This window comes from Diabrotica undecimpunctata, chromosome 9 (assembly GCF_040954645.1).
Source record: "Diabrotica undecimpunctata isolate CICGRU chromosome 9, icDiaUnde3, whole genome shotgun sequence".
Classification (NCBI taxonomy): Eukaryota; Metazoa; Arthropoda; class Insecta; order Coleoptera; family Chrysomelidae; genus Diabrotica; species Diabrotica undecimpunctata.
The window spans coordinates 20,601,195-21,177,910 of record NC_092811.1 but is presented as its reverse complement, the minus strand read 5'-3'; the positions used below and the strand labels follow the sequence as shown (position 1 = coordinate 21,177,910).

Sequence of the window (576,716 nt, the reverse complement as noted above, 5' to 3'; positions counted from 1 at the left end):
AGTGGCTCAAATCAGAGTTAACCCGTACCATTGCCCAAGGAGCAAAAGTTTGTGAAGACTATAGGACCATAAGCCTAATGAACGATCTGCTGAAGCTGTTTTTATCATCCACAAAAGAATTTACCGGAAATGTGAGGAGCAAATTGCGTCCAATCAGTTTGGATTTGGACATATAATGAGAAATCAAGCCAGCTCTGAGCTACTCTAATGCATTTTGCAAGGTAACATTGAAGGAAAAAGGGTCCCAGGACGAAGAAAAATATCCTGGCTTGCTAACCTGAGGGCAAGGTATAGAAAGACCTCAACACAGCTATTTCGTGTAGCAACCAACAAAGTCATCATAGCCAGAATGATCGCCAACATTCGGAACGGACAGGCACACCTTAAGAAGAAGAAATTAATTTATTACCACGGATACGTACTGAAAATAAAGTTTTATCAATAAGAAAACCAACATACCAGGCGATCCGTGGGTGTTTTACGGAATGGACATAATAATAATGACGTCACAGGTGGTGGTCAAAAGTAGCAAAAAAGAAAATAAATATGAAACATAATCTTCTCCAGATCCTCTATTCTTGGTACTAACAAAATGTTTATGATATCATTGAAATTTCAAATTTGTTTTATCATTTTCTTTTCAACGGATAACATTAACAATGCTTTGTATCTGTTTTATATTTCTTAAAAATGTTTTTAGACGTTTTAAAATTATCTTTCACTTTAAAAAACATGTTTCACTTTATGCAATTGTCATTAGAATTGTTACTTCGATAGTATACAATAGAATTTGATTTTAAGTTCATTTTCCTTTAAAAAATTTAACAAGCACTCTCCTAAGACACATGCCGTTCTGATACAAAATAACGAGTAGCTGTATCCCTATTTTCCTGCAGTGGCTCACCAGTTTCTCCACTTCAGTGATCGGTGTCGCTCCAGATCGTCCGAAGGAAGATAAGCCGAGTACAGAATAATGTCTCTCGGCCAACTTCCCTCCCCAATCTTTACTCTTACTGCCGTCAGGTAGCTGGAACATAAATTTATTAACGGCAGCATCTCTATCCCGTTTCTGGCAATAACCGGGTCAATGGATCTACCCTCTAACTCTAACCGACCTCAGTGGATCTACTGTAGATCAGTTCTTCATTTGTACTCCCAAACTTTTAGTTTACCCAAGGCTCTTGTACAAGGTCAATATCAAACGTCCCCCTAAGGGCTACAAGGACTGCTAAGATTACCTTGCTCTGTTGTTAGTTAATCTGAACTACCTTTAACCCTATGTTTCTTAAGTTAAGTCAAATTTCTTGACGTAAGTCTCTGAAGGTTACCCTATTAAGCCCATAGTAAGTTTTGTAGTTCTTCTCCTTCATATTTCTACAGGACTCTTCATCTATAGAGAAAGCCACGAGCTGACCCACCTTCTCTATTTTCTTGCTCAGCAATAACCAGTTCTGTGTCCTCAGCATCGGATTCGGATGCTGAGGTGCGTCCTGATCACTTGTTCATCTATGGACTCTGACTGAGCGACAAAGACCAGGATCCTGTCCTAACCCTACATTAACTCCTGCGTTAAATGAGGATCTTTCAAATTGAGGAATACTATTTTGCTTTGAACCAAGTTTGCCTGTTCTGGGCTCAATATGGAATCGGGATGGAATCTTTCCGAGTTTGAATCGGGATCAATAGAGTGTTATAACGGTTATTTCAGCTTCCCTGCCTCGTCAGACAACTCGGGCTGGTACAAATTCAAACTCGGAAGGTCCAACTAATGTCTCGCAAAAATATTCTCACTTTACTTAAATCGCCATCGATGACAAGTCTTTTGACTTAATATTTTTATGGTTGGTGGTGTCTAACTTGAGATTGTAGCGATAAAAAATATAAACAAGGTGTTCAGATGAAGAAATACGTAGAAATAATGTTTAAACTCAGAGTTTTAGTAAATAATTTTTTAGAAGACCAAAATAGAATATTTTTAATGAGTTGCACGTTTTAATCGTTATAAAAGTAGTTATAAAAATACGCTCAAACTTGTCTTCTCCCTATTTTTACTTGATTAGTCTGATTTTCCTTACTAAGTTTTGTGACTGCTGTAAACTCTAATTTCACTATTTGGGAGAGTGAGTCATCGTTTGAAGGCGTAGAAGTGGGGAAAGACGTATGAAAATCCAGTGGCGTACACTCACTTTTATTTCAACGTTAATTATATTAGGGGAAGGTGAGGTAAAATGGGATACTTGGGTAAAACGGGATAGTGCCTCTAGCGGCCTACCAATGACGTCAGCCACGGTGAAAAATACTTAAAACATTCGTCTAATGCGCCTTGGCTTGTAGTTCGAACGCGCCGTAGTTCAAACACCCGACCTCGTGCTCAGACCAAAATATGTGTTTTGACAGGTGCCTGATGTAACTTTCAGGTCCCACGTTTTAAGCTGTAACTTTTGTTTTAAACAAGTTTTTGAAATAATTTTTGAACTCAGATAATGTGTAGTGCCCTGCGCATAATGTGAGTAAGTTTTTTGAGTGAACCAACTCATATTGAGCATACAAGGTAAGTTTTTTTTTTAACAGCATGTGGGGTAAAACGGGAAATAACCGGGTGGGGTAAAATGGGATATCCCGTTTTACCCCTTATGTGAAAATTCTATAGTTAAAACACTTTTAAAAGCAAAAATATTCTAGTTTGTTTAGGGTAATATAAGAGTAAACTTAGAAAAATTGTTTTTGTTTCAGATGCCTAGAAATTACCAACGAAAGACTGAGCGTCAAAAATGGTCTGAAAAATCTATGGCCAACGCTCTGAAAGCATTAGAAAAAGGAACTTGTAGATTTCTAAAAGCATCCAAAAAATATGGAGTTCCAAAATCAAGATTGGAAAGAAGGTTAAAAGGAAGAAATAAATCCGCAACAGGTCATTATAAATTACTTGCGAGCCGACTGCCTACATTTTCTCTAGAGTTGGAGCAGCAATTGGTAACATATGCAAAGAATATGGAAACTATGATGTTCGGTCTTACAACTCGTTCCATCCATAGCTTGCCATATCAGATGGCAGAGAAAAACAACCTCAAACATCATTTCAACAAAAACACCAAGTTGGCTGGATGGGAATGGCTTCGCGCTTTTTTGAAACGTAATAAACTTTCGCTCCGTTTGCCTGAAGCAACATCAGCTGCACGTGCTCGTGGCTTTAACAAGGAAGCAGTTTCATCATTTTTTGACATTTTTTAGCCTCTTCAAGAAGAAATGAACTTTCCACCCTTCCGTATTTTTAACGTTGACGAAAACGGGATTACAACAGTTCAAGGTCGTCCATCAAAAGTGATTGCTATCAAGGGTAGAAAACAGGTCGGCACCCTAACATCTGCAGAATGAGGGGAGCTTTCTACTGCTGTAATCTGCATGAGTGTAGTGGAATATTTGTTCCTCCTATGATCAATATTCCCAGAGTTCGTATGAAGCCGCAGTTCTCAGTGGGTGCACCGCCAGGAACCTTAGTCGTTACTGATAAATCTGGTTGGATGCAGCTTAACTTGTTTAAACAATGGTTTCATCATTTTCTTTATCACACTCAATCATCAAAAGAAAACCCATCTCTCTTAATTTGGGTGGTCATAAAACCCATACACAAAATATTGCTATTGTTGATAAAGCACGTGAAAATGGAGTGACAATAATTTGCCTACCTCCTCATACCAGCCATAGGATGCAGCCATTGGATGTTTCCTTAATGTATCCGTTAAGTACTTTTATACGCAAGAAATAGAAGTGTGGCTGAGACATCCAGGGCGATGTGTAACTATCTCGGAGGTACCTCACCTATTTGGAAAAGCTTACCTACGAGCATCTACTCCATTAAATGTCATTAATGGTTTCCAAAAAACAGGAATTTTCCCACTGAATCGTACTGCTTTTACCGAAGAGATGTTCGCTGCAGCTTTGCCTACTGATCATGAGCCAAATATTGAAGAAAACATATCCATCTCCGAAAAAAATAAATCCAAAAATGACCAGCCTGTCGAAGAACAAGTTACTTCAGAAAGACAAAATAATCAATCTTCTAAAGATTTGCTTATGGACATGCCCTCAACAAGCATTGCTTTAGGTCTAATTTCTCCGGAACAAGTTGTTCCCTATCCAAAAGCACCACAAAAACAAATTAAGCAACAGAGTAAAAATAAAGGTAAAACTGTCATATTAACAAGCACCCCTTATAAAGAAGAATTGGAGACATCTCTAGCTACCAGAAAACTAAAAGTTAATGTTAAAAATGTTAACTCAAAGACCAAGATTAAGTCACTAAAGCAGAAAACCGTAAAAAAAGAAAATACTTCCAAGAAGATTAAAAACAGTGACAGTAGTGCAGATAAGGAATGCTTCTATTGCAACAATATATATTCTTCAGACAAAAAAGGAGAAGGCTGGATACAATGCTGCAATTGTAAAAAATGGGGACATGAGGCTTGTGCAGGAGCTGACAGCGATGATGATGTATTTATTTGCGAATATTGCAGATATGATTAAGTTGAGAAAAATGTTCGGCAATATTATTCCTATTAATATTCAAGCAAAATGATCGGTATTATTATTCCTATTAATATTTAAGCAAAATGTTCGGTAATATTATTTCTATTAATATTTAAGGAAAATGTTCTGTAGTATTATTCCTATTAATATTGTGTTTTTAAAATAAAAAAAATTAGACTTAAAAAAAAAAAGAGAAAATTAATTTAAATAACATAGAAAAATCCTATCCCATTTTACCCCCACGGTATATCCCGTTTTACCCACACAGTAGGGGTAAAATGGGAAATTGTATTGGTGTCAAATTTTTGCATATAACTTTTTATACATTTATAAAAAAAATCTTTTTTTGTGCTTTTGATACAAAAATAATGAGTTTTCACTGTGCCAAAATATGAGTAGCCTCCAATACATAGCTTCGGTGTTATACAGCCTCAAACGTTAAGTATCCCATTTTACCTCACCTTCCCCTATATTGTTTAAATATTATTGTTCAAAATAGGCCACAATATATTTATCTGCAGGTTTTTACTGAAGTTTCCATCTCTATATCCAAAGACCGTTTTCAAAGATATAAATTATAGTTATATTTATTTTATTTGTTTATTATTATATATTTATATATTCTTATATTTTTTTCTTTTTTTTTTCTTACCTTTAAAAACGGTCTCTGTAATAGAGATCGAAACGTCAGTAAAATAAACATGTAAATAGATGTATTGTGGCTTATTTCCAACATTCTGCCTAAAAATACGGAATGCCACAAGCAAAAAGCCACAGAAAAATAAATATTGCTATCATTTGTATATTTAAAAACGATCTCTTTATAAAGAGATCGAAACGTTAGTAAATTAAACATTTCAATTAAATATATTGTTACTTATTCCCAACATTATTTCTAAATATACAGAACGGCAAGCAAAAAGCCATAGAAAAATAAATATTACTATCACTTGTATATTTGAAAACGATGTCTTTATATAGAGATCGAAAAATCAGTAAATTAAACCTATAAATAAATATTTTGTGGCTTATTCCATAAGTCTCCTAAAAATACAGAATGCCACAAACAAAAAGCTATAAAAAATAAGTAATTTTGCAGAAAGCTTACTGATGCTACCAGGCTGTCGCGGAAGTTACGCTAAAACGTCTTTTGACGTGACCCGTCCTTAAAGAGTTACACAATGAAATTTTTTTAAAACAAATTTTAAGACAGTTTCCACACCACCCGAGAGGTATGTCTTGTGGCGCGTCACTTTTTTTTAAATGGGTGTTCGCCAAGAGCCATATTGTCCCATTAAATAAAATAAACAAAACACTTAAACAGTATAAAACAAAACAAAATAAAATCCTATAAAACAAAATAAAATTCTATAAAAACAAAATAAAAATAATTTTGGATGTAACAAAACATTGTACTATTCTATTTAAACACAAACACTATACACACTTACTATGTTCTTCTCGTTTTTTTTTTGTTTTTGGTTTTTTTATGCTGATGTTCCTACTAAACTATTAGAAAATATTATTCGCTGTCTAAATCTGAAGATGCAGTGCTGCTATCGCTGTCATTATCTTCACCTGGTGTAATTATAATTGGCTCTAGTAAAACTTTGACATGAGTGTCAAGTTCCCACATACGATATTCTTCTTTAATTATGTGGCCTATACATTTAGCCCATTTCTCTGGAGTTACATATAGGATTGCTTGAATCAAAAGTTCCTTAACTTCGTTTAATTTGAGCGTTTTGTTATTGCGTGCTACTTTTCTCTTGCGTGCTACTAATCTCTTGCAGTTTCATCCACAACATATTTAACTGTAGACCAGCCTTCTATAAATGCTTCGCGTTTACTTTTGACATTTAAATCTTGCCAAACTTTTCCAACTGTATGACCTTCGTTAATCCAGGTTTCATCCAAATAATATATTTTGCGTCCAGTGCTGCGAATTTTTCATATTTCTTCTAAATATTTTCTTCTCCACAGAATAATTTCATTTTTTTCTAATAGCATACTTTTTCTGTGGCGTTTTACATATCGAAAGTTCATTTCGCGCATCGTTCTAATTAAGACCCTACGAGATATCTTGGGTAAAGATATTTTTTTCAGTGTTGGAATTTCACTCCGAAAATAAAATGAATGAATTTTTCGACGTATAATATTCCTTGTCTCGTCATCGAAAACAATGCTTTTCCTACCTCTAGTTTTACCTTTTTCTTGCTTTTTATTTTCCGATGTATTTTTAAGTACACGATAAATACAGCTAACGGATACTTTTGTTAAACTGCTACAAATGTCAACCGCTTGGCTAACATTTAATGCCATTTTTCTGCCGACAATTCCTTCATAAACAATTCGTATCATTACCTTCTCTTCGGACGTTAACATTTTCCGTCTCTTTTGCGGCTTTTCATTTTTGGAATCAACATCAGAATTTTGCTGTCTTCTCTTGGAACAATTCGGCTTTTCGTCCATTGTATTTCAATAATCTGTGTATATACTGTATATACAATAATTTCAACAATTCTGTATAAGAATATAACTAAAAATTTACTATAAAACGACAAACTATAACACTCTTATTATCAATAACACGTTTTATCAATACTACAATACAGTATTGTTAAAACAGTATTGACAACAATAAGTTTACAAACTTATCACATAAAATATACTTACAAAATGCACTACCCATAGAAACGCCAATGTAGATAAACCATTTCTTCGGCGAAAAAAAAATATAAAAACTAGTTTTACGGCATGTCTGGGTCCGAATTGTAAAACGGAATTTCCTCGCTAATTCCATCATTGCCAAACGATTGAAAAATAATGTTTTAAAATATCGATTTTTATTTTATAAATATAAATACGTAACGAAACAGAACATATAAATAAAATTTATTTCATTACAATTTTGTGCTTAATTTTTACTATTGAAAAAATCATGTTTTTTTGTATTTTTATGACGGTAATAATCGCTGCGTGGAAGAATACAGGTTTTGTATGACCATAATTACTACTTGTGAACAAGAATTGCCTACACTGTACGACAACTTCTGGTCAAGTCTACTATAGAGAAGCACAAATAAATATACTACTTTATATATTCTGTAATTTCTTATGAGGAAAAGCAAATTGCAATCAAGAAAACGGGCAGTTTTCGAGAGCCGCTGTGTACATTTAAATTTGAGGATATTCGGCGTTTAAACTATGAAATCACTCTTCTAAATTGAGGGTTTCTACTATAAGTATATATTTTATTCAGTAATTTATTCCATATATCTAGTCTTCTTGTTGGTTTGTCTTGGTTTTAGTTTTATCACAGTTCATGTGGCAAACATGTTCCTGTTTTTATCGATTTATTATCTAAATCTTCAATAAGTTGTTCCTTATTGATTTGTATTTTTACAATCAACTTTTACAGGAATCTTAAGAAATTAGTTGTGTGCTTAAACGTGGGAGACTGGATTAACTATCTTTTAAAATTTTATTTTGACGGTATTATATCAAGAATAAATAATTTATGAAATTTTAAGTTTATTTTTAAACATTTTTACGTTGTTTTTATATTGTTATTTTTATTCGTAGTTTAATAATTGAAAATTCTCTTTTTTACGATTATTTATTTTGAAAACAAAACAAAAGTACCTAATACAGTAAAGTAAGTTTCTAAGGTAAAAGTATTAGCGCGCTTGCTTGCTCAGACATTCTTCGCAAGCACGGTTGCCTTTTCTTTAGTAGAAATGTAAAATTTATAATCTAACGACATTCCACCTCACCAAACATTGTTATGACGTCATATAACCATTTTGTTTTAGGTCTGGATTCTAAACAAACTGAATTAGTTATACTGTTTTCACTGCGGCTCAGTCAAACTCTAAAATCATGTTAGACTAGTTACTAGCTTATGTCTACTCTCTTTGATAAATAGTTAAAAATTAGAGCTAACCTCTACATACATTTTACAACTATAATGTTCTTCACAGATACTTTATTTTTATTCGAAAAATTTGTTCTGTTTAAATTTTTGCTTTTGGAAAGAGACCCTTTATTTCTACAAAAGAGTTTAATGTAAACCTTAGAGTAGGGAATTCTACTCGTCAAGTACGAGTAGAATTCCCTACTCTAAGATGTAAACTATTAAGGGGATGACATGGTCAATATGGCACAATTAAATGTGTATTGTTATAATATCCCTATGACAGTTTGGCTGAAACCTTTTTGGAATATTTTATTTCAATTACTTGTCAACACTTTTTAGAAAGATGTAAATAAGTGTAGAGAAAAGAATATAAATTATGTGCTATTGATAGAAATCTCTGGCAATTTAGTTATTTTAGAATCAAGAAATGTACCAATCTTGAAACAGTAATTGCGTCTTGATGTCAGAATAATGTGATAAATTGTATGGGAAAAAATAAAGATTTTATGTGTTTTTATTGTGAAGTTTTATTTATTATTTACCTTAATATGCAACTGTTATAAATCTATAGCAACAAAGCAACATTAGTGAACCAGGTCCTTCTGGTTTGCAGAAGTTTGTAAGTCCATTTGAAATATCCCCAGTGCCGTCGATCAGGAAAAAATCTACAAATCGTGGTAGAAAATCATCGAAATCAACGGTAATAACTTCTTCATCTTACAAGGAAGCATTAGACCAGCAAAACAGCAAAAATAAATTAAATGTATAAGCATTAAAACGACACATTACGGCTGAGTCCACAAGGGAGGTGACTAAGAAAAAAATTAAAAACAAGTCAGAGAGGAGGTATAAAAAGGAAATCGAAAGTTCTGACAACGATAGTGAACAGGAATTTTAACCAGCTGATGAAGATATGGATTTGGAAGAGATTCCTGGTGTAACGGATCCGGAAAATACGGATGTAAATTGTATTTTCTGTGACAAAAAATTTTGTGAGGATTATCGAGATGAAAAATGGATTCAGTGCCTTGTGTGCAACTTGTGGGCACATACAGATTGTTCTGGTACAGAAAGAGACGAATATGTGTGTGAATATTGTACATTAAAAATAAAAATAAAAATATTTTTACTAGTAGCCCATATTTATATCACCTTTCCGTTTTTTACTTAAATGACACCGTGAGTGTTTTTATGACATTACAGAAAAAAAAATATCTTACTAGGCAGAAAAACGGACTAACACAAAAGAGCAAAACAATTCTACATGCCAATTATGTAATTTGAACTTTTTCGATCAAAAAATAGTAAAGATATCAATAACAGGGACATTTCTGAATCGGCTCCCCAACTGTAAGAACTTACAGTTCTTAATATATTTAATTCTTTCTCGGCTTTTTTTGATATTCTTTCTATGTGCTCTTTCCAGACTAATTTTCTATCAATTGTTACTCCTAGGTATGTTACATGAGAAATAACGGGAAAACTATGCTCTTGTAAAACAATCTGATTGGGAATAGTTCGTTTCCGGGTGAATATACATGATTTCGATTTCGTTAGTGATATCTTTAAACTTTTCTCGTGACACCATACAAAGAACTGTAACCAGATTCAACACCGAGTCTGTGTTTCCGTTTAAAATATGGCGATCGCGTATTGACACACTTAAAAGGCCGCATTTGAGAGTGGGCATTCTGATTGTTTTTTATTCTGTGCCCTGGTAATGTTCGATTGAAAATTCTTTTGAAGAAAATCGGCATCGCCGCGCTAAAAACTCACATAAGGATGACATTGCCGTATGTTCGTGCACTGTAAAGTCAAGGAGGGACATATTATAGACACAAAATGATGTTGAAATTTTGTAATGACTATATCATAGTCTTTTGATTCTGCATCAGATAGTTTCAATGAGTTAAAAATAGCTTTAACCTGTACAGAGCCCATCAAAACAGAAAGTTTATTTGATCTTTTTAAGGCTTATTGTCAAATTCAGAGGCGAATTTAAATCTCCAAAATCTAAGATGCCACTGTTCCCAATCAATTTGCCGGCTTGGCATTTGACATAAAGGTGTAATTGCAACACGTGGTTTATTTATATAATTAAACCTTTTAGCTGCCACCATGTACCATTTAATTAGTATAAAACTAAATAACGTGCCACTAATAATTTATTTATTATTTTCTTTTTGAGATGACATCTTAGACAACTGGCAGTGTGCAACGACAATCTATCCTGCGAACCGCATTTTCATGGAACTCCTTAGAGGAGAAAGTACAAATATGGGCTACCATTTTGTTTATTGCTAATATGAATTTTTGTTTTTTGTTTATTGCTGAAGAAGAATTCATTCACAAGAACTTAGATGCACCCTACCAGATATCACCTCCTATAGAAAATATCAAAATTAACGAAATTAAAGAGTTAGTTAAACATCTTAATACTAAAAAAGCTCCAGGGTATGATTTAATATCGTTAAAAATCTGCAAAAATTTACCCGAAGAAGGATTTCGGCTGGTTATGTACATATTTAACGCTATACTAAAGTTAGGCTATTTTCCTTTTCAATGGAAAATTGCACAACTTATTCTAATACCGAAACCAAATAAAGATCCACACGAACTATCATCCTATCGTCCAATCACTTTGCTTATCTTATTATCTGATCTTATTTATTATACAGGTCATTTATTAGATCAATTCTGGATTACGGATGCTTTCTATACTCTCAAGCAGCCTCCAGTAACCTAAAAAAGTTAGATAATTTAGCGAATAAATGTCTAAGATTGTCCCTTGGAGCCTTTAAAAGTACACAAATTTCAAATCTTCAAGTAGAATGTTGTGAAATGCCTTTAGAGCTAAGAAGAAAATATTTCTGTAATAAATTTTTGTGCAAAATTCTATCTAAAAATAGTAGTCTAGTTAGTAAAGTTCATAACCTATTTATAATGGATTTAACTAATAAGTACTGGAAGAAAAAAGAATCACTGGTTTTATGTAAATCATATCAAGACTGCTTACAATATAAAGACAGTATGTATAAAAACGAACTGTTACTGACATACCAAACAAACTTAACTGATGTGCCTGAGATATAAATACGCTTTCTAAGAGACTATTCTAATTACCTCAAGTCGTTGAGAAATGTGATGTTTAATTCAGACCTAGAAAATGATTTTAAAAATTATCATATCATATTTACAGATGCATCAAAAAAGACGAAAAAACGTCCTGTGCACTTTGGGACCCTACACAAAACCATTTCGAGGCTAAAAAACTTCCGAGTGAATTTTCAAGTTATTTAGCTGAACAACTCGCTATATTATAAGCATTAAAAAATATTAAAACTAATTTATTTAATAATAAAAAAATTTTAATAATATCAGATTGTAAAAGTATTATAGATAAACTTTCAAATATATCTACTAATATTAATATTAATTGTATCTTACACAATATATTAACCAATTTTAAATACTTGTATGAGGAAGGAAAAATAGTTAAGTTTGTTTGGGTTAAAGCTCATTGTGGGATCATCCACAATGAAAAAGTAGACATACTGGCCAAGGAAGCACTAGATTCCGATACTTTTGTAAATTATCCATTAGTTCCTGAAGACCTTTATATTATTTCAAAAAATATAATTAGGCAGGAATGGATGAATAAATATGATCATTTCACCAAGGGACTTTTTTATAAAGGCATTCAGCCAAAAATTCCTACCAAACCATGGTTCTGTAATTTTATAACAAAAAAAAAACGGGTGTGGCAGTCCAGTGGGACTGCCGGTAGAAGTTACACTTCTATACACGCATTCGCCGTTACAAATTTATTTGGGAGTCAATCTGCACAATCATTACATATGTAATGCTATAGGTAAGACATAGCAGAAAGAGAAACAGAATTAATAACAACTTAGATTAGATTATCTAAGCAGTGAACACTTATTTTACTGTTGTGAGTAATATGGAAAGTGAAAGCAGTAAAAGTAAACGACGTCCAAATTTTTCGATGGGAGAAAAAACTATTATATTCAATGTGTATTGTGGACTCCGTGAAAGGAATAAAAGTATGTCGGTCAACGATGTAGTTACCCTGTGTAGTGTAGTGATTTGACTAAAGTTTCGACGAGAAGTGTATACAGAATTGTAAACAATTTTAAACAAAGTGAAGGCAAATTGAATGATGAACCTGTTGAAACCATTGAAACCAGAGGTAGAAAACGCATTCAGCTTGAAGATCATACCAAATATGCTATTCGGAGGAAATTCCATGCTTTCTTTTTTCGGAACGAAATCCCAACCTTAAAGAAAGTTGAAGTTGAAATAAATTCCGATAATTCAATACCCAAAATATCACGACGTGTTTTATTGCGAACATTAGAACAAATGAACATTAAATATATAAAAAGAAGCAGGAATAGTGTTCTTTTAGAAAAAGATGAAATTGTTTTGTGGCGGAGAAATTACTTACAAAAAATCCGAGAGTATCGTCGTGAAGGACGAAAAGTATACTATTTAGATGAAACTTGGCTAAATCAAGGTCATACTGTCTCAAAGGTGTGGCAAGATTTGGAAATTAAAAGTAGTCGACAAACCTTCATTAAAGAGCTTTCATTAGGATTAAAAACACCAGTGGGTAAAGGACGGATGCTCATAATAACACATATAGGCAGCGATTCGGGTTTTTTGGACAACGGCTTGTTACTATTCGAATCCAAAAAAGCCAACGATTACCATGAGGAAATGAACGCTTAAAGATTCGAAGGTTGGTTTTCAAATATTCTACCAAGCCTTAAAGCAAATTCTGTCGTTGTTATGGACAATGCGTCATACCACAGTCGACGGTTGGAGCCATCACCAACGACTGCCTGGCGAAAAGGTGAAATAATCAACTGGCTCTCTCAAAAAAATATACCATTCAATGACAACATGTTGAAAGTACAATTATTAAACCTCGCGAGGATACATATACCCGTTTTCAAGAAATATGCAGTCGATGAAATGGCTCGTGCAAACAACATAATTGTACATCGCCTCCCTCCTTATCATTGTGAGCTGAACCCTATCGAGCTTATATGGGCTCAAATAAAAAACCAAGTGGCAAGGGAAAACTTGAGTTTTAAAATGGAGGAGGTGAAGTGCTTGTTAGCTACTGCCATACAAAATGCCACACCTGAGTCTTGGAAAAATTGTATAAGACACACTATAAAAGAAGAAGATAGAATGTGGGACTTAGACACAAGAGTGGACATTTCGGTATCAATGTAAATAATAGTGATCGCGATAGCTCTTCATCAGCCGACGAGTCGTCTTCATACGATGATTAATATTTTAACTTCCTGTGGAGGTCGAACCATTTTATTAAGATTACTTTCGTATGTAAGTAAGTTTGTTTTGTTAACCTAGTTTTCAAACTAAAATACATTTTGTACCAATATACTTTGCTCTTAAAAAAAATGAATACTTCTTATATATATTAGGTACATTCGATTCGATTTATTTTATTTAATTATAATATATATGTGTGAGTGTTTATATGTTCACTAAAAGTAAAAGTTCACTTCATGTAATCGGCAAGTTCAGAATTGGATTTTCATAATTATGTAAATTAGTATGTATATTTAAAATATAAGTAATTCCAATAAAAAGAAACCTTTTATTCAAATAACAGCAGGGTAAATCTCTCTACCTGCCTTTTTGATAATTAATTTTTGTAACAAACAAAAAATGTCATTAAAAAAAATTATAGTTTGTTATTAAATGTCATAGAAAGTTTCTTTGTCTTGTATGTTTTGTACAGAATTATGGAATTTGAAAGTAAGTGTTTTTTGTGATAAGAAGTATACACCTCAAAGTTAAATATAAGTCTCATATCATATTATATTAAGAATAATTTTTAAAAGTCACTGCAACAGTGTGAACGATACGCTACTGAATGCTAAGCTAGAAAGTCAATGAGCAATTTATCTCTCTCTATATTATGACAACGTTGATCTACTATTCCTGTCTACCGGTCCTAGAATGCGATGTTGTCATGTATGACTTTTACAAAGAATATTATCGTACTTTAGATGTTTTCTATATATAAGTATTGTATATAAATATAATATTATACATAAATATTGTTGTTACTAAATACATTTTATTATATAGGTACCTTAACAAATACAAAACGATCATTAATATGATAATTTTGCTGCATGTCAATGATTAAATGATAAATTGCTAGAATATCTATCATTACAAACTGGCAACGATGTTGTTGGTGTATCGCATTCACAGTTCGGAGAATTTACTGCCTACAAATTTGATTCTCAAGTATAGTTACCCTCACTTTAGCCTGCAGATCAATGCAGTTGCCCGGGGTGGCACGTGGAGCCATAAGTAAGAGTTGGGTGTTTTATGAGAACCAGTTATCAAGAAACATATCGGTCGTTCTTATAAAAGGTGCTACCTCTATAACCGATAACACAACCCTACCCCCCTGTAAGTTTCTTAAAAAGGATTTAAATTTTCCATTGACATACAATTTGTCATTATCAATTATTTCAGTTAGTGGAGGAGCTATAAGATCTTTAAAAAAGGATGAGTCCATAAATATTCAATGTGCATTACAAGGTGCAATGCGATTGTTATATTAATTGATTTTAAAGATACAGTAATACCCCGAACTTACGCGATAGGTGGGACCAAGCGATAACCGCGAAGTCGAATTCGCGTAAAACGGAGTATAATTTTGTATATGTATATAAATTATTTTCAATTTGAACCGGAAGCTAGAAAATAGAAATTTACACAAAAAATGTTTATTAACAGTTAAGGATATACAAATATAAAATCGCCTATCGAAGTTATTTTGTTGTAGAAGGCTTTATAAAATCTATCAAAATGGTTTAACGATTCAATTTTTTTTCTCCCGCAAAATATCCTTATAGTAGGTGCTGTAGTCTATATTTTCTTAAATTTTTAATCCCTTTTCAATTAAACTAAGACATTCAGTCAAGTTTCCAACCGTGATTTGATCCTCAGTTTGAACAAGATCCAAATGATCAAGCTCTGCATTTCTATGAGTTCATTAATTGTCAGCTCCTGATTGTGAAAATCCAACAGTTCTAAACGTAATCCACGTCTATATTTATTTACATGGCGATATTAACAATTTCTTTAGTCGCATTACTAATTTCATCAGGCTCTGGCGTCAAGTCCACCTTAGTGTCAGTGATGCAAAAAAAGAAAAGTTTTTTTTTGACTCCATTTAACGTTTTTGTAAAATTTCATTCCAAGATTCTTACATGCTACAGAGACCTCGTTGTTTTCCTTATAACTTTATACAGGTGTGCAAATGATGGTCTGCTTTAATAAGCTTTGAATGATTTAATGATTCCCTGATCCATCGATTGAAGTAAGCTGGTTGTATTAGCAGGTAAAAATTTAACTATCATACGTGGGTCAAAACTAGTTAATGTTGCAGTAGGATGACCTGATGCGTTGTTGAGAATTAGCATTACTTTAAATGGAATTTGTTCAGATTGACAATAACGCTTGACTTCAGGGGCCGACCAAACCAATCCCCAAATAGGGAATCTGTCACCCACGCTTTACGAATATACTTCCAAATCACAGGTAAGTCAGATTTAGCTCATCTATATTGAATAAGATTTGGTTGGTGTTGCCACATTCATTTATTATAACTTTTAATTTCCCTGCACAACTATGCCAATTACAGCGACTTCTGAATCGGCTGAACCAACCCTTACTAGCTTTAAACTTTTCTTCTTTAGCGATCTCTCCAGGTTGCTTTTTCAATGTCTCAAAAATCAGTTCATTTTGGGAGCACACTGTGTTCTATTCGTTAGGACTATTTTTCACATTTACCTGATTATCACACCATAATTTTAGCATCTATGTTTCTAATAATGTTTCCATCTCGGTAATAATAGCGTAATCTCTTTATAATGCTTTTGGGTATGGAATCATACATGCCCATTAACTCGGCCCACGGAGCACAGAGTCATCTTCTCTGTCGCTCACGTGGGTAACTCCAACCTGGCGCGTCCAAGCCGCGGGGGTGGGCATCAATCACTTCAGTAGGCCGGAGTGAATAGATGGCTAAGTTGAAGTTGGGACCCAGTTCTGTGGGGTATAACACGGACCCCTGCCTAGGGATACAGGTGAAGACCACAACGGTAGGCACGGCGGAGAAGAAGATCTTCGGTACGGCGTGGATGGCGGAAGTGGCATCCCTGGATTTTAGGGATTGTATAAAATCAATACTCTATTCTAAGACCACAACGGCGATGAAGGCGGATGAGAACAAAATCGAAACGGCGAAGTCGGCGGAAGTGGCAGGAATAAAAAACAAGAAGGAAAGATCGATCTCTAAAGTCCCGAAAGACAGTCGATCTAGAGGAAGAAAATCTTGAGGAAAAATTACCTGGTCCTCCAGGTTGGGGGTTTAGGCGTCAGGCCAGTTCCCTGTCACTTGTAAAAACTGGAAATTACTAAAAAGCCTAATGCTTGCCTCGGAATTTCGGACGGATTATATGGAAAAAGACACAAGCTACGGAAACGGATATTGAATATTGGTACATGGAATGTCCAGGGAATAAGAGTAAAAATGGAAGAAGTTATTCATGAACTGAAAAACGCCAACATGGATATAGTAGTCTTGACGGAGACTAAGAAAAAAGGAACTGGCACAGAAACTGTAAATAACTATACACACATATTCAGTGGCATCCCAAAACACCAAAGAGCAAAGAGAGGAGTCTCTGTAATGATACACAAAAAATTCAAACACAAAATAACTGATTTTGAGACAATCGACGAAAACATCATACGTAATATCAACATAAATCAAACGCCAGTGACAATTCTTGGAGTCTACGCCATCTCAGATGACGAATCAATTGCTACTAAGGACGAGTTTTTCGAAAAATTGAACGACATAATCACCAATATAGGAAAGTCACGAGAACTGATAGTACTAGGAGATCTGAATAGCCGGGTGGGTCAAAGAATAAACAGTGAGGTGATCGGTCCATACGGTGAAATAAACCTGAATGACAATGGAGAAAGGCTGATCCAAGTGTGTCAGAGTCATACTCTGAGAATAATGAACGGCTTCTATAAACACAAGGATATTCACAAATACACATGGGTACAACATACAAGGAATCTAAAATCGATCATTGACTATGCAATAGTCAAACAAAGCACTACCTTAAAAGTGAATGATGTAAGAGTACTTAGAGGACCGACGTGTGGTTCCGACCACTATATAGTTAGGATAAAAATGGTATTTCCTTTTAAATCTAACAAGGACAATAACGTTAATGAGGAACCTCAACAAACAGAAGTGATAACGAACAAACGATATAACTTAAACAGCCTTATCAACGAAAGCACAAGAAACCTATACCAGCACAGATTAGACGAAAAGTTGCTACATAATATAGAAGACCAGTCAGTAGAACAAATTTACGAAAACATAACGAGTAGCATCAAAGAAGCAGCAGAGGAGGCCATTGGACTAAAAACTAATTCCGCTAGTAAAAAACTTTGGTGGAATCAAGAAATTGAAGAACTAGTACTTCGGAAGAAAAAAGCATACCACAAATGGCTAAACACAAAACAGGAGTTGGATAGAGAAGAATACAAAGATATTAAAAGAAGAACACGACAACTAGTAAACACAGCTAAACGAGAAAGGTAGGACAAAAAATGCAAAGAGATAGACACATATATGGAAGGTAGAAAATGCTCAGAGACGTGGAAATTCCTGACCAAATGAAAAAAGAGAAACAAACATACAATTAATAACAACAGAGAACTGGATCCGACATTACAAAAATCTATTAACAGAAAACAGAGAGGAATATAGAGAAATGTCTCCAACTGAAATACACATACAGGGAGAAACGATAAACATCGATGAGAGGACTGTCATAAAAACGATACAACTACTAAAAAATGATCGAGCTGCAGGTCCGGAGGGAATTCCAGCAGAACTAATCAAATGCGGCACTAACAAACTGTTTGAACGATTAACCTGGTATATAAACCAATATCTAAACGATGCACCAGTCCCGCATGAGTGGAAAGTATCCTTCATATCATCTATACATAAGAAGGGAAGTAAACTGGACTGCTCAAACTATCGAGGTATATCAGTAACCAGTACCTTAAGTCACCTATATGGAAGGATACTTCGAGACATTATTGAACAAGAATATTAGGAACAAGAAGAAGAGGAACAATCTGGCTTTAGAGCGGGAAGGAGCTGCACCGATAATGTGTTTGTTTTGAAACAAATAATAGAAAAAAGATCAAGTACCAACCAAGAAACCCACCTTATGTTTATAGACCTTCAGAAAGCCTATGATACTGTACCCGCTAAAAAGCTATGGAAAGTTTTGCAGGAAACAAACATTAACCACACAGTAATTAACGCCCTTAAACAGCTTTATGAAGGATCAACGTGGGAATAAAAATTGGAAATAGAGTTTCAAAAAAATTTCCTGTAAACAAGGGACTCCGACAGGGGTATTGCATATCCCCCACATTGTTTAAAATCTACGTGGCGAAAGCACTGTATCAGTGGAAGAGAAAGTACAGAGGAATGGGCATTGACCTGGGAGAAACTTGCCTATATACCCTACAGTTTGCAGACGATCAAGTCCTTATAGCCAACGATAAAGAAGACCTGACATATATGGCCAGAAAACTACAGGAAGAATACAAAAAGTGGGGTTTAGAACTCAATACACAAAAAACAAAATATCTCCCAATAGGCGCAGAACTATCCAACATTCAGATGGACTCAACCGAAATTGCATTCTGCACTGAATATACCTACCTAGGAATTGATTTCGACACCACAGGCACAAACAATAGGGAAATTAGAAAACGAATAACCCAGGCCCGTAGAACAATTGGATGCTTTAACGGAGTTCTTTGGAGCTCAGAAATTGGTAAAAGACGAAAATACAATATATATGAATCTCTCATAAAAACCAGCTTAACCTATGGTACAGAGACATGGAAACTAACAGAAAGCAATAAAAGAAAACTCGAAGCAACAGAAATGGATGTATTTAGACGATCACTTCGAATATCTAGGGCAGACAGAATTAGAAACGATGAAATAAGGAATCGGATGGGGGTAGATGGATCACTGGCAACAGACATAGAAAGGAAACAACTTATATGGTATGGCCATGTTCAAAGAATGCCAAAAACAAGACTACCAAAAATCGCCATGAAATGGATACCACCAAATCGTAAGAAACGAGGAAGACCAAAAAGAACATGGAAGGAGGGAATAACAAAGGCAATGAGCTCCCGAGACTTGACCGAAGAACAATGGGCTGATAGAAATTCGTGGAAATTAGGCATCGGACAACGACGCAAGACGCTTTGAAACCGATATATATATATATATATATATATATATATATATATATATATATATATATATATATATATATATATATATATATATATATATATATATATATATATGTAAAAGTAAACCTATGTTTATTTTAAGTGAAACAGCAGGGCTTAGTTATTTTTAGTTATTTAAAGTTTTAGGTTGTATGACTGTTTAAGTTTTATTGACATTGACATATTGTAAATTGTATGGTACAATTGTCAAATTACTTAATGGCGTAAGAAATAGCATTGTTCTTGATTCTCTTTTTAGGTTTGTATATTTGTTAAGTTATTTTAGTTATGTTATTATTGTTAATAATTTATATTGTAGAATTTTAACGATAATAAACTCTTTTTAGACGAATTCAAACTGCTATCTCTTCACATGAATAAGGGTATGATATTACACTTATAAATCAAGAACTTAAGCTGATAAAAAAAATATAGTGATAACTATAAATTTCCAAGCCGTTATTTGGATAAAACGATATTTAAGAATAAATTTTACATCAATGAGAATTTGCATGGCTATAGAAGCAAACAGTAGTGATAGTAAGAAAAATGTATATAAATTTAAGTGGCTGCAGCCAACAGGGTCCCGTTTTTATTATGAAATCCCCTTTGAAAAACAACTTCAAATTGATCATTCTGAACTATTTCATCTGAAAAAAGTGAAGAATATATTAGCATCTATGAAAACAAGAGGATCCTTTAGAACATGTACTATAGCATTAGAAGACAATTTGAAGGAGATTTATTTTGATTCAGATGGTGATGTGGTTTATCAAAGTGAGTACTTACAACAGACCTTATTACCAGTGTATGAGAAGATAGAAACAGCTGAACAATTTCCATCATTTGCTGAGTTGCTCCAGAAATTTAATGACACAAATTTACCTAAAGTTGAAAAGAAAAATTTAAAAAAAATAAAAGATGATTTTGTACTTCGAAATTTTGATGGAAATAATGTTCCAATGAATTCATGGCTCAAGACCTTCGAATCAGAATGTTTGCGATGTGAGGTGGTTGCTGATGAAGACAAGATTTTGATTCTACGTTTGTTTCTTGATGGAATAGCAAAAGAATGGTTTGAATCAAAAATAATAACATTAGGCTTAGATAACAGTTTTGAGGTATGGAAAATTAATTTTTTAGATAGTTTTTGTGAAACAGGTTGGCATAATCATAGGCAAGCTTATTCTTTTAGGTATATAGGTGGTAGTATTGTTGATTATGCGTTTCGTAAAGAAAATTTATTGCTAAATATAAAGAATGATTTTCCCATTGATATACTAATTGATTTAATTGTAACAAATTTGCCAATTTATATACAAGATAATATTAATAGAGCTGACGTTACAACAATGGAAAAATTGGTAGGTGAATTACGAAAATTGGAAAGTTTAGTTATAAAAAAGAAGAATAAATTGGAGACAAAACCAAATTTTTATCAAAAATCTACTATAATACCAGAAGAACAGAAAACTACTTGTCAATATTGTGATAGAAAAGGATTCCCTGGGAGGTTTCATCCAGAGGCAATATGCCGTTTAAAGCAAAAAGATAAAAAGGTAACAAAAGAAAACAAATCAAATGATATTAAATATATTAATAATATTGCTATACAGGAGACATTAAATGAAACAGTAACTGAACAAAAAAACTAGATTTGCTGCCATTGATCAAATTAAAAGTATTCCTAAATAATAAAGAATTATGTGGAGTTTATGACCCAGGCTCAAATGTTACTCTTCTGAATTCGAAGGTGGCAAGAAAGTTAGGATTAGATATTCAAGAAGATAGGAATATGTTTAAAACGATAAATGGCAGAACAAATTTTACAGGAAAACTAATTGCAAAACTGAAAATTAATAAAATTGAGAAAAATATTAATCTTTTTGTAATTAATGATGAATATTTTGAGTACGATATTCTACTCGGATTAGATTCTATTTTAAATTTTCAAATGAAACAAGATTTTGATTTAGAGATTTATCAAAGATTATATGGAAAAATTGAAGAAAAAATCGAAAAATTTAATTATAATATTAATATTACAGAATACTCCATAAACTTTAATGAGGGAATTCCCACAGAACTTTTTGAAGCAAAATTACAACATTTATTGCCATATCAGAAAAATAAAATAGAAATATTACTAAATAAATATGACAATATTTTTGCAAAACATAAATTTGACATTGGGCAGGTTCAAAATAATGAAGCTCAAATTAAACTTTTAGAACATAAATTTGTTGCAAAAAGACCCTATAGATGCTCGATAGAAGACCAAAAAGAGATAGAATTTCAAATAGGACAATTATTAAAAGCAAATTTAATAGAAGAATCATCTTCACCTTTTGCAGCACCTGTTACATTGGCTTTTAAAAAAGATGAAGGATCTAAAACAAGATTGTGCATTGACTTTCGTGAGTTAAACAAATTAATTATTCCTGAACCCCAACCTTTTCCTTTAATTGACGAGATTTTGACCAAAACAAGGAATGCTAGGTTCTTTACTACTTTAGATATAAATTCTGCTTTTTGGTGTATTCCAGTTCGGATAAAAGATAAATACAAGACAGCCTTCGTTACCCAAAGTGGTCATTGGCAATGGAAATGCTTACCTTTTGGGCTTAAAACATCTCCCGCAATATTTCAAAGAATTTTAAGTAATATTATCAGGAAGCATAATTTAAATTCATTTTGTATAAACTACATAGATGACATTTTAATATTCTCATTATCATTTGAAGAACACTTAGACCATATAGAAAGACTTATGAAAGCAATTATTGAAGAGGGATTTAGGCTCAAACTTCTAAAATGTAATTTTGCAAGAGAAGAGGTTAAATATTTGGGACACATTGTGGGACACAATTCAGTTCGTCCGTTACATGATAATTTAATATCGATCAGAGATTTTCCAGCACCAGACACGAGAAAAAAAGTACGACAGTTTTTGGGAAAAGTAAATTTTTACCACAAATATATAAAAGATTCAGCTAGGTTATTAGAGCCACTACATAATTTACTTAGAAAAGATATCAAATTCCACTGGTCTTTAAGCTGCCAAACAGCTTTTGATAGGGCAAAGAATATCCTCTGTTCTGAACCTATACTAGCCATTTTTAACCCAAATGCTCCTACAACTATATATACAGATGCTAGTGTTCTAGGAATTGGTGCGGTTCTGAAACAAAAACAAAGAGATGGAGAAATGAAACCCGTAGCATACTTTTCAAAAAAATTGAACAAATATCAAAAAAATAAAAAGGCTATTTTTTTTAGAATGCCTGGCAATTAAAGAAGCAATAAAATTTTGGCAATACTGGCTAATGGGAAGAAAATTTCTCGTTATTACTGATCATAAACCCCTTGAGGGAAGAGAACTTCGTACAAGACCAGATGAAGAATTAGGAGATATGACACATTTTCTTTCACAATTTGACTTCGACATTAAATATGAACCTGGAAAAGAAAATGTAGAAGCGGACTGCCTTTCTAGAAACCCAGTGTTGGAAAATATGAAAAATGCAGAAACATTCATAAGAACAGTAAACCTAGTCACATTAACTGAGATAAAACAAGACCAAAATAATAATCGACAAGTTATAGATACAATGAGAGGAACAATTTTGAACCAAGATATATTTTATAAATTAAGGAAGAATGAAAAAAGAATAATTTTATCCAAAGATTTTGGAAAAGAGTTAATAACAAAAGTTCACAAATTTTATGGTCATATTTGTGCTGGTAAAGTAACAAACAAAATTAGAAATTTTTACTACATTAAGAATATAGATTCACTAGCAAAGGATATCTGTCAAAAATGCGAGATCTGCTGTAAAAATAAAACAAGAATCGGTCCCAAATATGGTCTTCTGTCACAATTGGGTCCAGCAAAAGAACCTTTTCAGATAATGTCCTTAGATACAATAGGAGGATTTGGTGGCAATCGTTCGACAAAAAAATACCTCCACTTACTTGTAGATCACTTCACCAGATATGCGTTTGCAGTTACTTCTAAAAATCAGACCACAGATGATTTCATAAAATTAATCGCCAAAATTCAAGATAAACACCCCATAAAAACATTATTAACAGATCAGTATCCAGGAATTAATTCCAAAATATTTAGAAATCATATGAAACATTTAAATATTCAATTAATTTTTACAGCAGTAGACTGTCCATTCTCGAATGGATTAAATGAAAGACTTAATCAGACATTAGTTAACAGAATAAGATGCAAACAAAATGAAACTAGAATTCGAGCATGGACAAAAATAGCTGAAGAATGTATAGAGGAATACAATAAAACAGATCATTCCGTAACCGGATATAGCCCAGAATATTTGCTTTTTGGAAAAGCAGATCCGATTGTTCCCGAGGAACTGTGTGAGACAACAAATGTATCAAAAGATAAAGAAATAGCCTATAAAAATTCGGTACGACATCATGAATATAATAAAAAACTGTATGACAAAAATAGAAAATCCTATGAATTCAAAGAGGGAGATTGGGCATATGTAGAAAATAAATCAAAACTAAATAGAAAAAAACTTGACGAAGTAAGAGTAGGTCCATTTCAAATAAAAAAACAAATTTCAAATACATTATATGAAGTAGATATTGGATACAAAAAGAATGATATGAATTATTTCCATATTTCAAAATTGATGCCTTGTGATAAACCATATACTTAGATGGTTTATCATACCTTTTTGGTAGGGGGATGTAAAAGTAAACCTATGTTTATTTTAAGTGAAACAGCAGGGCTTAGTTATTTTTAGTTATTTAAAGTTTTAGGTTGTATGACTGTTTAAGTTTTATTGACATTGACATATTGTAAATTGTATGGTACAATTGTCAAATTACTTAATGGCGTAAGAAATAGCATTGTTCTTGATTCTCTTTTTAGGTTTGTATATTTGTTAAGTTATTTTAGTTATGTTATTATTGTTAATAATTTATATTGTAGAATTTTAACGATAATAAACTCTTTTTAGACGAATTCAAACTGCTATCTCTTCACATGAATAAGGGTATGATATTACACTTATATATATATATATATATATATATATATATATATATATATATATATATATATATATATATATATATATCTTTATAATTTCTCTGGCCGTCGATTCAAAATTTCTTTGCTAATTTATAAAATTTCATTATTGTATCAAAAGTTTAAATCGACAAGATTTGAAAATCGCATAACTTCGGGTTCGCGTAAGTTGGGGTAGCGTTAGTCGAGGTATTACTGTATATACAATTTGATTCCATTTAAAAAACCTTGCGCAGAATACATACAAAATTACTTACACATCATTACAGCAAGACACTTCAAATTTATCTAATATGAGTACGAGTACCGAAAATTCATTAAGTAAATATAACTTGACATATATAACGTTACAAACGTTTTTATCTGATAAAATATAAAAAATTTTGTTAATATGCAATCATTGGCAAACAAAATTCATAGATTTATAGATAACACAAAATATATATTTAGTGATTTATTGTATGATTTAGTATCATACATATAATGACATAATTTTTTAGTGTATGTATGGACAGAGTTTCATTCTTTTTACTACAAAGTTCACCAATAAATCGTAAAAATTTTAATCAAAACGAGCTAGAAGGGTTGAAACATTGGCTGGTTGAGGAAACTGTAGTCGAATTAATGAGGTCATTAAAGAGGTGCTTTCATTATCATAAGGACATTCAAAAAATGTATGGTTTTGATCTGACAACGTCTTATTATCACAAGAACAGTTAGGTGAGTCTATAATTTTTATTTTATATACATGAGCGGGAAAACGGTTAAGATTCAGTTTTAATCTTGTAATAATGGATTACAAGATCAAATCATCCTTTAGAACTGTCAATTAGCATTTGACAATGCTGTTGTATGTTAAAAATAAAATCATCTTTATTTCATGCTCAACCACAAAATTTTCTAAATTGGTAAACGACTGCAAGTCTTTGTTTTTTCATCATTATTTTATTTTCACTATTTCACTTATTCACTATTTTTCATCATATAACATTTCTTGATCAAATCACTGATTTTGTCGTTTACAGAAAATTGATTATATGATTTACCTTGTAAGCATAAGTTTAGGTCATTTAATCGATTAAATATGTCTGTTAAGGCCTTTCCTCGCGATTCTGGGCATAGCTAAATTCCAATGAAAAAGTTTATATCAAATAATGCAAAAACTATGGCAGATATTGAGATGATTCTTTTTTTTTTATATGAAATGTCTTAAAAAGTTCTAGTGCACTATTTGGTTGTAAATTAATAAATTGTTTAAACAATTTTTTTTTAAATATTGTTGGTTAAAATAAACGTAAAAATTTTTGAAGTTATACTTCTATACGCGCGCTCAACGTTGGAAATTTGTATGGGAGTGAATCTGTGAAATCATTACATATGTAAGATAATGAGTAAGAGAGAGACATAAGATATATTTTCTCTCTCTTCCTCTCTCGAATATAAAATTGTTCCTTTTGTATATATAATTTAATAGGTATTATATATATTATATAAAGATATATATACATATAATATTATATATATAATAAAATATTTATTAATATTATTATTTATGTGATATGTTTTGTATTATTTATTAAATGTTCATAATTATATTAGTCTTTTGTATTTCAAAATAATAATCTCAATAAATCACTGTATGATCCAGAACTGACAATTTTGAAATACGTTTGTGTCATATCCTCGGTAGTATAGTAGTCAGTATCCCCGCCTGTCACGCAGGAGACCGGGGTTCGATTCCTAGTCGGGAGGACTTTTTTATTAATATTATTACATGGTAAATTAAACATATATGCGTAAGTAGAAAAGTTATGTATATTATTGTCATTTTTAAATACTAAGAATATTGCGTTTTAATTTGTATTGTATTATTATATTGAATTATGTTGCGCTGTATTATAGTGTATTTTTTTATGTATATTATTGTCATTTTTAAATACTTATGAATATTACATTTTAATTTGTATTGTATTATTATATTAATAACAAAATAAACAATGAATTTTACTGCAGAGTATGTGTAAAAAAATTTTTGCATTCAACTCTTTTCATACATATATGAAAATAAAAATATACATTTTTATCAAAATATTGATTCAATCCTTCAATTACTATACTCCTATTACAGGTCAAAAGTTGTTTATTAATTGTTAGTAAGTTGTTAATAATTCTGTTTCTCTTTCTGTTATGTCTTACCTATAGCATTACATATGTAATGATTGTGCAGATTGACTTTCAAATAAATTTGTAACGGCGAATGCGTGTATAGAAGTGTAACTTCCACCGGCAGTCCCACTGGACTGCCACACCCGTTTTTTTAAATAGGTCACTACAGAATTTGATCCACTTTCCGAATCTGTTTTTATTTTTAACATAAAGTGTAGCACAAAGCAGGTATTTGGTATAAACTTTTTAAAAAATCTCTGCTAAAAAAGTTCTGCTAAATGTAACTCTCTGTCGGTCAGCACAGGCTGTCCTTGTCGATAACTTCTGGATTCTCGCCGACAGGTAGGTAAGAAGTATACACTCTCTCGGGGGAGGGTTATAAATAATAATGTTGAATAACATTATTAGGGCTTATTCCGACTTTTGACAAACCAGTGTGTTTATTGTTTTTAAAATGGGTAGTTCACGAAGACGTTTATGTTCCAGATGAAAAAGTCGACGACGATTGAGGAAATTTTATATAAATAAGCAGTAAATACCTATAATTTGATTAAATTTTTATATGAATAGAAATATTTTCTGTTGATTTGTGACATTTTCTTTCTAAATGTTTATACTGTTTTTATAATAATACTATTGTTTCAGTATTTGCTTATATAATAATAATTTATTATGTAGAAACAGCGTAGAATTTTGGTCAATCAGCCAGTACATTTTTTTGTATTTCAATCAGAATTATTATTTTCTTTTCTTCTTTACATGAGCTCAGAGTAATACCCAAATATTTTGCAGTATTTGAATATGGAATTTGATTATTTATATTTATTGAAATATTTATTTTGAACGTTTTTGTTAGTAAAGTTTACATAAAATATGAAGTTTGTTTCGTCATTTGCTTGTCCAGTCATATTAGTACAGGGTAATAAGGATTTTCTCGTGACACTCAATAATCCAGGTAGCTGACAACTTTTTTAGTTATTGTGGTCCTATAAGAAGAAAACCTACCTGTTTCCTGCCTAAAGTTCGGAGCCGTTTTTTAACGATTAACAATTTAATGCAAAAAACGCGATTTTTTCGATTTTTTGCACTCCATTAGAAAGCTAAATACTTGACATAAAATTACAAAATTTTATTTTTTAGAATATTGACAAAAGCTTTAAAATGCCGATTTTTGAAAGTTAAAAAGTCAATTTGTTGCTTCGCAAACTTCAAAATAAGTGACAATTGATATTTGTTAAAAACTTTTAGTAAACTTACACTTTAAACTTTAGAGTTCCACCCAAAGTTGGGTATTGGGGTACTTAACAAACCCTCAAAATTTGGGACCGATATATTAATTAGTTTAAAAGTTATTGTATTTGTTTATCCCAGAGACCTTTTTTTTACAATAACAAAAGACAGCAAATAATAAAGATAAATAATGCTGAATGAAAGCAAAAGACTTATACTATCAATATGTATTAAAAAAAAGATAAAAAAAATTATTTATCATAGTCAAAAATCCTGATGCCAAATTTTTGAAATTATGTAGTTTATAAACATTTAGAATAACTTTAAAAACATTGTCCTTAGAAAAAATCTTTTTTTACATTTAAAAAGCTAGTATTTTCACCCGAATTTTCAAATAAAAAAATTTGGCCTAGGTTAATTTGGGCCAAAGTTAGCCATGTTTTTTTGTTAATTCACAGCTAATTTGATTATAATAATTAAGGAACCTCATCGACGCCATGTTATCATCATCATGGCTTATTCACTAATGGCGGAGTGTTTGCCGCCCTTTTGGGCTCTCTGACTCATTTATTGCGGAGAATCAGTCCGCTGTTGTTTTTTTCTATTATTATAGCAGCGTGTGTGACTTGGCCCTGTCTACAATTTTCTTCAATTCTTTCCGGTTCTTACAGCGCTCCTTCCAATTGTAGATTCTCAGCTTCTTTATGTCTCCTAAGACTTGATCTCTTTATCTTGTTTTGGGTCTCCCCTTTGGTCTCTTTTTTGTTGGTCTCCATCCAGTTTTTCGCTTTAGTGTAGAGTCTGGGTTAGCCCTTTCTGTGTGTCCCAGCCACCTGAGCTTTTGCGTCTTCACGAACTTGATTATGTATTCACCCTCGATGACTTCTTTAATTTCTTCATTGGTTAATCTTCTAAATTCGCCTACACTTATCCTCACCGGTCCCATTGTTCGTCGAATTATCTTTCTCTCTAAGATTTCCAACCTCATTTCATCTTTTTGTGTTAGGCACATCGTCTCTACACCATAGGTGACCACTGGCCTGATTGCAGTCTTGTAAATTTTTAACTTGGTTTTCTTACTAATGTGCTTTTCTTTCAGAAATTTTTGGTAGTTCCAGTAGGTTTTATTACCCAGTAAGATGCGTTCATTTATTTAATCCGTTCTATCATTTCTGTCATTCACCATCACTCCCAGGTATTTGAAATGGTGTACTCTTTTAAATGTATTTGCACCAAGCTTAATTTCTTTCTCTATGTTCGTATTCTCTCTTGAACACTTGAGGTATTTCGTTTTGCTTTGGTTTATTACTAGCCCTCTCTTCTTTGCTTCTTTATCTAGTATTAATTTTTTGTTCTGCATGGTTTTTAAATCTCTAGTAACCAGTGCAATATCGTCTGCATACGCTATCAGTTGGGCTGAAGATTCGATAATCGTTCCCATAATTTTGGCTGCTCTTACTGCCCCCTCTATGGTAATGTTAAATAATGTTGTTGACAGGGAGACGCCATGTTAAAGAATGGGATTTGTATTTTTGGTAAAAAATTTGCACAAATATTGTACCCACTAAAGGTGTTAAAGGACCCACTACGAATTTTCAAAGATATAGTTCAAATGGTGACTAGGAAGAACCTACAATTCCATGGAGTTTTAATACCGAACAAACAATTTCAAAATAAAATTTTCTATATCTCCGTATCTACTCAATGGATTTTGATTATTCTTTTTTAATTTGTATGTAATTTCTACGTACATTACAAATATGTAATTTGTGTATATATTAATTAATTAATAAATAGTCTAGTTTGTTCAAACAATTCGTGAAAAAATAATTTTCTTCCAAAAATCTATTTTTTTTAATACTAGATAATAATCATAGAAAAAATCGCGTTTTTTGCATTAACTTGTTAATAATTAAAAAACGGCTCCAAATTTAAGGCAGGAAACAAGTGGGTTTCCTTCCTATAGGTCTACAATAACTAAAAAAGTTGTCAGCGACCTGGATTATTGAGTGTCACGAACATGGTCTATTTTTTGCTTATTTCCCTGAAGTATATATTTGATTAACATCTGTGAAATTTCTCTGTCGCTTCCTCGCTGGTTTTGCATATTGCTATGATAGCAGTATTATCGGTAAATGTTGTAATTGTATTATTTTCTAGCACAATAAGATAACACGTATACAAAAGGTAAAGACACTTCTTTGTGGCAGCTCTGCTGTAATTTCTTTCAGTTCCGTGTATGTATCTTCCTGTTTAATTCTGAAATATCTTTCCAAGATGCAGGATTCAATTATTCAAGAGTATCATTTTGGTAAATATAGTCTTAGTTTATAGTTATGACGTCTTTGCCATACTTTATCATATACCTAAGTCACATCCTAAATTGTTCATCATATTATCCTTCATGGTCCATGTTTCATATCCATATTTCTATACATTAAATTTCTATATATTTTTTAATTGTTGTTGCAGTTTCGCAAAATAACTTCGTCTCTAATTGTTCACATTTCATTAAATACCATATTAAGGTGACATCACGTCGTCACTTTTTATGAGTTTAGGTGTTGATTTAAAACAAGAATTGACTAAGCCAAATGTAGCTTATTTGAATACATACCTGCCAAACAGGATCAAGCTCGATATAATACGGTGTGCCCATATAGTTTTTCTTAGGTAAAAAGTCGATTTCTTCGTGTAATTCGTTGGATATATTGGTAATATTCACATACCACTTCGAACCAAATATATTTATGGATTTGGAAAATATATCATTGTAAACAAAGCCGGTGTAGAAGGAGAAGATACCCATCAGCAAAATGATGTATCTTCCTCCGAAAAATATCACAAATATTTCACTTTTATTTTTCATTGCGTTGATCTTCTTTTCCGATAATACCAAGTACAAACCGAACAGGAACATAATTACGGCATGGCCGCAATCTCCAAACAGCACGGCGAATAAGAAGGGGAACGTGATAATCGTGTACAAGGCTGAAACAAAAATATAAGATATTATTGGAGGAATTCGACAAACACTTGCACTACTTTTAACTAATTGCTTTATTTATCGGTTCGTTTCCAGACAAAATCAAGTTTTTGATGAATAATCCAAAGATAAATAGACTAGATATTGCAGTTTCCGACTTTAATTCCGGAAAGCCATTAGTCAAGTTTATTTTTTTATCCTATTCGTTCTATTACTTCCTTAAATGCCTCCAATTGTTTTAATACATAAAATATATAGTATAGCTATTTTTTTTCTACAGGAGGAATGATGAAAATAATAAAAGTGTAGTAAGTAGTAGTGTAAGTTCTTAAAAACTCAATTCAACAGCATTTTCTTATACTTGTAGGTTTTTATTTATATCCCTATCACTTTAATATTAGCATTAGATCTTACCTAGATTGATTTCTCTGTAGGAGGCGACACCATAGGAATCTATCAAGTTTTGGAAGCCTCTGGTGAATTTGTTAGTTCTGTTGAAAGTTGGGGGTGCTTCCTGAGTGTTGATGAATTTAAAGAACGAAGGGATTGAGCATCCGCAGACACTCTAGAAAACAAATTATTGTTTTAGTTGTGGCACTGGCGTCTTAAGTTCTATATACACTCAGATGCAAAAAAAACGCAACGAAAAAAATTTTGGCCAAATTCAAAGTATTTCAGTTTTTTTATTTTTAGCCCTATTTTGATGACTTTGTTAGCACACTGTGTAAAAGATTATAAATTTTAATTTAGTTTAGTGAGTTTTTTATTAAAATTTTGTATTTGACTTATTATACGGGGTTAATCGAAAGATGGTTGTTTATCCTAACTTTGAAACATTCTGTGGAATAATTCCGTTAGCGGATTTTGTTTGGTAAAACCTGTCTAGAACCTGGATAGAAGTATAACTTCTACATAATTTACAATAAATAGGTGTTTCCATTAAACATTTTGAAGAAAAACAAATTTTAATTTTTTCTATTCGAAAGTACCCTCTACCTATGACAATTAAAACCCACACTCTTTCTAATGACACTAATTTCGTTAAAATCGGTTGATCCAAACCAAAGTAATAGGTATTTATCCACAGATACATTTGAAAAAAAAAAAAAAAGTACTTGAACAACTTTGTGCAGAATTTAGGCCTCTTTCTAGTTTACTTATTTAACACTTGGTATAATTGGGCATATTTCACAAAAAACTTGTTTTCAAATTTTTCTTCACAGGTTACGCCCCCTAGCGGTTAACCCAGAAATTTGAAAGTTATTTACAGCGATTTCTCTTGGCCTTTTTTACCAAGGAATTTTTTCTCCTAAAGTTATAACATGAATAGTTTCTGATATATAGCCGAGAGATCGGCTTATTGGACCACCCGGTACATGAAAAAATAAAAATAGAAGAAGCATCTAATGCCAGTTCAATAACTGTTTTATTGTCCTTTATCGAATAAAAATCATAATTGTTGAAAACTTTTTGACACAGTGTTGACTTACCATATTTTTATATAATTGTTCCGAGCTAAGTGTTTCTTTCTGATATTTATAATGATATCCGTTGAAAACCTCGGAAGTTTCTTTTTGTTATTAGTGCTATATAAAAGTTGCTTCTTCATATTATAATAATTATTAATCTTGTTGTTTAATAATACTGTTAATTTCCAAAGTGGTTTCTTATTAATACAAATTGTTTTATAAGAGCGTGAACTTAATTTTCATTCCCAATATAATTTTGACTGGTCTATTAAAATGTTTTTATTGGTAGATTATTTCGAATGTGTTAGTATACCTTGAAAGCTTCACATAAATATCAAATACAAATTTTTTACTATTTATTCTTAAGTATTTTTTTTTTGTTGCAGGATGACAACTGAACATGCTTAAGAAAAGATCATGGTCAAAGTTGGTAGTTTTTCTACTGGGATTTGTGATAGTGTTGTTATTATGGCACGAATTGTCAACCCCACGTTATATAGTAGTTCCAGCGTCCACTACAATATCTACACCATACACAGTTTTGACGGAGGATGACACCGGTTTTCCTGAAAAAGTTCTACATGTACCAGAGAACGATTACAACCAGCTGATTGATCTCAACTTTAATTTTTCTATGATTAACTTCATTTGTAACGAAACCATTCCTCTATTACTTCTAGTATTAGTGCACTCAGCGCCAGTAAACTTTGATAAAAGACAGACTATACGAGAAACGTGGGGAGAAAAGGAAGAAAACGTGAAAGTATTATTTATGGTTGGCAGTGTTCATTCCGAGCACACACAGAAGATGATCGAAGCGGAAAATGTGTTGCACAATGACGTTATTCAAGGCAGTTTCGCAGATACATACAGAAATCTTACTTATAAGCATGTGATGACTTTGAAATATTTCGTTTACCATTGCCCTCAAGCCAAATATATCTTGAAGACTGATGATGATGTATTTGTCAACATACCAACTATGAAAAATTTTCTGATCTACGATTTATCCCCTCATGGTGCTAGGAAAGGTTTATTTTGTACACCTAGATATAATAGTTTAGTCTTAAGAACCTATAGATCAAAATGGAGGGTGTCTTTTTCGGAATATCCGGAACGGGTTTACCCGACGTATTGCCCAGGGTGGGTGCTGCTCTACACGCCAGATGTGATATTTGCTATTTACAAGGAAGCTCAGAAGTCGCATTTCTTTTGGATAGACGACGTCCACATTACCGGTACTCTTTTTAAGAAACTTAATTTTACTCATACCGATATTGAACCGTTGGTTTTATCTGAATCTAACTTATACAATATCGTTTATAGATCTTATAACGTATCTCAGCCGTTCCTTTTTGGGTCGGCTAATACGCTAGAAACAGAAATAAGGAAGCTATGGAATTTTGTTAAAAAGCGCGAAGCGCATAAGTTTATATTTAGTGATATTACAGTATAACTTAAAAGATTTATACAACATATTTTAATTGAAAACAATTTCAGATAGTCCAAGGATCATGAAAGACTTAAAGAAAGAATATATTTGGTATATTTATAGACCACTATTACTAGGTCAGATTTTTTCAGAATTTTTCAAGCAAATTTTTTTTTTTTTTTTTTCGAAAAAACATATTTTTTACGAAGGGGGCTAAAAATTTGGTTAAATAGAATTCTAAATATGTCTTTCAAGTGCCCAAACCCAAATAAAAATCCAGCTGGGTGCAGATTTTACTATATAAATACACCAAAAATTTCGATTAAAAATACTTTAAATCGACGTTTTGGTTTCCACTTTGAAAATCGTTGGTCCTTCTTACTGGAACTATAGATGAATGTCACATTCAAGTAATTATAGGCTTATTTTCCCATGGATTATTTACATATCTAAGATCAGTCAAATTCCCTATTTTGATTTAATATTAATGTTCACTTTAATGGTCTTAATGTTTCGCTTAAATAAAAAATTATTTAATACCTTCATTATAGCTGCTGATACATTTGGTATTGTTCTATCATTCTCTAATGTGATTTTGATTATTGTGAAATTTTTATTTAATAGCACATTTCTAAATAGACTTAGAATAAACAAATTGTTAGACGTTGATTATAAATCAACTAATATTTTAGTAATTTTAATAGAATTAGTCCATTTACAAATGTGCCATTAAAGGAAAGTTGAAAACTAGAACTACGGTACTAGTTAAACGCGCAAAAAACAATAAAAAAATTGATATGGTTATTTATGATCGTTTATATTGGACCCAATTACAAATCTGACTATTTAATTACATCCTTATTAGAAGTTTGAAGCATTCACATGCCTGCTCGGTTAGCTTAAATGAAAAATGTCTTGACTTGCTTTTAATGACTTTTTGAAAAGAATTCAGGCATTGATTCCACTAAATTTTAAAAAATTATAAAACGCCGAGAACTACCTAGTCCTTATAGCCGACCGGTTTACCCCTATAAACAGAGTACAAACCGACTATATTTTTCAGTTTAAATGTATTTTTTTAGACAAAGGACTTAAAATTTTGACACTATTCTGATCTAAACTATATGACCCTCAAAATAAGTTTAAAAAAATGTCATGAATCCATAATTAAACTATAGATGCATCTAATGAGAAATTACAATCATCGAAACCAACATTACCTAAAAGCAAATTGGCAAATTTTAGAAAGGATTCAAGCAAAAAACAATATTATTTCATCTCTTGATCCATTAACGCATGGAAAATAATTGTCTCGATTTTAAATATTTTGAAGGCGAAACTTGTTAAGACGTTACAAAAATATTTCTGTTCATGTCGCGAAAAACGTTCCACGAAAAATTCTTATTGTATTTCCAATATAGGATGCTGTACAGTCGACTCTCGTTAATTCCAAACTCGGGGAACTCTTAAAATATTACGAATTACTGAGTGTTTGAAATATCAAAGGGTTCGAAATTTCCGAGAGAAAATAAATAAAACTTCGAATTATTAAGTGTTGATCAATTATTATTTATTAACTGCCATTCTATAACGATGACAAAAGTTTAGAGGTACATTCGTGTACATACATGTATGTATTCATATTGTGAATTAATCAAACTTTCGAAATAACTGTAATAAACTAGTTTGCTTCAAAGCACATTGCTGCTGCTCAGACTGCTCACATTTTTTTTAAGACAAAAAATGCCTGAAATGCTTTTTCATCACTTTTTGTAGACAGAAGGTTTGTAAGGTATCGAATGATGATCTTGCTTTCTTAACTGACACCTCTGCCAAAGATTCTGATGTATCGTACTCATCTTTATCGTTACTTGTTTCATTCTTGTCTGCCGAAGATAAAATTTCAGCTGTAAGCCCTCCACTTGCCGCAAAGTTTTTGATGCTTAGAGTAGACGCGAACTCTGTTGCTTTTCCCTTCAACAAGTTTTCGCTAATAGCCACTTTTTGTCCTCTACTTTGTCTTGTCTGAAAGTCTGGCCAAATGACCAGACTTTTTTCCAGACAAGGAAATTCACCTTTAGTAGTTCTTTAGTAGTACTCCAGCATTGATGATTTTTTTCGTTCGAATTACCAAGTGCATAAAAATGTATTGATTTAGTTCGAAATATAAAGAGATTTTGTAGGGAACTTGTGATAACTTGGAATTAAAGAGAGGTTCGAATTATCGCAGGTTTGGATTAACGCGAGTCGACTGTATGTGCGTGTACACCAGAGAATTGTAAAAATTTTAAAGACGATGTTAAAATTGTAAAAAGACGAAATATTAAAGACAATAAAATCAGCTCTTTAGATGGAAATCCTGCTGCTGCCGACGAAAAATTTTAAATTATTGACAATAACAACGAAGTATAAGTAATATTATATTTTTATTTTATTATATTTTCCATGAAAAGTAAACTATATATTGATTTTAATGTTTCACTGTGATAAAACATTCAATAATAGGCACCACATATATTAAAAGAAAATTGACACTATTGTGGCATTGCAAAAAATGAATTTCAATTGTTTTACTTATAATACGTCTTTCTAAAAATAATTAGAAATATCTCTTTTTCTAAATAAACAGTAGGTAATATTATTTGTATTAAATTAATGTTTCAAATTTAAACAAAGATGTAGGAATCCGCGCGCCTGTATTTCTGCAACCACTGGCTGTACACACCTAACGGTAGATAGCTCGAAAGGCATATTCGAAATATTTGGGCCCATGTTTTCAGCGAGATAGAAACAATTTATCCTTGTGCAAATATTCATACTTGTACCTACTTGAAGGTTTAAATATTATAAAGTTTTTTATAGAATTACAATTCATTTAGTAGGTAGTTAAAAAAAAGTCTATTCCAAAAATCACTAATTAACGGATTTAAAAAAAATTGCAAATAACTCTAAACAGAAGCTTTTTTGAAAAACTACTAAGAGAGGAAAGAGGAAAAGTGTTTATTTCGATGAGATACGCCTAAAAAAATTGATTCCGAATCTATTCGGTGAAATTGTCTTTTTTATATAAGTTATTTGTTAATAACAATTGTCCGCCTACTTGGAAAAGATACATTTGAACTTAGAAAAATACATAGAATCGAATAAAAAAGGTTTGGTGTATTAGAAATAATGCAAAAAAAAAAATTAGTCGGTATATTACGTTTCTAAGTGGCCTTTTAGGGATAAACTGTTCGCCTGTTCGGTATATTTTAATTATCTAGACATCTGGTTAAACGTCATCACCGTATTTATTTGAATTAGAGCATTTAACGTTTCCGATTTTTTTCTTTAGCTCTGATTCTATATCAATATTTTTATGCGTTGCGCAAAAGTATTATTTTAAGAAGTTTTGTGTTTTGCTCCATTCTCTTCCCGATTAACAAAAATTGAAACAAAATATATTTTTTCTTCTGAAATTGTTTTTCTAATTTATTAAATTTTTTTTGTCATTAATAGTTTTAGGGTTATTGTATTAAAAAGTTATTTATTTATAATTGAGTTAAGTATAACGTTCACATTTTCTCATGATGCTTTCAAGATATTTTGGAAGTTGTTAAGCTAATTATGTTTTTATAAATATATTTTTTACACCTGAACACGTTCTCCAACATAAATAGAAAAATCTAAATTTTCTATCTACAACATCTTAAGAATTGCCTATAAAAATATAAAGTGCAAGTAGGAAATAAAACTATCAGTTTGATTAGATGTAAAGGGGCAGCACGTTTTCTAACTCAAAATCGGTCATTTTCCCATGTAAATCTCCATAAGAAAATCTAAGTCATTTTTGGTCAGAATATCCATTTTGGTCATTTTTGGCTCATTTCGTTGTGGAGGAGCGAGCGCGACGTGACGTGTGAGGTATCGTCGGAAAGGGGAGGGGGTAACGAATACGTTAACATAAAAAACAAAGATGGCGGCATTGCCAAAAGGACACTAAGCTTGTAACGTCTAAACGGCTCAACGTTCAACAATGTGCAAGGTATCGATGGAAAGGGGAGGTGGTAATGAATATGTTAGGACAAAAAACAAACGCAAAGACAATGCCAAAACGGCACTATATCGTTTCTCTGCTGTTATTAGTCAGATTACTTCGTGTAACACGTTAAATGAAAGAGGAGGGGATATCCAATACGTTAACACAAAAAACAGACGGAAAGACATTGCCAAAACGGCACTATACCGTATCTCCGTTTCTATTGGTCCGATCTTTGCGAATGAGGGCTCGTTGGAAAGAGGACGAGATATCGAATATGTTATCACAAAAAACAAAGTTGGCAGCATTGTCAAACCAGCACTATATCTATCGGATCTTCGTTGTTATTTATCCGATTTTGACGTACGAGACGTTAAATGAAAGGAGAGTAGTCACAGGCTAACAGAGAAACAAGCAAACATGACAAAATCGCTAAAACGGCGCTATATCATATATTTGTTGAGCCTACCTACCTCTACAACGAAATGAGCCAAAAATGACCAGAACGGACCTTAGATTTTCTTATATAGATTTACATGGGAAAATGACCGATTTTGAGCTAGAACCCGTGCTGTCCCTTTACTGAAAACCACAACCAAAAATATTAAATAATACCATCGGTACAAAAACTATTCACAAGAAATACTTTACGATTAATTAACAAATAAATGACATGATAATGTTGTTACTAGCCTATGAGTATGTCAATGTAATAACATCAGAAACATCAACAAAACAAAGTATATGAAAATAAGCACGCAACTACAAATCCTACGACCCCTTAGATAACGACGTCATCGAAGCAGTTAACGACTTTGTATACCTGAGAGCGCTCCTTAACACTGAAATTAATAGTACCGCAGAGATAATCCGCAGAATTTGCACGGCAAACAGATGCTATTTTGGGTTCCAGCACCTCCTTAAATCCACAATTATATCGAGAAATACAAAAATAAAACTCTACAAAACAATAATATCCCCAGTCCTGACATATAGTTCAGAGACCTGGACTCTAACAAAAAATAATGAAAACCTGTTAGGATGTTTCAAAAGAAAAGTACTAAGGCGAATCTCTGGAGCAGTGAATGACAATGGAGTGTGGAGAAGACGATACAACTTCGAACTTTATAGAACATACCAGGAACCAGATATCGTAAAACATATTAAGATATGACCTATAACATAATAACCTAGCTAGAAAAACACTCTTTGATAGACCCATTGGTCAGAGAAGAAGAGGAAGACCCAGAACAAGGTTCCTTGATAACATCGATGAAGACATGAGAAATATGGGAATACGTGCTTGGCGGAGAAAGGCGATGGATAGAAACGACTGGAGAGAAATTCTTGAGGAGGCTAGGACCCACGCAGAGTTGTAAAGCCAGAATGATGATGATGATGATTCTCCAGTATTCGGGAGTCTTTTACGGAGCAGACTTAAATCAACCTCGCTACCTCTCTGTCAGGGCCAAACCCCCCCTGGGTACGCCACAGTACATAACGTATTAGTGGTAATTTTTATATTAGTATTAGAATTAGTTTTAGTATTCGGACAATATGCCTTTTAAAAAGAATAGTAGGAGAGGATTACATTTAGTTAAACGGTAAGTAAATCTACTATTCTTTTGTTTATTCCTTACCGACCGTCTAATAGTTGATCTACCACGTAAAACCAAAACCTTGAAAATTTAAAACTTGATATTTTGTATATTTTGTATTGTGTTGTATGTATTGTATATTAAAATATACTCGCTATATATCGCTACTTCAATACAAAAGAGCCACAAACCGGTAATTGTAAAATTAAGTACATTTACTTTCGAAATATAATAAACACTAGAGACCTCGCCCTGTGGACAAGGCATTGCAGCCTGCAAGTCATATACTGCAACTATAAATATCTCAGTAACTGTCTGTTTGTCTTTTTCTTTTTCTGATCTTAAAAGAATTTTCTCTTTCATCTGGTTTTTGTTTCGCTTGTAAACTTGGTTTATCGTCAGTATTATTAGAGAATGTACATTCTTCACACTGGTGTTTCTTGGGCTGACAGGAGATATTAAAGTCTATCACAAAAATGTGATCATGAATTTGGTGTGGAATATATTGTTTATCCTCAACACATTTATTAACATAATTTCGGTGTAAAGCAGCAATGGTAAGACCGCCTTCTATATATTCGCATTTAGAACGAGATCTACAATAATGGCTCTCGATTATCGGAATAGAGTTAATATGATCCCTGACGTCGTCGTAGAGATGGATCTGGTGATGATTATTGTGTCTTCTTCTAAGATCTTCATCCTGAATGCCTTTGACAGTACAGTTGTTGTTCTTTTTCACAACAGTTCTGATGGTTTTCTCGGAAATATCTAGGATATTCATGAAGAATATTTTGCATACTTTCTTACGTTCAGTACCTAAAGGCAAATGTATGCGTTGTTAAAATTTTTGCGTGTACTGTCAACGCGTATTATAATATAACGATACTTTGGTACAATATAGACTTTTTATTAGGTATCAGAGCAGGGAACAAATTAATTACAATTAAAAATTGAGTATGCACTTTACTTAAAAGTAAATGTAATTAATTTCCCTCTGTAGGTGTGATGTGATCGTTATATTTTCATTTTCGAGATAAAAATGTGATTACTTTTCACTATGGTATTAAGAAGCCTAAACAAAATTAAAATAAAAATACAATCAGTCCCATTAAAAATAACTGATATGGAAAGCGAATCAAAAAGGATTTTTTGTTTACGGACTGTAAATTCAAGTAAATGATTCATTGTAAAATTCAAGTAAAATTGCTTGCTATTTCTATTATGAACTAATTTTATGAAGAGGAAGACATAGTAAAATGTATTAATCCATAAATACTGAGAGAGTATAAATATTACATAATACCAGATCATTTAATTTTTAACTATGAACAAAAATGTAATATAATATGATGTTCCAATTTAATGAAAATATGATATTCACAGATATAGCCGCAATAATTTCTGTGTCGATAAAATTGTTTAGATAATTATTATATTCCGACTGACACAGCAGAGCAGTAAAGTATTATACATAAAGATGGTGTTAAAGATATCTTTGCTTACTTGGTGGTAATAAATTTGTACAAACTTTGAGAATTTCACGTTTTTATTGTAGTAAACTTAAAATACATGCGATATAATTTCTAAAGTAAATGAGTGTCTGCGTTCTTCAGTAGCTGGCAGTGGACTTTGTCTTTTACGGTACGCGATGCGACCGGTACGGGGAAAGGGACGCGGAAGAAAAGGAGCATCCTTCGTCTTGCTGTCACGTGTTTTAAACAGGCCCGGTTTTGGCACTAACATAGAGTCCCGGCCTTGAAGCACTGTAGGGGTTCGAAAGAAAATAAGCTAGTTCGGCAAAATACAAATTTTGGTCACGGCACGTTTCAATTCACTGGCAGCAGTCTTTACGGTGACGGCACGAATGACTTGATCATCGCCAGTGTGTAGTTTGGAAATTCGTCCTAATTTCCATTTTAGTGGTGGGACTCCATCTTCTTTAATGAGGACCATAGCGCCAACGTTGATTAATTGTGGAAAATTTGTCTTCCATTTGAGACGGGCTTGTAAGGAGGATACATATTCCTTGGACCACCTGGTCCAAAAATGCTGCACCATAGATTGTAGTCGTTGAAACCTTGGAAGTCGGTTTTCATCCACATCATGTAACTGGCGATCGGGTGGCGCCATCAGGTTGTCTGCAATCAGAAAGTGTGCGGGTGTGAGAGGAGTTAGATCATTGGGATCGTGTGAAAGAGGACAAAGAGGACGGGAATTGAGGCAGGCTTCTATCTGACACAATACTGTATTAAATTCTTTAAAAGTTAATGAAGCATTGCCCAGTACCCTTTTTAAATGTTGTTTTGTAGATTTAATTCCAGCCTCCCAAATGCCCCCGAAGTGAGGAGATTTGGGAGGTATAAACTTCCACTGAATACCATCTTGTGATAAACCATTTGCGATGCTATTCGCGTTACAAGAAAGAAATTTGTTTAATTCGTTGTTAGCTCCTACGAATGTAGTCGCATTGTCAGAATGTATTTCATTGCATTTACCACGTCTCGAAGTGAAACGACGTAGACATGCCAGGAAGCACTCAGTTGTGAGATCACTGACTAACTCTAAGTGCACAGCCTTTGTGGCGAAGCACACGAAAAGTGAAATGTAAGCTCTAGTTGTTTTGAAATTTCTACCCTTACGATCACGTAGTAGGAATGGGCCACCATAGTCTAAACCAGTTATCGAGAAAGGCCTAGAAGGAGTGACGCGAGAAGCAGGAAGATTTCCTATGAGGTGTGATTCAGGTTTGGGGTTTACCTTAAAACATTGTATGCATTCGCGAACCACACGTTTCACCAGGTTGCGTCCTCCTAGAGGCCAAAATCTCTCTCTCAGAACTGATAAGAGAGCTTGTGGTCCAGTGTGTAAAAGTCTAATATGTTCAGAGCGTGCTATGATAGTTGTAAGGTGACATTTTGAAGGGAGAATAATTGGATGTCTTTTATCCAAATCAAAATTGGAGTGTTGTAGTCGACCTCCAACACGTATTACCTTGTGTGTGGTGTCGAAGAAGGGATGTAGGGATAATAATTTACTCCTTCGATTAAGAGGTTTAGAAGAAGATAACTGGTGATATTCTTCAGATAAATGGTAACGCTGTACCGCACGAATCAAAAAGAAAAGCGCTTGATGCTGTTCAACGACCGTTAGAGGACCAAGCTGTCTAGAGGAGATCTCATGAATTCTAAGATTGTTCATATATCTTAAAACATAAGCGAATATACGCTGTAATTTAAAGAATGAAGAATGTTTGTTGATCAACTCAATAATGTAAGTGTCGAATATGTTGACAATGTTGATAAGGGAAAAGTTCGTGTTTCGAACTTCAGGAAGGTTTTCAGTAAGAATCATAGATTGTTGAGTATTGTTAGTTGGCCATTGAGATTCAGTTTGAATCAACCAAGAAGGTCCATGAAACCAAAAATTTGAGGAAGGTAAGTTAGAAGGTGTCATACCACGTGTCAGTAAATCTGCAGGATTGTCCTTAGTATTTACATAACACCATGAAGTGACATTCGACAGTTGCTGAATGGTTGCCACTCTGTTAGCGACAAAGGTCTTCAATATATGTGGGGATGAATTGATCCATGATAGACATATTGTGGAATCAATCCAGTAGTAAATGTTTTGGAAATCAAACTCACAAGAAGAAGTTACTTTGCTAACAAGTTGTGCCAGTAAATAAGCGCCAGAAAGCTCCAATCGTGGAATAGTTAAAGTTTTGAGGGGAGCGACCCGTGTTTTGGCACAGTACAAGTTGGAAGTAAAATTTCCCAATGTATCACAGCAACGTATGTATATTGATGCACCGTAGGCGTGCTGCGAAGCATCGCAGAACCCGTGCAGTTCCACTGAGGTTGGGTTTGGACAAGACACTTGTCGTGGTATTTTAATAGAGTTGAGTAATTGTAATTGAGAATGATATTTAGACCAAGTCGTGTATAAGTCAGCAGGTACAGTTTCATCCCATGATATTTTGAGCTTCCAAAGCTCTTGGAGTATGATTTTAGCAGTGACAGTGACTGGTGATAGAAGTCCAAGAGGGTCGAAAATCTGTGCAGTTGATGACAAGATTTGTCTTTTTGTAATTCTGAAAGGAGGAGTTAATCCACTGATCGAGTATTGTAGGCAATCGACGTTGGGATTCCAAAGTAAACCAAGTGTTTTGGTTTGGTCACCTTCACCAACGTGCAAAGGGGTTTGGTTGGAATTGGACAATGAGGCTGGATCATTTGAGATCCATTTTCTCAATGGAAATCCGTGACGTAGAAGTAGACTAGTGATTTGTTCTTTAATTTGTATGATTTCATTTACAGTTTCTGCACCTGTTAGGAGATCGTCAACATAAAAATCGTGTAAAATGATATTAGATATTTTAGGAAAACTATTAATGTTTCTATGAGCGACTTCTTGAAGTGATCTAATGGCAAGAAATGAGGCAGAAGCTAATCCGTATGTCACAGTGTTTAAGGTGTATACTAGAATGCTATCATTAGCGTTAAAACGCCATAGAATCTTTTGAAGGTTGCGTTGAGATTCTTGTACCAGTACCTGACGATACATTTTTGCTACGTCCGCGCTCAAGACGTAGTTGTGTTTTCTAAAGCGCAATAATATGTAAAATAAGTTGTCTTGTACGTTTGGACCGACCATCATAAGGTCGTTAAGTGAAACACCGGTCGAACTTTTAGCTGAACCATCAAAAACGACACGAAGTTGTGTAGTAGTCGATTCAGCCTTAAGCACACAATGATGTGGAAGAAAGAAACCGTTTTTGTCATCTTGATCTTCAGCCAAAGACATGTGCCCAAGATCAATGTATTCCTTAATGAATTGATGGTATTGTAACCGCATATCATTGTTTTTAAGCAATTTATGCTCCAATGTAAAAAATCTGTTAGTTGCTGCAGTTCTGGAATCTCCAAGTTCAGAAATTGATTTTTTGAGTGGAATTGTGACGATAAAACGTCCATCTGCGTCTTGCGTTACATTTTCTTTGAAATGTTGTTCACAGTAGTTTTCTTCGTCAGAAAGAAATTCAGTTTTTGGATATTCTTCTATTTCCCAAAATTTGGAAAGTTGTGTATCCAAGTTGTTTGTTACAGAACAGTGTAAACTTGTATATGTGTTGGTTTTGGTGTGTATAGGTCCAGATATTAGCCAACCTAACTTGGTTTTTTGTAGGATGGGTAGATTACGACCCAGTTTAATTTGCCCTATGCTTATTAGGTCCCAGAATATATCTGCTCCTATCAGTAAGTCAATAGGAGCAGGTTTGTTAAACTCAGAATCAGCCAAAGTAATATTTTCTGGAATGCGTAGTTTGTCAGTACTAATTGGCAAGGAAGGCAAGTTATCTGTAATGCGAGTTAAGACAACACAAGTTATACGTCTTTGAAAATTGTTAATGTTGGATTTGAAAAGTAAAGAAATGGAGTATGTAACCTTAGTTTGCAGTTGATTTATTCCGGATATGGAAGTATCAATTTGAGTTTTAGGAAATTGTAGAATATTGGAAAGTTTCTCAGAAATGAAGTTTATTTGGCTTCCACTATCAAGAAGCACTCTACACTGATGTGGATTGTTGACGTTGTCAAACACCGTAATGCAAGCAGTTGAAAGGAGTGTCTGAGGTGGTGAAGAAATACTACTTGTCAAGCTGACAATCTCATTCGGTGTGCTAGGAATAGATCCAGTGTTGTTTTTTGACGTGCTCTGTGTAGCTTGGATCTGCTCCTTGTCATTATTCTGAAAATGAAGTAAAGTGTGGTGTACTTTCCCACATTTTCTGCAACCAGAAGATTTGCAGTTTCGTGTTACATGATTAGTACCTAGGCAGTTGATACATAATCTCAAACGTTTCGCAGTATTTAGTTTTTCAAGAGGTGTTAGTTTCAAAAATTTGTCACAGGTGTACAAACTGTGACTTGCATTGCATAAAGTACAATTGGTTGTAGTGGTAGAAACAAATGATCGTGTTTGCCTATGTGGCTGTTTCGATGCAGTGTCGTCCTGATGTTGAGTTATTGAGGATAGAATACGACAGCGTTCTTCCAGGAAAGTAAGTAAATGTTGTAAGGTTGGGATGTTTCTAGCATCAGTGCGCGATTCCCAAGCTCGTTTAGTAGTGTTATCGAATTTATTAGTGATAAGGTATATGATTAAATCATCCCAATGTTCAGTAGGCCGTTGTAGCACTTCTAATGCGTTCAAGTTCTTCTCGATTCCGTCGCGAATTGATGTTAAGCCGTAATAAGATTCTTTTGTTAGAATGGGTAAATCAAAAAGAGCCTTAATGTGATTTTTAATAAGAAATTGTTTGTCTTCAAATCGATCTTTAAGTAGCTTCCAAGCAATGTCATAATTCGCGTCACACAATTGTAATGATTTGACCTTGTCTGCTGCTTTTCCTTGTAGGGAAAGCCGCAGGTAGTGAAATTTCTGTACTTTAGACATAGACGAATTTTCGTGTATAATGGATGTGAAACTATCTCTAAAGAAAAGCCACTGATCAAAGGACCCGTCAAAAGTAGGAAGGGATAACTGAGGCAAGCGAATGTTTGAGAAGTTACTTTCTGAAGAGCTAGTACTATCATTATTATCAACTTTATTTGTGTTCATGAAGGAATTCGTTAGTTTTTTGGTGGCTGCAATGATTTTGTAATAATCGTTTTGAAATTTCTCCCTCTCGCGAGAATGAGCAACACAATTAGCATCATAGTTCTTATCTTCTGCTTCAATAGTTGATTGAGCTGTGTTGAAATCGTCTAGCAGTGTTTCAGCTTTATTTAATCGCTGTTGTAGTTCGTATAAATCGATTTCATCACATTCCAAATCTTTAATAGTGTTAAAATAATTACTAAAACGAGTGAGACTTGATTAAATTGAAGTACGATTAGTTTTAGCACAAGCCATTTTAAATTTGTATAATTGTGACACCCCGTATATATGTATTTCAGTGAAAGGAATAAAAATATATCGCTATAATATATCTTATGTTTAAAGGAAATATAACAATTGTTAATTGATATATATATATTTGTATAATTGCGACACCCTGTATGTATGTATTTCAGTAAAAAGAATAGAAATATATCGCTATAATATCTTATGTTTAAAAGAAATGTCAAAATTGTTAATAATTCTATGTATGATTGTAATAAATACTGTGCCGGTATTGCTTCTAAGATGAATGTAACAGTCGAATAAGTAAAATTTCAAATTAAAATATAAACACCGGCAAATATCGTTAAAAATATTGTCAGATAGAAACAGGAATGAAATGTTAAAGGGGAATCAATTGTGATAAGATTGTGATACACACTATCTATCCGTAAATATTATTCACTAACCTGTAATGGATCTGTTGTGGATCTCTACGTATCGCCGCTTCGCTTGTCCAGCCAAGGTCAACTGCTGTCTCGTCTCAAGTTGTTCGTTAGAATAAATGTAGGAACTTCTTCGAATCTAATTGTTGCAATTTGCCGATATCAAATCGGGTTTAACACTAGTTTGTATCAAATCTGGATCGAAGAACCAACTTTTATGGTAATAAATTTGTACAAACTTTAAGAATTTCACGTTTTTATTGTAGTAAACTTAAAATACATGCGATATAATTTCTAAAGTAAATGAGTGTCTGCGTTCTTCAGTAGCTGGCAGTGGACTGTGTCTTTTACGGTACGCGATGCGACCGGTACGGGGAAAGGGACGCGGAAGAAAAGGAGCATCCTTCGTCTTGCTGTCACGTGTTTTAAACAGGCCCGGTTTTGGCACTAACACTTGGTCTACTAGTATTATAAGTTATAGCGTAGGTATTTGATAAAATTACTGTTTACACAACTTGGCAACTCAGCCAATTGATATAATGATAGAAAACTGCAATTTATGTTAGGGTTTGAAAATATAACAGAGTCATCATGTAGAAATCTACGATTATGTCGCAGTAGAGCCATCTCTAGGATCAGAAACAAATTAATCGAGGGTGAAGATCAACCTGTATATATACATATACATCTATGTATCTGTCTCTCTCTCTCTCTCTCTCTCTCTATATATATATATATATATATATATATATATATATATATATATATATATATATATATATATATATATATATATATATATATATATGTATATATATATATATATATATATATATTATATATATATATATATATATATATGTATATATATATATATATATATATATATATATATATATATATATTGAGATGATTGGTGTTTAAAGAAAATAATTTATAAATTATATACTAGATAATATTAGATATAACAAGTATTTGGTTATTTTAAGAAGTTATATACTAGAGAATTTAATAAAAATTATTTATGTGAGGGCATTTTTAAGAAATTAGCATATAATAATTGTAAAAAGTTGTATTTTAATAATTATAATATTGTAGATATATTTAAGTGAGCCATGTGACTGGGCAACCAACTATACAGTAAGTGACAGATAGAAATTAATAATTAGGAATATAAAGTGGGGTTATAATAATAATGTTAGTTTAAAATGTTTAATTTATATATAGTTACTGATTTAAGTGTTTATTCTGATCTGAAAAGCCTAAATGTCAACAAAATTATCAAAAGAAAAGTAAGGAATTCTCTAGATTACCGGAGATGGCCTTGTTTGCGAAATGGTTTGTTCCAGAAAATTCAGACATGTATTTAATAGAACAAATGGAACATGATTTCTTGCTAGATGATTCTGGAACATGAAAAAAGATATAAATACCCGGTGATTTGGATTCAAGATGTCCATTCAGTTAGTCAATCAGTTATGAGTTACAGTTACTATGATGGCCAGTTTTTTAGTATGAAAGTTAGTTAGAGTCAGTCAATCAGTTATAATTGTTCAATATAGTGAGTTAAATGAAGATTAAGAAACAGCATAAAAAAAATATTATTGAAGATTAAAAATTATGTAATGTATAATTGGTGATTGGATAATGCAAGAAGTATTAATTGAAAATTAAAATTATATAATATATTTGGTGATTGAATATTGGTATACTGAAAAGAAGAATAAATATAAATGCTGTTTGCTGGTTTGCTTGGTGGTTTATAAATGCTTAAGAAGAAATATATTTTAAATTGGTGGAAGCTGATAATTGGAAAAAGTAATTTCACAAAAACAAGGATAACCGAAGCAGGAAGACATTGAGTAGTGATTAGAATCTATATAGTGGAATACAGTTCATTTAGGCATTCAGTGACAGAAAGGTACAAAAATTTGTTAATATAATTTAGTTAGTGTCATAACAATTTCAATTTTGAAGATAGTTTGTTTAAATTTTACATTGTCTATAGAATTTAATTAGTTTCATAAGAATTTCAATTTAAAGATAGTTTATTTTAAATTTACATTGGCTAGGTTAGATATATATATATATATATATATATATATATATATATATATATATATATATATATATATATATATATATATAATATATATATATATATATATATATATATATATATATATATATATATGTGTGTGTTTCATTGTAGATCTAATAAAGATAATTTAAAAAAGTACTTACAAACTAATTCTTTGAGAACCGCGATAAAAACCCTATATTATTAAAAAATACTCATTGCTCATCATTCACAAACAATACATCATAACAAATTTGGCGCCCACCGCGGGGCTCTCTATTTAAAAGAATTAGTTTGGGAAGATAAGTGCTCTCATATAATTAAATTAATTACCAGTAGAAAGAAAAAATTATAGATTTTATTTTTAATTATATTTGAACAAGTAAAGTCTCAAAATGTCTCAAGGAAAGAAAGGTACAAGAAGCAAAAGGAATGAAGAAGATGTGGAAGTAGAAACACAACCTATACAAGAGGAGAGTTTAGTTCAAGTTCCACAAGATACTGCAGAAATGAATCCAGAAAGAGAGGAAAATGTCAATATGGCAGCTTTGATGTCATTAATGATGCAAATGAACAAGACAATGGAAGAGAATTCAAAAGAAATCAAAGAAGACATGAGAAAAATGGAACAGAAAATGGAAGAGAATACAAAAAAAATGAAAGAGAATTCAAAAGAAATCAAAGAAGACATAAAAAAATTGGAAGAGAATTCAAAAGAAGTCAAAGAAGACATGAAAAAAATGGAACAGAAATTAGAAGAGAATTATAGAAAATTAGAAAAGAAAATAGAAGATAATAATAATAAAATTGTAAAACAAATAGAAAAACAAATGGATAAAAAACTTGAAACTGCAGAGAAAAAAGTAGCAAATGAAATAAAAAATATACGGAATGACTACAAGAAAAGGATAGACAATGAGAGGACAGAAGTAAAGAGAATTATTCAAGATAATAAGATAGATATAGAACAGAAAATAGAGTTGCAGAAATGTAACTTAGAAGTAAAAATTAACGAAGACAGGAGAAACACAGAAGAAAAATTAGAGGATATACAACAAAATATCCAAATAAATAGTAATCAAATAAGAAATGTGGAACAGAGAATAGATGATATTTCACAAATGAGAGACATAGGGAGACCTTACTTAAATTTAACAAATGAGACTGGGATTAAATTCTCTGGTAATATAAAAAATTTGCATCCTAGAGTATACATAAATAGTTTAAAACATAAATTAAGATTTGTGAATAATATTAATGATATTAAAGATTATATTAGAATGACATTAAATGACAATGCAGCAACTTGGTTTGCTAGTATTGAAAATGATTTAGATAATTTTCAAACATTTGAAAATAAATTTTTAAATTATTATTGGGGTGAACTAAAGCAAGCCAAGTTTAGAGAAATTCTATATTTTGGAAAGTATAATCACAATTTAAAATCAAATATGGTAGATTATGCATTAAAACTGATAACAGTTGCAAAATATTTAGAACCACCACTTAGAGAGGATGAAACAGTCTTAAATGTATCTAGACATTTTGATGCTGATGTTGTGCAAACAGTAACTGTACAAAATATTCAAACAATAGAGAGTTTTATTAATTTTATTCAAAGAATACAAAGAGGTAATATGACAAGTAATGATAACAACAATAGAAAAGGCAATAATAACTTTCAATATAATAAGAATGATAATCAACAATATAGACAATCATATAACAATAATACTAGGTATGGTGATAGTTTACAAAATTTTAATAATAATAACAATAATCAAAATAGACAGAATCTTAATAACAATACTAGTTATAATAGACAAAATTTTAATAACAATACTAATTATAATAGACACGATTTTAACAATAGAAGAAATACAGAGCGACCTAACTATAACAGACAGGTAAATTGTGTTCGAAGGAATAGAAGCTGCGAAGACAGGGAACGAAGTAGTACAAGGCAGGAAAATGTGAGTAGAAGTCATAGTAGGGAAAGACATAGGACATCAGATCCAAGTGGTCAGATACAATCTGACAATTCTAATAATCAAAATTTTGTTCAGTAAACTTTCTGAATTACAAGTTAGGCCATTGCTATTATGAAAAACCTTCTGAATTTATTTCTTTAGATGAAGATAAAATTATTGAATCTATTAATTTAATTTATATAAATGCTTTGGCCAAAAATAAAATGATTAAGATTATGATAGATACTGGTTCAGAAAGTACTTTAGTCTCGGAGAATTTTATTTTTAATACATTAAAACTATCAGATATAATAAAGATTCCAAAAATTAAAATTGTTGGTACAAATAATAAGAAGTTGGGTGAAATTGATAAACTAGCCAATTTTAAAATTAATATTCTTAATAAAGAAATTAATATGCAAGGATTTATTGTCAAGGATTTATGTGTTGATATATTAATGGAAAATGATGAATTGGAAAAGAAGAAAGTAAAGATAGATTTTGAAGAAAAAATGGTAACTTTGGAAGGGCAAATAATTAAATTTATGCAGAAAGATGAGGTGGAAGAAGGAATAAGAGTTGATAGGATATTATTAAAAGAAAATAATGATGTTTATGAAGAAGAAATGTATTTTGATGATAGGGAAATGTCCCAAAAGAATGTAAAGAATAATTATTGTAGTGAATATTTAAGGAATGGAAATTTTAAGCAGATGGATGCCTACGAGGTGGAGTGCGTAAAATTGGAAGCAAGGAATAATGAGTACATAATGAAGAATAATTTTATTTGTAAAGAAGAAGATGTGATAAAAGTTAATTGCCCTGAAGAATATAAATCAATAGTCGTTTCCATATTGCAGCAACACAAGGGACTTGTCAATAAAGAAAATAGAATTGCACAAAATTATATCCATAGTATAAAAGTTAAAGAAGAAAAAGATTTTAAAACAAAATCATACCCAATACCATATAAATACAGAGAAGAAGTAAACAAAACAATTAATAATATGTTAGAAGATGGAATCATTGAGAAGGCAGATAAACGTTTTATAAACCCTATAGTAGTAGTACGTAAAAGATCAGGTGAAATCAGGTTATGTTTGGATGCAAGGAATATTAACAAGATTACTGAAAAGCAATTTGAAGCACCAATGAGTATAGATGGAATACTAGGAAGAATTACAGGAATGTCAATTTTTACTAAAATCGATTTACAGCATAGTTTTTGGTTAATACCTCTAGAAAGTAAAAGTAGACAGTATACAGGATTTCAGATAGATGGAGTAGTATATCAATTCAAAGTAGTACCATTTGGACTTCAATCATCTTGCAGTGCTCTATGTAGATGTCTTCATGATATTTTGGATCAATATGAACATTTTGTAATTCACTACATTGATGATATATTAATTTTTTCTAAAACGGCTGAAGATCATGAGAAACACCTAAAAATTATAATAAACAAATTAGACAAAGTTGGACTAAAAATAAATCAAGAAAAATGTACATTTTTTCAAAAAGAAGTAATATATCTAGGTTATAAACTTAATACTAAGGGAATCGAAATGGATCCAGAACGGACACAAGTCATTCAGGAATATAAAACACCACACAATTTAAGAACTTTAAAAGGATTTATTGGAATAATTAATTATTATAAAAGGATGATACCAGATCTAAGTATAAAAGAAATTCCATTACTTGAACTACTGAAAAAAGGTGTAAAATGGAGATGGGATCAGAGAAGAGAACTAGCATTCCAAGAAATCAAAAACATTTTTCTGTCAAATTTAAAAATATCCTATCCTGACTACACACAGCCATTCATATTAAGAACAGATGCATCCATAGAGAGATTATCAGGGGTATTATTACAAATACATGATGGGGTCGAATACCCAATACAATTCATTTCAAGAATTACAAAGCCACATGAAAAGGGTTACTCAGTTTCTGAATTAGAACTAGCAAGTATCATACACTGTGTCACAAAATTAAGATTTTATTTGTTGGGTAATGAATTTACTATAGAAACAGATCACCAAGCTTTAACATCTATATTAAATAACAAATATGGAAACAGTAGAATACATCGGTGGAGTCTAATATTGAGTGTTTCCTGCACTAGAGATAAGTTACATTCGTGTTTAGCTCATATGTCTGATAAGTTTAAGTAAAGTAAAGTTTATTGATCTCTAGATATACCCTTAACAGTTATAGACATATGTTATTAGAATAGTTGGTTCTAAAAAGGACCAATTTGACAAAATCATATTAAAGGGGTGACTGAAGAATAAGCCGATTAATTAATTAATCATTACCAGGGGTATGCCCGATTGCGGTGATGTTATTAGTACTTCAATCTTCCTTAACGCTCGTTCTTTGAATCCCATAAGTAATGCCTAATCTTTTACTTTTTATTAAAAATTTAAATTTTACATGCCGTGTATTACTTTTTGACGATATTTCGAATCAGATTTGTATAGTAATAATTTTAGGTATTAAAGAGCCTCTTTGTGAAAAATAAATAAGTTTGTGATATCGGTCGCAACTCATATCTAGATAATAACAAAATAAACAGTTAAAATAAGTGTAAACAATTTCAACTACATATATCGGTGCCACTGTTCAGGTGATGGGTTTATCACAGATTATCAAAGATTACATTTTAATTCAATGTTCTATTTACGTATTTTCAATATTAAAAAAGTAGGAAAAGACATGTTTATGCTTTTATTTTTTTAAATCTATTCTATTTTCTTTTTAGAGTTCCGTCTTTTTTGAACGACCTGTGTTCTTTTTTTAATTGGGCACTTGTCCAAAGCTATGACAAATACTCTGTCCTCTACTATTCTACATTAATATGACTGATTCATTATTTTCTCTAAACACTCTGTCCTCTGCTATTCTACATTAATATGACTGATTTATTTTATCTTTCTTGCAGCAATTTTAATGTTTATCCTGTGTATCTTCTTCTTCTTCTTCTTCTATTTATATAGACATGACTGTCATTTTTCAATGTGCCTCCAGTAAGTTGCCGTTCCATCGTTTTCGTGATCTTCCTACTGATCGTCTTCCTACGGGTTGACCGTCTCTTGCCGTCTTTACTACTCTATTTGTTGTCATTCGGCTTATATGATCGTTCCATTCTACTCTTCTATTTCTTAACCAGTTCTTGATCTTCTCCATCTTGCATCTACGTCGTATATCTGTACTTCTAGCTCTGTCCCATAGTGTCTTACCATCAATTTTTCTAAGTGTTTTCATCTCTGCTGTTTCTAATATCCTTTTTGTCCTCTCTGTGTCAGGTCTTGTTTCTGCCGCGTATGTCATTGGTCTGATGACTGTTTTGTAAATTCTGCCTTTCGTTTCTTTCCCGATAGTTTTATTGCTTCATATTGTTTCATTTAGTCAGCCTACGGCTCTGTTTGCTCTATTCACTGGATCTTCCACTTCAGTTTCGAGCTTTCCGTAGCTAGATAATGTGATGGCTAGATATTTAAACTCCATCACTTGTTCTATTATCTGACCTTTCAGCTCCAATTAACATCTTAGTAAATTTGCTGTTGTAACCATGAATTTTGTCTCTTTTGGGGAAATTAACTTGTTAAATTTTCTGGCAGTTATATGAAATTGGTGCAGCACACGTTGTAAATCATCTTCATTTTGAAAGAGTAGTATTGCGTCGTTTGCACATCAATTTTAATTTGTTTTTCTTCCATTTGGTATCTTTTTTTAGTTCTTACTTTTTTATTATTTCATCCATAATCAGGTTGAACAATAGAGGACTCAGGAAATATCCCTGTCTTATCCCATTGTCGGCTTTATTAGGGTCGGTTGGTTCTTCTTCTACTTTTACTTTTATTGTGTTATTTTGGTATATATTTTCGGTCGTTTTGATTTTTCCTAGAGGTATCTCTCTTGCGTACAATAAGTGGATAACGTTTTTTAATTTGTGTTTCTTCTGCATATCATTATTTCTTCTGTGTATTAAAAGTGAAATTTTGCTTATTATTAAGATTCCCGTGTTTATTAATTGTCTTGTTTCTGTAGTACGAATATATGTGTATCATGATAGATTGTAATGCATATTTCATTTGCGTTTGCCAATTAGTTTTTCACTTCCTCAGCGATAGGTATTTTTTTCCTCATCAATAACCTTATCTTATCCTCGCTCGATACAGCTATTATAAGATATTTATATTTCACTATATGCTCTATCATTTGGTTTTTATCTCAAATTTGCACCTATGACGAAATTTATAATACATATCTAATATCTGGTGCTTTCATATGAAACTGGAATAAAACACTTGGTAGATAATATTTATTTGTTTTGAGTACACTTTTTTTAGAACCTAGTACATAAAGGAATAAATATTTGTCTGTTTAGTGTTTTCCAAGTCTGTAAAACATAAACAGGCTTAAATATTAGATTATACATTTATTAAGAATATTCAATATCGAAATTGAAGATTTTGTATCACAAAATATGAATAGGTTTTTACATTTTGTTTGACGTTTTAATCTTCTAATCGGAGTTCATTTTTCGAAAAACTATAAAATTGTGAGAACAAATTGCTATATAAAAGTACGAGGCAATATTCTCATGCTGTTACTTGTATAACGCTTAAGCTATTTTTAATTTTTTGTCAATATTTTTGAGGTGTTTCCTTAAATGACCATGTTTAAGGTTAGTACGTTTGATTAAATGAAATTGACATTAATTTAATAGTTTCCATTTTATTAGTACTGATGGTATATAACTAGCATCTGTTGGTACTATATATCAATTTTAACATGTGGAAGTGAGGGCACTCTCTTGTTAGTATTTTCAGTGTAAATTATGTGGCAGCCGTAGCTCAGTGGCTGTGTTACTGGCTTAACAAGCTGGAGGGCCCGGGTTCGAATCCTGGCACCGACAAAATTTTCAATTTCTAATTTAACTGCGCTGCCACCGTGCTTCGGAGGGTACGTAAAGCCGTCGGTCCCGGCTACGAAAGTAGTCGTTAAGTCATATTAGGGGCGCTTGCGCGACCTGAAAACCCTAACACTAGACCTTAGCCAGAAGGTTATACGAACTTACTTACTTACTAGTATAAATTATGACGAAACCAGAAATAACCCATAATATTCCCCCCGTGTGATCTTAGTATTTCCATTGATTGAATAATATAGGGTCTCCAATATTTCAGTCAACGGTATGTCAGAGTGGTTTTTAATAATTTTTATATATATTTGCAACATGAAGAAGAAAGTTCAGTATAGGCAGTTAAACAGCTAACCTGTCAATTTAAAAGTAAGAGCAAGTACCAACTTGCTGAAAAGCATACCCATACACAAAAGGGATGATAAAATGTACTGCACAAACTATAGCGGTATAAGCTATGTATTAATTATTAGGATATACAGATTTTTTTCTAATAAACCTATAACGATTGAGTGAATAGGTGAACTATCAAATAGGAGACTATTAGTGTGGAATTAGAAAAAACTTAATAAATCATTGATCAATTATTCACAATTAGGCAGTTAATGAGAAATGTTGGGAATACAAAAAAAAACATTAAACTAGTTATTTATAGATTTTGAACAAACACATGATATAATAATAAGAATAAAACTATGGAATACTATGGAATAACTAGGCTTACCTAAGAAATTAATTAATTTAACAAGGAGTAACGTACAAGTAAAGTAATATTTCAAGGAAAATTATCGACTTATTTTCAAATGTACATTGATCTCAAACAGGAAACATGTACAATCATTATACAATATAGTAAATACTTATTTAGATAAACGTAAAATATTTCACTGAACGTTAACGATAAAAATGTTACAAATAAAGGTTAAAACATTCTTTTCAATTCGCGGTAAAAGATTTAATAGAGTTCAGCACACAAGATAAATTCGTAACCAAATTCATATACCAGTAAACGGTACTCGATACAGCAGCAAAGTAATTTTAACAACAAATATAAATCATAGCATCAGCTCTGGAAAATGGTGTTTTCTTTGACAGACAGCAACCACAAATGTGAAATTAGGAAAGATTAGTATGAAATTAGAAAAACTGAATGAACCATTGATCAAATATTCAGAATTATATACATAATAAAAAATGTTAGGAATAAAAAAAACATTACACTAGTTATGTAATTGTATGGCAGAACTAGGCATACCTAAGGAAATTAACTGTCAACTCACTTTCAAATGTACAGTGACCTCAAACAGGAAGATGCCGTGTCTCTAATCGTGTTTACCATCGTGTTGTAGAGCATCACCCGCAAAGTAAATACAGAAAATCTAAGTTTAATAAGCAAGGTCCTTACATTATACAGACTTTCGACGATGAGTTAAATATAGTAGCAAGTATAATTATTAGTAAGAAAAAACATTAAGACATTTAATAGGAAAAAGCGCAAAGAAGGGTCCTCCAAATCAACGATGACAAAAAAATATATGGCTATCATAAGAAGAGCACTACGAAACAGGATAGGACATAATATTTCAATAGACTTTGAAATGGTTCATCGGTCTAAATATTTGGGATTTAAGAGCAGTTTTAATAAAAACACTACAAAAGAGAATAACAACAGAATACAAGCTGGTAATTGCTACGTTTTAAGCAAAAAAATTAAATCCAAAAATACATCCCGCAGTACCAAAAATAAGAATCTACGTATGTAAGTGAAACACGGACAATGAAAAAACAAAATAAGAGCCGATTGAGCGTCGCAGAAAGAAGAATTCTTAGAGAAATATATGAATCTTATGAATCACCAATCAATACAGAGTGCAAAACAATATCTTTGGCGTTGAGATTTAGTTTCCTGTACGACGTTGCAATCTTTATATACCTGTTTGACCTTAGCATTAGTTCCCGGTCGTAAAACACTTCTGGGGGTTTTCCTAGCAATCCTGATCTAATTAATACCTGAGTTTTACTTACATTGTTTTATATATCCTCATTTTAGTAGTTCGTGTTAGACTTCTGGATTTAAAATTGTTATGAGGGTTATACATATATTAGTTTGCTACCTGAATTTTCCCTTTGATCTCTTATGTGAAAACATTATCTGCGATATCTAAAACGCTCCTATCTTTCAAAATTATAGGGATCTATTGTTAAGTTATATGCCCTACTACATCGTCTCTTTTGTCTGTTAATGAACATTTATTTGGTTTTCTCGTTACTGACTACTATATCGTTTTTTTTTTGCTGTTAATAGCATTATTCTATAGTATTCTAATATTTAATCTATGGATTAAATCTGGATAGCGGATAGATATTCTTTACTTTCTCGGAGACATTATATTCTAACTCACAAAAATCCTATTAAATTGCCAAAATCGCCCTTGCATATTCTATTTACTTATGAGGGGCAGCAGCAATATCAGTACCATAATAATGCATATAGTTATGGACTGGCTAATCGTTGGATAATAGGAAGCATGAATGTAGCAGTTTTAATAGTTTGGTGACTGCTTGCTGAAATCGGGGAGTAGAGATATCTACCTGGGATACCTGGGAATTACACTGTCTAGCTACGGAGACCTGGACAAAGAAATGAGAGATCAAATACTAAAAGCAAATAGACTGGCAGGATGCCTTAATAACACTATATGGCTAAACAGACACATTAACACTGAGATGATATCAATTTATAAAGCCAGTGTAAGACAAATGCTTCAGAAACAAGACCCGGCACAGCCACAACGCAAAGAATAATGGAAACGGCAGAGATGAGAGTACTGAGAACAATTATAGGAAATACGCTGAGAAATCAAAAGAGAAGTGAAGACATTAGAAGAAAATGTAACGTAAAGTGTATAAATGAATTTACACAAAATAGAAAAAAAGAATGGAATAATCACATAAGCAGAATGGAGGAGACCCGTGACGTCAAAATTGGAAGAGATAAGTCACGAATCGGCAGAAGAAGTATCGGACGATCGCGCAAAAAATGAAGTGATAACCTTCCATAGAGGTATTATTCCACCAATGAACAAGTAAAATTGCTTATAAAGAGAAATAATAACAAGAAAAAAAAGTAACATCTCTCAGATAAATAAGCGGAACAACCGAAACTGAGTATAAACGTGAAATTCCAGAATTAACATTAAATAAATTACCGCAAATCGTACGAACTGAAATAAGTGTTATTTTCTGCTCATATATATATATATATATATATATATATATATATATATATATATATATATATATATATATATATATATATATATATATATATATATATAATAAGAACTATATTTACACCAAGTGACAGAAAAAAAATTATATATACATTTACTTCTAAATGATTAAGGTCTATAAAATTATTATTAAAGTTAAAGCTTATACAAGCGACAAAGTTTTTAAAACAATTAGACCGAACATAATATCATAACTGTAAAACATAATATATACGGAAACAATAAAGAAATAGATATGTTTAGTGGTTATGAAACCGCTTGTCGTCTGCCATGAATTTTATTACAGAATCAAGTTACCAATACCATAAGACACCAAAATATTTTGTCTGAGTAATGACTTACTACGATAAAAAGAAATAGAATACTTTTATAATACACAACGTTATAACGTTGTGTAAACGCATGTTAATAACAATTGGTAATAAAGACATAAGGATACCCACTAGAAAGTTTAAAATTTCAAAACGACAGTAAAATAAAGTTCAAGTATATTATTTTCATTATTTGTTCAATACTGATGCCATCAATTTTTATTTTACATCTAGTTGGTTCTTTGCTGACTACTATTGTTTTAGTTTTCTGAGATGAAATTGTCATAATAAATTCATAATGCCAGGTATTTTATTTCCATTACCTATGTGGTTATTCCATTCTTTTTTTCTATTTTGTATCCATTCATTTATACACTATACGTTACATTTTCTTTTCGATTTCTCAGAGTATTTCCTGTAATTCTTCTCAGTACTCTCATCTCTGCCGCGTCTATTAGAATAGAATAGAATAGAATAGAATATTCTTTATTAATCCCATCAGATCACATTGTGATATAGGACAAGTCATAAAGTACATAAAGCATGATCAACAAGTTATATAGGACAATTACATAAAACAAAATCAATAAAATATAAAAAAAAGATATGCGATATAGAGCGTCTCTGAACCCGTCGGTCCTCATTCCCTGTAGTCTTTTATTAAGTCAAAATAATCATTTAGGTTGTAAACGCATAATTGGATCAAGCATGCTTTTAATTTATTTTTGAATTTTTTTATATTATTTTCATTTCTTATATTAAGTGACAAACAATTGTAAAATTTAGATCCTGCAAAATCAGGGCTAGTTTCAAAGAGAGTTGTGGAGTGTTTACACACGCTTATCAACCTCCCGTGTCTTGTCGGGTAATTATGAAAGTCAGAGTTGAGGGTAAAATTTTGAAATTTAGTTTTGACGTGAATAATACATTTATAAATATATAAAGCATAAAAAGTCAACAGTCTGTGTTCAATAAAATATTTACGACATGATTGTCTATTATCAATATTGAATATCAATCTAAGAATTCTCTTTTGAGTTATAAAAACTCTAGAAGAGTTTCTAGAGTTTCCCCACAGCACAACATTATAGGCCATATATGAATAAACCAATGCATAATACACACTTATCAATTGATTGGTGTTAAATAGAGTTTTCAACTGAAGGATCGCATAGTAACCCTTATTCATTGTTTTGCATACTTTAGTGACATTTTCATCCCATGTCATATTACTTTCTAGAATGCTACCAAGAAATAGTGTTGTATCACTAAAGGGTATTTCCTCGGAACTGACTGTGATTTTATAACCATGGGATGGCTTACAGCGCGAGTAGAACTGCATACAAATAGTTTTCTTTGCATTTACCATTAAAGAGTTCCTTTTACACCAGGTTGTAAATTCCTGTGCTACTAAGTTCATTTTTTGAAATGAGTTCGACTTCAGTTGACTCGTCAACTACAATTGTTGAATCATCTGCATAAAGAACTGTATGGTCTGCAGTTAAAAAAATTATCAAATCATTGACATATAAAAGAAATATTAAGGGTCCCAATACGGAGCCTTGCGGTACACCTTGATCAAGATTAAAAATAGATGACTTCTTATTATCGACTTTTACTAGGAATTTACGATGTTGTAAGTATGACCGTAACCAGCTCAAGAAATGACCCCGAAAACCAAGGGCTTCTAATTTATGCAGTATAATTTCAATGTCAATAGAGTCAAAAGCCTTAGTTAAGTCAAAAAAAATGCACCCACATACCTTTTTCGATCCAAAGCAGCGTGGATATAATTAAATAATGAAATAGAAGCACTCTCGGTAGATTTATTAGGAAGAAACCCATGCTGGCATTTATTTAAGATATCATATTTATTCATAAAATTTAACATTTTACTGTAAATACACTTTTCGATAATCTTAGAGAGTACACTTGTTACGGTGATTGGCCTGTAATTATCAACCAAACATGGATCTCCTTTTTTAAAAATTGGACTAACTACTCCCGTTTTAAGGTCACTTGGAAACTTGCCATCCTTGACAGATAGGTTGATGATGTGAGACAGAACAGGAGATATATATGAAGAAATGTATTTAATTATTTTAGTGGGGGTTTGATCAATACCTACTGAGCTGGTATAGTTTAAGGAAGATATAGCATTTTCAATATCAAATTATCATTATTCTTTGCGTTGTGGCTCTGTCGGGTCTTGTTTCTGCTAATGCCATCAATTTCTATTTTACATCTGTGGTCCTTTGCTGACTACTATTGTTTTAGTTTTCTGAGATGAGATTGTCATATTAAATTCTTTTGCTCTTATGTTAAATTTGTGGACCAATCTTTGCAGACTATCTTCATCTTGGGCTATTAATATTGCGTCATCTGCGTAACGGAGTATTTTAGTTTCTTTGTTTCCCATTCTGTATCCTCTTCGTTTGTTAACGCTTTTGATGATTTGATCCATGATCAAATTGAAGAGCATGGGGCTCAATCTCAACGAATCCCCTTGTCTTATTCTGCTGCCTATTTCTATAGGTTCTGTAAGTTGTCCCTCTATTCTGACTTCAATTTTGTTGTTTTGGTCGATGTTTTCGATAGTTTTTATAATATTTAGGAGAGCTTCTCTATTATACAGAAGATGGATTACATCTTTCAGTCTTACTCTGTCAAACGCTTTTTTTAGGTCAATCCGACACAGAAATGCTGGTCTATTATAATTCAGTGATTTCTCAGTAATTTGCTTTATAACGAATTTTGCATCTGTACACGATCTACCACTTAAAAAACCCGGTTGTTCATCTGCTAAACTTATATTGTGATTAATTAACACTTGTAAAATTTTAGTTGTAAGTTTTAGCGTAGTATTTAACAAGTTTATACCTCTGTAGTTTTTTGTCTGTTTTTATCTCCTTTTTTATATAGTAGAGTTAGTTCGCTCCTTCTCCATTCTTCCGGCATTTTATTGTGTTTTATAATTTTATTAATTAATATTGTTAATTGTTCTGTCATTGCTGCTCCACAATATTTCAGTATTCGTTTGGTATCTCGTCTTGACCTGCTGCTTTTCTGTTCCTCAGGTTTTCAAGTATTTTCCGAACTTCCTGTACATTTATATTAAGTTCTTTATATGTTGTAATTTCTGATGTTTCCGGTTCTAGCGTCGTTTGTTCTTCTCCTGTATATAGCTTTTTTAGGTAGTCAATCCACGTATCATTTTCTATGTATTTTAGTTCTATTAGTTACTTTACCTCCGTTCTTTGACGTCTGATGAAGCGCTATATTTCCTTTTGCAGACGAGAAAAATTATGTTCCATTTCTTTCGAAAAACGTTCCCAGTGACCATTTTTTATTTTTCTTATAAGTGCATGTGTTTCGTTTCTAATTGTCTTGTAATTATGTTATGCCTCTTGTGTTTTGGTTGACATGTATTTCAGGTAAGCTTTTTTGTTTTCTTTACATTTTTCCTTCACTTTACTTATATTTCTTTTACCGAGAACTTTCTTGGCCGAGGCTAAGATATTAGACTTAAGTATTGTTCAGCTTTCTGCGACTCCATCACTTTCTGTGATATATGTATTTCTGTTTTTTTCGGTTCTTCTTTTCTGGAATAGGTATCTTGTCGAGTCATCCTGTAAGCTTTCGACTTTTATCTTTGTGGTGTATTTCGGTGTTTTGTTATCACATATAGTGTTTTCATTCGGCACAATACCAATTTGTGATCGCTTCCTATTTCTGCTGATGTTAGTGCTCTCTATTCAACAGAATATAGTCTATAATAGATCTTTGTCCTCTAAAAACCTCTAAATGTACATTTTTTTAAACTTTATGTACGTAATAAATTTTATAATTATTATTAAAGTGTACTTGAAGAGTACTAAAAATGAAAGTAATTTTATTCCAAATAACTATTATTAATCTAACTCAACGCTTATTCCCAAACTAAACAGTAAATACAGTTTGAATAAATTGGAATCCGGACCTGCCCGTCGCCATATTGGAGAGTACATACTGTCAAATTAAGTGGTCCCATTTCGTAGATACAGAAATATCCTTTGTGTCATATCCCCTCTCTTACATATCTCTGGACTCATGTCATATCTTACTGATGACTTGTCATGAGATATCAGATTAAAAAAGATACCTTAAGACAAGAATACCTTTGTTCATAACAAAGAATATAGACGCTTATAGAAGAATTGTTCATGTTATTTTTGAAAGTCGGCAAAAGGTTAGTCAGGTTGGACGCACGTGGTACCACTAAAGCTGGATTTTCACAGATCCGATATCCGATGACACGAAATACGAAATTTTTTTGTACGAATATATTTGATTGTCGTATCCGAAATTTTTTGACATATTATGTGTCATATATATGTATCATGTGTCAGATAATTGAATGGATTAATATTTATTTCAATTAACTGACAATAAATGTTAGCTGTTTTGTTTGATATAATTTATGTATACAAATTATATTTATCTACGTTCTCGTCGTTTTTGCCTCACATAGTGTAGAAGACCTAAAACCAATACTTTATTCATTGCATTAATATAACAATTAGGTCTTTGTTCTATTTTAAATATATTTCAAATAGTAAACATAAACAGTCGACAAAAGTAAGGCTAAGGTTTAAGTTAGAATGTCAACAATGTCAAAATTCATCCGATTTTCGTGCAAAAGTTAAAATATTTTTAACTTCTTCCGACGACTTTTAATTTCGTACGAAAATCCCACCTGTCATTTTTCAACCAATGAAATTCGCTGAAATTTATATCGTATCATCGTACCGTCGGATATCGGACCTGTGAAAATCCACCTTTAAGGAGCGGTCATGTCAGCTCTACTCTATTATCACAGAATACTAAGTTGTGATTAGTATTCTGTGCTATTATTGCTTCTAAAATATGAAAGAGTGGGGCAATAAATGCAACTTTAGATATTTTTATATGTAGATGCCGCGTGGTCGTAGAATAGGATTAAATTTTAGCGTTTTATAAATTTTTTTAAAGAAAATAATATTATACTCCATTCCATGAATATACGACTGTTTTAAATTCGCTTTAAGGTATCGATTTAAATGGTCCAATGTGCTGAATTGTACAATAGTAAATTCTTCCCATTTTTAAAATACTGTTATGACAGATTTAAATATGAAGTTATGATATAAATATATAGAGTTAATAGTTTATAGAACAGTAATTCAGATTTTGAAGTAGGTATATAATTACTATCATTGAGTTTAGTATTGTGAACAAGTTTGTTTTTGAATTAAGTTATTTAAATGAAGTGTAACAATACTTAAGTGATCAAATAGTGTAATTTCTTTAGTCGAATATTCAATTAGTATTAAAAAAAACTTACTTATTCTCTTATTCTCCTAATCTCCTAAAACTATCAACGATCAGATTCACAGCCATAATCAGTCGGCGATATATGAAACTCTATATAAATTTTCGTTACTTTTTAATATCTTAATATCTGTAACGACTTGTTACTTCAACTATCAGTAGCCGGTATGTTATACCCGTTACTTTCGGAACTTTTCAGAGTACATCCACTCAAAGCAAACAAATATTTAAAACTAACAAAGTGAAATATTAGATTCTTTTTCTGGTTTCTGAATCATCGATCTGCCAATTTCTTTTCATTTATATTAAAAATAGTATATTTCTGTTTATTACAGTTGTAGTACCTAATAAAGTAATAAAATAGTGTAATATCAAAGAAACCCGGCACGCCTCTTTGGTGTTTACATTTCACTGAATGCTTACCCAAATGTCTGTCATTATATTTATTTATAGTAGCGTTTGTGTAAAAATTTTTGTTATTTTCGGATTAAATTTCACAATAAATTTTGCATCTATCTGAACATCTATTAACTGAAATAAGTTTATAAAAAATAGTTTAGATGTCATACTAGTAGATCCTTTTTATTGGAATAAGAATTAGAACAATTTACCTTCATATTTCTACTTGCACAGTAAAATATTCGTTATCGAAGTAATCCGAAACAGTCATATATTCGTGGAATAACCTATATTTTAACTTCTAATAAATTAATCTTTTTAGAAAAATTATTATGATTCAAATTTTTAATTGAAATATGTACAAATCTTAAGTATAAATCAGTTTAAGACTATATTGTAATAATTTCACCAATATTCATTCATTGTGAAAATTATGTTTTGTAACTTCTAGTTGTTATTTTAAAACAAGATTAAATAGTACCTACCCATACAGCGTAAAAACTTTCACATACCTATACTATTCATAAAAAGGTACTGTTAAATATTTCAAAAATAAATCAGGAATGCTTTTTGTTGTTATTAAAAAATTATGGATGAAACGGAAGTTTCGGCGAAATGGAAAATTTCATAATTTAGTAAAAAGTTCCATTGAATACTTTTTTTTAAATTGAAATTTTTTAAAAATGTTTCGTTAATTTCTGGGCAGAAAAACAGTATAATAAAAAGTTATGTGACGGTTTTTCGTTGTGTTGGAACAAACCTATTTTTAATTCAAAGTTATACAATTAAAAAAATAAATACTTTAAATATTGTAAATATCATACATTTTTAAGTTTTAAAATTAAAAATTTAACAATTCAATATATTAAAAATAAAGATTTTATTGTGAAAAAACAAAAAAAGACAGTTTGCAAATCAATGGCATCGAAATTTGTTTAGGCGTAGATGCAAAGTTACCCGTTCGTACTCCTTTCCCACTTCCCCCTAACTACATATTTCATTTTGAAATTTTCATGATAGTTTTTTAAGCCGACGGCCACGGCACCACGCTGTGAGTTTATGCAGCCACCCTCTTTTGCTTTTGAAGTATAAGCAGAGAACAACCCAACACATTAGAGAGTTTTTAGGCCCTCTACTTTTTGATGTACGTTAAACGTAAAACGTTATACTTGTCATGCGCATTGAATAATAAATAAGGGATAACGTTTTTACTTAAAATAGTTTTTGAAGCCTGAATCCTTTCAGCTTTCAGAAAGATATGACAGATTATCGTTAATTGACATTTGATGAACGTAACCTATAAAACGGCAGTTGGGCAGTTATATTCTTTGGTTAAAATAATAAAATAAAATAAATAAAAAAATAAAAATAAAGTATTTACCACTTTATACTCTATAACCTATTTTATTTGAATTATTTTCTATAATGGAAGAAAATATTGAAAATGTATTAAGACGACGAAGACACGGAGAAGCAATAGATCACAATTTGATAAGAGGCTTAATTCTGCATAATATTTTTGATCCTGTAATACCTGTTGCACCAAGACCACATTTTGTGTTGGAAACAATTGAAGAGAAAGATGCTGAACTAAATTTTCGATTTAAGAAAAAGGATATTCCTCAACTAGCTCAGTATTTACGTGTTCCAAATCATTTTAGAACCAAATCTGGCCATGCAGTAACAGGTAAATAATAGCCATAGCTTGTATGAATTTTTTTTTTAGTTTGAGAAACATTTTAACAGTAATTTTATTATTTTAGGAATTGAAGGTATTTGTATATTTCTCCGTAGGTTAGCATATCCTAATCGATTATGCGATTTGGAGTATGTTTTCCAAAGATCCCCAGCAGCTTTGTCGGAAATATGCAATTTTGTTTGTAAACATATATATGACAATTTTGTATATGTTTTAGAAGACTTAAATAGACTGAATTGGTTAAGTCGAGACCGTTTGCAACAATATGCGCAGGTAAATTAAATTTTATTAAATGTAAAAAGTCTTTCAAAATGAGATTTGATTAAATAACTATAAATGAATGGGAAAATATGTATTTTTCTTACCCATAAAAGTAAATCTTTTACCTTCATATTAAATATTATTTTTATAGTGCTTTTTTTCTATAACAGTTTCATTTATATTGTAGGCAGTGGCCAATAAGGGAGGAGCTGTACAGAATTGTTGGGGATTCATAGATGGCACTGCAAGACCCATATGCCGACCTGTAACAGATCAGGAAGCATATTATTCAGGTCACAAACATTTTCATTGTGTAAAATACCAAGCTGTTGTGTGTCCAGATGGCATAACAGTCAGTTTGCATGGAGCTTTTATGGGTAGAAGACACGATGCTGGAATACTTCGGGAATCAGGATTTTACAATCAGTTGGAAGAAAAGACACGATTTCCTGATGGCAGTACTTTTGTTCTGTATGGAGACCAGGCTTATGGTGTTCGGGAACTATTATTGTGTCCTTATCCAGGACAAGGTGTCAATGAATTACAACAAAACTTTAATTCCTCAATGTCCACTGTAAGGCAAGCAGTTGAGTGGAGTTTTCAGAAAGTTATTGCAGAATTTGCATTTCTGGACTTCAAAAAAAACCAGAAACTACTGTTGCAAGATATTGAATTAATGTATAAAACTGCAACAATATTGACAAACTGCCATACTTGCTTATATGGTAGTCAGTCTGGTCAGTTTTTTAATATACAATCACCCACTTTGGAACAATATTTAGAACCAATGAATGATGACTAGTTCAAGTAGTGGAGAAACATAAACGACCATAAATAGATAATAATAATAATAATAATAAAGGTCTTTATTTTTCCTTCAACTTCATACAATACACAAAATATATAATTTATATATGCATAAAATACAATAAGAAAGAAAAAATGCAGAAGATCAGTTGGTGCTGATTTCAAGAAATCAGTACCTCTGCTTTTCATCTTAAGCAAGAGAGAAAAAAATATACTATATTTTTTTGCATGTTATGTAACAATCAATTAAAAACCATAACCAATAGAAACATTTAACATTTAAATATTGTCCAAAAACTATCACACAGTTTATACATACTTCATAACAGGTCATCATTATCATCATCAGTAGCTCAACAACCCTTTCTGGACTCTGGCTAGTTCTAGGATTTTCCACCATTCTGTTGTGTTCCTTGCTTTGTTTTTCCAGTTGGTAATCTGAAGTGTTTTCATATCTTGTTCCATGTATCTAAGTTTGGGTCTTCCCTTTGACCTTTTCTCTACTGGTGTTTGCCTCATTATATGTTTTGATGTTTCAGTCTCCAACATCCGTTCAACATGGCCTATCCAGCGCAAACATCCAATAATTTTTCATTCAATAGTACCTAATAGGTTCTCATTTCTTTTCGACAGTGTCCATGTTTTTAATCCATATATAAGGACCAGTTTTATCAGGGTTTTGTGTATTTTGCACTTGGTTTTTCTTGTGATGTTAGATCTTACATGTTTAATTAGTTCATTATGTTTTATTAGCGATATGTATTCTTCTCTTAACTTCTTCACTGACACTGTTATCTACGGTAACTAGTGAACCTAGATATGTAAAATTTTTCACACTTTCGATGTTATAGTCTCCTATTGTCAGATTTTGTAGGTTTCTTTGGCCTGTTGATTTGCTGGCCTTCATGTATTTGGTTTTTATTTCATTAATGTTTAGGCCACTGTTTTGTGCCACTCTTTCTATAGCATTAAACGCTTCTATCATCTCTCTTTCGCTTCTAGCTATAATATTAACATATCTGCAAATGCCAATATTTGTACTCTTTTTGTTATTATTGTTCTTCTGGTGTTAACTTTTGACTCTCTAATTATTTTCTCTAATGTGATGTTGAATGAAATGAAAACCATGAACACCAGAACATTATTATATAATAATGTAATTATGTTTTAATGAAATAACCTGTGTAAATGTTTTATAATAAAAAACAAATTTCATTTAAGAAGACAATTTATTTATTAAAATATTTATAAGCTTTTCCTGCCTTTCTATTATTTGAGTTAATGATTTTCTATTCTCAATTTCATAATTTAATTTTTTTTCTTCTAGTTCCAATTTTTTTTGCACTTCAAATTCGGCTAACTTACATTTTCTTTCCTCTAATAATAATTTTTGTCTTTCTATATCTAATTCGTTTTTTTTTAACTCGAATTGTTTTTCGTCATACTGGTGTAAATATTCTAACCCTTGCTTTTGGCTGTTTATTTTCCTCTTTCTCGATCTTATGGGACCTAAAAAAAATAGTCGGTAAGGTAAAAAAATTACTCATAATCTTAAAAATAAGTGTAGTAGCTCTGAATCATCCAACCCATTTTACATAAAACTTTTAAATTTAAATAAAAATGTATCTCTACATTCTACTAATCAAGGTTTTTATAAATCATCTAAATTTCTAAGGAAACATCAATTTACTCACCTGCTATTTTAGAAATTTGTGAGGGACCAGGCAATTCTTTCATATCTTTCTTTTTTGGAGTTTCATTTTGTTGTAATGTATCAGCTGTATCTAGAATATATGCATATTGTATTTGTTTGACCATAATTATAATTTATAACTTACATGTGTTCTCTTCCATGGTGATACATTCCAAATTAATTTCCTCTGTCTCTACATCAGATACAATTGTTTCTTCTATACTTTTTGTTATGTCTAAATATAAAAATAAAAATGATTAACTGTTTAGTTGAATAATACATTTTATTTATTTGTCATACAATTTACAATAACTGGATACATTCAGGGAATATCAGCTGTTTTTATTAACACTTCTTGTATCTGTGACACCAGTTGACATCCGCTAAATGCACTCATTATGTTTGCAAATACTCTAATGTATAGAATAAATATTACTATACTTACTACCATAATCATGATCAATTGCATCAAGTATGCAATCTTCTTGTTTGTATGAATTTGGACTTTGTAACAACGTCCATTTGTTTCGTGCTTCCACACCTTTTTGTTTTTCCAAATTTTGTGGTTTAAATTTTTTAATTTTTGAGGCTTTTGATTCTTCCATAAGATCAAATATGTTGTGACATAAAAGATCTTTTTCTGTTTCTGTGACTTCTATGCCAGATCTATAATTAAAATAAATGCAAAATGAATGTTATTTATGGATTAATTTTAGCACTTCATTCATTCCCCAAATTCATAAAATACTACTTACTTGTCACGTAAAATTTTATATTCTTGAAGCCACGATTTAATTAAACGTTCCAAATGGTCTTTCAGTGTTCTTATACTAAATTGCTTGCCAGTAACACTAAACAAATTTTCTTGGATCACATTCCACCCAGTTTGATCGACAAAGGGGTTATGTCCAAGAACTTCTCTTAAAAGAGTTAAATCGTCGTGATCCGAAAATCTTTGTCTTTTCTTTAAAATATTTATATTCGGATATAATGTGCTTTTTTTTTCACACTCCATTATTAAAAAATCTGAATACTTCACCAAAGACAACAAACAACTTTAAAAACAAAACAATAACGACACGAGGTATGCACGAGGGCCACGAGGTTTAACCACGGAACAAGTTTAACAACACAGTTTAATCAAGTGTCTTATTCTAACAGGGTTGCCAAGCAGGTTATATTATCTGTTTATTAACTATAATCCTTTTTAAGAAAAACAAAAATTTTGATTAGAATTTTAAACATCATTACTATAATTTTTATTCTAGTTATCTTTGGTTCTGCTCATCTGACTTTTTTTTGTTTTTTATGACTTAGATATCTGGCATTTGACAACATTACAAACACGTAATCCCTTAATAACGTTAACCTTATCTTTACCTAAATAAGGGAATACCTTATCCGCTAATAAAGTAATCCGTTATTTTTCTGTTAATGCGCATGAGCAGAATAACGTATAACGTTTAACGTTACTGAAATAAGGGGCTTAAAAACTCTCTATTGTTACAACAATGTGTTGTAACAACCCATCTCTGTTATTCTAGGGTATAAGTGGTATAAACCGTAACCATAACCAAATCATAGAAAAACCGAACACACGTGTCATAGATAAGAGGACACGTGTGTTGGGTTGTTCTCTGACCAAATCGCCCACGGCCCAGTTGAACTGCTGTTCTATAAGAGTCTATTCTTTGTGGTGTCTTTGTTCATAATAAAGAATTATCGTTTAGTGAACTGTAACTAACTGCATAATGGAAATGGATATTAAGATAAAAATTAAGAAAGAACTTGAGGAATTTGATAATGGTTTTAATAGCGCAGACGTACAATATATGCAGAGTCAGTTATCCACAGAAGTAGATATAAAAGATGTTAAAAAGGAGACACAAGACAATGATTCAGGTGAGGCACTAAATTAAACATGATAAATGCGACGTCAAATATAAACAAGGTACTTTACCTAGTTGCAGTTTTGATAAGTTTTAATTTTCATTCAACTTTAATGTTTCTTGTATGTGAAATTTTTTGGACTTGATGTCCAAACAAACTTTGACAAATGACTGACAAATTTATTGTGTATATTACTGCTATCAATAATTTTTTGGAGCAGGCACAAAACATTTGTAAAATAAACATTGTACAATCGCAGAATTCATTGATATAGATTTCATTTCCCTAGAAATCATACCCTCTTAATACACTAGTACCCATTTCCTTGTATTAAACATACAATACCAAAATTTGTATCACACCTTAACAGCTCAAATAAACTTACTGTTCAGACTTCTTTCACTGAAAAAGGAAGAATAATAATGAATAATAGGGAGTGTATATTCATTAATTATTGTCATTAAAATCGTTCCATTGTAAGTACTAATCTATATATAATATGCAACTACATAACTTAAAATAAACTGTTATTTTAATTGATATAATTTAATTTTGTTAATAAAGAGTATGTGAATATGCTTGGTTGTATTGTAATTTCAGGTCCCTAACAGTTGGTCCAACACATCAAAAAATAATTTCTAAATTTACTAGACAGTTAGGACTGGGATCAGCGAACTGAGTATAACAAAAACATATTACAGTAGGTGGTAAGGCAGACTAGAGCTAAGCTTTATATAGTCGGTTCGCTATTCCCAATCCAAACTGTCTAGTGAATTTAGTAATTATTTTTTTGCGAAGATAGTTACGTTTTAACAGACTAGAAGTGGCTGGAAATTACTATACAACCAACCACACATACTCATAGAATAGACAATATTTATATTTATAGTAAATACACATAAATAAAATAAAATTTTACGAATTACCGACAATCAATATTTATTTATTTGCACCATACAATTTATTGATAACAAATAATAAACTTATTTAGTGTACAAAATAAAAATAATTTGAAGAAATAAATTCCACAAAATTAAGCAGTCACCAAGTAATCAGAAAACATCTTACAGCATACTTAATTGTTGACATTTTACTAGGATGAAATCAACATAAACTTTGGTTTTATTATCTTATAAAATAAGATAAGTATACTTCCTTATGCAAAGAGGATTTAGCAAAGCAAATACGTGATACTATAACAAATACAGCAAATATTAGTAATTTCCAACAATTCATTCAGTTATTATCAGATCCAAGATGGCGGAAAGTAAAAATGTGCCGTCATCTCTTTCTGTAGTAAAAGAAGTAGATTTTGAAGTGAATACATTTAAATGTTGTCAAACTAAGCCTAATAAAACACTCGTTGTACACACTGTATAGTATGTGGAAATAGTTATCACATCTCATGTGCTGTGAAAATCAAAGTGAAATTCTTCAAAATAGGGAGTTGACATGTAATTTGTTGCCAAAATAGTGATGGACATCCCATTGAATCATTTAGTGCCATAGCGACAGAAAATCAGTGGTTAAATAGGCTGTTAGCTGAAAAAAAATGATAAGCACAATTTATTATTAAATAACAATAATCTAATAAAATCAAATAATGAACATTTGCTAGAAAAATTAAATTTATTGAAATCAGAAATAACCAGAACCAGAGTCTCACAAAAACTTAATACAACCGTTAATGAGGGTTTAATAAAAACTCAAGGTAATGAAGATAATACGGCCAGTGTCCAGTTAACATATTCTAAATACAAAACAAATAATGAAACTGACTCAAATAACAATTTTAATGATAAAAACACCAAACATGTTGAAAGGAATTCCGTTTGAGTTTACCAAAAGTACAAGCTGAACATAGCCGCAAATGTCAAAAATATTTCGGTTTGGCAGTGTTGGCATGTTTTTATAATGCATAGTTGTATGCTTCAAATATAAAGAGATAAAACTTTTAAAAAGTACATTTTGATTATACTACTTTATGAATTCTGTAATTTTTAATTTATATGAAGCAATAACGAGTAAATATTTGTCTCTTTCGAGATTAATTGCAAACAAATATTTACTCATTGTTGATTTACATAAATAAAAAATTGCAGAATTCATAATATAATATAAACAAAATTTACTGTTCTAAAGCTTTATCTTTTTATATTTGAAGCATACAGCATCTACATTATAAAAACATGCCAACACTGCTATGCATAGTTTGCTCTAATATTACTTTCCAAAATAAATAATGTTTTCAAATGAATTGGGTTATTAAATGCCTTAACGGATTTATGCCAACTTTTGTTTAATATGGTTTCTTCGGGATGTTGACTTATTTGTTGTTCTTTGTGGTATGAATGTGTAGGTAATGTAGTTTTAGTTTATAATTTATTGTTGATTTGGAGAATACCTAAAATTTGTTTTTTTTGCTGCAAGGAAATATTTTTACAGAAACTCAACAACAAGAATAAAACAAATATATCTATAAGAAATATATATAGTAATAAACAATGTAGCAATGGGCTGCTTGTGTGGCCTCCCAATTAGACAGTTAGGTCTTCCAGAGTATGTTGTACAATATTACAGTTGTTCCATAATATTCTGAAATTTCCCATAAAATCTCCAATAGTCTTCTATACAGCCATTAAATCTTGAATTCGGCCAATGAACTAAAATATAAAGAACAACTTGTATTAAAGACACATTAAAAGGGGTTTAACTTCCTTGCCATTTTACAAAATTACAATGAAACAAATAGTAGATGGCAAGGATAAAATGAAATATAATTATTATTAAACTTAGTTAAATTCTTTGTAAGATTCCTATATTTAATTTATTTAATCAGTGTATTTTGCCAGTGATGACCTACAGCGCAGAAACCCTAACACTCACAGGAACAACAGTGAGTAAACTACAAGTTGCGGAAAGGGCCATGGAGAGGATAATGTTAGGGATTTCTCTACGTGATAGAATACCCAATGCTACTATACGCAAAAGATCAGGAGTAGCAGACGTTATTGAAAGGATAACAACACTAAAGTGGAACTGGGCAGGTCATGTAGCAAGATCAGTTGATGACCGGTGGACAAAAAGAATTTTGGAATGGAGACCCCGAATACAAGCTAACAGAAATAGAGGTCGACCCCCAACGAGATGGACAGATGACATAAAAAGAGTGACTACAAATTGGATTCAGATGGCGCAAAATCGGATTAAGTGGAAAAGCATGCGAGAAGCCTATGTTCAGCAGTGGACGTTAGAGGCTAGTTGATGAAGATTCCTATATCCATATAACTGAAAAACGTGCTTTGGAAAGAAGTGAGGTTACGATTACGAATATTGAAAATGCTGTCAGAATTATAGAATATTGATTACAATGAAAGTACTCACCCCAAGAGAATTCTGCAGACCATAAAATGAAGCTTATTATAAATCTTACCTTCTTTTATAAATTTTAATTATAGACAAAAAACATATCCCGCTATGCCAGAAAAGCTGATTGACACAAAGTAAGTGGGAGACTGAATGAAGTTAGCACAGATGTCATAGGATGTATGCCTATGATGGAATTAGCTTTTCTGTCAACATAGAACAGAATATTTAGTCTACCGGACAGAAAGAGAGAGAGCGAATATTTATTCTACGGGACAGAGAGAGAGAAAAGAAAGACATAGGGCGCCAACTACTTTTTGAAGAAATAATAGTAAAAACGAAACTGGAGGTGAAGGAATTAATAAATTAATAAAGAAATTAAAATAGAATGATTATTTAAATATAAATTAATAAAGATGGGACGTTTATAACGTTACAATAGACTTATTTGTTTTTATTCCTATTGTTAATTTCTGCAAACATTTTTCCTTGCGCCAAAAAAAAACAAATTTTTATAGTTTGTTTTATATTTTAGGTTTTCCCCAAATCAGCAATAAAATGGAAACTAATAAAACATCACCTAAACATTCATACCACAAACAACAACAAATAAGTCAACATGCTAAAGAAGCCATATTTTACAAAAGTATAAAAGTTGAGATTCAACAAAAATTTTGTAAGTGTGAAATTTGTTTTAAAACATTTACTGTAACAGATAATTTGAAAAGGCGAACACATACTGGAGAAAAACATGCTGGGGAAAAATCTTACAAGTGTAAAATTTGTCTTGGGCAGTTTTCACAACAAAGCAATTTATATACTGGGGAAAAACGTTCCAAGTGTGAAATTTGCTTTAAAACATTTACTACAGCAAATAATTTAAAAATACATTGGCGAACACATACTGGGGAAAGGCCTTACAAGTGTGAAATTTGCTTTAATACATTTACTAGAGTCAATAATTTTAAAAGCCATTTTCGAAGACATACTGGGGAAAAACCTTAAGTGTGAAATTTGTCTGAGGCAGTTTTCTCAGCAAAGCAATTTGACAAAGCATAAAAAAGTACATACTGGGGAAAAAAATTGCAAGTGTGAAATTTGCTTTAAGGCATTTACTAGAACAGATATTTTGAAAATGCATTTGCGAACACATACTGCGAAATTTGTCTAAGGCAGTTTGTCAGCGAATTAATTTGATAAAACATAAGAAAGTACACACTTGAGATAAATGTTACTAATTGTGAAATGTTTTCATACATCATTGTGCCCAGATCAAACTAAAGGAAGTTTTTTCATATTAAAAAAAAATTGTTTTGATTCAGGTCTCGAGATATGGTTGAACTACCCTTTTTTGTTTAGAAATCAAGAAGAAATATAGGTTTTCCAAAAATTAATATCAGTAAGAAATTGTATTAAATTAAAAGGAATAAGAAGGAAGTGCGGGAATGTAAATTTACGGTAGAATGGAATTTAATTTAGTGAAAACCATAGTTAGTTGTTAGAAAAATATTAATTAGTGTAAAGAACGATATTTATTGTATGACAAATATTTAAATTCATTGAATTGCTGTATACATAGAAATAAAAAAAGGATTTTAAAAACTTCTGAGTATTAATTTATATTAATCTGTGGATGTAGAAAGTTATAGAGAAAGCAAGAAACAAGTAGAACTTGCTTGTTTGACATTGTTTATTACTATATGTTTCTTATAGACATTTGTGTTTATTCCTGTTGTTGAGTTTCTGCACAAATATCTCCTTGCACAAAAAAAAACAAATTTTTATAGTTCGTTTTATATTTTAGGTATTTCCCAAATCAGCAATAAAATAGAAACTAAAAATACATTACGTAATCATTCATACCACAAACAACAACAAATTAGTCAACATCCTGAAGAAACCATATTAAACAACAATGTAATAGTTCAGATTGGACAAAAACCTTACAAGTGTGAAATTTGCTCTAAGACATATACTCAAGGAAATAATTTGAAAATACATTTGCGAACACATACTGGGGAAAAACCTTGCAGGTGTGAAATTTGCTTTAAAACATTTGCTTCATCAGACAATTTGAAAGGACATTTGCGAGTACATACTGGGGAAAAACTTTACAAGTGTGAAATGTGCTTTAAGACATATACTACAGCAGAAAATTTAAAAATACATTTCCGAGCGCATACTGGAGACAAACCCTACAAGTGTGAAATTTGTCTTAGGCAGTTTTCTCAGCAAAGCAATTTGACAACTCATAAAAAATTACATACTGGGGAAAAACCCTACAAGTGCGGAATTTGCTTTAAGACATTTACTAGAGCCGATTAATTGAAAATGCATTTGCGAACACATACTGGGGAAAAACCTTACAAGTGTGAAATTTGTCTCAAGCAGTTAAGGAAATTTGACACAGCATCAAAATGTACATACTGGGGAAAAGCCTTACAAGTGTGAAATTTGCGATAAGACATGTACTAAAGCAATTAATTTGAAAATTCATATGCGAACGCATACTGGGGAAAAACCTTACGAGTGTGAAATTTGCTTTAAGACATTTACTGCAGCAAATGATTTGAAAAAGCATTTGCGAACACATACTGGGAAAAAACCCTAGTGTGAAAATTGCGATAAAGCATTTACTAAAGCAATTCATTTGAAAATTCATATGCGAACGCATACTGGGAAAAAACCTTACGAGTGTGAAATTTGCTTTAAAACATTTACTAGAGCCAATGATTTGAAAATGCATTTGCGAACACATACTGGGGAAAAACCTTACAAGTGTGAAATTTGTCTCAAGCAGTTTTCTCAACAAGGAAATTTAACAAAGCATAAAAAAGTACATACTGGGGAAAAAATTCCAAGTGTGAAATTTGCTTTAAGGCATTTACTAGAACAGATATTTTGAAAATGCATTTGCGAACACATACTGCGAAAGTTGTCTAAGGCAGTTTCTCAGCGAATTAATTTGATAAAACATAAGAAAGTACACACTTGAGATAAATGTTACTAATTGTGAAATTTGTTTTAATTGGTTTTCATACATCATTGTGCCAGATCAAACTAAAGGAAGTTTTTTCATATTAAAAAAAAATTGGTTTGATTCAGGTCTCGAGATATGGTTGAACTACCCTTTTTTGTTTAGAAATGAAGAAGAAATATAGATTTTCTAAAAATTAACATCAGTAAGAAATTGTATTAAATTAAAAGGAATAAGAAGGAAGTGCGGGAGTGTAAATTTACGGTAGAATAGAATTTAATTTAGTGAAAACCATAGTTAGTTGTTAGAAAAATATTAATTAGTGTAAAGAACGATATTTATTGTATGACAAATACTTAAATTCATTGAATTGCTGTATACATAGAAATAAAAAAGGGATTTTAAAAACTTCTTAGTATTAATTTATATTAATCTGTGGATGTAGAAAGTAATAGAGAAAGCAAGAAACAAGTAGAACTTGCTTTTTTGACATTGTTTATTACTATATGTTTCTTATAGACATTTGTTTTTATTCCTGTTGTTGAGTTTCTGCACAAATATCTACTTGCACCAAAAAAAAACAAATTTTTATAGTTCGTTTTATATTTTAGGTATTTCCCAAATCAGCAATAAAATAGAAACTAAAAATACATCACCTAATCATTCATACCACAAACAACAACAAATTGGTCAACATCCTGAAGAAACCATATTAAACAACAATGTAATAGTTCAGATTGGACAAAAACCTTACAAGTGTGAAATTTGCTCTAAGACATATACTCAAGGAAATAATTTGAAAATACATTTGCGAACACATACTGGGGAAAAACCTTACAGGTGTGAAATTTGCTTTAAAACATTTGCTTCATCAGACAATTTGAAAGGACATTTGCGAGTACATACTGGGGAAAAACTTTACAAGTGTGAAATGTGCTTTAAGACATATACTACAGCAGAAAATTTAAAAATACATTTTCGAACGCATACTGGAGACAAACCCTACAAGTGTGAAATTTGCTCTAAGACATATACTCAAGGAAATAATTTGAAAATACATTTGCGAACACATACTGGGGAAAAACCTTACAGGTGTGAAATTTGCTTTAAAACATTTGCTTCATCAGACAATTTGAAAGGACATTTGCGAGTACATACTGGGGAAAAACTTTACAAGTGTGAAATGTGCTTTAAGACATATACTACAGCAGAAAATTTAAAAATACATTTCCGAACGCATACTGGAGACAAACCCTACAAGTGTGAAATTTGTCTTAGGCAGTTTTCTCAGCAAAGCAATTTGACAACTCATAAAAAATTACATACTGGGGAAAAGCCCTACAAGTGCGGAATTTGCTTTAAGACATTTGCTTCATCTGACCATTTGAAACGACATTTGCGAGTACATACTGAGGAAAAACCTTACAAGTGTGAAATTTGCTTTAAAACTTTTACTGTATCAAATAAGTTAACAATGCATTTGCGAACACATACTGGGGAAAAACCTTACAAGTGTGAAATTTGCTTTAAAACATTTACTTTTTCAAACACTTTGAAAGTACATTTGCGAACACATACTGGGGAAAAACCTTACAAGTGTGAAATTTGTCTTAGGCAGTTTTCTCAACAAAGCAATGTAACAAAGCATAAAAAAGTACATAATGAGGAAAAAATTCCAAGTGTGTAATTTGCCATTTACTAGAACAGATATTTTGAAAATGCATTTGCGAACACATACTGCGAAATTTGTCTAAGGCAGTTTCTCAGCGAATTAATTTAATAAAACATAAGAAAGTACACACTTGAGATAAATGTTACTAATTGTGAAATTTGTTTTAATTGGTTTTCATACATCATTGTGTCAGATCAAACTAAAGGAAGTTTTTTCGTATTAAAAAAAAAATTGGTTTGATTCAGGTCTCGAGATATGGTTGAACTACCCTTTTTTGTTTAGAAATGAAGAAGAAATATAGATTTTCTAAAAATTAACATCAGTAAGAAATTGTATTAAATTAAAAGGAATAAGAAGGAAGTGCGGGAGTGTAAATTTACGGTAGAATAGAATTTAATTTAGTGAAAACCATAGTTAGTTGTTAGAAAAATATTAATTAGTGTAAAGAACGATATTTATTGTATGACAAATACTTAAATTCATTGAATTGCTGTATACATAGAAATAAAAAAGGGATTTTAAAAACTTCTTAGTATTAATTTATATTAATCTGTGGATGTAGAAAGTAATAGAGAAAGCAAGAAACAAGTAGAACTTGCTTGTTTGACATTGTTTATTACTATGTTTCTTATAGACATTTGTTTTTATTCCTGTTGTTGAGTTTCTGCACAAATATCTACTTGCACCAAAAAAAAAACAAATTTTTATAGTTCGTTTTATATTTTAGGTATTTCCCAAATCAGCAATAAAATAGAAACTAAAAATACATCACCTAATCATTCATACCACAAACAACAACAAATTGGTCAACATCCTGAAGAAACCATATTAAACAACAATGTAATAGTTCAGATTGGACAAAAACCTTACAAGTGTGAAATTTGCTCTAAGACATATACTCAAGGAAATAATTTGAAAATACATTTGCGAACACATACTGGGGAAAAACCTTACAGGTGTGAAATTTGCTTTAAAACATTTGCTTCATCAGACAATTTGAAAGGACATTTGCGAGTACATACTGGGGAAAAACTTTACAAGTGTGAAATGTGCTTTAAGACATATACTACAGCAGAAAATTTAAAAATACATTTTCGAACGCATACTGGAGACAAACCCTACAAGTGTGAAATTTGCTCTAAGACATATACTCAAGGAAATAATTTGAAAATACATTTGCGAACACATACTGGGGAAAAACCTTACAGGTGTGAAATTTGCTTTAAAACATTTGCTTCATCAGACAATTTGAAAGGACATTTGCGAGTACATACTGGGGAAAACTTTACAAGTGTGAAATGTGCTTTAAGACATATACTACAGCAGAAAATTTAAAAATACATTTCCGAACGCATACTGGAGACAAACCCTACAAGTGTGAAATTTGTCTTAGGCAGTTTTCTCAGCAAAGCAATTTGACAACTCATAAAAAATCACATACTGGGGAAAAGCCCTACAAGTGCGGAATTTGCTTTAAGACATTTGCTTCATCTGACCATTTGAAACGACATTTGCGAGTACATACTGAGGAAAAACCTTACAAGTGTGAAATTTGCTTTAAAACTTTTACTGTATCAAATAAGTTAACAATGCATTTGCGAACACATACTGGGGAAAAACCTTACAAGTGTGAAATTTGCTTTAAAACATTTACTTTTTCAAACACTTTGAAAGTACATTTGCGAACACATACTGGGGAAAAACCTTACAAGTGTGAAATTTGTCTTAGGCAGTTTTCTCAACAAAGCAATGTAACAAAGCATAAAAAAGTACATACTGAGGAAAAAATTCCAAGTGTGTAATTTGCCATTTACTAGAACAGATATTTTGAAAATTCATTTGCGAACACATACTGCGAAATTTGTCTAAGGCAGTTTCTCAGCGAATTAATTTAATAAAACATAAGAAAGTACACACTTGAGATAAATGTTACTAATTGTGAAATTTGTTTTAATTGGTTTTCATACATCATTGTGCCAGATCAAACTAAAGGAAGTTTTTTCATATTTAAAAAAAAATTGGTTTGATGCAGGTCTCGAGATATGGTTGAACAACCCTTTTTTGTTTAGAAATCAAGAAGAAATATAGGTTTTCAAAAATTAATATCAGTAAGAAATTGTATTAAATTAAAAGGAATAAGAAGGAAGTGCGGGAGTGTAAATTTACGGTAGAATGGAATTTAATTTAGTGAAAACCATATTTAGTTGTTAGAAAAATATTAATTAGTGTAAAGAACGATATTTATTGTATGACAAATACTTAAATTGATTGAATTGCTGTATACATAGAAATAAAAAAAAGAATTTAAAAATTTCTGAGTATTAATTTATATTAATCTGTGGATGTAAAAAGTAATAGAGAAAGCAAGAAACAAGTAGAACTTGCTTGTTTGAAATTGTTTATTACTATATGTTTCTTATAGACATTTGTTTTTATTCCTGTTGTTGAGTTTCTGCACAAATATCTCCTTGCACAAAAGAAAACAAATTTTTATAGTTCGTTTTATATTTTAGGTATTTCCCAAATCAGCAATAAAATAGAAACTAAAAATACATCACCTAATCATTCATACCACAAACAACAACAAATTGGTCAACATCCTGAAGAAACCATATTAAACAACAATGTAATAGTTCAGATTGGACAAAAACCTTACAAGTGTGAAATTTGCTCTAAGACATATACTCAAGGAAATAATTTGAAAATACATTTGCGAACACATACTGGGGAAAAACCTTACAGGTGTGAAATTTGCTTTAAAACATTTGCTTCATCAGACAATTTGAAAGGACATTTGCGAGTACATACTGGGGAAAAAACTTACAAGTGTGAAATTTGCTCTAAGACATATACTCAAGGAAATAATTTGAAAATACATTTGCGAACACATACTGGGGAAAAACCTTACAGGTGTGAAATTTGCTTTAAAACATTTGCTTCATCAGACAATTTGAAAGGACATTTGCGAGTACATACTGGGGAAAAACCTTACAAGTGTGAAATTTGCTTTAAGACATATACTACAGCAGATAATTTAAAAACACATTTTCGAACACATACTGGAGACAAACCCTACAAGTGTGAAATTTGCTTTAAGGCATTTAATAAACCAATTTGTTTGAAAATTCATTTGCGAACGCATACTGGGGAAACACCTTATAAGTGTGAAATTTGCTCTAAGACATATACTCAAGGAAATAATTTGAAAATACATTTGCGAACACATACTGGGGAAAAACCTGACAGGTGTGAAATTTGCTTTAAAACATTTGCTTCATCAGACAATTTGAAAGAACATTTGCGAGTACATACTGGGGAAAAACCTTATAAGTGTGAAATGTGCTTTAAGACATATACTAGAGCAGAAAATTTAAAAATACATTTCCGAACACATACTGGGGAAAAACCTTACAGGTGTGAAATTTGCTTTAAAACATTTGCTTCATCAGACAATTTGAAAGGACATTTGCGAGTACATACTGGGGAAAAACCTTATAAGTGTGAAATGTGCTTTAAGACATATACTACAGCAGAAAATTTAAAAATACATTTCCGAACACATACTGGGGAAAAACCTTACAGGTGTGAAATTTGCTTTAAAACATTTGCTTCATCAGACAATTTGAAAGCACATTTGCGAGTACATACTGGGGAAAAACCTTATAAGTGTGAAATGTGCTTTAAGACATATACTACAGCAGAAAATTTAAAAATACATTTCCGAACACATACTGGAGACAAACCCTACAAGTGTGAAATTTGCTTTAAGGCATTTAATAAACCAATTCGTTTGAAAATTCATTTGCGAACGCATACTGGGGAAACACCTTATAAGTGTGAAATTTGCTTTAAAACTTTTAGTTCAGCATATTATTTGAAAAGGCATTTGCAAACGCATACTGGAGAAAAGCCTTACAAGTGTGATATTTGTCTAAAGCAGTTTTCTCAGCACAGCCATTTGAGAATTCATAAGAAAAGGCATACTGGGGAAAAACCGTACAAGTGTGAAATTTGCTTTAAAACATTTACTTCATCATCTAATTTAAAAAGGCATTTGCGTACACATACTGGTGAAAAACACAAGTGTGAAATTTGCTTTAAAGCATTTATTTCAGCATATAATTTGAAATCACATTTGCTAACACATACTGGGGAAAAACCCTACAAGTGTGAAACTTGCTTTAAAACATTTACTTTTTCAGACACTTTGAAAGTACATTTACGAACACATACTGGGGAAAAACCTTACAAGTGTGAAATTTGCTTTAAAACTTTTACTGTATCAAATAAGTTAACAATGCACTTGCGAACACATACTGGGGAAAAACCCTACAAGTGTGAAACTTGCTTTAAAACATTTACTTTTTCAGACACTTTGAAAGTACATTTGCGAACACATACTGGGGAAAAACCTTACAAGTGTGAAATTTGTCTTAGGCAGTTTTCTCAACAAAGCAATGTAACAAAGCATAAAAAAGTACATACTGGGGAAAAAATTCCAAGTGTGTAATTTGCCATTTACTAGAACAGATATTTTGAAAATGCATTTGCGAACACATACTGCGAAATTTGTCTAAGGCAGTTTCTCAGCGAATTAATTTAATAAAACATAAGAAAGTACACACTTGAGATAAATGTTACTAATTGTGAAATTTGTTTTAATTGGTTTTCATACATCATTGTGTCAGATCAAACTAAAGGAAGTTTTTTCATATTTAAAAAAAAATTGGTTTGATTCAGATCTCGAGATATGGTTGAACAACCCTTTTTTGTTTAGAAATCAAGAAGAAATATAGGTTTTCCAAAAATTAATATCAGTAAGAAATTGTATTAAATTAAAAGGAATAAGAAGGAAGTGCGGGAGTGTAAATTTACGGTAGAATGGAATTTAATTTAGTGAAAACCATATTTAGTTGTTAGAAAAATATTAATTAGTGTAAAGAACGATATTTATTGTATGACAAATACTTAAATTGATTGAATTGCTGTATACATAGAAATAAAAAAAAGAATTTTAATTATATTAATCTGTGGATGTAAAAAGTAATAGAGAAAGCAAGAAACAAGTAGAACTTGCTTGTTTGACATTGTTTATTACTATATGTTTCTTATAGACATTTGTTTTTATTCCTGTTGTTGAGTTTCTGCTTGCACAAAAAAAAACAAATTTTTATAGTTCGTTTTATATTTTAGGTATTTCCCAAATCAGCAATAAAATAGAAACTAAAAATACATCACCTAATCATTCATACCACAAACAACAACAAATTGGTCAACATCCTGAAGAAACCATATTAAACAACAATGTAATAGTTCAGATTGGACAAAAACCTTACAAGTGTGAAATTTGCTCTAAGACATATACTCAAGGAAATAATTTGAAAATACATTTGCGAACACATACTGGGGAAAAACCTTACAGGTGTGAAATTTGCTTTAAAACATTTGCTTCATCAGGCAATTTGAAAGGACATTTGCGAGTACATACTGGGGAAAAACCTTACAAGTGTGAAATTTGCTTTAAGACATATACTACAGCAGATAATTTAAAAACACATTTTCGAACACATACTGGAGACAAACCCTACAAGTGTGAAATTTGCTTTAAGGCATATACTACAGCAGATAATTTAAAAACACATTTTCGAACACGTACTGGAGACAAACCCTACAAGTGTGAAATTTGCGTTAAGGCATTTCATAAACCAATTTATTTGAAAATTCATTTGCGAACGCATACTGGGGAAACACCTTATAAGTGTGAAATTTGCTTTAAAACTTTTAGTTCAGCAGATTATTTGAAAAGTCATTTGCAAACGCATACTGGAGAAAACCCCTACAAGTGTAAAATTTGCTTGAAAACATTTACTGCGGCAAATAATTTAAAAATGCATTGGCGAACGCATACTGGGGAAAAACCTTATAAGTGTGAAATTTGCTTTAAAACATTTACTTCAGCATATAATTTGAAAATGCATTTACGAACACATACTGGAGAAAAACCTTTTAAATGTGAAATTTGCTTTTAACACTTTTACTCTAGCACAAAGTTTAACATTACATTTGCGAACACATACTGGGGAAAAACCCTACAAATGTGAAATTTGCGATAAGGCATTTACAAGTGTGATATTTGTATAAAGCAGTTTTCTCAGCACAGCCATTTGAGAATTCATAAGAAAAGGCATACTGGGGAAAAACCGTACAAGTGTGAAATTTGCTTTAAAACATTTACTTCATCATCTAATTTAAAAAGGCATTTGCGCACACATACTGGGGAAAAACACAAGTGTGAAATTTGCTTTAAAGCATTTATTTCAGCATATAATTTGAAATCGCATTTGCAAACACATACTGGGGAAAAAGCATAAAAGTGTGAAATTTTTCTTGTGCAGTTTTCTCGGCAAATCAACTTGATAAAATCATAACAAAGTACACATTTGAGAAAAACGTTACTAATTGTGAAATTTATTTTAATCAGTTTTCTCTGCAAAGTTTTAAAAACACATTTGACTACACACATCGGAGAAAAACCTTTAACATGTGAAATTTGTTTTAAGGAATTTTCCTAGCAATGTAATCTGAAGAAACATTTGAAAAAACATATTGGAAAAAAGGTGTAAACATTATTTTAAACAATTAACTGAATGTATACTTGGCATGAATATGTCTCCATAGATCATTGTGTCAGATCAGACGTTGTATAATCAAAGGAATTTTTTCCATATTTAAAAAAAAAGTTCGCTCGGTTTGATTCAGCTCTCGAGATAGGTTGAATACCTCGTTTTTATTTAAAAATGAAAAATAAATATAGACCTTCGAAAATTAAATATTGTTAAGAAATTGTGTTATATTAAAAGGAATTTAGTTTAGGAAAACCCATATTTAGTTGTTATAAAAATATTAATTAGTGTAAATTTCAAATTATTGTATGACAAATATTTAAATTCATTGAATTGCTGGATACCTATATGTAAATAAAGAAGGATTTAAAAACTTTTGAGTATTATATAATATCAACCTGTCTGTAGAAAGTACTAGAGAGATCGTTTTAAACTGAATGAAAATCTAATAAGAATGGCTTAGGAAGTGTTGCCTCTTAATATTAAGAATAGAGGGCCAAGAAATTAAATATGGGGAGAAAAGGAAAGGTAACTTTGTTTTTTATTAAAAGAAAAAAGAAGAGTTCGATTTTGATCGTAGTCAGCATTGACATAAAATACAAATAGATCGAGTGCTACAATACAGCAGTAATAAATTAGACATCAAAGATGTGAATTGATAGGAGAGTGGAGAAGGCGCCGCAATGCTAAGTTAGTGACTCCCTATAGAACTGGTACATGTAGGACAATGGTGGTTTTCGAATTGAAATGAAATGCAATCTTTTACTTTCATTTTAACCTCTTTTCTCCTCGTAAAGAGTGAAAAATATAGTTTTTTTCAAAAGTGAACTGGAGATGCATGTTGGAATAGAAGGCTATTCCTAGTATTTTACTTTTGACATGAAATGTAACATAAAGCAGCTGTTGTGTAAACTTCTTTAAGAAAAGCTCGAAGCTCTGCTAATAGTTATCTCTCTCGGTCAACACAGGCTGTCCTTGATATCGATATCTAGTCACCAGATAATATAGACCCTACACTTTCTCGGTAGGGTCATAAATAATGTTAAAACGAAAACGAGAATTTAGTGCTAATGATTAAATGGATAAAGTTTATTCAGATTCAGATTATTGACAAACCAGTGTGTTCATAGTTTTTACAATGTGTAGTTCATGAAGACATTTATGTGCCCTACGAAAAAGTCGACGAAAATTGACGAAATTGCATATAGACCAGTGGTAAGTACCTTTAATTTAATTTTTTGTTTGAATAGAAATATTTTCTTAATATTGTTCTGAAGCTATTTTCTTGTGGCATTTTTAATTAATTGCTATTTAAATGGGAATAAGCCACAATTAAAGATTAAAGTAAGTTTATTGACGTTTCAATTTCCACTTCGGAAATCGTTCTTAAAATATAATAAACATTAGTAAATTAAACAAATTTTGTTTTTTTGTTACTTGGTGAAAAATTCTTCTAATAATTTAATTTTATTTGGCTCATTTATATTGACAATTCAGACATACATTATACATTTTAAAGTAGATGACTTTAAAATGATTCTGGGACGACTTTACTTGTAAGATAGTTCATTCGATTACATGAAATCAACTTTAACTTGAGAATATCCGTCAGAAAAAATCACAGCATGTAATTCGTCTTTAAAAAGACAAACACATGCCATGATGACAGTAAAACTCTCCTGTTAGTGATTCTATAGTAAATTATGAGGGAAAACCAGGGAAAAAACCTCATAATACTATCCCGACATGGTAAGTATTTGGTTGTGCATTTAGTTTACTTTCAATCAAAACCAAATTTTGATTTTATATGTTTGTTATTTAAAAAACATAAATGGTGTATCCTCTATATGGTAGCGACTTACTAATAGGGTAGACCGGGGACAATTGAAACAGCCGCCATATTGGTAGTATTCCGTGATTAAAACCGCGCGCGCTTGTAGCAAACGCAGCGCCTCTAGGAGCCCGGTGTCTCTATCAGTCAGTCATTGATTGTAGTGTTGTGAATTTATTAAAAGGTTCAATATTTATAACACTTATGGGTTTAATTTATTTTTTATTTATATTAACTTATCTGACAATAATTATATATATATATATATATATATATCCGTACGTAACAATTATATTCGCGAGCGCGTCTTCAGAATTAACTGTCCCTTCCAAATAAAATGTCCTGTTAATATATGCCAGTGCCGTTATCTCGAAAAGTCTAAAACCTTTTTGAGTAGACGACGGCGAAACGGTAAGGGCAAACTGGATTTCCCCGCATCGGTTCGACCTTTTTCTGGAAGGTCGTTCAGGTAAATAGAAGCCTCTCGTAAAATCTAAAACATAAGCATGTGAATAAAAACATGTTTACAGGTTAAAACTATGACTCATATTTTTACGTAACAGTAGTTTGCATTACATGCGTACATTCTCGTTAGCGTGATTTACCGCTACCGAAGTAAACTTTTGCACTGAACAACAAAAGGTGACGCAACATATCGGAACGTAAGTATGCAGCTTCGACTATTTTTGTAGTTAAATTGGCATTTCTTCTTTAGGGAGGCCAGTTTAAATTATTATTATTGTCCTAGAGTAAAAAGATATTTAAATTTTTACGAAAAGATTCTCGTGGGGACGATTGAAACAAATAGTATAGGGGACGATTGAAACATGTTTCAATTGTCCCCAGAGTAGTCTTTTATGTTATTTATTATTGTACGTTGTAGTAGAGTATCCAGTGATTAACACTTTAGGGGCGTTATTAATACCCCCCTCAAATTCATGTGAGATAACGTAGATTAAATTGTAGAAAAAATTTGGAAAAATTGTCAACGTAGTTTGTGAACGAGCCCTTTTAACTGTTTGGTTTGTTTTAGGATACCACGAGTACGAGTGAGAAAAAAAAACGGAAATGGGTTTAAAACCTGTTTTGGTTTATGAAGAAGCCTATAAAGAGGTTACTGAAAATAACACGTCCATAAGATCAGCTGCAGCTAAATTTGATCTACACTACGTGTCATTAAGTAGATTTATCAAAAAAAAGAAAAAAGCAATTGAGCAAGGATTCGTTACTCCAGTCACAATGGGTTATCATTGCGTGAGACGAGTATTTGACATAGACCAGGAAAAAAGCATTCCTGGATACATAATCAAAGCGGCACATATATTTTACGGGTTACCGCCTAAAGAAATTCGGAAATTGGCCTTTTAATTGGCCGTGAAATATTCGTTGAACATGCCTGATACCTGGAGACAAAATGCTATGGCAGGAGAAGATTGGTTCTCTGGATATTCCTCAAGTTCTTTCTTAATTTCAACCTTAATATCCATTATATTTCCACTCATTGAATTGACTGCTATTTTTGGCTCCAAATTCTTCAGATGCAGATCATTCACAGAACTGATTGGATTATCTACAATTAATGGTGATCTGGTTTGTAGGCAACTCTTGTCTATTAACCCCTTATTACACAATCAAATTATACAAGAATGATGCTAGAAATACTATTGTAGGGGCAAAAGTATAGATGATAGATAAATAATATATTAGTAGGGATCATTCGATACTACTAAATACTCATATGGTATCGATACCTTCATTCGATACTGAGTACTCGGTATCGAATGAAACCATATTCGATTCCGAGTACTGGTATCGAATGAAAATACTAGTATCGAAATACTATATAAACTAGTTTGTGTACTGTTTTGTTAGTAAAATTATTTTTCTTCATTTTATCCTTTATATACTGTTACTATGATCATTATGTATAATTAAAATAAAGTTGATTCTAATGGACTGCCGGAGTGATGACGTAGATTTTATTGACATCTGTTAGTTTCACTTTCCAAATAAACCTTGTTTAGTGTGGATAATTTGTATTTTTCGTTCTCTTTTCCTTTTTTTTACAGAATCTTTCCGCTTTTTGCAATATCTAAGTATTCTAATAGTTACTACAACAAGTTAACAAAGTTGTGTAAATAATAAAGCATGTTTTTTTTTATAAAAATAGCAATAAAATGCATGTATCAATAAAGTGAGGTCAGAATTTCTTTAATTTAAACTTTTAAACTATATTTCATAGAAATAGAACACTGAATTATGATGGTATTATCGTAAAAAACACTATACTTAAAAGAAAAGCAGCAGAGGAAGCAAAATGTTAACTTTATAGAAATTAAAAAGTCTTGAGATTGGGCATTTCAACTTTTGTCTGAAAAGTTATAATAACAATATGGCCGCCGTAACGTCACACTCCGGCTGTCCATTCCACAAATTTCATTGTTTATTTTTCCGTCATCTGTCACTGCCATGTCACTCTGTCCTGTTGCCTGTACTTGTGAGTGCTGTTACGTCATACAAGTGGTATTCTGTTGTTATATTACGTCACGTCACATATGAGTAACGAGTACTCATAAGTATCGATACCAGAACCCGGTATCGAATGAGGTATCGATGCCTTGATTCGATACCGACCTAAGTACTTGGTATCGAATGCCGAGTGGTATCGATTCATCCCTATATATTAGAAAGTATAAATCGGTGGTATAGATAGAGAAAGTGGAAAGTGCCAATGAAGTTAGCTACATACAAACTACAAATAATGATCTGTCAAATTTGTGTTTGCGGTATTGCCATGTCTTTATTATGTATTATGTTTTATGCCTCAAATATGCTTTGAAACCATTGATACTATAACAACAAGATATGCTCACTTGCCGTTCTAATTTTAATCGACTTTGCACATGACGTCATAGCGAGACAAAGCCAGGAGACTTGTATGTATTATATTTTAACGATGCATATGGCAACGTTGTTCCATTACTGTAATGAACAACTTCGAAACTGTTAACGGTAAGTATACCTCGATGCCATATCTTGCACTAAGAAGTCATAACTAGTTATTTTTTGTGAAAACGTGTTTTGAAAATTAATAAGTAAATAATTGTAAAATTAATTAAAGAAATATATGAATCTACGATTTGATTGTGTGTATTACAAACAAAATAAATATTGCTACAAAACATAAATTAAATATAAAAGACCGGCAAAATGTAAAGAATTTGACCATAAAGGAAAAGCGGGTCATACTTAAGACTTTATGAATATCATTTAGACATTTATTTTACAATCTTTGTGATTTTTCTTTTGCGGATATTGTAATTATCTTTAATATTTTGATTTAGAATTCGTATTTTAAAATACATTTTACATCTAAAAAAAAAGTAATTTTACATCTTCGCTAAATTTATATATTTTGCAGCTTCTATTAAGTTCATACTTGCCTACGACATATATATATATTATGCAGAGATATGTAAGAGAGGGGATATGACACAAACGATATTTCTGTATCTACTAAATGGGACCACTTAATTTGACAGGATGTACTCTCCAATATGGCAACAGGCAGGTCCGGATTCAAATTAATTCAAACTGTATTTACGATTTACTGTTTAGTTTGGGAATAAGCATTGAGTTAGATTAATAATAGTTATTTGGAATAAAATTACTTTCATTTTTAGTACTCTTTAAGTACACTTTAATAATAATTATAAAATTTATTACGTACATAAAGTTTAAAAAAATGTACAAAACTAGTCAATGATATGGTTTTAAAATTATAACATTTACATACAAGTAAAAAACAACAATTAGCAAGTGCACTTACATAAGTTTATATACATTTAGATTTAGATATGTTAGTTCCATGTACTATTAATATAAATTATATATTTATATATAATTATTTTATATATTTATATAAAAAATATAAAAATTAGTCATTGTGTATAGGTAGGTAGTTAAAGAATTGTATCAAAGACATGCCGTGTTCTTTATCCTTTTTTAACTTATTGTGGTTTCTATGGAATTGTTATATCTGCATATAAAGATCCCTTTTCCAGTAATGCGAGCCTATGATAAGGGATATTATAGCTAGTGTCAAAGTCGCGGGATATTTTAAACGGTTGAAAATACTACTTTTTAGCTGTTGCAACTGTCAACAATAACTAACTCAACAGGCGATTGTCGATATTCACCGGCTTTTCGTTTATTTTCCGTAACATATAAAGTTTGAGACACTCATCCTATGTATAAAGCTGGTACAAAAACTAGCTCACAATATGATGGTATATCGAGCCCTCGAATAAAAATTAGAAAAATGAAAGAGCTTTATTATATTGATGTTAACAATGTTTACAAGAATTTTTAAACAATATTTTTATTTTATTTTTTTTTAAACAATTTGAATTCCACTTAAGTGTCCACTAAATAATACCACTTTATTAATAAGAAGTCTCATACTGAGAGATTTGTCAGTCTTACTCTTGCACATATAGAACATCCTAATATCAATATATATATATATATATATATATATATATATATATATATATATATATATATATATATATATATATATATATATATATATATCAATAGGCTTGCTACAGCCTTTATTAGGAGTATTCTGTGATTATCTGAGAATTGTTGATCAATGCTATGACTAAGTAAATTTAAAAAGATGTCTTTGTTTATGTACCTCCGGAAAACTTTTGTAACTAAATCGTTGGTACTCATACAAGTTGGAGAAGGGATTTCTTTTAAAATTGTCTCAGCCATAAAGCATATATCAATTACACTTTCAGATGGATGTTGCAATCCTTTTTTATTTTTTTTATCAATAAATGAAAATAAAAAGTTGTTCCGAGTGACACTTACTAAGGCGCTTAAACATTCACTACAGACTAATGTAGTTATGCTTTTAGAGTATTGAGAGAAAGGATTGATATAGCTGTGATCATGATCAATTATATCTACTGACACATCAGTATCACAACTATTACTCAATCTATATTCTCTGGAAGTGATATTAATGTGATCGGTGGGATTGCATTTTAAAATATTTAAATCTTCTAAAGGAAAGCAGTTACCACTAAATTTATTTTTCAGTTCAACATGCACCAAAATTTTTTTATAAGCTGACTGAAACTTCATTTTCTACACAAATAAAGTAGCTTTATTATAAAAAAAGCATAAATCATATTTTTAAACGCAAAAAACTGTTGTTGTTACATCAAAAAAAATGTCAAATAGTACATATTTAAAGAATGGCCAAAACAAAAATGTGATTAATTATTAACTAGTACTTATTACAAAATATCAAGAACCTTCTAGTTGAAATCTCTTTGTTCACACCTATACAAACTTATTTATTTGCAAATGAAAGCAAGTGAAATGTACAATTGAAGTGGTGTACTGTGTAATGTCCAGGTGTAATTATAATTATAATTATGTCCAATTTACTAAATTTTGAAGGTTCCCAGTTCCCACACTATTTACGAACTGTATCCAGGTATTTCTCCTTTCAACATCTTTAGGAAATCTACAACCACATAAACCAAATTAAAAAGATTACATGTTCTTTTTACACGCGGCATCACTAAAAACGGAAGTAATACCGCCCTGTACACTGTTTACAATTTCATACTAACCTACGAAAAGATATTCCAGTGGAGATTTTCTTATTATTACGAGTGTTATTTGGACACAAAATAAAAGAACACGATATCATAATAGTTTCACTTTAAATAAACGTAAAAACCGTACAAAAATAAGCTCAAAATATTTTTAAAATTAAATTTCTATGCACAGAACTACTCGACACAAACAACAATCTGTCAGATACTCACCAATATGGCGAACCGATCCTATCTATTTCACCGTATGTCATATCCCCTATGTTTAAGTCACATTTATGGACATATGGAGGACATTATAGCCGCAAATGTCAAACATGGAACAAAAATTTTCGGAACAGCAGTGATGGCATGTTTTTATATGTAGATGCTGTATACTTCAAATATAAAAAGATAAATATATAACGTCATTAAACGTATTTTAACCTTTAATTGTGGCTTATTCCCATTTAAATATAAATTAATTTAAAATGCCACAAGAAAATAGCTTCAGAACAATAAAAAGATAAAGCTTTAGAAAAGTACATTTTGTTTATATTATATGAATTCTGCAATTTTTAATTTACATAAAACAACAATGAGTAAATATTTATTTCTTTTGAGATTAATTGCAGTTAATTATCAGAACTTTTTTTAACAATTACACTTTGATAGATTAGGGGATAGATTCGGCAATCGTCAAATCAGCAGTTGCCAGATTACAAAAGATGTTTGCAATTAACCTCGAAAGAGACATTCCTTATTACTTCATATCAATTTAAAAATTGCACCACAGTATAGATAACAACAGTTGTTGTCTATACTGTGGTAATACCCAGAGAATGGACAAATGCAGTAATTATACCTATATACAAGAAAGGAAACAGAAGAGACTGTAGGAACTATAGAGGTATATCACTACTATGTGTAGCAGCAAAAGTATACGAAACCATAATAGAAAGGAATTTATTAGTCACCCTCCTTAATTTTTTGTCAGAGTATAGTAATTACATTGAAGAACAAAAGTTTTTTGTTCTGTTGCATAAAATTTTGTAAATAATTTGAGATATTTCGTTGTCATTGAATTCAAAACTTAAATCGAGATTTCTCTCAACATTGTGTTGGTAGGAGATGAGAAAGATTGTGGTATGTGTGGATTTTTTATTAGAAAAATTGTTCCCAAACTGAACTGATTAGATTAGATTGTATTAAATTATTCATTGTTTATTTATACCACAATTCGATCATTCTTATGCTTTTGTTGGGGGATTTAGCAGGTTAGTAAATTTAAAAACTAGTAGTTTAGAAATGGTGGTTATCCATTTTTGTAGGTAGGTTTAGAATCTATGCACTGGGAAAACAAAAGACTGGAAAATAAATGCTCCTTCAAAAATGCATAAACTAACTAGAGATATCTTATTCAGTCATTCTTAAACTTTGTAAAAAAAAAAACGTAAATTGTTTTGTTAATATACCTACATTATTGTAATATACAATACAAAAATAGTAAATATATATTTAAATTCATTATTTAACATTTTTTTTCCTTTTTCTTTAAATTTATTTACAGTGTAGCATTAAACCCGCGGGATATGTATCTTTTTTGTAATTACCTTGGCATAAAACAATCGTTTTGATTGCATACAAGTTTTAAGTTTATCAAGAAAGTCACAAACTTCATTATACCATGAAAACAATCATAAATAACGCTAACATAAACGAGATTATTTTAAATTTTCTTATATGCAGTCAAGTGTAATAATTTTCAAATTCTTCCCTCCTTATTATTTTTTTTTTCGTCGAAAAATAGAGCCCTCTAGCGACTATGTAAAATACAACAATATTTTTTTGCCTTATACAGTACACAGTACCATCTGTGTCATATACAGTTGGTACAGAAATAAGTGGTTTCGATGGCATGGTTCCTACATGCTACTTCCTTCCTCCGTGTTTTGAACTAGTTTCTCACCAATAGATGGCGCTAAAGATTAGGTAGTTATTTGCATATTTAGAATTTTTTGCAGTAAAAACTACGGCTTTAGGCTTTTAAAAGAATTTTAACTGAAAATATTATTTTGTGAATAGGTCGTTTCTTGCAAAAAATTGTATAATTTATTGCTACCTTCATACTATTTAGTGTCAAGTGAGACGTCACATGTCAGTTGATGTTTTTAAATGAAATGTCAAAATCATATTGGGTTGTGTTGGCAAAAAGTTTAAAGTTTCTATTTAATTAAAAATAAATGAATGAAACTACCAATATATAATTATTTATAAAGTTTGGAATCTAAATATGTCGTGGTTTAATTTTAATGACAGTTTAAATATCGTCAAGGGTCAAATTTCGAATCTGGCAAATAATGTTTTGGCCGATGGAGAGGAAGGTAAACATAAACTTTATCCTAACTATATCTAAGGACTAAATTAGCATTTACAACATTTAACCTATATTTAATGTTGATATATTTAATAGTTATTGTATTATTAATTTTTTAATCAAATCACGTTTTAGATCAAGAAATTAAGGACAGTGACTATAAACAGCTACAGGAGCTTTGCCACCAACAAGAATTGGAAGTAAGTGACAATGATTACCAAATATTTGAATTGTTATTAGGGGCTTTATTTATTGTAATTTAAAAAAATTGACATTCCCTGTTTATTTAAAAGTATACAGTATACAATAAACAAAATCCAAACATAACAAAGGTCAGATTTTGATTGCAATTAGTTCATTATTCCTGTTGAATCATTTTAAAAAATAAAAACTGGCAGCCCCCTTACACAAAAAGGAATACTTACATTCTAGTGCACATAAGTGAATTCATATAAATCACAATTGTTACATCAGGAACCTTAGTTTCTATACATTTTCAATACTTTTATTTCATTCATCTTTTTGTCACTCTATATTTCCGATATGTTTTGTCAACTAGAGCCTAGATAACAACAATATTCACTTTTTCATCTTCCTCCTATGTACCATCTCTATTGAGGTTATTGACCAGAATAACAAAGTTCTGTTTATTTATGAGAGTCTTTCTTTTAGTTCTGGCATAATGTCTTATATTCCTGAGCTACAGTTTCTTCTTTCTTCCTATATCACAATTAATTTGTTTTCCTTCAATAATTATCCCCTTGATAATTAGTTGTAATGTTTTTATTCCTTGTGACATGTTACATGTTTGAGATATGGGGTTTCCTTTAACAATTTTTAACAGTTATTTTTGAGTATTCATACCTAACAACACATATGTTTGTCCTTGTGGTAAAACTTATTCGTAATATTCTTCTATACAGCAACATGTCAAATTTGTTTAACCTGTTGATGTTCCCTTGTTTGAGTGCCCTTGTTTTGCAGCCATACAGAAGCAGGTACCATATATCACATTTTAGAGTTTTCAGTCTTATTGATATGGGAACATAATATTTGAGGGACAAAACACCTTCTTATGGGTTGGAGGCAACAGCAAATAATTTTTAAATTTGACATTCAAGTCATAAAAGAATTAGGTAAGCCATTTACTATTTTGAAGACCAAAATCATGGTGAAAAAAATAGTCTATTTTCAACAGAGAACCAATTTAGAGTATTTAACATCGTCCCAATTGGGGTACGGCGATTTGGTTTAAGAATTATTCTCATTCCACGATTCTGTAATTTTTGTAGCATGTTAAGTTTGTTAAGGTTAAATAAATATAAGATTGATGAGCAATAGTCAAAATTGGCGATTGAGGACTGATTTCTTCATCACGATAATACTCTGGCAATTGATTGAATATTGTGTAATACTTTTTGTCAAAACACAACTCTTTCATTCCCTGTACATTCATCACATAGCACCCTACAACTTTTTTGTGCATTAAAAAGTAAAAATGCTGCTTAAAGGGAAATGTTTCAGCGGCATAGACATGACTTAAATAGTGATGGAGACGATAGAACTGGCATGTTGTTCAGTCCAATGGTGATACTGGATGATGAAGAAATCTTTGCGAAGTAATGTGTTTCAATTCTAGTTTCTTACCATTCTTCTACATGTGTTTCAAGGCTTACCTATCATCAGGAAGACTTGTGAGAAGACTAACCTGGATTGAAACTCACAGACTACATAGCATTTATAGTAAAATAATATGCCAAAATATGATAATAATGACCTATAATCAGGAAAGTTCTAGTGGGGAGAAACCTCTTAAGAGGAAATGTACCAACTCTGGCTCCAAAAGTTAGATAATTTTGAAATAAACCTTGTCTATCGTGAATTATCTTAACAGTATGATTATTCTTTAATTAAAAATATTCTAAACAACCTTCAGCTCAAAACTGCAAAATTAGCAAATCCATATCTTTAATACTATTTTATCACTATGTATTATACAACTTAAAATTAAAATTGCAATTTAAATCATACAAAGTTCTATCTAAACTACTATTTTATCAGTAGAACTTACATGTATCAATGTGTGACATACATTAGTAAATATTTTAATTTCAATAAAAATGTGGGTGTACAGCTGAAAAGTAGGCAACACAAACTACAGCTAAGTAGTAAGAGTTTTCTACATAGTAATGTTTCTGCATTGGGTATTCTTATTTTTATTTTTTCTAAAATCTAGTTCTTGATTTTTCTTATAGTTAGGTTTAGTTAGTTAGTTTTTCTTAAGTCTTATAGTTATAGTGGTATTTCAGCATACTTTATCGTTGTTGAATTGCCGTTTTATATAAACTAGATTTTAATTATGATTGGATGTTTTTACTCTACTATATTTTGTTTCTTAAGCAAACTACAGTTCCTGTGTTTTTGTTGCACAAAGTGTAAATTTCAGTACCTGCACCACTTATCGTTTTTTGTATACCAAGATTTTTATTCTTTTTATATCTTTAGATACGTAATATACGAATTCACAGAGTTATATTAAATTACCTAGAGCCATTCTAGAGCCTATAAGTCGAACTCCCTATGAACAGAATGGAAGCCGGCTAGAGGGAGCTATTTTTCGGTGGAAAAAAATAAGGGGGCAAGAATTTGAAAATGAAACTTGACTGAATATAAGAAAATTTGGAATGATCTCGCTTATGTTAACTTTATTTATAATTTTTTTTATGGAATAATGAAATTTGGGACTTGCTGAATCAAATTTAACTTGTAAACAAGCAAAACGATTATTTTTATGCCAAAACCATAACAAAAAAAGATACGTGTTCCCGCGGTTGAATTCCTTTTAGGAACTTTTATCTCTTATTTTCTTTCACAAGTGAACGTTTTCATTTAATTAATTACTGCGTGTGTCCTTATGTATATAGTTTAAAGAGAGTCTGTAAAAATCAGAAAACTTCCAAAATATCACTAGATGCACTACAAGACGAACAATTAACAACAACTTGAACGAAATTAGACTAGAAGATACCAACAACATAGATGATTGCTGGCAACAAATGAAAACGACATTAATCACTTTATCTCAAACAATCTTCTAAAACAGTGTTTCCCAAAGTGGGGGTCGCGACCCACTTGTGGGTCGCCATGAGGTACTAGGGGGGTCGCCGAACATTTCCAAAATAAGACAAAAGCACCACTTTGTTAGATCATGTATTTTTATTTTAACAACGCCGTAAATAGAAATTAACAATTAATTATCAGACGAAATATAAAACTAAATATTAAAGTCCGTAAAAATAAAAGAGTAAAACAAAGTCAAATATTATAATCTTAATAAGAGATAAATAAGCGCCTGTTTCTGTGAAACTAATCTTTCAAATCTAGGCTGTGTATTTGAGACACACACAATTATATCATTTTCAAGTACGAGACGATTTCTAACTCTTGTTTTAATGGCAGTCATAGACGAGAAACTTAACTCACACAAATATGATGTTACAAATGGAACCAAACATTTTACAGCTTCACTCGCCAACTGGGGGTATTCCTGCATCTTTTCGGTCCAAAATTGGTCCGAGTTCTGGGAAAAAATTGGAGCTTCAACATTCCATTACTTGATATTTCAATAAGTTTTTCTTTAATGTTTAGTGGTATCTCAACATGCTGAAAGGAATCGACTACAAACGGATTTAGTATCCATCTGCAACTGTCGTAACTGTTTTGAATTTTTTCGGGGAAATAATCACAGAGGTGTTGTTTTAAATTGAGCAAAGTAACATGCATGTCAGCAAAAACTTGTTCAAAATTTGTAGCACTGTAATTGGATATATTTTCCATAATTTCCTGAAGGCACTGAAATGAATCGAGTTGTTTTTTTGCCAAGTAAGGTCGACCATAAATCGATTTTTCTTAGAAACGCCTTAATTTTATCTGTGGCTGTAATTATATTAATGTCGCGACCTTGTAAATTACTGTTCAAAATATTTAATTGCTCGAAAATATCAGCAAGGAAACCTAGTTTCAGAAGCCAAATAGGATCGGAAAATTGATTTTCATATGGGGACTTCTCATCTTTCAAATACATTAAAAGCTCTGCTCTTAAGTGAAATACTCTTTTTAAGACGTTGCCCCTTGAAAGCCACCTTACTTCGGTGTGATAGAGAAGATTTTCATATAAAGCACCCATGTCTTCGCAAATTTTTCTAAAAATACAGGTCTGCAAAGCTTTTCCTTTAATGGAATTTACAACTTTAATGATGGTTTTCATAACACAGTCCATTTCAGGAGGTAAAGCTTTGGACGCAAGAGCTTCTCGATGTAAAAAACAATGTCTCCATTTGGCATTAGGCATTATTTCTTGTAATTTGACGACAAGACCAGATTTATGTCCTGTCATAGCTTTAGCGCCATCTGTGCATATAGCAATACATTTACCCCAGTCAATATCATATTTACTTGTACGTTTCACAAAAGTGTCGAGTAAACATTTTCCAGTGGTATTGGTCTCCAATGGGGAACAAAATAAAATATCTTCTTGAATGCCATTATTTGTATCATATCTTACAAACGTAATGAATTGGGCACAGTTAGATATATCGTCGTATGTGGATTCGTCCATTTGAAGAGAGAAGTACGTGCATTTATTAAGATTTTCCACAACTTGCGCTTGAATATCTTCTGCCATATCACTAATTCTTCTTTGGATAGTATTATTTGACAGAGGTATTGTATTTAATTTTGCAGCCTCTCTTTCCCCACACATTATATGTACCATTTCAACAGCTGCTGGAAAAATCAGATTTTCAGCAATTGTGTGCGGATTACTAGTTTTGGCAACACGATAAGCAACTTTATATCTTGCTAATAATGCTTTTTCATTAGTAGTGGTTGCCAAGGGAAAACTGTCTTGCTGTTTGTGAAGGACGTTCAGCTTTCTTTCAAAGAATTCTACGGGCTTGTCTTTTTTATCTGGATGTTTGCTATTTAAATGTCAAAGTAACTTTGATGGCTTCATGCTTTCTTTTGGCAAGACTTGTCCACAAATAACACATTGTGGTTTATTGGAAATAACGGTAAAACCATATTTAAGATATTCATCAATGTAGAATCTGTTTTTCTTTTTATTGCTGCTACTGCCACTTTCAGACATAGATGGTTCTGCACTTCTTTTTAAAAACTTATCCATAATTTATAATTTATCGTAGACGTAAATACGTAAACGGGAATACGTAAGTCGTAAAATATTTACTCATTACTCAACACCGCGTTCGCCACCATAGGCTGTTTGGATTCCAACTGAGGTTTCGTTGCGCATCGCCGCTTATATAAAGCCAAAACGAGGCTACGAGAACCATGGTACAATGAATACACAAGGTATGATACATAATGTTCCAAAATCGGTTCGCTTTCGCGCATGACGTAGTCAAGATCGCTTATTCCCGCAACATTTGAATGTAGTTGTATAGGAAAGAGTTTTAATTTTAAGTTTTTTTATATAATTTGGCTAATTTAATTATAGTAATTATAAAGAGATGATAAAATTATGTTATTATAATATTTATCCTTTATAAAACATAGATATCCTTTATAAGACAAGTTTTATCTATCTTTTATTACACGTAGGTACAGGTTAATTAACTTATACTCCAGAGTTTGATATTTCAGATGTTTAAAAAGATACAGAAAAGTGGTAATGGAGGTACACAAAATTTGTACGTATATATACCTACTGAACTAAACACAAAATCAAAATAAATAATGCCAAAGTCAACTTTATTTATATCGAATGAGCTAGCTGGCCATCGAATATGAGTGTAGTGAGGGCACACAATATTGCACAACATTTAAAATGACATTTTTGTAATATTCACAAATAAAATTATCTTGGTATTGTTTATAATAATGATAACATTGTATATTTTAATAATGATAACATGATTTAACAAAGAAAAATATGTTATTTTGGAAGATGCTAAATTGAGTTCCTCCGAAACAGTTCTTATTGCATAGCAGGCTGAGGCTAATTTTTTACTTAACAAATCGATATGAAAAAACCATTAAGGTTTCATGACTAATAATTAATAAAAATAAAGATTTAGACTTACGTCGTTGACCTAGAAGTATTAAGAAGCTGCTCAACATACTTTTTGGACTCTCTGTGTTCGCCTCCTTGTACGCGTTTCTTTTGGTTGGTTAAAAGGGTAGCCGATGTTGATTTAGGCAAATAAAGACTAGGTACTGCCTCAGGTTTGAGTTTTAGACCCTTTTTAGAAACGTAATTTAAAAGTTCCTGTTGTAGATTTCTTTGGTAATCTTCAGTTTTAAAATGTGTATAACAAATTCTTGCAGTATTACAATTAAAATTATCCTATCTACAACAAGATATAATCCACAGTTTTCTGGTCACGCTATCTTTAGGAAATGTATGAAACCTAAAGATTTTATCTTCATTGTCACTATTGCAACAAGCAATTGCACAGCGTACTTTGAAAAAGGTACAAAACCAGATATACAATGGCAAATAACTACTATATACTACACAGTATAAATAAATAGTAACTAAACACCATTTGTATAAAGACACATATATAAACATATATCAAAATTATTTTTCTATTATAAAATAGATGACTCAGTCAGTATTAAGATACTTTAAAATATATTTATTATCTCATAACTTGCAATTTGCAATAGTCACCATTGATAACCGATATTATTGTTGAACTTTTGTTTTTATACAAGCTTTCTGTCTTGCCGGTGTAAAGTCGTCTGAAGTCGATATTTATTGTGTTTTGCGTTTGAACTAATTTGTGTCTTATTTTCATATTATTATATTGTTTGATAAGTAAATTTTGCATATAATAATCGGTAGGTTATAGTAATGTGTATATTTTTTATTTTACTAAATTTCATTATAACTCATCTAAAAAACCATATTGAATTGTAAAACAGATTTTTTTTCTCTATTGTACTCTATTTTGTTTTTATTTCAGTAAAACTGCTTGGAAGTGAGTGACAGTGAATCAGAATAAGCAAATCTACTACTATTTACCTATTCACAGTATTTCCTCTGCAGAAAATTTTTAAATTTCAAGGGATTTGCATACAAAAAGAGTACTTATATTATTACTATATGTATGAAAACAAAAATAAATATTTTGCCTGAATCTCTAAGAGAAGTAAAGGTTTTACGCTACTGAAAATATATTTTTTATTCAATTATAACCAAAACAAAACATTTAAAAAAAAATTAGATCACTTTTTAACCATAATTTCAAAATTAATGTGTACGTTAAGCTGTAATAATGGGTTCGAGGTGGTTCAGGCGATCTTAACTACGTCACACTCCTGGGCCAGCTGTCAAATGTCATGCGCAATATCATACCTTGTGTATTCATTGTACCATGACGAGAACGTTCCAGAGTGCCATCTAGTAGCGAGCGCTTTCTCGATTATCATGGAAGAGTTTTGCGATGTAGACACAAGCTAATATGTCGCGGTTTACAATGTGCAGTCGACTTCTTATTATTTATTTTTATTGTAAATGCTATTCTGGCAGAAGTACCTACTACTAATTACTAGTGGGACAGATCGCAATCATTAAAATAATTGTATTAAAATAAAATAATTGTTTTTGATTTAAACTTAAACAGTAAAGTAAAATTAAATTTGAGAAACCATCAGATAATTGTAAATTAGGCACGCTATTTCTGTCAAATAATATTGAATAAATGAGTGGGGGGAAATTGGGGGGTCGCGAACAAATTTTTTAGCAAAAAGGGGTCGCGGTTTAGATAAGTTTGGGAAACTCTGTTCTAAAACAACGAACAATTAAAAATGACTGGATGACACAAGACATCTTAGATCTAATGAACGTTCGGAGGCGGTACAAATACATAGATAGAGAAAAATACAATGTAATGGATAAAGAAATCCGAAAAAGAATTAAAGTAGCAAAAGACCGACACTCCGATATAAAATAGGCAGTGAGGCATCAGAAATAAATTGTCGCTGATCTCACAGACCCCACCCGACTAGTTCAGGGTTAATCAAACAAACCTTACTATAACGATAAATTGATCTTCATGACTTTAATCAGCAGTCGAATATAAAATAATAGAAAAATATTTGCTAGTTTTTAACAGAGATATATTTTCATGTTTTATTTTCTCCTCTATGAGAAAATTACTTTGTTTTGAATATAAACACCTGAATATTGAGGCATATTTGATGATTTAATTTGATGATGATTTTGATAGAAAACAAATTGGTTTATTTATTAATGTTTTGTATTTTGAGAACGATTTCCGAAATGGAAATCGAAACGTCAAATAAACTTATTATAAAGTAAAATTGTGGCTTATTAAAAAAAAATAGTAAATTTTGTAGACACCTTCACCCCAAAGGTGTTTAATTGTATTTACACCTGTATATCGGGATGACCACTCTAAGGTTTGAATAATAACCTTGTTTTTGGTTTTTGGGATATTTGGTTTCGAAAATTAGTTTACGGATTTTAATATCAGATGTCGCTATTTGCGTCTATACGAAGCCATGTTAGAGTTGCTTCCTAAGACAGAAAAGATTTATTTTCACGTTCAGAGCGACTGTGAATAGCCGTCTCTGAGGAGCCCTTTTAGGGCGAAATACGTACTGTACGTGAAATCAAATCTTAACTGTCTTTTTCCTCTTATTTAGATAATTTAACACAGACAATCCCGTTTTTGCACTAGAAAGTGTGGTTATTAAACATTTATAGCACAATTTTTTAGTGATTATACTGTATTTTGACTTATTTATTTTTCAAAAAGACTCTTTTAGTAAACATCAGAATTTATTTATCGATTTTTTCTTAATCGTAACCATTACAACTAGATAATTAGCTAGATATTAACCTTGCTGTTTGCCTTGCCGAGGCTATGATTATCTATGTATTTAATGCATTTTCTATAATTCTATGAGTGATGTTTCCTTTTAATATACTTATTTCATCATGAACAATATGAATTGTATTAAATGTTACCGTTTGATTTTTAGATCAAGAAACTACGTAAAATTAACGAGGAGCTGAATGATAGACAGGTAAGTTTTTGTTTATAAATAAAACACTAAATTATTGCTACAAAATTATTAAGTCAACTATTTATATCAGTAGATATCTGGGAGCCACTGGCATAACTTAAAGATGTTAACTTATTTGAGTAGGGACCACTTTATTATTAGCAGGGACCATAATAAAAAAATTAAAAAATAAACCGATCAATCGAAAAACAATTTTTAATCGTAACATTTTAAAGTTAGTAATCATAAAATAGTAATCATAAAAAGTACGACATAAACATTTAATGAATGTCCTGAAATCAAAAAAGATTGACTACAACGACCTCAGGATCATATCAAATTTATACTATAAACAGCGAGCAAAAGTACGTGTTAACGAACAGCTGTCAGAAGAAATTGAAATTAGATGTGGAGTAAGACAGGGATGCGTATTGTCGCCAATTCTTTTCAATGCCTACTCCGAAGAGGTCCTGAAAAAAGCTCTTGAGGGTGAAACAGCTGGAATAAAGGTAAATGGAGTTCCCATTAACAACATTAGATATGCGGACGACACTGTGATCTTAGCCGAAAACATTGAAGATCTTCAGAGACTGGTGACCAGAATAGCAGAGTATGGAAAAGAGAATGGTCTAACAATGAATGTCAAGAAGACGAAATTTATGAGAATATCGAAAACTCAGAGAAATAACGAGAATCTTCTAATAAACGAAACCAACGTCGAACAAGTGGACAAATATGCATACCTGGGAACAATGATTAACTCCACAAATGATTACAATCAGGAGATAAAAATAAGAATAGAAAAGGCTAGAGCAAATTTCAACAAAATGAGAAGAGTTCTATGTACCAGGGATTTAAAACTGGAACTAAGAGTTAGGTTGGCGAGGTGCTATGTTTTTTCGACTTTATTTTATGGAATGGAATCTTGGACCTTGAATGCGACATCAATGAAAAAACTGGAATCATTTGAGCTGTGGGTATACAGAAGAATTCTGAAAATATCATGGACAGAACACGTCACAAACAAAGAGGTTCTGGGAAGGATGAACAAAGAAATGGAAAATTTAAATTCAATAAAAGCAAGAAAATTAGAATATCTCGGACATATTACACGTGGAGAGAAATACACCTTGCTCCAACTGATTATGCAGGGAAAGATCCAAGGAAAGAGAAGCATAGGGAGGCGTAGAATGTCATGGCTGCGCAACCTGAGAGAGTGGTACGGATGTACATCAAATGAACTTTTCAGAGCAGCCGTCTCAAAAGTCCGAGTAGCTATGATGATTGCCGACCTCCGCCGCGGAGATGGCACTTGAAGAAGAAGAATCATAAAATTCTAAGGTGGGTCTAAAAATAGCAATGGAGGATTTTTCTTTTTTATTTTGTAGGAATTTACAATAGCTAAATCTATTAAGACGTTTTAGTCAAAAAAAAAATAATTTAAACTTTATTAAACTAAAAAGAACAATGATTTAAATAGTTATTGAAGAAAACTGGCATGTGTATTAATTTTTCCTTATAAAATAAAAATAAAAAACAAACATACTTAAAAAATGTTCAATGAACATAAATGCAACAAATAGCCACAAAAAAACAAAACTTTATACTTTTATTGTAGTTCCCTACAGTTCTGACATACACCTGTGATATGCTCTAAAAACATAAATGCATTGCATTTGTGGCAGAAAAAATGAGTTTTTCTATTCTTTCTCCAGCCGCAGTAGATGCACCTTCCGGCAGGTAATGGCATTTCTTGATTTTTCGGTGCATCACTTCTAGTTACTTCCATAAGTCTCAGCTTCAGCATCCTCGGAAGATTACTAAGAGCTTCTGTCATTTTCAAACGCGTTTGCTAAATCTCTTAAGAAATGTCGTTGTTTGGTTTATATATCACCTGAGTTTTGATTCCTGCAACATTTAATAATGTGTAGAATATTACCATTGGCTATCTTCTGCTATTCCGGGAGCAGTTGTAACAGGACACAACTTATCTACAACGTCGACAGCTCTCTTTTAATATTATAAGTAGTGACTATTACTGGTTTAGATTTATCACCACTGTTTTATATCAATATCATCATGATGGTGCATGCTTGATATTAAGATTACATTTTGGCGTTGCTTTGGGATATAAGAGACGATTTAGCCCAGTCTGGTTAAAAAAAAGGTGAAAAAATTTTTCGCAGATATCTGAAGCTTTTAAGACATAGGTGGGGGATACTAGATGATGAATAGATGAAAAGATGCTCCTAGTTTTACCTTGCGTTTTTTTTAAACAATAATTTATGGTCACAATTTGATTTTTTGTCTATAAATCTTTTCCCTTATATTTTAATTAAACAATATTTATGTCATTTTTTTATGTTAAGAATATCTTTATTTTCCCGTTTTTTTAATTAAAATTGATAAATAATTTACAGAGATATTTGCAAAAAAGCAGTTTTTTTGCAGTAATTTATAAATTTTATTAATTTTTTAATTAACAAAATAAAATGGTATTAATACATTTAAACATCAAGGAATTACCATCTTTTAGATTTGTGCGAAATTTCCCTCCGATCAGTCAAATATTTTATAAGTTATTTGATTTGTTTATCCCCGAGGCTAATTATTTAAACTATTGAGCTTGCCCTATGCATGATGCTAGACACATTCAGCAAATTTCATAGGATTCTTTAAGACTTAGACTATCTCAGAAGTTAAATGCATATTGAGTTTTCATTGAAATTATTTACAAAATAAACGTTTGAAAAAGGGGTATGTTTTTTACTTATAAACAATTGTAATAACTTCTATATTTTTCAAGCTACAGACTTGTACGTACAACCATTGGATAGCTGGTAAAAAAGCTCACATTAAAAAATAAAAAACCTATGACCAATAGGAACGAAGTTAGTGACTATTTTTAAAAAATCATATCTCCATTAAGAAGTAAAATTTGCACAAATTTTGAATGAATCTAAACTTTATATTGAAACTTATAGCTATAAAATTTATCTAATTTTTCGAAACGACGGTACTTTCGAAAGATCGACATAGGAAAGTGGGGAGGATATCTTTTTTAGCTCCGTTTTTTTTTCGGCATCGGAACTTCAAATTGCAACACGTAGGAAAAATTTACATTATCTGGGCTTCCTTTGCAGCTGCAAGCCTCTTTTTTTTTTATTCTGGGGTAGCTCGTCGAAATATGAACGACTACATAGTTTTCACTGGCCGGAAAATATGGGAAAACTCGGAAAAATTGAGTCCATTTGAAATTCACCATAAATACTTACTTTTTTTTAATTTGCTCGAATAGTCTGTCGCAGTATTAATAATGATGACATAATTTTCACCCCCCATAAATCTCGGAAAATCCCGGAAAATCAACATGTTTTTTCATTTTATATCAATGATGTAATAATAGTTACATATTTTATAAATTAAACTTCAGGTAATTTTTTACACATTATATTATTATATTCCTTATATTAATTATAATTGTTTGTATTTTTATAATTAATAATATTGATTTTTATTCTATTTTTCTTACAAATATGATATACAATATTAATCTAATCTGCCTTACTGCTTTGATAAAATAAGTCTTAAAGTCAAAACTTTACTTTTTTTTTCTTATCATACATTGGTTTAAAAGTTAAAATTTGGTTCATTTATTCGACTTCACTGTCAGGTCTGAACCTTTTTGTTGCAGGTTGTTTGTCTTCACTTATTAAGTCAGTCTTTCCATACATTAATAACATATTAATGGGCGATCTTAATGCCAAGGTGGGTCAAGATAGGGTAGGAGAACAAGTAGGAAAATATGGGCTTGGAAACAGAAATGACAGAGGAGATCGATTGATTCAATGTTGCCAAAGTGAAGAGTTCGTAATAACAAATACCTTTTTCAAATTAACTCCTCGACGGTTATATACATGGATATCTCCACAATATATCAAAAAAAAATACTGAGAAATCAAATAGACTACATTATGATAGCACGATAGCAAGGAGGTATCATAATGCTGTTAAATGTACTAAGACGTACCCAGGAGCTGATATAGGCTCAGATCATAACCCGGTAGTTACTGTGATAGAGGCGAGACCAAAAAAGAATAGAAGACCACACAGAAAGGCACTAGATTTAAATAAACTTTGAAACAAAAATATACGACAAGAAACAGGAGAAGAAATAAATGGAAACCTCCGTTCGGTGCAGCAACAAATTAACGATACCAACAACGTTAACCAAAAATTAAAGTACATAAATACAGCTATACAAACAGTAGGAAAGAAACATCTTACAAAAACAACAACAAAGAATAAGGGGTGGATGGCACAAGATATACTAGACTTGATGGAACAAAGAAGAAAGATGAAGAATTACCCAGACAAATACAAAGAAATAAATAAACACATAAAAAAGAGAATAAAAGAAGCCAAAGAGGAGTGGATTAAAGAACAATGTGTAGAAATGGAAACCTATGAGAAAAAGTACGATGCGTTCAATATGCACAAAAAAGCAAAAGAGATAATAGGAAGCATAAAGAAATGCCAAATAGGTAAACTTAAAGACAAAGATGGAAATCTTATTATAGATCTAGAGACTAAAATAAAAAGATGGACAGAATACCTGAATGAATTATTTGAAGACGATAGAAACAACTTAACTCAGATAATCAATGCAACTGGGTCAGACATATTGAAAGAAGAAGTAGAATACGCAATAAGAAACGCTAAAAATGGAAAAGCAAATGGACCTGATGAAATTCCTACAGAACTGTTGAAGCTTTTGAATGATAAATCCGTAACCATAATATTAAATTTTGCAGCGAGGAGCTAAAACAGTTTCCCCTCCACTTTCCTTTGTCGATCTTTCGAAAGTAACTTCGTTTCGAAAGGTTTTAAGTTTCGAAAAATTGGATGAATTTTATAGCTATAAAATTCAATATAAAGTTTAGATTTTCATTCAAAATTTGTGCAAATTTTACTTCTTAATGTTTATAAACAATGGAGATATAATTAACAAAAAAATTATCGCTAACTTCGTTCCTATTGTTCATAGAAGGTTTATTTTTTTTGTTAAATGTGAGTTTTTTTACCAGCTATCTAATGGTTGTACGTACAAGTCTGTAGCTTGAAAAATATAGAAGTTACTACAATTGTTTATAAGTAAAAAACATACCCCTTTTTCAAACGTTTATTTTGTAAATAATTTCGATGAAAACTCAATATTCATTTAACTTCTGAGACAGTATAAGTCTTAAAGAATCTTATGAAATTTGTTAAATGTGTCTAGCATTATTCATAGGGCAAGCTGAATGGTTTAAATAATTAGTCCCAGGGATAAACAAATTGAATAACTTTTAAACTATTTGATCGATCGGGGGGAAATTTCGCACAAATTTAAAAGACGGTAATTCCTTAATGTTGAAATGTATTAATAACATTTTATTTTGTTGATAAAAAAATTAAATAAATTTATAAATTAGTGCAAAAAAACTGCTTTTTTGCAAATATCTTCGTAAATTATTTATCAATTTTAATTGAAAAAACAGGAAAATAAAGATATTCTTGATATAAAAAAATGGTATAAATATTGTTTATTTAAATTATAAGGGAAAAAACTTATAGATAAAAAATCAAATTCTGACCATAAATTATTGTTTAAAAAAAACGCAAGGTAAAAATAGGAGTATCTTTTTATCTATTCGTCATCTAGTAACCCCCACCTATGTCTTAAAAGCTTCAGATATCTGCGAAACATTTTGCCGTGAAATCGATGATTTTTGTATAACCAGACTGGGCTAATTGTGATGTCATCTGTAAAGCCAAACATGTTTGTATGCATTGGACGTCTAGTGGAGTTTGAACACTCGACTGGCAGTTCTGTTTTATTTTTTCTTAGCGTTCCAATTGTAGTTATTTTTTAATCCCGAAGAAACTTTTCCAGAACTGATGTAAACCAGGTATCCATTGTCAAGTTAACGCGTGAACCAGAAATGTGTTTGCACAATCTTAAAACTACACCTCTAGAGTTGTTAAAAAATTTTTATGATCCATCGGGTTGGGATCCCACGTAAACTTCCATTTTTGAAGTGTAAAATACTTTTAAATCACAAACTGCAAATATCTTGAGTCCGTATTTATTAGATTTTGAGGGAATGTACTGACGGAACGAACATTTTCCTTTGAAAGCAGGGAGCATCTCATCAATGGTAACAAAAGCTGACTGATTATAACCATTTCGACAATTTTTTACGACCTGGTCAAACACCACACGAATGGGCGCTAGCTTGTCAATTTTTGATCGTTCTGCACGTGTTTCCTTATCATCAAACCTAATGCAACGAAGAAGAAATTGGAACCTTTGTAGAGTCATCGTAAGATAAAAAATTTCTATACCCTAACCATCTCTCCTCCAAAGATCTTCTGCACTGGCACGATTACAGTGGCCTTGCCAAGAGATTAGCATTTCGCTCTCGCGAATAGTTTTCTTGAATAGAGGATATGTATTTATTTGTATTTTCCACAGTGATACCAATTATGGTGCCATCACTGCAGAAACGAACCAAACCATCAATAACTAAACGGACAGGAGGAGATTGGTTTTCTGTGGTTTCCAATCTCATTATACTAAGATGCCTGTATAAGTGGTGTAATAGCGTGGCTATTATATCGTCGGTATACTGCGAAAACCAGGTAAATGTCGGAATACCGAAATCGAGAAAACACGTTTTTAAAGTTTAGTTTTATATTGTGAATTAAGCAGTCAGCTTGTTTTTGATATTAGGTATTCTAGTGAAAGATGCATATATCTGAAATGATATTCTATCATTAGTTTGAAAAAGTTGAGACACCTATCTGAGTAATCCTAAATTTAAGTTGGAAATGCTATCACTTACCTGGTTTTACCTGTAAATCTAAATAAATCAATTACTCTTCAAATAACATATTTAACACAAATATAATAAACCAAGTATAATATTGTCGTTTTGTGATCGAGATATGAGGCTTTTACTAGGTAATAGCAATGTTTTAAGGTATTAGTCGATATTTATGACATTTAACTGGTTTTCCCTGAAAATTTTATTAACAGCTGTGTGTAGTTATAGTTATTGTTTATATGAATGACAGGCAGTTTTATAGAAAAAATCAAATTTATTTCGAATATAATAATAACAATATTATTATTATGAGGCTTCCTCGTCCGATTCGTCACTGAAAGCAGGTGATATCACCCGTGATATTCCTCCGGTATCACTCCCTTATCACATAGCTGTACCAAATCTCTCTTTTTTGCTATGCTAATTGGCAAATGTGCATCATAAAGTCGCTTAAGTTCTTGAAGATTGCTTGAATTAGTTGATAACTTGGCGTGCTTTTTTCTTGTTGACTGCCGTGCAGTATCAGTAAGGAAATAATTGAAGCTTGTTGACATGTCATAATTAAAATAGATTCTGTTTGTCTCTCCTTTCACGAATCTCATTCTTTTTATCTTCAACCACATTAGTTTTTCGCCGTTTTGTTCTTTTGTCCGGTTTTTAATTAAAGTGTGTGACAAATTTTTTAAATCATAAAAGACGTAGTATTTAAATTCTTTACATTTGTATGGTTCTATACATACTTTTTTATCATCAACCTTGATATTTTTATTTCCTCTTGCATTTTAAAAAACAGACAAGTAATCTGGCATCCCATAGATAGATCTGTGTTTTTTAGCGGTTTCGTTACTACTCTGCATATAGTCAACTTCCGTATAGGAATGTCCAGACTCTAAAAATTTGTGTTCAATAATATTTAAACGGATTCTGTCCTCTGCAGGTATCAGAAAATAAACTTATTTCACTTACATATTCTGGAACACATTTTGATAAGTAGTTGAGTATAATGCTTTCTATTTCAGAACTTCCTTGTCTACCGTTAATTTCTGACCAGTCAAAACAGTAAGCTGCATTTGGTAATGCGGCTTCATATACACACAAATTGTAGACACATAATTTTCGAGAATAATATAGTTTCCAGTCAATCCACTTGGAATCTGTAGTACGACCTGTAGATCGAAAGTAACTGAAACAAAATCCCGTTGTTCATTAGATCTTTTCTTATCATTTTGTTTTTTAAGATTACATACTTCTTTTCTTTTCTGATGTTCTCTGTAACTGTCTTCTAAATCCGATTTGTCAGTTGGATTAGCCCTATCATATTTATTACAAACTAAAAATTGATCTTTTTTAGCAACGAAAAAGCTTCAATTATAGTCGTTAGAAAATATTCTTCGATATGTAATTTCACTAACACCTTCCAGTTTCTTCTGCTCATAGTGATTTATAAAAAATTGGTACATTTTTCTTATACTTAAATTTTTGTCCAAATATCTACGCTTTGAACTTTGGCGAATATAATGTGGGCCCATGGTTGGAAAAGACAATATGAGCCTTCACGATTTTTCGGGTTTTACTGCTTGTTTTATTTGGCGGTTTATGCTTGCCTTTTTTATCCGTATCTGCATAACAGCCTAGAATATAAGTTTTTCGTACATCTTGTATTAACGACGCTGATATACAAAGTGTCTTACAATGAAATTTCTCACATACCTGTATGTCTTGACCATTCAAAGAAAAGTAACACTTTTTGGAAAATGCACGTGGTTTTTTAAACTTCAACGAAATGCAACGACTCTCTTTGGTGGCTCCGTTTTAATGCGTGCAATAAGAAAATGTTTCTGGCCTATATATTCTAACTTTCAATAATCACGACATAGTCTTTGTCTGTAATCTTCGCTGAAATAACTGGCACATTTGTAAAAGCACTCTGAACAATTAACTGGTTTTGGCATTGCTGGTCTATGGTCTTTTTTTTTATCTTATAAGGCAAACCCTCAGCACGCCTCCATTTTGCAACATTTATTACCCAATCTTTGGGGTTAGCTTTTCTCCACCGTTTTAGTGGACGTACGTCTTTCCATACTTTGTTAAAAAGTAGATTTAATATCCAACTAGCTATTTCAGTTGACACTAAATTGTTCGTGGGTGCACCTATTTCAGTATCTTTTTTCTCATCATTTAGGCTATCAAAGTGTGTAAATCATATAGACTTCCTAGAGAGAGCGATCCCTCTTCACTTGGCTGATATGTGGGGTCTACATCTGAAAAGTCACTATCAAAAATGGATTCCATCATTGAGACAATATTGTTCTCAGAATCATCAAGAATTTGAACTGCTGTCTTCAGTTATTCTATCTGTGTATGTGTTATAAAGATCATTTATGGGTTTAGCATAGTAACCATTTCTAAATTTTAACTCAACCCGTTTTCAGGTAAAATGAGGTAAGTGTACTTAAAGGTTTTCACTAGTCGATATGAAAGAGAAATTTTAATAAATCATACACGTAAAATGTATTAAAGACACTTATCACCTTTTTACTGAATATGGTTTGCAGTAGTAGAAATATATTGTTGTCCGGCATAATAATATATGTGGACTTACTTTGTTTTACATGCAACAGAACTTCAATTTTATGGAAATAAGTAGCGATATATTGTTTTATTTGAAAATGAAAAGTTGGTTAGGTGTAACTTATTTGTTTATTACACAAATTATCTGCTGAATGGTAAGTCGTATTATTTATTGGGTTTTACCTGTATGTAGAGCGGAAAAAGCTGAGAATTTTGGTATACTTAACTCAATATTTTAAAATTTGTCATTTACCTGGTTTTCGCAGTATACCGACGATATATAGTCGAGGAGATCATGCGTTGCAGCAGATCCAAAAAATTCTGAAGAGATACGTTTCCTTTGTAAATATATACGAATTTTATTTAACTATTGACTTAACTGTCACACTATAACCCTAAAATCTCCTAACTGTATACAATATATCCGAAATACCGATTCAAAAAGAAGTTCTCCGAACATCCCCCTCAAGTCCAAAATAAACTCAACCACAGTTAATGCTTAAAAGAATCTCAGCTTTCTTCTGGACATTTGCTTCATCTTGGTTACAGGAACATACGCAAACCTTAATTATGTCACATATGTAATGTTTACCACCCTGTAAAATATGTTCAATGTTCAGAGAAGTTTCTCTCGCACCCTATGCTAAGCACGATATGAAATTACATTTTGGTGCCTTTTTATCGCACCCTGTTCAAATAAAAACATCTGTCTGTTTGCTTTCGATAACAATGTTTGATATTGTTACAGTTGGGTGTTAAAACGAGTCGATTTTTGTTTAATTTCGTCGAAAAAAACCCAAACCAATATTCACACTATTTGTACCTATTCCCTACTTATAGATTACAAACAACTAATATCAATAATTTAGGCCACGCAATTTATTAAGTACTTACTTAGTAGTTTGTCATAATTAAAACAATTTATATGTATCTGTCTTCTCAACTGTTTGATAGTTATTTTAAAACTAAAACTAGGGACCATCCCCGGTACGAATAGGAGAAATTAAGCATAACAAAATCATTAATTTTAAATCTCTTATGAGACAAGAGACCTTTTTTGTTTAATATGACACAAAACATCCGGAGCAAAAGAGGTGAATTTTGGAATTTGTTTAAAAAAGTTGTGCTCAAAAATTTCGCCCGGCACCCTTCAAATTTGTTTAAAGGGAACATTTTTTAACAAGAATCCATAAAGAAACCAAATCAGAAACATTTTTCCTACGGGAACGGTCTTAGAACATGGACTAAAATTGAAAAACTTCTGGGCATTATGATGTGGATGGGTTTATGTCCTTTTGCAACTTAACAGTCTTACTGGCGAAAAAAGTGTTTTGTAGAGACATTTTACCAGATATAATTTTAATAAATAGATTTTAATTTCTTTTAAAAATGTTACATTTTAATAATAATGAAGAAATAAGCGACGATAAGGTACATAAATTTACATTGTGCCGTCAAAATACCTTTGTATTGATGGAACTCTTGTATCTTTTCGAGACCGATTGTCGAAACGATAACGTTGTCAAGAATTTTTATTAACAAGTAATAAAAATAATAATAATAATAAGTCGATGATAATCTCGTGACCTTTTTGAAGCATATAATGGCAGAGTGGAAGACTAAAATTCACTTTCAAATACCGGGTGAAATTAATATCGAAACTGAAGATATCCCTATTAACCGGGGGCTTTTCGGGACTCGTTGAGTCCACTTTGGTTTTGCCTAGCAATGAACCCACTATCTCAACTGCTGAACTCTACTGACTCAGGTTTTAGCATTAAAAATAACAACACTGTTGTAGCGAAGCTTAATCATCTGTTGTATATGGATGATTTAAAATTAAAGGCTTCCACTCGAAACCACCTAGATGAGATGCTAAAAACTGTAGAAAATTTCTCAAATGATATCAGTATGAATTTTGGACTAAACAAGTGCCGTATACTAAATATAGTCAGAGGAAAGGTTCAGCCCGGAGGTTTCGATATACAAGATGGCCAAAACATCGAGGCAATGGGTGAAAATGATATTTACAAATATCTCGGAGTAAAACAAGCGCGGAAAATTGACCATAAACAAATGAAAACTGAACTAACTTCGGAGTTCGTGCGAAGAGTAAGACAACTAAATGGGTCATATCTTAATAGTAAAAATTTGTTTAAGGCATTAAATACGTACGCCTGTTCCGCGCTGAGCTACTCATTTGGTATTATAAAGTGGTCAAAAACGGATATAGAGTGTCTTCAGCGGAAAGTAAGAACACTTCTCACAAAGGCACAAAAACATCATCCACGCAGTGCAGTAGAGAGAACAACATTGCCGCGGTATCAAGGGGGAAGAGGACTTATGGATATAGGTGAGCAATTGGATAAACAAATTGCTAATTTAAGAACTTATTTTCAGGTACAGGCTGAGACATCTACTTTACATCGAGCAATTTGCGCAGTAGATGATACGACGCCGCTTAAACTGAGGGAACAAGAAATGCGCATAAACCACCTGACTAAGCAAGACAAAATGCGCAACTGGATGAGTACCTCTGCATGGGCGACATCTTAATGAGATCAGCCAAGAATATGTCGACAATATAGCGTCGAACTATTGGTTGACATCAGGAAAGATGTTTCCCGAGACTGAGGGTTTCCTACTTGCCATTCAGGATCAGGTTATTCCAACTAAAAATTACCTGAAATATATTGTTAAAGATCCTCAAGTCCAAAATGACAAATGCCGATATGGATTCCAAGCCCAAGAAACTATCCAACATCTTACCGGTGGCTGCCAGGAATTTGTCGGTACTGATTATAAAGAACGTCATGACTCAGTAGGAAAGATTATCCACCAACAACTAGCTGACAAACTGTGACTTCTCCAAACCGACCATCTTCCTTATTATCAATACGTCCCTGATAGAATGCTTGAAAATGACAACTACAAGCTATACTGGGACTGCACTGTGCTTACAGACCAACCAGTGCCCCATAATAGAGCCGATCTCATACTAGTTAATAAAATTACTAGGCAAACAACACTTATTGATGTGGCGATACCCAACACCAATAATTTACGTGTTAAATACAACGAAAAGATCGCCAAGTACAGAGATCTAGAAATACAAATCAGGAGACAATGGAGAATGGAAAGTACCCAGACGATACCTATTATTCTTTCTACCACTGGAGTCATCCCGAAGAGCCTCCTAGAAAACATAAAAAAATCTGGGTCTAAATGAACATCTATAAAAGATTTTGCAGAAAGCTGTGTTACTTTCGACGTCCAGATGCGTACGAAAATTTTTGGGAGATACGCCGACATACCAACTCACCTAGGACTCGATAACATGGAAAGAGTCCCACCAGAGCTCAATCCTTTTGATACCGTAGGTATCTGGGATGAGTGAATTTTCCCCTTAGAGGGAGTGTGAGCCGTATGGCTAAATCTGGATAATAATAATGTGTTTGGCGACTCAGTAGCTGAATACACTCCTGCATACGTCTAGGCATTGACAAAATGAGATGATCGATGTCTGCTTGTGCCAGCTCATTTCAAGCAACTTGAACTTCATGTATTAACTGTGCCAAGGTCTGTGGAGGATGGTGCAAAGCGGATAGTCTCCTTCCCATTATATCCCATACATTTTCGATATGATTTATGAAAAACATTAATGCCAGCTTCTTGGAGAAAGTCCATAGTTTGACGAGCAAATGCGGCGCGTTGTCTTGCTGAAAAAGGACGTCTCGACGGCCGTCGAGATAAGGCAGTAAAGTGGTTTGTAAGATATCATCAACATACCGCGCAGCTGTCATATTGCTTTAAATAAACACAGTGGTGATCAGCTACCATAGGCAATAGCCCCCAAACCATTACTGTCCTGTGTAAATGCCTCTCAACAGTAAACCCGATATCTCGTCGCTCTCCACGGCGGCGTCTTACCATCCTACGACCATCATGCGTTCCTAAACATAATCGTATTTCATCGCTGAATGCTACATTACGCTATTCTGCCACCCAATGCTGCACTTCTCTGCACCAATTCAAACGTTGATGACAGTGGTCTGCAGTCAAAGGAAGCACTAGTCGTGGGCGGAATGAAACCAGTCCAAAGGCTCGAATGCGACGGTATAGTGTACGCATACTAACAGGTCTACTTACTACTCCAAACCATTGGTCAGCGATTTGACGAGTAGTAGCAAAAAGGTCTCGCAGATCTCGCCTATCTTGACGCTCTGTGGTACGCCTCGGTTGACCAGTTCGTCTCCTTCGTGTTCCTCTACCTTCGTTTGTCCACACACGACAGACACGCATAACCGCCATTTGCGTACAATTAACACAGCGGCCAATTTCGCGATACGACAAACCCATATCTCTATGCGCAATAATTCTACCCATGTCAAAATGACCAACATGGTGGTAATTTTGGTATCTTCAACTCGAGGCATTTTCTTACACTGAATACAATTATTAGACTGAGGAATAATAACTAAAAATTTCTATACGAACCGGTTTTCACAAATCGGTCTCTTCACAAAAAAATTTAAAAATAAAACTTTATTTTTACAAAAAGTATAAAAGATAATTTGCGAAAGTGGTATAACACGACTACCACTGAACTGTTCCGCGCTGCAATAAGCAAAGTGAAGATAGCCGTGATGATCGCCAACGTCCGGAACGGATAGGCACTTTAAGAAGAAGAAGAAGAAGAAAAGATAAAACATTGGTATTGTTATCATAGCATGTTTTAAAGATAGTCAATCTGTTTTTAAAAAATTAATTTCAAGAAATTATTTCTTCTGGGTGTAGCACTTCTAATGTTACTGAGTACATATATCTGGTGGTTATAATTACGATTTTAAAATTTACTCTGGAAAATCAAAAGATGAAAACGTAAGCCTTCTATCTAAGATCGTCTTAGATTTTATGGAGAATCTCTTAGATAAGGGTCGTACTTTATGTACTGATAACTATTACACATCAGTGAGTTTAGCAATCGCCCTTCTGGAGCTTCTGGAGTCGAACCCACTTTTTAATTATAGTCGAGTACAATAAATACAAATCGAATATCGATATTTCGGACCAACTGAAATCGTATAACAGCAGTCTCCAAAAAATCATTAAATCATCTTTTTCCTCTTCCTCTTTATAAGCAATCCTGCTTGTTCATTGGCGAATTAATACCTCTATGGAAGTTTGTCACTCCATCTTTTACGCGGTTGTCCGATATTTCTTCTGCCGATTGGTGACGTATCTCTTGCTAATTTGACGACACGGGTCTCCTCCATTCTACTTATCTAGTTATTCCATTTATAGACTGTGCGTTGCATTTTCTTCTAATGTCTTCACTTCTCTTTCGATCTCTCAGCGTATTTCCTGTAATTTTTCTCACTACTCTCATCTCTGCCGTTTCCAGTAGTCTTTGCATTGTGGCTGTGTCGGGTCTTGTTTCTGAGGCATATTTCATTATTGGTCTTACACTGACTTTATAAATTCTTGAATTCATCTCAGTGTTAATGTGTCTGTTTCGCCCTATAGTGTTATTAAGGCATCCTGCCAGTCTATTTCCTTTTTGTACTTGATCTCTCACTTCTTTGTCCAGGTCTGCATAGCTGGATAGTGTAATTCCAAGGTATTTTATTTCGATTACTTGTTCAATACTGATGCTATCAATTTCTATTTTACATCTGATTAGTTCTTTGCTGACTACTATTGTTTTAGTTTTCTGAGATGAGATTGTCATATTAAATTCTTTTGCTCTTATATTAAATCTGTGGACCAGCCTTTGCAGACTGTCTTCATCTTGGGCTATCAATATTGCGTCGTCTACATAACAGAGTATTTTTATTTCTTTATGTCCCTTTTGGTATCCTCTTCCTTTGTTAACGCTTTTGAGGATTTCATTCATGAATAAATTGAAGAGCATGGGGCTGAATGAGTCCCCTTGTCTTATTCCGCTACCTATTTCTATAGCTTCTGTAAGTTGTCCATCTGTTCTGACTTCCATTTGGTTGTTTTGGTAGATGTTTTCGATAGTTTTTATAATATTTAGGGGAACTTCTCTATTATACAGAAGATGGATTACATCTTTGAGTCTTACTCTGTCAAACGCTTTCTTTACTCCAATCAGACACAAAAATGCCGGTCTATTATTCTCTAGTTATTTCTCACTAATTTGCTTTATAACGAATATTGCATATATACACGATTTTCCACTACAAAAACCCTGTTATTCATCTGCTAAACTTATCCTCTGATTTATTAGTATGCACTTGTAAAATTTTAGTTTTAAGTTTTAGGGCAGTACTTAACAAGTTTACACCTCTGTAGTTTTCTGGCTGTTTTTTATCTCCTTTTTTAATAGTAGAATTAGTTCACTCATTAGTTCATTTGGTATCCCGTCTTTACCTGCTGCTTTTCTGTTCTTTAGCTTATCAAGTATTTTACGAACTTCCTGTACATTTATATTAAGTTCTTCATTTGTGGTAATTTCTGGTGTTCCCTGTTCTAGCGTCGTTGGTTCTTCTTCTGCATAGAGCTTTTTTAGATAGTCAATCCACGTATCCTGTTTTGGTTCTATTAGTTCCTTTACCACGGTTCTTTGACCTCTTATGAAGTGCCATATTTCCTTTTGCAGACCGTAAAAATCATGTTCAGTGATCATTTTTTATTTTTCTCACAAGTGCATGTGTTTCGTTTCTAATTGTCTTGTAATTACAGTATGCCTCGTTTGTTTTGGTTGACATGTATGACAGGTAAGATTTTTTGTTTTCTTTACATTTTTCCTTCACTTCTGTACAAAACCACGGAGTTTTTTGCCTTGGAAACGATTTGTTTTTATTTATATTTCTTTCACCAAGTACGTCCTTGGCCGAGGCTGAGATATTAGACTTAATTTTTGCCCAGCTTTCTTCGACTCCATCACATGTGATGTGTGTTTCTGATTTTCTTTCTTTTTCTTTAGTAAACCTTAAATAGTACAGAACAGAAGCGATAGAAACGATAGCGATTGACGGGAACGGCGGTAGTGAACGCTGTGTTAATCATCAAGAAGTCACAAGAAGAAGTAGTTGAATGTCGAGCGAAGTAAAAGACGTCGATGTGTTGTGTGCTACAGTAGAATTTCCAGTGATTTTGGAAGAAAAGGTGCCTTTTCAAAAACTCTACAAAATTGGTTTATTGTGTGGCATGCAATAAATTTTACTGTCTTAACTTTTTTTATACACATCAATTCACAACAGACGATTGAATTTTTTATTTGCTTTTGTATTTTTTATTAATAAATTGTTTCTGAAACAACTTTTCTTTATATTTCCATCAATAAACAGTTTATTTAGTAAACCAAATTTTTTTTTTCTGTAAAACCAAAGGTTAACTTTCCGAAAATCAACAGGCAGAGTTTCTGTTCTTCTACTGTTTTGACAACCCAATCATCTTTCAAACTTTCAACAACAAACAACAATTCTCAGACAGATCGTCATTTTTATATGCTAAAGAACCATTTTAAGAAAATCCTAAATCTCAAAGAGAAATATGTTGAGTCAATGAAGGATTTTATTACTTCCCAACATATAATACCGGTTCCTGAATCTTTTTTATGTGCCGTCTTCTACCTAAGGTTGGCGACCATCAAACGATAGGTTTCTCTGTTTTGTGCCGCATGTATTATGTTCGCAGCTTCTGGTATTTGAAACCATTCTCCCAAGTTTCTCAGCCAGGATTTCTTGTTTCTACCCAAACCTCTTCTACCTTCAATCTTGCCTTCCACGATAAGCTGTAGCAGACTGTACTTATCATTACGAAACACATGACGCTTTCCTCCTTTTAACAGTTGTTAACAATTCCACCTCTTTACCCATTCGTCTTAATACCTCTGTGTTGGTCACTCTGTCTGTCCAAGATATTCTCAGTATGCGTTGATACAGCCACATTTCTAGAGCCGCTAACTTCTTTATAGTTGCTACAGTTAACGTCCACCCTTCAACTCCGTAAAGTAGCGTAGAGAGTACGTAGCATTTCGTGGCGCGCCATCGGAGGTTAACGCTTAGGTGGCGGTTGCTTAAGAGATTTCTCATTTTGATGAATTTGGATCTTGCTATTTCAATTCGGATCTTAATCTCTACGTCTGGGTCCCACTTATTATTTACTGTATATCCCAGATATTTAAATCGGTGTACTCTTTCAATACGTTCGGCTTTAATATTCAGGTGGATATGTTGAATGTTCTTTTTACTGATCACCATAAATTTAGTTTTCTTTCTATTGATCTTCAGTCCAAATGAGTTGCCAGTTGTATTTACTCTATTTAGCATCATTTGTAAATCTTCGATGTTATCGGCTAGTATAACAGTATCATCTGCATATCGAAAATTACTTTCCTGAATACTATTTTAAAACGCCTACTTCTTATTATTCTGCTCTTTACGCAGTTTTCATAAAAAAACTTGGTCTCTTGTCTCCAAAAGTCGTAATGTCTTCGAGGTGTGGTCTCCAAAATTCGTATTGTCTTCGACGCCAGTCTATGTGACGTTCGAGGTGTGTCTTTTAATGTCACTTTGTAACCTCGGAAACCTTTTTTGGATGGTGCTAGAAAGGTCACCAATGGAGACACTGCGAACGGCAGCCAGATGGTTGGTGGAGAGCGAGTCGTGGGTTCGAAACTAGCTTTTGGAACCGGGAATGGGGGAAAGATATAAAAATAAACAAAAATATATATGGGTAAAATTACCAAAGATAAGATAGGGAACAGGGCGCCACTTAATTTTTTGGGGTTTAAGGAGAAAATTAAGAAATCTTAGAAAAGAAAAGAAATAAAGAAAGATATTTTGGTTCTGAGAGCAAATATAAGGAAAGATCTCAACAGTTAACTATTCAATAAATTTGGTCAACACTCTACATAAACAAATAATAAATATATTAGGTGGACTCCGTCCATCTACTTATGTACCTACGAAACTTAATCGGCCTGATCTTTCTACTGGTCAAAGGTATAGTAATATTTAAAGGTAAAAAGCAAATATTCAGAGTTATGGTTATATCAGGAAACTTTGTTAGGAGTCGACAAATAAAATACATACATAAAACAAAAACAATATATTAAACAACACAATGATGTCGGTAGCTTAATGTACATACAAGTAATAAAAATATACCATCAACTATGAAATGGTGGTGTACATATAAAAATAAGCAGTAATATGAATAATAAGTACCTTTACAAATACAACAATATAATAATGCACAGGTTCAATTATCAGCGAAGAGAGCCTGATAGTGAATAAGAAAAAATTCAACCAAGGTTGATTAAAGGTCTCTCTTTGCTGTTTAATGGCATATCTCGAGACACTGGGTTAAAAATACGTAACAATTATAGCAAATAACAAAAATTAATCAAATCTAAATTTACAAGAATACAAAAAGGTTACCGAAATAAAAATTTAACCAAACCGCACTTGGTTAAGTTGATTATCTACCTCGCACTGTTATTTAATGATTGACAACTAAATGTTCGTAATTATGTTTATTGAAATTTCTTAGTAGCTAATGGAAAGTTCGTAAGAAAAATATTGACTGTAAAAATCAGTAGTTACTCTCAACTACAGGTGAAGAGATGGATGAACTTAGATTCGTCCAGATGATTGAAAAAAAATATGATAGAATACCATATTATTCGCCCAGATAAGTGGAGATACTAAGATTATAGTAACTTACAGTAATTCCTGATGACTGCTGCACTATTTCACTGAAGTTAATTTAGTTTACTATAATACTTTACTTGTATCAAGCACTGAAGTTAATTAAAATTAAAGGTACTCTATACCAATATTTAATCTAATATGATATTAGATCCAAAAACTCAAATATACAAGTGCATACACACTTAGAAATAAAATGCACAGGTAAAGTGACACAGAGAGGATAATGTGAGCGAAGCGTCCTTACTTGACGAATGCTCACCGGAAAATAAGTTGGTTTCTCTAAAATTTTACCAAACTACCCAAGAAAAGGTGAGGGTATCTCCCCCCCAAAAATGATAGGCCAGCCTAGATGGATTTCTAAGAAGGTAAAAAGATTCTAACGATATCGAAACTAACGGTACCCTTCTAGCTAGGAACGTGATGAAATATAAAATCCCCGGAATTACGTTCTCTTCAGAAAAATTACGACAACGTGCCTTCGGCGATATTTAACAAATTTATCATAAAGGAACCCGGCCTTAGAGCCAGAAGGAATTAACCGAGGATTACCTAAACCGTCAATTGTAAATAAGTAGGTAGATTGTTCCATAATATTTCGGTAATTTTCCAATAACATTTAACAACCCATTTGTGAATACGACCATCGGCGTATCATCCACAGGGGTAAAGGAATTAGAAATAATTTAATATATTAACTATAAAAAAATGTTACAACTTGATATATTGGTCTCAAGGTTCAAAAGGGCTCTTCTCTATTACTTAATTTTCGATATTTTCGTTACTGCTTGATTTGCGATATACAGCAAATGTATCGACAAATTAATGTAAACAGAATTTTGCAATTATCAAGCTCGAGTTCCCTGAAGAGAAGATTTTTCTAAACTCTCCAAGAATAATGTTTACGTACACAAGTGCTAACGCGACATTTCTATATTAACGACTACTCGTTCTCTGCTGTTAGAGCTCATTCAACGTTTAAAGCTCGGTGGTTGTGAGCTAGGCCTAAAGTGGGACTCTGCGGCTAACGTCGTCTCGTATTCTTGCTGTTCCCTTAACAAAACTTGTACAAAGCGGGCTTTTATTGTGGAAATCAATCTTCTATTTGATCCTCTTGGTTTTACTTCTCGGTATCCTTTAACGGCTAACGTCTGCTAAACAATTGTGATAATCCGAAGTGTCTTGGGATGATGAACCACCTGAACAAATACAACAGGTTTGGCTCCGGTTTAGCGTCGAAATATTATTGCTTCCCGTCGTCGAGACGCCACGCAATGCGATGTACACGACGAGTTCGACGCCGCACTGAGATTTCGACGCTGTTCTTTTTTTCGCCCCTCCAATACTCTACAGAAATCTTAGAGGAAAATTTAGGTATTATCATTGACACCGGTCACTACAGTTCAAGTCCAAAATATCAGTACTGTCCGCGTCATCGAAGACCTTATTTCTTTACTTCCCGAGAACGACGAGAATTTGACTCTGTTCTTATTATCTGACAGCATTGTATGCTTTGATAATCTGAGGACAGCTTCAGGTGGCATCCTACAAATGTCCGGTGGTCAAAATATGCCCACTGCCTAATTGTTAATCAATATTATTTTGTTCTTTCGAACATTCGTTTTTAGAGGGGGAAAAAGGTGGAAAAGTATTTAGTATTTTATTTAAATGTTTTGCTTTATTGTTCTTGATATTTTGACATATGACCTTATTTAACACCTAGTTTCATATTTTTGAATTCATGCGGTAAAATTGACATCTTTATAACGAGTGTCAAGTTCTGAGAAAGCTGCTTGTGTAAATCACCATAAGTTTTCGGGAAACCAATAATTTTATCCCCTGACATTTGAAATAAAACGTTTTCAAAAGACCAACTTCTTGAGGTCTTATCTAATTTATCGCATCTCTTAATAAGGGGATGTATACACTATTCTGAACGAAAAGCTTGAGTTACAGCGTTAAAATATAATTTATTATGGCAATGTCGAGTGCAGACATTGTGGAAAATATCCCAAGACCACACCAGAAAGACCATCTCTAGGTACGGGGATTTGTCCCAATGCCAAGAACTAGGCAGAAGTTAACAATACTTTGCAATGATCACATCTACGGTCTAGCGTCGAAGATATTACTGCTCCTCGGTGTTGTACATTCCTTTTCACTGTATCGCAACACTGCTGAATTATCTACCTGCCAATTGCTACAAGAGGGAATTGAGCTTCTTTCTGAATTGACAATAATGTATGATTTGTGCCAATTGCTATTTTTATTTACAATCATATATTTTATTTTATTTTAACCAGCTATTTCAATGCTTCTTACATAAACATCAAAGTAATATGTAAATGTCGCGTGGTGTCACACTGGCTTCACAACACGAAGACCAACAACGTATAAATATAATTTGAGAAGCAAAAGGAGCACCACACAAAAACATTGTAGACTGATTGCCTTGAGACTAGGATGGCTTCATGTGCCCTACGATCGCACAAAAGTATTAGACAATGTTGGTCTCGTGTGGCACTTAACGTGTTAAACATTACTGTGTCTATCTCTGAACAACTACAGAATTTGTTAATTTACCAGTATTTCGAGTTTATTTATATCTTAAAATTTTATATTATATATAAATCCTGTCAGTTAATTTTGTCACCCACCCTGTAAGGGCTAACGAATTAGACATTCATAAATAACAACTACGAAAATATCTTTATTAAGCTCTGATCCATCGGCTTATCTAAAAAATCTAGGTAAACATAATTTCAATAATCAATATTTCTGTATGGTTTTTCTTTCTACCCATTTATTCACCTATTAATTGCTGGCTCTTATCACTAGTTCGTATCCATAGAAACCAAAGCCGTGTCTATAAATTGGGGTACGCCCTAGATTTTGTGTTTTTCGAAAGTGGTGACTTGACTGGTTTGTGCATCGTTGGTAAGTGGATTTTTTAAGTATAAAAATTTGGAAACTTCCTACAATAAAATATTTGGCATAATATATTAACGTTACAAGACAAATGACTGTTAACTACTATCCTTCATTTTTACTTGTTGCTTTTTTGTCTCATTGATAATAGTTCCTTCAATATCAATCATTTCTTTAATGGTGTAATTTTAAAGTTTATAGTTAAAAGCATATTTATAGCATATTTCTCTAACAGCAGCACATAAATAGAAAACTTGAACCTATTTTGACAATTTACTGTTGAAATAAATGGAAGAAACTTTCTTTTTCATTGAGTTAACAAGTAATAAATTTGTTGCCACCCTGTATACATAGACAATTGAATAACTTTTCAAATCAGCACACAACTCATACACACACTATACTCATTTAAAAAATCATCGATTACGACATCATGCCCATAAGGATAATATCACTAGTATGATACATGTACATTACGAACATCAAACTTAAAATCTCCATATTATAGAATAGACGTATCCCTTTTTCCATACCTGGAAAATATGTGGAATTGTACAGGGTGATTAATAACTACGTGGTATAGCAAACATACAATTTTTTAAATGGGACACCCTATATATTTTTTCAAATTTGTATTTATCTTATAATTCTTGTTCTTATAGTATTGGGTTTTGTTTTATACAGAGTATTTAAGAAGTTATGACCATTTTTATTTCAAAATCCGTATGAAATCAACACCATGTATATAAAGAAGTATGGCATAAACAATTATTTATTTTATATAATAAAGTAAACAATATATTGTAGTTTTTAAATTAAGTTTAATTGAAATCATTGACTAAAACTTGTATACAGGGTGAACTAGAAAACAAAACTACGATTTTTCAATTTTTTTTTAAATGGATCACCCTATATATTACTTTTTAGAAATATTGCATTTATGATACTCTTTCACTTTTATATAGCATTCCCTATACCTAAACTCATTATTTTCCGAGATATTTTTAGTTGTCTTCAAATTTCGGGAATACATTTAATTTTTGAAAGTAGAAATAAGTATTGAGTATTGAGTGATAACAAAATTATTTTTATTTAATAAGTAACTAGCAAAAAATATAATCCATAACAATATACAATGAAGTGTCATCGAATGGGATAGTCTGTGGACTAGTACGCATTTCGATGCGCATCGCCCCGCCTCGAATTTTCCCATTGGCTCTTGACCTGGAAATCCCTATTTATCGCTCGAACAGCGCATATAAATATTGGCGATTTTCAGGTCAGCCAGGTCAGTTCCTCACGGGCTCACCGAGAGCTTAGTGCTCTCGGGGCTCTGCTTCCTGCATTTATTTTCCATACTCTGTGGCTGAGAATTGTTTCAACTTAACTTAGTGTTTTTATTTCGACGAAGAAATTGTCATGTAAGAAATATCTTGCCTTTTTCAAGGCAAGACACCGAAGATAAATATTTTCCATAAGTCCATAACCCGAAAATGGACTTAAGTAGATATTAAAAAACAAGTAAGTTAAAATTTAAATATATAGAAATAACACTACTTTGGTTTTTTACTACTTACATAAAAAGTTGTTAAAAACATTGTATGGCCACATAAAAACATTGGAAGGACATCCGTATTTATGTGGCCATACAATGTTTTTAACAACTTTTTATGTAAGTAGTAAAAAACCAACGTGTTATTTCTATATATTTAAATTTTAACTTACTTGTTTTTTAATATTGGTATTTTTACTCTCTCTTTTAGTAAACTGATGATGGAATGATTTAATTCCGAAAAGATCTTCTTAAAATAAAAAATTTAAGCTTGTAATAAGCATTTTTTATACCTTAATACACACGAACACCACGTGCTTTGATTCAACAGGTATACTAGCCACTCCTGGATATCTCCACTTCATGGTTTGTTCCAGTTTCACTTTTAATATACAATGAATGTATCAATAAATGTGATATTATGGAAATATCACATTTCCTTAATGAAACACAAGATTCCTAAATTGACAGTTTTCATATTATTTTACCTTTTTAATCGGCTTGTCTTTATTATTAAAAATGAATTTTTCTGTAGAAGAGTTAACAGATATGATCTGGGTATTAGGAGAAATTGCGTACTTGCATCCAGAATATATCACGAGCGATATCCTGAACGGAGGAAGCCAAACGCAACAACTTTTGAAAAATAATGATTCGTTTTGTTCGCACTGGGTCATTTGTATATATAAAAAAAAATAAGATAACCAAAACTGTTCTAAGTGAAGAAAAGGAATATGATGTACTGATAGCTACTACTGAAGATCCCTACATCACCACTCGTGAAATTTCAGGTCAACATGACATTAGTCAAATTTCGGCGGCAAAAATCCTTCGTAAACATAAACTGCATCCATACTGCATACATCAAGAATTGACAGTCGATGGTTATCAACTCAGATTAGCTTTTTGTCAATGGTCTCAGCAGCAAGTGCAAAGAGACAGATTTTTTCGATTATGTACTTTTTGGAGATGAGGCTACATTTCACAAAAATGGTACGGTGAATCGGCATAATTTTCATTACTATGCATCAAGCAATTCCCATTTTGTTAACACTCATAGTCAAACTAGGTGGTCTGGGGTGGTATTGTTGGCGATTATTGTGATTGGCCCACATTTATTTGACGGTCGTGTGAATGGTGCCATATATCTGGATTTTCTAAATAATCATTTAGGTTATACCGCTATACCGTTTAATATTCGACAACGCATGTGGTTTTTACACGACGGTACTCCAATTCACCACACTGCTCCGATTCATAATGATCTAAATAATAACTTTCCTGAGAGGTGGATAGGCAGAGGAGGACCAACTGTTTGGCCACCGCGATCACCGGAATTCTCTAAAGTTGAGATTTTTTTATGTGGGGCTATATAAAAGACCTTACAACCTTACATACCAGAAGCCTCCAAGAACGCCAGATGATATGACAAATAGAATAAAAGAAGCTTTTAATAAAATTGACTTAATATGTTTGACTTACAAAAGAAATGTGGCTCGGTCATTTGAATATCGGTTACAAACATTTACTTTAGACTTATTTCCTTAATATCACATTAATTGTTACATCCATTAAATATTATTATGTTTTATTAGTTATTAATCACCCTGTAGAATTCCAGATATTTTCCAAGTATGGAGAATATCATTGCCTACATTTTTTCTAAATAAGTTACATGGATATCTTGTACCATAATCGAATTATGCACTAAAAACTCACCCTGTATATACATATATATACATTTATATATATATATATATATATATATATATATATATATATATATATATATGTATATATATATATGTATATATATATATATATATATATATATATATATATATAAATTATAATAATTTAAAAATAAAAATCGAGCTGTTTATGGAGTTGTCTCCAAAGTCGCTCATTCTCGAAAAAATGAATTTACTGATTTATTCCTTAATTTGTTGTCTTGTTAAAAGTATCTGTTGTCTTGATGCAATCCTCCATGATAATAATTAATACTTTATTACTTATATAAATTTAAGTCTCTTTCCTAAAGAAGTTGTGAGTAGAGCTATAATCGGTTCACAATTTGTCGATAGCTCACTACAAGTTTAACCCTAATTAGAGAACTGAAACACAGAGAGGATAGGTAATACGATATAATAGTAAAAACCAACCTGAAACTGACGGTTTAAGATGTTTTCGACTAACCCACCTTGTACCTGAAGGAATACAATACCTTATAATCCTATTACGAGGGTATTTTGAATGATTAGAGATGACCGACCAGTGTCGTAGAGTATATGATTGAAACATTTATTTGAACTAAATAAATATATTTTTTAAATCGTACTTATGTAAATTGTATTGTTTAATAAAACTTATTAAACCGATGGACGATGGACAAGACGAATTATGGAATGGAGGCCCAGAAATTATAAAAGAAGCCGAGGACGACCACCGACTAGATGGACCGACGACATAAAAAGAGTAGCGGGAAACTGGCTACAAGCGGCCCAGTGTAGAGAACACTGGAAAGAACTGAGGGAGGCCTATGTCCAGCAGTGGACGGGATTGGCTGATTGATGATGATGATGAATAAAACTTATTTATTTTATTCAAAAATAAAAAGTTTCTTGCCATTTGTAAAAGATATATTTATTTAATTAAGGGGAAACGCGCCAAATGTCGCCTGGCAAAATTTCCAATGTGTTTTAAATGTATCCATTATTTTCGAATCCGGAGAAAACTAATAAATATTTTTGAAAAATTTAAACGCAGAATGAAAGATTACATTATTACTGAGGGCAGAAAGTCCCTGAAAACTTCTACAATGTTTATTTTAATATGTTATGTAACAGGGGTGAAAATAAAAGAGAAAATATAGTATAATTTTTAATTGAAAATATTGCATGCAAAAGAAACTTTTTATTTATTCTAATAAATATTTCATTCTGCCATTAAATTTTTCAAAAATGCTTTTTAGTTTTCTCAGGATTTGAAAAAAAAATGGATACATTTAAAACACATTGAACATTTTGACAGGCGACATTTTGCGCCTTTCCCCTTTAATACCTTACGATTACAACTAATATTACTTACCTTATATAATTACGATTAGAAAACTATTCAAATTCAAAATAAATAGGATTAACTTCGGAATCCGAGTCGTCTTGAAGGTTAATAATTAGCGGTTGTGTACTTGTATAACAATTCACGTACAGTTTGTATTTTATATGACGTATTTTTTATAGCCACATAACTTTTCATTTGTGTCCAAATGAGTTCAATTTGCTTTATTTCGCAGTGGTAAAAGTTCTGCTTTTACCATTCCATCTTCGTAAGGCAGATACTTATTCCGCAGCCAGTCAAGAATATCCTGTTTCTTCCACGCAGTCGTTGGAAGTCTTTCTACTAGTCGTGAATGATAAGGTGCATTATTTAATACTATAATTGAATTTGGTGGTATGTGTTCAATCATCTGCTCAAAATACTCTTCGAAAACATCAGCTGTCATCTCCTCGTGATAGTCTTTTGTGCTTTTGGACTGAAATTCCAACAAACCATGCTTAACAAATCCTTTTTCACTGCCAATGTGAGAAATTATTAATCTACTGCCTTTACCAGAAGGTGGAGAGATACCAGTAGACCAACCTTCCATAAAGGCTTGCCTGGAGCTTAATATATTTTTATCTGACCAAATTTTTTTTAGAGTATGACCTGAGTTTACCCACGTTTTATCCTGGTAGAAGATTGGCCTTTCTTCAGCCCAGAATTTTCGTATGAATCTTAGATAATTTCTTCTCAAACATATTATCTCCTCCCGGTCAATCAAAAGTGGTTTTCGGTCTGATTTCTCCCACCGGAAATTTAATTCTTTTAAAACTTGCCACAATTTAGTTCGTCCGATATGAGGCAAATCCGGGTCGTCTGTAACTTCTTGTAAAATTTTGTATAGGTTTGGTATTTCTTTTTTGAAAAAAAAAATCATGAATTTTCCTTCGAATACCATTTTTGGTAAATTTATCAATTTCAATAGGCTTTTTCCCTCTCTTTAAGTGTTCGTTTGTGTTTGGGTTAGCTATATCGTGTTTTTTTCTTTCTGATAGGAACCTATATATAGTTGACTCTCCTACGCCAGTTATGTTGGCACAACTTTCTCTCTTGGTGAATAGACAGACTTACTGACTGTACGCAACAGTACCGGTGTAAAACTTGATGATGTTGATGATGAAGGCATCACAAACAATCCAACTAAACGAGCACGAGCGAAAGGTACTTATATGTTCGTAGGTATATGGAATAAAAAATCACTCACGCACTGCATATAATTCGCAAAAGAAATATTCGAGACGCTAATTACTGCCGTAGACGCGGAAACACCGACGAGCCATAAATTACATGCGATCAAAAACGTACTAAACAAAAAAATTGTTTTCGTTCGTAATAACTTCACCCTTTCAAGTTAAGTTTCGAATATAAACTGAACAGACGAGGCACGTGGCCAAAGCCGGCATCTTTATACCCATTATATTATTAAAAATCTGGGGAATTCCATCCTAATTATCTTGCAACGAATAGTACCTTCGGATATGAATTCCAGGTTTTCTAGTAAAGTGATTAAACGCGAAGATTAGTATTGAAATATCCAAAGAGATAAGGTATTCTTATTTACAAAATTGTTAATGGTTAAATTCTTATTTTTATTAATATAATATAATAACCAACATTAGCCGTGAAAGTTTTAATTGTTTTTTTGCTAAATATATTAGTATTAAAATATTATTTTATTAATATTATATATAACAGTATTAAAACATTATATTATTATTTAATGAATAAACACGTTAGGAACGCCTATGATTTACGACCGTTTTATGAGTTTGAGGCACATTTCGTGCTATCAACAATTTGTGAACGGAGAATAGAAATTTTTTCAACATTTTACGACGTAGCACTTTTTGTTTTAATGTTTGATCAATGAAAAAATAAATTAATAAAAAAACAAACTAAACAAACACTAAATTACGAATCGAAAGAAAGAACAAGTGTAGGACGCGAATAACGAGGAAGACGTACCAAGAAATAATCGTAAAAACATTTATACGAAATCGTTTAAATTTCTGCTGCGTACATATTTTTGAAGATGGCAGTTATAAAAATTTCAATAAAGTGAAAGATAACCACAAATTTTTAGATCTTTGATTTCTGTGTAGTAATTAATGATGATTATGAAATATATATTGATTAAATTTGATCACGTTGGAATTTACGGAACATATGTTAGAGTACTTATCTTGAATTGTCGGTTAATTATAAATTATCAATGGGTGTAAGGAAGTGGTCCGTTCTTTATCTTTGTAAAACCGAAACAAACTTGTGTGCCTCTTATCGGTCAACAATAGCTTTAAGAATTATGAAAGACTTATGCCTTATTAAACCGTGATATTTAAATTTGTCACAATCTACTTTTTCAGTATAAGTTTGGAAGTATTATAGTAGGTATAATACAAGTTGTAAGATTTATTTATTTAGTACACGGGATAACCCCATTAACAGTTTAAATTACAATATACAATATCACAGTAGTTAGGATTCAAAACTTGAAATTACTTATAATATAAGATCAATTTTAAACAAAAAGTGTAAAAAATGAGACTAAAAATCCTACATACTAAAAAAAACAAATAAAATATAACAAGAACAAAATTCAATAATCCTAATATACATATCACAAAGCAAGATATCTTTTTAACGGAGTTAAAGTTATATTGAAAATATCAAAATCGAGATCATTTAATAGACCCATGTATCTATCCAATGGGTTGTGAATACCCATGAAAGTTCTGTGGAAAGGAATATTGAAAACATTGTGGTAACATAGAGCTTGATGGGGAAGATTAAACTTAATTTGTTAAAGTTAATTTAAGTTTGGACAATCAATAAGTCCATGTATGATCTTATATATAAATATAGCTCCTGACATATCACGACGGTTCTTGAGGGTAAAGATAATTGTTGTTCGATACGGAAATAATCATGATTTTCAATAATAGTGTGGAAATGGTAAGCACAATATTTTAAAAATTTGTGCTAGACTCTTTCTATGGTATCAATATTGTTCTGAAAATAAGGTGACCAAATAACTGAACAATATTCCAAAATAGTTCTAACTAAGCAACAATACGCTCATCTTGTTGAATCAATGGAGGAATACGTGCAATTCCTAGTAACGAAACCAAGAAGTTTAGATGCCTTTATTATAATAGAGTTTATGTGGTCACAGAAAGTAAGCTTCTCATCGAAAATAACACCCAAATCCTAAATAGAAGAAGCATAATTCAGTGACTGATTATTAATAGTATAGCTTGTTCAAATTCTATTGACTTTACTAGAAAAACTTATAAAACAACATTTTTTTACATTTAAGTGAAGTTTGTTCTGAATGCACCAATTTTGTAGTCGGTCTAAGTCATCTCGTAACAAGGCTTGATCTTTTAAGCTATCTATATCTTACCAAACATTCAAGTCATTTGCCAACATTAGACATTTGCTATTTAGGAAACAGGAAGTGATGTCGTTAACGAAGTTATTAAAAAGGTGGAGAAGTGTGGCCTCCTTAACGAACTCCCGATGTTACTGAGATACTATCAGACAGATGACATCCTATCTTGACTCTTTGACTTCTCCCAGATGTAGAGTTTTTAATCCATTCAACAAACCTGATATAAAGCCTACATTAATAAATTTGCCTAAAAGTATTTGGTGATCTACTCGATCAAATGCTTTGGAAAAATCTGTGTATATTACATCTACGTATTTGTGGTCTTCCATATGAGATATTATATCAGATTGATAGCAAACCAAGTTTTGTTGCAGTGGATTTTTTGCTATGAAAACCATGTTGTGATCGAGATATTAAGCCTTTACATAACCAAGAAGCTTTGCTATAAAACAGTCGAAGAGCTTAGTGATTGCAGATTGTATACAAATGCTACGATAATTTTCAATGTTGTCTTTCTGGATATTTTTAAATATAGGAACAACATACCTTTCTTTCCATAAAGAAGGAAACATAGAGGTTTCCAGATATCTATTAAACAGTATAACAAATGGCATTACAAGGGTACAGACACACTTTTTTAATAAAAATTAGACACTATATCTGGGCCAGCAGTAAGCGTATTGGGCAGCTTATTTATGTCATTAAAAATATCAGACATGGTAATATTAGAAGGACAAATATTTGTACTAAAGTTGCTATTGAATGGATGGATAGGTACTTAAAGGTAATTGTTATTTGATGAATACACAGTTTGGAAGAAGTTCATAAATAAATTAGCTATGTCTTGACCATTTGTTGCAGATTGGACTTAATAAAATAAGGAGTTAGGTAGGTTATGACTAGATCCCTTATCATTGATGTACTTCCAAAATGATTTTGGATCATTTCTTAGGCCAGTATCTATACCTTCAATAGAGTTGCTGAAGCAAATTTCAGACAGTTGTTTACATTCAGTTCTTAGGTGGGAAAATTTAATATATTCATAATCAGAACGATTATTAATATAAATATAGTGAGCATATTTTTTCTCCAGAGTCAGTCTTCTAAGATCAGCAGAGAATCACTTGGGAAAAGTTGAAGTTCTATATTTCTTTCTTCAATGGCACAAAGTAAGCAATTCCTATTCAGATAACTTCATAGAATAATAAATATCATTTACCATACATACCTTTTTATTTTCATATTTTTTGAGGTGGGTGGGAAATCTTCGTAAGATACCAGGTCTTATGTCTGATATATATGTCTGTTATAATCCCTCACCGCCGCTGAGAAGGCTGTCGAGCCCACCACACTCAACCGCAATCTCAGCCGGGGCGAAAACCTACCCACTAAAACCCCTCCGTCCTCTCAACCACGCTTGTGATCCGCGAGTGCAGTCCGGGATTCCCCAACCATACATACCTGCCAGTCTATGGAAGCAAGGAAGTTGTTAAGCGCAATGTAATCGCCATTCCGAAACTCATAAAACAACTCATCATAAACCAACTTTTTTCTATTTGTTTGTTTCTTTGTTTGTTCAGTTGTATCTAGTCGTTTTATGTATTCACTGAATTGTAGATTCTTTTCCGTTGCTATCATTTCTTTTAACTCTTTTACAGCATTGTTCAGCTGCGTTTTTTGTTTGTAGCGATCTAGTTGCTTGCCACTGTTTCCTGAGTTTTCTTTTCTGGATTATTTTCTCTCTTATAGATATCGAAGTGTATTCACTCTTCATTTCATTGTTGCTGGGTGTTGAGTCCCAAGCAGCTTATTGTATGACTGAGTTAAATTGTTCTACAGCATGTTCTATCTCTTCGTTGGTCTTTAGGGGAATGTTTAGTTGGAGTCTCGTTCCACTAGATGTTTGAAGATGTTCCAATTTATTTTTCGGTTATGTAATACACGGTTTTTTCCTGTGGATGATTTTTTTATTTAGTGTTATAATATAGAAGATAACATGACTCAGCTAAGTCAAGTAGATCGGGGGTATTATTTATGTCGGTTGTAAAAGTTACTTTCAGCCCTTCAAAGTTACAAGGCCCTTCGTGAGCCTTGGCCTGCTTCAAAACATTCTTCCATCCTTCCCTATCGAGTGTCTGTCTTCTCCAGCCCCTCACTCCAATCTCCCTCAGATCTTCCTGTACATCGTCCAGATATCTGAGTTTAGGTCACCCCCTTCTTCTTCTTCCGACCGGCCTGTTTAGCATAGTTATTTTAGTGGGATCACTCTCATCCATCCGCATAACGTAGCCCACCCACCTTAGGCGGTTTATTTTGATGGTCTTCACAATATCTGCATCACCAAAAAGTCTATAGAGTTCAAAGTTATATCGCCTTCTCCACAGACCCTGTTCGTTTACTCCGCCATATATGGTCCTCAATACTTTTCTTTCAAAGACTCGCAGTAACTCTTCATCTCGGGTCGTCATTGCCCATGTTTCCGATCCGTATGTGAGCACTGGGCGTATTATTGTTTTATAAAGTTTGCACTTTGTTGCTATTGAAATACTTCTCGCTCTTAGTTGAGGGTCCAGGCCAAAATAACAGCGGTTAGCCACGCATATTCTTTTTTTTATCTCGTTGGATGTGTTATTTTTGTAGTCTACCAGTGATCATAAGTAGCAGAATTCTTCTACCATTCCTATCGTTTCGTGTTGCACCTCTTTAGCACCAAGTTACTTTAGTAGTTTTAAAAAAAAATCCCAAAAATCACTAATTAAGGCATCTTTTCAACGAAAAATTGCAAATAACTTGAAAAGGAAACATTTTTCGAAAAATTACCTAGTTAGAAAAAGTATTTTTTGGAAAGTCGTGACGAGGAAAATTTACTGGAGTACAGTTGAGAATAAGTATATTGACATTTCTAATGCCCATAGATTTTAAGCCTAATTGTACATCAAAGAGGAACGATAGAACAATGAAAACATTGTAGTATGGAACATTACCTAGAAACCAAAAAACATATTGGTTAAATTTAATTTTTATTAAACAAAAAAATCGATACATAATAACAACTTCCCACTTCCTTTTGAACTGAATTAACTTTCCCACAATAATATCGGGTGACGTTGGCCTACGCTAACCACAAATCAGATAATAGTTAAAAAACAAGTGAATTGCGACCCACTTTTCCGATATTTTTGTCATAATTAAATAGTATCGGTATAACTTGGCTTGTTAATATTTATGAAGGGTAAACAGTAGAACTTTTGAAGCACTTGCATAATAAATTAAACTTTGAAAATTATACAGAATGGTTGAAGATACGCTGTTTACAGTTCATATATCTATTTTGCTTTGTTCGTGGATGATACACGATTTTATTAGATTTCCACCTTAGTCTTTTATATACCTTTTTGAACAACGCCAATAGGAGAGTTGATATTTATCCTATCTGTCCTAGAGATGGACTGTCTTAACCCCAATGCTGCCTCGATGCTCCTCTTTTATGTCGGCGACTACTAATAGTTCTGGAAATATTTTGAGTAATAGCCATAGACAATGGTAACATCACATTCACTTGCTGTCTTCTTCTTCGTTGAGGTAACATGAGGCGGTTTTCTTTCCTCGTCTTCTACTGCGTTGCCTTTATGATATCGTGTGGTGTGTGTGTTCGTACTGCAAGCCCTTAAATGCTTTTTGTGGCTGTATTTGTCTATTGTAACACCTAGGTATTTATTCTCTTCACATGCTTCTATTTTTTCCAGGTTTTCCAAATATAAGTTAAAACTTTCCCTTGCTATGCATAGATATTTGGTCTTTTCAATATTTATTTTTAGTCCCAAATCTTCGTAGGATTGCTCTAGCTTCCGCGCCATACATTCCAGACCTTCTTTCTTGCCTGCCAGTACATCCTGGTCATCCTGAAAACTGGAGGCTAAATACTGTTCTGTCCCATTCCTGAACATTTACGTTTCCATTTAAGTAATGCTTCTTTAATATACAGTTTAATTCATATCCAATCTCTAACGTTTTTTAATCAAGAACTTGTTTTCTATCTACAATTATTCGATCTTTAATTTTTCTGTAAGACTCAGCTAAGATATTTTAGGCCAAGAAATGAAGGTGAAATAATGGCAAAGCCTCGCAATTTTTTCGTCCAGCATCAATTTGTACAAAAATTTAGGCTCATTTCACCCTCTAGTTCATTTTCTATATTGAGCCGTTCTACGCTTTTAGTTTTTTAATTGTGAAAACTACCCCTAATTGTAACAGAATTATAAAATAACATATATGGTCAGCATTTGGTTTTATTAGTTAATAACCATTGTTTTATGCTTTAAGATATAGTATTATAATATTTCAACCCTTAAAGCCACCTTTGTTTGAGTTATATATAAAAAAAATATTTATCCTAAAAGAATAATTTCGGCTTTCATCGATTTGCATAAAAATTTGGGATTAGGATCATCTCACCCTGTACTTCATATTCTATATCATGCTCCAGGTCGTTGATTATTTTTAGGGGTGTAAACTACCCATTATTGTCAAAAATGATATAAACACATTGTAAACTTTAATATGGGTGGTAAAATTTGGTTTTGATTGGTTAAATAACGATTGTTTTATGCTTTAGGATATAATATCATAATATTTCAACCCTTAAAAGCCACCCTTATTAATATTGCAATTTTTAAAAGTAATTTAACAGATCTATACAGAAAAAAAGTAGAATTATGTACAAAAACATATATTTACACAGAAGTACGAATTTACTAATAAAAATATAAACACAAATAATTTTTTAGTCATCTTCATCGAGATCGATATCATCTTCATCTTCCGCTCTATTACACTCCCAAGCGGGCTATTCGAATTTTTCGGAAAAAAAAATTCGTTTTATAAACATAGCTCCTTCATTTTTGGTGTAAAAAAGTTTTTTCGCAAATACCTCGCTAAATATTCACTGTAAGGAAAATCTATGCCCAGGGAAATCTTAGTTATTAAAAAAGCTTCGGTTTTGTAGTCCATCATTTTTTTCGTATCTCTAGTATTTTCGGAGATATTTTAAAGAAAAGAATGAAAAATACGAAATTGCTAAAAATCGGTTTATCTTAACTCCAAACTCCAATTTTTCTAAAAATAGGCCTTTTAAATAGCTCAAATTTCTTGGGTGTATTGATAATACATACAGTGTGTAAAAGCCAAATGGAATAAATTCATTATTTAGGTTACTGTACATATTTATAAAAAATCCCGAAACACGTCAAATTTAAATTATAACTGGACATTCTTTAACGTGAAAATGCAACCCCTACCTTCAACCCCCTTAGAATGACAGCTAAAATCCCCAATTTTTAAAATAGGAAGTATAGGCTTGTGATATATCGTTTGAAAGGTCTTTTCATTCTCCATTCAAAAATGTTGTCGCTTTCAAGTTTATTAAGATTAATTAAGATAAAATAAATTAAAATCATGTGGTTACCGAAATTCGCTACAATACAATCAAAAACTAAAATGTAATGCAAAACGTAATAAAATGTAGAACACGAAAAAGAACTATGAATGTTAATGAAGTAGATGTTCAAAATGTCCACCGCGAACGTCTTGGCAACATCCTAATCTCAAATAAAACTGTCTTCTAACATTATTTAACATAACAGGCGTGATCGACCTAATCGCAAGCGTTATTCGTTCTTTTAAGTCATTTAAATCAGAAGGTTTAGTTTTGTACACATGGCTCTTCACATATCCCCATAAAAAGAAATCTAATAATGTAAGATCAGGTGATCGCGCTGGCCATTCAATCGATCCTCGCCTCCCTATCCACCGATTGGGAAATATTGTATCGAGGTACTGCCGGACATTAAGTTGGTAATGTGGTGGTGCTCCATTCTGCTGAAACCATATCGTATTCGCTTGAACTTGATGGTTTCCTGGATCAGGATATAAATTTGCCAACGTTGGAATGATATTATTTTGAAGTAGTGCCAAATAATTGTTGCCATTCAAGTTGCCATTCAATGAAAAAGGGACCAATGATATTGTTTCCTACAATCCCTGCCGAAACATTAACCTTTTGAGGGTATTGTGTGTTATTCTCTCATCCAGTGAGGATTTTCCGTGGCCCAGTAGCGGCAATTTTGCCGATTAGCATGACCGTTAAGTGAAAAAGTACACTCATCAGAAAACATAACGTCTTCTAATTGGATAATATTGTTATCCAACATGTCCATCATTTGGTCACAAAAAAAAGTTCTCCTATCAAAATCGTCTTCTATGAGCTCCTGAGTAGGTATCATCTTATAGGGATGCAATTTATTTCTTTTAATATGTTTACTATCGATGTATGGCTAGCATTGAATGTAGTGGAAGCCTGTCTACTCGATGTATGTGGATTTTCCTGAAACTCAAGCAACACATCTAATTTGAGTTCATCACTCAGTGCATTGGCAGCTGCTTTTTTTATCTGCCTTACATGACCAAACTCGCGAAACTGCTTCGATATTTTACTTATTGTTTCTTGGGATATAGGCGGTAAATTAGGAAATTTCTCATGAAATAGGCGAGTTACTTCCTGTTATGTTTGGGTGTTATCTCCGTAACCAATCATTTGTAAAACTGTTATTTTATGCATTTCCGTTAATCTAACCATTTTTCAGAATTGAATTGAACGAACTTTTTACTTAAATTAAAATACTGACAACTTAAATAAAACAATTTACTAATGCGTGTTAAAATAACGTTGCCACGGAAATTCAAGTTTTTTAATGGTTACCATCTAAAAACCACATTGCTATGGTTTTTGTTCACTTTCTCATTATCAAGACCTAAACGGGAAATAAGTTTTGAGTATATTTTAGCGAATTTCGGTAACCACATGATTTTAATTTATTTTATCTTAATTAATCTTAATAAACTTGAAAGCGACAACATTTTTGAATGGAGAATGAAAAGACCTTTCAAACGATATATCACAAGCCTATACTTCCTATTTTAAAAATTGGGGGTTTTACCTGTCATTCTAAGGGGGTTGAAGGTAGGGGTTGCATTTTCACGTTAAAGAATGTCAAGTTATAATTTAAATTTGACGTGTTTCGGGATTTTTTATAAATATGTACAGTAACCTAAATAATGAATTTATTCCATTTGGCTTTTACACACTGTATATAAAAAGAATTGCAGAAGGGTGAAGATCAATTTTAATTAGGAGGGTAGTTAGGGGGTTGTTATCTGATTTTTTTTTAAAGGTCGCTCAATTTTTATGCAAGAAACTTTTTTTTGAAAGGTCTAATTGTATAGTTGAACAAAGATTGAGTAAGTTTTTCTCGAAAAATGCAAAGTTTTCCCGTTATTTGGCCTTGAATATTTCAAATTATGTATTTGACGAAAAAAACTAACCTTTATCATGCCGTATCTCGGTTTGTATTGGTCGTAGAAAAATTATAAAAAAATTATTTGTTTGTGTTTGTAAAAGATACAATTTTCATATCTACAGTTTATTTGATTAAATGCGTATTTTTCAAGTTATTCTCAAAAAACCCTCTAAAAAAGTCGATTTTTTCGTCGAAAATCTCTTACTTTCAACAGCAAATAACTCGAATAATATTAGTTTTACGAAGAAAACGCAAAGAACATTTTTTTCTTTGAATTACTTTTTCCATCGATTTCCATGGTTAAAATGTAATGAAAAATTTCCAACCCCGTGATGCGGTGGCAAACACCCCTAAGATTTTAGCGTACAGCGACATGATATTGAAAATGATCCTTGGGCTATTCCCATCGAGCAAAAAGACAAAAGAGGGAATGTAAAGGTAGTGGGGGCAAAAATATTGTTAGACAGGAAGTGCCATCTTGAGAGGCCAAATTAAACAAGGAAAGAGAGTCTTTCCTTGTTTAAGAAGTCAAATTTAGTTGGGTTATGTTATTATTTGTCCCAACTGTCACATGAAATCTTATTATATTGAAGTTTTTTAACAATTGTTTCACATTTTAGACTGTTATCGTTAATATTTATTTAAAATTTTCTCGTCTAAGACACATTCTGAAAACTATTTTATAGCTACTGTTAATAAGTGTCGGAAAATTTAAATTTGGCGCATTCGCATTTCCGGATATGTCCGCCATCAGAGGCCACTTTGTTGGTCGCCTTTTCATAACGATTAGAGTCCCTCTTTTGTCTTTTTGCTCGATGGCTGTTCCCTACCTTCTGTGAAAATTTCAAGTAAATCCACGTTGGACAAAAAAATTTCGAGCCAAAAAACCTTCAGTTCCTGTCTTTTTTATGTTATGTGAGTTGGTAACATTGTTATATGGCTGTACGTATTCACATTTCCAAGCTTTAATTCGGTTAAATTATTGGTACTTTTTCGTGAACATAGCACTTGATAATTCTTTTTTTTTTGTTCTGTCCATATGGATATCTCATACGAATTGTTTTTTGTTTTTGTATAATTATTTATGTCTAAAAGAGACACAGTCTTTGTAAATAAAAAAAATACTGTTCGTGCCGCAAGCAGCAGTAAATGGAGAATATGTTTTATTATTTTTGTTTTTAGCCGACAGGTATTACAATTTTATCATACAGAGACCTTGTCATTTAAATTAGCTCCATTTAGATATAACAACTACGTCAAAAGTATTACGTCAATCAAAATGTTAAACTATAGTAAAAGTATATTGCTTATTCTTAAAAGACAAGAATAAGGTTTTATTATATTTTGTTTGCAAGATCTTCCCCGTCTACTTTAGTTCACGATATGTAAATTTTTTCGACCATCTTTCAGGATTTCTCTTCTCCTTTACTTTATCTTACCTGATTACTTTACACTCTTATATATTTTTGGTCTTTATTAATCTTTCATTAGACAGTTCTAGTTTTTCAGAAAACTGTTGCTCCAATTTTATCTTCAAATTATGGTAACCACTATTTTTATTCTACTAGAGAGATGCCTACTGTAAGCACCTTTGCATACCCTGAGTATAGAATAAATAGATAACAATGAAAAGGCCACCAGTTTTGCCTTCAGTTTTTCAAGTTCCATGTTCTAATGGACGCCCTAAATAATTCTATTGAACTGCATGTTCTGGTCTGATATAAGAGTTCTAACATTGTATGAAGTAATATGCATTTGTCGCTCTTTGTGGTATAATGATTTTTTCGGGAATTCTTAATACACTCTGCTCCAAAACTGTTCCAACCGCTACCTTGGATGGGCGAGTTGGTTTAGAAGTGGGGAAAGGGTGGAGACGAGAATGCTTTGGGTTTGGACATGGTTTTCCCGGGGTTGGGAGGCTGGGGAAATCCATGAGTTTGCGTGGGAAGGTGTGCTATTCCTGAAACATGTCAATATGTGTAAAATACACTGAGATGACCAGTTGAATGCCGATGGAGACCATAATGACGTTTTTGCGTATAATCGTATAAATGGAATTGTAATTAAATTAATATAGGTACAAAACATAGGTGCAGAATGAACAGTTTCTCAATCATAAGGTAAAGATTAATTTATATAGTTTATTTTATTTATAATAGTCATCTTAAATTAAGCAAAGATAACTTTCTTGTTTTTTTTGCTTACTAAAATTTTTTTGAATGCTGACATCGATATATCAGCAATTTCAACAAAAATCTATAAAGGAAGTGATTATGTATTAATTCTACGAAAATCATTTTGTGCAAACGAAGTGTAATATAATACAAAAATTAATACATGCTCCATGCATGGTTCCAGACTCGCCTTGTTCTAAAAAGTTCACTCCAAGTCGGAAATCGTGTTTCTATTCAAACAACCGTTTCCTTAGATAAGCGAACACTTTTTCGTTTAAAACAAACAATGTAATACCTTCGGACGAGAAGGAATAGTTTAAGTGGTACAGGTTGTCTTACAAGTAGGTTTGTGGATTATTTTTTTATTTATTGTTTTAGTATTGTTTGAAATTACAAAACTAATACGGCTTTTACCAATAGTATTTATTTATCCGAATAGCACAATTTATCCGAATTCGTAGTTATTTACTCTATCATTATCGTTTCCTGAAGACATCTTAAATGTATTGTTTACAAGGTGGTTGTGATAAGATACATTATTCACTACTACGACAGAGTTAGTGTTTACACGCTGGAGAATCTTCCCGAACCACTTCTAGAAGCTTATGGAGTTCATGTCATCATGATAGTCCCCGGTTTCCTTCGATATAAAAACAAAGGCACCGTTTTCAGCGGCGGCTCGTGGCCTAAAAAAGTGGTGAAGATGAGGAAAGCTTGCCGAAGCCAAAAGGAGTTTTGGTACCTACTTCGCGCCCAAATCTCATTAAAAATTCGTTAAAAAAAATGTATAGAGTTTAGGGCCCTAATAACTTGAAAACAGTTTTTTAGGGCACTTATACTAGATACGATTCGTTCTGCTTGCCTGGGGTATTTTAGTCCGTAACCTTGACATTTCATTGAGGGTTTTTTTGGCGATTAAAACACCACGCCTGCTAAAACGGGTTGGTGAGTTTCGATTCAGCCGCCCACTCTGAGTCAGATACTGATTGCAGCCGACCACTCTGGATCAGACGCAGATATTTAAAATACTGGTTAGTCGACCATGTAAAAAAACATCCCTTTTATCTTCATTTTTCCAATGCCTAAACGGAGTCTCTAATATATTACACACCAAGTCATTAATTTAGTCACCATTTAATATAGTCTTCTGCAGGTCATCATGCAGGGTAGAGTCGATAGCAAAAAGGGTATAGGTAGAAAGAGGAAATCGTGGCTGCGAACTATTCGAGACTTGACAAACATGACTGTAGACGAATTATTCCACGTTGCAAAATACAGAGAAACTTTTAGAAATGTGGTCGCCAACCTCCGTTAATGGAGACGGCATAGGAAGTAGAAGAAGAAGTCATTAATTGGATTCATGTCTGTCTAAAATTATTTTTGTGAAAAAGAAATCCACGAGAATACTTTATATCCGAAATCCGAAACAAACCACAGAGAAATGTATTAATAAAGTGCACTAAACAAATAAAATTAATACTGTGACTAAACTAAACTAATAAATACTATACTATACACTATACTATATAAAAAATATCTATATAATAGACTAAATTTCAAAATATTGTCGCTGAGAGAAATTTCCGAAAAATAGGAATACCAAATACACATCCAACAGTGGGCGAAGACGGATAATATATTTTTAGACGGAACTGCACTCACCAGTTTTCTCAGCTATCACTAAGGATAGGCTGACGTCACGTTGCCATGGCAACCGTGAACGCTTATGCAGATGGATTTCGCATTTCAAAAATGATATTCACCGATTCCTGAATCCTACACGGCTAGTGACACAGGTCAGGACTTGACCGTCAAGTACGTACCGCTAATAAAGCTAGTTGTCTTTTTTAATTTTTAGATTAATTAAAAGAGAATAAATAATTGATTTCAGAATTTAGATATAATAATGTTGCTTTCATTTTTTATTTATTTGTCTCAATTTAATTATATTTTTTTGGTGAACCTCGCCTTTACCTACTTCACCTGGCCGGCCGCCGCTGACTATTTTGCAAAAAACCAAATCGCTGCCAATATAGGCGACAATTAGATACTGGCCCTTACCCGACAGTGCTCACAAACCTGTCGTTAAACCTGCAACAAAGACTTGCCGTGCTTTGACGTTAACGCAAGTATCGTCAAGGTAATAAATTCTTCGTTTTGCCGCACGATATTCCCGAATTGAGCGTAGATAATTACATCGACATGATATAATTTTCTCCTTATCTGTTAAAATGGCATTCCAGCATCGTTTTATGTATCAAAACATAAGATCTTGTATTTCGTAATAATCCACGGCTCATTTTAGGAAAATTACATATTTATCCTATTTTACATAATACAGATATGAGAGTGCAGCGCTATTTTCAAAGAAAAATTAATGTATAGTTTTGCGAAAGATTTTTTTTTGGCTTTATCCAACTTAATAGGTTTTCAACAATACGTTAAACTGTTGCCACTAATACTTCTGTTAAAAAAGAACAGCGGCTAACAACTTTCGTTGAAGGGGGTGTTTTTTTAGTCCATTATATATCTACCAGATAATGTGTTTTTCTCTTGTGAGACGGGTCTATGACGTGGATGTCGTGTACTTGTACCATTTGTTATACCCATTTTTATTCTACGAAAAACTGATAATATATCGTCCTACTTCTTAGAAAGTAACCAACCCCGTCAAATGTATTGGTAAAAATATAATAACGCGATATTTTAAAGCAAAATTGGGACGAAGAAGATGGTGAAACCATATTGGATCTTGTGACCTTGGAAAAAGAAATGTGAGTGGAAAAAAGCTCTGTATATTTACCTAAGAAAACGATTCGGTTGCATGTTCAAAATAACGGTTCAAAAAAATAAGACACTCTCCTAATAGGTTGTATGGCATTAGGGGAGCCTTCAGAAAGGTACAGAAAGATGGAAAATCCCAAAATTAGCAGACAGTATTACTGAAAATACAAGATTGAAACTTCTGGTTGTGATGTGCCCGTGTGCCGTTTGTTTTTTGTTGACTTATATCAAGTAGGAGTGAAGCGTGTAAGAATATTACAGAAAAAAATTGTTGAGAAAATCCCACTTGATGAAAAACATTAAAAACACGGAACCAAAGAAAAATATCAGATGACGTTTATTCTATGGCTGCAGAACATTTAAAATCTATTCCACATAAACCAACTCATTACGCACCTGTAAAAACAAACAGATTGTACTTCGGCAACCCAGACCTAACGATTAAGAACATTTTTGAGCAGTTTTAAAAGTTGTTTAATGACACTACTGGCAATACAAGACCTATTTTAAGTTTTTCAGAGAAACTAATTTTACGTTCAAAAAACAGAAGAGTGACACATGCGATTATTGTCGTGAGTGTGAATCATCAGTTGGCGCTACAGCCCTTCGTGAGCCTTTGCCTGCTTCAAAACATTCTTCCATCCTTTCCTATCGAGTGTCTGTCTTCTCCAGCCCCTCACTCCAATCTCCCTCAGATCTTCCTGTACATCGTCCAGATATCTGAGCTTAGGTCGCCTGCTTCTTCTTCTTCCGACCGGCCTGTTTAGCATAGTTATTTTAGTGGGATCACTCTCATCCATCCGCATAACGTGGCCCACCCACCTTAGGCGGTTTATTTTGATGGTCTTCACAATATCCGTGAGTGTGAATATTCTAGACATATTCCAAGCTAAAAAGATTACTTGAGAACGGCAACAGATGAGAGTGGCATTCTTGTTCTGGAATTTGATTATCTGGAATCTACCGTTGCCAAAACTCACCATAACAAAAAGGTTCCATAAAAGACTTTTATGGATGTACGTAATCAATATACACGTGACTAATGATGGATGATCATATGAATATTTCTTCATGGAATCTTAATCTAAAAAGGGAGCGAGTAGTGTTGCTTCACTCATCTATGCCAGCAGATTATCCTAATACTAAGCATAGGGTTCTTCTATCAGATGCAGCTGAAGGACAAAACAGAAATCAGACCTTGTTACGGTTTTGTTCTTTAATATCAAAACTATACAGAGTTGAAGTGGCATATATTTGTCCTGTTCGTAGACACTCTTTTAGTCAGTCCGACAGAAATTTTGGGGATATAAGGCAGGCTTTAAAACAGTTCAAGATGTTGAGAAACCCAAAGTGTACCTAGAAAAAATCGTACAGTGCAGACAAATTCCTTCTCTTTTCTGTCTCAAACATCTGGGATGCAGCACTTCTTCCTTATTTTTGAGGAAATCTGTGAATAAAGATTGTGAGTTTAAAATACAACAGTATCGCATGTTGAAATATAAACCTTGTGGGACACTGGTTGCTTCAAAAACATACTTTGAAATGTATACCCTTTTTAATTATACAAAAACGTTGCCATTGATCCGTAGATCGTAGATCCTTTTCTTGCTAATTATCATAAGCTTTGTCTTCTTAACGTTTATATTGAGTCCATACTGTTGACTGTAATACGTGATTTTGTTTATAAGAACTTGTAGGTCTTCTAAGTTGTCCGCAAATACTATGGTGTCATCTGCATATCTGATGTTGTTTAGCCTGTAACCATTTAGTAGAATACCTTATTCAGTTTCTTGTAAAGCTTCGATAAATATTCAGAGTACAGATTGAGGAGTAGAGGAGACAAAATACAGCCTTGCCTCACTCCACGCATGATTTTCACATAGTCAGTGTGTTCACCTTCAATTCTGAGATTTGCTGTCTGATTCCAGTAAAGATTTCTAATTATTTTCAGATCTTAGTTGTTAATTCCTTTTTCTTTTAGTAGTTGCATCATCTTGGCGTGCTGTACTCGATCAAACGCTTTCTCGTAATCAACCAGACTTGCGTATACGTCGCAGTTGACGTCTCTACATCTCTGGAATAAGACTTGTACTGAAAACAAAGCCTCTCTAGTACCAACAGCAGTTGTGAATCCGAACTGGTTGGGGAAAATTTGACTTTCACACAGCTTGTAGATTCTCTTATGAATTATCTTTAGAACTATAATATGTATATAACTGTAGTATTCTATCCAACAGTAAAAAGTTATAGGTCTTTCTTCTGTAGAAGACGTTTTAATCTGCCAAATGTGTTCTCCAGAGGAAGGTCTTATGTAAACTTGTCTTAATACTCTTCATTTGAAAAGAAAAAATGGACATATTTGGGAAATGTGTTCTGTATTATTTTACCAATGGATGGAAACTCTTGAAACTATAACACTTAAATAATGCTTGTTTAAAATTGTAAGCCAAAACCAGTGCCCAGTCAACAAAATAAAAGGCCACTGACTCAAAAGGAGCTGGAAAAACTTATTCTAGAAAGTGATGACGATGTTTCGGGAGATTTCATGGAGTATAGTGAACATGATACGGACTCGGTTTAATAAGATGATGACAGCGATAAAGATTCATTGCCATTATCACCACCAGGAGCCACTGATTATTACCTATGCAAAGATAAAGTTACCGAATGATCTAAGGTGCCACCGCCTAAAAGTAAAACTCAAAAGTTCAATATTGTAACACAGTGACCCGGTTGCAAGGGACCTGCAAAAAACATTAAAACGCCACCAGAATAATTTTGTTAATTTTTTTATCACTATGATTTACAACTCCTAATTACACAGAAAAATAATTACATAACTTCTTCCGTGCAGAATAATTTTACACGGGAAAGGGGTGCTCGTTTGGTAACTAACTTGGGTAAGGCGGAGAAATAAAGACGTTTTTAGGTATTGTGATTGCTGGTGTAATCATGAGGTTATCTCATTTATTTCTGATTGGTCAAAAAACGAAGAAAAGATACCACATCTGCCCCAGATCAAAAAATAAATCTAGTAGGGTAATTTGCATCATTTGCCAGAAAAATATTTGCCAAGAGCACCAAAGGAAACTTTGTTCAAATTATTATGAAGATGAATAAAAGACTAGAATTTATTAGTATTTTTAATGTGTTATAATTTTTTTCATTTATTTGCAACTGTTTATAATCATTTATTTGTAGTTTGTTGTAACATTTTTTATTTGTTGCAATATTGTATTTGTAATTTATTATAACAATGTTAACTAATATAAATAATGTATTTTTAATTATTAGCTTTAGTTTTTTATTGCAGTTTTTTTCAACTTTATTAAGTACTTATTTTTACTGTATATATTGAACAATATTATAATAATGTAAAAGAAATAAATAATTGCTAAAAAGATTTACCAATACCTCTTTATTACGCGATTACTGAAAGTTGAAATAAAAAAAATATTTAGGAATGCAATTTCTATAGAATAATAAAGAAACCTAATAATTTGGGACAACCGGTAGAATGCTTAAGAGTCACCCTGCATAAACGACGACTGCTTGAGTGGAAACAAACGCACGTCGCACAATCGTAACTCGACGAGGAGGTGATACGATAAAAAAATTATGTAAAACTTTTGTGAACCGATTAAAAATAATCGTTAATAAATTTTCCAGTCATTGTTGGAGTTTCCTGTATCGACTATGTTTGTAAATTTGTATTAAATCATTCGTTAAACAATGGGCTTACGATCGATGGACTTTTGTTGTACGAGTAATAATCATTAAAGGATTGGCAAAATGTAGTTACATTTTGAATTAGAGTATTTACAGGAAAGCAAGTTTTTTATATAAAGAAAAGTGACTTTATGTAAAGTATAATTTCACTATTTGAGAGAGTGAGTCATCGTTTAAAGGCCCAGAAATGCGGAAAGCCGTTTGGAAATCCAGTGACGTACACTTACTTTTATTTTAACGTTAATTATATTTTATTTTTCAAATATTAATGTTCGAAATAGGCCACAATATATTTATATACAAGTTTTTATTGGCGTTTCGATCTCTATATCCAAAGACCTCTTTGAAAGATATAAATGATAGTTATATTTATTTTATTTGTTTATTATTAGATATTTTTATAATCTTATATTGTTTATTTTCTTTTTTTTTCTATCTTTAAAAACGGAATAGAGATCGAAACGTCAATGTATTAAACATGTAAATAGATATATTGTGGCTTATGTCCAACCTTCTCCCTAAAAATACAGAATGCCACAAACAAGCAGCTATAGAAAAAAAATATATCTGTCATTTGTATGTTTGAAAACGGTCTCTTTATAGAGATCGAAACGTCCGTAAATTAAACATTTGAATAAATATATTGTGGGTTATTCCCAACATTATTTCTAAAAATACAGAACGACAAGCGAAAAGCCATAGAAAATAAATAGTACTATCATTTGTATAATTGAAAACGGTCTCTGGATATAGAGATCGAAACGTCAATAAATAAACATATGAATAAATATTTTGTGGCTCATTCCCTACATTCCCCTAAAAATACAGAATGCCACAAACAAAAAGCTATAAAAAAGAAGTAATTTTGCAGAAAGTTTACTGATACCAACCGGCTGTCGCGGAAGTTACGCTAAAACGTCTTTTGACGTGACCCGTCCTTAAAGAGTTACACAATGAAATTTTTTTAAAACAAATTTTAAGACAGTTTCCACACCACCCCAGAGGTATGTCTTGTGGCGCGATACTTTTTTTAAATGGGTGTTCGCCAAGAGCCATATTGTCTTATTAAATAAAATGAACAAAACACTTAAACAGTATGAAACAAAACAAAATAAAATCCTATAAAACAAAATAAAATTCTATAAAAACAAAATAAAAATAATGTTTGATGTGTTTAAACACAAACACTATACACACTTACTATGTTCTTCTCGTTTTTTTTTTGTTTTTGGTTTTTTTTATGCTGATGTTCTTATTAAACTATTAGAAAATATTATTCGCTGTCTAAACCTGAAGATGCAGTGCTGCTATCGCTGAAATTATTTTCACCACCTGGTGTAATTATAATTGGCTCTAGTAAAACTTTGATATGAGTGTCAAGTTCCCACATACGATGTTCTTCTTTAATTATGTGGCCTATACATTTAGCATATTTCTCTGGAGTTACATGAAGGATTGCTTGAATCAAAAGTTTCTTAATTTCGTTTAATTTGAACGTTTTGTTATTGCGTGCTACTTCTCCTTTCACTTGCTCCCAGATAAGTTCAATGAGATTAAGTTCGCAATGATAAGGTGGTAGACGCAGAACTTTGACACCATAATCTTTTGCAGTTTCATCTACAGCATATTTAAGATATTCAATTTTCCTTAACCGTGCAATGTCAAGTAGCTAAATTTTGAGCATTGATTCTTCGTATGCAATCCCCTTTTCTGTAAGCCATTCTTGAATCCCCTCTTTCAATTTCTTTAATAATCACCTGTTTTTTTCGACTCAAATTGAAGAAAACCATCATCAAGAAACCCTGTATCACTTCCTATATGGGTGACGATTAAACGCCGTCCCTTTCCTGATGGAGCTTTTAATCCTGTATATCAGCCTTCTATAAATGCTTCACGTTTACTTTTGACATTTAAATCTTGCCAAACTTTTCCAACTGTATGACCTTTTCCAACCTTGGTTAATCCAGGTTTCATCCAAATAACATATTTTGCGTCCAGTGCTGCAAATTTTGCGTATTTCTTCTAAATATTTTCTTCTCCGCACAATAATTTTATTTTTTTCTAATAGCATACTTTTTCTGTTGAGTTTTACATATCGAAAGTTCATTTCACGCATGGTCCTGGTTAAGACTCTACGAGATATCTTGGGTAAGGAGTCATCGTTTTCGAGCTCTTGAGAAATATTTTTCAGTGTTGGAATTTCACTCCGAAAATAAAATGAATGAATTTTTCGACGTATAATATTCCTTGTCTCGTCATCCAAAACAATGCTTTTCCTACCTCTAGTTTTACCTTTTTCTTGCTTTTTATTTTCCGATGTATTTTTAAGTACACGATAAATACAGCTAACGGATACTTTTGTTAAACTGCTACAAATGTCGACCGCTTGGCTAACATTTAATTCCATTTTTCTGCCGACAAATTTTTCATAAACGTTTCGTATTATTACCTTCTCTTCGAACGTTAACATTTTCCGTCTCTTTTGCGGCATTTCATTTTTGGAATCAACATCAGAATTTTGCAATCTTCTCTTGGAACAACTCGGTTTTTCGTCCAACTCCAATAAAACTCAAATCAAATAATCACAGAATATAACTAAAAATTTACTATAAAACTACAAACTATAACACTCGTATTATCAATAACACGTTTTATCAATAACACAAACTTATCGCATAAAATACCCTACCCTCTGAAACGCCAATGTAATGAACTATTGTTGATGGGCACTCGCTCGACAAAAAGTAGTTTTACGGGTTTCTGTGGATCTGAATTGAAACGGAGTTCCGTCGCTAATTCCAAAGTTGCCAAACGATTGAAAAATATTGTTTTAAAATATCGATTTTTATTTTATAAATTTAAATATGTAACGAAACGGAATATATAAATAAAATTTATTTCATTACAATTTTGTGCCTAATTTTTACTATTGAAAAAATCAGGTTTTTTTGTATTTTTATGACAATAATAATCGATGCGTGGAAGAATACAGGTTTTGTATGACCATAATTACTACTTGTGAACAAGAATTGGCTACACTGTACGACAACTTCTGGTCAAGTCTACTATAGAGAAGCACAAATAAATATACTACTTTATATATTCTGTAATTTCTTATGAGGAAACGCAAATTGCAATCGAGAAAACAGGCAGTTTTCGAGGGCCGCTGTGTACATTTAAATTTGAGGATATTCGGCGTTTAAACTATGATATCACTCTTCTAAATTGAAGGTTTCTACTATAGTATTAACTAACATGGATACATAAAGTTTTTCAATGAAATAACTGTTAAATATCTTAACTTAATTATCTTAAATAATTCAAAAACATTAACGGGAGTTCTTTTTATCATATCTGTATGGGATAACTATTTTCTATAAGATCTTCTTGTTGTTTCTTTTATACACAATATAATGTTTAGATGGTTTAGCCTAACGCATTGTACTAGACAAGAACTTAAAACGGCCACAGAGTTCTTTTCCGCTTTCTCAAGTCGATTGATTAGCTCTTTCAGCTCTTTTTTAAATCCTGTTGGCGAGCGAGGTCGTCCGCTAAATCTAAAAGGTATATGACGTACCTAAGGAGTTTTGTCTCAAATCTAGATTTTTTGGGAAAACTTCTGACCATTTACTTAAATCATATTTGTCGTGTCTTCTAGCGTCACTTTTGACCATCTTATCAATTCTTTATGAATCCCAATCTTTTCATCTCTATATAACATTTAATTTTTATCTATTCCATTGTAGGTATTTTTAAAGTCAATACAAAGCGTATATATGTATACCTCTAGTATATACAATGTACAGAACTGCTCCAATAACATTTCCTTGTGGAACACCAGCTGTAATCCGTGTCAAATCAAAGTATGCTTCCTCTTGCTTGATTCTGAAGCATGTGTCTGATGTGCGTGATTCTAGGAGTAAAGATTACTGCTTTGCTGCTCCATAAATTCGCCTACGTACTTTTCTTTCGAAACATCCTAATATGTTTTCATTATTTTTTGTTAGATTCCAGGTCTCTAAACCATATGTTAGGACTGGGCGTATTATTGTTTTGTAGAGTTTTATTTTTGTACTTCTCGATATAATTGTGGTAGGTGGTAGGTGTTAAGGAGCGCTCCCAGGTATACAAAGTCGTTCATTGCTTCGATGACGTCGTTTTATATAACAAGTGCTCGTAGGATTTGTGGTTACGTGCTTATTTTCAGATACTTCGTTTTGTTGGTGTTTATTATTAAACCCATTTTTGTAGCTGATTCTTTTAATGCTACATACGCCTCTTGTACAGCTGTAGCATTTGAAAATTCTTTGGATATTTATTAAAATCCCCTCGTATTTGTTAAAATATCAAAGAATAATCTTAGTGTAAATATTTCTCTTTACTTTCGTACGTATTAAATCACCGAAATCTTTTAAATTCCTCTTAGCGTCGCCGAGTAGATATAAACACATTGTTAGAGTTTGTTTATATTTCACAAGATGCGTATTTTGTCAGTATTCTTTGATCGAAGCCTCTTTTAGGATATTTTGCATTCCCGTTACCGTTGTAAGTGTTTTGTTTATACCAAGATTGTGCGAATGAATTTTGAAAATAATTGCTCACTCTCGCTAAGGCCGGCCGCTGTTAAAGGCGTGTTAAGTTTTATTGGAGTCCGAATTTATTTTCAAATTCGTAATCTTTTCGTTTTCCTTTTTTTGTTATGGAAACATAGTATAAAGTGACAGTAGCAGTTAAATGTGTAGTGTTGAGCAGTCAATAGTTACAGTTTAAGTAAGGTTCCAGAAGGTGAGGAACAAGAATCGTTGTTTCCATCCTCGTTTTGTTTCTTCCTGGTTGTCATCCCAGGATTTTTGGCAGTTTGGAGATGAACATGTTCCTGTTCAGAGATTTCCAATCCAGTTTCAATCCTCAGAAACTTTAGTGCTTTTTTTTGGTGAAATCAGATAACTTTTTGTGTTTTCATTTTGAAGTAACGACAGACATTTTTTTTAAATATTAATTGCTTTCATTATTTAAAAAGATAATTTTTTATTTGTAATGATTTTTTATTTGCCAGTTTATAGACCAGTAACATTTGTAAGTTTTGTTGCAATTCCCACTTGTAAACGAATAGGGCACATGTAAGTTTTTCTTTGTTATTTTTATATTTATTTTTGTAACTACTAATATAGTATTTTTTGTGCCATCTGTATTTTTGTAACTATTTTTGGTAACACAACAAGTAAAATATTTACTTCTCTGAACCATTTTGTCTTTTTATTTTAGAAAGGTCTCCTAACCATTTTTGTATTTCTAATTATTATTTCAATAGTTACAACTAGTTGTTGTAATCGTTATAATTTGGCACCTCGAAGCGGCGTCCATTTTAAATTCCTAGAGGTCCTCCCTGTTTGTTTTGTCTGTCCATTTGTTGCAACAGACTTATGTAAGCACTCCTTTGTTTCATTTATGTAGATGCCCCAATCCGACCCCATTGCCATTCAACTTATCCACGACCCAGCTCTCCAAACAAACCCTGAGTGCCGTTCGCACAGTTTCATTTATTTTGCTTGCCCTATCTCCACCCCTCATTACGAGATGAGTGGAATGGATGATTCCTCTCGTAATGAGTGGAAATATAACTATCGACAATAATACCATACAACAAACAGACACTTACAAATATCTGGGACACGAGATCAAAATAAACAGAGACAATCAAACAAATGAAATACAGAGGCGAATAGGCCTGACATGGGCAGCATTTGGCAAACTAAGCCATATTCTAAAAAGTTCAATTCCCATGTGTCTCAAGCGAAAAGTTTATAACCAATGTGTTTTGCCTGTACAAACTTATGGAGCAGAGACTTTAACACTCACGCAGAAATCTGCGAATAAACTAAGAGTTACACAACGAGCCATGGAACGTGCAATGCTGAATGTGAGCCTCCGAGACCACATAACAAACCGACAAATCAGGCAAAGATCAGGAGTTCAAGACGTCATCGAAAGAACCACGAGACTTAAGTGGAACTGGGCAGGACACTTAGCCAGAACACAAGATGGACGATGGACAAGACGAATTATGGAATGGAGGCCCAGAAATTATAAAAGAAGCCGAGGACGACCACCGACTAGATGGACCGACGACATAAAAAGAGTAGCGGGAAACTGGCTACAAGCGGCCCAGTGTAGAGAACACTGGAAAGAACTGAGGGAGGCCTATGTCCAGCAGTGGACGGGATTGGCTGATTGATGATGATGATCTCCACCCCAATAGTTTCTGTCCCCAACTTTCAACCCCCATAGTGATACCCCATGTGGTAGGCAAAATATTTCGTTACACAGCATAGGCCAGAATTTGCACTGATTTATTATATATTGAACCAGTGGTTGTGATTTGTGACATACGTATTACTTTTTCCAGAGCCAGATTAAACAATATACAGGAGGTCTCCCTGGCGCAGCCCGTTGTTGTTAGAGATTTTTACGAATTCGTACTCTACCTTCAACTTTTTCAAGAGTTAGTTTTGTTAAATTTACGAACTGATTTGGTATTCGTAGCTCTTTCATTTCTCTTCTATTCACAGAGTCGTAGGCAGCTTTGTAGTCTATAAATATGTGATGAGTATCAATGCCATATTCCAGTGTTTTTTCCACCTCTGAAACCAGCCTGGTATTTTCCTACTATCCGTTCTGCATATGGTGCCATACGGTGACACAGTACTGTGGAAAATATTGTATATGCTGCATTTAGAAGCTTAATTTCTCTGTGGTTAGAGCATTCAAAGATATCTCCTTTTTTGTGTATGGTGCAAAGTATTTCAATCATTGAGGAGGGATTTCTGTGTCCATATTTTTTTATAAGCTGCTGTAATGCCATTATGGTATCATGGCCACCTTCTTTATATAGTTCAGCTGGGAGATTATCTATTCCGGGTGATTTGTTTCTGGCTAGTTTTTTAACTGCATCTTTAACTTCAAGAATCGTTGGTGGTTCCTCTTCCCTCTCGTCTATTCCTCTTACCTCATCTCTTTCGTCTTTTAAGTTTTCTTCTTCTTTCCCCATATGAAGTGCCTGGTTAAAGCACTCCACCCATCCTTTATGCCATACCTTGTCAAAATATTGTCAAAAAATAGAAGTATGTGGCTACTCTCTTCTTAATGCTCTCATGGTAATATTCTGATGTCGTATCCCAGATAGCAGGCTGGTTTTTAACAGCGGGTATAAACAGGTCTGTATCCACGTTGAAAATCCATCTCGCGGTCAATGTGTACTCGCTGATGGTCTAGCACAGAACAGACTGCCAAGCCGCCCGAATTGACTTGCGTCTCGAAACAGCCACTGATAAAATTTGCAACGTTTCTTCTTCTTTAAAAAAGAATTTATTGAGACATTTTAAAAATAAACACGCAAAAAATAAAGTCAATTATGACTGCGAAATTTGCGAATATTCAGCATTGCGCCCGGATGCTCTATTTAGACAATTCTTACAAACATCGTTCTAATTTTGAAAAAGTTAAATCATATATAAAATCTTTCTTATACATATTTAACCTTTAAGTATATTCATGAATTAATAATAATCTATTCATTCACATAATTTAAAAATTTGGACAAAAAAAAAATAAGTTTCAATACGTCCGAATACACTGAATCTTATTTTACTTACTTTTTTTTGTTGAAATTAGTAAATTAAACAAATTTTGTTTTTTTTTTTATGAAAAAAACAAAATTTGTTTAATTTACTAATGTTTGTATTTTGAGAGCGATTTCCGAAGTGGAAATTCAAACGTCAATAAACGTACTTTAACCTTTAATTGTGGCTTATTCCCATTTAAATAGTAATTGCTCAATATAAATGTTATCTTTCGTTCTAGACGTCGAAATATTCAAAACTCCAGTTGGCATCGGCTATAAACGTTTATAGTCGTACTGGCTCCGCACTGGCCGCCCCGAGACGTAAGTTCCGAATTGTTGTGGAAGCCGCGTTCACGGGACGGCGTAGCAGAAACTGGCGTCCTCCTAACCCAAGCTACTTGCAAGTCGCTTGTTAGTATGTTAGTAGCTTGCACGCCGCGGCCCCGCTCGAGTGTGTACTGCTTAATTACAACTCATGGTCTATACCAGGGGTCACCAAATGGCGGACCGCGGTCCGCATCCGGACCGTCAGCTTGTTTTTTGCGGACCGCCGTTTAATTCAAAATATAGTAATAAAATTATAGTGTAAAATTATAAACAAATCTAAATATATAAATATCTTTACATTTTTAAAATGCATAGTACTAATACTATATATAGAAGTTCTCGTAATCTAAAGAATATATTTTGACTAAACGGTTTTCCAAAATTTCAGGAAGTACCTACCTAAAAGTAATCTTTTACCAAACTACAATATAGAAGCTGTCTAAACACTAAAATGATTTTAATTTGCATATTTATGATGTACCTAGTAACCAGTCTATAATAAAACTAAAATGCTTTTTCCAAACTTTCAGGTAATAGAACCATAATAAAATGAAGTTCAATATTTCTTTATCAATAATTTTCAACAATGTTTCAATTTGCATATTTCTGACAGTAACCATTCTGTGGAATTTTATAATAATTCTATTGTGTTTAATAAAACTAAAGATTACTTAGGGTTGATGTTGGATATTTTCATTTAATATCGATTTAGTATCGACGTTATCGAATACCTAAATATCGATGGCAAAACAACGACCATCGAGCCAAGGAGTACTATGGAGAATTAACAAACAAATGTACTATTACGAATTAATAGTAATTAAATTAACACGAACTATTCCTTCGATAGCTCTGGCGAGATGAATGAACTTTTACTCATAGGTGCAAATAATTATCAAAATTTAAATGGTTGCAATAAACAATCAAAAAACAATTTAAAGTTTGAGGTAAAACTAGGTGAAGAACTTACCGCTAATTACCATAATTCGCACTACTTTACGAAACAACGAACAAAACGAATGCAATATGAATGCATCGATGCACTAGCGGGTGCGTCTGTTCTTCTCAACGATTTACGCTCTTGTGTTAACGGGACGCATTCCATGAGCCCGATGGCGGTACTTACAGGGATCATAGAAATACAGGAAGGACAAATGTATTGATTAGTTCACACAACCGTATTTGAATTTGAACAAGTACCATGTTTATCAATCATCGATGAATATCGCGCATCCCTAGTCTCAGTCTCAGTTTTGTTTGTCGCATCGCAATCTTCAATCAGTCATCATATCGTATTGTTTACATTTTTATTCTTTTTACCCTGTTTTTAGTTAATACTTTCAAGTGTTGTTTTCTATGTAGTTCTAGCGTTGTTTATATTTTACATTCATATCAATATGGGAAGAAAAGTAAAATTGTCATTGGCATCGTCAATTCAAATCGTACCTAGAAGACACTAATGCTCAGTTTGACGATTTGCTTCTTTATAACAAGATGAGATGGCTAATCAAAGGTTTAGTGCTTGAAAGATTCTTTGCAATACTTGACCACATAAAAGAATTTCTGTCCACTATTAATAATAAAGCTGCAAATGACCATTTGGGCTTCCTCTTGGACACAGAAAACGTTGCAACTATCGTATTTTTGGCGGATATCTTCACACATCTGAATTTCTTGCATTTAAAACTTCAATGCAGGGGGAAAACTTGTTTGTGAACTTCTGTCAGATATTAGAAGTTTATCGAAAAAGATTAACTTTTTTCTGAGAATATTAAGGCAGAACTTTGCATTTTCCTCTCCTTAAATATGTTTGTGATAATAATAAAGAGATTAGTGTTACCTAGTTCTCACGTTTTATTAATAAACTTGATTTGGAATTTAAAAAACGATTTTCTGATTACCACAAAATTGAAAATGTTGTGCAATTGTTAGGCAACAGTTTTGCATTCAAGCTTAATGGTGTATAGACCAGCTAAGCAGCAGACTTTTTTAAGAGTAACAAAACTGTCCCTTAGAGATGGAAATGATCGAGTATCAGGAATATTCAATTTTAAAGGAGGTTTATACTCAAGTTCCAGAAACGCTTGCCTGTGACAAATTTTGGATTAAATATGTGTGTCACAAAAAATATCCAGAACTAAAATCTTTGGTAATGAAACTGTGTACTATATTTGGCTGAACTTATATATGCGAAGCCAATTTTTCATAAATAAACTTTATTAAAAATCGGTACAGATCTCGGTTGACAGATGAACAACTCGGCTCCCAAATGAGAATCAGTTGCACTAACCTCACTCCAAATTTCAGACAGGTTGTACAAAATAAAAAGTGTCATTTTTCTCACTAATAGTTTAATTTTGTAAGGAGTTTTATATTTATTTTTATACTTATTGTAATCATTAATTTTGAATTTAATTCAACTAATGTAAAATTTGTTATGTGCGTTATTTTATATTTCCTTCTTCTCTACATGTTAAATAAGAGTACTTTTCAGCTGAGCATTTAATTAAAATAACTTTTTTCAGATTTATAAAGCGCAAAACAAAGATTTATCTTGCATTGAAACTAATGTAGAAAAGATAACATGTTAGTTACCATTTTGTACCATTTTATATAAATTTCTAACTTTTAAAATATTTTCAGTAATAATTTACAATATTGTTGTGTTCAAAATGTACTGATAATAATATCAAAGCAATACAGAATGTATATTTCATTTACTGTACCATAGACTAGGCGGGATCTGTAGAAATTCAGACCATAATGGACATTTTCCATAGGAAGCTATTTTTTTGCTGGAATCCCTTCAGGATGTGCCCAATATCGATAATCACGATATGCGCCAGTCGCAAACTCCGTGCTAAATTTTTTATTTAACAAAATCTGAAAAAAATTGAAAATTTCTCATTTTTTTGCTCATATTTTCGTTTATAATTCGAAAAATATTGATCCTAGAGAAAAAATTATAAGAAGTTAAAAGTTTCGTTATTCAATTTTACACAATATTTCGTTAGCTATAGTGTATTTTTATGTATGAGAGAGTAATAAAACAATAAATTATGTATGCAAATCCCTAAACTGTTGATACGGGTGACTCAATGAAAAACAGATATTTGTCAACAAGTTTACAGAAGTATATAGGAAAACAATTTTAAATTGAGTATGACCACCAGGTATAAAGGTTGGAGCAGAATAGAATACAATAGTTGTGAGGGTTACTAATCCCTAAATAAGGTTGCCAGTGTCGGAGTGATGGAGGTTAACAGGTACTAATGAATTTGCAAGAAATGTAAGATGTTTATTTTATTGGTTATATATAACCAATAAAAGTTTAATAAGTACCTACCTATTTGCAAAATAAAGTTTAATTCTTTAGATAAAATAAAACGTTTTATTTTATCTATTTGCAAAATAAAGTTTAATTATTTGCCTATTTGCAAAATAAAGTTTAATTCTTTAGATAAAATAAAACGTTTTATTTTATCTGAAATGAGTGCATTCCACGAAGTAAGGGTTTCAACAATCAAACATTTAATTCTTTAATTCCAGGAATCTACGACAGTAATTGACTAGATAATTACCTTCTAAACTTATTCCACAGAAAATGTGATAGTGGGTTTTTCCATTTTGTATATAGGAAGGTCCAAGTGGCGTATTCAAAATTCTTAACAGTTCACTAAAAGTAGGTACTTCAGTTGCAAGGTGCAGTTTATTGTGTATACTAGTGTTATGGAAAATTTGGAAGTGCCGTGTAAACGCCGAAAAATTGGTCCTCTAACAGTTAATGAAAAAACATTAATATATAATTGTTTTAAATCATTTACAGACAAACGTTTATGTGAAAGTGTTGATGAGACCGTTGAGTTAGTTAGCAGTACACTTGGTGTTGGGAAATCTACGATTTACAGAGTTATTAAAGAAGAGAAATGTGGTAGTTTTCAAATGCCACGTAATGCTCCAGGGAAACCAAAATTTCAAATAGAATATCATTTTAAAGAAGGACTTCGACGGAAAGTGCATGAATTCTTCTTTAGACAAGAATTTCCAACATTGGATAAAGTTCTTGTCTCAGTTCGAGATGATAAGGATTACCCAGAAATGAGTCGAAGTACGTTATGGAAACTTTTAAAAGAAATAGGCTTCGGCTGGAAAAAGAATCCCAGAAAGTCTATTTTATTAGAAAGAAGCGATATTGTCATATGGAGAAGACATTTTCTAAGAACCATAAATGAAATGAGAAACCAAAAAAAAAAAATATTTTATCTTGATGAAACATGGATCAACGAGGGTCATACACCAAATAAATTTTGGCAGGATGAAACTGTTACAAGTCAAAGGCACGCTTTTGTAAATAACTTATCTACTGGTTTAAACCCACCATCAGGAAAGGGACGCAGGCTGATAATAGTACACATTGGCAGTTCAGACGGTTTTGTTGAAGGTGGTTTATTAACTTTTGAATCAACTCGTACCGGTGACTACCATGAAGACATGAACGCTGATGTCTTTCAAGAATGGTTCGAACAAATGATAGATCTTCTTCCTAAGAATTGTGTAATAGTAATGGATAATGCAAGTTATCACTCCAGACTTATAGAAGGACTGCCCACAACCAAGTGGTTAAAAAAAGACTTGCAGAATTGGCTGAGTTCAAAAAATATTACGTACCATCCCGGATCTATAAGAAAGGAACTTTATTCGTTGTGTGCCCTTCATAAAGAAAAATTTAAAAAATACGAAATTGATGAAATTGCCAAAAATCGTGGAATGACAGTACTTAGATCCCCACCATATCATTGTGAATTAAACCCGATTGAACTGGTATGGGCACAGATAAAGAGTGAAGTTTCAAGAAAAAATACCACTTTTAAAATTCATGATGTTAAACAGTTGTTTTTGGAGGCCGTAAATAATGTAAAACCTGAAAACTGGGAAAAGGCAGTAAATCACACTATTAAAGAAGAGGAAAAAATGTGGAAGCTGGACAATATTACTGATAAAATGATAGAGCCAGTTATTATAAATCTTGGTTCTGAAAGTTCATCTTCTGAATCTGATTTGGATTTGTAACAAGTAGCTGTAAGTTTTATATTAATATTTTTATTCATCTATTTAACATACCTTAGACGGTTTTAAAAATTCTTTTTCTCTTTTGTAATTTTTAAAAATTAAAAAAAATGTGAATTTTTTAAAACCCTTTTTAATGTAGGCCAGTCAGTTCTAATATAGTGTGTGATAAAAGAGGTCACTTTTGTTTACATACACATAACACTTTATAACACTGAAATAATTCATTTATTTTTTGCAATTATTCAAAGTAATTTTTCAATTAATCTTGAGCACGCCCATGGAGTGGTCGGAGCTACCAGTTAAAATTATGCTAATTACTCTCTCGTTCATAAAAATAAACTATAGAAATTGAAAATTTAATGTTTACTGTCGAAAAAATAGCAATAATTGGAAAAAAATTACAAAAAAATGAAGTTAATCCTTTAAATGTTTTCGACTTTCTAAACTTGACTTACAAGCTCCATATTCCGCTTAGAAATACTTTTTAATATGTTTAAAACGTGTGCTAAATTTTGTTAAGATCGGTCGGATAGGTTTTGCATAATAATTTTGCAATTCAGCCTACTGAAAAAAAATCGCAAATTTTTAAATTTATAGTAGGCCCTAAATAAGGCCCTCAGATAGTTGCAAATTATTTTACATATAAAAAAAGGCTTAAACTTTCAAACGCTTTTTGTAAAATTCAAATCGGTTCACTAGGAGAACCTAGAAAATGTTTTAAAGTTTTAAACAGTTTTTAGGCTTATAAACAAATTGAATAACTTTACGAGCTTTAAACATCTTCTTCCAAAAAAAGAAAAAGACTTTTAAAAAAAGTATTTGAAGATTGAGTCAAAATAAAGTTTATTTATGAAAAAAAAAATTTTTTTTCGTTCGCCTTTGTTTTAACAATTTAAATTATTTATTAACAATTTATAAATACATATTTGTTTACTAAAAGTAACAATTTACTTCAATGTATAAATTGCAAGCTCAAAAAAAAATGCACGAAGAAAAAATGCAATTACTTGTTTAATATATAATTGTTTATTGCAAATTTCCCAATTTGCAATTAAAAATGGCATTTGAAAATATGATATTTGAAATCCTTGTCGTCCGAGACAGCGATTCAAAAAAAAGAGCAAAATTGGTTAACAAGAAGCCGAGATAATACAATTTTTAGCGCGCGCTATGATTTTGAACTCGCCGATTCCTATTTCGAGTGAATGTCCCCCACCACCACCTCTCATGCATTCCGAGCGACATTTTACGCGAAAACGGTCTTTTTTATGGATGTTGCCATGAAGCGCATTACGTAAAACTTTTGAAAAGTACTTGACAAGACGAGCGTATTTGTTTAAAAACGAGACCTCTATCACTTATGGTTACACGGCAAATGTATGCCAACTTTGACCTTCAATATCTCGGCAACCAGTAAGCCGAATGTATCTTTTTTTATATAGAAGCGTCTTTTAATGTTCTTTAAGTGTATAAATTTTGAAATTGAAATGTTTAAAGCTCGTAAAGTTATTCAATTTGTTTATAAGCCTAATATATATAAAAAATGTTTAAAACTTTAAAAAAATTTCTACCGATTTCAATTTTACAAAAAGCGTTTGAAAGTTTGAGCCTTCCTTTATATGTAAAAAAATTTGCAACTATCTGAGGGCCTTATTTAGGGCCTACTATAAATTTGAAAATTTGCGATTTTTTTCCAGTAGGCTGGATTGCAAAATTATTATGTAAAACCTAACCGACCGATCTTAACAAAATTTAGCACACGTTTTAAACATATTAAAAGGTTTTTCTAGGAGTATGGAGCTTGTAAGTCAAGTTTAGAAAGTCGAAAACATTTAAAGGAATAACTTCATTTTTTTGTACTTTTTTTTTCCAATTATTATTATTTTTTCAACAATAGACATTAAATTTTCAATTTCTAGCTAACGAAATATTGTGTAAAATTGAATAACGAAACTTAACTTCTTATAGTTTTTTCTCTAGGATCAATATTTTCCGAATTATAAACGAAAATAGGAGCAAAAAAATGAGAAATTTTCAATTTTTTTCAGATTTTGTTAAATAAAAAATTTAGCACAGGGTTTGCGACTGGCGCATATCGTGATTATCGATATTGGGCACATCCTGAAGGGATTCCAGCAAAAAAATAGCTTCCTATGGAAAATGTCCAATCCAAAACAGATCCCGCCTAGCCTATCAGGGAAGTATTCAACTGTACAGTGGCCAAAAAAAAAACAATGAGATATTAGTTTGCTTTTCCATACTTATATAGTTTTTTTATTCGCCGTAAAATGTACAGAGCTGCAGTTGTAAAGTAAACAAACACTATTTAAGATAAGCTGTTACTAACATTTAAATGTGGTAATATATTTAGATATGTTCGATAAAATTGTTGAAAACGATAGTTGCAGAATGAAAACAACCAGAAACAGTAGCATTAAATGATTAATTTAAGTTCTAAGATACAAATATTTCAAATTACGACGCAAAAATTTATTAAACAAAGACGGCAGAAAAAACAGTACACTAGCTTTATAATCATCTTTTTCCTTAAGTTTCTTTCATACATTTCCCTAAACGAGGGGGCCTGGTTTCAACTACGTAACGAAGATGATCTCCTGAGGGGGGTTACAACTACTGGAGGGTTTCTGGGTAACCCCCCCCCCTCATTAAGCCACTGCCTGGTTTAGTGTTGAGTGTCCGGACCACGGAAGTGTAGTAGGTTTTCGAAACGGACCCTCAGGGAATATAATTGGTGACCCCTGGTCTATACTTCCACTTCTCTGGTCTATAACGGAAGACAACTTTTTTGAAAATCGGTAATTTAAATTTTATTCTAAATACTGAAAGCTTATACTCGTATTTTATCGGAGCTTGGAGGAACACAACTTTACTCGTCAAAATTTAAAACGGAGAAAATTTGCAGAAAAAAGAAAGTTAGGTATTTCTAGAGAAGTTTTATCTTAAAAAGGAATTATAATAGCAATAATTGTAATAATCTTCTGTTATAGAGATGTCTATTTTTAAAATACCAAAGATTCAAAATTGGAGAATTAAAGCAGTATTTACACAGGACATTTTGAGTAAAATAAATTGTGTCCGTCGCTGACTGGCTTATTTGTTTATGATCCCTGTTTGGTGATAATCCCATTCAAATAAAAATGCTTTTATATGCATGCATAAATGGTCTAAAATAATTTGGTATCTATAATTTTCACTTTTTCAAATAGTTTTTGTTGCGTTTTTTGTATAGTATATCAATTATCTTTTTTTTATTTTGTTATTACTTTAACTCCGCCTCTGTTGGTACACATATTAAAAACGCTTATATTTTAGTCTATCATGGTACTTATGTCGAAGTTGAATGCGCTGCGCAGCGCAAGGCGCTATATCGAATATTGCTGGTACTGCTGAGGCGACAAAGCGCGCGTTAGCCTTTTTTATTTTTTACTTTTTTCGTTCTCAATTCACATTCAAATTGTACAAAGTTCTCGGTTATGTTGAACGATGACAGGATTGTAGTACCTCGCGACAACATTTTTTAATTACAGTTCTTGACGGTCTTTCACGGTTTTAACAGTAAATTCGAACAACCGCCGACGAGGAGGTGTACCGGAAGTTAGTCAAGTCGGGTAAGTTTTTGACTTCTTGCTTATCATTTTTGAGCCAATCAGATCGTTTTGTATAGCCGATAAAAAAGTTTTTATTGTAACTTTTGGTTTCTTTACGTAATTTTTTGTACCGTAACGTACAACATTTAGTATTTTTCAATACCAGTTTTATTAATAATTAATAAGGTAGTACCAAAAAAGGCAGTGCCAATTCTGCGGGTATTTTGCCCCTATTAGCAGGAATTGTTCTGTCATTGTTGTCCTTGAGCCTTTGACTAACTGTCATATGACTCATATGTCATATTATATCATGTATGGTGGGTGGTCCGTGTGTATCATGTTCTTTCGTAATATTGTTCGGAATCTATTTTCTTGTGACATTTTAATTTGATTATCTGGATTAATAAGAATTATTCAAATTTCAATTGAAACTCTTATTTCTACCAGTATACCCTTCTTGTTTCCTAATCAACCCCTTTTTTTGGCCTTATTGTAGTCAATAACACAAAGTGGTTTTAAAATATCGACTTGTTTTCTATTTTTTCGACCAGTGTTATAAAGAGCAGTATCCTCTTGCTGCTTATCATTACAACAGGTCGCTTATTTTGCCACTTAATAACTTTTATCCCTTGTTTGTTGCTCAGATCTACCACTTCATTATATTTAATTTTGTTTGTAATAGTTCCACAGTACAAAGTTCTTCTCTCTAGCAGATCTTGAACTAATGGTACACTGGAGTAAAAATTATTAGCGTACAGTGTTCTTCCTGTGTCTAGTAAGCTATCCATGATTGCTATAACAATACTATGTGAATGTCTCTTACTTGCAATAGGATCTTCTTTACCACAATATACTTTAATTCTATAAGTGTAACCATCTGTTTTACACACTTTATATAGTTTCACACTATACTTGTGACGCTTATTTTTAATATATTGACACATCCCTAAGCATCCTCTCCAAGGAACCATACTTTCATCGATAACCGCGTTTCTCCCAGGTGTCAATACAAATGGTCTATAAATAACAAAGGTCTAATTTGGTATAGTTTATCTGTGGTATTTTGCAAACCATCGTTATCGTTGAAATGTAGATATTTTATCTTTGGTAATGTTATAAACAGTGACTCTAACCAGTCATCTGGTATTTTTCCTTCGTTGTAAATTTTGTTGAAGAAAGTGGTTAAGCAGGCAATGCTGTCCTCATCCAAAAGTTTAAGTAGCTCAGCAGGGATTTGATCTGGTCCAGGTGCTTTATTGTTTTTGGCTTGCTGTATTGCCTTTTTGACTTCCGAATTCAGTATACTGGGACCTCTGTCTAACTGGTTGTCACAGGCAGTATTTGGAGCATTTTCTCTAGAAGCATCGTCAAAAAGGTCAGTGATGTATCTCTCCCATTCTTTGCACTGTTGTTCGTGATCACAAATTTTTCCGTCCGAACTTTTAAGTATATGAGCATTTTTCTATTTTCTAATTCCGGCAGTATATTTAAGTTTCTTGTGGAGGTTGAAACTGTCATGCTTTTTTTGGAGGTCTTCTATTTCTTTACATAAATTCTCAAGCCAGGATTCTTTGGCTTGCTTAATTTTTCTTTTTATGCGTTTATTGATTTCACGGTATTCGATAATATTTCTATTCTTGTGTTGCCGTCGAACTTCCATCAAGTCTAGAATTTCTTGTGTCATCCACTCATTTTTTGCCATCATGGTAGGTGTTTTCAAAGACTCTTGTTCGTTCTCTAAAATTGAGTTTTGAATATCATACCAGCATTCGTTAATGGTTCTGTTTTCGCTTGGTATATTTGATATTCTGTGTATTTTACTATTTATCTGCTGTGATATGTGTTCGCGCGTTTGAGGGTTTTTCAGGGGGTTAAGATATATCTTACAAGGCTTAGTTGGCTTTGTTAATTTCTTTAATTTAATTTGTATTTTGGAGCAGAGTAAATTGTGATTTGAGTTTATGTCAGCGCCGGGGTAAGTTTTTACATCTTTAATATTGTTTCGAAATCGGTGGTTTATTAGGATGTAGTCTATTTGGTTCCGTACTATTCTGCCTTGATGTCCATCTTGAGGGGATTTCAGGCGAAGTCATTTTCTTGGCAGAATTCTATTAGACGTTCACCTCTTTGATTTCTCTCTCCCAAGCCAAACTTTCCGGTGATGCCCTGCGTCATCTTCTGTCCAACTTTAGCGTTAAAGTCACCCATAATTATTATTGCTTCGTGTTTCTTTGTTATTTTTAGTACTTCTTCTATTTGATGGTAGAATTCTTCAATATTCTGCTCATCTGCGTCAGCAGTGGGAGCATAAACTTGTATGATATTTATATTTACAGGTTTAGCATTCAGCTGTATTAAAATTACTCTGTCTGATATTGGGATGAAGTTAGTGACATACTTATTAATATGCTGTTTGATAATTATTGCTACTCCATTTCGATGCATATGGTTTTGATTTCCAGAAAAATAAACGGCGTAACCATTTGCAATGAAATTCCCTTTGTTTGGCCATCTTGTTTCACTCGCCCCCATGATAGTAATGTTTAGTCTGTCCATTTCAGAGAGTAGATTTCTCAACTTACCAGCTTCATATAAAGTTGTTACATTCCATGTGGCCACTTTATATGGATTCTTCATTTTTCGTATTTTAGTATACATGAACCTATTTCATTTACTCCTCTTAGAGCCTGTCCTTCATGCCACATAATATAACATTAAACATTTTTAGTTTGAAGGTTGCAGACAGTTAGATTATACACGTTCACCGTTTCCGTTCAAAAGGTTTCCAACGTTTTCTTCAGAAAAACGTTGGAAACATTTTAATTTGCATTTATCTGTACATGGCGGTAACAACTTTTTAGCTGCAATAACTTTTTTTTGGATTCTCCTAAATTACGTAGGCGCTTCGCTTTATTTTTCAACCAGTTTTCTGTATTGTGCTTTCTTTTTTTCCCCTTTTGGTTTGTTTAGGTACCTCTGCAACTTTTCTTACTTTCGTCTTACCATTTTTGTTGTAATATTGATATTATTTTCTGCTACATTTCACTGCTATAAGGATCTGTGTCTTTTTGGTCAGTGTCAGTCGGTTGCATGACAGCAAACGCGTTATCTTTAGGCTTATTTTCTGAAACAAACGAGTACAGTGCATATTGAGCTAAAAGAATTTATAAAAATATTACCTTTCTCATGTTCTACTAAGCTACTATCAGTAGAATCGAATCCAGGCTCTACATCCGCTGGTAGGCAATAAAGGAAATCTTCATTATCATCGGTATTATTCATCTTATCACCTTGTAAATCACATTCTTGTCTATTTCGTTCTAAAGAGAAAAATTGTGTATTTAAATGGTATCTATATATTGGTTAAGAATACAAAAAGCCAAATTTGAATTAAACTAAATAGAATTCTTATATTGGTTCAATACCTTTTAAATTTTCCAGCACAATACGGTTTTTTATTTCATAATCTCTTATGGCGGTATTGATTTGGCTACTACAAATATCGTTAGTATCTCCACCTGATTATTTGCTTATAATTGTCCATTCTTCATTGTTTATACCATCTGGCTTGTAGTTCTTGGCCATTTTAACAAGAAGGTTATGTTCAGTTATTTACAAAAAAAAAGTAGATGAATATACGAGAAAAAAGTCATTTCTCTAAATATTTCAACAGTGGCGATAAATAGTAAACAGTATTTTTTCAAGAACAATGTCACATGTGGAAAAAAACAAAAACGTAAAATATATTTTATCAAATACTTCATAAATAATTACATAACTCAAAATAAGACTATATTTTAATAAAAATGTAATAAGAAACCTACTCACCTTTTCAAGAAAAACGACACAAATATAAATACCTCACTTTTCCTTCGAAACGCCTAATAATATACTAAGTGACATAGAAATCCGAACACCCAGTTTAAATGATTTTATTTCAATAAAATTTGGTGTAGTTTATTTATCTTACTGAAAAAAACAAGGGATAAAGTTTTTAGCCTTATCAGTTGGAGACTCCGGTTTTTATACTTTTTGTTTTTAAATTCACTAACAATCTAAAAATGAATATTTCAGCCGCAGTAAAGATCCAAATTTGGCGGATAGTGGTTCTTGACATTCTTTACTATTGGTTAAGATGCCTAGAGTACGGAGACCTGTACGATTTCGTCAACTTAGTGAGTTTAATAGGGGCCGTATAATGGGACTTCGGGAAGTTGCAGTTAGAGTGCAAAGAAGTGTAGACACCGTGGTTAGGTGATGTCAGGCATGGCTTCAAGAAGGCCGTACGCAAAGAGCAAGGGGCACTGGACGCCGCCGTAGAACAACAGACCGTGAAGATCGCCGCCTAAGATTATTGGCTTTAAGAGACCGTTTCTCCACTACCAGCTCCATTTTAAATAAATGGTTTGCAGAACACGGAAGACCTATTGGCATGCGAAGTAATTACCGCCGAATGAGAAGTTTTGGCCTGTTTTCATACCGACCACACGGGGTCCTCCCTTTAACTCCAGAACACTGCTGTAATCGCCTTCAGTGGTGCAGAGAACGGTCACTCTGGAATCAGGAATGGAACAGTATTGTCTTTAGTGACGAGTCTCGATTTTGTTTAGGCATGCACGATGGTGGAGCGAGGGTTAAAAGGCGACGTGGTGAAAGGAGGAATCCACAGTTTTTTGTTGAAAGACATGTTCATCACACTGTTGGAGTTATGGTTTGGGGTGCTATAGCTTATGGTTCCAGGTCACCTTTAATCTTCATCAGAGGTAACATGAACGCGCAGCGTTATATCCAAGAAGTTCTAGAACCCCACTTTTTACCCTATCTTGACACCCTGGCAAATCCAACTTTCCAACAAGATAATGCCCGACCACATGTTGCAAGAGTCACAATAGACTTATTTCAACATAATGATGTCACATTGTTAGCATGGCCACCAAGATCTCCCGACTTATCCCCAATTGAGCACGTGTGGGATATGATGGGTAGGAGATTGCTCAATTTGCAACGTCCTCCTCAGACTCTACAAGCACTTCGAGAGGAGTTGGTGGTTGCCTGGAATGAGATACCACAAGAGGACATTGACCACCTGATCAGAAGCATGCCTAGGCGCGTTGGAGAATGCGGGACACATCCGGGTGCATCCACACATTATTAAAGATAAAATGGCTTTAAAGCAATGCAATCATTTTGAAATTTTAATCATTTACTTATTATGCTTCATTAAGTACTTATACAAAATTTTATTAAAATAAAATCATTTAAACTGGGTGTTCGGATTTCTATGTCACTTAGTATACTAGGACACTTCTCAAAATATAACGGTTTTCTTGATTAAATCCGATACGTTCACTTCGAACGGCAGAGCCCATTTGAAAAGTGTCATTCTTCCGGAATAAAAGTATTCATTTTACCTCCAAAGGAATAATGACACTACCGCCATCTTTCGAAGTTGGTAGTAGATATCTATGTGACATTTTTCCTGGTAAAGATATAGGATATTTGGAGTAAATTTAACAAGATAACTGGAATTATGCATTTTTTTGAGTTGTGTCACTTTTCTTCCGGATGATCAAATTAGTCTTCGGCTTTTTATCACCATACTTATATTATCAATTACTGTCCATCGTCAAAGGGAAAAATTTATTATGATAAAACGATAAATCACTATGGAGTCGTTAGTAACATAAAACTTTCGGCTTTTGGTTGATTTAAAGGTCGGTACACATATACGAGCCAAACGGTATGCATACAGTATGCGAACGCTATATTCGTTAATGTGTACGGCAGAAAAAACCGCTTGCGTACTGTTTCATCGTGACTCGTCGCGAACCAAATTGTTGCGGTTTATTTCACGACTTCAAAGGAAGCTCGTCTTTCAGTTTGGACGGCGCTTACTAGACGCAGCGAACATTTTATTGTGTCATCAAATCGACATTGTGTGAATGACGTGTTCCTTCCTAGAGAGACGTGAGAAAACAGTGAACTGATTATTGTACATATTTTTATTTTTGTTAAACAAGCAAAAACAGGAACATAAATCAGTACCCAAATTATAAATAAAATGAATCATTTCGCACATGTGTGTTCGTTGTTGGTTTGTCGCTTTCCATGGATCGAGATAAGTATGCGATCAGTACGATGTAGAATATTTTTCAAGGATCTGTACGCGTACGGTACGTATACCGTTCGGCTCGCATATGTGTACCCACCTTAAGATGAAACCTAAAAATACAATTATGTGTATCACTAAGCATTAATAACAAATTTATATTTTAAATAAAAAATATTATTAATGAACTCAAAAATATTACAAAAAGCTTAGAAATCTTTATTAGTATCTTTATTTTTTGTGTATTCATTATTTCTATTTTATTGGAAGTGGATGTTTTAATTGCAATTTTGAAACATTTTAAAATATGCAATAATGACTGAAAAATTAATCGAGAAAATGATCTACGTTACTTATAAGATCTTTATGAATCCTATTAATTTATTCTCTGAAGTACGGACCATGACTTTGTTTACATATTTGTATACTATCAAATTGTGACCTATCAAACGTTATTCTTTAAGATTTTTTATCAACTACTGCAACTACGTTGAGAACAAGAAACTATTATTATGCACTATCACAATATAATATATTATAGTTACTATAAAAGTATTAACACTAAAAAATATTCTAAAAACAACAAACGTAAACAACCATACACGATCTGACACAACGATCATAACAATATGGCCGAAGTGAGGTCGTTTTTAGTCACGTGATGCCCTCTCCATAGATTCTAACTCGATGTAAGTAAACTAAACTGGGAATTACAAATGAAATCTGGGAGTCTCACAATAGTCACAATGAAAAATAAATAACTTGTATCCATTACCACTCGAATACAACTGGTACTAAATTATTCCTCTATTAGATAGATCTCTTTCAGACAATAATATAGGTACCTATAATGTTAGTTTTTACCAACGCGTTTCGTTTGTACGTTACTCGCCAGATGGAAATACATGTATTTATTTTTAGCCGTAATTTCTGCAAACGTAATTACCAGTCGTTTTCAACTGGTGGTGCAGCGAAGGTGTTAACGATTAACAGTTTAATTTTCGCTTTTGTTATCACTTTCTAGATTTGTCTAACAATAAGTTCTTATAAATAAATTGTATTATTTAATTCCTAATATAAATTTAGTGCTACATAATAGAATCCAGGTCTGTACCGGCCCGCTGGCTCATGGCTTTTTAGCATCTATCCATAAAAAATTTTACTCGAAAATTCTTTTTAAACCTTTTCCCAAAGATGTAGTAGGATTTCAAAAAAGTTTGATTTAAAACGCTTAGGAGAGGGATTTTGCGCCTTCTGTTTAAAATTAAGGTTGGTGATTTTTTTGAGCCAGTCCGGCTCTGATAGAATCTATTTCTACATAAATAGAAGAATGTAGTGACATTTTTGTAATTATTATTTTTTTTACTAAAAATGGGGACAAATAATTGAAGTGCCTGTATATTGGATTTTTTTAACTTATTCTTGGGTTTTACACATATTGAGTCAATTTTACGCTTTGGTCGATGACAAAAGTTTTATCGTCGTCACCTCGAGTATTTATCCTTTTTTTTTATTGCTTTCGTACTCGTATTATCCGGCCATCATTTTTATGATTCCATGTTTTAAAAGTGTGAAATTCATTTCTTTAAATATGAACTTAACGCCGTGTCCCATTTTCAATTTATTAGAGGAGAAGGTGGGAATATGGCCCCTTAATTTGTTTTTCGACTAGAGATTATAAACAATCAACATTTTTAAATTTTAATTTTCGTCCACATAACTATTAGTCTAATAGTAATACAGTATTATTAAAAAATATGAAAAAAAATCAAGATCTAACAGAAAAAAAAAGTTATTCTTGTCAGTATCTAGGATACTGTGAAAAACAAAAACGTCACTCTAATATGGCCCCAGGGGGCCATATTAAAGGAATACAAAAATCTATCGGCAGAAATCGCAGATATAATATTCAGTTTCTGCACCGGCACATTCATTGTGTGCCCACAAAAGAGCTATGACACTGTACCCAAGATTCCTCTGCTATTACTTGAAAAAGACTACTCGCAAAAGATGCACACAGCGTCGTCGTTATCAGGAATTGAACCCTGTGAACTTAGTTTGGAATCTGTATCCCCTTCAATATTGGAAAGATCACTTTCTTCGGTGTCAGAATCTTCGACGGTAATACATTTCCGAACTTTCTCTTGGGCTTTTTTGCAAATTTGACCTCGTCCTCGTCCCTTTCCGCGTCCCTTTTTGCGTCCACAACTCTGTTTACGGTCTTCATTTTTTTTAAGAGATTGTTCTAATTCAAATTTATAAGGCGATGATATAATTACAGTGGCTTTTGTTGATTTGCTTCCCTCGATTTGAGATTTTTATTATAGGCTTGGATATTGGTGAAATTTGATGGGGTAGTATAAGCGAAGGGTTTACAGCTGATGATGTTGATGGTTTTGAATAGAAGACAGAAGGTTTTATAGTTATAAGTCTTCCATGCTCGTTAGATGATTTGGGTTGGGGACATATATGCCCAGTTTGTGATATATTCGGTTATGGATGACGTTTAGTAGTAACTTTAGCACATGAGACATCAAGCTAATGGTGCGGTAATCGCTGCATTCTCTTACGTTTTTCTTTTTGGGGAGACAAATAAAAATCGACGTTAATCACTCTTTGGCTAATACGCCTGAACTATAAATTTGGTTCAAGGGTGTCACTAAAACATCATTGTTCTCATCTAGAATTTTTAGGATTTCTATAGGAAGCATGTCAGGTCCAGGACTTTTCCCACCCTTCTTTGTTTTTAATGCGTGTTATATTTCTTCTTTTGTAATATATGGACCTATTTCTTCTGACGTAAGTTCTATGTGCTCCATATCTCCTCTTTCATCATCGAACAGTTCGTCGATATACTCGTATTCTGCCCATCTTTGTACTTTCTCGTCAGTCGCTGTTATAGTAGTCCCGTATCTATCCAGAAGTGCACCAGTGGGAATTTGTTTTCTTATTCCCGCCAGTTCTTTAATGTTCTTGTGTAGGTTAAACAGATCATATTTATTTTGAAGGTCTCTTTGCATTTCTCTTCAAAGTATTTTTCTTTTGCCTGCTTTATCATCTTCCTGATCTCGTGGTTTATCTCTCTGTATTTATTGCTGTCTTTGTTTTTAAATTGTCTCCGTTGCCTCTTTACATTTAGTCCAGTGTTATTCTAAGATTAGATTTTCTTCGATTTTCCACACCAAGGTTCGGTGCTTAGTTCGTATTTATTGCCATTAGTGTTGGATCAAATAACAGCGAAACTACAGAGTACCATCCACTGGTGTGATTTAGTGTTAGTAGGAAATAGTGAAGCCGATTTAGAACAAACATTGTAACAGTGGAAGCAAGCTTTTGAGGAAAAAGGTTTAAAACTTGGTAGGACAAAAAAAGAATGAGAATATTAGGGGAAGTCTAGAGGTGGCACTAATTGATGCCAAAATGAGAGAGCATAGATTAAAATGGACCGAGGATGTTCAACGTCGAGACTTTTATCACCCAATACGAAGAATTGTTAATTTATAAGTTTTTGGGATGAGTACGAGACAATTGCAATTAAGAAAGCCGTCCCAGCATAAGGATAAGGACAATTTTAGAGATATTTGCGTTATTGTCAAGTCTTGTTTTTTCGATAATGTAGCGAACTTTGTTTAAATGGATCAGCCTGTATATTTTACATTTTAGGACATCACTCGTATAACACACCTGGTACAAAACAATATGAATTTAAGTTTTTTTATAAAAATAGTAGATACCTGTAGTAATCCAATTTAGGTCAATATTTAAATTTTAAAATACCGCATATTAATTTTAATAGCAAAAACATTCAAATATTACACTATGTTGGATACAGAATGTTGACATGAGTTTACGACTTTCCTTTGAAAAAATACTTGTTACCAAGTTCAACAAACATACGCGAACCGATAATAGTAATGAGTAAACTCATAACCTTGATTATATTACCAATTGTTCAACCACGTTGCTATAAATGAAACGGTTCAGTTTGAAAATTTGCTGGTCTTTTTATGACCACGATAAGAAATTTATTTTGTTTGGTGCAAAACGGATTACAGTTTTTAAACCGTGCAAAAACAAAGATAGAAGCATTTTGGCTTCACGTAGGTAGTTTGAAATTTGCAACACTGTGCAATGATAAGCGTTCTTAATGTACGAGGCTAACGCGAAAAGTCTTCTGACTAATAACGGAATAGTGGCTTTGTATAATACACTGGATATATAGCCCGATCAATGAACACATTAATTTGCAAAACGGTATGAATTTTCGAAAAATATTGAATTGTAAATAACAAAGAAATAGATATATGAGAACAAAGCGGTGACTGCCAATTTTGATACAAAAAGTTACATTATTGCTTCAGTCAATTTTTTTAAAATGCATGATAAATGCATTTAAAATAATTATTTCAGATAATTATTAGTGTAAAAATGATTCACCTATTAACTAAAAAAGAAAAAACACATTTTCAAGTACCTACCAGAACATTTTCATTGCTTTTTATTTATTTTCAACTGTTGTGTATTGTTGATGGAATTTCGAAAAATGCACTTAAAAATAAACTCAAAAAAGTTGCTATCTTCTAACACAAATTGTTACACTGACAAGTAATATTCATTGTATGTCACAATAAAACACTGAAAACTTTGTTTTCAAAACTTCCACAAAATTTATTATAATATCTTATCACTACAGCTGCTTCGGCGGAGTGCCTACTTAGTACTTAAGTGATCAGTGATTTATTTTGATTAGTAAATTAATTTACTAATGTTTGTATTTTGAGAACGATTTCCGAACTGGAAATTGAAACGTCAATAAACGTACTTTAACCTTTAATTGTGGCTTATTCCCATTTAAATAGTAATTACTTGAAAATGCCACAAGAAAATAGCCTCAGAACAATATTAAGAAACAGTCGATTCTACACTTTAAAATATTACGATTTAAGCCAAATTGCTTTAATAAAATATTGATATTAAGAAAGATACAGGGTGTTAAAGTGCAAATTTAAAATTTTATTTTTCGCTATAACTTTCATGTTTGTAAACATTTATGTATAAAAATTTATAACTGGGTACTATTGAATATGAGAAATTATAATTTGATGCACACTTTGATGTAGCTGATAAAGGGTGCCACATATGTGGTATAAATTTACACTTAACTTTTTTGCTCTTTAAGTTACCTGTATTTGTGACAGAAATATTAAAGATACATTATTTTGACAAAAAAAGGTATACCTGTTAATAACTTCAAAACTCAACAGTTTTCGAGATAATCGTATTTTACAAATCAGCTGCATAATTCTGATTTAAGGCAATTACTCCAGGCAACTAAGGATAAATAGACAAAAACATTATACTTCTGAATTTTGATATAAAATACCTTGTAACTAAAGTTAATAGTTAACGAAATATTAAATAAAATAAATATATCAGCAGGATAACTAATATTAGAATTTGACAAAATAACAGAATAATAGGATTTTACATAAAACATTTGTTAAATTAAAGTCATAATCAAAAAATTTTGTTTACAAACCAAATTAAGAAATAGTTAAACTAAATAACATAACTTTTTGTCAAAGTAAGTGTTTTCTTTCTTTTACAGTTTTCTTTAATTCATTTGTCAATATATTCCATAAACGATCGTCTCATACTAAATAGCATCATTGGTTCTAAAGAAACTGCTGCAATATTTATTTCTTCCCATAGTTGGTTGCGAATTTCTATGGGATTCTTATAGACATGTTGTTTTAATGCGCCCCATACACCAAAATCGAGCGGATTAAATTCTGGGCTACGTGGTGGCTATAATGTATAATGGATGAATATATTCTTTTGGATATGTATCCAAATCTTATGGTATATTATGGAACTACATCTTAGTTGCCGCAGAGGTTAAATAATGTATTAAACTGTGATGTATCTAGTTCATTGGTTACTTATATACACACGGAATAACCTATCGATCTTCTTCTTCAAATGCCATCTCCGCGGCGGAGGTCGGCAATCATCATAGCCATTTGAGATGGCTGCTCTGAAAAGTTCATTACTTATTTATATGATTACGTTACAGCTTACGAGTAACTATAATTTACGAGTAACAAATAGACTATTGTAATTTACTAACGAACTAATATTATGCTGAACTAAATTACCTGTGTGTTTACTATATTTATCCGATAATAATAACCGATATTTAACAATATCGGTTATTAGGCCAACGATGATGTTTTTGGAAAAATGTCTTTAAGGTTAGATTTGTAGCAAAACTATTATGAAACAAGACACATATATGTGTTATTCAATACCTGTGCTCTAGTTTATAATTGTCGTAATAAAAATGGGTAAACAATTTACGTAACGAATAATAAGTATTATTTTGTGATTTTTTATGAATTAAAGGAACCAACTTTATTTTGAGCGTAAATCTCGTAGTTTTGACGCTAGAAACTAAAAAAAAAACAAAAATAACGACTTTTTAAATACGTTCAAAAAGTTTTGATGAATTTTCCCTAAAAAGTGCTTCCTTTTTTGGTTATTTTACGTTGAAATATTCGATTTGGAATTTGACCAATAAGAACCTACTTTTCATGAGCTACAACTCTGCTTCTCCTGGGTCTTCAGACTCCATAAGTAATTTTTTTTCGTTTTTTTTATAAGCTAAATTTTTGCTAAGAATTTTTTTTTTTTTTTCGATATTACTTACTTTTTGAGTTATTTGTGAAAAATCTTCTGAAAACGTGGTTTTTATTTTGAAAAATGAACAGTTCACTCTCAAATAACTCAAAAAAGTATTGACTTCCCTGAAATAACTCACCAGAATAAAAGGCACTTAGAATTAGTCAATTTATGCATTTTCGGACTTATTTGAACGTATACTTTTTTACTCTCGAGAAGGGGTGACTTATACTTCCCAAGTAAAAGCAACCCTGGGCTTGAGTTCAAAAGTGAAGTAGAGGGTGAGTGCTAAATCCAAAGTATTAAGCAAATCCGCCTTGATGAGAAAAATTACACTCCAAAGCGGTCATTTACTGGACTAGTTCGGATATTTCGGTTTCTGCACAGATCTAAAAGTTTGCCATCTAATAGAGTAAATTAGTAACTAGTATTTTGACTTTGTCCTGCGGAGAAGAAAATAAAATATTCCATAATCGATTATAAACCAAAAAATCTAATTAACATTCCGATGGAATGGCATGGACCTAACAAACCTTACAACGAACAAAACAAAGAGTTTTTCTTAAGTTATCTTCCTCGATATAGAAGCAGAGAAGGAGAGGCCTTCCTTTAATTAAAAATTATTTAACCACTCATACGTTATGAGTAATTTTAACGATGATTAATCAATCATATAACATAAAATATAACCGATTTCCCCCTAATGCTACCAATAACCGATATGTTTCTCAACAACAGTTTTTCTTTTTCAAAGTTGAGGTAGAAAATTACAGGAACTAACGAAACATACGTGCTTCAACGATAAACATTAACTTTCATCTTTGTCTGTTTCTTCGCCTTATCTTCGTCTTCGGTCGCTAAAATAGTAATAAAATTTTGCACGACGTAGCAGGTATACGGTTGGCGATAAAATTGCGTATGTGGCTTTTGTTTCACATCCCACTCAGTGTGTTTTATGGATTTTATACATTTGTATAGAATTATAAATATCAAGTAATATTTTGTAAGATAAAAACTTTTGTAAATATTTTAGCTGAATATCTAAGGCGCTGGTATTGTAGTAGTAATAGGGGCAAGAAGGCGGAAAATAACTTACACAATCTGGTTAAGACTAGATATTGTAAACATTATTTTTAAAAATGATATAAATCACACAATAATCGGTAATTTATAAAACAAATAAATCTAAAATACAATGCAAACAAATAAATGTGAAATACCGAGAAATCAAGAAAAATGAGAATGCAGTTTAAAAAACCTTTACACCTTAGTCTTCGTGGCTTCTTCCTTCTTATCTTTTTTGTCTGGTACACTATCAACACTTAACCTTTTAGTAAAATAGAGGCAGTTTAATGTTTTTTACTTTTTTACTAAACAAATTACAATGAATTTAAAATTAAAACAAAACATATATCTATATCTATATGTACATATCTTCAAGAACTATTTTAAACAAAAATAAAACATTATTTCACTAATAGTTCAGGAAATGAAGCTCGAAAAAAGTTAAAACCTCGCAATTTTTTCGTCCTGCATGGATTGAGTTGAAATTTTAACAGAAGGTAGGTGATAGCCCAAGGATCAAAATCTATATCGAACCGAAGTGCGCTGAAGGGTTTTAGGGGTGAAAACTACCCGTAATTGTCAAAAATTATAAAATAACATATTAAACCTGAATATGGGTAAGATTTGGTTTAAATTAGTTAAATAATGATTATTTTATACTTTTGAATAGAGTTCCCTTGTCATCATCCCTTGTTAGAGATTAATGACAAAAAATTACTAATTCTAAAAAAGTGATTTTGCCTTGGATCGATTTGGATAAAAATTTGGATTTAAGCTCAACTCACCCTCTGCTTTATAGTTTATGTCATACCGATGAACTCTGATTTTTCTTATGGGTGAAAACTACCCCTAATTTTCAAAAATTGTAAAATAACATTACAAATCTTAAGATGAGTGAAATTTGGTTTGGATTAGTTAAAGAGTGATTTTTTTATACTTTAAAATACAATTTTATAAATTTTCAACCCCTAAAAATGAATTGTTATGAGTGCTATAGGTGAAAACAATTTTTTGTCAAAATTTTGCAACTTTTCAACTTTTGAAAATCACCCTTTACAACATTGCAGTTTTTATAAACTAATTTAATAGATATAAATTGAAAAAAGTAGAATTAAATACAAAAAAATTTATCAACATAAAAAGGCACCATATATTCTTATACATTTACATAAATAGTTGAAAATATTTACATTTATAGGTAAAACAATTATAATATTAATTTTATTCGTCATCAATTACATCTTCATCGTGATCTATGTCATCCTCATCTTCTTCAATTATTGGTGGACTATTATTGAACCCTTCACCTGACCACCCAGAACAAGTAGAGTTACAGTATAAACCAACTTTTCTGCACCCACATGAAACGCCGCATCCTTTTTTGCATTGGCAAAAAATAATTTTCAAAAGTTCATCGGGTGCAGGTTGTTTGTTCATGCGTACGGGTAATAACAAACCATCTTTGGAATGCCATCCCCAATCTGTTGCTCTGATATTTTCATTGCCAAGCCACTGTTTAATTTGGTAATAGCATCTTTTTGAATGCTCATCTAAGGCATCAACAGTGGGCAGAAGGGATGATAGCTTAACCGCACAGTTTTTCGTTGTAGCTTTGATGAACTGTTCGTACCGCATCTGCTCGAGAAAAGCTTCCAAATCTTTTATTTTTTGTAGAGGTTTTTAAGAGCTACAAGGATCTGTGAATTAAATCTTTTTGGAACCCTTGGTTTTTAAATGGGGTGCGTTTAAAGGGCTCGAAAAAGATGGTGCTTGATCGCAAATCGATGCTTTAAATGGCTATATCTCGCCAAATATTCATTGTACAACAAATCTAAATATAGGAAAATTTTAGTCATTAAAAAAGCTACAATTTAGTACATTTTTATTTTTTTCATATATTCAGTATTTTCGGGGATATTTAAAAAAAGAAGGGTAAAAAATATGAAATTGTAAATCGTTTCTCGCTTTAAGCTGCACTTTTTCTAAAATTAAACATTTTAAATGGGTCAAACTTCTTGGACGTATTAACAATACATGTACAAAGAGAATTGCAGAAGGGTGAAGATCGATTTTAATCGATTGTTGTTGGGGGTTGTTTTCATCGATTTTTTCGTAAAAAAATGAGGTATTGACCTTATTTTCATCATAACTCACTCAATTTTTGAGCTAGTCTTTTTTTATGATAGGTCTATTTATGCTCTTTAAAAAAGGTTGTATGAGTTTTCTTCCAAAAATGCATCATTTTCCCGATATTTGACTTTGAATCTTTCAAATTTGGCATTTGAAGAAAACCGCTGAACATTGATAGGCCGTATTTCGGTTCCTATTATATCGCAAAAACATTTTAAAAATGAATTGTATTTGTCTTTTTAAAAGCTACAAATTTGTTTTCTACAATTTTTTTGATAAAATGCACCATTGTCGAGTTATTCGCGAAAAATCGGTTAAAAACGTCGATTTTTTCGTCTAAAAGTTGTTACTTTCAATCGCGAATAACTTGAAAAATATCAGTTTTACAAAAAAAATGTATAGAACATTTTTTGTTTAGAATCACTTTTTTAATCGAAACCTGTGGTTAGAACGTAAAAAAAATTTTTCACCCCCGAGATGGGGTGGCAACCACCCCCAAGGCTTTGGCGCACTTTGGTTCGATATAGATTTTGATCCTTAGGCTATTACCTACCTTCTTTAAAATTTCAAGTCAATCCACGCAGGACGAAAAAATTGTGAGGTGAAATGCTTCATTTCCTGGACTATAAGATAAAAAATATAAGAGATTGCAAAAAACATAATAAAATTAAGCCGAAATATTGTTACAGTCATTGCAAATTAGATTTACATGTTCCAAACAAAGATACTTTTTAAAAATCGAACAAAAATATTTCGTTTTTCGATTATTTTTCCATCCACAGTCACCACACCTCCCAATTGCTCCCGGAGTTCTTTGAACTTGCGCGACATCATCATGCTAATGACAGATCTCCGATCTCCTTTAGTCGAATCCTTATTGTCTTGGGTATATAGACATTTTGGCTTCGATTTTTCTGGTGGTTGTACATGAGGCTAAATGCTAAATTTGTCAAAATTTCAAGTCGGGTCTTTGTGGAATTTGGAATGTTACAATAATTGTAAATAACAAAGGAATTTATTGCTGAAACATTTAAAAGGCGGTACAAAACAACCATAGGTCATCTTCTGCTACAACATGCCACATCATATTGTGCGCATAATTTATCTACGGTATCAACACCGCTTTTTGTGCTGTTATATGCTAATATGATTTCCGGTTTTTCAGTTACAGGATCAACGTCGTTGCCATGGCGCATAGTGGAATATAACAGAACGTTTTTGTTTTTTTTTTGTTTATATGAGACTAGTGTTCCTCTTGAACCAAACCCAAATGTAGAGCCAATAGGTCGTCCTTGATTGTTAGAGAAATATGCAGGAATTTCTCTTCTATTTACTTTTATTGTTCCCAAGAGAGTTAAACCATTTTCCTTCAAGCTTGTATCAAGATCAACGCTGGTGTATCAATTGTCGGTGGTAACATTTCTCTTAGATCCGTAGAGATGTTGACAGGCCCGTTTCGTTACTACCTTGGTACTAGTGTCTAGATAGTATGGACCATCCACTTGGTTTTTGCCAACGTATACCTCCATGTTACTGGTATAAGATAACGCATGAGACAGTGCAAATATTTTTATACCGTATCTATTGGGTTTGCTTGGTATGTACTGGCGGAACGAGCATCGTCCTCGAAAAGCCTCCAATTTCGTCCACGGTTATGTATTGCAAATGAGAGAAACATTTTTTCTGATTTTCGTTCCACTTGGTAATAAAATCTCTTATTGGCACATCTCTAATGTCTTGTATTGATATCATCAGTTCGCATGTACCTTAGTAAATTTCTGAATCTCGTGATGTTCATAGTCAGTAAAACCTCTATAGCAGTGCCGCTCGTTTTCCACAAGCCTGTTGTATTAAGATGACTTGCCTTTCTTACACCTACAAGATATAAAAGACCTAAAAGGGACGAATTTCATCAATTTTTGTTGGGTATATATCTCGATCGCGAATGAACTTCTGTTTTTCTGCTTCTATTTTTGTATTGGTTCCATTAACAATTATTTGCAACATATCAGTATCAAATAGATTTTTCCAGATATCTAAAATATCGGTTTTCTGTCTGATACATTGTTTTGAACTCGGAAGCTGCAGAACAATATTTTCACTTCGAGTTCTGACGTTCTTAAGGCAATATACTTAGCCCATTTTGTTTTATTATCTTTACCCAAAAAATATGGACCAATGTCAAAATCTGTATCATCATCTAATTGCTCATTTTTCTGCTCCGTATCGCTTCCCTCCAAGTTTTCTTCTATATGATCTTTTTCTCCCGATTCCTCTTCATCATCATACTCGTCACCCGTCGAAACTTCTTCAAAAAGTGCTAACAATCATTTTTGCTCTTTTTGAAGCTGCTTTCGCTTGGTTTCTCTGGCCAATCTTGCACATTTGACAGATATATCTGCGAAAGGGTCGATTTTTATGCTGTACTCCGTAAAATATTGTTCTTGTACCATTTTGGCTGTAGTATTCCACATTGACTTTACAGACGACTCTTTATAGTCTTCGCCATTGACTTTTTTCATGTTAAAGGCATAATCCTCGAGAATTTTTTCTAGTTCCATTATGGCAGTATATCTTTTAAGCGGAAGATTTCTCACTCGTAGGAACTCTGAAAATTGGGTCCAAATAGAGCTTCCGGATCTCTGCCTGTTCAATGGGACATTTTCCGAAACCAATTTTTTGATTTCTTCACCTGACTGACATCCAAATCTTGATTGTTCGTCTGGATTCATTATATCTGTCCAAAATTGATTACGCCCCAATGACGTTTGTCAAACTGACAACAATAGAATTACCAGACACCTTCGTGACGAATCTGTCATAATTTTGTCGCTGAGAAATCAGGGACAGGAAGGAGTTTTGCCAGTAGGAAACGTGGCGTTGCTATGACGTTTTATCAGTTAAAAATAGTCTAGTGAAATAGTCCCCATTATTTGTTCTCTAAATGGTATAATTGTGTTAATCTTCTCAGTGAAGATTAGTTCTGCTGTCACCATATCTGAGTTCATCTAAAAGATGGATAGTATAGTTCCAGCGGTATTTGTATGACTATTTAATACATAAGTCGGTCTCCAAGGATTATTTGCTTTAAGTTACGGATGGTCATCATCAAATTGGGACAGGGATTTTCCTTTTTGTGGAGAATTACCCATATACATCCTGATTCACATCTAAGTATCATTGTATTGTATGCAAATAATTTGAGTATTTCTTTAGAAATTGTAGTTATGATTGAGGATAGAAGTCAAGTTTGTGGTATTATGTCAGTTCGATAAATACTGTTGAAATGACGTCTTTGGATCCAGGATTTCATATTATTAAAATAAATATAAAGAAATATAATTTTTTAAGTAAAGAAATTCTATTCGCAGTGGTGGTTCGTTGTTTTTGAAAACACTCTGTATCCAGAGTTCCACGTATCAGCAGGTGTTGCTGACACATTCTTTGATAAAAATAAAGAGGGCACGTTATGTGGGTACAGTTTCACTTCGGCGAATCGTATGTGATGGTACATTAACACTGTTGAGTCGATAACAAGGAGAAGGTTATTCTATATGCAATGGTCAGACGGAGTTGGTATGAATGGCGTTTGCTAAGCAAGTATATGAAATCGATCGTGTGAATGAAACAGAAATAAGCTTAAATATTTTAATACAGAAATATTATTTAGTTTTGTGGCATAGAAAATCCACTTTTCTAGTAAATTTATTAAAACGCTAAAATTTTTAGAAAATTCTTAGTAAAATCATATTAAAAATAATTTCTATAAAAAAGTTTATTGTTTTATATGTACTACACCTTAGCTTTAGGTCTAATTATGTTTCTATTATGGGAAAAAAAATGATCACTGAGAACGCTTATCGAAAGAAATGGAATATGATTTTTACGGTCTGCAAAAGGAAATATGGCGCTTCATAAGAGGTCAAAGAACGGAGGTAAAGGAACTAATAGAACCAAAATACAGAAAAGGATACGTGGATTGACTACCTAAAAAAGCTCTATGCAGAAGAAGAACAACCGACGCTAGAACCGGAAACACTAGAAATTACCACAAATGAAAAACTTAATATAAATGTGCAGGAAGTTCGGAAAATACTTGAAAAGCTGAAGAACAGAAAAGCAGCAGGTAAAGACGGGATACCAAACGAATTACTAAAATATTGTGGAGCAACAATGACAGAACAATTAACAACATTAATTAATAAAATAAAATAAAACACAATAAAATATCGGAAGAATGGAGAACGAGCGAACTAATTCTACTATTTAAAAAAGGAGATAAAAAAACTGCCAGGAAACTACAGAGGTATAAACTTGTTAAATACTACGCTAAAACTTACAACTGAAATTGCTAATAAATCAGAGGATAAGTTTAGCAGATGAACAACAGGGTTCCCGTAGTGGAAGATCGTGTACAGATGCAATAGGAATGCGGAATAAGACAAGGGGATTCATCGAGTCCCATACTCTTCAATTTGGTCATGGATGAAATCATCAAAAGCATTAACAAAGGAAGAGGATACGGAATGGGAAACAAAGAAATAAAAATACTCTGTTACGCAGACGACGCAATATTGATAGCCCAAGATGAAAATAGTCTGCAAAGACTGGTCCACAGATTTAACATAAGAGCAAAAGAATTTAATTTGACAATCTCATCTCACAAAACTAAAACAATAGTAGTCAGCAAAGAACCAACCAGATTTAACCTTTAACTACGGGCGCCCAACCATGAATCTCAAATACGTGCGCGGTGTACTCTATACACCAGTTACAAATAGCTACAGAAACAAAATTTCTTTAATAATTAGAACTATATTAAATTGCACAACTTGTGTTTAATCAATAATTAGTTATATAATAAAAAATAAAACTAAAAAATAATTCAAAATGGTAAACCAGTGAGAAAAAACGAAAACAGTAATTTATTACATATTGAAACACCAACCTAAAAAAATATGCGAAAATTTTTAAATTTTTAACTAGGTAGAAAAATAAACACATACGAGTCTTTATTTATTTTCGTCTTCTTCCTGATTATTTGAGTTAATACACTCAGGACAAATAATGCAGCAAATAATGTAATGTTCTTTGCAAACCATTCTCCTGCATGTCTGACACGAAATGGTTGTCACTCTATTTTTACGCCTTCCGCAGCAATAGCACCTTCCTCGTATTTTTGCTGGTGGTTCTTCTTCTTCTTTTTCTACTACAGTAGCTTTATATTTCTTCAGGAATAGTTTTAAATCTAAGGGCAAACTCTGTATTTCAGCTCGTTCTGAAAGGTGTGGTCTCAACAAAGATAAAGATAATTTCTTTAAAAATATCCTTCTATATTTTTGAGGATTGTTTATATTTGCAGCGTTATACAGGATTTGGCTGTTAATTCCTGCGATGTTTAGAAGCTGAAAAAATATAACCATCGGCCATCTTTGCGTTCTCCTTGATACCGAGTATGTACCGAACATTTTATCTACTGTGTCGACACCTCCTTTGTGAGAATTATAATCTAAAATTATATTTGGCTTTTTTTTCTCCGGATCTACTGCAGAATCATTATTCATGGTTGATATCAAAGGCACAGCTTTATTTTTTGTAGGAACATATGACACTATAGTTACCTCTTTTTGAAATCCGAAAAGGGACGATCCAACTTCTCTTTCTTTATGTGGTAGGAACTCCAACGGCAGCTCCCGTTTATTTTTCTTTAGTGTGTCAACCATTGTTACTTTATCTTTCAAAAGATCATTGGCCAATGAGTAACTTGTGTACCAATTATCACATGTTTGTTGTAAGGTCCTTGTGGCTGATTACTACAATACATCTCTAAATTTGTAACATAAAATGTCTGGGCATCACACAATACAAATACTTTTAACCCATACTTTGCAGGCTTGGACGGGATATATTGAATAAAACTGCATCTACCTCTGAAAGGTATTAACATTTCGTCAATTGTTACTTGCAGCAAGCAAAAATCAAAATCCATCAGCACTCATGCACGCTCTAAATATTTCTGAGCCGGTTCCGTCTTTAGTCCACAATTCAAGAAAATGTGTATTGTTTTGCTCTTTAGTTCCTGCAAGAAGTAGTATTCCGATAAATGCCATAATTTCTGTTTTTGTTGTGTCTTTAGCCCGTCTTGGCCGGTTATACTTTATTCGCATATTTGCAATTTTCAAATATGTACACTCGTACCCTACAACTATATTTTCAATAATGTCGTCACTAAAAATTTTTTCGAAAGCACTTCTCTCATTGGTAATATCTCTAGCACTCAGTTTTGGCCCAGGAAGTATTTTTACAATATTTTTGCTGGAAGTTTTGCTACATTTGCTCACCACTGAATATTTATACCACTTTGTTTGTTTATCTTTCGCTATAAAATACTCATCTTCATCGCTTTCTAAACTCTCACTATCGCTCTCGTTATCAGAATCAGAAGACTCTTTATCATTTAGTTTTGTCTCCAACTCAGTGTTATAATCGTTGTCTTCCGTAATTTCTTCCTCTTCTTCTGACGAACTAGCATCCTCTTCTCCCCTAACTTCTTCCTCAGGTTCTTCTTCGAACAATGCTTCAGCTATAGCTCTAAACTCATCTTGTGTGAGAGTTTTAGGGTTTCTAACACGCACTCGATCCCTATAAAAAATATTTCTCCTAAGTTTCCATTTCACATTTTTGTATAAAAAGTACAATGTGACATTTACTACACAGAAAATAACTCGTTTGCAGGTAATTTAAAGTTTAACATTCGTTAAATTTACTTACATAACTATGTGTGTGGTGTACTGAAGGCACCGTTCGGGAACTCACTTTGATATTTTTTATCAAAACTCAACTATTCGATCAAAAATCACGTATCGACTGTAACAGACAATGGTTGATACTATACTGATAGGTTACGTCGAGCGCCGTAAACGCAGACAATAGTTTTAAGAAACGACAACCAACTTAACACGCATGGTGTACTGTGTACACCGTAGCCCGTAGTTAAAGGTTAAAATAGACATTGCTGGCATCAGTATTGAACAAGTAATGGAAATAAAATACCTGGGAATTACACTGTCTAGCTATGGAGACCTGGACAAAGAAGTGAGAGATCAAGTACAAAAAGCAAATAGACTGACATGATGCCTTAATAACACTATATGGCGAAACAGACACATTAACACTGAGATGAAGTCAAGAATTTATAAAGCCAGTTTATAAGACCAATAATGACATATTATGCCTCAGAAACAAGACCCGACACAGCCACAACGCAAAGGATATTGGAAACTGCAGAGATTACAGTACTGAGAAGGATTACAGGAAATACGCTTACGAGAGATCGAAAGAGAAGTGAAGACATTAGAAGAAAATGTAACGTACAGTGTATAAATGAATGGACACAAAATAGAAAAAAAGAATGGAATAACCACATAAGCAGAATGGAGGAGATCCGTATCATCAAAATAGCCTGAAATAAGTCACCAATCGGCAGAAGAAGTAACGGACAACTTTCCATAGCGGTATTCATCCAATGAACAAGGAGAGTTGCTTGTAAAGAGGAAGAAGAAGAAGAAGACTCTATCTTTAGTATATTTGTTTATTACCTTAAATTATTTATTAAAACGTTCCATTTTTTAAAGATCCTCAGATAAACATAAACGCCCAAATTTATATTGTTGCGTGTGATTTGTCCTAAAAACTCAAAATTCGGATTCGATTTTTTTTTTTAATTAAAGTGTTTCGGCAACTATGGGCCATTGACACTGGTACAAGTTTATTACAATATGTTTATGTTTACATACATATACAATCTGTTTAAATACAAGTTAGGATACATGAACATCTTAATAAATTACACTAAGTAGTAAAGGTGACAGTTTTTTAGGAAACGAATTATGGCATTGTACATGTTTGTAGAACCGAGTAGATCATTTAAATTATCTTGAAAGTTGTAGTAGTCTCTTTGAGGTTTGTAGTGGACACATTCTAGTAATATGTGCTGGACTGTTAAGGACTCATTACAATGTTCACAACGAGGATGGTTTTCAGAAGACATCAAATATCCATGAGTAAGACGAGTGTGACCTATTCGGAGCCTTCTGATAATAATATTGTCTTTTCTGCTCATTTGAGGCATGGTGATGGAGGTAACAGTTGGTTGAATTGTGCGTAGTTTTGTATTTTGCACGTTCCAGTGTGTTTGCCAAGTGCTTAGTACGTTGTTCTTGATACTGGCCTTTAGGTCTTGGTGAAGTTCAATACAACTTTAATACAATTAACTTACCACAATTTACTTACCAAAAACATAAACGTAACTTTTCGTCGCCTTCAAAAATTAACTTTCTTCATGCCATGTCGGGCCCTTGATATGTGGACTATTCTAGTAATTTCCAAACGCCTCTTTAGAGTCCTATTTATAGGTTATGCGGTCTTGTCATAGTTACCGCTACCAGAGCGGTACGAAATATTCAACATATGTCATATAATGTCACAGTTTAAGTTAGCTCGAGGACAATCATTACAATCTTTAGCAGATTAATTATTCATCTAGACATTTTTTAAGGTTGAAGATGTCTTCTGCTGTGGATTAAATATTCCTTAAGTCAACACTTTCTAATTAATCATTATCATTTTTGGAGAAGTAGATTTAAGTCAAAATGTGCCTCACGGGTAATAAAAATATTGCCAGATATGTCTTCTTTTTCATCGGTATATCATCGGAAAATATTCAGCATTGTAATTTAAACTGTCTTGGCAGGTTATAGAAAAAAAGGTAAAAACTTGCGGTGAATTTGTGCTTTCATCACCATTAAAGATAAACTAATCTGTACTAACTAGCTTTTTTATCTTGCTGGTTTATAATAATACTTCACTTTACTTTATACTGTTTTATTGACTGCTATTATTGACACCACTACTATCAGGGATTACTTGATCGCTAAATATCCCCAAACATCGCCCAGCAGCGAAATCAGGTACCGCTGAACTAATAGCGGACCGCTATGTGATCCCCTTAAAAGCGTAGGCGCAAAATTTCTGGCCAATGCTTTTTAAATACATTCATTTTTTTCGAATCCTGAAAAAACTAATAAGTATTTTTGAAAAATTTAAACGCAGAATGAGAGACTACATTATTACGGAGGGCCAAAAGTCCCTAAAAACTTCTATAATGTTTATTTTAATAAGTTACAGGGGTGAAAAAAAAGAAAAAATTTAGTGTGATTTTTAATTTCAAATATCTCATTCAAAACAACTTTTTGTTTATTCTAAGGGACTTTCGGCCCTCGATAATAATGTAATCTTTCATTCTGCGTTTAAATTTTTCAAAAATATTTGTTAGTTTTCTCAGGATTCGAAAAAAAATGATTGCATTTAAAAAGCATTGGCCCGAAATTTTGCGCCTACACTCTTAAGATCTCAATCTGGAACGAATTCAAAAATTTGTCTCTGCAATCCAATTCACACATCAACGCCAAAATTCCCACACGGATCAATAATGAGTCTTAAACTTGAATACTTTGATCGGCGCGCAAGCAATCAATTTGATTAACCCAATCTGAGAGACTTGCAGACCCCTTAGAATGACATTCGGGTGTTCACATTCATTGGAGCGATATGTATTTCGATTCTCCCTTAGGTCTTAATTAAAAATGAATTAAAAGGCAATTTGGGCTGAGTAAAATAAACATGAGAAGTTTTGAGATGAGATTCGAATGCTTGCAACAAACTTTCGTTAGAATATTTAAAAGATGTATATTAAAATCTTATACAGGATGGAATTTGAAGTACGTGAATTAAAACTTCCCACAAACAGAAATTGAAAATGCGACAGTGGTACATATCGGAACAGCCTCCTTGTTAAATATATGCTTATGTATAAGCAGAGTATTTATATCCTATTCGTAGTCCATTGATGATCTTGATGGTCTTTTCAATTACTTGGTAAAGTGAGTGTAGTTCCTGCTTGATCTAGGCATTCTTAGTCTGCCATGCTCTGTAGATGTGTTTTCTTATTCTGGTCTATTTATTATGCTCTTACTTATTTCAATTAATAATTATAAACATGTCTTGAGTCAATATCCCAAGATCATGATGCATTTTTATTTAGAAATTACAAAATAAAACAAGATTTTAGCAGCGTAACCAAAACGTTTAATAATTATTATATATAAAAAAGGAATGATACTGATTAATACAAGCGTTTACATGTTGCCTTTGAATACTAATACATTGTTAACAATAAAATCTCTGAACTCCTTGTAAGCAGATTCAAAGTCGTCGTTGACGATGACGAGATCGAAATTTCCGGGAGTAGCACCGTACGCCATCTCCATTTCGGCGACGCCCAGTCTCTTCTGCAAGCTCTCTTCCGTCTCTGTTTTCCTCGATAACAGTCTATCTCTTAGGGCGTCCAACGTCGGAGGCCTGACGAAAATACTCCATGGGTTTAGGTCGGTGGTCTTGACTTGCTTTACGCCTTGGACGTCGATGTCCAATATACAGACTTTACCTGAAATAAATACAGAAATATTACAAACTGTACTACACCTGTTTATGAATGTTCAAATAACTGATCATACAAGCCAAAATTGCAAAATTGTTGTACATTCCAGAGATTTGGCATTTGGTTCAAAAAAGATGTTGATTTTATGCTTTTGCTCTTCTTAGCTTTCGTCTTTTATTATTATACTGAACGATGTAATAAGGCGAAGGCTAAGGATTTCGAGAAAGGAGAGGCTAAGAAATGAAGAAATCAGGAAAGCATATATAAAAATTTTTCTGTTATATCAGTTAATTTTTTCTCTCTCTGAGTTGTTCATATCTGAAGACGTAACTTTTTTCATTTTCTCTCCATTGATTTTGGGTGTATCCTTCATCGAATCATTGATCAAGATTGTATTTTTTTATTATTTGTTTTCTTAGTGTCCAGGTTTGGGTTCTCCGTCTGTTATCACTGGCAATATACTTGGATCGAACGGTCTGTTAAAATTGTTTAAAAATATTTTTTTTCTATTTACCTATATGTAAATTCTTAAGTTTTAATTTGCCTAGACGGCAACCCTGTAAGCCCTAGGGAAAGTCGTTACAATTTTATAAAAGTAGTATGTTTCCATATGTAGCCACAAGAGCTTAATACAGAAGGTGTGGAGAGATTTCGTCCAAAAAGTTATTTCTTCACCCTATCGATCCACTATTTACCACCACGATTAACCAGCGACCAGTCAATTTAAATCAACAATTTAAACACGGTCTCAAATGTCAAATGTACGTTATAATTTATCTAAGCTAGCTGCATAATCTACATAACTATCGACGAGCATTTAACACACTAACAGTCGAACAATGTAACGTTGGGCATATTGATGTCTTCCTATGATTACATTGTTGTGAAATTTAAATGCATATGTTTTCATTGTCTCGTCAGCCCAATACCAATGTTATGTTTGTGTAATTTACTTTAAAAAAACCTTATTCTTCATCTAGTAGAGGTTCTAGTGAGAGTTGAGGTAGATAAATTGATAATTCATCTGAGTTGTCATTCCAATAGAGGCCTAATACCTTGCTCTTGCCATTTTCAGGGACTATGACATGAGTCATAAGAACAGGAAGAGACATTTTATAAGAATTTTTGAGAAATAGAACACCATTTTTGGGCTGATATTCCTTCCTTGTTATTTCAAGGTAAGTCCTTTAGAGTTGTTGAGTCATCAGCACCATACAACATGTCATCTACATAACACACAAGAGATGCTCTCCTCCACGGGTCTTAAAACACTTTATAATAAAAATAAACGGGTAGAATTTGTCTGGATTCCATCTCACATAGGTTTAATAGATAATTAAAAACTGATCGGGAAGCTAAAGAACCCTATATGAACAGGATGAATACTAAGCTGCTTAAAATCTTACATGCCGACATTAAAAGTAACATTAAAGAATCTTCATTAGGAATATGACTCTAAAGATGGAAAAACTACAATGCATCGACCCAAATTTATCACCAAAAGGGATAATACCACAAAAACGACTACACCAAGTTATACAACGTAACCCACCAGCAGCTAAGGAAGAAATAGCATTAAAAACTATTTTTATAACCTTTCCTGGCTGATGCTGTTGTGTTAACTAAAAAATTTATCTTAAAGTAACCATGGGAGGACTGAAAGGATATAAGGATATCAGAAAAGTAATTCATTATAACCTTTTTATTTATTTACTTTCAAAATTTGAAAGGATGATACTAGTTTTATATATTAAGATAAAATTTTTATTGCTTTAACAATAAAATTATGTTTTGCAACTATTGTTACTCACAGTTGGTATGTTGTTATTTTTGGAAAACTATAAATAACTTAAGCACTTGTTTATGTAAATGATTCATAGAAATAAATTCAAACATTCTTACAAACGACTAATCTTTGTAGAGTTTTTGATGACCTTTATGTACTGGAATAAGGAAGCTGGTTAAAACGGGAAGATTAGATATACCGAGTAATCCGAGAAGTGTGCTTATTGGAAATAGAAGATATAATAGCAAATCAAGACTTCTTTAACATGTATAAACACTACAAGTAACATTTTACGCTATCCAAGATTGTACGAAATCAGAGGTAGAACATGCGAAAAAAATGCAAAGACTAGCAAAGCTGTTGGCCCAGATGAAACATAGACTGAGACAGTAAAACGTGGCCAGAAGAACGGAGTTTATGGAACTTCTGGTAGTAGAAAAATTTTCAACACGATGAGCAGACCACATGAATATGGTGGGAAAGTCCCTACATGAAGCCGTCCATCTGGCCCAGAATCGCGGCTAATCGTGTCACCACGCTCTAATAAGGGCTTAAAGGCTCAACTTCTAAAAAACACAATGCAAGAAAATGCGCAGAATATCCAATAAGATCGTTTTAAGAATCCTTCACAGCAGAACTAGACACAAATGCAAAGAACATGTTTTAATTTGATCGATTTCTTACCTTGGTTGGCGATGTCCTGTACTGCCTTCTTACTAGTGCCGTACATATTACCGCTGAATACTGCATTTTCCAGGAACTTGCCTTCGGCAATGGCTTCCTTCATGACCTCCACTTCGGTGAAATGATAGTGGACGCCATCTTGTTCGCCCGGTCTGGGTTTTCGCGTCGTATGGCTAACGGAGAATCCAAATCGGTCTGGGAATTCCTCCAGGATTCTCGTGACAAGTGTGCTCTTTCCGACGCCAGAAGGGCCGCATACTAGCAGAGGCCGGATAACCGTCGTCATCCTTGAGAATGCTGTAAAAGGAAACTTTGTATCACAATATTGATTACGTGGCGTTAATTGTTAAAATGAACTTAATTTTCTCAACTTTTTATATCGTACGACTATCCATTTGGCCAAATTTTGACATGTATCTATTCGTCATTGTCGTGTTGTAAAAAGTTCAATATTTATTTTGACAAAAAAGTGAAGGATGCGCATAATCTGTTTTTTGACGAAGTTTTATTTCATATGTTAATATAATCAAGTAATTACTTAAGATATATAAGTGATCCTATTATTTGGTGAAAATCGGAAAGGATTCTATTCATTTGACAGTATAAGATAACATTCTAAGTCTCTTCAATAAAATATACGAAACAGGACATATACCAACAGACTGGCTACTGGCAACATTTGTAATGATACCGAACAAAATAATGAGTCTAATGAGTCATGTACTAAAAATTTTCCTAAGAATACTGCACTCGAGAATTTACAACAAAATAGAAGTACAACTAAGTGAAACACAATTTGGTTTCAGAAACAACCTTGGAACCAGAGAAGCACTCTTCAGTTTGCAGGTCATGGTTCAAAGATGTAGGGATATCGAACAATGGATATATATGTGTTTAATCGACTTCGAAAAGGCCTTGGACCGAGTAAACCATGACAAACTTGTAGGTGTCCTGCAACAGGTGGGAATTGATGACCGAGACCTCCGTATTATCAAAAATTTGTATTGGCAATAATGTGCAAACATATGAATTGGACACAACACGACGGAAGCAGTGGAAATACGACGTGGAGTGAGGCAAGGATGTATTATATCGCCTCTAGTTTTTAATATCTACCCCGAATTTATTTTCAAAGAAGCCTTATTTGAAGATACAGGCATTAAAATCAACGGAATTAATGTCAAAATCACAGATATGCAGACGACACGGTACTTAACTACCTCCAATGAAGAAGACCTGCAACGACTTATAAACAGGGTAACCGAAGAATGTGATAAATATGGGCTAAAGCTTAATACTTCTAAGACAAAACTTAGGGTTGTCAGCAAAATGGAGTTACGACCAACGAACATCAGAGCCTATGGAATAGCTAGAAAGAGTCCACAATATTACCTATTTGGGCGCAAACTTACGATAACTGGGATATAAATAAAGAAATAAGAATACGCATTGAAAAAGCCAGAGCCTCCTTTTATCAATTAAAGAAAATTCTAATTAATAGAGATATTACGTTAAACCTTAAAATCAGATTAATACGCGGCTACATATTCTCCACATTGCTGTATGGTATGGAGAGCTGGACCCTAACAGAGACATTAATGAACAAATTGGAGGCCTTTGAGATGTGGATTTATCGACGAGTATTGCGGATAAGTTGCGTCACAAGAAATGAAATAGTTTTATATCCATTGAAAAAGAGCACAGAAATAACAAAAACGATATAAATTCGTAATTTACAATATATCGGTCATGTAATGAGACATTCAGAGAGGTATAACCTTCTAAACCTCATAATACAGGGTAAGATCGCCGGAAGGAGAGGCCCAGGCCGAAGAAGAAATCCTGGCTCCGAAATCTCCGAGAATGGAATCAAGAGACCATCGCTAATTTATTTAGAGCCGCCGTAAACAAAGTTATTATTGCCAATATGATCGCCAACGTTCGATAATCGGACAGGGTACTGAAAGAAGAAGATAAGAGACAAGTAGAGTGCTTGATGAAAACGAAAAGAAATAATACGATAAAGATTAATCTAAAATCTTTTATCGAATTTTAAGGTCAATCATTGATTATGGTTGTATTATACTTTATGAAAGAGCCAATAAAATAAATCTACATAACCTGGATGTTACACAAAATAAACCACCCATGATATGTCTGGGAGCAATGATATCTACACTTGAATGTTTTTAACTGATTTTAAGATGCAAAAAAGTTCCTCCTATTTCATCTAATACAGAGAAATAGGATAAAAAAGTACCCTCCAGAGATTTTGACCCAGCCAGGTATATAGGAATATCTGTCACTAAAAGATTCGATTTGTAACGATTGTCAAAATTTAATAAAAGCCATAAATGCTATCTGATTAATAAACAACATTGAATCATTCTTTTTAAATTTTTATAATATGTAATACTCGTTTTAAAATAATTTTATATAAATACAATTATTATTTTTAAACATCTTATTTATAGTCCATTTCCATCATATTGATAGCACATTATGTATGCAAATCCCTAAACTGTTGATACGGGGGACTCAATGAAAAATAGATATTTGTCAACAAGTTTACAGAAGTATATAGGAAAACAATTTTAAATTGAGTATGACCACCAGGTATAAATGTTGAAGCAGAATAGAATACAATAGTTTTGAGGGTTACTAATCCCTAAATAAAGTTGCCAGTGTCGGAGTGATGGAGATTAACAGGTACTAATGAATTTGCAAGAAATGTAAGATGTTTATTTTATTGGTTATATATAAAATAATTTGTGGCCGTAACAGGGGCCGATTTGTAAAAAAATGAATATTATTTTAATCAAATTCCATTTCAGATTCACTGCTTTCTTCAGAATCTAAGGAATCTTCAACTCCAATGTTAATTATTACCGGTCCCAGCATTGCATCAGTCATATTATCCAAATTCCATATTTTATTTTCTTCCTTGTGAGCATGATTAACAGCATTTTTCCAATTTTCTGGAGTTACTTTTGATAAGGAATGTTCTAATAATTGTTGTAAGTCTTCTAATTTAAAAGTTTTGTTGTTGCGTCCGACTTCACCCTTTACTTGAGACCATTATTTTCTATCGAATTCAGATCACAGTGGTATGGGGGTAAACGTAAAATAATTACAACACGGTTGAATGCCATTTCATCAATTATATATTTTTTATAAGCTGCTTTATGTTGCCTTACAATAGGTAATAATTCCTTTTTTGTCGAATTCTCCTTGTACTTAATTGCGTGTTTATCCAACCATTCGATTATCTCTCCTTTTTTCCATGCCGTTGTTGGCAATTTTTCTGCTAGTCTTGAATGGTAACTAGCATTATCCATGACTATGATAGAATTTTTTGAAATTAAATCCAACATTTTCTCAAAATATTCTTCAAAAACGTCAGCAGTCATTTCCTCGTGGTAATCTTTGGTTGATTTTGAGACAAAACCTAATAATCCACCATTGACAAAACCGTATTCGTTTCCAATATGGGTTATTATGAGTCTGCGTCCTTTTCCAACGGGAATATTGTTTATTCCAGTAGATACACCTTCGATGAATGTCTGATGGGAACTTTTCACATTTGTATCAACCCATAGATATGGTACAGTATGACCTTCATTTAGCCAAGTCTCGTCCAAATAAAAAATTGTTTTCCCTTCTTCTCGGTACTTTTTAATAGTTCTTAGATAATCTCGTCTCCAACATACTATTGTGCTTTCGGAATAATTAATGACAAGTGGTTCTCTGAACTGGACAACAAATATGATCATGCCAATTTTACAGAGAAGAATTTAAAAGATATGAAAGTAAATTTTAAATGCCTACTTCAAATATATAATTACATAAAACCATAGTATCTATGTTAAAAGTATTAAGAATATTGAAGATAGAATATTTCAGTCAAAAAATTTTCCAAACACGCTTTTAACGTACTTTTCTTTTCCATTTATACATAAACAATTTAAATTACTTTTAAAGTGATTGATGAATCATCACTGAAATTTTGAGAATATTTTTAACACTATAAGACCAAACTTTCCAAGTAATATCAAGATTATAGGTTCGTTTTTACAATAGTCATCAACATTTATTAAAAATTAAGAAATCTTAAGTTTTTTACTGTTTTTTATGCAGAAACTTAAGAAATCAACATTTATAAATCGCCGTTTTAAAGTTGAAATTTCGTTTAAAATGCCTTTTTTACTGGCAGACGAACGTAATAAAAAGGGTGCGTTTTTGGCCTCAAATTGTTAATAATTTAGAAAATCCACTGACAAATTTAAAAAACTTGTCAGATATAACTTAAGGTATCGGGAATAACTTTTTCCTGGACAATCTCTAATCAGCAACAGTAGAAGACGATTGATTACTTTGCCCACTTCATTTTCTGTGATGTAAATATCTCTAAAGACTATTATTTAGCAGCATATAATACAGTTTTCCGCCAAATTTTTCAGCAACACCAACACTACCACCCAATTCATACCGATGGATCAAAAAACACGTGATACCCGAATATATACAAAAAAATATATACGCTATAATATGCATTACACATAAACACTCACCTAACTACCTTCACAGGCAATAGCAATCCAAAAAGCACTAGATTTATGTAGTAACCAGAAAGCTACCAGGATGTAATTATCTTTACCCATATTTCTAACCTCATGTTTATTTTTTTTTAATTTATAAATGTATTCCTAAATATCCGGCTATCGCAGTATCTGATTTTTTTCAAAAGTTTCCGTATTACGTGTTGTTCACTATAACACGTGAACAATGCATGTTAGGCCACGTGGTTCTATTTACATTGCTTTTTTTGGTTTTTATCAATAACAATACGAGTGAAAAAACTAATAAACACATTACAACTTCAAAGTATCCGGAAAATGCTACAGACTATATTTCTGGAGCTCTTAATAACTTAACACAATCCGTATGACCACCCGTTTCTTCTTGTCATTTATGTTTTGTCTAAATCGAGTCAAAACATAAACAAACAATAACAGTGTATTAGGTAATTGATGATGTCTCTTACCAAAATTGTATGTTGGTATTTCTAGCTTCATTTTGTTGGGGAAACATGAATAGACACTACTCAATTACAATATAGAATACTGTATTCCCATCCAACACAGTTGTATTTAAACCGCATTATCAATGTTTATAGTAACTTTAATACTTTTTAAAAACATACTAACAATTATGTAGATTTTACTGGTTTGGGCACGATAGTAGCCTAGTGTTATCAGTTGCGGTTAATTTTTTTTAATTATGGGTAGAATAGAAATTGTAGTCAGTATTTTTAATTGACAATGTCAGTAAAGGGCAAATAATGATAAAACCGTAGCTGCACTATCTTTGCAACTATATTTTTGCTTTAAAGTTGCATAGTTAATTCATAGATATATATAAAAGTCGGTTCATTCTGATAAATAGTAAGATCTTGGCCTTCACCTTCAATAATAAACACCCGTCCAATATTTCGTCGTTATATTCGTCTTGAGAATTGTGCGAGATAAGTCAACAATCGGAAGAAAATGCATTCGACGACATAGAAAGATATTGAGTGATAATATTTCAGACAATGTTGAAATATAACAGGTATAATGCCTAGATAAAAGTAGAAAATAAGAAATAATTTCAACAATATACGTGTGAAACAAAGTTTTAATGATTAACCAACAATAATAATATGGAACAAATGGTAGCAATATTTTCAAATTGTGAATAAAGGGTTCCTCCCACAATTTTCCTTTTTAAAGATTAAGTTACTTCTTTGAAAACCACATAAAAGACAGAACATTATACTCACACACAAAAACACATTAAAAAATTTGGTTATGGTACGGTTGCAAACAGTATATTCCACATATATTTTGAATAAAGTAGGGGACAAAGAGGAGCCTTGTTTAAGTATTGCTTATATCCATTCTTTCCATTGGTTCCCACAGTTTTGCTACTGGTACACTGTCATATGCTTTTGTTAGATCTATGAAGATTAGGTGGAGGCTTTTTCTTGTACCGACTTTTTCTCTATTAATTGCTTTGATGTAAATAAATAATCTACACACGAATGCTCTGCTGGGGACCCCAATTGTACAGCTGGTTCCTAAAAAAAACTGATACGACTCTTAAAGCGTATTTTGTAGAACATTGAGCAGTGTCATTTAGATAGATATCAAGCAGTTGGTCATTTTAGCACCAATGTAGGGATGGATTTCATCTAGAGAAATAGGAATGGTATGGCGTATTGATTGCAGGTTTGTTGGGCAGACTTATCTGAACATTCTAAAAAACATCATGTTTCCCAGTGTAGAACAGTTGTATCCGGAAATTATTTTTATCCTACAACAAGATAATTGTCCTGTTCACACTGCAAATATAATAAACCAGTGGCTTCAGAATAACAACATCGAAACCTTACCATGGCCCAGCTACAGTCCAGATTTAAACCCAATCGATAATGTGTGGGGGGTTATTATAAAACGGTTATATCGGCGTAATTTTATACTTGATGATGATGATGGAGATATTACAAAATATTAATTTTATTTTTACATACCTAAATTTAGTATAGTTTTGGTCTTCAAGACCCTCGCTTTCTTTCGAGAGTTTCTTGTTCCCTCCATTTTTTATTAATAGAAAAACTGTGGATCTGGTTATGTTAAAATGTTTTGCTGCCTCTGATAGTGCCTAGTTAACTTTTAATTTGGTTACAATTCTTGCTTTAATATATTGTTGAGTTTGTTTTGTTCCTTATAAAAATAATAACAACAACCCTATCTTATGTAAAAACTATCATTTATGTACTCTTTATAAAATGCGGGAATTCAAAATAATATCAAAATTTAGACCTTAATAATTATTACAATTTATGAATTAACACATATAATCAATTGTTTGTTATTTGTTTGTTTATTTTATTATTTGTATGTCGTAATAAATATAATATAATGTCAGTCCAATCAAATACACTGCTCAAAATGATCAAATCTTACTAAGAGTCGTATCAGTTTTTTTATGAACCAGCTGTACCTCTTAATATTGTTCTGAAGCTATTTTCTTGTGGCATTTTAAATTAATTACTATTTAACTGGGAATAAGCCACAATTAAAGGTTAAAATACGTTTATTGACGTTTCAATTTCCACTTCGGAAATCGTTCTCAAAATACAAACATTAGTAAATTAATATTTACTAATGTTTGTATTTTGAGAACGATTTCCGAAGTGGAAATTGAAACGTCAATAAACGTATTTTAACCTTTAATTGTGGCTTATTCCCAGTTAAATAGTAATTAGCTGTACCTCTTGGCGCAAAACTTTTACGTAAAATATATTGAACGTTGCGTTGGTATTACTGTAATTCTCCTGTAGTTATCGCAAACTGTTCGATCTCCTTTTTTATGAATTGATGTAGGAAATCTTATTTTCCACTCGTCTTTTGCTTGGCAATAGACTTATAAAACAGGTGTGTTTCATCCTGGTCAACTTTTCAGATCCGGATTTTATCATTTCTGCTACTCAAGATATTTCCTGGTCCTCTAGCTCTTCTACTTTTTAATTCGCCAATTACCTTCTTTACCATATCTGTTGTTAATTCTACGGAATCTATCTTTACTTTTATATCTTATATTTCTTCTCGGCCGTGATATTCATTTTGATTTTCTCGCAGAATCTTTCTCTTGGTGTTTACTGTATTTTCCTCCTGCTGTCTTACTATCTTATCATTATTTCTTTTGCCACTTCGGCCATTAAAATCTCCAAATAATGATATCTCCTATGTTGTTAATAACCTTTCTACACTCTTTAAATAAGTCTTCTTTACCCTGGTTTGATTGGTCATCTGTGGGGGCATATCTCAAAAAAACTAGAAGAAAAAATGTCACGGTATGGCGATTTCACTCAGTAACAGAAACATATATACGCTGCAATTTGCAGATGACCAGATTATCTTGGTACAGGACAAAGTTGGTTTAGAATACATGACTATGAAATCGAGAGAAGAGTATTACCAGAAAGTAGAACTAATTGACTATAAATATAAGTAAAACAAGATATTTGTGCTAGGTGAAGAAACAGTAGGTATAATTTTAGGCGAAGACATGAATGACAAAATTGACGGTTGTGAGATTATAAATACCGCGGAACAATAATAAACAAACAAGAAACGGGCAGGTAGGAGATAAGGAAAGAATATCGCAAAGGAGAGCAGTAAACATATTTTATAGTATATGGTGGTATAAGGACATCAGTTATCATCATCATCATTGGCTCCACAACCCATGATGGGTCTTGGCCTGCTCAAGGATAAGTCTCCATTCTCTCCTATTCTTCGTCTTGGCTTTCCAGTTTCGTACTTCCAACATTCTCAAGTCTTCCTCCACCTAATTCTTAAATCGTGCTCTGGGTCTGCCTCTCCTTCTCACTCCATCTATTCTTTGGTTATAAATATGTTTTGGCGGCTCCATCTCAATTCATTCTCTCTATGTGACCTAACCACCGCAGCCGGTTTATTTTGATGGACCTAATAATATCAGGTTTAAGGACATCAGTTAAGGAAGAACAATTATCATCTACAATACGATCATAATCGCACTCGATGATGCAGAAACCTGGAAATTGACAGAATATGACAAAAAATGACTGACTGCTATGGCATTAGATGTTTTGCGAAGATCACGTAGAATATTCAGGCGAGAGGGAGTGAGAAACGAAATAGCGGAAATTATCGGGGTCGATAAGGCAATTGTACAAGAGGTAGAAAAGTAACAGTTAAAGTGGTACGTGCATGAATCGGAAACCCACAGAAAGAAGAAAACTAGAAAGACCGAACACCAGTAGGGGAACTAACATTAGAAAGGCAATGCATACAAAAAGGCACCCTGCTGCCTGTCTAGTAAGAAGGAATTTCAGTAAAACTCAAAAATAGCTTACCCTATTTCCACGAAAATTAGCTTTCTTAATGGAAAACTTGTCTTCTGTCACATACCACTAACAATATTCAACTAAGTGTACTACATAAAGTGTTTTCTTTTGCGAAACTATAGAATATCATATACTTCCTTTTTGACAATTTGAATATCCTGATTAGGTGAACATTGTCGTTAAATTTCCCACAGTAATTATCATAAACTCACGTTGTAGTTTACATGTAGAAAACAACATAAAGTAAAAAAGTGCGGTTTGGCGTAAAAAATATTGTGATTGTGATATATTACGTAGCCAATAAATTTCGAAATAATATTCAAAAGTCCATAAAACTCTAGAAAACTTTTTACAATAACACATTAAAATTGTTTATCTTTTTCCATTTATTATTATTTTTATTATTTTCTTTGCAAATATATCCTGAACGAATTTGTAAGCGTTCATTTTTAAGATTGAATATCTTGAAAATTGGAAACAACATTAAATCCTTGGTCATCATGTATACTAGGGTTTCTAGGAATGAAAGTCCATATGGTTTAAATTAGATGTGAGCAAAATTGCACTAAAAGGACAATGTACTTAGTCACTAAATCTTATAATCATTAAGTTTATCTTCTTCTTAACGTGCCACATCCCCAAGGGCATTGGCGATCATCATGGCTCAATTGACTCTCTCTGCAGCCGTTCTGAAAAGTTCTATTGACGTTTTCCCACTCCATTGTTTCCGATTCTTCACTCAGGACGTGCGTCCCCTCTCCGGTCCTCTTTTGCCTTCCACCCTCCCTTGTATGATCAGCCGCATTAATTCGTATTTCTCGTTTCTTAGTATATGACCAAAGTAGCTCATTTTTTTTTCTTTATAGTGTTGAGTATTTCTTTATCTTTTTTCATTCGTCGTAGCGTTTCCACGTTTGTTATATGTTGTGTCCAAGATATTTTCCACATTTTTCGATAACACCACATTTCAAAGTTAATGAGTTTTTCTCTGTCGCCTCTGTAATTGTCCAGGCCTCAACTCCATACAACAGGACAGAGAACACGTAGCATCTCAATACTCCAGTTCTAATATAAATTTTATATGAAATAATAAAGTTGTTATTAATTTTCAAGAAGAATAAATAATAAAAACAATAATTTCAATAACAAAAATAGTTAGTGTGACTTTGTAGTATTATCTGTTTTTTTTTTTTCGTATACACAAAATATCTGTTTTTTTTTCCTATACACAAGTTCAACACCGATTAAAAAATGAGAATTGTTTTTAGAAATATTAAAGTGTTTGTAGTTAGTTCGTAGAAGAGGTTAAAAGGGTAATCAACTGCAGAAAAATAACAAGGCCCCCGGATGTGATAGAATAATCGCAGAATTGTTCAATTTGAATAAAAGGGAAATAACGAAAAGGGAATATGGAGTATCATCTGCCCAATCCGTAAAAAGGGCGATAAACTCCTTTGTCAAAACTATAGAGGAATCTCCTTGTTGTGTTGTGGATATAAAATATTTACCAGTATACTTAACCATAAACTACAACCACTTGCAGAGAAGATCTTCGGAGGATACCAGGCAGGATTTAGACAAGGAAGATCAACCACGAAAAAGCAAGAAATCTCCGCAAGATTTGAGCTGCGTAGTGGCCACGTGTATATCGGGCCCTCTTCTTATTCCCGTGCTGATATTGTCGAAAAAACAAACACCATATCTTCGTCAATATAATGAAGTAGAAAACCATCTTACAAAAACCCCATATTTTGACTGATTTCAAAGAAAGTACGAGGGACACACTAAACGTTAGCACACATAATAGAAGGAAAACATGTTTGTGGAAAAAATCAGCTTTATTGGTTTTCAAAGTATTCACCTTTAAGATCAATATAATTTTACATTCGAATAAACCAATCGTCGATACGTTTATGCCAGTCCGACATAGGTATCTCAAAAATGATATTTTGTATTCTTCGACCGCCTCATCGACATCTTAAAATGTTTACTGCGTAATTTGTTTTTGATTCTCGAGACTGCAAAGAAATCACACGGTGCCAAACCAGGATTGTATGCAGAATCGCTCATCAAATCAATGTTTTTCGCCTTCAAATGCAAGAAAATGCGAATTCCAGTTGTTTTCGCGGAGTTCAGCAATCACTTCTGGCAAACAAATGGTTGTTCACCTTTAGCCTTGACGAGTCTAGTATCGTGGTAACATATCCTTTTTTTCTGCGAGCGCGGACTACTTTTGTTGACTTTGTCTCATCTTGAAACAGACATGCCGTTGATTGGTTTTTCGTTTAGGCTTATAACAGTATATCCATGTTTCATTACCTCCTCCGTTGCTGCTTCCATTAAATCGTTTGAGTGTGGCGCAGCACCAATCGGCAGCAGTCAAATTATGAGGAATCCAACGACTGGATATCTTTCTCATAGCCAAAACTTCATGCAAAATTGTTTGTATTTCAGTCATGCATATATCCAAAGAGGCACGAATCTCATATACTTAACATGTCGATCTGTATCATTCCCTGCACAGCATCAATGTTTTCTGCCTGCTGGCGTTTGCGGAATTCGTTACTGAGGTTGGTGCGTCCATCTGCGAACAGTTGATGTGTCCGAAATAGGTATCTCAGAAGATTTTTGTCTGCTTCGACCGGCTCATCTGATGGTTTAAAATGTTTACTAAGTAGTTTGTATTTGATTCTCGAGAACGCAAAAACCAAAACGTATGGCTAAACACATCGTTGTTGGTGTGGCCAATTTTAACATCTTATAAAGTCGCGATGAATTCTCAATATGTCAATGTTGTTTACCATAAAAAAATTGTGAAAATATGTCAAATACGAAGTCGAGTAACTTCTACAAGATGTCTCGGTGCAAAAATTTTAGTGTGCCCTTCATAGTTCTTCTCCCTTTCACAGTCAATTCCAAGTTCCAACTTCGAAAAGATTACAATACCCAGTTCGTCGCTCTAAGACGTATTGACAAGAATAGATCCCACCATAAACCTTAATTTCGAAAAGCACTCGTAGTGTTCAGGCATAATCCCGCGAATGGTAGCTTCGCACCATTATTCACAGGGGAAAATGTGTTAAACAAATTTTGGAACGTACTGACCTATGACAACGACGAGTCATCAGTAAATTAAAATTATCCTGTATCACGCAGGTCTAAACCCAGCTCACAAATTTCATTAGCAGCTTATCAATTGCAGTTCTTGCAGTGATAATTTGAACCAAAACCATAAAACCACTGTACAAAGTTCCTAAAATTAATATCAGGACAGCTGTGGGAGAACTTTTATATGAAAGAACTATTGAATTAGTTAACAGGAAAATTACAGTGCCATTCTTTGGAGCTTTATGTATTATGTATGTTGATGATGTAATGTTTAAATCTTAGACATATATAATATAGTGTGAGCAAGTCTGCAGTTTCCAATATCAACAAGATCTCTCAGCTAATTTCCTATATTTCTCTCATTAGTTTATTTTACCCTATCTCCCTCGTCTTGATGTCAAGTGGGAGTAGCGGTGCGTGTGAGGGTGTTTATGTCTATGATTTATATATATTTTTATATATAAGTCTATGCGTATAACCGCAATTCAATTCTCCCACCTTCGTATAAAAAGTCGGAGACAGAGGAAAAAGTTTTTATAAATATGGTCCCTTCACTTTACCTGATGAAATGCAGTCTATTTATATAGTCTATGGTTTAAATGGGAAATAGTGAAAGTAAATTTGAGCAAAGATTAGAACACTGTAAACCAGCTTTTGAAGAAAAAGATTTAAAGGTTAGTAGAACAAAAAACAGAGTATTTGGAATGTTCATTCAAATATGGAAACACCAACGTTGGAACGCCACAATACAACATTGGAGACCTTACAAGACCAACAGGAAGACCACAGGTGAAATGAGAAGACGAGAAAAGAAGAATATCGGGAACAAATTGAAAGTATGTTGCTAAGGATAGAGATAGATGGAAGGAGTTGGGAGAGGCCTATGTCCAAAAATGAAAAGAAGATTCAAATATGGAGTTACTACAACTAAATTGATAACTTTGGATAGTGAAATAATTGTGAAAAGTATCTAGGATTGATACTACGGAGTAATGAGGAAATAGATGGAGATGTATGCAGTAGAGTTAGAGCGAGATGGCTAAAATGTAAGTTGAATAGTTAGATGGATGAGTGGAGTGGAGTGAAGATAGATGAAAAAATAACTATATTAGGGAAAGCCTACGTGTGAGACCAGCCGACGCTGGTGTCGCGAAATCATTATTACCGAATAAAAATTATTGCAGAGCTACAGATTCCAGGAAGGATAGGAGAAGAAGGAGATAAAATATCTGGTGGAAGATGCTTGGTAGAAGATGTCTATGTCAGTATTAATGTATATGTAAAGGTAATTGGGGGATTACGCATAGAGATAAAGAAAAATATAATGATATTAACATCCTTGCCATGTGCTACTAGAAAATAAAACATAATCTCATACTAATCAATGTCAAATATATACAATTATGGACAAATTAAAAGTTTTACTTCAAAAAAAAATTAAATTCCTGTTGAATGGAAAAAATATTTATACACTCCGAATTATTTCGCTTGTTATCCTTGAAAAAATTATCAGTGTTCCGGCAATGTGCTGTTTAAACGGTTAGTTACGTACCTGACACATTAATCAACAATGCAAAAAACTAGCAAAACAAAAGCTATTGACTTTAACAACAAAACACCAACAAACTAATGCTCTTTGTTCGAGTTTTTGCTGTAATTTCTTTACTAAAATTCACTAAAACCACTACAAATTGCTACGCTCAACTAAACGTATACTTTTTACATAAAGAATCTTATCTGAAAGAACCTCTAATCTACTTATTTAATTTAGAAGATCAGATATATCGAACCAATTCCTGCTCACTGTTAAATAACTATAACAGCAGATACTAAACTTCGTTGGACTACACTTATGGCATGTTTCTTACCTGGTCAAATGAACTAATTAACATACATAAGTAGTGAGTAATATTATCGATGGAGACAGTAGACTAACAACACAAAATACACAATGAGCACGAAACGAAAAGCATGCTATCCTATTTATTTATTCCATTGTGATATCAGTGACGTGGGCGGGCTAGATTTGACTGAGGATTAAGCGTGCGTGAGGATTTTCGTCTTTTGTAAATATACGCTAAAAATAATTTATAAAATAAATATTATAATATACAATGTGATTTAAAAGAACAAGATCTACTTGTTGATGAAGAGCTAAACCGTGATTACTCGCGCGGTCAATTATTACGTCGTTATTTCGCGTGTTAGATTTAATCGTAACATGAATTTGTGCCTATTCTTACATAGAAATAAAATATAATGTGGTATTTTTTGTTAATATTTATTAAATAAACATCTAGTACGCACATTCGTAAAATAAACAAAACTTCGCATTTCAGTCATTAAAAGGAACCATTAATCCGTCATTGTTCGCGTGGTAACCGTGGCGTTCAGTTGAAATTATTTTCCCAACGTTATAAAAGTTTTTAGAAAAGAACCGGCATTTGGACTTGATGTATTCTCTGTCTGCAGTATATAGGAATTATGTACTTTGCCGGCAAAAAAGCCGGCATTTTAAAAAATATTTAAAATTGTTACTACTACTACTAAGGATTTTCACAGTTTTCACTGCCTTCCTTCACTCAACCGTTTTCTCCAATTTTCCCTGTCATTCCAGTCTCCATCTCGCAGGGTTCTTTTCTCCATAGCCTCGTCGATTTCGTCTCTGAATGACCTTCGGGGTCTTCCTCTCTTTCTTCTTCCAATCGGGCTCCATTCTGTGATTTTGTTTATCCAGCGTCCTCTGTCCGCTCTTCTGACGTGGCCGTACCAGGATAGTCTCTTCTCCTCTATATAGTCGATTATGTCTGATTGCACTCCCATTCTCCGCTTAATCTCTGCGTTTTCAATTTTGTCTCTTTTTGTAAGTCTACAGCTTCTCCTCAGGAACTCCATTTCTACTGCTCTTATTCTACCTCTATTTCTCTTGTTTATTGTCCAGTTTTCGGACCCATATGTCAGGATACTTCTTGTCAGGGTATTATATATTCTCTTTTTTGTCTTTATCGTAATGTTCTTATCCCACAACACTGAGTTTAGTTGTCTTATACAGTTTCTTGTTTGTCTCAGTCTGTTGTTTATATCTTCTTCTGTTGTTCCCTGGTTCGATATTATGGTTCCTAAATACTTGAATTTATCTGTTCCATTTATTTGTCTTCCCTCGTCTATCTCTAGGTTTCTCATATCCTTGTTTTCTGTTGTTAGGTATTCGGTTTTCTCTAAGTTTATTTCCATTCCGTTGTTTTTATATTCTTCTTCTAGTTTTCTGAGCATAAAGCTGAGATCTTCTTCATCTTGTGCGATGACTACTTGATCGTCGGCAAAACTTAAGGTGTATAGGTATTCGTCTCTTACTGGTATGCCCATTCCTTCGCACTTTCTCCTCCATGGTTTGAGTGTCTTTTCCAAGAATATTTTAAACAGAGTAGGGGACGTAGCACAGCCTTGTAGAAGTCCTTTTGTCGTCTTAAATGGATTGTAGGCTTTATTTCCACATTTAATAGCTACTTTGTTTTCTTTGTATAGTGCTTTAACTGCTTTTATTAGTGTTTGTCGGATTCCGAGGTCATTCATTGCTTCCCATAATTTGACTCTAGGTATTGAGTCATATGCTTTCTTTAGATCAACAAAGGCCAGATGGACCGGTCTACCTTTTGCCATTTTCTTCTCTATCAGTTGTTCTAATGTGTACGTATGATCTAGGCATGATTTTCCTACTGTGAACCCTGCTTGGTCTTCTCCAATTTTTCCTATTATTTCAGTTTCTAGTTTTTCCTTAATAATTTTCCCGTAAAGTCTACCTACCGACGATATTATACTAATTCCTCTATAGTTTTCACATTTTTTCCTGTTTCCTTTCTTATGTATGGATGTGATGTATGCTTGTGTCCATTCCGCAGGTATTTCTTCTCCATTTAGTCCTCTTTCGAACATTCTATGTAGCATGCGGAATAACTTTTCCGTTCCGTTTTTAATTAGTTCGTTTGGTATTCCTCCGGGTCCTTTGGCTTTTTTGTTCTTCAATGTCTTGATTGCTCTCTTAACTTCTGCCAGGCTTATTTCTATCTGGTCGTATGCCCCATTTCCTGCATGTTCTATATTCTCTTCCTGAAATTGGGGACGGTTTTCTGTAAGTAGTTCTACGTAGTATTCTTGCCACTCGTTTTCACTAATTTTGCCGATCTGGGTTTTCTCTGTCTTATTTCGTTGAAGTGCTTTTAATATTCGCCATGATTCTGAATTTCTCGTTCCTCCGATATGTCGTTCTATCTCTGTGCATGCTTGTTCCCATCGTTCGTTCTTTTCATTTGTTACTCTTTTCTTTACCTCTCTGTTTTTCGCTCTATATAGGTCTAAGTCTTCCTGTTTTTTGGTGTTTAGGTATTTTATGTGTAGTTTTTTCTTTTCTTTTATGCATTTCAATGTGTCTTCCCTTAATTTGATATTCTGATGGGTGTTCCTTTGGTCGTCTTCTCCAAGAGCTTCTAAGGCCGCTGAAATCAGGCAGGTTTTTATGTGTTCATGCATTTCATCTAACGTGTCATATCTGAATTCTTCTAGTTTTTGGTCTAGTCTTCTTTTGTATAAATCTTTTATTGATTCTTCCTGCAATAGATGTAATTTGAGCCTCTTTTCGTTTATTGTCGTTCCCGTTGTAACAATCGATGTATGTTTTTGTTTTGTCCAGATATAGGGGAATTCCATCCATGCCACCACAAGTTTGTGATCTGTTCCACACTCTGCCCCTCTTTTCACTCTGGTGTCTTTCACTTTGATGGAGCTTTTGTGGTTCATGATAATGTAGTCAATAATGGATCTTAGTTTTCTTGTCTCTTGAGTCCATGTGTACTTATGTATATTTTTGTGTTTGTAGAATCCGTTCATAATTTTCAAATCATTTACTTCACATAGTTCTACCAATCTTTCTCCGTTGTCGTTAATTGTGTCTTCTCCAAATGGACCAACTGTTCTGTCATTGTCTTTTCTTCCGACTCTTCCATTTAGATCCCCCACTATTATTATTTCTTGTTTAGGTTTTCTCTTATCCATTTGTTCCTGAAGTTGTTCGATAAATCATTCTTTCTCATTGGCTGGACTGTCTTCCGTAAAATTGTTTTAAGTTTTAAAAAAATTGCCGGCAAGTCTAAATACTCCCCCTGCCACATATAAATCTCTCGTCCGGTTTCAAACTGAGCGACAAACGATACGCTCACGACGTGAGTAACCGTGTGTAGTTGTATTTGAGTGGTGTTCTTCGGTGGACCTCGTCGTAAATATATTGTACTACCTGTAATTTTTATTACGCTCCTGCTAATATCTTGGAAAATATTATAAAACAAAATGGGCTGTTCATTCACAGCGAAAAACTAGTCGCACGCGTAAGCATAATATAGTTACTCGTCTACCAGGGGTAAAGCAAATAGCGAAAAATGTGATAACAGCAGTTGAAGTTATTTTTTTCTAATGAAATCCTGCAGCCTACGAATAAATATTTAGAAACACTGCGCAACCAGTGTTCTTGTGAAAAGTTCATTCGTTTACCAAATTCCCATCAGTAAACATGAGCACGTGTTGATATTCGCCGTCTCATTCGTCAAGAGGCTATTAAATATAATTTATTACCTTAAGCGAGACAGATTCTCATGTTACAGATCCAAACTTGCCAGCATTTTAAATTCAAATTGTATCGTGTTGATTTTTAAGTTAATATATTGTGTTATATTTATGTTATAGTTATTGTTAAGTTATTTACTGGTCGTGTTATTTTTTAGAGTTTAGTTTAATTGTGATATAATGATTAAATTTCAAGAAATTCTTACACTAACAATTTCAAAAGTAAATAATTTTAAAAATCATATGATACATAGGTCGTACATCAGTACGACCCTGTTTGGCTTACACGTGGTTCTATTGACGATTGGGAATTTGTAAAATGAATAGAATTATAGTAAAAACTAATAGTGATCAGATTAGAGCACTACTTGGCTCGTTGTATTTAGCTAGTACTTCGAAAGCTTCTCGTGTAAATTTGGATGACTTTTGGGCTACAGGTGAGACAGTTCCTGTTTTATCAAAGAAGCGATTTTATATCCTCATTCGCGCATTACGTTTTGAAAATATACATTCTAGAACCATTTTCCCATAAGAAAAGTTTTCGAGGACACTGGAAAAGTGTACGGCTTGCTACTCAATTGGAAAATACTGCTGCGTTGACCAGATGCTTGAATGTTTTTTGGGAAAATGTAGCTTTCGTCAATATATACCGAGTAAGCCTGCAAAATACGGAATTAAAATGTTCGCATTAGTTGATACGCGAATATTGTATACAGCGAAGTTGGAAGTATATGCTGGAAAGCAGCCGCAAGGCCCCTATGATATAAATAATACTGCTAGTAATGCGATAAAACGTATAATAGAACCAACTGTTAATACTGGACGTAAGGTTACTTGTGATAACTGGTTTACGTCTATTCTACTGGCTACTGACTTGCTTCATAATTACAGAACAATCCTCGTAGGAACCCTTGGTAAAAATAAACCAGAAAGTCCTCCACTTTTTTTAGCTACAAAAGAAAAATCACTTAAGAGCAGCATTTTTGGTTATGGTAAAGATTGTTTCTTAGTATCACACGTCCCCAAGAAAAACAAAAATGGTTTGATTTTATCTACTTTTCATAATGATGGCGCAATTGATGAAAAATCTGGTGAAAATTTTAAGCCCGAGGTTATAAGCTTCTAGAGCAGTAGATGTTGTGGACCAGATGAAGTCTAATTACTCTGTGTCCCCAATAAGTTGCAGATGGTCGCTAACAGTTTCTTTCATTGATGAATATTGCAGTAATAGTCAAATAATTTACTATAGTAAATTATTTTAGAGATAATAATATATTATAAACAATTAAATAGAGATCTTTAAAACCAACATTATTATTACAAATAAGAAGCCAAGCCGGTCTTCCTGATACAGATAATTTTATCAGACACTAGAGAAACAAACAATCATATTTTTTCTGTCCGCGTAGTAAAAATTAAAAAAATCACTTCTAGGTACATATTGTTCAAATCCTATTTGTGGTGAGGACATCATTATAGTATATAAAATATGTATTGACACACTATATGCAGTGAGATGTTGAGCATTGAGCTCTTGTAACGGAGTATTCAATTATTATCCTGTCTGCAACATCCACTGCGCCCTCTATAAAGTTATAAAATGCAATAACCGAAAGCTTATGTTTCTCCCATCCCAGAATCAATATCGATTTCGGGGTTATCGTGGAATGTGGATAATATCGAAACATTTTTACGTCTTGGTATGAATGATGTAGGATACATCTATTTGGGTATTTTCCATATTATGCAAACATCCTATCAGTTTCACGAATTTTTGCATCTAGAAATAAATTAGGGATTTCCCGTTGTTGCCGTTTTTTTGAAACCGTGATTTTTGTTTAAATTCGATTTCTTGTTCGGTCTGAAAGATTCATAGATCAGCATAAACAAAAAATGTATAATTTGGTACGAGTATATATAGTTGATTCGACATATGTGACATAAGTTTAAATGGTTTGTTTTATATAAAAAATGAATGGTGTATAATACGGGTTCATTCATAGCATTTAATAGCTTTACTGAAGCTTTTTATAGACGTTAAAACTTAACAATTTGTGCCAATAAAAAGCATATAAAAAACAACAGTCAGAAGAAGGAAATGATTAATGTCTTCTACACAGACCATCGCAGAACTTATTAAAAACAAAATTAGTGACAGACTTAGTTTGAAAGAATACAATTCGCGTGAACAGTCGTTTAGAGATTCTTTCACAGAGAAAAAATTAAAAGGATTCACATGATTTGTTCTCTCCATTATGACCTAAGCTTCCGAAATCTGGTCTGTTAAAAAATCAACGTAGAAAAGCTTAAAATAACACGATGATATATATATAATTACGAGATTATAAATAAACACAAATCACATTAAATTACACAATATTTCAATATGATATACAGACATCACTGCACCACAAAATCAATTACAGCGCTACATATTTACCTTACTTAATATTTGATCGTATATGGTGTATCGACCGATTAAAACAAATCATTATCCCTTGAACAAAAAATGTTTCGTACATCTCTGTTGGATTTAAACTGAACTTTATACAACTCGGTAGCGTGCATTAATCGCACTAGAGTGTAGACCTTTCATCACGTACCTTATTAACAACTGTCATGACAGATACATAAAATTGTCGAGTTTATTGATATGTTTGTAAAACGTCAAAACTATAAATATGATTAAATAATTATTACACAAAAGACATACCCAACTGCATACTTCGTTAATTTCTGGTACAACTTTACTGTGATTTGCTGCAGGTTTAAATTCCCTGATAATTGTACGTATTAAGTTTCGCGTTGTGTCTACTAAAACGTACTAATTGGATTTGCAACATATTTTTTTATTATGTTAACACGTTGTCATATTTCATCATTCGACGAGTATTATTTTCATCATAGTCAACCCTTGAAATTTTAAATTACAATTTTGTTTTGTATAATTTTTTGCTTTTACATCTTCTGAAGTGGTTGAAATATAACACCGCTCAAAAAGATGGATATGACATGAACATAACGCAGTATAATAAATTCTCTCAATTTGACAGTTGTATAAACCTAATACAACTATTTTTAATTTGTCATAAACTAATACATACAGAAAGAAAGAAGAGAGGAAACTTGGTATTAAGTTAAGAAAATGGCAGAGGAGAAATTTTAGTGAACTTCGTGGCACAAAACAAAACGTACGCAATGAATACCTTCTATAAAAAAACAACTAAAGGATACATAGGCTAGCTAAATTATTGTCCTGAAAAAGCACAATGGAGAAATAGAACACAACAATATCAAAAAAAAAACTGAAGAATTTTTTAGAGAACTCTATAGAGCAAAGATAAATAACCAAATCGAGGTAAGCACTAGAGAAAAATTTAAAAGTAGGGTTGAAAGAGATCTCTGATAACTATAGATGAAATACTTCGGTTCGGTTTAACAACATAATCAGAACCAAACTTGACAATTAACAAACAATCGAACAGGCCGCTTTTAGAAAATTACTTTAGAATTTAGTACATATTATGATCTCTTGTTAACTTCTATATATCTATCTATCTATCTATATATATATATATATATATATATATATATATATATATATATATATATATATATATATATATATATATATATATATAGTGTGTCCGTAAAGTATGGAATAAATTCGATATTTCCTAAATGAAAAGCCTTTTTAAAAAAATCTAAAACACGTCGATTTTTAAATTTAATGTTCTACATTTTACAATAAAATTTCATTATAAGTACAAGGTGATACACATTACAGTGCTGACGTCATCAGCTCTTTAAATGTAACACCCTGTATTTTAGGACATTTTTATCCACTGTATGTTACATTTTCTTCTTAAAGTCTTCACTTCTCTTTCGATCTCTCGGTCTTTACACTGTCTTTACAAATTCTTGATTTCATCTCAGTATTAATGTGGCTGTTTCGCCATATAGTGTTATTAAGGCATTATGCCAGTCTATTTGCTTTTTGTACTTGATCTCTCACTTCTTTGTCCAGGTATCCATAGCTGGACAGTGTAATTCTAAGGTATTTGATTTCCATTACTTGTTCAATACTGATGCCAACAATTGCTATTTTACATCTGGTTGGTTCTTTGCTGACTACTATTGTTTTAGTTTTGTGAGATGAGATTGTCATATTAAATTCTTTTGCTCTTATGTTAACTCTGTAGACCAGTCTTTGCAGGCTATCTTCGTCTTGAGTTATCAATCTTGCGTCGTCTGCGTAACAGAGTATTTTTATTTCTTTGTTTCTCATTCTGTATCCTCTTCCTTTGTTAACGCATTTGATGATTTTATCCTTGATTAAATTAAAGAGCATGGGGCTCAATGAGTCCCCTTGTCTTATTCCGCTGCCTATTTCTATAGGTTCTGTGAGTTGTCCATCTATTCTGACTTCCATTTTGTTGTTTTGGTAGATGTTTTCGATAGTTTTTATAATATTTAGTGGAACATGGATCTGTGAATCTTACTCTGTCAAACGTTTTCTTTAGGTCAATCAGACAGAAATGCTGGTCTATTATATACTCTAGTGATTTCTCAGTAATTTGCTTTATAACGAATATTGCATCTATACACGATCTTCCACTACGAAAACCCTGTTGTTCATCTGCTAAACTTATCCTCTGATTTATTAGTACTTTTCTACTTTTATACCTCTGTAGTTTTCTGGTTGTTTTATATCTACTTTTTTGAATAGCAGTGTTAGTTCGCTCGTTCTTAATTCTTCAGGTATTTTATTGTGTTTTATAATTTTATTAATTAATGTTGTTAATTATTCTGTTTAACTTTAAAACTTATAAATTATTCATTTAAAAGTTATTCCAATTGTTTATTAGAAAGTTGTTTATTTGATAATGAAAAACGCGGTTGTTTCCGTCACCTTAGAACACCTTATAAAATCTCATTTTGTTAGGTAGTGAGTGTTTTTGTCTTCCACTAATATATTTAGGACACTCTATTAATACATGTGTTACATTAATGTCGCAGTTGCATAAGTCACAAACATAGCGATTTGATTTGGAGATTAGGTAGCTGTGAGTGAAGTTCACTAACACTGAAGAGGCACTGTGTATTGATTCCCAGGCATGCAAATCTGCTTGTTCGTTTCCATGAAGTCCAATGTGTGATGGAACCCATATAAAGCGTACTTGCTGCCTCGCGTTGTTTAGCAAATGTAATTGTTCTTTTATTAAAATACCTATGGGATTACTTGTATATAACTGTTCTATCACTATGTAATGCACTGAGAGAGTAAGTAGTTATGACAGAATTGGAATGTTTTGGGTACGTATATAAATGAACGCTTGCAGAATTGAGTATAGTTCTCCAGAGTAAATACTGCAACGGGAAGATAATTTAAACTCTAATACAATGGTTTGGAGTTATAACTGCTGATCCCACACCATCAATAGTTTTGGATGAATCTGTATAGATATGACAATGATCTGGGAAAGAAGCAAGTATGTTGTAAAATGATGGAATAACTTGTTGCATGGGGGGTCTCAGCTTACTGTATTTAGAAAGAGTTAGATCACATTTGCAGGAATACCAGCACTCGTTGATTTATTGAAATAAATCTTTTACCAGCAAAACAATTCCGTTAGTTTTTAATAAATAAACTTTTTTTGGTTAATAAGGTTTAAAAGAAACTTTAAATAGTATATTGTCTTCATTACTTGCCTATTTACTTACTTATTAAAGTTTTATACATATTATTTGTTTTGTTTCAGGTAATTAACGACTTCGAGTACCGGAGAAATAAGGTATTAAATATATACTATAACATACTATATTTCACGAAAATTTTGAAAAATGTTGAATAATAAGAAGTTATTTACTACAGTAAATCCTTTTGACATAATTCTTGTGCGCTGATGCCAACTATAACATCACTAGGGAAAAATTTCCAGTAGTTGGCTGTATACCATAATATTAAATAAAAAAATAGTAGTAATGACTTGGTTTTATAGAAGGTATAGTACGTAAAAATGTTCAAAAAGGAATATTTAATATTATTCGATCAACTATTAGATCGTCATAATCATAATAGATCTTTACCTGGATTCTAATTTGTCTTGGAGCTCTCACGTTGATTATGTAGTGGGAAGATTGTCTGTGCACTGTTATGTTCTATGGCAACTTAGAAATTTTGTCTCCCTAGATATCTTAAAACTTTACTATTTTGCTCATGTACAGTCAATTTTGTAATATTGCGTAGTTTGTAGGGGAAATTGCTCGCGAAATAATGAGGTGCTTGTTCTTCAAAACAAAAAAAATATTTATACCATGACGTTTAGAAGGCGCTTGGATTCCTGTAGACCAATTTTTAAACAAATAACTGTAATTTCGCTATATATTTTCAGTTGTGTTGATTATGTAAAGTCACATAGATGCAATTTTATTTGCAGAAATGATGTTTCCTTATTGAGTGGCTACCATTTTCGTTACAGAAATGATTTGGTGACCCCTGTTCGTCACTTGACCGTTGTGGGCAAGGGTCTATACCCAACATGCGTGCGGTTGTATAATAAATTACCTAATTATGTTAAAGAGTCAAATATTTATGTATTTAAAAGAACAGTTAAGGGCTTACTTCTGGTAAACACTTTCTATTCGTTAGAGGAATACTTGCAGGCTTCTTTTTAACAATTTGTATGTTTTTGTGTATATTTTATATGTTTTTATGTACTTATAGTTTTTACTGATCATAGATTGTATTTGACGCATTTCACAACTTGACTAAAAGTCAGATGAAATAAAGAATATTGATTGATTGATTGATTGGTCATCATTAGTGGATCCTACAGACTCTGTAATACATAATGTATAATGTGTAAAAACATTAACCCATTATCTGCCAATGTCCTATTTGTGGGACACGTTTTCAATTTTTATTATTTTAATAACTATAACTTGCTTATTAAGAATGACCATTAGAATTATGAGAATATATATCTCTCCTTCTATGAAATTTTTTTAAATTCCCGCCATTTGTAAAACCGGCGTTGCTAACTTCAGGTTGAAACTCATAACCTACAAGTGTCTGGTGATAGAGTTGTTTTTACATCACAGTAGTCAAAATACTTCTAAATAAAAAACATTTCATTAAAACGGGTTTTATAAACTTCTACGAGTCGATCGGATAGCCAAGCGGGCTGGGCGGCTGGCTTCTCCTTCGCTTCAATGCGAGAGATGTCAGTTCAAATCCCCGGCTCGGTGAACAGAAACCAAAAAGGCTAACGCAGTAGTTTAAAATTCTAAAATGAATCTGCGGCTTAGTCTAGAATATGCTGGTATCTGATCGGCCTATGGTGGAGCAGTACGGCAAGAGATAAGGGCTTGCGGCTAGGTGATACTCCTCCATAGATCCCTACCGGAAGGGCGTGGAACGCCTAAATACCGGGTATATATATATATATATATATATATATATATATATATATATATATATATATATATATATATATATATATATATATATATATATAAACTTCTACGTATTGATCAAGAAGAGATAAAGCAAGTAAAGATTGAGTAACATTATTACATACTTTGTAGCAATACATCAAAAGATAGGATGTTGAAACCGCTCTTAATAAATAAATATCTTAGATAGCGTGCTTTAAAAGGCAAAGATTTACTTGACAAGTAAAACAAGAAAAAGCAGTTAATGTTAGAAAATTGATAGAAAAACATAATGATTTAAACTGGAAGAATATTGAAGAATTAAGCTATCTTATGGCCCGTTTTCACGCTACGTTTTATTTTTTCAACTATAAAGATACTACGACTGAGGAAAAAGGGGATGAAGAGGTAAAAGACAAGATGGTCAAGAGAGTGGGCTTCTAAAAAGAAGCCAGTATTCCCACGTCTCGTTACTAAAAGAGGCGAACCAGATGACTGGCGCAATTATTTGCGAATGGACACCTCAGCCTATGCTCAATTGCTAGAGTTGGTAACACCATACATATTGAAATAAGACACCTCATGAGAAAAGCCATTACACCCAATGAAAGACTCACAGCAACTCTCAGATATCTTACAACGGGACGCAGCGTCAAGGACTTGGAGTTCACAATCATAATATCCAAACCAGCGTTAAGCCAAATAATTCCTGAAACTTGTAATGCAATCTACTTGGTTTTAATACATAACTACTTAAAAACTTTTATACAATTCAATAAATTCCCCGAGAAAATCGTGGGTGCATTGCCGCAAATCTGACATTATTAGGCTTTTTTTGGGAAAAATGAAACGAACTGCAGTGGAACTAGTCGTCAAATAAGTCAAGATCGGACGACTTGTCTGAACATGTATTTTCACGTAACGTTTTATCCTATCAGTTCTCGCAAAACTATGCTTCTCCCATCATTTCTACGATCTGACCTTGGATTTTATTTCGATTCGACAAGACGTACGTTTTGCTGTTTACATGCCACGTTTTATTGTATAGGATTTGTCCTATCCAACAAAACGTACAATAAGACGTAGCGTGAAAACGGGCCTTTAAACACGTTTCAGAACGAGACAACTTTGAAAAACATCCACCTGCAGACGAAGTTTATAAATAATTTGTTTACTTTCAACAACAATACTAGTAAAATAAACAGGTTCCCCTATTTTACTGTTTATCGACACGATATTAATAAATATAAATAGTCACAAAAACGAATAGAAATATGGACCAGTTTTTTTTAAGCTTTTGTATGTATTTCTTTCAGATATTCGAAATAATTTATCATGCAGTCTATTTCTTTTAATTTCTGGAAACTTTTTTATTTTTGTCTTGGTTTTATGTAATTTTAGGAGGCTACGGGACGTATCCCTACTTTTTCAAGGCAAGTAATGTCATTTTTTATGTGATTTTTTTATATATTCGCTTTTCTGTAGAACGTATCCACCGCATAAAACTAGACCTTACTGTATAATAAAAATATATTGTTAAGAATAATACACTCATGGAGAAAAATATCGAATATTTTGAAATTTTCCAATTTTTTTTTGTAGTCACTAGCCACAATTTTAGACTACTGATGTTACTCATATAGTAGACTGATGTATTCAATTGGTTTGAAATATTTTGAAGATTATTGAGCGCTTAGTGTCATTAGTACATTTTATTATAAAAAACCTTCTTCACGTAAAGGAAAAATCATACTACTAATTCGGTTATTTTTAGTTTGATTTATTAAGTTTAATTAAATATTGTTTTGATTTAACTAAGTTTAAAACAAGTATGCCACCAATTCGACACTGCGATGAAGTCCAAGCAGCACAGATTGTAATTTTGTACGAGGAAGCATATACACAAAAAGATATCGCACGACGTCTCAGGAAAAGTCAATCTACAGTTTCAAATACTTTAAAAAGGTACGAAAGTCTGGTCAAGGACGTCCAAGGTGCACAACCGCAATTGATGACCGTTTTTTGGTTCTTAATTCTACATGAAAACGCTCATTGACATCAATGCTCATGAGAAATGAGTTAGTAAATGTTAGACAAGTAAATGTGAGTTCAGTTAGAAGTTAGAAGAAAGTTAAAAGAAGCAAACTTAAAACCTAGACGCCCTGTCAAAGTTCCACGTCTTCTCCAAAATCATAAAGCTCGTCGTTTAGAATTTGCAAGAACACATATTCAGTAGAATATCGACAACTGGAAAAATGTTCTTTCTACTAATGAGACCAGAATCCTATCATTGAAGCCAGATGGTTGAAACCGCGTCTACAGAAGATTTGGAGAACGATTTGCCACCTGCAATCTCGCCCAGACCGTTAGTTTTGGAGGTGGTGGCATAGTGCTACAGCAAGGATCACGAACAAGGAAGTTCTAAAAAAAATGAAGAAGGAACCAGAGATTGTGTTTACGATCAAATGCATAAAATTGCAATATCTGGGACACGTTATGAGAAATCAGCACCGTTACTCCCTGCTGCAGTCTATATTGCAAGGTAAAGTCAAAGGTAAGCGGGGACCCGGTAGAAGGAGAATATCATGGCTGCGGAATTTAAGAACATGGTTTAAGAAAACCTCAACGGAGCTGTTTCGAGCCGCAGCGAGCAAGGTCGTGATTGCCAAAATGATTTCCAACATCCGAAACGGATAGGAACCAGAAGAAGAAGGCATAATGCTTTGGAAATATATTAGTTGGGAGGTAAGCACCGCACTTGTGGAAGTGCTTGTACGGATGACTGGTGACTCTTACGTTCAAAAGATTCTGCAAGATCATGTTTTGCCATATGTTTGGACATTGGATATGACAGATTCATGTTAATGCACGATAATGCTCGACCACATGCCGCTGCCATGGTGCACAATTATCTTGATGAAGTCCAAATTCAAAGATTGGATTGGCCACTGTTAATCCCGGATTTAAATCCAATAGAGCACATGTGGGAACAGCTTAAATGACGTATACGACAAAGAAATCTCATTCCAAATACGATGGAGCCACTTAGGCTAGCTACAAAGGATTAATGGAATGCAATTTCCCAAGGATATGTTCATAATGTACTTGCCAGCAAGCCGAGAAGGATGCAAACAGTAATAAGAGCTAGAGGGGGAATACTGGTTACTGATCATGCACTTCTTTCTGTTAACAAGATTTGTTTGAGCAATTTAAATTAGCATTTAAGTTTAGAATAAAATAACCTTATTTACATAACAGTAAACATTATTTTTTTCGCAATTTTCTCCTCATAAACATTGTTAAAATAAACTCTTCTTCACAATAAAAGACTTGATTGACCAGAATTTATTTTTAAAAAACAATTAAAAAATTCCAAAATATTCGATATTTTTGTCCATGAGTGTAAGTATAATTAAAATACAGTAAAACCTCCCCTAACCGAAACCTTTTTAACCGAAACATCGTTTAACCGAAACATCGTTTAACCGAAACATCGTTTAACCGAAAAGGCTGACAGTTTCAATAATTTCGTCAATAAAAAGTAAATGTTTGTCGCAAAACGTAAACAATTCCGTTAATTTCACTCACCAATTGATGTCTATGTGTGTTGGGAAATCACAAAAACCAAGAGCGCTAAAGGATATTTCCGAAAAGGGATTTTAAGGTATAGAAGCCAAAAAAGTTCATGGATGTCGACCACTTTATTTTTAGAATGGTTTGAAAATGAATTCGTCTCAAGTGTAAAATCCTTTTTAAAATCAAAAAACCTTCTCATCAAAGCATTGTTGCTTGTTGACAATGCGCCCTCACCCTCAAAATCTACAAAATGGTGACAATTGTCAGATTTTTGCCACCGAATATCACAAGCTTAATCCAGCCGTTAGACCAGGGAGTCATAGAGACATTCAAGAGACATTATAGAGAAGCATTCTTAAGACATCTGTTATTACAGGAGACGAATTAATCCAAAAGTGTTCCCGAAATTCTCAAATCTTTAACAATAAAACCATGGACGTATAAATAAAGATGATTTATTTATACGTCCATGAATAAAACATTTTTATTGGTGAGCTGAGTCGTGGGCCAAGATCAAATCTTCAACTTTGGAAAAATGCTGGAACAAACTTTTTGATAAGATTTTGATTGACGATCCTGAAGAAGAAAATGGTAAGAAAACGACAGAAGAAATTAAACCTTTCATTAAAAATTTGCCGGGACATGACGAAATTAACTAAGAAGAGATACGTGACTGGTTAGCAGCTGATGACTCAGAACGTGAATTCATCGACCAGGACATCATTGATATGGTTCTTTATCAAGACAACCTGAGCATATCAGATGACGAAGATGACGACCCAAGAGGCAACAGGCAGCACAAGACCGTCGACGAGATTTTCAATGCTTTAGAGGAAAGAATTTTATACAGTAGGCCTAATTAGTTAGGGACACGACTAGATTCTTAATTTTTGTTGTCATTACATAAAGTTTTGTCCTTTTCAGATTGCTTTACGTTTCGTCGAACAATCGAATGAGGCAAACTCATGACGTTCTGCAAATTAACGATGGAGGGAGAGAGAAACATCGTTGTCAAACGAAAACGCAAAAAAAATAGCAGATTTCTTTAAAAAAGCATGTTAAACTTGTTTATTTTCCTTAATTTTATTACTTTATTTTGGATTTGCTTATTAGAAAACATTACGAAATCAACTCATAGTATTTTTTAATACCAATACTTTGATCAAGAATATAAAAAACAATGTTATTTTTAACCGAAATTCTTGTTATCCGAAACGGCCTCCCCCCCAATTATTTCGGTTAACGGAGGATTTACTGTAGTTGCAATTGACTAGAATTAATATCTTTCTACTGTTAAATTATTATTTTTTAATAGCGGGAGTTAATATTATATTTTAATTCTTAAATTAAACTTAAAATTGTGAATTCAAGGCAATTAGTTGCTTCCAGGACTCACTGATAATAGTCTGATCAGAAGAAAAACGATTTGATGAATTTAAAATATTTGTTTTTGAAGAATGTAACTACTACTGCAACGCAACGTTATAATAAGAATCTAATATACTAAAAAATGAGAAGAACTAGGAATTTTTAGTATCAATAAAAAGACGATAAACATTGAATATCATTTTCATCTTTCTCTAGAGTAGATTTAGCAAATCGCGGTATAAATTACATATATTTTAAATTACAAAGCTCATCTCGTATTTAACTTACTTTTTATATATTTTTTGCATCAAATACACCTAAAAATAAATGTGCTTAAGCTGCTACTAGCATGCAAACACTACAGTTCCATTCGAAAACTAAATTTCCACTAAGAAATACATACTTCTTTTGTACAACAGGATGCGTCGCGCACGAAACACGACCTACCAAAAAGACCTTCGAAGGATCTCTGCCGATACTGCCGAAGGAATATTCATCGTATTCGATTTGTCGTGTCGCACTCTAAACATGCGCGCTTTTCACTTTTCCAGCTGAAGCTCTACAATGCCGAAAGGATTCAAGTGAAAACTGTCCGAAAATTTCGACGCTGCTTTCCCGTTCGACGGGAAATACTCCTACAGTGACGAGTATTGGTCAAATGTAGGAAAGAAAAATATTTTCTTTGAAGCCAGAGGCATGGGCAGAAACATTTTTTAAGGTGGTGATTTATACTAGTTTAAGAAACTTATTATTTATAAATGGCTTCAAAAAAATTCTTGTGAATCGTTATATAAATTTTTTATTTACTCTATCTTTCGATATTAAAATTTTTAAAACACATTTTTTAAAGTAATTACTATTTTAATGGGAATACGTCACAATTGAAGGTTAAAATAAGTTTATTGACGTTTCAATCTCCACTTTGGAAATCGTTCTCAAAATACAAACATTAAAAAATTAAACAAATTTTGTTTTTTGTTATTTAGTGAAAAATTATTATATAATTCTTTATAAAAAATACACATTTTTTAAATAAATGAACAAGTATTGAATTTAATTCAAATAATATTTTAGTAAGTTTTGACATAATTAGTTTATTTACAAATGTGCCATTAGACACTTTGAATATAGTCAAGACAAAATTAGAGAGTGATGATACATTGGCAACTAGAACAAGACTAAATATATCAGCTATAATGGAGTTATTGACATTCTTCTTCTTCATGTGCCTTGTCCGTTCCGAACGTTGGCAATCAACATGGCTATTCTGACTTTGTTTACGGCAGATCTGAATAGTTCAGCAGATGACAATCCGAACCATTGCTGCAAGTTTTGGAGCCACGAGTGTCTTCTCCTCCCTGGACCCATTCTGCTGTCTATTTTCCCTTGAACGATCAGTTGTAGTACTCTATATTTATTATGTCTCATAACGTGACCCAAGTATTCCAACTTTCTTTTCTTTATACTTATTCCTACCTCTCTCTCTTTACCTATCCGGCGTAGTACCTCTTCGTTGGTCACGTGCTCAGTCCAGGATATTCGTAATATACGTTGGTAAGCCCACATTTCGAAGGCCTCTACTTTTTTCATCCATGTTGCGGTCATTGTCCACGCCTCCATTCCATATAACAAAACCGGGAATACATAACATTTCAGAAGTCGAATTTTGAGAGGTAGGGTGAGGCTTTTAGAGGTGAAAATTTGCTTCATGCTAGTGAACGATGCTCTTGCCTTTTCTACTCTTATACGTATTTCCTTAGCTTGATCCCAATTTGAGTTAACTGTTGTTCCCAAGTAGATGTACGAATCCACGTGTTCAATTCTTTCATTGTCTAATATCAGTTGCTGTGGTGGTTGTTGGGTTTTGCTTACTAACATCCATTTGGTTTTTGTGATATTTAGTCTGAGTCCGTATTGTGCACTTGTTTTTTGTATCTTACTCATTAGGCAACTCAGTTCCTCCATGCTACTTGCTAGAATCACAGTGTCATCAGCATACCTTATGTTATTAATTATTTCTCCAATTATTGTCTTATCTAATCTATGTCTTATTGACATTATGTACTGATAATACATATTTTCAACTAAATAATGAATTCTTTTTTTAATGGCTTTGAATTATTGGTCCATTCAGCCACGATATATAATAAATACTGTTTGCTACAATATTAAATATACGGATACTATATACATATGAGCACATATACACACTTATGCACGCACATACATATATAGGTATTGTTAAATAAAAATAAAAATACAAAAAGGAAGTGGAAACATTAAATTGACCTCTATACTCTTCATTCAGGGCCCTAACCAACGAATAAGAAATATACAAATAATATCTACTAAATGCTAATAATAAATACTAATTGTACTAATAAATAGTAATCTTTTTTCACAGCGCTAAAACCCGGTATAACACTTCGGAGGTTTAGGCCTTCTTTGTGAATGTTTTTTTTTCTTTTTTTAAATTTTTTTTAATTCGGCTTTTTTTTATTTTATTTATACATTTTTATTAATTCCAATTTTTTTTTTATTTTATTTATACATTTTTATATTTTATTTATACATTTTTTTTTAATTTTATTAAATTATATTTTTTTTCTATTTTTTCCTTTTTTTCTTCTTTTTTCTCTGTTTTCCCTTTTTTTCGTTTTTTTTTTAATTATTTTTTGCTTTTTATATACATATTTTTTTCTTTTTATTTTTTAAAAAACAATTTAAAAATTCCCAAATAATTTGTTGTAAGAGAGAAGTTTGATTTTGTAGTAAAGGTATTTGTTCTTGAGCCAGAGTGTGCATCAAATACTTAATTGCATCATCATTATGCTTGCATCCAAACAGCCAAATAATGAATTCTATAAACAAAGTTTTGGTCTAGCAATGGACTCTAGTTTATCTCCATTATTAGCCGATATATTTATGGAAGATTTTAAACAAATTAGAGTTGTAAGACACATTCCTGAATAATATAAACGATAAACCTTTACCAAGGAAAAGGAATATAATAACACACTACCTTTCCTGGATGTTTTAATCTCTAAGACGATATTGGATATGAGACTCAGGTGTATAGAAAACCAACACACACCATCAAATATTTATATTACAAATCAAATCACTATATCAATATTAAAAAGGGAATCATTAAATCCTTATACGATAGAGCCAAGATTGCTTGTTCTAACGAAAATTCGTTCTTAGAGGAAAAACATTTGTTAACATCTGTTTTATTAAAAAATGATTATCCTTTATCGTTTATAAATAAGGAATTCCCAACAATCGATCGAATAGAACAGAACAACTTAGAATGAGATAAGAACATGATTAGAACATTTTATCGAAAGCAGTTCAGTTTTTCTCTACTATGATAGTTGTTGGATGTTGATGAACTTATTGAGTAGCAATAAAGGAACATTGTGTAGCGAACACGAGAACTTTTTTCAATATATAAAGTCATTATGACACGTTAAAAAAAGTCCTGAAATGAACTTCGTAATATTGACATTCACTAAATTCTCTAGAAATCATCTCCAAAATCAATTCTTCCCATCTAGTAGTCAAACGCATTAGACAAGAATTGCACAATCTAAATCACAGAATCATTGCTTTCCTGTGGGTGCCATCTCATATTGGAATCACGGGAAACGATCTGGCATATAAATATGCGCGAAAAGTCTTATAGGACACAACTATTGAGATCTATCCAAGAACTCCAGCGACAGGTCTCAAATTATATTTTCACAGCAAAATAGTTGACGTATGGAATAGCAGATGACACAAAAACATGTGAAATTACTTGAGATAAAACCAACATTTCAACCATGGTCTGATAGTTCCTCCAATCGTTTTTCTCAGCTGATTATCACAAGACTGCGGCTTGTAGTCATCTTCCGCATAGACATCTGATGGCACAACCGGAAACTATTCGCGTGAAACTTCTACTAGATTTCAATCTCGTTGGATTCCTTGTTTGGCCAAATAAACGATGGCGCAGATCGCATTCTTATTTCTTCTTCTTCTTCCTTCTTGTATGTAGTCTTTAAATTTCTTTAGGCTCTATGTAGGCTCTATTTCTTCTTCAATATTAGTCTCCTAAATTGTTCAAGTTATCGCACCATTTTTTTCTTGGTCTCCCAATACTTCTTCGTCCATTTGATGACTTATCTCGTGCTATTCGTACTAACCTATCCTCTGCCATTCTACTAATGTGTTCGTTCCACTCCTGCTTCAGTATCGGTTGCGCGTTGCTCATATACGGCGCCGGGAAACTTTTGCACTTCGCAATCGGGACGGCCACTCAGTAGTTTACATTCTTTATATTGAAGTGGTTGAATCGTTTTTCGTTTGTCGGCAGTTTGTTTAAATTCGTTTTATCGAAGTAGTGGAATTTTTTTTCGTAAAACTTCAAAAAAACTATATGCGGCTGTATTTTCTAAATAAAAAAATGCGTATGATGCGTCTCATAAAAAATTGCGTATTTTTGTTGAGACGGTCATGGTGAAAATATATTTTTATATGAAAACGCATCGCCGGGTCACTTACCGCAATAGATATTGTAAAAGTCAAACAAAAATAGATTTCGGCTTTTTTATTATTCATTCCGTTGATTACTACATGCGGGTTTTCAGAAATGTTTAAACTAAACCGTAAATTTGGTACAAGGCTCACGAACCGATTAATTTTATTGGAGCCTGTTGTTTTTAGTGGATTTTCAATCCTTTTGTGTTTTTAATTGCTTAATAGGTACATTTAAATTGTGCATTATAATGTAATGTTAATGCTTTGTAGTAATGAAATATATACAATAAAATGTAATGAATTAAACCTGTCACATGTACTAGCTGATATCTTGTTTGCTTTATAGATGTGCTTGTACAGTTAGTTATTCTGAAACCTACTATTTAAATCAGCGCATACCTTTTTTGTAATTCAAAGTGTGTTTTTAAATATTTCTACTAAATAAATTGTCTACGTGCTTATTTAAATGTTAAAGGCTAATTTCTAAATTTTCTTCCGATACTTATTCTACCACTTGATGATTTTCCCTTGTTAATTTAACGACTTTTGTGTCCGCCATTCTACTGATGTGAAACATTTACATTAACAGCAAGAGAAGAAGAGCAATTAAAAGTTTTTGAGAGGAAGACGATCAGAAAAATACTGAGACCAAAGAGGCAAAACGAAGAGGATGCAAAACAATAGATGAATCACGAAATACAAGAATGGGTGGATCAAGAGAACATGGTTAGAGCAATAAAAGCACAAAGAATTAGATGGTATGGACACATAATGAGAAGACAGAAGAGCAATCCGTTAAGAGTTATGACGGAATGTATACCACCAGGTAAAAGAACCGGAGGTAGACTTAAACGGAAATGGAGACAACAAGTGGAAGAAGAGTATGGAAATTGGAAATATAGAAAGGACAATCAAAGAGAAAGAAGAATGGAGAAAATTAGTGGAAACAGCGAAGTCACACTAGAAACTGTCAAACCAAACACAGAATGGGATGATCCCCCGCACAAAAAGGATATTCAAGTGTAAACAGCATCAGCTTCTTCGGGAGCGTACAGCTTGTCACATATCATACATATTTTTGTCACCAAAATCAAAAGCAGTTATTAGATATCAAAAGCAGTGTTTTATGAAAATCGTTACTTTCCTGGTCTAAGTCGCAATCCACAGAATTGGAATAGAGAAAGAAATTATCAGCACAATTAAACAAAAAAATCTTGAATATTTAGACCAAATATTGAGACACGATAAGTACCGTCTACTTCAATAGATTATCCAGGGAAAAATAGACAGCATGCGTTCGCCAGGCAAAAGAAGACTCAAATGGCTCCAAAATCTGCGGATGTGGTTGGGGATCGCATCGGTCGAACAATTCAGAAGTGCCATGTTAATAACCAATGTTCGCAGGGGCACCTGAAGAAGGAGAAGAATAGGGAACAAGGGAACAATAACTAAACTCTAGAATGAAGAAAAAGAAATTTGATATACATTTAACACGTGAGGTAATCATAGTATACAAATGCTTTCTCATACTGAACTCGTGTGTATATACCATGTCCTCTTTGCTTTATATATATTTATAGTTTTATAGTTTATTTTTATGAACGAGAGAGTAATTAGCATAATTTTAACTGGTAGCTCCGACCACTCCATGGGCGTGCTCAAGATTAATTGAAAAATTACTTTGAATAATTGTAAAAAATAAATGAATTATTTTAGTGTTATAAAGTGTTATGTGTATGTAAACAAAAGTGACCTCTTTTATCACACACTATATTAGAACTGACTGGCCTACATTAAAAAGGGTTTTAAAAAATTTACATTTTATTTAATTTTTAAAAATTACAAAAGAGAAAAAGAGTTTTTAAAATCGTCTAAGGTATGTTAAATAGATGAATAAAAATATTAATATAAAACTTACAGCTACTTGTTACAAATCCAAATCAGATTCAGAAGATGAACTTTCAGAACCAAGATTTATAATAACTGGCTCGATCATTTTATCAGTAATATTGTCCAGCTTCCACATTTTTTCCTCTTCTTTAATAGTGTGATTTACTGCCTTTTCCCAGTTTTCAGGTTTTACATTATTTACGGCCTCCAAAAACAACTGTTTAACATCATGAATTTTAAAAGTGGTATTTTTTCTTGAAACTTCACTCTTTATCTGTGCCCATACCAGTTCAATCGGGTTTAATTCACAATGATATGGTGGGGATCTAAGTACTGTCATTCCACGATTTTTGGCAATTTCAGCAATTTCGTATTTTTTAAATTTTTCTTTATGAAGGGCACACAACGAATAAAGTTCCTTTCTTATAGATCCGGGATGGTACGTAATATTTTTTGAACTCAGCCAATTCTGCAAGTCTTTTTTTAACCACTTGGTTGTTGGCAGTCCTTCTATAAGTCTGGAGTGATAACTTGCAATATCCATTACTATTACACAGTTCTTAGGAAGAAGATCTATCATTTGTTCGAACCATTCTTGAAAGACATCAGCGTTCATGTCTTCATGGTAGTCACCGGTACGAGTTGATTCAAAAGTTAATAAACCACCTTCAACAAAACCGTCTGAACTGCCAATGTGTACTATTATCAGCCTGCGTCCCTTTCCTGATGGTGGGTTTAAACCAGTAGATAAGTTATTTACAAAAGCGTGCCTTTGACTTGTAACAGTTTCATCCTGCCAAAATTTATTTGGTGTATGACCCTCGTTGATCCATGTTTCATCAAGATAAAATATTTTTCTTTTTTGGTTTCTCATTTCCTTTATGGTTCTTAGAAAATGTCTTCTCCATATGACAATATCGCTTCTTTCTAATAAAATAGACTTTCTGGGATTCTTTTTCCAGCGGAAGCCTATTTCTTTTAAAAGTTTCCATAACGTACTTCGACTCATTTCTGGGTAATCCTTATCATCTCGAACTGAGACAAGAACTTTATCCAATGTTGGAAATTCTTGTCTAAAGAAGAATTCATGCACTTTCCGTCGAAGTCCTTCTTTAAAATGATATTCTATTTGAAATTTTGGTTTCCCTGGAGCATTACGTGGCATTTGAAAACTACCACATTTCTCTTCTTTAACAACTCTGTAAATCGTAGATTTCCCAACCCCAAGTGTACTGCTAACTAACTCAACGGTCTCATCAACACTTTCACATAAACGTTTGTCTGTAAATGATTTAAAACAATTAAATATTAATGTTTTTTCATTAACTGTTAGAAGACCAATTTTTCGGCGTTTACACGGCACTTCCAAATTTTCCGTAACACTAGTATACACAATAAACTGCACCTTGCAACTGAAGTACCTACTTTTAGTGAACTGTTAAGAATTTTGAATACGCCACTTGGACCTTCCTATATACAAAATGGAAAAACCCACTATCACATTTTCTGTGGAATAAGTTTAGAAGGTAATTATCTAGTCAATTACTGTCGTAGATTCCTGGAATTAAAGAATTAAATGTTGGATTGTTGAAACCCTTACTTCGTGGAATGCACTCATTTCAGATAAAATAAAACGTTTTATTTTATCTAAAGAATTAAACTTTATTTTGCAAATAGGCAAAGAATTAAACTTTATTTTGCAAATAGATAAAATAAAACGTTTTATTTTATCTAAAGAATTAAACTTTATTTTGCAAATAGATAGGTACTTATTAAACTTTTATTGGTTATATATAACCAATAAAATAAACATCTTACATTTCTTGCAAATTCATTAGTACCTGTTAACCTCCATCACTCCGACACTGGCAACCTTATTTAGGGATTAGTAAATCTCACAACTATTGTATTCTATTCTGCTCCAACCTTTATACCTGGTGGTCATACTCAATTTAAAATTGTTTTCCTATATACTTCTGTAAACTTGTTGACAAATATCTGTTTTTCATTGAGTCACCCGTATCAACAGTTTAGGGATTTGCATACATAATTTATTGTTTTATTACTCTCTCATACATAAAAATACACTATAACTACTCCCATACACTTTTAACCATCGATCATCTAAAACCATATCATGTATCTTCTGGATATTTTCTTCAGTTTTTGCAGTTTTTTTTCGTGAATCAAACCAACTGATTTGAATACCAAATCAGTTGGTAAATTTAACAAAACTAACTCTTGAGAAAGTTGAATGTAGAGTACGAATTCAGGGGGAACTGTCTGAACCTTTTAAAACAAATAACGGGCTGCGCCAGGGAGACCATCTCTCCTGTATACTGTTCAATCTGGCTCTGTAAAAATTAATACGTATGTCAAAAATCACAAACACTGGTTCAATATATAATAAATCAGTGCAAATCCTGGCCTATGCTGATGATATCAATATTGTTGGGAGAACGGAAAACGCTGTATGAGAGACGTATGTAGCATTAAAAGAATCAGCTACAAAAATGGGTTTAATAATAAACACCAACAAAACAAAGTATATGAAAATAAGCACAGAACCACAAATCCTACGACCACTTGTTATAGAAAACGACGTCATCGAAGCAGTGAATGAATTTGTATACCTAGGAGCGTTTCTTAACACTGAAAATAATACTACCGCAGAGATTAACCGCAGAATTTTTACGGCCAACAGATGCTATTTTGGGCTTAATCTCCTCCTTAAATCCACATTTATATCAAGAAATACAAAAATAAAACTCCACAAAACAATAATACGCCCTGTCCTAACATATGTTTCAGAGATTTTTACTCTAACAAAAAATAATGAAAACATATTAGGATGTTTCGAAAGAAAAGTACTACAGCGAATCTATGGAACAGTGAATGACAATGGAGTGTGGAGAAGACAATACAACTTCGAAGTTTATAAAATATACCAAGAACCTGATATCGTAAAACATATTAAGATAGATCGTCTGAGGTTGATAGGGCATGTAATGCAGATGGAACAAAATGACCCAGCTAAAAAAACGCTCCTTGATAGACCCATTGGTCAGCGAAGAAGAGAAGACCCAAAACAAGGTTCCTTGATAACCTCGATGAAGACACGAGAAATATGGGAATACGTGCTAGGCGGAGGAAGGCGATGGATAGGGACGACTGGGGAGAAATTCTTGAGGAGGATAGGACCCACACCTGGTTGTAAAGCCAGAATGATGATGATGATTTTGCAGTTTTTGGCAGTCGTTCGCGTGAATCATGTTCAAACACGATGACGTTTACTATACATTTTATTGTTACCGAATGTGCGGACTTTTAGCACCTTGGATTAAATTTTTGTGAGCGATAAAATAAATTGACAGAATTTTCTGAAGCAACTATCTTTCAGTTAGTTAGTTTAATAAAAAAGGAATAACATCAAATTCATCAATTTATTAGTATAAGTTTTCATATCCAGCAGAGCCATCTATGGGCTACCAAATTAGTTTTTACTTTGCCTTCATATCATATCCTCGTATCTAGCAATTCTTAGAAACTATTATACTTAACAAATATTCATACGGCAAGTATCACAAAATGCGATTTTAGTTATATTAGCCACACTTTAATATATTTATTTACAATATAAACTTATTTGAACACAGTAGGGTATTGACTTCTGACATCAAATATTTGCAAGAGCTGGTTCAGCAAATTTGGAAATTGTGTTATTGTAGGTCGTGATGTTGATTGTTAAACAATAAATGTATAGAAAACATTATGTCTAATACATCTCAAAAACAAAACATTATTTGTATATTGTGTAATTTTGATATGAACAAGTGTTCAAAAGATTGATAGGGTCAGTTTTAAAAAATGTTTTAAGGAAAAACAAAGTTGGATACTTTTTCCGTGTCAAGGTTGTCTATACCTACTACGTTTGAGAATTGTTGATAGTACAGTTTTATGACACGGCTGATAATCCGCAATGTAACGTCATAAATTAATGACGAAGAATTTAAAAATTAGAAATTTCCTTGTCTCCAATGTTACAGTAATTTTAATAAAGCAATAAGGTAGGTACCGACATAATTTGTTCAGATATAAAATATCATTATAAAATAGCAGTGTCAAAGATTCCGGTATCTTTTATCCTGCCTACCAACTAAACCCATCCTCTCCTATTTGTGCGCAGTTGACTGTCGCTCGTACCGTACTTTAAAAGTACTGGCCACTTAGACTTAGTCTGCCAGTAAGGCAGACGACACTTTCGAAGCACTCCCTTCTCTTATCTAGATCTTCTCTGTCGATAGTCCGGCTGGTGTTTCTATTCTTCTTTCTTTTTAATTACTGTTCGGATGTAATTGTCAACACTATTCCATCCCTTCTTACTTCCCGTCAACTTCACGATCATCTCTCTCACAGTCACAGGGTTCATACCTATTTCTCTATACATTCTGTTTCTCTTCACTGTACATCTATTACATTCCAGCATTGTGTGAGTAGCCGTGTGAGAACATTGTTGAGAACGTGTGAGTATCTGTCTTTCTGAACCTATGAAGATACGCCCAAAAACAGACAATCCACCCAGTCTCTTAGGCTCGGGATCAGCATCTTGGTCTACTGGGCAACATCTTCCGTGTTGTTTCACTCTTCTTGATATCTTTCTATTGATCTTTACCTTTCTTCGTTTTTTATTGCTGTTGTCAAATGCTCTCTTCTCGCATAGAGATATCAGAGGAACACAACCCGTGATAGTCCACAAGGCCGTCGCAGATACAGGCCTGTAGGCGCATGCTACTCGCAACAGACTCGTTCTGTCTACTTTTGTCATGAGCCTAATATTAGGTATCTATATCTAAATATAATGAAAAATATTATTAATTATTATGTATTAATTATTGTGTATTTATACAATAATTATTGTATTCTACATATTTAAAGGGGTAATTTAATGATTAAATTAGCGTTTTGGATTTTTTGTATTGCGTGTGAAAGACAAGTTACATTTTCTTCATTATCAATCAGCCAATCCCGTCCACTGCTGGACATAGGCCTCCCTCAGTTCTTTCCAGTGTTCTCTACACTGGGCCGCTTGTAGCCAGTTTCCCGCTACTCTTTTTATGTCGTCGGTCCATCTAGTCGGTGGTCGTCCTCGGCTTCTTTTATAATTTCTGGGCCTCCATTCCATAATTCGTCTTGTCCATCGTCCATCTTGTGTTCTGGCTAAGTGTCCTGCCCAGTTCCACTTAAGTCTCGTGGTTCTTTCGATGACGTCTTGAACTCCTGATCTTTGCCTGATTTGTCGGTTTGTTATGTGGTCTCGGAGGCTCACATTCAGCATTGCACGTTCCATGGCTCGTTGTGTAACTCTTAGTTTGTTCGCAGATTTCTGCGTGAGTGTTAAAGTCTCTGCTCCATAAGTTTGTACAGGCAAAACACATTGGTTATAAACTTTTCGCTTGAGACACATGGGAATTGAACTTTTTAGAATATGGCTTAGTTTGCCAAATGCTGCCCATGTAAGGCCTATTCGCCTCTGTATTTCATTTGTTTGATTGTCTCTGTTTATTTTGATCTCGTGTCCCAGATATTTGTAAGTGTCTGTTTGTTGTATGGTATTATTGTCGATAGTTATATTTCCACTCATTACGAGATTTGTCATAAGTTTAGTTTTCTCAAAGTTTATCTTTAATCCTGCTCTTTCAGACAGACTTTTAAGCGAATGTAGCATAGAAACTGTATCCTGTAAGTTATCTGCGATTAATACGACCTCATCTGCAAACCTCAGATGATTTTTACATACATTTTCTTACTATTCTTTATATATGTTTTGCTTTATATGCCCTGGGGATCTAACCCCCAAAACCCACCCCTGGGTGCGCCACAGGGTCACTAACAATCGAAATTCCATACTGACCTGTCAATGGAAGTGATAAATTTTATTGATCTCATCAGAAACGCAAAAAATGTAAAAAATCGAACAACATCAATTTTATTTAAAAAATTGATTTCGCGAGCATAACTGACATTCAAAATCATCGGTCGCTTCAACCGTTGTTTCTAAGAGAACGGTTAATTCGACAGAATAAGTGCATTTTTGTTTAAAATTGTTTATACATAAACAATATAAACATTTCTTATTTGAACATTTTTTTCTACAGATTGTTGTACAGTGGAACAGATTGTTGGTAAATCGATGTTTTCCGCCCTCTTCTCCGATGGGGGTTTTAGGGGGAAATCCGAGGGCTGGAGTGGCAAATTTTTTTGCATCTTTTTGGGGTCGCAAAATTGACATTATCAGCAAAACTCAGCTTGTTCGTGTGATTTTTAGATGTTCAGTGGAATTTAATCTTCGTCAGAAAGAACCTGAAGAGTCACCATGGAATTCTTTGAATATGCAGGAGTTAATTTTTTGCCGTGGCCACCAAGATCCCCAGATTTATCCCAAATTGAACACGTGTGAGACATGATGAATATCTAGGCCACGTGATGTGGGGACCAAAATATGAAATTTTAAGACTCATAATACGGAGGAAAGATTCAAGAAAAAAGATCTGTTGGCCGAAGGCAGAATTCTTGGTTGAAGAATCTACGTGATTGGTATCAATGCAGATCGATTGATTTGTTTAGAGCAGCAAGTTCAAAAATTAAAATAGCCATTATGAAGCGGCAGTTTAAAAAGAAGAAGAGACATGATGGGTCGGAGACTTCTTAATATAGAACATCCTCCTCGAACGAGATACCCAGGAGGATGTTGATCACCTAATCGGAAGCGACACCAAGCGCATTCAAGCCCAGCGAGATCCAACACAACGATTACCTAGTACGTAATTCAAAATATGAATTCCTTTGATCGGATTGATGAAAACGAAGCTACTTTCTCTCTCCGAATTTTTCTAGCACCGCTTTTTTAGGTATTCATCAGCTTTTCCCAGACAACAATGTTATTTTTTAGTATTTCTTTCGCAACAATCTCCTCTGGTATTCTTTTTTATATAAATATTTAACAATAAAATATTTAACAATACCTATAACTAAAATAGAAAAAAATCATTTCCTTAATTAAAACATATAAAAGTTAATAATTATTATTTTATCGGTTTTTAAATGTGTAGGTAGAATCTGATTTGATACGATATGTTAGCGATTGCAAAACAACAACTTTTGCTTTATATTTAATAAAAGTTTCGCCATTGTTAATATTTGTTCGATTCTGTAGTTTCAGTTTTCTTTATAAAGTTTCATGTTAACTTTGTTATCACTGTCACAAAGATATCTTCGAGATCTTAAGAAGAACCGACCATCTCAGAGCTCACAGGTGATCCAGGTAAAAAAAAAGTCTATCAAGTAATGTAATATATATTGTTCTGAAGCTATTTTCTTGTGGCATGTTAAAGTAATTACTATTTAAATGGGAATAAGCCACAATTAAAGGTTAAAGTACGTTTATTGACGATTTCCGAAGTGGAAATTGAAACGTCAATAAACGTACTTTAACCTTTAATTGTGGCTTATTCCCATTTAAATAGTAATTAATGTAATATATAACACGAATCTAAATGCGTTAATAATTTTTATCGTATTTTTGGGATATGTATTTTATTCACTATATTTTTATGCCGTATTTTCCTTTGTCCTGTTGTTTATTAAACTCTCATTTTTTACCATGGTGTCTGTTATCAAATTCCTCTTTGAAATATATTTTAAGATTGTTGGAGTATCGTCAACAATAAAAAGAAACTCATGTTATGTAAAAGAGTAAGTGTATAACGTACACAGTCAATTCTATTACCACTGATTGTCATTCTAAAGTCTCGGTGGAGAAGTGCATAGGATTCATTCTTGACCTGCAGGAGAAGATGGAATGGATGGATGGTGACTTTATTTATACCTCCTTTAGGCTGGGCGCCTCTTCAAGGTGCGGGCTTCCTTTCTAGGAAGAGAATTGGTAACTCAGTCTGCGAATGCTGTTTGTGTTTATTAAAGAGAGATTGGGAAGATGAGTGGCTTACTAAGAAGCAGTAGTCAGTCAGTGTGGGTGTCGTTATGTCGTTTGTGGTGTGCGATTAGGAAGGTTGCTAGCCATGCTGCTCTGCAGGGGCACTTTCGCGTATTACCAGCTATACTTTGGGAATGGCGTCGCTTCTAGTGTGTTGAAATACTAATCAGGAAGTTCGTTTCCAGCTAAATTGAGAGAAGTTTGGCAATGGCAAGATGTTTTAAGGACCTCCTTTGCTCTGGTGTTGGAGCTTGTTGCGGTGCGAAGAACATATCTCTTGCTGAGAGTTTCTCATGATCTTTCTCAAGATCTTGCGTTCTGTGGCCATAATGGCGTTTATTTGGCGGTTGTTAAGTGAGGAGAAAAGAACAGCTCTGTACTCAATAATAGGTCTGATGTAGTTTTTATAAGTGTGTAGGAGAGTCTTGCTCTGTGTGCCCCAAGATTTGCGTGATAGGACTCCCAGGAGACTAGCCTTTCTTCTCACTCCGTTTAGGGTGAGATTTAGTTCAGTATCCCAATTGAGGTTCCTCTACAATTGAACATCCAAGTAAGTGACCGAACTTTGAAACGGGAGTCTAGCTCCATAGAGCGCTATCAGGTTGCCCCCATCTTCAAACCGAGAAGTTCTCGGATACCTGAGTAGGATTGCTTGAGTCTTGGTTGGGTTAAGAGTGAGACTCCATTTGTTGCATCATTTGACAATTTTGTCAAGTTGGGCCTTGGAGAGTAGAGTAATTATCGTTGATTCTAACTCTTATTGTACGATTGGAGAGATATTAGTGTATTGTTTTAAGAATGTGGTTGACAGTTGAGAGCAGCGGAGTTTTACGATCAGACCTGCGTGCCAGACCTGATCGAAGGCCTTCTGGGCATCTAGGAATATGCCAATGGCTATTTTCCTTTTTTCATTGATTGAACGTGAAATGAAGGTTGCTGCTTCTGTCAATGCATTTTGAGAAAAGTGTTCAGCTCTGAATCCGAATTGAAATTTTGGGATTATATGGTTTTCGTCTAGGAATTCTATGAGTTTCTCCTTAAGGATTCTCTCATAGACTTTACCTAGAGTGTTCAACAGAGATATTGGTCTATATGATTCAGTGCTGGTTAGAGATCATCATTGTACTGGCCACTTTCCAAGGGGTAGAAAAGTTAACACACTAAAAGGCATGCATTGATGATATCGGTAAGAAGCCTCTCGGTGTCCTCCAGAACTGGAGCCATAATTGGATGTTGGATATTATGGTGTCCGAAATGCTGTGGAGGGTAGTAGAGTATGTCCTCCACTCTCCTTTCGGTGTCGAGTTTGAACCAGTTTTTGAAGTTTGGGTTATGTGGTGTGATAAATGTTTTTATGCGCAAATGCGAATAGATAGAGTATACGACGAAAAAAGCAAAACAAAATATTATAAAGATAAGTGTTATCTTTACAAACATTTCTTGTTATCTTAAAGATGGAAAACTTAGCAGAGATCTGCTACAAACTATGAATATACGGACACACGCCATATATTTTTTCTCCCGCGCAAATCATTTCTATTTCTAAGTCTATTTCTAGTGATTTCTCTTAGTTGTTTCATATATCGTCATTTTTTTAGTCAATTTTCGATGAGAGCGTGATCTTTTAAGCCTTGAAAAATTGAGTCTGGTCAAGAAATGATTATTTCTGTGCCTGTTCTGGCTATGAATGATAGATAACTGACATAACATAATAGTGAAATTGAAAACACTGAATCAGATTTTAAAAAGCTATTAGCATAATGGGTGTATCATTGGTTAATATTGAATCAAAAACGCATTGGGCAAGACCTTATTGGGCAAGTTATTGCAGCAATCAGTCAATCTTGTATTATATGTCCATGGTTATATTTATTAGTTGGTACATTAGTATGTTATATAAATTTACTAATAAAAAATCTGTAAAAACGTAATATCTAGAGTCTCTTTTTAAATATCTACAAAACTAAACAGGCTAGGTATACACAATCGGATACCAAAAGAAAGGTTGTAATATTTTCTACAAAATACAATACTTATATACAGGGGTTTCCATTTAAAAACAAAATAAGAAAATTTTGTATTTGAAAATAGTGATTACACTGTATATTGTATGGTTACATGTCACAGATATTAAATTATCTAAAAATGACACTATACTAGAAAAACTTAAAATATTTACTATTTAAGTTTAAAAATTTAAATAATATATTTAAAAATGTAAATATTTTTATTACTTTCGAGTACTAATGCCCCACAGCGTTTTAAATCTTACCATTTTTCTCAATAAAAGTGTAAATATTTCGAAAATTATTAACTTTGTACCTATAAAACCCTATAAACCTTTATAATATACAAACTCTACATAATAGTCTCCCGTTTTATACCGCTGTCGCGGCTTTGGGAGTATAGCAGGGTAGTCTGCTATATCTAGGGCCTACGGTATACAAGGAAGGTAACATGGCCAGTGCTACGCTTCAACCGTCTATTATTACCCCTGGTTTTACCCAAGGTACTCATTTTTATTCAGGCTGAGTCGACCTGGGGCCTATAGACATTTTTAAAATGTCTAGATGTTCTTGCCGGCGGTAGGATTCGAACCCCGGACCACCGGCTTGCGAGGCAAGCATCCTACCGCTTGCGCTACGCAGGCCCCAACTCTAATACGAAACTCTACATATTTTTAAAAAATATACAGTAAAATGTGGTGAAATTGATCCAAAGGTGCGAAATTGATATATTGCGAATGGTTCTGAATATTTTAATTTTCCCTGAAATCCAAGAATCTTAACAAACGGTTGACAACGTCGCTTTATATCGCAAACTTGTTGAACACTACGCTTTAGCACATGGACAAAAAAACAAAAACAGAGGACGAAAACAGCGCTATAAAACGAATTATTGTTTAATCCTTTGCAGCCACGGGAATTTACCCTTTCTCCCCCGAGAAAGTTTTAAATAAGTTACTTAGAGAAGATGAAGAAATAGAGGACCAAAATCGACAATCTTTTGGTACATTATCTAAAGGAAAAAAGATATTGTGCTGTACCATCCAGGCGAAATATTAAGCGAACCAAACTGAAGAAAAAGTGTTGTAGCTCAGCAACCTGATGAAACTGAAAGTGACAGTGAAGAAGAGCCACCAAGTGATAACGAAACAGGAAGTCAAACGTCTAACTTGGATGAGTCTGACAATAATGATGTGTATAAGAATATAAGAAATATGCGCAATTCTGGGCAAGCTTTTACAAATTCTGCTGGGAAAGAGATTTCAGCCCATAAAGTGCAAGGATAAAATAACTGACGAAGAGAGGCAACAGTTTATCAGACATCAACAGACAACGGGACTTCTTAGTCAAAAATCTTAAACCTATCTGGCCTAAATATTCTACAAAGCAGCCTGGAAATACAAGGACATTTAATTATGGATACTGTTTCAATTTACATAAAAATGAAATTAGAGTCTGTAAAACCTATTTCAACAATACATTGAATATTTTAGACACACACTATATCAAAAAAATCATTTTTCGAGAAAGAATTCAAAAGTATAAATGTTGATTGGAGAACAAGAGGACAGCGAGTAAACATTAAGCTAAACCCTGCTTATAGCTATCCACCAGGTATTTCACCTTTAACGAAAAAGACCTGATTTCTTTGTGCAATTCTGGGCCAATCCCAAGACCATATTGGGATTTTTATTACGGCCTTCCTGTAGCCTCCACAACGGTAGACGAAGAAAACATATCAGATTAATAAATTAAGGTTTTGTAGTATATTTAGTAAATATAGAACCATACGTTTTATTTGTTTTGTTTTATTTAAACAAATCTCATATCTAATTTGAACTTTCAATGAAATATGAAAAATCTTTAGTTCCAAAGTGTAACAACTAGACAAATACCTTCAAATTACTTATTATATATGTATATATTTCTTTTTTAACAACATCATAGTTTAGCTTGTATCTCTTGAAAATTAATAAAATGTCGATTGTTATTATATTAACAGAATAATAAAATTATCTGACACAAACGTGTTGGAGAAAAGATTTTACTGGTTTTCTCGTAACTAATGATTTCTGACTTGTTACACTTTGGAACTGGTGTATCCATATATTATAATAATATAATAAGCCTGAGCTTTGGCGCACCCTGTATAAAGTACTCTCCAAGAAAGAAACCTGGAACCAGGAAGACTCGAACGAAATCGATTCTAGGCAATTAGGCAATATTACATCCAATAATGAGTGAAAGCAATATTACGGTTCTCTAGTGTCATGAGGACACTGCTAAATACAAATTTTAAATTCTCAATCTAAATAGTAAGGTATTAAATACATTTAACAATCAGAATTTTGACTTTGATTTCTAAATATATAAAGGTGTAGTAATTAAATATACAATTGAAGTTTTTATCAATTATTTCCGAAAACCTATATTAACCGCCACTTATCAGTTATTTTTGTACATAATTTCATTTGCTGGCTTTAAAAAGTACATATTATCACCAAGCATTATTAACCTACCTTCATTTAACCATAACGAGTATTAAGCAAACGCGACATCTGGGTGGGGATACCGGACTGACTTATCGCTCTAATATCCTTCAAAACAAAGTTCATATACGATTCGAATTGTCGCCGTACAGAAATAAAGCGTGAACACTAAAATATAAGAACAAAAAATCTCTTTGGCCGTTTCTAAGACCGTTTTCTAATCTCCGCGTTGTTTGATATTAAGCTTTATCTATTCCGGTAGAGAGAGACAGGCGATATAACGAGCTTTTTAAAAAAGTGTGGCTATCAAATTCACCGAAGTGATAACGTGCGCCCCGTATAAGTCAAAAGCAAATAATAGTACCGGCGAACCGTTGATACTGCCCTTGTAACTCGTGAGCTGAGTCAACCAAGCCAGTCGTGGAGTACGATGTGCCCGGGAAGTATGTGCGTTCTGGATGTGTTCTTACTGGATCTAACTAGTGGGTACGTTTTTGAAACTGCATCATTTATTTTATTTTATGAGTTTACACTTTTCTAATCTTAAATATCCATTTTACGTATAGTTTTGCGCGTATATTTTGTGATAAGCATGATCAGAAGATTAAATTATAACATTTTGCCGGCAAAACACATGCTTGTTTTAAAATTATCTAAAAACTTGATTAATTTTGAATTGTTAAATATTGTTTTAATTTCAAAAACTTTCCCATGTAGTTTCTCTAAATTTTAAACCAAAATTATACTTATTAGAATAGATAATTTAATAATTTTTTTATTGTAATATTAAAGACGATTGGATTGAGTTGCCGGTTTGAACGCTCCTCTTTTCGATGTTTGACTTTTTCTTAAGCTGTCTTACGTTTTCGTATTAATAATTTTCGCGGCATTTCCAGCCTATTTATACTGAAACCATTTTTTTAGTTTATTTCTTTAGTTCACTAGTCTTGTGCCAATCTACGTTTTGTATAGGTGTAATATAGTTTGTCTATTTTTCTTCTGAGTTTCTTTTTGCTTTTTCTTATCTTATGATCTATTAAAAATTCACTTTTCTGCGTTTCTTTTATTCTTTGTCCATCCATACATAAATCAGCTGTCCCAAGTAGAAACACTGTAAGCGCAAATTTGAAAATTGTTCACCAGAGCAGGAAACGTAAAGGACTCAACTTTTCAAATTTCTATTTTGTTTGAAATAAAAGTGAACACACATTAACATAGCATAAAAATGTTTTTTAGTAAATATTTTAATGTCTGTATTTTATTTCCTGAATAGGATTTGAACACATACAATGTTTTTATTTGGGAAACCTAAAAATATAAAATAAAACATTTCAATTTGTAAAGACATTAAGTAATACAAGTTATACTGTATTCACGTTAATTTAACAAATATAACCATGGTTTAATAATGGTTTAAAAACATTTTAATAGTCATTGTTCTGTAACTGCTGCAATCCACAGTTACGGAGGAGTTCGTCCACTACTGTCTCGGTCTTCGGAGACCGACAAATTAAGCTAAAACGATCTTCTGTTCTCAGACATCAAAGGAATAAGTTTCTGTATTATTTCATCTTTTTTTGCTTTTACGTATACCTCGTACGTTGGTATTCTGCGGAAAATTTGACACCACGAACCTTATTTGCAAAAATTCAAGCCCCTGATAGTTTTCATCTTCGAAACTGGTTTTGAGTTTAAGAGAGCTACAGCCTTGTGAAAAGTTAGCTTCTACGAGATTTATTAAAAATGTTTTCAAAGGATCATTTTCATCTCCCTTTTGAGTTGTTGTTTCTTTTTTGGTCATTCGAATGAAGTTTGTTCTTGAAGTACATTTAAATTTTTTCGTGATTGTCTTATAACAGACAATTAATCTTGAAAGTCAAATACATCTCGTGCTTTTTTAATTTGTTGCTCAATGTTGCCATGAACACCATCAGCATGTGTGTATGACTTTTGGTAAGATATTTGAATGTTATGTTGTTTACATGAGAGGTATGGGTATCATTATTTACCATAATCGCTAATGCAGTAAACAAATACCAGTTTTTATTTTGGGCATCTGCCCAAAAAACAAAATTGTTCCTATCACGCTCTTCTTTAATTAAGGCATATATTGCATCGATGATATTAGAAGCATCACGACCGCCAAATACTTCATGCCAAACCATCTATTAGCATCATATGCGTTTTTTTGTGTGCCTCCCATTGACCTTTTTTGGTAGAAGATACAACCGAATTATCTATGCATGTGCTGCTTGCTTCTACAAAGTTTTTGTAATCTAAACAGTCAGATCATGAATCCATTTGAGGCATGTGTAAAGATATTTTCATTGTCTTCATCATTTTCAGTAAATTTTAATTTTACATATATATACCTGGGTTCTTTAATCTGAAGTTATTAAACATTGAAGCAACTGTTAAATTTGACGGCAAAATATCTAGTGAAAGGAGCATTTTTCGGCGGTAATGACTAACGCAGGGATTATAAGAGTGTATATGATTTACTATTATGAGCCTGTCACAGACGTTACTGAATTTTTTACCTCGATTTTCCTTTACATATGCATTAAGCAGCTCCTTTTTGATAGCATATGATAATTCATTGATAACTGAATCACTGGTATAACCAAATGTATTGAGTAAAAATAGTTTGCATTCTGACAGAAATTCGGTGTTACATTTTTTACGTAAATAAAATAATCTTGTTTCATTTTTCTTATATACATTATTAGCAGCTACTGGAACTCTTCTACGCAAAACAGATCTGAATGAAACCCATTTGGTAAGCCACAGCCTTCAAGTTGTATAATCTGCGTCCCAATATGCATTCCAAATATCTGCTAAACATTCTTCGCTGAACTCCCAACAAGACTTCTTACACTTCGCAGTGCATCTAGAAAAAATGGGATGTTTATTTTTGTTATCTCTACTTTTTTCTATAGCTGACATTTGTCTCTTTTTTTAGTGACTTGTCATTCATTAGGTATGCTTTCAAATGTCAAATTTGAATGATCAGTCACATTTCCAGGCTTCGAGTCAGGTTGGTAATTTGGGTCGGTAATGCTATCATCACTATCCTCATCTGAAGATGAAAGCTCTAAATCAAGTCTAAGCATTTCATCAATCTCTTGAGGGTAACCATTATTGCTATCAGCTTTGAAATAAATCGATTGCTCGTCCCTAAAACCAAAACAATAATGAGAATAAAATTCTATATTATCTGTAAAAAATTTTTTTACCTTTGAGTATCATTTGTGGATGATTCTCCCCAGTCGTTCTTGTTCTGATTTCGACACATGTCTAGTATTAACTGAAATCTTGTATTTTTATTCATATTTGAAAACTAATCAGTAACAGCAGACATTTAAAAGTGTATTTTAAATAACTAATGCAATAAACTATAATTTTACAGACAAATTTGTACTTCACTTCAACACAAACTAACAAACCACTAAAAAAAAATTTTGATGATTTCAACTTCAACGGTCTTGGCGAATGTAAACTCTATGATTCCCACGGTAAATCTCTGTAAATCCCAAAACTAAATAAAAACGCTGTATATCTCGTATATACAGTGTTTATACTTGGGAATATGGATATAACGTGTTTTAAATTGGTAAAGGGATTTTTTTGTTCCTTCGTAAGTGGTAGGTAATATAGAATGTTATATCCCAAAATGCGATAAAAGTGATTTTGAAAAAAATGGATATACAGTGTTTCTACTTGGGGCAGCTGAAATGGAATTTCAGTTTGTATACTTTTGATTTTTATTCTCATTTAGAAATTATCTTAAAAAATCATAAACTTCTTATGTATTATTGATCAGGTTTTTATTTCTCAGTTTAGTCTTTTACTGGTCTTTCAATATACTTTAATTTCTTTAGTTCGCTTGGTCAATCCGGTCTCTACACTCCGATTGTGGCGGATACTATCATCAAAAACGAGATACTGTATTTTGGAAGGCTGTCGATCTTTGTAACTTAAAATTTCTGTGTATAGCCTCAATAATATCCTTATTAAATATTGTTCTTTTATTTATCTAGTTAGCAGGGTTATATAAATTGTGATAGATTCGACCGTTACTTGATGGAAATTCATTTTATTAACAAAAAAAAAACACTGAAAACTTTTGTTTTCACACTCCACAAAATGTATTTTAAATTATTATCACTACAGCTGTTTCGACCAGAGTGCCTTTCTCAAGTAATTTATTTTTAGTCTGTGTTTACACTTTATAGTATTTAACTGAATGGGTAGAGAAGTGGAGAACTGTCTCAAGTTAATCATTCAGTATTATGTCTGTATTTTTATTTTGTTAATTCCCACAGATTCTAATGATTATGAGCTAGGAAGTGAAGTGCATACGAAGAATCTGTTGTTATTATTGAAAGCCCTTTTGTGGTCTGCTGTACGTATGTTAAAAGTTCTACCAGTTTGACCGATGTAAGTTTTTGGACAGTCTCCACATTTAAGTTTGTAAAACACTACTGAAGTGTTCTTCTTTTGCCTCTTGTTTATTATATGTATATTTGCTTAAGTTGTTGTTGTAGCATTGTAAATTCCTTGACATATTTTGAAATCCCCTCGTATATGTATTCAAACACCAAAGAATATTTTTAGTGTATTTTATTTTCTATTCGTACGTATTAAAACACCGAATTCTTTCAATTCCTCTTAGCGTCGCCGAGTTAAAATAAACCATTTTAGAGTTTGTTTATTATTTTACAGATGGTTATTTCCTCGGTATTCTTTGATTGTTAAGCCGCTCGATATTGCGTTTTAAATAAATATTCCCGTTTAGTGTTTTGTTTATACTAAGTTGGGAAGTGAAGGATTTTTAAGAATTCACTCACTTTCGCTGAGGCGTTGTCAGAGACAATTGCTTCCAGCGTTTAGTCCAATTTTTTCTTCAAATTTGTAATATCTTCGTTTTTCGTCCTTTTTTCATGGGAAAATGTGTAGCAGTATGAAGTCGATAGTTACAGTTTAAAGTTTTAAGTGAGGTTTGGAAGAATCGTTGTTTTCATCCTCGTTTTGTTTGTCCCTAGTCGTCGTTCCAGATCATAGAAGCAGTCCTTTTGTTCGTGTGGCTGAGAGTTTAACCCCAGTTCTACCCCCAGAAATTTTAGTAATTCCAGTTCTAACCCCAGAAGTTTTAGTCTATTTTTTTGTGAAATCAAGGTAACTTTTTTGTTTTAAATTGTAAAGTAACGATAGACATTTTTTTTAATAATAATAATTGCTTTCATAATGATTTGTAAAGAATTTGTAATAATTAAAAATATATGTCTTAGGGCGTGGTTATCTGTCATTTTAATTGTTCTGTTTTAAATTTAATGTTGACGTATGACAGCTCGTTTTATTATTTTTGACATTAATTTGTTTTGGTTTTTTAAAGAAGGTTAACCTCTCTATGAATAGTTTCATTTTAAAGATATTTCTTTATTTGTAACAATTTTTTGTAGCCCCTCCCACTTGTAAACAGAGTTTGTAAACGGATAGGACATACTTAGTAAGTTTTTTCTTCTTTGTTATTTTTGGTATAAATCTTTGTAACTATTAATCTAGTAATTTGTGCCATTCCTGTTGTTTTTTTGCCCATTTGTTCCAGGAGATTCATGTAAGTATCCTTTTGTTTCATTTTTTTAGTTGCCACAATCTCAACCCCCTTGCCATTCAACTTATCCACGACCCAGCTACTCCAAATAAACCCTGAGAGCCGTTCGCATAAGTATCGTTTATTTTGCTTGCCCTATCTCTACCCCCAGTAGCTTCTGTCCCAATTTGCAACCGCTTATAGCAATACCCATGTGGTAGGCAACATATTTCGTTACATTGTTTACTCTGAAAGCTTCTTCTTCTTTAGGTTCCTTCTCCTATCGGAGGTTGGAAATCATCATCGCTATTTTAATTTTATTGGCCGCGCTTCTGAATAATTCTAATGAGCTGCAACCGAACCACTCTCTCAAATTTCTTAGCCAGGATATTTTACGTCGTCCTGGGTTTCTCTTCCCTTGTATCTTCCCTTGCATAATTAATCTAAGTAATACGTACTTCTCGCCCCCTCATTATATGACCCAGATATTGAATCTTTCTAATTTTGACAGTTTTTATGACTTCACATTTTTTCTTCATTCTTTGTAACACCTCTATATTAGTTACTTTTTCAGTCCACAATATTCTGTGGATTCTTCTGTAGCACCACATCTCAAAGGAGTTTATTTTTTTGATTTCAGACTGTTTTATTGTCCACGCTTCCATGCCGTGTAGTAAAGTAGAAAAAACGTAACAACGTAGCATTCTTGTGCGGATCTCTAGATTATGGTTACGGTTGCAAAGTAAGTTCTTCAATTTTATGAACGTGTTTCTTGCCATTTCTATTCTAGTTCTGATTTCTTTTGTTTGATCTCTATCTTCGGTTAGCCACGTTCCTAAATATTTATATATTGTTACTCTTTCGACCGTTGTATTATTGATGATCAAGTTATCTACATTTTGTGGTTTTTTTGAGAATATCATTTACCGTACCTTTCACATCCATTGTATCCATGTTATATTATGTACTGTAGATCTTCCATGTCACTTGCAAATATAACCGTATCGTCCGCATATCTAATATTATTAATGCTATTTCCGTTGACCAAAATACTCTGAAAGCTAGTGCATTAGTATTTCCTCCACCAGAGAAAAACTCAGTACCTTCTGCTCGATTACAATACAGACAAGATATCAACAAAAATAGTGAAACACAAAAAAGAAAGGAATAACACCAGTTTTCAACTAACACTTAGTAAATATATTAAGAACAACAAGACTCAACAGAAAAAACGCTTAAACAGTGGTATATGTGCGAACTTAAATGTGGCGAGTGCCCAAAAACTTACATCGGTCAAACAGGTAGAAATTTTAACAAACGTATAGCAAAACATAAAACGCCTTTCAATAATAGAAAAACCAAATTAGATACGTTTTTCACCTTCTAGACCATAAACATTATTTTATTGACCAATTTCGAATTCTTCCCATTCAAAATAAAGGCCTTACGCATTAGAATCTATGGAAATTGACAAATTAAAAAATACAGAGATAGGCAGGTTCTCTCCTCCTCATCCTATTCAGTTGAAGAGTATAAAATTTAAACGCATACCAAAAATAGATCACTTGGGAAAGGCACTCTGCCCGAAACAGCTGTAGTGATAATAATTTAAAATAAATTTTGTGGAAGTGTTGAAAAAGTTTTCATTGTTTTATTTGTTAGATTATAATATTTTGACTTATTTTAACACCCAAATCGATCAACCAATGCTTCATACACTATACATTAGAGATCTTATGGAAACACATATACAAATATCATAAGCGTATTGTATAGCATTATTATTTCCATCGAACATATCGTGCAAATTTGTCGTAGAGATATTAAAAAGGATATGACTAGAACCCTGTGGTAAACCATTGTTGACAATACGTAATGCATAACAATTTTGCGATGGTCTCAAGTAATGAAAGTACTATTTAATAATTGTATTTTAATTGTGTTTAATTCTCATGAAATATATTAGGTAAAACCAAATACCATTTCAAACAAACACCTCCTCAACTATAGGTTACTGATGATTTGCTTCTTTCGTCGGTCAGTGTAGATAAATAACTGAAGTAAAAAAGGCGTTTTATGCTTTGTTAAATATTTGCAAATTTCGTAGTCACATCCGTATACAGTCGTGTTGACACATTTGAAAGAATACAAGTCAACGATCTGTAATGGTTTTAGGAAGAAGTATGTTCTCTTTGCATTTCGTAGAAACTCATTTAGCGAATATGTTAATCAGTGGAACTAGCCATACAAATACTGTTTTAATTTGCAACTATTGGGGTTAGTTTGGAGAAAAAAATCAGACAAAATTTACATAAGAAATGGAGGAGGATGTGAGTTAAGTGTTAACATTAGGTTAACACATTGTCAAAGATCTTAAAAAGATTCAGGAATAGAAGTAAAAATATAAGAGCGCAATATGTTAAATAGACAACTATAGTTTTCCTAAAAATATCAAACTTAACAATAGCTAAATAATAAATCTATAAATGTTATATATAAATAACAATTTCAAGTACTTCCTACTGTATGAGTACATGTCTATGGGGATAAAATAACATGAATTGAAACTTCATAGAGTGAAGTTTCATCTAATCTGCAGTTCATAGTTCTTCTTCTTCTTGTGCCACTCCTATCTGAGATTGGAAATCATCAAGGCTATCCTGACCTTGTTTACAGCTGACCTAAAGAGTTCATTAGTGGTACAGCCAAACCAATCTCTCAAATTACGCAACCATGACATTCTTCTACGGCCTGGATTCCGTTTACCTTCTATTTTTCCTTGCATTATATTTTGAAGTAATGCGTATTTATGTCCTCTCATCAGGTGACCCAAATATTCGAGTTTTCTTCGTTTGATCGTTGACAAAATTTCTGTGTCTTTTCCTATCCTTCGCATTAGTTCAAAGTTTGTGACTCTTTCAAACCAACGTATCTTCAGCATTCGAGGGTAGCACCACATCTCGAAACTTACAGCAGCCTTAAATGGGCCCTTTATATCGCTTTGTTCTTCCAGCATTTTCCAAAATAACATATTTTTCTTTGTTCGAGTCTCATTTTCGATATGGTCTTCCTTTTTGGGGTTCTAGTACGGCTATCCAATCTGATGCTCTTTTAAATTACAAAAAAGAGCAACACGGAATCTGTTTGAACTCAGAAGAACAACTCATTGCAGAAGCTGCTGCAAAAATCACGGGATTTTAACACTTCCCTCTTTATATATTTTAGAAACTGTTTGCTTAATTCGTTAACACCCACATGTTTTTCAGCAAGACCTAATCATGACTACCAGAAATTCAACCTTTGATGTTTATTTACCGATCCCATCCACTGAGTTAGCAAAGATATCTCTCTATATTCTGCAAGAAAAACTATACAACATTTTCTATTTTCTATTACAAGAGTTTCTTAGTGAATAACTAAGAATTTGCAGTATTTTATGTACAAATAACTAAAGTATTTTTATATACAGGGTCTTCCAAAAAAAGGTAACCCCGTCTCTAGGGTAGGTAAAAAACTGAAAAATAATTGGGGTTTGCTTAGTAAAAAATTTTTGTAACGCCATCCGGTTTCAAGATACAGGGCAAGATACAGTTGAAGAAAAAAAAATTTACGCATTTTTTACGATTTTGCCGAAACTACTGGCAACATTGTAATTAAATTTGTGAAAATTATTTGTTAAAATCGCATGACCGAGGAGGCCAATGAATCGGAGCTTCTGCACCTCTACCAATCCATCGATTCGGAAAATGATTACTCAACCAATTACGACACCTTCTACAAAGTGTGGTGGAGCTCCATCGTGCATAAAAAATAAAAATCTTCGCTCGTTTAGCGTTAAATCTTCTAATATCTCGAATAAGGAATTGTTTAAAAAATTAAGATACATATCACCATTTAAATTTCCAGGTAGAATATGATAACCTATTAATTTGTTACCTAAAATTGCTGCCCAAACATTAACTTTAAATGAGTGTTGGTAATGTGATACCCTTTTGACTCGTGGATTCTCATCACACCAGTAGTGTGCATTATGGGAGTTAAACATACCTTGTCGCGTAAAGGTGGCCTCGTCCGTAAAAAGAATGCATTTTAAAAAATTTGGATTGTGGGCTGTCCTTTGTTGCAATGTTTCACAAAAATCCACTCTAACCGGTAGATCATCTGGCAAGAGCTCTTGGACTTGTCTGTAATGATAAGGATGTAATTGCTGTTCTTTCACTATCCGCCAAGTACTTGAAGAAGAAGTATTTGTTTGTCTTGCTATATTCCTTACGCTAACTGTTGGATCTTGATCAAGTAAATTTAAAATATTATTTTCTTTATTAATTGTTCTTGTTGTTCTTGGTCTACCAGAATTTATTTTATTTGGTTTCACATTCCCAGTTTCTCGACAACGTCGTTCAACGGCTCTAAATGTTTTTTTTACTTGGTAAGTTTCTTCTAGGAAACTTTTCTGCATAACGTGTCACAGCTGCACTAGAACATCCTAAACATTCGCCTAAGGTTAATAACATGTCAGTGTTTTCAACATTTGAGTACATTTTGATTTGATTTTACAAATAACAAGGTTTCAAAACTCTAATTATTGTTGATTTATCGTCATAACAATCAATAAATGTCAGATTTCCATGGCACACTTGGAGAAAATAGAGGTATACCTATTAGAACTTTATCATTACTACCATCATCAGTTATTACTTCATAATTTTCAAATCAAAATATTCCGAAAACGGTACACAGTATCGAGTTTTACCAAGAGTACCTTTTTCGTGTAAAATTGAATGATGTTTAAGTTTACTTTAAATTTTAATTAATAATTATACTCTTAAAAATGTTATATTGACTAATACTTAATACGATCCGTGTAACTAGCGCCCTCTATGAGAATCAGATATAAAAACAAATTCATGGGATGTATCAGCTTCCAAAACATATTCGTATAAAATTTCATTACAATGTTGTCAGTAGTTTCGGCAAAATAAAAAAATTTTTTACTAAGCAAACCCCAATTATTTTTCAGTTTTTTACCTACCCTAGAGACGGGGTTACCTTTTTTTGAAACACCCTGTATATGGGTATCAAATGCAGCAACTTCAACTTATTATTCGTAAGGTTTTATTGTGCAATTTACAATTTATTTAAATTTTGCAATGGATTGAATATTTTATTATCTTTTATTTTGTGATATTGACGATTTATATAATTTCAGAAAATTTTAATTGTTATTTTCTGACTTTTTGTAAGCTTTGTCCATAAAATTGTACAATTTTCAGTGACAATAAAGCATATTTCTAATTTTAATTCTTTTTCCAATTTTCTTACATTTAATTTTTTTTACCTTTCACATGTAGTGTCACCTAAAACGCTATAGTTAAGCACTTTTCCAGGATTGGAATCACCAATTTAACTCTTTTTTAATCTAGGTCATGTACTGGAACATTTATAGATATATTGCAAACTCTCGCAAATACAATTTTTATCGCTTTTCAACAGAAATATAAATATTTGGTTCAATAAAGGATGTTAGTATATATACTTAGCAAACTACTTTGAACTCATTAAACCTAATGAACATCAGCTAATCAGTTTTCTACAAATTATATGTTAATAGTAATTAATGCAAAGTTTTTTTCAAGATTGTGCTCCTTTACTAATAATTTTATGTCCGGACAAAAATTTTAAAAAGTATATGCAAGTTATTTGAAATCAAGAGGCAAAGCTAGTTAATTGACTTTTTCCTTTTTGTTTATGTTTGTAGGTTGAACATCATATTGCTTTGTTATTTTTTTATATTAAAATCTACAATTTCCTTGTCTGACAAAGTTTGTGTGTACATGCACTAAGCATGGATTTTCATTAACTAATTGTGCAAAAGAATTGAGGTTTTCGAACGTAGGCTTACCGCAGAATGTTAAGAATATCTTGAACGGACAAAGTGACGCACCAAACAAATAATTCAAATAAATAATCAAAAATACTTTGTGGGAGCCACTAAACATATCAGCACATACCATAATAAAATAATTGTGCCTAAAATGTTCATTTTGTTCTTTTAAACGTCGACACAGTTTCCGTCCCATTAGTCGATCTTTCAGAAAAGCAGAGTTTACGCTGAAGCAATTGTCATACCATAAATAAAACTTGACCCCAATCTTCAACATTTCAATTTTGACATAACTCGTAGTATGTATGTTTTTTTGACCTAAAAGACTCCAAACCCGATTTTTTAATTCTAGTTCTAATTTCACACTCACTTCTTCTGGTTTCTTAAGCTTTTTCCAACTAATTTCTGCAGTTTAACGTCTGTTTTAAAGTGTATAAGTCTTATCACCTACTGCACTGGAGGATTTTCCGCCTTATCCTTTTCTTCTAACGTATTCTACAGTTTGTTTACAGCGTGTAACATTACGATGTACTCGTATTATCGATTTTAATTTACGAAACATGTTAAAACATCACTGTATCGACATATTTCGTTGATTGCTACAACTTTAGTAATATTCTCTCTCTCTTCAGTCTTGACCCCTCGCAGGCACTATAGTGGTCGTCGTGATTGTTGTTTTGTAGATTTCTGTGAGTTAGTCAATCCGCCTTGTTGTAAATCTTCTTCGTGTTTTTTGGCCCTCTACCTTTACTTGAATAATGAATCTCTCCATATTTTCTGTGTTAGTATTTTCTCATACGTCTTAAGTATTTTAATTGTCATATTTTTTCCTGACTATAAATATTTTATTGACTGATGCTTTAAATTGATTAGTTGTTGTGGAGAACCATTTTCTCAAGTTTTTTAACCATGATATTCTTCTCCCAATTCCTCGCTTTCCGAATATTTGCCTGGAAGGATTAACTATCTCCTTTTCTTGTACCATCGGAAATCTTATGTTGTGGACAGTTGTTTCAGTTATTCTGATTACTTTCAGCTTCTGGTGATTCTTGAAAAACTGATTCACTTTATTCACTGAAGAACAGGAGACCTGATACATCCTTGGCCCCATTCCTCTCCCGACTTTAATCTCTAAACTGGTTCGTTATCGATTACTATATAGAGATATATACTCTACTCTATATCTATAACAGGGAGATATGCATCTCCTTGTTATCACGTTTGTGTTAACAATGCCTCCCTGTTTAATAGTCAGATTTTAAAGACAAAATAACGATCATCTATTCATTATTCCAATTTTTTATTTACTCGACCATCTAACTTTCAACAAATGATCTGTTCTGTATACTGACAACCATTTGCCAATTTTTTCAAAATTTCACTTCTTGTTGCATATTGACGTGAGCTTTTCTTTATCGGTAGCTGTATAGTAGGCTACCAGTACTTGTGCCGCTTTCGTTTAGTTGAAACCGTTCTGCATGCACATATTACTTTGGAGATCGGTTCTCTTTATATCGAACTTGTTTGTATGTGCTTTTTGATATGACTTCTTTTCGTACTGGCGCAATTATAGGAGTGTATCACACCTTCCAGGACTCTTTTTCTGTGACTTGGGCCTTTTGTGTTTGGCATAAGTAGAGCTAGTGTTTGGATCTCCTTTTAGTTTTTTATCATGTGCATATGGGATTCAAATGTAAGTTTTTGGTTCCAATGTGACTCCTAGAAGATACATTGTATTTGCAGGATATCGTAATCTCTTTTCATCAGATCTTTTTTTAGTACTTAAGTCCTTTTATTATCTACTATTATTTTTTCTTATGCCTCCCGTGTCTTCTTTCATGCGGTGGTATTTGCAAGTTTTCTGTGTAAATGGGATCACCTGCAAATGCAGGGTTCTACAATTTGTTTTAAGATCCGGTTTATGACGTCATCGTAGAAAACAGTCCTTCTTCTTCTTCTGGTTCCTATCCGTTTCGGATGTTGGAAATCATATTGGCAATCATGACCTTGCTCGCTGCGGCTCGAAACAGCTCCGTTGAGGTTTTCTTAAACCATGTTCTTAAATTAAACAAACAGTCCACGTTACTTTTTACAGTGATTTTTATATTCTTCAGAGCTTCGATGATTATAATCGTTACGTAGTTGGCTATATCTACGCTTCCATTGATGTTCCGAGATAATTTATCTTTATTCATTGAGTTTTTCCAGATTTTTTTATTAGCTTTTTATATAACTTCACTACACTGTTTAATAAGGAGATAGGTCATTATGATACTGATTCTTCCGCTGGCTTTCACTCTTTAATCAGTATTTCTTTTACTGATATCTTTAGTATTTGGTCCAGCACCCCGTCTGGTAGAGGTGCTTTATTTTCTTTCATGCACTCTATTGCTGCTCTAACGGGAATAGTGCTACATTTTCAACTCTTCCTTGTTCGAGACTTTTAATGGTTTTTACGAACAGTAGTGCTATGTGGTAAAAAACGGTAAAATGTTGGACGAAATAATAGAGAAATTCTAAGGTAATATTCTTTGGTATTGGTAAGACATATCGAGAGGGTATTACAACAAAGACTGTAACATTGGAGGCAATGGAGCTGTAAAAAAACATGTGGTATAATATTATAATGTATGTCACTGAATGTTGGGACAGTTAAAAAGAAAGTATGTTTCAGAAATATTGCCGTAGAGTGGGCAAAATGATAAAATTAATACTAAAAATCTCTTGAAAAGTGATGCAAAAAGTAACTCGCGATATTTTTCTATTAACTAGTATATTTTCCGAGGCTTTATATCGGTTCTTTGAACGCGGCTTCTGAGCTACTCAATCTACCCAGTCATCGCGCTCATAATCCCCAGGTGATAATATCAGCAGAAAAAACCAAATGTATGACAACATCTAAATACCCACTACGATGTAAAATCGAAATTGATGGGAAGATAATAAAGCAGGAAGCAAGGTTTAGATATCTGGGAATAGATATAACTAGTTACGAAGATGTTGAAGAAGAAATACAACAAAGCTTAAAAGCAAGTAAAGCGGCGGGATCTCTTAAGGACACAATCTGGAAGAACAAAAATCTAGGACAAGACACAAAAACAAGAATCTATAAAGCAGCAATTGACCTATATTAACATACACGGCGCGGCGGAGACAAGACCTGACACTTTTAAAATGAGACGACTACTAGAAACAACAGAGATGAAAATATTCCGACGAATATCAGGGAAAAGTCTGTTGGATAGGAAGAGAAGCGAAAACATAAGAAGAGCATGCAATATAGAAGACATAAATGGATGGGTGAAAAAATGGAAACAGGAGTGGAACGAACACATTAGTAGAATGGCAGAGGATAGGATAGTACGAATAGCACTAGATAAGTCACTAAATGAACGAAGAAGAGAGGTTATTGACAGACCAAGAAAAAGGTGCGATAATTTAAACAATTTAGGAGGCTAATATTGAGGAAGAAACAGGATTTAAAGCCTACATACAAGAAGGAAGAACAAGAAGAAGTATATTTCCCGACTGAAGTTTTTGAATTGTTGTTGGTTAATACCGGCACACATATATAACCGAATGTTCTATTAAAACATATTGAATATTGAAAAATACAAGCCTCATTTTAAACGTTGACGTAATAAAGCCGATCCTTATTTGCCATTATTTTTCCGGATTACACAAGTTCACTTATTTATATTTCACACCCAGATATGCCTCGAAAATGGTTTTAGTAATCGTTCAACATCCTGTAGTGTTAGATTTTTGATAAGATATCCTATTACCTAAGCAACTGTTTAAATAGACTTCCAATTTTGCACTTTTATTCAATTCAAAGCCAATAATATTCAAATATTATCGGGTTCTCACGAGAACTGAATGTGAATTTTATGAAAAATGTTCTTTACGTCAACATTAAAAGCAAATAAAAGTAGATGTATCGTTTATTGTACATAGTATGTATATTGTGTTCCTAAATGCATTTGTCCAACTTCTCCCTGTTTGTGCGATGTAAATTTAGAGACGATCTTCACAAGTTGCTTAGACTGCTATTCTTACGATGAGGACTAGTTATTTACGAGAGAGAGTTGGTTAGAAACGAAGGCAATGTGAGAGTTGATATAGACCCCCAATCATCGATGAACAAATCCATCCCTAAATATTAGTACTTTAATTTTGAAGTACGCTACTTAGAAAACTTTATTGATAAAGACAACAAAGAGCTGTGCAATTTCCAAAAGAGCAATTTGCTTTGTGTTTATATTCAAAATGAGTTTTTCATCAAGTATCGGCTAAATCCGTGAAAAACCGAAGGTATTGCACTCACACCAAGTGCATAGTACCATTTTTATACAAAGACTTAAGTTATTCCGTGCATGAAAATCCCCGATGATTTCGTAAACGGTTCAATGAAAAGTTAAAAGGCGAAAAATGTAGAGATCCTTATCCACCGCAAATGGTTATCGCCTGGTAGGGAAGCAATAAACAAAACAATACGGGGCCCTGGCAGCCACTTTGTTTCGAACACAGGTGTGTTAAAATGTTGTGCACGTGTAATTTTCAGATATTTAAAATGCAACAATTAAATGTATATGAGGGCAATAATTGTGCGGCCACGACGACGTTATGTGACTTAAATAGAACAGAGGCGTTCGTCGGGTACTTACCACTTTATATGCTAAAATGTAAACTTTATTTGACCTTGAGAGAAAGAGTAACAAATATCTGGCAAAACTTATTCATGTAAGTAGATGCATGGAGAAAATATGGAAATATGCTAGAAATGTGGTTAAAAGAAAAAATTATACTAATAATCCCTTAATTATATATTTTTTAAATGATTTTGCGTAAAGAATGCAAATGATATTGTTCATTAGCAAAATATAGATTCCAAACATCCCGTAGTTTTTCAATATGCTTGGATTTGCAGTTTACTTAAATCGTCATCGATGAGAAGTCTACTTCATGCACATTTTGTCGTCCTAGTTTTCCTCGCATATTGCCTTATTGATGTTAGTCCTCGACTGGTTTCCAATTCCAAGTTACTTTTGCAAGCCGCGACTCAGTCATTCATTCGGACTTCATGTACATACCATCTTAATTGTTATTGTTCAACAACTTTTACGATTGTCTTTCTGTCCCAATATCTTTTATTTATTCGTTTTTGACAACTGTCTCGACGCGATAATATCCGCCAGACACTCATTTCCATAGTGTCTCTTGTCATAATTATATCTATCTTCACGTTTCTGCCTCGTAAATTTTGATACATACTTTTGATGATCGTATTGTAGATATATTTTTCTTACTTTAATCTACTTGGAGCTCTTCTTCCTAAGTTTATTCTTTCTTAAATTTCCTGCTTGTCAGTTCCTTCTTACTAATTTCTGCTCGAAAATAACTATGGTTTTCGAATCCCCTTCATTCTGTCGTTTTCTCCTAGAATTAAAAGTTGTCTCTGGTCGTCAGTAAATTGTAATAAATATCTCTCTCTGTCTTGTTCATTGTCCATGGCACTTATTTTTCCAATTTATCAGCCTATATTCAATATTATCAATTAAAAGATCTTCTATAGCCATACAAAACCTTCCAGCCATTGCAGATTGGTTAAACAGTTAGATCTTGAGAAGTCCCAAAAATTTACAATGGGGTACCCTTTTACATCTAAGGCTTTCGACAAGTCTTCCTGTCTTCTTTAAGGAGCTATCCTTGTGGCAGTGTGATGTAAAAGGTGTATGACAACATTAGTTACAGATGTACGCAGACAACCAGCTGACAGTATCGTCAAACTAATATACAAAATGCATGGCATACTAGAATAGCACATGTGATATTCCAGTCGAAATTTTTCACGATAGTCTTTCACACGAAACTCATCGATATAGAAGTTTGAAGAGTGGAAATCAGCGTAAAATTTACGGGAACTGATTCTTGCTAGAATTTAAACGTGTGAATTAGAATTATAATCATCAAAATAAAGTTAGAAAGCGGGAATATAGGTCATTTACGCACTACATAACCGATTTTTCCAGATTAGCTAAATATCTACTATGTATATTTACTTTTTAACGGCTTCCTGTCTTCAAATTGATATTTTTTATAGATATAGGCCCTACCGTTACTACGAAATAAGCGCATACATAATGATAAGAGGTTATTATCAAAACGGTTGAAGTTTTTATTTACATTACAATCAGCGTTATTCTCCCCTACGTCATGGTTGGATATTATATGTCTGTGGTGACATATCGTATTGCGTTAAGTGTTGTTGTAAAATAATGTAAGTATGATAAGTCTTATGTATTGCATATTTCTCCGTACAGTGGGTTTGTTGATGCCAGCACATTCTTTTGAATTGCTGAACTTGAAAAACGATACTAACAAAAACAAATTAACAAAGAATCTTGGATCTAATATATTAAGTCTTGTTAGTTTATCAAATACTCGTATTATAGCATTACAATACATACACTGACTTTTAACGCGTTTTGATAAACTTCTTGGTTCAAGAGTTGTTTCGGGGATCTCCAAAATATCTCTTATGTCGACTTTGAGTCCTATTTAAAGTCGGATTTCAAACCGAACTCTAAGTAAAGGTTCTGTCAATTGAAAAGCGAGCTGCTTAAGGTATATTCCTCTGTGTATTTTATTATTTTCATTATCTAAATTATTTAACACCGCAGCATTTATGGCGCTGTCATAAAGCATTCCATAAAAAATCGCATTGGCCATCGTCGAGTGCTTTTTGCTGTTTTATAGGCATGGCAAAGTTTGTCAAACGTATCAGTGCCATCTTTAGTCCCATTATAATCTAGTATAATTTGCGGCTTACCACTTTCAGGATCAATTTTATCTGAATAGTGCATCGTTGACAACAAAACAATCACTTTTTTTTTAAGGAAACGAACCAGGGTTTTTGTCATCAAATGCAAATTGAGAACGTCCCTCTACTTTTTCATCTAAAAGCAAAGGAGATATTTCTCGCTTACTCCAGTAAGTTGTACCATCGTTTTCGTGGTCTTCCTAGTGATCGTCTTCCTATTGGGGAACCATCTCTTGCTGTCTTTACTACTTTATTAGTTGTCATTCGGCTTATATGATTGTTCCATTCTACTCTTCTATTTCTTACCCAGTTCTTTATGTTCTCCGCCTTGTATTTACGTCGTATATCTGTACTTCTAGCTCTGTACTATAGTGTCTTGTCATAAATTCTTCTGTTTTTTCATCTCTGCTGTTTCTAACATCCTTTTTGTTCTCTGTCAGATCGTGTTTCTGCCGCGTATGTTATTATTGGGCTGATGACTGTTTTGGTAAATTCTGCCATTCAGGCAACCTGCGGCTCTGTGTGCTGTTTTCACTTGATATTTCACTTCAGTTTCGAGCTTTCCGTAGCTAATGTGATGCCTAGATATTTAAACCCCATCACTTGTTCTATTATCTGACTTTCCTGCTCCAATTTACATCTTAGTAAATTTGCTGCTGTTGTAACCATGCATTTTGTCTTCTTTGGGGAAATTAACATGTTAAATTTTCTGGCGGTTATATTAAATTGGTGCAGCATACGTTGTAAATCCTCTTTACTTTGAGAGAGTAGTATTGGATCGTCTGCATAGCAGATTATTTTAAGTTGTTTTTCTCCCATTTGGTATCATTTTTTAGTTCTTACTTTTTTTATTATTTCATCCATAATCAGGTTGAACAATAAAGCACTCTGGGAATCTCCTGTTCTCTACTGTAAAAAGGATTTCTTTTTTTGTTCACATTTTGTCTCTTTAAACCATGGTGTTTTCTTTTTTGAAATGTTAGTGTTTGTTACTTTCCTCTCTGCAAGTGATTATGTTGCTGCGTTAATTATGTTATTTTTGAGTTTTTCCCAGCTTTCCTCGATCTTATCGTGATCTAATATTTCATTCCCAGCGATCTTCTCTGATATTCTTTTGTTATATAAGTATTCCGTGGGTTCCGTATTTAGTCCTTCGACTTTGATTTTTGTTTGTGTTGGCACCGCTCTCTTGGGTGTAAAGTATTTCAGGATGATTCTTATTTTACATAATACTAGGTTATGGTCGCTATCTACATCTACCGAGTAGAGGCATCCTACGTCGATTATTTTTGATGGATGTATCTGTTGGTTATAACATAATCTATTTTAGATCTTTGTCCACGGGTGTTAATAAATGTATATCTGTGTTGGTATTTGTGGTCAAAAAATGTGTTGTTTATTCTAAGTTCGTTATTCGTGCAGAAGTTTATCATCAGTTGTTAAAAAGCTCAACGAAAGAAAACCAATTGTCAACAGACAATAGAGATAATCGTATGAGATAACATCATCAGCTTATTGTAAAAAGAATTTGTCCATATCCTGTTGTAGCTCTTGTTCACTTAAAGAACGTTTGGAAGAAAACGATAAATGTTAGTTACATATCATATATCGCACAAAAAATGTAACACGCAAGGCACCTTGGGGTCAAACCGACCCCGAAAAAATTTTACATCGTCACTGGTTGACTATAAACTAAATTCGAACGAAACACTAAGCGTTACTGGTAAGGACATACTAACTAGAATTTACATTGAGGCATGCGCATGTCTCGTTAGATTGTCAAAATATCATGATTTATATAGTAGCTGGGGTACATTTGACCCCACGGTGTCCTTGAAAGGTTAAAGAACGAATAAAAAAATGTTCAAACAATCCGCCATTTTGTACTAAGCAGTATCCAAATCGATTGTAAAATTCTCGTCTAACATACGCGTGGCGTTCTTTTTACACACTTGATAATTCGCATTTTTAATGCTATCCCCAGATGTCCCCAGATAAAATAATCGTTTGATCTCCGGATTTCGGAGGCCACTTAATGTTACAGTTAGGTCTAATCAAACAATTATTAAAACTGTTTTTAAGGAATTCCTTAACCTCCCGGCTATTGTACGCAGGGCACCCATCCATTTGAAACCAAATTTCTTCGGCATCTGTAGTTTTTATGAAATTTGCCTCTTACTTGAATGTTTTCTACACAACATCGTTTTCAGAATAAAAAACAGACAAATCTAGATACACATTAAATTTTTTGGTCCCGATAGAACAGTAACATCTACATTCCATGCCCAACTTGAAGTTTGTTTACTCTGATTACGAGCTCGCAGCACTTTCGACTAAAATTCGGGGTACAAATATTTAAACATTGTTAACACTTAGCCGAAGAATTTCCTGTGACCCGTATCGCCTTTTTATTTTTTACATATTTTATAATACGACCATACAGACAGTGTTGTTTCGAAGGTCTAGTGGGCCATGAATATGTATCTTAGCAAATGAGTAACACCAAACAAAAAAGTCAGTTCCCCAGGGGCGTATCATAACAGTGATTGAAATTAATAAAAATATTCCAAAAATAAATTACTCTAAAAAATAAAAGGTTATAAGGCAATAACTAAATCATAATATAATAATTTCTTTTCAAATAATAAATTGACAGGTTTGATCGCATTGAACGTTTTATTTCCGTACAGTCTGAAAAAATATTTTGTAAAGTATACGCAATACTATATTTTATAAAGTAGTCTACACATTTCATAATAAGTCATCTAATTTATATATTTCTTTGCAGACCCAACCTCACAATGCATCTTCCAATGGATCTTGGAACTGGGCAGAGGATTCATCCACGACGACACCACAAGATACTATATCCGACCTGAGAAAGCAAATTCATGTACTAGAAAATGAAAAATCTGACTTACTGGGTCAACTGGACCAACTGGATGCTGATAATCAAGAGAATTTGGCCAACATCATGGAGATGAAGGAAAAATTACAATTCCAACTGAATGACGTCAACGAAAATTTTCTCAAAGTAAAAAAAGATAATAAAGCTCTAGCTGCTAGAGAACAAGCTATGAGAAAGGAGATAGAAAGGCTTCAACGTACAGAACAAGGTGAAAACGTTGAAGGGCACAATGAGGAAATTAATCAAAAATCAAGAGAGCTTGAAGAAGCGAACCGTAAGCTAATTAGTGAGCTCGAAGTGCTAAAAAAGGAGATGGCTGTTTTACAAACTTCTAATCAAGCTGTTGAGAAAGTTATAGAAGATACTAAAAAATTAGGTGAATCCAGCGAAAAAGAGCACTTTAAAAAACTAGAAAGTGAAAACAAGCTTATTTACTCTGAATTAAAGAAAGCAAACGACAAGATATCATTATTTGAAAAGAAGAGTATCGAAGACGAAGAAAACGTCCAAAAACTAGCTATTATCCTTGAGACGTACGAAGAACAAGTCCGTTTTTTGAAAGAAGAGCTAGAAAAATCCGCAGTTGATCACAATCAGCAACTTTCAGCTTTAAATGGACAAGTTGAGCAGTTAACCACGGGACACACTGAAGATTCAAATACGATCAAAAAGCTGGAAGAAATTGTAGAAGACAACAAAAAATATATAAGTAATTTAGAAAAAGAAAATAATGAATTAAAGGCAACTACTGTTGATTCTTCCTTTGTTAAAGCTTTAGAGGATACCGTTGAAAATCAAAAACGAGAACTAGAAAATTACAAGCTGCAGAAAGAAGAGCTCAAAAAACTTAACGAAGATTTGTTGGTAAAAGCTGCAGGAAGAATGGATGGCGATTTAGAAAGGGAATTAGAAGACATACAAACAGAGCATGAAGCACAGATCAGCGTCCTCAGAGAGGAGTTAGAGCAGTTAAGAAAAGAGGAATCAAGAAACATAGCTGATACCCAGAAGGTTGAAAATTTGGAAGAAGAAAAGATAAGTCTTACTAGAGAGCTCAAAGACTCACAAGAACTACTGCAAGAGTTAAAACACAACCATACGGTTGCATTAGAAAGTCTTCAGCAAAAATATGTGAATATGATAACGGAAAGTCTGGAGAAATTTGACAAATCCGACAATATCTTAGATCTTGACGAAGATCCTCAAGAGCGCGAATTGAGTAGCTGTATCAAAAGAATCATAAACACCATTAGCGAACTAAAAAGTAAATGTAATGAACTAGAAAAACGTTTACAAGATATATCAGAAGAGAAAAGCACAATTTTAACAGAAAAGAATGAAGAAATTAAAAACCTATTGGAACGATCTGATGGACTTCAACAAGAAGTATCAGCTAGCGCACAAGCAGCAAAAGAATTCGAAAACGAATGTAACGAACTCGCAAAAAACAATGACCTATTGATTACCGAGCTTGAGGCATACAAAAATCATCCCGGACTACAAACAATATCTGAGTCCAATGAAGATAACATGATTCTTCTGGAGACGCAACTTGAAAATGCTAATAGAAGAATCGAGGATTTGGAAAAGATTATTGATGACCTAGAAAGAAGTCACATGCGAAAAGATAGTTTGGAAGAAAGTGGCAGTGATTTAGAAAATGCTGTCAAACAACTTAGTGTTACTGAAACAGAAATTACCACCAAACAAAAAGAGTATCAGGATTTGTTGAACAATTTCGATCAGTTGCAAGTTGAGTATGAATCGTTAAAAAGAGAATTGGAAGAAGTTAAAGAAAATTTAGTATTCTCCGATGAAGAAAATTCCGAGCTAAAATCTGCAATTGAAAAACTAAAAACAGATAATGAAAATATGGAATATCAACTTAGTGAACTTAACATAAATTCTGATAGTATGAAGGATGAAATAGAGGAATTCAAACACAAATTCAAGATGCTCCTCAGTGAAAATTCTAATATAAAACTGCAGAGTGACGAAAATTTAAAGAAATACCTGGACTTTGAAAGTAAAATAAACGTTTTGGAAGAAAAACTAGTATCAGAGGAAAATGGTAAAAAAGCTTTGGAATCCCAGGTTGAAAACATTACTGAAAAGTTAAAAAATTCGAAAATGACAGAAACTACATTAAAATTACAACTTGAGCAGAAGAACAACGAATTGGCATCCCAAGCAGAAGAACGATACAATATAGAAATAGCCTTAGATAAAACAAATAGAGATGTAGCTGAATTCCAAAACAATTTTGTCGAATTACAAAACCAAAACGATAAATTGTTAATAGAACAAGAAGAATTTAAGACAAATAATGATACTAATGAACAAAAGATAAGAGAACTACAAAATTTGGTGGCAGATTTAGAAAAACAGTTGGAAGTTGTCAAGACCGATAGTGTGCAAAAAGAAGTACAGAATGTAACGGAGGAGATGCCAGGAAATAGTGATTATAATAACTTAAAACTAATTTTAGACCAAACTGTTTTAGAAAAAGCAAATTTGCAGGCAGAACTGAACAAACTAACCCAAATTCAGTCACAGCTAAAAGAAACTACAGAAAAAATATCTGTGCTGCAAAATCAACTACAAGAAATCACAAATTCCCGCAATGAACTCATCAACATGGTAACCATGAAACATCAGGAAAATGTTACATACCATAACGAAATCCAAAAACTGAACCAAGTGTTAATAGCCGAAGCAGAAAAATATAAAAATTTAGAAGCACAACTGAAAACGGCTGTTTCCCCTGAAGATATCGAAGCCAAAAGCAACGAAATAGAAAAACTGACGGACCAAAACAATTTCCTCAAAGAAAAATGTGAAGTTCTGGCTAAGAATCTTCTCGAAGAACAAGCTCAAACACAAAAGTTATTAGCAGAGAGATCGGTTCCTTCTGAAAAAGAAACGTCCCTCCAAAAGAAGGTAGATAGGCTTCAAGCTCATTTGCTAGAGCTAGAAGAGCATTACACTCAAGAACTCTTCCAAGCCGAACAGAAAAACGCAGCTTTGAAGGCGAAGGTATCAGATATTGAAGAGAGGGAAAAGAGTTCCAGTACCATGTATACATCTGTCAGTATAAGAGCCAATCAACAAGTGGAGTCACTTCAGAGTCAGTTGCAGACTGCGATAGCCGAAAGAGATTCTTTGCGAAAGCAGATCTCTGATGCCGAGGATGAGAATACAAAACAAGCCGCAGCACTGGCGAATCTACAATTCGTGCTTGAACAGTTTAGGAAAGGTATTGTGCATATATTTTATATATTATAGTTATAATTTTTTTTCGGTTTATCTTATGCTCTTGTAAATAGGATCCAGTGTAGTTTACTGAATAATATTTCAGACCAAAAACAAGCAAAACGATTATTACAACTTCTGCTCACTATACCACGACAATAAATTGTGGAGGGTGACTCATAAATGTAACCTGATCTACTAATTGTACGGAGGTCAAATATGTCGTTTACAAATAAGAATATATCAAAATAATATCGGTTGCATTTTAATATTCACGATGCATTTTAGCAAATTAAAATTTGATCAGCACAAATTATCTGATCTTCTTAACTCTTTAAATTTATCAGTAGCGTTTCATAACGGCAACTTAAAAGTATTTTCTACATCGAAAATTGAATTTATTTGAGAAATTTATTTAAAAAACTGAAAATAGATTAGAACGGTATTTTAAATACCTTCTTGTAACCTGAACAGATGTACAGCTGTTCCTATACCTCTCATTTACTAGCATGTAATCAATCTTATTTCTTACAATCCTTTCCACAGAATCCTGTGGAGATTGCCAGGTGTACAATTTCCTTGGGTGTAGCTTAAACCAGGTGTTCATTATTATCTTTTGCTATTTTGCTACTTTACCTCCAATGTATCTCCCCGATCGTTCCGATTTCCTAAATGGTTTCAGTCCAAATGGTCCAACTGCAGATGATGTTTTGCTGGCCCCAACTTTGGCGTTGAAGTCACCCATGACAATTGTTAGGTCTTGCTTTTTCAACCTTTTCACTTCTTGTATAGTTCTTCTTCCTCTTCTTCTGTTCCTTCTGTTGTAGGTGCACACACTTGAATTATATTGATGTCGATCGGTCTTGCTTTCAGTTGTATGAGCATCACACTTGGATGGAAACCTGGTTGGAAGGTAGATAACCTTATATGTTTAATTGGAATTATGGCAGCGTTTTATGAATCGAAGGTTATGATCATTTTACTAACTACCAAACTAAATGTTTTCGTCCGCACTATTTTGAATTTATAGGTTGGTTGTAAAATATCAAGTCAGTTTTCTTTCGCCCTCAATACTATAGCCATTGGCAATCAGACACAGATAAAAAAAAAACATTAACCAACATCTTCTGTTGAAGGTATTTTTTAGTCCATAATATACTTTCCAAATAATGATGTGAGACGGGTCTATGACGTGAATGTCTTTGAGTATTTTCTTGCTTTGTGTTTTTTGGAGATTGCGGTAAAAATGTAGATTGAAGCCAGTCTGGGTATCACCCCGGTGTTGTAATACTGCCTTAAAATGTTTTCACTACTACTTTTCATTCAGTGTATACTGTATTAAAGAGTTTTATATTTCAAAAAGGTCACGAAAGCTCATGAATATAGGGAACAAGTCACGGAAAATTAGAAATAAAATTTCTCTAATAAAAGCAGAAAGTGAGGAAAGTTTATCAAACCTTGGTAAAATTGTTTCCTAAATTGATGGACGAATTTACTTTTAACTTTACTTTATGCTCAAAGTTTTGGTTGACCTATTTGTGATTTGTAGGCTTTATTATTAGAATTCAACTGTGAATTAAGTCCAAATAAATCTGCTTCAGCTATAATACAATATTTCTTGTGACTAAATTATATTAGAAATATACGTAAAACATTTTCATTTTCTATTAAGCCATTATTATACAGTATTAGCCAGAAAATCATTGTTGTGTGGTGTGTCGAATAAATGCCTTGTTATTAAGTAAAGTCAGCTTCATTATTTTGAATGGTCGCGTATTATATCCGAATAACCTCGGTATCTCAAGCTAATTTCGACCCGACAAATATTTCTTTTTAGTTTCCACCTCCGGTCCATTTCGAACTCACGACTTGTTCTAATTTTTATATCTCTCCCACTGGACTACCAAGTCGTCATTGTGTAAAATTTGAAGAAGTGTTTTCAATCTAACTGGATAACACTGTATATTGTAATATTTTTCTATTTTTCACAATTTATTACGAAACTTTATTCTTAATCGAGTGTTTCTAATAGTTATCTAAATTTTAGTAGACTAAGCGGCACCTGTTGTATCTAAAGATTAAATAACGAAAGTCTGGTCCTGTACCCTGTACCTACTTATAAGATAAGCTTTTATAACCTCTCAGGCTCATTAGATTCGAGTAAACAAAGCTTAAAACTTCTTAAGGTCCGCTGATTCATCATATTTATAATTATAATACAACACAATAAAATGGTATCTTTATAATCCTACTGTAATAAGATATGTAGTGTTTTGTCTTGAGTATTCAGTGAATTTGGTATGTATCTGTGTGTTGGCGGTTGTCCTGGGTCATGATGCTGAAAGAATGAAGTTCACTGTAACAAAATAGGTATATACGAGGTAATTTAGATTGATTTTTGTATTCAATCTGTCCCGTTATTCAATAATTAATCTTTATTCATATTATAAGCATTGTAAAATTCATTCAGTATAATCAAACAAAAAAAAATCGGTTGCCTGTAAAGTCGGTTTTACGGGCGAAGATTTTACGTGACAACGTCTTTTTCTTGGTAGAATATTTATTGATATGAATATTATTAAATTGCACAATAGGAACAAGGAATTGAATGAAAATAAGAATTGCACAAATTTTAACTATAGAAATATATTTTGTTTACTAAAACATTGTACATGTAAACTTAAACTTAACTAATTTCTGTTTGAGTGATTTTGTTGAGGATAGGACGATGATAGGAGAAATATGAAATGAAAGGAAGTGTTTCTGCTGTAATGTGTCTTGAACGCCAAGAACGCTCGAGAAAGACAGAGACACAAGCACGGAAGCACGCACCGATTCAACGCGCCTAATTCTCTAGTGCTGCGCGCGCAGCGGACCGATCATGTTTGAGTGGGAGAGAGACGCAAGGCATTCGCCGGTCCGGCGGGCCTCTCTCTCTCGTTCGGTGACTCACTGTAACAGACGTGAGCGGGCGTTACACTTTTTCATGAATGACTCCGAGCCACAACCTAATTTAAGACGTTGTCACGTCAATATATTACTATATGTAAATTAATTTATTAACGATATCGTAGGATATTACAGGACAATTAACAAATACCTATATCGATCTGCGTACAGTAATATACGTTAGAACGAGATTGATGGAATGGAAAATGCGGGAGGTGTATTGTTTGATAGATAAATCACAGTGAAGTTTAAAGGAAAATTATGTAAGACACTAAATGTAAGACAAACAAAGAAAGACCGGCGAATGTAGCAGATATGAGCATTTTTCGATTCTTCTTCTTCTTCTTCCTTCTTGTATGTAGGCTTTAAAGCCTGTTTCTTGTATTTCTTGTCTGTTGTATTGAAGATGTGTGTTAATCTTTTGAGCTTGTCTTCTGTTTACGTACTGCTTGTATGATTTCGTCCATTATTATATTAAAGAGAAGTTGGCTTAACAAGTCACCATGTCCAACTCCGCTTTTTACTGGTATACACTGTGTTAGTTTTCCATTTATATTTGCCTGTATTCGATTATGTAAGTAGATGTTTTCGATGGTTTGTATAATATTGATTGGTATGTTTATTTTATACAGTAGGTGTAAGACGTCTTTGACTTGGATGCGATCGAAAGCCTATGTCAGGTCTATAAAACATAGATTATGCTGGTTTATTGTACTCGATGGTTCTGTGATTTGTCTTAGTACAAATACGGCACCTACGCAGAGTCTTCCGGATCTGAATCCTTGTTATTCATCTGATAAAGTTGTTAGTTTATTGATTTTGTTGGTTAGGACTTCTATAGTAAGCTTAAGTGCGATATTCAGTAGATTTATACCTCTATAATTGTTGGCATCTTCTTTATCGCGTCTGGTATCTTGTAGTGCAATATTAGATTTTGTATTTTTTTTTATATTATTTTAGAAGCTCGTTGGTCATTCCGTCTGGTCCTGGCGACCTTCTATTTTTGAGTGAATTTATGGCTATTTCTAGTTCCTGAAAACCGATTTCTATTTCTGGTCTTAATTCAGGTACGTTATTGGGTTGATTATTATTTTCCTTTCCTTTAAACAGTTCCGTCAGATATCTTTCCCATTTGTTTGCTGGTATGTTATTGTATTCCTGCAATTCTGCCATTTTTTTCCGTTGGTTTTTTATGAATCTCCATATTTGTTTTTGTGTACCGTAGAAGTCGCTTTCCATCCTTTTTATAAACTGTTCCCAGTGTTCATTTTTTGTTCTTATTACCAGTTTCATTTCTTATTGTTCTATAGGTGTCTCGGGATTCTGGAGTATTTGATATTTTGTAATGTGTGTAGGCTTCTCGTTTCTCTTTACATTTCTCTTTTATTTCTTTTCTGAACCATAGTGTATTGTTGTTGTTTCTTTTGTTCAATATGCCTTTGCGTTTTCCTAGAGCTTCTGTTGCTGCTTCTTCAATGTTGTTTATAATTTTCTCCCAGCTCGCGTTTATATCTTCGATGTCGTCTATTTTTTTCAGCTGTATCTTCTGTACTAGCCTCCTTTGGTACATTTCTCTTGTAGAATATTTAGGAGTGCATTTTTCGATGAACGGTGAAATTAATTAATAGTATTACTCTTCTATTGTTCCTGAAAGAAGTAGGAGAGAGCGACCGATAAGATATGGTAGAAAGATATTTTCGTTTGCTGCATCGGAACATTTTGCCTGTACTGTTTCCCTTTCGGGTCTTCATGCAGTATTTCCTTTTCTTGAATCCCATTTCGTGCATTAAATTTTTAAGTAGAATCATAAATTCACTTTGCTTTTATCACTATGTGGGGGTTGACTTCCATAATTACATTTCTCCATAGCTTTTTATCTTGGGTTATAACAATATCAATCCTCTTTACAGACATATCCTGCGAGATGTTCTTTGGTCTTTCTCCTCTATTCCTTTCAGGAACTTACAATAAATATATTGACCTATGCTCTCTCATTTTGGCATCAGTTGGTGCAACACTTGATTTGCCCTAATATATTATTTATTCTTGATTTTATACTTCTCATTCCACCCATCCATCTAAACATTCTTATTTCCGCCATATACATTCGTGATCTTCTTAGTAATTATGCTGTCGTTAGATTCCATTAGGTCATGCTAACCTCATAGAATGATCGATCACGATCGAGCATTATGAATCCTTCTTCCACACGGTTTTACGACTCTTCTATTATAGTATGTTGGTGTTAGTGTTCCAGTCGCAAATTTAACTTGTCAGATCATCTGCTCCATTGTCTTTTCACACTTGATTGTGTGTATTTTTGACAAGCGCTATCGAATTTCATCGTCAACCTGGCCGTAGTTTTCTGTTTTATTATTCTTTATAGAGTTGTGAAATACGTACGGTATTTGCTTTCGCAAAATATAAAAATTGTGGTCATTTTATTTACTAATAGATTGCAAAAGAGTGTCTTCAATCTGACTAACCATTGAAGTCTACATTCTCAGAATAATTTTTTTTTCATACATTTTAAATCTATGACTAATAGTTCTAATGTTTATAATGTAAATTAGTTTACTATATTATAATCAGTTGTTTGCAGTGGTGACGAAATACTCTATTAATGTTTTTAATTAAAATTTTATCATCGTTTTAGATAAAGAACAAGATGTTATTAGGGAGACCGACCGCATTCGTCGTCATATCAACATCGAAAAACAAGCGCAAGAAGAACTTCGGAAAGAAATAGCCAACCTGCAAGCGCAGCTGGAAGAACGGAATCAAGGCTTGTTGGCAGCTTCGAGATTGTCCGATCAGCTGGAGTCTTCGAAAAAGACCGTCGTGGGTCTGAAAGATGAAGGTAATCTTATGTTTGCGTGTCAGTCATAGATAAGAAAATAGGGACGTACGGTATAATACAAATAATATAGTTAATCAATCATTAGCAAAGTCATCAATCATGTTTTATGATCAGTTAGTCAACTTAAAAATTTATTGTATTTAAAAATATTTTGCAATGCTATTTAATTTTTTCTTGGGAAATTTTTTATCAGTCATTCAGTGATATTTATCATGAAATATACAATGGTGTAAGTTAGATTAGGTACACACAAGTTTAGACATAGACATATAATACAAAATAGTCTAGCTGTAATACAATGTCCGTTCCCCCAGTGGGACAGAGAAGACTGATGGAAACCAGTCCAATGACCAGTTAAATGACCAATGAGAAGTGACGTGGTTGATACAACCGGTTCATTTCTCTGTCGCAATAGGGGAACGCGACTGTATGATAGCAGTCAGTTTATTGACGCTGCAGTCAGAGCGACGTGAAGTACAAATATTATATCGTCTTACTAATCATAATTCTTCATATAAATGAGTAGTTTTGGTGAGCTCCTTTACGTATCAAAGTCGATACATATTTTAAATCTTCTCTAAACCAACCAACATAGGGTATGAAGCCCACTTTTAGCAATCTTCCATCTTACTAGACCTTCTGTCAGTAAATGTTTTGAGTCTTAAACAGTTCCTTAATAAATCTCTCTCCAGTTTGTCTTGTTTGTTGACGACAGTGATTTCTTGTTTGTCGAGTAGACTATTTGCAGTTAACCTGTATGTTCCAGCTATTCGTTTCATCATTTTGAACATATAAAACGTGTCTAACGTTCTATTTGTTTTGTTGTCTTCGATCATTTTATTCTTCTGTTTCCATCTATTCATCCCATCAGTCAAGATTTTACTAATTAACCATTAGGTTGAAACGAATCATCGTTATCATTCTACTTCGGTTGTGGTTGTCACAATATTTTCTAACCTTTTTATAGCTTCCACAAATATTTCATACACTGTTGGAAAAAGAATAATATGGTAAATTTATAGCAGCCAACATAACAATTTCCTTCCCAAGTCTTGCTTCGAGTATATAACTTCTAATGCCGTCTTCAATCTGGCATTACAGCTTAATTACAGCCTTATGTGATGGTTTGTTAATTTTAAAGTTGTGAATGTATAGCAATATTGATAAAATTACTCAACCCCGGTAGTTTTCATTTTTTTTAAGCCCTTTTCTCTATTCGGATTGCCGAATATAGGCCTATATAGTTTTCATAATACTTAAATAAAAATTGTATTCTTGGCTGTCACGTCCCTATTTTCGGAGTTTGCATTAATATTTTGCATGGACAGTAACATTTTTATCAGGTTTTTTCAGTTTCATACACTGTGGTTGTCCGTGAAATATCAGCTGGTAATTCTGGGTGTTTGTGATCCCAGAATATCAGCGGATATTATCATGAACAGCTATTCTGCCACGCATATTACTACATTTTCACCTATTTTTCATTTTTTTTTTCTTATAATAACTGTTTTGTTTTTTATCATTATTTTTCAATACAGTTCGTTGTAATCAGAGTTAAACCGATAATTATTTACAATATGAAATTTTTTTCGACACTAGTGTTGTGGGAACACGTCAAATTTATGAAAAACAATAAAAAATCTTTTAAAAACGATAAAACAAACCGGTTGGGGAACTACTTAAGTGTAATTTTAAATGAAAAATTGAGAACAATAATATTTTGATATCCCCTTTCTACGTCTCTGAAAAATGGAAACTTTTAGTGCAGTATATAATATTCAACCTACGAAAAGTTTTCATTTTAACACGTTGATTCATGGGTAATGCATATTTTATTTATAGCCATCTATGAACCAGTTTGTTATTGATGATCAGGGGGTGAATTTATAAATAAAATTATTAGCGAGCAGTTGAGTACTGAATCATTGTATAAAAGAATTTAATTCAAAAGTTTTGGGTGGGGAACTTTGAGAAAATTTATTAAATTTTATACACCTGCAACAGCTACACATTAAAAACAACATCAACATTTATAATGTTGTGCAAGGTTTAGCTCTGAGCTTTATATTTATTTCTAAAAAAACTTTTGTTAATCTACAAGGTTTAAGTTTGTAAAGTACAATTTGTTTAATGTAGTTGTTGAGTTATATTGTTTTGTTCGTTAATTCAAATACTTATTCAATTTTATGCACTGTATTGTTAATACATTAAGATGGGCGTTTTAATGTCATTTGCACATAATTATCTGGTGATGGTTAATATATATATATATATATATATATATATATATATATATATATATATACATATATATATATATATATATATATATATACATATATATATATATATATATATATATATATATATATATATATATATATATATATATATATATATATGTAATGTAGGTCATTGTTTTTATCTATAATCGCCTCACACCTATTGAGTTCTGATTACTATCACATTTTTCCATTGTGGCCATTTATCATTTCGCTCATCTTTTATTTCCGATTACCCGGCAGCCACAACAAAGTACCTTGTTATGTGTGCCAGGGCATAAGTAGTCCGAAAATGGGAAAAAGAATTTAATGCGGCATGTAGGAAAATATTTTTGGATATCGGCAAGCTAACAGGTCATTACCAAAACGCTCTGAGAACTGTACAAAGTGGACAGAGCATGGAGATACAGAGGAAACGAATGAACATTTATTGTCTGAAACTAAGACGGATAATAGACATTTTAGAATCCTAGAGCTTTTGGGTTAAATCATAGATCTACGAAACAAAAGATTTCCAAGTGGGACTATCAAACGATCTACAATCTGCAACCGTATGGGTTAAGCAAATCGTAGCAATGAAACAGTAACTGGCGCAAATTTGTCTGAGTAACACTAACATTTCGCAAATATGCCACATCGTTGGCATTCATTTTTATTAGAAATGATAGACAGTAAACCGATTTGCCTTTTATATTTTGCAAAATCTACTGGTTTTTCTTTTCTAACCCTACCCTCTAACCCGTACATCTCTTCAGTTCATGATAAAAGAGCTCCATTATTTGTGTTTTTTTTTTCATACTATCAACGAATAGTATCACCAGGGTATTATTAAGGAGTTTTTAATTGCATCTTGGGATTCCTACGTAAATATAGTTGTTATATCCAACTATTTTTTATAAAAGATAACGCTATTCACTATTGACTGGCTTACGAATTGAAATTCAGAAAAAAATTGTTTTTCTATAACATACAAAATATATTTTTTTCATAATTTGTATGCATGAGTATATAATGATGTTCAAGGTAGATAAAATAGTCTATGTTTTGTGTAAATAATAATTTTAATGGTTTAGTACGTTTTTTGACACTAAATATAACAGCAGGTGCTTATTTTTCGTTAATTATCTTTTTACAGCCAATATTACCATTTCTAATGGCCTACTGAAAATATTACGAAAAACTATTAATAATTACTAAAATAAAATTAATGCAAATTACAAACAAAAAGCGTTGCTTAAATATATACAGTCAACTTCTAATTACACACGTTCTGGGCTTAAAGTAAGCCGAATTATAGGATAAATGGCGAGAAAAAATGGGTAGAAGTGAAAATAATAAACTTTTATCGGTCATTGGTGACTTATCGAAGAAACTTCGGAAGATAAATCTGTTCTAGATTTCATTACAGGTCCGACTTTACAATATTTTGTAGAAAATTAAATAAAACTCACAAAGTCACCGTCTGTGATGTGGTAATGTCTTGATTTAGGTTCGAGGCACACTTCTCACACTAAATTGGTCTTGACATCCCTATTTTGGTGACTTATCGAAGAAGTTTCGGGAAGATAAACCTGTTATAGACTGCGTTACAGGTCCAGTCCTAAACTCGTTTAGATATGATGGAGAGGAAAGTAAGATAATCATGAAAGGTTGCCTGTACTCTGTAACATTATTTGGTGTTTGCAAATGATGATATTGCGTTTCGTTTGAAATCGGTTGAAGTTGGTATTTTTTCCCAAAAATTTTTACGTCCATTTTGAAATTTATGCTGAGGCCAGGTTCTTCAAAAAAACGCGTTTTGTTAAAATAATTTTATTTATATTACAAAAGATATTTAAAAATCAACATTTTTACAGGTTATTTTTCAAAATGGCGGCTGTGAAAATTGCTGCCCAACTCGTCCAATTTGTTTGCGGGTGTAATCATTTCTTAAAAACGAATCACCCGAAAGCAAAATACAAAATGGTTTTATATTATGCATCGAATTGACTATGTTCGGTAATGCAATGAAACATTTTCACCGAAAAAAAAAAACAAAATGGCGGGCTTTTCAATTTTTCGAACCTTTTTGCTCTGTTAATTGTTTATATTTTTTTTAAATAACAATCAATATTTTTGGTTGTAGTACCGATCATAGAGATACATCTAAAGAGGTAAAATACCCTTTGGTTCATCTTGATAAGTGCAATAGTTTCGAAATACGAGTGCCACTTAGTTAAAAAAACGTGGTTTCTAGAAAAGCCATTCAAGTAAACAGCTGCCGTTACCCGTCCCGCTTAAGTAGTCGCATTAATTGCTTGGCTCTCTCTGCTCTTCTTTACCACCATCAAGGTCTCGCGGGACTTCGGGATTATGTCTAAGAGTATTTTCTAGAAAATTTTGAAAAAAAAATTCGATTTCTTGATAATTGTTTGGAGGAACAATGGCCTTAATTAAGTTCATTTATCAAAAAGGAGCTTTTTCTACTTTTCCTCCTGATCAAAAAAATAGTCTATCCATTACAGTGTAATTTTTATTGTTCAGTTCCTGTGATTCATCAGTGCCGGTTTGTGATTGTGTTTGTCCACTAATTCTTCCATATTATCATCAGATACATCGATTTCCGTGTATTTGGTCATATAAACAAGATCTTCCTCTATAAAGGCCTAAGATTCACTATTCTTTCGTTTACTGCTTGTTCGCATAAATTATCCAAGTCTGATAAACGTATTATCAATTATAATTGTGATTAATTCCTAATTGATGGATTCGACCGTTACTTGATGGAAATTCATTTTATGTAACAATAAAACACTGAAAACTTTGTTTTCAAAACTTCCACAAAATTTATTTTAAATTCTTATCACTACAGCTGTTTCGGCTGATTGCCTTTCTCAAGTGATCTGTTTTTGGCATGGGTTTACACTTTATAGTCTCTAATGAAATAGGTTGAGGAGGGGAGAACTGTTTGTCTCAAGCTGGTCATTCAGAATTATATCTGTATTTTTTAATTTATTGATTTCCATAGATTCTAACAAAGATAGCTTAAGGCCTTTATTTTGAATGTGGAGAATTTTAAATTCGTCATTAAAAGAATGATTATGATCTAGAAGGTGAAGTGCGTATGTAGAATCTGTTTTTCTATTATTGAAAGCCCTTTTATGTTCTGCTATTCGTTTATTAAAATTTCTACCTGTTTGACCAATGTAAGTTTTTGGGCAGTCGCCACATTTAAGTTTGTACACACCACTGTTTAAGTGTTTTTTATGTTGGCTCTTGTTGTTTTTAATATATTTGCCTAGGTTGTTATTTTATTCTGAAAGCTGGTGTTATTCCTTTCTTTTTTATGTGTTTGGGAATTTTTATTGTGATTAATTCCAATTAAAAGAATAGATAACACTGACATTTATAGTTTTGAACCAAATGAAATCAATATAAGTTCATGAATAGTGATAATTGTTCAGGGAATATACTTATAATCTAATTAGTCTTATATCGAGCAAAACACCGCAATAGACTAGGTATATATTTTAACGAGGATTCCATAACAAAACTGTCAATAATGCTCGGAAACTTAAGCGTATTAAACCAAAAACTAGTGAATAGCGATATCCTATGTGGTACATTTTTTAGCACTCGTCATAAAACGCACCATTTTGTTAAACTTAGCACGAATTGCACGCTTCACCTATGTTTTTTTAATCTCATTTGGTAACTGTGAGGTTGTTTTTTTCCCCAGCTACTGAATGGGATAGCAAAAATGTAGTGTTTGAATCACCATTTTTTTTTATTTTTGCCAGTTTGCACCATTTTTATATCGTTTTTAGTTTTATTTGGAATTATTGTGGGCTTTAGTGATGTTTTAATCGTTTTGACTTAGTTATTGTAGTTTTTATTTGTTGTTTTTTGTTATCACTATATTTACATCGTAGTGTTATCAGTATGATAAATGAAATATATACACTTTTTTACAAATTCAGCTTTATAACTATAAGCTAGTTGACTCCTTTGGTTGCTGAAGAGGTGAAACTCACCTTTTGAATACTGTGATCTTTAAAGATTCCTTTCAGTTTCTTTGTAGATAGCACATTTGCATCTAGACATCTAGGCTAGATCTGATGCATTAAATAAAGTCAACCCAATGATCTTGGTATTTTAGATCGTGTGCTAAAAAGGGCATGTAAAACTCAGATAATTACCATCAGAAGCGAAGTTTTTGTTCTTATCTTTACTGAAGATGAGTTAATATAATCCTTTTGGCACGCCGCTATGGCGTGCCAAATATATTATGCTATGTACGCCGCTATGATGTGTTTTCTTTATTCGTTAAATCAGATCACAAGACACCTAACACGTTACAATCGGATCAATAGGAGCGAAGATAATATATGTGCCCTGTGTGCATACCACCATATTTGATTTTTGTTGACGCCAACATACTTCCCTTCCATTCCCCTTCCAACGAGGCGTCATAACGTCACGACCAGACGAACCCACACCACAAAGAGTCAAAAATGAACAAAAATTTTCATCATCATCATCTTTGGCTCGACAATCCTCTGTGGATCTTGGCCTGCTCTAAGATTCGTCGCCATTCTGTTCGGTTTCTGGCAACTGCCATCTTCTGATTTTTAATATCCGTAAGTCGGTTTCAACTCCATCTAACCACCTAATTCGCGGTCGGCCTTTGCTTCTTCTTCCTACAGGTGTTCATGTGGTTAGCTTTTTAGCAATCGTATTTTCTGGCATTCGTATTATGTGTCCAGCCCGTCTAAGTCGCTGTGTTTTAATGAACGTTATGACATCTGGCTCATCAAAGAGCTGATACAATTCAAAATTATATCTTCTGCGCCACTGCCCTTGGTCGTTTATAGCTCCAAATATTTTGCGGAGTATTTTACGCTCAAATATTCCCAAAAGTCTTTCATCTTTCTGCGTTAGAGTCCATGTTTCTGCTCCATATGTGAGGACCGGCCTCAGCAATTTTTTGTATATAATAACTTTAGTTCTTCTTTGAATGTTTCTTGAGTGGAAATGCTTTTGGAATCCATAGTATGCCCTATTTGTAAGATTTATTCGTCTTTTGATTTCTTCGCTTGTTTTATTGGTAGCAGTCAATAGCGACCGAAGGTATGTGAAGTTGTCAACACATCCAAAGGTATGACTTTCAAAGACTGTTTCTCGTTCCTCATTTGCTATCGGATCCTTTGTAACCAACATGTACTTGGTTTTGTCTTCGTTGATGACTAGACCGACCTGTTTCGCCGCTGTTTCCAATTCTAGGAGATATTGCTCAACATCTCGCTTGCTACGCCCTATTATGTCAATGTCATCAGCATATGCTAAGACTTGTATCGATCTATTGTAAATAGTACCGCCATCCCTAATTCGTGTATCTCGGACTGCCTTTTCTAAGGCAATATTAAATAGGAGGCAAGCCAGAGCATCCCTTGTCTGAGTCCATCCTTTATCTCAAAGGATCTAGAATTCTCTCCCTGTATTCTAACAGTGGCTTCTAAGTTAGACATTGTCAACAAAAATTTTACTTGTAAAAATAGCCTCTTGCAGTATTTAGTCTGGCTACCTGCGACATCTAGATGCTATGTGCCAGATGAATGGAACCGACAAAGAAGGAAACTGTAACATATTCGAACTTTTTCATCTCGCTCTAATCCCTCCTCGCGCCAAAGCTAACAAAAATTCATCACCAAAGACCTTCCTTGGATAAAACAATTCTCATGGGCTCAGAGTAAGTTCTCTCGTTGCCTCTATCTGTCCAGTTTTTTTTTTTATCTTACGTTCATAACACATTACCAGGAGGTTCCATTTAGTACCTTGTAATACGTATATATAGAACCACTTAGGATTTTGTACACCAATACATCAAACAAACATTATTCCTGTCATTACTTCCTTTAGTACATTCCCTATGATTTCCTGACACTTTGTTTAGTGTTTTTAGTTAGGCTCATTCCTCTAAATTGTTGGTTTAAAACGATTTATTCTTATACTCTGATTTCAATCATTCAATTTTTTAATTAACTGCCTAATTAAATGACCAATGGGTTAAATGAATATTTTATTTCTATGTTCTCTAGTATATTTCGCATTTGAACTACTATGTTCAATTACCTGTTTAGTACATCAAATTTTACTAAATGGGTCACTGAAACGAATAGCATATTGTTTGTGTCTGGAAGCTTTTTGGGTTACACTAACCACATATTTTAGAATATTTTAACCATATTGCTATAGTGTTTAATAACAATTGTGGTCTAACAGTTTTCATTTATCATGCTACAGATTTCTTTATGCATTATTTTATAGTTAGTGAATGATATCTAGTGATAAAATTTTGATTTTTTTTTGTAGTAAATTATTAATTATTGGTAATATTATATTATTATATATCATTCTTCATAGTAGTAAGTACATCGATATTTTTGCCATACTTTCAGTTGTTCAAATTAACAAGTTCATCTAATATGATAAATGGATTTGAACATAATATATTCAATATCATAGGTAACGTTTTCTACACATTTAGTACTACCATTATTTTGTTATGTCAATATTTTTATTTTATCTAAGGTTGAATATGTATTTGCTTCTAAAGTTGTTATTGATAATGTAAAGTTTTTCAGTTTTTTTTTAGTTATAGTTACTTGATATTTTAAGGTTTCATCGTGAAAAAGGAATTTGGTCAAGGTGTGTATTGAGATCATCTTCGTCATCAATTGTATTTTGATATATAAGACACACAGTGACGTGTATTTTTTGTATTTTAAGATAGGTCTTTTGGTACTTAGCAGATCCGCTTAGTAGAGTTAAATTTGGTCCAAGAATCCTGCCAAATACTTTTCAAGTAGGTACTGATCTTTCAAAAAACATCTATAAAACATCTATATTTGATCTTGCCTTTCGTGAAACCATTGAGAGATCAATTTAAGACATGCATAAAGGGGTGTCGCAGATATATATGCAGTGACCACAGCTGCCTTTACGTGTTCAACACAAAAAATACCATATATAATTGAAATAACAGCCAAATTTGAAAGTAGCTGTTTTACGAACATATACAGAATGTCTTCTTTGCTACCTCCTCTGCAGCAACGAAATATACACAAATGCCCTAATGCATCTAATATAACAAAGAAGAAACCACTGATAGTCTGTTTTCATCCTTCCACTGCTTGGTGAGCTTTTAGTCTAGAGAAAAACATGTACTGTGACCAAAGAATAGAATTTTAATGCTTTCTGGTCATAATACACTGATATTTTCAAAAAATATCAGTAAGATCAACGCTAATTGAGAATAAGAAAACAGTCTGACCTATAACAATATCTGAAATATGAATTATATAGTTAAAACTTCTGTCAGAGATACAAGAAGTGAGTATTTATGTACTAGTGAACTATGCAAACGATTCTGCAACAATAGTCAGTCTTTAGTTAATAAATAAGTTTGTTCCTATATATTGGTAGAGATGGAAGGTTCATATTCCTTCTTCTTCTTTTGGTGCCTATCCTCTGTGGATGTTGGCAATCACGTTGGTCCATACAACTTTGTTGACAGCTGCTCTAAATAGATGTATGGTAGTCATTCCTGCCCACTGTCTGATGTTCTTCAACCACGATGTCCTTCTGCGCCCTTGAGATCTTTTTTGCAGTAATTCATATTCCACCAACCAAAAAATTAGAAAATTTTATGGAAAATTATAGTTTGCCACAAATAAAAATTATTTATGCGAGAAATAATGCCGAGAAAATAAAACGCCGAGCTTGTTATCACCAAAGACTGAAATTTTGAGATTCAGATTAATTCGACTCACTGTATCGGATCTGCCCATCTCTATACTGCACCAGTGTTAATCTCAATATGCACCTTGTAAAACTAATTCGTAATAAATATTGTTCTAGTAAAATTGAAACTTTTATATTTTAGTTGACCTTTATTATTTTTATTTTTATGATGTATTGTTTTATTCATTTTGCAGTTCGTTTGTGAATGCTGCATGTGAGGCATGATCATGAATTCAGCAAAGCGTAGGGGATGAGTATTACATCAGGTACTGGTAGAGTTGTGAAACTACCTGTTCCTGGGTAACACTTGTTTTCTGGCTTTTAATGCAACCTGAAAACCGTATGTTTTGTTTTATTTTTTTATACTATTAATAATATTTACACCATTATTTTTATTTAGATATTTATATTATTTTCATATTGACCAGTTTATTTCACATGAAAAATGTCCATTGGAAAATGGTAAATCTCGGTTTGTATAAAAGTGTCAAGAAACGCAGCTGCTAGATCAAGTGCATTATTCCAATGATAAAAGACAAGTATTTTGGCGTTTTATTATCCCTTCTCTTCTTTAAGTAAGGTTGGCCTTACTTACAGAAGAACTTTAATCATTGCCGCAAATTGTTCTTGTCTTGTACACGGTTTTTAACAATGAATACTTATGTGCCCATGCCAATCTCTTATATTTTTTAACTAGGTGCCATTTTTTTTTCTTTCCGGCCTGTACTTTCCTATTCCTTTATTTTTCTTTCGCTTGTGACAACACTTTTACCCGTTCTCTGTTTTGTTGTTTCGACTGCAGATAGTACAGAAAAAATATAAGATTAGGAACTGAAATCGAAAATCCAATGGTAAGGGTTGTGAGTTTTTTCATTCATATTTCTACCTCATGGTCAGGATACGTCGTTATCCAGTAGCCAATGTAGTGAAACTTGACTGTTTATTAGCTTGTGTAGAAATATGTCATTCTGGTGATTTCTTCTTCCTTTGCCCTATCCGTTTCGGACGTTGGCTATTAACAAGGCTATTTTGACTTTATTTACGGCACCTCTGAACAGTTCGGTCGATGTTAGTCCGAACCATTGTCGCAGGTTATGCATCCATGAGTGTCGTCTTCTTCTCGGTCCCCTCTTACTGTCGATTCTTCCTTGGACTATTAACTGTAGCAGCCGGTACTTAGTATGCCTCATGACATGTCCGAAGTACTCAAGCTTCCGTTTCTTTACGGTGAAGATTATTTCTTTGCTTTTGCCTATTCTCTGCATTACTTCCACGTTAGTGATGTGGTCTGTCCAGGATATCCGAAGAATACGGCGATATATCCACAGCTCAAAGGATTCTAGTTTCTTCAGGGTGGCTTCCGTTGTGGTCCATGCCTCTGCTCCATAGAACAAGACCGGGAAGACATAACACTTGACCAGTCTTAATTTTAGTTCCATTGAGATTTTGCTTGTGAACCACTTTTTCATATTGTTGAACGCGTTTCGCGCTTTTTCAATTCGTGATTTTATTTCTGTTGACTGGTCCCATTTTGTGTTGACTGTGGTTCCAAGGTATGTGTTGTCTCCACTTGTTCTATTTTTCGGTTGTTTAATGTCAATTGCATCGGAGGTTGTTGTGTTCTGCTGATGAGCAAGCATTTAGTTTTGGTTGTATTGAGTTCTAAACCATATTCTTGACTTGCTGTGTGTATGCTTTGCATGAGTCTTTGAAGCTCGTTGCAGTCATTTGCGATAATAACTGTGTCGTCAGCATATCTAATATTATTGATTACCTCTCCGTTTACTTTGATACCCTCCGAAACTTCTCCCAGTGCTTCTCTGAAGATTTGTTCAGAGTATATATTGAACAGGAGCGACGAGAGGACGCATCCCTGTCGTACACCCTTTTTAATATTTATCTTCCCACTGTGTAAGTTGCCCATCTTTATCTCAGCACTTTGGTTCCAATAGAGACTGGTTATTATGCGCAGATCCTTGCCATCAATATGCATCTTCCTGAGCATTTCCATGAGTTTATCATGTTTGACCTTGTCAAACGCCTTGGAGAAGTCGATGAAGCACAAGTGGACGTCCTTATGCATGTCTCTGCATCTTTGAATTAAAACTTGCAGACTGAAGATCGCCTCTCTTGTGCCCAATGCGCTTCGGAATCCGAACTGTGACTCCGATATATTTGCTTCGCATTTGTTATATATTCTATTGTGTATGATTTTGGTGAAAACTTTGGTAATGTGATTTATCAAGCTTATTAAGCGGTGTTGATCACAGTGTTTTGCACTTGGTGTTTTAGGTATGGCTACAAAGGTTGATCGAAGCCATTCCTCCGGAATCTCCCATTTGTCGTAAAAGGTGTTAAAAAGGCCTGTCAGAAAATCGAGGAAGTGGTCATCCGTTTCGCATAGGAGTTTTATGATCTCGCCCTGTATGTTGTCGGGACCTGGTGTTTTGTCGTTTTTTAGCGATGAAATGGATTTTTCCACTGCAGACCTTAGTATTTCGGGTCCAGTCATGTCGTCATCTTGGTCCACTGTCGCTCTGCGTTTATCGTTAAAAAGTCGTTCTACGTAATCTTTCCATGTGTCAATGAGCTTCAAGTCGTCTGATATAAGGTTACCGTCTGCGTCTATTAGTGTCTGGTGGGGATTATTGGTTTTCTTTTTAGTTGATAATTCTTTGATCTTTTTGTGCATGTTGTGGTAGTCATATCTTCTGTCGCACTCTTCGATTTCATCGCATTTCTCCTTCAGCCAGCGTTCCTTCGCTTCCTTTATCTTTGTTTTTATATTGTGACTTATTTCTTGATACTTCACTTGATTTTTGCATTTGTGTTGTCTTCTTTCTTCCATCATATCAAGGATTTCATCCGTCATCCATTCTTTCTTCTTTACGCGCTCCTGTAACAGAAGTGTCTTGTTTGTCATTTCAACAGCTCTTTTTATTTCTTCCCTCAAGTTCACTCACGTTTCCAATGTTTCTTCTTAAGGATTCCTGTACTTGTTGTTTAATGTTGGAATCCTTTAATTTCCTAATGTTTATCTTGGTTTTGTTAGGCTTCCCTTCTATACGTTTTAGTTTGATTCCCAGTTTACCCACCACTGGGTTGTGATCCGATTGAGCGTCAGCCCCGGGATAGGTTTTTACTGATGTGATTTAGTTTGCGTGTAATAACCATTCCTTTTGTTTTCTGTGAATTTATTTTTAGTTTATGTTTGTGCTCTTCATTTTACTAGAGCGTTCATTACATTTCAATGCTTTGTAACGTTGTATCTTCTTCTTTGGCTTTTGTTGTTGTACCCCTTTTTGGTGGGACTACCTAATTGATACCACGTTTGGTGTTCACCACAAATGCTTATTGAAGGGATGTAGGAAGCTACAATTCGGAGTTTAATTCATTTGACATTCGGTGATTTATAAGTTACTGTTGCTTTATTTTACTTTGACAAACTCAACAAATTTTTACAGTACAAACGTCTTTGGTCCTGAAAGGGTGAATGAAATGGTCCTTCGAACATTATATATTTGTATGACATCGATGTTTTTTTACTATTTACTAGTATTGCTAGGCATTTCACTGAATTGATCGCTTCTTTATGATTTTTCTCAATTTTTCCAGCTTTTGTGGGTTTTAAAATTTGCAGTAAGTACCACTAGTTCATTCGTTATTTCTGGATTTGACCTTTCCTCTGGTAGGTTGTATTAGTTTTTCGTTTTGGACGTTGCCAATCCTCAGTGTTGATACATTACGTTGCACTGCTATTTAATTTGTTTGACATGTTTCAAACCAGTTTCTTAAGTTAGTAAGCCCTGAGAATCTTCGTCCAGAAGCTCTCTTGTCAATCTTTCCTTGGATAAAATCCTGGAGTAACTGTACTTCTCTTCGTTTCATATATTCCCAAGATATTCTATCGCGTTTAATGTAATTCGATCGTAATAGTTGATGGGATTTTTAAAGATTTCTTCTATAAATCCAGAGTTCAAATATTCGTATTCTCTTCTCCTTAGCACCTGATATGGTCCACACTTCAACACCGCACAATAAAACAGAACACTAGGCATTTCTTAAATCGTAAGCTTAGATCTTTGCAACACAGCATGTTCTTCATTATAAAGAATGCGACTCTGGCTCTATTGATGCTACATTATATTTCCTGTGAATGATCCCAGTCTTTATTAAATGTCTAAACTAGATATGTGAATTTTTGTGCCCGGAAAAGCTATGCTAAATTGCCCTTTGAAAGTCACAGATAAGCCAGATAACCTGTTAACTGGGAAGGATGATCTGACCTAGAAATTCTGAGTCTGAGGTTTAGCAAACTCTGCGAACAATCAAGAATCGAAAGAATCCTGGTAATAAAATTTACATGCGGAAGTTGGTCACACAGCAAGAATATAGATTATCAAAATTATCAGAATCTTCGATAAAGGTAACTGTTACTAGAGATTGGAATAGGCTCCAAAGATATCAGCATCTTATAAGAACTTAATTGGACTATAACAAAACGGTGGAAATAGCAATCAACAAGAATATATCCACAGATAACTTCAATGTTTGAAAATGAGTACTTCAAGACTAAATATTGCCTGAAGGTGCAATTAAAGTCTTTTTTCCATGTTTCCTGTATTTTAAAGATGGCGCCAAAAGTTTTTCGTCCAAAAATTACTGCTCTATGGCGGACAATTAATCTCTGGAACGACAAATCTGAAATATAAAATTCGAGATGAGTTTTAAAAAAGAAGTGCCTACACTTGATAGTTTACTAGAAAAATTGAAAATTCTATAAAAAATAACAAAATGGCGGACTTTTGAAATATGTTCAAGTTCAAAAATTGACCTTTTCGATTTTTTTCAGTTACAAAAATTTTATTATTTTTTTGTTAAATTATGGTAAAATATAGAAAAAATCAAAACAAACAAAATGCGTTAATGTTTATTAAAATCGATCTACTAGATCCAGAGATTTTTAGAAAAACTACGTTTTTAAAATTGGTTGACAGTTAATCTATAGATCTTCTTCTTCTTCAAGAGCCATCTCCGCGGCGGAGGTCGGCAATCATCACAGCTATTCGGACTTTTGAGACGGCTGCTCTGAAAAGTTCATTTGATGTACATCCGTACCACTCTCTCAGGTTGCGCAGCCATGACATTCTACGCCTCCCTATGCTTCTCTTTCCTTGGATCTTTCGCTGCATAATCAGTTGGAGCAAGGTGTATTTCTCTCCACGTGTAATATGTCCGAGATATTCTAACTTTCTTGTTTTTATTGAATTTAAAATTTCCATTTCTTTGTTCATCCTTCCCAGAACCTCTTTGTTTGTGACGTGCCCTGTCCATGATATTTTCAGAATTCTTCTGTACACCCACAGCTCAAATGATTCCAGTTTTTTCATTGATGTCGCATTCAAGTTCCAAGATTCCATTTCATAAAATAAAGTCGAAAAAACATAGCACCTCGCCAACCTAACTCTTAGTTCCAGTTTTAAATCCCTGGTACATAGATCTAGTCAATCGATTTTAATAAACCTTGATCCATTTTGTTTGTATTGATTTTCTCTCCGCAATTTGACCAAAAAATAATACATAGTAATAAAATTTTTGTGACTGAAAAAAGTCGAAAAAAGGTAAATTTTTTAAATCTACGCCATTTTGTTTTTTTTTTTGTTAAAGAATTTTTCAATTTTTCTGTGTTAGAACACTGCAGAGAAAAAAATTTCCTACCTTGGTCATGGTCATGTCTTTAGAGGAAGCAAATAATGCATTCCGAAACTAATTTTGTAAGGAAATATACAGGGGCGCCGAATCCCGGTAAGAAAACCACATTCTTGGCTAAGGAACATAAAGGATAGCTACCCCATTTCGAAGAGCCGAAAACCGCACTAAAAATAGTTGAATAGTACATACAATTTCCAACGTGGTACTCGTTCGATAACCTCATTATTGGCATTTAGTATAGTGTGTTGGATGTTCGACTTGCTTATAATCTTATCATAAAACTTGGCCTTTTTCTAAAAGTGAGTCATTGCTCGTCGCTCATTTGCGTAAATTTGTAATAAAGTGTGTAGTTATTGTATACTATCTCATTTTAATATCGTCCCTAATAAGATCTGCTTCGGATATAATATTTGAACAGTAACGTTGATAGAACGCTCCCCCTAATGAATTCCTTGTTATGTCATTACTGATTTCGTATGCGTTATGTAGTTTCCATTTACTCTATAGTTTCTTAGGATATTCACCATCATTTCGTATTTACACATGTTCAAAATTTGAGACGAATACTAGGAAGACCTTTATCCTCGGCTTTTCTAAAGAGCGAAGTAGTACTCGGGTATTGCAGGCCACATTTATCTTAATGTTTATAGTGATTCAGTATCACTTGTACAATTTTCGTATGGGTTTAGAACTGTATTCTTCGTTAACTTTTCATAATATAGTTTTTTTATTTCTTGTAATTTTTGCAGTAGTTGCCTTATCCACTGCTATAAATTGAATATCTGCATATTTTTCTTCAATGTTTAATGTTTATTGAAAACTCCCAACTAATACATTTTTATGTTTTTCTGTTTCAGTATCACAGCTACAAACAAAGCTTTCGAAAAAAGAAGAAGAACTCAGTAATGCCTTGAGTAGCACAGATGGTAAAGTAGACAAGCTTCTGATAAAGAACCTCATTCTTGGCTTTGTCACCACAAACAATAACCTAAACAGAGACCAAACTCAAATTCTGAAAATCATCGCCACGGTATTGGACTTCAACCAACAAGATCACGATAAAGTCAAGCTAAACAAACCGCAACAAGGGTGGCTTTCGTCTTTGTTGGCGCCAAATCCAGATCAAAACAAAATGACCGAAGAGTCTTTGTCGAGAGCTTTTATTCAGTTTTTAGAAAACGAATCAAAGCCGCGAGTGGTACCTAGTTTGCTTGATGCTACCACACCTACACAATCTAATTCTTCGACAAAAACGACGAACAGCAGATCCGCCACTCCGAAGCAAACGCCCATTGTGCTTAGTGAAATAGTGCTACCGACATTCTCCGATTTTGCTCAAAATAGAAATTCTAGCTCCATACTCAAAGATGTTCTGAAAGATAACAGCTGAAGGTGAAGAAAGTATTTGTTAAATATGCATTATTTTATTTGTTTTGTAAAGAACGATATTTATACAAAAGATGTATTATATATTCGAAGTTAATGTATTTTTTAACGCTTTTTATTTGTATATAGATTTTAAAATAAATTTAAATAAATATGTTATATACTGTTATTTGCTTTATGTTATTTTTAAATTAAGGATTTAGAGAATAATTTGTTTTATCAAATTTAATAGTAGTTAATCAAACTCACATGTTTACACATTTAAAATAAGGAGAATACATTGATATAGGTTGAGAGTCAAAAAGTGGCCGCAAATATTTTTAATTCATACATATAGATCGGTTTAAAGCGTTCTCCTACGGCTTCCGATACCCAGTTGCCACTCCTCTCGATTCATCCATAAGTCTTCTTCTATGTCTGTCTTCCAATTCTGTATTGATGCCTTCTCTCCAACTAAGGCGGGGTCTTCCTCTTTTTTTTTCTACCGTGGGGGTTCACATTAAGACTTTTTTGGGAGACGTTCTTCAGACATTCTCTGTACATGACTGTACCATCTGAGTTGTTGGGCACCAATATCGTCTACTATTGTTTGTTTTACTTTCATAATTTCTCTTATTCTGTTGTTCGTTACTCTTTCCAGTCTAGATTTTCCAGCTGAACTTCTCCAGAAATCCATTTCCGTTGCCCCAAGTTTTCTCTTCTATCTTTCCTTTATTTGCCATACTTCACTACTGTAGTAATTATAGTTTTAATGATTGTGTTATATATCTTGTGCTTGTTATTATTAGAGATTGATTGATCCCAAAGGATACTACTGAGAATGGAAATTGCTTTTCTTGCTTGGTTTTTTTTTCTCCTCAATTGTGTTGTCTACGTTGCCTTCTTTTGTGATGATCATACCTAAATATTTATATGTGTTGCAATGTTTGATAACTTCTCCATCTTCCAATATGAGGTCCTGTTGTTTCCCGCCGATACACATATACTCGGTTTTTTGGATATTGATTTCAAGTCCCCATTTTTTATACTCCTCGATTAATTTTCGAGTCATATACTCAATATCTTCATAATCTTGTGCTATCACTAGTTGATCATCTGCAAATGACAAAGTGTATATGCTATTGGTTTTAATCGGCATTCCCATATTTCTACATTTGCGCTTCCACACTTTTAGAGCTTGTTCTAGATAAATTTTAAATAATGTGGGGGAGAGACAGCAGCCTTGTTTAAGGCCATTATTCATTTGGAATCCATTTGACAGATTATTTCCAACCTTTACCTTTGAAATAGCATTAGCGTACAGTTCCTTCGTCGCATTTATTAAATTCATGCTTATGTTTGTTTTCTCTTACGCTTCCCATAATTTATAATGTGGTACGCTATCATAAGCCTTTCGTAGGTCTACATACAATAAATGTAGGTACTTCTTGATTAACGGCTATTTTCTTTTCAATAATCTGTGTAATGCAAAACAAATTGGTCAACAGTAGATCTACCTGCCCTAAATCCTGCCTGTTCCTCAGCCTCTAAGTCTTTATATTCGCTTTCAATTCTGTTTTTAATTAGTTTTCCGTATATTCTACTGATCGAGTTTGTCACGGCAATGCCTCTGTAATTGTCACGAAGGGATAAAATTGCAAGAATCTTTTCAGTAGTAATAAAAGATAAAACAATCCTGGATTCCGGAAAGCCAGATCATGCCTCAACAATATATTTATCATGGGGAAAGTCAATAAAAACATTGAAACACAAATGACCATAGATTTGGAAAAAGCGTATGACAGTGTACGTCGGAGATAAATGGATAAATATGGCAAATATTATATGAAGCGATAAAAGCAGAAATAAATATAGATAACAAATTATTAATCGCTGTAACAAAACGTTTCAAACAAGGATGTAGCCCTACCACCTACAATTTTTAATACAATAATAGACCAAATATTAAAAAGGTGGTATAGAAAGTGCAGAACGATGGGCATACCAATACAAGCAAATGTACTCACTACTTTTCGCAGAAAATCAGGTCATTTTTGCAAAGAAAAAGAGGACATGGAATATATGATAAAAAATTTAAAAGAAAAGTACGAATCATGGGCCTAAAGATAAACGAATAAGACGGAATACATGTGTATATTATCAAAAGTTGCCAGACGTTTAAGTATTTAGGATCTGTAGTACATACAGTTGGTAGCTACGGTTGCGGCCATTGAATAGTTTACACCCTTACATATCTAGTTACCGATTTTTTGAATTTTTACCTTGTTTACGCACATTTTACGGCAAAGTGACGTTAATTACCGGTAGCGGACCCAGAATAGGTTGAATAAAATTAAAAAATCAAAATAAAATTGTTACAAAATGTAACAAAATGGAAATTATAGAAAGTGTTTTTGAATCAAATGGAATGTTCTTAATAACCAAAATAAGTAAATCTGGGTTAAAAATATCCATTTTATATATATTTAATATTAAATAATGATAAACAGTAACACAATTAATATTTGGTGGACGTCACATTATTGTCAATACAACTTTGCAATCTTTTGTGAATAGATAGCACCAATCTCCTCATGTTATATTCAACAAACTCCTCACATGCCTGCTCAATGAATTTCATTAGTTCAATTCCGTGGCCTGAGGTTTATTTCATTTAATTTATTTGTCAACTCTGTCCACACATGTTCGATCAGGCTAAGGTCTGGACGCCGGGAAGGCCACGGAAGATCATTAACATGAGTTTATTCCCACTTGTCAGTGGGTAATTGTCATGTTAAAAGATGAAGTTGTTATTAGGGAATCTCTAGATCACTGATGACATTGTGTTTTCCAGAATATGTTTTTATTATAATACTGTTGATTTTTCTTCTATACGAGAACAAACGCCCGTGCCTTCAGCACTTTTCCATTCCCATTCGTTGACCGAGAATCCTCCACTATTTCTTAAATGATGAGTATACCGTTCTTCAAACTTATGATGTCTCGGCCTATAAACTCTTATTCGACCATTGTTATATGGTTTAAACACTTTTTCATCGGAAAATCCAACGGACCAAAAGTTGTCTTCACGGTTTATGAATTCATTACAAAATGCAACTTTTCTCCTCTTGTGATCCTCAGTCAAAAAAGGTTTCCTTGCAGCTGCATCATTTATCAATTCACTTTCCTTAATCTTTCTACGTTCAGTGCGAATGCTGCTCTGAAAAGCTGTCTCTTCGCTTGCTTTTTGATTTGTAGCAAAAGGAGCTCCTCTCAGATAATCTACTAACACCTCATTTTTTTGCTCTGTGGATATCTTATACCCTCTTGAACCACCCAACCGTGCTATAGAGTGATTGATCCTATCTTTGTTTGATTTTTCAAATGCTCATATGGAAATCTGCAGCAACTTGCCTTAGTGACCAACCTTCTTAGAGTTTGGCAATTGCTTGGTTTTTTGCGCATCATTCAAATGCATTATAGGCCTTTTTGAGGCGTTTAATACCTTTTTATTATATTTTTCAATATGCGCGAAATTTTTGCGATTTTACGATATTTCAACGTAAAAATGACGGTGTAAACTATTCAGTGAGCGCAGCTGTAAATGTCTATGAGATATGGAAATAAAAATAGCTCCTGGAAAGCAAACTACAAAAGCACTTCGAAGGTCGATATGGAACAAAACTCGTAAAAAAACGAATCTTCTTTTAGATGAAAAGGTGGAACAGACATTGCCTATATACAACCAAAAATATATTTGGGTATTTATTTTGGCTGACAAATTTTACGACTATTATAATTTGAATAATTGATAAGTAGGACGAAAATAATTTATTTATATAGTATACACGAGAAACTGAACTCACTAATATTTTATATAATGATGTCTATATTCTGATATATATCTAAGACAATTTTGTGTTGATAATATACAACTAAACAAAAAAAAATCCCAATACTTCAATAGTTTGGGAGAAAGTCACCCCTGCAAGTCAAGGTCTCCCGACTTTACGGTAAGCATGATTAATGAATTTTATATTTGTTACGACGTTTTGGAGCATTTATGCAATATGGAAATATTAATATAGGCCTGGTACTCTTAATTTTTGCGAATACCGTATTAATGCGGTTTGTAGCGTCCTTCACCTTCCAATTTTCATTCACATCTATCGGCCCAGCTTTTTTAAATTTATTTTACAACACAATTTAGTAAGTAAATATTAAGAAAAACAAGAAATACAGAATTGTTTATTTATGGAAATATGCTATTAATAATGGCAAAATTAAAACTTTTTTTACGCTGATTATCTGGTAATTGTAACAAGAAATAAAAACATATCTGCTCATAATCGTATTGTTGCAGCTCTTAAGTCCATAGAATGGTGGTCTAACAATATTGAACTCCAGTTTTCCATAAAAAAAAAAACAAAAGCAATAGATTTTTCATGAAAATTAAATCCACATTTCCCAAACCTATTTTTATACAACTCTCTAATAGAATATACAAAAGAAATAAACTTCCTAGGGATTCAACTGGACTCAAAATTAAGCTGGACTTACATTCACTAGCTAAGACTATCGTGCCAAGCTGGACTAAATATGAAATATGTATCACATAAAAATTGGGGAGCAGTTTTTCTAACACTCATAAATTTATGTAGAGATTGAATTAAATCAAAACAGGACTACGTATGCGCTGTGTACAACTCAGCAAACCAAACAATGCTCAAAATTTTGGATACTCTTCAGAGTTCAGCCGTTAGACTTGCTCTTGGACCAACTTGCACCAGTCCTGTGGACAGTCTACTCTCTGAAGCTATAGAGCCACTCTTAAACCTAAGAAGAAAATACTTAACTCTATTGTGTCTTTCAACTATAAAATACTAAAAATCCAGCTCCCCATCACACTGTGGCTAACAGATTCCAGGAAGTATATCAAAAAAGAAAAAGGGATCTTGTACCTTTCCATAAACGAGCTAATAGATACTTATTAGATTTTAATATTAAACTACCTCCTATTTTTATCCTACCTGTAAAATAAATTTATGTTTTCCTTGAGCTTCGGTTGTTTTTTCTCCGATTTGCAACCTTAAATTTAAAGCAATAACAAAAATAAGCTATTCCCCATTTTTTTTTAAACTCACTTTCTCCATTTTCTGACACAATACAAAAATTACCATCTTATATACACTGACGCCTCTAAGACCATAAATGAAGTAGGAGCATGCTTTTTGACATCACATGAACACTGCATCTATAAATTGTCTCCAGGGAGATGTAGAGAAGTATTTTTACAGCAGAACTATTTGTCATAATTAAGGGTCTAACCTTTATTCTGGAAAAAAACTTCCCAAATAATCTGATTCACTTAGCTGTCTGAAATCAATTTCTCGGGTTTATCCCCCTTATCCAATATTACAGCAGATAAAGTTAATTTTATACCGTATATACCAAAACAATTTGGCAGTAGAGTTCCTCTGGGTACCGTCACACGTTGGAATAGATGGTAACGAAAATGCAGATGGTCTAGCTAAGTCCGCAGTAACCAGTGCAGCCGCATCAGTGGAAAATCTATCGGTGCATTTAGATTTAAACTCTTGCTCAAAAGCAAGACAGGAGCAGATAATTTACTTTTGAAAAAAATGAAAAATGAAATTCAAACCTGGCGGGAATTTTAACATACTATTTAGATGACGATAATGACAATATTAAGAAAACAATTTATATATTTTTATACTTCCTAAAGTTGTTATAGCGTTAAGAATATTTTGCACATTACCGATGACAGTGGCAGAAGCGGAAAGATCTTTAGTTGTCTTTCTTGCACAAAAAATGCTATGAGATCTACAATGAAGGAGGATCGGTTAACTGGACCAGCCCCTTTGCGCGTTGAGCATAATTTGGTAAATTGATTATATATCCAAAATTATATTAAAAATCAACTCCATTATAAATATTTTCACTATATAATCAAAATTTAATAAATTTTATATTTAAAATGTTAATTATTATTTATTATTGATAATTTTATTTCTATAAAAATTAAACAAATTTTGTTTACTCTTCACTTTTGCCGGGGACTCGCTCTTACTTTTTACCGGGATCCGCTCATCCCACTCGGCGACCCTACTCCTACCAACACAATGTTCAACTCTTCCGGAAGCAGCTCTATGCCAGTTTCTGTTTCATTAACTTTCAAATAATATTCTTTACCTACTTCAAACTCTAGCTTAAGCCAGTAACATACTGTGCAGGGTTTAAATTAATAGGCTTTGATACTCGCTGAAATACATGTTCTGTTTTAGAATTTCTTGTTGTACAACCTAATGTACTGCATGATCGAACCATTTTTATAAAATTATTCTAAACCAAAAACCCAAGTTAAACTAAGATATATTACAAAAACTATGTATTATCTAATTATGATTTAAAAATACACTCGTATAATTAAAAAATAATTATTTTGGGGAAAGGAGATGATCTTACATTAAACTTTAAAAAACCACTCTCATAAAATTCCATGTAAATATCACGGGAAAAAGTGAAATTTCAAACACTATTTACATTTTTTGCCCCTTTATTTGTTTCACCTAGCGGACAACATGCCCACTAACTTTAAAAAATATAGTTCGTTAAAAAATCTACAGATCTACATGTAGTTTATTATTACTATATCTATAAAACGTATTAAAAAACGAAGAGGTCAGGAAAAGAACCGAGGTGACTGACGTCATCGAAAGGGTAGCCCTACTAAAATGGAGATGGACATGACACATAGCTAGAATGACGGATGGGTGATGGACAAAGAGGTTATTGGAATGGAGACCAAGGGAAGACATGAGAAGCGTCGGTTGACCATCTACACGATGCGCTGACGATTTAAGAAGAAAAAATAAAAACTGGATGAGTGACGCAAGATAAACAGATTTGAAAACACGAGGAAGAGGCATATGTGCAGCAGTGGGTTTTTGGGGCTAGATGATGATGATAAGGTCCATTCGCTTAGCTCGGGCATATTTTGACAGATTCATAGTCGGAAACCTACAACACAAAAATTCCTACCTCTCAGTATTAATAGCTCAAATATACTTACTATTGCAGAGTTCTTCCATTGAAAAAAGAAGAATTATTATAAATAGTGGAAGTGTGTAATAAACCCATAAAATTTTCCCTGTATTCGCTCCGTGCGTGACTGACGCGACACCTACCGCCTTCATCTGACAGTTTTGGACCTACCAATTTTCAGGTTAAACATATGACATATGTTTGACATTGTTAAATACATGCGAATTGACAATTATTAATAATTAACTTTTTAATTATATTTTTTTAGTTTATGTACAAAATAAATGTATTAAAAACTGGGTTTCTCAAAATTCATCATAATATATCTTTTCAACCACAAACTGAAAAGAAAGGGAAAAATCTAGTACTGGCAAATCAAGTTTTTCACGTGAAAGAGCATATATTTAAAAACAGTAATAGTAAAAGTTATAATATAAAAGCTAAAGTCATCAGGCACTCTGCAGTCAGCTTGAAGCCTAATAAAATATCATTTAAGGTAAATTATTTAAATTTGTTTCTATTTCAATTGCATAAAAATGAAGTTATGTGATATTTACTTTTTCATATTAATAGCACGGATCCATCTTTTTCTTTTCTCTAATTTATATGTAATCTTTGGGAACCTATAAAAACTACACTTACTATTTTTGCTATTATTAGCACAATTAAATACGCAATATGTATTTGCACACATTTTTGATAAAACTTATGCGTAAAAAGGTAGGGCCAATTTTGTCATATTTCGCCGCTACGCACGCTGGCATCGTTTCAAAGTACCCCTACCATGGTCACGCACGGAGCGAATATTTAGAATAGAATATTTGAGTTGTTACAATTTAACATATTGTAGTAAATATTTGTATTATTCCCGTTGTTTATTTTAGTTAATATAGTTTTATTATTCTATTATTTTAGTTTAATTCTTTGTTAGTTCTATTTAGTTAATTAGTTCTACTTTGAATTTTATTATTATGGATAGTCAAAGTTTTCCACTTGTTCCATCAGCTAATGCGTTGGTAAGTTTTTCTTAAATAAATATGATAAATGTTCTTTAACAGTTAATATTTTTAGATGAGTAAGGATGCTGTTAAATTACAAGGCAATCCAACTGCATAAAGGTTTATTCCAAATATGTTATTCCAAATGAAGCCCTGTTGAGGGAAGTTGATCATTAAAATATATTTATCGAATTATGCAAATGTTACAATGTTCTTAATAACAAAAACATTTCAGTTAACATTCAGTTCAGTTTGACATAGCGTCAAAAATCAAATTCACTTAGAAATTTATAGCATTTATAAAGAAAGTAAGTTTCTATTATATATAAAGAAATATATTTTATAAAATAGTTAGGCTTATTTAGTTTATATCGTTGATATGCGCCAAATGTAGGCAACCAACTTAAAATTTTGGTAGCATTTTTTAGCTTGAGTTTCTTGACAATACGTTTAATATTTTCCAGTTAATTTATTATTTTTTTAAAAGATGATAATAATGCTGGATAAGCAATATTTCAAATGATATATATAATCACAAAACGTACTCAATATTGTGTTATATAATCCACATATTAAAGTAAATTAGATAAAAAAGGTAAAATCCCGGGTCGTCCAAAGCTAGTTTTTGATAGGAATAATAGAATATTAGTATAAGTTTGCAGAAAAAGTTCGACGAAATACTCTAATGAAATACGCTATGAGCACGTATGCTTGGTTGTATAATAATTTCCAGCCACTTCTAGTCTGTCAAAAAGTAACTAACTTCGCAAAAAAATAATTACTAAATTCACTAGACAGTTGGGACTGGGATTAGCGAACCGAATAAATAGCTAAATACTATCTTTTATAACTATTTTTCACTCATCGTGCTGATAAATTTAGATTGTTCTTATTATCATGAGGAATTGGTATTCTGATAAATTCACGGTAAAATGATAAATTATTAAATAAAAAATGTGGATGGATTTATATCAGCTTATTAATTATACACACTCCAATTTAAAAAAATAATTAAATTAAATTATGTATTAAAATCTATAGGTTTAGTATGAAATTCAAGAACAATTGTAAACTTCCTTTAAAAGAGTGATGGCCAAATGTTACCTATTAAACAAAAATTAAAATTGAATGGTAAAATCGCTCACTTACCCAGATTGTTATTTCGATATTTTCAGCCCTTTTTCCGTTTCGCTTCCACGGCTATGTCTTGTAACAATCTTCGTCTTTTACCAACTGTATTAATCGAAAATCGGTTTCTTATCTATAAGGTCTTACCGGATAGTGAATTAATCAGTACTAATTACGGCTTAACATACAATGATGACCTATTTTTTAAGATGTTTTTGAGTGAATTTTCACACCAACACCTCAAACAAGCTCACTACTTTTCGCACACTGTAAAAATTTACATGTGGCGAAAGCAGGGAATTCTATTTGTTCTGTAACCTGTTAGCAGCACTGTTTTCAATATGTCTGCCTGCAGTGCATTTGCTGTCAAAGTCAAATTCAGGTAAACATTTTAATTTCATCATTTTTAACATTAACAGTACATACAATGTAATCAGGCAAAATTGAATAAAAATGGCTCAAGGAGTATTGAGCTCGGATATCTCCAGAAGAAACCCACAGGATGACTACGAATTAATTCAGCGAATAGGGAGTGGGACTTATGGGGACGTTTATAAGGTATTTATTATAATTTTAGATCTACAAATAGTATCCTCACGGTTTTCTATTTCCAGGCTAAAAGACTCTCAACTAACGATTTTGCTGCGATAAAAGTGATAAAACTAGAACCTGGTAAGATTATTTTTAATAGTTATGTATAGGCCAGTCAGTCTAGTTTGTAAATTTTACTACCAGTCAAAACAAGTTTTATAAATCATCTCTAAATTAGATTTATTTTGTTCTTATATTAAGTAGATAATTAAACTTAATTGCTTTAATTTGGAAACTGATCAAAGATTCTAGGCAATCTAGTTATTTTTTGTAATTGCTTGATTGCTATAAATAATAATTATGGAGCTCATAGTTTGTTATTGTTTTGTTGGCTATAAAATTGTATGGTAGACATAAGACCTTCAATTTGGTTTTTACCTGGAGATTCATTTATTGATAACTAATTTAAAAAGCTGTTCTTTTATGTATCTTTCCAAGATTTAACAGGCATTATTATCTTGATAAAGATCTGACTTTGTTTAACAATCTTAAGTATTTGTAATTGTAATATTTTAGAATTTCAAATGTATTGTATGTATTTTGTTGCTATGGAGGCATATAGCTATGCTACATGTGGATTTCTTTGTACATAATAGTTTTATATTGCCAATGTTTAAACTTCCCAAATCTATGATCTATGGTGAATGCTTATATTAGAATATTTGTAATTTATTGTCCAATATATGCAATAAGTTTCCTTGCTAGTTCTTAGTCTTATCCAGTATATGCCAGTTTTTGCTCTAGCCCTTAGTCTTGTTATTTCTGTTATGTATTCTTATCATTAGAGCCTTAATATTCTACATATGTTCATTCACCAACTGACCAATGTGAACATTATAATGAAAAAAAAAGGTAGATATTGAATAAATTTTGTGTAGTGTTCCAAACATATTCCCACATATTTCAATATTTTGCTCATCATAGCATTAGAAAATAAACAATTAAATACATATGTTATCACTTTTTTTTCAAATTTACTTTTATTAATTTATTAACGGAATCCGTTTACAAAAGTTTTAATAAAGCTACACCTTAAAAACAATAGATTTTTAAAATATCAAACATCTCAGAATAACAAACTATAACAATCTTTAACACAGCTATCAAGGGTAGACTAGTATTGACATGTAAAATAGATCATTTATTATCATTTATTATAAGATACCTTTTTGTTTTTTAAATAGATTAATTTTGGAGTCAAAAATATTTATTTGTCTTATCAGGCTATGCACAATCTGGACCAATCTTGTAGTTGGTTCATTGATACCATAATTAGTGTGGTGAAATGGCACTGAAAAGATTTCTGATTGTCTGTTGTTTCTGATGGGTACTTTAAGACTAATGAGTGATAACAATTTTGAGGACAATCTATATCATTAATGACTTTGTGCAGGAAATATAAATCTAACAATGTCCTCCTTGACTTAAGTATTGGTAAATCAATACTGTCTCTTACCCACTGATAGTCATATTCCTCTCTCCAGTATCCACTGTAAAGTACTATAGTATTGGGGATGTTTAGTACAGGTGTGCAATTCAATGCATTTGCCCTAGTTTTCCTCTGAAATGGATACCACCTTAATTGCTGTAAGATCCCATGTCCAAGCCAGTGTAGTCAAAACATCATTAGGTCATTTAGAGCGGTTATTTCTTATTTGCAAACAATTTGAACAATTTATTGTAGCAGGTGTATATTTTCTGCTAGTTCTTCTGATATCTTATACAAATGTTGTTATGCATCATTTGAAGAAGTTTCCAATATATATCCCAATGCAAAAGATAGATAGTAGATGATTTCAATTTAACTGAGGCTCATGTTTGTTATAGCTGTTGTTTTAATGCCAATGTTGAAATGGTTGATAATTTTAAGTTGGAAGAATAATATTTTGACTATAAGAATGCTGATTTTGTTAAATTAAATTATTATTTTTCGTCAATAGGAAACTCCAGTCAAACCCGAGAAAATTTTGGAACTTTGTGTACCATAGTGGGATTGTTAAAGTATTTGAGGAACTTTTTCAGGTAGATGACATCTACACTGATTTCTCTAAAGCATTTGATATGGCGAACCAGTCCAATTTTATGAATAAATTAGATGCCTTCAATTTCACCCTTAATGATTAAGTGGTTTGTAGACTTTTTATGTGGACATATTCATAGGGAATTCAATGGGGAATTATTGTTCTGATGTTATTGAGGCAGAGGCATGAATGCACATGCATAATTTACAAAAAATCCAGAAATAACATTAAATTTTTTAAAAATTTTCTGAAAAGTGGGTCATGAGTTGTAATTGCGACAGACATGAGGGAGGCCTCGACAGTAAACGACACTTTATGACAAAGCGGTGGGGGTATTAAAAAATCAACATTTTTTATGACATAGTTTATGAATGTTCCCTTAAAAGTTGATTTTCAAACCACAATAAAAAATGTGCTTGATTAATTTCCCCATTAATTTCCTCAATATACCCGTTTTCATTAGCAACATGAAGACAAATGTATCTACAAAAAAAAATATTTCAACACCTTTATGTTTTCAATATGATTAAATATATTACCATTTTCCATCAGTTTTAATAGATTTTACACTTCTATTATTATCTTACCATGAGCGACATATAGATCCATTCTGAAAAATCCAAGTTTTATCTATAAAAACAAACTTATATAATCTCAAAAATTCTGCTCTCTTCACAGCAATATGAGATTCACTCTTCACAGCAATTCATCAATCAGTTCTCGCCTTGGACCATTTTTTAGCCATTTAAAACCAATGTTTTTCAGTTCAATACTGAGTAACATATGACAACCACTAAACAGTTCTTTTTCCTTTGTTAGAAATCGTGTGTGTTGTAAGGTTTAAAGTTTTTGTAAATTGATTCCAGCTGTTGGTTTACATATTTTCTTTTGATTTATCTCAGTAATTTAGATGTCTCATGTGTTTTTTTAGGTCTATTACATTTATAATTGCGATATGATTTGTTTCTCTTTTTAATTGCATGTTCACATTCTTGATTCCACCGTGTATGTTTTGGTTTTTTTGTTTAAGGGGATTCTTTTTTTAGCTTTAAGCTTTAGCTTAGCAATAATTTTTGTTTGGAACTCCCATCAAATTTCTGCTTGTGACACATCCCTTTTTGATTCTTCAATCTTTTTCACATCAAATTTGGTATTACAGGTGTTTTCTTATTGAACTGTCTTCTTGTTGTGAATGTCAGGTAGTAGCGCTTCTTGCTGGTGCTTTGTTAAGTAATGGTCAGCATCCATGTTTGTCTCTGAGGTGATGTACCGGAGGTTCATGAAGGATCGCCAGCTTTTTTGCTTTTTGGGATTTTTCGTCTTGGATGTTGACATGATTTTAGGTTGTTTTGTCTGCATAGGTCAATTAATCTAATGCCATTTTTGTTGGTACATTTATGGACAGGGTCTTACAACTGTTTTGACATATGTTCTTTCTTTGATAATTGGTGTGTTAAAATCATCTCTCATTTTTTGATGAGAGATAGAACCAGTCCCCAATGCCTACGGAAACAGGACCACCTATACTAGTGGCAGAAATAAGAGCAGCCATAATATCACTAAAAGAAGGGAGAACTCCAGGACCACTATTATTCTAAAGATGCAGAGATATGACTTGCTATATCTACACCTGCTTTGTGGACTACCAAAAAGCATCTGACACAGTTCAACGCCGAAAAATGATGGATGTTCTAACAAAAGTCCAAATAAATTATAAAGATTATAAGTATTCTTTCACCTATATTATTCAACCTATATTCAGGGGAAATATTTAGTGAACCTTGGAAAATTGCGAACATACAATGGGATCACTCACAAGAAGGTAAAATGTAGAATAGAGAAGGCTAGGAGTGCATTCAACGACATGGACAAACTCTTTAAAAACCACAACCTTAATCTGGAGATAAAAGTACGGCTCCTACGATGTTATATCTTCTCGATATTATACTACGGAGTTGAATCCTATACACTCACTGAAGCGATGGAGAAAAAACTTAAAGCCTTCGAGATGTGGCTATACAGAAGAATCCTAAGGATATCATGAACGGACAAGATAACCAACGAGACTGTACTACGAAGAATGGGGAAAGAAAGAGAAGTGATGTATACGATTAGAAGGAGAAAGTTAGAATATCTCGGACACATAATGAGAAACGGCACTAAATACAGATCACTGAAAATAATCCTTCAAGAAAAGTATTCGGAAAGCGAGGAGTTGGGAGAAGAAGAATATGGTTAAAAAACCTGAGGAAATGGTTCTCCACAACAGCAACTAATCTATTTAAAGCATCAGTTAATAAAATAATTATAGCCAGAATGATCGCCATTATTCGAAACGAATCGGCACCAAAATAAGAAGACACTGATATGGCTGAAATTTGAATAATTTATATGTGTTCGGATTTCTATATCACTTAGTATATTTTAGAAAAAGCATCAATAGATAAACTTAAGCGACATATATATTGAAATAGGGATAATGTAGATAGATATAATATCACTTAAAGTATTCACTCTGGCCTTCAAAGGAATATTTAAGAAGGTTAATTGGATCTAAAGGCGGATTGAGACGACTCTTGTTTTTCGTCTTTTAGTGAAGTAAAAGTATTGATCTTATTTATTATAATCTGTGTCCGCCATTCGTTTGGAATTCTATAATGATTGAAAACTGTCTGGAGTAATATTGTCATATCCTTGCACTAAAATTTCTGCTCTGTATTTCAGTAATCCATTTGGAATTTCGTGCTTTTCTGGACTTTTTCTGTTCTTTAACTACAATAGTGAAGATCTTATTGATACTCACGAATGCACATATTTACCATGATTTTTATAATAATAAATATTAAATAATAATTACAATTTTTTAATTTATTAGGTGATGATTTCGGAATCATACAGCAAGAGATTCTTATGATGAGAGACTGTCTACATCCCAATATTATAGCGTATTATGGTAGTTATTTGCGCAGGGATAAACTATGGATTTGTATGGAATATTGTGGAGGTGGTTCTCTACAGGATATATACCACAGTAAGTATAGATTAAATATGTTTTTCCAGATTAGAAGGTAAATTGATACATTGAAAATATTGATTATGTATATGAATAATTGTTATATTACGTTTTATAAATAGAACACTCAAAATTATATGTTCTGAATTTTTAGAAAAGTTATTAATTAAATCGTCACAGCTTTTACATTTATCCAATTTATTTATTCTGTGTATTTGTGGGATAGTGTAATATGTAGAAGGGGAGAATTATTTATCTTACATGAATCATTAAGAAATATGCCCTTGTTAATTTATTGGTTTCCATTGGCCTTTAAGTTAGCTTGACGGTTTTCTAGTGAATTTGTAAAATTTTATAGGTATTGAATCAATATTTATTTTACATACTGAGACGATTTTATTAATATATAATTTATTGTCTTTATTATTTAATTTATACAGTCTGGGTAATAATCTATCGTCAGTATGGACCTTACGTGAGATGGAGTGAGAAACACCTGTTTAAAAAGGTAGAGGTATATTAGGTCCGCCCTTTATATCGTCGAAAATGCATTAGTGGAAATAATAAATTCAACAGAAGAGGGGAAGTTCAACGTTGTCAAACTTATTGGTTTTATTTGACCTGTTGTCTTTTTAGCATTTGAACAACGTTCAAGATAATCAAATTTGGGCGAATTGATTTAAATGGCAGCTTACTGTTTTTTATTGGGGATATGCCACAATTTCATTTTAGAATAACTTTAATTAAACATTTTGATTTCCACTTCGAAAATCGTTTTATATAAATAAAATTTATTAATGTTCGTATTTTAAGTGCGATGTCCGAATTGGAAATCTAAACATCAAAATACGTTTATTTTAAAGTCACATTGTGCCTTATTTCCAATAAAAATAATAAACTGCATTATGACGCCACAATAAAAAAGCTTCATACAAAATTATTTGGCAACGTCGGGTCGTCAAAGTAACGACACTTTAATTTTAATACTGTCCGTAACGAGCAGAACTAGTTTGGTATGCCATTCGTATTGCATGGATTCGTGGGTTGGTCTTTCATAAAGCATAATAAATAAAGACAGTATTAGGTAAAGCAATAGAAAGGAGTAGTTGTATTATATTAAATTTAAACTGGACGAAAAATTACGTCTTTTAATATAAAATAAGATATTATTTGGTATTTTCCAAATAATATCTTTGAAACCATATTTTTGTTTAGATTGTTTCGAGGTAGTAGGTGTGAAAATAAAAATTAGTTCTATAAAAATGAAACAAAAAAAGATACAATTAGTATAAAAGTATAAAATTTGTTCTATAAAAATGAAATCAAATTAAAAAATTTTTCCAAACAATTAGAAATTCTAAACCAAATAAAATTCTTAGGTAATTAAATGTTCAAATAGACCACCAAATTGTAACGAACAGTAACCAAATCTATTATACAACGCATTTCTCATGGCGTTGAGTTCATCTGCCGATATGTTTTGGCTAAGTTGAATTATCTTTTCCTTCAGTTCCTCCAAGTTGGTAGCTCGCTCGAACTCGGTACAATTTCGTTTTTAGCATCCCCCAAAAATAAAAATCTAGAGAAGCTAAGCCGGGTGACCGAGGGGATCATTTTATTGTACAGTATGTACTAATGACACGTTCAGCAAAAATTAACGCTAAATAGTCTCTAACGGCTTTTGCATTATGTGCAGGACAGCCGTCTTGTTGAAACCAAAGTTCGTTGAAGTTAATTTGAAGACGTTGAAATGCAGGAATAATTTGATTTTGCAGTAATTGGAGATATTTGACTGCGTTTAAATTGCCTTCAATGAAAAAAGGGTCAATAATATGGTCTCCCAAAATTCCAGTCCAAACATGCAACTTTTGTAGATACTGCGTACGCACAGACACACTCGAATGCTTATTCTCCTGAGACCAATAACGTACAACGGATGGATTATGTTTATTGTGAATTGTGAAGGAGGACTCATCTGTAAACAAAATATTTTTCAAAAAATTATTATTTGCCTCGCATCTCTCACATCATAATTTCACAAAATTGCATCCGTTTAAATTGATCATGAGGAAATATTTCTTGAGTTGTCTGCACTTTATGACAATGGTAGTTGTTTTTTTTTTTTTCAAAATATTCCTCACTCTTTTTGCATTCAAATCGCGGTTACCTCCAAAAAGAAATACATAGCATAGCGTTCGGCCTGTCTCGTACGCAGTTTACCATTGAAGAGAACGGACGAATGGCGATGTTGCCAAAATTATCTTGTTTTATTGGAAATTAGGTTACAATTTCGTCAAATAAAAATGCGAATCTTTAAATTTCTCATGGATTTAAGAAATGTTGTACCAATATTTTTGTCAATTAGTGTTTTATTTTTAATATCATCATCCAGTTTTTAATGGCAATGTAACCGCGCCACTGATCTCCAATTTTTTGAATCAATTCAATGTTTTAATTCAAATATGTAATAAGGCAACCCTGCCGCTGTTTCTTACGTATAAGCTGGATCGGAAATAATCGTCTACCGTTCACTAATGGGCGTGCATGAGGAATGTGGAGGGGAGACCAAGGGGAAATATGATTGTTATCTTTGTCTACACGCTGAAAATATGATTTTATCTGTGTTAGATATCCGTGTTAGAAATCTGTGTTAGATATCCTGTTAAATTCTACTATACCGACCATAAATTATATTATTTATTTACAACTTGCTTGATACAATATTTATTTTAGACTAAAGTTAACAATTAAATTTCGTGTCCTATATACATATCCAATCGTTCTGGAACTTCATCGAAGCCGGCTCTGAATCCCCGTAGAGGTTTCGATCTATTACGCGGCGTCATTGCTTTATTCGAAGGGGCTTGTGCTCGTACCGTTAGTAAACACCGGTTTCTCGAACTCTAGTCAGGGGCGGCATTACTGTCCCTGTAGCTGTAAATATAAATTCCTGTAGCTGGCTGTATATATGTAAAAACCTTATCGGGCTACATCACAGAACGTTTTCGGAATTAATATTCCATCTTCAGTGCTATCCTAAAAAGTATAACCACTTTAATTAAATCAAACGTGAAGTTTAAAATTTATTAACCTTGGTCAAAATTTTAAATTTCATATTTGATTCAATTAAACTGATTATACTTTTTAGGATAGCACTGAAAGGAATTTTTAAATATATTTTTTTTTAATTTTAGATAATTTATGTCTTTAAATTATGTTTAAAAAGAAATTTGTTACAATCGTTATTCTAGTGAAGCTGATAATAAAGTACCTAGGTGAATAGATAGTGTTTTCTATTAATGAATTATCAGTTTTTTTTTCGTTTTAAAGAAAGTTTTGGATGAAATTAACTAAATGCTGCCTATTTTTAGTAACTGGTCCTTTAGCTGAAAATCAAATAGCGTACATGTGCAGGGAAACGTTACTAGGTTTACAATATCTTCACAACATGGGTAAAATGCATCGAGACATAAAGGGTGCCAACATCCTTCTGACTGAATGTGGTGATGTCAAATTGGCCGATTTTGGAGTATCCGCTCAAATTACTGCTACAATAAATAAGAGAAAATCGTTTATAGGCACACCCTATTGGATGGCCCCAGAGGTGAGTTTTCTTCATTATGTTTTAATTTAAATATGATTAATCTGTGATTATTAGATGTTTGAGCATTATGTTTTATATTTTTCAAGAATGTTTTCCATGGATATTATATATTATTAGGTGTTCTAAAGATAAGAGGATGGCGGATAGATGTTCGGGAATAGAAGAATTCGAAAAAGAGCGTGGCATGTTCAGTGTGTATAAAAAAGTTTGGGAACGTGTCGATTATATAACGAGAAAATCATTAATATTCTAGTGGATAATGCGGGAGAAACACTTTGGCAAAACCAAGAACGAAACTGGACCAACAGCTAACATTCCAACAGAACTCTTAAAGAGTTACATGAATTTTCAAATGGACAAACAAAAGTTGATACCATTAACGACAAAACTGCACCATTTGAATCATGTAAAACGTGGAGATATATAGAACAACAATATCTAACAATTTCCACCATCGAGTTAACATTCATTCTCCGTACCGGAGATCACACTCGAAGAAAAAGATGCTGTAACGAGAATTTAACTCAGGGCTAGATATATTTACACTTTTGTTTAGTTCTTGTTCAATTACTTTATTTAATTTTACAAAAAACAACCTAAAATATAAAACCAAAAGCTCGCTCTCTACTCGCATAAACACACAAGTAACTTCTAGTAATGTTTCGACCGTCGGTGGCTAATCGAAGATTTGAGAGTCTATACACATGTTCTAGTTTGCGTACATGTTCGGCGTTATAATATTAAGTAACGAATGTTACAGAACATTAAAGGATTAATGGAAATAGTCGAAACAAAGTGGGAACACTATTATCAGATAATTTCGGTGGGGTAAATTGCAGATTATCTTGAAAATGATGACTTACTTAAACCATATGGTATTCTTGACCTTTATGCAATACTTACTAGGGATTATAGTGAAGTATCTGTGTAAGAATCTTAAGTGAAATATTTGAATAGACCTTATCTTATTATAGGTAGCTGCTGTGGAGAGAAAAGGGGGTTATAACCAGCTCTGTGATATTTGGGCAATTGGAATTACAGCTATAGAATTAGCCGAATTACAGCCTCCGATGTTTGACCTTCATCCTATGAGAGCGCTGTTTTTGATGTCAAAGAGCGGATTCAAACCACCTACACTTAAGGATAAAGAGAAATGGTGAGTACTATTATCACGTATTTATGAGAGTGAAATTTAAGTTAAGTACTAAGATATACTTAAATATTTATTAAAGAAAATGTATTACTGTTTTTCGAAATGCACTGTTTGTGGGACTGGTTTAACTAGTTTTCTCGCAATATTTTAAGTTTAACAACCATAAAGACATAAGTTCAACCTTGTACCAGCCAAATGTTTTTCGCGACACTGGATAATAATAAGTTTTTTGGTCTTACTTGTTCATTCCCAGGTCCTATATTTTTTTGTGGCACCCAACGTGGGGCCAATGTTTACCAATAAAACTTCAACTAACGTTGGGAGCAAATTATTTAAAGCTTCGTCTAGGTCAGTCTCTCAGTAGCTTCGTCTTATCTTAAATGAAAATCTGCAAAATGAGTTTGGCAGGGACAAATAAAAGAGGATAATAACTTATCATATTTATTATACATAAACGAACCTAATATTAAGAGAAAAGAAGCAAATCCTGCGTAAAGCCGTACTAAATTTGAAAGCCGTATGCTTGTTTTCATGTAGTCGGATGGTTTTAGGCTTCTTGCAGTTAAAATATCACTTGTTGCTGTAGTTTTAGTTGGACGTAGATAGTTGTTTGGATGCTGAATATGTTTCAGATAGGTGTGGAGTTCTTCTTAGTAGGGACCATGTTGTTGCTCAATTTTTATTCTCTCTAGTACCGCATGGTTCGGGAAGTCTCGTCCAGAAAAAAGGTGAACAAGAAAAATTTTATAAGGATAAGAAAACTAAAACGAGAAACCTTGTGTTAGCGACGGCATAAATTTGAAACATTTCCGTGTATGTTCTACCAAAATTACATCTATAATAAATTATCAAAAAGACAGTGAATATTGGTGAAATATTAAATATAAAGAAATGAACTTAATTGACAACTTAGATTTAATGATATAAATTAATTTTGGGACTAATACATGGATAGATTAAAGTAAGTTTATTGAAGTTTCAATTTCCACTTCGGAAATCGTTCTAAAATACAAACATTTGTAATTATTCTACTTTAACCTTTAATTGTGGCTTATTCCCATTTAAATAGTAATTACTTTAAAATGCCTCAAGAAAATAGCTATAGAACAATATTAGATGAAACATGTTACAAAGGGGATTCCCACTTCTATATCCTATATAACAAAACATAAGCAAAGAGGAACTAAAGGCTATAAGAACTTTAAAAAATGACAACTCCTTAATCATCCTACCAGCAGACAAGGGGAATGCAACTGTGATAATGGATAAAATTCAATATGAAAACAAAATTAAAGATCTAATAATAAACGGACCTTATACAAAATTAACAAAGGATCCAACAAAGCCTTTGGAAAACAGAATATATAGAACTTTATTCAGGTTTAAAGATTATTTAATAAGTTATCAGAGAAGATTATGCAAGGAAGAATATAGGGTAGAAGGAGTAGCGGAAGAAGACGCAACTCCTGGTTAAACAATTTGAGAGCTTGGTTTAACTGCATTTCTACTGACCTCTTTAGAGCAGCGGTATGGAAAGTGTGAATTGCCATGATGGTTGCTAACCTTCTTAGAAGAGATGGCACATGAAGAAGAAGAAGAAGAAGAGAAGATTAATTACACCTCATTACAGTTAGACCCCTCATTTTTATGGAGTACCGAAAGTTCATAAAACGAACATACCACTTAGACCCATTTTTAGTACCATGAATTCTCCTTGTAGTGAACTATCAAAATTTTGATTTAATATTATATAATGTGCAAATAAAATTGACACATTTATAAAAAATACACATTTTTTAAATAAATTGTCAAATATTGAATTTAATTCAAATAATACTTTGGTAAGTTTTGATATGAATAGTTTATTTAGGAATGTGCCATTAGATAAGACTTTAAATATAGTCAAGACAAAATTAGAGAGTGATGATACATTGGCAACTAGAACAAGACTAAACTTATCAGCTATAATGGAGTTATTAACATTATGTACTGATAATACATACTTTCAACTAAATAATGAATTCTATAAACACAATTTTGGTCTAGCAATGGGCTCTAGTTTATCTGCATTATTACCCGATATATTTATGGAAGATTTTGAAACAAATATTATTTCTAAACAAAATTTAAAACCCACAGTATGGTGGAGATATGTAGACGATGTATTCTCAATATGGCCTCATGGATCAGAGTTGTTGGACACATTCCTAAATGATATAAACGATAAAGAAGAGACAATAACATTCACCATGGAAAAGGAATATAATAACACACCACCTTTCCTGGATGTTTTAATCTCTAAGAACGACACTGGATATGAGACTCAGGTGTATAGAAAACCAACACACACCAACAGATATTTAAATTTCAGATCAAATCACAATATTAATATTAAAAAGGAAACCATTAAATCCTTATACGATAGAGCCAAAATCACTTGTTCTAACGAAAATTCGTTCTTGGAGGAAAAACATTTGTTAACATCTGTTTTATTAAACAATGATTATCCTTTATCGTTTATAAAAAAAGGAATTCTCAACAATCGATCGAATAGAACAGAACTTAGAAAGAGATCCTACAGCATATACAAGGAATAATACGAGGAAAATAACAATACCATACATAAAAGGATTATCAGAAAAACTTAAAAGGATAGGAAATAAATTCAACATTTCAACAACATTCAAAACAACAAACACATTGAGATCTATTTTGTCTAAAACCAAACCAAACAATGAACAAGAAAGGACAAAGAATTGTATTTAGAAAGTACCTTGTGAATGCGATCAGTTTTATTTAGGTGTAACATCAAATCCATTAAATGTTAGAATAAGTGAACATCAATCTTATATTAAAAATAGAGAATTTGATATATCTCAAATATGTAAACACGCATGGAATAATGAACATATGGTTCAATGAAATGATTCAAATATAGTCCTAAAAGAAACAGATGGTAAAAAGAGAAAAATCAAAGAAGCGGCTCTAATTATGCTAAATGAGACCAATTGTGTCGCAAATTCCTCGGCAGAATGTAGTAGGATCTGGTTACTCATAATAAAAGAGGAGGTTATTAAAAGGAAAATACCAGTATTAGTAAGTCAGTAAGATATAGAGGATACATCATTTATGTTTTTTAAATAACAAACATATAAAATCAGAATTTGGTGTTTATTGAAAGTAAACTAATTGCACGACCAAATGCTTACCATGTCGGGATAGTATTCTGAGGTTTTTTTTCTGGTTTTTCCCTCATAATTTACTGTGAAATCACTAACAGGAGATTTTTACTGTAATCCTGGCATGTGTTTGTCTTTTTAAAGACGAATTACATGTTATGATCTTTTCTGACGGATATTCTCAAGTTAAAGGTGATTTCATGTAATCGAATGAACTATCTTATAAGTAAAGTCGTCCCAGGAACGCAACTATTGGCTATATCATTTTAAAGTCGTCTACTAAAAAAATTGTTTAATTTACTAATGTTTGTATTTTGAGAACGATTTCCGAAGGGGAAATTGAAACGTCAATAAACTTACTTTAACCTTTAATTGTGGCTTATTCCCATTTAAATAGTAATTACTTTAAAATGTCAAAAGAAAATAGCTTCAGAACAATATTATGAAATAAATGGTGATTCCATATAAGTTTGGTTGTGTGTATATATCTATGGCGTAGACACGGGGTCTAAATCCGGGAAATAGAACTGAAATAAGTAAATTTAAAATGAAGAGTAAAGATTAGACAGAATGTTTAGTTGATAGAAGAGTTGAGCTCCAACTATTTTTTAGAAAAAAAAAGGTAAAACAACAGAAAGTTAAGAAACAAATAAAATTAATAGAAATTGGAATAAAATAATGGGGAGAACACTGGGATTTGTGGAGAGAAAACAGGAAAATTCATATATTCATATAGTAATACAATTTTTGGTTTTAATTTATTTGAATCGGTTTATTACATTTTAATACTGCCACATACCACACTTGCTTAATTTTTACCTATTTTAATCGCATCTTAAATCGAGTGTCGACAAGGTTGAAGTTACAATGTACACACACTGTAGCGATATATATGCAGTTTTATTTACATTTTTCTTAAGAGCCCATGCTGATTTTTTTTCGTGAAGTTTACTAATACGATTCAAAAACTTTATTTAATAATTTCATACTGGCATAATAACTTTTATTACTTTATGCCAGCATATAATATTACTTTCAGAACAATAATTATATACTCTGGTAATCAAACCTCTAATTACTTATTTTCATGTTAGTCTTTGAATATATTCAACGAATTAAAGAAGAACAATGGTCGCTCTTATTTCAGCCTAATACACTTACTACTGATTCATTTATATCGTCCATTGTTCGAGAGCATTAAACTTTTAGAAAAGATTTATTATAAAATTACTCAACTATTAGTAAGTTAGCAATAAAGTGTGTGTAGGCAGGCGTATCTCTCCCAATTACCTACTGCACGGGCTCTATTAAACCACAATAAAAATCGGTTTAATGAGATCAAGGTCTTATTGATAATTATTTGTAAATAAACGCAATTTTTAAGTTAATTATAAATTATAATTTCGATAAAAATTCGATTAGATAAATGCTTGATTTGATATTTTGTTTTTGTAGTCAATATTCAATCAGATATTACTACATTTTATAAAGTATAGTAAATATATTTTTTTTGATATTTCAAATACTAAACAGGATATGGGATACGAACCTGAAGTGCATAAAATGTAATACTATGAATAGAATTTATATTTCTATTCAAAACATGTCAATCACTCTTAAAATGTTCTATTATCATATTATTATGTGCAAACGTTTGTTCCAATGAAAACATTAGCTTAAGGTACTATTACCGTCGAGAATACTAAAAAATGATACATTTTCAACAATTTTTTTTGTATCGTATATTACGGCAACACAATATTAATTTTTTTATGGTTGTATAAATTACTTGTTAATAAAAATTCTTGACAACGTTATCGTTTCATTCTTGATGTAAATCTACCACGTTGCCAAAAAATTAAGTTCAAGAAATTATTCCTTCTGGGAATAATTTCTTGTAACACTTCTAATGTATAATATGGCAATGAAACTGTTTATATATACCGAGTGGCATTAAAAGTGTTAAACCCAGAAGGAATAATTTCTTGAACTTAATTTTTTGGCAACAGAATTACTATATTTAAAACTGCTATGATAACAATATCAATGTTTTCTTTTCTACTTTTTGTAAAAATAAAGTTTTATATTTTTGTGAAGAGACCGATTCGTACGTGAAAACCGGTTCGTATAGAAATTTTTAGTTATTATTCCTCAGTCTAATTGTATTCAGTGTAAGAAAACGCCTCGAATTCCAAGACACCAAAATTACTACCATGTTAGCGATTTTGACAGGGGTAGAATTATTGCGTATAGAGATATGGGTTTGTCGTATCGCGAAATTGGCCGTCGTGTTAATTGTACGGCAATGACGGTTATGGGTGTCTGTTGCGTGGGGTAGAGGAACACGAAGACCAACAACTGATCAACCGAGGCGTACCACAGAGCGTCAAGATAGGCGCTTTAGATTACTGGCTCTGCGAGACCGTTTTGCTACTACGCGTCAAATTGCTGACCAATGGTTTGGAGTAGTATGTAGACCTCTTAGTATACGTACACTATACCGTCGCATTCGAGCCTTTGGACTGATTTCATTCCGCCCACGACTAGTTCTTCCTTTGATTTTGGACCACTGTCATAATCTTTTGAATTGGTGCATAGAACGGCAGCATTGGGTGGCAGAATGACGTAATGTAGCATTCAGCGATGAATCACGATTCTGTTGGAATCCATGATGGTCGTAGGATGGTAAGATGCCGCCGTGTAGAGCGATCAGGTATGGGGTTTGCTGGGTAAGAGGCATATACACAGGACAGTTGGAGTAATGGTTTGGAGGGCTATTGCCTATGGTAGCCGATCACCACTTGTGTTTATTCGGGGCAACATGATAGCTGCGCGTTGTGTTGATGACATCTTACAAACCGTTTTACCGCCTTATCTCGACGGTCGTCTAGACGTCGTTTTTCAGCAAGACAATGCGCGTCCCCATATTGCTCGTCAAACAATGGAATTTCTCCAAGAAGCTGGCGTTAATGTTTTGCCCTGGCCGCCCCGTGCTCCGGATTTAAATCATATCGAACATGTATGGAATATGGGGAAGACTCTGGCAATACATGAAGTTCAAGTTGCTTGGAACGATTTGCCACAAGCAGACATCGATCATCTCATTTTGTCAATGCCTAGACGTATACAGGAGTGTATTCAGCTACGGAGTCGCCAAACACATTATTAATTTTTTTTTGATTACTTGTTAATAAAAATTCTTGACAACGTTATCGTTTCATTCTTGATGTAAATCTACCATGTTGGGTGTAACACTTCTAATGTATCTATGTATATTATTATACTTAAAAATTACAATATATTTTTTTATTGTTTCTGTATTTTAAAGGTAGCGCCAAAAATTTTTCGTCGAAAATTTACTGCTCTATGGCAGACCGTTAATCTCTGGAATGAAATGTGAAACATAGAATTCGAGAAGAGTTTTAAAAAATAAGTGCCCTTACGTCAAAGTTTACCACAAAAATTGAAAATTCTTTAAAAACGGAGAATGTGAAACATAAAATTCCAGAGTGGTTTTAAAAAAGAAGTAATTGAAAATTGAAAATTCTTAAAAAAAAACAAAATGGCTGACATCTGAAATTATAATTTTTTTTTTGAAAATTGACTTTTTTTCTATTTGTTTCAGTCAAGGTTTATTAAAATCGACCAACAATATTTATCCATTAGTAAGTGTCAAATTTATTAAGAAAATGTCACTGATGCGATAGTTTATTCAATTTCTTTAATTGAATTATTTATTTGTGCTTAACTATTTTTAGGATAATTCTTTTTCATTTTTCGGTGCGCATAGGCCACAATAAAAAATTTCAAAGGTTTTTAACTGCATTGCAAGAACTTATAAATAAAATGCAGTGGCTACACTTACCGTAATGTATATTACCTATGTCCAGTTGGAAGATTTACGTACTGTATAAGTTATTGTAACATTAATTATAATATATTTTATGTCGCTAGTAACCCCTGTGGCAAACAATAAAAAAAGGAAACACTAGAGAGAGACAAGATAGGAAATGAGGAAGTGACAGAAAACTTTAAGATTTTTATTGCATATTTTTTGAAACAACTCAAATCAAACAAAACAAATTAAAAGATGGACTACTCCTTCTCACTGTTGCATAGAGCAGAGAAGGCAGCCGAACGTGTGCTGAAAACATGGAAATGAGGATGTTTTAGTGGGTAGGCGTTCTCACGATCGATTCCCTCTTCTTCACGGGTGTTTGGATCGGGCGAGCGGACTTCATCTCACACACCAGGGAAGAGAGCAATACCACAGTTTCTTGGGATGCTGCTGCTTTCTAGTGTCTACTCTGACGGTGTTATGAACATTTCCTTCTAAAAAAAGTTGGGTTATGTGATATGTATTTTAAATTTCTTGTGTGAGATTGAGTAACTAACCAAAAGAAGGAAGGTTATTCCAAGCTCTGCTTAGTTACGTTTTTTTTTTCGATGGTTCGTTACAATTATTCTGGTATGAATATAAGTGGAAATATAGTGGAAAAGAGAGTATGAAGTAAAATATTGAACGTTAAAAGTCCGTTAACGATTTTAACGGTACTAGTAGAATTTCCAGGCTCGACTCCTTCGTTGTCTCACTCGTAAGGATCTAATAATACCGTTAAAGGCGTGTATGGAACTAATGATTTTTTTTTTCCGGTTTTTTATAGCGTTCTCCGCCTTCCGGTTCCCAGTTTCCAGCTACGTCGGTCATTCCATTCGCCAGGGTGAAGGTTTCTTTCCGACATTGCCTTCTGAATGCCGCCCAGCCAGGATTGTTTTGGCCTTCCTCTCTTCCTTCTTTCCCCTGGCGTCCATTTTAAAATTTGGTTTGGCAGCCTGTCGTCGTCCATTCTTTTCACATGACCATACCAGATCAGTTGTCTCCTTTGAATTTCGTCAATGATGGTTGACTTGACTCCCATTATATTTCTGATATGGTCATTTTGTATTTTATCAAGCCTTGATTTTCTAGCTGATCTTCTCCAGTAGTCCATTTCCAATGCAAGTAGGCGTCGCTCAAGGGATTTAGTAAGTTGCCATGTTTCGCATCCAGAGAGCACTATACTTTTAAAGATGGAGTTAAAGAGGAGATGCTTTCTTTGATTTGATAGTTCTTTTGACCATAGCATCGGGTTTAGGCATCCTATCACCCTTTTTCCTTTCACGATTCTTTGCTCTATCTCTTTTTCGGTGCGCCCACTCTTGTTGATTGTTGTTCCCAAATATATATTATATTCCTCACAGTTCTTGATTGTTTCATGTTCGTTGACCATTAGATCTTCTACTTCATTCTCGATGCATAAGTATTGCGTTTTGTTTCTATTTACAGAAAGGCCCCATTCTTCATATGTTTTAAACAACCGTCTCGTCATGAATTCTAAATCTTCCTTGTCTGCTGCCACTACTACTTGGTCGTCCGCAAAATGTAGAGTGTATAATGTTGTATCGTGGTCAAGTTGGATCCCCATTCCTGAACATGATCTTCTCCAGTGTTTTAGTGCTTCATTTAAATAGATCTTAAATAGTATTGGAGAGAGGCAGCATCCTTGTCGTAAGCCTTTTGTTACTGGAAATTCTTCTGATAAGGTGTTGTTTAGTTTGATTTTTGATGTTAATTACTATTTTATTTATTTACCATTTATCATTATGTTTCTTGGCTATATATTAATTATTATTATTTTATTGTTTTACAGGAGCCCTACTTTCCACAACTTCGTAAAGATAGCACTAACTAAGAATCCAAAGAAGAGACCTACTGCGGAGAAATTGCTGCAGGTAATTTTTTAATGCAAGTTATATTTAAATTCTTTAATTATCTACGGAAACTGGAAGTACTAAGGTTCCGTATAATATGTTTTTTTTTTCTTGTTAGACTGTGACTTTTAAGGAGTTTGGTAACCTTATTAACACTCAGCGTTGAACCAGCCGTTGCTTTTCTGCAACTCTTCGCTTCCGGAGATCTGATTTGCTGCATACTTCATAATTTCTTTATATTAGCATCTATGATGATTACTAAATCAATGATCTGCTGCTGAAAATTGAAAAAATAAGTAAGGGGAGGTAAATAATAATAGTAAGGGAATCTTTTATTGAAGTTTTAATATGTACGAGATATGTGAAGACTGAGATATGATATTCTAGAAAGAAAATAACATAAATGCAACATGATCATAAACATACAAGGAATGGCTTTTATCATCAATGTTTGTGCTGCTGGCAGTTGATTTTGTCCAAACCAGTGGACAAAAGTCAGGGAATTTGCGCCAAAGGAAGCAAATACATCAAAATATCGAATGGAAAGTTTATAGACATCTTTTCCAGTCGATACTTATATTATATAGCATATATGTTTGGGATTTTTTCAACTAATTATCCAAGGACCAAACAATTAATGTAAAGTGTTGACCAGGTGGATGATAACCAAATGCTTATCTTGACCAGGTAAATGTTCGAATTATAAAGGCCAACATTTTGCTAATTTGTGTCAACAGAGGTTTACACTTGCTTTCACGTTTTGGCAAGGGTAAAATTGAGATATTTGGTGTATGAATTTTTTGGAATTGCCTCTTTATTTGCCAGAATTGACCATCCCCTACCATCATCTATTCACAAAACTTAGGAAATTTTTGAATGGGAAAGATTTTGAGTCAAACGAAGTAGGTTCGAATGATTGGATAGTTTGAAGACCTCCGTGGGAATTTTTACATTTTTTTCTTTCTCAACACTTTTTTCAGAATGCTTAATTTTTAACACCATCCAACAAACTTTTGTTAGAAATGTTGACAGAATTGTTAGAAATCAAATTGACTTCATTTTGCTCAATAACACCTTTAAGAAGCACATACAATCTACGAAAACATACCCTGGAGCTGATATACATAGCGATCACAATCCAGTTATAATGGATTTTAGATTAAAAAGATTTCTCAAAGTCAAAAAGAAAACGACAAGAAAAATAGACATCTCACAACTGAAGAACCCTGAACAGAAAAAAGAAATAAGTATCAAGCTTGAGGAAGAAATAAAAACGATCGAAAACTTGGTACAGACAGACATTGAAGTAACATGGACTGCTCTAAAAACAAAAATAACAAAGATACAAGAAGAAGACATCGGGTTCATAAAACACAACAAAAAACAAGAATGGATAACGCAAGAGATCATGGACCTCATGGACGTAAGACGAAAACATAAAACAAGCCCAATAGAATACAAGCGAATCAACAAAATCATTAGAAAAAAGTGCAGGGAGGCGAAAGAAAACTGGATGTCAACAAAATGCCTAGAAATCGAACAACTTCAGGAAAAATACTACACCTTTAATATTCATAAAAAAGTAAAAGAAATGACAGGTAGACACAAAAAGAGACAAGCAACAATATTAAAAAATGATAATAACGAAATAATTATTGGTACAGAAGACAAACTAGAGAATTGGAAGAATACATACAAACTCTTTTTGACGACGATAGACCTTGTTCTCCACCATCCACAGATAATCGAATAAATGAAAAAGGCCCAGAAATAACCAAAGAAGAAGTGATTCATGCAGTAAAATCTCAGAAAGATGGAAAAGCCACTGGTCTAGACAATATCAATGTCGAAATACTTAAACTAATTGCAGATAACGAAAGTAAAAGCCTAGATTTAATAACAGCACTATTCAATAAGATATATGACACAGGTAAAATACCAACAGACTGGCTAAAATCAACATTCGTAGCATTACCAAAAAAATCGAATTCCTCACAATGCGATGATTATCGAATATTAAGCTTGATGTCTCATGTCCTTAAAACTTTTCTCAGAATTATCCATACACGAATTTACAAGAAGTGCGAGTTCCAGATGAGTGACACTCAATTCGGATTTCGAAACGGATTGGGAACACGAGAGGCTCTTTTTGCTTTAAATGTGTTAACGCAACGATGCAGAGACATGAATGTAGATGTATATGCATGTTTTATTGACTATCGAAAAGCATTTGACTGCGTTAACCATCAAAAGATGATCGAAATTCTGAGAACAACTGGAGTTGACGAACAAGACTTGCGAATTATCTCAGAACTATACTGGCACCAAACGGCAACAATTGAAATAGAGCACACAACATCCGAAGACATACAAATCCGACGAGGAGTGAGACAGGGTTGCGTCTTATCACCGTTACTCTTTAATTTGTATTCGGAGTCTATATTCAGAGAAGCATTAGACGAGGTCCAAGGCGGAATTCAGATTAACGGAATCAGCATAGGCAACATCAGATATGCTGATGATACCGTCTTAAGAGCAAGCAACGCACAAGAACTACAAAATATAATAAATGCGGTAGTTCACCACAGCGAAATGTTCGGTTTACATCTAAACGTTTCCAAAACTAAAACTTTAGTATTTTCAAAGACACCAATAAACGTACAGGTGTATGCCAAGGGTCAAATAATAGAACAGGTAAATTCCATAAAATATTTGGGAACAAATATCAATAGTCAGTGTAATCCAAAAAAAGAAATCCTATCAAGAATCGAACAAGCAAGGAAAACATTCATGAGCATTAAAACATTTTTTACAAGATCAGACCTTAGTCTACAGCTTAGAATCCGAATGATCAGATGTTACGTTTTTTCTGTCTTACTGTATGGCTGTGAAAGTTGGACAATGGACTCTGAAATAGAAAAAAGAATAGAGGCCTTTGAGATGTATATATACAGACGAATGTTGAGGATTCCATGGGTACAAAGAGTTACTAATCTTGAGGTACTTCGTCGCATGTGTAAACAAAAAGAATTACTAAGAATAATCAAAGAGAGGAAAATGCAATACTTGGGTCATGTGCACGGTCTTGGCGAAAGATATGAATTACTTCAAGTTATACTGGAATGAAAAGTACAGGGCAAAAGATCAGTAAGAAGACGCCAGAACTCGTGGCTGAAAGACCTGAGGAGATGGTTCGACCGCTCATCCGCAGAGATCTTTCGCGCAGCAGTTTCCAAAACTACAATTGCCATTTGGATCGCCAACCTTCGAAAGGAGACGGCGCAATGAGAAGAAGAAGAACAAACTTTTAGTATTGACTTTATATGTAAAGATTAACCAAAACATTTACCAGAGTATAGGGAAATGACAATTGGTCGAATGAATCGCACATCCTGCTTGCTTTTAAACCATCACTATTTGACTATGTAATTACCAGAAGGGATTTAACTTATGAAGTAATTTATAAGTATACTCACTCAAAATCCAATAACGATTGTTAAGCTTGTTTAAAAAGCATCGCCTTTTTTTATCAACAGATGTAAAGGGCAAGACTACCCGATTTCATTGTTGGATAGTATTCGAGGTTAAACAGTTGCCATAATTATTTTACTACTATCGAAAAAGATAATTCCTTCTCCATAGATAGCGAATTTCTTTGGTAGCTCTCAGCGGCTTTTGGTGTTTAGGACTTTATTAAGTATTATTTTTCTGTAAAACTGTCCCATATAAGGACTCATATAAAATTCCTGTTTCAGCATGCGTTTTTCCAAGGAGACATGCACAGAAGACTGGCTTTAGAATTATTGCAAAAAGTTAACAATCCTTCACATATGTTTGCTGACCTCGAACCTGACGAAGATGGGGTAAGTAGTTTTAAAATATTAAAAGATCTTTTTCATGTATTATATGACCTATCAACTGTGGCCTATGACCTATATTTCCTGCGACTTAAATTACCACCTAGTTTCATCACATTTTGTACGGCTTTTCTAGTAAACTAGCGCGGTCTATAACTTCGAGTGTTATTTTACCAATCTACTCTATTCTGTAGATATAGTCTCATATAAGTAACGACATGGTTATCTCTTTCATTTAAACCGTCTCGTCTGCACTTTATAATACTTATATTACAAAACTAGTATCAAGTGAGGTGGCTTCTTATCCAATCATGCTCCTTGCCTACTAAATTTACTTACTATTCTCCTCCATGTATCCCTGTTTTTGATCTTTCTTCTCAACCAGCAATGCCCTCTTTTCTGAGATCTTCCTGTACGCTATCAAACCATCTTTGTCTGGGTGGTCCTTTCCTTCTTTTCGTAATTTGGTCCCGTTTTAGGATCATCTTTGGCATCATCTTTCTTTCCGTTCTCATCACGTGCCCCATCCATTTTACTCTATGTGACTTTCCGAAGCGACTTTATGATGCTTGGTTCGTTATACAGTTCCTTTAAGCTCCCTGTTTGTACGTCGAACCTAAACTTCCACCGTGTTTTTGCATTCATATATAGCTCTGAGCATTTTCCTTTCCTGTCTTTCCAATTTCTCCATATTTGCTTTTTTTATTGTCCATACATCACTACGATTCTACAGTTACTACTCTTCTATATCTACTACAGTTGTCATTAGATAATATGAAAGTAAACTATCCCTCGTCTTTTTGCTCTGTATTTCCAAGTATCATGTACTCTGACTTTTCCTGGTTTATTTCTAGGTCAAAATATTTTGCCTCCTTTTCTAATCTTTTTGAAAAATTTATTTAGTTTTTTCTTATTTTCTTTAGAATAGTAAGATCATCGGCGAGGGCCAGACATTGATGTTCATTACTGAAAGTGGACCCGGTCTAATTTTAACTCGGCTATTTCTGATTATTGTTTCTAATACCAAATTAATAAGTACCGTGGATAACGGATCTCATTGTCTAAGACCTCCGTTCACTTCAAACTCATACGATGAGAATCCTCCTAATACTGCATGATTTTGTGGTTATTTAGAGTCATTCTTACTAACCTAACCAGTTTAGCGGGTGTGCCCAAGGAGCTCAGTGCTTCATACATTTTATTCTTTCTTATCCTATCATATGCGTGTTCAAAATCTATGAACCACGCATGAAGGATTATCTTATATTCACAGCAGGTAGTCAGCATTTCTTTTAGTGTAAAAATCTGATCTGTCACTGACATCTAGTTTATCTTCAGCAAATCTGTTGATTATCTGTCTTAGCATCTTGGCCAATACCTTGTAACAAGTATCCAACAAAACAACACCTCTGTAATTTTCACATGTCAATCCATACCTCCTTATGGGGCATAATAAAGCTTTGGTCCAATCTTTGGGCATATTTTCCTCTTCTCATATCCTCTTGATAATGGTATACATCTTTTTTTGTAGTTCTTCCCCTCGATTCTTTACCATTTCCGCAGCTATTTCGTTTTCTCCCGGTATTTTGTTATTTTTGAGCCCATTGATTATACTTTTAATTTCAAATTGTTGTGCATGTTTTCCCATAATTTTAACTCGTATATATTTGTTAAAAGGCTGTGCCGAATGTTCCGCAAAGAATTGCATCACGACTGACTTCAAGACCAAAACCCCAGAACGCTGTTCTTTCTAACTCAGATGTAGATCGCATCGATGAAGCTAATAACACACTACAGAGATCAGGTAAGTGTATAGCGTTATATCTTAAATTACATCTTTCGTATAAATATAAATGGTCTTAAAAGTTTCGTAATAGAAATAGGTTTACAGAAATTAAAAAATGCCCGCCGTTTTCTTTGTTGATTTTAATTTTTGATTAAAAGTGGATGATTGTCTTGTAAGGAGGCCTTCTTTTACTATTCCCGTTGGAATTTTTTGTTTAAGATGTACCAATCCTGAGAATTAATGTCCGCCATCGTACACTTTTTTTTGAGATGTTAACTTAGGCGCCCTCTAGAAAACGGAATATTCATGGGAATTGTTTAACTTAAAGATAAAATAATATTTTTAAAAAAATTGATATTCGTATCTAATAACGGAGCTGAGAAAATTTTTTTGAACATATTCATTTTTAGCCTTCTAAACAGTACTAGTACTTAAAACTAACCCATGCTTCTTTTTCTTAAGTGTCATAGTTTTCTTAAAATGGTCATCTTTCATCAGCTTCCTAATGTCAGTGCCTACAAAAACACCTTCTTCAACTTTTGCTGCAGATAAATTAGGAAATTCAAATCGAAGATGTTGATAACACCCACCATCTTTATCAATAGATTTTGTGAATTGTTTCGTTAATCTTAATTTTACAGGAAGGGGTGGTATAAGCACTTTCTTTGACTCACCAAGACTTTCATGTAGAAAGTTGTTCGAACCAATTACCCAATCATTTTCTTTTTGGCCACTCTCTCTTTACCAATGTTTTTTTTGAGTACGACTCTCTCAAAGACAAAGAAAACAAAGGTACTTCCATTATGAGTTTTATGAGTTTGAGATTTCTGATTTTAGTTTTTGAAAACTAAGAAACTTTAAAACTCGGTATCTCAGCGAAAAAGAAGATAACTAAGTAAGCTTAACGTCATTTAAAAGATTTAGACATACTTGAAGATGGTAATAAGTTTCTGGGAGAAAAATTGTATTATATTACGAGGATACATAACCTCAAAATCGGTAAATAAACGCTATTTTTGCACGTTTAGGTTAGGGTATCTCAGAAAACAGAGCCAATTTGGCAACTTGGAGCTCAGATTCGGATTCAGCGAACAAAAAAGCTCTTAAAAAGTAAATTCTGATCTCTGGCTCTGAATATTGGTCAAATCTTGTCGGCCTGTGTTATCTAAAACCTCTAAAAACTATAAGCCATTTCCTTATTACTTCACAATTATATTCTTTTGGTATACTATAAATTCAATAGGATTGTCAGGTTATCGCTTAGAAATGATAGATCCTCGAGGGGTCCGAGATGAGAGACGCGTGTAGTTCAATGGTGGCGTGTATATTTTTAAAATAAGGAAAATAATAGGAAACTTGCACATAAAAATATTTTTGCGTCCACGGTAAAATTGTTAATTTATGTTAAATATATTTTGTTAAAATGTTATGTAAAAATATTATATTCAAAATATTACGTCTTAACAATTAATTGTGTACTTTTGTACCTTACGGTGTCGAGGTGCTAAATTATATTATATTTTAAATCCAAAACGTTCTCCCTTATAATAATGAATTGTCACGAATATACTTCTGGTTCGTAATAATTTGTAATAAACAAAACTTATCATTTATAAATATCTTAAATTCATAACAAACAAGAAAGAAAATAACTTAAAAATATAAACGAAACTTTTAGTAGTAAACGTAAGAATAACTAATAACTATTGTATCGCTTTGCATTTCCCCAATAGAATATCTTCCACTGCTTTTTATAAAATTTTCCACCGTTAAGACATCAAACTGTAGATGAATTGTCAGATTAACCTTTTGAAAAACCCTCGTTAGTCATAATATACGTTTTAAACTAAACACGACGTAGCATTCAAATTGAGCAATTTCCAAGAACACAAATATAATACCTGGAAATTTCCAATTAAATACGATTAAAATGGAAATAATAGAATTCCCGAAACAACCTTGTTTTTTCTTTTGAACTTTTATTTACAATCATTTTCTACATGAGAGTTTTAAGTAAATGTAAATGAATTTGTAAATAGGTAATAGTTTCGAAATAACTTAGTCGCTTTGTGATCGACTTTGAGATCGGTAGAATGTACAATATTTTTTTTTAAATAAAATTCATATTCACATATAAATACCAACTTCTTTACAGAAAATAATAATTCTAGACCCAGCAACCTAATCTACACTACAATTGTGAAAAACAAACTTGCCATAATAATAATAATATAGTTATTAGGTACATATCTACTTAGAAAATTATAACCAGGTAGGACGAAGGATCTCACAGGTAGTCTCCGAATGTAGCAACAAAAAATCTATAGAATTGTACCTATTAGTTATTATTTTAAAGAAATATTTTTATTCTGAATCACTTCCTGTTGTTAATTCACTATCACTACTGTCTTCTCCTGGAGTAATGATAATGGGCTCGATAAGAACATCAACACGCGTGTCTACGTCCCACACTTTATCTTCTTCTTTCTGTGTATGTTTAATGCATGACTGCCAGTTGGAAGCGGTTATATTTTGTATGGCTTGGTCTAATAATAATTTGACATCTTTTAATTTAAAGGTTGCCGCCATATCACTAATTCGTCTCTCTCGATCAACAAACTTTTCCGATTTCTCTTCACATACCGAAAGTCCATTTCATGTAAAGTTCTTTGTAATACTCTCATGGATATTTTATTTAAAGTAGCACCTGCGTCTGCATTAACTTCTCGTTGAATAGCCTTTAACGTGGGCAGTTCGTTCCTAAAATAAAATCCATGAACTTTTCTTCGGATTATACTTTTTGTACTATCGTCCAATACAATTTTTGCACGTCCTTTATGGATTGGTTTTTGGATAGGTTTGTTACCTTGAATTATTCGGAAAACCGTACGAGCCGATACTTTCGTTAAATCTCCAGACAATGCCGCGACGTCCTCTATAAGCATATCTGGATATCTTCTACGCAATCCCTCATAAACCGATTTTATCATTTGCTTTTCTCTCACAGAAAACCACCTTTTTTTATTTTGTTTATTAACAGATGTACTGCACGTTGATTTTGATGCCATGATGTTACCCGACGGTACGCTCATGAAATACTACCACCCACCAGATTTAATGGTTATTTGTGGGTGAGTTTTCACAATGTTGCCGTATTGCATTAAGAATATTACTTTCGAAAAGAAATATTCTGCCTCTCTATTGGCATTCAGGGTATACCTCAATGGCACGGATAAGCTGCAAGCGGTACTAAATAATAAATTTCGCAACAAGGCGAGTGTACCTTCTCTAGTTCGGACTTCCAACAGATGTAACCGTCAAAAATGATAATTGAGAAGTGGTTTTGTGTGCTAATAAAGAAATAAATATATAGCCGCTTACCACCGAGTGTTAACGAACTACAAAATGTCTGCCCTGACAATCCTATTGAATTTATAGTATAGATACATACCAATATTCCGTCATCTGGGTAACGGGTCTTACTTGTTACTTCAAATCTTTGAATGATTTCGAAAGCGTTTAAATATTTCTAAGATTTTACAGACTTTAGTTAGTCTGGTGTATGATTAATATAGTAAATTGATCTTGCAAGTACATAAGTGGTTCTCCTAACTAATAAATATATTGTTCTGTCTTCAGATATACCTACAGTAATAGTGGAAGAAAAACAACCGCAATGGGACCTGATGGATATTATGAACAACGTCACCAGCGTGCACAATTGCGTAGAACATCAAAATCAAAAATGTGGAATCGGAAATGCTTTTGATTCGCTGAACAGGGAGAAGTGAGTAAACTGGCTTTGTTTGTAAATATTCACGGTCATTGCTATAAAATGTCATTAGGCTTTTTAATACAACATATTTATGAAATAATATGTAGAAAATAAAAAATCTGGAATATTTAATTTTTCTACAAACTTATTTAGAATTACTCGTTTTGTTTTTGTGCTTTGTTGTATAATTATAAAAAACGATAAACTTCTGGTTTCATTATAGTAATTCAAAGGATAATAACTAATTTGGGATAATGTGGAGATATTTATTGTCAATTTTTCAGCAACGCTGGGACTGGCATCCTACAGAGTTTGTATTGTGTAAAACTTTACTGAAAGTTTATAAAGTGTGTTTTTGTGTGCCATGTGCTTTGCCGCACATTGGCAGTTGTTGCCGTTTTCGGCTCCCTTATACCAGTCCTTGTAAGATTAGTTTGGAAATATAATATAAGGCTCCGTGACCTTCAAACGGCACTTAAGCATATCTTTTCAATACGTTGCTCTGTATTGAAGTCCACCGGATCCAAGATCAACTTTTCATCATGTTTTAAGGATGTTGTAGGTGCTTTCTTTGTGATACCAGTAATTTCTTTATCCTTTCTATGAAAGTTTAGATCGTTATATAGGCAGAACACTTATTGCTATTTGGAAATTATTCAGTTTTCTTTCGCTTGTTTTCGTGCTTTGGTGTTTTGCTTAATAATTCTGTTAAGTTTCGAATTTTTGTCATCCTTCTATCGTCCATAATGTAGAGTATCTCATTGTTCATCCATGATTTATTTGTCTTTGTTGTTGCTGATTTTAGCAGGTTATCAGAAGCTGTTTGAGTGTGGTGTCTCAATTATTGCATATTTTATCAGGTTACATTGCAAATTCTGACCACGATCTTTGAATGGCGAACTGCATCAGGATCCGGTTTCATTCTTTCTGTATGCAACAATCTTATTTTATGTTAGTGTAAGTTTCTGTTAAGTTTACATAAATATTTGCAATAATACACGAGGTTTTAATAATTTTTTAGAAAAATATATTCCAGATTTTCCGTTTTCTTATCATTTTTCATATTTTGCTGTTAGTTTTAGTCAAGAAAGAAAGGCCATGACAGGATCGCAGCTTTTGAAAATGTCTTTGAGGTTAGCCTTTTACTGAGAGTGACTTTTAGTTTTGATGTTGCACTTAAAAAGAATTGCAAGACAACGATTTTACTAGCTAATTTTTATTTATTATCAGAGAAAAAGTATAATTATCCTATCAAACAGAAGAACAACTGCCATGTCTATATTCTGTAATGAAAGTAGTACATTTCAGTTGGGTGGGTCAAATTTAGAATGAACTTATTATTAATCGACTGATTGATAAAGACAGTATTTGTCAAACAGGGATTATAGATAAAAAAAAACTTTAGGTTAGAGCCAAATATCGAATATTATACATTTAAAGAAGATGCTTAAATGCTGTACAATTTTAGTTAAAACTCGATAAAGCTGTTAGAATTTGATGTTCCCCAGTTATGGTAATTAAGAGTTCGCAGTGAATTATTTAAATAATTTATTCTATAGAAGAACTAAAACTAAACATGTGCTACATTCTAAGGCTACAATTGACAGTTGACAACCTGAATCGCTACTGACATTGTGAACCAGTGTTGTCAAGTACAAAATTCCAATACTCCTCTTCGATTTGAAATGTTGCAACATGAAAATTGCACCTTCTTTATTAAAAATTAAGTCCTTTAAACAATGATCTCTTATATCTATATGTTTTGCTCTTTTAGAATTTTCATTACTATTAGTATGTACTTTTATTATCACAGTATAAAATTGTTTTGAAAATTACATAAAAATTCCCCGGTATACTCTTGATATTGATTAAGTCTTGAGCTGTTTGTGCTGCTTCAATGTATTCAGCTCCTGCTGTTGATAGTGTAACACAGTTTTGCTTCTTTGAAAACCATGATATTGGGTTATTACCATATAATAATATAGTAGTAGATAAGGTATAGGTCTTTGGCGCCATCCCTTAATACTGTCACGTTCTCTTAGGCACTGTACGGAAAAGAAGAAGAAGTATGTTCATACTGAACGTTGACATAAGCCAAACGTGTGTGTCTGTGTCACCAACGCTTTCATTTGACACCCCATACGTCAAAATCGGACCAATAGCAACGAAGATATGATGTAATGCCCTTTCGGCATGCTCCGATGCGCACGGCACATCCTGCGTTCAACCCAATTTTTCATCCCCTTTCCAACGAGCCCTCGTACGTCATCCTACGTTAAGCCGTTTGGCACTTACGGCCGGGGGTTGTGATTTAAGGGATGGCGCCAAAGACCTATATCTTATCTACTCATCCAGTCATACTTTTCCTATCTTTATCTGTTGCCCAATCGTCATCTGAATATCCTTTAAGTGTTATCTGGTAATATTTATTTTTATAATAAGTTAATCCTAGTTTCTTACTTCCTTGTAGATATCTTAAATTTTTTTTTCCATCATTCCATGTCTTTGTAGTAGGAAAATCTAAAAATCTGCTCAAGTATGATACTGCATAACTGTCTGGCCTACTTGTTGTTGATAAATACATCAGTCCTCCAATTAATTGCCTCTGAGGAATATTAGTTCGAATTCCACTGTCCTCAATGTATTGAAATCCCTTTTCCATTGGAGTCATCTTTGGTTTACATTCCTTCATGACATCAGATTTGACATCTGTCAAAAGTATGACGTCTTCGCCGTTTCCAAATGACGGACGTTAAATATTTAATAGCGACGTGTGAAAAAAATGTGGCCTATCTCTAATAATTTGCTAGTCTTTACCTCTTGGGCATAGAAAACTGTCAAACAGATAACCTTATTTTCCCATTTCACCTAATTTACTAGAATTAATTTTCTTTTTATTGACATATGTGAAACGTATGACGTCATGGCCGTTTCAAAAAGGTGAACGTTCGATATTTAATGGCGACAATGTAGAAAAAATATGGACTACTCTCAATAATTTGGTAGTCTTCAGCTTTGATCGAAAGCTCTCGAAATAGATCAACTTTATTTTTATAGTTTCGCACAATCTACTAGAATTTTTGTTTTTTTTTATTGACATTGTCAAAAGTATGACTTTATGGATAGTTTTCTTGAATGACAAATATATGACATGTGATATATCATTTGAAAGTTCTTTTGATCTATTTCAGTATATTACTAGAAACATGAAAGAGTTTTTATTTCACTGATAGTGGCAGCCGTAGCTCAGTGGCTATGTTACTGGCTTAACAAGCTGGAGGGTTCCCGGTGCCCGGGTTCGAATCCCGGCACCGACAAAATTTTTAATTTCTAATTTAACTGAACTGTCACAATGCTTCGGAGGGCACGTAGTCGTCGATCTCGGCTACGAAAGTAGTCGTTAAATCATGTTAGGGGCGCTTGTGCGACTTGAAAACCCTCACACCAGACCTTAGCCAGAAAGTTACACGAACTTTACTTTTTACTTCACTGAGAGTCAATTTAAGGCAATATTTACACGGTGGTTGATAAAGTTACTTTGAAAGTTAGTATTTAATCGTTTTCTTGCACTTCACTGTTTGGGTTTTATTTTTTTTGCAGTGTTTTTTTAGCTCTTAGCTCTAAAATGACTTACGGTTTGCAGTATTTAGAGAGATAAATGCAAATATTAATTGTTTGTTTATTAATAACCATCTAAAATTTAATAAAGGGATGTCTTAGTCCGTTTTGATCATCATATTTCGTATCTATTTTTAAATGATATATATGTGTTATAACAACAGGTACTATTTTTGCAATTTGGTCGAAATAGAATAGTTAAAAAGCATATCAGATGTTTTCTGTTTAGTTAATTTCAGAGTTTTGCAATTATGTCATAAAAAATATAACAACACAGACCTATAACTACAGTGACGTAGCTTGAAGGGTCGTAGTTTGAATTAAATTTGGCGGATCCGTGTCAACACAAAAATTTACATCTTCCCAGCTCAGTTAATGCCGAGATTCTGAAAAAATTGTAACCTGCCTATGTAATCTAGTCGTTAGATTAGATCATGGGCACCAAATGTGAATTCATCAAGCTGTAGTATAGTCCAATTTTATCCAGTTAACAAATACAATCTTAACGCCACTTTCTATAAGTCTACAGCTATTAAGTATTTACTTATTCACTCATTACCGTTTACAATTCTTCATTTCGGTCAATAGACATTGATTATTCACTTTCTTTCTCACCATCACCCAAATCTCTCAGTTTCGGTCCAATGTCCAGTTGAAAAATCACCTTTTAACGTTACCCTCGCACTTTTTAGAAGCCTGTATTGATTGATTGTTTACTTATTCGCCCATTAGCAATAAAAACTCTTCATTTCAATCAACATCCATTTTTGATTTACTTTTTCACCCGCTACTAGTCAAAATTTTCGATTTCCGTTAATTCTCTGACCACCCAGATGACAAGATCCCCGTAAACGTTACCCTCTGACTTTTTAGAAGCCATCGATTGCTTATTTACTTCTTCAACCATTACCACTAAAAATTTTGCGTTTCTGTCAATATCCATTGATTATTTACTTCCTTGTCCACCCAAAATCCTTAATATCGGTCCAATGTCCGACCATCCAGTTGACAAAATCAAATGTTACCGATACCCTCAAATTTTTAGAAGCCTTCATCGATTGATTATTTACTTAGTTAACCACCAAAATTTTTTTATTTTTGTTCACTTTTAGAACACGCAATTGACAAAATACCTCCTTAACGATACTCTATGACATTTTTGAAACAACCAGCGATTGAGTTGATTTGTTTAGCCACTATTATCCAGAATTCTTCATTTTGGTCAATTATCCGATCATTTTTTGGGCGACGTATTAGTTGTATGATACTACACTACAGAACACTACAAGTTATATATCGTCATCGTCGCGGCAAAAGATCTGAGAAAACGAACATGTTAGTTGTAATTGTTGTCTAAAATTCATCTTTATAAATGTCAAGGAAATTACCCATGCAATTGTACAAGTCTAGTAATGCTTTGAGATGTGAAGGCACTATGTTATTTGAAATCAATGTTAGTTGGTCAAAAACAATATTTAATGAGTGATTTCTGCCAGGTTGGTAAAAGGTAAATTTGGTGAATTAGTTAAACCCATTATCTTCTTCTTCTCGTGCCACTCCTAGCGGAGATTGGAAATCATCATGGCCACTGCGACTTTGTTAGCAGCGCGCCTAAAAAGTTCAATCGAACTACACCCGAACCATTCACGTAGATTACGAAGCCACGATATTTTTCTTCTTCCCACACTTCTTTTGCCCTTAATTTTGCCCTGCATGATATAAACACATTATGAACATTATTTATTACTTAAATTAAAGTAAGTCACTAAAATAAACACATTTATAGAAATGAAAACAAAAATTCAATGAGTTTAGATCCGCTGTTCGTCTTTGCTTCGCTGTTCACTATTGCTATAAATACTGGGCTCAGTATTTCTGTCAAAACTGATTTGGAGGTTGGCAGAGACGAATACCAAGCATGGAACTCCGAAGGGATAACGTCGATAGTGCATAATTTTTGTAAATTGGATGCATACCTAGGTAAGCCTGTTGAAGTGATAGGGAAGCTTGTGTTGGAGGTCTTCCTCGTCCATAAATACTTAGTTCAAAGTAGAGATCGTAGTATTCATAGCGATATTTGATGATTCCTGGATATTCCCTCTCCACGCTGAAACATTTCATTTGCAACCACCTAACTTTTTCACTAGATTTATTTAGTTTTGTGTTTTTTAACATATCTTTCGCAAGTAGTCTCCAGTTCGTAAAATTTGAATATTGTAGCTCATGGACTACATAAGGGTCATTCTTTTTGATGCCTCGTTTAAACCTAGCTTTGACAAAAATATTTTTCCAGTTATGAAGCATGTGTACTGTTACATACATCCCTCTCGATGGCGCTATGCATACTGTCGCATTCCATCATCGTATGTCCTGACTCTAGAAACTTCTGCTCGAGAACAGTAATGCCAGATAACACATGAACAAAATAATACAGCTTTGCGATGACAAACTGATTCCTATTTTATCCCCCACAAGTATCGGAAAACAATGACACTTCTGTGACTCTCGCAGAAAGGTTATTTAAACAGCGATACAAACATGTCGCAATTTCTAAGCTCCCTCTGGCACCATTAAGTTCAGTCCAGGTAAAACAGTGTGCATTATTTGGGGGAGCTCCTTCATAAATGCATAAATTAGAGGCAGATAATTTTCTACTGCAGTATAAGGGTGATACATCACTACTTGGTATTTGCAGCACACTTTGAAGGTCATAAGTAGCAGTGACATAATCAGGATTTTCAGTTGTTCTTTTCTCATCACTGTCCTTAGCAGTATTGGCAGCCTTTTCGCGCTTTTTGTGTTCGTCATAGGCTTGCTGTAAATTTATTTTGTCTTCACCTGTTGCATCGTGCAAACTGATCTTTGCGCGACTTAAAGAATGACAAATTATATTCCTTACCAAATATACTCTTGTACATTGCCAAACTTTTTGGTATGCAAGCATTTTGATCACATAGTTCCTTATACAAGGCATACATTTTTCCGATAGATAATGTAGCTTCCCAATACTTTCTGCAATTGTGTGATTCTGTTAGTGGAAAATTTCGATGTGATTTTTAATAAAGTTAATATCATCCTCGGCTGTTCTATTTGCAGGTACATGTCTACCTCTTTTATAATCGCCTTCAAATATGCTTGTTATTGTGTTCTTACCCTCACATGCTTTGTTTAGAGGACCATTACTGACAGAGAGAGTCTTTAGACTCTCTCTGTCTAAAAAAATTTGACACACTCTAATTTGGACAGCATTTAAAAAAAAATTAAACTCTTTGCTTATGGTTTTCTATTCTTTTCGAGGTCGTTGTCTTCTTAGTGCATGTAATTTTACATTCTGTATGAAATGAAATCTTTTTTCGTCTGTACTATGAAATGAAATCTTTTTTCGTCTGTACGATTCAAGTTCCCAGTATTTGGAACACAATTGCATTCTTTCTTCTTCACTAAAATTGTCTGTGCAGTGAAATCTGCAACGAGAATAGTTTATACATTTCGGAGTTTTTGGTGGGAATTTTCCTTCTTTTGTAACATACAATTTACCCAGGTTCCTACGTTTTTTTTTTATTTAAAGACGCTTCCACTGAGACTTTCCTTTACTCCATCGACTTCTTTTCCTGCATGTCTCTTGCACTTCTACAAAAAAATCAAGTTAAGAATCTTTCATTTCATAAAGAATCATATAACTACTGTTATCATCTGTAGAATCAGCGTCTTCCTCTTCAGTTAGTGGATTAAAATCTAGTCATCGTCGCTGTTGTCATCAAGTTGATACTCTTGTACATTGTCTACTTGATCAGTTTCTATAAATGATGGTAGTTTATTCAATGGTACATTCAATAAAAGAGCATGATGTAACAGTTACACTACCTTCATCGTATCAGCCCCTTTTATCTCCGTATCAAACTATTCTGTATTTTGATATCCGACACTATTTTATTTTGGACTGTAATACTTATTTGTTTACTACTGTATGAAGCACAAGACGAATTACTTGTACTTGGTATATTCCATATTGCTGTGGCTGCTGTTCTATTCATTAACGAGGAACGACCATGGTCATAATTAGGTAAAACGTTCGAAGACGACGGTGTACTGTTTAATATTGTTTCCTCTACCTATAAACACAAATACAAAATATTTTGAAACTAAGTTTACCAACCTTCTATCTTCATACTCATTTTGGAATTTTCGTTGGTCATTGTAAGGTTCTTCTTCTTAACGTGCCCCATCCCTAAGGCCATTGGCGATCATCATGGCCCATTTGACTCTATCTGCAGCCGTTCTGAATAGTTTGACTGACGTTTTCCCACTCCATTGTCTCAGATTCTGTCATTGTCACACATTGTAAGGTTAGCAATGTGTTTTCCCCTACTCAATTGCATTTTCGATTTGTTTATTAGCACTTCACTAAACTTTAAAACAATTCGTAAAAAATAATTTACAAAATATTTTTTACGCCTAAAAAACACAATTACGATTTACACAAATCAAATGACAACACGTGCTCACGCTAACTGATACGCTTTACTAGTATCTGTCGCATCGTAATCAGACAAACATCATTACCAGTTAGTGACTTCTGCCTGACAACAAAATGGTAATTTTGGACTTAAGTATATTCATTGCTTTAGGCAACCAACTCTACGTACTTTGCAGAACTTCGTTATTTCTGCCAGACTTTGGAAATTGATATTGTGAATCGATCAGTAAACTTAACTCAAGTTTGACAAAAATGGACTTAGTGAGTTTTGCCGTGATGACGACGATATCTACTGCTGTGCAGCATGTCGAATGAATGACTTGATTTTACGCAACACTATGTATGCAAAATCCATCGATCCAAGAGTAGAGTTCTGTTTTTACTCGACTTTTAACAAACTGACATCAATGATCTAATTACTGACCGTGCAAAACTCTGCAATTTACTAATAAACGCGATATCTGCTACAATCTCCACCACACAATATACAGTCATTTCACTTGATTACAATTATTAATAAAGTATTAGAACCTAACATAGTGATATAACAGTTTTCCACTAATGCTTTAACAGAATGAATTTTTTATCTGATGAGAGATCTTTTAGACCCTAATTTACGTATTTTTTAATTTGTTATATGTGTTATTTAGGAGTCTCTTGCAGTACATTGACGAAGAGTTAATGATGAGGTAAATGTACACAACTTTTCATCTGCTACATATAACACCACTCATATCGCTTGTTACCTTTTTGTTTGCCGCACAGTTTTTTTTAACGCTTGGACACCGCTTTGATTTTTCTTTATTTTGTTGTTTTCTTTCGTTTTTATTTTTTTGGGGTGATTGGTTCTATCATACAGTATAATAATGGCTGATATTATTTTTTTGTTTACGGGTAGATTAAATGTTGTTTGATTATTTTAGGGGATCCTACAAATATCATCAGTCGGACTATGAGCAACAGTAAGTTGAATGTTAGTTATTTTTGGTGTAGGTAGATAGATACCGGGCTATGACACAAGTGGGGGATTATTATTCAAAATATAGGTTTCAATATTAATTTCTTTATTGGCTACTTCATTTTAAATTTTGTTTAATTACATCCAATTATTCTTCATCTTCATACATTTTCATTTAACATTTCAGTATCTTTTAAACAACTTTAATTTTTTTACTGCAAAAAAATATAACAATAATAGGCTTTTGTAATGAAGTAAAAGAAACTTGGTGTATTTGTTAAAAAATATTAAAATAATCAAAACATCCAGACCGATTACAATTATTGCGACTGAATGCGACTTTAAAAGATGTTCCTCTTCAGATAAAACATCGGTAATCAACCAATCAGATGATAGTGGGATGAGAACAAAACAATAAGTTAACAAAATAATTCCTTGTCTTACCGGAGTTATCTTCTGATTTATTTTTCAGATTCTCAAGATAAGTAGAGTACAGTATTGTTCAGTTTACAAACATGTAACAGTCTAGTTGGTTTTTAAAAGAATTTATAGATGGGAAATGTATAATTTCCGTTGGGAGACTGTTCCATATACTAAAAATACGATTACACAGAAAATGTTGGCGCCTTGTCCATGAAAAGGATTCCTTCTTCAGTTTCAAACTGTATCCACGTAGTCTGCTGTGATGGTCTAAAATAAACAAATGCTGCAGATTTCCATATCCAAACTTTAAAATTCGGAAGGTGATAATTAAGTCACCACGGAGTCGACGAGCTTCAAAAGTTGGTAACCCTGCTAAAGAAAGTCTTTGTGGGTAATCTGGCCTTCTTCGTTTGAAAGATAGTCTGGTGGCTTTCTTTTGGACATTTTCGAGAAGAGTTCTATCGCTCACTAATTCTGGGCACCAATCTGTTCCACAGTACTCCAGTAGGGGTCGGACATAAGTTTTATACAAACGAATAGAACCCGAAAAGGATATTTTTGTAAAAGTCTTATTAAGTAGTTATAATTTACTATTCTATATACTATATATGGTAAGAAAACTTCAAGAAGAATATGAGGTGGCAGGTCTAAACATGAATATGACAAAATGTGAATATCTCTCAGTGGGAACAGAGTAAATATGTGACCTAGTCTTGGAAGACGACAAAATCAAAGGCGTGCAATCCTGCAAATATTTGGGGGTCATTTTCAACAAGAAGGGAAATAGCGCAGATGAAATCAGGGAAAGAATAAACAAAGACAGCAGCGACCCGTGCCTTAAACTCTCTTCTCTGACAAGAAACAATTCGACGAGAAACCAAAAAACACATTTACGGTAGTATAGTCCAAAGTATTACACTTTACGGTTCGGAAGTATGGGACGTCACCAAAGCTAATAGAAACAAACTTATGACGACAGAAATGGATTATCTGAGACGAAGCTGCGGTAGATCGAAACTGGAGAGAGTTAGAAACGAACAAATAAGAAACGAAATGAAAATGGAGCGAAATGTCAATGATGGCATAGAAAGAAAACAATTAATCTGGTTCGGACATGTTAAAAGAATGCCAGAGTACAGATGACCTAGAAGAGTACTGGAATGGATCCCTCCTGAAAGAAGAAAGAGAGGACGACCACGGAGAAGTTGGTGCAACGATATTGATGAAGCAATGATGGCAAGAGACTTAGAAGAGGCAACTGCATATGACAGAAAAAGATGGAAATTGGGGACGGAGAAGTGGCGACAGTTGTAATCAATCCGTTATTAAAAAAAAATTACTATTCGCTTTTTTAGTGATATTTGAAATATGCTCCGACCAACTCAAATTTTCAGTATTTGTAACACCAAGGTCACAATATGATCCTACAGTATCCAGTAAAATCCCGTCTATCGAATAAGACAAACGCGGGTTATTTTTTCCCAAATGTAAAACTACACACTTATCTCTATTTAGAGGTAACATCCAATCCGAACACCACTTGAAGATCGAATCTAAGTCACTTTGTAAGTCTTGTCCATTCAAAAGTGGGTCAGTAAATATTTTTGTATCGTCTGCGTAGAAAGCTTTCCTAGATATGATATGAGAATCAAGATCACTAGCATATAACACAAATAGTAGTGGACCCAAAACAGATCCTTGTGGCACACCACTTAAAACTGGTTTTTTAGATGACAGCGATTGGCCAAGTCTAACACAAAACTCCCGATTTGTTAAAAAATCATTAATCCACTCAAGAAGTTGTCCGCGAATGCCAAAGTGTTCTAATTTATACATCAATTTTTTTCTTGGTACCCGATCAAATGCTTTTGCGAAGTCTAAATATATAACATCAATAGGTCGTTTTTTATCCAATGCTGCTGTCCATTCGTTAATACACCACAGTAAATTGTCATGGTTGATCGACTTTTCACAAATCCATGTTGTTGTAGAGGAATAATTTTTTCTCGAATCAAAAATTCTGAAAGAGACCGTGATAATTGATTCCATAACTTTACAAATAACAGGTGTAAGACTTATTGGTCTATAATTGTTGAGATCTAACTTATTTTCTTTTTTAAATATAGGTGTCACTGAGGCACTCTTTCAAATTCGAGGTAAAGGGTGTGCATTCAAAGATGGACGCAATATTAGTGATAGTGGAATAGAGAGGACATCTGAACATTTTTACAAAAATAATGTAGAAATTTTATCGGGCCCTGGAGATGAGTTGTTTTTTAATTTGTCAATATGGCGCTTAATGATTTCAGGTGAAAAATCGATGTAATCAATTTTGGGAATAACCCTTGAGTGACTGATTATAGGAAACTGATTTTGAGACGGTTCAATAGCAAACACTTTAGAAAATGTTTCTGCAAGAATATTAGCGACCTCATACGTATTCTGACAAATCGTTTCATCGTTCTTTTTTAACAATGGAATGGATACTTTAGAAGATAGCAGACCTAACATATTTATACAGTTTTTTAGAGTTTTTGCAACTTACAATAGATTCTTCATATGCCATTCTGGCTTCATTGATATACTTTTTAAGTATTACTGTGTAGTTTTTGTGAGTTTGCAAATCACGTGTATCACCTGTACGTTTATATGTTCGCCATAATTTTTTTTTGAGTCTTATAAGTGATATCAATTCACCGTTAATCCACGGCTTAAGTTTGTTTCTATAGTAAGTTTTTCTTGTGGTATTGCGTCTTTTGTAATTGGCAATGATGCTTATAAAATTATTCCAAACTTCTTCCGCATGTTCTAGACTTCCCAGTTGTAACTGCCAATTAACATCACGTAAGTGGAGAGAGAGGTTTTCAAAATTTGTTATTTCATGTATAACTGTATTTTCAACAAAATGATTATATTCAGTAATAAACTGTATGTTTGTTGTGATAACTACATGATCAGAATTGCCCACAGGAGTGCATATCACCGGTTCTGTAAGCAATTGGTCATCATTTGTAAAAACCAAATCTAACGTGATGGCAAATTGTTTATTCTGAAACGAGTTGGATTCATAATCAATTGGTGTAGATTAGAACTTTGAACAAAGTTTATAAAAATGTTTCTCGCATTTGTTAGGTCATTACTTACAACTGGCATAGGCCAAGAGATATCAGGAAAATTGAAGTCACCAAATAAGACAAGGTTTTCAAGGTTTGAAAGGAGTTCCATTTTTTCGATCAAGATTTGGTCATCTAGGACAGTACTACCTGGACGATATAGGCACGCCAAATGAATAACAAGTGAATTAAGAGAAATTTTTAAACATAAAAATTCAATGTTAGGAACAACGATATCCAGATGAGCAACAGAAAAAGTTTCAGAAATTTCAAAAGACAGATATATGCACACTCCTCCCCCTCTTCGACTGTTGCGATCAATTCTGAAGAGAGTATCCATCTATAGTATATAAATTGTCAGAATCATTTTGTGTTAGCCAAGTCTCAGTTATTAGTATTATTTTAGGTTTTAAATCCTGAATGTAACATAAAAGTTCATTAAATTTAGAATGCAGTGTAGCCAAATTGGTATAAAAGTAGAGCCAGTTGCAGTTTTTTTAATATTACTGTCGAAAATTAGTAATTTTTGGTATACCACGTATTTATTTTATTGTTAAATTTTGTTCGCTGTTTTCTTTTCTAATCTCTAACTCAGATCGCAAATCTTTTAAAAAGTTAACTTGCATTGGTGTCTTATCATCAACAATGGATACATTTTTTGTTTTTGCTTTTTCTAAGAGTTTCTTTTTATTTCGCAGAATTTGTTTAGCTTCATACTCATTAATCATGACCATTTTGATCATTCTAGGATGTTTATTACCAACTTTACCTACTCTACAGAAAGTAACCGGGGTTGCGTCACATTCTACGGTCTGTAAAATTTCTTTCAAAAATTGTTTGTCTTGATCTTTTTTAGTTTGAATATCACCTGTAGATTCTGGTGCGCCTCTGACAATAACATTTTTGGCAATATTGATACGATCGATGGCTTCATTGGCGATATTTTCAGCAAATTGTAGTGACGAATGTTGGTCAGTAGATGATAATTTAATTTCGAGTTCATTGAATTTCGTTGTAATTTCAGCAACCTTTACATCTATGTGGCTAATTTTTAATTGCAAATCATCATTATATTCCTTAAGTATTGATTTTAAATTTGAAAATGCTTCAAAATTGCTTGAGCAGCCGTTACAAATAATTTTAATTCCTCGCACCTTATATTTAGTTATTCTATTATCTACGCGAAGGTCGCTACAAGCCAGGTGAATTCCTCTTTTGCAGGCATCGCATTGTAGCGCAGATCGTTCACGGTCGTCGATCGCTTTCGAACAATTTGCGCAGGTTTGATTACTTGGCATGGTGGGAGTGAATAAATGTAAATGAAATGTAAATATCTCTGACCTTGCAATACGATGAATTTAATAACACGTGGATCTGGATACAATTTTCTGGAGACAAATTCACCAAACAGACTATAATAGATAACACTTTAACTTATTTGCACTACTTTTAAAATTCAACTTCAGACATTTTGAGGGATTATCTTTCGAAATTTGCAAACAGACCATCGGCAATCTATTTTCATGGGAAAATATTGATAAGAATTAAAGCTATTATTTATGTACAGGCTTAAATAAGATTTCGTTTGGCACGTTACAACTGAACGTTACGTTAATCTGTCCCGTGACCTCTTTGTCGTCGTCTGTCTGCACCTCATATTTTAATATTGACACAGTAATATAGAAATTAAAATAAAGTATGTAAATTTTTTATTTATTTAGACCATGGACGTATAAACATAGATGGACACAGCAATAAGATACCTTAAACACACACTGTTTTGAAGCTTCGATATTCCTGGACAAGAGGGTAAAGGGGAGTAAAACGGGTATCGATAGACTGTGATACTTCCTCAATGAGCATAAGCGTGCTTGAATTTTTACTCGCGGGGATAATTATTCAGACGTTAATAATTGGAAGTAGTAATAATGTATAAAAACACGTTTTTATAGAAAAAATAAAATACAATTTTATTTGCTTTAAAATTAATACAATAAAATATAGTTGAGCTCAAGTTAATTTTTTAATAGGTATCAATGATAAATAATCCTACGATAAAAAAATACGATTAAAAAATATACATTTGTCAAATTTAAGTACATACCTATATTTATTGATAATGTGTTAAAACATATTTTTTCAAATTGTGACAAATTTGTTTTAATACAATATCAATAGATTCCACGTAGTAAGGGTTTCTGCTACAAAATTATTTATTGATCATTCCAAACCTCTTGAGGGCATTTGACATAAAATTATTTGCAAATATACCTACTTATTAAAAAGTAGGCGTGAAAATGTATAAATTATTGGAAAGGTATTTACCGAACAGAAATATTAAAGTAAAAATGGTAAATAGACATAATAGAAGACGTTGGTATAGAAATAAATTTTTATTGATTGCGAAATAAAACAGTCTTAGTAAGAACGCTTCTTATGCGCACGGTGTTAGCATCTAAAGTAGTCCTCGTTTCATGATGAATTCCAATTTTAAAATATTTCTCAAGAACCAATTTTAAAAGTTGCATAGAGTGACCATCGATTGCATCTTCATCATACATATGGTCACCAAAATGCTCATAGATTGATTTTGGGACATTTTGTATGGTTTTATTAATCAAAATATTCATAAGGTTTTTAACTAGTCTGTTGTAGATATTTATAGTTTTATTAAAAAATCTGAAATATTTTTCAGCTTCCTTACAAGTTTAAATAACCAAAAAGGATGCTTTTGAAAGGTTTTTTTTTATACTGTTTAGAGTAAGTTTCATCATTAATCAATATTATTTGGAAACCTACATAGAAAAATAAATGAGTTTTATTCATTTCACTAATTTATTGTTAATTCATGAGAAATATTAAATTAAAAAGCTACTAAACAGATCTTTTTAATCAGATGATGTCTACTTACAATTTAAAAATGTCTATACTAATTTCATGAACTAATATCTTGTTCAATACATTAATTAATATGAATAAACCCAATGGTACGCCTATGAAAGACATATTTTAAAATGTAAACACACAGGCTTCCTCAGTTCCTCATCTTAAATAATGTAAACAAACAGTACTTACAAATTAAATGAGACATTGGGATGTAAATATTTCGTTTTTTTTGCAAATGCAAAACTGTAGCACCATTATTATAATTTGTTTATTTCACTATTTACAAATATCACTTAAAATACAGCCAAAATATCGAAAAACAACTTTTCCTCATCTTGGGTAAAAAGTAAACAAAACATGGACATGACATGGAACAGCATTTGAAGTTGGAAGTAGAGCCATAAGACAGAGAAATGTAAACACCGTTGCCATTAATAAATAGGTTTCAGTGCTTCTACATATAAAATAATTGGTTGATATCTGTTATACGCTATTATTAAATGATATGCACACTATGTGCACATTTGATGTTTTAATTACAATTAAATATATTAATATAAGTAATAAATTATTATTTTGGTTTGATAGCACCTGTAGAGTTTAAAATAAATATAGTAATATTTTCAGCGATACGTGAATAAGATATTTTAATAAAAAAATGTGACAACATTTGAAGGTGCTGAGAATGTGACCTAGTCAAATAATTTTGGCTTCACATTTTTATGTAAATAACTGAGTCCATCTGTGTTTATACGTCCATGATTTAGACCTATTTTTAATTTTTTTCATTTGAATCCAATCTCATCTTTCATTTACCGCTAATAGTCAACATTTTATCCATATCTTAGTAAAAAAGTATTTTTTAGTATTAATAAAATTTTAATACGTGATTTATGATATGTGATTGCCTCAAAATATTGTAATCTCCCACTTTCAAAGCCCAAAACCCTGTTAGTTATTCCACATATGTGCATTATATTGTTTAACTAGAATTTATTGACTGGAAGAGACAAAAATAAAATATTAAACGGTTGGACCTCCAAATGCATGTCGGTGCTGCAGCTACACACGACGTACCAAACGTGCATTTTTTTTTCGTTTGCCTTATTCGATGCTTTCAATTTTTTTATTTAGTTTTCCACTAGGTGTACCAAGGTTGTAGTTACATTAAGCTTAAGTTTATTTTGAATTCTAGATTTTGGAATGATTTGCATGCATTTCGGACTGATAGATCACGAAGGTAAATATGCCTGAACTGAGGTGTGCACAGTAGCTTGGGATATTGCACAATCTTTACTACACCACTATTTTAATTTAGATTTTTGGATTCATTTGTAACTTAACATCAATGGATATCAAATAAATAACACAATACGTTCTCTTACATTATGTACCACATTCTTAGGTATTTTGGTTTAACACTAAATATTTGTTATAAAAATTGTTTACGGATTGGGTGTGTGCTTAAAATATGAAAACGAATGATAAATATGTACGATTTGGCATTATGACCGGTTTCCTGACATTATTATATATTTCTTCATTTGCTGGTGTAGCCCTGTCTGTCGCATATGATGGCAAGACGTCACTATCTGTGAAGATACCCCCATTCAGACGACATATCCCTGTTTTACCGAACCCAGCCATTATATTGGTTGGCGTAGCAGCTAGATGCAGACTTACGTTTACAATGCCAGGAACATCATATACGGAAAATGTCTTTCCGGGATTTTTCACCATCCAGTTATCCATAGCTGAATTGCAGTATTTTTTAGGGGTCCGTAAACATTCCTATCTAAAGGCTGAAATTTATACAAGCAGTGCTGAGGAAAAGATAAAACTGTTACTCCGTTTTTCTCACAAATATCTAACGCCTCTATAGAAAGGTGGGATGATTGTCGAGTAGCAAAAGTACACAGATCATCTTCACGGATTTTTCGTCAGCTATCCCTCATATACCTTTTAGAATCTTCAAATATCTGTCTAAGATTTTTCAGCTTTTTTTTCTTCTTTGACTGGAGTACTATCTGCTGAGACCAAATTTCAAGTGCCTCTTTCCAAGTCTTATGGAATTAAAAAGCCTTGAACGGCAACTTTTGAGCGGTAATGAATGCAATATACGCCGAAGTTAGGGACGTTTGTTGAAACAGAGCAATATAAGAAATTCTCAGGGTTAACCGAATTTTATTATCCGAGAAAGATTTTTCTCAGGTAAATAACTGTGGTAAATATTTTTACACATCTGCTATTAATTTCTATTACATTAGATGTAATGTATTTATAATTGTATTAATTAAAGTTAAAAGTTAAGAAATGTCTCTAAATAACGAAATCAATAATTTCTTGTCTTTTGTTAATTCCCTCGTATATTGAAAAATGAAATTCGCGGGTATTCTGAACGCATTCCATCAATAATCTAAACATAATAGACAAGGTTAACACTAAGTAGCTAAATAACCAGAGTTCAAGCAACTGAATGAACATTCTACAATATACACTCTTAAAATATCCGCAGAATAAGATTTGTTTATTGTATGTACATGTGATGCAATTTCTTGATAGATATTAATTTAAAACATTACGGCGGCCGAGAGATGATGAGAGTGTTCCGTGATTAGCTCGCCCACTCGGTTTTTTGTTTACCTCCGGGTTGATGTTGAGTTTTTGTGTGTAATTAAGGTTTTGTGGTTTTTGTGATTAAATATTGTGGTTTTTGTGTAATTTGTTGGAAGACTTTTTAGTTCGTGTTAAATGAATTCTGGAGATTGAAAGTTTTCAAGTAATTAGTATTATACACATTGCTTTTATTTTATTGACGCGGTTGCATTATTACTTCATTCGCCTTTGTACGAAAATATAAATTTACATCATGTAGTCCTTGTATTATCATAATAATTATAATAGCACTGGTTAACAGCAACAATTTTTGTTATAGCATTAAGTTAAATAACTTGTATTTAATACAGGTTGGAATAAATTTTATATCAAAGTTTAGCTGAAAACAAAATATATTTTCAAGAATAGTACATGATTAGTATAACGGGATCATTGTTTAAATGATGAAAAATGGGTCATTTTTGCACACAATTTACTTGTAAATAATAACTGCAGCGGTAATTCATGTTTTTATGAAGGTTTTCACGATTTTTTCTGCAAAGTTTAAGGGAAAAGGTTTCATTTAAGACTTGCTAAATTAAATTTAACCTATAATTTATTTAAATAATTAAAAAGCTTGAAAAACAAATTAGGAAAAATATTATTTGCATTATAAATAAGCACAATAAATATTTTATTTTTTAGGAAAAGTTGCGGTATGTTGCCAATGTAAAGCAAATAAAAATTGTTTGAAAAATATTCAATAGTTTATCAGATATTTAATTTTTTTATTAAATGATACTATTTTTTCAATTGCAAAACACGGTTGTTGTCGATAGAGTATATATATATACACATTTATAAGATCTATTTTTTTTGTTTTTATGTATATTTTCGACAAATACCATGAGAAATTAAAATTTCAATTAAACTCTCCTTCAAAATTCTTCCAATTTGTTTGTTTTTTTTTTAGATAAAGTCGCGGGGATTAAAAATTTTGGTAATTAAGTACTTACAAAGATTATAGCCCAGTCTGGTTATGCAAAAATCATCGATTTCACGGCAAAATTTTTCGCAGATATCTGAAGCTTTTAAGACATAGGTGGGGGTTACTAGATGACTTTGTAGTTTGTTGAGTGTTAGACGTCGACAGGGTCAAAATTGACCCCGCCATACCTTAAAAAGGCCAACTGTCAGTGATTTAGTTTTAAATAATTATGGCTAATTCAAGTGTCAGAACGAGACCCTTGACACAACAGGAGTTAGAAGACATAGCTGAACAGATTGGTGACAGCGATTTCGACATATCTGATGCAGAGAGAATTGTTAGTGAGCATGATACTGACTCTGAAGCTGGTGATCAAAGTGACACTGGGAATAATAACGATCACATCTTAGGTACCGAATCGAGTAGTGAGGATGACAGTAGTGATAACGAACAGCAAAGTTACTATTACGGGAGAAATAGAAAACAATGGTCAAAGCAAGCTCCTGCGTCGAGCCCAACTCGTGCAACAAATATCGTGTCACATGTACCAGGACTTGCTGGACCAGCACGAATAAACAAACCTATGACTCCTGCTGAAGCATTCCAACTGTTAGTTGATGATAAAATAATTGACCAGATTATTGAGAGAACCAACGAAAAAATAACCAGTTTGCAAACAAATTATGGAGATAACGCTTTAGGATGCAGTACAATAAACCATGTTGACAAAATTTAAATGTTAGCATTTTTTGGTCTTCTGTATTTGGCAGGCGTGTTCAAATCAAACAATGAAGATATAAATTAAATAAAACTGATGGTACTGGTCGTGATATATTCCGTTCCGTAATGACAGCAAAAAGGTTTAGTTTTTTACTGACATCTTTGAGATTTGACGATCCGCATACTAGAGACCAGCGTATTGTAAATGGAGACAAGCTGGCAGCAATTTCTGAAATTTTTCACCATTTTGTGAATAACTGTCAAACTAATTATTCGTGTGGAGAATACGTAACAGTGGATGAAATGCTCGTCGGTTTCCGTGGAAAACGTAAATTTAGAATGTATATAAAGAGTAAGCCTGAAAACAGGAGTTTTTACCGAATAATCAACGTCCGGTTTATTCATCTATTTTTGGATTTACTAAAGACGTGACCCTGGTGTCCTACGTACCGAAAAAAAACCGATCCGTTTGTCTAGTGTCCAGTCTCCATCATAACAACAAAGTATTGGAGACAGCTAAGAAACTACCGGATATTATAGACTTTTTTAACATTACCAAAGTTGGGGTGGATGTACTGGATCAAACTGGTAGGACGGCGTACTAGAAGATGGCCACAAGCTATTTGGTTTCGGATCATGGATGTTGCTGGTGTCAATGGACATGTTTTATATAACGCTGCTAATCCAGAATCTGGGTTGACACGGCAAAAATTCTTGATTGATTTAGGTAAACAGCTAATACACAATCACTTAGTTCGGCGTGCTGTTATGGTAAATATTCCCAGAGAATTGAGAGAACTTATTCGTCGAGTTGACCACATCCCGGTAGACGACCAAAACCAGGCAAGGCAAAGAGCTCCTAAACGTGGGAGATGTTATATTTGCCCACGTAATGATAATAAACAATCACTTAGATGTAATAAGTGTGAAAAACATATATGCAAAAACCATTGTGTTACATCAAATTTTTGTAGTAGGTGTAATATTGAGTAGTTATCATCATGTTCGTACTTGTTTGTTAAATTTTTTGTATATAATTAAATATTTCTCATTTGGTTTTTGATCCTTTATTTAAACATTATTTAATAAGAATTTATTACTTTTTGAAAATACACGTGTGTTTTTTCGTTATTTTTTGAGATTTTTTACTTGGAGTGGTTTTTTAAGTCAACCCCATATATTTCTTTCTAGCAGTAAGTGATATAGAATTTTTTGGTTTATGCAGTGTTATAATCATTAATATAATACTTTTTTATTATAATTTGCTTAATTTTTTGTTTATTTACACAAAAAAATCCAAAGGTCAAATATGACCCCGCCATACCTTATATGTATTTTTTTCTTGCCATACCAGTTAAGGGTTAAATAAAGCGCAAAAATACGTGTACTTTTTCATCTATTCGTCATCTAGTAACCCCCACCTATGTCTTAAAAGCTTCAGGTATCTGCGAAAAATTTTTCGACCTTTTTTTAACCAGACTGGGCTAATAGTGGAAGAAGGCTAAAGGCTAACCTCTTGGTTGCGAAATGTGAGAGAATAGTTTAACTTGAGCGGTAGACAACTTTTTAGAGTGGCCATAAATAAAGCAAAATTGCTATGTTGTTATCCAAACTTCGATACAAGACGAAACTTTAAGAAAAGTTTCAATTACATTTTGCATATTTGAAGAACACCGCAAAGTTAGCACTTACTTCTAGAAGTCATAGTATTTTTTACTCTATGTTGGCGGCTAGACGGCTTTCAATTCTTGATTCAATGAAACATACCTATTTTGAAAATAAAAAAATAAATAAAATAATAATAATTAAATAAAAAAGAACATATTATCTATTAAGAAAAAGACAGAATTATTAAAATTTTGACGTGTACATAAAAACAGTTTATCGTTCAGCAATAATTGATGCTTTATAAAACCATGTGTGTGATGTTTTGAATGTTATCTATATTTATAAAACAATAAGTATTTTTAATTTCATAAATTAAAGAAAATAAGATATGATGCCAATTCTTTTATTTTATAATGTAAATAAAGATAATTAATTGTTAACATTAAAATATTTTTTAAAATATTACCAAAACATTCAGGACAAAGAATGTTACATTTGCGGAAATAATTAGGTTAAAACGGTTAACCTCATTTGTAGTCTCCATCAAACATCTGCTGTTAAAAATGGCACGACCATTTGGCAAATTTTATTCATTTTATCTTTATTCAGATCTAATATTAAATATTGAAGACCTTTTGATAATTAATGTTGTTTATTCCTGTTTATATGTGTGTTGGATAATACTTTTGTATAATCTCAAGTAAGTTTTTGGTAATTTCATTTAATGTAGATTTTGAGAGTTAAAAGTGTCGAATGTGCATTAAAAACGTCAAATTTTTTACGCACATTCGAATATTTAAACGCAAATTTAAATCACCTCTACGAATTTTGATGCTTTTCGACATCGAAAAAGAAGAAGAAACACCTGATTTGTTCAATGCTATCACCTTGAGTGTTTACGTACGTTACACTGTTTAGGCACTAAGCTTAAGACGCCCTTGGCGTGACGTTATCCTTGATGTTTCTACAGTATTAGACTCCCGATCTCTGCTTTTCAACTAGACCTCATACGTCTCTATACGACCAACCGTTCAAGCGTGACCTTGAAATGGACAAAAATTGCCACAATGAGCCTTATCCTTTGGGGTTTAATATGGTGAAATAGACTGTAACCTCATTTCTTTTCTGGCTGCCTATTTTTCCCTTATGTAATACTCTTAAGTCGTTTCTTTTCTTTTGCATTCGTAACACGTGGCCTAAGCATCTTACTCCTTGGGCCCTAATTTTCTGTATAATTTTGGCCATCCATTAACTATATCTCCATTAACTCGAACTATCGTTCGTCAGTTCGTCTCCTCTATTCTCCTTTCACTGATTTTATACCTGAGAAGATTTTCGGTAGAGATTTTTGCTCCCAAACTTCGATCTTTTTTTTCTGGTGTATGATCCATCTTTCACCTGCGTATAATACTGTTGGTCGAATTAATATTTCGATTTTGTATGCCTCGGACACATTATTTCGTTCAAATTTAAGACGTTAGATGACCCTACTGCTCTCTTTTATATAGTTCTCTCTCTTCATCTCCTCTAATTGTTACTGCAACCTATAGATACTCGATCTCCGCTACATGTTTAAACTTGTATTCTCTCTCATTATTTCTTAGTATTATCCATTTCTTTTCTTCTGTTATTTTTCCTCTCATCTCTAAGTATTCGATTTTCTCTTAGTTTAAGATGAGACCATATTGTTTAGCTGCTTCTTCGCATTTAGGTCTTTCCTTGTTAGTCATGTTGGTCATGTTAGAAATACCAGATCATCTGCGAAACATATGTATTATTGTCTTTGGTTTAAAATAATGGTATTAGTTTGGATCTTGATAATATATAATTCTGCAATTCCTAAATATCTCTTGGCATCATACAACGTTCAGTCATATAGTGCTTTTTAAAATCAATAAATACGATGTGTAATTTTAAATTTACTTCATGACTATGGACTATCTAAGTCTGGCGTCACAATGGGCGGGGATTTTAAAAACCTTTCCAAACATTTCTAATTAGTAATAGTAGTTTTGTTATCATTACTGAAAAATTCAGTAATAATGGATATTGTGGATATCTTCATCATGTTTACCAGCCATTATGTCCAGATATAAGAAATAAACTCAAAAAATATTAAACCATTTTTTTTAACACTCATGGCAATTTGATTAAAAGGTTTCCACAGAATGTTATATTACAACTTAAACTGCGAGAAAACGAATATCTTTAGTCTTTTACAGGATAAAATCACTGACAACGAAAAAAGAATAAAACAATAATTTAAATATTTTTTACCTTCGTAAATATATTCAAAGATTTATTGATTAATTTTGAAATAACCCCGATAAAAGCAACAACAATATATCTTGAAATACAGTAAAAAATAGTTAAAGTTTTAATCAAACAATGACATAACCTTAAAATATGAACATAAATATCTTAATACTTTGATATTCTTATCTCAAATAATACCAATCGCACAGAATGAGTGTTCATAACCAAAAGTTCTTATGTTATCTTCAAACAATAAAAAAACAATATTTCCAACTTCTTATGGGACAAATACAGATAAATTAGAAATGTTTGGAAAGATTTTTAAAAACCCCGCCCATTGTGACGTCAGAGCTTAAGTAGTCCATTCTTTTATATTAACTTTATTGTAAAAATTTGATCAGCTGTTCTCGCCGTCATAAATCCGCTCTGGTATTCTCCTGTACTTCACATAGTTTTAACCATTTTCTAACAATTTTTGTATCACTTTATATACTATTTCTAGTAAAACGATTAATCTATAATTGTCGCAGCATATTTTATCACCTTTTTTATAAACTGCACATATCATTATTCTATTGTTCTAGTAATTTTTAAACTTTACCAGACCATCAAACCCAGTCGAGCTATTATTTCCTTCAACGTTTTTCAATATTGCTGCTGGCACTCCGCTTTCTTTTGCGCCTTTATGATTTTTTTAGTTTCTTTTATTTCTTCTACAGTCGGATTTTGATTTGTTCCTCGTTTAATAAATGTTCTTAATATTATACCCATCTGGTAAGTTTATTGATTATATCTCACAAAAGTAACTTCTTTATTTCTACAAAAATTTGTGTAATGCGTCTATTACATTTGTCCATGTTTCTCTAGATTCATCGATATGATTCATGGATAATTATTTGCCTTAGCTCTGCAACACTTACTAGTTTAGTTTTAAAAATTCTTCTTTCCAATTATCCCCTATAAAAATAATCTTTAGAATTCAAATCGGGTGAACGAATTGCCATCATTTACTCGTCCAGTGTTTTCAAAGCGCTTTACAATTTTTTGTAATGTCGCCTTATGGATAGGAGAATAGTTTGAGAAAGTATCGTTGAACAGGTTGGCTTTTTCATTAAAAACCGTCTTTATTCTAGAGCTTTTAAAAACACATAAACAACTGTCAACTTTAGTTATTAACACCATTTGGTTTACAAAACTTTTTAATAAACGTCAAGCTATTGATAGTTTTACGAATTATTGTCAAAATCACAGCAAAGTGACTAATTATATTAGAAAAATGCTACATCTGGCAACATTTGAGCATCAAATTTGAAATCTTCATATTGTAGAATAGTCATATCCCGGTTTTGTAGAATTCAGACCATCCATTTAAGAGATAATTAGGCGTTTCCAAATTTTTGGTTCACTCTGTATATAGATTATAGACGTATTTCAAAATTTTTTGATTATGATATTCGGCTTGAAAATAGAAACATATTAGTGAAGACGAAAAAACCGACGTATTTTTACTTTTCTTTTTTCGCAAAAAATGTGACTTGAAGATATTCGATTTGTTTCGTTTCTACTGCACCCTGTATAATTTTATTTCTAGTCCTAAAATATCGTTTGATAATTGCTATGCAATGTATGTGTCTAATTGGAAAACATACGGGCAAACTATTTTACGTGTGTCATTGAATTTTTTGTGGTTTATACAATTTTGTAGATTTGGGTGGTTTGCATGTTTATGCATGGGTACTAAATGGATATATTAATGAAGGAAAGTATTTAAGTGTATACATTTCAAATTATTTTAACCAAATGCATTAACAAATATGAAAAATTATATTTAAAAATCTATATTTAGAGAGTTATAGTTAATAATGTAGAACCAGTAGGTTTTTTCGTTTTTCTAGTATCAATATTGATGTTTTTAATATTGTCCTTTTGTTTAATGTTGTCTATTGACTGTTTGTTTTTATTTGTCATCCAGTCTATTTTATGGAATCGAAAAGTTAACGAGAAAATTTCTCCATTCTATTTTATTTAAGAAAAGTTCTTCAATCCATGTGTTCTTCACTTGATCCGAAATGATTCCCAGTTGTAAATCTTTAAGCTTTGAAAACATAAAGTTCAGAAGAAACTAAACCTGTGAAATGAGAATTTATATTTTCAATCGCTCAATTTTTCTATTGACCAATCAAAAACATCTGTATATATCGTTGCCTCAGTAAAATTTTCTTTTCTATTTTCCAAAACAGATTATTGTTCTATAATTTATTTATCTAGCTGACCAACATTAAAAAATCCATTGGAATCTATAAAAAACATTACCTATAACCTTTTTCATCGATCAAGTTGCCTTAAAATCTTTTTTTTTTTTTCTGCTGTATATAGTAATATTTAGTATATATTCATCATCATCTCCCTGTCTGGTGTTTAGTCCCCTGTTGGAGTCATAGACCTCCAAACTGCTCCCCTGGCTCTATCTTGAGCTGCTCTAAACCAGTCTCCCTCTACTCTTGATATATCGCCACACCAACGTGTTGGTGGTCTGCCTCTGCTTCCTTGTTTACGCAGGGTCTCCAATTTATTATTCTTAATTACCACCTCTTGCCTTTGAATCTCGCAGCATGTCCTACTCACTTCCATTTTAGTCTGAAAGTCAACAAACACAAGTACCAATTGCCTATTGTATTCTATTGTTTTCTCAATGAGTAGATTAATTAAGAGTAGACTAAAGAAGATGGTCATTTTTTCCGTATCCTGAATGGAAGCTTGTCTGATCAACTGTTTGGCAAAAATCTAGTTTTTTCCAGTCCATAATAATCTTAGAAGCCTAAAATTTTGGTGGCAGTAATGCCACCTTTTTATGTATCACGATCATTAGTATGTTATTTTAGCTTAACGGTAAGGAGGCTTATGTTGGCATAATTTGAAAAGTTTTTTTACTGACTCTAATAAGTTGTGACTTCCAATTTTTATTGCTCTGTAACTATTTGATCTTCGCCTGGGGATTTATTATTTTTCTTCTCTTGTAATGATTTTTTAATTTCGTCTATTGTGAACTCGCAAAATTCAAAGTTCGGTCCTTCATTTATTATTCCCGTTTTGTTTCATAATCTCCTTTGGGTATTCTGTAAATGGATTTCTGTTTCGGTATATCTCTGCATAATATTATTTTGATATTAAATTTGCAGATATTTCTGTACATTGCTTAAGATATTATCACCATTTTTTGTATTTCAAGATATTTTGAAATATTTTACACAGAATAATTCATGGTAATTCAGCTGCAGTGGAAATTGAAACGTCATTGTGATGTTTACATCATTAAAAGATCAGCTACCTTTCATCGCGTCTAAAAAAATACTGATCTATCTTTTTATCATCAAAGTAATTGATAGCTTCACTTACTACTTCCTTCATTATTATTACAGTACTTTCTTTACTCCAAACGACGTTATTAACGAATAATACTTTTTAGGGCCACTCTACCTGTACAAGACCCAGACAATACGGTGAAATGTGACATCCACGCCGTATCGCCATCGAATCATTCTAAAGAACAACCTTTCAACGGCTCGCCTAGAAGACATTCCTCAGTGGACGAGATATTTGGTTTAGTAACGTCTATGAACTTGACCGGTCAGAGACAGAGATCTTTGAGCGACAGCAGCAGAACCGGAAGAACTAACCGAGATAGTAGTAGGGAAGTAAATGGTGAGTAGTGCTAAATCGATCACTAATAGAGTGATTTGTAAATTAAAAAGGGGTTATTTGGCCTTGTAACATTTTTTTGCCAGTCTCTATGTCATAAAAATTTCATAAGGTTTTGATAAACATTTCGAATTGCTTTTTGAAATTTTCTAACGAAATATAAGCATAATCCAATTGTTTATTTGCATTGACAAATGCCGCCAAACAAATCCAATTGCTGGTTTTTGTTATCTCACGATTCCTGTGTCGATCACGCATGATTTTAAAATAATATATGAATTAAACAACCAAATAGCCTGCTTAAGATCCGAAGAAAATTGTGAGGATTTTTTTTACCAGCGATAGGCACAAGGAGAGAGAGACTTTGGACGGTAGCATCAGATCGAGAAACATTACTTTTTTAATTTCCATTTGCAGTTCAGTTCATTTGCAGTAAATTCCAAAGCCAGAACATTCCGTTGAATTCATTTTTAAGTTGCCCAAAATATCACCCAAGTTCTGGGCCTCTTTTCGATCCATACAGATTTATTGTAAATTACAAACTAATACACTTAATTTTTAGTTAATGATTTTATGTCTAGTTCTGTCATCATATATTTCAGGAACGGAGGAGGATCCTAACCATGAAGGTGAATCCAGCGATATGGTAACTTGTCCACCTGTACCACCTAGAAAACATCGTAGGAGGCATACACCTCCTCGACCGCCTAGCAATGGCCTACCACCAACGCCCAAGGTCCATATGGGCGCGTGCTTTTCCAAGGTAAGACAAAAAACACTACAAAATTAATCAAAAAGTCTATTTACAATTAAAGATCTACGAGTCATCACAACTAAATGTTCAGTAAAACAAAAATTTATTTAAAATCATTTAAACAAACTAAATTATTGAAATAAAGGAAACTATATCAATATAATGATATGATATGATATGATGATGATATGATAATACACACAACGCAAAAGTCTAAGGATATTTTAATAATTTGACAATACCAATGACAGAAATTTCATGACCATATAAATTTGCTTGTACTATAATTGTTGATACAGACACTCACTTCTTATCAACAAAAAATTGTAAAACTGATAGCAATACGTGTTTTAGAATGTTTTTTATAAGGGACAAAAAATCGACATTTTTATGTTTTGTTTGTTTTTTAATTTTAGTCACTTTATACCATTCTTGCTTAATAGGTGAGTTAAAGATATTGTCTTTTTACCATGCAACGACAACATTTAACGTTGGACGAGATGAATAGAGCTGTGAGCCTCCTTCAAGCTGGTATGCGACAAACTCAAGTTACTGACCAGCTGGGTGTCTCTCAAAGCGTCGTAAGTCGTTTGTGACGTCGGTTTAGAGACACTGGGAGTCCAGCCGAGCAACATCCAGGACGTGGTCGCTCTACAACCGTTGCTCAAGACCAATATTTAATTTTAAATGCCAGAAGGCAGCCAAAAATCACAGCAACCGAGTTGGTTAATGAATTACATCTTGCACATAATGTAACAATTAGCAGCAGTACTCTGAGGAATCGTCTCCATGAAGCCAATCTTCGTAGTCGGCGACTACTGAGATGTCCACTTCTATCTAGAGGCAATCGCGCTGCAAGATTAACCTGATTTCAAGAGTTTCAGAATTGGACTGACAATGACTGGGCCACAGTTTTGTTTAGTGACGAGTCTAGATATGGATTTCATCCAGATTCTCGTCGGACAAGAGTATGGAGATGACTCGGAAATGGAGAACGATTATGACATCTTCAAGAAGTGTATACATACAGAGGTAGTACATTAATGGTATGGGGCGGAATCATGATTGACGGAAGAACTGACCTCATGTTCCCACGTGGCTTTCTCACAAGTCGGCAATATTTGGACACTATTCTTGAACCTGTTGTGCGCCCGTTTGCTGCTGCTGTTGGAGAAAATTTTTACTTTATGCATGATAACGCTCGGCCACTTGTTGCGCATATTGTAACAAACTGGTTGGATAACGAGGGTATTGATGTATTGCCGTGGCCAGCACAATCACCGGACTTGAATCCCATTGAGCATGTATGGGACATGCTCCAATGAAGAATTACTCCACATATGGGCAATATCTACAATGAATTTCAATTAAAAGAGCTTCTGAGAGAACAATGGACACAACTACTTCAAGCAGACATTAACAATGTAATTCGGAGCATGAACAGTAGATGTAGAGCTGTGATAAACCAACGTGGTGGCCATACTTTATTTTAAGTTTATATTTCGTATTTTTGACATTTTATGGTGGTATGTGAAAGATGGGTGATTTGCAATATATTTTTTTTTGCTCCAATTTTCTGTTTTTTGCAATTTATGGTTTTTGACATATTAAACAACAATTTAAACTACAAATTTTGTATTTCTTTTTTTTAAGTTGATTACAGAAAAACAAAATACGTCTATTTATAAAAATATCCCTAGACTTTTGCGTTGTGTGTATATCAAAATTGATAGAAGATAGATTGAAGATAGAAAAACCAGCAAAATCCCCAAAGACACTTGAAAACCGGGTTTTTCGCATGTTTCAAGAAATGTCTAGGTTCTCTGAATATGGGAAATAAATCGTCTCATTTTATTTTATAAAATTTTTGAAAATATAATGTTTAATGATATAAAAAGGTAAAAAAGTTGGGTAAATCCAGTAAAAACCCTCGAATATCCCATTTAGGTTATATCGATATCAACAAAATATGATTAACCCCGCAAAAACTCACACAATCCCTTAGAAACCGTATAAAACATGTTTTTTGGGAGGTTTAAAGGTGTTTTCTCAACTTTTGAATCTTCTAAAGGACTCAGCTACTTCAAATTATATATAACTTATAAACAAAAACTTGACTTGATCTATTTTGAAGTCTATTGGGAACAAACCCCTAAAAAACCAGTTTTTCAGATTTTTTAGGTGACACATCTTAAATAAAAAAATAAACTTGCAACCATCTCAAAAAAAGTTTTTTTCGAAAAAAAATGCATTTTTAGGTTATGCATAAAATATAAAATAGATAAGTTTTTTAAAAGACTCTCTGATATAGTCTGAATATTTTGAATTTTTTTAAATAAATTGCCACCCACGGAAAAAAAGTGAAAATGAAAAAATGACATTTTGTTGAGTAGGGAGAAGGGGATGGCGGGCTAGAATTGCCTTGAGTCTTATTGTTTAATCACATAGAACGTAAAAAAATGAATCCTGAGAGTGAGGGTATTTTTCCTATCTTAGCGGCGGTACTCTTTGGTTATATATTTTAAAATACCCCGTAGAACACAACTTTTTTTTGGTTGTTTCTAAAGTCAGTAATGTTGTTCACCTTATATATGAGATTCGTGCAATTCCTTTCCTGTCCCATAAAGTGTTTAAATGACTACTCATAATAGAGACCAATAGCAATATATTTTGTTTGCTTACAGGTATTTAACGGTTGCCCGTTGAGGATTCACTGTACGGTATCTTGGATCAATCCCGAAACTAGAGATCAACATATCCTCATTGGCGCCGAAGAGGGTATTTATAATCTCAATTTAAACGAATTGCACGAAACGTGTATTGACCAGTTATATAATAGGAGAACAGTTTGGATGTATGTGATAAAGGATGTCCTTATGACGCTATCAGGTAAGAAAAAAAACAAAAGTGATCACTTTTTGATTGTTATCAATGTAAACCATTAAAACTTTTACTACCCGGGATGTTTCTATCCGAAGATTGTGATTTTAGAAAGAACTTATTGAATGAAAAAATGATTTCAAATGTATTAATTTAGGAAGGGAAAGAACTGCTGAATGATCTTTCTAGCCAGATTGTGGTATTAAGCCGATCCTTTCGAGAAAAATATTTTCTTGGGTGATTCTAGGACTTTTAAAAGGAGGTTTGCTAGCCATAACCGTTCATACTGGCCAGAAAGGTTTAAGAATTGTCGGAATTACATTTCCTTAATACATATGGTTATCTTTATGTACCAAAAGTCCATTTTACTTGTTTTTAGGAAAAACTCCCCAACTTTATAGGCACGATCTTCTAGCTCTTCAAAATAAACAATCCCACAGGTTTAGTTTGCATATGAATCGGATACCAGAGCGACTTGTGCCGAGGAAATTTGCCCTGACTACGAGAGTACCTGACACCCGAGGTACCCTCAAATGTTGCGTCGCACGCAACCCCTACAACGGATATAAGTACCTATGCGGAGCGACAGCAAACGATATCTATCTGATGCAGTGGTATGATCCTCTAAACAAATTTATGTTATTAAAGGTAAGAGATATAAAACTTTTTTTTTCCATATTTTTCATAATTTAAGACTTTGAATGAAGTAATTAAAAAAGTAGTTCGTTGACAGTTTGAGAGCGAATTTTTCACCAGACATGGGTAAAGTATGACCCGTGGGCTAAGTTAGGTCCTTCTAGATTGTCAACCCGGCAGCGACGTTGTTTTGAGTAACTTAAAATAAATTACACATAGGACAAAACTTATTTTCTGTTTAGCCAGAATAGAACAACGGTTTCCTTCCCATCGTATTCCAAGTACCTTATTATCGTATCTAATACGGATCAAGTTTGCGCGGAACCTTTCGTAGGCTTAGTGCCGTAGTAGATGTCTGTAGATTGGTATCATGGCGATGTGGAATGCAATGCATTTTCATTTCGTCTGTTTTCAAGGTCAATGAAATTTGGAGTCTGTAATCAGTACCAAGTCACCTCGGTGACTGTGTGGCTGGTTAGTTTTTCTATAGTTTTGGTTTGTTGGGAGTGTTCTTTGACATTTCTGATCGTAATATTGGCAAGTAGAAAGTTGACTCGTGAAAGAATGTCGTTTTGAATTATGAGTCGACTTGGATTGACGCCTATTAAGGATCAATCTGTTTGCTTCATTTGCAATTATGTAGCTTATTTAAAGCCCATACCACACTTCATGGCAAAACATAACAACGGATGTAAAAAGCAGGAGCTCTATGTAAAAATCTATCATATCAGCAAATATTTTAAAAAAACATAAATGTCCTTAAAATCTATCTACATATCAGTTACGTTGTAGCATACAATACTGCAAATAGAACAAAATTTGTGACAGTTTGTGTCGTAAAGATTTGATTTTGAGTCAGTAAATTTGTCTCGGAAAACAATTTCTTCTAAAATGGAAGTAATTGCTAATCAGTTTGTCTCACAACTAAAGTCAAAAGTTACCTTTGACCAATATTTGTAACATTACTACTGAATGGATAACATCCTAGCAAATCGAAATGATTGGAATCCTTTCAACCCAAACGAAAGACCACCTACCATCGAAAACGTTGCCCAAGCCATTAAAAAGCTTAAAAATAATAAATCACCAGGAATTGATCAAATTTGCAGTGAGCTCTACAAGAATGGTGGCGATGCCCTACTACAGACACTGCATAAGCTTTTACTTCTTGTTTGGCATAATGAGACCATGCCTTGTGAATGGTCTCAAGGCGTGATATGCCCGTTACATAAAAAAGGTGACCAGCTCCAGTGTGACAACTATAGAGGTATAACCCTGTTAACAACTGCTTACAAAATACTAGCAAATATTCTCTACGAAAGGCTGCAAGTTGTAGGTATAGTGGGCATAGTTGGTAAATATCAAGCTGGATTCACTCCAGAAAAATCAACAATTGACCAGATTCATTTAATAAGACAGATTCTCGAGAAAACAGAATTCAATATTGAAACCCATCACCTATTCGTCGACTTCAAGGCCGCATACGACAGGGTCAAGAGAACAGTGCTATACCAATCAATGCATGAGTTTGGTATACCAGAGAAACTTATCCGACTAACGAGAATGACAATGTCTAACTTAGAAGCCACTGTTAGAATACAGGGAGAGAATTCTAGATCCTTTGAGATAAAGGATGGACTCAGACAAGGGGATGCTCTGGCTTGCCTCCTATTTAATATTGCCTTAGAAAAGGCAGTCCGAGATACACGAATTAGGGATGGCGGTACTATTTACAATAGATCGATACAAGTCTTAGCATATGCTGATGACATTGACATAATAGGGCGTAGCAAGCGAGATGTTGAGCAATATCTCCTAGAATTGGAAACAGCGGCGAAACAGATCGGTCTAGTCATCAACGAAGACAAAACCAAGTACATGTTGTTTACAAAGGATCCGATAGCAAATGAGGAACGAAAAACGGTCTTTGGAAGTCATACCTTTGGACGTGTTGACAACTTTACATACCTTGGGTCGCTATTGACTGCTACCAATAAAACAAGCGAAGAAATCAAAAGACGAATAAATCTTACAAATAGGGCATACTATGGACTCCAAAAGCATTTCCACTCAAGAAACATTCAAAGAAGAACTAAAATTATTATATACAAAACATTGCTGAGACCGGTCCTCACATATGGAGCAGAAACACAGACTCTAACGCAGAAAGATGAAAGACTTTTGGGAATATTTGAGCGTAAAATACTCCGCAAAATATTTGTAGCTATAAACGACCAAGGGCAGTGGCGCAGAAGATATAATTTTGAATTATATCAGCTCTTTGATGAGCCAGATGTCATAACGTTCATTAAAACACAGCGACTTAGAAGGGCTGGACACATAATACGAATGCCAGAAAATACGATTGCTAAAAAGCTAGCCACAGGAACACCTGTAGGAAGAAGAAGCAAAGGCCGACCGCGAATTAGGTGGTTAGATGGAGTTGAAACCGACTTACGGATATTAAAAATCAGAAGATGGCAACATGTTGCCAGAAACCGAACAGAATGGCGACGAATCTTAGAGCAGGCCAAGATCCACAGAGGATTGTCGAGCCAAAGATGATGATGACTACTGAATGGAGAACCGAATATGATACTGACGAAATCATTTTTTAAAGGCATATTTAAGCAATCGTTTCATAGGATCAAAGTTGTGTTTCTGCATTGTATTATTCATCGAGAAGCTCTGAATAAATCTGCTCTAGACATAAAACATGTTCTTGACGTTGTTTTTAAACTTTTTAATAGTATTCATTCACGAGCACTTAATCCTAGACCATTTCCAAAGTTTCTTGATTTATTGCAGTCTGAATATTCTGATATCCTACACTATCACTACCTACACTAAAGTAAAATGGTTATATCAGACTGGGATCATTTTCCAAAACTTTGTAGACAGGGAAGACGAATTTAAGAGCTAGGATAAACGCGGAAAATGTCTTCATGGAGAATTTGAACGAGAATTCCAAGACTTTAAAGTTATTGAATAGGAGCCAGACATTTTTTCCAACATCTAAATTCCATCCATAAGAGAATCGAATTCACATTGGAATTAGAGTCCATCAGCCAACCTCCTTTTCTCCCAAAGACGATTTTCTGGGACACAGTATATACCGCAAACTAACCTACACCGACAGTCTTCTCTCATCATCACCCAATGCCAATACTAGAAGTTGACTACACTCCTATTACAAGATCTTTCCGGCTAATGGATGAATCTAACTTCTAACACAACAAGAATTATTTAAATAAAGCTCATCCTTAGGAAAAATGACTACAAATACAACACCATAAAAAAAGTAAAACAACAGCGATGAGAAAGACAGCCTGTAGACATAACAAACACAACTGGGCGAGATTTATAAATGCAATAAATACAATATAACAAGCGCATATCCAAGCACTATAAATAATTGGATCGACGATATGAAATGCAGGTGACACATTTCTATTAGAAAATACAGGAGCTTACGGTATGTACTATATAGGACAAACTAACCGACCAATTTCCCGCAGATTTGACGATCACAAATTAAATCTAAGGAATAAACAAATATCGCCAATCTTATTCGCACATGAACATAGCAGAGACTACAAAACAAAAACAATAAGATAAATCATAGAGAATATAACCATAACGTGTGTCCTCGAAAAATAAATTTTTGTATCCAAAATTTTGTAGTTTTGCAAAATGTCGGTACAAAATGTGAGCTCATTACTTCAATTCATTTCAATATAGTAATATAATACGAAACTCAAAGTTTAGTACATAAAATTACTTTTACAAGAGTTATAGCTAGCGGCGCTTTTAGGTCATCAGTTATTTATCAGTTCTTGAATTTTTGTAGTCGTTGTTAGTTACATATAAGTATTTATATCTGTCTCTGTTTTTCCATTATCATTAGGTTTAAATTCTCGCATTTACATTGGTCCTTTGAGCCGGATTAATGAGCTATAGCTCAAATAAAATCACTTCTTCGATTCATAGTCGTTTGCAGTTTTTGAAATATTGTGACCTATTTATAAAATTATATTTATTAAGCTACGAGTTCGATTCTCAGCGTCAACAACGATATTTTCATATCTAAAAATTATAACGAGCCGCCACTGTAGTTCGGAGGGCACGTAAAGCCGTCGGTCCGAAAGGATCTCCCTGGCAAAAGTTTCATACTATATTAGTTACAAATAAAGCTTCATAACTATCTGTGATTTTTCCATCAAAATTATATCAGTGAAAAACATCTTTAATCAAGTTTTTACAAATACTTTGTGTTTTCTGCGTTCGTATCAAATAGAGGGTAAGATCCTCAGATATTACCCTCTATTATGAGCTAAATTCGACAATAAATTTCATACAGGCAAAGGCTGCGTTCACCTAAATTAATCCGTTTGCGCTTGGTATACGCGCTAATGCAGCGCTTGTTTGTTTTAAGGAACAACGATTTTTTCCAGTGGTTGTCAGTAGAAAAACACAAAATTTTAAATACAATTGTAAGCCAGAAGGCCAGTGGCCAACAATTAAAGAAGCGCCTAAATTTAAAAAACGGTGATTTAAACTTTACAATTTTTTCAAAACACGTTTGGTTATTACAAAGAATTAGAATTCATTTCCTTATTTGAACCTTTTCCATCGACCATTTTTTTTAACTGTAAATTTAATCTTAACATTTTAAGACCACTGATTATTTTTTTAAATTATTTTTAGCACGTGGAATGTGTTCTTCTTCCGAATCCACTTCACGTGTTTGAAATGATCATCACACCCGAGTTAGAATATCCAATCGTTTGTGTGGCGATTAGGCAAGCGTACCAACCTAACCGATTTAAGCTGGACTTGATCAATATGAATTCTGGTAAGTATCTAGATAGGCAAATACATAGGGATAAAACACTAAAGTACCTTTAGATTCACTCTGTGTATATCCATCCATCCAATGGCGCTACAGCCCAAATCGGGCCTTGGCCTCCTTCAACAGGCTTCTCCAACCATCTCTATTTACCGCTGTTCTTTTCCATGAACGCGTTCCCAGGCAGTTCCTGGCATCCTCATCGACTTCATCTTCCCATCTCTTTTTAGGTCTTCCAACAGGTCTTTTTCCCTGCATTCTTGCATTTAATAATTTTCTGGGGATTCTATTCTCATGCATGCGGACCACGTGCCCTGCCCATCGTAATCTCTGCAGTTTAGTATGTTGTGCTAGAGTTGGTTCGCTATATTGCTCGTATATTTCTCTATTGTACCTAATTCGCCAGTTGTTGTTTTCACTTATTGGGCCCAGGATCCTACGCAATATTTTTCTTTCAAACACATCTAATGCATTGGCAGATTTCTGTGTCACCACCCATGTTTCGCAACCATAACTTACTATGGGCCTGATTATTGTTTTATAGACCCGGAGTTTTGTTTTCCGGTGTACGTCTCGCGATTTGAATATGTGGCCCATCGCGAAATAGGCTTTATTTGCCAGCACAAGCCTTCTATTTATTTCCGGTTCTTCTTCATTGCTTGCGACCAGATCCATTCCTAGGTATGTGAATCTATTTACATGTTTTATATCGTCAATAAAGTGTTGTTGCACCGGTCTATTTGATCTGGTTTGTATGAGTAGTTTTGTTTTATTTGTATTTATTGCTAGCCCTACTGCTTCTGCACTCTGTTTCAACTCACTCTGTGTATAGCTTACCTCAAAATATTTGGTCTTGGTTTTTCCCTCATTAAAGGATTAGTGTTATTTTTGCCATTGTACCAATGGAATAACTTGGTTCCTAATGACAAAACATCAGAGGCAGACTCCAGGTAAAAATAATAATACAGCGATTTTATTTTAAGACCTCCATTTTATTCTAAAAAAATGTTTTGTTGCCTAAATTGATCACTATATAAATCATATACAGTATACTCCCTTTATAACGAACACGGTTATTACGAGCTTTCGCTTATAACGAGGTACATTAGATGTCCCGTGAAATTTCTATTGAACTATGACCCTTTATAGCGAGGTAAATTTGCTTATAACGAGATAACATAAGATTAAAAAACGTGTTTTTTACGTTTTGGCCCGGCCGTAGCTATAAATACCCTTTTTAACTGCGGGCCGCCCGCAATAAACTTCTTACAATTTATGATTCTTAGTCGGAAATGTAAAATTTATGATTCACAAGTGTCGTTGTATTGGGTTGACCATTCACACCTAATAATATGGGTCCCCTAATAGACAAGATGTGGAAAGTGTTTTAAAGGTTCTAATAGACAAGATGTGGAAAGTGTTTTAAAGGTTGTCAGAAACTTTATCCAAGGACAAAACGCAAATGAAGAAGCATAAAACTGTTTCACATCTTTAGAAAATATGATAGATAGAATACTGAACAATTTAAAGCAGTCAAAAATGACAAAATGACTTTATACGCTTTATACATATTTACAGAATACAGATTTTTTGTTTTAACGTATTTAATAATAAATATTATTCCATGTCTAATTCTGGTTCACTGTCAGAGTCCTCATTTGGATTAATTACAATGGGTTGTATATTATAACTTTGCATAGACAGATAGAACTGTTCAACTTTTACAATAAATATGTTCTGAAATCTGTATGATTCCATTACTGTTTTTTGCCTATTTTACGATACTTAAAACTTATTTTAGAAATGACTCTATGGAGGGTGGAAGAACATATTTATATTTTTTTCTTCTTCCTGTATCTGTAATTTAACTTTATCTAACGTAGGAACTATCTGATTTTTATAAAGGGAATATATTGTTCTTCTTGTCTTGTTGAATAGTGTCCAAATGATGAGACAGAAAATCACTACACAGCATCTTGCTTGATTAGACATCTATCTATTAAAGTATCATACACATTTTTAACTATTTCTTTTACGTCTAATGACAAATGCTTTCGATTATATTTAATAGATGTCGAGCGATTATTTTCCCACGGATGAAACATATTTGTTACGAACAAACTTCACTAATATACTATTCAGACAGTAGCAAGTACGTAGTGACTGATACTACCTTTTAATTTTAGTTCCCTCACCATTAGCCGTACCTGATTCAACCCTGAGCGGTCAGGTAGATATTTAAAACGTGTTTATCTATTAATAATGGCAATAATCCTTTAACGACGGGAAAGCCAATGCTACATATTTTAAGACAAGCTATACCTCTGAATATTTAACAGCAGTGTATACAATGGTACATTCAAAACTCACCTTAAGTAACTTTTAGAAACTGGTTAACAAGATCATAGCGTAAACGACCTTGAAAACTTGACAAATTATTATCATCAATGAAAAATTAAAGCTAAAACACATCGTATTATAACATTGTAACTAAGAAAGTACAGTAATACACCGAACTTACGCGATAGGTGGGACCGAGCGAAAACCGTGTAAATCGAAGTCGGGATATAATGTCGTATATGTATGTATATAAATTATTTTTAATTGGGACCGAAAGCTAAAAAAAAATACTTAACAATTTACACAAAAAATATATGACTTAAGATATACAAATATAAAATCGCCAATCGCCAATAATTATTAATGTCATCATCATCAACTAGCCTCTAACGTCCACTGCTGAACATAGGCCTCTCGCATGCTTTTCCACTTAGTCCGACTTTGCGCCATCTGAATTCAATTTGTAGTCACTCTTTTTAAGTCATCTGTCCATCTCGTTGGGGGGTCGACCTGTATTTCTGTTAGCTTGTATTCGGGGTCTCCATTCCAAAATTCTTTTTGTCCACCGGTCATGAACTGATCTTGCTACGTGACCTGCCCAGTTCCTCTTTAGTGTTGTTATCCTTTCAATAACGTTTGCTACTCCTGATCTTTTGCATTGGGTATTCTATCACGTAGAGAAATCCCTAACATTATTCTCTCCATTGCCCTTTCCGCAACTTGTAGTTTACTCACTATTGTTCTTGTGAGTGTTCGTAGGTCATCACTGGCAAAATACACTGATTAAATACTTTTCTTTTCAGACACATTGGAATCTTAGACCTAAAAATATCCTTCATCTTTCCAAATGCAGCCCAAGCGAGGTTTATTCTTCTTTTCAGTTCGATTGTTTGGTTGTATCGACTTATTCTGATCTCATGGCCCAAGTATTTATAGGAGTCAACTGGCTCAATATCTTTGTCTTCTACTGAGATGTTTTTGTTGTGGACTAAATTTGTCATAAATTGTGTTTTTGAAAAATTTATTTTAAGACCAACTCTCTTTGTGGCAGTATGGAGTTCTTGGAGCATTATCTGTGCCTGATCAAAGCTGTCTGCAATAAGAATGATATCATCTGCAATTATTAATGTAGAAGGCTTTAAAAAATCGAACAAAGTAAGTAGTAGATCAATGACTCAAGATTTTTTCTCTCGCAAAATTTTCTCACAATATGCTTATAATTTTCTTATTCCTTGTTTTGTAGGAGAAATGCGCTCTTCGTTGTAATCTATATTTTCTAAAATTTGTAATCACTTTTCAAATAAGCTAAGGCCTTCAACCAAGTTTCCAACCGTCATTTGATCCTCTGTTTGAACTGGATCTAAACAATCAATCTCTTCAATGTCTTACTCTTGTCTTGTATTGCTATGAATTCATCAATTGTTAGCTCCTCATTGTGAAGATCCAGTAGTTCTTGGACGTCATTAGTGTTATCAATATTCAGTTTTTTATCAATAACTGTTTTTTCCAGATGCCATTTAATTTTTTTGTGAAATTTATTTCTAAGATTGTCCAATGATTCCCATTGCTTTTAAGAGATTTAATTGTTTTCGTAAGGGTTTTATCGGTTGAAGTAAGCTGGTTGTATTAGGTAGTTAAATTCAACTTTCACACATGAGTCAAAACTACTTAAAGGTACAGCAGGATGACCTGATACGTTGTCGATGATTATCATCATTTTAAATGGAATTTATTTACACCGACAAAACGTGACTTCAAGTATGGAATGATGACCAAACCAGTCCTCAAAAAGGAAAGCTGTCACCCAAGACCTAATCACAAGCAAGCCAGATTTAGATTTATTTTTTGGTTGATGTAGCCACCTTCATCTATCATATTTAGTAATTTCCTGGATATTGAGACGCAACCTTATCAGCATTTGGCGCTTCTTTACTTCCTGCATTTCGATGTCAATTACAGGGACTTTTGAATCAGATGAAACAGCCGTTACTAGCTTTAAACTCTTCATCTTTGGCGATCTCGTCAGCTTCCTCTTTCAGTCCCTCAAAATCAGCTAAGCTTGAGAGCTCACTCTGTGCTGCTTAATAGAACATTTTTTCACATATATGTAGCAGATTGTCACGCCATAATTTTAACATTGTTTCCATCTCGGCGATAATACCTTGAAAATGGGAAACATTACATGCTCACTTTGTGCCAAAACGAATCGACGAGTTTTGAAAATAACGTAACTCCGGGTTCGCGTAAGTCGGGGTAGCGTAAATCGAGGTATTACTGTATAATAAATATAAATATTTAATTATTAAACCTTCAAAGTAGTTTAAAGAACAAGAACAATAAAAATATACTGTTCTTTAAGATTATGTACCTTTAACAATCATCAATATTAATTATTCTTAATATTACTTATTAGAAAATTATTTTTAAAATATTAATATGCACGGCCGTCTCAAGGTGTTAGTTAAAAAAATGTGCGCACATATCTTTTCTCAACGTGCACCCAAAGAACGTTGCTACTGTAATGGATATTGCATGATCTATTCTGTACTCTTTCTATAATTTATATTAACCTAATTCCAACATTAACATACAGAAGAAACTTTGTACTCAATTTGTAAGTATTTAGCAATTTTAATTTTTAGATGCCAGGTTTCCATTGATAAAGAAAAAACCAAAATCGCATGCCGTATTCGTAGCAAACATATGTATGTGGTGAGCCTGAGCTTGAGAATGTTAAGGCATTGGTTTGAGCTTCTTTTCCTTCGCTATTTGACAGATTAGTGACAGTCAGTAACTAGCGCCGCAACTAACCAATTGTTTTGTTTTGAATCCGTGTTTGAAATTTGAAAGCTTTAGATTTTTATCTAGTTGTCCATTTGATGGAGTGGTTTGATAATTGTTTTATATTTGTGTACAATTTTTGCTGGTGAGTAGTTTATTACAGCTTTGGTTGCTAATAGGCAAGTGTGTCTGTCTTTGCTGAAAATGATGTGGCTTCGATTCCCAGTACAAACAGAAAAACACACCAAATAAACCAAAAAAGTGTTGTCAAAGTCACCTACCGAACGGCAACTGGAAACCACTGAGTAGAAATTTGACTAGAACAACTTTATATATTAAGTCGTTTGGAATCGACATTAAATATCGTGACTGAATATAATGTTGACGCAATTTTATTTTATTTTATTCTAATTAATTTATTATGGTGGTAAAGACGTAGTATCCTTTATAAAAATAGGAAGACTAAGATGGGCAGGATATCTGGCAAGATCACAGCAGAACAACCCTCCTAGAAGAATCCTTATGTCACAACCTGTGGGACGTAGAAGTAGGGGTAGGTCAAAACTCAGATGGAGGGATGGCGTAGATGAGGATGGTAGACAAATAGGCGCAGCAAACTGGCAACAGTTGGCAGTAGAACTGACTGGCGTAATAGACTTGGGAAGGTGGAGGCTCTTTTATAGGACTGTAGCACCAATGATGATGATGATAATTTATTTATTCTATTTTATTTAATTTTATTCTATGCATACAAAGACTTAATGAAAAGTAAGTTACTGAATCGTGAGTCTAAGCTGAGAATCTACAAAACAGTAATTAGACCAGTGGTCACATATGGATGTGAAACGTGGACCCTCTCAACCACTGATGAAAATCAACTGAGAATATTTGAGCGCAAAATACTAAGGAAGATATTTGGACCAACCCAATGCAGCGATGGTTCGTGGAGAATTAAAATGAATCACGAGCTGGATGAACTAATGCAGAGCGCCGATATTGTCAGATTTGTAAAGTCACAAAGACTAAACTGGCTTGGTCACCTAAAAAGAATGCCAGATAATCGAGCTGTAAAAGTAGTCCAGAGATGGAAGCCCCAAGGAAACAGAACAAGAGGAAGGCCCCGTAAAAGATGGATAGACGACGTAGAGAGGGATCTTAAAACCATGAACATCAGGCAGTGGCGAAGGAATGTATCCGACAGGGCAGAATGGAAGAACATTGTTAAGCAGGCCAAGACTCACAAAGGGTTGTAGCGCCATTAGAAGAAGAAGAAGAAGATTTAATTTTATTCTACTTAATTCCATTGTATTTCAATTTTATTTTATTTCTGTTTATTCTATTTTACTCTATTTTATTCTATTTGATTCTATTTTTATTTTATTTTGTATTAATAAACACTTTCTGACTTATGAAACTGAATTCTGAAAATGAAGAGATTCTCCAAACCGCCTCATTGATATATCTTCCTATCTGATATGTCGAAACTTCATCGTTATTATTTGGAGCCGTAATACCAAATACAGCTATGTGATTATGTTAATCTATCAATACTGATATTTAGTTTGTTAATCATAGTATAGCGCCATCTATTAGTTATATTGCGATGTAAAATGACGAAAAACAGAAAAACTGTTTTTGGTAAGTGGTTAATGGTAAGTGATCTAGAGAATGGGATAAAGTCCCAAAGTGTCGCTTGAGAAGACATGTGTATTTAAGATATTATGTATTATAGTAAATCACCGGGTTACGCCATTTTCGCCAAATGTATGCAACTTACATTACATTCACTGAGTTAATATTTTTGCCAATCTAGAATGTATAGTTTTTTGAAGTGGTAAATTGCCTCATGAATACATTCACAGCAATGGTCTACAAATGTAAGGCACGCTGGGACACTTTTGAATAATTTGTGTTTGCTGATCAGGCACTGTTCAAATCCAAGTCCTGGACAGCTCCGACGCGTATCTACACCAATCCAGCTTTTGATTTGCGAGAAGTCTTTGTAAAGATCGATTTACAAACTTATTCAAGTAATTAGTTATTTCAGTTTTAATATAGGTTAAAACTCCTCTATGTGTTTCAGGTGCTAGTTGGTTCCATTCTGACGAACTCCAAGATATGGATGGTACGGCGACTGTCATTCCCAGACGGGAAAATTTGGATATAGTGAATGTTTCCCAGTTAGATAAAGATTCGATTTTAGTTTGTTACGAAAACGTTATTAGGATAGTAAATATGCAAGGGAAGATGAAAATGAACAAAAAACAGGTTTCCGAACTCAGGTTCGGATTTAGAATTGATAGTATAAGTAAGTATGTTTAACTTCTACAATCTTGTTAGTTAGGTTAGGTGGTTATACCTTGTTAAGTTTGTTATTTCTAAAATCATATTTAATATCCGAAATTTCTCAGTTTCGATAACTTTGACGTGTTTTCTGCCAATAAAATATTATTATACTCATAAACCCGTAATAAACCTTGTGCAATTGTATAATTTCATGAAAACAAGAATCCTATCCATTCCAGCTGATGCAATTTGTTTTCTTTGAACCGTTTCAACCGATTGTCCATTGCCTAGTCTCCTTAAATTAAAGGGGTTAAGTTAGATAAAATTCTAAGGTTAAATAAGATTTTAAGTGGAGAATATCTTTAATTTAGTCTTATAGATGTTTTACTAGATGGTTTTTTCCCTTTTTTGTGTGAATATGCATTTGAGTACGTAGTCACTATTTGCTTAGGTACAAAATATGTTATATGGTCATTTCTTGGAGTTCCAAGCCAGGATAATTTTGCAACCATTGCATCAACATAACAAAACACCAATTTTATTTGTATCAACGCCATCTACATGCAAAAAGAACAACTTTTATTACGACCCCGTACACAGATCAAAATAAAGAATCCTATAATATAAATTATGATTAAACAGAATCTTTACTCCAATGAAACTAATGCCTATTTTTTAGTATGTCTTCCGGATAGTGTGCTGGCGTTTCACAAACACGGAATGCAAGGAAGATCGTTAAAAAATGGCGAAGTTACACAAGAAATCACCGACACAGCACGAACGTATAAACTTTTAGGTTCAGATAAGTAAGTACAATCATTTGATATTATAAATTTTATTAATAAACTTTAATTGGTTACTTTTAATAATTGTACTATATATTTTTCTGTATATAGCGAGGCGTACGGGAAGGAAACACCGTCACTCCAAAGCTATTCACGACACTTTTAGAACATACTTGTAAGAAGGTAGATCTGAACTAGTATGGTGTCAACATAAATGGAGAGAGGCTCAGTCATTTGAGATTTGCAGATGATATCGTCCTTATAGCCGATCGTATGGATGATGCAATAATAGTGTGACAAAGATTATATCACGCTTTCTCGGAGGTTGGACAAGATGACTAATTGGTGCTAAAACTTAATATTGCTGTTAATGGAACAACGCAACAGACTGCATTGGGAAAGCAGACATTAAGAAAAGCACACTGGTTTAAAAATGTGCTCTAAACCAGAGAAACGACTTAGAAATAACACAGACAAAAAATAGACGACTATGATGGTAAATGGTAGACGTGAGGTACCTACGTTTCTTGAACAGACTTGTCCTCTTAGGGCGTGCCGATATCATCTAGACAGGACCCGCGATGACCCATCTTCGGCACATCTGGGGGCCTAGCTATCTCGAATTTCCTATCTAAAGATTAGGATAGCCTGAGTCCATCTTACTATCCGAATCATCTAGTTCCTTAATAGACTTGTGTTATAAGGAGATACAAGCTCTTTAAATGGCATATCCTTCACCTAACGGAATATATTAATGCTGAACCAAGATCTTTCCACCCTGGACACTAACAGAGGACATGCGGGGAGGTTTTACTTCTCGTCGTCAAATAGGCGGCACTTTAAGTATATGTAGGTGCCGTCTTAAGTTTATGGTGACCAGTAAGCATGATAACCGCCAAAGAGCATATATTAAGGTTAAGTAGGAGTTATGTGAGACTTGGAAATCCTCGCTACATGAAGTCTAACCTGTCTCATACCTCCACCACTAGCTTAAGAGTCCTAGAATCTCCAGGAGAGAAACTCCTTGAGATGCTCTCGATGGTACTAAAGTGGACAAGCAATTCACAGGTTCGGGTTCTAGAAGCTAAGTGGACGAGCCGCATCTTGCAAATAGATTGGCTCGTTCTATAACTCTACACCCGAGTGTCGCATTTTTGTTATTGAGTTGACTATGTATGTCGACGCAGGGGCACATAGTGCGATCCTTCTGCATTCCAAAACTAGCTTGGAACTAACCCTGGCTACTTCCAGTGCCTTTAGAGATGCCTGACTGTCCGAGCGTATGGAGCTGTTCCTGCAAAGTCAAGATCTATATACTATGTGGACGATGATTTCAGACTAAAAAACTACTGCATAGGAACCGAGAACCTGACTGGATTTAAGTCCTAATTAAAGTCCTTTAAATCTAAAAAAATATTCACCGACCTCTTGCCCTTTAAAATAAAATTGACTCGTCTTTACGATTTTTCATATTAATTATAGGAATGAAGATATTAACACTGTATTTTTGTTTTTAGAGTCGTCATGTTAGAAAGTAATCTACTTAGGACTGGTACACTAACAAACGAAGAAGGTCACGACTTATATATCTTAGCAGGACATGAAGCCAGTTATTAATAAGAAGAGTGAGTATGTATAGACAACTTTTATATTACATGTAAACGTTTATTTATTACTAGGACTTATCCTAGAAAATTTGATTTCACCTGATTAATCGTTTTTTCATTTCATTCTACATAACTTATGAATTTTATATCTTTCCTCAACGAAGCAAGAAATACATAAAAAACATAAGTTATGTAGAGATTTAAGGCCACTTCAATGAAGCACGTTGCAGCGCGTTGTATTACGTCCTCTACTTTCGTTCTACGCATTTCTTTATTGTAGACGCGATATTTTTTAAAGTTATTCCCAGCATAAGTCGTTTCACTGCTTGCTGTGTTACTCTCATTTTGTTGGATACTTTTACGGTCAACATAATTGTCCCTAGACCTAATGTCTTCACTGGAAGGATGTAAGAATTGAAAACTTTTGCCTTGAGATTTATGGGAATTATAACTTTCTATTATATATTCAAGAATATACCAAGGCTGGCCTAGATATTAACCTCGCGAAAACAGAGTACCTATCTACAAGTGAAGAAGACATAGAAGATCTACAGATTGATGACAACGTAACAATCAAAGGAAAGGATAAATTCAAATACCTGGGGTTCATAATCACGAAAAAGGCAACAACAGAGGCAGAAATTACACAAAGATTAGGACAAACAAGAACAGCAATCCGACAACTTAACTCAGTATGGTGGGATAGACACCTAAATATGAAGACAAAAACGCAGATTTATAAAACATTAGTGCGAAGTATTATGATATATGGGGCCGAAAATTGGATCATAAACAAGAAAAACAGCAGTAAGATAATAGCAACAGAGATGGAATGCCTGCGAAGATGCTGCAGAGTAACAAGAATGGATAGGAGAAGTAATGACGAAATAAAGCAAAGAACATCAATAGAAACAGACATACTAACATATATAGAACAAAAAAGACTAAAGTGGTATGGACATGTAAGAAGAGCTAGCGACAGCAGATGGATAAAAAGAATAACCGAATGGAGCCCCATAGGAAGGAGGAAAAGAGGACGACCCCGAAAATCCTGAAGGAACGAAGTAGACGACGCCATGAGTAAGAGAGGACTAAACGATGGAGAATGGAACAACAGAGAGAGATGGAAACGGTTGAGCGAGGGAAGGCAGTGAATACTGTAGAATCCCTAAATATATATATATAACTTTCTTTTTTCTCTTCATAACTTCATAAACTTTTTGTATAAACAGTATCTATATTGACCATGTCTCTTCTATTTTTATAAGAAAATAACTCTACTTTGGCCTTCTGTCACTGCTCCTATGCTTATGAAACCTCCATCGCAAGTTTTGGCGTAGAAGCTGGAGCTGTTCTGTCTACTCTCTGTTATTATTTATTAAACAAGCAACAGTGTTTGTCTTACTAATGAAGAAAGCAAAAACCAAACACAAAAATAACTTGATCCCATTTGAACTTGTAATAATCCCCCCAATCTTTTTTGTACTTTTTATGTGGCTTTTATATGTGTGATGTTTTTTTCACTGATAGTAGATCTCACAAAATTTAAAAACGATCATGTTGAAGAATTTATTATCAGCGAACCTTCGGAATAGATTTATTTTTGGTACCTCAAAAGGCAAAGCGACAGATCAAACAAAGGTCTCAACAAACAAAAAACGAACGGTGTACCACTCTATACCATACATACCAGGCTTAACAAATGGACTTTAATACGTTTGGAGTAGTACCGAATATTAAAATTGGAACCAGAAATATACAAACATTATCGAAGTTACACACCAAACTAAAGACACCCTTAAATATTAAAGAAAGCTCCAATGTAGTATACACTCTACCCTGTAATAATTGCAACAAAGTATAAATATATTGGAGAAACGTCCAGGATTATGTCGGAAAGATAAACATCGCACAAGAGTGACTTAATCTGAATAAATTACGAGCCTGTACATTAAGTGTATATTCAGTCACGATGGGTCACACTCCAAACTATCGTCATCCAGCCTCAACAGTCACCGACGCTTCTCCCTTGGTCTCCATTCGAATAACCTCACGTTGACTATGATCAAGTAAAAATATTGGCAAGAAAAATAAATCACAGCAAAAGACTGTTTTTAGAAATGCCTTTAATTCAAACTACACAGAATACCTTGATTAAAAGAGCGAACATCCTTCTTTCCATGTTTGTGGTACCCCTTTCTCCATTTAAAAACCTGTTAAATAATATTTTTATTATTTTTGCATTCATTCTGCATTTGTACAAAGAATGTACTTATATAAAAAAGGCAGACCTCATACCCTATGGTGTATAATACGAGGCTCTCTAAAAAAAATCGACGTGTTTTGCATTTTTTTTCTTTTTTTTTTTTCACAAAAATGGGTGTTGAATATACCCGAGATATTTCTTTTGCGTTGCCCCACCCTGTATAATGGAACTGATACAATTATTAGATTTATATTTTTAATCACTACATCATGATAATTATATATTTTCTTTTTTAGACAAGCTCATCGTAAATCCAAGGTTTCTGCTTTGCTTAAGAAGTTAGACTAATCAAAACACTTAACTTATTATTAGAATAGATTCTAGTTAAGTCGGAAAAGAATACAGAAATCGTGATGTTTTAGAAAAATTGGAAGACGGAATTAAAAAAAAAATGAGAGATTATAGAGATTTTTTTCTCGTAAGAATATATACCTCAATTTTACTTCTCTTCTTAGAGAACGTAGAAGATCTAATTGGTATTTGAATATTTTTAAATACCACTAATTTTAGAAACAGTACCTACAATTGAAATATATAATACAATAATTATATTTTCGTGATTAAAATTGAAATATATTCTATTTGAAATTTAAAAAGAGTAATTTTTCACCATAGAGATTTAGGAATTTTGTAGTATTTCGTTTTTAGACCATTGTTCGGCTTTTCGATGGAAGTTCATTTCAAAAAATTTTATTTTAAAATGTTTTTCATCACAATATTTTTAATAGAAATATCAACACATGTGTCTTTGTTGTATTTTTTCTGACATTTGATTTGGACATTTAAAAGTTGTGAAGAAATAGTGGTGTAATCTGTGAGATCTAACCTGTAACACCGATTCTTTAAATGATTAACGACCTGGATAGAAACCATTTTCTCTCGTTTCTACAATCCTCTCCAAAAATTGTAAAACATTATTGCTCGAAAATGTTCTCGGCTAAGACCCATTTTTCTACCGACTTGCTCATTTCAAAAATTCACTGTATCTACACGACTTGTTGTATCGCAATGAAACTTATGATTTATGTCAAAGAAAGATTGAGGTTACATTTGTATCAGAAGGTTTTATTGGTGGTGCCATCTAAGCAGCTACATGCAAAAGTAAAAAGACAAACCTCGTACTGACTTAGCTGTTTTTCTAAGGCTGAAGTGTATATCGCAGTATAGGAGACAGTACAACTGCGTCAGTATTGCATCTCAGCATCCAATATTCCGCCAATCAAGAATAGATTCCTATACGCCACAACTTGGTACTAGAAAATGCTCTTTAAAGGAATGTTTATCGACCTTCTGGTTTAGAACCGTCATGTCAACGTAACAGGGATCCTCGTGTAAGGTATGGCTATTCACCACTTAAAAGGCTTCACTTAAAAGAACTGTATTCGCTTCATCTAGCCATCTGGGCTTGTTCAGTCAACCCGATATAAAGGTACTACCTCTCCAAGCCCACTCATCGCTGATATATCTTTAATCGTCCTTAATTTACAATCATTCTTCAGAATGGACGATGCGTCCTACAATGTGCTGGGTGCTGATATTGTCAGTTCTATTTGAGATCTAACATCCAAATCAGAATATATACGACGTTAGTCAGAAATTTGGGTATTTAAACTTGTTCGAACTTTCTATGTGTTGCTCGTATATTTTTATGTTTGGTAATGGATTATCTTCGAGTTTTTAGTAAATATTTAGTCCCAATAGATTTTCTTTCTTAATTACCGGTTATTTCAGTCTCAGTAGAAGCTAATACATAACAAATGAAATTATAGTCCGTCTAGAAAGTATCCGGAAAAAAGAAAGCAGAATTATGATTTTACGGTATTGATTTCTATCACTTGAAATATAAAATTTCAACAAATAATTCATCTCAGTTACTTATACAACCTCCATTTAAATCTACACACTAAACCAAACGTCCAAGTACACCCGAAACTAGGTCAAGGCCATAATTTTCAGTAATGGTGTTCCAGGCCTGTAAAACTAACCGAATCAAACCTTCTTTATCTCGTGGCGCTGCTCGTTCCACTTCAATCTTCATCAGTCCCCATATGTTTTCAATGGGGCTAAGATCTGGAGATGCTGCTGGCCACGGAATTGTTGCCAATTCGTGTTCTTGCATCCAAGCTTGAGTATAAGCAGAAGTATGGCATCTTGCATTATCTTGCTAAAAACGCCACCTCTTTGGATATAAAACATCAGCCGTTTCAAGAAGAAAACCATTTAGGATGTCACAATATTTTACACTATCAACAGTACCATTAAATATACAGGGAGGTATACCACGCTGAGATATTGTTCCCCAAACCAAAATTTTAGTGGGAAATTTGGAAATTTGAACGGTAACATATTCTCTTGATAGGACTTTTAGATGAGTTGCACCAAGCTGGAAACAACTTTCATCAGATATAAAGACATTATTAAAATTATCTTCTCGAAAACGTTGACAAAAATCTATTCTTCGTTGCCTTTGCAAAGGTGTCATTGTAGGGATTTTTTTTAGATTCTTTGATATGTAGCCTTGCTTTTTCAGTGTCATGTGGACAGTTTCTGGGCACACTTTTATTCTTTGTTGATTTCCAAATCTGTTCGTAAATTTTCGAAACCCTAGGCGCGGATTTTGTGGTCCTAAAGCCACTAAAGCATTTAAATTGTTTCTTACGCGGTCTACCCGAAACTGGTCTTTGTCTCATATCTATGCCATTTTTTATCCTCTTTATTGTCTCATACACTGCACTTTTTCCGAGTTCAGTCAATTGCACTAATTTTTTAACGTTTCGGACACCCTTTCTATACAAATATTCCACCACTTTTCTTTTTTCTACTTGCGACATTATTTCACAAATTTTAAGTCTGTTTACAAACAACAATATTTGACAGATGGTGTTGTCATGCGATTTTGTCCATAACCTACTATCGGCACAACCTACTTGATGCAATACTTTTGTCTTAAAATGTTACAAAAAGAAAATCTATTAAAATTAGGAAAAATATAAAATTCCGGATACTTTCTAGACGGACTATATAATAAACATTGTTATTCAGGGAATTAATAGCACACTAAAATTTGGTTTAATATGTATATTTGGCCGAGTGGCACTACTAAACTGAGTACAATTAACAAATGATTAGAACAAAACCAAACAATGTGAATAAAACAAAACATGAACAAGCTAATTTAAAAAGATGCACAAATGCAAGCTAAAAAATTTAACTTAAGGCAATCTATTTTAAAACACAATCAAACGCATTCATTTTCTGATCAAATTCGTTACTAACTTGAAAGAACAAGTTACAAAAACTCAACCCCAACACATTATCGAACAAAGATAACAAATTAATTTACATTATTTCTTTTCAAAAGTTTGAACTGCTAAAAATATCTACTTTATTTCCAGTTTATGTCTAAAAGTCAGTCAGATATAAACTGACTGACTAGTTATCGTATCTATGTGTTATTTAGATGATTTTTATAAAAACGAATTACTCAGATTTACAAGAATTACAAGATTTTATATCCTCTTAATGACTTTAGATACAGAAGTGTTTAAATGAACTAGCCCAAATATATAAACATTAAAAAATTAATACATATCTTGATTGTTACCGAAATGAACTTCCATCGAAACAAATCTGTTTAGGACTATAATTTGTACACTAAACGATAAATAAAGGAGTGTTAAGTTTTGTTCTTATGTTAAGTTGGCCTTGATTTGCAACAAGTTGAAATTAGTACCTTTCTCGTTGAGTTGTGATCTGTTTTTCTTTTAATTATAAGTGCTTGAAATCTGCTTATGACAGGGTAATCTACCGGAACATTTTATTAACTAAAATTCTGAAAAATATGAAGGAGACTTTAGACGATTCCATAAGTTAATCAATGCAGAACGGAAATTAGGAAAATTACCATGTATTTGTGTATTGTGTTGTTTTGTTATCAAAATTTTGGAGGCAACAAGTCTTGTATCGCAACCCATGGTTAGTACTTGGTAGTTATTATTCCATTTTAGTAGTTTTTACAATGTTTACTTCGAGTTTAAATGTTGTTTCTATCGTTATTCGGTACATATTTCCTATCGCTCACAGTTAAAATTGATTATACGGGTTTGGAAGTCCAACAAATGAATATACAGGAGATACATACCTCTTACAACGCTGTAAAAGTTGAATATTCTATAATTTCTAACAATTTATAGACCGAGAGCTGGTAGGCAATTTTATAAAAACTTTATATAAAGTATTTTTCTAATATCTTAACACAAAATCGAAGATCGTACTGAATACATGTGTTAAAAAATGTTTTTGCTGTATTTTAAAATTTACGCGGTTTCAATATAGATTTTTTTAGTTTTAAAATACTATATTTGAAATATATTTAATATACATCAATAGTTATTATCTAACCAAACAAGAGCAGGGAACATAAAATAACTAAAGGATAGCAAAGCGTAGACACAAAAAGGAAAGTAGGACAACATGGCTAAATTCAGATGAAAAGTACTCAAACCAAATAGTCCACGTTATTATAAAAAAAGCGCCTGAAAAAATTATAACAGACTATCGAAACTACAGAGGAGCCGATGTGGGAAAAAAGAGAAAAACATGGCAGAATCTGCAGATATTTTAAATGTACAAGTGCTGCAACTAAAAAAAAAGAGAAAACAAAATTTTCCAACAAGGAAGAAATTCGTTATCAAAAAGAATAAGTAAAAAATAAAAATGAGTGAGTGGTTTAATCTATTAAAAAAACAGAAGGATAGCCAAACAAAAGATGCTACAAACAGGAAAGGAAGGGGACGAAGTAAAATATCAAATAAAAAGACGAAGGGTAAAACAAAAATGTCGAGCATGAAAGCTTAGATTTCTGAACAACAGAATATTGAAAATAGAAGCCAATTTCGGGAAAAAGGACAGTAAAAATGGCATTCGAGGAATGAGAAGCGACAGCAAAGAAACACAGTAAAACATTTTCCATAAAAGATAAAAATGGGGACCAGACGGTAATGAGACGCTTGTCATTTTGTGGAAATACTATAAGTGGAAGACATTGCGACAGAAGCAAAAGAAATAAAAAAACACAACAATGAAATGAACTAAAAGCTCTTTTTTCATCACTAGAAGAAATATAAGAAGAGTAAATACAAAATTAATAAACCGTAAAATTTCTTGAGATAATAATATAAACGATGGAGGAAAAAAATTAATAGAAGGAACTCAAAAACTAACAAATCTTACATGAGAGACAAAAGTAATGCTTTCAGCATTAGACAATGTAATGCTGATATCAATACACAAAAAAAAGAAGCAAACAAAACTGATCAAACCATAGAACAGCATTATCAGATCCTGTATACAACATATTGGCAAATATACGTGACCTTCATAGACTTCAGACATGCAGACTCTGTTATACGAAAGCTAATGTCGCGTTAGCGTCTGCCCAACCGGACAACGTGGCAGTAAAATAGAGTAAATAATACGAACGACATTGAAAATAAGTTTTTTATTTATAAGTACTCTATCCAAATCTCAACTTGTCTCAACTATATTATTTCGAAATTAATTTCGACTACAGTTTAGACTCAATAAAATGTCTTCAATTTTATTGCTTTCTTAATAAGAATATAAAAAGATCAAAGATTGATAAGCCCCATGGACCTTTCTTTCAGGTCTTGTGTTTCAGGCATTATCAATGGTTCTTTTTTTTTTCATGATATGCAAATACAAGTATTTTTTCATAATCGTCTATCAGCTCTTTGTCTATTGACCGAACAACTGTTGTATGGGCCCCTTAGTTAATGAAGATCGTGACACGGTTACCGTTTCTTAAATCTATAAACCGCTAAGTTACATAATTATAAAATGAGACGGTAGAATGTGGAGTGATCAAATATTCCCATAGAAATAGGAAGAAGTATTGCAAAAGTAAAGGCAACTAGATATATGCGAATATATTTAGCTTCGAGCTGGAACAAACATTTGAGATATGAACTAGTTAGGGAAGAGCCCAAATAGATGGAATGGTATGAAGCAAACAGCAGGAAATTAACTAGAAAAGTAAAGGAAATGATGATCTGGATCATAACCTTGCAATATATATTGCATATATATTATAAAATATGAATATAATTAACTGTAATCCGAAAGTTAAGTTAATCGTCCTTAACAGGTCTCCTTTGATGTGCCGGGATATTAAGTCCATCTTTTAAGCTTTTAAAATAGTTGCTGGATATCCGTTTTCACTTTATACTTATCTCGCTTACAGGTTATTTCATATGTAACGATGTTTCAATGAATATGACGATTTATTCCCTTGTATATCCAAGATATACTTCTAACGGTTGTAACATTCTTTTTCCTTTTGTGTACGATATTCCATTCTACACTATATATGATGAAGAAGGAGCTACATTTTTTATTTACTTTCAACGTACCGACCAATTGCATTACAAACTTTATTTCCTTCAATATACTCGCTTTGCCGATCATTACGACGCTCCATAGGAATTTTCTACTGTTGACAGCGCTACTGGAAGTGCTTTTTCGGGAACCTTCATCGTTTTTTTTATTTCACCGCTTCCACAATGTCAAACATTGTCTCCTTAAGCTCCAATTTTATCCAAGAGAATAAAAAAATCATAGGTAGCTAGGTCGGGCAAATATGGAGCACCTTTTGTTCACAAACTTTCTGCATGTTTAATGATTCGTGCAAAATTTGATACAATATCAATACAATACTATCTTTTTTAATTCCTGAGATTTCAACAAGAGCTCGGAACAAAAAACAAGCTGTATTTATCTTTGAAGTTGAAAAACTTTGATCCTTTCTCTTCTTTGAAGTTTTGACTCGCTCACACTTGTGTGAGCAGTAAGCATTTACTTCCGTTTACTTCATTTAACATAGCATTAGTTTTCGTAGCGGTTTTCGAATGTTCAACAAAAAACTTGGGTTAATTCATGCTCCATCTCAACACTTTGCGTTTTTTAAACAATACTCTAGCGAATGGTCTTTCAACTAGCGATTGCTACAGCGAGACTGAGTGACGCCCAATTGGATTTATAGAGCTCGGTGTCAGAAAAGCGTCAATAGGCATATACATGTTCAAATCTGCCGCAACAAGTTTCTTGTCTGATGCCTTTTCAATGATACAATAGAGTGGGGTTATTCTTATGACATTTCTATATTATCTACTAAAATTAATGGGAATAAGTCACAATTTAATTGAAAATACGTTAAATTTCCACCTCGGAAAAGCATTTAAGTTAAATTGTTAGTAATCGTTGTGCAGTATTAAATGTTTTGCGGAATCAAACTTAATGGAATGTATATTTTAAAACAGTACTTCCAACAAAGAACTCGGCAAGACAGAATGGAAAAATGAAAACCCTTGAAAAAAGGACGTGATGTGTCGTGAAATACTGGACAGAAGCTTTCCTCTTCTCTTTTCTGTCATTTTATTTGATTTGTCGTACAGCTTTGGAATCACCCTAACAACTATTTGGCAATATGCAGTCTGTGTTTCTTCTACGGCCTTATATTCTTCATCCTCCTCTTATATGATATGTCGTACGCCTTTCTCTGATCATGAATACCGGATAACCGATAGCCCTTATGCTGTTTTTTGCATGACAGCACTTTTTCACTTTCTATATTGTTATATCACGTTTCATATAGTCGATTAATGCCCTTGTTGCTTCATATAATCTTTTTATATTCTGTAATACAAATGAGTAGATCTTAAAAAGTCCCGTGTCGTTAATTTTTTCACAAAAACGTCCGTTAGTTTTTTTAAACATTGTTTTTTTCGTTTGTCAACTGTTTAAATAATACTTTTCCCTCTCTATATTTGCTAGTTCTGTCTGTAATTATCAGTTTCTGGATTCAGCAATATTGGTGATTCTTTTGTTTACATATAATATAAATATATTTTCAACTATTATTGGCTTTACAGTTGTTGTTGTCTGATCATACCCTCCTATAGCCTCTCTTTGGTGAAGTAAAAACATATTTAAGTTTAAATTGAGGTTTCCCTTATTTTTTTAGGTTAGTTACCTAACTGCTTTTTTTCGATAATCCCAGAAACCACACACTAGCAAAATTGGAAGGAGAGCTTTCTTTTTAACATAAGTATATCTTGACCTTGAGTGATGACTATGTTCATTTTATAGGAATGGTATAATTGAACAGAGGTGTACGATCATATATCATAAACTGAAATTCGTAAATATGACTCCACATGTCATGTTTTCGTTGGTATATATTATTTGTTTCAGCATTTTAGATTCAATGTATGTATATTTTAGCACCTATAATGACCAGAGCCAAGAAGAAATTTCGATATGGTTTGATTACCCTGTTTTTGCCGAGAGCTGTAGCGAATGCCGGAAAAGAAGCTAACCTTAAGTTTATTTTAGTCAAAAGATAATACTCTGCTAGATTTCTGTATTTTTCTGTACAGTCAACAGCGTTTTTGGCTGTGTTTTTATTATCAATTATATAATTAACACAAATGTTATCTTGTACATATTGTAAAGTCTAAAAAATAGGTAAAACATACCAAAAAGTAATTTATTATAGTTGGATGGACTTTTTTTATTGTAACTATGGCAGTATGGTCAAAGCTCACTATATTTCTAACGATTTTTGGATTTACAAATGTTTAAATTTATTTATATGAAGGAATTTTTTTATTTCGTGAGATTTAATACATTATACAGCGCAACACAATTGTAGCAGTGTCAATTAAGTGTGGATGCAGGCACTGAAGCAAAACAAATTTTGTTGTCGTTTTAGTATACTTTAAAATATTTATATGCAATATATTTTTGTATGCAAAACAGTGAAACTGAATTTTATTTCAGTATAAAATGTGGGAATATATAGATTATTTTAAATAAATTTTGAATTTTAGGACTTTTAAAAATACTTTTTTATTGCGGATATCTTGAACCCACTCAAATACTTTGCTGGGTATAGCAATATGTCCATTAGAATTTATTTCCCAGTGATGTCCCAATTTATTACTATTTTATACTATTTGTACCCCAGTAAATAAATTAAATAAAAGTGGAATATAACGTTTTTTAAAAATAACTTTATTTTTTTCATCTATTTTGTATTCCGCATTATATATGGACTGTTTGGTATGTCATTCAGCTCTTCTAACGATGCGGTCTACATAACCTCAATCTTGGCCAACCCCGTCTTTTTATATATATATATATATATATATATATATATATATATATATATATATATATATATATATATATATTTCGTTTTGGGAGCAGGGAAAAGCTGCAGGGAACCAAGTCCAGTGAATACGGTGACAAAAACTATGAATTAGCGAAGACGTGAGAGCTGGTACATTATCATAGTGGGATACCCATGGCTCGTTTCACAATTCCGGGTTTTTTTTGGTATTGCTTCACGCAAATGACGCATATGTTCAATGTAATATTCCTTATTGATCGTATAACGTTCTGCTTAGAGCTCATAAAATACCACATCATTGTAACCGAAGAAAACATAAAATCTTCAGTTTTGGCCGAACATGGCGTACTTTTTTCAGTTTGGGCTCTCTAGTAGCTTCCATTGGGATGACTTTTTTCGGCGAACTAGACGCGCCAAATACCACAGTGAACGGCTTAAGTGCGTTGGAGAACTTAATTTTATTTTTCACACAAGTTAATTCAGATCCTTTAATCAGTTTTTTTCGATAGCACACAAGCTACAAGTACCAAACATTTCTAGATACCAAAGAAAAATTATTATCCAACGACTGCGGGGAAATAGAACAACCGCATACAAGATATGGATGAAAAGCTAATCGCCATCTTGGATATAAGAAACATTGAAATTCTACATAGAAAACTTATTTGCATCGGACGTCATTGATGAACAGCTTTATGGAGAACGAGAAGCAACACTGGAATATGCCATTGCAGCACTAAAAACAAGGCGACAGGTCTGGACAATGTATGCTAAAGATCATTGTAAATCAAATAAACAATTAATTGATAATCTAGTTGCACTTTTTAACAGCATATAATAGCGGAAAATCCCGGCAGTAGACATTTTTTACCTTTTTTTTTAACAAACCCTCTATAATTCGTCTACATTTCTTCGTGTTTTAAAGAAGTCGTACTCTTACTATGTCTTCTCATCCTAGATCTCTTCGTTCACTTTTCTTTTAAAAGTAGTTTTTTAGGCAAGTATCTAGAACCCTAATAGGTCCTATTTCCCCTCCCCTATCATTGCTGATGTTCATGAAAGCCTTATAAGTGCTCAAAGTTGGAAGTATATTATCTTACGCCGACAGTATCTCTCTGATAGATTGCTGAGACATTTATCAACTGACTTTACTCATATTTCAATCATTTCGCTGTATTATATTACCATCCACCCCAGAGAATTTTGTCATCCATTAAACTTTCTCATCTTCAATAGGCATTAATCTCGATTGGCTATCCAGCAATCCAGCTGCATCTATCTCGTGTCCTACTCCTCCTATTCTCAAAGATAAAAAATGCCTACTCCCAAATATAATCGTTCCTGCGGCGAAACCAGTTTTAACTTGTCATAATCTGAATGCAAGATCATCAAAGATGCATTAGGTCTGGTTTGTCCCATTCTGCATTGACTAAATATTCCCAAGAAACCGTACAGTACTTATTGTTTGAAACAAAATCATATTTCCAAAAATCACTACTTCTATTTCAGAAAAATTCGTGAAGCAGTTTAAATCCGAAGGAATATATTAGGTGGTATATTTTAGAACTAACAGAACAAACCAGGCAAATTTTGCTTACGTCAATAGCAAGAAAGATAGCAAAGAGACTCATGTGAGTGCCTTTTAAATCACAAAGACAAATAAAGAGTATCTATGCTTTATGCTCGGCCTAGAATGATATTGGGTACTTAAAATTATCGCCGCTGATTGTCACTACAGCACTCATAATCGCAGGTAACAGTCTTTACTCGTTTATTTGTGTATTGTGGGTATGAAAGTCACACGAGATTTTTCTACTGAAAGGAATTTGTGTCTCCGTTGAGTAGGTACAGCGAGTCCTGTAAAAACAATGAATCTGACTTTACATAATAACAAGGCATTTACTGTGTATACAAAACCCGAAAGCAACTACTTCTATATCTTCCTGAATATTGGTTTTTTATTTTCTCTATATTTTTTCGGCACTTTCTTGTAACTACTCGGAAATCGCTCACTAGAAAATTTGCAGGATACTTCCAAATGATCCGCTAATTTTAAGAGTTTTAATTTGGCATATATTTTAGACTAACTGAGGACAAGACGCGACTCACTCTGAGTGAGTCACTAGATTTTTAGAAATTTTTATTTTACAGTAAAAATTGTTGCAATCTGTCTATTTTTAACGATTTTACAAAACTCTTCAATTTTAATTTATCATAATGATCGTTCCTATAAATGTTTTAACATGGTTTTGAAACCATATGACAACAATACCAGTGTAGTTACAGTATTGTAACTAACGTACCGTAGATCTCTGAAGTTGTTAGAAAGTATAAATGGAGCTTAACAATAAATATAATAAAGACATTATTCTATATTTTTCTTATTTTGTTAACAATTATTATTTAAACATTGTCACCTTTATTGTAAAATTATTTAATTAAATAAAATATTTTTAATTGTTTGTGGAGTTTTATTTGAAGATCTTAATTCATAATTGGCAAGTGAACTTTGGATGATAGGAGACATTGGTGAAATAAATAAAAAAATATGACAATAGAAATAACCTGAACACAACAATTGATTATGAAATTTCATAGAAATAAAGGTAAGTAAATATTTCCAGCAGGCTTGGACTGACTATAGCTCACGCAAAATTTTACAGCAAACCACCACTACTATCTTTTGAAAAGTGATTCATAGAACATAAAAATCCAAACAGAGTACACAGATTAGCTGTTCCCCGAATTATATCGAAAAATCTAACTCGTGATTTTTTATTTATATTGAAAAATCTTAATGCAATATGAAATTTGTTGTTTTATAAAACCTTATTGGTGAATTTATCGAAAAACCAGTAATATCGACCATTTTTTACAAAAAATCATACCTTTGGTCCTTTTACAGCTGGAAAGCTAATTTTTTTGGAAAATCTTTATTTATGCTATGTTGTTTAAAAAGGCACTGTGGGAGGACAGTAGTGGAAGTGAGAAAATCAAAAATACATTATAATCTTGTTTGATTTAATCCTATACTCCTCTGCTCCAAAAAATTGATATCGTCTTCAGGGCCGTTATTTGGTGGAGGACAAAAACGACGAACTCATAATGGAAAAAAGCCGAAGAAGAAATTAGTCGAATAACCTTACCATAGATGTAGTAATAATAAACTAGATGGAGACTGGGAATAAGCCACAATTAAAGGTTAAAATACGTTTATTGACGTTTCAATTTCCACTTCGGAAATCGTTCTCAAAATACAAACATTAGTAAATTAAACAAATTTTGTTTTTTGTTAACGTATTTTAACCTTTAATTGTGGCTTATTCCCATTTAAATAGTAATTAATTTAAAATGCCACAAAAAAATAGCTTCAGAACAACACTAATACCTTTTCATCAAAGATCAGGATGCGACTGACACTTCGTGTGAAGAAATTAATTAACATTTTTGGAAGATACATGGCCGATCTATAACAAAAAAAGTGGGTAATTTTTAAAAAATTGGGAAGTTTAGATTGGTGCGGAGATTTTGTTCGCGCCAGCCATAGAAGGTTAAGTAAGATAGTCTCGTGGCTGAAATATAATCATTTTTTCTTTTATACGAGTGTATTTTTAAATCTTAATGATATTATTTCCTCTCCTGTTGCCCATTGTGAAATGGCCCATATAAAATTAAATATTCTGGGAATAAGCAAATATCGGGAAATGCCGCGTTTACTATTCTGGAACAGATAGCGGCAAACATGAATTAGGTTTCGGCATTATATTGACAAAAGAAGTGGCAAAATCTGTTGACAACTGCATCCCAATCTCAGCAAGAGTGATGCTCATACAACTGAAAGTAACACAAATCGACATCAATATAATTCAAGTATATGCACATGCACCTACAACAGAAGGAACAGAAGAAGAGGTAGAAGAACTATACCATAGCATTAATCAAGTCGTGAAAAGGTTAAAAAAGCAAGACTTAACAATTGTCATAGTTGACTTTAACGCCAAAGTTGGAGTCAGCAAAACATCATCTGCAGTTGGATCATTTAGACTAGGAAACCGGAACGATCGGGGAGATACATTGGAGATTTTTGCGGAAGCAAATCAATTAGTAATAATGAACACCTGGTTTAAGCTACACCCAAGGATATTGTACACCTGGAAATCTACACAGGATTCTGTGGGAAGGATTGTAAGAAATCAGATTGATTACATGCTAGTAAATAAGATGTATAGGAACAGCTATACATCTGTCAAAACATACCCGGGGGCAGACATAAAGTCTGATCATGTACCAGTTGTAGATAATTTAAAAATCAGAATGAAGAAGGATAAGAGAAGCCAACGAGAAACAAAAAGTAGAACAATGTCAAGAAATAGAGGAGTATCAGAGTCGATATGATAACTTCAAAGTCACCAATGAAGAAGTACTGCGGAGGATGAACACAACCAATTATTCAATCATTCTTGAACTTTGTATAAAAACATAACATTGTTTTTAATATATCTACATTATTGTAATAAGTAATACAAATAATAAATATTCAAATACAAGAATCAACATTTTTTTCTTTTTCTTAAAATTTATTGTGTAACCGCGGTATCTTTTTTGTAATTACATATTTTGGCATAAAACAATCGTTTTGCATGTTTACAAGTCTTAAATTGGTAAAAGAAGTTCCAAACTTCTTCGGTTCGAGTTCGGCCAAGTGGGAGCCTTAAATCATATCTTATTAGAATGTCGCTTAAATTAAATCCCACATTTCGACTTATATGCTAAATTATCAAAAACTATGAAAAAATAAGCACGCAACCACAAATCCTACGACCACTTGTTATAGAAAACGACGTCATCGAAGCAGTGATCGAGTATGTATATCCTTAACACTGAAAATAATACCTACAACCGCAGAGATAAATCGCAGAATTTGCAAGGCCAACAGATGATATTTTAGGCTCAATCTCCTCCTTAAATCCACAATTATATCGAGAAATAATAAAATAAAACTCTACAAAACAATAAAATAAGCCCAGTCCTAACATATCGTTCAGAGACCTGGACTCTAACAAAAAATAATGAAAACATGTTTCGAAAGAAAAGTATTAAGGCGAATCTATGAAGCAGTGAATGACAATGGAGTATGGAGAAGACGATACAACTGCGAACTTTATAGAATATACCAGGAACCTGATATCGTAAAACATATTAAGATAGGACGTCTGAGGTGGATAGGGCATGTAATGCGGATGGAACAAAATGACCCAGCTAGAAAAACGCTCCTTGATAGTTCCATTGGCCAGAGAAGAAGAGGAAGACCCAGAACAAGGTTCCTTAATAACATCGATAAAGACATGAGAAATATGGGAATACGTGCTTGACTGAGAAAGGCGATGGATAGGGACGACTGGAGAGAAATTCTTGAGGAGGCTAGGACCCACGCAGAGTTGTAAAGCCAGAATGATGATGAAACTTTGACTATAATTTATGCAGAGAATTAATGAAAACGAAAGAATACATAAACGTTTAGGATAATAAATAACATTAACTGAAATAAAAGTTATATTTTGTAATCACCAAAATAACAAATAAATTGTTTACATTTTACATGTACATGAAATAATCGTTTCCTTAATATCGGATACCCTATCCAGTATTAGGCGACTATGTTGTAAACTGTCCAATTGTTTTATTTTTATTTAAATTTCATTATTGCCTAAAGGTATCTTCTAGAATTATTTCAATCCTACCAGAACATAATAAATAGTTATACCAACAAATTACTAAAAACAAAACCAAATTGGAATTATTTTTTTGTAAAAAGTAGTGGTTTAAAAAAATGTATCCAATATTAGGCGACTCTCTTCTAATCCCGCAACGTTTATTTATTTAACCCCTTTATAAAAACTGACATTTGCAGCAAAACACAAACATTGCATACGAAAGTTACACTCTTTGTCTTTAAAACGCATCTTAATTTTTGTCGATAGGACATTCTGATCAAAAGATATCGAATTTTTTACCATCGAGTTAATATTTTATTTAAAACTGGTTTCGCGCGCGTAACTGTCATTCAAAATCGACGGTCGCTTCAAACGTTGTTTCTGGGAGAACGGTTCATTCTAGACAATGCTAATAAATATTTTTGTTCAAAATTATATCAGAAATAGAAAACCCCGTAGAAATATTTTTTTCTACGGCGTACAAATTCTTAGTAAATCGATTTTATCCGTTTTTATCCCCTTACGAGGAGGGGTTGTAGGGAGAAGGCCGAGGGTTAGAGTAGTAAAATCTTTGGATATATTGACATTCTCAGCAAAATTTAGCTTGTTCGTATGATTTTTAGATATTCAGGGACATTTTCGTCTCTGACTGGATTATATTGACAAGTTGAATTGTTAACAATAGGTAAAAATATCAAAATATTTCTTAATAAATTATTCTTTAAAACTGTTTATTAAATTTAATGAAAAACCTTGTATATACCACAAAAGTTTTACTAATTTTAACATGAATTTTTGGCAAAGTGTCCAATTTATTAGATTATTACATACATACGTAGTAGAGGAAGGTTTGTCATGTAAATATGGACATATTTTCGATATATATATATATATATATATATATATATATATATATATATATATATATATATATATATATATATATATATATTAAAATACTTAAAACATATATTTTAATCAACCAACATTTTCTTAAAGACAAATCATACGTTGGTGATTTTATAAAATAACTATTAACTAGTGACGTAGAAATACTTAGGATGCGTTCAAATTTGAAACTTTGAAGTATATTTTATTAAAAACGTGTCCCTTATTCACCGAAATTATTACTAACTAAATAAAAGTCACCTCAACGCTAATAATTTTCTAATTTTAATTTGGCTAGTAACTAAAAATACCTCTTTCTCAGCTGTTTAAAAATAGACCAGAACTATCAGTCGAACAAAATTTTGTTGCTGTGTGGATATAAAATTAATGTAAAAATTTGGAAAAAGTAAGTACTATAGCGATTAAATTTACTTGCTTTGTTATTTAACATTTTCACATAATTCAAATTTGTTTAGTAATCTTGAACTTTAACTGTAGCGATTCAAAAATGTAGGCCACTTACCAAAAATTCCATTTTGAAAATTGGCAAATCGTCGTGTTGAAATTATTAGTTTAAAACATACTCCGAACATTTTATTTATCAGAAAATTATTAAATTAACGGTTTAATAGCGAAAGAAAGCAGGAAACTGAAAAAAATACAGAGCCGGTTAAAAATAATCAACTGTTATAACCTCAATACTAAAACAATAGATGGTTTCGAATGAGGCTATGTTTGATTGATAACATGCTATCAATAAAAATAAACATTTGAATTTATATTCCATATTTTTTAAAATAATAATCGGAGAATAACTCGCTTATGCAACCCATTTAACCCTTTCAGGGATTTTTTGAATCGCAATTGATAACATTCCTGTTTGAGTTGGCAACACTTTATACTGCATTCCAATTTTAAAAACAAAACTATTTATGGAGGTACAAAATATTTTTGTATTTAAACGTAATTTTGTTAATTTCAGAAAAAAATAAACCCCCATCATGGCAGAAGCCGAAGGGGGCTCCGAACAGGATGATGTTTCGTTCTTACGAACGGTAAGTTTCGAGGTTAAACTGCAGAATTATAAATTATTGAAATTTTTCTATTTGTTTTTAGGAAGACATGGTTTGTCTTTCGTGTACCGCAACAGGAGAACGTGTCTGTTTAGCTGCTGAAGGTTTTGGTAACAGACATTGCTTCTTAGAAAATATCGCCGACAAGGTAAGTTATGAATATATTGATATTTAATTAAAAATATCTCATAGCAGATTCATTGTCATTTGCGTTCCCAAGATTTAATTTAAAATTAAATAAACTCAGCTTGATTTAATCTATTTAGAAAGGCTTTAACTCGTCTACTTCCACTTGACCTAAATAAAATCCATACTATACATCAACAAATAAGTATCTTAAAATCATAAATTATGTTGATACTTTCCTTAATTAAATCTCTCTGCCCATGCTCAGAATATAAAAACTTCTATAAGAGACAAGATATAAATAATGATACCAGTATAAAATATGAATTTCCTTACACAATTTAGTAAAGCTTTTGGAATAAAGGTTTATTATTCTCTGCAATAAATAATATTCTAAGAATTATTTTTTAAAGTCCACTAGGAGCATTTATATTTAAAGTAAAACAATTACTTTACAACAACTACTTTAAAACTAATAAAATTTTAATCATTTTAAATTTCTTCCTCTGCTTTGAATATTTTGAATTGGGAGAAAAAACTTTTCTGTATTAACATAGAGACTTAATTTATAGCCAAAACCGTACTTATAAAAACCAACATAGCTACAGCTTTTGTTTTATGAATTTCATATTTGAAATTGAACTGAATGTGTTCTGATTTTTTTCTGAATTTTATTTTGTTCTCTGTCTTTTCAGAATATTCCACCAGATCTCTCTCAATGTGTTTTTGTAATTGAACAAGCTTTGTCAGTTCGTGCTTTACAAGAATTGGTTACAGCTGCAGGAAATGAAACAGTAAGTCATTTTGATAAGTAATACAAATAAATTAAGGGGAAAAATGTGTGTAACATTATTTCATTAATTTTAAAATAATCATTTATTAAAAAAAAATTCACAGAGGTTATAGGACCACAAGTTTTCACTTTTTTCTTTTTTAGTATTACCAGGTTTAATTCAAAGTGTTATCAACCAGATTTACTTGTAAAGATTTACTTGAGCTATCATTTTTAATCACATTAATAATTACAAGAAAAAACATTGTGTCATGAGTTAATTTGTCTGTATATAATAAGCTAAAAATGATTGTTATCCTGATATGGATATTAGTTAGTGTAATGATTATAAAATTAATTTTCTAGATTTTTCACAAACTTATCCATCTTCTCCCATCATCCTATTTGTTTGCCATTTCTTCTTTTTATTGGACTTAATTCCAGTAACTCCAGTAATTCCAGTCATTTAATTTTCTGCATTGTTAGCAAATTCATTTTGTTATAATTGCTTCCATGTGATCTTGAAGACATCTATAGACTACTCACCATATTCACACGATGGAGGTTCTCAAGAAGCTGACAAAGGCAGAGTTTAAGAAGATAATAAAAAGAATGAAAAATTGCAATGAAGCATTGTAGAGATTGGCAATGATAGTACATTTAAGGGCATACATTTTGTAATGTAATTGGTGTTCAATAAAATATTTTGTAGCACCACTCCAGTGATTTAATTGCCACACTTTGTACCTATGTAAAAGGAATAGTAGTAAATCAATATTTTATAGGTCTATCAATTAATCGACTACTTCAAAAGATTGGAAAATCTTCTCCTTTAACCTTCAGTTAATGTTAATTTCTCAGAATGGAAAGATTCCTTGTAGATATTAAAAATTAGGTTATTTTTTACAATTTTTACAATACTTCAACTATTTGATGTTAAGCCAGTTGGTCCTGTTCATTTCACTATTGTGTATATGTTGCAAATATAATCATCCACATTATTTGTTGGAATAAACTCTTTTCTTCTCATTTCCAATACATCATATAAATTCTGTTTTTTTTTAGTGTAATTACCAAATCCATCCAACATTTAGGGCAATAAATAAATTCTTCATATTTTAACACGAATTTGATTCCATGGCAGCGAAGTCGGCGGGATTTGTGGTGTTTAAAACCAATGAACATTTATGGATCTTGCCTTAGATTTAACAAGGGCTCGTCAGGTTTTATGCGCGCATCTAAGTTTTAATGGGTACGGCTAGGAACTTATTGGGGACGCATCAGGATTTTTTTCAGGCCAGTCCTATCAGGAAAAATTAATTAACCTCCGGCCTTCCGTAGATTCCAGAAGCTTTCTGGCACAGGAAGCTAGCACCTGATTAGGACCCCTTGTCCAGAGATGCGGACGAAGATAATAACAGCGCTAAAGATGATTTCGATGAAAATGGCGGTCCTTTTTGAGGGGTAAATACAGAAAATTGGAGAATATTGGATAAGAAAATAACCAATCTAAAGGAAAAAATGCTTAAAAAAAGTTACCCTTTCATCCAGGTAAACGGTTTAAGGGTGTGTTTAAAGTGTTAAATGGCACAGGCTACGGAAAGGGACTACGGACATTGGCACATAGATTGCTCAGAGAGTAAGATCAAAAATAGAAGAAATCATCCAGGAATTACAAACCTTAAATATGGATTTTGCGGTGTTGGCTGGCACACATTGACAGGTGATTGATACCTGGTGGTGGTAAAACGAAGTTCACGAAAAATAAAGGAGTGAAGAAAGCTATATAAAGATTGGCAAGAAAATAGGTCACACACAGATCTTCAAAACTATACAGTCACCAAAAACGGAGAGAAAGCTGTAGTATATAAATCTATACTTAATACCAAGGAACGCGAAACAGATATATATCAAATAACCAGGCCTCTTGGTTAAAAAATATCACAGAACGGACCAGGATAAGGACAGAGAATAACTATTTAGCAATATCAAGGGGACTTGATTAGGCAAGTAAAGCAGATGACAGTCATTTACAAATAAAACAAGAAAAATTAACCTCACAAAATTTTATCAAAGGTGCATGTGACATACTGATTGATTCCAGAAAAGTTCCACCACTTTTGGTGCATAGGTCAAACATTTTAATAGCTTTTTTCACTGAGTGTATCCACAACATATGAATATCTTCGAGCGAATCACCTGCTTTATGTATGAAGTCACATGTATTTATATTTTTATGAACAGCTGATTACAAATATGTGGAAACTTTTGCTAAAATATTCACTTTTATGGATATTGACTAATATCCATAAAACATTGGCAAAAATGTGTAATACGTACACAATAAAGATACACTATGAATGAAAAAACCAATACACTATGAATGATACGAGGAGCACTCACAAACCATGATTTTAACAATCTGTAAACGTACAAAAAGAATCAGATAGACGACAAAGAATCAGATAGACGTCGCATAGACGCTTTTGAAATGTGGACATGGAGACTACTGCTTCGAATTCCATGGACGGCTCGATTGTAGATGAAATTATACCCAATCAGCGTCTCTCTAGTGCTGTTTACTCTAGAATTGTAAAGTTCTTTGGTCATATCCATCGAAGTGATCACAAAATGGAGCGGTTGGTAGTCCAAGGAAGGCCTCAGAGTCAACGCCAACGTGGCAGATCTTCACAGCGATGGGCAGACATCACGAAAAAGTTTCTCAACAAGCAGTATACTGAGGCAGTACATGTAACAGATGACCACAACCAGACTATCCGAGCTGCTGAAGCTCAATGATGAACCACAACTGTTCAATGATGTTAATGACTATGATGATGATGAAATGTACATACCTATCTCATAAACTATATTAATAAACATCGTAGCATAAGCTACCGGCAACTCTAATAATTAACAGCATACCGTATCATTTAGTAGTCATTATACGCAGAAGAATTGAAGAAAAACATTTTTGCAGATGCACTGCAAGGCTCTGAGTGTGGAATACAGGTAAACGGGTTCCCGATAAATAACATTCGTTACGCTGACGACACCGCGATAATAACAGACAACGAACATGATATGCAGTTGATGTTAATAAAATAAACACCGTAAGAAAAATATATGGCTTGAAGATAAATGCTGGAAAAACTAAATGCATGGCAATAAGAAAAACGCACTTTTAAGAATACAACTGCAAGTAGGTAATGCTCCAATCGATCAAGTGAAAACATTTAAATACTTGGGAATGATAATGAATGACCAATGGGATCCTCAACAAGAAATAAAATGCCGTACCGAACAAGCAAGACAAGGTTTTATCAAATTTAAACCGCTACTATGTAATCGCAATCTTTCCTTCAATCTCCGTTACAGGATGGTTAAATGCTATGTATGGTCCATATTATTATACGGCATGGAAACATGGACGTTAAGAGTACCTTCCATTAATAAGTTGGAGGCCTTCGAAATGTGGACGTTGCGAAGAATGTTCCGCATACCATGGACAGATAGGGTGAGTAACGAGGAAGTCTTAAGAAAGGCAAATACTGAGAGAGAACTACTCAATTTGATCAAGGTATGAAAAATTGGATACCCCGGCCATATTCTGAGAGGAAAAAAATACGCAATTCCTCAACTAATCATTAAGGGAAAGATTGAAGGTAAGAGAGGAGTAGGTCGCAAACAAATGTCCTGGCTACGGAACATAAAGAACTGGACAGACATAAATAACACTGGCGATCTTTTGCATGCCGCAAAAGACAGTCGTCTGGCCTTAAGATAATTCGCCAACGCACTATAGGTGCACGGCACTATAAGAAGAAGAAGTTAAACGACTGTTGTCTCGGTGTTAATGTTGTAAAAAGAGTGTGCGCCAGGAAAATGTGTAAGTATTTTTATATTCTCTGAGTATATTATAAATACTTCTCCTGCATACACCTGACTTACGTGCAACTCTAATCTATTGTTAGAGCTGGAATTTTCTTCTATTTCACACTTATAAATATTTAAAATAATTTCTTCCGTTTTGACATCGAAATGGAATTTTTTTGTTCGTTTTCTTGGAGGACTGAGAGTTATTTCGGCAACCTCGTCAGTACAGTAGCAACTCTACTAAGTTTTAATAATTTTCTTCTGCTAGTGCCTATCCTCTATGGATGTTGGCTACCACAATGGCCCATCGTATTTTATTAGCAGCTGTTCGAAATAGGTCTGTGGTGGTCATACCTATCCACTGTCTCAAATTCTTAAGCCAGGATATTCGGCGGCGTCCTGGTCCTTTATTTCCTTCTATTTTCCCTTCTAATATCAATAGTAGGATTCTGTATCTATTTTCATTTCTCACTATATGTCCGAAGTATGCTAACTTTCTTTCTTTAATGGATTTCAAGACTTCAGGTTTTTTTTGTAAACGTTGCATTACTGCGTCGTTAGTTATATGATGTACATATGATATTCTGAGCATGCGGCGATAGCACCACATCTCGAAAGACTGCAACCGTCTGCAAGACGCATCAGTGAGTGTCCATGCCTCTACTCCATACATAAGAACAGAAAACACATAACAATTAAGGATATTGAGTCGGAGATGTAAGTTCAAGGTTAAATTGCAGAGAACTTTCTTCATCTGTTGGAAGGCACTCCTTGCTTTTTCGATCCTACATTTAATCTCGTATGAGTGATCCCAGCTGTCTGTGATGTTGCATCCTAGGTATGTTATTTTTTGTGTTCTATCCAATACCTCATTGTCTGCCATAAACTTTGCATTTGTATCTTGGTTTTTGCTTATGATCATAATTTTCGTCTTCTTATTATTAAGTTTCATTCCATATTTTCTTCCGATGTTAACTACTTGATCTATCAGTCTTTGTAATCCTTCAGCACTATCCGCAACAATGACAGTGTCGTCTGCATATCATAGATTATTTATTACTTCACCGTTAACAATTACGCCATCAGTCGTTTCTCCCAAAGATTCTCGAAATAGATGTTCAGAGTACGCATTAAACAGTAAAGGCGAGAGTATGCAACCTTGTCGTACTCCTCTTTGTATTGGGACTTCATCAAATAATTGATTGTCTACTCGAATCTTGGCTACTTGTTTCCTATAGAGATTGGCTATTATTCTTATATTCTTGTCATCGATGTTTGCGATTCGCAAAGTTTCAATAAGCCTCTCATGCTGTCCTTTGTCAAATGCCTTTTCGAAGTCAATAAAACAGACAAAGACATCTGTATTAACATCTCTTGCTCGTTGTATCAATACTTGTATGCTAAAAAGTGCTTCTCTTGTGCCAGGACAGCTGCGAAATCCAAATTGTACATCAGCAATACCCTCTTCCAATTTCTTGTATATGCGAGCATGGATGATGTTTAAGAATGTTTTGAGTGAGTGGTTCATGAGGCTAATGATTCGGTTATTCTTCACATTTCTTAGTATTTGCTTTTTTTGGCAGTGGTATAAATATGGACATGTACCAATCTTTTGGTAAAGTTCCTGTTTCATTTATACGGTTAAATAATTCTGTCATAATGTCAAGTTGATTATCTTCTGTCAATTTCAATACCTCAGCATTATATTCTATCAGGTCCTGGCGCTTTGTTGTTTTTTAGACGACTTATAGCAGATCTTACTTCTGATTTTGTTATTGTTGGTCCATTTTCGACGTTATCATATACTTCAATGTGTTGGTTGTCACTGAACAGTTCTGCTATATATTCCTGCCATCTGTCCAGTTTTTCTTGCGTATTGAATAGTATATTTTCATCTTTATCAAACAGTGCAGTGAGCATTGTTGTTCTATATATTCCTGCCATCTGTCCAGTTTTTCTTGCGTATTGAATAGTATATTTTCATCTTTATCAAACAGTGCAGTGGGCATTGTTGTTCTATATATTCCTACCATTTCTTTTATCTTCCTGGGCATATTGAATATATAATGTTTTTTTGTAGGATCTCTATTTCTAAGCATTTCTCTAACAGCCAGGATTCTTTTGCTAATTTTATTTCTTTAAGTACCTTTTTGTGGTGTTCCTTGTACTTTTCTGCGTCTTTATTCTTAAACTCTCTTCTTTGCTCCATAAGCTCTAAAATCTGATGTGTCATCCACAATAATTTAATAGGAAAGCAAAACCGTACGCCCATGGCTTCTTAGGTGTCTTAGCGTGATTCTGTTTATTCCCAGAGCATCTGTATTTTGAATATATACCGTAGCGCGTAAAACGTTTTTTGGTATAGTAAAAGTAAAGGGAGTTTACCCGAATACATTTTGTTATAATTAATATACAGTAAAACATTTTTGGGTTCTATAAAGTTCTAAATCCACTTCCACTATCTATCGAATTGAATGCAAGCCAGGAAACGAAATGATTAATGAAATATCACAGACAAGTACATAATTCAAGGAAACAACACGTAGTAAATGGAATGCCATGAGAAAAATACTTTAAGATATGTATCATACTTTTTACATCATTAACATTGACTCAATTTGTTTTTAGTAATATTTAAAAATAAGTAGCACAAGCTATTTATTAAAATACTGACTCGACATAGACTTGCAAAACGAATTTTCATAATGCGTGTAATAAATTAAATATCTTCAATAAAAACGGGTTGTGGGCTGTGGCAGTCCGGGATATGGGTTTGGAATTATAGGATGTGAGATGTGACACTATTTTTTGTTTGAGAAGTTGAAGGAAATTGTATGGCAGTTTTACATTGAGTGGAGGATATATTTCGTTTAAGAGGATTAGAACTTTGTTTAGGTTTAGGAACTCATGAATTGTTTACTTACTGCCATTTGCGCCAGGCGGGAATTGGGGAAAATTATTTAAGTTGTTAAGCAGTTCAAATTTATTATGTGCTGGGCATTGTTTCGCCTTATTGATAAGCCGGGCATTGTTTCGTTAGAGTCATATGATCGTTTGTTTTACAGTGACAACAATATTGTGAGTTACTACAGCGGGAGTTGTCTTTGTGTTCTTTGCCACACATTTATGTTAAATGTTAAAATTACCTTTTGTCTAGGAACAAAAATAGTTTCATTATCTGAGTCAATTAGTTTTCTTTTCATACGTCTCACCTCGGTTATTTTTTGGTCGGAAATCATGTTATTCATTATATATTTTTCGTCCAAGAAAGTATTCTTTTTCTTGTAGTTCCTTCTCCTATCGGGGGTTGGCTATCATCACAGCTATCCGTACCTTATTGGCGGCTGCTCTGAAAAGATCTACTGAACTGCAACTATACCACTCTCTTAGGTTTCTTAGCCAGGAAATTCTTCGTCTTCCTATGGATCTTTTACCCTTGATTTCACCTTGCATTATGAGCTCTAATATCGCATATTTCGCACCTCTGGTAATGTGGCCTAAATATTCCAACTTTCTTGTTTTGATGTGCTTTATGACCTCCTTTTGTAGCCTTCTTAACACTTCTGCATTTGTAACTCGTTGGGTCCATGGTATTTTCAAAATTCTTCTATAGCACCACGTCTCAAATGATTACAACTTCTTTATATTATCCCCTTGTAGTGTCCAGCTTTTCATTCCAGACAGCAAAGTCGAGAACACGTAGCATCTTAAGGCTCTTATCCTCAGCTCTAGAGAAAGGTCTCGATTAACAAGCATTGTTTTCATTTGTATAAATGCTTGTCTTGCAATTTCAATGCGTGTCCTTATTTCTCTACCTTGGTCATTGTTTTCATTTACCCAGGTTCACAGATATTTGTAGTTATTCACTCTTTCTACTTGTTCTCCCTCGATATCTAGCCTTCCTACTGTATGTTGCTTAGAAATAATCATGCACTTGGTTTTCTTAACGTTCAGTTGTAGTCCATATTTTATACTGACTTGATGTAATCTATTTACTAAGTGTTGCAGTACTCCTAGACTGTCTTCAAAAACAGCGGTGTCGTCTGCGAATCTTATGTTGTTCAAGATTTTTCCGTTTATTGATATACCCTGTTGTTCCTCTGATATTGCTTCCTTAAAAATAGCTTTCACTGTACAGATTGAATAACAATGGGTACAGCACGCAATCCTGTCTAACACCTCTTTTGATTTCTATAGTTTCTATATCGACATTTCCGACTCTAACCTTTGCTTTTTGATTCCAGTACAGATTGACAATAACCCGTATATCTCGACTATCCACATTCTTTTCTTTTACCAGTTTTATGAGTTTCTGATGTCGTACTCTATCAAAAGCCTTTTGATAATCTATAAAGAAAGTATCTACCTGTCTAATTATTCTTTTTTTGTGATTAAAGAAGTTCGGAATATAGGCAATAAACTTATTAGAAGTAATTATATCGTGATTAACTAGACTATTTGCACAATTGTAAGAATTGAAAATAACTTTCACTTTATTCCTGCCAATGATGGATTTATATTGTCTATTTATTGTGGTAAGGATGCGTCACTCAATTTTCACCTTCAAACAAGACGAGCTTCGATGAAGGTGTTTATTTATAATAAACGAAGACTATGAACTTTTGCTCACTTTTATTTTAATACAGTAATTATCAGAGCCATAACATAGTAACAAGTAAACTTAATTCAGTATAAAAGGTCATAAAACTTTAAAATAAATACCTCTAAATCATGTGTTTCTAATTGTCCTTTAACACTGTACTGACACTCATTAAATACCCCCTATTTTAAACTTTGCACATAATTCTTGATACTCTAAATGGGTTATTTTTTCGACTATAACCTCTTTTGTTTTCATGTTTTACCTGCTTACATTTTTGCTTTTCAGGGACAAGAAAATTTAGTAAGTGGCTATATAAGAGAATAAGTATTAAGTATCATATTTTATTTGCATCCATATTAACAAACATTTACGCATAGCAGTTGGTATTTGGTGACGGAGTTTCCAAAAATATTTTTATGTCATTTTCTCTCTTTAGCTTAAAATCTAAAAATCGTTGTTAAAACGATGAATCTTCAGCCAAAACTACAAAAGAATAAACCTTCTAGATAGCGCCTATACAAAACATGTAAGTGCATTAAATGAAATATCTTCAATATATCAAAGACACAGTAGCCAAGAATATGTACCAGAAGTCCTTCCGGAAGAAGTAGACTCGACAATTACAAAAATGAAAAGCGGTAATAGATGGCAAAACAGTGGAACTGCTTAGATAGGCTGGCAAAAAAACCTGGAAAATCTTAGCAGGCATATTTAGGAACTGCGTAAGATTAAGATGCATACCAGACCACTGGAATACAGCAAATATAATTCTTATTCGTAAGAAAGGTAGAAAAGAGGATATCAATAGGCATTAATATTAAAATCTCGATAATCGTTTATGAATTCAAATACAAAGACTGACAAAGCGCTTTTTATCTCTTACATTTAAATTATTTAAGGTATCTTCTTCTTCTTCTTCCAATGGCGCTACAACCCTTTGTGAGTCTTGGCCTGCTTAACAATGTTCTTCCATTCTGCCTTGTCGGATACTTTCCTTCGCCACTGCCTGATGTTCATGGTTTTAAGATCCCTCTCTACGTCGTCTATCCATCTTTTACGGGGCCTTCCTCTTGTTCTGTTTCCTGGGGCTTCCATCTCTGGACTACTTTTACAGTTCCATTATCTGGCATTCTTTCTAGGTGACCAAGCCAGTTTAGTCTTTGTGACTTTACAAATCTGACAATATCTGCGCTCTGCATTAGTTCTGCATCGCTGCATTGGGTTGGTCCAAATATCTTCCTTAGTATTTTGCGCTCAAATATTCTCAGTTGATTTTCATCAGTCGCTGAGAGGGTCCACGTTTCACATCCATATGTGACCACTGGTCTAATTACTGTTTTGTAGATTCTCAGCTTAGACTCACGATTCAGTAACTTACTTTTCATTAAGTCTTTGTATGCATAAAAGCACTTATTACCGCTAAGAATCCGTGCTTGTATTTCTTGACTGATGTTGTTGTTGTCATTTATTATTGAGCCTAGGTAGGGAAAAGTGGAGGCATATTTGTAGGTATGGTTGTCTACCTTCAGATTCTCATGTTCATTCGATTTTGTGCACTCCATATATTTTGTTTTGCTTTCATTTATATATAGACCAAACGTAGCAGCTTCTCGTTTCAGTTCTATAACTTTTGGTTAATTTAATTGGACATATTTTTCACAGACTTCTAGTTTTCGGTTGAAGTCATCATCTGAAAGTTGGTACACAATTTTTAATTTGTATGGATGAAATTTGTTTTAGTCAAAACTCAGTATACTGTCCTTTAACTGATTTCACAAATAGACGCAAGAGCAGTAGAATAAGTAGGGTTCACTACCATTTCTGCAATTGTGTCAATTTTTTTGTCATTACTAATTGTTGGTTGACCAAGATAGTTTGGCATCGTGAACACTACCTGTTTCTTCAAATTTCCGAAGAAGTCCCCTCATTCAAGTCCTCGATATAGGGCGATCGGGGTACCACTCGATAAAAATACGTTCCGCTGCATGGAAATTGTTTCTACATTCAGCAATTATTAAGACAGCTGCTACTTTGTCGGCTACAGTATGTACCATTCAGCCTATGTAAATATTAAATGTCTGGTTAAATAATAATTAATAAACACTTTTGCAAAAACTTGGCAAGTAAAAGCAAAGTAAAAACAACTAGTGAATTGAAAAATGTCAACTTTTTTGACAAATAATCAGAGGCGGACGTTAGAATCGTTATTAATTAAATACGAAGCTAACTTTTAGTATTTATTTAATTTATATGTCAAAATCAGCTTAAGCCCAAACAAAATTAGTATGATTGAATGGGTATTTTCAATACCTTTCAAACGAAATATCACTTGCCTTAAGGTCCCATTTAAAATTATCGGTCACAGTGGCTCTGCTGTTATGACTAGTTGAGAATCCTAAGTCTAAGGCATATCAGTGTATAAGCAGATGAGAATTGAAAGATGGAATGTGGCAAAACTGTAAGAAGACAAGAGAGAAAAAGAATACCAACTAGAAATAAAAAAAGATTTCAGTTTTTGGAAATGAATGAAAATTAAAAGGGAAGATTTAGATCAGAAATGGCATTCCATAAAAAGAACTATTACAGAAGTATTGGAGAAATGCATTGGAAGAAAGGCGAAAACAAAAAGAAAAGAATGGTTCGATCAAGAATGAGAAAAGTTAAAGGAAACAGACAAACAAATTTTAAATTATGATATTAAGTAACAAATTATATTAATATTGAATTAAAGAGTTGTAATGATATTGATGATGCTAATGTTAACGAATTTAGACAAAAACTGACAAATCATTTTACTATTTAAGCATAGACTGCCTTACATACACTAAAATACAGAAAGCTTTTCTGGAAGGTTTATTTTGCCTACATACATTCTTTTTTATATATGTTCCGACTACATAAATTTTTGTACTTTGGTACTAAAAACTCGATTTTGTGATTAACTTTTTTTATTTATTTTATACTATAGATTTCTTGGAGATTTCGTTGATCATGAATGAACCAATAACTCAGGCTTGGTAAAATATATGGAGTAAAGACTAATACCCTAACAACCTAGCTTCATGAATATTGTGTTTCAAATCGACAAAACATATATAATGTGCTTAGTAGCAAATCTATCTAACTGTTACGTAAAAATATGAGTCATAGTTTTTAACCTTTAAAACATGTTTTTATTCTAATATGTTGTAGAGATTACGAGAGGCCTCGATTTACCTGAGCGACCTTCCAGAACCAGTGCGAGGGAAATCCAGTTTGCCTTTACCGTTTCGCCATCGAAGGTTTTGGATTTTTCGAGATAACGGCACTGGTATATAATAACGGAACTTTATTTGGAAGGGACAGTTAATTCGGACGACGCGCTCGCGATAAAATGTTACGTTCGCTTTTTAATAAATTATGTATGTTTAGTGAAAATAAATAAATATCAGTCATTGTGCTTTTTAATGAATTAAGATAAGAACAAGACATTATAAATTAAAGACTTAACAATTAATAAATACACAACAAATGGTGTCAGAGTGAGATCGAACATAAATTAGACTTATAATAATAATACAAGTGAATATAAAATAATTGTGAAAATGGCTACGATTTATGAGCTGACAGTGACTAATTTAAGAAGACATCTCGAAGACAGAGAATTAGCTTCTACCGGAAAAAAGGCCGAGTTAGTCCAACGACTAAAGAACGCTTTGCTAGAAGAAGGACTAGATCCAGAGACTTATATATTTGAAGATGCTGTCATCTCGTCGATTTCGAAATTAGAGAACAAAGTTTCCGGCGACATCGCATCATTGGAGAACAAAGTATCCGGCAACATCGCTTCTTTAGAAAGCAAAGTTTCTAACGAGATTTCTTCTCTGGAAAGCAAAGTTTCTGCTAACATCTCTAAAGTCACTTCAGAGATATCTGCTCTTGACGATAGAGTGTCTTCGTTAAAAAACCAAGTTGCTGCCGATATGTTGGCCTTCGAAGAAAAGATTAAAGAGATGGAAAGGAAGATGGAGGAAACAGGGACAGCAGAGAGAGGAAACAATCCAATTACAGTGGAGACAAAAGAAGAAGAGACGAAATGTAAGTTGGAAACACGGCCGAAATTTGAAGGAAGTGGAGGTTCTGTCCATGTGAAAGTCCCAACTTTCGATGGAAAATCGTCATGGAACAACTACATGAAACAGTTCGAATCAGCCGCAAGAGCAAATGGATGGTCTGAAAAAGAAAAGGCGGTAAACCTGACTATCGCTCTTCGAGGAGATGCCTTAGATGTGCTTCAGACCATAGCAGTAGAGGAGACCGATGATTTCGAACAACTGAAGAAGAGGTTAAATATGCGATATGGCCACGAACATTTGGAGCATGTATATCAGTCGCAGCTTAAAAATCGTAGACAGAAGAAAGATGAGGCTCTTCAAGAATATGAGGTAGATATTGCCAGATTAGTACGATATGCTTATCCAACAGCTCCCGAAGACATGATGGAAAAATTGGCCGTTCAAACGTTTATTGATGGTCTTCGTGATCATGAAATGCAGAGAACACTACGATTAGCTCGTCACAAGACGCTGGTTGATGTCTTATCCGCCGCCCTCGAATACGAGTCAGCTACGCAGGCCTCTGGCGGGTACAGTAAAGTTAGGACTGTAAAAGAGGAAGGAGATGAAGATAAACTTGACCAGCTCGTTAATATGATGAAAAGCATGACATACAAGAAAACGAAGACCATCAGATGCTGGAATTGTGGCGAAATAGGACACGTACGAAGCTCCTGTAAGCACCCTAGGTACGACGCAAATCAAGAAACTCACCATCAGGAAAACTAGAACGGGTCAGCCTTAGGGGGGCAGCTTCGACCCAGAACTTTTCCAAAGACCCTCTCATACTAATAGCTTCTTTGAAATGTCGTGAAGATAGTGTATATGTAGATGGAGACATAAATGGTAAAAAGCATACGTTGTTGGTGGATACCGGAGCGACCAGAACCATTATACGCCCGACAGTTATAAACAGCCGAAAGAAACTGTTACCAACGAGGTTACGACTTCGGACCGCTACAGGTGAAAATGCCAACATTCATGGAGAAATCCAGGTACAATTGGGAATTGGAGCAGAAAAGTTCGTCCATACTGTTATAGTTGCTGACATCGAAGAGGATGTTATATTAGGAATGGACGTAATGAATATGCATGGATTCCAATTGGATTTTAAGAATAAGGTAATCAAAGTTGGCAACGAGGAGGTATTTCTCCATCCACATAATGACAACACTGTGCAAGCAGCCATTATAGAAGATACAGTCGTGCCTGCGAGAAGCGAAACGATCATAGTAGCGCGGCTACAGGGATTTGTGGACGAAGGGAGACCTGTTATGATGGAGCCTTGGAACCACGACGATGAGGTTGGCCGTGGAATCATAATTGGAAAGGAATTGGTGACTTCGGCTAAGGAAATTCCTGTGAGACTTATCAATGTCAACGACTACCCAGTGACCATAAAGAAAGAGACAAAAGTAGGAACTTGTGTACCTGTGACATCCATAATCCGTCAGGCGACAACATCTGATAATTCCAACGATAAATTCGACCAAATGGTTGCAGTTGCAGGACAGTCTCTAAATCAGATGGAGAAAAGGAAATTAAGGGAATTTCTTCGGCAGTATCGTGATATTTTCGTACCGAAAGGAGGAAAGACGGGAAGAACTACGGTTGTTAAGCATAAAATTGATACTGGTAATGCTAAGCCAATTCGTCAAACAGCTCGACGATTACCACAGGCGAAAAGAGAGGAAGCTGAAACGATTGTTCAGGAAATGAAGAAAGACGGGGTGATAGAACCTTCTACGAGCCCATGGGTCTCTCCGGTGGTCCTGGTTAAGAAGAAAGACGGAACGACGAGGTTCTGTGTGGATTACCGTTTGCTGAACAACGTTACCAAGAAAGATAGTTATCCTCTGCCTCGGATCGATGACACATTGGACACATTGGCTGGAAGTAAATTGTTTTCTACTTTAGATTTGAAGTCTGGATACTGGCAGGTAGAAATGGACCCAGTCGATAAAGAAAAGACAGCCTTCACCACAGGATCTGGATTGTGGCAATTCAACGTTATGCCATTTGGACTTTGTAATGCTCCTGCGACATTTGAGAGGCTTATGGAAAATGTGTTGAGAGGGTTATCTTGGAAAACATGCCTGGTTTATTTAGATGACATAATCGTCTTGGGGGAGACATTCGAAGATCATTTGAGGAATTTAGAAAACGTTTTTAATCGACTTAAAGCTGCCCAATTGATGCTAAACCCCAAGAAGTGCCAGCTATTTCAAGGTAAAGTCAATTATCTGGGTCATATAGTCAGTAAAGAAGGAGTGGCCGTGGATAAGGGAAAAATCGATTCCATTAAGGAATGGCCAAAACCAACTGACAAACATCAAGTGAGAAGTTTTCTTGGACTATGTACTTACTACCGGAGGTTTATTAAGAAGTTTGCAGATATCGCTAAGCCATTAACGCGACTTACAGAGGAAGCAAGAGAATACCGCTGGGATATAGACTGCCAAAATGCCTTTGAAACGTTGAAAAAGCATTTAATAACCGCACCAATTTTGGGGTATCCACTGCCAGAAGGAGAGTTCATCTTAGATACGGATGCAAGTAACGTGGGAATTGGAGGAGTGCTGTCTCAGATTCAAGGAGGACAGGAACGAGTCCTCGGATATTTTAGTAAAGTCCTTTCAAAACCTGAGCGGAATTATTGCGTCACGAGAAGAGAACTTCTAGCAGTAGTTAAATCAGTAGAGCACTTCTACCAATACCTCTATGGCAGAAAGTTTCTAATCCGAACCGACCATGCCGCCCTTAAGTGGTTGATGCAGTTTAAGAATCCAGAGGGTCAGATAGCCAGGTGGATCGAACGACTCCAAGAATACGATTTTAAGATTGAGCACCGGGCCGGAGTTAGCCACAGAAACGCTGATTCTCTTTCCAGAAGGCCATGCCCAGCAGAGTGTTCCCACTGCAACAAAACGGAATCCAAGGAAGCAGCAGTGCTAAGAACGACGATTGTCAACGACGACTGGACGCCTACTAAGATAAGGGAAGAACAAGAGAGAGATCCAGTTATACAGAAAATCCGAAAATGGAAAGAGGAAAACCGTCGACCACCTTGGCAGGAAATATCAAACCTATGCTCAGTAGTTAAGACGTATTGGGCCCAGTGGGACTCATTTATCATCGAAGATGGCTTGCTCAAACGAGTCCTGGAAAATGATGACGGTTCAGAGAAGAGAAGACAGTTGGTGATCCCAAAGAGCAGAATAGCCGAAGTACTTCGTCAGTTACACGACAGTCCATCGGGAGGGCATTTTGGTGTAAGGAAAACCCTTCAGCGAATTCGGGAACGGTTTTATTGGATGAACAGTTCCGACGACGTAAAAGACTGGTGTAAGAAATGTACTATTTGTGCTACGAGTAACGGGCCTCACCGGAAAAGGAGAGCTCCTATGAGACAATATAATGTTGGAAGCCCGTTTGAAAGAATAGCTTTGGACATTGCAGGGCCATTTCCAGAAAGTGAAAATGGGGGCAAGTACATGTTGGTAGTAATGGATTACTTCACTAAGTGGGTCGAGATTTACGCACTTCCAGACCAGAAGGCCGCCACCGTTGCAGATAAGTTGATCCAAGAATATATCAGCCGATTTGGAGTGCCTTTGGAGATCCATAGTGACCAAGGCAGGAACTTCGAAAGTGATCTATTCCAAGGAATATGTGATAGACTAGGCATGAAGAAAACAAGAACTACCGCGTATCATCCGCAATCGGATGGTATGGTAGAACGAATGAATAGGACAGTTGGCAAGTATTTGACAAAGATGGTGTCCGATCATCAGCGAGACTGGGACCAATACCTTCCGTTCTTCACAATGGCCTACAGATCTGCTGTTAACGAATCAACGGGCCAGACACCAGCCAGAGTCCTATTCGGACGCGAAATGCGACTACCTTGTGATCTAGAATTTGGGTGTCGACCTGGAGAAGATGTAGCAGGTGAAGATTATGTGATCGAATTACGAAGAAGAATGGACGATGTACATGAGTTGGTCCGTTCCCACCTTCAGATCGCTAGCGACCGAATGAAGAAACGGTACGATACACAAGCCGAAAAGGGTTGCTTTAAGAAGAACGACAAAGTATGGCTGTATAATCCCAAGAAGCGAAAAGGTTGTTCTCCCAAATTGCAGCAGTTTTGGGAAGGTCCATACCTCATCATGGAGAAGATCAACGATGTCATCTACCGAATAAGCAAGATTCCGAGGGGAAAACCGATGATAGTACACCATAACCGGTTGGCATCTTTCGAAGGTGACCACGACGTAGATGAAGAAGTGGAAGTAAACCAAGTCCAAGATGTGTCTGACCTCACGTTTGAGGAATTCATGGGTGCCTATGGAGGTACCGGTAAAGCGAGACATGGTGTTACCACTGAAGAAAAGCAAGATCTACTCGCGCTCCCCGATGACTACTCGCTGGCCCTTACCATCCCGGCCAGTATCAAAGACGCACCAGGGTTGGCATCCGTCTTTCGAAGGAAGTTTGGTCGAGTTGCAGAACTTCAATGCCAAGTGCCAGCTCCCGGTAAAACCTTGAAACTCCAAGATGCATCACGTTACCTTTTCTACCTGGTAACAAAAGACACTGCCCGTGACCAACCTACCTACCGAGATGTATGGGAAGCCTTACTTCAATTGAGAGGGCACGTACTAGAGTCCGACGTGCAAAAGTTAGCCATGCCAAAGTTGGAGTGCCGCCAATTAGATTGGAGAGTTATCCGAAATATGGTGGAGGAGATCTTTAAAGACACCGAAGTCCAGGTGTTAGTCTGTTGCAATCCGCATAGTTACTGGTGCGGAGAGAAAACCGTCCCTTGTCATTTTTATACAACTGGAAGTTGTAAAAGAGGGTCCAGTTGCCGATACCAGCATACCGTTCCAGTTCTAGTCCCAACAAGGTTCCAGGAGGAACCATCTTTTGAGAGGGGGGCAATGTTACGTAAAAATATGAGTCATAGTTTTTAACCTTTAAAACATGTTTTTATTCTAATATGTTGTAGAGATTACGAGAGGCCTCGATTTACCTGAGCGACCTTCCAGAACCAGTGCGAGGGAAATCCAGTTTGCCTTTACCGTTTCGCCATCGAAGGTTTTGGATTTTTCGAGATAACGGCACTGGTATATAATAACGGAACTTTATTTGGAAGGGACAGTTAATTCGGACGACGCGCTCGCGATAAAATGTTACGTTCGCTTTTTAATAAATTATGTATGTTTAGTGAAAATAAATAAATATCAGTCATTGTGCTTTTTAATGAATTAAGATAAGAACAAGACATTATAAATTAAAGACTTAACAATTAATAAATTCACAACATAACCATTAAAATATTAAGACAGATATAGAAGTAGCTCATCGTGCAAGAAGTTTTAATCAGTCCTTGGGAGGGCTGTTATACAAAATACCAGCACTGATTGTTAGGTTCTTGGGTTTACTAAATTCATTTTTTGCTATATGCATTCTACACTCAAGAGCAAAAAAATCGATCCATTCCTTATTTCTTATTTATTTGAAGTTGTATAATTTTAGAGACATTAAATTACGTATGTAAATTTAGGTGTACCCTCGTATACGAGAAATAAAATAATATTTTTAATATTGCTTTTTATATTTCTTAAAACAAATTGGTATTTCAGGTTTTTGTCAAAAAGGGTCTGAAGCAAGTAGATATTTATTGAATGTTGTTTTTAATTCAACAACCATACTAGTGTAGTGATTTTATTTTCAAAACGTGTTATATTTTTATTTAATTATCCTTCCTAAATGTCTCTAACTCCGACAGATGCTGCAAGGGCGGTGACTTTAGTTCAAGATGGTCGTAGCCAATATTATGCAGCTGAAATGTTGGGTGTTAGTCGATCTTCGGTTCAAAGAGCAGTTCGGCGTTTTAGCGACACCGGTAACTTCACAAGAAGACTGGGATCAGGTCGTAGAAGGGTAACATCCGAAAGAGATGATCGATTTCTGGTCTCATCATGTTTGAGAAATCGGCATCTAACTTCAGTTGAACTGGCAAATCGTCTGAGCGAAGTGAGAAATGTAGATGTAGGCAGATGGATAGTTCGTCGACGACTTGTAAAAGGTAATTTATTATCCAGAAGGCCAGCCCTATCTCCAATACTATCCATAGAACATCGCAGAGCTCGCCTTCCTTTGGCAAGAGAACATGAAAACTGGAGTGATGCAGATTGGAGCAATCTATTGTTCTCAGATGAGTCCAGATTTTGTCTAAGGTCACCAGACGGCCGAGAAAGGGTTTGGAGAAGACACGGAGAGCGATATTTTCAATGTAATATTGCGGAAAGAATAAGTAACCGGGGGGGGGGGGCTCCATTATGGTTTGGGCTGGTCAGTTCAGAAGCCCATACTGATTTAGTTATTGTAGATAGAGGTTCTATGACTGCTGCAAGATACATAACAAGTATTTTAGATCAGCATGTGGTACCTTTTGCTCCTTTCATTGGACCTAATTTTATTTTTATGGACGACAACGCGCGTCCTCACCGTGCTAGAATCGTCAACCAATATATAGAGGAGGTGGGAATTGTCCGTATGAACTGGCCAGCTTGCAGTCCCGATCTCAATCCCATAGAACATCTATGGGATATGATGGGAAGACGTCTTCGAGCACGAGTACCCCGTCCAAACAACTTGGCTGAACTTACAGCGGTTCTTCAAGAAATATGGGACCAATTAGATCAATTTGATATCCAGAGATTAATTACCTCAATGCCTAGACGTATACAGGTTGTTATAAGGGCCCGAGGGGGAAACAATAGATATTGATTTATTATCAATGTTTTTCTTAATTTCAGAAAGTTTTGAATATTCTTGTATTTTTGAGTTTTGGCGCATGTCTCTATAAATAAATGATTTTTTTGGATAATCTGTAAAAATTATTTTAATCTAACAATAACTTTTACATATATACCTGATTTAAAACTAATATCTTCAAACGTTTTCTTTTTTCACCAAATAATACCCATGGATCGATTTTTTTGCACCTGAGTGTATTTTCGGTTTCCACTGTAGTCTCTTGGTTTGTCACCTCGGGGGAACAAATAAGGGTCTAACCACCTTATGATATCCCCGGGTGCTCTGTAGATGACTTCGAATATACTGTCGAGAGCTCCTCTACTTAAGTCCATTTTCGGGTTATGGACTTGGAAAATATTTATCTTCGGTGTCTTGCCTTGAAAAATGCAAGATATTTCTTACATGACAATTTCTTCGTCGAAATAAAACACCAAGTTAAGTTGAAACAATTCTCAGCCACAGAGTATGGAAAATAAATGCAGGAAGCAGAGCCCCGAGAGCAATAAGCTCTCGGAGAGCCCGTGAGGGACTGACTTGGCTGACCTGAAAATCGCCAATATTTATATGCGCTGTTCGAGCGATAAATAGGGATTTCCAGGTCAAGAGCCAATGAGAAAATTCGAGGCGGGGCGATGCGCATCGAAATGCGCACTAGTCCACAGACTATCGCATTCGTTGACAGGTTGTATATCCTCATTCGCTATCTGAAGTACGCGTCCAAAATCCGTTCTCCCAGTTATTATATATATATATATATATATATATATATATATATATATATATATATATATATATATATATATATATATATATATACCCGGTATTTAGGCGGCTCACGCCCTTCCGGTAGGGATCTATGGAGGAGTATCACCAAGCCGCAAGCCCTTATCTCTTGCCGTACTGCTCCACCATAGGCCGATCAGATACCAGCATATTCTAGACTAAGCCGCAGATTCATTTAGAATTTTAAACTGCTGCGTTAGCCTTTTTGTTTTCTGTACACCGAGCTGGGGATTGAACTGACATCTCTCGCTGTGAAGCGAAGGAGAAGCCAGCCGCCCAGCCCGCTTGGCTATCCGATCGACCCAGATCCCAGTTATTATCTGATCCTTAAAACCCAAATTAATACAATTTTGCGCAACTAAACTAGAGCACTTGCACATTGTGTTTATGATATTTAACGACCTATTCGTTCAAAATGGCCGACATTGTAAAATTATTTAAAAAGTGATCATATGTCAAGTAATACCTCACTTGAAAACTCGTAAATGTCGCTCAGTATGTTCCAAGATTTGTATGCGATTATTTTCACATAAAAAGGTCAAAAAGAATTGGTATGCCTTTAGAAATATAGAATAAATCTATAATTTAAAAAACGGGACGTAACACTCTGGGAGTGACCGTGGAGGAGACGTATAGCTTTCTTATCGTTTACCCACGGAGCGATGGTTTTTAATTTAATTTATTTTATTCTATTTCATTTGAATGGATTCGATTTTATTTATTTTATTTAATTTTGTTTTATTTTATTAGGAAACACGCATGGAACTGCGTTTACTACTCCATTATGGTCGCGCGATTTTTTTTATACCTGTGCGCAATCCACCGCTTCGTCCGTAGCCCGCGATAAGAAAGTTATGCTTCCAAAAACGATGATAGATGGGATAAATGGCTCGTATTCTAGAGACCATGGAATTAAAAATGAAATAAAGAAAAACCACAACCAAAATGCCCAGATAACTCTGATATACGAGCCCTAATAACTATATAACGGGACAAACTAAAATACATGCAAAATTCAGTTAGCTGACATTTTATTTTTTTCTAATTACTAATAATATAGGTTCAATCAATAACACAAAACAAAATAAATAGTTACTCTAACAGAACTAATTAATAATAAAAAATGTTTATTTTGTTGGCAACTAAATATTGGGCCGTAGAATGAATATTTCTTTTTAAAATGGAGTCTCCTTATCGCCTAACAATTGACCTTAAACTTTATGGCCACTCGAATTCGGTTAGGCGAATTGAACTATCTCGTAAAGATAAAATGCGTTAGGCTTTCACGGCCATAGTCTAACTTGTTAAACTGTTTGTTCGGGATGTTACGCCGTTGTCTTCTCGGCGTTTCGCTAACACAAGGGATTGGCATCTTCTGGAGATGTTACTGCTTCGCTTGACCATTTTCGCATTACCCTCTTCTCTAGATGCTCCATGAAAAGGTTGGTACGACCGGGCTTAGTGGGCTTCCCATTGCTACTCCATCTACCTGTTCATAAATCTGGTCTTCCCATGAAAAGTAGGTGGTAGTGAGGCTAATGCGGTATAATTCCACCATATCCTTGGAAACTAGTCCCTCAATTAAATTCAGAACGTCTTCTAGGGGAACTCTTGTAAATAGGGAAACAACATGAAAGCTAACAAGAATGTCAGGTTCCTGTAAGGTTATTCCTTTGATCTTCTCGATGAAATGGGCGGAGTATTTTACAAAGGCATCCTTTTTCCTATGAATGGTTGTAAGATATTGGCCAGATATTTAGCAAGGCTGTAAGACGGAGATCCTATGGAGCTCACAATAGGGCGTAGAGGTACATCGTCTTTGTGTATTTTCGGTAAGCCATACAAGCGTGGTATGACTGCTTCGCTGTTGCATATTCTTGGCTTTTTATCCTCTGGTATGGACGAAGATTTTATAAGTCTATTGATTTTCCGTAGAGTGACTGTCGTGGGATCTTTTTTAAGTCTTTTATATACCGCAGGATCTAGAAGATTTTGTATTTTCGTTTTGTAGTTGGTTGTCTTCATTACGACGGTTGTGTTTCCCTTGTCTGCTGGTAAAATTACAACATCTTTGTCTGCGTTTAACGATTTTATGGCATGGATTTCTTGGTGACTCAGGTTATTTTTCGGTGTCTTAGCTTTATGCAAAATTCTCGCTGATTCTATCCTTATTCCTTCAGCTTTTTCGATTGGTAAGTTGCGAATCGCAGACTCGATATTAGCGATGATATCTTGTTTGGGTATAACATTAGGTGCAATCGCAAAATTTTCCCCTTTGGCTAGCTCTGATGTTTCAGCTGGTGTTAAAACCTTATCTGAAAGGTTGACCACTGTCCTTTCTGTGTTTTGTTTTGATTCTACATCCTTATGTTTGGTTAAGCGTTCGTATTTGTTCTGGCGTTCAGTGTTCCTTCCTAGTTCATTTTCCATTTTTCTATAACAAATGGATTCAATCTTATTCCAATCTGCATACCTCTGCAAGTACTGCATACTGTATTTGCCTCACTACCACCCACTTTTCATGGGAAGACCAGATTTATGAACAGGTAGATGGAGTAGCAATGGGAAGCACACTAAGCCCGGTCGTAGCCAACCTTTTCATGGGGCATCTAGAGAAGAGGGTAATGGAGTCGGCTTACAAGCCAAGGGTATGGTTTAGATACGTTGATGATACCTTTGTGTTTTGGGGTCATGGAGTAGAAAAACTTAACTTGGAGAAAGAAGGAAGGAAGGCATGTATCACAAAGATTGATTTTTTTGTTTCTAATAAAACCAAGTGGTTCCTTTTAGTTCCCTTTTTGAATAAAGTAAACCGTCCAGAAAGCTGACCTCAGACACATACACAAAAACAATAGTTTCTAAAATAACAATACTGTTACTTAAACTGCTCTGGCTGTCATTCGTTCGTATACTTGTATTAATATATTAACACTTAACATATACACTTCTAAGATGTTTAATGTTTACCAACTAACAATGCTAACGATACTAAAAAACCGCTTTAGCATTCTCCAAATAATCGTTCGTACAAATTCATTTATTATGGCCTTTTATAATAACTTCTCTTAATGGCAGTAGAATATCTAACCGAACGTATTTTATTTATTTGCAGTGGTAGACTTTGGAATACACTTCAGTTGGAATTACTAAAATATACCAGTAGAAATCAAAAGTTTATTGTTTGTAATTTAATCCTTAAGTTTTGATATAAGTTTGTTAATAGATTCGTTGTCTTTTTTAGGGAAAAGGAACTGGATCTGGTCACAGGACTCTGCTATACGGCAATGCTATTCTATTACGACATCAAAACAGTGATATGGTAAGTAAAACGAGAACTTTATTACTCCCGAACCATATAATATACACATTGCACCACAATAACAAATTCATACCATCTCGAAACTACAAACTTACAAACTATCCTTAAAAACGAAAATTATTTCTAATCTATATTTAAACTAAACTGCAAAGGTAAGAGTTGACAATCAGACCACCCGAGATATCAAAATACAGAGAGGAGTCCACCAGGGTTGCGTGCTGTCACCGCTACCCTTCAATGTCTACAGTGAAGCGGTATTTAAAGAAGCGCTCTCAGATTCAATTGAAGTTATATCTATCAATGGCGAAGTTTTCCTCAATAAGTGGTAGTTTTTCCCAATTAGATTTCTCCCTCGCCTTTTGGTTTTTTTTTTGCAAGTTTCTTAATTCATTATATCATATTTAATTTTTTTTTCTATTATACGGATCTTCCCATTGTCTTTGAAGTTTAGTAGAAAGATCCCGCCTTCATTGTGGATTTTTGCGACCATGCAAGGTCATGTATTTAAACCAAGATCACACGGCAGATAAACTTCACGACCCAACATGTACTGGACCCAATCTCTTTGATGTTTGGATAAAACTTTGGAAAAATATTTCGCACTTTTCGATTTATCCTTACTACTGTTCCATCTGACGGTTCTGGTGTTATTGCCACCAATTAATTGGCAAACATTTTTGAAATTTCACAACTCTGAATGGATCTTTAAAGGAACATAATCTTAGCCTTTGATTGCGAAGTAAAAGTGTTCCATAAAAGAGAAATTCCATAAATCCGTAAATTATTGCGAGAAGTTTTAGCGTTTAGTTTACTAGAGAGATCTTAGGTTATGAAGAAAGTTTGACTTCCGGAATCGAGTATAGATTTAGTTAATATGGAATTGTCTGCTTTGTCTATTAAAATGACTTGGACAGTGGATAAAATAGTTGAAGAATGAGTGTGAGATTCATTTGTATCTCCTAGGGCAACGTTATAGTGCTTGTCATCTTCCAGAGGGTTGATTGAAAAGATGGTTGGGCAGTATTTACCTGAGATAAGTCATTGGTAATCGGAACATTTTTAGCGATAAGAATCGTAATGTTTATTTATTATTATCTTTTTAAGAAGGTCGTTTAAAATGATTTATATTAGAGGTAGCTTACAATTATCGGATGAGGAGTGTGAGTAGCGCGAGATTGTTTCATGTTTTCTGCATGAGAATTATGATGCAGCTGAGTGTGCTGCTTTCTGGTGCATATTGAACAGCCGCGAAAAAGGCAGTTAGCATAGTTGTTTCTTGTACCCAAAAAATTGGAACACGCGTGATTTGATTTCAGAAAATTGTATTTTTCAGCGTGAGAAATAGAGCAGAAAATTGTCTGCATGAATAAATTTTGTGAGCTGAGTTATTGCAGTAGATGCATTTTATATAATAGCATGATGGGACGAGAGCAAAAGCATTTGAATGGAGAGAGGTGGTATTATATTTAGTATGCGATTTGTCCCTTTGTGATTTAGGGATATTTGTCAAGTCTGCGAGAATATCGCAGCATTCATTTAAGATTTCAAATAATTCGACTATTGAGGGAGCCGAAATTCGAAAATCGAAAAATCGAATTACTAAATTGATAAGGGGATAATCCCAGGATTCTACTGGAACTTGTAAAATTTTTAAGGAGTCAATGTGTCTTTTTAATTCATTAATGAACTCATTTAGCGTGTGATGATTGCTTCTTGATAGTACTGGGAATTCTATTACAGAATTCATTTGCTAATTGATTATTGCGAGATTATTGTCACTTTTCAAAGTTTTTGTTTGTGGTTTCGAGAGAGTCAACCAGATTGAGAGGTTCGCCTCGAAGAGAGGATTTTAAATAAATGAGTTTTTGAGCCTTACTGAGAGAGTAATTTCCAATGGCGAGAGAGGAGAATACTTGATAAAATGGGAGCCATTTACTATATCGCTATTAAAATTCTGAACAGAGATGGACGGCAGTTTTACATTAGAGTTGTTGCTATTTACGGGGTGAGAAAGTATCTATCGGAAGTGGGATTGAGCTTTAGCCAACTGCTCTAATTTAGCGTCTATTCGTGACGATTATCTTCGATTTTATCTCTGTTCCTCCGTGTGGAAATCGACGTCATCGCCTGATTCTATTTGGTTACAAATGTCGTTATAATTTTTGAAAGCATTGATTAAATGAGTTTTTCTGTGAGATAATTCGCAAGTATTGGTTTGGATACTTGCTTCTTTTCAATATATCCATATTTTCTTTTTGCTAAGTAAAATATATATAAAGAGATAAATCTAAATTTAGTGAGGTATAGATAGAGAGAGAAAAAGTTAGTAGTTCCGTGACAACCATTTTTTTTTAATCTTTGCAGAAATATTTATGTGGCTGAAAAGATTATTTCAATAAATTTGATTTCAAGCTGTGGTTAAATGTTTCTTTTCCATTTTTATTTAATCCTTTTATTTAAAGATATTAAAGACTATTTACCATTTATTTACTTTAAATTTATTTCACTTACGTTATTACTTATTACTATTATTTTTTAGTACTTGGCTTGTCTTTCTACAAGCTCCAGTAATGACAAATTGGCCTTTGATGTCGGTCTACAGGATCATAGTCAAGGTGAGGCCTGTTGGTGGACGGTACATCCTGCCAGCAAACAGAGGTAAACTATTTGATTTTGTATCTTCTTGCGGAATTAAGACAAGCATTAGTCACTAAAAAGTACTTTTCCACAGGAAATATATTTAAACAGTTAGAAAAGTACTAGTTTGTACTCTACAAATTGAAAAACTGATTGACTGATGAAATATATTTCGCTGTCATTTTTTAGTCTCGACTGAAGTTACACAAGCACCACTAGGGAGCGGTCATGTCAGTGCTATTACTGCTTCTAAAATATGAAAGAGTTATGCAACAAATGAAACTTTATTATGTAGATGCCGCGTGGTCGTGTGCATAGAATGCTTAGCATTACATTTTTGTATTTTATAAAATTAGAGATCAACTCCTACTGATGCACCATATTTTTTTGAAGAAAATAAAATATTAGTTTAACTTTAATAACTGAATCTTTTTAGAAAAAATATCGTGATTCAAATTTTTAATTTAAATGTGTACCAATCTACAAATGTTACAATTAAAACTCTCTTCTTATAAAATATAAATATGTAAAATTAGTTAAAGTCAATCACTGGGAGGGAAAGCCCAAAAAAATTCTAAGGTGTTTTGATCAAAAACCAATTCCTGATCTCGTTAGTTCGTTAGAGTTGCTTTTTAGCACATATACCAAAGACTTATTTTTTACTCTTAGAAAATTCGAAAGTATAAAGTATAATTTTGGAATTTTAAATTTAAAAAATAAATGAGTCTCAAAAAACGTCTTTCTGGAGCTCAACAAAGGAAGATGAGGAAAAAAGCAAAAATGGCTGCTGGGACATGAACCATAGCGAATACCAAATAAAACGAAATCACCCCCTCGCAACAGACTTCCATCCTGATACTCAACTAGATCGGCCTCAGGCAGATCTGATCATTAACAGGAACAAGCAGTTGATGAGGCTCCTATGGGAGGTTAGAATGAACTTCTGTAGTTCCATTAAACATTGTTTACTGAAGGGACCTTGTGGGTAAACTGTGCTAACGAGTATACCAAAAAATGGACTACTGGAGTGGTGAGAACTATGGAGGGCATGTGGGAGGGAGCAAACTTAAATATAGTTGATCCAAATTATATCCCCACCCACGTCTCCGAGAAAGAGACTAAGGAAGAAACCATCAGGAGCCGTCTGAAGAGGCAAAACCAAGACCTTAAGACAGAAGACTGGTTGTTAAAAAATCACAAGTTCGGGGAGGATGCGCATACCCTAGCCTATACGATTGACGAGGTCTCGTATAAAGCATTTAGGGCTTGTCATTTCAAGGAATATGTAAACCTTTAAGGCAGCTTTATAAAAAAACCAAGTACTTTCTGCTCCATTACATATGCAGGCAATATATCAACAAAAATAGTCAAACACATAAAAAAGAAAGGAATAACACCAGATTTCAAAACAACAACAACTTAAACAAATATATGAAGAACAAGACCAGAAAAGAACTTACACAGTGGTGTTTACAAAACTTAAATGTGGCGACTGCCCAAATACTTACATCGGTCAAACTGGTAGAAATTTTAACAAAAGGATAGCAGAACATAAAAGGGTTTTCAATAATAGAAAAACAGATTCTATGTATTCTACACTTCACCTTCAAGACCATGATCATTCTTTTAATGACCAATTTTCAATTCTTCACATTCAAAATAAAGGCCTTAAGCTATCTTGTAATTGTGTGGAAATTTTGAAAACAAAAGTTTTCAGTGTTTTATTGTTAGATTTAAAAAATCATTTAATTTTAATTTTCATAGGCTTTTTCATTTATAGATCTGAAGGTGAGAAAGTAAGGGTCGGTGATGACCTCATTTTGGTATCAGTTGCCACTGAAAGATATTTGGTGAGTATAAGCTTCATAAGTAGATTAGTATAAAAAATATACATTTCTGTGCAAAATGAGCTTACTTTTATTATTATATGTAATCTTAATAATAGATATAGATAAGTCATTGTTTGGTTAAGATTTCCTTCTATTTCATACAATTTGATACTCAAGAAAGAATTAAGATTTTTTTTACTCTTTTTACATTTGTTATGAGTTCGATATTTGTTCTCCAAATTCTATTCTCCGAACATTACAACTTGTTGTACCCAGAAGTTTTTTATTCTATTTCTTTTTACAGTAGGCACGTAACTTCGTTAATCTAAATAAACAATATTTCGTTTCATTTTTGGATACTGAGTTATCTGTCTAATATAATTGTTTCTTAAAGAAATTATTATAGTACTTTCCATTATTGTCTGGCGCTTGTCTACAGTTTTGTACTTAAAATTATTGGCTTTAAGAAATAATCGAAGTGTTTTTGCTGAACATGGGAGAATGTCATTTCGAACCAATTCACTGCGAAGGCTTTTACTATACAGCGTTCCACGTTAAGAAAATAACATTGCAGAGATAGGGCCATGTATTTCTTATGGACGATAGAAGCGCAGCGATGCCAGGATGAACACAAGCACGATTCAGGGTTGTATAATTTGTATTTTCGTTTTCACAGACATGAATTAAATTAATGTTTTTTAACGTAATTGACCAAAAGTGCCCATTAGAAACAAAAGATGAAAAGTACGGAAAATGATTTTAATTAAATAAATAGTACCTATTTACAAAAGATAATTTTATTTTATCTTATTTTAATTATATTAATGACAGTTTATTTGTTTTTCGGTAAGAATATCATATACCATGAATCATAGAAATCAGTAGAAAATATTGCTTAGTTAAATCATGCACTTTGCCGGCTATTAAAGATTTAAAAGCAAATAAACGGACCGCTTGGGATGCATATATCTAATTAATAATTGCAACTTAAAATAATACGGTGTGCGTATATCAGCGATTTTATGTCATTCTCTGAGATTACATACTGATAATAAGGCTTTGTGCTTTGTGGTTCTTCAGTTGTTATTCTAACTTTACAGAATAAGGTTACAGTTAATTGATAATGAAAATTCGAAAAATATATCGACAATCTAGTAAATCGCATGCCTGAGAGTTTTGGCAACACTGATCTCCATAAGCCTAATGTTATTTTTCTTAACTTGGAACGCTCTATAGTTGGAAAAATATTAGCCGCATATATTTTGTATATTCTTCTGGTTATAGGTTCAATTAAGTGCGGTTCTATTTATCTGAATTTGCCACAATCCTTTCTCCTCTGTCTAGAAGAAAATGTTTCTCCTATAATCTCGTAGCAGGTTGCTTTGGGCACGCTGGTTAAAAAACATGTTTCTGCAATTGTCTCTGATTTAGACAATTCAGAACACAGTCCTTCGTACACATGTTTTAGCATACGTTTGGCTTCATCAGAGAGGTATTGAAAATGTCGCTTACGTTCTACTTCACAGCTTTGTAAATCTTCCAATTGATTAGAGGGTTCCACTGGCTCTTCAGCTGCAGAATTATTATCACACCACGGACGCCACATTTTAAAAGTATCTTCGTAAAACCGACGTCGTCATAACCAAACTCACTTGCAGTTCACTATTTGAATTTTACTGTACGCTGTAGTAGTTCTAGTTATACTAAAAATATTCTTGTTTCGCAGAATCTGCTTTCGCTAGTTTAAAAATAAAATATTACTTATACGTACCTATCCAAGTGTAAAACACTGGACAGGGCAAAACGTGATTTTTCATGATAAACTATTTTATGATTTCGGTTGCTCAGGTAAATATTGTTATATCTTACTCTAAGGATGCATACGTCTGCCGATAAATGAAAACGAATTATGATTTGTCATAATAGCGATAACCGATGTTTTGATTGGCTCTTGGTCTACGTGGACTTCGACAGTTCGATGAAAACTTCAACTAGGTGACTGTCCATATTTTCAAACATAATACCAGGCACATCTGAATGTAAATATCGATGAGAATATTAAAACTTTATATTATTATACATCTCAGTCATTCATAATTTTGCAATTAATAACTACTCCTGGTAGAGTGCCTTTATTTTAATTTTTATTGCCTGCTTTTATTACAGATACATATATTTTTACACAGTCTCACTGAAATACGAGGCAACTGCACTGTTTATTTTTTTCTTTTGTTTTGTAGCACACGACGAAAGAAAACGAAATCTCCATTGTTAACGCCAGTTTCCACGTAACGCATTGGTCTGTCCAGCCTTACGGAACCGGTATCTCCAGAATGAAGTATGTTGGTTATGTATTTGGAGGCGACGTTCTTAGGTTCTTTCACGGAGGCGACGAATGTCTTACTATACCCTCTACTTGGGACGTAGAACCGCAACACAAGTAAGTATTTTTTAACATTATTTATTACTTTGAATTGCATTATTTAATACATGTACAAACTATTTCAATTTTTTCATTTTTAACATAGATTAAATATTGGTTCTATTAAGATTACTGACTGTTTTTTTTTGTTTTAGTATTGTTATTTATGAAGGTGGTAGTGTGATGTCCCAAGCAAGGTCTTTATGGAGATTGGAATTAGCAAGGACGAAATGGGCCGGTGGTTTTATAAACTGGTACCATCCGATGAGAATAAGACACATCACGACGGGCCGCTATTTGGCTGTTAACGAAAACAACGAGCTGTATCTAGTTAGCAGGTAAGTCTTTTAGTGTATTAGTATTTTCTCTTTTTTGTATGTTTCTTCTTGTATGTTCCAACTATTTCTGACACAATTTTTCAATTATATTGATTTTTGTGCAAAAATAAAAATGTATTCAAATTGTTACACCTTTTAAAAATTAAACGGTACGTCTCTGTTTCGCTAATCTATCAAGTTTTTGCGAATTTGCTGAAAAAGATCAGTTTTTACGTCAAATACATTGTAATAACGCATATATCTGTCATTTGTCAATCCCCTACAGATCCCCTGCAGTTCCATAACCACTTAATTTTACCATGTGTGACGACACCTCATTATGGATGCACTTTGATGTAATGTTTAGGCTTATTAACTCCATATTTCCATGATAATTAAATTTTTTTGTCATCTTCTTCTTCTTCAGTGCCTTATCCGGTCCGGATGTTGGCTATCATCAAGGCTATCATGGTTTTGTTGACTGCTCTGCGAAACAGCTCCGCTGAGGTCATCCCAAACCATTGTCGGAGATTTTTCAACCACGAGATACGACGGCGTCCCGGTCCTCTTCTGCCAAATACTTTACCCTGCATAACAAGTTGAAGAATTCGATATTTTTCTTCGTTCCGCATCACGTGGCCGAGGTACTCAAGCTTGCGTTGTTTTTTGTCATGCCTCTCAAAAATTATGCGGTGTAATTTTAATAGTGGTGTTGTGACAATTGAATATCAGCATCATCTCCTGTGTGTTTCTTCATTTAGTTGCTAAAATTCCGTCCACTAAAAAGTCCATGTCACTTCTTAACATTCTTTTATTATCAATTCGGCCTATGTTTACTCGATTGATCATGTAGGTTCCTAAATATCGAACTTAGTGCGTTTGGGTTAAACGAAGTAAAAGAATCTATCAAAGCATAGACACCCATCTGGTGACCATATGGTGTTTCTAACTAAAGTTTCTTCAACAGCTCCTTTTCCTAATTTTTCCTAAAGTTCCAATAGTTGGTACAGATTTCTCCTTCAGGTATATTATATACAGATTGAACGAATTTAAAACGGAACATACGGACATATTTCGGCTCAACTCCACTCTAGGTGGTTGGCCTACAAAAAGTTGTCAAATAATTATATTATAAAAATCCAATACTTCAGCGGGCTGCTGGATTCTGAACTCATTCAAGAACAAGTCAAAACTCCACCCAAACAGGTTGCCTAGAATCACTGTGAAAACTAGACTAAACGCAGTTATTATGCTGTCAAACCACCTATCGCTTCTTTATAGTCTAAGAGATAGAGCCGAAATTTTGAACTGATCAGTAATATGACATTTCTCTATTGGAATATATTCATTGTAACTGGGTTAAGACTTTGCCTTACAGGCGGACGCCCCTCGTGGTACAGGGGGTGGCTATACAGGGATGAAGTTGTATTTTTTTTCGGAAAAATTAACGATCGATAATATGGCTGAAAATTTGCCCAGAGTAAGATCTTGGTATAACTAGACGAAATCCCAAAGGGCGGACGCGAGAGTGGATACATAAGGGGTGGCGGACAGGGGTGAAGTTGCAAATTTTTTGGGGAAAAATTAACGATTAGTAATATGTCCGCCATTTTCATGGCTCATTATTTAGCCCCTAAAAACTCTAAATCCAAAAGGGCGGACAGCTGGGTTGGTAAAGAGAGCCATAAAACGGGGTCAAATGTACCACTTGCCTGCGCATTTTAGGTCTCGGTAACAATTTTCAAACTGATTTTATTATGATATTTTTATACCGATTGATTTGAAAATTTGTATGCTCAATTCTGTTACTATTCTGAAAAGCGTCCAGTAGAGTTTTCCTCAAAATTTTCCAAAAAATTTCCGTAAATGAAAATTTTCGTAATTTTTTGAGGTAAAATCTAATTTGTAGAATCCTTTCGATTTTCTGTAAGTTATACCATGATTTTTTTCCAAAAATTTTCAAACGATTTTTCCGATAAGAAAAAAAAATTTAGAAAAACTTTTCTAAAACATTTGATAAAACTCTACGTCATCGTCTGAATCTTTTATAGAATATTTTGTAGTTTTAAAATGATATTATGATAATGTTTTTTTTTTCAAACTAAAGTCATATTTACTTTACAAATCACATTTTTTTCTTAAATATAAATATTTAAGGAATTAATTTTTAATTGAATAAACGTTTGATATTAGAATGAAAAACAAAAAAAAAATATTTTCAATATAATAATCAATTGAAATTATCTAATGATTGATAAAAATTAATTCTGAAACCGGTTAAATAATTTTATTAAATTAAAGTAATTTTATAATGTTAACTATTGAATATTTTCGGTATAACAAATAGTAATTTTACTTATTTTTTATTACAATAAAAAGGTTTTTAAATTTATATTGCATAAATAATGGTTGTTCAGATATAAGAAAAATTTGATTTATTATTACATTAATAATCAAATACAAAATATATTATTTCTATTTATCAATAGGTAAAATTCAATTTGTAGAATTCCTTTAACATTTTACAAATAATTATTAATAAAAATCAATTTAATAGTGGAATTATAAATTTTTTAAGTTTTGAAATTTACTTTGTAGATATTTTCAATATTTTTTTTTTAACTTTCAAATTGATTGAATTTTTTTTTCATTAGTTAATTATAATTTTACAAATTCTGATTGGACATTAATTTTGCATTATTATTATTTAAAATATTAAAATAATAATGATGCGCATTCCATTTAGATCAGTAATTCTAGACGCATGCGCTAAATGTAATAAGTATCAAGGCGCTTTTATCCAACTTGGTGAAACTGACTTCGATTGTAATGAAGTTTTTGAAACCTTAGAAACTTTCATATGTCACTTATATGGAACAGGATTGACGAGAACAATTTCAAAAAAAAAGTAAACGATGTCAGATTTTCACTTTTTAACCGGTAGTATAAGTTGCATGATGTGAACGAGCCTTTAAAAAAAAAACTAAAAAATTTCAATGCTTCAAGCTTACCATCATGTCAAGATGAATTACACCAACATCTACTGCGAGCTCATTATATTTCAAATATTTGGACAAATGTTCATAAAAAAGTACCAACAGAATTTATTGTTGAAGAACATGGTTGGGAGCTTGAAGATGAAACATATAAATTCAAATGGTTTAGTGAACCTCAGATGCCAGAATCAATTCGAGAAGTAGTGATTGAAAATGAAGCAGATAATGAATGTGATATTATTGAAAGTGAAAGTGACGAAGATGATGAATGTGATGACATCAACGAGAGTGAGAAAAATGACGAAATTTTTAAAGTTTTTCTAAATTTTTTTTTCTTATCGGAAAAATCGTTTGAAAATTTTTGAAAAAAATCATGGTATAACTGACAGAAAATCTAAAGGATTCTACAAATTAGATTTTACCTCAAAAAATTACGAAAATTTTCATTTACGGAAATTTTTTTGGAAAATTTTGAGGAAAACTCTACTTGACGCTTTTCAGAATAGTAACAGAAATGACCATACAAATTTTCAAATCAATCGGTATAAAAATATCATAATAAAATCAGTTTGAAAATTGTTACCGAGACCTAAAATACGCAGGCAAGTGGTACATTTGACCCCGTTTTATGGCTCTCTTTACCAACCCACCTGTCCGCTCTTTTGGATTTAGAGTTTTTAGGGGCTAAATAATGAGCCATGAAAATGGCGGACATATTACTTATCGTTAATTTTTCCCCAAAAAATTGCAACTGCACCCCTGTCCGCCACCCCTTATGTATCCACTCTCGCGTCCGCCCTTTGGGATTTCGTCTAGTTATACCAAGATCTTACTCTGGGCAAATTTTCAGCCATATTATCGATCGTTAATTTTTCCGAAAAAAATTACAACTTCATCCCTGTATAGCCACCCCCTGTACCACGAGGGGCGTCCGCCTGTAAGGCAAAGTCTTAACCCAGTTACAATGAATATATTCCAATAGAGAAATGTCATATGACTGATCAGTTCAAAATTTCGGCTCTATCTCTCCGACTATTAGGCAAGCTCCTCTTTCCTTTATCTAAGCAGTCAGATGGATATTTTGAGCGGTGTTGCCAATCTCATTCCTCTAGATGTTTTTCAAATAAGGTGTTAACCATAAAATATTTACAGGAAAGAAAGGAAATATCTACAATACATAAAGTTTATTTTTGTTATTAGTCTGTTGTAGTAGATTGGTAAATACAATGAAAAATATAGGCAAATATCCGATTTATTTAAAGATACGAAGAAGATATAACTCTCAAAAAGATCCGCAAATCGGATTATTACACGGCGATTGGCAACATTGACTTTGGGCGGCGCTATAGACTTGGTGCGTCCTAAAAGGAGACAGATACTTGAACGATATTTTATACAATGTCTATCACCGGGTATGGATTTATTTTTGTATAAGTTTTATATTGGTCCACTATTTCAAATGCAGTTCAAACAGACATATATTAAATTGTATGTTCCCTTTTAAATTCGTTCAATCTGTATATATATATATATATATATATATATATATATATATATATATATATATATATATATATATATATATAAGCTACTAAAATTGATTTTTTTAGAGACGAAGCTAATACTGCGACCACGGCGTTCTGCCTACGACAAGAGAAAGATGACCAGAAAGTTGTACTCGAAGATAAAGATTTGGAAATTATCGGATCACCTATTATAAAATATGGTGATTCAACTGTCATTGTGCAACACTCAGAAACCGGCCTATGGCTTTCCTACAAGGTAATTATTCTTTTCATAAGTTCTAGATCTGCTCTATGAGAGAGCACATTCATAAATAAGTGAATTTTTACAATGAGAAACATTTTTTTTCATTACTTTAAATCAAGGAGACTAAATAACTTTCCTCTTTAGGCATATGAAACAAAGAAAAAAGGAGTTGGTAAAGTCGAAGAAAAACAAGCAGTACTACACGAAGAAGGTAAAATGGATGACGGTTTAGATTTCAGTAGGTCCCAAGAAGAAGAATCCAGAACTGCTAGAGTTATCCGTAAATGCAGTTCACTTTTCACACAATTTATCAAGTAAGGCTTTCTATAATTTAGTTTTTTTTATTGCGTAAAAAGTCTGTAATAGTTACAGAAAATCTTCAAAATATACTTTAAGATATTAAAATCATCTTGATTCGGATGTTTCCGTTAGTTTCGCTAATTCTTTGGTGTTCTATCTTTTCTGTGGTGTCGCACAATTTTAGTTTATCCTACCAGCAGCGCCATAAAAAATTTCTTTATATTTATAGTTATAACTTTGTAATATACATGTTTTTAGTGGTTTAGAACAACTCCAAAGCAACCGCAGGCACTCATTGTTCTTCCTTCACGTCAATTTAAACGAAATGGTTATGTGTTTAGAGGATTTGATCAATTATTTTGCCCAACCGGAAGATGATATGGGTAAGAATCACAATTACTAATATATCTAAGTATATTTAACTTAATATTTCTGTTTTAGAACACGAAGAAAAACAGAATAAACTCAGAGCCTTGAGAAATAGACAGGATTTGTTCCAGGAAGAAGGAATTTTAAATTTGATTCTGGAAGCTATCGATAAAATTAATGTTATTACTTCACAAGGCTTTCTGGCGCAATTAGCTGGCGACCAGAGTTGGGAGATGATTTCAGTATATTTATATCAATTGTTAGGTAAGTTTCCATGGCTTTTTACTAATAAATACTTTCTTATATACTATACTACTAACTACTACACTAGTGGCCAAAATTCTGGAAACTTTACAAAAATTATCGTTTTTTTAGCAAGACTCTTCTCATGATCATGATTTATATAGTTTACCATTACAATTACATTTTTATTCTATTGTTTTATATTCCTGCATAATATTTTATGTATTTCTCACTCTTTTTTTATTAACATCATTATTTAATAACATATGGAACCAGATTCAAGCGAAACGCCGAAAATCCGAGATTTGTGAATGGCAACATTGGCAATACTGTATTGCGTCAGGGTTTTGCTCGTCAGTCAACAACCCAACTGAAAGCGGTTAGGTGGCCTTTAGTACAGTTTCGTGCGGCTTCCAGTATTTATTAGTGACATCAGGTAGTTGTTACTAAGGTGATATTGTTTAATTGTCGGAGAGGCAAACAGAAACCCAAAACGTGTTGATTGGTCGCCAGGAAAGAGAGCCAAAGCAATTATCCTTCGAGAAGAAGGTTACACTTATCAAGAAATAGCAAACAAATTGGGTGGTGGCGCCACAAAATCAGGTATAATGAAAGTTTGCAAACGTGGAACGACAAAATCAGCAAAAAGATCTGACAGAAAACCCAAAGTTAGTCACTACGATGTGCGTAGAATGTGCCGACTTTCTTTAGAAGATCGTCGCAGATCCGCAAAAGATATTAACGGTATTGTCAAATCAACTGGATTACAAATATCGGACCGCACTATCAGAAGAAAGTTGTGTGAAAATGGATTGCGAGCACGAATTCCTAGAAAGAAGCCGTTCCTAAACAAAAAACAGGCAAAAACGCATTGATTGGGCTTTGGCACACAGAGGGTGGATAGAAGAACAATGGAGTAAAGTAATTTGGAGTGATGAAACCAAAATCTCGATCTTTGGGAGTGACGGAGTGAAGTTTGTTCGCCGCCGACCGGGAGAAGACCTTTTGCCCCAGTGTACTACAGTCGCTATGAAGCATCCTGTGAGTGTCATGGTATGGGCTTGCATGACCACTAATAGAGTTGAACGTTTAGCAGTAATAGAGGGAAATATTAATGCAAAAAAATATCAGGAAGAGATACTGCAAGCCAAACTGCTGCCGACTATTAGAGATTTGTTCAAAGGGGATGCCCAACAATGCCCAACTTCAATAAAATGAGAAAGGTACTTTGTGCAAGAGAACTAAAATTGGACTTAGAGTTAGGCTGGCAAGGTGTTATATTTTCTCGACTCTGCTTTATGGGATATAAGCATGGACACTTAACGCGTCGACTGCTAAAAAGTTAGAAGCATTTGAAATGTGGGTGTATAGAAGAATCCTGAAGATATCATGGACCGAGCATGTAACAAACAACGAAGTCATGAGAAGAATCAACAAAAGAATGGAAGTATTGGAAACCATCAAGACACGAAAGCTGCAATACCTAGGGCATGTTATGCGTAATGAGAGATACAACCTACTTCAATTGATTATACAAGGGAAAATCCAGGGCAAGAGAAGTGTAGGAAGAAGAAGAATCTCATGTTTGCGTAATTTGAGGGAATGGTACGGATGCATATCAATTGAACTATTCAGAGCAGCAGCATCTAAGATCAGAATAGCCATGATGATTGCCAACCTCCGTCACGGAGATGGCACGTGAAGAAGAAGAACAATGCAGCTTCCAGCAGGATGGAGCGCCTTGTCATACGGCTAAGACTTCCATGGAATGGTTGAGAAACCATGATGTTACTGTTCTGCCTTGGCCTGGAAATAGTCCCGATCTAAATCCAATAGAAAATTTATGGTCAAGGCTGAAAGTCTTGGTATCACGCCGAAACCCAAGCAAGAAGAGAGAACTGATAGAAGCCATTATTCAAAACTGGTTTAGAGTTATTACACCAGAAGATTTGGCTCGTCTCGTCAACTCCATGCCTCGCAGAATTGAGTCTGTCCTAAAAAACAAAGGTTATCCTACCAAATACTAATTTTGTTGATAATAATCATTGTACCATTTTTTTTAAACATATCTACTAATAGCTAACGGCTGTTGTTTTATTTATTTTTAAATTTTTAGAGGATTTTCCCCTTTAAAATAGATGTTAAATATTAAGTAGAAGCATAAAACGATGTAATAAAATTATAGATAAACTTATAAATAACATAAGTCTTGTGAAAAAGACTAATAACTTTTCGAAAAGTTTCCAGAATTTTGGCCACTAGTGTATAACTACTAATGCTACTAACAGATACTTTCTTTTGAAATAACGTAGGGCTCGATTTAATGTATATAAAATAGAGGCAGCACTACCTAAGGATACTGTAGTTGTGCTAAAATGGGGATCTGTTATTTTATTTAATACTAGCGGACCAACTCGACATCGAGTTTTTTAAATGAAATTTATATTTTTCGAGAAAAATTAAGAGATCAATACAAACAATATAAGCAAGAATATACATAACATTCATCAATAATAATGCAAGTAAAAAGTGTATTAAATATCACGAAATATTTCGTCGAAAACAATGTTTTTTGTTACAATGTTATCATTTAGCAGTTAATTTTGCATGCTGATCACGAATCCGGTGTCAGATTTGCTCTATCTTGACGTTTTATGCGCGTTTCGGGTCACTTCCGGTGTCGGATCGCAACCGGAAGTACATATTTAGATTCGTCTTGACGAGACCTTTCGATCCATATATACATTGTGGGGTCTAAAACTTAAAGTAAATTTTAACTTTCGGTCATCTCAAAACCGGAAGTGAATTTTTGTACCTAAAGTATATCTTGACAATCTCATACGTAATACTAATAATATTCCGAAAAAATATTTTAATTATCTAATATGGTTTTTGAGTAAAGTGGTGGACAAGAAAAGGGCTTAGCGTTTTAGTATATAAGATTTCAAGTGGAAACTTTTTGTTGTAGCTGCAATTATTAAGGGAAACCACACTAACTGTGCACAATTCGCCAATTCCAACCGCCTGAATTGGCTGTTTTCTAGATTGGGGTCTCAAGCGTCCGGTGAAGGTACTGGAATGTTGGACGTACTTCACTGTGTCTTGATTGATTCTCCTGAAGCTTTGAACATGATGAGGGTAAGTACGTTTTTTATTTCTACCAAAAAATTTTAAGAAATTAACTTCATAAAATTATGTCCGTTCAATATTAGGTGTAGCTATTATATATTATTCAATATAACGTATAGCAATTTTCATATAAAAATGCTTGCACGTCATTCAAGATTTACGACGTCAGAACCCCACAGCGTTGCCAAAACATCAGAATAGTTAGTAAGTGAGGAATTTTTAAAATGCCAACTATTTGTCAAACTATTATATTAACAGTAAATACACTTAGTTTTAAGATTACTGCAACACACTAAAATACATAAGAAAACATTTTAATACAAAATTATATATTCTAAATTTTAAACTTACCTCTTTTAGGGCTTTAATAGTAAAAACGTCCCGCCATTATTTCTTGTTCAAAATAATCTATCTTATATATGAAAGCTTATCAGCTTTCTACAGACTATTTATTTGTTTTGGCATAGCACAATCACAATACACAACAATAATTAGTTTTTAAAACTATTAATCTAAATTTAATATGTATTTATAAATACAATTTATTAATATATATATATTAATAATATTATGATCAAATTGTGTAAGAAATCAAAACATAAACAAAATTCTTACTCTAAAAAAGCGGCAACACTTTATACACTTTTGCCACACGCTGAACTGTCAATAAAATTTGAAGTATTCACGTATCAGTTGCGTACAATTGTCTAATCTATTTAATTAAAATTATTATTTTGTGGAATATTAGACTTACAGAGTTATTTCATAAAATTTATATTATTAATAATAACAAATATTTTTGGTTATTTAATCAATATAATTCTAAAATTTCCAATATAATGATGAGTATCTTTTTCTGATTATTACACCATGTTGACGCCTATGAAAGATCGAGCAGTTCCGTATGGGTTTCGTATTATTAGCTGTGTTAGGAAAATTTGGACTCTAAAGTTGACGTTCTGGAAATTTTAAATATAAGTGACGTCATCATCATCAGTGGCGTTACAGCTCTTTATGAGCCAAAGCCTTCTTCAGAACAATCCTCCATTCGCCCCTGTCTCTGGCAACTCTTCTCCATGCTCTAATTCCGATAGACTTCAAATCATTTTCTAGGTTGTCTTGGTACCTAAGTCTCGGTCTTCCTCTTCTTCGTTGTCCGATCGGACCTCTTCGGTCAAAAACTTTTCTGACTATGGCATCTTCCTCTCGTCTGATTACCTATCCATCTGAGGCGTGCTACCTTAATGAATTTTACAACGTCAGGTTCTCCAAATCTTCTATACAACTCAAAATTGTAACACCTGCGCCACAAACCTTGTTCTTTTATGCCTCCATATATTCGTCTTAGTATTTTTCGCTCAAAACGTTTGAGCAATTCTTTGTCATTCTGTGTTAGTGTCCAAGTTTCTGAGCCATATGTTAGCACTGGTCTTATTAGTGACGTCACTTTATATAAATTGTAACTTGCAAGCTTTTTTATATGAAAAATACTATACATCCCTCCTTTATCCCTACAACGAAAGAATGCTAGAAGTCTTTGTATGGCAGCTCCTTCAGTAATCGAGCTGTCTTCTTTTTCATTTTTAATTCACTAAAATGTTGTTCCTTTTATGCTGACTCTAACTTAACAAACAGTTAGTTATAAGTCGCATAGTGCAAGATCCTGGCAATAAGGCGGGTGGTACAACAATGGAACGCTGCATTTATCTAGAACTCTTGACAGACGATGCGGAATGTATCAGATATATTCAGAGTACTAATTTTTTTTTTCCATATCGTTTGGCCGTTTTTAAGGCGGAAAGTGAAACCACGAGGAAAACGCACAACAATCATTTTTCTTATTCAAGTGACTTCAAAGCATGTTGAAGTACTATGATGTTCAAATACTATACTACAAATATTTTTTATTTAAATAGATTAAAAATATGTATTTTGTCTTTTAGGATGAACATATCAAAGTTATCATCTCTCTTCTTGAGAAGCACGGAAGAGACCCGAAAGTTCTGGACGTCCTCTGCTCTCTGTGCGTCGGTAACGGAGTTGCGGTGAGGAGTTCACAAAACAATATCTGTGATTATTTGTTGCCTGGAAAAAATTTACTACTTCAGACACAACTAGTTGACCACGTAGCAAGGTTTGTTCGATTTTATGAGTGTTTTATGTGACAATTAAATTTATTTTTCAATAAAGTATATTTGTTCTGATTTAAATGACTAAAATTCTAAGAAATGATTAGGTAATTACTAAGAATTAAATATTAGACATCTATGTATCTATCTAAAAGTTTACTTATGGGAAATGTGCGTAAGGGGTACATCTTTCTGTCTTCGGATTTGTCTTTGGCTTACCACAAACTGTTAAGGCCCTAGTAAGGTGAAACATGTCAGAGTGTGGCAGAAGCGCAGACCTGGATAGAAACGACTGAGCTTTCATACTTTCTAGATGTACTAATGCGATTTATAAAGCGAATTACAGAAATTTATTTGTGAGGTACTTTTCGCCACTGTTTTACAACAGCATATTTGTACGCTTAAGACAATACCAGATCTATAAGCTATCAAAATATTGCTTTGTGTATATTTTTAATTATATTTCAAATTATTTTTTAGCGTTCGACCAAATATCTTCGTAGGTAGAGTAGAAGGTAGCGCAATATATCAAAAATGGTACTTCGAAGTTACCGTCGACCATTTAGAACAAACAACACATATGACGCCACATTTAAGAATAGGATGGGCCAATTCTAAAGGGTGAGGATAATATTCAGATTTTTGTTACGAATTTTGAGTCTGTCGAATAACTACCTCTTCTTCTTAGAGTGCCGTCTCCCTACGGAGGTTGGCAATCATAATGGCTATTTTTATTTTTGAACTTGCTGCTCTAAATAAATCAATCGATCTGCATTGATACCAATCACGTAGATTCTTTAACCAAGTACCTCATTAAGTGCTTATTGTTAAATATATTTTCTTTTATTCTTGTTATTTCAGGTATATACCTTACCCTGGAGGTGGCGAGAAATGGGGTGGGAATGGTGTAGGAGACGATTTATATTCTTATGGTTTCGATGGTGCCTATTTTTGGACTGGAGGAAGAAGTACCAGAGTTATGTATAGCATTTCAGAACCTTTTATCAGAAAAGGTAAGTCAACTAAACATTTTCTTATTATTTTTGTTTTGTTTTGTAATTATTTTTGTTTATTTTTACTGCAAAGTAGATGGGGCAACATGTATGTATGTACAGCGTTAACAGGCCTTTTAGGCCCATTGCTGGATGGATAATTTCCTTCGTTTTCTGTTCTTAGCTATCTTAGCTCTGACATCTTCCATCACTACGTCTCTCCATTTTTTTCTTGGTCTTCCTCTCTTTTTTTTGCCCTCTCCAAGCAATATTCTTGACTAGTCTATTACCTTGCATTCTTTCAAGATGACCGAGCCATTCTTGTCTACGTTTTTTCACCACTTTTGTTATTGTAGGGTTAGCATACAAATGGTACACTTCTGCATTAGTTCGTGTTCTCCATTCTCCCTCCACTACTTTTCCACCAAACATTCTGCGAAGTATCTTTCTTTTTTCCCGTGCTTCCAATGTGTTCTGTATGGTTTTGTTCATAGTCCATGTCTCGGCATAGTTTTGTATACTCTTATTTTAGTATTACGAGATATATCTTTGGCGTTAATTATTTTGCTCATGGCTCCACCACATCTGTTGCTCTTGGTCAGTCTCAGGTTGATTTCAGTTTCTTCCTTACATGTCTGATCAATAATATCCACCTTCTCTGTCTAATATCCACCTTCTCGAATTCTATAACTGATCCATACTCCACCTTCAATTTAAAGGACCCCCTGGTGTTTATTCCTTTTTGCTCGAGATCTCCATGTACTTCGATTAAGTCAATAAACGTATTTTAACCTTTAATTGTGGCTTATTCGCATTTAAATAGTAATTACTTTAAAATGCCACAAGAAAATAGCTTCAGAACAATATTAACTTTCGGTCGCATTTTAGAGCTTTCCTGAATAAGTCTTTTTACTATATTTGATAGTTCTTTTCCACTTCTTGCAATGAGAACCACATCATCAGCGTATGCTAAGCATTGGTGCTCCTTGTATAAAATAGTTCCGGACCTATTTATTCCACTAACGCTTACATTTCTAGAACTATATTGAATAGCAATGTAGACAACGGGTCTCCTTGGCGAACACCTTCTTTCACTTCGAATTCTTCTGAGACTGTACCGTTGCATTCCACGGGGCAACATAGCAATCCGATTCTGTCAAATTGGAAATTTGCATAACGATCCTGCCTTTTTCTCTCCAGGTTTATATTAGGTATAATATATTTTCCCCTGGTAATAATTCAGGTTTTGTGAGTTTAGCGTCATTTTGATCTTGTTTGATGTCCACCAGGTAATATGTAATTTTCATTCTAGTTGAAACAGTGGAAGGTTGCTTTTCTATGCTGTTGTGTATGGACAGGCAGCTTAAGTTCATCGATTTAGTTTTTGTGAGTAAGAAAGAGAATTAATATAAAAAAAACGGGTGTGGCAGTCCAGTAGGACTGCCGGCAGAAGTTATACTTCTATACACGCGTTCGCCGTTACAAATTTATATGGGAGTCAATCTGCACAATCATTACATATGTAATGCTATGGATAAGAGAGAGCAGAAAGAGAAACAGAATTAGGTATATATCAATCAATCAATCAATCAATAATGTCTTTATTTCCCATTAAAAAAAATACAATTTTGTCTTTTAGTGACATTTGTTCTCCTTGGCACATGCCATCAGGAGGGTTGGCAAACTAATATTATTCCCTAATTAATATACAAAAAATTACACTAAGGCTCATTACATCTAACAAGTTCATTAAAATTAATAAAAAATAAATTAAGTAAATATTCATATAAATGTTAGTAATAAACTAAATGTGCATATCCTACTAAGTAGCACTTCGCACTAGACTAAACAGTAATAACAACGTATAACAGTAAGGTATATATTGCATTCAAAATGATTGAATGTGTCCCTTAGGGGTGGGGGTGAAAGCTGTTGATATAATAATAATAATAACAAGATAGTCAAGATAGACAAGACAGATAAAAAGATAATAGCTATTCGCAAACAAATTCAATTTGTTGAATTAGGTATATAGGTATATGGTGCATCGTTTGCTGTATATAAACAACATTTGACCTGTAATAGGAGTATAGTAAATAAAGTATAGGGAATAAAGGAAGAAATAAAGGAAAATATATCTTCTGTCTCTCTCTTACCTATATCTTACATATGTAATGGTTTTGCCAATTCACTCCCGTACAAATTTCCGAACGTCGAACGCGCGTATAGAAGTATAACTTCAATAATTCGCGAATAATTCATACTTGTGCAAACATCCAGCGGATGGACTTGGTTTGAATAAGGCATGGGCATAGAGAGATTATGTATGTAATGATACAAAATATTAAAAGAAATATATTTTTTACACAAACACACAAACAAATTTTGTATAGATGAAAGTTAGTGTACGGATGGTATATTACGGGGGTAAATGAGAATTGAACTGAAATAATTGAAAATTTAACTTGAAAAATAACAATCAAACAGTATTTAGTTGAAAGGAAAGTTCAGTGCCAATTATTTTTGGAAGAAAAAGTGTAAAACAAAACAGAAATAAAATCAAATGGAATTTGAAGAAAAATGACAAACATCTGACGATATAACTTTATACAACGTACTATATAGTATTTCGTTGCCGGTCCTACTGAACCTACATACTTTTCTGAGCTAGGTTTTGTTCAAACAAACCTTAAGCTATTTTTAGATAATACTGCGACAGCGCTGGATGAGTGAGATTACTGAGATAAGTCTCATAAAGTAAACTTCCGGAATGGATGCAATCAGGTAGGGGAGCGTCCAATCGTGAATTGCCGTGAGTTATGCTCTCGCTTCGTGGCTAACGTTCACACCCGAGATGGTTACTCACACCCACGACAGGTCATGCCTTTTTGTTGATTGGGCAAATAATCCCGGATTTCCAATAAGTAATACTCTTTATTGCTAGGTGTTCCCCCATTAATTTTGTAGCGTAGATGGATATCATAGTCATCTTGGCATACAAATTTATATTCAAGGCCAAGTCGCTTATGTCGAAGAGAGTGGGCGTAGTTCTTTCAACCATATAGAAGTTGTGTATTATTTTTCAACTCCAAGTACAATATATTAGAATTTATTATTATTGTTGGGCGCCATTTATTCTCGTAGGGAGAACGAGTAGATAGAAGAACATTTTACGATAAAACTATACTTTTATTATTTCTTTGTAATGAACAAAAACATTATTAAAAGATTCTAGGTTAAAAAATTACGTCATTCCAGAAAGATAGTAACATACCAATTTGTGTTTACAGTATTCAATTACCATAAGAAAATGAATTTATATTTTATCCCAAATTTCGAAATTCGTTCACATAAAAAAAATACTGTTATTTATTATCTAGAATATCTATTATAATTAAAATAATAGTAAAGCACTTCACTGTTTCTTTTTAAGTTCGTAAATATTCCTCGCTTGAGAATAGAGAAAAAATATAATAAAAATTGGTACAACCTGAATTATCCAATAGCTGGTAATTGTGAAGAAAAAGATATTAATTGTTTCTTTTCACTCTCTAAGTAGTTGACCAAATGAAACCATTGTGTACGAGTCCATTTCATATCATTATATCACACCATAAAGAGATACTGGGCTGGGATTAAAATACCATGTCACAACTCCATATTTATATTACCTCGGTCCAAACATATTTTATCAATATTCTAGCCTCTCTGATGGGTCTAAAGACCAACTGAACAGATTCACGTCTTAGCGACTTGGCGTTCTGCGAGATAAAGGGAGGGAGGATGCTATGATGCTAGAAATTTTCGCTGGGAAGCGATACGAGTGACAAGTTAACAAACGGTCTCATCTAACGGATATATTAGGAATCACGGTAGGGTCCTTGAGGTATTTAAAAGTACTCGGCAGATAGATGGCGGGAGCAATTTTATTAAAAAAAATTTAATCGAAATTATAATGAAATTTCTGAAACTTTTGAAACGATTACAATTTCACCAGTTCGGATAGAAGATCGTCTAATCTTAGTCGTTAAGCGACTTACAATAAAAGATATTAAATATTATCCGTTTTTTACAGGTGATGTTATTGGATGTGCCTTAGATTTAACAATCCCCATGATCAATTTTACATTTAACGGAGTGCCAATCAAAGGAAACTTTCGCAATTTCAATCTAGACGGCATGTTCTTCCCTGTAATCAGTTGTTCTTCCAAACTAAGGTAATCAAATTTGTACTTAACAAAAATAATTGACTATAATTAATCAAATCTTTGTAGCTGTCGCTTTCTACTAGGAGGAGACCACGGTAAATTAAAATACTACCCCCCAGAAGATTTCTCCCCTCTGGTAGAAAGCCTGTTGCCCCAGCAAGTGTTGCTGCTTGAACCGTGCTTCTACTTCGGCAACATGGCCAAGAACGTCATTGCGGGACCACTGTACGTAGAAGACGACACTGCTTTCGTGCCGAAACCTGTCGATACTTCCATGGTGAGCCTGCCGCCTTACATCGAGTCGATCAGGGATAAATTGGCGGAAAATATCCACGAGATGTGGGCTATGAACAAAATTGAGGCTGGATGTCAGTGGGGGGACTACAGAGACGATATGAGGATGATCCATCCATGTTTGGTATGTTTCGACAAACTGCCGGCTGCTGAAAGAAAATATGATACCCAGTTGGCCGTTCAAACTCTAAAGTAAGTAGAAATATATTTTACTTTATTGCTAGAGGAAATTGCCGAAGTATACAACATAATTACTAGTTATGTGGTTTCAAATATATTTATATAATTTGTTTATTGATACACTTTTGGTAACTTTTAATTATTTTCATACTTTATTTAGGACAATTATTGCCTTGGGTTACTATATAACAATGGACAAACCACCATCAAGAATTAAAACCATTCGACTCCCGAACGAGCCCTTTCTGCAAGCCAACGGGTACAAACCAGCTCCTTTAGATCTCAGTGCCATAACGTTGACGGCAAAGTTGGAGGAGTTAGTCGACCATTTGGCTGAAAACACGCATAATCTTTGGGCCAAAGAGCGAATTCAGAACGGTTGGACGTATGGACTGAATGAGGTGAGTGCAGTTGATATATATGTGTAACCTATCTTAATAAATTTAAATCCCTTAAAAATGTTTAACATACTTTTTGTTAGGACCCAGATATGTTCAGAAGTCCTCACCTCGTTCCGTATGGGAAAGTGGACGATGCTATAAAAAAAGCCAATAGAGATACGGCTTCGGAAACAGTAAGGACCCTTTTGGTGTATGGTTACAATCTAGATCCACCGACAGGAGAGCAACAGGAGACTTTGTTAGCCGATTTGAGTAGGACGAGACATGTGGAATTCAGAACTTACAGGTATAATAAGAAAGGTTTAGTGTGGTGTGTACTGTGTCTCATAATTAAGTTGACATTAATTCATATCTAGCTACAGTATTTGAATCCAATATACTAAACAACATCTTTTTGCTTTATTTTTATATTTAGTTATGTTTATATTGTTTACTTAAGTTTAATATATTGTTTTTAAAAACAAAACTTGTTTAAACATATTTTTCAAAGAATTGTTTCTTTTATAGTATTATAAATCTATTTTCTAAAAATCGTATTATTATCTTTAAAATAAATTTTAGGGCTGAGAAAAACTACGCCGTTGGTTCAGGAAAATGGTACTTCGAGTTTGAGATCTTGACAGCTGGGCCAATGAGAGTTGGTTGGGCAAAAGCAGATTGTGCTCCGGGATGTATGCTCGGCTCAGATGAAAATACATGGGCATTTGATGGATATAATGTAAGTAGAAACGATTAAAATTTATGCTACTTATGATCAGTTTTTTTTTAATTTTATTCGGAAAGTGTTTTTAAGAAATAAATATGAAGCAGTTTCTTATATTCTACATATTTGTTTGTATAATTTTTCCAAAAACAAAACATCCTGTATATGATTGTCTTTGAAAAATTAAATGAGCGTGTTTTATTAGATGAAAAAATATCATGCTGGAACATTTGAGCCCTTCGGAGTCAAATATCAAGTTGGCGACGTGATTGGATGTTTTATTGACATTACAGATGGCAATATAAGTGAGCTATACACATACGACCAAAATGTGATGAATTTGTTTATGTCTCCATAATTGTTTTAACACTGTCGTCTTTACTACCTTTTTTGTATAACTGTTTGATACACACACACACACACACATTAAACTGACAGCACAATCAGTGGAGAACATCATATGCGATTCTAATTATCTCTCTTTAATGTAAAATTATATTATATTATTTATATATATATATATATATATATATATATATATATATATATATAATTAAATGTAAAATATATAACAATTTATCTATTGGCTTATTCCCATTAAAATAGTAATTACTTTTACTAAAATGCCACAAGAAATTAGTTTCAAAACATCACTAATATTTTTCAAGACTTTCCAGCTTGTTATATGAGTTGTTTAGTACGAGGTTAGTATATCCTACATCAGCACAATGGAAGTACCTACTCACATTGCCTAAAAGACAATTATAGCTGCAAAACATAGAATTGTTAAAAGTTTTATTTAACAATCCTTTATAAAAGTTATAAAATCAAAAATACCCTTTCAGGTTGTATCACAGAAAGTGTCCGGACTGAAAAGTCCACAATCAGGTATTACCTTATCCACAAGCCATTAAATATCTGGGTAAAAACTCAATAGCTGTTGATGGCTTGTCTGGCCAGCGGAGATTGCAGGAGCCTTTGGGCAGTGTCTGCAAGAAGGGGGTTGGCCACCCCTGTGGCAGATAGGTCTTGTTCGTGGTAAAGAAGGGTAGGAAAAAGAAGCAGCGACCTCTGGAGGTCGAGGGGTGGCGTACAAGAAGTGCGAGGGGTAGAAGTTGTGTTATTGTGCTTTTGTTTAGATAATTGATGATAATAGTGCGGGACGTCGTTGAGAAGGCGATGCCAGGGGGATTTTGTGTAATTTTTTGGTAATAAAATATTAGAAATGAGGAAATTAGGTAGCAGAGCCTATTATATTATGAAACTGTGTCATACATTTCGTTTTTATAGTGAGAATAGCAACGATTACTTTTTTTTTAAAGTACTAAATAAAATTTCATTTACATTTTCATTTTCATTGTACAAAATATTTGAAAATGAAATGAAAACGGATAAATCTACATTCCGATTCATCTGCATAAATACACATGTTAATATTATTTCATAGTATTAAATTTCCGAAAAAATGTATCGAGCATGATGTGAGGTTTGTTATATACTTAGTAATAAAAAGATGCAGAAAATACAATGACCCTTGATTACAGGAAATGCTAATTAAGCTGCACATGGCAATAATTTTATCGTTAGCAACAGGTCAGGACTAAGGAAAATCTTTGAAGACTGATATACAGCTCAAATTATGTAAATTTCACAAAAATATAAAATTATAATTTTGAACAAATGTAAATTATAGCAAGGTAGTATGCTATTTTCACAGCATACAGTATACAAGGAAGGTCTAGATATAGCTCTCAACAAAGAAAAAAATATATATAATAAAATATGTGTATAAGATGGAAGGCAACCGTAATACGTATTTCTGACTATTGGTCGTCTTCACGTGATCACTGTGATCACAATTAACTGATATAACGAGATTCGCTTATAACAAGGTAATTAGTCTGTCATTTTGGTTCTCGTTATACAGGGAGTATATTGCGTCGAGCTTTCGATATCCTCTTCGATGTCTTCTTCAGGGCTTCCGAGATCTCAGGCTGCCGAGCCCCCAGACACTACTACACTGATCAGTAATCAATGTATTACTGGTGTTGGGAATAGAAGACGTGTCATTTATACCTTCGATGGTGACATGGCTTGGTTGGAGGTTGGCGTGGGGGCCAGCATAGGGATTGGCGCGGATATTGGCGCTAGGGTTGGCGCGAACATTTCTGACAGTAGGATTTTGATTGACGGATGTAGTAGATGGTATTTTCTTAATGAGAGGACTCTGTCGAAGGTAACCGTATGCCGTTATCTCTTTTATTGAGACAATCTGTCTCAATAACTTAAACAGGCGAACTTTATATCGCCTTAGAATTATCAGTACCCTGTCCAATTATTGAACGTTGGCGATCATATTGGCAATAATAACTTTGTTTACGGCGGCTCTAAATAAATTAGCGGTGGTCTCTTGATACCATCCTCGGAGATTTCGGAGCCAAGATGTTCTTCTTCGTCCTGGACCTCTCCTTCTTAGATCTTACCCTGTATTATGAGGTGTAAAAGGTTATACCTATCTGGATGTCTTATTACATGACCGAAATATTGTAACTTTCGAATTTTTATCGTTTTTGTTATTTCTGTGCTCTTTTTCATTCGATGTAAAACTATTTCATTTCTTATTCGATCAACCCAACTTATCCACAATACTCGTTGATAAATCCACATCTCAAAGGCCTCCAATTTTTTGATTAATGTGTCTGTAAGGGTCCAGCTCTCCATACCATACAGCAATGTGGAGAATATGCAGTGTAACAATCTGATTTTAAGGTTTAACGTAATATCTCTATTAATTAGAATTTTCTTTAATTTATAGATGGCGGCTCTGGCTTTTTCAATGCGTATTCTTATTTCTTTATTTATATCCCAGTTATCGTTAACGTTTGCGCCCAAATATGTAATATTGTGGACTCTTTCTAACTCTATTCCATATCTGATGTTCGTTGGTTGTAACTCCGTTTTGCTGACAACCATAAGTTTTGTCTTAGAAGTATTAAGTTTTAGCCCATATTCATTACATGCTTCGGTTACCCTGTTTATAAGTCGTTGCAGGTCTTCTTCATTGAAGCCAATAGTAGTTAAATTATTTAAAATTAACATAAAACCAAAAAAAAATACTCAAGAATATTATGTAGGAAAAAATCAATTTAATTCTTTATGATAAACAACTGACGTATAATTGTCCATTCCCGAAACATGGAAACTTCACGTTGATTCCACAAACTTCCAACGATTGGCTTTGCGATTTGTTGATCCTCATGGCAAAAGCCAAACGCACGGGTTATTGTAGACGCTTAAAATCAAATTGTAAGTCCTTTGGAATCATATCCGGGATCAAAACATCATTCTTTGTAGTTTCCTTTGATGATCGTTGCCTTAGTGACATTATTAATTAGCTTTTTCTCACTCAGTCAGTCTCGTTCCATTGCACAGTCGAGGTTGATTAGTATTACGCAATAAACGCGTGTTGTCTCAAATTTTTATTGCGACGTCTATTTTCAATTGTTCTTTAGTTAATTTTTCATTTCTTTCACCAACTCTCAGGGACCATCTCGAGCCAAATTAATGCTCTGTATTACTACATTATTTTTCCTTTTTTCCCTCTCCACCCTCTATAATTTTTCATATATTGACCAATTTCATTTTCCATTTCTATTTTAATTTTTTAATGGTGTCATTTACAAATTTTAAATGCATAATATCATCTCTAATTTTTTTTTGTTCCATTTTAAATCTTTTATTTGTTGTGTTATGTCCGCCAAAATTTTTAATATTCTATCAAATTTTTCGTCATATTTTTCAATTTTGTTGGGTGATTTAGCCATTCTTCTCTTTTTTCTACCCTCGGAATTGTAACATTCATCACTCGACATTGTGATTTGTATAATAAATTTTACAATACATAAGTGCGGATCTGTACAGTTACTTTTTATCGATAAGACCGGTAAGACAAAAAACCGGATCGACTCTAACAGAGATTGTTTTGTGTTTTAAAATTTAAAAATAGTTTGCAGATGGTTTGCAGTTTGCACTTGGTTTTATAAATATTATGGTTGGGTCAACTATTTATAGTCCAGTCACTGTGGAAGAAAACTGCTACATTCCTCTCAGTTTTTTATAACTGAATCGATTTTGTTAAAAATTTGGAATTAGTCTTATCATTCTAACCTCTTGAAAAGTTATATATGCACTAGGCGAGTTTTTTATTTTTAAGGGGTAAAAACCCCCTTATTGAAAAAAAATGAATATTAAAGCATTTTATTGATTTAAATCATGTTAAATTATGCAATTAAAATATTTTCAATTATAATAATGGATATTGTGTACATTCTCAAGCTTTGAAACAATCTTAAAAACCACCCCTTTTAATAAAAATAATTGTAAAAAATCGTTTAACAGGTTCAAACGTTTTTGTAGAGCATTTATATCATCTACAATGTAATTCTCTACTTATATAAAATAATTATGATTAATTGCAGCACTTCAGCCCTTAAAAACTACCCCCTACGTAAAAAATATGCGGTATGTCCAACAAGTCCGTACCATACGGGAAACTTTTCAATTTTTAGTTGTATGAAAAAAAGTTCTTGTTGAAAAAAAGTTCTGCATGTTCTAAAACCTAAAATATTATAATCAAATATTAAATTTTTTCAGTCATATAAGTTTTATAAACTTTTTTTCATAAAACGTTGTAATGACATTTTTTATTTAAAACTTGATTCTCCATCAATTTCAGGGGATATTTTGAGTGTAAAAATTTCAACCCCCGAGATGGGGTTGCAACCACCCCAGGGTTAGAAGCACACATCGATGCCATATGAGGACCCTAGAAGTAAAGGGATATAAGTACATTTTTGTAAATATTGAGAAAACTGCATCGCTGAACTGGAAATCTTTCATTCTATTTGAAGATAAAGAGATCTAAGCGATAAGTTTATCAGATGCTACTTTCTAGCGGCAAGTTACTTAGCCTCCGAGCCAACTATAAGTAGGGCTTGGAAGAGAAGAGATACAAATGCACTTGTACCCCTTTTCCACTGTGTCAGACTGGTGGTTCAGTTTGTTATTTTTTTGGATGGGTACTGTTATACCTCCTATAAAGCAATATTAATTTGTTGTTAAAGTAATACTTTAATGTAAATAGGGATGTTCACTAATTTTTAAATATAGTTAAATTCAATTAAATTCAATAGATTATAAAATATATAAAAATATAGTAAACATAAAATTGTTTAAAAATATATATTTTTTAAGATAAATCAATTCTTAATTTTAATTTTGATGGAGGCTAGAAAAATGGCTCCTCGCAGCAAGGCTACGGTGTGTGACGTCAGCAGTCGTATCAACAACTTGTTGTGTATACGTATTTACGAAGTGTAACCAGTTCTTTAAGTATTTATACAGTGATAATGAAGCCAAATAAGTGGTGTTTTCTACAAAGAGAGGGAAAAACTAGAAAAGGCAGTTATTATGCAAGTTAGAAAAAAAATAAATACAAATATCTGTACCTCGGAAGAAATCAACAGTATGTTCATTTTTAAAACTTTACAGGAGAGCAGTTTTAAACTTTTTTTCACCAAAAAGTATTATTGCTGCATCTATTTATTGAGATATCGAAACAATGTTTTAATAGAACATTCTGTTTATTGTTATTTACACAATACATTTGTTATAATTAAAAACAAATTTGTTCCTGTTTTTTAACCCTTTTAACGGAAATGAGGTTGTATCCATCTAATAAAGTTATTGTACTGTAAGAATTAGTATGGGGTATTCAATAACAACTACAATCCTTTGACTTTTACTGACAAAATTTATTTAACCATACAATTTACGTTTTATACAAATACAAATATGTATGTAAAAATGGCATTTTAGGTACAAACCACTCAGTCATCCTCAAGTAAGTCTCCTTCTGGATAGTCACTATTAGTATTAGTAGTAGGTATGCTTTAAGTTTTGATAAAAATCACGGCAAAATGTAGGAACATTTGACAGTAATGCCAATAGATCGTTATACTTTTGTTGTGATATAAGTATTGGACTTTGTGATACCAGTTGCAAATCTTTTGGCAAGGTAAGGTGTCGTTTTCGAAATCTAACAAGGTCAATCTCCTGGTTTTCGTGATGAAAATTACTTTTTAAAAACAGAGTTCCAATGCTGTTTCGTTTAACTTGCAGTTAAACACAGTTTGACAGAAGAACTTGTTGTTTGTTAATGTCTCTTTTCTATTAATCAAAGGCGGATTTTAAGATGTTTTGACATCATACAAAGACCTTAAATTTTTAAAATCTTCTAGTTCCATATTATGTACGATATATTTCATTGATGTTTGTCTGACTAACTGCTGCCAGTCCCAGGGCGTGTAAATAGAAATGTTTTTTCTCTTTCGCTCTATCAGCGCATGGACAGTGTCCGCCTCCATGTGGGTATTACTCTTTAGTAGAAATTTCTGGATGATAATTTTTACTTTTTTAAACAAGTACTAATGCTAACATTTTTATTCTGGCCGTAACATTTGTAAGACCGTAGTATGATTTCTTCTATGTTACTGTCAGGAATGACGGTATCTGCCCATTTTAGTAATGCAGATCTTATTTCATTTCCACTACGAATAGTTTATCAGAACTTTTGTCTATATCAGACTGATGTTCGTTATCAAAACTCAAGACATCTCTAATAATATGCTCTTCATTTAAAACATCATTGCTTGGTGTATTATTTGATTCTGAAATTAAACAAGGCGTATAATATTGGTTGTAAAAGATTTAATAATATTGCTAGTCTAAGGTTGGTATCAAATCACTACATTACCCTTTTGAGATTATGTTTTTTAATAATTTAAAAATAATGAACAAAAAGGTAGCTTACCTGTAAATGCAGTAGAAGAATTCGCAGAACTTTTTAGTAGATACTTCAAGAATCTTTCTCCTACTAGAATTATGGTTCATTGTTCTTATTATTAGTAACAAACCACTGTAAACGCACCATAAATTCGTAAAGGGACAAAACATTAAGTCCACATGGTGTTTTATCCCTCTAAGTAAAAATGGACTTGGTGTTCTTTTAAAGGTCACTTTCTTTATCAGCAAATGGTTTAGGACCTAGTGCTCTATTCCTTTAAATAAAGTTATAAAAGTTAATTATTAGTCTGTAAAAGTGTCAAAATTGAAAAAATGGACATAGTGTTGTATCCCTCCGAGGTACAGATATAAAAACCTGTGGTTTGACAATTTTAAGTGAATATGGTGTTAAATTGTTTGTAACTGTAATAAAAATCTTCTCAGAATTTTTTTTAGATGTATTTAGACATCCAGGAACAAAACACCACTTATTTGGCTCCATTATCAGTGATTAAATACTTAAAGAACTGGTCACACTTCGTAAATACGTATACAAAACAAGTTGTCGATACGACTGCTGACGTCACACACCGTAGCCTCGCTGCGAGGAGCCGTTTTTCTAGCCTCCATCAGAATTGAAATTAAGAATGTTATGTGTTTGCTATGTTTTTATATATGTTATAACCTATTGAATTTAACAATATTTAAAAATTAGTGAACATCCCTATTGCAGCGTTTTACGTTATTATAAACTACAGTGTTTTTAAGAAGAGTTCGTTTTGGATTCAGAGGCCAGATAAGAGGAAAAAATAGAGCTAAAATAGCAAGAAGTTCAGGTAAGCTTACATGGACAAAAAACACAATACTCATGAAGTAAAAAAGTTACTAGAAGTTGAAAATCATCATTGTAGGAATAAATATACCAATAATATTTCACAAAAACAAAAACTTTCAATTTTTAAAGAGTATTGAGCATTGGGCACTGGAATCTCTAAACAACCTTTCTAAATCTATCCATACAGACTGAGCCTATAAAAAGAAAAAAACTCAATGCAGTTAGCAATAAAGAGATGTCATGTATTTATAATCTGGATGGTTTTGGAATATGTAAACAGTTTATAATGAAAACTCTTGATGTCTCCAACAAACGTTTACAAAATGTAGTTGAAAGCAAAAAACGTCTCCTCAGGTGTATCATGCTTAGACAAAAGAGGAAAGAAATCACCCCCGAACAAAATTTCTGAAAGGGCAATTGAAATCATAAAAGGACACTAGAAATAAGACCCCGAATAGGAGGTCTCTTCCTCAGGAGTGTAATTTGAAGCATGTACAAACTTTATTGTGATTTTTGGAGAAAATCACAATAAATAAATAAGGAAAGAAAAACAAAAAAACTTGTAAAGGAAAGGTTTTACAGGAATATTTTTAATACTCAGTCCAACCTTAGTTTCAAAAGGGACACAGGTCTCAAAAAGGGATCACAGACACCTGTGATAAATGTGACAAATTTCAGATAAAAATAAATCATGGTTCGGCAGAAGAAAACGCTTTAGCTCAAAAAAAAACTTTTACTTATTTAAGGCAGAAGCCGTATGAACAGTAAAAGATGAGTGTCATGACCTAAAGGATCCTAGCAAAGTTGCGATCATCTTCGACTTCTTCGTCAAAAACTATGCCAAGTCCTAATGTGTCAACTTTTAATGCATATTCTTCAAGACAACTATGGACGTATACAACTTAGGGATCCATAACCTACAGACTGGAACGACCCATTTCTTTATGTGGCACGAAGGTCAGGCGTCACGTGGATGTCAGAAAATATCATCTTGTGTCTTAAAATATATCAGACGCCTTTCACCATCTGTAAAACACATAACTGCATTTAGCGACAACTGTAGAGGCCAAAATAAGAGTTATCTGACAGTCAAATTTTAGCTATACATTGTCAGAGACACTAATGTTCAAACAGTAGATCATCGCTTTTTTATAACTGGTCATTCTGATAATGACTGGCCAAGACATTGGTTTGATAGGGTTAAAAAAGAAAAGAACCAAAAAGGACTTCCATGTACCTCAACATTGGATGGAGCTTAAACACTTGCTCCGTATTTCAAGAAGGGCGTAAATGAAATACAGAGCACGCAATGGTTACATTTTCAACAGGACAAACCTTTAACCGTGTTAACCCTGTTTACAAGAAAACAGCTGAAGGTATCATATAAGAGTTTAGTGAGCTTTCTATGAAACCCACTCGAGCTGGCAAAAACTCTGGCCTTCTGCCAGATCTCTTGCCATGAGTTTTTCATAAATCTGCGACATGATGGTCAACAAGCTGGAGAACTAGCAAACTTAGAAGAAGCAGATGTCGAAAATGGCGATTTGGATCACCATTACAACACTGATGTCGATGTTATGGTGGAGAATAAATATGTATAAAAACTTTATGATCTTTTTACATTTTTTATCTTTGTGTTGTATTTCTTAGAAGTAAAAGGGTACAATTACTACTTGGCAACCTAAATATAGCTCCAAAATGAGTCAAAGTCAATAAAATTACGATTTTTTGTTACAAATAATAATAATGTCTACAGTTACTTAAATGGAGAAGAAAAACTAGCATTAAAAAGTCATGGCAATTACAGTGAAAGGTCAACTTTGAACGGCGTTTACTCAAAATTTACTTTTTGTCACTTATACCCCTTTACTTCTAGGGTTCTCATAGAATTTATGGTTTTTTGGTAATTTACCAGCAGTTGTAAAAATTTCAGACAAATCGGTGCAGTTATAAAAAATTTAGAGGGAAAATGCGACAGTAACTGGACTATTAGAACAAAATAACACTGCATTAAAACTTTTGTAAGAAATGCACTTGAAACCACCAAGTATATTTTTCTCTTGTGGTAACTTGGTCATGTTTTGATCAATCACTTATTCACAATCAAATACGTGGGCAACTTAAATCAAAATTGTCTTTCTAGTTTTTAAATGATCCTTTTATGATGTTACATACCTTCAAATTTGTATAATGCAATATTGCACAATCTCCTGCAATATAGCAAATATGGCGGGCAAAACAAGCTACGACCTGTCGGGCAATAAAGTACGCTAGTGATTGCGTCATCGATATTTTTAGAATTTTCTTTTATTTTAACATTTACTCTTTATTCGAGATAAAGCATACTAGTTCTGAAACTGTTTTCTTGTGGCATGCCTAATTTAAATATTGTGTTTTATGAGATTGAGCCACAATTGACTGAAACGAATTCATAATGTAATTTTAATAACAATCTATTGTGGCTTAATCCCATAAACACAATATTTAACAAAGCATATAGAAAAATAAAAAATTGTTATTTCAAAACTTTTATTTCTGCGATTTTACAAATTTTACATCGAAATTGTAAACATGATGAACATTATTCATATGTTTATAAATAGAAGTTCTTATCATGACTTTTCCACAGACCTCGCATTCAACAGGACGTCTATCATATTCCCTCTGCCATTTTTTAAAATCTTCGTAATTGTCCCAAGATGTTGAGTTGAAAGGAATCCAGTTTCCTTTGTTTTGTCCGGACTGTATTAGACATTTGTCACACTGTTTTGGTTCTGGTAAGCACGCTGTGCATTTAAGCATAGTGAAATTTTGTAATTATACGTCTCCACTAGTTATATTTTTGTCTTTTTGGATTTATTAATCTGTCACTTCGCTTTATCACTGATGATAACAATAACTGGAACTGAACGCTAGAGTTGGTTGATAAAGAATGAGCTGTGAGGCTCGGATATGCCCGTTTATATCATTTCCGATATGGTCATGTGATCCATCCAATTTGGTGGAGGGGCGTAAGAAAAATAGTGTTTTGGAAAAATCGGGGAAGTTTATGTCTAATTTATATTAACACCAGCTGTAAATTATAATTAAAAATTAATAATTAGTCATTTGACGGAATTCCTACGATACATTATAATAATTTGCATTTCCGAGTTGAGGTCACGCCTTGTCAAGGTTGATAAATACTTGGCAAAAACAAGTTTATGGATATTGGCAGAATTTACATGAATGTTATAACAGTACGGGAGAAGAAATGTAAAAAGTAGGGGAAATCGGGGGAATTCTGTGCGGGTAAGAAATAATTAATACAATTTTCATAAAAATGTAAATTAAACCGAGATTTAAAGACAAAAAATAATTGCCTGATTGTTCATTAATTAATTAATATGTTGATTTGAAACACAAGTCATGTAATGCAATAATTTTTAAATTATGCCATTTCACGGAGTTACCACATGCGGAGGGTAAATCCGCGCATCGTCGAGGGTAACTCCGCGCATATAGAAAACGCTACAAAGGTTTATGTTTTTATTAAAAGTTGTTAAAACAAAGCAGAAATTAATTTTTACAATTTTCACAAATATAACCTTCAGGCCCATCTACATCGAAGAAGTCGGCATGTGGCCATCCAGAGCAAAACGTATATCGATACCATAGTTAATTGTCTTTACCAAATTGCCCGCATATATCACAATGTTTTTTGTTGAATTGACATCTATATCTAGGACATTATCGTCACAAATTTGGTTTTTATCCAATGACTCTTCTGTAGTTGAACTGTCATCAAATTTTATTTTTCGTCCATGTGATTTTTCTATTTGAATTATTTTGGTTTTTGTGGTTCAGAAAAAACCCTCAGAGGAGTCAGAAAGAAGGGATTTTCTTTTATTTGATTTCGTGGTTGTTTACACGTTTGTAATATCTGGAAAAGAAGCTATTTCCTTAATTGAGATATCAAAAGTTGGACACGAACATATAGACTGAACAAAATGTTTATCAGGGTGGTAAATCTCGGTCTAGGTGAACACAAGTCTCCGAAGTTCATCTGGAGATAAACCAAAAAACATTTTGGATAATTTTAAAATGTACTCCGTCAATTCTGCTTCCTATTGTTCAGAAAATACAGGCTTTCTGCCCAACTTTCCTTTTTGGTTCTGTTATTTTGATTCTATCTCGTAATGTCGACTCTGATATACCAGAACTTCGGTTAACTTCCCTAATTTTTCGTCAACATAGCATAACTTCTATTGCAGCTTTTAATTGACATTCTTCATAGCCGGATTTATTGCTTCTTCTATGGTAAGTTCTTGGCCTATGAAATTTAAAATATGGGGTAAATCCGCGCTGCGTTAAATTACCCCACTCTGCGCGGAATTTATTAGTAGAGATGGGCTTGCACAGTTTATCTTAATGTACAGTTTACTAGTTACTTTATTGCGCGGATTTACCCACTGCCCGGAATTACCCAATCCCGAAGGCAACGAGGCTTATATCGGTCATACACCAACTCAATTATTGGAGCGGTTCTACAAGTTTGAAGTTTATTTTTATGAATTTTCCTAAACAAGGTAATACAATGAACCGACAGATTAATCAGTCAAAAAAATAATAATAGTTATTGCATACGTATGTATATTTACAAAATTCTATTATGTTGAGATGGACAGCTTGTTTAACAGAACCAAAACAGTGCGATAAATGCCCATAATGTCAGGATAGTTTTAATAATTGTTGCTCATCGACAAATTAGCACTACATACACGAAACAACTTCTTGTTGTTTTTTTTTTTAATTTTTTCCCGTTTTATCCGTACATGTTTAATGTCTACAATGTATTCTGTAGGAAGAGAAAGTGTACAGCAACGCCGCTGAATCTTTCGGAAAGCAGTGGCAAGTCGGAGACGTGGTTGGGGTTTTCCTCGACCTGATAGATCACACTATAAGTAAGAGCTGATGCTGTATTTGCCGTTGCTTCTCGCTATTCATAAATCCATGATTATTTTTACTTATTACTATTTTTAATTTTATAGTTTCTTTTCCTGCAGCTGTTTTTATTTTTGTTGTGTGCATGGAATTTTATAGTTCTATTACTGTATTAGTTTAATTTAAATATCTAGATCTAATTTAGAAGTACTTGTAAATACTGCTGACTGCCCATTTAAAGCATGTTGCAACAAAAGATACATCTTGTCGCAAAGAACAGATTTAAATTTCCTTGCACCTACTCTAACTAGTTTTTTACATCTTCTATTTGGACTGTAAGGAAGAGTATAGACGTCTTAGAAGAGAGGAAAAACGTATCCATCGACGTAAGAAGAGGGAATACGAACAGAACACTCTCAATGAGATAAAAAGTTTATTCAAAAAAAAAATAAACGATGAAATACTACAAATACTTAAATAATAGCCGTCGGGAATTTAAACCACGATTAGAAATTTGTAAAGACACTAACGGTGAAATTCTACATGATAAAAACTCAGTTCTTAACAGATGGGTACAACATTTCAGCGAACATCTAAATATATATACGATATTGAAGGAGATTACAACATAGACAATCAACAAAATCTACAATGTCAACTACACAGTGAAGAAGATAAATGTCAAATGCCATTCTAAAGCCCTCAAAGACAATAAAGCCCTAGGAATCGATGAAATATTTTTGAAAATGTATAAAAAAAGTGGTGATCAACTTTTTGCAGCAATCCATAAACTAATAGTACTTATATAGCAGAATGAATTGGTACCAGAAGAGTGGCTAAAAGGAATAATATGTCCGTTGTATAAAAAGGGTGATCAACTGGAGTGTAATACCTATAGAGGCATTATTCTGTGAGCATCTGTGTAAAAAATCTTCGGCAATGTATTGTTTGAAAGACTTAAACCTTTTACAAATGATATTATTGGTCAATATCAATGCGGATTTACTGCTGGAAAGTCAACTACACATTAAATTCAAGCACATAGGCAGATTCTAGAAAAGTGATTAGAATATAACATAGATACACACCATCTCTTCGTCGACTTCAAAGCAGGTTAATATCAATACAATATTGTGCTATGCTCACATAGCACAATATTGTATCCCTGTGAGCCTTAAGTGAAAGGTTTACAATCAATGCCTGCTTCCACTCATATCATATGAATCCGAAACACTAACGCCATTTAGAAATAATGCTAATAAACTGGCAATCCCACAGAGGAAATATGTATGACATCAATATTAGGAATTAAACTTGCAGACCGCGTCAAAACTGAAGAGATTCGCAATATCAAGCTAAAATGGAGATTTGCAGGACATGTAGTACGGTTCAGCGATGATAGATGTAGTAAGTGATTATTGGAATGGAGACTCCGTGAAGAAAAGTCGGGAAAGAACATCGATGCGATGCACAGATGACGTACGGAGAATAGAGGATAACTAAAAGCAACTTGTTCAAAATAGAATTTCTTGCAGTTGTATGGAGGGGGCTTATGTCCAGCTGTAGACGCGAGAAGCTGGATGATGAACATGATGGTGATAGTGCTAAATGGATGATCGAAAAAATATTACAAATAGTGGACAAGGAAAGGTGATTTTAACCATTTAAGCTTGGAGAAACAGATAAGATAGGAGATTAAAAGTGCAAAAAACAGTGGTTGATAACTAGGTATCTAGAGGTGAAAAAACTTGAACAAAGTCACGATTATTTTCCTACATTTAAAAAAAAGTCCAAGAATGAAGACACTCTTCAAAGACTCAATAAAGAAAGTTGATTTCTAACAAACTAAGAGACTTGACCTTGTTATAGGAAAGAGTAGTTTAAATGTATAAATGAATAAGACACGATGGGCAGAAATGAGTGAAAGAAGAAGAAAAAGCTGTAAGAAACAATAGACCAAAGCTGTTCAGGGAACAGGGAACTGGAATATTTAAAAATTCGTTATTAAAAAATACAAGGACTAGTTTTGATTCACATTCACTGCACAAAATAGTTACTACTTCGCTAAGATTTTTGCCAACTTTCAGTGAAGATAGATTCAACTTTTATAAGAAGATTTGGGCTTCAAGTAGTATTCACATGTCATGTACTCTATCACATTTGTTATAAAAAAAACTTTATATTAATTACAGTAAATATAAGTTATTAGCATTGTAACTGATTTATTTAAGGTTTTTCTTTAAACGGTGAGCTGCTTATGGACGCCCTTGGTGGCGAGACTACTTTTGCTGATGTGCAAGGCGATAATTTCGTACCGGCTTTTACACTCGGAGTTGGTCAGAAAGCGAGACTGATCTTCGGTCAGGATGTTACCCAGTTAAAATATTTTACCATGTGCGGTTTGCAAGAAGGATATGAACCATTCTGCGTGTAAGTATATCATTAAAATTATCAAAATGGATTAAAAACATTTACTACACCAAACTTACGTTATGTGTAATTTAATACCAAATTTAATACTTGTGCCGTTTAAAAAATGTTCAGAGACTGATAACTATACCAGTATTAAGCTTTTAAATAGCACTTACAATATGAATAAGTTCGTATGTCGTATGTCGATTATGAACTTCGGGGTTTTTTATAGTGCTTCAATTATCTCATTGGGTTGTATAGTACTGAAAACCTTCTCATAATCTATGAAACACACACGGCCGTCTTTTTATTGACATTTGCACATCTGAAAGAGTATTTCTAGTGAAAGAGAGGTTCTTTTGCTTCAAGTTTCATCTTCTATCGAAGGTTGTAAATCATACTCTAAATAGTTTTGCACTACTGCATTCAAACCATTTCCTCAAGTTCTTAAGCGACGATATTCTTCGTCTTCCCTCATTTCGCTTTCCTCGAATTTTGCCTTGCATCTTCTTCTGGTTCCTATCCGTTTCGGATGTTGGAAATCATATTGACAATCATGACCTTGCTCGCTGCGGCTCGAAACAGCTCCGTTGAGGTTTTCTTAAACCATGTTCTTAAATTCCGCAGCTATGATATTCTCCTTCTACCGGGTCTTCGCTTACCTTTGACTTTACCTTGCAATATAGACTGCAGCAGGTGCTGATTTCTCATAACGTGTCCCAGATATTGCAATTTTATGCGTTTGATCGTAAACACAATCTCTGGTTCCTTCTTCATTTTTTCTAGAACTTCCTTGTTCGTGATCCTTGCTGCCCATGATATTCTCAGCATTCTTCTATAAAGCCACATCTCAAATGCTTTAAGTTTTTTAATAGTGGTGTCTGTAAGCGTCCATGCTTCCGCCCGGTACAACAACACAGAGAAAACATAGCATCTCAAATGTCTCATTTTTGTATCTAGGGATATATTGTGACTTTTGAAGATGGCGCTCATTTTGTTAAAGACCGTTCTTGCCTTTCCTATGCGGCACTTTATTTCCTGTACATTGCTCCACTGTTCGTTTATAATAGTTCCCAGGTAGCAATACTGTTTTACTCGCTCTATCTGCGTCCCACTAATGTATAGATGAGCCCCATTTATATTCTCCTTGCTGATAATCATTTGTTTCGTTTTGTGGGTATTAATGTTTAGTCCGTACTGTTGACTGTACTCGTTTATTCTGTCCATTAGCCTCTGAAGTCCCTCTAAACTATCTGCTATCACCATGTTGTCGTCGGCATATCTAACATTGTTTACTCTTTCACCATTTAGAAGGATGCCTTCGTCTATTCCGTAAAGAGCTTCTTTAAAAATTTTCTCTGAGTACATATTAAATATGAACGGCGATAGGATACATCCCTGTCTAACTCCACGTAGTATTTTTATGTGATCTGTTTCTTCTCCGTTAATTTTCATGTATGCGGTCTGATTGCAATATAGTTCTGAAATTATTCTGAGGTCTTTGTCATCCAGGTCTGCTTCTTTTAAAATGTTTATCATCTTTTGATGTTGAACTCTGTCAAATGCCTTTTCATAGTCGATCAAGCACGCGTATACGTCGCAGTTAACGTCCCTGCATCTTTGAATCAGTACCTGTACTCCGAAAAGTGCCTCTCTGGTACCCACTGCGTTAATGACGCCGAACTGTCTGTCCGATATTTGTTCCTCGCACTTTTTATAAATTCTTCCATGGATGACTCTAAGAAACAGTTTCAACATGTGGCTCATTAGGCTGATTGTTCGATATTCTTCGCACTTTTTAGCCCCCTGTTTTTTAGGTATCGCTATGAATTCTGATTCTAGCCATTTATCAGGGATGATTCCTGTATTGTATATTTTATTGAAGACAGCCGTGATCCAATTTATTCCTTCTTCCTCCAAGAGTTTTAAAAATTCAGCTTCGATATTATCAGGCCCTACAGCTTTCCTGCTTTTCATCCGTTTTATTGCTTCTTCTACCTCGGATTTAAGTATGTCCGGGCCCGTCATCCTCTCTGAAAATGGATGCCTATAATCCGTTCTTTGATCTTGAAAAAGTGTCTCCAAATATATTCTCCATTTGTCTTTCATCTCTTGGGTGTCAATGATTAATTTTCCATTGGTGTCTATGAGTTTCATTTCTGTTCGCTTTTTAAAAGTACCTGTTATTTCTTTTACCTTTTTGTGTACATTAAAATTGTCATGCTTGGCTTGTAGTCTTTCTATTTCTTTACATTTCTCTACAGCTTCTTTTTCTTTATCTTCTCTTATTTTTCTTCTGATGTAAGCCTGCATTTTTTTATATTCATCTTTATTTCCTTTAATTAACCTTCTGCGTTCCATTAAGTGAAGGATTTCTGGAGTCATCCAAGATTTCTTCTTTGTTTCTTTGTTTGGTTTTAGCAGATCTTGTTTGGTTTTCTTAATTATTTCTTCGAATTGATTGATTTCTCGTTGGATGTTATTTTCTTCTTTTAGTTGTTTAACTTGGTTGTTAATGTATTCCCCCACTTGCTTTTTAACTTCCGGATGTTGCAGGGCTGTCATGTCGTAGTTAGGTCTAGACTTTTTCTTTATTGTCTTCAGTCTCACATCCATGACTCCCACTAAAGGTATGTGGTCAGATTCAATGTCCGCTCCTAGATATGTTTTGACAGATTTAAAACTGTTTCTGAATCTTCTATTTACCAATATATAATCCATCTGGTTTCTAATTACGTTATGGGGTTGGCTTGCATAATAAGCTGCAATAATGAGTATCTCTGCCCTCTCATAACATAGCCTAAGTACTCAAGTTTTCTTCTTTCGATAGTCAATATTATTTCAGCTTCATTTCCTATTCTTATAATAACTTCTGCGTTTAACATTCTTGGAGTCCATGATATTCGTAGGATTCTTCTGTAACACCAACATTCAAAGGCGGCCAACAGCCAAGTCGGTCACGAAACCTTCACTGGACAATTAAAAGTTTTTGGCACAGTCAGAAGGACGATACGATGGCGATCATCTTTTTGTTGTAATGTATTTTGTTGGAATTTGGTCGCGTATAATTTGGAAAAAAACTTGGAAAGTGTATGACTGATAACACTGATGAGACTGTAATCGCCAGTCAAGGGCTCTACTTTCCAACAGCGGTGCAAATGTAGATGTTATTCAATCGCTAGATAGCACACAAGTTTTATACATTCCATTGAAAAGTTTAAGCATAATCTGAATGTTGTCTATGTCCACATTTTGAGGAGTCCAACAGGGATGTCACTCCATGTTCATTAGCAGTAAGGGGCTTGTGATTATTATTAATGTAATTTTTGGGTTCTTAGTTTTGAAACAGATTTATCAATCGTATCAGTGTTATGGCTTTTCTGTTTTACTCGAATAGTTTTTAGATTAAATTGGATGTTGGTTACAAGAAGATTATGATCAGATGAAATATCTGCTCCAAGAGAAGTACGGTCCTTTTAACGCAGTTTCTAACGCATTTGTTGACAAATACGCTATGTACTCTTGATATATATATAGCCTTCGTTTTCGAAAATCTTATTTTACTATTAAGGTATTACTTATAAGTCGCATTCCTGACAAAAAACAAATATCATTTTTTTCTCAAACGAGATTTAATAATGATAATGGACTATCGAGCTTATATGTATAGCATTTTTTCTTCGTAAACCACTTCTTATTTGTATAACAACTCTAATACGTATGTTTATATTCTAGAAACATGAACCGAGCTGTAACATATTGGTATACGAAAGACCAACCGATTTTTGAAAATACTGAAGACATACCCGATACAAAAATCGATGTTACAAGAATTCTAGCAGGATCTGAATCACCTCCATGTTTGAAAATTAGTCACAACACCTTTGAAACTATGGAGAAAGCCAATTGGGAATTTTTGAGGTTAAGTTTACCTGTCATCTGTCATCCGCAATTTATAACGTAAGTTGTGATAGCAAAATTTTCCCCGCGTGTGTAATAAACGGTATGTATGTTCAGGGAAGAAGAAAAGATGAGAAGATGGGATGAAATTAAAATTCGGCAACATAGGTTGAAGGTCGAGGTCGATCAACAACAGGGTCCTCCGGCTCATATAGAAAATATCATGAAGAGTGGTTTCTCCATGAGCGATATCAAAGGTCTTCAAAGAAGCTACATGGAGGACGCTGTGGAGTCCGATGAGATCATGAAGCAACCGACTACCACCACTGGTAAATCAGTAAGACTGCCGGCTAGACCACCGAGGAAAGGATCTTTATCGAGGAATATCAATGGTTACGATGATGGTGAGCAAAGTTTATTAATTTTAACAAAATATTCTTCTTTTAAAGCTTATCTGTTATCAAAAAGTTAACTGTTATCACTATTAGCACTCAAGTACTTAAAAAATGAGTAGGTAAATCTGTAATTGTCTGTGGAATGGAATTCTTAGTTTTTCAAGTGTGAAATGGTCTATTTACCAGATAATTTATTTTCAGATAAATACATTCATAAGAATTACTTGCTGTTTCTCTATTTCATTTCAAGACAACAATCTCATTATTCCATTTATTTTATAGCAGTGTTCTGTATGAAGCGGTATAAAGTCTTAGTGTTAGTATAAAATCCAAATTGAATCTGCGGCTATCGGATGGAATTATTAGATTGGTCGTGTAAATCGATGAATGTGAAATACATCTTTCCATCTTTCGCCAAACGTCTTTCCCTAACAAAATTGACATTATTTATTTGTGTTAATCGATATTTTGTTGTAATTTCATTAAATATTTTTGATTTTTTGTGTCACGTTAAACGTTTTCTTTATTAATACTTTAATTTTGCAAAATATCCGCAGGTCTCGCTATTCCTATTGGAAGAGGTGTTCACAGATCCAGCAGTGAACTTAACATGAACAGATATAATGAAATGAACGGCACCCAGGAGAAAAGTGATGATAAAAAGAAGAGAGGTAGATCACCGTTTAGGTAAGACACTCAATTCTATATTTTGACATATTAAAACGGTACTTATTACATTGTATGTGAAGGTTTTTCTCGAAGAAGAATCGCGAAGCAACTAGTGGAGAGCGTGACAAAAAAGGCAAAGCCAGAACTCCGGAACCGTCCCCCGAACAGCTGATCTCTCTCCGCAAGCTCGATCTGTTGGCCTATCCAATACCGCTTTGCAGAGACGGCCTACGATGAAGCAGTCTCAGGTAAAAAATGCTACTGCTACTCAGCCATTAGGTAGTCAGGTAAGCCTATTAGTTTTAAATAGTGTGTCCCCAGTTTCCTCCAGTTCACAACTAAAAAACTGAAAGTACTTCCAGGACGTATATCGACAATTTGACCATTTGTGGTGTTTTTAAATAATTTCCCAATAATTTGTGTTTGGTTTCTTGTTATTCCGACTGGGATCATTATTTCTGTAACGCAGAAAACAGAGTTTTCCAAAGTTAGCAAAAATGGATCTGCTAATTTGAATGAGTGGATCAGTTCGGCCGAGGGATGAATAGTACGCTGAAGTTCCCATATCTTACAGTGGCTCGGTGCTACACATTCATTAATCGCTATTATTCATATTGTGTGAGCTATTTATAGATAAATTTCTAATCTCTTGTAAAAAGTATACTAATAAAAGGTGCATTACATTTGAGGTTTCTAGGCCATGGTCTGAAAATTATGACTCTTCGTGTTTCGTCTACAAAGTGTTATTTGGAGCAATCGTATGTGCTCTATTATCTGTTGTTTGGTCCAATTCGGCATTGGAATTTTCGGTACATCTGCAAAGAATTTTTGTATTCCCAAGTGTTGAGATTTTTTCACATTTGGTTTAGAAGAAGAATAGATTAAAATTAAGTGGTTTTGAATTTTAATAACCTGCCTGAAGATCGTGGATAATAATGTGATGTATGTACGTATATGTATTTCTTCGAATAGAATTTCTTGGTTGTCGCCTGTGATAGTATGTTCTGTAGCTGATTTTTCGAAGTGACCAAGACAACAGTTCCTTTTGTGTTCAACCAAAGGAGTATTTACAAAATTTTGTTGTTCCAATCTACACTGACACACACATACCGTAAATACAGTAAATTCCTGGACTAGACAACGCTTGTCTTGGACCTTAGGCCGATGCTAGACTTTATTGTATCGTCTTCGTTGATCTGAAGATGGACTTGACGTCATGGTTTGCAAACACTTTGCCTATTAACTCTACAACAATTTTAATATTCCGAAAAAATCCTTTAAGTTCTAGTTGTTGTGTGATGTTATGATTGATTCCATTTGGACGTCTAGATCACTTGATCTCTTGGAGCATAACTGATCTGTTACAATATTTTTATAGATCGTTTAAAAGTTCCAAAATGGTTTTCTATGGATGGTTTTATTTCTACCAAAACATCTAAAAATGCAATCTGTTTGGTTTTCTTTATTTCCACGATGAACTGGATCGTAAGATCCAGGAAAAAATTATTTGGACATCTATCAAAATAACCTCATGCATATACTTGTCAAAACTTCACAGCTTACCTTTTTTTAATTTATTTTTAAACCACTCCACCTTACATTCTTTTCTTTATTTTATTTAAAGGTTTCCATTAATTTCTACGTAGGCTATAAATTGTTTTGGTTTTGTACGTTATTGTGCATTAGGCATAAATATACCATATATTTCAATGTGCACTTTTCAGCTGAAATTGCGTTCCTCTTTAATATTTGCTTTTAGTGCTTACATTTTTTTCCTAGTGAACTAATATAATATGCTTGTGATGTGTTCTTATTAACGAAATACTCTCAACAAAAATATAGACGCATTTATGCCAAATTTGCTCAAACAAATCGCTAGCTATGATCTGCTCAAACAAATCGCTAGTATACTCTGTTTTTAAACTAGAAGGAATAAATTCAAAAAACAAATTCACACCCAATAATGTCACTAGAAAAATCAATAGATTCATCTTCTTTTTTGGTTGACCCTTAGACGGGTAATCTAGTAATCAGTATCGGACTTTTCACACATAAAAAACTTAATGAAATGAATGACACTGAACTGAAACTGAGATAGAAGTGTATCTTTGCAAAAAAGGTTGCTTGAAAACAGTTTAATGTAAAGTCTTTTTACAAAGTCAGTATTTACTACATCTTCCATTTTGACTAACTTGAATTCATATCTTTGTTTTAACTGTTGGATGTACAAATCCATGCAGAATTTAGTCTGTTAATTAAGAAAAATCATCAAATAAAATACAAATAAATAAATTATAAAATTCAAATTCAAATAAATCATAATCACATTAAAATTACATTGTAGATACAATTTATTCACGTTCTAAGGAACTTGTTTTACTGTCAGCATTGCTAATTGAAATTAATAATGGTTCTATTACACTATCCATGATGCTGGGCCCAAACAGAACTGGTTTTTATTGAAATGTAGGCTAAAGTCTGAAAATTAAAGGAATAGTACAGAAAACACAAAAAATCGTCCATATAACTTATTAACCTATGAATTTTAAAAGTCAATAGTGTCAAAATTTCATAATTTAGTGGAGTAAACTTGCCTTCGGTTGGACCAATCACAAACAAGCATTACGGCGCGGTAAATTTGAATTACTCCTAGTTTTAAAACCAAGTATAATATGATAAAACTACAACCATGGAAAATAATATATTTTAACGTAGAATTGTGAGAATTTATAAAAAATATATTCAGTAATATTTATTTTGGCGAGTAGCGTATTTAAACATGACGTTAAAGAGCCACTGTTATCGATAATTTTAAATGGGGCCTTATAGCAAGTGATATCTTCAAAGGTATGGAACGTACCTATTCAATCATACTAATTTTGTTTGGGTTTAAGCTTATTTTGATGAATAAATTCAATAAATTCTAAAATTGTAGTTTCGCATTTCATTAATAAAGATTTAAGAACCAGTTCTTACATTAAATGTTCCAAATGTGCTCCATCTACGTCCTGACAGTAATGCATCCTATTGCTAACTCTTGTCGTACTCATTCAAATGTGTCGGAGGAAATTGCCTTGCATTCTTCAATAATTCGTTGTTTCAAAATGTCAATACTGTTGGATAGTGCAGCGTAAACTTTAGTTTTCAAGTACCCCTACAGAAAACAATCTAATGGTGTGAGGTCCGGTGACAGTGCTGACCATTGTATGGAAACTTGTCGTCTAATCCATCTACCACGATATTCCTCATCTAGGTAATGTCTTACTGCACCATAATAGTGTCCAGGAGCACCATCTTGTTGAACCGTGATTTCCACGTTGCCGAATTCATCTGAATTATTCTCCAAAATTTCAAGTATTAACGGTTCAATTGCATTTTGTAACATCTCCAGATACACTTCACCGGTTAAGTTAGTATTGAGAAAAACAGGCCCAACTATGTGGTTTCCCAAAATACTTGCCTAAACATTTACTTCTTCTGGAAATTTAGTAGGTTTTTCACGAAAGACGTGAGGATTTGTCTCACTCCAATACCCCACATTGTGTGTGTTAACATTTCTTTAAGGGAAAAAGTACTTTCGTCACTAAAAAAATGTTTGTATGTAATATGACTGTTGTTTAATTTGGTTGGATATATTTTCACGGAATTCTAGTCTTCTGTTGGGGTCATCATCTGAAAGTTAATGCACAATTTTTAATTTGTATAGATGAAATTTGTCTTTAGCCAACACTCGGTGTACTGTCCTTTGACTGATTCCAAAGATAGACGCAACATGGGCTGTAGAAGAAATTGTGTTCTCTACCATTTCTGTAATTAGGTTAATTTTTTTATCATTGGTCGACTAGATGATCGTTTGTAATTTTGATCACTACCTGCTTTTTCAAATTTCCTAAGATTCTTCCTCAAATAAGTCCTCGATATTTATTGGGCCATCGAGTTACCTCTCATTAAAAAGATCTTTCGCTGCATGAAAATTGTTTCTACATTTACAAATTATTAAAACTGCTGTTATTTTGTCGGCTACAGTACGTACTATTCTGCCTATATAAACATTTAAACGTCTCGTTAAACTATAATTAAACTAACAAAATTAGTATGATTAAATATGTATGTACAATACCTTTCAAACGATATATCACTTGCCACCAAGTCCCATTTAAAATTATCGGTCACAGTGGCTTTGTAACGCCATCTATCACTATTACGTCACCTCTTACGACTAGTTGACACTATAGCTATTTATTTCGTTGCTCCAAATTTCACTATTATAAGTTTAACCGTTCAAAAGATACAAGGGTGGAGGTGACTTTTGGCTATCACTGTAAAGTTCGAGTTTGCCTTCTTAATATTAATTAGAAATATTTCCTTAACTTACAGCTGGATCTTCAACCTCAGTCACCAGCTGATAGACAGCAGAAACAGCTAACGGTCACACAACCCTCCGATATTGAATCTGTTGGAAATGAAATCTATGATGCTGAGTGTCTTAAGTTGATCAACGAATATTTCTACGGTAAGTTTTGGTTGTTATAGGTTAGGAAGAATATTGATCGTTATGATGAAATAAAAACGCATATTGAAAAAGTTCGGACTACATTTACGAAAATGAAACTTACTTTACTTTATCGTATACGGACATGTCATTCATAAAATTTCGGAAGAGTTCCATCTTTGTTGGCGAGCCACAAATTTTCGAGGGTACATCTATGAGGACAGTTTCTGCATGTAAGAAGATGTTCCATATTCTGTGTTTCTCCACAGTCACAGTTCACATAATCTTGGTCAATTTTTCCCCATTTTGCTCTGTTTGATTTTACTGGAGCGACCCCCGTTCTTATCCTATTCATAGTTTTCCACGTTTTAAAGTCTAGGGACTGGCCGGTCCATTGAACCTGGGGAAGAGGAAAATAATCAGCGGTTCTTCCTGCACTGTTCCAAGGAAGTCTTTCCTGGATTTTAGTCGCTTTCGTGGTGTTCGAGCTTTGTATAGGGCATGCCGCTCGTCCGCGATCTGTTTAATTTTTTCTATGCACTCTGCAACGCCTCTGCGTGTTGAGGGTTCTGCAAAACCCTCTGTTTTATATAGATTTGAGAATTGCGTTGGTTTCATGCACCCCGTTATTATCCTGCATGTCTCATTTAGCGCGTATCAACTTGTTTGGTGTGGGCAGATCTGCCCTAAACGGACACGCATGTGCAGCAGTTGAGAAACACAGTGCTTGTGGCGTTGTTGTTAAAAAGCCAGGACGTGCACCCCATTTACTTCCCGTTAGCTTTCTGAGTATGTTGTTCCTAGTTGTTACTTTCCCTCTCGTTTTTATGCAATGTTGTCTGTAGGTGAGGGACCGGTCTAGAGTTACTCCAAGATTCCACGCAATTTGGAGTTTTCGCTTGGCTTCCTTTGCGCGAAGGTGGTCGTTTGTGGTTGTTTCGGTCGGCGTAGGTTGATAGTTTGTGTATATATTGAAGAGCATTGGTGCTAAAACACTTCCCTGTGGGAGGCCGTTTTTTGGACTCTCCACCTACTTACTTTACCCTCCAGCATAACGAAAAAACGTCTGTTTTGCATTAAGGAATATACGACCTTACCCAGATGGTAGTCATTGAGAGTGTCGTATAATTTTCGGAGCATTGTTTTGTGCCTTCTGTGTCATAGGCTGCTGTCAAATCTACGAGAGCATCCTATGTTATAAGTTTTCCTTCAAAGCCATCTTCAATGTGTTTTGTTAGTGCGAGGACTTGACCGGTGCAAGATTTGCCGGGTCTGAATCCTCCTTGTTGTGGGATGAGGTGCTTGTCGACATTTCTTTTCTATTCTGGCGAGTATGAGTCTCTCGTATAGTTTAAAAAAGTGACACAACAGTGAAATAGGTCTGTAGCTACTGGGATTTTCTGGGTTCTTTCCTGGTTCTAACAAGGCTATTGCTTTAGATTTCCTCCATAATTTTGGAATTTCGCAGGCTTTGCAGCACGTGTTATAAAGTTGCAAGATCCAGTTTTTTGCTCCTCGGCCCAAATGCTTTATTTGTCCACTGCATATATTATCCACACCTGCAGCTTGCCAGTTTATTAACTTGTTCATACAGTCGTGGAGTTCTTTTAGTGTAAAATGAGTTCCTAGGTGGTTTCTCTCCGAATTCCATCTTCTTCTAGTGTTTGGGTCCTTATATCGGTTCGTAGTTCTTCCATTCATAAGGATTTGAGCAACGACTTGGTTTGCTGTAACCTTGAAAGGTAGTTTATGTTCTTTTGGATTAACGCTAAGTTTTTTTACAAGGTTCCATGCTATTTTGCTACTATGTGTCATGCCCATTTTTTCCAAGGTCTCAATCTACTTTTCCTGTCTGGCTTGACTTAGCTGTTGGAGTAGTACTGCTCCGCAATCAACCGTTTCTTGGCTAAAAGGGTCAGTGGAATAGAGGGTTTCGTATGTTCTCATTAGTTCTTTGGACTCGCTGGACATCCCGGGAACATATTGTTGTCTACATCCTCTGGGGGAAAATGAAACAAGTATCGTGTAGATATGTCAGCCATTGTCGTAATAAAGTTGAATAAGGTAATTTTTCTTTGAAAATCACAATGGTAATGCAATTACGGTAAATTCTGAAAGATACAGGAACTTTTTTCGCCATATTATGAGAAGAGATTTTCCCAAAAAATTGATTTTGAGATATAATTTGATCTACTAGATCTCCTGTCGTCTTCCCGGCTAGATTTTTCTTGTGGAATAAACCTCAAACTATGCCATCACTAAAATATAATATTCAACGTGAAGTTGAGAACATTTACCTCCAATCAGCAACAAAGCATTCCTGAGTTTGCGCTCACGGTTAGTGGAGACTTGTGAGCGGATAGACACTATTTGGAAAGAATCATTTTTAAAACGGAAAACCTGCTCAGTTTAGCTACATTTTAATGTAAATTTGATCACTTGATACACTGTTTACACATTGGTTCTAGCTGTAAATAAAATGTATATTAATAATAAATCTCTTACTATAGGTGTTCGAATATTTCCTGGACAAGATCCTGCCCATTGTTACGTAGGATGGGTGACAACACAATATCATTTACACAGTAAAGACTTCAACCAAAACCAAGTATTAAAATCATCAGTTATAGTTTTAGACGATTTTGATCGCATAATTGATGGGTAAGTTTCGTAAAAAGTATAGTAACGCATTTTGAAACCAATTTGTTTATTTTCAGTGTGGATAGGCAAGCCTGCTACATGGTTAGAACAGACGAATTATATAATCAAGTCACACAAGATGCTTCTGGAAAGGGTGCGTCACAAGGAATGTTTATTGGATGCTTTTTGGATGCTGCTACAGGTATAATATCGTTTACTTGTGACAGTAAACCGACCTCATATCGATTTAAGGTAAGTGTACATAAAGTTTGACAGTAAAATTTAAAAATTACTCAGTTTAAATTTTTTTTTCAATTATGATGTAAATCAAGTTCAAAAATTGTCCTGAAATAATTCATTTTACAAAAGAATAATAAGAGAAAAGTAAATAGGTGGACACCTACGTACCTTTTGACCTCCTAAAGTACCCAAAAGCGTTGAAAAACTGTCTAAAAGCGTCAAATATCATGGACAAAGTGTCGTCTTCATTGTGAGAATGCTTCTATCCCGTAAAGCTGAGTCGAGAAAATATAACAGCCAGCCTAACTCTCAAGTCTAATTTCAGTTCTCTTGCACAAAGTACCTTTCTCATTTTATTGAAGTTTTTTCGAATAGAGAAAGCACGGAAACCACTTTATTTCCATAAATAAATCCGTAATAAAAACATTTATTCCAGTTCATTAAATATATATTCTAATTTTTTTTTTAGATGGAACCGGAAACCAAACTGTTCCCTGCAATTTTCGTTGAAGCAACCAGCAAAGAAGTGCTGCAGGTTGAATTGGGGAGAACTACTACAAGTCTTCCGTTATCTGCAGCTGTTCTGCAAAACAGCGCCAGACATGTCACCCCACAATTCCCGCCAAGGTTGAAGGTCCAATGTTTGAAGCCTAACCAATGGGCCAGGGTATGTAGAATAAACGTTGATACTCCTATATCTCGACAATAAGACTAGGTTCCGAGCAACAAAGTGCTGTTTCAGTTGCTTAAATATATTGCATATTAAAAAGGATTATAACCTTGTACTTACCAGCTAACTGATAATCTTCTAATTAAATAATATAATCTCCATGATTTAACAGCTGATTCATTTTAGTTTTTTTTTTATTTGTGGTATAATCTTAAATTGTTACATTTTTTATGTATCACGAATAATTCAGCACACTTAGCTTGCTTATGTTTATAGGTGCCCAATCAAAGTCTTCAAGTTCACGCCCTAAAACTGTCTGACATAAGAGGTTGGTCTATGCTCTGTGAAGATCCAATATCAATGTTGGCGCTACACATACCGGAAGAAGACAGATGCATAGACATTCTCGAATTGATAGAAATGGACAAATTGCTCAGTTTTCACGCTCACACTTTAACTTTGTATGCGGCGTTATGCTATCAGAGTAATTATAGAGCTGCGCACGTGCTGTGCAAACATGTCGATCAGAAGCAACTGTTGTATGCCATTAAATCGGAGTATATGAGTGGACCACTTCGACAAGGCTTCTATGATTTGCTAATTGCCGTTCATTTGGAGTCTACAGCAACTACCATGTAAGTTAACGTTTATGTATATGAGTCAAATAACAATATTATAATGATATACAGGGTGAAGTTCAACCACTTCTTTATATATAGCTAAGAGTTCTCATTTCATTTATGAGAAAATCATGGACCATGGAAAAAAATTCAACAACTTTTCCAAGGCCTAATTTAGTTAGCCCTAGGTTCTTTATAGCCATTATTTATAGTGTTTTTTATGAGCTTTTTATCAGATTTTTAAGATTAATTAGAAAATCATCGAAAATTACAATTTTTTTACATTTTCTCGTCATATTTTCAACTTTTGGGATACTTGTAACACTTATGCCTAAAATTTTATTATAAACTTGATAGTTTCGTAAAGTTTATAAATATGACAGAACTGAGAAAATCGTCGTTGTACATGTAATTTTGATACAAAAGGAAATTGGTTCCTGGGAGGAAACATTTTCCAGAAATTTAAGTCTGATGTATCTTTTAGATGCATAAATGAGAAATAAGTGATTGAACTTCAGATTAATATGTGCCAATCTATGAATTGTGTGTATTAACATTATCTACAGTTCGTTCACGATTGTATAACTGAAAAGAACTTTTAGTACTTCAGAGAAAATGTCATTCAATGGCGGGAAGTTTAGATCCTATCTTCGCGAAGTAATCCTAATATCTCCAGGTAACCACGTTAATTTAACATGATTATGTTAGGGTACTACTTGAATTATCATATGATCCTGTGGTATTAGCTTGGAAATCAAGGTGAAGGTTTGTGTAGTCATCCAATGCAATTCCTGCATCTTTAAGGTGTTGTAAGGTGTGTTCTATGTGGCTTGGAAGCATCTGCCTCTGGCTATCTTTGCAACTTGAAAAATTGAGCGAATGACTCTAAAGATCATCGATAGAACTTTGCTAATGCCTATACCAGCTCTTAGCCCCGTGTACCAGTATTACTCAGTTTTCCAAAACTCTACTTTCTCTAAAATTTCGATGCTTGAGCACCATAATTACCATTATAGTGCTCAAGCATCGTGGAAATCTATTCTGGAATATCTAATTTATATATTAAACTAGATATATGATCTCAGGTACATCGGTTAAACCTCATTCTGGTGCAATCATACTGATCATCCTTTTTCTCTATGAGCAATATAGGAAAGGGCAAGATCCCCGATCGATCAAAGGGTTTGAACCTCATCGCTAAGTAGATAGGTAGACACTTGAGGTAATACAGTAATACTTAGCCAGCAGATTGTTAGCTGAGTTTGGCCTGACTTCTTTTGGACCTTTGACAATCAGACCGCCATAAGATAGGGTATGAGGAATAAACTGCAGTATATATAACCCGTAGATCAGTGTCTACTAATTTAGTTGTCTGTTTAGCGTTCTTTGTGATGTGTGGTTTACAGCTCAGTCTTTTGTTCGTTACTACAACTAGATATTTATATTCTGTTTTGAAAAGAACTCCTTTTGCCATCATTAACTGATGTAATACAAGATCATTTTTACGGAGAGTTCTACCAATGTTGGCGTCATTATTTCGGACGCTTTAAGAGAAAGGATTGGTAGTAGATAGTCTGGAAGTAGAATATGTCTGAGAAAGAGGCTAGTATGTCCATAGTCATTTCTATTATTCTCTTAAAATATGGAGGTTGTATAGCTTTGCGTTTCTTGCTTGGTCGAACCCGGAAAATGGGCCCCATCGAGCGCTTCAGATTTCTGTAATTGAGAGGAACTAATTTTAATGTTCATGGTCTTAAAATCAGCATTAATCAATAAATAGGATGAGATAGTTTACAGTATTTAAATGTGTGTAAAGCGTAAAACAAGGTTGTATTCTCTTCCCGCTATTGTTCAACATTTAGGTAGAAAAAACATTTCAGCTTGTACAACAGAAAGAAACAGGTATCAAAATTAATGGTATTAATTAATAGGATTTCAGAGCACTTCAGAGTGAGGAATGCTCAAATTCCCCAATCTCAAACCCACTTTTATGAACAGGAACATCGAAATGCTACAAAAAAAATTTCGCGAATGCGTCCAATTACAGTGGAAGATGAGAGTAGTATTCTCCAATTGTGACTTTATGCTTTCACAAGATATTCAATTGGAAAATAACCGACAACATGCTCTTTAACGCCGATTGGTCTTCGTTTTTTTTTTCAGTTGAAGAGCTGAATAATTTTTTAATCTACAGTAAACACACGCGGCATCCATCTTGCGGGAAAAAAATAGTGTTGGAAACTGCTGCTGTGTAAAATCGAGAACCTATTAGATCGCCTTGGGAGCGAGATAAAATTGAGGAAATAGGAAAATTTTATATGCGATGGCATGATGGATTGAGAAATTTTTTCCACGGATGGGCTCTACCAATATTCCAATAAAGGGTTTTTATAGTTTGTTTGTTGATATTTGTCTATACTTTTATTTTAGGGAAGTTTGCAAGAATGAATATGTAATTCCAATTGGTCAAGATCTCAAAGATTTGTACGAAGACCCAGAAATGGGACACAGTTTAAGAAAACTAAAGGTAGAGTCCGTTCAACCTGTAATGAAGATGTCAGATATTACGTAAGATAAACCTCATTCATTTGTGTTCTCTATTTTTCTTACTATTTTTTATTTCTAGCGAGAATATTGAAAATATCAAAAACTTGTACGCTCCGTTCTTCCCCTTGGACGTTGTCAGGGATTATGTAATGCAGGCTCTTGCAGAATCGGTTGAAGTCAATCAAGTCCACAACAGAGATCCTATTGGAGGATCCAACGAAAATTTGTTCTTGTAAGTCGTCAAATTTATAGCTCAAGTATGTTTTATCGTTAAGTTTGCCTAAAAAGTAGTTTCTTCATAAATATATTGAAGACTCAGGTCGAATCAATAATATAAATTGATTAATAATAGTTTCATGATATCTACAGATATACTTTAACAATCAATGATATATTCATAGCTATATTTAAAATCAGTCATACATTTTTTGGTACTTTTAACAGTTTCTTTTAAAATCAGTCCAGACAATAGTTGCGTATATCACTAGGTACTTGAAAATCAGTCATGCCTATCTAGTTACTTTAAATCAGTCGACATACGGGCCTAGATACTTTTAACATCAGTTATGCGTTCATGGTTACATTTTATAAAAGTCATATGTCCTTTGCTACGTCAAAATCAATAATAACTTACTAGCTAATAATCTTATGTAATAATCACTTTTAAAATCAGTTATCCACAACTAGTTTCCTTTAATATCAGACATAGAATCCTCGTTAATTTTGAAATGAGTCATATATCCCTAGGTACTTTACAATCGGTTATAAACAACAGGTTACTTTCAAAAGCAGTCATAGTTTGGTAGCCATATTTCAAACCAGCCATGTGTTGCTTTTAAAATCAGTCATGTATTACTTTTAAAATCAGAGCTACTTTTGAAATGAGTCGTATATCTGGAGCTACTTTACAACAAGTTATTGGTAACTAATTACTTTCAAATCAGTCCTCATACGTCCGTAGCAACTTTAAAAATCAGCCATAGATTCATAGCTATATTCCAAATCAGACAGATGTCATTGAGTACTCGAAAAATGAATGATACCTTATTAGCTACTTTTAAAATGAATCTGAAATCTTCAGCATTTTTAAACTGAGTTTTACGTAACAAGTTACTTTTAAAATCAGTTATAAATCACTAGTTACCTTCAGAATCAGATGTCATACATTCTTAGCTACTTCAAAAGTCAGTCATAGGTTCATAGTAACATTTCAAATCAGCCATACACTTATTGCTACTTTTTAAATGAGTCATATCCTAGTTGCTTTACAATCAGTTTTGCGAATCTTTTTACTTTTTAAAATCAGTCGTTATATGTATTTATCTACTTAAAAAATCAGTCACAGGTCCATAGCTACATTTCAAATTAGTCATATATCCTTGGGTACTCTAAAAATTAGTTGTACCTTACTAGCCACTTTTAAAATTAGTCGTCAGAATTCCTCAGCATTTTTAAAATGAGCTTTACATAACTAGATACTTTTAAAATCAGTCATAAATTTTCTTTTTATAAATCAGTTACAAATAACTACTAGTTGCTTTCAAAATCAGTTGTCATACAGATACTTTTAAGATCACTTAAACGATAATAGCTACTTTCAAAATTAGTCTTTGTAAGTGCCTACATACTTCTAAAATCAAATAATACAATTCAAGTTACTTTAAAATCAATTATTTGTAATTCTTCTTCTTCAAGTGCCATCTCCGCGGCGGAGGTCGGCAATCATCATAGCTATTCGGACTTTTGAGACGGCTGATCTGAAAAGTTCATTTGATGTACATCCGTACCACTCTCTTAGGTTGCGCAGCCATGACATTCTACGCCTCCCTATGCTTCTCTTTCCTTGGATCTTTCCCTGCATAATCAGTTGGAGCAAGGTGTATTTCTCTCCACGTGTAATATGTCCGAGATATTCTAATTTTCTTGTTTTTATTGAATTTAACATTTCCATTTCTTTGTTCATCCTTCCCAGAACCTCTTTGTTTGTGACGTGTTCTGTCCATGATATTTTCAGAATTCTTCTGTACACCCACAGCTCAAATGATTCCAGTTTTTTCATTGATGTCGCATTCAAGGTCCAAGATTCCATTTCATAAAATAAAGTCGAAAAAACATAGCACCTCGCCAACCTAACTCTTAGTTCCAGTTTTAAATCCCTGGTACATAGAACTCTTCTCATTTTGTTGAAATTTGCTCTAGCTTTTTCTATTCTTATTTGTATCTTCTGATTGTAATCATTTGTGGAGTTAATCATTGTTCCCAGGTATGCATATTTGTCCACTTGTTCGACGTTGGTTTCGTTTATTAGAAGATTCTCGTTATTTCTTTGAGTTTTCGATATTCTCATAAATTTCGTCTTCTTGACATTCATTGTTAGACCATACTCTTTTCCATACTCTGCTATTCTGGTCACCAGTCTCTGAAGATCTTCAATGTTTTCGGCTAAGATCACAGTGTCGTCCGCATATCTAATGTTGTTAATGGGAACTCCATTTACCTTTATTCCAGCTGTTTCACCCTCAAGAGCTTTTTTCAGGACCTCTTCGGAGTAGGCATTGAAAAGAATTGGCGACAATACGCATCCCTGTCTTACTCCACATCTAATTTCAATTTCTTCTGACAGCTGTTCGTTAAGACGTACTTTTGCTCGCTGTTTATAGTATAAATTTGATATGATCCTGAGGTCGTTGTAGTCAATCTTCTTTGATTTCAGGACATTCATTAAATGTTTATGCCGTACTTTATCGAATGCTTTATTATAGTCAATAAAACATGCGTATATATCTTGATTGACGTCCAGGCATCTTTGTATTAGTATATTAAGTGAAAAAAGAGCTTCACGTGTTCCTAGGCCTTTGCGAAAACCAAATTGTGTATTATTAACGTCTATGTCCAGTTTGTGATATATTCGGTTATGGATGACATTAAGTAGTAACTTTAGCGTATGAGACATTAAGCTAATGGTGCGGTAATCGCTGCATTCTCTTGCGTTTTTCTTTTTAGGGAGACAAGTAAAAATAGATGTTAACCACTCTTTACATTATTTAAAAACTAATATCTTACATTACAATTCTGTGGCTAAAGGACTAGTTTCCAAGCCAACTCACCAAACACACACACACACACACACACACACACACACACACACACACACACACACACACACACTCTTTGGGTAATACGCCTGAACTATAAATTTGGTTCAAGAGTGTCACTAAAACATCAATGTGCTTCTCATCTAAAATTTTTAGGATTTCTATAGGAAGCATATCAGGTCCAGGGCTTCTCCCGCTCTTCATTGTTTTTAATGCGTGCAATATTTCTTCTTTTGTAATATATGGACCTATTTCTTCTGACGTAAGTTCTATGTAATTATTAGTTAATTAATTCTATTGTAATTAGAGAATTTTAAAATCAGTTGTAATCCATTTTAGATACTTTTAAAATCAACCATGCCATTATAGCGACTTATTTATCCTTAGGTCGCTTAAAATAAGTTACGTAGTTACTTTCAAAATCAGTCGTCATAAGTCCCTAATTTACTTTTAAAACCAGTTATACGTGTCGTCTTAGTACGTCCATATATGCTTTTAAAACCAGTAGTCCAATCATATTTACTTTTAAAATGACCTTAAATTACATTACTTAATTATTAATGTAAATTACTTACATTAAAGTGACATTACTTATAAAATCAGTCGTACGATCGTAGTGACTTTTAATAGGAATAAAATGTTCTCAGGTATTTTAAAATCAGTTATAATAGATAACTATTTTAGTTTATTTCCAAATCAGTGGTCATATATGTCCTTAGCTGTTTTTAAGATTAATGAATTTAAAAAACATATTCAACTGATTACTTTCACATTCAGTCTGTTATATAAAAAAGCATCAAATATTTTATATTTATAGAAAGCATTCAGAATATGCTGTACTCGAGAGTAGAATTGAGAGCGTAGGCGCAAAATTTCGGGCAATGCTTTTTAAATGCATTCATTTTTCGGTAATAATGTAATTTTTCATTCTGCGTTTAAATTTTTTAAAAATATTTATTAGTTTTCTCAGGATTCGAAAAAAATAAATGCATCTAAAAAGCATTGGCCCGAAATTTTGCGCCGACACTCTTAATTTGAAAATAAAATGTTTCGTTATTTTTAGGCCACTTCTGAAGCTAGTGGACCGCCTACTGCTAGTCGGAATGCTACGTGACGAAGATGTCGAGAAACTTCTCATAATGGTTTGTCCAGAAACTTGGGATCCATCGTTCGAAAAAGACGGCAAAGATGAGCATCGCAAAGGTCTTCTATCCATGAAAATGGCAGAAGGTGCCAAGCTACAAATGTGTTACTTACTTCACCACTTGGGCGATATACAACTCAGACACAGGGTGGAGTCGATTATAGCGTTCAGTCACGACTTTGTTGGTGAATTGCAAACTGATCAACTGAGAAGATATATCGAGATTAAACAGTCAGATTTACCGTCCGCTGTGGCAGCTAAAAAGACTAGGGAGTTCAGATGTCCTCCTAGAGAACAGATGAACGCCATTTTGTGTAAGTTCAAGAGAATATCAGGTACGTTGAAAAAATTGACAGGCGTATAATTGTTAGCTTGTTAATATCGGGTCTAAAATAACACGGTGCGAATATCTAACATAAATAATGTTGAAGAGTTTATTTGATATTTCTACATTTCTTGGTAGATATTTAAACGTTTGTTTTAGCTGTCAACGACTGAGCTTCTTGACTTCGTTAATTGATTTTTCCACAGAGACTATAAATTTTAGCAAATCAACTTTGTTGGTCAATATAAAAGAAAATAGAAAACTGTATAGTTTGTATCAACAGTTTGTCTTTTGTTTTTTTCACGGATATCTTCAAAACAGAGCAAAAAAAGAAAAAATTCTACAAACAATATGAAAAATATTTCTCTCTTGATTCATCCCTCCTTGTGGAGTATTGGACAATGAAAAATATAAAATATATGAAAAATACAAAAAATATGAGTAATATAAAAAATATGAAAAATATCTTCTTCTAATGGCGCTACAACCCTTTGTGGATCTAAGCCTGCTTAAGAACGTTCTTCGCTACTGCCCGATGTTAATGGTTTTAAGATCCCTCTTTACGTCGTCTATCAACCTTGTATGGGGCCTTCCACTTGTCCTACTCCCATCTCTTTTCCATCTCTGGATTACTTTTACAGCTCTATTATCTGGCATTCTTTTTAAGTGGCCACGCCTGTTTGGACGTCTATGTATTCATTGATGTTGTCAAAGAACCTTCTTCTTAGTCTTTCTCTTCTTCTCTGACCAATGGATCTATCAAGGAGCGTTTTTCTAGCTGGGTCATTTTGTTCCATCCGCATTACATGCCCTATCCACCTCAGACGTACCAACTTTACCAACTGCCATGTTTCTGGCTAGTTTTTTAACTGCATATTTAACTTCAAGAATCGTTAGTGGTTCATTTAGCCTCTTCTTTGTTCCCCTTACCTCATCTCTTTCGCCTTCCAGGTTTTCTTCTTCTTCCTCTATATTAAGTGCCTGGTTAAAGTATTCTACCCATCTATTCAATACATCTTTCCTTGTTGTTAATAGGTCACTATTCTGACTTATGGTTGCCTTGAATTATTTTCTGTTGATGTTTCATTATTTTATTTTAATTCTAATAAACTTATTCTACCCCAAAGAAATTCAATATTAAATTAGCTTAAATAAAGAAATATAGATTCCTGAACATATGAAAGATATTGAAAAATACAAAAATATGAAAAATGTAAAAAATATCATCTTCTTTTTTTACATTGAGCTGTATACCTAAGTATTCCATTTCTTCTGTCTATACGTACAGTTTCATTTTGTTAATGACTAATGATTCATTCGTGTAAATGATGACATATCTTACTTTTTGATACAGTTTCTGCTTTGGTCGCGTCGAATTTTGCTAGATCGAGCTTTTGACTCCCTCTATGGAGTCTTCATCAGGACTTCCGGCTCCTCAATGTCGTGAGATCCCCGAGCACTTCACTATTATACAGTGAATCAGTTAGAGTAAATACTGAAGTGAATGAACAAATTATGCCTAACATTATTTTCGTTAAAATGTGTTGCTTTTTTTATGAGTTGTCTTAGTTAACGAAAGAATATATTTTAGTAAAAATAAGACAATTTTAGTAAAAGCCAACTCTCAACAATAATGACAGTTTTTAGATCGACTTAGATCAAGTTATTGTAGAAATATTAAATATATTTTTAATACAATTTCTGATCAAATAACGAAGCAAATACGATATCTGCTTTTCGAGACCACTTTAGTAATAAGAATGTAGAGCTACAATTAAATTTTAATTTTTTTACATTCGTTATTTGATGTTTCGTACAAAATAACAATTTTGTTTTTATTGGCAATCAATAATTGGCTTTATAGGAATAACTTTAACATTGCATGCTACATGTTTCTCGGTGTACTAATGAGTATTTTTCGTCTTTAAACGACTCTATACGATGGAATAAATATATTTTTTGCAATTTTCGAGCCGGTTTATAAAATTTTAATACTTCCCAGTGAATTAATTATTCTTCTGTAAGTAAATACGTATGTCAATTTTTTATGTATTTGTGATAGTGTTGGTTCTTATTGCTACCATCAAGAACACTTTTCTTTTACAGTAGATTAATACAATTTGAAATTATTTAGTAGACTAAACGTTGATTTTTTTTTTCTGGCTTCTCTTTATTACATTTTTTTTATTTCGTTAAATATCAGTAGTTGGCTGTCTCTTATTTATTTTTGTACTTTTTGAATATTCGAAATACGTTCGAAAGTTTGGTAACCATTCTGGGACATTATTTTATATTTATATATATTTTTTGCGAGATTTGTTTAACGCTTTTTATGCACAGTGTTTAGTGAACTATAACACATTTGGAATTATTTTCAACAAATCATTGTAATGCTATCGTTTATAACTGCTATAGCAGTTTTAAAATAATAAAAAAAAAACGCAGTCCAGTGGGACTGCCGGTGGAAGTTACACTTCTATACACGCATTCGCCGTTACAAATTTATTTGGGAGTCAATCTGCACAATCATTACATATGTAATTTTATAGGTAAGACATAGCAGAAAGAGAAACAGAATTAATAACAACTTACTAACAATGAAGGATTGAATCAATATTTTGATGAAAATGTATATTTTTATTTTCATATATGTACGAAAGGAGTTGAATGCAAAATTTTTTTACACATACTCTGCAGTAAAATTCATTGTTTATTTTGTTATTAATATAATAATACAATACAAATTAAACTGCAATATTCATAAGTATTTAAAAATGACAATAATATACATAAAAAAATACACTACAATACAGTGCTACATAATTCCATATATAATAATACAATACAAATTAAAATGCAATATTCATAAGTATTTAAAAATGACAATAATGTAATAACATTAATAAAAAAGCCCTCCCCGACTGGGAATCGAACCCCAGTCTCCCGCGTGACGGGCGGGGATACTGACTACTACACTACCGAGGACATAACACAAATGTATTTCAAAATTGACAGTTCTGGATCATACAGTGATTTATTGAGATTATTATTTTGAAATACAAAAGAATAATATCATTATGAACATTTAATAAATAATACAAAACATATCACATAAATAATAATATTAATAAATATTTTATTGTATGTATAATATTATATGTATATATATCTTTATATAATATGTATAATATTAAATTATATATACAAAAGGAACATTTTTATATTCGAGAGAGGAAGAGAGAGAAAATATATCTTCTGTCTCTCTCTTACTCATTATCTTACATATGTAATGGTTTCGCAGATTCGCTCCCATACAAATTTCCAACGTGGAGCGCGCGTATAGAAGTATAACTTCAAAAACTGCAAAAAATCGTGAAATCTGACGTGTATGTCAAATGAAATTTAGGCGCGGCCTCCAATTTTATTGGTGAGCGATAAAAAACCACTTGACTAACCAAAACATATTCTGCAATTCTTCCCAATTCAGTGATAAGGCAATTCTTTTTGAAACCATCCCAGCTAACTGTTACAGCAGCAGTGAAACCTTTCATTCCTAATACAATTTTTGCTTGCTCTTACTTAGAGCTCTTTGATTCGCTTATCGCGGTGAATCATTCTTCTTGGATATGGTCGGTTTGGTTTTCGTTACAATTTTCTTTCACTCATGTCGGTCTGTGCATAGGTCTCTCCTGTTTCTCAATTTCAGGATTTTGATATTTCTTATGTCCTGATCCTCCCATCTCTCTATAGGTCTTTGAGTTTCTGGCTTCCATCTGGTGACTTTCTTAATCAATAGGTCGTTTTTTCTTCTCTATATGTGTCTCAGCCGTCCCAGTCTCTGCTCTTTAATAAATATAACTATATTTTCTTCCTTCATAATGTCTCTTATTTCATGGTTTAGTTTTCCTCCAAGTTTTCTTTTGGAGCTTCCTATAGTGGGATGGGACATCTAAAAGAGTTCTCAAGAAAAGCAATAAGTTGAGTTGAATTGAGTGTAAAACTAGCCGGATTATCTTTTTCAACCGTTTCTATAGCCGAAATACAATTAGGTCCCATGAGATTTTTTTTGGCTGGTTTGGGTGGCATCAAGAATGTCGAAGGGGGTAAAGAACTTGATGGGGCAATAGTAATGGAGGGAGAGAGAATGGTAGGAGTGTCACGAGGACTATCGGTAGAATGCTCTCTTTTTTGTCCTGTCAATATGGGCATTGAATTAGTTGGAGGAGAGATGGATTAGGTCCGTAATGGTAGCCGAGGTGGGTGTGTCGTTAACGGGAATGGACTCAATTTCTGAAGGTGGAAGTTCTTTTGATGAAGTTAAAGAGTCAGCTGAAAGTGAAGAAGAAGGAGGAGCATTAGCTAAAATAAGTGTGTGGTCTGGTTCACTGGGGACGTTAGGGCAAGACTCCGCGGTATGCCCCGTAAGCTTACAAATAAAAGAAAGAAAACATTCTAGTCTGTCGTTGGATAAAATAGTCTAAATGATATATTTTCATGGTTAATTAGCAGGGAAGATTGTACTTCGAAGTCCTCCTTGTCAGGGATTACAAACGTTACCCTACGAAAACTCATGATATGTGCGTATTGAACATCCGATGTTCAGAATTTCAGAAAAGTGACAGGTGCTGCTATCAATTGGCACATTATAGTTTCATTAGCCTATGGTTTTCCCAGTATATTTTATTGCCTGGTAGTATTCGTTCCGTTACTTCTTTACTTCTCTTATTTTTACCATTCGCTTCACAAGTCGTTTTTTCTTCTTTTCAGTAAAGAAATACATTCAGTGCCTTACTTTGTTTCAACAATGTGGTCTCATTATTCGATTATTATGATCCATTGTATATCGTTATTATGTGAGTATCATTATTTCCAATATTAGGTATCCTAATTATGTGAAATGTACTGTGAAACTGGCAAGATCTGCTTGAAATGAGTTTTTATTGTGGCTTCTTGTGCTTGCTGTGAACATATAGTTACTTTTACTTTAGTTTACCCTCAATCCTAAGACTCGTATCGCTTTTTGAAAGTCTTAAAAGTGTCTCTTAATAGTACCTTATTAGTATAATGGGTCCTAGTACAATGAAGACATCACCATAGGGCGGAATTTGTCTGTTCTTGGTTATGATGTGAAAAACTGTCAACAAACTTTTACCGACGTAATCTTTTTATCACTTAGATGTTTATTTGACAAACGCAAAATAATATCTGACTTATTTTTCCATGCAATTTCCGCAAAAATGTTCGGTTTAAATTGAAATATCAATTTCAATTGTTATTGGTTTAAAATAAATTATCAACTCAATTTAAAAAATATTTAATAATGTCTTACAAAACTTAAAACCAATGTGTTATAGTTCGAGTGTTTTCGGTGTTTCCCCAAAGGCTTAAATAACAAAAACCGTCAAATTTATTGTTACGGTTTTCCGATATTTTAGGCTTCAAAAACTTAGAAGAAGAAGACAAAGAAAACTGCCCGTTAGGGGAAGATCTATGCGAAAAAATGAACGGCTTCCACGAGAAACTCATGATCCATGTTTCCCTCCAAGCTCTTTTAACTCCAGCAGAAGAAGAGAATCCCGAAGAAGCTGTTAAACCTGGACCGATTAAAAAGTTGTACAATTTGATAAACGCTGTTAAAGAATTGGAAGAAGAGAACAAAAGCGAGGTTGAAGAACCCGAGAAGAAAACACCAGAGGAGATTTTCAGGAAGGTTCTTATAGATACTATTGTTAGATGGGCTGAAGAGACTCAGATTGAAACAGCAAGATTGGTTCAAGAAATGTTTAGGTAAGAGGTATTAAATACTACACATTTTTTAATAATGTAATATTATTTTATTATCAATTTACACGGTTACTTATATCGGTGCTAAGCACTTTCATCATTCAGGCAACTGCCTGAGCCGGAGTAACTTAGGGCATCCATAATGTTCTACCATCAATTTCTATTCTGTCTCGGGTAACCTTTCTTCCTGTCAAGTCTGTCGAATTAGGGGATGAACTAACTGCACCGTGGTATTTTCAGTTGTCAGTTAAACAGGAATATTATCTGCACCAGGAGCATTTCCATTCTTCATTATTTTTAAAATCACCCTTATCCCTTACTAAGAAGGAATCTCTGTCATCAAGTGCCACCAATCACGCACTTTGATGTTCATCGCCCTTCCTTCTGGAACTTATAATTAAATTTAATTGGTTGAGAAATGAAAAAGTTTGATATAAAAGTTAATTTATCTTTAAATATGGGACATTTTCGGATCTCAAGTTCAGTTGTGATAGTAGTGTCTAACTCATGGTTTTACCCGTGTAGGGTAGCTCCCTAGAGCACTTTGCTCGAAGGGCTCTGTTTCTTTCTAAGACTCTGAAGCTGAGTTTTTTTCTTCTTAGAAAGAATGTGTTTTATTTCCACCACCTAATAAAACCATAATGGCATTGTCTCTTCAAGGTAATGCCACAATAAGAGCGTACCGGCCAACTACGCAATATTACACCATATTGCGCAATAGTTGGACAAATTAATAAACATGGAAACTTGCACCAAGTTGCAATCGTTTTTCATACGTTTATTAGTTACACCGGAGACGACATCTCCAGGTATATCTCCTGATCTCTCGATGTTCTTTCCACCTGTTGAGCGGCTTTTCTTGAGTTGTCAAAAGCATACTCTTTTTACTTTTCAGTGGTCTATTTCTACAATAGTATACTACCAATTACAAGTATAAATTTTCAGTTGTTTATGATCACTTTTTTTTATATTTTTCTACAAAACAAGGTAACAACTCATCTGCTATTTCCGAGTTTACTATTCGTGGCACTAGTTGTATAATAGTTCTGCATCATCGTACCACTTTGGTTTATATTCTTTTCTACAGTCTATTGGAATGGTTTTTTTTTTCATCGACATGACAACTTTTCTAAGCATGCAGTGTATTTATTCCAATTATCTAGTTTAATGTTTACCTAAAAAGTGAGATTCGTTGACACAAATACCTTTTTAGTTTGCTAGTGAGACAGTACGACTCAGTAGGAGAGCTGATAAGAGCCTTGGAAAAAACCTACATCATTAACTCCAAAACCAAATCTGACGTAGCCGAGATGTGGATTGGTTTAAGCAAGATCAGAGCCTTGCTTCCGGTTCAAATGTCTCAAGAGGAGGAAGAGCTGATGAGAGAACGCTTGTGGAAATTGGTGAACAACCACACCTTCTTCCAACATCCAGATCTTATTCGTGTGCTGCGCATTCACGAGAACGTCATGGCTGTTATGATTAATACTCTCGGAAGAAGATCTCAGGCTCAATCAGACGCCAGTACTCAACAACAAAACACGGAAGGTGAAGTTGCTACCAAGGAAAAAGTAAGTAACCTCAAGATAAGCATTATACTACATTAGTTATCATGTAAGTGCTTTTATCAGTCTGGTAATTTTGTTATTTTTAGGATACGTCTCACGAAATGGTTGTAGCTTGCTGTCGATTTTTGTGTTATTTCTGCAGAACCGGTCGACAAAATCAAAAGGCCATGTTCGAACATTTTGACTTCCTATTGGAGAACAGTAATATTCTCTTAGCCAGACCAAGTTTGAGGGGATCAACTCCTCTAGATGTGGCGTACTCTTCCTTGATGGAAAATACAGAACTAGCCTTAGCTCTTCGTGAGCACTACTTGGAAAAAATTGCGGTTTATTTGTCTAGATGTGGTCTTCAGTCCAACTCGGAACTAGTTGAAAAGGGATATCCTGATTTAGGTAAGATTATTTTAAATTTTAGAAACAGCAAGCTAATTTCGATATAGATTAGGAATTAATGGAGTATATTGTCTACATAAAAATATGTATTCCATAAGGGAAGAGACAGGATTATGTAATTTGACCTAAATCCGAGCTCCTACTTACTATCATTCTGTAGTAATAAATACTTAGCAAAAAATTATCTTTTCAGGTTGGGATCCTGTGGAAGGTGAAAGATACTTGGACTTCTTGAGATTCTGCGTGTGGGTAAACGGAGAAAGTGTGGAAGAAAATGCAAATCTTGTAATAAGGCTTTTGATCCGAAGGCCCGAATGTCTGGGTCTTGCTCTAAGAGGAGAAGGCGAAGGTTTGCTTAGAGCTATAGTTGATGCGAATAAAATGTCAGAAAGAATCGCTGATAGAAGGAAAATGATGGATGAAGCCGAAGGTAAGTTAGTTATTTATGTATATTAATAAAAATATTTGTTTATTAGGTAACGCAATATTAAAAAATCACTTGGTTTCGAGGAGAAAGTGTCTTAACATTGTATTTTTTAGGAACTGTAGTTAACGTGGCTCAATTTACCCATCCTTTACCGGAGAGTGATGACGATGAAGACTATATTGATACTGGTGCAGCGATTCTAAACTTCTATTGTACCCTCGTTGATCTTCTTGGACGTTGTGCACCAGATGCTTCAGTTATTGCCCTAGTAAGTATAGTTCTTGGTGCATACCAAACTAAAAAATTCTAAATAGAAAACATATACACACATATTTAAGGTCGAACTAATGAATCATAACCTAAAATCTTGTTTCTTTTGGTAATGTTTCATTTTATTTCATTTTTATTTTTGCTTGACATTTTGATTGTTATATAGATTATAAAGAATATGAAACAATGTCAGGTATGTCAATCACACCATTACTTTTTCTGGTATTGTACAACACAGCTCTTAATAAACTTGTGTGATAATCAATAAAGAAATAATTGAATAGCTACTTACATTGAATGAAAAAATAGTAAACTAATGTCATCATACAGAAACTTTTTCAAAATTTTAGGCCCTTTCTGGGTCAACTGCTTCCTGATATAACAGCTACATGATACTGGTGAAACATGTGTTGTACCGATACTTTACCATGCTGTCCTTACTGATAGACCTTCATCTTTTTTCATTTCAATATGTTGTTTAAACCTGCAGTTCAAGTGACATGTAAATATGTTAAATCGCTTTCGAAAACTCAATAATATTGCAAATTATTTTTCTTATGTTATCTAATATTTTATTTTGAACATTTTAGGGTAAAAATGAGTCTCTCCGAGCTAGAGCTATTTTAAGATCGCTAGTACCCCTCGAAGATTTACAAGGAGTTTTAAGTCTGAAATTTACCCTCCACAATCCTGCTGCCGGAGAAGAAAGACCGAAATCCGACATGCCGTCAGGCTTAACCCCTCCTCACAAGCAGTCCATAGTGCTATTTTTGGAAAGAGTCTATGGTATAGAGACCCAAGAACTATTCTACAGATTGCTTGAAGAAGCATTCTTGCCTGATTTGAGATGTGCGACAATGCTTGATAGGGTAAAGAATCTGCTTTGTATATAATAGGTTTGTTGTAATATTTTTTTATTTCAGAATGATGGGAGCGAGTCTGATATGGCTCTTAGTATGAACCGATATATAGGAAACTCTATCCTGCCTTTGTTAATACAGCATAGTAAATTTTACACCGAAGCGGAAAACTATGCTTCTTTATTGGATGCAACACTGCACACTGTCTATAGATTGTCCAAGAATAGAATGCTTACCAAGGGTCAAAGAGAAGCAGTGTCTGACTTTTTGGTGGCTCTCACCAGTCAACTACAGCCGGCTATGTTGCTCAAACTATTAAGAAAGTTAACCGTTGACGTTTCGAATCTTTCTGAATACACCACTGTAGCTTTAAGGCTCTTAACGTTACACTACGACAGGTGTGCCAAGTACTACGGTTCTAGTGGAGGAGGAGGACAAGGCATGTATGGTTCCTCTAGCGACGAAGAGAAGAGGCTCACCATGATGCTGTTTTCTAACATCTTTGATTCTCTTAGCAAGATGGATTATGATCCGGAACTCTTCGGAAAAGCCTTGCCTTGCCTGACTGCTATTGGTTGTGCTCTACCACCAGACTACTCCTTATCTAAGAACTACGACGATGAATGGTACCATAGCAAATCAGATAAGTCTGGTACTGATGGACCTTACAATCCTCAACCGATTAACACGTCGTCTATTATATTAAATAATGATTTAAACAACATCGTTCAACAGTTCTCTGAACATTACCATGACGCTTGGGCTTCAAGAAAGTTGGAAAATGGTTGGCAGTATGGAGAGTCTTATTCTGGATGGGAGGGCAACAAGACGCATCCAAGATTGAAGCCTTATACGATGCTAAATGATTATGTAAGTCATCCTCATAAAACTTCACTTCTCCAATGCTTTTCTATATTTAAATTTCATTTATAATTTTTTAAATTTTATCAATATTGTATACTAAAATAATTTTCCAATAAACCTCTTTGTGTAGGAAAAGGAACGCTACAAAGAACCAGTCAGAGAATCCCTCAAAGCACTTCTAGCCATCGGTTGGTCGGTCGAGCAACAACAGGTAGACTTACCCTCCAACAACAGAAACTCTGGAGGTAGACAAGGTGGGGAAGGTAGTTCAGCGTTCAATTACAACCCCCATCCAGTCGATATGACGAATCTTACTTTGTCCAGAGAAATGCAGAACATGGCGGAAAGATTGGCTGAAAACTCGCATGATATTTGGGCCAGGAAGAAGAAGGAGGAATTGACTACTTGTGGTGGAGGTATACACCCACAACTGGTACCGTACGATTTACTGACGGATAAGGAGAAAAAGAAAGATCGAGAAAGGTCGCAAGAATTCTTGAAGTATTTGCAATATCAAGGATTCAAATTGCACAGGTAAAACCAAAATTTATTTTTCTAAATATTATGTATGCATTATTTCCTAAGAACCGTTGCTTGTCATCAATAACATTTCTACTTTGTCACAGTACAACCAACTGCTCACATGTCCTCTAACAATACAATCGAAACTCAATAATTTACATAAAACATCCTTGAAAACGAGTACAATTTTGATCCTGCTCGAAGGACCAAAAGTATGTAAAACACTTTTTAATTATTAATAAAAAAAACTGATACACTTTACACAAACAAATTCTTTATTTTAATGACTCGAGTATGTATAAAATATGAATGTTTCTCCTTGAATGACGGTACCTGAATGATGGTGTACACAAACAACCCTTATCGCCAAAGAGTGTAACAAAAATGTACTACTAGCAACAAGAATTTATCATCAGCAATTCCCTTATAGACGACAACCAAGAAGAGAAGTTTTTCAAAGTTTACTAGAACAGTTTCAACTGAGTGGATACGTAGGTTACGAGAAATCTGATCGAACAAAAACTATTGTAAATGAAGAAAATTAATTAAATGTAATCCTTAGTGTCACTGAGAATCCGCATATTGGTCGACTAGGGAAATTGCAAACGCTCTTGAAAATTAGTGGTCACAGTGTAGCAAGAATTTTAAAAAGTACAAGATACATCCATATAATGCACATTTGGAGATTAAGCTACTTTTTACAAGAATGGTGCACACATAATTTTCACTATTACTTAACTTCTAATTCACACTACATTCTCAAATACAGTCGAACAAGATGATCGTTGAATATTTGGGCTGGAATTCTTGGAAATTATGACATCAGACTCTACTGTTTCGAGGATCCCGTAAACAGAGAAAAGGAACATTTTCGGAATTATTGAAAGCAGTACCGTTGAACATACGTCAGAGAATGTGGATATCACATGATGGTGCTTCAGTACATCACAATTTTTTAATGAATGGCCATTTAAATGATAATTTTTCTTAAAGATGCATTGGAAGGGGGTGAGACAAAGGGTGGCCTCCATGATTTCCAGAGTTAAATAAGCTAGACTTTTTCTGGGACTATCTAAAGATAAGGTGTATGAAACATATCTTTTGGCTATTTATATGTTCCAGTCGCTACTGCTAAACTTACACTCAAAATTCTAATTATAAAATCTATGTAAGTCTCCTTTACAATATCATTTTTACTTATTTTTAGGCCAAACCGAGGAGGACAATCAGAAACGGAACAATCTACTGCAGGTCCAGCTGTAGAATCAAGGTTCGCTTACAGTCTCCTAGAAAAGCTCATTCAGTACCTAGATCGAGCCACCGTCAACATGAAACTCCTGAAGCCGTCACAAACATTCAGTCGGCGTAACTCGCACAAAAAATCATCACGTGACATTAAGTTCTTCTCGAAAGTCGTGTTACCCTTAATGGAAAAATACTTTTCGACCCACAGGAATTATTTCATCACCATCGCTACAGCTACCAATAACGTGGGTGCGGCGAGTTTGAAGGAAAAAGAAATGGTTGCAGCTCTGTTTTGCAAACTGGCCAATCTTTTGAGATCAAAATTGGCAGCTTTTGGAGCCGATGTCAGGATTACAGTGAGATGTTTACAGGTTCTCGTGAAAGGTATCGATGCCAAATCGCTAGTTAAGAACTGTCCTGAGTTTATTAGGACGTCGATGTTGACTTTCTTCAATAACACTGCTGATGATTTGGGGCATACCATCATTAACTTGCAAGATGTGAGTATATTTATGTTATGACTAAAACAAATACTTGTTTTTATGATTTTACATGTGTTAGTATAAACTCATATCTGCAGTTATCCTATTGACTGCACCAATTTTAATTACATTGTAGATTTATTTGCAAGTTTAGATGTTAAAATTACTTTGTTGTTTCAGGGAAAATATAGTCATCTACGAGGAACTCATCTTAAAACTTCTACATCATTGTTCTACGTGAATGCCGTAGTTCTGCCAGTGCTGACGTCACTCTTCGATCATCTTGCAAATTGCGAGTACGGCAGTGACCTACTACGTAAGTTAAAACACAGGAAACTAGAAGTACCAAGTTTTTTAAAGACTTGTATGATTTTTACATCTAAATTTTCATTTCAGTTGACGAAATTCAAGTAGCATCGTATAAAATTCTGCAGGCCCTCTATACTCTTGGAACAGATCCAACGTTATCTCACGAGAGGAAATATTTGAAGACGGAAATGGAAAAATACCGACCCTCACTGGGTTCCTGTTTGGGAGCTTTCAGTTCCACTTTCCCCGTAGCCTTCTTAGAACCACACTTGAACAAGCACAATCAGTTCTCTTTGTTAAATAGAATTGCTGATCATTCCCTGGAAGCTCAAGGTAAGATATGTAACGATGAATTGGTATTGCCTTAATATTAATGGAGTTAATAATAACTTTAAATATCTGTAATATAGTCATGCTCAGCTGACATAATATACTATTGACATAAATGATATAAAAATATACAGTACCCTTATGATTTATCATTAAGATATTTTCTGGGCCTACAAATATTTTCATAAATGATGTATTACTTCCCATATGATCCAATTTAAAACTGTCTTACAAAATAGCATAGTCTGTCATATTTAACAAGTATTCCCCCCAAACATTAACCTGTGAACAAGTTCTTTAGTTAAATTACCCGAAAATTTATACATTGAAGCCTTATAGTAAAGAAAATAGATAAAGAGTGTGACTTTAGATGCACACTGTACATATTTCTCTTTTAGATATTATGGCACGTATGGAAAGCTCGATGCCAACGCTGGAAACTATAATTTCTGAAGTAGATCAATTCGTGGACAGCGAAAAGACCTATTCTGACTGTCCATATATCATCGACGTCATAATGCCGATGTTATGTTCATATCTACCGTTCTGGTGGAGTCAGGGTCCTGATAATGTCAGTCCAACTGGAGGGTAAGCATATTTCAATTGTTATAAAGTTTTGCTAAGCTAATACTATCAATGAAAGACACCATTTTATCATATATTGTTTATAGAACTCACGTGTCAATGGTGACAGCCGAACACATGAACCAGCTTCTCAAAAATGTCTTGAAACTCATTAAAAAGAACATCGGCAACGAGAATTCTCCGTGGATGACAAGAATCGCAGCCTATACCCAACAGATAATCATCAACAGCAGCGAAGAGTTGCTTAAGGATCCGTTCCTTCCTCTTGCTGAGAGAGTGAAGAAGAGGACTGAAACGATGTTCCACAAGGAAGAGAGCTTGAGAGGTTTTATCAAGAGCTCAACAGATGATACATCTCAGGTAACTTAGCATGCTCTAAAAGTATTTTTTTTTTCAATACGAATATTACGATACGTTACATTTTGTCCAACTTTCGTTTATTTTACTAAATTTTATAAAACACCCAGTAGAAGAGTGTAATTCGTACTTAAATATTCTTTTCTTTATCAGTAACACGGATAATTCTTATCGGTACTCAAAGCATAGGGTTTCAAATTAAGTTTCAGTTCCAGTCGAAATATACAGCTTTGCAAAAAAATTAATCTACATACCGATCTGAAACTTTGTGTATGAATGCCGCACTGTGTCACATTGCAGAAAATGGGAAAAAGTTTTCCGAAAATAAAATATTTTCCCTGCTCCTGGTACCAATATTTTTGTACGGTATGAGGTCGCAGGTCATTATTTTTGTATTGCTTACCCAAATTATAAAAGCTGTACAAATATGTTTGGCCAAAAAGTTCAAAAATAATTCTACAATATTCATGTAACTTTTAGATTGAAGCTCAAATTCAGGAAGACTGGATTCTTTTAGTAAGAGACATTTACTCGTTTTACCCTCTATTAATAAAGTACGTCGATCTTCAAAGAAACCACTGGCTACGGCACAATGTAGCCGAAGCAGAAGATCTTTACAATCACGTCGCCGAAATCTTTAACATTTGGTCCAAATCTCAGTACTTCTTAAGGGAGGAACAGAACTTCATCTCAGCCAATGAAATCGACAACATGGTGCTCATTATGCCTACCGCGACCAGAAGGACCGTTGTTCCAGATGGCAGTCAACCAACTGTTGGAAAGGTAAATCATTTTTATTGTATATATATATATATTTGAAACGCGTCGATTATCAGTGCACCGAGCTTTCGACATCCTCTTTGATGTCTTCTTCAGAAACCTCTTACGAGGTCTCAGTCTCTCGAGCCCCCAGACACTATCACATTGATCACTAACCAATGCATTACTAAATAAATACTGGTAAATAGATTTAGAACCAAATATTTTTGTGAATTTAAAATATGCTCCCATTACATCCGTTGATGTGGAAAGAAGTTTCTCAATTTACAAATATATATACACAGATAGAAGCTATAAGTTTTTATTGGAAAATTTTTAAAAACATTTGCTCATTTATTGTTTCCATAATTCTAAGGAATAGTATTTTATATAACAATAAAAGACTGAAAACTTTTGTTTTCAAAACTTCCACGAAATTTATTTTAAATTGTTATCACTACAGCTGTTTCGGTAAGAGCTGTAAGAGTATAACCTGTAAGAATAAAAAAAAAAATTTTGTTGAAGTTTTAAAAACAAAAGTTTTATTGTTATATAAAATGAATTTCCATCAAATAACGGTCGAATCCATCACTTATTTAATAGTATTTTACTTTTTTACTATTTTCATTACAATTAATTAGTACATTAATTACCTACAAAGTTTTAAAATTGATTTATATTGTTTTCTAATTATTAAAATAAACATTAATTAATATAAACATTATTAAATATGTTTCCATTGACAGTATGAATATTTTCTAAAAAAAATGCATATTTTTGGGTAAATTTATACATATTAATGCGCATATTTTTTACTTTTTTTGAATATTTACCTAAATCTATTTATAAAACTCTCTCAATACCAATCGAAATGTTCAAAAAACAACTTTTAGAGTTGTCATTTTATAATTTACATTTTTTTTGTGTAATTTTTTTGTTATTTTTTAAGTCTTGTGTTTTAATTAATGACTTAATGGTTTTAGAAAAAGAAAAAGCACCGTGACAAGAAGAGAGACAAAGATAAAGAGATCCAGGCTTCACTGATGGTAGCTTGTCTGAAACGTCTTCTTCCTGTGGGGCTGAATCTCTTTGCAGGCCGTGAACAAGAACTTGTTCAACATTGCAAAGATCGTTTTCTTAAAGTAAGTATAATACTTAAAGTTTCATTTTATCTTATAATATAAGAGAAGTCCATGACCTCAATTTCAGTACGCCAGATGACCGATAGATGGCGGTTACCGTTTTTTAAATCATTACATACCTAGAAACTCCTGGATTTGATGAGTAGATTATGATAAAGTAACTCTTTGACATAATTACTATGGTGGATAGTAAACGATCTATACTTAAGTTTAAAAAATAACGCTTGAAGCGAAAGAGATTATGTTCTTCAGTATCAGATTTGTATCTGTCATGTTTTCATATTGATATAGATATTTTCATTAAAAATGTCTCAGTTCTACCGATATCTATATTTATAATGAGTGAGTTGGATCCTGCTTTTATATCAATTCTCTATTGATGGCATATTCTTCTTTCCATCATTACTTAAATATTTCGTTTTTTGTTTTTTTTTATTAGTTTGGGTACTTTTTAAAAGGCAACAAATAACTTCTATTATATTTTTTATTTTAGAAAATGCCGGAATACGAAATAATCGACTTCGCCAAGAACCAGTTGACTTTACCAGACAAAATCGACCCCGCAGACGAGATGTCCTGGCAACACTTCTTATACAGCCAATTGGGAAGTAAGAAGAGCGTATCTATCAGTCCGGTCGACAATAACGGAAAGAACCAAGTAGATGAAACCGTCGATAGGATCGTTGCAATGAGTAAAGTATTATTCGGACTTCACATGGTGAGTTTCAACCCCTTTAGATTTGTATTTAGCATATTTTTAATATATTTTCTTAAAAAAACTAAGAATACGTGATGAGAGGTGTAGAATACTTTTTTGGCTTTAGGTGAATCCTCAGCAGCTTGCGATTATACATTATAGTATTTATATTAAACAAATTGTAAATAGAACATTTATAGGTTAGTCAGCATGAAAGCAGCCATAGATAAAAGGGGAAGAAAAGTATAAAAATACCGTATTTTCTTTCCTAATTTGCTTGAAGTGTTTAAGACATACTTAGTTCTACAGAAGGAGATATTAGCGAAGTAACATCAGAGTTATGTTAGAGTCACACCGAATGTTTAGAAGAGGTCACATCGTTTCCAACGTCACAAATTTATGTAAAATTATAGCTTTGCAACTTCGTAACTTATTATCACTGCAGGTTGGTGTCGATAATGGTACACAGTCGAAGAAATAACAAATATTGAACTAAAAATTACACTTACAAGATATGGAATATAGAAAAATGTAGATAAAAGGAGGCAGCCAATTCCGCTGTCACGAAACCCTTTAGGTCAGAACAAACCCTTTGTTCTACTGAAATACTGTATGGCTGTTAATCGGCGTTAATCAACTATGGATGGGCTCTCCCGAAGTTGTAGTATCTATCGTTGCTCGTTCATTAAACTCCTCCAAAATATGCTCTCGACTATAGAGGTCATATATAAAAAAAATGCTGGCTCCAACTTTAGTGTTAGATCTACGTATAGTTATGCCAAATCTTCTACAATTTGGTCCACTTATCTTTTGAATATTCAGCTTATGACTATTATAACGTTTTTTTCCGTCGGATGACGGATGAACTTAACTTAAAATAGATTAATTCAGGTTTTGGTTTATTAGTGTCCCTATTCCCTTTTTTTTTCATCCAACTGCATAATACTAGCACGATGGAGTGGGTTATAAGCCATCTAGTTCAACTGCTTACTTAGTCCTTCCTCGAACTTCTTTGTCCCAAGATTTGTTATGAACTGAGAGTGGATCACCCTATTTTACTCTTGTCTTGAATTTGTTTGTGTATAGGTTATTTTTCCTGTTTAGAAATTGAGAAACTGGAGCAACAACACGACAGCTTCCATTTGCATAAAAAACTAAAAGAATTAACAGGCAAAAGCAGAACTTATGGGCAAAATATATTACAAGACTCTGGTGGTAGAATTTTAAATGATAAAAAAGAGCGCTGTACCGAATGGGAAAATTACATAATAGAATTATTTAACGATGACCAAAGAATCTACCAAGAAATAACATCTAACCGAGATACAGGCCCACCGATTCTAATCTCAGAAGTTCAGAAGGCTATCGACCAAGCGAAACGAAGGAAGGCTTCTGGTGCTGACGAAATACCTACAGAATTGTTAAAACTATTAGATAATGAGAGTGTTGCGATTATCACATCCTTCTTTAATAAGATATACAGCAGCGGCAAATTACAAGACAACTGGTTAGAATCGATATTTATAACTATTCCCAAGAAAAAGAATGCCAGACAGTGTAGCGACTATCGACTTATCAGTTTAATGAGTCACACGCTCAAAATTTTTATGAAAATATTGCATTGTCGCATATATAAACTATGTGAGGGGATAACTGGTGATGAGCAGTTTGGTTTCCGAAACGGTATGGGTACTCGAGAAGCTCTTTTTGCATGCGAATACTCTTACAAAAGAGCATTGAGTTTAGGAAAAATATTTACGTATGTTTTATAGATTTCGAAAAAGCCTTTGATAGAGTACCACATACATTATTATTTCAATGCTTAGACTCAGTTGGTCTGGACACGTATGACATTACAAATACTCTTACAAAAGAGCATTGAGTTTAGGAAAAATATTTACGTATGTTTTATAGATTTCGAAAAAGCCTTTGATAGAGTACCACATACATTATTATTTCAATGCTTAGACTCAGTTGGTCTGGACACGTATGACATTAGATTGCTTAAAAATCTTTACTACAATCAGACCGCTTGTGTTAAGGTGGACCAAGAGGTTTCAGCCAAAGTTTCTATTAAGCGTGGTGTCAGACAATAATGGCAGAGAGTCTAGAAGATCTTCAAACCCTGTTGAATGCAGTAAACAACGAATGCACTGAAAAGGGCTTAACAATCAACGCAAAAAAAAAACAAAATGGATGGTGGTCGGAAAAATGAATATCGATGACGTGCTAAGATAGATAACAAAATCCTAGAAAGGGTGGAACACTTTAGATATCTGGGTAGCTGGATTGACTGCAGGGTTGAAAGTGACGAAGAAATTTCGACCAGAATAGAACTCGCACGGAAAAACTTTATTAACTGGCGTTCTGTATTATGCAGTAGAAGTCTGTCGTTGACCACACGTCTAAGAAAGAGTATTGAAGTGCTACGTCTGGTCCACTTTGTTCTATGGATGTGAAACCTGGACAACAAAAATAAAAAATCTCAACAAGTTAGAAGCGTTTGAGTTATGGTGTTACCGTCGTATGCTCAGATTCCCGTGGACAGCACACATATCTAACGAACGCGTGCTAGAGACCGTGCACAAAGAGCGAGAATTGATCAACATCATCAAAATGAGAAAGGTCCAATACTTCGGTCATATAATGAGAGGACCTAAATATCGCTTACTCCGGTTAATCATTCAGGGCAAAATCGAAGGAAAACGTTGGGTGGGAAGAAAACAACTGTCCTGGCTGCGTAACATCAGACAATGGACAGGTCGAACGGTCGAGGAACTGTTTCATCTAGCTGCCGACCGAGAATCATTTCATCAGCTTGTCAATATGACGATAGCCAACGCTTGAATACAAGCACGGCACACAAAGAAGAAGATAGGTTATTTGTCATTTTAATGTCTGCTGTTTCGTTCTTAAGTATATTTGATTGTTGCTAAGTATCTATGGTCTAGGGAATTAAAGAGTTTTTTGCTTTACTGAGCCGAAGGCCTTTTCGAAGTCTACAAAGACAAGTATACATTTTTTCTTACATAGAATGCATTACTCGATCAGAACTTGTATTACTAGAAGATGGTCACTCAAACCCGCCTGTTCTTTTGCAACAAAGAAATTAGTTTTATTTGCTAATATTTTGTTAAGTATCTTAATATATAGTTCTGGAAGGTACGCCAGCGTAATGTGGAATTCAGGAAGTTCCTCAACCTTAATTTCTTTCCACTCCATTTTTCCTCAAAGTAGTCCTGTGATTCAGAGTCAGCTCCTGGATCTGACAATGCTTAGTTCACCCGTTGTTTTATTTATATTAATTAGGTTCGCTTTGGTTCCACGAGTATGGTACCCAGTTGCCAATATAGATAAAACGCCTAATCTTAAAGAATATATAATAGACTGTTTAACACAGTTTTTATAAAAATGCAACTGCCACGCACGTTTGTGTACAACGCCACGCCTTTACTTTGCGTGTTGCTATTATACTGTTCCTTGGTAGCAGTCTGTCCGGCCCAAATCTAATCAAAACATCAAGGGGGAATACCACGATAAGGATGTGTTCGGTTGTCGAATGGAAATGATTCACTTTGCTAATCCTATATACGTTTTATACAGATAATAGACAAATATTCAGCAATAACACCCTGGAAATTTACAGTGGAAGTACATTAGTGTTCTTAACTAAGTAATTCTACAGGAAATAATATATACCATTTCAGCAATACATTCTTCCTTGGGGACTTCCTTCGAAAGACCTCAGTTTTTGATTTGATAAATGTTCTCTGTAAAAATTTAGAATAAATAAGTAGAAAATTGGAGTTTTGAAGTGGCCATGTAGAAATGCAGCTGAATAATTCTTAAATATTTAAAGGATCTTAAACTATAAAGTAATTTTCAAGAAAGATTGACACATATGGCAGTTTATCTGATGGTTATAGTGTTGTTAATATTATTTCGAACATGTGTACACCAAGTGTTCAATTGCACATAAGTTTTTAGTTGGTGAAAAATGAAGCGTTTACAAACAAGATTATTGATTTTTCTACATCAGTTTTTGCAGCTGTACCATAAAAATCTACAATATTCTTCTTCTTCTTCAGGTGCCATCTCCGCTACGGAGGTTGGCAATTATCATAGCTATTTTAATTTTTGAGGCAGTAGCTCTAAATAGTTGTTTTGAGCTGCATCCAAACGATTCTCTCAGGTTCTTAAGCCACGAAATTCATCTTCCGATCCTTCTTCTGCCATCTATCTTTCTTTGCATTATGAGTCGCAGGATGCCATACTTCTCGCCCCGCATCACATTTCGGAGATACTGTAGCTTTCTTTCTTTAATTGTAAGTTCAACTTCCTTCTCAGTACTTCATTGTTCGTAATTCTATCTACCCAGGAAACCCTTATAATTATTCTATAGGTCCAGATTTCAAGAGTCGTCTCATTGTGTCTAGATTTAACGTCCATGATTCCACTCCATAGTATAGTACATTGTATACGTAATACTAATTTTGTTAGGCGTATTTTAAGAGCTAATGTTAAATCTTTGCCACATAGGACCTTTTTCATTTTCATAAAATTAGAACGTGCTTTTTCAATTCTGACTTTGATTTCTGCAGTGTAGTCATTATTTTCTGTTATAAGTGTTCCTAGGTAAGTGTACTTTTTTACTCTTTCGATCTGCTGGCCCTCTACTATTAAGATTTCATTATGGTTGTTTTTACAAATTTTCATAAACTTTGTCTTTTTGATATTGAGCGAGAGTCCGTACTCCCTACTACACATTACTATTTTACTTATGAGTCTTTCCAGGTCTTGTAAACTATCGGCTATTATTACTGTATCATCTGAATATCTGATGTTGTTAACTAAGACTCCATTTACTCTTATGCTGACTGTTTCATCTTCCAAAGTTTTTCGAATTACCTCTTCAGAATAAGCGTTAAATAATAGAGGTGATAGTATGCAGCCTTGCCTGACTCCTCTCTTTATTTCCATTTCTTCAGATCTCTCTTTTTCAATTCGTACTATTGCTTGTTTTTTTTTTACAATATTATGAGACACTTATTTTAGAACATTTTAATGTTAAATTGAGTTAAAATACAAAAACTATTTAATAACGAGTCCATGGTTTTCTTCTTCTTCTTCTTAGCCTTCTGTCGTCCATGTTTGGACATAGGCCTCTCCCAACTCCTTACATCGGTCTCTATCCTAAGCAACATATTTCTAATTTCTTCCGGCTATTCTTTTAATATCATCAATCCATGGTTTTAGTAATTACAAAATAAAAGAAGAAAATTGTATTTGATCACGTATTCTTAGTTCATTTTTTTTTAAACTTTGCATCTTGTAGATTTTAAATTTATTTGGAATATGCATTTACCAATAGGTACCCTCATTTATTATTACGAAACTTGCTACAATCTTCATCTACCTACCTAGAACGTACATATTAAATGATCCATTTCCCATAAGATTATATTTTACTTTAGCACTAGTCTTCATCTTGTTTTATTTTGCCGTTGGCTGTTAGATCGATCACCCGCAACAACAGCAGAAAGGCGTTTACAGAAGCGTTGTTTCGACTCAAAGGAAGCGGGCCGTACTATCTTGCTTCCGTCAGGCTTCTTTGCACAGTTTGCCAAGGTTCGTTCAGTTTGTCGCTTTACCGAGAGGAGACTTTAAAAAAATTAATAAAAACAATCAGAAACGTTATTTATTTTTGTAAAAAATCACTCAACTTAATTTACTGGCCACAATTTTTATACAACTTTGTAGCGGTAAAATTGAAATAGTAGGTTTAATACAAATCAAGTTGAAATGCGTACAGAAGTAAATCGGAAACAAATGTAGACAGAGATCTAGGCAAAAATGAGTGGTCTTGCATTAGTTCATGATCTGAAACTCCCATTATCCTTCGAGAGTAAAGTCTGGAAAAGGAGATACAACCTGGAAATCTGTTTTCAAATGTCAACCAAAAAAATCAGCGTATACATTGATATAAACATGTATTTAGCTATATTGGATCGCAGAACATTATTCAGAAGGGGTTTAAATTTAAGGAAGCAAATCAACTATGTTAGATTCTGAGATACATCTTGATGAAGACCAGAAAATTATGAGCAATTTATTGAGATGATAAAGAATATGGCCAGGAAAGTTATTCCCAGAGGGCGCAGATACTAGTGTGTCTGTGGAATATCCAACAAATCCAAAGAAGTTGTGAAATTATGTGACATACATACAAGATACTGTTTTACCGAAGAAACTGCTGACTGTAGAACAATCCTACTCCAACAAATGACAAGATGAATAAAATAAAAATGAATCGAAACTTTGGAAAAAAATGAACATGACACGCAGTAACAAAATAGCATAAAACCTGCTTAAGAAACTCAGTAGCAATCTTAAAGAACAAAAAACAACTTGCAAGGTCACAACAAAATAACTCGCTACCTAAATGTTAAACGGGAGAATCAAGAACCAACGAAAGGACTCAAAATTAACAGAAATATCTATCCAAAGAGGAATAACTGAAGATATGGATGATATATGCTTCGAACAAACCTTATACCAGGAAAGGACTAAGATGATCCTAGTAGCTACAGACCCATCTGCATGCTGTCACTTTTTGAAACTATACAAGAGATTGATCACTAGAATGGAAAGAAATATTGACAAACACTTCATCCCAACACAAGGAGGATTATGGTCTGGTTATCCGGTACCGGTCGAGTTCTCACATTAACTAATTTAATGGTTATTTAAAGAAAAACTTCAGGAATGGCCCTGGTAAATATAGCAGCAACTTACGACACCATTAGATATAAGATACTGCTTAACAAAACTTCCGATACAGTTAATGATTATGATCTGGTCAAGGTCGTGCATTCCGTGCTACAGAATATATGCTTTTTGGTTAAACTGGAGAGCAAAATCAGTAGATGGAGAGATCAAAATAACGACTTGCCACATATGAGTTTTTAGCAACATGCTCTTCGACATATATACAAATGACCAACATATGCCAGTTCAAACTTAGCACTTCCTTTACTTGAAAAATGTAGAGTAAAAAGATACGAAAGAGTGGATGGGGACATGATACGTGATACATGGTTAAGAAATTTAGCAGCGTCACTACGGCATAAAAATTTATAAAGTCACATTAAACCAAGCTGCCATCCATATTCTGTTCAGGTAAAGGATCCAAAAATTAACAGAAATCTCCATTGGGAGACAAACCACTTGGAACTTGCACTATGAAAGAACTTCACAATGGTATGAACATGTTAAAAAAGGGACAACTGTAGATTTGACAGTGAGTAAATCTCGATTTTACAAGTATATGAATCCTGAATAAAAATTTAAAGTTTTTATTTAAGTATTTCTTAAACCAGAAAAGGATCCAGAGCTTCCTAATAGCTACATACCCATCTCCCTGCTCTCTCATTTTTTTAAAACTATACGAGTAACTGATTATGTCAAAATGATTGCTTTAATAGAACACCATGCATAAATGAAGGATTTAAAAAAAAGACAGAGCCTGCCCTCATAGGTGTGACAGGAGGTTCCGATATTGTTGGCACTTCACAAAATTTACAACAGACTAAGTGATTGTCATCTAGTGAGGGTCGTGCTTTCATTGTTACAGAATATACGCTTTTTGGTTATGCTTTTGGATACAAAAGATCGATCTCCCACAGAAAAATGTCTTCTTCGGCACTTCCTTTACGCAGGTGATCTAGACTTATGTGTCCAAGAGAGAAAATTGGAAGATATAGAAGAGAAACTTTAAAATATTAAAACATAATTCACAAAGACAACAGAATTCGCTAAGACCAAACCCTATTAAAATTTAAGTCTATATTTTCACCTATGTACAAAAGAAGCTAAGCGAAAATTTCAAATTTTGTAGAATGGGAATATTTGAGAACAAACAGACGAACCTAAATATCTCGTAACGATTCTGGATAAGTTCCTAATCTACTAAAAGTAGTGCTTCAAAATTAGACTATGGTTAGGAAGCTTTTGGTAGCAACTAGGTGCATGTCCTGGTGTGCTAAAAACAGCTCATACAAACATATTTCTCAATTGCTGAATTAGGGTACCACGTCTGAAATAGATTTAAGAAAAGTTTCTTTGTAACAGTATAGTTTGAAACCTTTCCTGCTTTGCAGCTTCGATAAACTGGCTAAATCCTAAATTTTAAAACCTGGTATTTATGAAGAGAACGGGAACTGGGACGTTCCAGTAAATGCAAAGAAAATAGTACCTCGAAGATTTGTGTTTTGTATATCAAAATATACTCTACTTAGACCGGTACTCTAAACATGTAATTAAAGGATCTGAACTGATAACAGTGCGATGACTACCGAATATTAAGCTTGTGCTCATGTGCTTAAAACTATTATCAGAATCAACCATTACACGAATTTACAAGAAATGTGAGTTTTAGATGAGTTTCACTCAATTCGGTTTTCGAAGCGGACGAGAAGCTCTTTTTGCCTTAATTGTGTTAATACAATGAATAATAAAGGCATGAATATGTATGTATGTGCATGTTTTATATATTATCAAATAGCATTTGACTACATTAACCATCAAAAGATAATTGGTGCCTTTGAGATGTATATATACAGATATATGATAAATATAAATGATAAAAGATATGAATTACTCCGAATATATTAAAAGATACAGAATATATTAGAAGAAGTACAGAGCAAAAGGCCAGTAGAAAGACGCCAGAACTCATGACTGAAGCACCCGAGGAGATGGTTTGACCCCTCATTCCAGTAATCTTTCGTGTAGCAGTTTTCAAAACTACAATTATCTTTTGGATCTCCAACCTTCAAAAGGAGACGGTATACTGAGAAGAAGAAGAAACTGAAAGATGTTGAAAATCATAAATTTTCATAGAAGTACTGGAAGTCGGTAAAATTGGAGTAGTGAAAAACTTATAGCAGAAAAGAATTTAAAGAAGATGCTAATTGCATAATATAAAAATGATAGAACAAGAAACAGGGAAATGATACTTCGAGCTATATAATTAAAGGAGAAAGAATGACACAGACTGATTACTTTTTATAAAAAATATGAATGTTTTGGTTTTCTAGTGTATTAATTCCGCTTCCTATTAAATACTAGAAACTTATCGACCAAATTCATTGATTCGCCAATTCCAATTTAAAGTCCAGTTGGGATATAAATAATAAAAACAGCTGTAATTAAACACCTACAGTATTTATTAAAAGAACAAGAAACAAGTGGATTTTTTATGGGATCCCAACATGTAAAACAGACCACAGAAAATTTGGGGCTATAGAGTAATTATTTCCAAGTGCTGTAAAACTAAATTTTAATTTTTTAAAAGTCACTCGTTGTTTTTTGATATTTATTTAGTAGTGAATAGCATCCAATACTATCTAACATCATTTTTAACAGTTTGTCGTTGATTGTGTTTTACTAACAGGCTACAAAACCGAAAACTAATCGGGATTCCTGGAAGAGGGTTTTAGGAGCTGCCAGGAAAAGAGCAGCATTGGCTTGTTTTAGAATGACTCCTTTGTACAAGTTGAGCAGGTGTGTTTTTATTACTAATCATAGTTTTTTAGTGTATTAGTATAGTGTTATGACTATCAGACTACCTTTACACATCAATTGGACAAATATGCAAGTGTTTAGACATGCTCAAACCATGGTTTTTTATGTTTACTGTGTCCGACTGCTTACCTCCATCTGTTTCTGTCTTCCCAGTCTAATTCTTGTTGGTTTCTAGCACTCATCGCTTTAGTCACGTCTTTTAGAGAGTCTTCTAACATCCTTTGTATGTGTCCATACTATTGTCACGTTATATGTCTAACTCACACCCCAAGTAAATATTACCGACGCCGTAACTTAACTGTAAACAAGTATTTCTTGAAGCCGTGAAACAGGTATGTGCGTGGCGTCATCGAAGGGTCTAATTCCTTCTGATACATTCATTGGAACTCTCGAGAAAAGCATGGAACTGACCCCAAATTATATATATACAGAAAAAATTTATGTAAGTTTCAGTAGGTGTTATAAATTCATTATTTTAAGTCTAAATCATCAGTTATGGTTCCTTTAACACTTATCATTTCTTTAATGGTGTTCTTTTTAACTTTATCTTTTCTTGAAATCACGAGTGATCAAATCTCAATGCATCAATTTCAACAGCTTCTAATCTTTTTTTATATTCTCTGTTAGTCTTCAATTCTCGAATCTATACAAGAAACTACTTTTTACCAAAGTTTCATACCGTCAGTGGTCTTCATTTACCTCACTTGATCATTCTGTACACTAGGTTTTCTAATATGCATTTTTATTGTTTGGCCAATCGATGTGATAAAGGTAGGTACATATAACTAGACTCAGAGCATAGTTTTAATTTGTTTTTCATGTACTATACAAAAATGATAGGTTTACAGCTATCTAAAATACTTTACACTATTCTAGACATAGAGCCATAAACATATTCATAAGAACATACCGTGATTTTTGGCTACAAGACGAAAACGTAGGCCAAGAGGTCATGATCGAAGATTTGACGTTAAGTTTCGAGGACGCCGAACTTAAGAAAAAAGACGCCGCCGTGGAAGACAACAAACCGGATCCTTTGACTCAGTTGGTGACTACTTTCTGTAGAGGAGCGATGACGGAACGGTCCGGAGCACTGCAGGAAGATCCTCTGTACATGAGCTTTGCCGAGATTATCGCTAAATCTTGTGGCGAAGAAGAGGAAGAAGGTGAAGAGGAGGAAGGCGGGGAAGGAGAAGAAGGAAAATCTTCTATTCATGTGAGTTGACTTTTTCTTAATTGTATTTTGTTAGTGTATTATTTTTATAATTTTTAATAAGAAATGTATAATATTACGGAAACGGAAGTTCTAGTTTACAATTTCTACCTGGATTTATGCTTTTAAATATGTTAGGTTAGTTTTAATATAAGTGGAAGCTTAAACACCCTTCCACTCGATGTAAAAGATCTATTGTCACTTAATTTGGCCTTTAGAGAGATTTCAGTCTGGTCGCAGAGTACTTTCCAGTTCTAAGATGATCATCATCTATGAGCTGTATTGGATATTCAATGTGGATTATTCCTATCTTGATTCCTGATTCTTGACCTGATTATGTTCCCCGGAGTTTTGCTAGAAGAGGGTTTATCCTCTACTTTCAGAGGTCTCCTTGTTTGTAGAACTTCTTCTAGAACTTTCTCATAGGGCTTTCCTGTTTTCAAAAGCCGTGTTAACTGCTTCTCTGTCACTCCACGGAGTCTTTTTCCGTCTAGTTTATCTTGAGGGTATTCCAGGAGCTGTTCATTCTTTATTTCTTTGGAGACGTCGTTTTCAGGAGTACATTTACTACCATCCTGAGCATCCATTTTTCTTGTTTCTGTTTTAATGTTGGTTCCATATTATTTTCGAGACTAGCTAGGGAAGAAATGTCCACTCGTTCAAAGCCCAGCTAAGAATAGCTCAATAGAGTCCATTAAATATCGAAGGACAAAGCATCAATTCAGTCATCAACAAATTCATTCTTCATTGGGTAGAGTTGATTAATTATTGTAACTTATAACTTTATTAGTATGACGTTTAATTTCACTTATTGAATCATGCCTGATGGTTTTGCGTACTTTCAATATTTGAACTAGTTTACTTCTTCAAAACTTTGGCGAGCTCTCACAATTTTAAATCACAAAGAAAGTTGAGCAATCGTGATGCTTTTGGTTTTATAACATTAAAGTATAAAATAATAGTAAAGTATAAATAGTAAACGTACACTTTTTATTGCTGACATAGAGGACTATGCGTCAATTGATGGTAAGAACTGATATACTTTTAAGCATTAGTACTTTTATTTATCTATGATTTTAAATGTATTTTATATCCTTTCTTAGTATACTAAGTGTCTAAAGTATTCTTTACATGCAATAGTTCGACATGATTAATAAGTAATCTCTGTCCATGGACAGAACATTTTGATTCGGTTGCAACAGTAGCAACTCTCATATGTTTGTTGATTAACGATATACAACGGCAGTTTTATCGCGGAATTTGACAATATTAGTATTGTAGCAATTAAACTCCAACTAACGTTGTAGCCAATTGTTTCGGCTTCAACTAGCACTAGTCTTCTCAAGTGTAGGTAGGTATTATCTTAATTGTAAAAGTGAAAAATGGGTTTTTAAGGGACAAATAAAACATATCAATAATCATCACTAATATCAACGGTTTACAAAAAAAATTTAAATGGATACCTATAGCTTAATGTATGCATGGCTTCAGAGGCTGTTTGGATGGGTTGTAGCTGAATGAGTGAATTTTAAGACTATGTTGTAGTTTCAGGCAACTTTTTTAACTTTTTAACATGGTAGCTGCTATGCTGTGCCAATTTTTACTCCATGTGTGGTGCACCACGAGGCTTAGGAAGTTCCACCCAACAAGGGGAACAAGAAAATTTTACAAGGCTAAAAAAACTAAAATGAGAAACCTTGTGTTTGCAACATCATAACGTTTAAACATTTCTGTGCCATAAAAAGTTAACAGATATATAGGAAAAAAATAGCGAATGGCAAGGACTAAATGCATATAATTATTATTAAACAATTTAGTTAAATTACATTAAATATTCTAGCTGCATATATAATTAATACATTTAAAAAGACATGTGGCTTGGAGGCTATATATAAAAACGAAGTCAAAAAGGATATAGTAGAAATTTAACGATATTAATGATTTTATGAGCAGAAACATCCGCTTAAATAAACAAAAGACACAAAAAAAACATTGCCACCTCCATTATTTAGTGAAGCTGACATGACAAAACGGAGATGTCAACTGAAAAATATATTTTGTTACTTGGAGTAGGTCACAGATATCATAGATATTTTATATATCTCTATGGCGTAGATACGGGGTATAGAATCGAAACTAGGTGCAAATTAAAATTGGAAACTAAAGTTTAAATAGGATATTTAGTTGATGGAAGAGTTGAGCGCCAAAATTATTTTTAGAAGAAAAATAGTAAAACAAAACAAAAAGTTAACAAATGAATACAATCAACAGAAATTGGAATAAAACAATTATTAAAAAAAACTAACAAACATGAGGCGTTTATAAAGTTACACTGTATATGCATTTTTTTTTCTGACTTTCCGTTTATTATTTTGTTGTCCATTTTTGTTTAGTGATGGCATGCCGCAACACTTAGTACTCTTGTAAACGTCCGTTTTTTGCTTCGAGTTAGAATCTGTGGAGAGGGCATCACGTGACTAAAAACGACCTCACTTCGGCCATATCGTTAAGATTGTTTTGACACTTTTGACAGATCGTATATGTTTGTTTACATTTGTTGTTTTTCGAATATTTTTAGTTTTATAATACTTTTATAGAAACTGTAATAATATATTGTGATAGTGCATGATAATGGTTTCTTCTTCTCAACGTAGTTGCAGTAGCAGAAGCAATGTTAATAAAAAATCTTCAGGAATAACGTTCTACAGGTTAGTACACAAATATGTAAACAAAGTAATGGCCCGTACTTCAGAGAATAAATTAATAGTATTTGACTGTATTAATTTATCTTTATCTATAATATATCGTGTTTTTAGTGGTTACCGCGGGATAAATAAATCATAGTTTATTAAAAATGTATTGCACTTTTTTAGATTATGATTAAATCTTCTGAATAACTAGTCATATTTTTATAGTAGTTTTAATATTATTGAGTCCGGCCATGATCCCACCGCCATATTGGTATCATCGTTAGCCACGCCTACCTACGCCGTTTTTAATACACACGTTAATATGCTCATAGCTTCTCCATAGATTCTAACTCGATGGTTTTTTGTCAATGATCCACACACCGTTTTTTTAACGGAGTCACAGTTTTACTTATTTCACAATAAAACCCTCACCGGATACGAGTTCGTTTACCAATATTTGACGGAATACATCTCCGTTGCTCATCGGCGACCGGTACGTTATACAAAAAACGGTGAACCAGCTCATTTATGGAGGTGTGTAGACTCTACCGGATGTTCTTTCGTTTTATAGACATTGATTGTCGTTCACCTAGGTACGCCTGCCTGTGTAGTCGAAGTATTACTTCAGTACATAAAGGAAAAACATTGCCCGAAGAAAGGTTATTTACTACAGATAGAACAATGCCATTGACTATATTAGCATGCAAACAGGAAACATTTTTGAAGTCACCAGTTGCCAAGAACGAGGTTTTTTCTGTGTTTCCTACAACCTGAAAAGTGTCTTTTGTGGTAATCACTAACCAACCATTATTGTTTAAATTTAAATACAATCTAAACATTTCAGTTTGGGATCATTTTTTCTAATAATAAATCCACGCATATAAAAATGAGAGACAATGTTTTAATTTAAATTTTTTATCACCTACCAACCTAATTTTCAACTCTTGCGGATTAGATCTATAAATCCTAATATTGAAGATGGTATGCATAGTTTAAAGTCATAAGCTTTGATACTCACCAAAATATACTTTTTGTCCTGAAAATTCTTCTTCTTCTTCTTGTGCCACCGGAGATTGGAAATCATCAAGGCTACTGACCTTGTTTACAGCTGACCTAAAGAGTTCATTAGTGGTACAGTGGTGGAAATTCTTCTAGTACAACCCAATGTACTGTCGAACCATTTTTATACAATTATTCTAAACCTCAAACCCAATACTAACCAATATATTATATTAAAATAACTTTATCTTATTTAATTATGATTTAAAAATTTTGTAGACATCTATCGGTCATCATACCCACTAAACTTTAAAAAACTGGCTTCACTTATTTTTCTGGATTTCTACATGTAGTTTATTAGTACTACATATATGGTTAAAGCTATTTTCTTCTCACTTTATAAATTTTTTCTCTTCTTTAGCTTTTCTTGAACTTCGTTTGACCATCACCAGATCTCTTTAACTTCTTTGAACTCTCTTTCATGTTCCAGATATTTTTTCTAGTACATATTTTTACTTTGACTATTTTTTGTTTTTTTACTATTTTTGTTGTTTTTCATCATATTTACACCACAAGTTACTAGTTTCTTCTGTAGAATACATTAAATGTTAATATTAATGCAAGCTTACTCTTTTATCAATATAAACAATGAGTTTAACAATACTTACATTAAGTTCTTTAATCTCTTTTAATCCTAAAACCTTTTATTCATTAGCTACGATATATTATTTGTTCAAACCAATTCTATTTTCCGTTAATAAACTTATGCTTTCCTCTACATTATTTTCGGAGTGCCTCAGAAGCTTTTGATCTTTTCTATTTTGTAAATATTTGAAATTTGCATCAAATTAATCTTTATTTGTTATGCATTATTATGTAAAAATTTGTTTATGATAAGTTGACGTATTTTTTGTGACAAATGTCGTTCGTATTTTTAGACAATTCAAATTTTCAAATATGTTTATCAGGAGGGTATTAAAAATCATATTTTATTCTTTTTTGGCATTGTTTTGGTATTAACATATAACATCTTATTGGCATAATGTGTCGCTTCATTTAAAACAAAGTGAAAAATTTATATGGGTGTAATTTAAAAAAGAAAATAACTTTGATAATTAAAAAAACCGTGCAAATAAATGAAGTTTTTGAACGGGTATTGGATTGTAGATGAAAACACTAGATAACTTGGGACACTCCGTATATATAGAACAATTCCTACAAGCTTATGGTTATTTTCACAGGAACAAGAAATGGAGAAACAAAAACTTCTGTTCAACCAAGCGAGGCTCTCGAACCGAGGTGTGGCTGAAATGGTCCTTTTACATATATCAGCGTGCAAAGGTCTTCCTTCGGACATGGTCATGAAAACGTTACAATTAGGTATTTCGATCTTGCGTGGTGGTAACTTCGACATTCAAATGGGCATGCTGAACCATCTAAAAGAGAAGAAGGATGTCGGATTTTTCACCAGTATTGCTGGCCTGATGAACAGCTGTAGCGTCTTGGATTTGGATGCGTTCGAAAGGAATACGAAGGCTGAGGGTCTCGGTGTAGGATCAGAAGGTATAGGACATTAATTTTTAAAGGTTTTGCCGACATATTTTATAAAATTTTGTTTTTTAGGTGCTGCTGGGGAGAAAAATATGCACGATGCTGAATTCACTTGTGCGCTTTTCAGATTTATTCAACTGACTTGTGAAGGGCACAATTTAGGTATGTTTATTTATTTATGTACTTATTTATCAAATAAACAAATTAACTGTAAATATACAATAAAATATTAAGGTAGGAGGATTGATCTAGAAATAAAGGTCCATCAATTTTAAAAATAGATAACATTGGTTATTCTCATAGCAATTACATAGTTGGACGAATTACCTACTTTATTTTTCCACAAAATCGCCATCTTTTTTTTTTTCTACGCATTTCTGTAGACGGTAGTCCAATTCCTGTATCCCGACATCGTAGAACTCCGCAGCCAGTCATTTGTTCACGGGTTCAAGCAGAAGAAGTTATTTGAACTTTCTTACGACCCCGGGCTTACGACGCCACTCTTTGGATTTTTGTTTCTTTTCGAGAACGACATGAAACACTCACATTTCGTCTACCATAACAATGGAGTCCAACAATCCTCATCTTCCAGACATTTTTGAAGAAACTGGCGAGAATAGTAAAGGCGGTTCTCCTTATGTTCTGATATCAACAACCGCTCGTTCCGAGATCGAGCACTACACTTTTGATAGCTCAAGTTTTCAGTCAAAGCTCTTTCCACTGTATCGTAAGAATTCTCAGCGCATTCGATAACTGAATAAAAGTGGTACCACCTTATCATAGTGGGATGTATTCAAAATGGCGGGGATTATGATTTTATAGATGCAAGTGTTTGAGATAATTTTGTGTCTTGGCACAAGGGTTGTAGGATCTGTGAGATTGAAAGTATACATCTGGGCGAGTTGACAAGTCCAGGTCTTGGCGAAGTCAGAAGATTAAATACAGGGAAGGGGCAATTCTGCTAGCATAAGATAGGAGTAGTTGCTGCCTCCGAAGGTAAAGGACGAGTTCATGAGATTCACAATAGAGACTTTCAGCAGGACTGGATCGAAATGCTCCTAAGCAAATTCGGAGAGCAGTGTTGTGAACAGAGTTTAACGATTGTAATAAATTATTGGATGCGGACAAGTAAACTATACAACCATAGTCTAATTTGGATCGGATTATAGCTCGATATATTTTGAGTAGTACACTTTCATCGATATCCCATTGATGGTGGGATAATGTTTTAAACAAATTCATTCTGCTTAAACAGTTACCTTTTATATCATCGATATGACGATGCCAGGTGAGTTTCTTATCGACAGTTAGTCCTAAAAACTTGATCAATTTACTCTAAATTTACTCCGATTAGTGTTATTTTGGGTATTTCTGCGCTGTTGTATCTCCTGGTGAATTTAATTATTTTGGATTTATTGGAGGAGAATCTGAAGCCAGTTTTCCCGGATCATGTATTGTATTGTAATAAAGATGAGGTTGTAGCCGTGGATTTTCATTGGAAGTATACAATAAGGTCGTCTGCGTATACGACAAATTTAACGGGAGATTTTATATGAGAGCAAATATCATTGATGGCTAATAGACAGAAGGTAGAACTCAAAGTAGAACCTTGGAGTACACCATTTTCAGTGACATAGTTGTCGGATAATACTCCGTTAACTGTGATTCTGAAATTTCTATTATTTCAGAGGCATTTAAAATCTATTCAAATAAATTTTCTTAAGGTATAACTAAGCTGATTTTAGCAAGGTTCATTTTTTCATTTATTTATAACTCTTAAACCCAATTCGACTCACAAAATTAAATTTTTTAATTGTTATATAGATCAACAATTCGTTCTAAGTGTGCTTATCTACGTCTTTCTTCAATGTACATAACTGATATTATGTTTCGGACTGTTTCAGAATGGCAGAATTACCTAAGGACTCAAGCTGGTAACACAACCACAGTGAACGTCGTTATCTGCACAGTCGATTACCTACTAAGACTACAAGAGTCCATTATGGACTTTTATTGGCACTACTCTAGCAAAGAACTCATAGATCCCGCCGGTAAAGCGAATTTCTTTAAAGCTATCGGTGTTGCCAGTCAAGTTTTTAACACCCTCACTGAAGTTATCCAGGGGCCTTGCACCCTTAATCAGCAAGCTCTAGCACATTCCAGGTAAACTTATTACAGTAGACTCCCTCTATAACGAGAACTGAAATGGCGGACTAATTACCTCGTTATAAGCCGATCTTGTTATATCAGACAACAATAATGCTGTGCATACATATGAATATATAGTTTTCTAAAACATTAACTTCCTATAGTGAAACCATTTGGAGCAATATAAGATGCTAATAAATATTGTTTGAATGGCGTTTTTGAAAAAAACTTGTTTACTTTTATTGTCAATGAAATACATTAAAACAAAAAAGAGTTTTTTTTTATTGTCAATGATATAGGTTAAAACAAAAAAATCTGTACTTGCATTTTTCCCAACTACATAATGTATAAAGCCCATTTTCGAGGATAACATAAACTATTGCTTCTGCAATTGGAAGAATTCTGTCATTTTTTTAACTGCTTTAAATTGTCCAGTATTATTCTATCTATCATAATTTCTAAACATGTGAAACAGTTGTATTTATTGCAAAGAAGTTTATTGCGGGCGGCAGTTATATTTATTTCGGGGCCGTTAAAAAGGTATTTATTTATAGCCACGTCCGGGCCAAAAACGTAAAAAAACACGTTTTTCAATTTTATTTTCTCTCTTTATAACCAAATTTGACTCGCTATAGAGGGTTATAGTTCAATAGAAATTTTACGGGACATCTAATGTACCTCGTTATAAGCGAATCCTGGTAATAACCGTGTTCGTTATAGAGGGAGTATACTGTATTTATTTTTGATTGAACATTGATACTTAATTAAATCTTCAATTCTTAATACAATATTTTAACTATAATTTTACTTTTAGATTGTGGGACGCCGTAGGAGGTTTCTTCTTCCTCTTCTCCCACATGCAAGACAAACTTTCCAAACACTCCAGCCAAGTTGATCTGCTCAAAGAACTTCTCAATTTGCAAAAAGACATGATCACCATGATGTTATCTATGCTTGAAGGTAACGTAGTGAACGGTACGATCGGTAAGCAGATGGTGGACACTCTGGTTGAGAGTGCAGGCAACGTAGAATTAATTTTGAAGTATTTTGATATGTTTTTGAAGTTGAAAGTGCTGACGTCGTCGGCCGGATTCCAGGAGATCGATGTTAATAGTGACGGGTGGGTTTACCCTAAAGATTTCAAGGAGAAGATGGAACAGTCTAAGAACTATACGTCGTAAGTATATGTTTATTTAACTAAAACAAACTACGCACTGTCAGCCAGGAAATTAAACATGTCTTTAAAGGCTATAGCGGGATAAGATAGTCAAAATTGCACCATGCTCGATTCAGTTTTGGGTCTGGCCATTCGAAAGGACATAATTAAAAACTCACTCAGTTAAATTTTCAAGTTCCTAAGTGCCTCTGGGGGTTCGCTATGGGAAAAAACGTATTAAAAAAAAATAATTTTTTTTTAGACGCTGTATTGCTGCAAAAAATCTGAAAAAATTCATGAAAGCCTATTTTAATAATACAAAACTGCCTGATTTTTTTCAGATTTTTAGCTTGAAAATTGAGCTCAGGAAAAATATTTGAAATTTTCAGTAATATTTTAGGTTATGTCGGAAATTTTTGGCCAACTTTAAAACAATGTTTTTTTATGGGTTTTTTCCCGTTCTTTCGAATGGCATAGGTATTCTTATCATTTTCAACGTGGAAAATGCCTAAAAATCGAAAAAACTGCTTTTTTGGCATTTTTCTGAAGTTTTTGACTCATAACCTCAACAACATACACATAAATTAATGATAATTCATATTTTTATATGTATTCTTATATATCTTTACAATCGAAATAAGCCATTAAAACTATTATTTTTTCCTACAGCATGCTGCAAAAACCGAAAAACCCCGTTTTCTCCATGTTTTTACTACATAACCTCAAAAGATTCCGAAAAATGAATCGTGAATTAGAACGCACTTGTACACTCAAAAGTTGTGGAATTTTAAGCTAGCCAATATATCTTTATACGTGATATTATATCACAATGTACATACATTTATACACAGACGCATATCTATATATTTCCATGACTTTTGAGATCCTTGTTATATACATTCATAAGCTCGTACCACGCTCGTCCATGCCTTACTCTTCCGCTTAGATACAAGAGCGTTATACCCATGCTTATAACATTATTCTTTTATTTTATATTTTATATTTACTTAACTGTTTTGGTGTTCATGTCTTAGCCTTACATCCCGTATATCCAGGGAGCCTGATTGTAACAGAAAACATGGCGTTGCTAGTTGCGCTGCACGGTAGTTGACATTACGCGGCACAACTACCAACGCCATGTATATCTGTTATAATCGGGCTCTCATTCTATATCGCTCTTAGTGCGTTTGCGTGTGTAGGACCATATCCTCTTTATCGCTCTTAGTCAGTTTGCGTGTTAGGGCCTTTATCTTTTCGGCGGGACTTTTCCTCAAATGTTCAATAGCTCTGTTTTTGTGTTTATTTTGAATTGATTTTGAATTTGACAGCAGAATTGTGTCGTGTCTAAAATAACAGGCAACAATAACCAGTATTATTGTTAAATTAAGAACTCGATCATCAAATAATTTTATTTCATCAGTTTTCGGGATAGATAATGAGATCAAAGTATCAGATTTTTGCGAGTCTGTAATCAATTCATTCGAGAGAGATGTATTGCCACAATATTTTGGAGTAAAAAGTCTCGTGAGAGACGACTTAATCCGTAACCATACTTCTGTTTATGCCATAACGTTATTTAATTTGACGGATGATCAGCTCACAATAATTTTTGATGGAGCTTATTTAGCTCACCAAAAAAGCAGAAATAATTGGTATCAAAGAAAATCATATTCGGGACAGAAGATAAAACCGTTGTGCAAGCCGTTTACCATCTGCACAACAGACGGGTTTGTTGTATATCTACCCGGTCCATTCTTAGCTACAGAAAATGATGCAAGCATCATGAAGAAGGTCCTGGAAGATCCAAATGGAATAAGGTCACTTATGAAAAAATGTGATGTTTGTATTGTATATAGGGGCTTTAGAGACGTCGTATCCTATTTAGAAGATCTTGGCTTCAAGGTTCTGATGCCTGCATTAAAAGGAAAAAGATCAAGTTTATCCACAGCTGAGGCTAATGAATCTCGTTATGTTACGAAACTAAGATGGGTAGTAGAAGCTGCCCACGGCATTCTTGGAAAAAAATATAAGCTGCTCCATCAACAATTGGATAATAAATTGTTACCAAAAGCTGGAGCATATTGCAGAATTGCATGTTTTCTTAATAATAAAGGTAAACGACCTAGAGGAAGACCACAGATGAAATGGGTTGATGACATTAAAAGAATAGCCGGAACAAATTGGGAATATGTTGCTCAGGATAGAGACCGATGGAAGGAGTTGGGAGAGGCCTATATCCAAACATGGACAACAGAAGGCTAAGAAGAAGAAGAAGAAGAGCGATGAAGAAGAAGATGAAGAATTGAAAAAATTAATAATACAGAGAATGTTGAATTAGAGTAAAGTAGATAACACATTGGCTAAAGAAGCTGAAACAGCAAGGTGATCTAGACGAAGTACGACGACAACCAAGATAACATCGCGAGAAATTCTTGATTTTCCAGAGATGACCGAGAGAGATCTCAAAATATTCTTTTCGGGTACGTACCAGTTAGGTCAAGCTGTATGTTACCTAGCTACGTTATTGTGATTGTTGAGTTATTGAACGATAGAAACGAAATTAGTTCAGAATGCATCCGAATGAAACCGAATATTATCAAGGTTTTGATACAATCCAGACATATCAAAAAAAAAAAAAAATTTATAAGTGTTACATTGAGTATAAGCTAGAATCTATTGGCTACAATGCAATTTTACTCGTGCGATTGTGCTAATGGATTGAGAACTGTTGGACCCTGCTCACATGTTGCTACTATTATATATTATTTAAGCAATGCTAGGTACAAATCGGACATTATTAGACCAGCTAAATTTCTTTCAGAAATATTTGGTGAAACGGAGATTGATCCGGTAATCGACGAGGATAGTGAGGAAGATTAATAAAATGTAATTATTCTGTCATTCAATGTATCTAGATTAAATAGAATATTGTAAATATAGATTGTTAATTAGTAAATATATGAATTTTATTTACCTCTAAAAAAAATATTTTGTTTTCCGGCGTACGATCAGCTGTAATAATTATTTAAAAGATATCAAAAATATGGTTCATTTTTCAGAGTCTTTTGAGGTTATGTAATAAAAACATGGAGAAAATGGGGTTTTTCGGTTTTTGAGAATGTGAGATAAAACTAATGCTTTGAATAGCTGATTATGATTGTAGAGGGAAAGATGCATGTGAAAATGTAAATTATCATTCATTTAGACACTGAATTTAGAGGTTATATAGCGAAAGCTTAAAAACAACGCCGAAAAAACGGGGTTTTTCGGTTTTTAGAGCATGCTGTAGGAAAAAATAATAGTTTTAATACCTTATTTCGATTGTAAAGATAGATAAGCATACATATAAAAATATGAATTATCATTAATTTATGTGTATGTTGTTGAGGTTATGAGTCAAAAACTTCAGAAAAATGCCAAAAAAGCAGTTTTTTCGATTTTTAGGCATTTTCCACGTTGAAAATGATAAGAATACCTATGCCATTCGAAAGAACGGGAAAAAACCCATAAAAAAACATTGTTTTAAAGTTGGCCAAAAATTTCCGACATAACCTAAAATATTACTGAAAATTTCAAATATTTTTCCTGGGCTCAATTTTCAAGCTAAAAATCTGAAAAAAATCAGGCAGTTTTGTATTATTAAAATAGGCTTTCATGAATTTTTTCAGATTTTTTGCAGCAATACAGCGTCTAAAAAAAATTATTTTTTTTAAATACGTTTTTTCCCATAGCGAACCCCCAGAGGCACCTAGGGACTTGAAAATTTAACTGAGTGAGTTTTTAATTATGTCCTTTCAAATGGCCAGACCCAAAACTGAATCGAGCATGGTGCAATTTTGACCATCTTATCCCGCTATAGCCTTTTGTTTGTTTTGTTTATGAAATTATTTATGTTTTTACAGGGAGGAAATCGAATTTTTATTGGCCTGCTGTGAAACCAACCACGATGGCAAAATTGATTATGTCGATTTCATCGATCATTTCCACGAACCAGCTAAAGAAATCGGTTTTAACTTGGCAGTTCTCTTAACGAACTTGGCGGAGCATATGCCCAATGAACCAAGATTAGCCAGATTCTTAGAAACTGCCGGATCTGTTCTCAACTATTTCGAACCCTTCTTGGGTCGTATTGAAATTTTGGGCGGTAGCAAACGTATTGAACGAGTCTACTTTGAAATTAAGGAGTCCAATATAGAACAATGGGAAAAACCTCAAATTAAGGTAAATTTTCTTTTTATCTCTAATTACAAATTCTATAAATGTACGAGTATGTCTTTTTATATATCATTATAAATTATGTATTTTTAAGCAACTATATAAGACTCGAATGGACTCCAAACTTGACGAAACACTAACAAATACCAAATGCATATATGAGAACATAATATCAAGTATTCATCAAACAGCACAGAAGGTCTTAGGAATCAAACAAAATAAAATTAGTAACAAGCTTTGGTGGAATGAAGACGTCGAAAATGCGGTAACAGAAAAGAAAAGATTATACCATAAGTGGTTGAATACAAAAGATGACGCAGACAAAGACCGATACAATGAAATGAAGAAGAAAACTAGAAAGATAATTATGACCTCCAAAAATGAGATATGGGATAGAAGGTGCAGAGAGATAGAATCTTATATTGGAGGACGACAATGCACTGAGGCGTGGAAGTTTATAAACTCTGTTAAGAAGCCGACTAACGAGAAAGTGATTCTAAATCCCATAAATCCCGAGGATTGGACACATTATTACAAACATCTATTAAATGAGAACAGAGACGAATTTAAAGAAGATATGAATTCATCAAGAATCGAAATTCTGGGAGAGCATATTACCATAGACATCAACATAGTTCAAAAAGCTATAGCAGGGATGAAGAATGGGAAAGCAAGTGGACCAGAGGGAGTAACTACGGAATTAATAAAGAAAGGCTCAGAGAAATTACACAGAATGATCACGGTGATATTTAACGAATATATTAATGGACATCCAACACCAGATGAATGGAAAACAGCATATATGACCCCAATATATAAAAAAGGTGACAGGAGAAATTGTAAAAACTATAGAGGGATATCGGTCACAAGTTCAATGAGTCGACTATACGGTCGAATACTACGGGACCTGATAGAGGAAGATTATCAATCGTCTGAAGACGAATAACAAGGAGGATTTAGAGCAGGTCGTTCATGTACAGATAACATCTTCTGTCTTAAACAAATTATAGAAAAGAAAATTGTGACGAATAGAGAGTTACATATGACTTTTGTAGATCTTGAGAAGGCATATGACACAGTCCCGCTAAATAAACTATGGGAAGTCCCGGGCACATCAAACATTGGTTAGTGCTCTCAAAGATCTATATTATGGTTCAAACTCCCAAATGAAATTCGGAAACCTCTTAGCTGAAAAATTTGCAGTTACTAAGGGTCTCAGACAAGGATGTTGTATCTCTCCGACTCTATTTAAGATTTATATCTCTGCAGCTCTGAAACAATGGAAAAGGAATGGGTATACAATTGAACGATCAGGATTACATATATACTTTACAGTTTGCAGATGATCAGGTGGTAATCTCAAATGACAAAGATGACATGGAATACATGCTTAGAAAACTAATTGAAGAATACCAGAAATGGGGATTAAATATCAATTTAGAAAAGACAAAATACCTCTCAATTGGAGCTGAAGCAGAACAACTCGATATCGATGACAATCAAAAAATAAATCCATGCAACGAATATAAATACCTTGGCGTCATCTTCGACCGTAGTGGAAAAGACGAACGAGAAATAGAGCATCGAATGGTACAAGCACGAAGAGCTGTAGCATGTTTGAATGGAATTCTATGGAGTAAAGAAATATCAAAGAAAAGAAAATGGAACATCTATGAGACAATGGTTAAAACTAGCCTACTTTATGGAGCTGAGACATGGAGAATAACCGAAAAATATAAGAAAAAGGTCGAAGCCACGGAAATGGATGCCATCAGAAGATCGATGAGAATATCAAGAGCCGACAGAATACGGAATGAAGTGATAAAACAACAAATGGGTATAGAGGGCACTATAGTTGAGGATATTGAGAGAAAACAGCTCATATGGTATGGGCATGTGAGCCGAATGGGGGACGAAAGATTGCCTAAAAAAAACGATGATGTGGCAACCCCCAGAGAAGAGGAAACGAGGAAGACCACCACAGAGCTGGAACCTGGGAGTTAGGAAAGCGATTAGCGCTCGAAATCTGGACGAAAACCTAACTCAAGACAGAATACAGTGGCGTTTGAGAGTCGGACAACGTCGTAAGACGTTATAAAAAACCGAATATATATAAGCATATTTTGATCACTGTTTCCGATTTGGCAGCCGAAACGTATTTCCTTGAAGGTATTTTTTATCTGCTATATTTCATCGAAATTAATCACAATTTTAATTTAAAATACGTTTTTTGACATTTCAAGTTTAGAATGTGGAATTTATCTTCTGTTTAGGAATCCAAACGAGCCTTCTTCTATTCCATTGTCACAGAAGGTGGAGACAAAGAAAAACTGGAAGCCTTCATCAACTTCTGCGAGGACGCCATCTTTGAAATGCAGCACGCCAGCGGGTTAATGGCAGTGGAGGACTCCGGTGGTGGAGGCTCTACGAGATCTACCAGTTACAGTTACATGCAACAAGAAGACGACGAGAAAATGACCAAAAATCCAATCCAACGAGGATACCAGGCGATCAAGGAAGGCATCTCATTCGGTTTATCAACTTTAAGTCCATCAAATATCAAACATAAGATCTCCGAGATGCAACAAATGACGTTTACTGAATTGTTTATTGGATTCTTTAAGATGATCTTCTTTGCGTTCTATTACTCCGGTTTTGGCGTGGCTGTGGTTATAAAATATCTGCTAGGTTAGTATTCAATACCTAAATTTCTTTTTAATTGTTATGTCTTGTGTCTATAAGAGCAAGATGAACATTTTTGGCCTAGTAATTTAATTTGTAACAGCATAATATAACGATCAGGCCAGGAACTGCTGACCTAGTCCTCGTATTTCTGTAAAATTCAGAGTAAGCTTGATTTCCTTTATTTTCTAGGAATTTTAATGTCGTTAATGAAGGGTCCGGCCGTTGAAGAACCCGTCGTTGAACAAGTCGAGGAAGAGAAAGCAGCTCCATTGCGTGTATTACCATCTCTGCCTTCCACAGAGGAGCAAAATACGCAGATGCAAGCGTTTGGCATGGATATAACGAAAGAAGACGACGGACAGTACAAGATGGCTCCTCACGAATCACCTCAAGGAAGCCAACCGTCTTCTGGAGAAGGGGAAACCACTCCTGAAGAAGCTGGGGAGCATACAGAAACAGAAACGCCTCCAGAGCAACAGCCTATGTCATTGTCTGACCTTTTAGGGTAAGTATTAGTTTGTCTTTAAAAATACTAGCAAACTTATGTGGTTCATTGAAGGAGGTTCAAGTTTTCCGAAAGTTAAAATATCTACAAATAGTTTATTTTCACAAATTTTTTCTGTACTTTTTTTAGTGGTGAACAGGCCAAACGAGCTCAACAAGAAAAAGTCGAAGCGCAAGCAGCTCAACAAGCAGCTATGCAGGCAATCGAGTCAGAAAACAAACAAGTCCATCAAGTTGACACTTCCGCAATGTCTCAAATCAACTTCGCTTCGTATGGGCATAGAGCAGTGTCGTTCCTCGCTAGAAATTTCTACAGTCTAAAGTATGTGGCTTTGGTTTTGGCTTTCTGTATCAACTTTATGCTTCTCTTCTATAAGGTAAGTTATGCAGATAGTTTTTATTTTTTTTTTATTTCTTACCGAACCCGAGCTTGTAACGAATTTTTTTTTGCCTACCTTAGGGTAATATTATGGGGGTAGAAAATTGGGGACAGAAACTATGGGGACGAAGATAGGGCAAGCAAAATAAACGCTACTATGCGAACGGCACTTAGGGGTTGCTGGAGAGCTGGGGTCGTGGGTAAGTAAAAGACAAGGGGTCGGATTGGGGCAGCTACAAAAAAAATGAAATAAAGTTGTACTTACATAAATCTCCTGGGCAAATGGGCAAATAAAACAACAAGGAAGGGCTTCTAGCAATTTAGAATAAGGGCGCCGCTTTGAAGGATCCTAAACTTGCTGGAGGAAAGAAGAAAAGGGCTCTTCCTTCCTAAAAAGTAAACACACAAAAAAAGGTTAGGAGATTTTTCTAAACTAAAATAAAAAAAATGGATCAGACAAACAAATCAAAACGTTTATTTTTGTCTCATACAAATAGTTATCAAACATACAGATTGCACAAAAATTATTAAAAGTTGCAATATACAAAATTACAAAAAAAAACTTACATGTGTTGCCTGTTTACAAAGGAGATTGCTACAAAATTCTTCGAAATGGTTCCTAGGTTATCTTATTAATATGGCCAAATTAAAAATTAAGATTAAGGATATCCTTATAAATGGAATTATTTAAGATTTAACTTTTTCTATAAAACATCTTTTCTATACAAGCAAATTAAAAATTGTCACAACAAAAAAACAAATTAAAGCTAGCTGTCAGATGTCACATTTAATTTTGATGACAAAGAACAAATATATTGACAGCATAACCATACATATTACAATTTTTAAATTGTTATGAGAGCAATTATTACTTTAGCAAAAAAATGTCTGTCTTTACTTTAAAATTAATATACTGAATGTTACCTTATAATTCACATTTTTTTACACTTAACTTTGAAACTTGCTAGACATCTATGGGAAAGCTACTTGGACAAATTCTCAACGGGAAAGAAGGAAGACGATTTCTAAAGCCTGGAACGAGGTTGGGGCAAACAGACGACAAACGAAGCTGGTGTACTGATTTAAAATTTTACCATGTTCTGGTATACTACACAAATCCTCTAACTATTCAAGTGGTTATTCTTTTATAAATCTGTCATATTACAGAGAGTAGATTTCCACTTTTTACCGGTCTTGAAACTTAACCCATTACACAAAATTACCGGCTGTGTTCAACTCGAGCTGCCCTATACAACCTGCCTGCTTCGTTGCTCTTCTCAACCTGACTTGAATTCCCCTCTTGACCTAAATCTAATACTGGTGTGGGCGACCCTTTTTACGTCCACAAAATAGGGGCGGACTACAAAACTTTATACAGAATTTATATTATTATATAGATATTAAATATTATATATAGACACAAATTTAAAAACGCTACAAGCTTTTCGCCTTATCTAAAAATTTTATGCATTGCCTCGAAATTAAAAATATCAAATAAACTATAAAACCATAAAAGTGCTATCTTTGAAATGAATAAGCTTATAATTATGTCATCATCATCATATAACGGGGGCCCTACGGCGATTGCCGCTTCCCGCATTTCAGCCTCCATTTTTTCCTATCTCTCCAATCTCCCTCTTCTAAGGCTCTAGATTGCATTGTTTTTGTAATTTCTCTTCTCCAGGAATTTGGTGGTCTTCCCCTTTTCTTTCTTTCTGGCGGAACATACATTAAGGCTTTCTTTGGCCACCGCTCCTCCTCCATTCTCATTACGTGACCATACCATTGTAATTGCCTTCCTTGTATTCTATCTGAAAGAGTATCTCTAATTCCTGTACGGTTTCGTATTTCCTCATTCCTGATTCTTTCCATTCTCGATACTCGACATGACCTTCTAAGATAATCCATTTCCACAACGTCTACTTTATTTCGTTCATTCTTTGTCATCGTCCAACATTCGGCACCATATGTGGTAATTGGTTCTACAATTGCTCTGTATACGCGAAGTTTGGTATGCATCTTTATTTTATTAGACCACAGTAATGAATTCAGTATTCGGATGCATTTTTTCCCTTGGGTTATTCGGTTTTGTACATCTATCTTAACTCTGCCATCTGCTGATATGATGCTTCCTAGACATTTATACTGGTTGCAGCCTTTTATGACTGCGTTTTCAAGCCTCAGATCTGTGGTATTTCCTCCAATTTTTAAATATTCTGTTTTGCTTATGTTTACAGTAAGCCCCCATTTTTCATATTCCTCAATTATGTAATTCTGCGATACGAAAATGACATCGTATTTGCATTTTTTAGAGGCTCCTTCAAGTTTGTATGAAGTCACCGTTTCCTGCGATGTCGCCATCTTTTTATTTTTAAAAAGCAACCTAGATTGAGTGATATAGTGCGCTGCAAAATTAGTGCATATATCTTCAATTTCAAAAATATTTAGTAAAAAAAATAATAAGGAGCTCTTACATTTGAGAGCATTCTTAAAGGGATCTCTAAAGGATTTTTTTTATATATTTTATACTGTTATTAAAATTAGCATTATATTGACGAACAGAAAAAATGGAAAACAGAAATATTAAAAAAAAATTTAATTAACAAAAAAATACCCCTTTTAATAACCTCTAGCCCTAATAATGTCCTGACACATCATTGACATACTTATACTATAATTTTCTAATTTGGTCCTGGTCAATTTGGTTCTACATTTCCACCAACTTTATAGTCAGCCCATTTTAGTCTTCTGTTGTTGGTTGTAGAGTTCGTACTTGCCTTGCTATATTATTCCGCAAATGCTCGATGGGGTTAGAGTCTGGACTTCTTGGTGATCATTCCATTGTGGTAATTCTACCTCACAAAGATAATTTTGCACTACTTTTACGATGTTTGGACGAGCATGGTCACGCATTAATTGAAAATCGTTCTCAAAAAAGGTGCATACGGTATAACATTTAATTATTTTGCATATTTTGTTTATTCGAGACTATTATTATGTACTATCTTACGATACCTATATCAGAGTGTCACGAAAAGGCTCTTTATTTTCTAATTTCTCTAGTTTATGCAGTGGATTTTAGTTTTAAACCTTTTTATTATTTAATTATCAAAACCAACTAACATTGTGTAAACTTTTAGGTGTCCAGTCTAAACGAAGACTCCGGCAGTGGTAGCGGTAGTTCAGGCATTCCAGATATAATCGAAGGATCCGGCATCGAAGCCGGCAGCGGTCTCGATAGCGGAGAGGGCGACGACGATGATTTACCGGAATTGGTCCACGTCGACGAAGATTTCTACTATATGGCACACGTCATGCGGTTAGCGGCGATACTCCATTCGATAGTTTCTCTAGCTATGCTGATAGCGTATTACCACTTAAAGGTACCTTTAGCTATATTCAAACGAGAAAAGGAAATAGCCAGGAGATTGGAGTTCGAAGGATTATATATAGCTGAACAGCCCGAGGACGATGATCTGAAGTCGCATTGGGATAAATTGGTTATTTCGGCAAAGTAAGTAGATATATGTGTTTAACTTTCAGTTCATTTTCTAATTAATATTCAGGTGTGATGACAAGTAGAGTTGTTTTGAGTTGCAACTATTCGCTCCGTGCGTGACCATGGTTGGGGTACTTTGAAACGATGCCTGCGTGCGTAGCGGCGAAATATGACACAATTGGACCTACCTTTTTACGCATAAATTTTATCAAAAATGTGTGCAAATACATATTGCGTATTTCATTGTGCTAATAATAGCAAAAATAGTAAGTGTAGTTTTTATAGGTTCCCAAAGATTACATATAAATTAGAGAAAAGAAAAAGATGGATCCGTGCTATTAATATGAAAAAGTTAATATCACATAACTTCATTTTTATGCAATTGAAATAGGAAAAATTTAAATAATTTACCTTAAATGATATTTTATAAGGCTTCAAGCTAACTGCAGAGTGCCTGATGACTTTAGTTTTTATATCATAACTTTTACTATTACTGTTTTTAAATATATACTCTTTCACGTGAAAAACTTGATTTGCCAGTACTAGATTTTTTCCTTTCTTTTCCGTTTGTGGTTGAAAAGATATATTATGATGGATTTTGAGAAACCCAGTTTTTAATACTACATTTATGTTGTACATAAACTGAAAAAATATAATTAAAAAGTTAATTATTAATAATTGTCAATTTCGCATGTATTTAACAATGTCAAACATATGTCATATGTTTAACCTGAAAATTGGTAGGTCCAAAACTGTCAGATGAAGGCGGTAGGTGTCGCGTCAGTCACGCACGGAGCGAATATCATTCTCTTAGATTTCTCAACCCAGATACAGGTCTTTTTCCCACACTGTCTTTTATTTTATACTTGAGTAGGAGCCGCAACATTGTTGTTCTCCATGTTGAAGTTTTTTTCCTTTTCTTGTCTTTTTAACCTCATTTCTTCTTTAACATTTCGACCTTCGCAACACGGTCCATCCATAATATCTTCATAATCATTCTATGTCTACATCACCAAGTCGTTTTATCGTCTTTCGGATCTATAATATGTAACAGTAAATATAAAAATAAAGAATTGCTTTATATACAACCCAATGTTTTTTATTACATTTCAGGTCTTTCCCAGTAAACTATTGGGATAAATTCATAAAGAAGAAAGTTCGTCAGAAATATAGCGAGACGTACGACTTTGATTCAATTAGTAGTCTTTTGGGAATGGAGAAGACGTCGTTCCAACAACAAGAATCAGAAGAAAAGAAGAGTCTTCTATCATTGTAAGTAATTTAACTTAACAGTAACAGTTTTAGGCATAGACATCTTTGCATCTCTTTCTAATGGCCCGAGCTTATCGACTACGTGACCTTCTCATTGCTCATTTAGGTCACGTGGTCGATAAACCCGGAACATTAGAAGGGACTGCTTTGCATCAGTTTTCTCTGTCACACTGGGGGAACGCGACTGTATTGCAGCGCTGTTTATTTGTATTCTATATCTATTATATTAGATGATAATTATGTTAGGAAATGGCTGGCAATGTATTTGTAATTTATGGCAAAATATTTCTCTAGGATCATCAATATTGACTGGCGATACCAAATATGGAAATCCGGAGTGACAATCACAGACAACTCGTTCCTCTATTCCTTGTGGTATTTCACCTTCTCCATCCTGGGAAATTTCAACAACTTCTTCTTTGCCGCCCATTTGCTCGATGTAGCCGTTGGTTTCAAGACTTTACGTACCATCTTGCAGTCAGTAACGCACAACGGCAAACAATTGGTGTTAACGGTGATGTTATTGACTATTATTGTGTATATCTACACAGTTATAGCGTTCAACTTCTTTAGAAAGTTCTATGTACAAGAAGAAGATGAAGAAATTGATAAGAAATGTCACGATATGCTAACGGTAAGTACCCGGCTGAATAATTTTTGGAGATTAATTCGGGATGTTGGGCATGTAATGTGTTTTCTAGGAAATCGCAAATCTTATTATAATTTAGAATAAATGCGGGCAATTTGTTCTCTATTTTATCCTTTAATGATTCCAGAGAAAGAGTGAGTTCTTCGGGGGAACTTTTATCTGATTTTTTGGATTTTTTCTTAGGTTTGTTTAGAGTAGGAGGCATAAAAAGTTGTGTGTTAGTTTGAGCATTGTTTTCAATAATGTCTGGAGAGGACGATATTTGTTTTTTAACTTGATTGGTTTTACTGGCAATGTTTATAGAAGGAGTAGATGTTTCCTCTGCTAGATTTTTGGTAAAATTATCTGAGTGATGATGTATTGGGAGAAGGGTTTTGGGTAGTGTTGGTTATAGGTGGTACTAGAATAGTCAGTTTCCATTGTTAAATTTGTTTGCTCATTAGATTCCAGAACTGTTGTTTTAGGTCGGATAGGTGCTAGGGAAGGGTTTAATGGGCTAAGATCAGTTCTGTGAGGACATTCTGCTTCTTTGTGACCAATAGTTTTACAATTTGAACAGTTATATCCATCTATGGAAAGGTACAGACGATACAGATCCATCTATGTAAAGGTACAGACGATACAGGGTGTTGTCATGTGATATATTAAAAGTATCGGGGATGGACATATTTTCTAGGGGAGTGATAAATATTTGTCTTCTAAAACTGAGGACATGGCTGCAGACATACCTGTTCTTAAGATAGTCATCTTAAACACAGCAATCATATTCATCTTTCGTAGTTCTGCTTCTATAATGTTAGCTACTTTGGTCACATACTAAGAAACGAGAAATACGAATTAATGCGGCTGGTCATACAAGGAAAGGTGGAAGGCAAAAGAGGACCGGGGAGAAGACGCACGTGAAGATGAGCTTTGTGTTTGATTCATGTTGATTAAGGTAGTGTTATTTAAAGTAATATCGTTTGAAGTCATGATATTTTAAGATGCCGCAAGTTCTCGGCCCTGTTGCCAGTTCGAAAACTGGTCGTCGCCGTCGTTCCGCAGCCAGACCCAAACTTGTTTTATCCTTCTTTATTTTGCATTTCTAATAATATTGTTTATAATAATGTAATTTCTAGTACGGAAATTTATTATTTTTGGACGGCTTTAAACGTGATATATTGTACCTTAGTCAGAACCGTACTCAATGGAATCATTCACTTTATTGTCTAGGTCCCACATTCAGCTTTCTTCTTTTCTAGTATGTGTAATGCAATTTTTCCATGAGTCTAGCGTGACGTTTTCTATAGTAGTAGCTAGTAGACCTAGTTCGATACAAACTCTCAGCGTCTATCAATTCAATATAAGTATAACTACCTCTCACTCTTACAAAAAAAATTTATACGCCACTGAAAGACCAAGAATAAGTCACCTAAGAATGGTCATCACCATTTTCTGGAATTTAGTGTCTACAATTTCGAAACTATACTATCGAAAATTCATACTTTAAATTTACTATAATAATTCTGTTCTTAAAAACTAAATAACTACTGTTTCTTTATGCATGATATGGACGATAATGTTACACATATTTAACGGCATTACAATAGCCTGTATAATTTATTAACAGTTAAGTAAAGTTACATTTATTGTTTTCTCAGTGTTTCGTCTTCCATCTCTACAAAGGTGTCAGAGCTGGTGGTGGTATTGGTGACGAAATCGAGCCGCCAGATGGCGATGACTACGAAGTGTACCGTATCATGTTTGACATTACATTCTTCTTCTTCGTTATTGTCATTCTATTGGCCATCATTCAGGGTAAGTCAATGTTAAAATACTATTTATTAATTCATTTTTAATTTACTTCTTTTCGATTATTCTAAATATCACTGTTACGGTATTTCATTAACAATAATGTACTAAACCGGGATATGCTACTGGAATCGAATCGAATTGACTCTAAATTAGTTTTCAACTCTTTGCAGAATCTGATTCGGATCGGAAAAGGTAAGTTTAATCTGGCTGCCTGTACAGATTGGTATTGAAGTAAACGAACAAGCGGACCTACTTGTCTGAGAATGGTCAAAAGAAACGTGCACAGGCCCAGAACCTTTCATAGACGTAGTGAGAAGTAATGCCAATCGAACGATATTTGACTGGGTGGAAATGATAAAACGTAACCGTTGACACGAACAAATGAGTCTTACGAAAGCTCTTATACATGAACCTTCGAAGAAGAGATCCAAAGATCTTCTAGATATGAATAAGAGTAATCTGCGAATTATAGCAGGTCTCCTAACAGGACACTGTCGCTTCAAGGTGCAAATGAATAAAGTCGGACTTACAGAAAGTGTGAATTGCAGATTTTGTCAGTCTGAAGATGAGACAGCAGAACACTTTCTGTACAGCTGTCCAACCTTGGATTGGATATGGCTGAATACATTTGAGCATTATCAAATCGAGCCTCAAAGAAGAAGTAGAAGATAGGTAATAGACTATTAAAAATACTAGGTTGAAAGGACCACTTTAACCTAAGGATGAGCCCCAATAGACAGGGTTTATCAACCATGTAATACACTGGAAATGTTCCCGAAGGTCATACATCGAAGAATACATAAAATACTTAGGGAAAATATTAGCTATACCCAATTTAGATTTAGAAATCCGATGGGAGCGACAGAATCGCTATTTGCCATAAACATACTCATACAAAGATGCATGTATGTCAATGAACCAGTATAAAGCTTTTGATACAGTTAGATACAGCCAACTTAGCCAATTACTAAAAAAGAAAAACTTGAGCAAGAAGTGCATTCAATATATAAACTTTAATCAAATAAAAGGCAGATATCGAGCACAGTTTTTTATTAAATCTTGTCCAAGTACTTTCGGTCTCATAGCATCGTCAGGGGCATTTCGTCAAAAATATAGGCTATCCAGCACTTCAATGAATGTTATAAACATTAAATAATACATTTACACAAAACTAACACTAGACAAAAGACATGTTTTCAAAAAATTTAGAGGCTACATTTTTAGGTGACAGCAGGAGAGATAATCCGCAGGAGAAAGAATTCTTTCTCCTGCTGTCATTCACAAAATAGCTTCTAAAATTTTTTTGAAATTTTGTTTTAACTGTTTATTATATATCTCAGGTTGTCATCAGATGTGAACGTTATCATCTGCTTCAAGTGATAATACAGGAAAAGAGAAGCCGAATGAGAAGACGTATCACGTGGTGGAATAATTTGAGTGGGTGGTTTAGATATGGCTTCATTAAACTATTTAGAGCAGTAACATCTAAGATGCGTATTTCTCTGACGATTGCAATAAAGAAAAATAAGATTTGTTTTCAATTGACACAGAGCATACTGCACATATTAAACACTCATTTTTATTTCCGAGTTCCAGCACTAAATAATATAACTTTGTCTTTGTTTAGGTTTGATCATTGACGCTTTTGGTGAGCTTCGTGATCAACTGGAAAGCGTGAAAGAAGATATGGAATCGAACTGCTTCATTTGTGGCATAGGAAAGGATTACTTTGATAAGGTGCCGCACGGGTTCGATACGCACGTACAACAAGAACACAATCTAGCAAATTACATGTGAGTATTTATCTGATTTTTACATGAGGGCACATTAAAAAGAGTAGAAATGTTTCAAAATCTCCTGGACCTGGTAAATACGCATGCCCGAAAAAATAAATAGATCCTAAAAACATGCACCATTTTAATTTCATAGGAAATTGGTCGACAGGGTAGGATTTGCACGTGCGAATGATGTCGAGTGTTTCCAATAAACATGTAAATAAATAACAAATTAATGTATGATAGAAAAATAATAGGATTTTGGTTTTAAATTCAGCAAAATATGTTTATACGAGAGGAAAACCTCGAATTGATTGGGAAAAATATTCGCATGAGATTTTTTGCATAATCACTTAAATAAAAGATCGCAGAATAATGTTCAAGAGGTCGCCCATACAAAAAGTGGTCCTAATTTATTAAACAGTTTTGTATAAATCCATTTTTAGGTTGGGATAAGGGCCTCAAACAACTATAAACAATGTTTTAAACCAAATAGGTCAAACTAAAGTATAAGAGACTGATAAAACAAGATTTGGTGAATTCAAAAATAATTGTGTGTTTTTGATCCTTAAAAATCGTCACTTTCGTGTTTTTTTTTTCAGTTTTAAATTGTATAAGTTGAAAACGATCAACTTTAGAGAAAAATTACAATAAACCTTTTTTATTCAGAATGATAAAGAGCGAAAATAAATTTGTGCGGGCAGATGAAATTGATTTAAAGAAATTTGTTTAAAAACAATTATTGTTTAAATAAATTAGAACCACTTCTGCTGGTATTATGTTTTAAGACGAAATAACTTAAATAAAAAGTTATCAATTAATTAAATTGTCTGTGTATTTAAATTAAATGTACACTACCTTTAATAATGAATGTTCTATCTTTCTTCTTCTTTCTCCAGCACGCTGGACTGAACTGTGGAATTTCGTTCTTGCACTTGGATGGACGGTGATAAACTATTTACTTTTATGAGGTTATATGACACTTTCTAGATGGTACTGATATTATATACTCAATGTGACTGTGCAACCGGAATAGTCTCTAAGTATTTAAGAATATTAATGCGGCATCTACATGAAGACGGTATATTAGGTTACGCACGATAAGAAACACACATACACGGTAATTTAAATTAAATAAGAAATGAAATAATTAATAAAATGTTAAAAGAACTAAAAAATATACATGAGAGACGAAAAACCTAGCTTGTCACCTTGACTAGTTGGTATTTATAGGTCGTTGTTGTAGCCGTAGTCGTCGTCACTATCAGACAGTTCTGTTTCAGGTGATTCGCTATCGTCATCTAAATTTATAATGATTTCATGCGCTTCATCCAGGATGTATTCTCGGCTGAAATACTCTTATTCTACTTTATCAACATGCCTGCAAGTATTTGCCCATATTTCTGGCGTGATTTCATTTAGCCTGATTTTTGCTAGTTCTAAAACATCTGCTAATTTAAAAGTCGTGTTTCTTGCTGCAACTTTATTTTTTAAAATGGCCCATATCTTTTCAATTGGGTTAAGTTCCAGATGATATGGTGGTAAACGTAAAACCGAGTGGCCGTGCTGTGCTAATAATTGGTCTACACCATATACTGGATTTTTAGGTTTAGCAATGAGTACCTTACTGTAGAGCTCTGGTTTTGTTTCTCTTTCATCGAAAAATATGTTTCTTTCTGTCAACCATTTTTTCATGATGTCTTTTTTCGAAGCCGATGTAGGACATTTTTCAAGAGTCACATTATGATATGAGGCGTTGTCTATTACCAAAACTGAATTGGAAGGTAAATTGGAAAGAAGTTTGTCTTTCAACCACTTCATATAATTCTGGTGATTCATGTCATCATGATAATCACCAGTTTTTTGTCCGGATTTGAAAATGAGAGCAGCATTTTCGACAAAAGATGATCAGTCGTTGCCCTTTAGATACCGGAGATTTTATGCACTTGTTTCGTCCATCATCCCAACCTTTTGGAACTGTGTGGGAACTATGTATATAAGTTTCATCATTATATACAATATTTCTATCTACAAAAATATTGAGAATTACTGTAAAATTAGTTATAATATAAATAAAAATATCTTACTTTCAGATTTATACTTTTTGAGTTTTCTTAAAAATTCCGTTCGTTTGGCTCTTATGTCAGTTTTTTCGATTAAAAGTTTCCTATTGTCTTCCACTGTTCTCCACCTAAATCCTAATTTCTTCACAATTTTTCTGAAGGAAGATAGTTTACCAGTTACAATTCCTTAGTTTTTAACAGATTCGTAAACAGCTTTCATGGTAGGTCTTCTTTTGTGGATAGTAGCAAACGTGTAAATGGTATTTCTTATAACGTGTTCCTCAAATGGATTGACTGATGACTTGGGGTTGGGCTTGCAAATACTTGTTCTGGGTGATATAAATTGTGAAGTTGCTGGTTTGTCTTTACTTTACCTTCCTTAATTATCCTCTTCACTGTACTTTCTGAGGTACCAGTTGCTTGAGCCACTCGCTCTATTAGGGGCAAAGGAGTTGTGCAATATCCCAAATCTTTTTCCCGTTTCATAAATAAATAAACGTTAAAAATAATTTGTCTCCCTTGTCCATTGACCACTTTTCCATTGTTACTTTCCCTGTAAAACCGCTAGGTTTTAGATAATATATAAAATGTTAAATATTAGTTATGTTTAAGAAAAACATTTACAAAAAAATGAATTGAAAAGAAAAGTACTTTAAAAGTGTGTAAAGCATTTAATTTCTAGCTGAGCCCCTTTGGCTTTATACACTCTAAGAACTAAATGCTTTACACACTTTAAAAGAACTTTTCATTTTAATTCATTAATTTATCATAAGCGTTTACAAAGCATATTAATTTTTTGCAAAAAATATTAAAATAAACAATAAAGTTATCAGATTTTACAGACTTTTAAAAGTGAATTTTTTTAAATTCATTAATTTGTCGTAAGTGTACAAAACATATATAATATAATATTAAAATAAACATAATTTAACTTACATTTTTAGGATCTCACTGTAAAATGTTAAAAACGACTTGAAACGCACTGAATATAAATAGCACCTCACTATAAAATATTAAAAACGATTCTTCACAAAAAAAATTAAAATAATAAAGCTATTTCACTAACGCAAAAAACTAGTTCGTTTCTGTCTTGCTACGATAAAGCACTGAACAGAACTGCATTTCGGTGACTGCATGTTTTTGGAAATGCCTGATATTATTGTTTCGTCCGTAAATCGACGTCACCAAATTATGACGTCAGGTCCACGACATTATGAATTATCTCTACATTATTATCTGTACGATAAGGAACAACGAAGCGATTTCGTTATGTAGGATGTAAGAGTGATACACTCCCTAAATAATTTAAAGCCAAAACATTTTTTTCTTTTTTTATAAACATTGCTATTTCTTTATTAAATAAAAAATATTTCTTTATAATAATCCAGTGACATATGACACGTATAATATATATTATTAAAATTAGTAGTAGTAGGTGACGCTGGGGTTTTCGTTACGGAAAGACAGACATAATAAACAAATTATAATATTGAGAATAGCAGTAGATGCTCTATAAAACTAATACTAGATGACTTATGGATGTGTAATAACCAGAAAACACAATTTTACATACTCAATTTTCATTAATAACCACCTATATAACTTTGATAAACTCGGCTTTATCGTCAACACCACGGTTAAGCGCCGACTAATTCGGTTGGTGTGCTGTTTGGATTTAATTTTATTTCACTGTTTGTAAATTTTGGATGTTTCATATATGATACACTGAGCAGTGTAGGGTTAAAATGAAATTGTAGTTATTTCTTAATAGAGATAATAAATAATATTAAAATGTCACAATAAAATAGCTTCAGAACAATAATAATAATACTTAATATTGATTTCAGGTTCTTCCTTATGCACTTAATTAACAAACCGGATACAGAACACACCGGCCAAGAAACATACGTGTGGAACATGTACCAACAGAGGTGCTGGGACTTCTTCCCAGTGGGTGACTGCTTCCGCAAACAGTACGAAGATGAGTTGGGAGGCGGAGGTGGTTAGTTCCCTAAGCACGAACTTTAAAAATTTAGCTCAATTTTCGTCCAAATCTTTTTCTAACAACTTTGAAAATCCACACAGCAAAAACTTTGGTTTTGCGTTGTATATAAAAGTACTGATTACATAAAATATTTGCTTTATGTTCTCTAAAAGAGATAAATAATGGTACGAGTTTGTTAAATATTTCGAAAATCTATGCCTTACGTGATTAAGAGTTAAGGATTTTTAACATATGGAATTTTAAATGTAATTAAATAATTAAACTATTTTCCTGTTAAATTGTATTTTTATTATTTCTTTAACTATAGGGCATAGAAAAATGTCAAAACTGCCCCAGAGGAAACTTGCGCCCAAACCTTGGGGTATTTCACATATTTATATAAGTTCTAGGACAGAAGGACGGGTCAGATTCAACAAATCAGACGCCAAAGAAAACTCGCTGGCTACATTCAACGCCGGACTAACATGTAGTTGCCGGACTAAACGGGGAATTATCGATTTTGTTCAACTCACTAATGCTGTTAATGGATTTCTGCTCGGTCTTTTACAGAGCCAGTGACGGTATAAGAACATGTTCTGTTAAATACGTACTCTAGACGATAAGTGTATATTATCGTCACACATTCAAAAGGTTTATCTATATATAAGGTACAATGAACACAATGTGTTCATTGTACCATGGTGCTTTAGTCTGGCGTAGTAAGTGGAACAAGTATGTGTGCGTGAATGAATAGGATCTCCCTAATAAGGAGCTCTCCGTTGAATGAAGTTACCCCCTATAAACGGGCTAGGCCTGGTGAATGGGAAGTATAGAAAGATGTGAAACGACCACGCTAGAACAGTTTCTGTCACCATAGCTCTCTGGGAATCTCTCCCAGGCATTCGAGACTCTAGGAATGGATGAACTGCTTCAGCGACCAAGAAGCAGCCTACCCACTCTAAGGTGTGAGGTAATCGTGTCGTTGACTGTATGGGGGCTCTGGCAGGGGCCAACAACCTTTCCCTAGCTACTCGTGGGAACAACATGAATGTACAAAAAAACCAAAACCAAATTCCGAGGCTGGACCAAAACGTTCACCTTAATCTGAAGCCGCAGTTGAGGATGGATAGCAATGTTCACCTCCAATCTCGGCCCAACCGGAGGCTGGACTAAAACGTTCACCTCAGCCTTAAGCCGGAGCTAAGAATGAACAGCAATGTTTACCTCAAATTTCGGCCCAAGCGGAGAATGAACAAGGACCACCTCAGGAAAATCGGTCAAAGCGCCGCAAAATTTGTGGCGCCGAGGCGAAAAGAAGGAGGAAGGCCAGAGAGGCGAAGGGAAAAACACCCGCGGGAGCAGCTCATCCCTCTCCGGCCCCTCCCAAAACAAAGGTGAAAGTGCCCACATCGGAGGCTGACAGCGGTTCCACCTTCAAAAGAGACATCTTAATTAAATTTTTAAAAGACAGCAAATTATCATTAAAATTCTCTAAAAATTATTTAGTTAATCTTGTTACCTTTGTCTTAAACCATTTGTATAAAATGTAAATTAAAATTAAATGTAATGTAAAAATTATAATGATGACTGTCTTAGTCCTTTTGTGTCTGGCTGTATGACGATAAGTCTAAGCCAAAAAAAAAAAAAAATCGCTATTATAGATAAGGTAAACCCGTATGGAAAGGCCACTGCAGACCGGACAAACCTTATTAAAAGCAGCCTGATCGAGGAATTGGGCAGAGCAATCTTGTCAAACTCCAGCAGCCAGGTAAAAGCACCCACGTTCAAATCCTGGACTTACTCGGGTGAGATCATCAGACTAGTCTGTGATGATGATGGGGCGCTTGCATGGCTGGAAAAGGTTACAGCTGATCTCAAACCGTGGGAGGAAGCATCACTGGCTGTTGTCAGTTAGGGTAAGCTCCCAAAACTTACCAACGCACTCACCAACCTTACCAACCTCACTATGGATCCCGGAGGTTGCTACTAGCACTTCTGATGGCCCAGAAAGAGTGCCAATCTCACTATGGATCCCGGAGGTTGCTACTAGCACTTCTGATGGCCCAGAAAGAGTGTCGCGGAGGTTAACGGCGCAAAACCTAGACATGGCAGTTACGAGATGGTGCACCTTTCACCACGAGGAAAAAAAGGATCCTAAAGGACACCTGTTCGTTTTCGAAATCGGAGACGATGACATGGCTGTCCTTAGGAAAAGGGCAATGAGGCTGAGCTACACGTTCACCTCAAAAGCACCAACAAATTGAAGGATACATCCTTGGAATTAGGAACCTCAGACACTCGGCAGCCGACCTCGGTTTCTGAGACTGAGACACCCCTAGTCCAAGAGCAGGGAGAAGACCATCAGATGATGGTCGACGAACTGTGCAGAGGAGGCTCCGAAACGAATAAAGCGGCCCCCTCCTCAACTGAGGAGGAAATGGACACCTAAAAGAACCTAAATGATAAGGCATGGGCAAGGACGTCAGAAAAAATAAGGTTACTATTATTCAATGCAACCTCCAACACAAAAAGGTGGCAACGGCGACACTATATCGCCGCCTGGATGTAACGGAGGATGCAATAGCACTAATCCAAGAACCTTGGATAACTAAGACCAAAATAACTGGTTTTAGCTGTTGCGAAAACGACGATTTTGTAGGTAACCACTTTTGGAACCAGGCTATCGACATGTCGTTTCAAATGGATTTTCTACGAAAAAATTTTGAAGCAAATTTAACATGTAAAAGGTTAATCTATATTGTGTATTGTCATATGTCTTTTTAAAGTGCATTTAAGAGAAAACAATTTAGAGCAAATTTCACATGTAAAAGGTTTTTCTCCAGTGTGTATTCTCATGTGTACCTTTAAACGGAATCTTTGAGAAAACGATTTGGAGCAAATTTCGCATGTAAAAGGTTTCTCTCCAGTGTGTATTCTCATATGTTCTTTTAAAGTGAATCTATGAGAAAACAATTTGGAACAAATTTCACATGTAAAAGGTTTATCTCCAGTGTGTATTTTCATATGTCCTTTTAAATTGGATCTATAAGAAAACAATTTAGAACAAATTTCACATGTAAAAGGTTTCTGCCCAGTGTGCATTTTTGTATGTTCTCTTAAACTAGATTTCCGTGAAAACAATTTGCTACAAATTGTACATGAAAAAGGTTTATCCCCAGTATGGATTCTCATATGTATTTTTAAAAACGAATTATGTGTAAACTTTTTAGTACAAATTTCACACGTAAAAGATTTATTTCCAGTGTGTATTCTCATATGTGTTGTTAAATTCGATTTTTGTGAAAACATTTTGGAGCAAATTTCACAAGTAAAAGTTTTATGTACAGTTAAATATTCATCCAAATTACCGTTAGTTCTACCATAATGGCTGAATACTTTGCTGGCGTCATCTTGTACTCCTTGACAGGGAAAACCTAAAATCGTGATTATCAATTAAACCAGTATCACATACCTAGTGTAAAGAAAAATGGCATGATTGGACAAGCAAATTTCGGAAGGAAGAGGGAAAGAATGTGCTTAGTGAAACAAGTGGCCTTATTTGATTATAATCTAATATAATTGAAAAAAATATATACTAAATATAGTAGCACACAAGTTTTTAACCAGTGTGTATTCTCATGTGTTTTTTTAAATTAGATCTTCGTGAAATATTTTTGGAACAAATTTCACATGTAAACGGTTTTTCTCCATTGTGTACTCCCATATGTTCTTTTAAACTGGACCTTTGAGAAAACAATTTGGAGCAAATCCCACATTTAAAAGGTTTGTCTCCAGTATGCATTCTCATGTGTGTTGTTAAATGGAACCTTTGAGAAAACGATTTGGAGCAAATTTCACATGTAAAAGGTTTCTCTCCAGTGTGTATTCTCATATGTTCTTTTAAAGTGAATCTATGAGAAAACAATTTGGAACAAATTTCACATGTAAAAGGTTTATCTCCAGTGTGTATTTTCATGTGTCCTTTTAAACTGGATCTATAAGAAAATAATTTAGAACAAATTTCACATGTAAAAGGTTTCTGCCCAGTGTGCATTTTTGTATGTTCTCTTAAACTAGATTTCCGTGAAAACAATTTGCTACAAATTGTACATGAAAAAGGTTTATCTCCAGTGTGTATTCTCATATGTTCCGTTAAACTGCATCTTTGTGTAAACCTGTCAGAGCAAATTTCGCATGCAAAAGGTTTATCCCCAGTATGGATTCTCATATGTATTTTTAAAAACGAATTATGTGTAAACTTTTTAGTACAAATTTCACACGTAAAAGATTTATTTCCAGTGTGTATTCTCATATGTGTTGTTAAATTCGATTTTTGTGAAAACATTTTGGAGCAAATTTCACAAGTAAAAATTTTATGTACAGTTATATATTCATCCAAATTACCGTTAGTTGCTCCATAATGGCTGAATACTTTGCTGGCATCAGCTTGTACTTCTTGACAGGGAAAACCTAAAATCATGATTATCTATTAAACCAGTATCATAAATCTAGCAGTTAAGAAAAATAAATATAGGATGATGGGGCAAGCAAATTTTAATGAAACCAAGTGTCCTTGTTTTTTTAAAATCTAATATTGAAAAATATAATTATAATAGCCTACAATTTTTTTAACCAGTGTGTATTCTCATGTCTTTTTTTTTTAAATTAAGTCTTCGTTAAAAAGGATTTGGGCAATATCTATTATACTAATCGTCTTGAACCTTGCATATGACGGGATATCCAATCAACTGCCATCTACAGCCACTCATTAAATAAAAAAAAACAGCACATGCTACTTGGGGAGTGCTGACAGAAGTGAATACTTCTTAGTGCATTATTACTGAGTGGGTTAATGCAATTTTATGTCAGCTTATTACTGAATTTAATATTTTTTATAATAACACCACACCACACATTTAAGTTATTTAAAATTCCGTTTTTATTAATTTTCAATATAATATAGATTTTATTATATACAAATATATCTGTTTATAAGATATATATATATATATATATATATATATATATATATATATATATATATATATATATATATATATACTGTAATAAATACAGGTGGTTGATAAAAACTTTGTACGGTTTAATTTCTCTCTGAATCTTTATTTCTTTTGGGCACTAATAAATAATTTTGACAGAAATGTTGAACGACCATATAAGGTAAGTGTGACTATTTCATGTTTTTTTGGCTATATATGTATATTGGTTTTAAAGAGAGGTTATATTTTTCATATTTTTTATCTTTCTCAGACCAATATTATTTACATGTTTACAACACACAGATGACATCTGTATATACTCCATCCAAAAAACCTATGACGACTGCCTAGTCATTGAGGCATATATTTGAAATTATTATACAATGGACAAATGAAAATAATATGGCAATGTCCAATATCAAATATAATCTAAATCCTATAAATATACAGAATCAAATCAAACAATATTTTAGTGGAGTCCGGCCCCGATATCTGGCAGATCATACAGCTTTCTATCGGTTGTGACAAATTGTTAATTACTAGTAGTTAAAATTAAAAATATAATTTAATTTTTATACTGTTTGCAACTTAAAGTTAAACGTGACAGTGCACTGAAAATCGTAGAATTCTGTGAGTACAAAACTGCATTATTAATAACCTTAAAATCAGAAGTTTAAAAGGCAAAATATTTTATCGATTTCAATTCAACTTATCGATTATCGACAACAACTTTTTGCTGGTTCTTGCTTCTAACAAGTAATTAGGCTAGGCTGCTGTTCAATTTTATTAAGTGGCCAGGTCCGGCTTCAAATCCTCTGTGCCAATGTACGTAAATCTCAGCGGGAAGATAGATGAACCGGAACAGCTACTACCTCACGAAATATACCCACTACGTCACATATATCTTACTCCAATGCATTAATCAGTTTCAAATATCCTTTAAAAGACCAAGGTATTATACTTTCAACCATACAAGGAATAAAAGTTTTCGAATATGTAAAAGCTGTTGGATCAATAGTACAGCCCAAAAATGTTGTTTGGGCATCCAAAATAGCAAACAACCGCATCTGCATCTACCTCTCCTCTAAATATGTAGTTGATCAATTTCTTAGCTCCCACAAATATATAAATATTGATGGTAACCAGATTGAAGTAAAAAGACTTATAACCCCTGCCCAGAGACTCATCATATCTAATGTATGTCCTACTATACCTAATAGCATAATTGAAGAGCACTTAAAAACTATGGGTATAAAATCCGCCTCCTTCTTCTTCTTAAAGTGCCCTCTCCTCAATGGAGGTTGGCTACTACAATTTTAAAATCTTCTCTATCTTCAGCTGTTCTTATTAGCTGTTCAAAATTTAGCCCTGTCCATTGTCGGATGTTTCTGAGCCACGATAGTCTTTTCCTTCCTAGGCCTCTCTTTCCCTCGATTTTTCCTTTCACTATAAGTTGGGCATATTGGTACTTATTATTTCTCAGTATGTGGCCTAGGTATGATGTTTTTCTAACTTTTACTGTGTTAAAAAGTTCTCTTTCCTTGCCTATTCTATGCAGCACTTCTTCGTTTGAGGTATGCGATGTCCATGAAATTTTGAGCATTCTCCGGTAGATCCACATTTCAAAGGCCTCCAATTTATTTACGGTTGATGTTTTTAGGGTCCACGTTTCAACTGCATATAGAAGAGTCGACCAGACGTAGCATTTTGATAAACGTAGTCGAATTTCGAGTTTTATTCGAGAATCACAAAGCAGTTTTTTTTATTTTTTCGAAAGATTCGCCTCCAACATGACATTTCTACGAGTAGGCATGCAAGACTCAGAATACAGCCACATACTCAGCTTTAGGAGGCAAATGTTCATAAGTCCTTTAGAAAATGCATCAATTCCTGACTCATTTCTAATCTCATTCGACAAAACATCATATCGACTATACATTTCCATAGATGGTTTAAACTGCTCCAGATGAAAGATTGTCGGACATCACGATTCTGACTGTCCTTTATCATCACCAAGCAACTCAATTAGTCAAATGGAAACCACCACGTGAATATACATAACTCTACCAATGAAAAATATAATCAGCTACAAGATCAACCACGAAACCAATACCAAGAAGATACCGAAACATTAATGGAACCAGAACCCAATACCATACTAAATCACGCATCAGCTACAAAGGACCAAACCACTTCCTCACAAACAAACAATGAATTACAAATTTTGAATCAACCAAAAATATTCCAAGATTCCTTAGTAATTGAAAGCGATAGAAAAACCACTGAAATTACTCCTGCAACTAAAAGACAAATATCCTCTCCTGAAATTCTTGAAAATGACCTACCTCCTCCCGATACTCAAAAACCTAAGAAAAAGCCTAAAACGCAAGAAGATATTCCAATTATTCTAAATCAAATTAAAAAAAAATTGAAAATAGAAACCCTTCCTTTACACTTACTTTTCATGAAATATGTGATTTTGAAGGCAAATTCCCTTCACTCAAAACATCCTGAACGCATTGTTAAAAATTATTCAAATGAAAGCCAAGAAATAAAAGAAATTTTAAACTTTATATATTCTCAAATACAAAATAAAACTTTAAAAAACAATATCACCAGATTGAAGAAGAAACTGCTTCTCAACTGTCCTTCTTCTACTGACGAAAAGATATTTCCTTTATCTGGGTACCTTCCCATATGGGAATAAGTGGTAATGAGGAAGTGGACTCTCTGGCAAGCAATGCAACCACCAACCAAAGTATTGCTATCATAAATCAAATGCCTTGGACTGATCACAAAGTAAATATCAAAGCCCACGTGTACAGAGCGTGGCAAACTACTTGGGATCACACTGCTAACAAACTCAAAGAATGTCTAAGTCAAGTAGGAACCAAACTCATCTTACCAAATAATAGAAAAGACCAAGTCATCATCAACCGACTCCGAATAGGACATACTTTCCTTACACACAAGCATATCTTCAACCAGGAGGCTGCTCCGATATGTACCAAGTACAACACTCAGTTGTCAGTGAAACATATAATTGTTGAGTGTCCAGTGTACCAGAACGAAAGAATCGCGAGTGCCCTTAGTGATAATTTAAAAAGTATACTAACGTCAAATTTACAGTCTTTATCAAGTTAGCTTAAAATGACTAAACTATATACCAGATTGTAAAAAATATTTTTTATGTAACAATATGTATCTTACTGTTTGTGTATGTCCCCCTGCTAATAACCCTTAGTGGTTGATGCGGGTATATTTGTTTAAATAAAAAAAAAATATTTTAGTAAAATCTATACTGAGCGATCTTTTGGATTACACAGTAATTTACAGAGACCATTCTAAAACTAAAATAGAAGTAGGATGTATGTGCAAAACATCCACCAATACAATAATTACAAATTATGTAGTGCTGGTAGTATCTTTTCAGCTGAACTTACAGAAAAAAATCAGATTCAAGAGAAACACATTAAAGAAGCTGTAATAATAACAGACCCAGGATCTGGAATCTAGGCAATTGAAAACACAGATTTCAGTCACATTAAAATCTACAATTTTATGTAATATAATAATTTGTCTAAAGTGAAGCTGGCCAAAGATGGAATAACAAGGGTGAGTAGATATGATCAAAGAATACAGATGCTCTATATTTCTTGATATAATTAGGAAAAATATTTAAATTACTTTTTTCATTCGTTTGTTTTTCTTCATCTTGTTCTATTTCAGTCTTTATAGTCTTGTCGTTTAAAACAGAATACTCAAATTCATCATTTGTAATTTCTCTCTTGAGCTCCTTATTAACCTTATTAATTTTGAAGGTATCAGAAAGGACTATCAGATGCCCTCCTCTTGATGTATGTTTAGTAAAGTCTTAAAATATTCTTGCCATGTTTGGAACAGTTCTTATTTTTTTTTTCTGAGTACAGACACGCATCTAGGTCTGAAGCCTTTCTTTTCGTTTGACACTGATTTGTAAAAAGCTCGACTATTTGATTGTTGACTATTCCTTTAAATTTCTTCATATTTTTGTTGTTCGTACTTCCTTTTTTTCTCTCTAATTAATTTTCTTGTTTCTCGGCGTGAAGTTGCATAGCTTTCTTTACTTTCTGCTGTTCCTTGTTGAAGCATAATGTTTCGCTTTATCTATCTGTCGTGTAGTTTTTCTTGACATTCTCTATCAAACCATTTCCTTGTTCTCTTCTGGCTTTTTCCTATTATTAGTTCTGCTGACTCCGTAATTGATTTTTCCATTTGTTGCCACAGCCTTTCGACATCATTACTATGGTCTACTGTATTTAGATGCTGTTTAATTTCTTGTTTGTAATATTCTCAGATTTCCTCACTTTGCATTTTCTCGATGTTCCTCTGTCCCAATGCTTCATTGGCCTTAGGTTTCTCTGAAGATATTCTCAACCTGATTTTTGTTCTAACTAGGTGTGATGGTGTGTATTTCCATCTACTCCCCTGAGGCTTCTGACGTCCAGCACATTACTTCCATGTCTAGCATCGATAATTACGTGGTCAATTTGGTTCCGCTTGGAGTGGTGATTAGAGACTCAGGTCTGTTTATGCATGTTTTTATGTTTTAACATAGTAGACTTTACAAGCATATTGTTAGCCGATGCTAACTCTACGAGCCTTTGTCCATTGTCGTTTGAGATATCGTGGAGGCTGTGTTGTCCTATTGTCGGTCTTAGGATAGGTTATTTGCCAATTTTTGCGTTGAAGTCTTCACAGATTATCTGCATGTCTTGTTTGGGGATTTTCTCAAGCGTTCTTTCGATTTGTTCATAGAAGTAATCTTTAATATGTCCGTCTTTATCTTCTGTCGGAGCATGTGCGGATATAATTGAGATATTGTACCATTTTCCTTTCAGTCTAATATAACAAAGTTTTTTACTAATGGGCGTGAAACTTAGAATACTGCCCAGGTATTCTAGCCACCTTATTTCTTGTATTGCCGTAATGTCAATTCCTACTTTTTCTAACTGTTTTATTGCATGTATAGATGCTCCCGTCCGGTACCAACTTAGAACATTCCATGTTCCAACATTCACAGTCCTTGTCCATTGCGAGTGTCGTTTTCCATATATGTATCTGTTCGATTCCGAGGCAAACTTGCAGTTTTCACAACAGACTGTTTTTTATAAGGGCAGGTTGTTGTCCTTCCGCTTAACCCTCCTCCTTTATCCGGACTTGGGACCGGAAAGAAAGACTGTTAAGCTACTCGATCCACCCAACAGTCATTCCAGGCGGAGTTATTCGTAGATTTGTGTGGCCTGTAAAATTCGTAGATTTGTATATATTTAAATGAACATTTCGAATCACAATATTTTTTCTAAAAAGATTTACCTAGTTATTAAAAGTTGAAATAATATTTTATTTTTTTCAAAAAAACTATGGTGCATGAGTAGGATTTGAACTCTGCAAAAAGTTAATGCTAGGGTACGACCATGCGGCATCTACATACGAAAAGATCTAAAATTTCTCATTTGTGATCACTTCGGGTAGTAAATAACAATCGGAGACAGAATTCGCATTTCTCATGACATTTATTTTGATCTAAACAGACAAAATATGAAAATTATTTCGTTATTTCAAATTTTGATAAGTTCTACATGTACATATTCTGCTTCCGTAGGCCCGTTAGCGTACCATATTTGATTCAAAAGAAAGTGTTTTTATTCGAATAAACTTAATATTGAAAAATAATTATAATAAAAGTAAGACATTTTTTTAAACAGTGTGTATTCTCATGTGTTTTTTTAAAGTACATCTTTGTGAAAAGGATTTGGAGCAAATTTCACATGTAAAAGGTTTTTCTCCAGTATGTATTCTAATATGTTCTGTTAAACTGCATTTATGTGAAAACTGCATGGAACAAATTTCACATCCAAACGGTTTATCCCCAGTGTGCACTTTGACATGGCCTTTTAAATTATATTTCTGCGAAAACATTTTGAAGCAAATTTCACATGTAAAAGGTTTATCTCCAGTGTGTATTGTCATATGTCTTTTTAAATTGGGGCTATGAGAAAACAATTTAGAGCAAATTTCACATTTAAAAGGTTTCTCTCCAGTATGTATTCTCATGTGTGTTAATAAATGAAATCTTTGAAAAAACGATTTGGAGCAAATTTCACATGTAAAAAGTTTATTTCCAGTGTGTATTCTCATATGTTCGTTTAAATTGGATCTATTAGAAAACGATTTGGAGCAAATTTCACATGTAAAAGGTTTACCTCCAGTGTGCACTGTCATATGTCTTTTTAAAGTGGATTTAAGAGAAAACAATTTAGAGCAAATTTCACAAGTAAAACGTTTATCTCCAGTATGCGTTCTCATGTGTCGCGTAAAATGGAATCTTTCTGAAAACGATTTGGAACAAATTTCACATGTAAATGGTCTATCTCCAGTGTGTATTCTTATATGTTCATTTAAACTGGATCTGTGAGAAAACAATTTAGAGCAAATTTCACATGAGAAAGGTTTTTCCCCAGTGTGCATTGTCATATGTCTTTTTAAACTGGATTTAAGGGAAAACAATTTACAGCAAATTTCACACGTAAAAGGTTTTTCCCCAGTATGTATTCTCATGTGTATCCTTAAATGGAATCTTCGAGAAAACGATTTAGAGCAAATTTCACATGTAAATGTTTTTTCTCCAGTATGCATTCTCATATGTACTTCTAAACTGGATTTTTGAGAAAACAATTTGGCGCAAATTTCACATTCTAAAGATTTTTCCCCAGTATGTTCTTTTTCATGTACTTTTAAATTACTTTTTCTAATAAACTCTTTAAAACAAATTTCACACATTAAAAAATTTTTTTCTGTAAGGTGAGTTTTCCCATATGATTTTAAATGAGAACTTTCGGAAAAGTTTTTGGTGCATATTTTACACGTGAAAACTGTTTTTGCCGTGGGCATAGTCATATGTGTTTTTAAATAATTGTTTGTTGAAAATTGTTTGGTGCAAATTTCACTGGTAACATAGTCTTTTCCCGTTTTCACATTTGTTGAGGCAGAGGCACTTAAATATTGGTCCAAATTACTGTTAGTTCCACCCAGATGTCCTAATACTTTGCCTGCATCAGTTTGTTCATCTTTATAAGGAAAACCTAAAATCGTGATTATCGATTAAACCAGTATCACATACCTAGCGTAAAGAAAAATAGCATGATTAGGCAAACTTTTGGAAGGACGAGGGAAAGGTTGTACCTAATAAAACAAGAGACCTTATTTGATCATAATCTATATTATTAAAAATGAATCACCGAAATGTTTGTAGGCCCATCACTACAGGACGATTGCACCAAATTAGATAATTCTTTTTTGTTGTGTCTTTTATTATCAGGAGAAAGTTTGTGGAAAAGATAATTTTCAAAAAATTGCACGGAAATCTTTAAAAACAGTTTTTCTGTCATTTTAAATTGCAATATAACTAATAGATGGCGACATACTGTGACTAACAAGAAAAGCTATCATTAACCAAATAAATGTCAGTATTGATTTGACATAACAACATAGCTGTCGTTATTTGATATTAAATCTCTTCATTTTCCATACACGAACGGCATCCCACTGCAGTTAATTGAGCTGTTCACTCTGTTAATTTAGTATCTGCGTTCAAAACCAACGCAAAGAGCTGAACGAGCGTCAACGACAATGTTGAAATGATACCTTTTCTTAAAGGGAGATTTGACAAGATATATTATATTGTTAGGTAGATTTTAAGTACTCCATAGTAAAATGTAGGGTGCAAGACTAAAAGAAAGGTCACGGAAAAGTTGGCACGATGAAGTTGTAGCGGAAGAGGCCAGTTCAAATAGGTCAATAGAAATACGTCAGAAGAAATAGGTCCATATATTACAAAAGAAGAAATATTACACGCATTAAAAACAATGAAGAGTGGAAAAAGTCCTAGACCTGACATGTTTTCTATAGAAACCCTAAAAATTGATGTTTTAGTTGATGTTCAAGACACTCTTGAACCAAATTTATAGTTTAGGCGTATTACCCAAAAGAGTGGTTAACGTCGATTTTTATTTGTCTCCCCAAAAAGAAAAACGCAAGAGAATGCAGCGATTACCGCACCATTAGCTTGATGTCTCATGTGCTAAAGTTACTACTAAAAGTCATCTCTAACCGAATATATCACAAACTGGACATATACGTTGATGATACACAATTTGGTTTTCGTAAAGGTCTAGGAACGCGTGAAGCTCTTTTTTCACTTAATATACTGATACAAAGATGCCTGGACGTCAATCAAGATATATACGTATGTTTTATTGACTATAATAAAGCATTCGATAAAATACGACATAAACATTTAATGAATGTCCTGAAATTAAAAAAGGATTGACTACAACGACCTCAGGATCATATCAAATTTATACTACAAACAGCGAGCAAAAGTACGTGTTAACGAACAGCTGTCAGAAGAAATTGAAATAAGATGTGGAGTGAGACAGGGATGCGTATCGTCGCCAATTCTTTTGAATGCCTACTCCGAAGAGATCCTGAAGAATAAAGGTAAATGGAGTTCCCATTAACAACATTAGATATGCGGACGACACTGTGATCTTAGCCTAAAATATTGAAGATCTTCAGAGACTGGTGACCAGAATAGCGGAGTATGGAAAAGAGTATGGTCTAACCATGAATGTCAAGAAGACGAAATTTATGAGAATATCGAAAACTCAAAGAAATAACGAGAATCTTCTAATACACGGAACCAACGTCGAACAAGTGGACAAATATGCATATCTGGGAACAATGATTAACTCCACAAATAATTAAATTCAGGAGATCAAAATCAGAATAGAAAAGGCTAGTGCAAATTTCAACAAAATGAGAAGAGGGCTATGTACAAGATATTTAAAATTGGAACTAAGAGTTAGGTTGGCGAGGTGCTATGTTTTTTCGACTTTATTTTATGGAATGGAATCTTGGACCTTGAATCATTCGAGCTGCGGGTGTATAGGAGAATTCTGAAAATATCGTGGACAAAACACATCACAAACAAAGAGGTTCTGAGTAGGCGTAGAATGTCATGGCTGCGCAACCTGAGAGAGTGGTACGGATGTACATCAAATGAACTTTTCAGAGCAGCCGTCTCAAAAGTCCGAATAGCTATGATGATTGACGACCTCCGCCGCGGAGATGGCACTTGAAGAAGAAGTTCAGCGATAAGTTAGAACCTGTTTATTAAAATAAAATAGAATAAAATAAAATAAATTAGAATAAAATCGACTAGAAATCTAAACTAAACTAGAATCAAATAGGATAAAATAAAATAGAGTAAAATAGAATCAAATAAATAGAGTAAAACAAAGTAAAAACAATTAATTAGAATAAAATGAAATAAAGTGGAATAAAGTAGAATAAAATACAGTAAAAAAAATTAATGGAATTAAATAGAGTAAAATAGAATAATTATAATTCAATACAAGTAAAATAGAATAAAATTAAAATAATATAAAATATAATCAAATCAAATATAATAGTATATTAATCTTATTGGGCAGCAGCCCGTTGAAAATAAATAAATAATAGAGTAAAGCAAAGTAAAAAAATAGAATAACATGGAATAAAATAGAAATACAATAAAATAAAATCTAATAAATTGAAACAAAAGATAGAATAAAATCTTCTTCAGCCTTACGTAATCCAACTTTGGACATAGGCCTCCCCCAAATCAATCCAGTGTTTAACCCTCCTTCCCACGGGTGGGGTCTATCAGTACAACTATAAATGAAATTGCTTCATTTTTTAAATTTTTTTATGTATTTTTTTCCTAGACTTGGTGTACCTTTTAATACCACTGAATAGTACATTTTAGCATAATTTGGTGAAATTGTATGAATCCCTTCAATCGCTACCTGCAAAAGTATCCTGACAGACCCCACCCGTGGGTGGGCGTTTCTTGTTTTGTACTATAGCTTCGTTAATATTGCAGCTATAAATGCATTTATTATATACTGAGATCCAATAATACGAATGCAGAATTTCGGTTTTCTCGTCGATTGTTTCTTTAGGAAGTCTTTAGGAATTGCGTTAGTCCAGAAAAATATGAAAATACGAGCCCTAAATATGCGTATATAGAGAACATCACAGTTACTTGCTGCACAATTTTCTGAAATTGAGCAAATGACGAGGGATGACCCAGCCCCACGAAAAGAGGGATGTATAAGTATTATATAAAAAGAAAAACTAGGTATTTTTGCCAATTGTACAAAAACTGGTTATGTATGGAACATATAAAAGCATTTTGTGCTGATCATGTAGAAAGAAAATTGACATAATTTAACCCCCTCTATTTTCTGTTTCTAATTTTAATTTTGGATGTATCCTTTTTACTTTTATTACTGTAAGTATATAGAATAATAATATTGTCTTCTTTTATATTTTTCTTTTGTATTTTGCCGTTAATGATTTTTTTAGTAAACTCTTGTAAAAAAATAATGGTGTTAGATATTTCGCAGTAAACTATAAAAATATATATTGATAGACATATTATATGTACATTTAGGTAGTGCAACGTTACATCAGTAAGTTTCCTTAAAAATATTAAAAAAAAAATTTTTTTAATAAGGAGAATATCGTTTTAAATTTGGTCCTGATAGACCCCACCCGTGTATTTGTGTCACAAGAAAGTCACCCGTGGAATGGAGGGTTAATATTTTGCGCCACTTGCTTCCAGTTGTATCCTCCGATCTTCTTAATACCATCAGCCCATCTCCATTTTGGTCTTCCTCTGCTTCTCTTTCCTAACCATGGCCTACACTGTTGTATTTCGTGGTTCCATCTTTTATCCTTCAGTCGGGCATTGTGTCCTGCGAAGCTCCATTTTAATTTGGCAGCATGTTCTCCTGCCTCCTGCGTCTTTTACTTTGGTTTTGCTTCTAATCCATTTGTTTGTTTTTTTGTCTATAACTATATAAGTCTCACCCCGAGCATTGATCGATTGAACAAATTTTGTTTAATTTACTAATGTTTGTAATTTGAAAACGATTTCCGAAGTGGAAATTGAAACGTCAATAAACGTACTTTAACCTTTATTTGTGGCTTATTCCCATTTAAATAGTAATTACTTTAAAATGCCACAAGAAAGTAGCTTTAGAACAATCGGAATAATATTTATTTACGTAATAAAACAATTAAATTAGTATATTACAGATCTATTAATACTGTATTCTATTTGATTTAATTTAATTTTACTTTATTCCATTTTATTCTAATTTTTTTTTATTTTACTCTATGTTGTTTTATTTTATTTTAATCTATTTATATTTTGATGTATTTTATTTTAATTTAACTTAATAATTTTATTCGGTTTTACTCTATTTTATTTTATTTAATTCTATTTTATTCTAAGATATAAGGATCTATAATGAAAACAAGGTAGAAAAAATAATCGAAAAAAGAACCGAGGCCTGAAATGCTTAAGATCAAACTTATGAAAGCCTATAATAATCTCATTGAAGGATAAAGATGGAAAAGAAATAAGAGAAAAGAACGAAATCCTAAAAGTTACTCAAACATTTTACCGTGATTTATTCCTCAAACAAGAACCCAGATAGCACTGCAAAGGAAGATCTTAAGAGAAAGATAACGAATGTCAACTCAGAAATACTCCCTAACATAGAATCCTTGGAAATAAAGCAAGCTATGGCACAACTAAGGAACAATAAGGCTCCGGGCCCAGATGGAATACTTGTAGAAAGTATTCCATAGAAGTCCCAGATGATTGGAATGAAAGTTTAACAATACTTCTCTTCAAAAAGCGAGACAGGGGAGATCTTAAGTACTATAGGCCAATCTCCCTGCTGTCCCAAATGTACAAACTGTTTATGAGAGTAATAACTAACAGTTTAACGCCGAAGCTCGATAGCTATCAACCGGTAGAGCAGGCAGGATTCCGAAAGGATTACAGTGCAGCGGATCATCTTCTTACAGTCAGAACTCTAATAGAGAAAGCCCATAAATATCACTTGAACTTATACATTGGCTTCGTTGATTATGAAAAGGCATTCGACTCCATAGAACTTTGGGCAATAGAGAGAGCTATGAACAACAGGATAGACTCCCGATACAGAATGCTCATACATAATATTTACAATAAAGCTACAATGAAAATACAAATAGATGCAAAAACCAAAGCTACACCAATCAACAGAGAAGTTCGGCAAGTTTAGGCAAGTTTCGCTGAACAACACGGATGCACGACCAGTTGTAACTTTTTCGAGGTGATTTTACAGGATCTCCTTTATATCTCTTTCAGATTTGAGAGACAACGTCTTTCAATTCTGGCTTCTCTTCAAAACTAATTTTTCGTTGAACCACCTTATGCTGCTGCGAATGTAGTTCGTCTAACTTCTCGGTTGTCAGCTCCTGAGACTGTTCCTCGACAAGTTCGTTAACATCTCTTTCATTCACCTCCAGACCCATGGATTTTCCAAGAGAAACAATCTCATCTGTCATTGACACTTCGGGTTCCAGTCCTTCGCAGACCCTTTCATCTACAACCTCAGGCCACAGCTTCTTCCATGCAGAGGTTAAGGTCCTTTTTGTAACACCTAGCCAGGCCTGCTCAATAATTGTTAGGCATATTACTATGTTAAAGTGGTGCTTTCAGAACTCTCGAAGGGTAAGGTTTGTGTTCTCCGTCACCTCAAAGCAGCGCTGAAAAACGTGCTTGATATACAACTTCCTAAAATTAGAAATCACTTGCTGATTAATGGGCTGTAATATAGGAGTGGTGTTGGCTGGTAGGTAGAGAATCTTTATAAACTTGAACTCTTTGAGTAAATCATCTTCGAGATTTGGTGGATAAGAAGGGGCATTATCGAGGATAACATGGGCAGGTTGTTTTGCTGTAGATATTTTTTAACAGAAGGTGCAAACACCAGGTTTATCCACTCCACAAAGAATTTCCTGGTGACCCACGCTTTTGGACTTGCCCTCCACATAACTGGCAGTTTTTCTTTTAAAATCTCATGTGACTTAAAGGCGCTGGGATTTTCTGAATGGAACACTAGAAGAGGTTTGATTTTACAGTCGTCACTCGCATTGGCGCAAAGTAGTAGAGTTAATATATCTTTCATAGGTTTGTGACCTGGCATCGTCTTCTCCTCTGCCGTTATGTAAGTCCTATTCGGCTTTTTTTTTCCAGCTGTCTCGTCCCTGCTGAAGACTAGCTGGGGACTGTATCCTTTGGCTTCTATCAGTTCGGAAAACGTTTTGATGTAAACCTCAGATGCCTTCACATCCAAACTTGCTGCCTCACTATGCCTGACGACGGAGTGAATGTCGGTCCTTTTTCTAAAGTTGTCAAACCAGCCCCGACTGGCTTTAAAGGAGTCTTCCGATTCATCATTGTGGAAGTGTGTGGGATCTGCTTCAGCAAATCTTCGTAAATCGCTCGTCTTCTCACATATGATACTTTGTGTTAAGGTTCCTCCTTGAAGCGCTTCTCTGTCACCCACACCATTAGTAGCGGTAGTATCCTCATTTCATGAAGAAAAGTCCGGAGCTTAGAAATTATTGTAACGCCCTTAACTGGCATTATACCATTTATCATCTCCTTCCGTTTAAGTAAAGTACATATCATTGATGTGGTACGCTCGTACATCCTCGCCAAGTCAGTTACTCCTACAGCTTGTTCATGTTTTTCAATAATTTCCCGTTTTTGTTCAATAGACATAATCTTCTTCTTCGAACCCATGGTTGTAAAAATAAATGTAATATTGTAATGTACAAAAAGTACAAAACACGAACCCAACTTATCAACAATACTTTGAAAATGAAACCAGCAAAGCAGACACACTAAGGTCCCTAGTAAAAATTTACACAGTGTAAATTACACTGACATCGAAGAGTGCAATATAGTTAGTATTAGAATCCGAATTTTTGTCGGATTTAATTTCCAATGACCATTTAATTTGTCGATCCAAGTAATACTCACGTACAGACCCGTAAAATGATCTTTATGGCAAGGCCGTGAAGATCTATTACCTATAAAACTACCTTTTATTTACAAAGCAAATTAGAAGTTGTTTGGAAAAGTATCAAGACTGATTTAAATATTTTATTTTTAATATTCAGAATATGACCTTATTTAGTTTTAAATCTTTTATTCAATCATAGTATATTAGCTAAGTATAATATGGCTTTAGTTCATCCTTTAAATTCTCGAACTCAAATTGGCTGATTAATTATTGTCAAGTTCTGAGAATTCACTTGTCTGAAAACAACATGTTTTTGGGAAACATTTATCAACCCAAACACGTCAGAGTCCTTAAGGAAACGTACCCATTCTTTGTGTAGAAAATTTAAAATGCCACTTTAAGCTTAATTTACGGCTATTCACGGAGGTCCTAAGAACAGAAGAACCACCCCAATGGATTCGCGTACATACATATTTTGTTTCGTATGATCGGCCACTCTACAAGAACCTCTCATCGTGAAGAGACGCAAGCAAGCCAGCATCGGGTGTGCATCCCATTTTTACCCTCAGACCTTAGATTCCGAGCGAGGCCCAACCACAGACAAAAGGTAAGTGAATCTCATATAGAATTGACAATAAGATATTAAATCTGCCAATTGTTATTTGAATTGCATTTTATTTTACATATCTATTTACGAACATTTGCTATTTTTCGCTAATTTACTTACAAACAAATTATTTCATTTTTTTCGTTATTATTATTTATCGATTATCATTTAACCAGCGACCTCATTAAGTTTTATACAAAACAGAAGTAGTCAAAAATAAGAGGTATGAATTTGAAAAAAAAACCGATTCCTCTTATCTCAAATCTTGCTCTCATCTCAAAGCAAAATATCGCTCGCTTCGCGGCTCGTGTCTCAAAACACTCGTATATTGGGGCGATCGTATATCGAGGCACCACTGTATTCTGATTTTGTGTTGTTTTAAACTGTATCTATAAAAAGAACAATTTAAAACAAATTTCAAAAGTAAAATGTTTATCTGCAGATCGTTATGTAAATATTTTAAAACAAATTTCACATCTAAAAAGTCTGTATTGCGCATTCTCATATGCTATGTTAAACTGGGTTTTTGTGATAACCTTTTGGAGCAAACTTCAAATGCAAAAGGTTATCATCTCCAGTACTTCCTTTAAATTGGATTTTTGTGTAAACATTTTGGAACATATTTCACAAGTTTATGTACAGTGAAATATTCGTCCAAATTACTGTTAGTAATTAGGAAATCACGGAAGGATGGGGAAAAGGTTGCGCCTATTGAAAGAAAGTGCTGTTATTTGATTAAATCTAATATTGAAAAATAAAATTATAATAACAGATAATTTTTTTAAACAGTATGTATTCTCATGTGTTTTTTTTTAAGTAAATTTTATCAGAATGTTGAATTTAAAAATCATATTTATAAACAAACAACTCCTTTTGTAGTCTATGCCGATTTTGAGTCAATGTTGAACAAAGTTAAAAACAGTCCATTAAAATGCAAAACAATTAAGTATCAGCAGCATAAAGCCTTTAGTGCAGGTTATTACGTAAAATGCTCTTACGATGAATCTCTGTCGTTTTACCGAAGTTACGCAGGTGAAGATTGCATGGAGTGGTTTGCCAAGGAAATGACGTTGTTGGCGGCATTTGTGCAAGGAAAAATTAAAGATATTGTACCTGTGAATGTCACACCCAGTTTTAATGCATCTAATTGTCACATTTGCGAAAAAACGTTTTCAGATAAGGATGTAATTGTTCGTGATCATGACCATTTTACCGGAGATTTTCGAGGATTCGCACACCAAGTGTGTAACTTAAATTTCAAAAAACATTTTGGAACATATTTCACAAGTTTATGTACAGTGAAATATTCGTCCAAATTACTGTTAGTAATTAGGAAATCACGGAAGGATGGGGAAAAGGTTGCGCCTATTGAAAGAAAGTGCTGTTATTTGATTAAATCTAATATTGAAAAATAAAATTATAATAACAGATAATTTTTTTAAACAGTATGTATTCTCATGTGTTTTTTTTTTAAGTAAATTTTCGTAAAAACGATTTCGAACAAATTTCACATGTAAAAAATTTCTCCAGTGTGGACTCTCATATGTACTTTTAGAAATGAATTATGTGAAAACTTTTTGGTACAAATTTCGCATGTAAAAGGTTTATCTCTGATGTGTATTCTCATAATGTGCTTTTAAATTTGATTTTTTTGAAAACATTTTCGAGCAAATTCCGCATGCAAAAGGTGTCTCTCTAGTGTGTGTTCTCATATGTTCTTTTAAACTGGATTTATAAGAAAACAATTTGGAACAAATTCCACACTCAAAAGATTTATCTCCAGTATGTATTCTCATGTGTCCCTTTAAATGGACTCTTTGTGAAAACGATTTGGAGCAAATTTCACAAGTAAAAGGTTTCTCTCCAGTGTGGATTCTCATATGTACTTTTAAAAATGAATTATATGAAAATGTTTCAGTACAAATTTCACATGTAAAAGGTTTATCTCCAGTGTGGATACTCATATGTACTTTTAATTGTGAATTATATGAAAACTTTTTGGTACAAATTTCACATGTAAAAGGTTTATCTCTAGTATGTATTCTCATATGTTCGTTAAATTGCAATCTACGATAAAACAATTTGGAACAAATTCGACATTCAAGAGGTTTGTCTCCAGTATGTGTTCTCATGTGTTCCGTTAAATTGATTTTTTGTGTAAACGACTTGGAGCAAATTTCACATGCGAAAGGTTTATCCCCAGTATGTATCTTCATATGACCTTTTAAACTGGATCTAAGAGAAAACAATTTAGAGCAAATTTTACAAGCAAAAGGTTTTTCGTCAGTATGAATTCTCACATGTTCTGTTAAACTGGATTTGTGTGAATACCTCAGGGAACAAATTTCGCATCCAAAAGGTTTATCCCCTCTGTGAACTCTGATATGTTCTTTTAAATGGATTTTCTGCGAAAACATTTTGAAGCAAATGTCACATGCAAAAGGTTTATCTCCAGTGTGTATTATCATATGTATTTTTAAATTGGATTTTTGTGAAAATATTTTAGAGCAAATTGTACATGCAAAAGATTTTTCACCAGTATGTTCTTTTTCATGTATTTTTAAATCACTTTTTTTAATAAACTCTTTAAAACAAATTTTACACGTTAATAAAAGTTTTTTTTCTACAGGACCACTTTTCCCGTATGATTTTAAATGACAACTTTCGGAAAGGTTTTTGGTGCATATTTTACATGTAGAAAATGTTTTTGCTGTGAGCACATTCATATTTAAATATTTGTTTGCTAAAAATTGTTTGTTGCTACTTTCACAGGTAAAATAGTTTTTTTCTGCTTTCATATTTGTCGAGGCACTTGAATATTGGTCCAAACTACTTTTAGTTTCACCCTGATGTCCGAATGCTTTGCTTGTATCAGTTTGTATATCTTCATGGGGAAAACCTAAAATCGTGATTATCCATTAAACCAATATCACATACCAAGCGTAAAGACAAATAGTATGATGGGCAAGCAAATTTCGGAAGGATAAGGGAAACGTTGTACCTAATGAAACAAGTGACATTTTTAGATCATACTCTAACTGAAAAAAATATAATAAATATAGTAGCAGACAATTTTTTTAACCACTATGTATTTTTATGTGTCTTTTTAAACCAGAACTTTGTGAAAACTTTTTGGTGCAAATGTCACACGTAAAAGGTTTGTCCCCAGTGTGTATTCTCGTATGCTCTTTTAAATTGGATATCTGAGAAAACAATTTGGAGCAAATGTCACATTTAAAAGGTGTCTCTCCAGTGTGCACTTTCAAATGATCTCTTAAACTGGATCTGTGAGAAAACAATTTAGAACAAATTTCACATGTAAAAGGTTTCTGTCGAGGGTGTATTCTTATATGTACTCTTAAACTAGATTTAGATGAAAACAATTTGCTACAAATTTTACATGGAAAAGGTTTATCTCTAGTATGAATTCTCATATGTTCTGTTAAACTGGATTTGTGTGAAAACCTCATGGAACAAATTTCGCATCCAAAAGGTTTATCTCCAGTGTGCACTCTGATATGTCCTTTTAAATGGATTTTCTGCGAAAACATTTTCAAGCAAATGTCACATGTAAAAGGTTTATCTCCAGTGTGTATTCTCATATGTTCTTTTAAATTGGATTTTTGAGAAAACAATTTTTCGCAAATTTCACATGCAAAAGGTTTATCTCCAGTGTGTATTATCATATGTATTTTTAAATTGGATTTTTGTGAAAATATTTTAGAGCAAATTGTACATGCAAAAGATTTTTCACCAGTATGTTCTTTTTCATGTATTTTTAAATCACTTTTTTTAATAAACTCTTTAAAACAAATTTTACACGTTAATAAAAGTTTTTTTTCTACAGGACCACTTTTCCCGTATGATTTTAAATGAGAACTTTCGGAAAGGTTTTTGGTGCATACTTTACACGTAAAAAATATTTTTGTCGTGAGCACATTCATATGTGTTTTTAAATATTTGTTTGCTGAAAATTGTTTGTTGCAACTTTCACAGGTAAAATAGTTTTTTTCTGTATTTGTCGAGGCACTTGAATATTGGTCCAAACTACTTTTAGTTTCACCCTGATGTCCGAATGCTTTGCTTATATCAGTTTGTATATCTTCATGAGGAAAACCTAAAATCGTGATTATTCATTAAACCAATATCACCTACCAAGCGTAAAGACAAATAGCATGATTGGGCAAGCAAATTTCGGAAGGATAAGGGAAAGGTTGTACCTAATGAAACAAGTAACCTTTTTAGATCATACTCTAATTGAAAAAAATATAATAAATATAGTAGCAGACAATTTTTTTAACCACTGTGTATTTTTATGTGTCTTTTTAAACCAGAACTTTGTGAAAACTTTTTGGTGCAAATGTCACACGTAAAAGGTTTTTCCCCAGTGTGTATTCTCGTATGTTCTTTTAAATTGGATATCTGAGAAAACAATTTAGAACAAATTTTACATGTAAAAGGTTTCTGTCGAGAGTGTATTCTTATATGTTTTCTTAAATTAGATTTACATGAAAACAATTTGCTACAAATTTTACATGGAAAAGGTTTATCTCCAGTATGTATTCTTATATGTACTGTTAAACTAGATTTAGATGAAAACAATTTGCTACAAATTTTACATGGAAACGGTTTATTTCCAGTATGAATTCTCATATGTTCTGTTAAACTGGGTTTGTGTGAATACCTCAGGGAACAAATTTCGCATCCAAAAGGTTTATCCCCAGTGTGCACTCCGATATGTCCTTTTAAATGGATTTTCTGCGAAAACATTTTGAAGCAAATGTCACATGTAAAAGGTTTATCTCCAGTGTGTATTCTCATATGTTCTTTTAAACTGCCTTTTTGAGAAAACAATTTTTCGCAAATTTCACATGTAAAAGGTTTTTCTCCAGTATGTATTCTCATGTGTATCTTTAAATGGAATCTTCGAGAAAACAATTTTTCGCAAATTTCACATGTAAAAGGTTTTTCTCCAGTATGTATTCTCATGTGTATCTTTAAATGGAATCTTCGAGAAAACGATTTAGAGCAAATTTCACATGAAAATGTTTTTTCTCCAGTATGCATTCTCATATGTACTTCTAAACTGGATTTTTGAGAAAACAATTTGGCGCAAATTTCACATTCGAAAGATTTTTCACCAGTATGTTCTTTTTCATGTCTTTTTAAATCACTTTTTTTAATAAACGCTTTAAAACAAATTTTACACGTTAATAAAAGTTTTTTTTCTATAGGACCACTTTTCCCGTATGATTTTAAATGAGAACTTTCGGAAAGGTTTTTGGTGCATACTTTACACGTAAAAAATGTTTTTGCCGTGAGCACATTCATATTTAAATATTTGTTTGCTAAAAATTGTTTGTTGCAACTTTCACAGGTAAAATAGTTTTTTTCTGCTTTCATATTTGTCGAGGCACTTGAATATTGGTCCAAACTACTTTTAGTTTCACCCTGATGTCCGAATGCTTTGCTTGTATCAGTTTGTATATCTTCATGGAGAAAACCTAAAATCGTGATTATGCATTAAACCAATATCACATACCAAGCGTAAAGACAAATAGCATGATTGGGCAAGCAAATTTCGGAATGATAAGGGAAAGGTTGTAGCTAATGAAACAAGTAACATTTTTAGATCATACTCTAATTGAAAAAATATAATAAATATAGTAGCAGACAATTTTTTTAACCACTATGTATTTTTATGTGTCTTTTTAAACCAGAACTTTTTGAAAACTTTTTGGTGCAAATGTCACACGTAAAAGGTTTTTCCCCAGTGTGTATTCTCGTATGTACTTTTAAATTGGATATCTGAGAAAACAATTTGGAGCAAATGTCACATTTAAAAGGTGTCTCTCCAGTGTGCACTTTCAAATGACCTCTTAAACTAGATTTAGATGAAAAGAATTTGCTACAAATTTTACATAGAAAAGGTTTATCTCCAGTATGAACTCTCATATGTTCTGTTAAACTGGATTTGAGTGAATACCTCAGGGAACAAATTTCGCATCCAAAAGGTTTATCTCCAGTGTGCACTCTGATATGTCCTTTTAAATGGATTTTCTGCGAAAACATTTTGAAGCAAATGTCACATGTAAAAGGTTTATCTCCAGTGTGTATTCTCATATGTTCTTTTAAATTGGATTTTTGAGAAAACAATTTTTCGCAAATTTCACATACAAAAGGTTTATCTCCAGTGTGTATTCTCATATGTTCTTTTAAATTGGATTTTTGAGAAAACAATTTTTCGCAAATTTCACATGCAAAAGGTTTATCTCCAGTGTGTACTCTCATATGTGGTGTTAAACTGGATCTTTGTGAAAACATTTTAGAGCAAATTGTACATGCAAAAGATTTTTCAGCAGTATGTTCTTTTTCATGTATTTTTAAATCACTTTTTTTAATAAACGCTTTAAAACAAATTTTACACGTTAATAAAAGTTTTTTTTCTACAGGACCACTTTTCCCGTATGATTTTAAATGAGAACTTTCGGAAAGGTTTTTGGTGCATATTTTACACGTAAAAAATGTTTTTGCCGTGAGCACATTCATATTTAAATATTTGTTTGCTAAAAATTGTTTGTTGCAACTTTCACAGGTAAAATAGTTTTTTTCTGCTTTCATATTATTTGTCGAGGCACTTGAATATTGGTCCAAACTACTTTTAGTTTCACCCTGATGTCCGAATGATTTGCTTATATCAGTTTGTATATCTTCATGGGGAAAACCTAAAATCGTGATTATTCATTAAACCAATATCACATACCAAGCGTAAAGACAAATAGCATGATTGGGCAAGCAAATTTCGGAAGGATAAGGGAAAGGTTGTACATAATGAAACAAGTAACCTTTTTAGATCATACTCTAATTGAAAAAAATATAATAAATATAGTAGCAGACAATTTTTTTAACCAGTGTGTATTTTTATGTGTCTTTTTAAACCAGATCTTTGTGAAAACTTTTTGGTGCCAATGTCACATGTAAAAGGTTTTTCCCTAGCGTGTATTCTTGTATGACTTTCAAATGATCTCTTAAACTGGATCTGTGAGAAAACAATTTAGAACAAATTTCACATGTAAAAGGTTTCTGTCGAGAGTGAATTCTTATATGTACTCTTAAACTAGATTTTCATGAAAACAATTTGCTACAAATTTTTCATGGAAAAGGTTTATCTCCAGTGTGTATTCTCATATGCTCCTTTAAAGTGGATCTTTGAGTACACACTTTGAAACAAATGTCACATTTAATAGGTTTATCTCCAGTATATATTTTCATATGTGCCGTTAAATGAAATCTTTGTAAAAACGACTTAGAACAAATTTCAGATGTAAAAGGTCTCTCTCCAGTGTGTATTCTTATATGCTCTTTTAAACTGGATCTGCGAGAAAACAATTTAGAGCAAATTTTACATGTGAAAGGTTTTTCCCCAGTGTGTCTGTGTCCTTTTAAACTGGACCTAAAAGAAAACAATTTAGAGCAAGTTTGACAACTAAAAGGTTTTTCTCCAGTATGAATTCTCATATGTTCTGTTAAACTGGATTTGTGTGAATACCTCATGGAACAAATTTCGCATCCAAAAGGTTTATCCCCAGTATGCACTCTGATATGTCCTTTTAAATGGATTTTTTGCGAAAACATTTTGAAGCAAATTTCACATGTAAAGGGTTTATCTCCAGTCTGTATTTTCATGTGTTCCGTTAAATGGAATCTTTGTAAAAACGATTTGGAACAAATTTCACATGTAAAAGGTCTCTCTCCAGTGTGTATTCTTGTTTTTTTTTTTAAACTCGATCTGTGAGAAAACAATTTAGAGCAAATTTCACAAGTAAAAGGTTTGTCTTCAGTGTGTATTCTCATATGTTCCTTTAAACTGGATCTGTGAGAAAACAATTTAGAGCAAATTTCACAAGTAAAAGATTTATGAAGAGCTAAACATGCTTCCATATTACTGTTAGTTCCACCATGATGTCTGAATACTTGCATCAGTTTGTACTCCTTGACAGGGAAAACTTAAAAGCGTGATTATCTATTAAACCAGTATCCCTTACCTAGTAGTAAGGAAAAAGAAATATAGTATGATCAGACAAGCAAATCACAAGAGAATGGGGGAAAGGTTGCACCTACTGAAACAAAGTATCCATAATTGAGTACACCGTAATATTGAAAAATATAATTATAGTAACAAACAATTTTTTTAACCCTGAACCAGTGTGTTTTCATATGTTTTTTGAAGTTATACTTCTATACGTGCGCTCCACGTTGGAAATTTGTACGGGAGTGAATCGGCGAAATCATTACATATGTAAGATATAGGTAAGAGAGGGACAGAAGATATATTTTCTCTCTCTTTCTCTCTCGAGAATAAAAATTTTCCTTTTGTAAACATATTTAATATTTATTAATATTATTATTTTTTATTAATATTATTATCATGGTAAATTAAAAATATGCGTAAGTTATGTATATTGTCATTTTTAAATACTTATGAATATTGCATTTTAATTTGTATTGTATTATAATATTGAATTATGTGACAGTGTATTGTATTGTATTTTTATATTAATAACAAAATTAACAATGAATTTTACTGCAGAGTATGTGTAAAAAAATTTTTTTGCATTCAACTCCTTTTATACATATATGAAAATAAAAATATATATTTTCATTAAAATATTGATTCAATCCTTCATTTACTTACTATACTCCTATTACAGGTCAAATGTTTACATACAGCAAACGATGCACCATACACCTGTATACCTAATTCTTTTTCTCTGCTCTCTCTCTCTCTTACCTATAGCATTACATATGTAATGATTGTGCAGATTGGCTCCTATATAAATTTTTAACGGTGAACGCGTGTATAAAAGTATACCTTTTACCGGCAGTCCCACTGGACTGCCACACCCGTTTTTTTTTAATTAGATCTTCCTGAAAACGATTTAGTTTTTCATTCAAACATTCAAAGGGTTTTTCACCAGTATTTATTCTTTTGCCAAAAAAATCTCATTTTGATGTTTATTGATCAAATGAAATCTTTACAATAAAAAATGCGCAAGTCGCAATATAAATATGGTTGCTTAGTTTCAGGTATGCCTTAGAATGCTTAAGTCACAATTCTGGTATTCGCTACTGCGAAAACTGACCTGACTGGTCGGTCACTTTTTTCGGTAGATAGTTTTTGTTAAATTTGTCTGGTCAATTTAACTTAAGTAAACGTTAACTACAAGTATACGTAATTTTGTGTCATAAAATCATTGTTCTAACGCAAAGATTAAAAAACGTGTTCTAGGGGAAAATACATAACCTCCTTGTGTGCAACAAGCACAACAAATGAAAGTGCAGTCACAGTATAGACAACAACCAGTATTCCCACTCCGCTTTGACGCGAAAGTTCGCGCAATTTTACTCGCGCAGACAGCGACGCCATTTTCTCTGGTGTCCGAAAAATTTGACGGCTCTCATTGGTCACTGTCATTTGTCATAGATAAATAATATAAATATAAATAATATAATTGTTTACTTTTGGTGTATTTATAGATACAAATAATCTTTATACACTTTTTATTTCACAATATGTTGTATAAGTACGTCGATATGTACAAAAATAAAAACAAAAAGCCTTGCCACACTTGTACAGCTACCAAGTGTTGTAATAATTCTAGAAAAAGTAATGTTAGCTTTTTTCGTTTCCAAAAGATGTTAATAGGTGAGTGTTAAATTAGGATTAAAATTGTGTATTACAGATGTTAAGATGTTATATTATTTATTAACGGTGGATTTTCATCGTGTATTAAAAACTTTTTGTATTTAGGGCAAAAATTTGGTTAATGGCATGTGGACGAAAAGATTTATTGGATAAGGCAGAACGTTTACATAGAAGTCATCGTCTTTGTGGTATTCATTTCGACAATAAGATGTTTCTGAATGATATGAGAAATTGATTACAACCTTCTGCAGTTCCCACAAACTTTCCTTTAATGGAGGGCTCATCAACTTTTGATCATACTTATTCTGCAATAGTCCAGAACATATGTCTTCCAAGATGTCAAGATATATTAATGAAGGTAAATAAAATAAATAATTAGGATGTAACACATATGTAAGCTTTCTCTTTTTGTTTTAGAAGTAGTGAAAAGTTCAGCTATGGATATAGAGAAAAATGTTAGTATTAAACATAAACCATCCACTACAACTATACTTCAGGATATTACTATTACAAAAAAGATTGTGATGCTACATATATAGGTAGAACCTGTAGATCACTAACTTCCAGTTCCCTAGAACACACTAAAAAAGAGAACACTTCCACCTTCTCACAACATCTCGCACAACGTAAACATACCCTCAACATCCCAGAAGACGTCTCTTTGTTACATAATATCCCTCAAAAAAATTTTCTAAAATTAGATCTATATGAAGACTTGGAAATAGTCAAAAAAAAGCAAATAAGCCCCAACTGCGTTAATCGCCATGTATCTTTCAACCGTGACTTTCAACCCTTACTCAGACAACTCTTCTCATAGCCCACACTTCCCAAATTTGCCTCATCTTCTTTGCCTGACCTTCCTCTATAAATGTCAACACCTTCAATCCTATTCAATAATTGTTGTTTCTTTAAACAACCATTCTCTTTACACTATTGTCACAACCCCCCTCCCAATTTTTCCGACCCTATTGTTAACTTCATAACCATCCACATCCAGCATACCTCACTATTTCATCATTTTTCCACTCTTCACGTTTACATCATATTCCTGTCCATTCTTCTTTCTTTTTGCTATTTCTCTGTCATTTCATATATCAACCATCTACTCATTAGTTTTAAACTCAGTAACCTCTCTTAGTCAACAACTTAGTATAGCACACTCACAAATCAAATTTCAGGCTTTTTATAAACCGAATTTAATACAACCAAAATAGATTTTTTTCAGGGTGCTAGATGCTTTAAGCATGGAGGACCTCTATTATCTCTAATTTGTTGATTAACTCATTTATTTTCCTTTAACCCCCTCCCCTTTATTCTTTAACTTACTTTTATTCATATCAAGCCTCTGAGGAACTCAACCTTTTCAGTTTTAAATTAATTCCATATGTTATAACTTTAATTCCTTCAGCCGGAAGACCCTTTATTCAATTTATTAGACTCATTTATATTAACCTTTTTACAATACGAGCAGTATTAAACAATTTCATTTAAATACGAAGTCTTATATTAGCTACAAATATATACTATTCAATTTTACCTTGTCCTAGAGCAACATAAAAGGACAATTCCATATATCCAAGCTAATTTGTCACAAATTACACTTTTTAGATCACACTCCATACGACAAAGAGTAACATAAGCTGCCTAATGCATACGTCATTTTCTTAAATATGACCTTTAACAACATCAGTAATTTTACATCTTTTATATCCAAAATTAAATAATTAAAATTTTTAAATCCCAACACCTGAATTTTTGAGTTTTGAATCTTTTGGCTGTAGTAATGCTATGTTTAACTAATATTGTTTCATGGTACATTGACATTTTGTTTTCGACACCGTTCATGGGTATCTTGTCAATCAGTTACCAGCTGAAGTCTGTTTGAAGAGGTTTACTCTCCGGACGCTGGAACTCACTTAAGGCATGGGTGTATGTTACCTGAAGTAAAATTTAATTAGATATTAAACATCAGACATAAATAACAACATTATGTACAATCTTTGTTGGTGGAGCCTGGTGGCTCAGGCATGGTAACCTGTAAGTATAACCATTTTGCTTTTTTAACCTTAGTCAAAATTTTAAACCACGTTTGCTTTAATTAAATGGTTTATACTTATTTTAGGTATTTTTAACCTGATGATGGAACTGTTGTTCCGAAAACGTTCGTGTTATTTGATTTAGCTCTTTTAAGGGTTTTTTAAATATACCCATCTACAAAGATTTAACCTCTTTTTTGTGATACGTGGTATACAGCCAGCTGCAGGAATTATTTTCCTTGTGGATTTTATTATATTACTATTACTCCTGGTAAAAACAACATATTCCATGGAGAACCTGAGCATGTAACTACACGTCCAGTAACACCACTTTGTACAACACCAAGTTCAACTCAAGTGTCACGACAATTACAAATGAATACTCCCTGAAAAAATGTATTACGAAGTACAGTTATACAATTACGGAAGGAAAATCATTATTTACAAAAAAATTCAGAAGTTACTGTCTACAGAACAGAAGTATATTGGCAATGTGACAATTGAAGACTATATGGCACTAACATCTAAATTTTGTCCTTCTGCAAATATAGCTAATTTTATTAATGTTCAAATTTTACAATCTAGAAAAAAGGTAAGAGTTTATAGAAATGTTTTGTGCAAAAAATTTTGTTTATCCAGTTTATCCTAATACATTATTCAAACACATACAATACATTAAAATTGAGCCTGGGCTAAATGAAGCTTTACTTACTGTTTTAAAACACAAAGTAGCAAACTTTAGTAAATTCGACAAAATTTGTGTTTTGTTATTTGACAAAATGGCAATTAAATCAAATATGTTTTACAATAGAGGGTTGGATGAAATTTTTGGTTTTAAAGAGTTTGGTGATTGATCAAAAACTTTCAAATCTGCAGCAAATGTGACAGTTTTAATGGTATGAGGGCTTTTCAATTCTTGGAAAGAACCCTTAGCATATTATTTCCACCATTCATCCTGTCCAGCAGATAAACTTAGAACAATTTTGTTTACAATGAATGCTGCCCTAAATGATTGTGGATTAGATGTATGTGCTTTAATAAGTGATCTTGGATCAAATACAGTATACTCCCTCTATAACGAACACGGTTATTACGAGGTTTCGCTTATAACGAGATACATTAGATGTCCCGTGAAATTTCTACTGAACTGTAACCCTTTATAGCGAGGCAAATTTGGTTTGCCTCGCTACGAGTATATAACGAGAGTATAACGAGAGTATAACGATAGTATAACGAGAGAAACTAAGATCCAAAAACGTGTTTTTTTACGTTTTTGGCTCGGTCGTGGCTATAATAAAATACCTTTTTAAATGGCCCCTCAATAAACTTAACTGCCGCCCGCAATAAACTTCTTTACAATGAATAAATACAACTGTTTCACATCTTTAGAAAATATGATAGATAGAATGATACTGGACAATTTAAAGCAGTTAAAAATGACAGAGTTCTTAAAATTGCAGAAGCAATAGTTTATGTTATTCTTGAAAATACTCTTTATACATTGTGTAGTTGGAAAAAAAAGTACAGATTTTTTGTTTTAACGTATATCATTGACAATAAAAGTAAACAACTCTTTTTTGTTGTAATGTATTTCATTGACAATAAAAGTAAATAACTTTTTTTCAAAAACGTCATTCAAACAATATTTATTAGCCACTTATATTGCTCCGAATAGCTTAACTATAGGAAGTTAATGGTTTAGAAAACTACATATTCATATGTATGCACAGTAATATTGTTGTCTGATATAACCAGATCGGCTTATAACGAGGTATTTAGTCTGCCATTTCAGTTCTCATTATAGAGGAAGTCTACTGTAATTGGAAAATACCTAATGATTTAAATGTAACCCCAAATAAGCCATACTTTGTTTTTCGTGATAAAAAAATAATGTATATGTTCGACCCACCACATCTTATAAAATTGGCTAGAAATAATATGTTAAAACATTCCTTTGTTTTTAATGGGAAAACAACTTCCTAACAATATGTAGAGTCCTTTTATCAACATGATAAACAATACTCTACTAGAACTGCGCCCAAATTAACAGAGTCACATAATTAGTCCTATTCCTTTTGAAAAAATGAAGGTTAAGTATGCAACGCAAGTTTAAAAAATGGAAAATATCTACTAAAGCGTTTTATATTTATAACAATATAATAAGTCAAAATACTCTTTTTTATTACAATGAACAGATAATATCAATCAATAATTAATATACCCATTTAGGGGTTTTCTTCACATCCTCTTGTGTTTTTAGTGAGATGTAACTAAAATATCTTATCATATTCCATAAAAATGTATTAGAGTGTTATTTCTAATTAATTAATAATTAATTATATTGACATTAATCAAGATCAAGTAAACAACAATGTAAAATATCATTCAAAATCACATTTGAACAAAAGCAATTGTTGATAGAATTATTCATACTCCTTAATTGCTTTAGCTAATTTCTTTTCATATTCCTTCCAGTTCACTGCAATTATGGTTCAAATATAGATATGATCTGACTTCTCATACATGCAAATCAGTGCTCATCAGATATAATTTGTTTAACTTCTGAAATTTTAAACTACAAAATGATACTTTGTAAACTTAATGTGTACTTATTTTAAACATGTATATTTGATTTTTATCTGTAATTGTATTTATCTACAATGTATTTTTGTATAATTTTGACAGTGGGTCTGTCACCTTTGCTATTAATAAATAAATAAATAAATGTAATATCTAATGTACCATGTAATAATAAATGAAGTTCATTTAAAAATTTATTTTTTATTTTCACAAATACATTCTTACCATTAACAGGATGACTCTACTTTTAGCACTTTGTAAGATTCCGTTAGACATCTAATGTACATCAACAAGGATTGTAAGAAAAAACTCAAAGAAAAATTGTGTTATGAATTACAGTTATGAAATTATGGAAGGAAAACCATTATTTAAATAAAAAATTCAGACGTTATATTCTACAGAAAAGAAATGTGTCGATAATGTGACAATTGAAGACTATATGGCACTTACATATAAATTTTGTCCTTCATTAAATTTAGCTAATTTCATAAATAAATATAAGGTTGAATGCTCGAATAAATGAACTTCGATCAAATAAAAGGCATATATCGAGCACAGTTTAATTTAATCTTGCCCAAGTACTTTCGATCCCTAGATCATCTTCAGGGGCATTTCGTCAATTGCGGCCTATCCGACAAGAACAAAATGTCATAAACATATAATTGTACATCACACTACACTACAAAAGGACAAACAAACATTTGTTTGTCCTTTTGTAGTTTAATTTTAAAGTGTTGATCCCTAAATCATCTTCAGGGGCATTTCGTCAATTGCGGCCTATCCGACAAGAACAAAATGTCATAAACATATAATTGTACATCACACTACACTACAAAAGGACAAACAAACATTTGTTTGTCCTTTTGTAGTTTAATTTTAAAGTGTTTGTTTGTCCTTTTGTAGTGTAGTGTGATGTACAATTATATGTTTATGACATTTTGTTCTTGTCGGATAGGCCGCAATTGACGAAATGCCCCTGAACATGATCTAGGGATCGAAAGTACTTGGGCAAGATTAAATTAAACTGTGCTCGATATATGCCTTTTATTTGATCAAAGTTAATTGCATAAATATTCAAATTTTACATGGATTCAAGAGAAAAATATTAAAAAATCTGTGCAGAAGCTATGCAGATTTCAGTCACTACACATCTAGAAACTGGGCGCCTAGAAACGACAAGACTAGGTCCTATAGGCCTAATCCATATGATAAGGGTGACACAATGGATCTGTCTTAGAAAGTCCAAGTGTCTGAAGTGCTCACAAATGCGTCCTGTTAGATACCGATTAAGAAAATCATTTAAATTACTTACTTTTTTCATCTGTTTGTTTTTCTTCATCTTGTTTTAGTTCAGTCTGTATAGCAGTCTCGTTTAAAACTGAATACTCAAATTCATTCTTTGTAATTTTGTTCTTGAGCTCCTCATTAATCTCAATTTTGAATGTATCGTTGGTATGGGAAAGAGCATCATCCATCTCATAATTATCTATTTCTGCTTTAAAGATGTCTTCACAAACTTCTTGTTTTACTTCTATTTGTTCAACTTTGATTTTATCTGGTTCCATAATACCTTATGAAAGGGAAAAAGGTCTAATAATTAAACTCACTTAATTTCAATTTACAAACACTAGTTATTTTATTACGTGCTGTCGTGCTATTAAGATTACAATTTTTTATTTGACGACGAAAACATAACGAAAAATAAAACGCAAAGCAAACGCAAATCAATCGGAAGTTGTCAAATTGACAGCGCGGTGTTGCGGATCTAAGAGTTTTATCCAGAGATATGTCTTACATATCTCTGGTTTTATCACAGAATACACCAACGTTGGGTTGGTGTATTCTGTGGTTTTATTAAATAAAAGCGGTAATAAAAGCTTTCTGCCAAACCGAAATTTTTTAATCCATTGTTTAAATCTACATACATATACATTATAAGGACATGGCAACACTGGCAAACGTCTATATATCGTTCTGTGAATGATGTTCCCCATTTTTAAAATTAATTAGTTCATTTAAAAAGTTCTTTAATACCTATAGATATAATATGCTAATACTCTTTAGTAATAATCTATTTGTTTTGGAATTACTGCAATAAGTTATAGACAGAATACAGTCAATACACTCAATACGCAGAAGATGTCGCCACCACAGATATTATTTTCTCAGTTTTCTCCAGAACATTCTCCTTTATATAATGATATATTAATTTGTTAATGAAATAATGATTTTTATATTAACAGTCTAAGGAATCCCATTATTATGATCATTTTAAGGAAATTTAATTACCTATTTTATACAGTGTTTATATGCCCATTATATAGAAAGAAAAATATAGTATTCATAAAAAGGCGGGAAGTTGATGCACTATTACCAAATTAAAATGTCATTTAATATTTGAATTCATAAAAAAGTTAAATATGCAGTACTCAAATATCTGGATGCAATACTGAATTAGTTTAGTTAAAACATTTATTTATACAACTTTATAAAAATGCTTAATGTAATAATATTTCTATGTCCTATAATTGATCAGTTTCGTTTATCAAGAAATTGTATTTAAATTAATTTTAATATATATTATGATAAACTTATAATGTTTTGTACACCAACATTAAACTAAATAAATTTATTTTATGCCCATAAAATAAACTAAATAAAGTTGTCATAAAAGTTTAAACATGTTTTTGACTGATTTTGACTATTTTATTGTAAACGTTATTTCAATATTAGTAGACTGAAAAAAATGAACATCGACCAAAAGTGAAATGGCGCTTCGTTTCGTGTTTTAGATCATAGTAACATTGATATCTGTTATTGATACCTGGGATAGGTATATTGTTTCTATTTATTAAACGTGTACATACTAGCAGTTTGCATACTTTAGCTATGGAAAATATTCTTCCAAATAAAAGTGAGAACATAGAGGGTTGCAGAATAGACTTAGATAAGAATAGGGAAGATTATTATTTGGCCATGGATCTTCAACAAAATAGCAATAGTAAGTTAAAATAAAATATTTGTGTTAAGATTATTATATAGTTTAGATATTCAGTTTTTATAAATATGTTTAACGATAAATTAATGAATAATAGATATAATATGCAATGAATAATAGGTGTACCTTACTAATACATTTCTATTTTAGAATTTGTATATTATTAAAAACAAGTCTTAAAACGATTTAAGTTTAAGCATTTGTTTTATATCCCATTTGTTTCATTATAAAGTAAACTGTGTAGTGAGAAACTATATATAAGTACACATATTTACCTATATTATATTAAAAGATATTTAATTCAGATTTAAACATTTGTAATGTTTTATATAGCACTTTATAAAAAGTTTCGTTAACTCATTTACTAATTCACAGTATGATTAGGCAAACGAAGGTGTAATCTATCTCCCTCGCTCTCTCACACAAACACACACAAACACACACACACACACACACACGCATACACACACACACTTACGTTTCATTGCTTAGTGTTATTGAAAACAGATCTATGGATTAAAATAATTTAACTTAGCACTTGTTTCTTGTCCAATTTATTTAATTAAAAAATTAATTGTTTCTAAGTCATAAATATATCTATGGTTAAGTTGATAGTGGCTGGCTATGCACTAAGCCGTAGACATTTGAGAATAAAAATAATTTTAATTATACAGGGTGCTTTAAAAAAAGTGCTATATAAAAGTTATATTTTTCTTATGCCTATACCTATTTGATAATTTTTTTAATTGTCCTTATCAAATAAGCTACACTTTTATAAGGGTTCTCTATACCGCAATACAGGTTGTTATTTATTATATAAGTGAATTTTTAATAATCTATTGATTTCAAATTGAACTTTCAACTCAGCAGTTTCAGAAAAATAATGAAGAACAATTAATCTTTATTTATTGATACAAAATTGAAGTAAAAGATTATTTTTTCTTATCTACTATATTTTTGGTCTAATTTACTGTAATCGTATCGTCTGTGAGCCCTATTAGTCGCTTTTTACACAAGTAGGAGATTCTGTGTCCTTATTATACATTCTGTTATGGCAATAATAACTTTGTTTACTGCGGCTTTAAAAAAATTAGCGGTGGTCTCTTGATACCATTCTCGGAGATTTCGGAACCAGCATGTTCTTCGTCGGCCTGGGCCTCCCCTTCCGGCGATCTTACCCTGTATTATGAGGTGTAGACGTTTATACCTC

The 576,716-nt window shown here is 33.3% G+C and overlaps 10 protein-coding genes across 49 annotated transcripts; 6 read left to right on the top strand and 4 right to left on the bottom strand.

Moving 5' to 3' along the window:
• The first annotated feature begins 25,341 nt into the window (after positions 1 to 25,341).
• LOC140449654 (beta-1,3-galactosyltransferase 5-like) lies at positions 25,342 to 34,601 on the top strand. The gene is made up of 2 exons (XM_072542933.1): positions 25,342 to 25,682; positions 33,200 to 34,601. The coding sequence occupies exon 2, from the start codon at positions 33,214 to 33,216 to the stop codon at positions 34,267 to 34,269; it is 1,056 nt and encodes a 351-aa protein (XP_072399034.1). The 5' UTR covers positions 25,342 to 25,682; positions 33,200 to 33,213; the 3' UTR covers positions 34,270 to 34,601.
• Positions 34,602 to 34,742: 141 nt separating this feature from the next.
• On the bottom strand, positions 34,743 to 47,864 carry LOC140449653 (uncharacterized). Its single transcript, XM_072542932.1, has 2 exons — positions 47,217 to 47,864; positions 34,743 to 47,047 (listed from the first exon to the last, which is right to left on the bottom strand). Exon 2 carries the CDS (start codon positions 46,483 to 46,485, stop codon positions 41,653 to 41,655), a length of 4,833 nt encoding a protein of 1,610 aa, XP_072399033.1. The 5' UTR covers positions 46,486 to 47,047; positions 47,217 to 47,864; the 3' UTR covers positions 34,743 to 41,652.
• A 21,639-nt stretch (positions 47,865 to 69,503) lies between these two features.
• Positions 69,504 to 71,140, bottom strand: LOC140449651 (uncharacterized). Its single transcript, XM_072542931.1, has 5 exons — positions 70,743 to 71,140; positions 70,433 to 70,653; positions 70,133 to 70,222; positions 69,989 to 70,078; positions 69,504 to 69,803 (listed from the first exon to the last, which is right to left on the bottom strand). The coding sequence occupies exons 1-5, from the start codon at positions 71,000 to 71,002 to the stop codon at positions 69,511 to 69,513; spliced, it is 954 nt and encodes a 317-aa protein (XP_072399032.1). The 5' UTR covers positions 71,003 to 71,140; the 3' UTR covers positions 69,504 to 69,510.
• Positions 71,141 to 71,470: 330 nt separating this feature from the next.
• LOC140449649 (uncharacterized) lies at positions 71,471 to 86,866 on the top strand. Of its 11 annotated transcripts, none has more exons than XM_072542922.1 (6): positions 71,488 to 71,889; positions 75,779 to 75,919; positions 78,832 to 79,312; positions 80,620 to 81,100; positions 82,406 to 82,802; positions 85,086 to 86,866. In XM_072542922.1, exons 1-4 carry the CDS (start codon positions 71,739 to 71,741, stop codon positions 80,639 to 80,641), a joined length of 795 nt encoding a protein of 264 aa, XP_072399023.1. In that variant the 5' UTR covers positions 71,488 to 71,738; the 3' UTR covers positions 80,642 to 81,100; positions 82,406 to 82,802; positions 85,086 to 86,866. The 11 variants fall into 11 exon arrangements, with proteins under 11 accessions (XP_072399022.1, XP_072399029.1, XP_072399030.1 ...); XM_072542924.1 differs by lacking the exon at positions 85,086 to 86,866 and adding an exon at positions 84,633 to 84,910; XM_072542925.1 differs by lacking the exons at positions 82,406 to 82,802; positions 85,086 to 86,866 and adding an exon at positions 81,925 to 82,059.
• On the top strand, positions 82,406 to 84,910 carry LOC140449650 (uncharacterized). The gene is made up of 2 exons (XM_072542930.1): positions 82,406 to 83,222; positions 83,307 to 84,910. The coding sequence occupies exon 2, from the start codon at positions 83,398 to 83,400 to the stop codon at positions 84,400 to 84,402; it is 1,005 nt and encodes a 334-aa protein (XP_072399031.1). The 5' UTR covers positions 82,406 to 83,222; positions 83,307 to 83,397; the 3' UTR covers positions 84,403 to 84,910.
• A 9,264-nt stretch (positions 86,867 to 96,130) lies between the features above and the next one.
• On the top strand, positions 96,131 to 293,654 carry LOC140449644 (uncharacterized). Of its 3 annotated transcripts, XM_072542891.1 has the most exons (6): positions 96,131 to 96,348; positions 96,477 to 96,541; positions 105,378 to 105,422; positions 267,143 to 270,518; positions 276,120 to 276,323; positions 292,957 to 293,654. In XM_072542891.1, exons 1-6 carry the CDS (start codon positions 96,258 to 96,260, stop codon positions 293,487 to 293,489), a joined length of 4,314 nt encoding a protein of 1,437 aa, XP_072398992.1. In that variant the 5' UTR covers positions 96,131 to 96,257; the 3' UTR covers positions 293,490 to 293,654. The 3 variants fall into 3 exon arrangements, with proteins under 3 accessions (XP_072398992.1, XP_072398994.1, XP_072398995.1); XM_072542893.1 differs by lacking the exons at positions 96,131 to 96,348; positions 96,477 to 96,541; positions 105,378 to 105,422 and adding an exon at positions 240,747 to 240,887; XM_072542894.1 differs by lacking the exons at positions 96,131 to 96,348; positions 96,477 to 96,541; positions 105,378 to 105,422 and adding an exon at positions 246,388 to 246,540.
• On the bottom strand, positions 194,271 to 396,397 carry LOC140449647 (guanylate kinase). Of its 10 annotated transcripts, none has more exons than XM_072542908.1 (3): positions 396,247 to 396,397; positions 197,116 to 197,412; positions 194,271 to 194,651 (listed from the first exon to the last, which is right to left on the bottom strand). In XM_072542908.1, exons 1-3 carry the CDS (start codon positions 396,314 to 396,316, stop codon positions 194,344 to 194,346), a joined length of 675 nt encoding a protein of 224 aa, XP_072399009.1. In that variant the 5' UTR covers positions 396,317 to 396,397; the 3' UTR covers positions 194,271 to 194,343. The 10 variants fall into 10 exon arrangements, with proteins under 10 accessions (XP_072399009.1, XP_072399012.1, XP_072399015.1 ...); XM_072542911.1 differs by lacking the exon at positions 396,247 to 396,397 and adding an exon at positions 302,677 to 302,817; XM_072542914.1 differs by lacking the exon at positions 396,247 to 396,397 and adding an exon at positions 246,085 to 246,223.
• hppy (MAP4K3-like protein hppy) lies at positions 303,021 to 390,001 on the top strand. Of its 12 annotated transcripts, none has more exons than XM_072542896.1 (23): positions 303,021 to 303,213; positions 303,270 to 303,327; positions 308,143 to 308,298; positions 311,652 to 311,884; positions 312,859 to 313,040; positions 321,907 to 321,988; positions 325,723 to 325,830; positions 327,502 to 327,628; positions 331,250 to 331,397; positions 332,462 to 332,518; positions 340,131 to 340,169; positions 340,404 to 340,442; positions 348,056 to 348,100; positions 358,494 to 358,729; positions 359,329 to 359,489; positions 362,165 to 362,369; positions 362,740 to 363,008; positions 367,704 to 367,851; positions 372,828 to 372,890; positions 375,050 to 375,274; positions 375,932 to 376,058; positions 377,555 to 377,666; positions 380,147 to 390,001. In XM_072542896.1, exons 1-22 carry the CDS (start codon positions 303,109 to 303,111, stop codon positions 377,652 to 377,654), a joined length of 2,913 nt encoding a protein of 970 aa, XP_072398997.1. In that variant the 5' UTR covers positions 303,021 to 303,108; the 3' UTR covers positions 377,655 to 377,666; positions 380,147 to 390,001. The 12 variants fall into 12 exon arrangements, with proteins under 12 accessions (XP_072398997.1, XP_072398999.1, XP_072398998.1 ...); XM_072542895.1 differs by having other exon boundaries at positions 303,093 to 303,213; positions 377,555 to 377,662; XM_072542898.1 differs by lacking the exon at positions 332,462 to 332,518 and having other exon boundaries at positions 303,023 to 303,213; positions 377,555 to 377,662.
• RyR (Ryanodine receptor) lies at positions 396,045 to 538,923 on the top strand. The gene is given in 69 exon segments (XM_072542890.1): positions 396,045 to 396,129; positions 396,706 to 396,778; positions 396,840 to 396,944; positions 397,618 to 397,716; positions 421,123 to 421,200; positions 423,740 to 423,858; positions 425,618 to 425,687; positions 427,907 to 428,106; positions 428,244 to 428,426; positions 433,012 to 433,183; positions 433,316 to 433,485; positions 433,730 to 433,854; positions 433,913 to 434,104; positions 437,052 to 437,221; positions 439,156 to 439,346; positions 439,822 to 439,962; positions 440,203 to 440,354; positions 444,409 to 444,550; positions 444,608 to 445,027; positions 445,176 to 445,416; positions 445,497 to 445,702; positions 445,978 to 446,134; positions 458,641 to 458,740; positions 460,952 to 461,150; positions 464,868 to 465,092; positions 465,150 to 465,436; positions 465,985 to 466,114; positions 466,177 to 466,247; positions 466,250 to 466,383; positions 470,474 to 470,609; positions 473,099 to 473,249; positions 473,306 to 473,480; positions 473,938 to 474,135; positions 474,415 to 474,773; positions 477,189 to 477,326; positions 477,385 to 477,537; positions 481,464 to 481,858; positions 487,305 to 487,656; positions 488,867 to 489,224; positions 489,308 to 489,614; positions 489,808 to 490,044; positions 490,155 to 490,309; positions 490,902 to 491,180; positions 491,235 to 492,041; positions 492,166 to 492,569; positions 493,765 to 494,302; positions 494,465 to 494,600; positions 494,681 to 494,926; positions 495,322 to 495,511; positions 495,595 to 495,868; positions 496,346 to 496,648; positions 497,608 to 497,766; positions 498,260 to 498,484; positions 503,979 to 504,091; positions 508,925 to 509,264; positions 514,192 to 514,513; positions 514,574 to 514,663; positions 516,406 to 516,664; positions 517,464 to 517,826; positions 521,708 to 522,026; positions 524,294 to 524,708; positions 524,895 to 525,210; positions 525,340 to 525,586; positions 528,729 to 529,102; positions 530,201 to 530,359; positions 530,654 to 530,993; positions 532,649 to 532,805; positions 534,430 to 534,595; positions 538,488 to 538,923. Coding segments are annotated over 68 exon segments (15,348 nt in total). The 5' UTR covers positions 396,045 to 396,129; positions 396,706 to 396,724; the 3' UTR covers positions 538,648 to 538,923.
• Positions 538,924 to 540,305: 1,382 nt separating this feature from the next.
• On the bottom strand, positions 540,306 to 574,268 carry LOC140449642 (uncharacterized). 8 transcript variants are annotated; one of them, XM_072542888.1, is made up of 3 exons: positions 573,821 to 574,267; positions 543,029 to 543,094; positions 540,306 to 542,058 (listed from the first exon to the last, which is right to left on the bottom strand). In XM_072542888.1, the coding sequence occupies exons 1-3, from the start codon at positions 574,071 to 574,073 to the stop codon at positions 541,373 to 541,375; spliced, it is 1,005 nt and encodes a 334-aa protein (XP_072398989.1). In that variant the 5' UTR covers positions 574,074 to 574,267; the 3' UTR covers positions 540,306 to 541,372. The 8 variants fall into 8 exon arrangements, with proteins under 8 accessions (XP_072398989.1, XP_072398990.1, XP_072398988.1 ...); XM_072542889.1 differs by lacking the exon at positions 543,029 to 543,094 and having other exon boundaries at positions 573,821 to 574,266; XM_072542887.1 differs by lacking the exon at positions 540,306 to 542,058 and having other exon boundaries at positions 542,125 to 543,094.
• Positions 574,269 to 576,716: the final 2,448 nt, after the last annotated feature.

Bases quoted from the DNA above. Each gene is read 5' to 3' on its own strand.
- LOC140449642 (XM_072542881.1), bottom strand. From the start codon at position 574,073: ATGGAACCAGATAAAATCAAAGTTGAACAAATAGAAGTAAAACAAGAA. The intron at 550,746-573,820 runs GTAAGTAATTTA...TCACGATTTTAG, and splicing joins AAAACAAACAGATGAAAAAA to GTTTTCCTTATAAAGATGAA.
- hppy (XM_072542896.1), top strand. From the start codon at position 303,109: ATGGCTCAAGGAGTATTGAGCTCGGATATCTCCAGAAGAAACCCACAG. The intron at 332,519-340,130 runs GTTAGCCTTTTA...TGTGTTATTTAG, and splicing joins CTTTTGAAAATGTCTTTGAG to GAGTCTCTTGCAGTACATTG. The intron at 375,275-375,931 runs GTAAGTATGTTT...CCTATTTTTTAG, and splicing joins ATTTAGAATTGATAGTATAA to TATGTCTTCCGGATAGTGTG.
- LOC140449653 (XM_072542932.1), bottom strand. From the start codon at position 46,485: ATGAACACAAATAAAGTTGATAATAATGATAGTACTAGCTCTTCAGAA.
- LOC140449649 (XM_072542918.1), top strand. From the start codon at position 71,739: ATGGAAATGGATATTAAGATAAAAATTAAGAAAGAACTTGAGGAATTT. The intron at 71,890-75,778 runs GTGAGGCACTAA...TTTATATTTTAG, and splicing joins GACACAAGACAATGATTCAG to GTTTTCCCCAAATCAGCAAT. The intron at 75,920-78,831 runs GTAAGTGTGAAA...TTTATATTTTAG, and splicing joins TGAGATTCAACAAAAATTTT to GTATTTCCCAAATCAGCAAT.
- LOC140449654 (XM_072542933.1), top strand. From the start codon at position 33,214: ATGCTTAAGAAAAGATCATGGTCAAAGTTGGTAGTTTTTCTACTGGGA.
- LOC140449647 (XM_072542908.1), bottom strand. From the start codon at position 396,316: ATGTTCGGAGTATGTTTTAAACTAATAATTTCAACACGACGATTTGCC. The intron at 197,413-396,246 runs GTAAGTGGCCTA...TTCCTTTTACAG, and splicing joins TTTTCAAAATGGAATTTTTG to CATTCTCAAGGATGACGACG. The intron at 194,652-197,115 runs GTAAGAAATCGA...TATTTATTTCAG, and splicing joins ACAGGACATCGCCAACCAAG to GTAAAGTCTGTATATTGGAC.
- LOC140449651 (XM_072542931.1), bottom strand. From the start codon at position 71,002: ATGGAGTGTGAAAAAAAAAGCACATTATATCCGAATATAAATATTTTA. The intron at 70,223-70,432 runs GTAAGTATAGTA...TTTTATATTTAG, and splicing joins AATTGATCATGATTATGGTA to ACATAACAAAAAGTATAGAA. The intron at 70,079-70,132 runs GTAAGTTATAAA...CATATATTCTAG, and splicing joins CACCATGGAAGAGAACACAT to ATACAGCTGATACATTACAA.
- LOC140449650 (XM_072542930.1), top strand. From the start codon at position 83,398: ATGTGCTTTAAGACATATACTACAGCAGAAAATTTAAAAATACATTTC.
- LOC140449644 (XM_072542891.1), top strand. From the start codon at position 96,258: ATGTCGTGGTTTAATTTTAATGACAGTTTAAATATCGTCAAGGGTCAA. The intron at 96,349-96,476 runs GTAAACATAAAC...ATCACGTTTTAG, and splicing joins TTTGGCCGATGGAGAGGAAG to ATCAAGAAATTAAGGACAGT. The intron at 105,423-267,142 runs GTAAGTTTTTGT...ATTTCTTTGCAG, and splicing joins AGGAGCTGAATGATAGACAG to ACCCAACCTCACAATGCATC.